Source organism: Felis catus, chromosome A1 (assembly GCF_018350175.1).
Source record: "Felis catus isolate Fca126 chromosome A1, F.catus_Fca126_mat1.0, whole genome shotgun sequence".
In the NCBI taxonomy this organism is placed as follows: Eukaryota; Metazoa; Chordata; class Mammalia; order Carnivora; family Felidae; genus Felis; species Felis catus.
The window spans coordinates 79,814,134-80,383,711 of record NC_058368.1 but is presented as its reverse complement, the minus strand read 5'-3'; the positions used below and the strand labels follow the sequence as shown (position 1 = coordinate 80,383,711).

General features: G+C 50.8%; 7 protein-coding genes and 3 long non-coding RNA genes across 19 annotated transcripts; 4 read left to right on the top strand and 6 right to left on the bottom strand.

Moving 5' to 3' along the window:
- Positions 1-23,833: 23,833 nt before the first annotated feature.
- On the bottom strand, positions 23,834-30,845 carry ING1 (inhibitor of growth family member 1). Of its 2 annotated transcripts, none has more exons than XM_006927399.5 (2): positions 30,596-30,845; positions 23,834-24,782 (listed from the first exon to the last, which is right to left on the bottom strand). In XM_006927399.5, exons 1-2 carry the CDS (start codon positions 30,735-30,737, stop codon positions 24,079-24,081), a joined length of 846 nt encoding a protein of 281 aa, XP_006927461.1. In that variant the 5' UTR covers positions 30,738-30,845; the 3' UTR covers positions 23,834-24,078. The 2 variants fall into 2 exon arrangements, with proteins under 2 accessions (XP_006927461.1, XP_023108971.1); XM_023253203.2 differs by lacking the exon at positions 30,596-30,845 and adding an exon at positions 29,466-29,731.
- A 4,498-nt stretch (positions 30,846-35,343) lies between these two features.
- CARS2 (cysteinyl-tRNA synthetase 2, mitochondrial) lies at positions 35,344-80,232 on the top strand. 4 transcript variants are annotated; one of them, XM_019829550.3, is made up of 15 exons: positions 35,345-35,628; positions 35,886-35,936; positions 40,836-40,953; positions 48,010-48,081; positions 48,199-48,304; positions 50,984-51,067; positions 53,234-53,363; positions 65,951-66,084; positions 68,431-68,498; positions 74,962-75,028; positions 75,573-75,711; positions 77,470-77,593; positions 78,242-78,366; positions 79,597-79,803; positions 80,081-80,232. In XM_019829550.3, the coding sequence occupies exons 1-15, from the start codon at positions 35,417-35,419 to the stop codon at positions 80,175-80,177; spliced, it is 1,734 nt and encodes a 577-aa protein (XP_019685109.2). In that variant the 5' UTR covers positions 35,345-35,416; the 3' UTR covers positions 80,178-80,232. The 4 variants fall into 4 exon arrangements, with proteins under 4 accessions (XP_019685111.2, XP_019685109.2, XP_011279168.1 ...); XM_011280866.3 differs by having other exon boundaries at positions 35,346-35,628; positions 78,268-78,366; XM_019829552.3 differs by lacking the exon at positions 35,886-35,936 and having other exon boundaries at positions 35,344-35,628.
- Positions 80,233-81,392: 1,160 nt separating this feature from the next.
- NAXD (NAD(P)HX dehydratase) lies at positions 81,393-100,979 on the bottom strand. Of its 3 annotated transcripts, none has more exons than XM_023253195.2 (10): positions 100,864-100,979; positions 97,003-97,153; positions 94,291-94,336; positions 93,510-93,598; positions 91,407-91,515; positions 85,659-85,709; positions 85,474-85,578; positions 84,797-84,917; positions 83,315-83,435; positions 81,393-82,428 (listed from the first exon to the last, which is right to left on the bottom strand). In XM_023253195.2, exons 1-10 carry the CDS (start codon positions 100,907-100,909, stop codon positions 82,278-82,280), a joined length of 990 nt encoding a protein of 329 aa, XP_023108963.2. In that variant the 5' UTR covers positions 100,910-100,979; the 3' UTR covers positions 81,393-82,277. The 3 variants fall into 3 exon arrangements, with proteins under 3 accessions (XP_023108963.2, XP_023108967.2, XP_044911824.1); XM_023253199.2 differs by having other exon boundaries at positions 100,738-100,887; XM_045055889.1 differs by lacking the exons at positions 81,393-82,428; positions 83,315-83,435; positions 84,797-84,917; positions 85,474-85,578; positions 85,659-85,709 and adding an exon at positions 87,773-88,275 and having other exon boundaries at positions 100,738-100,893.
- Positions 100,980-110,053: 9,074 nt separating this feature from the next.
- On the top strand, positions 110,054-113,969 carry LOC109499192. The gene is made up of 3 exons (XR_002156396.3): positions 110,054-110,071; positions 110,959-111,162; positions 113,643-113,969. It is a non-coding gene; the product is annotated as an uncharacterized LOC109499192 (long non-coding RNA).
- A 12,988-nt stretch (positions 113,970-126,957) lies between these two features.
- RAB20 (RAB20, member RAS oncogene family) lies at positions 126,958-153,006 on the top strand. 2 transcript variants are annotated; one of them, XM_045055866.1, is made up of 3 exons: positions 127,330-127,463; positions 148,324-148,451; positions 151,963-153,006. In XM_045055866.1, the coding sequence occupies exons 2-3, from the start codon at positions 148,379-148,381 to the stop codon at positions 152,493-152,495; spliced, it is 606 nt and encodes a 201-aa protein (XP_044911801.1). In that variant the 5' UTR covers positions 127,330-127,463; positions 148,324-148,378; the 3' UTR covers positions 152,496-153,006. The 2 variants fall into 2 exon arrangements, with proteins under 2 accessions (XP_003980577.1, XP_044911801.1); XM_003980528.6 differs by lacking the exon at positions 148,324-148,451 and having other exon boundaries at positions 126,958-127,463.
- A 4,402-nt stretch (positions 153,007-157,408) lies between these two features.
- Positions 157,409-330,657, bottom strand: COL4A2 (collagen type IV alpha 2 chain). The gene is made up of 48 exons (XM_023253164.2): positions 330,420-330,657; positions 330,027-330,114; positions 329,850-329,904; positions 284,078-284,158; positions 229,282-229,416; positions 229,151-229,195; positions 226,118-226,234; positions 224,352-224,423; positions 223,544-223,579; positions 223,374-223,436; positions 221,770-221,805; positions 219,303-219,344; positions 217,493-217,591; positions 215,572-215,607; positions 214,976-215,026; positions 214,018-214,062; positions 210,851-210,904; positions 209,917-209,983; positions 206,368-206,478; positions 205,716-205,865; positions 200,162-200,254; positions 198,857-199,020; positions 195,480-195,552; positions 195,282-195,388; positions 193,304-193,505; positions 192,894-192,953; positions 191,326-191,382; positions 188,001-188,108; positions 184,436-184,657; positions 180,225-180,386; positions 179,264-179,434; positions 178,367-178,510; positions 176,440-176,562; positions 176,017-176,198; positions 173,638-173,701; positions 173,206-173,280; positions 170,977-171,084; positions 170,147-170,254; positions 169,366-169,437; positions 168,896-169,021; positions 165,003-165,119; positions 164,008-164,169; positions 163,767-163,865; positions 163,278-163,424; positions 163,005-163,121; positions 161,709-161,900; positions 160,279-160,565; positions 157,409-158,470 (listed from the first exon to the last, which is right to left on the bottom strand). The coding sequence occupies exons 2-48, from the start codon at positions 330,068-330,070 to the stop codon at positions 158,213-158,215; spliced, it is 5,139 nt and encodes a 1,712-aa protein (XP_023108932.1). The 5' UTR covers positions 330,071-330,114; positions 330,420-330,657; the 3' UTR covers positions 157,409-158,212.
- Positions 246,121-252,572, bottom strand: LOC123384939. The gene is made up of 2 exons (XR_006596755.1): positions 248,135-252,572; positions 246,121-247,255 (listed from the first exon to the last, which is right to left on the bottom strand). It is a non-coding gene; the product is annotated as an uncharacterized LOC123384939 (long non-coding RNA).
- Positions 330,658-330,841: 184 nt separating the features above from the next.
- On the top strand, positions 330,842-486,417 carry COL4A1 (collagen type IV alpha 1 chain). Of its 3 annotated transcripts, none has more exons than XM_023253172.2 (52): positions 330,842-330,987; positions 396,182-396,241; positions 423,021-423,110; positions 423,200-423,244; positions 424,524-424,568; positions 424,676-424,738; positions 425,216-425,269; positions 425,640-425,666; positions 427,556-427,639; positions 427,724-427,786; positions 430,167-430,202; positions 431,122-431,163; positions 432,557-432,643; positions 433,108-433,134; positions 433,288-433,338; positions 434,104-434,148; positions 434,760-434,813; positions 436,882-436,923; positions 438,273-438,357; positions 438,943-438,978; positions 441,328-441,492; positions 445,014-445,109; positions 447,131-447,214; positions 447,996-448,066; positions 451,570-451,761; positions 452,333-452,501; positions 455,299-455,391; positions 455,480-455,584; positions 457,895-457,992; positions 459,587-459,737; positions 459,951-460,064; positions 460,761-460,928; positions 461,014-461,103; positions 461,893-462,045; positions 462,187-462,285; positions 462,397-462,486; positions 463,488-463,627; positions 464,017-464,143; positions 464,234-464,314; positions 464,718-464,816; positions 466,107-466,157; positions 467,269-467,454; positions 468,012-468,145; positions 469,848-469,920; positions 470,807-470,878; positions 472,441-472,569; positions 473,524-473,622; positions 474,582-474,794; positions 476,018-476,195; positions 480,214-480,328; positions 482,293-482,465; positions 484,910-486,417. In XM_023253172.2, exons 1-52 carry the CDS (start codon positions 330,904-330,906, stop codon positions 484,989-484,991), a joined length of 5,010 nt encoding a protein of 1,669 aa, XP_023108940.1. In that variant the 5' UTR covers positions 330,842-330,903; the 3' UTR covers positions 484,992-486,417. The 3 variants fall into 3 exon arrangements, with proteins under 3 accessions (XP_023108940.1, XP_044911792.1, XP_044911796.1); XM_045055857.1 differs by lacking the exon at positions 330,842-330,987 and adding an exon at positions 342,347-342,406; XM_045055861.1 differs by lacking the exons at positions 330,842-330,987; positions 457,895-457,992; positions 459,587-459,737; positions 459,951-460,064 and adding an exon at positions 342,347-342,406 and having other exon boundaries at positions 455,480-455,491; positions 460,914-460,928.
- Positions 486,418-523,164: 36,747 nt separating this feature from the next.
- Positions 523,165-526,164, bottom strand: LOC109492654. Its single transcript, XM_023239364.2, has 3 exons — positions 526,112-526,164; positions 524,959-525,578; positions 523,165-523,377 (listed from the first exon to the last, which is right to left on the bottom strand). Exons 1-3 carry the CDS (start codon positions 526,162-526,164, stop codon positions 523,352-523,354), a joined length of 699 nt encoding a protein of 232 aa, XP_023095132.2. The 3' UTR covers positions 523,165-523,351.
- Positions 526,165-536,458: 10,294 nt separating this feature from the next.
- On the bottom strand, positions 536,459-539,487 carry LOC109499171. The gene is made up of 3 exons (XR_002156354.3): positions 539,371-539,487; positions 539,004-539,104; positions 536,459-537,670 (listed from the first exon to the last, which is right to left on the bottom strand). It is a non-coding gene; the product is annotated as an uncharacterized LOC109499171 (long non-coding RNA).
- Between the last annotated feature and the right edge of the window lie 30,091 nt (positions 539,488-569,578).

Below are 569,578 nucleotides of genomic sequence, written 5' to 3'. Positions count from 1 at the left end.
GGCCAACCTCTCTAGCTGCACACTGCTGGTCCCAGTGACTGTCTCTGCTGGCACGGGGGCAAGTTTGGCGAGCCAGCCTGCAGCTGGCAGGGCTGGCGGTCCCCAGCTGGTGAAGCAGCCCGTTGACGCCCCGGCTCTGCTTCTGGGGACCGACCGGGTTCCACCCGGCCTGGGCACCGCTGACCTTGGGCACTCGAGTTAACTGGTGACGAGGTGACAGTTTCTGGTTTCAGTTTGGGCAGACCTCTCAGTGGGCACTTGGTGCGCAAGGGCACCTGGGCCGGTTTCTCCCGCCTCCTGGCCTTGGCTCTTGGACTTCATTCAGCTACCTCCGAACAAGGGGTGCGGGGTCTCATAGCCTCCTTTTCTTGCTGAAGAGAAGGCTGATGAGGAAGCCAGACGGTTCAGCCAGCGAAACCCTGACTTTGAGGGAGGAATAGAAACCAGGGAGCCGTTCAGTTCAGTGCTGAGGGCCCACATTTGGGGGAGGAACCAACACTCACAGAGGTGCTCTGGCTTCAGTCGGTTTGTGTGTTTGCTGCAGCTTTTGGTAGCTGAACACAACCGCCGTGTTCTAAGTGGAAAATGGGAAATGAGCAAGTATCTCTGCTGGCAGCCCTTTGGGCCATATTCTCCCAAACTGAGCAATCTTTTTTTTTTGCAACACTGCTTGGCCACAATATTCATTAGACTCCGGAGAAAAATGGCCCGTGAACGGGTCTATAAATTATGGTACCAACTTGCAATGAGATTTGTGTTGTAAAGGGGAGACATCTGGAAATTGGGCCTTTTTGTCGCATCTTGTTTTGCGTATTTGGGTGTGCGTCCACACACGTTGTAAATGTGAGATCTTCTCGACCTCCAGAGACATTGCTAAAATTAACTTGCAAAAGAGCTCTGTTTAGTTGGTTTAAAGGTAAGCGCTTATAAGAAGTGGGCATTCTGCAACTCAGAAACACAGAAACGAACTCAAATGTTTTACAAGTTCACGTGATCTGGGAAAACATATGCTATTAAAGCTAATATAAAGTCGTTTTAATTAACCTGGACACATCTTTAGAATTGTCAGCATCACATATGAGGCTTTTTTATGCTTACTGAAAGTTAAGTTGGTGTTATCTCCGCTGCAAAATTTGTCCAGAAAGAAACAGAACTTTCCAACTCTAAGGCCTCATGAAGTTTTACCGGTAAGCTAAGAACAAACACACAGGTGTAGATACTTTTAACAAATGTCATTAAGACTACTGGAAATAATCGTGGAAACAACTCCGTATGTGAGGAAAGCGAGGCTGGATATTTAAAGGGGGAACACTTAGGACAAAATCTGAATGAATGTAGAAAAGGGTTGTAGGAGGTTCGTGAGAAGAGAATCTTTGGAAAGGACCTCTGTGCGGGATCGGGACCAGGATGGTGGAGAGCAGTAGGGAAAGGGGTTTATCAGAGAGCGATCGACACCTTGGCGGGAAGGGAGGGTAAAAGTAAGATCGGGCAGAGGTTGAGCAGTGACACAGCATCAACGGGAGTCCCGGCTGGTTCTCCGAGGAGCCCCGACAGCTGTACTGCCCTCCAGAACCATCCTAAATTGGGCCAAAAGGGCTGGGCTTTCCTAACAGTCCTTGGATGGGACCACCTGCGAAGGGGGGGGCCCTGGGCAAGGCGGGTGTCTTCAATGAAGGCAGATCCCTGGCGGCCTTCTCACAGCTGGGGGTCCTTCATTCCTGAAGGGGGTTCTGGTCGGCACAGCATCCAGCCTCAGAGCGGAGATCCACGCGGTTCCCTGCATGTCCTTGTCTCAATAAGCACATCTCAACGCAGGAGACGACAGGGAAGAAAAGGTAGGGACTGCACATATGTTTCCAAAAATGCACCTTGAGGGGATGAATTAGCTTTAATATAAAGTGCACCTGTATAAGATTGGAATTGGGGTTTTCTCTCTGTGGAAATGAGTTTTCTTAGATTATTAGCCTAAATTGTAAACCAAGGTTTTTCTTTATCCTTAATCTGCTTAGAAAAACAAAGTTTCTATGTTTTGTCTTTATTAGGTTGTTGATTACTTAACGTTGAATCTTAGCAATATTTTTTTAAGTTTATTTATTTTTAGAGGAAGAGCGAGCAGGGGAGGGAGGGAGAGAGAGAGAGAGAGAGAGAGGGAGGGAGTCCCAAGTAGGCTCCACACTGTCAGCACAGAGCCCAACTCGGGGCTCAAACTCACCAGCCAAGCCATGAGATTGTGACCTGAGCTGAAGTCAAGAGTCAGACGCTTAACCAGCTGAGCCACTCAGGTGCCCCTGAATCCTCTCATTATTAAAAGAACTAAGTTTTCTTAATAATTACATAACCCTCTGAATTTGCCTTTTAGAATCTCTTATTGTGACCTAGATAAATAGATAATGAAGTTTTGTAATGACTTGTAATCTTATTTAGGCATGTGCTTTACAACTTTTTGATATTTCAAGGAACTTCCCAAAATTCAACTTCTTTCTTTCTTTCTTTCTTTCTTTCTTTCTTTCTTTCTTTCTTTCTTTCTTTCTTTCTCATTTTATTTTTCTCATCATGACAAGTGCCCTCCTTAATCCCCACCACCTATTTCCCCCATGCTCCCACCCCATCCCCTCTGGGAACCATCAGTGTTCTCCATAGTGACGAGTCTGTTTCTTGGTTTCTCTCACTCTCTTTCTTTTGCTCGTTTGTTTTGTTTCTTGAACTCCACATGAGTGAAATCATAAGGTATTTGTCTTTCTCTGACTTATGTCACTCAGCATCATACCCTCTAGGTCCATCCATGTTGTTGCAGATTGCAAGGTCTCGTTCTTTTTTATGGCTGAGTAATATCCCATGGTGTATATAGAGTTATAGAATAGATAGATACCACATATTTATCCACTCATTATTGACAGAGGCGTGGGTTGCTGCCATGAGTTTGGCTATCGTACATGATGCTGCAATAAACATAGGGGTATGTGTATCCTTTTGAATTACTATTTTTGTATTTTGGGGAAACCCGGTAGTGCAATTGCCAGAACCAAGGGTAGTTCTATTTTCAACTTCTTGAGGAACCTCCATACTGTTTTCCACGGTGGCTGTACCAGTTTGCATCCCATCACCAGTGCACGAGGGTTCCTCTTTCTCCGTGTCCTCGCCAACACTTAAAGTCTCAATGGTTTGCTTTTGCTTTTATTTCCCTACCCTCAGGAGACCTATCTAGAAAGATGTTGCTATGGCCAGTGTCAGAGAAATTACTGCCTGTGCTCTCTTCTAGAATTTTCATGGTTTCAGGTCTCACATCTAGGTCTTTTAATCCATTTTGAGTTTATTTTTTTTTGTATGGTGTAGGAAAGTGGTCCAGTCTCATTCTTTTGCATGTAGCTGTCCAGTTTTCCCAGCACCATTTGTTGAAGAGACTGGTTTTTTCTCATTGCATATTCTTGCCTCCTTCATCAAAGATTAACTGACCGTATAATTGTGGGTTTATTTCTGGGTTTTCTCTTCTATTCCATTGACCTCTGTGTCTATTTCTATGCCAGTACTGTACTGTTTTGATTACTATCGCTTTGCAATGTAACTTGAAGTCTGGAACCGTGATGCCTCCAGCTTTGCATTTCTTTTTCAAGGTTGCTTTGGCTTTCTGAGGTCTTTTGTGGTTCCACACACATTTTAGGACTGCGTATTCTAGCTCTGTGAAAAATGCTATGGGTATGGTGACAGGGATGGCACTAGATGTATAGATTGCTCTGGGTAGTGTGGACATTTTAACAATGTTTGTTCCTCTAGCCGATGAGCATGGAATGTCTTTCCAACTCTTTGCCTCGTCTGCAATTTCTTTCATCCGTGTTTTCAGAATACGGGTCTTTCACCTCTTTCATTAATATTCATTTCAATATTCCTAGGTATTTTGTTGCTTTTAGCGCCACGGTAAATGGGATTGTTAATCTCACTTTCTGCTGCTTCCTCCTTAGTGATGAGGAATGCTGCAGAGTTTGGTGCGTTGATTTTGTATCCTGGGCCTTCACTACACTCATTCATCAGTTCTAGTACTTTTTGGTGGAATCTCTGGGGTTTTCTATATAGGGTACCAGGTCATCTGTACAGAGTGAGAGTTTTACTTCTTTCTTGCCGCTTTGGATGCCTTTTATTTCTTTATGCTGTTTGATTTCTGTGGCGAGGGCTTCCAGTACTGCGTTGAATAAAAGTGGTGACAGTGGACATTCTCGTCTTATTCCTGACCTTAGGGAAAAGGCTCTCAGTTCTTCCCCATTGAGTATGGTGTTCACTGTGGGTTTTTCATATATGGCCTTTATTATGTTGAGCTATGTTCCCTCTAAACCTTTGTTGAGTTTTTTATTTTTATTTTTTTGAGAGAGACAGAGCACAAGTGGGGGAGAGGCAGAGAGAGAGACACACACACACACAGAATCCAAAGCAGGGTCCAGGCTCCGAGCTGTCAGCATGGAGCCCAACGTAGGGCTCGAACTCACGAGCCACGAGATCATGACCTGAGCCGAAGTCAGACTCTTAACCGACTGAGGCACCCAGGTGCCCCAAGAGTTTTTATAATGAATGGATGTTGTACTTTGTCAAATGCTTTTTCTGCATCTAGTGAAATGATCATATGGTTTTTATCCTCTCTCTTATTGATGTGATATATCATGTTGATTGTTTGCAAATATTTAAAATACCCTTGCATCCTGGGAATAAGTCCTACTTGATTATGGTATATGATTTTTTAAAATATTTTTTTGGATTTGGTTTGCTAATATTTTGTTGAAGATTTTTGAATCTATATTCATGAGATATATATTGACCTACAGTTCTCTCTCTCTTTTTGTGGTGTCTTTATCTGGTTTTGGTATCAGGGTGATATTGAACTCATAGAATGAATTTGGAAGTTTTTCTTCCTTTTCTATTTTTTTGGAAAGGTTTGAGAAGAATAGATATTAACTCGTCTCTAAATGTTTGGTACAACTCACCTGTGAAGCCATCCAGTCCTGGACTTTTGTTTGTTGGGAGTTTTTTTTTTTAACCTTTCTTTTTTAATTATATTTTTATTGAGAGAGAGAGAGAGAGAGAGAGAGAGAGAGAGAGAGAGAGAGGAAGTGGGGGGTGGGGCAGAGAGAGGGAGAGAGAGAATCCCAAGCAGGCTCTGCTCTGTCAGCACAGAGCTGACACAGGACTCAAACTCACAAACGATGAGACCATGACCTGAACCAAAGTTAAGAGTCAGATGCTTAACCTACTGAGCCACCCAGAGGACCCATTTTTGTAGGGAGTTTTTAAATTACTGATTCAGTTTCATTGCTGTTATCGGTCTGTTCAAATTTTCTATATTTTCTGCTTCAGTTTGGGTAGATTATATGTTTCTAGGAATTTATCCATTTCTTCTGAGTTGTCCAATTTGTTGGCATATAGGTTTTCATAATTTTCTGTTAAAATTGTTTGTGTTTCTGTGGTGTGAGTTGTTATTCTCCTCTTATTAGTAATTTTGTTTATTTGGGTCCTTTTTTTTTAATTTTTTTTTTTACTGTTTATTTATTTTTGAGACAGAGAGAGACAGAGCATGAACGGGGGAGGGTCAGAGAGAGGGAGACACAGAATCTGAAACAGGCTCCAGGCTCTGAGCTGTCAAAACAGAGCCCGACCCGGGGCCCGAACTCACAGACTGCGAGATCATGACCTGAGCCGAAGTCGGGTGCCCAACCGACTGAGCCACCCAGGCGCCCCTTGGGTCCTTTTTTTAAAATGAGTCTACGGGGCGCCTGGGTGGCGCGGTCAGTTAAGCGTCCGACTTCAGCCAGGTCATGATCTCGCAGTCCGTGAGTTCAAGCCCCACGTCAGGCTCTGGGCGGATGGCTCAGAGCCTGGAGCCTGTTTCCGATTCTGTGTCTCCCTCTCTCTCTGCCCCTCTCCCGTTCATGCTCTGTCTCTCTCTGTCCCAAAAATAAATAAACGTTGAAAAAAAAAATTTTAAATGAGTCTAGCTAGAGGTTTATCAATCTTGGTGATCTTTTCCGAGGGACCAGCCCCTGGTGTCATTGATCTGTTCTCTCGTTTTGTTTTTGTTTTTTTAGTTTCTATATCATTTATTTCAGCTCTAATCTTCATTCTTTCCTTATGCTGGGCTTGGGTTTTGTTTGCTCTTTTTTTTTTTTTTTCTAGCTCCTTTATGTGTAAGTTTAGGCTGAGATTTTTCTTGCTTCTTGAGGCCTGTGTTGCTATAAACTTCCCTCTTAGAACCATTTTTGCTGTAACCAAAGATTTTGGACCATTGTGTTTTCATTTTCATCTGTTTCCCATGCAATGTCTTTGATTTCCTGGTTGACTCATTCATTGTTTAGTGGCATGTGATTTCACCTCCACGTCCTCACAGTTTTTCCAGATTTTTTCTTGTGGTTGATTTCTACTTTCGTAACATTGTGGTCAGAAAAGATGCACAGTGGGGCGCCTGGGTGGGTCAGTCAGTTAAGCGTCTGACTCTTGATTTTGGCTCAGGTCATGATTTCACGGTTTGTAGGTTCAAGCCTTGCATCAGGCTCTGTGCTGACAGTGCAGAGCCTACTTGGGATTCTGTCTCCTTCTCTCTCTTCCCCTTCCTCACTTGCTCTCTCTCTCTCTCTTAAATAAATAAACAAAAAAAGAAAAATAAAGAAAAGATGCATGATATGACTTTGATCTTTTTTAATTTGTTGAGGCTTGTTTTGTGGTCTAATGTATAATCTATTCTGAAGAAAGTTCCGTGTGCGCTTGAAAAGAATGTGTATTTTGGAATGCTCTGAATATGTCTGGCAGGTCCATCTGGTCCAGTGTGTCATTCAAAGCCAGTGTTTCCTTGTTGATTTTCTGTTTGGATGATCCATCCATTGATGTAAGTGTGGTGTTAAAGTCCCCTAATATTATTGTATTTACTATTGATTATTTCTTTTATGTTTGTTATTATTGTTTTAGGTACTTGGGATAGTCTATGTTGGGTGCATAAATACTTATAATTGTTATCTCTTCTTGTTGGGTTGTCCCCTTTGTTTTGGTATTCCTTCTTTGTCTCTTGTTTCAGTCTTTGTTTTAAAGTCTATTTTGTCCAATCTAAGTATTACTACCCTAGATTTCTTTTGGCATCCATTTGCATGATGAATGTCTCCCAAAGTTCAACTTCTAAATGAAGTCTTTTTTACTAATTTTGCTTGTTTATTTGGTATATCAAATCACATGGGAAGCATTGTGAAATAAGTGATGATAACCTTCTTAGGTTATATTATATGGTTGGATGCTGTAACTGTTCCAGAAATTATATAAAGGCCTGTGGTTTTTGTATGTCCTGGTATAATGCCATCACTTGTAGCCCCAATTATTGACATGTTATGTGTCACAGAATTTCCTTGTCAATTGCACTGTTACGACAAATACATGTCTCTGATACCTTTAAGATCATAAAAGTAAGAGTGAGAATTTCTGGAACTAATGGGAAAATTGCACCCAACACTCTTGTTTGAAACACGGCTGGTTCTCTAATGTTTGCTCTTCCAGAGTTAAAGCTACCTATGACTTTTAGATATTTGGTAAAATATTCCTTTGTAAACAAATAGGAAAACTATCTTTTTCTCTCTATGTGATCCCTTCAGAAATCAGAAACTCTCAGTATTTTTATATTTTCATGGCAATATATTTATTTGCATAAGTTCAATAAGAATCTGGTCTTCTTGTAATAGGCCACCATTGGAACACTGGTCATATTACTAAGGCTTTGGCTGGGTTATCGTATTTGAGAGAGACAGGTATAGACTTGGACATGTCCAGACAACTTTAAGGAGATAAGGTCAACTTTATGAATCCAATAGAGCCCCTTCAAAGAATTGACCTGGTACGTTGCTATTTATAGGGTTCCCAGAAGCCTCCCCAAGTGCGTAAAAAAGACCATTTCCCGGCAGGCACAGGAGTGTCAGGATATTTGGGGACTTTGAGAAGAGAGGAATTCACTCAAATCTATAGGTATTACGGGTGAAATCTGATGGCAAGTATTTGGCGTGGCTTCTTAGTCTCAAGAAGCTGTTAAAAACTCAACCTGAAATTTCTTATGAACAGTTCCAGTAAAGCAAATTTAAAAAAACAAAAAACAACAACTATGTGGCCAATCATTATTCTTGCTGTGCTTGTGTAAATAATCAGGCCAACTTTGCTAAAATTGGACAGATTTACAAATAAATTAGTCTTAATTTGGCTATCTTTGGAAATAGGGTGATTTAAAAAAATTTTTTTAATGCTTATTTATTTCTGAGACAGAGAAAGACAGAGCACAAGTAGGGGAGGGGCAGAGAGAGAGAGGGAGACACAGAATCCGAAGCAGGCTCTAGGCTCCAAGCTGTCAGCACAGAGCCCGATGTGGGGCTCAAACTCACAAACCGTGAGATCATGACCTGAGCCAAAGTCGTTCGCTCAACCAACTGAGGCACCCAGGCACCCCAGAAATAAGGGTGATTTTAAAGAGAAAAATCAGGGGCACCTGGGTGGCTCAGTTGGCTAAGCGTCTGACTCTTGGTTTTGGTTCAGGTCATGATCTCAGTTTGGGAGATTGAGCCTCACATCGGGCTCTGCGCTGACAGTGCAAAGTCTGCCTGGGATTCTCCCTCCCTCTCAAAAACAAATAAATATTTTTTTAAAAGAAAGAAAAGTCGGGGCGCCTGAGTGGCTCAGTTGGTTAAGCAGCCGACTTCAGCTCAGGTCATGATCTCACAGTTGGAGTTCGAGCCCCGCATCAGGCTCTGTGCTGACAGTTCAGAGCCTGGAGCCTGCTTTGGACTCTGTGTCTCCCCGTTTCTCTCTGCCCCTCCCCCAATCGAGCTTTGTCTGTCTGTCTGTCTCTCTCTCTCAAAAATAAACAATAAAATTTAAAAAAGAGAGAGAGAAAAGTCATGTTTCAGTAACACAGCTTTGTTGATGTTAGATTCTAGTTCTGATTAGTTATCTTCCAGTGTTTGTTGTTTGTCTATAAAACTGGGCAGGATCCTGAATTCTTCTGGTTTCCTTGAACATCTGGCTAAGACTCTTCACACTAAGGTTTCCAGTCTTCTCCCATTCTCTTGGCTTGGAATCATTGAACTAAAACTGCTCCTTTTCCCGAAGCCCTGCGGACTGAAACTGGGCAACTTGAGTCAACCTCAGAGAGAACTTGCCATAGTGACCCATGTGTAGACAGTCTTCATGCCTGTCATTGTGTGGTGTGGGCCACTCAGAAAGAGAAGGAGGCATACAGGTAATTGAACAAGTTTATTCCAGTCATCCCAATGTGGTAGGTCTGCCATTGGAAAATTCAGACTTTGAGACGTTCATGGATGGGAACAGTTATATGGATCAAAGACAAAAAAGAACTGCATGCAGGGTGACCCGTTAGCTGCAGTCCACTGTTGAGGACACCAGGAATCAGACTGACTGCCTAAGGGAACAAAGACCCCAAAACCCTCTACGATGACTTTAGTACCAGACATAGACTTAACTAAATATCAACCCCAATATTCCTTGGAGGGCCCGAGAAGAGCTAAGCAATGGGGATTTGGACACCACGCTGACTCTAAAGCTGGCTGCAAATATAATGAACCATTTTCCCAAAATATCTTATGGAAGAAGTAATTAACCACATTCACCAAAGCACCCTTTATGGATATCAATAAAGATCTTCAGTGGACCCAGAAATATATCGCAGGTCCCGATCTTCAGAGATCTCTTCAAAAATGTGACATCTGTGTTAAAAAACAACCCTAAAGCTGGGCCCCTACCAGTTCTAAGAGGTATACAATGTAGAGGCCCTAGACGTGGAGAAGCCTGCCAGGTAGCCTTCACCAACAGGGTAGCCAAAAACAACAGGGTAATTCTTGATATTTGCTAGTATTTCAGTAGACAACTTTACAAGTTGGGTTGGGCTTTCCCCATGCTGTTCCGACTTCAGAAGTTGTCAAAACACCTGTAAATGACGGCATTCCTAGGTTTGGACTGCCGCTAACAATTCAGAGTGACAACAGGTTGGCATTTGTGGCAAAAGTCACACAAGCAATGTCCAATGCCTTGGTCATTCTTTTTTTTTTTTTTTTAATTTTTTTTAACATTTATTTATTATTGAGAGAGACAGAGCATGAGCATGGGAGGGGCAGAGAGAGGGCGAGACACAGAATCCGAAGCAGGATCCAGGCTCCGAGCTGTCAGCACAGAGCCTGACGCGGGGCTCAAACCCAGGAACCTGAGCTGAAGTCGGACGCTTCACCGACTGAGCCACCCAGGCGCCCCTATTGCCTTGGTCATTCTATAGAAATTACGTGCTTCCTGCAGACCCCAACCAATTGGAAAAACAGAAAAAATGAACTTTGGCAAAGATATGCCGAGAAATCAACTTAACTTGGGGAAAAAGCCTTGGCTGGCTGTCCTGCCTTGGGTGAGTGTGACCCCCAGAAGTATGCTTGGTTCAAGCTCCTCTGAGATGTTATGTGGAAGACTGTACACCCTTTTCATGACTTAGGAATTCCTGACAGGCTCACACTTAGGGAGTTGGATATGATCAGGTACATTTGATACATAAGTTTGCTTCTAGCAGGCTGACGAACCCACAGATGTGCCTGCTCCTGACCTGAATCCTGGAGACGTGGTGTCAATAAAGACCTGGAAGGGCAGGTGCCTGGAGGACCAGCTCTAACTTCATGGGACAGGACTTTACGAGGTGCTGTTGACCACCCATTCCTCAGTAAAACTACAAGGAATTAAGCCGTGGATTCACCACCCTGGAACTACAGGCATCCACAGGTTCCCCACACCCTGTCAGCAAGGAAGCCATAGAAAAGAACCAGGCTTGGACCATTCAACCTGTGACAGACCTGACACAACGATTTAGGAGAGCCAGTCTGAAGAAATCAATCAGTAAGTACAACATGCTGCTTGGTCACGGCAGCTCTCCCCTAAAGTCCTAGATAAATACGGTACAAAAACTAATAACCAAAGTGCAAAAGTCCTGGTAATGCAGAAGGTTGGGTTCCATCTGGAAACTCAAGAATATTTCTAGGCACGTGTGGAAAGGTTCCGTTCCTCTACCCCCAGTCTTCACCCCATGTCAAGCAGGAAGTAACCAGAGCCATAAAAACTCTAGGTACCCAGAATCCTGTGGTGCTGATCCTTTACCCAGAAAATCTCAGTTAGCTAATGAATTTCTACAAATAATGGGAAATTTCCAATCAAGCAAGATGGCCAGATCAAGGACCAACATACAGAATTTAACTGCTTTCCTACATGCAAATAACAGCCAATAAAGCAAAGTCACGGAAAAACTGGTCCATGTACGGTAGCAATTAAAATGCAAAGTTCCAATAAGAGATAGGAGGAAAACTACCAAACTTCACTAAAGGATATAGTAGATGCCGTAAGTGAATGGAAACACATGACACACCCACAAGAGAAGATTCAAATAGCAAATATATAGATATTCTCCAATAGTTAATGGAAAGTAATAGAATGTTTGCCCTATTATATATAAAAATAGATACTAGAGGGGCACCTGGGTGACTCAGTCGGTTAAGCATCCAACTTCAGCTCAGGGTCATGATCTTGCGGTTTGCGAGTTCGAGCCACGCGTCGGGCTTTGTGCTGACAGCTCAGAATCTGGAGCCTACTTTGGATTCTGTGTCTCGCCCTCTCCCCCTTCCCTGCTCATGCTGAGCCTGTCTCTCAATAATAAATAAAAGTTAAAAAAAATAGATACTAGAAGGGCGTGCCTGGGTGGTTCAGTCGGTCAAGCATCCGACTTCAGCTCAGGGTCATGATCTTGTGGTTTGCGAGTTCGAGCCCCGTGTCGGGCTCTGTGCTGACAGCTCGGAGCCTGGAGCCTGCTTCAGATTCTGTGTCTCCCTCCCTCTGCCCCTCCCCCACTCATGCTCTGTCTCTCTCTCTCTCAAAAATAAATAAACATTAAAAAGAATTTTGATAGGTACTATAAAGCTACTGCAACAAAAACACTGGAGCACGTTGCTGCAGATCAGTCAGTAAGTGGAAACTGGAGACATCTGTGTATTTATGGAACCTCAGCATATACTAGAGTTGACATTTCATAGGAGTGAGAAAGTAGTGGACGATTTGGCATTGGATTGAGACAATGGACCATCCATTTGGCTAAATACATGGTGAGGGTTAATATGCAACATTATTTTAAGTTCCACGCACTTTTATATACTTGTCTTGCCTGAACTTCATGGAAACACACTGAGGGATACATATTGTTACCATTTCACAAAACTGAGCCTTGGAGACAGGAAACAACCTCACTGGTCACCCGACACCACCCCCCCCTCAACCACCCAGAGCACAGCCATAGCCTCTAGCTTCTGGGTGTATCTGCCATGCCTCACGGCATCGCCCCCACTTCCCCATTGTATTCCAGCAGTTTCGGGAACTCCCCACCCCAAACACCAAATAAATTCCAGATGGATAAAGAAGGGTTTTTTTTTAAATATAAAGAATAGAGAATATTTTCTAATCTTAGGATGGAAAAGACTTTCTTAAGCAAAATATAAACCCTTATAAGGACAAAAAGTTCAGAGCAGCCAATCTCAAAATTTAAAGCTTCTTTATGACAAAAGATGCCATAAACCAAAGTAACAACAACAGACTGGGAGAAAATATTTGCACATAATAAAGCAATAAGACAATTAATGACGTTAGTATAAATACAAATGGCCAATATTCACCTGAAGAGTTGCAGAAAATCACTACAAACAAGGGAAGTGCAAAGTATATTTAAATACACATACTTATATATAAAATACGCAATATGTACTATATAATATGTATAAAATATGTAATATTTAAGTAGTTCATCTATAATACATAATAACCATACAATTATATCTTTTTCTCAAGATAGGAAAACGTGTTAATATCCAGCAATGATAAAGATAAGGGGAGGGAAATATTCTCATATACTCTGGTATAAGTGCAAAAGGGCACAGCCTTTTGGGCAATTTGGCAGAAAGATAAAAGTGTGACGTTCTTCTCTTACAATTTCATTTCTGTGTATCGTAGAGAAATGCTCCCACGTGCATGATGAGACCAACACAGAGATACTCACCTTAGAATGGTTTGCAGTAAGGAACAAGTTGAAGCAATCTACATGTTGACCAACAGAGGAGTGTTTATATAAGTTAGGACAAAATTATTTGCAGTAGTTAATTATATGTCAATTAATCTTTATGTACTGACATGCAAAGATCTCCAGGGCAAAGTGTTACCTAGGAAAAAAATTAGTGTAAGATCAATACAGAGGATACGATGCCATTTACGTACAGGGCAAAGGGAAACCGTATCTTTGCACAGGTTACCTACTGCTGCGTAACAAAACACCCCAAGTTAACTTTCCTGAGCCTCTGCGGTTTGGGCAGGGCTGTGCACTCGGCGTCACCTGGGGTTGGAACCACCTGCGGGCTTGTTCGTGCGTCTGGTGGGAGGCTCTGGCTGCCCAGAGACTCTGCTGAAGTTGTGGCAGGAATACCCTTCTGGCCTTGGTGGGTGGCTGAGTCTCAGGGTGAGCCTCTGTGGACCGGGCTGGGCCGGAGCTATGCTGCCCTGTCCACCCTCACCTGGGTAGTCTCGAGGCCTCTCGGCCGGCTGGACGCAGTCTCCTTCTGAGCACAGGCTGGAAGGTTCATCCAGAGGCCAGGGGAGGGGAACTAGGCCCCGCCTTTAATGGGAGGAGTGAGAAATTTGTGGTTTCAAAACCACCAGAGAGGCGTGTACGTAATACCCTGGACAGAGATCTGTGAAGACAGACACAGCTGTGATGCTGGGGAGGTTAGCAGGGCTGGGCAGCGTAGGTGGTGGTAGATTTGGTCAGTGTACAAACCCAACGTGGACTAGCTGAAGAACAAAAGGGTTTTTTTTAATTTTTTTTTTCAATTTACATCCGGGTTAGTTAGCATGTAGTGCAACAATGATTTCAGGAGTAGATTCCTTAGTGCCCCTCCCCCATTTAGCCCATCCCCCCTCCCACAACCCCTCCAGTAACCCTCAGTTTGTTCTCCATATTTATGAGTCTCTTCTGTTTTGTCCCCCTCCCCGTTTTTATATTATTTTTGCCTCTCTTCCCTTGTGTTCATCTGTTTTGTCTCTTAAAGTCCTCATATGAGTGAAGTCATAAGATTTTTGTCCTTCTCTAATTTCACTTAGCATAATACCTTCCAGTTCCATCCACGTATTGCAAATGGCAAGATTGCATTCTTTTTGATTGCCGAGTAATCCATTGTGTGTGTGTGTGTGTGTGTGTGTGTGTGAATGTATGTACACACACACCACATCTTCTTTATCCATTCATCCATCGATGGACATTTGGGCTCTTTCAATACTTTGGCTATTGTTGATAGTGCTTCTATCAACATGAGGGTGCATGTGTCCCTTTGAAACAGCTCACTCGTATCCCTTAGGTAAATACCTAGTAGTGCAATTGCTGGGTCGTAGGGTAGTTCTATTTTTAAGTTTTGAGGAACCTCCATACTGTTTTCCGGAATGGCTGCACCAGCTTGTATTCCCACCAACAATGCAAAAGAGATCCTCTTTCTCCGCATCCTCACCAACATCTGTTGTGGCCTGAGTTGTTCATGTTTGCCATTCTGACAGGGGTGAGGTGGTATCTCATGGTGGTTTTGATTTGCATTTCCCTGGTGATGAGTGGTGTTGAGCATTTTTTCATGTGTCAGTTGGCCACCTGGATGTCTTCCTTGGAGAAGTGTCTATTCATGTCTTTAGCCCATTTCTTCACTGGATTATTTGTTTTCGGGGTGTTAAGTGTGTTAAGTTCTTTATAGATTTTGGATGCTAACCCTTTATCTGATATGTCGTTTGCAAATATCTTTTCCCATTCTGTCGGTTGCCTTTTAGTTTTGCTGATTGCTTCCTTCACTGTGCAGAAGCTTTTTATTTTGATGAGGTCGTAGTTCATTTTTGCTTTTGTTTCCCTTGCCTCTGGAGACGTGTTGAGTAAGAAGTTGCTGCGGCCGAGATCAAAGAGGTTTTTGCCGCTTTCTCCTCGAGGATTTTGATGGCTTCCTGTCTTACATTGAGATCTTTCATCCATTTTCAGTTTATTTTTGTGTCTGGTGTAAGAAAGTGGTCCAGGCTCATTTTTCTGCATGTCGCTGTCCAGTTTTCCCAGCACCACTTGCTGAAGAGACTGTCTTTATTTCATTGGATATTCTCTCCTGCTTTGTCAAAAATTAGTTGGCCATTGTCTGTGGGTCCATTTCTGGGTTCTCTATTCTGTTCCATTGATCTGACTGTCTGTTCTTGTGCCAGTACCATACTGTCTTGATGATTACAGCTTTGTAATAAAGCTTGAAGTCCACAAAAGGGTTTCTTGACTCGCACAATTCGCCATTCCAGGGATTCAAACGATGCCACCAGGGACTACACTTATCTCCGTTTTCCAGGCAGACTTTCTCCACGTGGTGGGCAAGGCAACCCCAAGAAGCCTCAGATCCAAATCTCACACCTTAGCGGTTCCAACAGAAAAGTCACTGTGCTGGTAACCAGAAAAAGTTCTGGGAAAGATGCATAGCCATGGGCTTGGGGTGCCCGCCTGCCCCCACATTCCCGCTGGGCCAGCAGTGGGCACTGTAAGCAGCCGGGCCTTGGTGGCCTTGGTGGTCTCTTCAGCAACTGCCTCCTATTCTTACTCTGATTTGCTTTGGGAAATCTCCTTTCTCGTGGTTGCTCTTGGGTACGTATTTCAAACATTTTCCCTCCCGCATGTGAAATATATCCAGTCTTTTTACTGTTTGAGGCTTGGTCCATCGTATTGATGAGGAGTCTTTCGTGGCTTCCATAGATTGAGACACCAATTCTCTCAATGTTATGTGTTTGATTTTGTTGTCTTCTGCTTTTCTGCACTTCAGGAATATTGGCCTGGCACCCTCAGCTGTCAAGATCCCAAGCTGCCCTATTGTCAAGGGGGACAGAATGGTTCAGGTGACAGAACAGTCTTGTCACACGCACACCATGGTGTCACCACTTCCCTGTGAAGCCAGAGATGTCATTTGTTGCCTTCTTCCCTATGCCAGATACTAAAAAAATATAAATAAAATTGTTCTAAGACTCTTACTGTGAAGTAGCCTTATAGGAGCAAAAGAAGAAATAAAATTAGCATATCCGTCCGTGTATCTTGTTTCCGCAAGACATTGGCCCCGGTTATAACAGTAATCCCGCCACAGTAAGTTTTTGCCAGTATGAACCAATTTGCTCCCCTGTGGTCTGTTCAGCTGTTTTGTATTTTTCAAAAAGTAGGTTGTGCTGGTACAAACTCAGTGGCAGGAATTGCAGCCTCTAAGATTTGCTCCACACCGGCAGGTCCTGTCAGAGGTTTGTAAGTGTGAATGATGTGCTTACTGGACACTGAATGTTCAGATAACTTTTAAATACAGAGTAACATGAATAAACCCGCAAACTGTTTTCAGAATTGTCCTCACACATTCTGTTCTCACCCTTCCCTTCTGCAGCTCAGTTGGGTCTCCCCTTTTGTTAATGTTCTTGAGTCCAGGAATAAGGTTTCAAAATTTGCAAAGTGAAATGCTCCTTATTAGCCTTTGACACCGAATGATGAGCCGTGCAAGGTTCCAGGAAAGTCCATCCTTATGGGTCACTGCCTTCAACTACCTGATGTTTTCTGGCAGATCTTTGTGCCCTGAGAGTATTTCACTGTTGGCCAAGTTTTAATCATGTTTAGGGAGCAGATCAATGATGCAAAGTGTCACAAATATTTTGAAAATCATGTGTATTGACCACAGAATAATTATAGTCCTCACCACCTAATTTTTACTTACCTTGAAATATAAAAGTTAGGGCGCCTGGGTGGCTCAGTTGGTTAAGCGTCCGACTTCAGCTCAGGTCATGATCTCACGGTCTGTGGTTTCAAGCCTCGCGTCGGGCTCTGTGCTGTCAGTTCCAGAGCCTGGAGGCTTCTTTAGATTCTGTGTCTCCCCCTCTCTCTGCCCCTCCCCCGCTCATGCTCTGTCTCTCAAAATATGAATAAATGTTAAAAAATTTTTAAAAAATAAAGTGTGCAAACATGTATAAAAAAAAGAAAGAAATATAAAAGTTAATTTCCATTCCCTGAGCATATCCCAAGTAATGCGGAAAGAATGAAGCCAAATCCAGCCTGGTTGCCATGGTGGCAGTGTAATTACCCGTTTTAAACACAGCATCTATCAGGGCAAGAAGGATTTTAAAAATGGAAAAGTTTACTCCAAACACAGTACCTGACTGTCCAAGCCAGACTCGTGGCTCAGCATCTAGCAAGCCATCTGCCCTTGGCCATAGTTGGGGCCACATGTGTCTTCTCCACCTGTGCAGAGCTGTTCCTCAGGTCACATCTGTGAAGATCTCATCACCACCTGTCCCCAGCGCCACTCTGCTTCCTGGATTTTCTGAAAGGTTTCTCTTCCATCTCTGCTAAAGGCCTAGTCAGTCCGTGACCGTTAGTTGCAGCCAAAAGATGCTTAAATACAACAGTAGAGAAAACAAATCACTATCAAGCAATCTCTCATGCAGAAATAAATTTGGGGGACAGCAAACCATTTCAAGCATCTTTGTAAGTGGATAAATTGTTAATAAACCCTACAAACAATTATTTACATCTGTTCTTTTGAAACTTCATAGTAGAAAATATCAAATGCATTGGGTGACCAAAATCTAACCAAATTCCATTTCTCAAATATTAATCATTTAGAAATACTGCATTTCTAATGGCCTATACATCTATCCTAAAAACATTTCCTTTACCCAAGTTTGAAATTCTGTCCTAGGTGTGATCATAGAACATTTAGAAGTTAGAAAAGAAAATGTCAAAGAAAGAAAAGAAAATGTCTTTTCTGTCAATTCACGGATTGATTATATACTTAACACACATCTACTGAAGGCCTCTGCTCTCCACAGACAGCACCTCCCCCCACGCCTGCAGGAGGGAGGCCAGGCCCAGGCTCAGACAGCAGCGTGGGCACTGGCCTCGGTGACCAGACCACCCAGGTCTGGCTCAGGAGCCTTACCACTGACTTGAGCGACTTCATCGTTCTGGGCCTCAGTCTCCTCACCTACACACGGAAGCGACTGAGCTAATTTTGGGTCTACTCGGATTCAATCAAGAGGGGAGTCAACAGGACGATTACCGTGTCTCTCCACCCCTGGGTTCTACACAGAGAAACAGGGTCATTTCTGGAAAAGCAGCTGCAGCACCCCCCGACAAAAGGACGGAAGACGAAGCCGCCACTGTATTTTACAGCTGGACTTGATGTTTCTCTCCAGCTGTAAGCAATCTCAATTCCATTTTTTGTTTAATGTTTACTTATTTTTGAGAGAGAGAGAGAGAGAGCGCGCGAGCATGAGTGGGGGAGGGGCAGAGAGAGGGAGACACAGAATCTGAAGCAGGCTCCAGGCTCCGAGCTGTCAGCACAGAGCCTGACGCGGGGCTCGAACCCACGAACCATGAGATCACGACCTGAGCCAAAGTCAGACGCTTAACCGAGCCACCCAGGTGCCCCTCAACTCCATTTTCCAGAACACATCTGTTAACTGGAATGATCAACAATGGACCAGAATTGTGTAGGATTCAGCATCCTTAGAGTGGTTCCGCACATTAGCTGGGCTCATCCCCGGACTGCGGGACACGCACGGTCACGGAGTTGTCTAGGAGGATGCTGGGCAAGAAAACTGACCTCCCCAAGGTAGGCTGTACTGGTCCGCCAGTCCCGATTCAGACCTTCTGACTTCACATATCATTCTGCACCTGGTAAATTGCATAAAGTCTTAGGGGTGAAATGCAATCCTAAAACTGACTACGAGGCGAGGCAGGAAGCATGTGAGAACAAGGTGCAGGTGCACCTGGAGGGAAAGCCTGTGTGTGCTGCGCTCGGCAGCATCAGTCTTTCCTTTCCGTAAGAAGCCCAGCCACGAAGACCCCAGGCTGACCACCCTGATGTCCTATTCCGGCTCTACTCCTAGACCACGTGAGTTTCTTGGGTCTTCTTGTTTTTGTGGTCATAAACCGAGGGTAATTCCCTACCACACCGGGAAGCGAGGACAGAGACGAGACCACTGTAGACACCTGGTTCCACTCCTGACGTCAGTTACTTTGGGCCAACGGTGTCATGGCCTGCCACCTGGTGCATCTCCTGTGCAGGATGGTGGCTAAGAGGATACAGGCTTTGCAGCCACATGTGGGCCCCCCCGCCAGGTCGTGGCATCCTCTCCGGGAACACTAACGTCTTCCCAGGCAGGGCTGTTGGGAAGATTTAACATACAGTATACATAGTGCCTGCACACGCAGACGATACATGGTGGCTGTTACTTTTATATGTTGGCTGAATAATTTAAGGTTGACTCAAACCTGACATTTTCTTGTTTAGTAAGAAAACTCTGGTTTAAAATGAAGCACCGAATGGCACAAATCAAGACTTAGCCAGTTGCTGTTTGCAGGGACTTTTTAAGTAAGGATTTCTCTGTTTTATTTATTCATTACAAGTGGGGGGTAGGGGCAGACACAGCGATTTCCAAGCAGGCTCTACGCTGTCAGCAGAGCCTGACATGGGGCTCGAGCTCACGACCTGAGCTGAGATCAAGAGTTGGACACCTAACCAACCGAGCCACCCAGTTGCCCTTCTAAGTAGGGATTTTAAGTTGAGAAAGCATCGACCCCATCTTTATGAACAAAATCAGGTAATACAAAGTATTTGAGGCAAGAGAAGTGACGTAATGCTTTCCTTCATTCCAGTTAAAACCATGTATTTGTTGTCCTTTTTTGGTGGGTTGGGGGAGCGAGACACAGCACACTAGCGTTTGGTCTGTGAGGGAAACAAAGCCCCCACAAAACCCTAAAGAGGCCCTTTTCGTACGTGACGGACCTCTCTCCTGCTGTTCCCACCCCGAGCCCTCCACACACTTGCAGACGGAGGGTAAGGAGAACACGAGTTCAACAGCAGTAAATGATGACTAGCCAGTTCTCCAGATTAAACGAACCCAGAAGTCTACCTGCCAAATTGCTTAAAAGCACCTGGGCCCCAAGACTAAAGAGCTCAAGCTGAAACAGCGGGAGACCGACAGCCACGAGACCTCGTTCCGTAAATGTAGTGATCGCAAGCAATCAGCAATTCCTTTAGACAGTGCAGAAAGGCTGGTCTCCTGCAAAAAAAACACATCATGTCTTTATTTTTTTTAAACTTTTTAACATTTATTTATTTTTGAGACAGAGACAGAGCATGAACAGGGGAGGGGCAGAGAGAGAGGGAGACACAGAATCTGAAACAGGCTCCAGGCTTTGAGCTGTCAGCACAGAGCCCGACACGGGGCCAGAACTCACAGACCGCGAGATCATGACCTGAGCCGAAGTCGGCCGCTTAACCGACTGAGCCACCCAGGTGCCCCTCACATCATGTCTTTAAATAGTGCATGAACAAAATGTTTGTAACTCTGCCTAACGAGGTTTAATACCTTAATACATTCTGGAACACTATGAACATGAGATACAAAAGGATGTTACGAGTAAACATCCATTCTTTCCAAAGTAGGTAGATAGTAAGACCATGCCTTTTATGTTGGTACACGCGTTATTACGTCAGCACTTGCAGCCTTTTACAGCCTTGGGTACAGAGACCAGCACACCCCAGTGTCGTCTGCGTGGGTGGCCTGTGGGTCCTGCCACTGCGGTGTTCCTTCTCAGGACGGGGACGCAGGCTCCTGTGCCCCAAGAAAGCCATGCCACGGCTGTCAGTACACACCGGTTACCTGGATGAACCAAGGTCCTCAGTCCAGGTTAAAATGAAGCATTCTATCGGGGCACCTCGGGGCTCGGTCGGTTGAGCGTCTGACTCAGTTTCGGCTCAGGTCATGGTCTCATGGCTTTATGGGTTTAAGCCCCACATTGGGCTCTGTGCTGATGGTGTGGAGCCTGCCTGGGACTCTCTCTCCCTCTCTCTCTCAAAATGAATAAACTTAAAAAAAAAAAAAAAGACTTGTTTAAAAGTAAATAAATAAAAAGAGGTATTCATTCTGCAAAGTTTAGACTGTTTATGTGAAGCGTAGTAACTCAGTTATTAAATACAAACAATGGATGGCTGCCAGAGCAGGCATGGGCAAAACGGGTGAGGGGGTCAAAAGATACAAACTTCCAATTGTAAAATATGCCAGGGATAGGAGTACAGCAGGATGACCACAGTTAATAATACTGTATTGCACATTTGAAAGTTGCTAAGAGAGTGAATCTTTAAATAAAGTCCTTATCAACAAGTTTAAACAAAAAAAGTGTAACTGTAGTGACAGGTTAACTAGGCTTACTGTGACGACTTCATAATACATAGAAATGAGTTATCGTGTACCTCTGAAACTAAAACGTTACAGGTCAGTTGTACCTTAATTTAAAAACTCTTTTATAAACAAAGAAATCTAAGCAGCCGTTCCACGTTAGCTAGCCTGGCATTCATCTATTTTCACAGACTCTGGCCCCCTTGCAGTGTTTCCCAGGGCCACCTCCATTTTTCTACTGTATCTAATCGTGACCTAAAGCCTAAAGCTTGACGTGCTGAGTACTCATGTGTGATTTTACTGTTCACTGGAAATAATAAGAGGGATTTAAAGATCACTAAGTCAACAAAATCTTCCTAGACCATCAAATCCAACAGAATCTGCTTCTGTAACGTTCCATATTTTTAGGAAAAAACGCCTAGGCTTTTGTCCTTATGGGAAACTTCATCAAAGGTAGGGGAAAAATACCCAGCATTTGTCTTATCCACTTACCCTGATTTATTTCTCAGAGGCACCTTTTATGAAATAGGGGTTTTAAAAGTGACCCGTGGATGGAGTTATTTATTCAAGATCAAACCCCTAACGGACAAAGATGGGTTTAAACCCAGCAAAGTTTAGCTTCTGTGTCTGTGTCTCTACCACAGCCTTTTACATACACCAGAACTGTATAAATATGAAGAAATCCAGTATTAGCAACTGTGTTCTATTCAATCTTAACTCCCATAATTTCATTTTCAGTGTTAGCTCTAATTAGAAGTAGAAAAAGCAAATGGAATTTTCTAGAAGGAAAGATTCTTTTGAACTACTTTTATTGCCACTGGACTGCTAATCAAGTATCTTAGCTTTTTATTATTTGTCTAGGTTAATCTTAACACTCAAGAAGATTCTTAAAGGGCACCCGGGTGGCTCAGTCGAGCACCCGACTTCAGCTCAGGTCACAATCTTGCGGTCCGTGGGTTTGAGCCTCATGATGGGCTCTGTGCTGACAGCCTGTCAGTGCAGAGCCTGCTTCAGATCCTCTGTCCCCCTCTTTCTGCCCCTCCCCCACTCACACTCTCCCCCAAAATAAGTAAATGTTAAAAAAAAATTTCTTAAATGTTTTTGAAGTTTTGCCTTCTTGTAGATCCTGATATGCAAAAAGGTCACATTTGAAGGTATAATCAACTGCAATTCGCATTTCTTCACCAGACAGTTCTCTATGACAGGGATTCACTGTAAAACACTGAGGGATTTCCATCTGGCACAGATAATGTTCTCGGTGTTCATCAAATGAAGTAAACACTCAGAAAACAACCTAGTGTTTACCCAGAGCCCTGCGTGCTCCAGCGGCCACTCAGTTCTTCCTTGTGACAGCTTCATAAGCGGCTACAAGGCAGACTATACGAAAGAAACAAATTCTCTTCTCCACTTACCGCTTAGAAATGTGAACCATATTATCCCCTATAAATGAAGTTGGTCTACATCCGAAATCAGCAAACCTCTTGAGCACAGGGCCAGAAAATAAGTAATATCAGCTTCGTGGGCCATTTGGTCTCCGTTGCAAACAACTCTGCCATCGTACAAAAGCAGCCACAGACGATGCTTAAGCGGATGAGAATGGCTGTGTGCCAATAAAACTTTATTTATGGACACTAAAATCTGAATTTTATAATTTTCGTGTATCATAAAACAGGATTTTTTTTTTAACCATTTAACAATATAAAGCTCATTCTTGGCTCACGGGCCCTACAAAAACAGGTGGCAAAGTGGATTTGGCTTATGGGCAGTATTTCCCACCCTCTGGTCTACATATATATTCTGCTTTGACATTTATTTGCTGGCAATTAGATAACTTCTACTTCGTTATTAAGAACGACAAAAGAACTTGCTTAAGGCTTTGTCTAAACTCCTGGTATACAAATTTGTAAAACAAAAGTTTAAAGATTACTTCCATCCAAATTAAATATCCTGCTAGAGGAGCAAAGAGACCAAATTTATCTCTCGACCTCGCGTCTGCACAGCTCTCGTGCATACACAGGAAACACACCTTAGTCCTACAGTGGCATTCGATGACCGTGGGACAAGCGCAGGGTCGCTTGGAAATGCACATTTACGCGCCTTATGTAAATGAGTATGGCCACACTGGGGTGTGTGATGGCACAGAGTGATTCGAAGTTCCATGACCAAGCCTCTTCCATGTGGTTTCATGAAAAATATGTCCGATCACTTAAAAAATGGCCACTTGGGGAACAAGCCAGTATATAAGATGTTTGCCATGTAAAACTTAAACCATTTCCTTTTCTACAAAATAATCTTCAAATTTTAAACCTTTATATTGAATTGTTAGATGGACAGACATTATTAGAGCAAGAAACAGATTTGCTACGGGCTATGTTTGTAGCAATTCGGCTAATTTTTTTCAACATACTCATGAAGTGATGACATTATTTTTATTGAAATAGCAGCTACGTGAAATCTTTCCACATTTACTGCGTTAGGTTGCTTCCAGGCCACCCCCAGCCCAGCCAACCAAAAACAAAAAACAAATCAGTCTGAGACTCACTTGAGTGTTTAATTCAAACCTATATTTGGAGTTTCTAAAATGTTGATCCACAGACCACTCTCTGGTTACACGTGTGTAGCAATGAAAACAAAAGGCAGAGAATCCCGGCCATCCCGACAAAAGGAACAGCTCCTTTCCCAACATCCTTTAAAAATACACATGGGACCGTCTGGCACGTCAGCGCGGGCGGTGGTGGAACACACGGGCTCGTGGTGCTCTCCTCCCTGCGGGCCCAGCTCCGCCAACTACCTGTTGTAAGCCCGCTCCTTTTTGGATTTCTCCAGGGCCTTGTCCATGGTTTTCTCATTCTCCCCTCGACACTTGGGACAGTACCACTTGCCCTTTGGTTTATGATTCAGCCCCACGCAGGAGAAGTGGAACCACTCGATGGGGCACTCGTCATTGTCGCAGCCGATCATTTCTCCATAGGAGACCTGATTGCACAGACAGTACGTGGGCTCGTTCGGGTCGATGGGAAGGTCTGCAGGGGACGCCTCCCTCTCGGCTTTGGCCTTGGAGCGCTTCTTCTTCTTGGAGGCTTTCGCCTTCTTCTCCTTGGGCGTTCCCGAGGTGACATCATCGTGGTCGTGATGATTGGCCGCGTTTTCCCGGTTCTCGTTGTTGCGCTGCCGCCGGGACCTCTTGCTGTTGGTCTTTTCCGCCTGCGTGACGGTCTCGCTCTTGGACTTATCCTGGCCGGCTTTGCCACTGTGGCCAGTGGTGTCATTGACCTCCTGGTGGGCCTCAAAGAGCTCCACGTGACTGTCCACCTGCCTGGTCCGGTTCTCCACCAGCTCCACCATCTGACTCACGATCTGGATCTTCTCGTCCCCGAGCTCCTGGCTCCGAATCAGGGCTCTCTGAATGCAATGTAACACTCTCCTCTTCTGGACACCGTCTGTCTCACGTTTAAATTTCTCATAGTACTCATCCAGCTCCTTTAGGATTTCTGCAGAGGGAAAAAGAAGCATTACACCCATGCCACAAACACTGCTGAACCTTTTATTTGATTCTCCAGTCTAGGAGAAAGCAATGGCGAAACACAGAAACGATCGCTGCAAGATTTCCTAGGATGAAAATCCTGCAACCTACAGGTCTTTTGAGGGGGCACCATTTTTCTCTATTGAAAAAAATCCCTGGAACTAAAATACAGATGCCAACACCGTTCCGGTTCAGCTAGGTGCTGCTCAGAGCCCCCCAGGGGGCTCTGTGCATTCGGAAGCATGGGGAACGTTTCTCAGAATGGGCAATGACAAGGAAAAGTTTAAATTTAGGTGAAGTGCTGGCACCCAAACTTTTATTTTCTATAAAATTAATGATTTATGTCCTATATTTCCATTATTTTATTCAAATATTCTTCTAACTTAAAGGCCTGTATTTCCTTCATTTTAATGTACCGATGTCTAGAATACCCTATTAGAGAATGTATATAAATAGTACCCAGTGACCCAGAGCCTCAGTTTATCAGTCACATCTTTCTCCTCCTACCACGTTATTCCTCCGTATTTACTGAAAACAAGAATGGCTTGTCACAATAAAGCCCAACAACCTAGCTTTGCTTTGAAACAAGGGTGTCACATTTTGCTTTCGCATTTACTGCTTAAGACAATATACATTCATATCTATAAAAACAAACAGATTTTAAAACATTACCAAAAACAAAAACCCTCAGTACTCTATTTAAACCTTGTACAGGGGATGCCTGGCTGGCTCAGTCTGTAGAGCATGTGACTCTTGATTTTAGGGTTGCGAGTTCAAGCCCCACATTGGGTATAGAGATTACTTAAAAATAAAATATTACAAAACAAAAAAACAAAAAGCCCCAAAAACTCTGTACAGACACTATATGATTGGAAAATGTAACTTGGGAAAATTAGGAAATTTCCCAAGAAATAAAAGTTGTTAAATTATCTTGATCGAAATAAAGTAAATATTCTTGCCAAAAGCTATTGAAATACAAATAGAAATTCCCAGTTATTTTCCCCAAACAGTAACAAATCTAAATAGAATCAGGGGCACGTGGCTTAGTCGGAAGAGCACACAAATCTTGATCTCTCAGGGTTGTGAGTTCCAGCCCCATGATGGGTGTAGAGATTATTAAATATCAATAAATAGTATCAGATTTTTTTTTCCCTGAAGCCCTCTGTAGTCTCTTAAAATAATGCAATTCTACTCTCCAACCAGGAAGTATGTGTATGTATGGGGCCGGTGGTGAGGGGGGCGGGGGAGCGGTCGGTGATGTATAAAATGTAACCTGCACGGGTTCCAGATCTTATCTTCAAATAGTTATAAGGCATAAACCTAACACTGAAATAAACACAGGCACTTAAGCCAACCCTGAAGCTTACCTAAATGTAAGTATTCTGGGGTGCCTGGGTGGCTCATTCCATTAAGTACTGAACTCTGGATTTCAGCTCAGGTCATGATCTCAAGGTTCCTGAATTCAAGCTCTACATCAGGCTCTGCGCCGACACTGACAGTGTGGAGTCTGCTTAGGATTCTCTCTCCCCCATGTTCTCTTTCTCTCTCTCAAAAATAAAGAAAACAAAAAAGAGAGCTCTGAAGATACTTCCTAATTGAACAACGTAGACTATCTGCCACCAGAAAGGAGAAATGCCACAGTCTCATAGCGTCTTAGAGTAATTCTGAAAATAGGCTCAAGGTATCTAAGTTCTATTTCATAGATATTAAAATATGAGTTTCTGCAACGTATTTTTAAATTGATTGCACATTACAAAACTATTATCTGGTTTAATCAAGTAACCTTTTTTTTTTTTTTTAAGTTTATTTTGAGAGAGAGCAAGCGGGGGAGTCAGGGAGAGAATCCCAAGGACAGTCAGCACTGTCAGCGCAGAACTGTACACAGGGCTTGAACTCACCAACCTTCAGATGAACCTGAGCCACCAATTCAGAGTTAGATGCTTAACCAACCAACCAAGCCACTCAGGTGCCCCTCAAGTAACCAAATTTCTAACGACAATGTTACTCTTTGATAGAAGAGAGAAAGATTTTATCTTATTGCTAATATTAAATTCAGTAAGGTATGGTTTCTTTTATATCACAAGCAAACTTATATCCATGTGAGGCCTCAGTCTTGGGAAAGAAACAAAAATGACATCACAAAATTACCAAGAAGTAATTCTGTTCCCTACACAATGGCTTAATTTCTGAGACTCTCCAAGCACACCGTTCCATCAGCAAAGCCAGTTAAGTACACACTGTAACAAGACCACCACCAGTTCTAACTGCGCGGGCGCCCTGCCAGGACACTTTCAGGAGCTTCTTCAGTTCCACCAGCTCAAACTGCTGCTGACCTTCCTTCTGAAACGCTCCACACCAACATCACTGTAGGCAAGCAATGGTACCACGTTAAGAATTTAAGGATTAAGTGAGACTGTAGCAAAATTTAATGTGATCTGGCCAATGTATAAAAGGCTGCACTGGTGTTCTTTATGAAGCTGACTTCCATTGCGAGGTGGGTATTTTTAAAATACTTGAAACATAACGCAAAAATAAGTTTGAATTCAATAATCCAAGCATAACCTCAAATAACATTTAAAATTGGTAAACTAATTATAGCCCATCTTTATGAAGTAATCTCCAGTTGATGCGTACTAAGCAAGTCTGACCCGCAACACAGGCCCTTCGAACGAAAAGCCCGAGTGTTCCCACGTACGGCGCATACCCCCACATGCACAGCGGAGCCCCCAGGCGAGGGGTGACCATTACCCGCAGCTCACTCGGCGGCACCGGCTGCCCGCGGGCACGCCGTCTTCCCCGCAGGAGCAACCAGCCCCGCCGCGGGTGCAGGCTCCACTGGAGACACCTGGTCCCGAAGCAGCAACAAAGTAACTTCGAGGGGATGCTAGATGAATTCACAAACACTGTCATCTTGAAATTTCCTGTAGGCGCTAACGGACGGTGAGGGCGACAACGACTCCCTTTGACCTCTGCACCGAGTCGCCGTCCCGGCTCGCCCTGCGCCCGGCCCCTGTCCCCTCACGCTTCCCCCGCTCCGCGCGGACCTTGACCATCGGCGGGCCCGGGGAGGGAGGCCTGAGCTGCAACCTCTGCAGCCCCGGCACCGGGACGCCGCCATTGCTCCGCGGCCGGAAGTGGCCAGGCTCGAGCCCCTGAGGGACAGGGGCGGGGCCTGGCCCCCAGCCCATGAGGAGGCGGTCAGCGGGCGTCGCGCCCCGCCCCGAGAGCCACCGCCTGTGGGGATCGCCGGGCCGTAGGGCGGAGGCCGAGCGGGGCTCCAATCACAGCACAGGATCGACGAACACGGCCCACCCCAGCAGCGCCAATGGCCAATCCCAGGCCGGAGGCCGGGCGACCCGAAGACATTCAAATCAACTCGACCCCCCTCCTCCTCCCCGCCCCTCTGAAGAAAAAAGAAGGCAGCGGAAACAGAGACCCGTGCCAGTCACTGCGCAATGCCCACCCTCCTCCGGCGCAGCAACCAATAACTCAGCAGCGGATGGATAAGGACATTCCATGGGGAACGCCGAGACCAATCATAGGGAGGCCAAAGCGGGACGTTCGCAATATGCTAATAAGACCCCTATAAAAGTCGCTGCGAAGCAGAGACTCGGCTAGAGCGCGCAGGGGGCGCCATGCCCGCAGGGGTGCCCGTTGCGCTTCGGGGCGTGCGGCTGCTTCCCACCTCCCCCCCCCACGCTTCCGTTTCCCTGCTGCGCAGCCCTGTAAACATTAGTAAACTCCGAGTGACGATCCGCGTCCCATACGCAGCCCCCACTGCCGTGCCTGACCTGGCAGGAAAGTTTCCCCAACAGCCAACAATTCCCAGCGGACACGAACCCTCCTCCTCTGTCCGGAACTCTGGGCAGCCGGGGCTGCAGAGAACGACCCACAGGTCCTCTCCCCTGCCATGTTCCTCTGCAAACAGACAATCTTTGCCCGCGCCCCCCGAGCACAGATGGGCGACTTCCTCGACCCATCCTCCCTTCCCTTCCCTCTCCTCCTCTCCCCTTCCCCACCGCACGCACAGAATAAAGCCCTAGCCCTCAGCGAACTACACCCGGCCGCGCCGCCCCCTGCACGGCGGCCCTCACTCGGTGTCCAGCTCCACGGGAGGCCCGGGGGGCTGCGCGGGGGCGGAGGCGGCCGGGGCCACACCGCGCGGAGTGCCGACCCCGGACTTTATATAACACTCAGATTCGGGACTGGGTGGGGGTGGCTCCGGGGATGGCGAGCAGAGCAGGGGACCCGCCGCCCGCAGCGCCCTCCCAGCAGCCCTGCGCGCAGCCCCGTCGCTGCGCCCCTCAGCCCCAGCTACCGCGGCACATCCCTCCCTCGGCGCCCTAGCCTGCGCCCCCCTGCGCCCCCTCCCCCGCAGCACCCCGCCTCGTCACTTCACTACAAAGAGCGCTTTGCTCGCGCAGCCTGGCATTGAGACCTCTCGTTCCTCCTTCCTCCTCCGTGTCCGGGCTTCGCGCACAAGGACCTTGGCGAATCAAAGACGCTCCAGACCTTTTGTTCCTGCCCGGCCGGGGCCACCTCCGCGGGCCCGCGGCTCCTCCGGGCGGGGAACAGGACGGCCCGCGGCCCCGCGGCGCGCCGCGACCGGCGGGGATGGAGCGGCCGCCCCCGCCCATCCATCCCGCCGTACCTTGGTATTTCGCGTCGATCTCCCGCATCAGCGAGACGTTTCTCTGCAGGTCGAATGGCAGAGACTCGATGGAGTCCAGGTAGTCCTCCACATAGTTCACCAGGTGGATCTGCTCCCCGTTGGCAGGGCTCAACATGGTTCACCGAGGTCCCCGGCGACTCGGCGCGGCTTTCCGCTTCCTCCAGCCCCCGCCCCCTCGGAGCCCAGCGCTGCAAAATGCAAAGCTCCCGCCCGCCGGCGCCCCCCCTCCGGCCGGCCCCGCGCCGCTACATCTGCGAGCCGCGCCGCCTGGGCCCGGGGACCCGGCGCCTGGCGGGCCGGGCCGGCGCTCGGCGGCCTCGGGCGCGGGGCGGGCGCGGGCTGCGCGTGCGGGCGCGCACCCCGGCGCAAGGGCCGGGGCCGGGGCCGAGCGAGCGCGGGAAGGGGCGCGCGCCGCCCGCCGCGCCGCACTTGTCCAACGTGGAGAACCCAAATACCAGTTTCAAACACTTGGGAAACATTCGGCCCCCCGCACCGCGCATGCGCCCCGCCCCCCACGGCCCCCTCCCCGCGGGCCCCGCCCCCGCCGCATCACGCCCCTCACCGGCCCGGCCGCGCGGGGGGTGTGGCTTTGTCTGTCACTTTGGCTGGGGAAGGGGTCGCGGGAACAGGGGCGGCGGGCGAAGCGCAAACTTTACTAGGAGTTTCGCACTTGGAAGCAGAGCCTGTCGGGCGGCAGTGCACGCCCACCGGGGAACGTGGGGAGCAGCCGGCCTCGCCGAAGACCCGGTCGGAACCGACTTAGTCGTGGTACCAATGCCGCCGAGGCCATCGCTCGCCTGGGCTGCCACCTCCCTATCCACACCCAGCCCCTCACTCTCCAGGGCCCCGCCGCGCAGCCGGGCATAAGTAAGGCCCGAAACAGACTGGCAACTCCAAGACCCAATCCGCTCGCCGCCCTCCCTCGATAGCCCAAGCAAACCAAAGGAGAGGCGGGACGAGTGAGGATAACCCCTCCCACGCTCTTACTACGAGAAACCCGCGTCCGGCGGGGGGCGGAGGGAGGGGGCGCGCCGTGCAGGGCGGAAGTGGTGGCGCATGCGTACTTGCACGGCCAGGGAAGCCATCGGCCCGGGAGGGAGGAGACCTACCATTAGGCGGCCGGACCACCGCTCCCAGCAACCTCAGCGGCTCGCGCGCCTGCGCGGTCCTCACCGCCTTCCCTTTGTGTCGCCGGCTGGAGCCCAGTGCCGAGCGGCTTGGAGACAAAGGGGCCCAAGAGGGGAGTTGCATTCGTAGCCGGGCTCCCGCAGAGGGCGGGCGATCCGGACCCCATCCCGACTGTGCCCTGGGATCCGATCTTATTCGAAAGGCCACTCAGATCGGGGCGGGGCAGGCGTCCGGGACCCGCTCCCCTTGCCATCTCGGCCTCTCCCCTCCCCCCACGGCCTCTCTCCCCACCCTAAGCTCCCGGATTTGGGTTTTCTGAAAAGCCCCGCGCAGACGATCCCGTTGCCTAGGCGACGGACCAGCGCGCAGGCCCGCCGCTTCCGGCAGAGGCCCCGCCCCGTGGGCGTGGCCGCGCTCCGCCTTTGTCCTCGGGGCTCCGGCCTCTACGGCCACCGCTGGTGCCTCCGGGGCGGGCCTCCGCTGCAGCGGTCCTGTGCAGCTAGCAGGCTTCCTTTCCCCAGGTGGGCGGGGTGTCCTGTCGGGGTCTCTGACCGTGTAGCTGGCTCAGCTCTACCTGCTCCCGGTCTCTGCGGGCTGAGCAGGTGCCCTGGATCCCGCGGGATGCTCCTCCACAGACTCCGAGCCAGGGCGCTCAACTGCTGTGCAAACTCGGAGTGCTCGGCGAAGGGAGGCATGTTGTCAAGAGGCCAGGCCATTGGCGATTTTTAAATTACTGTATGTTAGGGGCGCCTGGCTGGCTCAGCCCGTGGAGCCTGCGACTCCTGATCTCCATCCAGGCAGTGAGTTACAGCCCCAAGTTGGGTGTAGAGATTACTTAAAAATAAAATCTTTAAATAAAAAGTAAAGAAAAATAAATTACTGTGTGTAAGCCACTAATATTTCAGATCAGCCCAACTTTTATAAAATAGGTTGTTATCCGGTGGTACTCATTCCAGCGATCGTACGGCATTTTGTGAGAGGGATGCCAGTAGAGCAAATGAGACTAAATTGAGCTGTTTTGTCATTGAAATGGTTGGTTCTCGTTCCAACGTTGTGGCGGCGATAAACGACGAAGAATGTAGCACTTTGAAGTAAATAGATTTGATCTTCACTCTTAAACCCCTTCATCCCTTCCCCACATCAAAAGAATGCTCGCTTTGATAATTGGGAAAATGGTTATTTTACTTATGGATTCACACTTCTTTCAGTCTTGGCTCAGTTTAAAGCAAACGATGAAGTTTCATGTCATTTTATACAACAAAATGTATTGGCCACTAGTCTGCACGAAAAGACTTGAATACTATGACATTATATGGCAATAGAAATGGTATGTGGGATAGAGATAGGATACAAAGTTGAATAAGAAAAATAATTACTAAAAAATAATTACTTTTCTCTGAGAGCAGACAAAAAATTTTAAGGTACTATTAGTAGATCTTTGCATTTATTGGCTCTAGAATGAGTGTTTGTCTGAATTTAAGAATAAAGGTAAGAAATAATTTACTGCTTCCAGGGATAAGCCAGTTTGAACTAGGGTATCTTAAAAAAAATTTTTTTTAATGTTTATTTATTTTTGAGAGACAGGGAGAGGGGGAGAGGGGAGCGGGGGAGGGGTAGAAAGAGAAGACATATAATCCAAAGCAGGTTCCAGGCTCTGAGCTGTCAGCACAGAGCCTGTTGGGGGCTCAAACTCAGAAACCATGAGACCTGAGCCCAAGTCGGAAGTTTAACGCACTGCGCCATCCAGGCGCCCCTGAACTAGGTTATCTTTTTTAAAAATCACGATATTATCTGAATAATGATTCCTTTCATGTTTCCATGGTCTTCACAGACACAGAAACAAAAGGTTATCTTAATCATTCAACAAGAAATATTTCGTGAGTGCCAACCAGGTGCTAGCTACTGCTTAGGCCCCGGGGATACAGCAGTGACTAAGGAGCTTACATTCTATAAGATAGTTTACCCTGTGGGCTAAAAAGCCAGAAAATATTTTACTAGCTTTATAAAGTTCTTAAAAAAACATAACAATGACTTAACAGTTTTCTGAACAAGGTTAGAAGACCAATGGCTAAAACGTAACTATGATCGTGCATTTTAAATATACTACTAAGGAAAAGTAATTCTGAAAATACATCGAAGAACCCTGGCTGTTTTAGTTCTGCTCTTTGGGGTGTGTTGCAAGATGGATATTAAATTTTTTTTCTGAATTATATTTCTAGTTTAACTGGTGATACTCAAACTCATGGGAGAATAAAATCAGAAGTGAACATACAGTTTTTGTTTGTTTCTTTTCAGGTGCTTAAAAAATACATGGTAACACATTTATTTCAAACTTGAAATACCTTAAACACTGTGCTACCTTATCTACCCTATTTTGGGTTTGCAAGACTTGGCCTTGAAAGCAAAGGTATTACTGAGAACTACATTTTTGGTTGTCATTAAGGACTAGGAAATGCCGTTCAAGATACTTTGAGATCATTATTATTATTTCTTTTTTTTTTTTTTTTTGAGAGAGAGAAAGCGAGCAGGCAGGAGAAGGGCAGAAAGAGAGGGAGAGAGAGAGAATCCCAAGCAGCCTCCACACTGCAAAGCCCAAACCCATGAACCATGAGATCATGACCTGAGCCGAAATCAAGAGTAGGACGCTTAACCCGCTGAGCCACGCAGGTGCCCCTGAAATCATTAATTCTAAGATACTTCTTTGTTCTGACCCAGCGTGAGGACGAGTCCCTCCAAATTAACAGGATTCTCTTTTTTGGGAATATATTTGCTAATCTTCCCAGTCATTTTTACTATACCTGAATATTCAACCTGCAAAAGGAGTTGTATTTTAATTATTCATAATTAATCATATTTTAATTATTCTGTATCATTAAATAGAGGGTTATGCTTATCATAGTTTTGATGATTTCCGGAAGACTTAAGAAAAAATAGAATTGCTGCCAGTTAGGGCTGAACATATTACACGACCGGTTTTCTGAAGACAGAAGATCTCATTGTTCATTTCAAAGTCATGGCTTTTCTATGGCCAATTCAAACATGCCAGCTATACAGATTCAGGTGCAGGATTTGGTCTTCAGTGTCACTAAATCTGTTTTCAAAACTTCTAGCCTTTCCCGTGAATTCTGTGTGTTGTCACAGATTGCCTTTTGTTCATTTTCCTCTTTTACCGGCACATCTAATATCTGGACCAGAGCTTTCCCTAGCAGATATTTTACTGCCCAGATTTCCTCCCACAGGCACAACAGGTGGATTTCACAGAGTAATTCAGCAACCCTTTGCCGAATTTAATCTGCTTACAGTGAGAGAGTTCAAAAAAATTTACAATCTCAAGTACTCAGAAAAATATACACATTGTACTACAAATAGGAGACAGTAACAAAGGAACCAAAATAGGGATGCAGAGAGCAAGGGAGGGATAACGTGCCAGTAGGACTTTGAGGAGTCAGGGAGCCTGTGCTTAGCACTGAGGGAGAAGTCGCCTAATTCTCAACCACAGGTTCTAACGCTTCAGCACTATGCATTAGAACAGAGTTGATGTTGGACTACAATTTAGCTTGAAGCAGAATTGCAGAATTAGACTTCAGGGATCTTGAAAGAAAGAAAAAAATAAGGAACATACCATTTTGTCTCTGGTTAAGAATTTTCCTTTCAACTGAATGACCAAAACAAACCAAAAAAAGGAAAGAAAAGAAAAAAAAAAAAACTTAGGGACCTCTGTGCGGTTTTGAGGAATGTAAAAACAAAGGGGATTTCTTTCCTTTCTCTTTCTCTTTTTTGAGACATTGTTTTGCAAGACATCAGTAAGGGTACTTTTGTCAAGACAATATGAAAGCGACTTCAAATGAATCCGCCTTTTAAAAGTCCCACTGAAACCGCAATTCAGATTGTTTTTGTTCTCGAGAGGAGATGATATAGAATGTTTAACCTTAATGAATCCCAAGTAGACACTTCCCACTACTGGCACTTGATGAATGGGGCGGTTTCCAAGCTTTGGTCTTGCATCCGGAGACAGAATGCTGTCTTGGGGTGCAAGTGTGCCTTGTGCTGTTAAGTGGAGACGTGCTGTGTGCGTCTTGGGGTATCAATATGCTGTGCTGGGGTGCACACGTGCCTTGTGCACATTGGGATCATACGTTGCTGTGTTGGGGTGATGTGTTTGCTGTGTGTGCGCTGGGGCACAAACGTGCTGTGTTGGGGTGCAGACGTGCTGCGTTGGGGTGCTGATGTGCTGCGTGTTGTGTTGGGGTGAGACGTGCTTCCTGAACCGGCGAGAAGCCGGAGGCGGGTGCCCGCACGGTGAACTCCGGCACGGGCGGGAGGTGGGCAGCGGCCCTAATTCGTCAGCGCACAGCCCACACGACGGGCTCCAGGGAGAAGGGCCCTCTCCTCTGGACGCGAAGGAGCGCCTCTTCCTACCTCCTCTCGCGCCCGCGCCGCGCCCCGCCCCCAGCGCCACAGCAGGCGCCACACAGGCCTGTGGGAGGCGCCGCGGCCGCTTCCCGACCCCTTCTTCGGGGGTTGACAAGGCCGAGGCAGGTCATCTTCCGGAATGGGCGGGCAGGGCTGAGACCCCTTCCGGGATGGGCGTGGCGTGGTCAGATCCTCTTCCGGGTTGGGCGGGGCCTGGGTGTCCGCCGTTCTGGGTTGGACAGGTCACGGAAAGCCTTTTCCGGGGTAGGCGGTATCTGGAGGCCCTCTTCCGGGTGGGCGGCCCCAGTGCGAGTCCCTCCCGGAGTGGGCGTGGCGAGCCTGTCCCGCGGCCGCAGGTCCCCAGGCTCCGAGCCGCGCGCCTGCAGGCCATGCTGCGAGCGTGCGGGGCGAGCGTGGGGCCCCAGCTTCTGCGGGCGGCGCTGGGCCTGGGGGCCTGGCCCGGTCCGGGGCGGGCGGCGTCGGGGACGCGCGGGCAGGGCTGGCTGCAGCCGGCGGGCCACGACACGGGCGTCAAGGTGTACAACAGCCTTACCCGGAGGAAGGACCCCTTGATCGTGGGCAGCGCGGACGCCGCCTCCTGGTAGCCGCCGGGACCTGGGGGACCGGGGTGCTGGGGACCAGGGGCGGGAAGGACTGTGCGTCGGAAGGTTCTCAGGTTGAAAGCATTCAGTAAGTGACAAGTGCGTGGCGGCACAATTGGAGACACTGTGCTGTAGTCACGGGTACTTGACAGGCTTGGGCTGGGAATCCCCCAAACGTGGTTCTATGATACCCTGAGAATGTGGTGTCCTTTCTTGCAAGTATGATTCACGTGATGGATTGTAACTGTGTTCCTAGGTATAGCTGTGGACCAACTGTCTATGATCATGCACACCTTGGCCATGCTTGGTGAGTGACCCCAGTTTGATTTTTCACGCTTCAAGCGACCATTTATTTTGTAAAGAAAGAGCCTTTTGCAGGTTTTTTCCATTTCTCAAGTGGCAGCTTAATACCGAATATAGTCCTGGTGCTGTGGGAAGCACACCTGTTAACAGTCTCTCATTTCGTTCTTGTAGTAGTTCTAAGCGCTCATGCCCATTTCACAGGTGAGGAAACTGAGGGAGGCAATGAGGAGCAGTGATAAATGACCTGTTTTGGAATTAGATGTTTAATGCGATAAGGCCATTCCAGGGGTTAGGAGTCAGCTGGTGAGTTATTTCTGGCCCCACTATCTTCTTTCCAACTTTGGACAAGCCACTTTATTACCTTGAGTCCTGCTTTCTTTATCTTTGCGATGGGGACGATAATTGTATCCGTCTTTTTTCAACCTGCACAATTTTTTGAAATAACGCCCATACAGTGCTGCTTGCAGAGTGCCTGAAGTGTGACGCGTGGTGGGGACTTCACAGTTAGTGTGAGGAACTTCCCCGAGGTCACACATTCAGGAAGCCTGGAGCCTGGTGTCTCTGATCTCCCAGGTACTCGCTTTCTCAACCTGCTAACCATCCTGGAGCTAACCACTCCTGCCTACCTTTGTCAGAATTGCACTTTTCCTAATACTTTCTATGTTCTCTCATTCGTGTTTTAAACTTGTTGTGTTTCAGACCTAGACTAAAAGTGGAAAGCTACCTGTACTCGTTACACTTTTTAGAAAATCATGTATCACCCAGGAAGTTTGGAGCATTTTTTGTGTTTTGTTAACATCAGTGGTGTAGGAATCCTTTCTTCCTTCACTGTGGGCTAACAGCGTTACTTGTAAAAAGCATATCTTGACCTCTTTATTGGAGTATGAAATATGTTGGGGAAGTATTAAAAAACAAGAACTCTTCCCAACCTGGAAAAACCTCTCCACAAAGGCAGAAGAGAAAGCAAAGTTTATTGTTGAGTAACATTAAATCAGAACGGGACGTGGTCACAGGCAGCCCGCTAACAGGATTGCAAAGACAGAACTCTCAATCTCATAGAGCCAGGTGGGTGACACTTGTGAGATCAGGTGGGGTTTGTGACGTGCAGTCAGATGACACGTCCGGCCCGTCCCCCTTCCTTCCTTGATGGTTTTATTTCAGAAGGGTGGCTCTTAGCTCTGATGGATGTTAGCAAACAAACGGGGTCCCAGTGATCAATACAAGTTCTGTTTACTGAGCGTTGATGCCACAAACTGAAGACAGGAAATGTTTCACTATAAAGCTGCTTAGACTGAAGGTCTTCTAGAAGCCATCCGCACAATTTTCCACTTGCCCAGGAGACCTCTCCCCTCTGCATGCACGAGATCACGTTAGTGTGTCGTGTTGGGGTTTACACTGATTAATAAATACCTGAAACTCAGAGCGCCTGGGTGGTTCAGTCAGTTGAGCGTCCGACTTTGGCTCAGGTCAAGATCTTGCAGTTTGTGAGTTCAAGCCCCACATCAGGCTCACTGCTGTCAGCATGGAGCCCATTTCAGATCTTCTGCCCCTCTCTCTGCCCCTCCCCTGCTCATGCACGCTCTCTCAAAAAAAAAAGGAAACATTTAAAAAAAAATAATATCTGAAACTTTAAAAAAAAAAAAAAGGTGGCTCTCGGGTCCTTGAGAGTTTTCTGGTCGTGGGACTCAACAGAGGCTTCCTTAGCCATTAAAACCATCTACATAAAATATTTCATAAAAATTAAAACAAACCTTTTTTTTTTTTTTTTTTTTTTTTAATTTTAGAGAACACATGTGTGCCTGGGAGTGGGCAGAGGGAGGGACAGAATCTTAAGCAGTCTCCACACTCAGCGCAGACCCTGGTACGGGGCTCAATCCCACCACCTTGGGATCATGACCTGAACCCAAATGAAGAGTCAGGTGCTCGACCAACCGACCCACCCAGGTGCTCCTTACATCCATTTTAGAAGGACTGAGGAATTTCTCAAAGAAAGGGGCGGTGGGGGGAGAGCCTGTTTCCTTATTTTCAGCTAGGAGAACCAAGCCTCTTGATTATAATTAGTACTTGCCCTTACAAATACAGAAAAGAGTACAAATGTTAAGCGTACAGCGGAATGAAGTGTTCATGGCTCTTAGAGGGAGACGTTACCAAAAGCCTAGAAGCCTCCCCAGCGCCCCATTCGTCAGTCTCGCCCCCCCCCCCCCCACTCCCCTCAAGGATAACCGCTAGGGAAGGCTGGGCTGGGAGATAGAACCCATTCTTCAGGAGTCCTTCAGGATGTCCCTGGGGGTGGAAAATCTAAGAACTACAAGATATGAGGTTGTACAGGCAGGGAGGGGCAGGCCTGGCTCCACTGCCCCTAAGGTAAAGTTCGAAGTCCTGAGGTCGTCTCTGCAGTTCTATAAGCCTGTCCTGACTTACCGTCCAGGCTAACGTCTCCCCACCTTCCTCCCCAGGTAGCCACACTGGCCTCTACTGAAAAAGACATGTACCGGGCACCTGGCTGGCTCAGTCAGTATGTGTTTGCGACTCTTGATCTCGGGGTTGTGAGTTCAAGCCCCACCTTGGGTGTAGAGCTTACTTGAAAAAGAAAGAAAGACGTGTAGTTAACAGACACAACACCTGCTCTTGCTGTGTGCCAGGCTCTGCTCTAAATGCTCTGCAAACACCAGCCACTGTAACGCCCTAACGGCACCGGATGATGGTGCTGTGATCCCCCAGCTACAGACGGGGACATGCCGGGAAGGGGCTGACATCGTGGACATGGAGTGGCCCCTGGGGGAGTCATGCACCTGTGGCCTCAGTGCCATGAAGCCCTTAAACTCCTCAGGGCCAAGCATGTGACCCTTTTTACTTTGTGCTTCTTACTTTTTCTCTGAAATCTCACTGCTTGTAGGGTCTTTCCCTGCTCAAGCCGCAGGAAGGGCATGGTGACGCCTGTAGGAACTCGTGCTGCATAGGCCTCAGGATCACGTCCAACAACCCCATGGGGTGGTGGGATTTTGCCCAGTTTCTGAGTAAGCAGTTCAAGCCTTCAAATGATTAAATATCTTGGCAAGGAGTTTCTGACATCGCTTTGTCACCCAAGCTGCGTTCGGGGAGTGGGGGTGTGGCAAGCCAAAGGGGTGTGATAACAGGGCTCGTCTTCGAGGGAAAAGGATGTTCGGAACTTAGAGAGGTTGTGCGGATGACAGATGAGCGTGAGACTACCTGACCTTGAGCGTTAAGGTTGCTTTTATGAGAAGCCAGATTCTTTTTGCAATTTATATCCAAGTTAGTTGGCGTTTAGTGCAATAATGATTTCAGGAGTAGATTCCAGTGATTCATCCCCTACTTATAACACCCAGTGCTCATCCCAGCATGTGTCTTCCTGAATGCCCCTTACCCATTTAGCCCGTCCCCCTACCCACCTCCCCTCCAGCAACCCTCAGTTTGTTCTCTGTATTTAAGTGTCTCTCTCTCTCTATTTTTTTAATGTTTATTTTTGAGAGAGAGACTGAGTGTGAGCTGGGGGGAGGGGCAGAAAGAGAGAGACACAGAATCCGAAGCAGGTTCCAGGCTCTGAGCTGTCAGCACAGAGCCCGACACGGGGCTGAAACCCACAATCCATGAGATCGTGACCTGACCCAAAGTCAGACGTTCAACTGACTGAGCCACCCAGGCGCCTGTGAATTTAAGAGTTTCTTATGTTTTGTCCCCCTCCCTGTCTTTATCTTATTTTTCCTTCCCTTTCCCCATGTTCATCTGTTTTATATCTTAAATTCCACATGTGAGTGAAGTCATATGATACTGTCTTTGACCAATTTCACTTATCATAATGCCATCCAGTTCCATCCACGTAGTTGCAAATGGCAAGATTTCCATTCATTTTGATTGCTGAGTAATACTCCATTGTATATATATACCACATCTTCTTTATCCATTCATCCATCGATGGACATTTGGGCTCTTTCCATACTTTGGCTATTGTTGATAGTGCTGCTATAAACATGGGGTGCATGTGTCCCTTCAAAACAGGACTCCTGTAACCCTTGGGTAAATACCTAGTAGTGCAATTGCTGGGTCATAAGGTAGTTCTATTTTCATTTTTTTGAGGAAATGCCATACTGTTTTCCAGAGTGTGAAGCCAGATTCTTGACATTTAAAATTTTTTTTATGTTTATATATTTTTTTGAGAGAGAGAGAGAGCTCACGAGCGCAAGCTAGGGAGGGGCAGAGGGGGGGGAGAGAGAGAGAATCTCAAGCAGGCTCCATGCTGTCAGCACAGAGCCTGACGCGGGGCTTGAACTCCCAAAATGTGACATCATGACCTGAGCCCAAATCAAGAGTTGGACATTCAACTGACTGAGCCACCGGGCACCTCCAGATTCTTGACATTTTAAATGGCTCTTGAACCCTTTTGGTTTTATAAGTTTGAGTTGCCCCAGTGTAGCCCACGGATAAGCCAATGTGTTCATATTCTATGATAGTTTTACACGTTCTTTAGGAGTGACATCGTACAGCTTTCATTGTACTTGCCTCGATTTGTTGTTCCTGCTGTTTTGCCATAGCGAAACATTACAGTTACTCTAGAACATGAACTGGGATGGTAGCAGCTCTCTGTATTTTAACCACCTAGTGCCATTGTATCAGCGGTGAATTTTTATACAATCCAATGGATGTAAGCGCACTTACCAGCTCCAACGTTAAAAGTGCTAATACTGCACCTGACATTGAGGGGATGCCTTTGTTAGTTTCTCGCGAGGACCCGCTTGGGCCCTTCTCCTAGCTGCACGTGAGCTGTCCGTTCTGTCACACACCCGACTGCTCTGTGGCAGCCTGTTAAAATGTAAGGCGCTCCGTTTTAAAGATCACAGCGGCGATTTTCTGCATTAAAGACGCCCTAATACTTACTTCCTTGCAGCTCATATGTTAGATTCGATATCATTCGAAGGATCCTCACGAGGGTTTTCGGATGCAACATCATCATGGTGATGGGAATCACGGACGTGGATGATAAAATCATCAAAAGAGCCAGTGAGGTAAGCGTTGACGACGACCATGTTGATCGTGTGAGTGTTCTGATCCCTGCGTGGCAGTGCCGTGGCTGTTGCACACGTGTGTTTTATGTCTCACTGTCCGTGTGTGACCCAGCGAGGATGTGCTGACAGGTTCTCAGAGGAATCCCTGTCCTGGTAAAAGAGGCCTGTTCGATTCTGGTCACCAAAGCCTTTGATGCCGAGTCTCGCTCTGTCCCGGTCTCCTGCTTGAACCTCATCCTTTTCCTGGCCCCTCAACCCCCCAGCCTCCTGTGCAGAGGGAAGTCAAGGGCCGCTTTGGGCTAGAGAAACTGAGCTCATGGGAAGCTGAATTTTCCCACCTGTTATGTGTGAAGCGAACGGGGCACTTACAACTCATACGGTATTTAGGGGAAGTTTTTTGGGGGGAGGTTTTCACTGAGGGGTTGAAGTTAAATATTATAGTTAAATTTTTAAAAGTCGACTTTCAAAGGTTTGTCTCTTCTGCTTGTCATAATTAGCAACTTTAACAATTATCTCTAAAGATCTGTAAAGCATTGTTAAATGGTCCAATCTGTTCAAAAGCCTACACAGAGCATGTGACATTCCTGTTGTTTTAGAAGATGTATGCATGTACTGAACACTGTATTGCTATTTTTTTTCTTTAGGAAACCAGCTTATAATGTTTTATAGTCTGCTTCCTCCACTTAGTGTATTTTGAGAATTTTCTTCACGTTCTTAAATATTCTCGAGCATTTTTAAATAGCCTCGTAACATTCCATCACGTGGACGTATCATAATTTATTTACCGTTCTTAGTTTTGGACTCTGAAGTGCTTCCATAGTCAAACTTATTTTCTAGAAACCACATCTCCCTGTTTCTCACAACTTGCCTTTTTTTTTTTTTTTTGTAACTTTTACTTAAGAAATCTCTACACCTGACATGGGGCTCGATGTCACGACCCTGAGATTAAGAGTCGCACGCTCCTCTGACTGAGCCAGCCGGGCGCCCCCCAATTTGCCTTTTTAACAACTCGACAGCATTCCATGCAGGGGGCTATGCAGCAGCTCCCCGTCTGGGCTGCGTCGTTTATAGCTGTTAAAGATAGGGCTACTGTGAATGTCTTTTTTCCATAATGTCTTGTTTCACTAAATACTTTTCCCAAAGTGGAATTTCTGGTTGAAGGAGGAGTGGGTTCTTTGATAAGGCTTTTCTTCTAAGAGTTGGGCCACTCAGAGCGTTTACCAGCGGCACTGAACTTGGGCTCCGGCTTTAAATGTGTTTCCTCGTGTCCCTCGGCACAGCTGGGTTGGCCAGTGTGTTGGCAGCTTAGCCGGTGTGCCATGTTCCCCTATGGTAGACTCAATCTCCATTTCCAGAACTGTCCCCGAGAGTGTATCGACCCACCAGGGGTCAGACCTCCGCCTGGCTTTGTGCCCACGAAGGTGAGGGAGACCCTTCCTGGCTGCACAGAGCTTGTGTCCCCTGTGAGGTGGACGATCCCATAGAGGGATGCTCGTGTGTCACATGGCTCATCTTCTAGCCAGGATGGGGGACCACAAGGAAATCCATCAAACCGCCCCGGAATTCAGAAATGACTCCCTGGAGGAGGTTAGCCCGCTGACCCGCAGTTAGTGTCAGAACAGGGTTGAGTCCCGGGACACCGGCTGCACGTTCGGTGACAGAAAGATGATACCGCAGGCTGGGAGCGGAGAGCCGGCAGGCCGGCCTGGGTCACCGTCCCTGGTGCCCTGGTGGCTTCCATTCTGTCTCTGCCGCTGGGGTCAGGTGCCCCCCTGGTCCAGCCAAGGACATGCAGACGCGGGGAGCCATCCCTTCGTCGGGAGCTGCAGTGAGGGGCAGACGTGAGAGGACAGCAGGGAAGGCAGGGGCGAGGGGTCCCCGGGCAGGTACCACTCTGTGACAGCTGGCTGACCCCACAGGAGGAGGGGCTTGGAGTGGCTTCCCCAGGACTGTGTGGCTTGAGTGTGTGCTCAGCCACCTCACTGGGGGCACAGCCTTCTGATTCTAGGGTGAAGCTTTTGAGCAAACGAGCTGGCCTGGGGAGGGGCGGGGGGCAGGGAGCTGTGCTGTTGTCTGGAATGTGCTAGGAGCGGAGGCTGGCCTGGGCAGGCGCTGGGAAGGCTGACCCCACAGGGGCTGAGCAGGAAGGCCTGTGTTCAGAATGGAGACGGCACCCAGAAATCCGTGGTCTCTGACGTCGTGAGCACGTACTTGGAACACGGCAGCACGAGGCGTTTGGAAATGCCTCGTAAGTAAGGAGGAGGAAGTAAGTAGTAAGTAAGGAGGAAGGTGAAGCCGTGAGTTTTTCCTCCATCCTTACCCTCAGTGGGCACCTGACAGCCCAAATGGGTCCCTGAACTTGATGAATCGGGCTCTGCTGTGAATCTGCAAAATCGGGGGTGGAAACCTCGACCTGAAAGGCCTGGGTGAAGACGGTCAGGCTCTGGAGGGCCCCAGGGGAAGCGGTGGGGGTTGGTTAGCCAAGTGGTGACGGGACACATGTCCCAGGAGGGGCGGCAGCAGGGGTAAACACAGCTAGAGGGAAGTTAGAGGATTTCACAGATACCATGAAGAGGCAGCGCGTGTCAAAGAATTGTTATACTTAAGGGCACAGGCATGCCTCATTCGGTTAAGTGTCTGACTCTTGATCTCAGCTCAAGTCATGATCTCATGGTTCGTGGGATCAAGCCCCATGTCAGGCTCTGTGCTGACCATGCAGAGCCTGCTTGGGATTCTCTCTCTCTCTCCCTCCCTCCCCCTCTCTCCCTCCCCCTCCCTCCCCCTCCTTCTGTCTCTGCTCCTCTCCCGCGTGTGCTCACTCTCTCTCTCTCTGTCTCAAAATAAACCAAAAACAACAACAAAAAAATCATCTTCTACTTACACTATGAACAGGCTGGTAGAATTGGCTGAAAGATTCTGTATGCAGAGAGCGCTTAATTTTTGACCCCTGAGAATTTCCATACTCGTCCCGTCATAGGATGCTAATGTGGCACTGGGTAGATCTCTTCAAGATATATCTGTAGGATGATAAAGCACGTATCTGAAGCATGGTTATGAAAACATCTATTTGTTTTTTAGCATCTCGCAAAAAAGGCCGTCTTTTATCCAGTGCAAGCTTTTTAAGTGACGGCGGTATTCTTCGTGCCATCTGCTCCAGCACTTTTAAAATATTTTAAATTATAACATTATGCTTTTCTGAATCACTCCCTTGACTTTAATTTTTGGCTCAGTGTTACAGTTTGTCGGGGAGAAAAACCACAGACGGGTTTCTGGGGTGAGAATTTCCAGAGGAAGATGATACATCTGCATAGTCACCGTTTGTAAGAAAACTCGTAATGAATGTGGCATAGAGATTCGAGCCAAAGGTATTCTTTCTGTGCTTCAAGAACACCGGCCCCTGTTGCTCTTCTTTCTGGGAGGAAGGCTGGACACTCAGCGTGAGTGCCAAGGCCCGAGCAGTGGGGCCCTTGCCAGGGGGAGAATCAGCTTGAAATGGTTTATGATGGTCAGGGCGAGCTGGACAGGAATCTGAAATCACGGGACTAAGACGTCGTTTCGGCACCTGCGTCCTATGGTTTGCTGGGGCGGGGGGGTGGGGAGCAGTGCCAGCCCGATGGTAGTGGGATGACCAACTGCCTAAAACTCAAATTTAAAAACTTTACTTTTAGAATATGATTCTGCTCCTCCCTGCAAAGCCAGCAATGGATTGATATTCCCCTTACAATTCACTGTCACTCAACATTTCCGAACCATGCCCTCTGGGCTCGTGCATGTGAGCTAGAGAAGCCACAGGCAGAAGAGGGGTTGCGTGTTTGCAGTGTGGTACTTGCTAGGTCGTTACAGGAGCGTGTGTGTGGCCGTGTGCATGAGTGTGCATGTGTGCAGCTGTGCGTGTGTGCGCATGTGTGCGTGTGCATGTGTGTGCAGCTGTGCATGTGTGTGCTGCTGTGTGCATGTGTGCGGCCTTGAACGTATACATGCAGCCGTGTGTGCGTGGCCGTGTGTGTGCATGTGCTGCTGTGCGCGTGTGTGTGCAGCTGCGTGCATGCATGTGTGCAGCTGTGTGTGTGTGTGTGCTGCTGTGTGCATTGTGCGTGTGTGCAGCTGCGTGCATGCATGTGTGCAGTCGTGTGCGTGTGTGCTGTTGTGTGCATTGTGCGTGTGTGTGCAGCTGCGTGCATGCATGTGTGCAGCTGTGTGCATGTGTGTGCAGCTGCGTGCATGCATGTGTGCAGCCGTGTGCGTGTGTGCTGTTGTGCGCATTGTGTGTGTGCAGCTGCATGCATGCATGTGTGCAGCCATGTGCATCTGTGTGTGTGCATGTGTCTGCAGCCATGCGTGTGTGTGCATGTGTGTGCACGTGTGTGCACGTGCATGTGTTCTTACTATTCCCCTTTTTCTGAACTAGAGACCCAGATTCTAAAGTTCACACGGGACGGCACAAAAGCAAGAGTAGCAGGAAAGTTCTGTAAAAGAAGAGTATTAAGGAGGGAGTAGTCCGACCCGATATTAAAACATACTTTTAAAGCTATGGAAAATTTTTTGTTTTCATAATCTTTCCCTTCTCTGGCACAGTTTTGAGGTCAAACAGACCTACGATCAATTGCATTTAGTGCACACGAGGCCCACAGCACAGTGACATGTGTGCACCTGTGAGCCCATCTCCCGTGTGCAGACGCATGAAAGCCTCCTCTGCCCCTGGCCATCCTCCCTCTGTGCCACCCTGCCCCCGAGCATTCACCAGTCTGCGTTTTGTCGCTGTCAAGGTTGTAGGAATTAAAGGTCATTGTACAGATACAATGAGCAGATAATGGGACATGTTAGAAAGTTGGATGTAGACACCGTAAATAATGGAAATTTGTCTTATGGTAACGATGGCATTTCACATCAGTGGGGAAGAGAGGAATTATCCAGTAGAAAATGGTGACAGTTAGGTAAGCATCTGGGAAAAAAATAAACCCCAGTCGAATGTGTGCCTCAACCAAATCTAGGGCAGATTGGAGACTTAATATAAAAGAAATGGAACCCCAAATTACTAAAGGAATTTTGGGGCAGTTTTTATAGCCTCCTATTGGGGAAGGCTTTCCTAAATTTGTTTCCAAACCCAGGAGCCATTTGTGGGAAAAGATTGAGAAATACAATTTTTTTTTAACGTTTATTCATTTTTTGAGAGAGAGAGAGCATGAGCGGAAAAGGGGCAGAGAGGGGGAGACACAGAATCCGAAGCAGGCTGCAGGCTCTGTGCTGACAGCTCAGAGCCCGACGCGGGGCTCAAACTCATGAACTGCGAGATCATGACCTGAGCCAAAGTCGGACGCTCAACCGACTGAGCCACCCAGGCGCCCCAAGGATGGAGAAATATAAAGGATTGCTAAATATAAAATTTTTTTCTACATGACCTAAGATAACCATAGTGTTGAAAGACTGTGAAAATAATTGAAATTCACATCAGAGATAAAAGGCTAATTTCTTTCATGTAAAAATACTTCCTACAAATCGGTAAGAAGAGAAACGGGTGTGGTGGCCATACGTTCCCTGTGAATGTTTCCTAAACACATGAGATGTTCACGCCCCCTCAGAGGAGGGAAATACACGTTACAGTTACGAGAAAGCATCTGTTAGCTGTCATGTTGACAGCGTCCGGAGGTGAGTCCCCTGCGCGGTTGGGCCTGGCCCCGCAGACACTGATGCACCCTCCATGGGCACAGTTGACAGTAGCCAGCAAGGGTATGTGCATGTGCCCTCTGCCCGGCTGTCTCAAGTCCAGGGCTGTAGCTCAGAAATGAACCTGCATGTGTGTGATGTGACGTGTGTCCCAGCAGAAGACAGTGTGACGAGGGACCTGGGGAGGGGCTCTGAGTGTGGGTGTGTGATGGGAGGCAGTCAGGGGACAGGTCCGGGTGGTGGTGGTATCGTGTGCAGGCCGCAGGTTCAAGGCAGGGCGGTACATTTCAGGAGGGAGTTGCAGATATGTGTGGGGGGGTGCTGGGAGTCGTGTCTTCAACAGAGGTGTTAACCAGCATCGTCCATTCACACCGTTGTCTTCACAGCCGCACCGAATCCTCGTGGCAAACTTGGGGGTCATCTCTGTGTTGCAAAGAAAGCCTGAGGCACAGGGGTTCATTGCCTTCCCCACGGCCACACAGCTGAACCGCCCCTTTGTTTGCCAGGTTTATTTATTCAGTACCTGTCTGTTGGTGAAAATTTCTAGGATGATTACCTGTCTGGGGCCCTGGGCAGGGAAGACCATGGCTGCAGAGTGATGGGGTTAGAGGGGGCATCTCACTTGGGAAAGTTTCTTACTGTCCGTGAGCAGGAAACGGAGCCCTGGTCTGGGGGCCAGGGGCTGGGGAGGAGCCGGGGCTGCGGAGGCCAGTTGAGGGAGGGAGCGGCTCCCGCTGCCTTCACATGCCCAACAGTGTCCGGTGCCGTGTCCTGCTTTTGGTCCCCAAGTGTTTTTTTCTGCTGATGCCGAAAAGTAAAAAATACTTTGGGAGCCTGGTTTTGTGCGCCAGCGCCCTCTGAGAAGCTGGGGCTGCAGGTGCGCGTCCCCAGATGCCCCAAGCGCAGAATTCCACGTCTGTCTCCGGGGCCGGCCTGCCCACCCGCCCTTGGGTGGAACACTGCCCGCCCACTGCCCTGTGTTCAGGTGCTGTGTTACTTTCAAAATACTTCCCCGAGTTCCTCTTTCATGTATTTTTGACTTGTTTTCTTTTGCCCCCTGAGGGGTAAGGGATAAGATAGGAACCCAAGTTTCTGCTTATTATGTAGAATAGATTGAAGTAGCTTGCCCTTGCCCTTGTCCTTGCCCTAGAAAAGTGGAGGCTTTTGTGTGTGTTTTTGGGTTTGAATTACGTAACAGAAATCGTCACATTGTTTATTCCTTTTTTCTCTCTAACCAGAACACGGGGTCTGTAATGAGCCTTCGTGACTAGCTAAGTGACTACAAGGACTTGGAGACCTGACACTGAGAGCCCCTCTGTGAGCCGGCCGTGGTGAACTGAGGCCAGCCGCGTGGGGCTCCACCTGCTGACCAGCTCGCCTGTCTCTCTGCAGATGAATGTGTCACCTGCTTCTCTGGCCAATCTTTACGAAGAGAATTTTAAACAAGACATGGCAGCCTTGAAGGTAAAGCGTGTTGTTCAGTCCTCTCACCACAAGGGGGTGCCATGAGCGGTGGAAGCCAGCACGGTGGACCTCCACTTTTCACCCGCCGAAAGTCACTTCTCCTTTGCCTTCCGTCAGGTTCTCCCCCCGACGGTGTACTTGAGGGTAACTGAAAATATTCCTCACATCATTTCTTTCATCGAAGGAATAATTGCTAACGGGCATGCTTATTCGACAGCACAAGGTAGGGTTATGCTGCTTGAACTGATCATTGGGGAAACACCTGTAGGGTTTGGAGGAACTGGACATGTGTGAACGACTTCCTGGAGTAAGCCGGATGGTTTACTGTCTTTCTTGAGGTGATTACTGTGTGAAACGTGAGATTTTCTTATGGTTATTATACTTCTTGGCAAAGCTGTTGAATCGTTCTTTTTTAAAGTATTTTCCGTGTCGGGGGCGCCTGGGTGGCGCAGTCGGTTAAGCGTCCGGCTTCAGCCAGGTCACGATCCGCGGTCCATGAGTTCGAGCCCCGCGTCAGGCTCTGGGCTGATGGCTCGGAGCCTGGAGCCTGTTTCCGATTCTGTGTCTCCCTCTCTCTCTGCCCCTCCCCTGCTCATGCTCTGTCTCTCTCTGTCCCCAAAATAAATAAACATTGAAAAAAAATTAAATAAATAAATAAATAAATAAATAAATAAATAAATAAAGTATTTTCCGTGGTCACAGGAAGACATGAACATCTGGAGAGTTCACCTAGATAAAGCAGTTACCGCGGCCAGGTGGCAAGCGTACAGGTGTTCTTTCGAGCCCTTCTTTTAGCGTGGTTGCAATTTTCCATGACAAAAAGCTGGGGATGAAAGCCGTACCCTTAAAGTTGCACATTTTGTTAAAGACAAGCCCTCTGACATTTTTCTCTGTGTGCGGGTGTATGTTTGAGGGGCCAGCGAAATCGGGCTGTGGACATCCTGACCCTCCCACGTGCACCTCTGAGTAAGAGAGCACCCCACATAACCCGGGTCGTTATCCGACCGAGGTGCTGGACAGTCCCTACCGCATCCTGTCCTCCGCATATTCACGCCCTGAATTTGTCCCTGCCTCCCCCAGCCTGGTCCCCTGCTGGCCGCCCACTGCCCGGGAGTGTGCCTTCTGTCTGTTACCACTGGTCAGCTGTTTGGGGGGGCCCCTTCCTCTGGCTGTGTGTGTGTGTGTGTGTGTGTGTGTGTGTGTCCCTCTGGCTGAGGTCTCCTGTCCTGGGAACTTTTCTCCTGGCATTTCTGCCTCTGGGATGTCCTTCACTCTCAGCTGCACCCCCTCCTCCTCCCCCCGGTCCTTCCTGATCCAAGTCCCACCTGTCCTGGACCCCCCCCAACCAAAGCTTTCTCCCTCCCAGGATGCTGCTTCACCTCTCGTGGTGGAAAGCAGACTTCGGCCCTGTTCTGGTGCCGGTGCTGTGTGGTTGGTAGCCGGGCACGTGCTGCCTGAACTTGCTGGTCATGCCCTTGTGTTTTGTCACTTTTTGTCACTTCTGGGGCCACAGGAACCTTGTGCTGTTAATGAATGACCCACCAGCACGCCCAGCCTGGGGCTGGGAGAAACGGGTATTGTGACGCTTGTTACAAGTAAATAACAAGTTAAGTCACAGACTGTAAGGCCTGAGGGTGGACACAGCTTCTGCAGGTCACTGGACTTACTGGCCGGAAGCATCCTTCTTGCAGGGGTCTTGCTGGGAGCACAGACCCACGTGAGGGACCCCGGGTCCCCCAGTTCCCCAGACCGTGCGCTGCCTCTCTCGGTAACCTCTGCGTACACAAGAGCATACGTTTTTGGTTTTGTTTTTCCTTTTCCTTTACCTTATTTAGATTTTGTTTCCAAGAAGAACTTGTTTTTAACGGGCTTAGGGGACTGAACTGGAGTTTGCTCCAGAAAATACAAGAATTGTTTCTCTGTTGCCACCCTGTGACGTGGAGTGGGACGCACTACCCGGAGGGCAACCCTCACGAGGGGCAGAGGCGCTCATCGGAACGCGCTTTATCATTTTATTACTATGCTTTATTGTCAGTTTTTAATAATGACAGCGTAAATGTAATGAAGTCAAAGTAAATTGACGTTAACTCAAACTCCATTAATTTGAACTTTTCAACAGTTCAGTAAAATCTCGGTTGTAATTTGAATTTTGAACTCTTTGAGTAAACAGTTCAGCAAATCGGTAACATGAGTGAAGGTGAGGAGAATTGTCTCCTTTTTGAGAGCGTGTTGACGTTCTGACGTCGTGGACAGCAGCTCCCAGTGTCCCTACTTACCCCCAGCGTAGCTTGGGCTCCGATATGAGCTCTGGGAGAAGAGGACAGGCCAGGGCAGCACCCAGCCACCCAGGGCCCTTGTGCCAAGTCCTTCCCTGCCCCACTCCCACCCCCAGTCAGGATAGAGATCTGATGTCACAGTCCCGGCCGCTGAGCACGGGGCTCCTTCCTGGGCGGGGGGGTGGGGGGTGTGCTCCAGCACCCGCTTCCCCCTCGTCCATCAGGGTGCTCGAGTGTGGAGGTGTTTGGGCTCCAAGTGAAGAGATGGTCGTAGACATATCTGGGTCAAGACGGGTTTTTTGTAGCCGCAGAGCCCAGAGCTGAACGCAGGCTGCAATAACACTCCCTTTCCCCTCTCTTGAAAAAGAACCATCTCGTTTGACGTAGATCTTACACTTGGGTTTTCACACCCACTCTGGATGTTCGTGATGTGTGCAAATGCGTGCTCTTACGAAATAGTGGTGGTGGCATGAATTCTGAGTTAGAGACAGAACAAAGGGGCCACATCAAGGCCGGATGCCAGATTCTGAGTTTGAGTCCTAATTACCGGTCAGCTCCCAAGCCCGTGTAGATGCAGATACTTAAGACTGAGAAATGATGAATTTCTAATTACCTTTGTAAAACAGGCAACGTCTACTTCGATTTGCGGTCAAGAGGAGACAGGTACGGCAAGCTCGTGGGTGCGGTCCCCAGTCCCGCCACAGAGCCAGGTGGGTGGACCCCCCCCCTCCCCTGTGCTCAGCCTCCCCCTCCCCTGTGCTCAGCTTCCCCCTCCCTGTGCTCGGCCATGGTGATGGCGCCAGACCGTCCATCCCAGCCGTGCTGTGCATTTAAGTCCCTATTTTCTAAGAGAGGAAATTTGTGGAGTATGAGGTTCACACGGCAAGTCGTGAGTCTCCCCCAGCCCTTCCCCAGAGAGCACACGTTCACGGTGTCCCATCTCCCCACTCTCCTCCGCCTTGCTGGTGTGTTCAGTTCCACGTGTACTTGGCCATACATTACATCCCCGTAGGTATTTTACCATATAGTACGTTCCTAGGGGATTTTAATCTCTTCCTGCAGTCCCTTCTGTTCCAGTGACTGTTAGAATGAAGCTATTTTTGTGGAAAAGAAATGTGTATAGAGAAGTAAATTTAAAATAATTTTAGGGGCACCTGGGTGGCTCAGTTGCTTAAGCATCCGACTCTTGATTTTGGCTCAGGTCATGATCTCACGGTTCGTGGGATCGAGCCCCGTGCTGGGCTCTGCCGATGGCACGGAGCCTTCTTGGGAGTCCCTCTCTCCTGCTCTCTCTCAGCCCCTCCCCTGCTCTCTCTCTCAAAATAAATAAACTAAAAAAATAAAATAAAAATAATTTTAAAAGGATACTATTTAAAAGAACCAAATAAAAACAAGCAACATCTCAAAAGACAAATTGTGCAAGTCATTTGTCTTCAGGCATTATCCTCTGCTCTATAAACAATGCCATTTAAATTTAATTACTGACAGTATTATTTGACTCCTCAGAAATGGTGTCTGTTACTCTTAGTAGTATGCTGCTCCCCTTCTGAAAGGCCAGAACCGAGGACCGCTGGACTGGCCACACGTGTTCATATGCGGTGTGCCCCCTGGAGTCAGAGGACGAGCCTCTGAGACACATGTTCTAGCATCAGCAACGCTTTTGTGTTTTGATAGACTTTATTTTTGGGGGCACTTATAGACTCACAGCAAAACCGAGGGGAAGGAACAGAGATTTCCCACATTCCCCTGCCTCTACTCATGCACAGCCTTCCCCATTATCAGTGTCACCCACCAGAATAGGACGTTTGTCATAGTGGACCTGTGTTACACATCATCACCCAGAGCCCATGGTTTACATCAGGGTTCACTCCTGGTGTCGTACATTCTTTGGAGTTGGGCACATGTGTAATGACACGTATCCACCATTGTGTTATCACACGGGGCCACCTCCCTGCCCTCAGACCCCTCCCCGTGCTCCACCTGTCCGTCTTCTATCCCTCCTGACCCCTGGCAACCAAGGATCTTTTATCATCTGCATAGTTCAGCCTTCTCTAGAATGCCATAAAGTTGAAATCATACAGTCTGTGACCTTTTCAGACTTGCTTTTTTCACTCAATACACATTTAAACGAAAATGTGCATTTAAGCCATTAGGCCCCACCAGGACGTGGGCAAGGGCAGAGCCCCTTGGGGACAGGGGACTCAACTACCTTCCATGTCTCTTCATGGCTTGATAGCTCATTTCTTTTTAGTGTCGAGTAATATTCCACTGTCTGGATACAACACGGTTTATCCACTCACCTGTCAGAGGGAATCTTGGCCGCTTCACATTTTAGAACAGAGAGAGAGCCCAGTAGTGGCTCATCGTACAACCTCGTGTTATCACCTGACCCTCCTCTTTGGGGTTTTCTTGCCCCTCCAATGTGATGGACATTCTGGTTTTTGGTGTGTGGTTTTTGTTGTTGTTATTTTTCTCTATATAATTCTCTTTTGGGGGAAAAAGTTACCCTGAAACTCATTTGCTGGCAAACACAGCTTTCTCACAACAAGAATAAGGCAGAGAGAGCTCAGCTCAGTGCCCCCCTGGGAAGAAGCCTCAGTGTTTGTTATTTGAAATCCCAACTCGTTCTGCTTGGTGGGAGCTGGCCTTAGCTCTGCAGTGACACCTCACAGTCTGGCATATTTTAGATAAAAGCGTTGGGTAGTCCTTCCAGTGGCCACCTGGGGAGAGAGACCCGTGAATGAGAGATGTGAGGTCACTGATAGGAAGGCACAACATCTTTGGGATGTGCCTCCTGCCTCCGTCTGGTGGCGGTGCTGTGTGGGTTTGCCTGTTATAGATTCTTGCCCCTGATCGGTCACTTGATCTGTTGGCAGTTGATTCTGACAAGCGGCATCCCAGCGACTTTGCCCTGTGGAAGGCAGCTAAACCCCGGGAGGTGTTTTGGGCCTCTCCTTGGGGAAACGGGAGACCTGGCTGGCACATCGAATGTTCCACCATCTCAAGGTAAGGTTTTGTGTTGCCATGGTGGCTCACACAGTGCCCAACCTGGCTGGCACAGGGTGTGGGTGTGGACAGTGGGGACCATTCCGGGGCTTGGGAGGAAGGCTCTGGGCTCCAGAGGAAGGGACCAGCCGTAAGAAGGGAAACCAAACACCATCCAGTCTTAGCACCTGTTCTTTTTAGTGGAAAAGCCAGCCGTACAGGTCGGTTCTGGATTTCCTGTCACACACTGGACACTTCCAGGTGCCCCTTTGTCTTTCCTCTGCTGTGGGTTTGGGGCGGGCCCCTCAGGGACAGGGCACTAGACCACCTTCCTCTTGATTTTCTCCTTTTTTTCTCTTTCATTTTTTTATCTTAGTTCCGGTATAGTTAACATGCCATGTTCTGTTAGTTTCAGGTGCACAACGTGGTGATTCAACAATTTCGTACTTTATTCAGTGTTCATCACTATGAATGTACTCTTAATCCGCACCCCCTATAACCCCCATCCCCCGCCCACCTCCCCTCTGGTGACCATCAAGTCTCTATAGGGTTAAGAGTCTTTCTGGGTTTGTCTCTTCTCCTTTGTTCATTTTGTTTCTTAAATTCCACACATGAGTGAGATCATAGGTATTTTTGTCTTTCTCTGACATATTTTGCTAGCCTTTATTACGCTGTCTAGATCCATCCATATTGTTGCAAATGGCAAGATTTATTCATTGGCTGAATACTATTCTGTCGTGTGTGTGTGTGTCTGTATGTATGAGTATATATATATGTATGGGTGTACATATGTATGTATCTATGTACAAAACACTTTCCTTATCCATTCATCTATTGATGCACACTAGGGCCGCTTCCATAGTTTAGCTCTTATGAATAATGCTGAATAAACATAGGAGTGCATGTATCTTTTTGAATTAGTGTTTTTGTATTTTGGGGGTAAATACCCAGAAGTCTGATGACTGGATCCAAGGGTAGGTCTATTTTTAACTTTTTGAGGAGCCTCCATACTATTTTCCACAGTGGCTGCACCAGTTTGCATTCCCACCAACAGCACATGAGGGTCCCTTTTTCTCCACCTTCTCGCCAACACTGGTTGTTTGTTGTATTGATGATTTTAGCCATTCTGACAGGTGTGAGGTAATCTCATAGTTTTGATTTGTATTTCCCTGATGATGAATGATGTTGAGCATCTTTTCATGTGTCTGTTGGCCATTTGGATGTCTTTGGAGAAATGTCTGTTCACTTTGGCCCATTTTTCATTGGATTATTTGGGTGGTTTTGTGTTGATTTGTATCCATACTTTTTCCTTCCTTCCTCCCTCCCTCCCTCTTTCAAGTAGACTTCACACCCAGCATGGAGCCCAACACAGGGCTTGAACTTATGATCCTGAGATGAAGACTTGAACTGAGATCAGGAGTCAGACGCTTAACAGACTGAGCAACCCAGGCATCCCTGAGTTGTTTAGTTCTTTATGTATTTTAGACACTAGCCCTTTATCTGATATGTCATTTGCAGATATCTTCCCCCATTCAGTATGTTTTCTTTTAGTTTTGTTGATTGTTTCCTTTGCTGTATGGAAGCTTTTTATTTTGATGAAGTCCTAATAGTTTATTTTTGACTTTATTTCCCTTGTCTCAGGAGACATATTCAGAAAGATGTTGCTACGGCTGATGTCAGATCACTGCCTGTGCTCTCTAGAAGGATCATTACGGTTTCAGGTCCCACATTTAGAACCATCATCCATTTTGAGTTTATTTTTGTGGATGGTATAAGAAAGTGGTTGTTTCATTCTTTTGTATGTAGCTGTCCAGTTTTCCCAACACCATTTGTTGAAGAGACTGTCTTTTTCTTGCATATTCCTGTCTTCTGTGTTGAAAATTGACCATAGAGTTGTGGGTTTATTTCTGGGTTTTCCATTCTGTTGCATTGATCTATGATGTCTGTTTTCACCAGTACTATGCTGTTTTCATTACTAACACAGTCTACAATTGTGATATCTCCAGTTTTTTCTTTTTTGAGATTGCTTTGGTTGTTTGGGGTCTTTTGTGGTTCCATACAAATTCTAGAATTGTTTGTTCTAGCTCTGTGAAAAATGCTGTTGGTATTTTGATAGGGGTTACAATAAATGTATAGATTACTTTAGATAGTATGGACATTTTAACATTTGTTCTTCCAATCCATGAGCATGGAATGTCTCTCTTTTTAAGTAAGTTCTATGCCCAGTGTGGGGCTTAAACTCACAACCCCCCAAATCAAGAGTTGCGTGCTCTACCAACTGAGCCAGCCAGTTTTGTTTTTTTGATGAGTCTGGCCAGAGGTCTGTCAATTTTTCTGATCTTTTCAAAGAACCAGCCCCTGGTTTCATTGATGTGTTCTCTTGTGTGTGTTTTTTTGTTGTTGTTGTTTGGTTGGTTGGTTTTGTTTTTTAGTTTGTATATCATTTATTTCTGCTCTAATCTTTATTGTTTCCTTCCTTCTGCTGGTTTGAGGTTTTGCTTGTTCTTTTTCTAGCTCCTTTATGTGTAAGGTTAGGTTGTTCATTGAGATTTTTTCTTGCTTCTTGAGGTAGGCTTGTGTTGCTATAGACTTCCCTCTTAGAACCACTTTTGCTGCATTCTAAAACGTGTGAACCATTGTGTTTTCATTTTCATTTGTTTCCATGTAATGTCATTGATTTCTTAGTTGATCCATTCATTATTTAATAGCATGTTATTCAAATTTTTTTTTTCAACGTTTATTTATTTTTGGGACAGAGAGAGACAGAGCATGAACGGGGGAGGGGCAGAGAGAGAGGGAGACACAGAATCGGAAACAGGCTCCAGGCTCTGAGCCATCAGCCCAGAGCCTGACGCGGGGCTCGAACTCACGGACCGCGAGATCGTGACCTGGCTGAAGCCGGACGCTTAACCGACTGCGCCACCCAGGCGCCCCAATAGCATGTTATTCAATCTCCCTGTATTTGTAGTTTTCCCAGATTTTTTTCTTGTGGTTGATTTCTAGTTTCATAGTGTTGTGGTCAGAAAAGATACATGGTATGACTTTGATCTTATTCAATTTGTAGAGATTCATTTTGTGGCCTAATGTGTGAACTCCTCTGGAGAATGTTCTATGTGCACTTGAAAAGAATGTGTATTCTGTTTTAAGATGGAATGTTGTGAATATATCTGTTAAATCCATCTGGTCCATTGAAATGAGAGGGGTGTTAAAGTCCCCTATTATTGTGTTACTATCAATTAGCTCCTTTATGTTTGTTACTAACTGTTGTATGTATTTGGGTGGTCCCGTGTTGGGTTCATAAATATTTACAGTGACTATATCTTCTTGTTGGATCGTCTCCTTCATTATTATATAGTGTTCTTTGTCTGTTGTTCCAGTCTTTGTTTTAAAGTCTTTTTTGTCTAGCATAAGTATTCCTACCTGGCTGTCTTTTGACATCTGTTTGTATTATAAATGTTTCTCCATTCCCTCACTTTCGTCTGAAATGAGTCTTGGGGTGCCTGGGTGGTTCACTCGGTTGAGCGTCCAACTTGATTTTGGCTCAGGTTATGACCCCAGGGTCATGGGATTGAGCCTCACATCAGGCTCCATGCTCAACACAGGGATGCTCTCTCTTTCTCTGAAATAAAAAAAATAAATAAAAAATAAAAAAAGATTTGAAATGAGTTTCTTGTAGGCATCATATATAGATGAGTCTTATCTTTTTATCCACTATCACCTTATGTCTTTTGATTGTAGCATTTAGTTTACATTCAAAGTAATTCTTGATAGATTCGTATTTATTGTCATTTTGTTACTTGTTTTGTGGTTGTTTTCGTAGTTTTTCTCTGCTCCTGTCTTCTCTTTCATGGTTTGCTGGTGCTCTTTAGTGATATATTTGAATTTCTTTCTCTTTATTTTTTTGCAATCTATTATTGGTTTTTGATTTGTGGTTACCTCTAGGTTTGTTTATATTGTCTCCTGTATATAGCAGTCTATATGAGGTTAATGATCACTTAAGCTTTAACCAATTTTTTACTCTTAACCATGTTTTAGGTATATGGTGTCATACTTTACGTCCTTTTATTTTGTAAGTCCTTTGACTGATTTTTTATAGATATACTTATTTTTACTGCTTTTGTGTTTTTTCATTTTCATACTCTTAGTTTGGTCTTTCCTTTCTACTCAGAGAGTCCCCTTTAACATTTCTTACAGGTTTGGTTTAGTGGTTATGAATTCCTTTAGTTTTTGTCCAAGAAACTCTTCATCTCTCCTTTTATAAGTGATAGCCTTGCCAGATAGAGTATTCTTGGATGCAGATTTTTTTCTTTCAGTACTTTGAATATATTATGCCTCTCTGGCCTGCAGAGTTTCTGCTGTTCTGAAAAATTCGCTGATAGCCTTATGGGGTTTCCCTTGTATGTAACTGTCTTCTCTTGCTGTTTTAATTTTTTTATCACTATATTTTGCCATTTTGATTATTCTGTATCTTGGTGTGGACCCCCTTGGGTTACTTTCCTTGGGGGATTTCTGTGCCTCCTGGATCCAGATATCTGGTTCCTTCCCCAGAGGAGGGAAATTTTCAGCTATTATTTCTTCAGATAAATTTTCTGTCCCCTTTTCTCTTATTCTGGAATCCCTATAACGTGCTTATTATTACACTTGACAGGGTTGCTGAGTTCCCAAAGTTTATCCTCATTTTGAATTTTTTTTTTTTTTTCTCTCACCAGCTCAGTTTGATTACTTTCTGTTGCTCTGTCTTCCGGGTCATTAATTAGCTCCTCTGCTTCCTCTAGCCTGCTGTTTATTCCACCCAGTGTATTTTTAGTTTCACGTATTGTGTTCTTCATCACTGTTTTTGTTTGGTTGGTTGTTTAATCTTTCTGTTAAGGGCCTCACTGACATCCTCCACTCTTTTCTCAAATCCAGTGAGTATCTTTACAATCACTACTTTAAATTCTCTTTCAGATATAGTACTTACCTCTGTTTCACTCGGGTATCTTGCGGTTTTATCCTGCTCTTTCATTTCGGACATACCCCTCTGTCTCATTATATCAACTCTCTGTTTCTAGGTGTTGGGAAAGTCAGCTATGTCTCTTGCTCTTGAAAGTAGTGGGCGGTATGCACTTTTAACTTTTAAAAGTCGGTATGCCTGACTTTTAACAAGGGGCACTGGTCCTTTTCCACGGGGGATGCCAAGCTGCTGTGGAAACAGGGTGGCTGGGGCTGCTCTGCGAAGTGTGCACGGGAAGGGGGGTGCAGTTTTAATAAGGTTTGTGTGTCCTCCCTGGGAGGTGACCAGCCACCCCACCGGGATCGAGGCCCCACAAAATATGTGGGTTGGGACATTCGGTGTTGGTGAGCTTTGGGTCAGTCTTCTGGGGAAGGGGACCGCAGCACTGGGGCTGAGTCAAGCATGGGGTGGGGGGGCAATATAAGCAATTTAGGTCATGTCAGTGCAGTGCTGGTTTCCACAGGTGACTGTGTGTTTATGCTGAGGGGCAAGGGAGGGAAATGGTGTCTTCCATGGCCTTTGTTTCTGGAGGGATCTCCCTATGATCCCTGCCTCTCCAGATACGTCTGAGATGAGTAAATAGCTGTCCCTCCTGTATGCCCCAGGCTTTTTTCAAACTGCTGCTTTGGAGTTAGGACATGTGCAGGCTGTTTGTTGTGATCTCTCTTTAAGGGCAGACACTCAGCTTCCTAATGCCCTCCTGGCTCTCCCAGAGCCTAACTGCTGATTTTTTTTTAATTCTAGGTTTTTAATTCCTGCTGGTTGTAAGAACTCATGAAATTCGGCCTCTCTCACTTTCAAAGCCAAATGCTGTGGGGATTCATCTCCCCCATGGGGGCTCCCCGGCATGAGAGTCTGTTTCTTGCCCTCCTGCCTGCCCCTGGCTCCCTCCCGACTGTGGTCAGCCGGGGCCATTTTAGCTCCTGACTGCATCTTTGCCCTGCCCACCCCTCTTTGATGTGGCCTCTCCTCTACCTTTAGCTGTGGAGTTTGTTCTGGGAGTCTTTGGGTCATTTTCTGGGTCATTTCTGCTGATGTGAGTGTTTTCTAGTTGTATCTGTGGGACAACATGAGCTTAGGATCCTCCTATTCCACCGTCTTCCCAGCCTCTCCCTAGACCACCTTCCTCTTACTTGCTCTTGGTTACCAACCCGCTCCCCAGAGATGGTTCTGGATCGGACCCCTCAGGCACCACCCCAGCTTCCCCTTTCCTGGCTCCTCAGTCTTCAGTCTGCCCACTCTCCCAGCTCTTCCTGGGCAGCACCAAGTACTGGATGTTTCTGTCTTGGGGATCTCCACGAACAGATGTTTTTGTGATCTCAGTTCCAGATTTGCAGGAATCTCCAGAATCTCCAGATTCTGCTTTTTTTTTTTTTTTTTTTTTAGAGAGAGAGAGAGAATGAGCAGGGGTGGGGCAGAGAGAGGGAGGGGAAGAGTCCCAAATAGGCTCCGACAGCGTGGAGCCCAGTGCAGGGCTTGAACTCACAAATCACGAGAACATAACCTGAGGCAGAGTCAAAAGTCAGGACGCTTAACTGACTGAGCCACTCAGGTGCCCCGTCTGCTTCTCATCTTACCATCTGCATTTGACCTGCTGTTGTCTCCAGGCATCCCCACTGACTCCTGAGGTCTCCTGAGGTCAGCAGTGACCCCCACCACCAGCTGGTCAGTGACTGGCGGTCAATACACCTGCCCTTTCCTTGGCTTCTGTGAAACAACTTTCTTCTGGTTTTGTGAGGCATCCTCCACCTTAGATCTCTGTAGACGGGTCCTCTGACTTCCCATGGTTCTGTCGGTAGCGAGATGCCCCTTTGTGTGTGTGTGTGTGTGTGTGTGTGTGTGTGTGTGTGTGTGGTGGGGCACACGGTAGGCGGCACACCGCATGTGCTCTCTTGTACAGGCGCGCCTCATTTTACTGTGCTTTGTAGACGCTGCTGTTTACAGACTGAAGGTCTGTGGCAACCCTGTGTGGAGCAGGTCAGTTGGCATCAGTAGCAGTTGCTCACTCTGTCTCCCTCTGTCACATTTTGGTGATTCTTGCCATAGTTCAAGCTTTTTTATTATCGTTATAGTTGGTATAGTGATCTGTGATCAGTGATATTTGGTGCTGCTGTTGTGATTGTCTGGGGGCACGTGACCCCCGCCGGGTAAGACGGCGAACTTAATTGACACGTGTGTGTTCTGACTGCTCTGCCAACTGGCTGTTGCCCCATCTGTCTCCCTCTTCTCGGGCCTCCCTATTCCCTGAGACACAACGGTGTTGAAATTAGGCCACTGATAAGCCCACAGTAGCCTCTAAGTGTTCAAGTGAAAGGGAGAGTCACACGTTTGCCACTTAAAATTTTTTTTAACGTTTTATCTATGTTTGAGAGACAGAGCATGGGTGGGGGAGGGGGAGAGAGAGAGGGAGACCCAGAATCCAAAGCAGGCTCTGAACTGTCAGCACAGAGTCCAGTGCGGGGCTCGAACCCACGAACCACGAGATCGTGACCTGAGCTGAAGTCGGACGCTTACCAACTGAGCCACCCAAGCGCCCCATGTCTCTTACTTGAAATCAAAAGCTAGAAATGCTTAAGCGCAGTGAGGAAGGCTTGTCAAGACTCAAGACAGGCCAAAAGCTGGACCTCTCGTGCTGAACAATTAGCTGCCTTGTGAATGTAGAGGAAAAGTTCTTGAAGGAGATGAAAAGTGGTATTGCGGTAACCACGTGAATGAGAAGAAAGTGAAACAGCTTTTCCACTGATATGGAGAAAGTTTTAGTCATCTGGATAGAAGATCACACCAGCCACAACATTCCCTTAAACCAAGCCTACTCTGGAGCGAGGCCCTGACTCTCTTTAATGCTGTGAAGGCTGAGGGAGTTGGGGAAGCTGCAGAAGGAAAGTCTGAAGCTGGCAGGGGTTGGTTCCCGAGCTTTAAGGAAAGAAGCTGTTTCTGTAAAAAGCGCAAGGTGGCGAAGCGAGCGCCGACCCAGAAGCTGCAGCGAGCTGTCCAGAAGATCTAGCTAAGACAGTGAATGAAGGGGCTACGTTAAACCACAGATTCTCAGTGTAGACAGAACACCTTTCTGTCAGAAGAAGATGCCATCTCGGACTTCACAGCTGGAAAAAAGTAGTCAATGCCTTGCTTCAAAGCTTCAAAGGACAGACTGACGCCCTTTTAGGGGCTAATGCAGGCGGCTGGTGACTTTAAGTTGAAGCCAGTACTCATTTACCATTCCACAAATCCTAGGGCCCTTAAGAATTAACACTGAATCTATTCTGTGTTCTGCAAGTGAAAAACAAAGCCCAGGTGACAGCCCATCTGTTTACAACGTGGTTTCCTGAATGTTGTAAGCCCGCTCTTGAGACCTGCTCCTCAGAGAAAAAGATTACTTTTAAATGTTTTTTTTTTTTTTTAACATTTATTTATTTTTGAGACAGAGAGAGACAGAGCATGAGCGGGGGAGGGGCAGAGAGAGAGGGAGACACAGAATCTGAAACAGGCTCCAGGCTCTGAGCTGTCAGCACAGAGCCCGACGCGGGGCTCGAACTCACAGACCGCGAGATCATGACCTGAGCCAAAGTCGGCCGCTCAATCGAATGAGCCACCCAGGCGCCCCGAGAAAGATGACTTTTGAAACTGCTCGTTGACAACACACCTGGTCACCCAAGAGCTCTGATGGAGCTGCACAAGTTTAGCGCTGTGTTCCTGCCCGTTAACCCAGCACCCATTCATTCTACGGCCCGTGGATCAAGGAGTAATTTCAACGTTCAAGTCTTAATATTTAAAAAGCACATTTTGTCAGGCTATAGCTGCAGCAGAAAGTGATTCCTCTGGTGGATCTGGGAAAAGTAAACTGAAAACCTTCTGGAAAGAATTCCCCATTCTAGATGCCACCGGGAACATTTGTGATTCATGGAAAGAGGTCACATATCAACATGAGTAGGAGTTTGGAAGACGCCGATCCAACATCATGGAAGAGCTTGAGGGGCTCGAGACTTCCGGGGAGGCAGTCCCTGCAGCTGTGGTGGAAACAGCAAGACAACTAGACTCAGAAGTGGGGGCTGAAGACACGACTGAATGGCTGCATCTCAGGGTAAAACTTGAACGGTTGAGGAGTTGCTTCTTAAGGATGAGCAAAGAAAGTGCTTTCTTGAGATTCCTGGTGGAGACGCCATGGAGACTGGTGAAATGACAACAGTCATTTATGAAAGCTACAAGACTGTGTCATAAACTCAGTTGAAAAAACTGCGGTAGGGTCTGAGAGAATTTTGAAAGAAGTTCTATGGGTAAAATGCTATCAAAAGCTTTGCCTAAAACAGAAATCATTCATGGATGGGAGAGTCCATCGATGCGGCAAACTTAAGTGTTGTCTTATTTTAAGAAACCACCACGGCCACCCCAGCCTTCATCAGTCACAGCCCTGATGAGTCAGCGGCCACCACCATCAGACAGGACTCTCCACCGGCAAAAAGATTACCAGCCACTGAAAGTTCACGTGGTGGTTTGCATTTTCTTTTCTTTTTTTTTTTTTTAATGTTTATTTATTTTTGAGTGAGAGAGAGACAGCGAGAGAGAGCATGAGAGGTGGAGGGGCAGAGAGAGAAGGAGACACAGAATCCGAAGCAGGCTCCAGGCTCCGAGCTGTCAGCACAGAGCCCGATGTGGGACTCAAGCTCACAGAGTGCAAGATCATGACCTGAGCCAAAGTCAGAGCCTTAACTGACTGAGCCACCCAGGCGCCCCTGGTTTGCATTTTCAAGCAATAAAGTATCTTTTCATTAGGGTGTGTACGGCGTTTTGTAGACAGAATGCTGTTGCACACTTAATAGCCGACAGTGTAGTGTGAACATTTATATACACTGGGAAACCAAAAAGTTCATCTGACTGGCTTGTGATACTTGCGTTACTGCGGTGGTCTGGAACCGAGCCTGCGGGAATCTCCTGGGTTGCCAGCAATATCTTTTTCTCCCTCTGCACTGTGTCCGGGAACCGCCTGTGTGGTTCTTGAAACCTGTCATTGTGCCTCAGCTCCATGGCGCTGTGCTGTGAAGGTGCACCATTCAGCTAGCTGGGACCCTATGGATGAGCGTTCAGTTCCCAGTGTTTTGTTCTTATAAATACCTGCAGTGAGTAGCCTGCAGTGAGTAACACTATTTATTTCCTGTTTCTGGAGGTGAGGGGCTTTTTAGTACCGTTAGGAACCCATGATTTTCAGACATTTGATGTGTTTGCCTTCATCACAGATGTTTATTATAATAAGCAGTTTTAAAGATTAGAAACATAGGGGCACCTGGGTGGCTCAGTCAGTTAAGTGTCCAACTTCAGCTCAGGTCATGATGTCGCGGTTCGTGAGTTCGAGCTCCGCGTCGGGCTCTGTGCTGACAGCTCGGAGCCTGGAGCCTGCTTTGGATTCTGTGTCTCCCTCTCTCTCTCTGCCCCTCCCCTGCTCACACTCTGTCTCTGTCTCAAAAATAAACATTAAAAAAAAGAATTTAAAAAAGAATATTAAAAAAAAGAAACATAAAATACAATTAAGGCAAACATGTCAAAGTGCCGGCTACGCCCAAACTTGAAGACCAGCAAACCCAGCCCTCTCGAGTTGGTCACCGTGTGGTGCTATTTGCTGGCCAAGTCTAAGCGCACACGTCGGGCGAGTAATGCCCCAAGACAGCGCTCTGCCCCAGCCCCTGACCCCAGACTGGCTTCCTTGTCCGGGGACGCTCTTTCCGTTCCACCGGGTGGGAGGCCCACGTCCTCCGGGACCCGCCGATCCAAGTTGCGTTCGTTCCACTGATGGCCTAGAAGGGATGCTTTTCCACTGCGCCTCCCCTCCTGTCCTCACCTGTGATGATGTCCACATGACTCTTCTGGAAACGCATCCAGGAGTTCCAGGCCCAACTTTTTGTTAACAAACTACCGTACTGTCAGTCCTACTGTATACACTTAGGTGTATATATAAATGCTTTTGATTTAAGAGCAACGTGGGCTGCATATTAGGTTGTAAAAAGATACTTATTTGTAGATTCGAACAATTTCTCTAAAGTAGTAGAAAAAATGAACTAAATTTCAAATTAATGTTCCCATTAAATATTTTTGTTGAAATCTAATGAACATAGACTCCTCGGGGTTCTCTTATATTGAAACAGGTCTAACATATGGACAAGGATAGAAACTAATGCAAGGATCCACAGTGTAGCTTTATTATTTTTTTTAAGTAACCTCCACGCCCAACGTGGGGCTTGAACTCACAACCCTGAGACCAAGGGCTGCAGAGCCAGCCCGGCACCCCCTCCCCCGTTTAGCTTTGTTAAACCCTCATGCTGTCAGCTTTGTCTCTGATCCTTGTAAGAACGAATCACTCATTATAAATAGAAAGGAGCCTCTGTTGCTCTCCTCCCTAGTCCTGCCCCTCCTGCCTCATGCCCCCTGTGCGGTGTTTGAACCAGGACTCCGAGACTCTCTAAGCCCGTCACCAAGGATGTACAAGAATGGGCTGGCAGGTTTTTGCCACGCCTGGAGTCTCTGTGGCCAGCGTGGACGTGGTCTTTCCAGAGCCGGCCTGGTGGGAGAAGAGTCGGCTTTCAGCAGAGGGAGCTCAGCGAGGCTATGGCCTCTTTGGAAATGTCTTTTTTAACCACAGTGTCTGCACCCGCAGCCCCTCTGAGCTCTGGGATGGGGAGGGGACAGGTGGCTGCATCTGCCCACAGGCCCGCGTTCCCCCCATGCTGACAGCGCGTCTCCGTGTCGTCCGAAGCGTCCTGCTCAGCCTGGCCTGTAGGTGGTGGTGCCTGTTGCTTCCCAGGTGCTCTGGGGACAGAGCCAGCTCCGTGGCCCCCAGCAGCCCTGTAGGTTTTAGGGTGCAGTTTTGTGGGATGTGAGGTTTTCCGGGAACGCCACAGAATCAGACGAAGCAGACGTGCCGGCAGCTGAAGTGCATTGCTTTGAATTTAGTTACCTTGTTGTTATTTATAAGTGATCACTAAATAGGTACATTTTCAAAAGCCATGACAAGAATTCTCTTGATTTTATAGTTCTCTTTTGTTAAAGTTGGAAAACCACTCAACTCTACCTGTTGAAGAAGAAAACATAATTTTGTTGTTTTTAAAAACTGTATATTATAGGTGAATATTGTAGGTATTTTCCATTTGAAAGACATTCTTCTCTGGGGCATCTGGGTGACTCAGTCGGTTGACCATCCAACTTCGGCTCAGGTCATCTCACAGTTAGTGGGTTTGAGCCCCTCGTCGGGCTCTGTGCTGACAGCTCGGAGCCTGGAGCCTGTTCGGATTCTGTGTCTCCCTCTCTCTCTGCCCCTCCCCCGCTTGTGCTCTGTCTCTCTCTCTGTCTCATAAATAAATAAACGTTAAAAAAAATAATAAAAACAGTATATTGTATCCAGAACAAGGAGAATTAACCCTCTTTACTAGGATGTAAAACTATGAATCAGGGATTTATGAAGTAAAAACAGAATTTCAGTTTCTCCCTTTTGCATCAGCTAAATGATCACACATACTGATTTTAAATTGAGATCCATTTGATCCTTGCACAAAGGCCAGGAGGGCTGGCCGCCAGACGGGGTCTGGAGACGCATGCTGTTTGAACTGACCCCCCGCTCTGCGCTGTCCTGCAGCTTGGTGTTTGGAAGCCGGCTGGACATCCACTCGGGCGGGATGGACTTAGCTTTCCCGCATCACGAGAACGAAATCGCCCAGTGCGAGGCCTTCCATCAGTGCAGGCAGTGGGGAAATTATTTTCTGCATTCTGGTAAGTCGTGACTTCAGGTTGACTGTGCTCTATTTCGGTGCTGTCGCTTCTGTCACAATTGGAAAGACATAGCTCGGTGCGCAGGGGAAGAACCCGTCCTCCGTCGAGGTGTTGGAGTTTAAGTCCGCCGGATGTGAACTTCCTTGGATGGGACTGGAGTTACGAGGGCGGGAGGGCTGACTAGTGCGTGCAGAATGTGCTCCATCACCGGGGCAGCGCTGGCAGAGGCACTCTGCTGGCTGGCGCACGAGGCCAGGCCTCACTCACGCTGGCGTCCGTGACTGTAAGCCCTGAGGCTGCTTGGCCCAAAGCGTGTCCACTGCCACGTTTTCCGGTGGACAACGACTGCCCCCACAGTCGCCGCCACGTCTGCCGCTGTGCCCTGGAACAGCCGTCGTGGGTCTCTGCGACCCCAAGCCCGTTTCTGCACCTCCTTGGAGGAGCGTGCGGAGGAAATGCAGAAGTGGGGCTGGTGAGCTGTATGGTACCCGCTCCGGAACAGAACCCGGCAGGGGCCAAACTGCATTTCTGCCGGCGGTGTGCACGCTGGCGACTCCCTGGAGGGGACGGGAGCCCCGTGATGCTGCAGGGCCGGCCCGGTGGGTGCCTCAGAAGTGACCCCCGGAGCCCAGCGTAGCCCACAGTCAGGGGCCCACCCTTGGCTTCAGGAACCTCGGGAAATAGAGCCTCCCTTTGGCCTGGGGACTGGAGAGGAAGGCCCACGTCGAGTAAATGTGTGCAGAGCCTGTTGGGCAGGGAGCCTCCGTGGACCGAAGGGCCGTGTCCCACCCCGGGTCAGCTGGCTGGGGGCCTGACACCCCGTTCACACGTCACGGTCGTGCTCCTGGTCACTTAGTTTTCTCCTGTGCCCGTCAGCGAATGTGGGCCCGGGGACCAGAGGGGACGGCGGGCCAGCGCCCCTCCTGCTTCCCTCCAGGAGTCACTAACGAGGTGTTTGGGGGCCACAGAGAAGCAGGTCCTGTTCACCCCCAGTTTGGGAACAGAAAAGGGTTTTCGTTGCTGCGTTGTGACGACTGTGACAAACTATTAAGACAGCGGGTTCTCCGCCACTCCGCCGTCACCCCGTCCTGGAGAGACACTGGTGTCTCCTGATGCACAGGAGGGTTAACACCCCTCTTCTGAAGTAAGTGAACGGAAGAGGAGTAGTCGGATGTATTTCATTTTCTAAATATTGTCAATTAAAAAAAATGGGGGGGCCTGGGTGGCCCCGTCGGCTGAACGCCCCGACTCTTGATTTTGGCTCAGCTCATGATCTTATGGTTCGTGGGATCGAGCCCCGAGTCGGGCTCTGCACTGAGTGCGGATCCTGTTTGGGATTCTCTCCTTCTCTGCCCCCCTCCCCCGCCACGCATGCTCCCTCTCTCTCAAAATAAGTAAACTTGAAGAGAAAAAAAAATTTAGTTAAAAAAACTAATAAAAAAGCGTTTAAGTTTAGTTATAATCTCTACATCTGACAAGGGGCCCGAATTTGCCACTCTGAGAGCAAGTCACATGCCCTTCCAGCTGAGTCAGCCAGGTGCCCCGAAGAGAGTTTTAATTGTGTTTGGTATATATGTGTTCTATGACGTTATGTGTTTGAGGTCATAGTTGTTTGGAAGCTACACTTTTTAACCAGCTCTCAGAAAAACTGGCCTTGGGGCTCCCTTGTGCTCAGGCTCCTGTCAGAGAAGGCAGAAGCATCTTCTGCGGGAGAGGTGAGGCCCCCCACCCCCCACCCCCCACTCCCCCCCCCCCCGCCCCGGAAGGAAACCGTGTGAAAGCAGGGACTGAGAAGCTCCTGACGTGGACTCTTGTCTCCCATCACACACACACACACACACACACACACACACACACTCACACACACACACACTCACACACTCACACTCACTCACACACTCACACTCACTCACACACTCTCCCAGGCCCTTGAGAGGCCCGTGCCAGCACACCGCAGCACACAATCGGATCATTCGCAGAGACCCGCGCTTTGGAACCTCCGAAAACCGGCACGTATTGCCAGGCGCGGGGTCTGCAGAGCCCCGGGCTCTGTCCTTTCCTGGGGTGAGGAATCTGAGGGACAGGGCGGGGCAGACCTGACGACCTCGAGCAGGCGTGGCTGTGGGTTCCCTTTTCCTGGGGGGCCGAGCGTGGGCGAGGGTCTGGGGAGGGGGGTGGGGCACGGGCGAGGGTCTGGGGGGCACACTATCCACACAGATGCGGGCGTGTGCCTGCTGGGGATGCAGCGCAGCGTTGCGGGAAGTGGTGCCTGGCGCTCCGACAGAACCAGCCCTCTCCTCTTCTCCTCCCACCGGATTCGGCACAAATCACCGTTTTTTGTTTCAGGGCATTTGCACGTGAAAGGCAAAGAAGAAAAAATGTCCAAATCGCTGAAAAACTACATCACTGTTAAGGTAACCCTGCACCGCTGGCCTGTATGGAAGGGCCACCTCAGGTCTCTGACCCCCGTGCTCCAGGCCCTTGTCCCGTGGCCCCGACAGGTTTCTCCTACCTCCCAGCTTAACGTGCGGTCTGCGGGTGGAGGCGGCCCTACTCTGACACCCGGTGCCCTCTCGGGGCGGTGCCCTCCGCGTCCCCCTGCCCTCTCCGGGCGGCCTCCCCATGGATGCTGCCTAGCTCCTCCTGCGTGCTGGGACTCACGCCACCTTCTTGCCTGAGCCCCTTCCCGCACGCAACCCCGAGTCACACCTACCCCTATTCCTGTCCCACCACCAGCCTGCCGGCCTGTGGCTTTGGGGCTTCACTGCCTGCCGGCTTTGAAAGCCACCTGTTGAGAAAAGCATCACTGTGCCGTGGGGAGAGGGGCGGGAGGGGGCGTCCACACGAGTGGAAAGCAAGTGAGCCAACGGGAGCACTCCAAACACTTCGGTCTTCGTCTTTGGGGCCGTGAAGCCAAACACGGTTGTAATGGCAAATACTGAAGTGACAAGGACAGTTACCAGACCTTTGTCCCCTGAGTACCCGGCCCGGAGAGCTGTCCCCACCAGAGTTACGTTACATAGAGCCGGCCCTGTATCTGCGGTCTCACTCACCGGTGTCCAGAGGCAGTGACAGCCTCACGCTGTGCCACTGCCCTCCTGTCATCCCAGGGGATGCTTATTTCCTCACAAGAGGGGCGAGAATAGGACCAGAAGGTATGTCGACAGAGACAGAGGCCACGGGCACTTACATCACAGTAAGTTGCCACAGCCGTCCTGTAGTTGATCTCGTGCTGTGCCTCAGTTACAAGGAAACGTCGTCACAGGCGTGTTTGTATAGGTTAGACCAGTAAACACGGGGCTCGGTGCTATCACGTGTCCAGGCGTCCACGGGGCCTCAGAACGCACCCCCCGTGGACGGGGCAGGCTGGAAGCCAGAGCGGGGGTGCTCCTCATAAAAGCGTCTTTATCGACTCCTCTTTAGCAGGAGTATTCACTCTTAGACACGTTTTCCTGCAGAAAAGTTACACACTTACACGCTCACCACACAGGTTCAAGAGTTATCATTTTTCCTGCACCTAAGGGAGTGGTGGGCGTGTGTGCACGTGTGTGCACATATGCATGGTGTACGTGTGTCTCATCACCACTGTCGTTGAACCGTTCAACACCGCAGACGTCACGACCCTTCCCCATCCTGCCCGCACTCCCGAGGACAAGAGTGACACGTCAGCAGTGGCTTCTCAATACCAGTTCCCCAGTCTGCGTTCTGACTTTTCCACGTGTCCAGTGTCCCTTAGAGCCAAGACCCGGTGAACCTTCGCGTGCTGCGTTTGCGGGCCGTGTCTTTCCAGGCTGCTCAGGGGAAATGCTCCGTGGTGGGAAGGCACGGCACCGAGTTCCCGTCGTAACCGGTCTGCGGGTACAGCGCGGTCGTGCTGACTGCCCTCGCTGTCGGGCTGGACGGCTCTGCCGCTTCATCGTGCGCAACCGACACCCTCCCCGTTGAGCATCTCCCCGCCCGGCCCGGCCCCGGCATTCCGCATCCGCTTTCTGTTCCCACGATGGGGGTGTTCCGTGGACCTCGCGCCAGCGCAGACAGCGTTCATCCCGTTGTGGCTGTTTCACTGGGCACCGCGTTCACATGTCACCGTAGCGGGTGACCGGGGCTCCTCCCTCCTTACACGCAATTATATCCTCCTGTTGTTTGGTTGGCTGGGTTGTTTGGGCTTCTGATCGACAACAGCCTCTCCCTGTGGTGTTGACCTTTTTGAAGGGATGAGGCCAGTTTTGGTGAATGGCCCACGTTTTGCATGTCTGTGGTGTCCTGTATCATACATATGTCCTTTGCATATCTGTGGTTTCCTGTCTTTCCTCGTAACTGGAAGCGAGGCCTCAGGCCTGATTCGGTTCAGGTTCAATCTTTCTGGTGGGAAACTTCCTCCGTGGTGCTGTGGGCTTCACGCAGCATCCCTCCGGGGCCACAGCGTCAGGCTGTCCTGCTGGTGACGCTGGGCTTGACTGCTCGGGTAAGGGATGGCCACCAGTGGAAATTCTTTTTTCTTTATTTTTTTAGTATTTTTTAAATTTTTAAAAAAATGTTTTTGTTTATTTTTGAGACCGAGAGAGACAGAGCATGAGCAGGGGAGGGGCAGAGAGAGAGGGAGACACAGAATCCGAAGCAGGCTCTGGGCTCTGAGCTGTCAGCACAGAGCCTGATGCGGGGCTCGAACTCACAGATTGTGAGATCATGACCTGAGCTGAAGTTGGATGCTTAACTGACTGAGCCACCCAGGTGCCTTTTTTCTTTCTTTTTTAAAGTTTATTTATTTTGAGAGAAAGAGAACAGGGGAGGGGCAGAGAGAGAGGGCAACACAGAATCAGAAGCAGGCTCCAGGCTCCGAGCTGTCAGCACAGAGCCTGACATGGGGCTCATATTCACAGACTGTGAGATCATGACCTGAGCCGAAGTCGGACGCTTCACTGACTGAGCCCCCCAGGCGACCCTCTGACAGAGAGGTTCTCTTTCATGAGCATGGAGAACTGGCGAGGTGGTCTGCATGGGGCGTCCTCTTCCCAGACCACCTCCAGTCTGTGGTTTTCTCATGCTCTGGTGGCTTCGCCCCATCATGCATGTCTCTGGTCCCTGCAGAGCACGCTATCTTGTGCTGTTGTCCCCGTCACACTCCCTGGCTGGCAGTCCTTTTCAGAGACAGGGGCTTGTCTGTTCTTTTTTTGGTACCACTAGGAATTAAGCTTTTATTTTCACTCTGTGTATTATCAATTCAGTCTTCATTCTTTTTGTGCTGAAATTATTCCAGCTCTGGCCTGGGCAGGGGGGAGGGGTGGGGAGGAGGCTCCTTCTTCCGGGGGAAATGCCCCGCGCATCCTGGCTTTTGGCCCTGTTTCCCGTTGCGTCCTGCCGCAGTGCTGCCACTCCCCCCAAGGAGCTCGCTGCCTTTGCGGGAAGATGGAATCTCGAACCAAGATCTGGATGCTCGGTGTGTCTACCGCAAGAGTGACATTGTTTCCAGGCCTCTTCAGGGGACAGAGCTGGTGGAGATGAACCCATGTGCATGTAGTTGGTCCCTGGAGTTCATTGTGAACTATCCAGTCCAATGCTATAGGACTTTCTGGTTTTAGCTCTTTTCCCTCTTTATGAAAAATCTTGTTTCCTTACAACAGCACATCAACTTCATGCTTTCTCTTAAAATTGACATATTTAAAATGTTAATACCAATAGTCATATTAATGGTAAAACCACTGAGTGAAGTTAAAGTTTCCTTGCAATTCTTGTTTTTAAGAACAGCTTTATTGAGATGTAATTCACACATCAGAGGATTCACATTTTTTTTTCATTTTATTTATTTTAGAGAAAGAGAGCACACACGGGGGAAGAAGGACAGAGAGGTAGAGAGAACATCCCAAGCAGGCTCTGTACTGTCAGCACAGAGCACAACATGGGGCTTGAACTCACAAACCATGAGATCATGCCCTGAGCTGAAACCAAGAGTCAGACACTCAACTGACTGAGCCACCCCAGGATTCACCCTTTAAATTGTATTATTTGGTGGTTCTCAGTGTCTTCAGTGGCTGCACCAGTCTGTGTTCCCACCAACGGTACACGAGGGTTCCTATTTCTTCTCCACGTCCTCGCCAACACCTATCGTTTCTTGTGTTGTTGATTTTAGCCACTCTGACAGGTGTGAGGTGGTGTCTCATAGTGGTTTTGATTTGCATTTCCCCGATGATGAGTGATGAGCATCTTTTCAGGTGTCGGCCATCTGGATGTCTTCTCTGGAGAAGTGTCTATTCATGTCTTTTGCCCATTTTTGAATCAGGTTGTCTTTTGCTCTTCATAGATTTTGGATACTCACCTCTTTATCAGATACACAGTTTGCAAATGTTTTCTCCCATTCCGTGGGCTGCCTTTCTGTTTTGTTGATGGTTTCCCTTGCTTGGTAGTTGGATGTGGTTGCCTTTTCCTTCTGTTATTACCAGGAATTAGTCCCAGAGACTGAATGCTGTAGAAAGACTACAGATTTCTACTCAAAGTACTATACTCTACAGGCGCCACCCCCCTAAGGGGGTAAAAATTCTGAATGGGAGGAAAACCCCTTTAAAATAAAATCGTAGGGGCACCTGGGTGGCTCAGTTGGTGGAGTGTCTGACTCTTGATTTTGGCTCAGGTCATGATCCCAGGGCTGGGGGATTGAGCCCTGCTCAGCATGGAGCCCGTTTAAGACTCTCTTCCTCTGCTCCCTCCCCTGCTCATGTTCTCTCTCTCTAATATAAGTAAATAGTAAAGTAAAATAAAAATAAAATCCTACCATCCTAACATCTTAAAACCCTTTTTGGAGTGAAATAGAGAACATAGCTACCCAGAAATATACGAAAATGGAAGGGAGGCTGTCTTTGTTTAGAGACGTCAGAGAGCTTCATCAGACATAAAATGGCTGTATTACCACAGAGTCTTTAAATGTTTTCACTAAATGCACAAATACAAGCATAAAGTCAGCAGGGAAGGAAAGGTACCCAGTTCACAGAAAACACAGACGTGTGCAGAACAGGTGCGTTCTGGGTGCGGCCGTATTGGGACCCAGGAGATGCACCGCTTTGCTCTGCTGCAGACCACTCCCCACGACTCCCACTGCACACACCCGACATCTGGCAACATCTTGGGAAGAGAACACAAGCAGCAGTAGCAACAACAAGGAACTGAAGTGAAGGCGGGGGGTGGGCGGCGCGGGTCCCCTGACGCCAGCTAGCAAGGAAGCAGCTCACACCCGGCTGTAGAGCCGTGGAGCCTGTGCTTTTGGGAAGGAATTCTCAAGAAATGGCCCCAAGCTGAGGGGACCCCGCGCGGGAAGCCCGCCCCCCTGGCCCCCGCTCTGCAGGCGCAGATCCAGACGGGCACTTGGGTCCACCAGGGCCGCACACGGGAGCTGTGACACCAGGGGCCTGTGCCTCAGCCGCCCCGCTCACACAGCCTCACAGACCGCAGTGGGGAAGGGACCCAGAAGTAAGACCTAAGTGGGGCGCAACTTGGAGCCCGCAGCAGAGCGGGGATCTGGTGTCATGTGGGCCGCTTGTCAGCTCTCCGTGCCTCATGTCTTTGTCACCGTGGTGGGGCAGACGCTGTTGTGACGCAGTGCAGCTTAGCAGTTTGTGATGAAGTCGTGGGAGCCTTCCAGTAGGTTCTGCCATTGGCAGTGTAGCAAGTACTCAGCATATAAGGGGCTACATCCACCCCCCATCCCCAGCCACCACAAGGCCGCGTCCTGTTATTGCCATGCGGGCCCCAGGAGGCCAGTGGTCATGTTAACCCAGGGGACAGGCTCTGCCACTGCCTCCAGGGAGCTGCCCACCGGTCCTCGTGCAGGGTCCCGGCCACCGCATCCCCCCCAGCTGTGACATGCGGGTCCCTATGGCCAAGGGAAGGCCAGAAGCCACTGCTAGATGTGGAGCGGGAGAAGGGCTGAGAGAGTCTCCTTTTGCTCATGCAGAGTCCACGATGCAGGGACATTTGACCCAAACCCCACGTTGTCAGAGGGTCCCGTTGGAGCCGGCCTGTCCTCGGGGCCACTGCTGGTCATCGGTGTGGGCCCCCGTGGGCTGGGTATGAGTGTCCCAGGCAGGCCAAGCGGTGCCCAGTGGCCTGTCTTTGCATCCCTGCCTTGTGAGGTCGCCGAGTGCCTCTCACCGGCCACCACAGACAGGGTTTGGGGTTGTTTTAACAACTTCTACAACAGGTTCTTGGGTCATCTGGGTGGTTCGGTGAGTTAAGCATCTGACTTTGGCTCAGGTCATGATCTCACAGTTCATGAGTTCGAGCCTCGCGTTGGGTTCTGTGCTGACAGCTGGGAGCCTGGAACCTGCTTTGGATTCTGTGTCTCCCTCTCTCTCTGCCCCTCCCCTGCTCCTGCACTCTCTCAAAAGTAAATGAACATTAAGAAAAAATTAAAAAGAATTTAAATGACAGGTTGTTAGTTTTCCTCAGTTTAACCAGGGGCAGAGTATCCTCTGAGAACACGAGCTGGGTGCCCGCCTCGCTGCATTGCGTCAGGGAACAGCCTGTGGGAGGGTGAGTTGGTCTCTGCCCTCGGTCTGACCCTGGTCCTGGCCTGTTTTGATGTCCCAGGCAGCTTCCGCTCCTGGGACCCCTGCCATCATGGGGCCTGGAGCTGTGCCCATCCTCTCGGGACCGTGTCATGGCAAGGGGCTCCCAAGGTCAACATCGGTGTGGACCCCCTGCGTCAGCGCAGAGCAGGGGGCCTTCCCCGCAGACGCAGTCTGAAGGGAAACATGTAGGGAACATGCAAATAGGGTGGAAACAAAACCAAGCTGTCCATAAAAACTCCGACACCTTGGTAAGTGGGGTCGGCTCACAAGGACATAGCGCACGTTATAATATCCGGGTTCTCCCTGATTTCTCTGCCAGGACTTCCTGAAGACGTTCTCCCCCGACGTCTTCCGGCTCTTCTGCATGCGAAGCAGCTACAGGTCAGGTGAGGCCGCGGCTGGGGGCCGAACCCAGTGGCTTGAAGGACCCACACTCAGGCTGGAGAGGAAGCACAGCCTTGTCAGTGTGGCTGCCCTTGTGCCTGTGGGTTTGGGTTCTGAGTGCAAGCCCAGCGCTCAGCCAGAAGATTCTAGAAGCTTGTGTCTTGGAGGCTGTGGGTTCTCCAGTCAGCCCCTGCTCTGCTCTGTGTGGGTTGGATGGGGTGCCCCAGTGACCCCCTCCCAGGTGGAGAGTGCGTTCTCACTGTAAAACGCTGAGTTTGAGGGCCTGTCCTGAAATACAAGCCCTGTGTCCCCACCGCCGACTGATCCCCCAAGCAGTGGTTCGGGGCCCAGGATCTCCTGTCCACAGGAATGAACCCCTCGGCCAGGCGTACTGGGGGTGGTTCTCCATGTCTTCCAAGGTGGGGAGGCCCGGGGTGGGGCGGACCCTCGTGGTCCCAGGGGGGCGGCGGTATCCGCATCTGCTGCTTCACTTCTGGCTGCAAAGTGCAGTGGCTCCCCAGGTGACCGCACGTGTCCCCTCCGCAGCCGTGGACTATAGTGACGGCACCATGCTGGAGGCCAAGCACCTCCTTCTGGCGGCAGCCGCGTTCATCGAGGACGCCCGGGCCTACATGAAGGGGCAGCTGGTGTGCGGCCCCGTCGGGGAAGGCCTGCTGTGGGAGAGGTAGGTGCCCCCCATCCGCCCCAGGGTCCTGGGTGCTCAATGTGGGGCTGCCGAGAGGGCAGAGGCTTCTGGGGGCTGATGCGGCAGGCGCCTCGGGCGAGTGGTGGTCCTGCTGGGGAGGGACGAGGACGCCCTCGGGGCGGCTGTGCAGGGGTGGGTGACACCTGTGCCCGGACGGGGCGCTCACTGGTGTGCTGGTGAGTGACGCACAGGGGTTCCAGGCGCCTCGCTCCGTGGTTCGGTAGGGCTGGTGGGTGCGAGGCCGAGTGGAGGGGGGTGGCCTCGGTGGCTGAGCTCAGACCTGATCGGGAGTCGACCTGCCGGTCTGCATGAGTGCGTGTCCCCCGCCCCCTGCTGTTGCACGCGGGTGTCTGTGATCACAGGACAGCCGAGGTAAGTATTAAGCAGGAGACATGGGGGGACCCCCGACCCTCCACGTGGAAATCGCCTGGTTTTGCTGCTTCGTTAAGTGGTTAGATGTGTTCACAAGACCAGGGATTGACATCAGAGATGGAAAGGAGCTGGAAAGACCCAGGAAACTGGGGAAGTGCTTGTCTGGTTAGGAGAAAAAGCAGCAAAGCCTGGAGCACTGGGACAGGCCGGGGGGGGGGGGGGGCGCCATCAGCAAGACTCGGCAGCCGTCTAGATGGCGGGTACAAGGGACAGGTGGACACCCTCTTTGCCTTGGGCGCTCCTCACTACTGGGCCTGGTGGAGGGAGGGGGTAGAGGCCATTCGGCACTCTGGAGGCCGGGTTCTGCTTTGTGACAGAGAGCCCTGATTGTGGCCTGTTCCTCGCTTCCTGTCACTCAGGCCAGGCTGGAGAGCAGCCACTGCCCCACCATCCAGGGCCGCAGGCCCACCAGAGGGGCGAGTGTCCAGGGGCTTTGCCGCCCCAGTTCAGGGCTGCTTACGATGCCGGAAAGGGTCCTGGGGCTCCACCTGCTTGGAAATCGGGGAGTTCGCAGGAAGTGGGGGGATGTCCAGTAATGGTGGACAACAGGGAGCCCGTCTTACAGACAAAGCTTCAGTGTGTGAGGCAGTAGGCGTGCAGGAGAGGGGAGGGCCAAGGGGCACCTGCACGTCCTTGCCATGGCTGGGGGGGGGGGGGCGGGAAGGAGGTGGACTGTCACGGAGACTGCACTGGCTGGCAGGGCTGTCACAGCAGAGGGACGGAGGTGGAGAGGCTGCAGCCAGGTGTGGGGAGCAGGACACACTCAGAGCCTGGGGGAGGTGGGGGCAGGCCCTAGGGGCCATTGGATCCCAGACGTTCTGACCAGCTGCCCACAGACCGGTGTGGCTCACGGGGTGGGGGCAGGGCACAAGCTGCTGTGGCCTGCTGGGACTGCGTGACCCTGAGGTGGCCTGTCGGGGCCTGAGGCTGCCCTCCCTCTGAGGGAGGCCAGGCTCTCACCGTGGGACCAGGTGCCCTGCCTGCAGGCTCCTGGGCAGGGGGGTTGACCTCGTGCTGTCCTTCCCTCCAAGATGCCCAGGCCACTGCTGTGTAATGCGGGCCGAATGCGGCCTGGCCTCTCGGGAACACTGCCTTTCCTACCACCGCGTTCCTAAACCCTTACGAGCTGCCCACACGCACAGGGGTGTTCAAACCTGGGTTTTAGGGGCTTTCTCCCTCTGAATTCTGGGGTAACATGACGATTCTGGGCTAGTCTTACCCCGTTCTCAGGAGGGGCGTCTGCAGTGGGGAGGGCCCTGTGCTGGGCAGGGCGGGGGTGCTGAGGAGCACCCGTGTCTCTCCAAGGCTCCGCCACACCAGGGAGGCTGTGAAGGCTGCGCTGGCAGACGACTTTGACACACCTGCGGCGGTGGATGCAGTCATGGACCTCATCCACCGCGGGAATGGACAGCTGCAGGCACGCACTAAGGTAGCCCCAAGCACACGACCGTGGCTCTTTCCCTCGGCGGGAAGGCAGGGATGCCACCCTGCCGCCTCCTGGAGTGGCCCCCAGGCCTCCCCTGACTTCCGGGAGCTGCCCTGTCCTGCACGGGACCCGCCCTCCCAGAGCAGGGAGGTCGCACACACGGACAGGCAGCATCACGTGTTTGCCGATACAGAAGTACCTCCTGATCCCCCCGTTTGCTCAGGGGAACTCGGGGAAACCCGAGTTTGATGGGATGTGAACTAGGACATTGGGGGAGGCTGTGTGTTGGGACCCCAACTGTGCCTACCCCACCCGGCCCATCTTTGGGCCTTGGCAGTAATCCCCTTGGTGAGGCTCTGTCCCCATGAGCCAGTGACCCCTCAAGGACCCACCTGCTGAGAGCATCACACCGGGGATTAGGTTTCAACATCCAACTTTGGGGGACACAAGCATTCAGACCTACCAGATCCCTGTGTTACAGACGGGTAGACTGAGGTGCAGGGGTGACGTGGCTTCCCCGTCGTGCGGTGGGCTGGTGAGGGGCAGCTCTAGGACTGAGTCTAGAATGTCCTCCCGGCACGAGGACCTAAAGCCGGGACCGGCGGGGACCTTCCAGGTCTCTGTTCCATGTCACTTCCTGTGCTTTGAAAGCGCCCCTTTTGGGTGATCTGCCCCAGGAGCCCAGTGGTCCCAGGAGTCCTGCCGTGTTTGGCTCCATCGTGTCCTACATCGAACACTTCTTCGAGACCGTCGGGATCTCTCTGGCGGACAGACAGGTACACCTTTCTCTTTTCAGGCCTCACTTGTAGGATTAGGACTATGTGCAGGAACCACTGACTTTTCCCCTTTTAAAATGTTCATTTCAGTGGATAATTGTGTTGAATTTATTTACGTGCTTAAAACACGTTCTTTAAAAAGAGAAGAGGCTTAGAGCTAGTATCTTCCTTCCGGAAGCCGCCAGGAGCCCACGCGGAACGAGCAGCCCATTGGCTGCAGACTGCCTGCTGTCACTTCTGCACGCGTGCTCCTGTGTGGTGTTGACTTTGTAAGACTCAAAACGCAGGTAGTTGCACAGAGGACGTTTTTCCTGAGCCTTCTGAGAGTAAGCTGCCTGCCGAGCCCCTCGGTGTCTCCTGCCCCCCTCCCCCGCCCCCCCCCCCCAGCCTCCTCCTCAGGCAGCCTTCTGCACACACCCCCTCCAGGGCCCCACCTCCACGGCACCCTCCCCACGCTGTCCTGCCTGATGGCTTCAGGACTGCAAGACTAGGGAAGGAGGGGAAAGGTCAGGGCTGCAGACAGGTGTGACCGTCACACGCGTGCTGGGATCTCTCTTCCCAGATTGTGCTGTTGAGTAAGAAGAGGCCTGCCTGGCCCAGCCCTCATCAGAAAGTGCTCCCTCACCTTCCCTGCCTCGGCAGCGGATACCGGCTCCCACTTGAGGCTCACGTTTTTGTAGTCGGAAAATCGTCTTTTACTGCAGAAGCAGTAACTGAAGATAGTATAGGTTCCAGAAGCTTGACCCCAGAGTCGTGAAATGTGTAATTCACACATGTGAACAGCTGCTAGGATCCCCTCCCATAAGGAAGAAGCTGTGTCGGGGGAGACAACTTCTGGCAGCTTCAGATGCATGCGATCTGCTGAAATTTCTCCCCTGGGCGCGGGGAGTGTTGGCCAGTGTGCGAACCACGTGCGAGGTCTATGCAGTTTTGAGTATCTGGTTAGAGGGAACAGATTCGGTTCCATTAGTCGGTATGGCGTGGACTTTCCGACTCTTGGTAATCACGTCTGTGCACTCGCAGCTCCTGGCCCAGCCGCCTGGCCTCCCGGGGACCCCTCCCTCCCAAGGACGTGGGTGGCAATGGGGAGCTCTGCCTGGTGACCCAGGCGTGCAGGCCAGGAGTGTGGAGAGGGGCCAAGGGCCCAGCCCAGGGAGGACGTGCTGCGCCCCCCACCCCAGGCACAGCCGCTTCCCGGCCTCACTAACCACGGTGTTCCCCTGGGTATAGTTTGTTCCAGGCGATGGCAGCCAGGCCGCTCTCCACAGCGTGGTGGAGGAGCTGGTCCGGTTCCGGCTCAAGGTCCGGCAGTTCGCGCTGGCCAGCGGAAAGGCCACCGGGGAGGCCCAGCGGCAGCAGCGGCTGGACAGGCAGCCCCTGCTGGAGGCGTGTGACGCTCTGCGCCAGGACCTCACCGCCCACGGCATCAGCATTAAGGTGAGCCACCACGGCCGGGGGGCACGCACACACAGAATGGTCCGAGCCAGACCCGCTGGGCCGATGGCGCTCGTGAGCAGAGGACCACCCCTCCCCCTGCCCTAGTGACACGAGGGACCCACGGGAATATGTACTGGGGAGGGGATGCTGCAGCTGGGGACGGATGCAGGAGCAGGTCCAGGCCCGTGGAAGCAGTGGGGTGGCAGTGAGCCCTGCGTCGCCCCCTCACGCCATGAGCTGAGGGAGTCCACTCAGCCAGAACCTTCTTCCTCTGCAGGACAGGAGCAGCACGTCCACGTGGGAGCTGCTGGGTCAGGACCACAGACCAGGGAGCTGAGGGCTCCCGACACAGTTCTGTAAAAGCTTTACATTAAAGTTTCCTATTGTAGCTGTTCAGTGAACATGGAAGTAAATCACAGTGACACCGTATGCCTGAAATGTGCATTCTTCATGGTGCCGATGGACAGGGGCGGTTCTCAAACCTCCTCGGCAACACTGGTCCTTGACGCTGGCCCTGTGCCCCCGGGTGACACCATGGCAGGACCCCACGAACCCTGGAGCCCCGACATCAGGACGCAGGTCTCACAGGAGTCAGGATGGAGTGGCCTGCACCTTGAGACCTGGGCATGCTGAACTAGGGGTGAGGACCCGTCCCTACAGTCCCTTCTGACTACACAAGTAACGTGTTAATCGTAGGCAACAACATAACCACTCCCGCAGTCACTGCTGCATTCACTCTGACCGTGGTCTCTTCACGCCGCATGTTAACCTTTTCAACCATGGTTCTCGTGTGCCATCCTTTGTGGCAGACATAATTGGGCCGTGCTCCAGGGGCCGATTCTGGAAGAGTCTGGATGCCAGAGTGAGAACAAGTCACAGGTAGGAGAGCGGGCGGGACATGGCCGTGTGGCTCATGGCATGGCTAAGCGTGTGGTCTCCCTGCTTTCAGTCTGTCTCTTCCCGCCCACCCCCGCAGGTCGTGGCTGCACCCCCCACCCCCCGCTGTCCCATACTGCCGAGATGGCATTTCCTGGGCCTGTGAGTGAGCACACGGCCACCTTCACTTCATCCCTGGCCTCCAGGACCCGAAAAGGCACCAGTGTCCCCTTCTCCCATTCATAACTAGACTTGCCTACAGTGACCCAGCTCGTGCAAATATACCCCGGGCAGGTATGCCTCTTACAAGGATACCAGAGTCCCTTTAGTACCTGGGGGTCACACTGTCCCCTAATGGCCGGAGGCTGACCTCGGCCCCCCAAATGTGCTCTGTGTTGCTAGCCTGCTCTCGGGAAAAGCACATCCCTAGCTGGAGCTAGTAAGTTCATACGGGTTTGTAAAAGCACAAGAAAGCAGTTAATTTTCATAACAGCCACTTGCCCCTAGCTACAGGAATTTTGAGCAAGAGGGTTTGTACTTAGAGCAAACCCATAAAAACCGTTGCTGTGACTACTACAGTTTATTTTCAGCAGAAGGAAAGGCCGAGTACATTTTAACAACGTTGGCGACAGGCTTTTACATTTTCATCTCCCTGCTGTCTGCGTCCTCACCTAGGAAAGGCGTCTGCTAAAAAACGAATACAAAACCATGCGTTGAAATAAACCAGATTTGCCTTTTAATAGTCACCAAGATTTAGATATAATTCCCCAAAAGGAAAAACAGTGAAGTTTTTAAAGTTACACCTGAAACAAGGGGGGTGGGGAGGGAGAGACAGGTTTTTAATAAATGTGGCTTTAAAGGAAGGATCCATTTGAGGTCAGGGGTCACACAGTATCACCCCCACCATCAGGGGAAAATGGCGTTTGAAGGAACCACATGGGTCACGAGCGGCTGCCCAGGTATCACGTAGACATCAACTTCTTGACCAGAATCTGCTCCTGAGGACACACCACCTCCAACCAGCAGGGCCCTGCTGTCTGACCGTGTTCAGTCCCCGTGCCCCAATGCGCCACGTCGGAGCCCCACCCACCGCTCAGGGCTGTGTTGTTTCCTCCAAAAACCAATCACTGATTGTTCTGAAATGCTTCCATTAGCCCAAACCACCAATGCTTATTTCTGCCGGGGTTTCAATGTAATCAGTGTTTAAAAAGCAAATGTGAACGAGAAAACGAAGGCCACGCCACCCGGTGGGCCTCAATTTTAAAAAGCACAGCTCATCATCGTGCAGGTATTTGGACAGGACCCAGGGGATCCCCGTGGGGGGGCATGTAGCACGGGGAGCTCCTCACAGAAACAGGAAGCAGGCCAAGTCCACAGCGCCAGCTCAGCGGCCGGGACCGTGTACGTCTTTCTCTCCATCACTGCTGAACAGCCAGGAAAGTTCAGGAATCCCGTTCAGTGTCCCTGTAACACCTATAGCTACGTATTAAGGCCAAAACCAACCTGCGGATCATGCTGCTCTCGTACCCCGAGGACGGGGACCCGTGACAAACGCAGCGTCCCCATCCGTGGTGTGGCCTGCTTCCCGTTGCCTCGGCTCAGGTTTCGAAGAGTCTGCGGAACGCAGGCCCGACCTCCGCGATCATGTCGGTGGTGGTGGTGGAGCGGCCATGCTTCTGGAAAGCCTGGTGGCCGCACTGGCGTGTGAGAGAGCATGCGCCCAGGGCGGCCAGGAGCAGAGGGCTGGACCTGGAGAGAGGACCGTCAGACAGGCTCCACTTTCCCTCCCACGTCCCCCTGACACCCCAAACAGGTTCAAGCTTGCCGGGCCCCTGAGGCAGAAGGCAGCTTTATGACCAGGGACACGGATACGCCCGGACACAATACCCACCTGCCTGGAGGACACACCCCAGCTTACCCCCACAAAGCACAGCCTAGAGCGCCCTCGGTGCCAGGGTGCGAGGACGACCGAAGATCTGAGAACGCGGGTCCTCGACCCCGTCTGACACCAGACCCCCGTGTGGCACCCGCACGGTCCCTGCCCACCAGCGGTGCTGCCACCCTGCAGGTCCCATAAAGCTTCATGGGTGTCGAGGGGGCCTCCAGACCCGGGACATCCCGCCCCGGCCCATGTGGCCACCAGTGTCACATGATGCGTGTGGAGGACGGGGTGGGGGAACCTGCCCGAGCTCACAGTTCCGACCGGGAACGTGAGCCAAGCCTGCATCTCTCAGTCCTGCCACTCAGAGGAAACTCCACTCTTTCGGGACAACGGGCACAGCCGGCTCCCCTCAGCCCCGTGTGTTGGTCCCACGCTTCTGCCGTACAAGGGGGTACACCTCGTACCCCCTGGAACAGGGTCCCGAGCATGGCCGCCATGTTAGAATTACCTAGGGGGCTTTAAAAACTCCTGACACCTCGGAGCCATGGGTGCCGAGCAACAGGGCAGGGCCCCCGACCTCGCACAGAGCAGGAGCTGTGCGGGTGACCGTCCTGGGACCCCCCCTGCCCTGGGGTCGCCTCCACGTGATCCCGAGCTTTCCCCTGCAACGTTCCAAGCAGCTAAACGTACGAGCAAACGAAGTGGCTCACACGGCTGGGAACCGGAAGGACAAGGAAAGAAGACGTCACATACCCGTTTGTCTTCTCGGGGCCGGCGTGCAGCGCCCAGTGCACCAGGACACCCAGGGCGCCCGACAGCAGGTCTCCCTGGCCGCCACACCTGCGGCTGCTGCCTTCGTGGGCACACTCGAGCACTGCGGGGCAGGAGGGACAGGGCCGTCAGAGTGAGCTGGCCTGTGCCCGGGGCGCGATCTGGATCAGCTCCGGCCCTTCCTGTCTGCTCCTAATGAGGCGGTGTGTTTTAAGGAGAGCAAAGCCACACGGGCCTGGAACCACCTGAGCCGACTCATACAACTGGTGGCAGGCAGACTCGTACAACTGGTAGAGCGCTGCCGGAACACATCGGAGAAGAGCACAGGTACATGGGGTGGCCAGGCTCACGAGCTCCGAGAGCCCAGGCCACCCAGGGACCGGCACCGCCTTCAGGGAGGTGCGTGCCACGCGAGTGCCCCCGGCACAGATCAAGCTGTGACCGTTTCGTTCACTCTGTGTCACGAGCAGCTGTTTTGAAAATATGGATCTTGAAAACGGGTTATTGGGGCGCCTGGGTGGCGCAGTCAGTTAAGCGTCCGACTTCAGCCAGGTCACGATCTCGCGGTCCGTGAGTTCGAGCCCCGCGTCAGGCTCTGGGCTGATGGCTCAGAGCCTGGAGCCTGTTTCCGATTCTGTGTCTCCCTCTCTCTCTGCCCCTCCCCCGTTCATGCTCTTGTCTCTCTGTCCCAAAAATAAATAAATAAACGTTGAAAAAAAAAATTAAAAAAAAAAAACAACGGGTTATTACAGCCTCTGAATGTGTCACACTCTAGAGCTCTCTCCAGCAATAAAAGCCCCAAGGGTGTCAGGGTCCCCCAGAGGACACGTGCTGTGTCTGCTGACCGCAGCCACGTGAGTTGAGCACTCTCGGTGCTCAAGGGTTTCTTCCCCTTACGGCAAGTGACAGTCCCGGGTCACGCTGTTATAGCCAGTGTGCTCCCTGCCCCCCATCACGGTAAGTGAGTGGAGGACCAGCTTTCAGGGCACTAGGGGGGCACTGCAGCCGCCAGAACCTCCCCCTGCTCGGCCCACTCAACAGCCCACCGGCCCCGGCGCAAGGACAAGGGGGATGCAGCCCCTCCAGCACCTGGCAACCCCTTCCCCGGGGTCGGCTCCGAGCACCTCCTCACCCTCCCACTGTTTTCACAACAGAACAGAATGCGGTAGAATAGTCAAACTTGTCTATGACCCCGAAGGAGTGGGAGGCAGCAGGCCAGGGACCCCGGAGCAACCCCTGCTGACCGGACCGCGTCGCCACCGCCCCTGGCGTCAGGAAGGGTGAATGCCCTGCATGCTCAGTCCCCTTTGCCAAACAGGAATAAAACTAAGCTCATCAGGAAGTCCCTCTGTGTGGAACACGTGTGGCACAAGGGACCGCATGTGCCACGGGGACGGGTCTTCCAGGGCCCAGGGCCCAGCATGGCCACCCGGGCTGACAGGCGTGAGGCCTACAGCTACCCACCGTGTTCACCGTCAGACATCACGTCCCGCTCCCCTTTCCGGACCACGGTCACGTTCCCCAGGGCCTGGCTGAGTCTCCGTACAGCTTCACGATGATCACTGCCGTCCACAAGGTCCCTAAGCTGCGAGGCGGGACATCACAGACAAGGCTGTCGGCGGACGCCAACAGCGGCACGAGCAGCACAAATACCGCCCTCCTGTTGACAAGGAACACTGCCTGTGGTGGAACTTTCAAGGCTCACAGAAGTGACACAGGCCTGAATGATGACGCGCTAACATTCACGGGGTGCTCAATATGGAAGAACTTGTGGGTTTACATCTGTTGTGTCATTTCGTCCTCACAGGCCCTACGAGGTGATGCCGTCATTACCCACATTCCATGGGCCAGGCAACGCGGGCAGGGATGGGCTGATCCACAGAGCACCCACCCACCTCTCATCCACCAAGAGACACGCTAGCGAGAAGACGCCCCATCATCACACGCCCCGCCAGGAACCAACAGCACTGTTAGCATGTGGGGAACACGTATCTACCCGCTGGCCGTGTGCAGGGACAGGTGGGGGCAGAATCACAGCATTGCCCCACCCCATCTTCGAGAGCGGAGAGGGGGGACCTCACACCCCATCTCAGGAGGGACTCAGGCTCACGCCCCGTCTCCTGGGAGGTCAGCAAACTCACCACAGCGTCAGAGAGTCTGGTGAATTCCCCGTGGTTGGGAGTGAGAACGGCCTTCCGGTAGCCGTGGATGAGGGCCGGGTGCTGAGCAATGAGCCACAGCCCGTCCTGCAGACAAGAACAGGTATTTAGCACACAGCCTCGGGGCCTGGCTGTGAGAAGGGGAGCAGAGGAGAGGCCACACTCACCGCATCGATGATGATGGGGACATCCCTGGCCTTGGATGCTTCTAAGATGCCCTACAAGGAAAAGGAAACCACACTGAGTGACAAGCCCTCACCCCTCGGCGGAACTCAAAGAACACCAAGCAAGCAGTTCCGCAATGAATTACAACAACAGGTCATTGACAAGCAGAAATTAAATGTGGGCAACAAACAGAACAGACCCCCACCCCTGACCCAACAGCGGGCCCCTCTGGGAGTCAGGGCCAGCCCACAGGGTGAACCCCAAGGCAGAGTCTCCCACTCTCCCATCAGCACTCACCGGGGTTCCCAAATCATCAGTTCTTATGCAGATTTCCTAACACTTTGTGTTTTAAAATAAGTGACCACGGGGCACCTGGGCAGCCTTCCATTAATATCCTCAGCTCTGGTCAGGATCCCAGGGTGGGACTGAGCCCTACACTGGGCTCTGTGCTAACAGGGGGGAGCCTGCTTGGGACCCTCCCTCTCTTACCCTCCCCTGTTCACATATGCACTCACATGTGCCCGCTCTATCTCGAAATAAGCTTTAAAAATACAAAGATAAATAAAACCAGTGATGATGATAATAAGCAGTAAATCACCTTTGACAAGGTTATACTCCAAGTTTCAGAAGTTTTTTACTAAATTATCTTTTATTTCCCCCAATATATGAAGTTTATTGTCAAATTGGCTTCCATACAACACCCAGTGCTCATCCCAAAAGGTGCCCTCAATACCCATCACCCACCCCCCCCTCCCTCCCCCCCCCATCAACCCTCAGTTTGTTCTCAGTTTTTAAGAGTCTCTTATGCTTTGGCTCTCTCCCACTCTAACCTCCTTTTTTTTTCCTTCCCCTCCACCATGGGTTTAAGTTTCTCAGGATCCACATAAGTTATCTATCCATAATCAACATACATACACTTGCTTATTGCTATGAACCAGTATTTTACAAGATCACGTGCTGCAAATGCACTTGAAAGTAGAAAACATTAAGAGAACAATGAAACAAGAGCCCTGCTCTAGGACGGCTGGTGTCCTTGGAACGGGAGAAGAGGAAGGACACGGACAACATGGAGACAACTGTGTGATGACACAGCAGGAAGGCCAAGGAGACAGGCCTTGGGAAAAAGCAAACCTGCCGACACTCTGCTGTCAGACGTCTTCCAGAATGGGGGAAGCGGGGGGACCAATGTCTGCTGTCCCAGCCCCCGCCTGTGGTTGTCTGTGGTGGCCACCTGAGCAGGCAGCTACAGATGTCTAGTGCCTCAATGGCATAAACTCCAGTGTCTTCTGGGCCCAAGAGGAAAAGCAAAGGAACCAGGGGATAAATCCAGGACAGGTGACAGCTGCCTTAATGACGGCCCTGACTTGGGATTTGTAAGATGTGTCGATCTCTGTGAGGCAACTGTTTGACTTAGGCTTCAAGCGAAACGGTCCAAGATATGTACTGAGCAGCTAGGACATCGCCAGGTCACACGCTCTGGACCTCCGGAAAGCGTCTTGTGATGTACACGGGCTCAGAGTCCAAAGATCGTCCCCGAAGCCCCAGCTCTGCCACTTAGAGTTGAGTGAACTTAAGTCACTTTACTTCTGTGAGACCGGGTTTTCTGATCACTAAAATAAGAATAAGGCCTTGAATAATACTCTGAAGTTTGTATGAGGACTAGAGATACTGCCTCTAAAGATTTACCCAGCTCTTGGCAAGGGAGCTGACAGTCCACAAATGGTAGCTGCAGTAATCATTTTAAGTACACAGTCTAGCCCTGAGCCTGACAACTGCTTAGGTCTAACACACATTTACCTTTAAACTATTTCCTTCAAGTAAATTATTTTGGGGGGTCCGAGGACCTGCACATACCTGAAATGCAACCATTAAAAAAAGAAAACAGTAAAACAAAATACATGGTAAGCAGAAATAACTTAAGACATTAAAAGGTAAATCCACATACGTTTCATACAAAGTTATTCTGAAAATGAAACGAAGAGCCCATGAGACCAGAGCTGCCCTGCCCCACGGCCTCAGTGGTCCTTTGCTGACACGGGTGTGAGCGACGGGAGAGCGGCCAAAAGCCCCCTCAAACGAGGGTCGGGGCACAGGAGCCTCGTGGAGCCGTACTTCCTCCCTTACAACGAAAACACTCCTGCTTGCTTGGAGTCTGGCTCTCCCGTTAGAACAGATTCAGCTTGGCTAATTCCACTTTCCCGGATCTCTGGGTGCAGGCTGCAGTGTCTGGCCACAACGAGGATGCCTCCACCTCTGTGCTTTCCTATCACATTTCTCACAGAGAACAGTGAAGTCCACGTTCAAACGCCGAGAAACCTCAGGCAACACAGCGGGGCATCTGAGTCGTGTAACGTCACAGGTCACTTGGCTCTCCTGAAGCACAGAGCCACGTGTCAGTTGCCCACTGAAGGAACAACTGCTTCCATCACTCGGAGGACTCGTACAAAGTGCACTGTGCACGTGGCTCCATCCCCACTGACTCCGCTGCCAGGACAGCAGCCACAGTGGCGGCCAGGGCCCCGGAACACAGCAGACAGAGGGGACAGCAGCGCCCAGGGAGACCAGCTGATGACACGACCACACCTCTCTCCCCGCACATCCAGTTAGCGCTACAGGGTCCTACAGGGTGGATGGAAAGGAGTGAACGAGCGCCCCCACAGGTCAGAGGAGGCTGTGCAGCAGCCCCGCGTGTCCAGCAGAAAGACGCAGCTGCAAACAAACCAGCAGGGGGTGCCCAGGGGTCAATGGGTTGAGGGTCCCACTCCTGATTTCCACTCAGGTCGTGATCCCAGGGTTGTGGGCTTGAGCCCTGCATCAGGGCTTAAGATCCTCTCCCTCCTGCCCCCCACCCCGACTCGTGCTTGCTCGCTCGCTCTCTTTAAAAATTTAAAGTAAACCAGGAGTGCTCCCTGGGGGATGGGGCTGAGGGGAGGAGGGATGATGGTCCCCAGAGCAGAGTCCTGGCCAGGGCAGCACTCCAGCAGAGGGAACAGCCGTACGCACAACTTGCAGACAGTTATCCTGAAGAAGACGCCCAAAAGAAATGGATGTACACTCATGCACAAATGTTCAAGACATCAGCACTGTAACAGGAAAAAGCCAGAAGCAGCCCAAATGAACTAGTTAAATATGGCATGTGGTGATGTAGCTATTAAGAATCATGAGGAATATGGGCGCCTGGGTGGCTCAGTCGGCTAAGTGTCCGACTTCAGCTCAGGTCACGATCTCGCAGTTCATGGGTTCGAGCCCTGCGTCGGGCTCTGTGCTGACAGCTCAGAGCCTGGAGCCTGTTTCAGATTCTGTGTCTCCCTCTCTCTCTGACCCTCCCCCGTTCATGCTCTATCTCTCTCTGTCTCAAAAATAAAACAAAACGTTAAAAAAAAAAAAAAAGAAAAGAATCATGAGGAATATACACATACTCTGTCAGGAGAAAGTGTCCAGGACTTAGCATGGAACAAGCACAAACTACAGATAAAAAGAATGAGGCTAGTCAAGAGCCTACATTCTAGATCTGGAAAACTCTGGTTCAAAACCAGCATATGAACTGGAAGACTTCACAGCAGCAATACCCACCCCCCTCCCCGCCCCAAGCTGACCTACAGATTCAACACAATCCCTGTCGGAATCCCATCTGCCTCTTCGGCAAACTGATATGGTGATCCCAAAACTCCTGGAAAAGTGCACGGGACCCAGAACAGCCAGAATACTCTTGAAATGAACAAAGCTGGAGAGATCGCAAAAGCTTATCACATAGCCACCGTCATCAGGACTGTGTGGCACCAGCACATGGACAGCCGTACAAACCAATGAACAGAAACCAGAGCCCAGAAATAAACCCTTACGCCCACGGATTTCCAGCAAGAACACCCAGACAGCTCACTCGAGGCAAGTGGAGCTGGAACTGAACATCCACTTGCCAAAGAACACAGGTGGACTGCTTCCTTACACCATACATCAAAATCGACTCAAAATGGACCACAAACCTAAATATCACAGCTAAAAAACAATTAAGCTCTTAAAAGGCAGGACATGATCAGAATTAAAAATGTGTGCTGCAAGGGGCACCTGAATGGCTCAGTCGGTTAAGTGTCCATCTGACTTTGGCTCGGGTCATGATCTCATGGTCTGTTGGTTCCAGCCCCGCGTTGGGCTCTGTGCTGACAGCTGGGAGCCTGGAGCCTGCTTTGGAGTCTGTGTCTCCCTCTCTCTCTGCCCCTCCCCCACTTGCGCTCTGTCCCTCAAAGATAAATAAACATTAAAAAATAATTTAAAGTGTGCTGCAAAAAACAAGAATCAAAAACAAAAATTGTGCAGCAAACACAAGTTCCTCAAAACGTGAACAAAAGTGATCACAAAACCCGTAACAAAGATTCGTGGTGGCGTTACTCGTAACAGCCCAAGTGGAAGCCACCCAATCGTCCATCAAGTGATGGACAGGTAAACAAAATGTGGTCCATCCACAAGGGAACGTCAAACAGCAATGAAAGGAGTGGAGCCCTGGGCCACAGCGCACACAGACGAACCCCGAAATGCTGGGTAAACACAGCTGGTCACAAATGCCACGTAGTGTTAAGACTGAACTGCTAGGAAAGGCCCAGAACAGGCAGAGCCACAGACCACGCCGCCTGACACCTCACCTTGGGGGGGGGGGGGGGGGGAGGGGCGGGTGTCAGGATTCCAACATGTGAGACTGGAGGGACACACACACTCAGACCACAGCTCTTAAAAGCAGCAGCCGGAATTTTGAGGTTACGTTGAATCCATCCACACCAATGGCATCTCTATGTCTCCACAGCACGTGAGCAAGAAAGCTCGCCATAATTTGATAATCAGGGTCAAGGAGCACGAAAGAAGAAGAAAGAGGCCAGAGAGACTGTTGTGAGCTCCACTCTGTCACAGGGCCAGCGGTGAACTGGTAGGTCACAAAAGGTCAAGAATCCCATCATCCTGAGGGTCACGGGGGCACCAAACACTCTGACCCTATTCCGGCAGGAACCCTCACTTGCCTCTCTTCCTGAAGACAAACCATGTGGCAGAGAGGCTGTCCCAGGCCCTGTCCCACCCACGCTGCGTGGACAGCCACCATCTCAGGACAAGAGCACACTGCAGACCCACTGTGTACGCACAGGGACGCCCCTCCCGTCTCCCTCTCGCCTCACATGACCCAAGGGGCCTGGCACTCCTCAGCTACGATTGCTCCAACTTTTCAGCAAGAGGTCAAGGCTCCAGGGCTGGATGATGCCACCCGGCAGGCAGCATGCCCCCATGCTGGTGCAGGTGGCTCCGAAGCAGGAGCGCCCCAATGCCCCTCGTTTATAGGGTGTCACCTGGAACTACTGTTCGACTGTGCAGGACTGGCTCTTAGATTATCTGCCCCAAATGTCCAAGCGTTAGCTCTTTTGGCTCTCTGGAGAACAAGTCAGTGGCTGTCCTCCCATGGCAGGCGTCTGTCCCCACGCCTCTTGTTCCAGAGCAGAGTGGGACACCCGCACGTGAGCGATCCCAGCTGCAGGGTGAAAAGCTGACGCCCCAAGAGCAAGAGACGCATCCCATCCCAGTTGGTTGTTAAAACCTAAAGGTTTGCTACTCTCTCTCTGCCTAGTTCCTCCTCCCTCCCCCAAACCATCTCCATGACTCCATCAAGAGGCACCGGAACACTGGACAGACGCTCCATCAAAGTGCTCGTCTTCTGACGTCTGAGCTCAGTCGGGTCCATGAGAAGAGGGAAGTTCGGTAATTCTCTACGTTACCTTAACGTTTTCGAGAAGAACGTTGTCTCTGCCCAGGCCGGGTCCTACCACCAGGGTGTGCAGTCGGGGCAACCATGTCTCCACGTCCCGCACGGCACTGGGGCTGTCGCTGCGCAAGGAAAAGAAGGGCAGAGCACTTACAGTCTGCACGTGCTGGCTTACCCTTTAGGGAGACCACACGTTCTTCTGGATTCCCCCGTTCTTATTCCGAGTTCCTTCTCTGTGCCGGGACTGCACCCGGCATCCAGCCACCAGCCTCCCCGGCCTCCTCCGCACACGGGTTCTCCCCAGAACACCCAGCTGCGGACACCTAGCTCTCAACATCTACGATAAGCCAGACAAGACACGTGGCTCCTTCATAACCATCTCTGCCCTCGGGAAGGAACCCGTCTGTCTCCATCACTCGCAGGAGGCGCCCGGGGGACCCTGTACAACGGAAAAGCGCCTTCACTTAGCACAAGACCTGACAGCTGGAGGCACTTGTGTCACTCCTTCCCACCCATCATCTCGCTCTTAGACTCTTGGAACCCACCATGTAAAGCCTTACCCAGAACAACCCCACTGTGAGCCCCAAGCAGCCGTGCTTAGTCTTTGTGTGACTGACTGACTGCAGGGACGCAGGCACTTCCAAGAGGGTGCGGTTGTCCAGAACACCCCGCCCCCCCTCTGCTCCCAGATGTCCACATGCTGGGCCGAACCTGCTGACACGCACTCCTGGGTGGCCTCATCCTGTCTCCTGGCTTTAAACCTCTCCCACACGTGAACAACCCCTGATTTACCTTTCCCTGACCACCTCCGTCTCGTCCGGTGCCTGATGGCAATGCGCTCGGATGTCCGACAGGCAGGTGAAAACACACCCAAAAGCCAGCCCCTGACGGTCAGGCTCACCCGAACCTGCTCCCCCACGCCCCCACCTTGTTAACGGACAACCAGCTTGGACCGAAGCCAGGGCGGCCTTCACAACCCTTTTCCTTCTACCCCGCATCCCACCTGTCAGCAGCCCCTGGGCTGTACTTTCAGACGTGCCGTGAATCCACCCCCTTCTCCTACTCGTACCCATCACTCACTGTCACCTATGACACCCCCATGCAACCCCTGCTTCCACCCTGGGCCCCAAGAGCTGTCAACACAGCAGCCAGACGAGCCTGTTACAATATCCACTGGATGTGGCTGTTGCCCTGCTCAGGGGCTCCAGCGGCCCCCCTGCACTTACATGAAAGCCAGACCCTCGTGATGACCCCCACAACCTGCTAAGCTTGACCCTGAACCTCTCTGGTCACCTGCCCTACCTGGAGCTCCTATTGCTCCCCAACACCCCGCAGCCTGAGCTGTTGCATCAACCCTTCCCCGTGTCTGCAGGGCCCTACCTGAACGCACCCTCTGGGCCCCTGCTCACGATCACCCCACGGAAAAGCACACACACGCCACGTGCGTGCACCCCATGTGACATGTGGTGTTCCGTCCCCTGTCCTGGCTCTCCACGTGGTCTTTACCGCCCTCTGACACACTTGTCCTACTTGTCTGTCTCTAGGACTTTGCTGCCCAGTAGGACAGACATCAGCCCCATGTGGCTACTTAAGTTTAATTAAAAGCTCAGCTTCTGAGTCCCACTGGCCACATTTTAAGTGCTGGGTAGCCACGCGTGGTCACCAGCAAGGAGAACGTTTTCATCACTGCAGAAAGCTCTAGGGCACAGGGCTGTCCCAGAAAGGAAGCTGCACAGAAGCAGGTGTTTTGTCTGCTTGGTCCTATGCTGTCCCTCTGGAAGCAGGGCAGAGACTGGAAGGGGAAGCATTTGCTGAATGAGGAAATGGCCCCACTGCGGTTCGACGGGCTCCTCATTACTGCTGTGGGGGCGTGGCCACAGGCAAGGCCCCGACCTCTCCCCGGAGGCCTCAGCCCTTTCTGACAGCCATGGCGCACAGGGCCCTGGTGGCCTGAATCTCATCCCACGCCGCACACACATGGCTGCTGGGCTTCTGACCTTACGGCCTTGTCCCCTCTCCTGAGGGCACCTCCTGTCACCTCCCAGCACAGCAGCCACTGGGCAGAGGCGCCTGCAGCCCCTGACAAGCTGCGAACCACCCGCGCGGCCCCACTCACAGAACGGGGTGAACGATCAGCTCCGGGCTGTACGACTTGATTACGGGTGCAGCCTCCCGCGTGCAGAACACGTGCGATAGATCTGCACCCTAAGAAACAAGCACAAGGGCGGATTCAAAGCACGGCCCACCCGGCAGGCACCGAAGGGGTGTCCGTACAAGCCCCTCGCCGCGGCCCCACACTAGGACGAGGTGGCTCAGAGCAGGACAGACCCTAAGGAAAGGTCTTCGGAGAAAGCCTTTTGCCGCGCCCCCTCCCCCCCAAGAGGCAGGTCAACCCAGACCAATTCAGCTGTGTAACCCTAAGGGCCGCGGGGGCACATTTCACTCATACTGTGCCGACGGAGCTATTAGGACTTGATCAAAGGCCTAGGAAATTGCGAGGTGTAAAGACGCCAACTGCTTAAGGCAGGACAGAGGCGGTGTCCCAGGACTGCACTGAAGTACAGTCCTAATGAAACTTCAGTTAAAAACTCCCAGTTCTTTGGTCACAGCACAAGGTCAGGATAGATTTCAAGGTGCTTTTCGGGGCATGTGGGGGTTCAGTAGGTTAAGTGTCTGACTCTTGGTTTTGGCTCAGGTCATAATCTCACAGTTCAAGGGATCAAACCCTGAATCAGGCTCTGTGCTGACAGTGCAGAGCCTGCTTGGGATTCTCTCTCCCCCTCTCTCTGCACCGCCCCCCACCCCCCGACCCTGTCTCCTTCTCTTCCTTTCAAAAATAAACTTTAAAAGACAAAGACAAACTCTTCACTAGACAGAGAAGCTGTAAACAGACCTACCACTTTGAGAGCGGAAATTGCTGCGAAGTAGGGGGCTCCCGTGTACCTAAAAAGGAAGATACTTACAGTCAGAAACTTCTGGGAAGGAGGCAATACAGCAGGTTTATCAGAGGGTTACAAAGACATGAATCACACGGCCCAAGGCCCAACACCTGACAGGTGCTCAGAAAATGTTCAGTGAACTTCAGCAAACATGGGTCACGACCAGACAAGTCACTGTGTCACATAAGACCTTTGTGCCACATCAGGACCGCCACTCTCTGCAGCACGGTGCCCACACAGAAGACAGAGGCGGCCACGTGAGCTCACTGAAGGGTCTGCCAGGAGACCCCCAGGGGCAGGGGAGCACAACACAATCAGGCACCGAGACTCACACAGCTTCCTCCTGCTTCTGCCCTACCATTCCAGAATGCCTGTAACTGTTTTTAAGGTTGCATCAAACACAGAAAGGAAAATTCTTTTTTGGGGGGGAAGAGGGGAGAGAGAACCCATTCACATAAGGGCGAGGGGGCAGAGGGGTGGAAGGAAGGAGAGGAACTAAAGCAGGCTCCACACTCAGCAAGGAGCCTGATGCGGGGCTCGACCCCATAACCACGAGATCATGACCTGAGCCAAAATCAAGAGTTGGATGCTTAACCTACTGAGCCACCTAGGTGCCCCTAGAGAGGAAAATTCTTGAACTTGTCATCGGACTAGTGTAACCTTTACATCAATCCCGAACAGTGAAGGGAACCTAGGAAAAAGACTGAGGACTCTCTACACGAGACACTCTCCCAGAGCAGGGCCGCCAACAAGCCGGGAGCACAAGGCAGGACACACACACCCTCTCTGGCCCACCCCACAACGAGGACACAAAACAACGAAAACCAGCTTGCCTACTTGCCCAGCAGAAGCTGCCCACAGTCACAGGGCAGAGGGGCGGGGGATGCTTGCTGGTGGCAGCACACACACTAGTATCTGGAAGGCTAACAATGTGTCCATACTGTATTATCATGTGGGGTACCATAAGGCTGTCACTTCACACATCTCTGAAGTGTTTGAATTTTTATAAACAAGTACATGATGCTTTTCTAACCAGAATGAAGAGGATCCTACTTTAAAGGTTAGTTCCTAAAGCTAATGGGCAGATTTTAAATTAGATAATTACCCCCTAGCACACCACACTACCAGACTATCTAAAAAGAAAACCTGAAGACCAGTTCTTCCCATGCAAACGTCCCAAAATACAAAGCCAGAGATGGAGGGGATCTGAGGAATAAAACCCCCGACATGCTCAACACTCTCAAGGGGGCCGGGACCCAAGGGCCTGGCAGGGGCCTCCATCCCAGAGGCCGGAGGAGGGCTGTCCTTTAGGCTGGGGGCCTAAAGGAAGAAAGGCAGCTAAGAGCTAGTGATCCAAGAGTCCAACATGCGGTAGCAGGAAGAGAACCAGGTGCGAGATGAAAGCCAGTAAAAGGCAAACTTCCCCCATCCAAAGGGATCATGTCTACAGACAGAAAGCACTCAGCAAATCTCAACATTATTGAAAAGAAGACACACCCAGACACATCTGGAGAAAACTGCAGAATTCTAAAAAAAAAAAAAAAAGAAAACCTTACAAACAGCCAAGCAAGAGTAAATTACTTACTTACAGATTAAGGTGAACTTTTAAGGTGCAGAGTGGAGGCTAGAGGACAATATGATCACGTGCGTGGATTACCAGAGAAAATCGCTGCCACCTCGGCCAAGGCGCAACTCAGCCTGCCTAGCAAGACACCGTGGGTGTGCAAGTCCTCCATGGGCCCCCTGCACACTCTGCACAAAGAACATGCCAGAAGAAGCCAAGGACTCCTACCCTAACTGCAGCCCACCAGGCCAGGCAGGAAGCAGACAGCAGTGTAAGTGGCAATACACAAAGTGACAGTCAGCAGTGAGAGCTCTCTAGGAATTCTTAGATCACGTGGTCACTCTCCCCAGAGGCATTTTTAATTCACAGTAGGTAGAAAAGGCAGCCACCAGCTACATTTGAAAGTATAATAGGGGCGTCTGTGGGGGGCTCAGTCAGTCAAGCGTCCAACTTCGGCTCCCCATCAGTGAGTTCAAGCCCCGCATCAGACTCTGTGCTGATAGCTGGGAGCCTGGAACCTGCTTTGGATTCTGTGTCTCCCTCTCTCTCTCTGCTCCTCCCCCATTCGCATGCGGTCTCTCACTCTTAAAAATAAATAAACATTAATAAACAAGGACAAATTACAAAATGTTATGCGTCGAATAACTCAGCGGCAAAATATATAAAACCAGAAGAGAGACCGGGCCATGAGAAAAGGGTAGGCTCTAATTTCATTAATGACTCCCACGAACATCTTCAAATTGACAAAGTACACCAAACACATGCTGTTTTTATCCTGATTACAAAGTAATACCTGTTTGTAGCATGGAGCCTGGTCCATACAGACAAGGGTAAGGCAAGAAAAAACAGCCTCAGCCTCCACCACAGGCAAAATCGTAACACTGACACAACCCCCGCGGACCGCACACTCAGGGCCTGTTTTCTCCTATTCGGTCAAGAAGCTCATCACTGAAAAGCTCATCACTGAAAGATACCGAGTGTTGTAACATGGAACTACATTTAGAGATGATTACTGGGGTCTAACTGGACAGATGGCGGGCCGCTAAGGAGGCAGACAGCCAGGTAACAGAGGTTGTTGACACGCTAACGTGGTCCAAGTCACTTACTCCTGGCAGCCTCCGACTATACCTATTCTTCCGTCCTGACCTTTGTGCTTCTTGGTGGTTAGAGGAGGGATGATATTCCTCACCAGCTGTAAAGTATTTTCCATCTCCGTTATTGAGTGTGGTTTATGCAATGAAAATGCTCTTCTTAAAACTGAAAAACAGGAAAACAAATTATTTAGAAAAATAAGTATCCATCGGCATACACAAAAGAGACGGACACAAGATAGCCTGTTAACCAAAACACCTCACAAAGCTGACTTAATATCAATGCTAGATTTTTATCCAAAGGCTTATTTTATTTCTATAAGCAAATGTTAGAAATTACAACACAAAACACAAGCTGTACATTATCAAATTTGTTTCTGAAATGTATCATTTTGAAGTCTAGCTAATCTTTCAGAAAATGTTTTTAATGCATTCCTACTTAATGAACTATACACATTCCACTTCAATCCTCCTTTAAGTCTTTTCTCTCAAACTGGAAAAGCAACTTCCCACTTGTTACCTTTCACGGTCACATTCAAGTCTGAGATTCACATTACTCCCAATTTGCCAGTCATGCTTCTGACACTCAGTTGGATACAAATTCAATAGTCCAGAAATGGGGGGCGCCTGGGTGGCTCAGTAGGTTAAGTGTCCCACTCTTGATTTCGGCTCAAGTCATCGTCTCATGGTTTGTGAGTTCAAGCCAACGCGCTGATGGGGCAGAGCCTGCTTAGGATTCTCCCTCTCTCTCTCTCTCTGCCCCTCCCGTGTGCACTGTCGCTCAAAATAAACTTTAAAAAATTAAAAAAAAAAAGCAACCTAGAAATGGCATTCTAAATAATAAGGTGATTTTTAACTGTCAGCCCCATACTTTCTACCTTCTTGCAAACCAACACAAGCTAAGACTCAAAACAGAATCACTGTAAACCTCTGGCCAAGAAAAGGCACAAGTGGGCTTGCTCAGGGACAGCCCCAGCCCGATGACCCCTGTGCTTCCAAAGTCCCGGGGAGTGTACACAGTGCCACCTCCCAGAGGCGCTGCCTGTCCACACCCCAAATCTTCGGGCTGCACAGTCTTCTCGTGGGCACCCCCGGTGAGCTGCATGAAGGGAGCTAGAGCCATTACAGTCACATGTGGTGACAAATCACTGCTCGAGAGCAATCCACACGGTCATGAAAATGCTTGCTCTGTGTTCCAAACGTTAGTACATCTACGTAAGGATCGGACTGGACAACACAAGAATATCAAAGAACGGCCACTCCTTCAAATTCCCCACATCAAGAAATACAGTTGCTTTTTACATTTTTTAAAAATTTATTTATTTTTGAAGGAGAGACAGAGTGTGAGTGGGGGAGGAGCAGAGAGACAGGGAGACACAGAATCCAAAGCAGGCTCCAGGCTCCAAGCTGTCAGCACAGAGCCCAACGCGGGGCTCGAACCCATGAACCCTGAGATCATGACCCGAGCCAAAGTCGGGCCATTAACCGACTGAGCCACCCAGGTGCCCCTATGGTTGCTTTTTAAAGTCTAGAATTGTAAAAGCACAATCCAAACTTACCAGTCATTCAAGGGTTGTTCTGGGTTCCTGACAATGTTGTGGTTTATCAGGGACCGTAACTTTATGCTAAGGACTTAGCCACACACAAAATACTCCTAAGGCCACCCCACAGCCCTTTGCCTACACAGAACATGGTTCAGCCCCACCTACAGATTCAGGCTAGGGGTCCCCTCACCCCCAACCACCTTAGAGTGGCACAGAGCAAGACACTCCATAGACGTTGGATGATTCAAAGCATGTTGGTTTATTCTCATTAGAAGCCAGTCTGTCCGCTTATAGACCAGGACACTGGAGCCCAGGGAGACAGGCCTGTGAGGACACCTGGGTTAGTGACAGGTAAGCCAGGCCAGAAGACACCGCTGTACCAAAATGCTGCCGTTTTAAGGCAAATCGTTTTTCTTTAACCAAATAGTCACCACACCAACCAAAAGACGAGACAGAGATGATCAAACCTGTCTCAACTGCCCCCATAACCATTAGGGACTGGGGAATAAAACCACTCGGGAAGTATGGCATTTTTACTCGTGAACCAGTAAATCCACGCTGCTCACCAGCACCCGCCCCATCCACCTGAGGGCCAAACCAAGGTCAGTTACATTTCCTTACACTTGGCAGTTAATCGGTTTCAGCTGGCTTACCGGGGGCAGACCCCGTTCGGGGTTGTCCACAGAAATATTTAAATAGAAACATCAAAATTTTGCAGGAGAAAAAGGCCTTGACCAAAGGCGATTCCAAATGTATCCAATTAAGGGGTGCCTAGGTCGATCAGTCGGTTAAGCGTCTGACCAGCTCAGGTCATGGTCTTGCGGTTTGTGAGTTTGAGCCCCGCGTCCGGCTCTGTGCTGACAGCTTGGAGCCTGGAGCCTGCTTGGGATTCTGTGTCTCCCTCTCTCTTTGCCCCTCCCCTGCTCATGCTCTGTCTGTCTCTCTCTCTCAAATAAATGTTAAAAAAAAAAAAATTAATCCAATTAAGTCACCTGGTCTTCACGACAATTCTAAGTCTGGAAGAACAGGTCAAACCTGCCCGTTTTTTGTTTGTTTTAAGGAAGTGGCTGAGGCCGACTGGAGAACTGGAGAACTGAACGGATTTCATAAGCTTGGGCTGTTTTCTGGAATTAGGTACCGCCAACGACCCTCCCTGATAACATGTCTCTTTGTGCCCACCGTGCCTTTACACTAATGAGACCCGTCGTAATTTGTAGTCCCTGCACCTGACAGCATTCTGGACAATAACAGAGATGCCCTAAAGCCAGCACAAGGGGTCAGTGCTAGAGAACTCCACCTGTGTTTTGGTAAAAGTTCAGCAGGTCGGCTTAGTAATGAATCTTCAAACTCCAAGAGAAATACTAACTCATCACAGGGTACAAATTTAGGAGAAAGGGCTACCAGTAAAAAGTCTCTGAACAAACTGTGACCAGAGGCCCCTTATGCATTTGGCACCTGAAACTAATGGCATGCTGTGTGTCAACACGACTTCATGCTGTGTGTCAACTACCGTGCAGAAAAAAAAAAAAAGCCCAAAACTCCTTAGGTTATTCTGTGGCAGGCTCAACTATGTACACGCCTTTGGTAAAATCCGTCTGATGACTATTACAGCAAAAGTAAATTTTACCACTTCAGTTACTTACTGGCTAGGGAACCGTGGCTTGCGTAATTCTCGTTTTCTCAGAGCCTCTTCCACACAAAGGCGGATAAACAAATGTCTCCACCGTGTTGTGAGAAGTGAGAAAATACAATATACAAGCTCTTTCACGGTTTAAAATATATTCCTGTATCTTACACAAACACAAATAACGTACATAAACATCCACAGGGCAGAGAGGAAAACCCCTCGAGGGGATACGGGGCTCCGACTGGGACACGCTTGTTCTTTACACGCCTAAATCCTTTTACACCGTCCGTCCTACTTAACAGCCGAGGCCGGGGCTGGGTCCTCGGGGGTTCATTCGGGTGAACCCCGCATGCGACCCGGGCCCCAGGCGCGCCCACCGGGGCCGGGCTGCGCGAGGCGCCCCAGGACCCGCTCGGTCCCCTCGCCCAGCGCTTCCGGCACTTCCAGTCCGCGACGCGGAGGAAACTCTGCACCACCTCCACCGGCCTGCTGGCCCTGGCCCGGCCCCCCCGACGCCCCCGCGTCGTCCCCGGCTTTTGGCGGCGCCTCCCGTCCGGACGAGCGCCTGCGGCCAGGTACCTGCGTCCAGCGGCGGCCCGTAGAGCGCGAGCGCGGCCGACAGCAACGCGACCACGGCCGCGCCGGCGACCACAGCCCCGGCCCCCGCCCGAGTGGCCATGCCCGCAAGGCCGATAGCGACCTTACCTCGCCGGCAGACCCGGGCAGCCACCCAGACGCGACCCACGGCCATCGACGGATTTCCGGGCTCGCGCCCCGCCCCGCGCCGCCGCCGGAAATACGGCGGCCCGCGCCGTCCCGGAAGCAGGCGCTCAGTCCGGCCTCGCCCCACAGGCCAGCCTCCACCAGTCATAGTTGGTCTCCCATGATTGACAAGCTCAATGCCCAACCCAGCAGGGCCCCAGCTCCGGACGCCTGGAGTTTTGCCTGAAAGCAGGTTAGGGCATCAGCATGCGCCGTAGTGATTGGGGGTTTGGGTTGTTTTTGTTGTTCCTATTTTGGGCGGGGAGCATTATGGGAAGTGGGGCAGCACGCTGCTTCGTTGACAGACCCTTCGCTTTTGGAAAGCAGGTGGAGGGTCCGGAGGAGCATCTCTGCGCAGCTCAGTCCCTCATGTGTCCGACCTCTCCCCTGGACTCCCAGACTGGTTCGTCCAGCTCGGTGGCCCCCGCCAGGCTCCCCGCCTCCTTAAGCCGGAGCTCTGCCATCGCAGCTGCTCGAGTCAGAAACCCGGAGGGCAGGCTCGCTCCCCTCGTTCCCCCGGACGCATCCCTCCTTCTGAGGGCCTGCCTTGTGGAGGCCTCTTTTAGGGAAACAGGCTTGAGCGGTGGAATGCAGAAAGGGTCCACGGCGACCCCCTGGCTGAATACGCACAGGCCCATCAGGAGACCCACCTCAGGACAGCCGTAGCCCCTAACTGACCAACGGGCTACTTACAACCAGGCGCAGTTACGCAAACAGGGAGAATTGCATGCGTTGCCATACCTCGTCTTCCCCCTTTAAAGTAGCCCCTACCCACTGTCTCCTTGCAGACAGCCGCTGCTCCCTTGCCCTGTATGCAAACGTGCATCCCCTTTGCTCTGCCTCAGGTGAATTCTTTCACTTCCCTCGCCCCTGGCTTCCACCCCCATCATAGCCTCACGTTTGGGGGCCCCCATCCCACCGGGAGAGACACCACGTTTAGACACCACATGCCTTAGAAACGGATTCAGAATTTGCCTGCCCACACACTCTGCTTGAAGCGCCGTCGTGGCCAGGAGATGATGGCAGTGGCACTCTGTTAGTGTCCTGGGGCTCCCATAACAAATTGCCACACCCCGGGAGAGGGGGACACAGAACAAGAGAAATTTCTTGTTTTATGGTTCTGAAGGCCAGAAGTCTACGATCGAGCCTTGCCCTCTGTAGCTTCTCTCGGTGGCATCATCCTATCATCCTGGGCGTCCCTTGCCTGGCAGCTGTATCACTACAATCTCTGCCTGTGTCATCACATGGCATTCTTCCTGTGAGTGTCCTCAGGTCATGGTACTCGAGTCTTCTTACAAGGACACCAGTCCTATTGAACTAAGGCCCACTCTGATTACCTTATCATAATTTGAACGTCTCCAAAGACTCTGCTTCCAAATACGGTTACACTGACAGGTGCTGGGGGTTGAGACTTAACATATCTTGGGAGACACAACTTCCCCATAACACCTTGTAAATCCATCTCCCTATTTCCCTACAGCAACAGGATGATTTTTTTTTTAAGATAATTTGTTTTGAGAGGCAGGAGGGGCAGAGAGAGAAGCAGAGAAAGAATCCTAAGTGGGCTTTGCAGTGTCAGTGTCAGTGCAGAGCCCTAGGCGGGGCTTGGTCCCACTGAGTAGGTGAAGGTCTAGCATTAGGCAGGGATAGATAAGGGATCCTCAGGGAGGCAGGCTGCCGTCCAAGTGAGAGGCTGAAGGGTTTTGGAAACAAAAGGGTAAATGTATCCCAGACCCACCTGGGCTAGGTGCCATGACTGGAGTCTCACAAACGTTCTGATAAGGTCCCAATAAAAAATCAAGGACAAAAATCCTTGGTGGCAACCCAGTCAGGGACCCCTCTTACTCTTGAGAGCTTTGTAACTTCAGCTCAATAAACTGTATCACTTTGCTCACTCTCTGTTGTCCATGAGATTCATTCTTCTGACTCCGGGAGACCGGGACCAGTGTCTCTCCCACCCTCCTGTAACACCATGAACCCTGAGATCGTGATCCGTGCCAAAATCAAGAGTCAGACGCTTAACCAACTGAACCACCTAGGCGCCTCGACAGAATGACCTTTCTTAAATGAAAGATCACGTCACTCCTCCGTACAGAACCCTCCAATGGTTTCCTGCGTTGGAGCAAAATCCAACTAGGTGCTGTCTTTCCTGAGGAATAATTTACATAACAAAAACTTCACTGATTTTAAGTGTATGATTCCATGAGTTTGCACAAACATATATAACCATGTAGTCACTACCACATTCATGATTTAGAACACTTCTATCAACACTCCCACATCAGGCTTTTGATGCTATTATAAATGGTATTTTCTTAGTTTGAATTTTTAATTGCTCATTGCTTATATACGGAAATACAATTGATTTTTATATATTGACCTTGTATCCTTTGACCAGGCTAAATTCACTTATTAGCTCTAGCAGATACTTTTAAGATTATTTGGGCTCTTCTTATAAGCAATGACAGTTTGCCATTTTTGATGACGTTAACTTCATTGACTTCCATCACTTGTTAAGGTGGAAGGTAGCCACCAGATTTTTATTATCAGTATGAACTCCTGAATTTTCATTTTACTCAGTAAAATATATGAGTTTTTATTTTATCTTATTCAGAATTTTTAATTTTATATATTTTTAACTGCCCAGTTATTTATTACCAGTATGAATTCATGAATTTTTATTTCATTAGTTCATTTTATTTTCATCTTATTTATGTTACTCTTTTTAATATTTAAAGAAAAGTTTTAACATTTATTTTTGAGAGAAAGAGACAGAGCGTGAGGGGGAGAGGGACAGAGAGAGAGGGAGACACAGAATCGGAATCAGGCTCCAGACTCTGAGCTGTCAGCGCAGAGCCCGACGCAGGGCTCAAACTCAGGAACCATGAGATCATGACCTGAGCCGAAGTTGGACGCTCAACCAACTGAGCCACCCAGGCACCCCTCTTTTTAATATTTTAAATGCAAACATATTTAAATATTTACATTTCTTTTTTTTCGTTTTTTAAAAATTTGTTTTTTGAGAGAGAGACAGCATGAATGGGGGAGGGGCAGAGAGAGGGGGAGACAGAATCCAAATCAGGTTCCAGACTCTGAGCTGTCAGTACAGAGCCCGAACTGAGAGATCGTGACCTGAGCAGAAGTCTGATGCTTAACTAATGGAGTCACCCAGGTGCCCTAAATATTTACATTTCCACCATTCCCCTAGGGACCCCAGCCTCAGAGCCAACTCTAATCCTTGTGATAAAATCCTTCCCACAGAACGCAGCATGTGAGTTCCTTCTCCTGTGGGGGGTGGGGGAGGAGATCTGTGCGACCTTAGAAAAGTTGTGCAGATCGATCTAAAGGACTCTTCCTCATTCAGCTGTGGAGCCGTGAAGAGGTCATTGGCACTGGCCCAGCGCCAGTGGAGGTGTCATGGCCGAAGCAAGAGCTTTAAGCTCACTGGACGCAGACCTGCTTCACTGCAGTGTTAGGATGGGACTTCCCAAGCCAAAACCACAGGGAGAGGAATGTAACCCATCTGAAATGTGGGCACCCACTTCGTTTCCAAACATCACCTCTGAACTAGAACAGCTTCACCTTTGGCCCATCCCTCTGGCTACGTCCAGAGGTGACCTTCACCTTCTAACAGTCCTCCCCAGGTTCTTGGCCTCCAGGCTGCTGTCCTCATCAGCCAGGCTCAGAAATTGATCCAAGAGAGAACAATCGGAACCCAGATCTTTAACTATCCAAATATCACCTTGGATAATATCATAGAAGACTTGTAAGAACGTTTTTCAGTATTCACCCACAAAATCTGAAAGTTCATTAATGCTGAAATAATCTGTAATTTTCTTAGTAAGCTTGAGGGGACCATAATTAGCATAACACTGACAAGGGATTTGCATTCCAATTAGCATATTCCTATTAATTTAATTACCGCGGTGGGAGCAGCTCCTTGGCCTGCCCTTTGATAATTGGGAGGCTGTCCTTTGCTTTGAGAACTCTCTCTCGTGACATCTTACCTATTATTTTTAGCTTTGCAATGAAGAGCCATATAATTAGGGGATATAGCCAGAAGGAAAAATAAAATTTATGTCCAGGATCAGCAAATTTTTATTTTCAGACTTAAGGAAAAGCCAGTCAGGCTTAGGTAGATTTGGTTTCCCCGGGGGCTTATTTGAAATGCAGAAGCACAAAGGGACCTATTCTTTCCATAACAGTTAAGTCGTCCATTTCAAGGAATTGCTGTGATTCAGCGTCTTTCTTAAAAACACAAATAAAATAACCAATTGAAATGTTGATGCTATTATTGATTTGCCTGGAACATTCTTTACCTGGTGTGGCCTCAGCGGGACGTTGTCCTCGCGACCCCAGGAGAGGCCAGTGGTGAATGCTAAACACAGTTTCACCATAGTCTCTACCCATAGGTCAGTTTGATGGGGCTGGAGAACAAAATTACCAAAATCTCATGATTAAAGCACTTCTCGTATCTGTCACCCTTGCAGACGGCACTGCGTTGGTGTTCTTAATCACTTTGTCTTACATAAAACTCCAAGAGACTGTTTCTCCTTCCTTTCTCCCTGCATTTACCGAAGGAAACCACACTGCACTGGATCTGAGGTCATGAAACTCACTGACCTCTGTTCGGCCGGAGCGGGGGGGGGGGGGGGGGGGGGGGGCGTGAGGCTGAGAGCAAGTAAAACGTCTGGCTTTATAAAAAAGGAAAGAGAAAATCTAGCTAGTGCTAATCCCAGTGAGAAACTTTAGAAGGCCTACAGTTTAAATAAAAACATCTTATATAATCATAACATAAGGGAAAAAATACGAGGTTGAGTCTGGATGTGAGTTCTAATCCTCAGCGGTAACCTTGAGCATTTAGGAGAGCTGCCTCAACTTCTCAGGTCACAGAGTTTTTATCACCAAAAGATGAAATTAGATGAGATAACCTTGAGTGTTTCTGTCAACTCTAGAAACATATTTGATCTAGTAATACACTTGCTTACATTTTATCTTCAATTTCATGTTACTTTTAAAATACGGTTTTGAAGTCCTCTAAGAGGAAGAGTAATGTGCTTGGAAGTTGAAATTAAACAAGTCGGGCGCCTGAGTGACTCAGTCAGTTCAGCCCCCGCCCGACTTTGACTCAGGTCATGATCTCACGGTCTGTGGGTTCGAGCCCCATGTCAAGCTCTGTGCTGTCAGCTCAGAGCCTGGAGCCTGCTTTGGATTCTGTGTCTCCCTCTCTCTCTCTGCCCCTCCCCTGTTCTATCTCTCTCTTTCAAAAATAAACATTAAAAATTTTTTAAAAAGAAATTAATCAAGAGTATATATAGAACAGAATCCCAAATGATATTCTCCTCCCCTCCCCTGCTCACACTCTCTGTCTCTCAAAAATAAATAAACATTAACATTTTTAAAAAAGAAATTAATGAAGAATTTATATAGAACAGAATCCCAAAGGATATTCAGACCAATATCTCTTACTTTTTAACTGAAAAATACCTTCTTCTTTCTCTAACTGAAATTTTTCTCCAAAATAAGAGAAAGCCACTGGAAGGGTGGCCAGGTGATGTCACCTGATTGGAAGCCAGGTGACTTCATGCCATGGATACCCTCTGTCCCTAGGACATTCAGGCTCATCAGACCTCGGGAGTTCAGCCTCTCTGCTAGACTGGTCCCAATTTCCGTTATTCTTGGTGGCTTATGTAAGGGAGGAAACAATCTTCCTCTGCCCCCTTAGGTAGGGGGTCTATAATCAGACTGACAAAAGACAGATTAACAGGAGAAAAGACAGACACATTTCACTTGTTGATAATTTAATTTTTCCCCATGAGTGGAGGCCTGCACAGAGATGGAGACCCAGAGAAGGGGTCCAATTAGGGAGTGGGGGCATATATACTACTGTAACAAAGACAGTTAGGTCATGGAGAAGTGACCAGACCAAGGAAATGGGGTTTGGGCATCCAGGAGCAGATGCTGTGGGAAAGGAACTATACGGGGATACTAATGGAAGCTGAGGGTTATTCAGTGAGACGGTTTATGCAGAGGCATCCTGGGACCACCGCCATCTCTGGTGATAAAGGCGGTCCTCCCTTCCTGGTTTGAGACAGGGGCACCCCTTCCCAAGGCAGGTTCACTCCCTGTTCTTATGTGGAAGGAGATGGCAGGGCTTCCCGTGTCTACTGTTTCTTTTTTTTTTTTTTTTTTTCTTCTCAAGTTTACTTATTTTGAGAGACAGAGAGAAAACGAGCAGGGGGAGGGCAGAGAGAGGGAGACAGAGAAGCCCAAGCGGGTTCCGTGCTGTCAGCACAGAGCCCGATGCAGGGCTCAAACCCACAAACTTCAAGATCATGACTCGAGCCAAGATGAAGAGTCGAACGCTTAACTGACTGAGCCCCCCCAGGCGCCCCGTGTCTGCTGGTTCTCAGTTCCTTCGGCTCAATATAACCTTTATGGCAAAGTGGCATATTTGGGGGTGGCATACTCTGATTACATATTCAATTGTAACAAATATGAGAACTGAGATTTCAACAGCGCTGTCTAGAACTTTCTTACGACGATAGAAATATTCCATGTCTGTGCTGTCCAACATGGTAGCCACTAGCCACACGTGACTATTGAGGATAAGAAATGTGACCAGTGCAAGTGAAGGGCTGAATTTTTTTATAATTTGTTTTAATGTTTATTTATTTTTGAGAGAGAGAGAAAGCAGAGAGGTACAGAGAGAGAGGGAGACACAGAATCCGAAGCAGGCTCCAGGCTCCAAGCTGTCAGCACAGAGCCCGACATGGGGCTCGAACTCTTGAACCGTGACATCGTGACCTGAGCTGAAGTGGGGCCCTTTTCCGACGGAGCCACCCGAGCAGAGGGGATGAATTTTAAATGTGAACCCACTCAAATATGTGCATGTGGCTAGCAGCTTCCGGGGACAGCAGAGCTCCGGGATACTGAGAACATAAACCATCGGAAAAGACCGGGTTAGCTTTTAGCAAGAGGAGTTTGACCGCGAGCCTTATCGCGCACTGCACCCAGCACTCCGGGTCACATTCCATTCTGGGATGTTTGCTTTTTCTTTACTTTAGTATTTACCCAGAGTGCTCTCTACTGTCTCCGGGATGACAGTTTTGAAATGTCCTCAGTGTGAGTGCCTGAGGATGACAATCGGTTCTGTAAACCCTGCAAATCAGCCCAGAACTAACTGCTGTTACCAGCACGTCTTGTCCTTAAGTCCTGATGCTTCAAACTCGACGCAAGCAGAACCTCTCCTGAAGATAAATTGGCAATGAACTCAGGAGACATAAACCACTCTGGATTCTTGATGCACCATTATTTCTGCTAAATCTTTTCTTCTTGGCCAGGATAATGTCTTTAGGCCTTGCTAGGAGCTGATGTCTAACATCTCACATTTATATTCTGTGTTACAGGGAAGATAGGCAGGGAAGCCAGAACTCGATAGATCTGCAAGAGTCTGAGGCAGATATGGGCAAAACGGCGGGTGGCTTTGAGAATGAGATCCAGAAATTCAAGTCCAATCCAGGAAGCATGGAAATCCAGTGAAGAATCTTAAGGAGAATATGGGAACCTCTGTTTGGTTTGCAACATAACCATTTTATGGGTCAGAATCATTTCTCCCCGGTGGTTCAGGGACAAGTAAAAACAAAAAGAGAGACAGAGACAGAGAAGCCAGGCTAGCTTCTGCTTAGGGGATATGGTACTTTCAAATTCAAACTAATAGTCGACTTAGTCAACAGCTTTACTTGGGGAGAAAAAAAAAGTGACCCAAAGTTTGTGGTGGAAAATCGCTGGCTTACTTGGTGGGCCACGTGAGTCACTAGGCAGAAGTTGGGACACCTGCGTTTTCTTGCCCTCCCGTAGGAGATGTGGAGAACAGTTAGAGAACGTGGATCATGAGGATACAGCAATCCACGTGGGCTTATATCACAGGGAAACAGAGAAAGCACAGAGTATAACAACACAGGTTGCGTTGGACTCAAAAAGCGGAAGGCACAAATCCAATTTAGAAGCTCACAGAGCAGGAAGGATTTACAGCTTCTGCAGAAACTAAGTGGGTTGCAGGCTTGGGGACTGGTTAAGTTTCTAACCTGAGCCATCGTGATACAGCTAATGGGTGTACGTTTAATTAGACGCTCAGGAGGCAGAATGAATGTGTCATCTCCGCGAATATGTATTGTTTATAAGCACGGGGCACTTGTGGTGTGCAGGGGGTGGGAACCTGGGCAGAACCCAGCTCCTGCCCGGACCAGTGTGCAAACCCAGGCAGGGTGCCTGGTGGCCGGCCGTGGGAGGGCAAGGCAAGGCAGGAGAGGGGCACTGTTGCCAAGCCTCCCACCTCCTCCTCTCTGGCCGGCATAGACGTGATTCTGCACTTGAATCAGGAAGCTTGGCTCCGTCCCCGGTCCAGAGGTTAATCCAGGCTGATCTGACCTAAGCACAGTGGTTCCATCCCGCTAGCTGATTTTGTAAGTGAAGCAATCCTGGCCACGAAGCTGTGAGCGAGGCTTCCGGGAATAGGTTCTCTGTTCTCAGAGGAACGCGGGTGAGCGTAGGCCAGCCCGTACAGGACACCTACAGCTGGAGAAGCCTTGGGAGCCTGTGCACATGTGGCCTGAACGTGAACCAATGAGTTGCGAATGGCAGGGCAGAGAGATGGGGAGAACGCGAGTCCCCCGGATTTTGCGGGAGCCGACACCTGATGGCCCTGCGGGGTGAACAGCGGTCCGGTGTGCCCAGGGCCACTCCAGTCTCAGCCCTGTGGCTCCCTGCTACCTGCCCCGCATCATACTGAGGGCGCTACATCTACTGTTTTCTTTCCTCCTCACGGCGATTTTTTTTAAGCTTTTTACTTTGAGATGTTTGTAGATTCACACGTAGTTGAAAGAACTAACACAGAGAAATCCCATATACTCTACCCAGTTTTCCCCCAGTGAGGACATCTTATGAGACTACGGTACATCACAACCAGGATCCCACCACGGATCCGGTCAAATATAGGACAGTTCCATCACCACAAGGATGACATCATCGCCCTTGTGCAGATACACCACCTGCTTCCCACCCAGCCCTCTTGGACCCCTGGTGGCCACGGATCTGTTCCCCGTCCCTATGATTGTGTCACGTCAAGAACATGGTATCAGTGAAGTCTACAGTACGTAACCTTTTGGGATTGGCTTTTTTCACCCGGGTTAATTCCCTGGAGATTCATCCAGGTTGTTGCCCATTGGTTCTTTATATTTCTGAGTGGTTTTCCGTGGTGTGGATGGATTGGAACTGGTGTGTTCATTCACTCAGTCAAGCACAATTGCATTGTTTTTAGTTGTTGGCTGTTGGGACTGACCTGATATGAACATCCACGTGCAGATGTCATTTCTCTGGGGTAAGTGCCCAGGAGTGCATTCAAGTCATACGGTGGCTGCATATTTAGGTGGCTTTTTCGTGTGTGTGTGTGCGTGCGTGTCCCAAGTGGCTATGCTGGCAGTATGCCTTCTCCTCCTAACCTTTCAGAGTCTGCTGATGTTTCATGTGGAACACAAGGGTTCCAGCTGTACTAGTGGGAGCCCGCCACCTTCTGCCACGGATTTTTCTAGGCAGATGTGCGTTAGTTCCCCAGGACTGCCGTAACAATGTACACAAAGTGGCGGCTTCAAACAACAGAGATCTGGATCTAATGGTTCATTCAGAGTCCAAGATCAAGGTGTCCACAGACCCGTGCTCTCTCTGAAGGCTGTGGGGACATCCTTCTTCGCCTCTTCCCAGCTTCAGGTGGTTAAAGGTGACCCTTGGTGTCCTTTGGCGACCCTCAGCTGACAGCTGCCTCACCTCCATCACCTCCGTTGTCACATCATCCTCCTTGCGTGTCTGAGTCATCACATGGCCCTGTTCTTCTAAGGACACCAGTCACATCGGGTTAGGAGCCCACGCCACCCCATTGTGACCTCGTTCAGACTCACAAACTGCATCACAATGACCCCATTCCACATAAGGTCACATCTGAGCCACTAGAACTCTAATGGATCTTTTTTTTTTTTTTTGCAGGGGAAATGCCACGTTCCCGCGGAAGAAAACGACACCCAAGCGCCAGCCAGTGGCAGAGCTGGGGTCTGAGTATGATTGGGGCACTCTGGTTACTATATCCCCATAACTGCCCGGGCTCACCCAGCTCAGCCAGCTAGTAAAAAGTATGTTAGTCCTTAAGAAAAAGGAGGTCGTAGCAGCTGTACCAATGGATCAGTACCACAGGTCGGTTTTTTTTTTTTGCTTTTTGTTGTGTTTTCTACCTCTCCTTTTGCTGTTTGTTTTCTACTTAATTGTCTTCTACCTGGAAGGTCTGGCATGAATGATTTCAGATCTTTGACAATTATGGATATTTCCATCGTGATCTGTGTACAGATACATTCTGGTGAATGTTCCATTTCACATATATTTTATTTAAGTGTCCTAAAACTCCCTGAGAAGAGGTGAGCAGATACTAACTTCATTGTCAGATGAGGAAATTAAGCATTAAACAGACTAAGAGCCTTTCCCTGGTTGAATATTTATTAAGAGAGAGGACAGAGATTTAAACCCTAACTTGCTTCATTAAAAGTCCGTCTTAACTATTTACAGCAATCACCCCCGGGAGTCGTATAGGGTGGCTGAGAATCAGGGGCCATTTCATTTTTACTTTGCATTCTTTTTTTTTTTTAAGTTTAAATATTTATTCCTAGAGAGACAGAGACAGCGCGAACGAGGGAGGGGCAGAGAGAGAAGGAGAGAGAGAATCCCAAGCAGGCTCTGCACTGTCAGCACAGAGCCCGCTGCCAGGTTGGAACTCACACAACCGTGAGATCATGACCTGAACTGAAACCAAGACTCAGACACTTAACTGACTGAGCCCCCAGGGGCCCCTTTACTTTGCATTCTTATGCACTATTTGATTGAAAGAAAAAAAAAAACCAAGTATGTATGGGTTTTGCAATTTTGTAGAGAACAATGAAATTGGGGCAGGGGTTAGGCAATCGCACTTCTGGGAATTTACCTCAAGGACTTAGTCCCACAGACTCAGAAAGAAACTCGCAAGGGGATATTTGTCAAGGGTGGGGATCCAGAAGCAAAGTGACAGACGTGTGAAGGGCCTGGTACACCACACTCAGACCCCAGCACCCCTTCCCGTGCTGCCACCTGTAAGGCTTCCTGGGAACGGACGTATTTGAGGGCAGAGTCGGGAAATATCTGGAAAGATCTTTCCACTACACTAAGTAACACTGGTTTATTTCTGGATAATGCAATCTCATGTATTGTTTATTTTTGCTTTGTCGTGTTTGAGGGGCCCCTGGGGGGCTCAGTCGGTTGGGCATTTCACTCTTGACTTCGGCCGAGGTCATGATCCCAGGGTCATTAGTTCGAGCCCCGTGTCCGGCTCTGAACTGACTGTGAGGAGCCTGTTTGGAATGTTCCCACCCTCTCTCTCTCTGCCCCTCCCCTGCTCTCTCTCTCAGAATAAATAAACATTAAAAAAAAAAAAAGAAAGAAAGTGCCCCTGAACCTGAAATGCAGCTGGCCCTTGTCTTCTCCGGTGGGGTGTTGGCATAGGCTAAGGCTGAGCATTTTTAATTTATGCAGCTGAAAGGAAACATGTTTATTATCATTATTTTTTAAATTTTTTTAATGTTTATTTATTTTTGAGATAGAGACAGAACATGAACAGGGGAGGGTCAGAGAGAGAGGGAGACACAGAATCCAAAGCAGGCTCCAGGCTCTGAGCTGTCAGCACAGAGCCCGATGCGGGGCTCGAACCCACGGACCATGAGATCACGACCTAAGCTGAAGTCGGACACTTAACCAACCGAGCCACTCAAGCGCCCTGAAAGGAAACATGTTTAAACCAACCCAGTAGACATCGTCTAGAAACATAGTTAAACTGATCAAGTTGTTGGTTAAACCACATGAAATCTACATTTAAAAAAAATTTTTTTAATGTTTATTTATTATTAAAGACAGAGACAAAGTGTGAGTGGGGGAGGGGCAGAGAGAGAGGGAGACACAGAATCCGAAGCAGGCTCCAGGCTCTGAGCTGTCAGCACAAAGTCCGATGTGGGGCTGGAACCCACAGACCGTGAGATCATGACCTGAGCTGAAGTCAGACACTTAACTGACTGAGCCACCCAGGCGCCCCTGAAATCTCCATTTTTAGGTCATCAAAGCTCATGTGCTGGTTTCATATGGTTCAACATCTATTTTCTTCAAAAAAAAAAAATTGTTTTAGAGAGAAAGAATGTGCCCTTGTGAGTGGGGGAGGGGCAGAGAGAAAGTGGAAGAGAGAATCCCAAGTTGGCTCCACACACAGAGCAGAGCCGGTCACGGGGCTCAAACCCTTGAACCGTGAGATCATGACCTGAGCTAAAGTTGGACCCTTAACTGACTGAGCCCCGCTCCCCCCGCGTCTCCTCAACCATTATTTTTAATGGTTCCACCTTCATCAAAGAGTAGTTGTTAAGACCTGTCATGTAAGAGCGGGACCGAATCCCACCATTTGAACACACTTCATGAGCCACACACCCTCCCCTTCTCCCCGCCCCCCAAAGCCAGTAAATACTTGAATGATGCCAGAAAATTCGATTTCAATTAAAAGTACATACGATGAATTTTCAGCTTTCCCTTTGGTCCTTTCCATAAACTTCCACCCCGCTTTTCCCGGTTCAAATTAGGTTTAACTTTAGATTTGCTTTTTCTCTTTTCAGAAGTAATGTGCATTCATTGTAGATGTGCCAAGTGGACAAAAGCACGGGGGTCCAGAAGGGTCAGCACCCCCCGCACCGTGTTCATTGCCCTCGTCTGAAAACCTCGGATCAGCCCCGTTCGTACTTCCTGAAAACTACCTTGGCCTTGTAAAGAGTCCCTCATGGCTTTGCTAGATTATCAAGACCCGGGCTAATACTTACTCAGGTGGCTGGAAGTATGAATTAGTTCCTTAATCGTCAAGCCCGGGTCTGCTGTAGAAGCGTGTGTCCGGTGGTACAGTAAAAATAACCGGCTCCTCTAAGGAATAAAAAGTGACTGGAAACGCAGACCCGAGCACCTTGGCTGGCTCTCAGATACCGTTCTGGATGATTAACGCCTGGGACGAGGTGGCCTGGCTCTGCTCTCCAGCCACAGAACAGTCACCAGGGCCCCGTGGCATCCAGGGAAACTGAGAATGGAATCAGGTGGGGGGGTGGGGGGAGAGAAAGACCACAGGGCCGCCTGCGGATGCACAGGAAATCTGCTGAGCTAATTTCTGAATGTATTTCAGAGCCACACTGTGGACAAGTTAGTGCCCGTAAATGATGAAATGCTCACGCCTGAGCTTGAGCGGTGAGGCGCCTTTCTTCAAAGCTGGCCGATCCTGGGTGCCGTGGGGGCTCCCCCTGGCTCTGGTGGGTTATTGCAGTGGGGACAGTGCTGTCTTCAGATTCGCGTCTGCTCTGGTTACAGACGAAAGCTACAGGAAGCATCTGGGAAATGAAAATACATTTATTCCCCTTGGGTAGTCTTAGAAAAAATGTCTTATCTCAGTCCGTTGAGGCCGCTCAGAATCCCACACACGGGGTGGCTTACAAATTAGGCAGCTCTGCAGGCCGGAGGCAGATCAGGATGCGGGCTGGTCTAGTGTCTGCTGAGGTGTCCTCACTGCACCCTCTTGGGTTGGGAGCGGCAGGGAATCTCTTGGGGTCTCCTCCCAGGGGTACTAACCCCCTTCAGGAGGGCTCTACCTCATGACCCAATCTCCTCCCAGATGCCCCCCTCCTAATCCATCATCCCCTTGGGTGCTAGGGTTTCACCGCATGCATTGGAGGGACACAGACAGACCCAGCAAGTACGCATCTTTCCTCTTAAAGATGACGCCTGCATTGCACAACGAAGCGTGGGAATCTTACCCGTGTCCTGCCAGGAATGCTGGACTGTGGGCCCCCTGGAGGGCCTGGGGGTCTTGTTGAGCACAACCCAGGGTGCCTTGGGCAATGCCCACGGGAGTGGGAGCTCAGCTCTGGGCTCCACTGAGGCCCTGAAGAAGGATCCTTCTGGTCACATTGCGGGCAAGAACTCTCTGGGTCCCATAGGGGCCCACTTGGCCTACAGAGCTGGTCTGAAGATTATTTGAGCCTGGAGATAGGTAACATACAGCGGATTCAGAAAGAAGCTTCTTCTGAGAAAGCAGCTTCACCCCCACAGGGAAGGAGACTGGCTGGCCCCAGGATGGGAAGTTGCCTTGGCAGACATGTCCACAGTGGCCACACCTCCCATCTCCCCCTAAGAATTCAATGTCTCCCCACAGCAGCCCTGTCTGCCCCCCTCACCCTATGGTTGGCACACGGACCCTGCTCTCTCACTGCTCAGGGGCAGTGAGAGAGCTCACATGTGCATGAATAAACTTGCCCTCTTTTCTCCTGTCTGTTGTTAAGTGTCCGGGCCCCCGCCACTGGGCCTGCACCAGGAGAGGGAAAGCGTTTCCCCCAATGATACGAATCAAGAAGGGCAATCCTGGGGTTGGCAACACCCCCTCCGTGCTGCCCCCTGAAGACAGCTGTCTGCTGCCCCATGTCTGCCCACGTGTGGGTCGTGATGGTCTCTTCCCCGGAAGGTCCAAACCTCACAGGGATGCAATTCGAGAAATTTACCAGAACCATGAAACCCTGCGATTAGACCAAGTGGTGGCTTATGGGCACCAGTCGCAGCCCTGGCTTAACGTCCTGAGATGAGGGTCACCTTCTTTTTCAGCAGGCATTATGCTCATTGTTTATTTAGTTTTTTTCAGATTTTCAGAAATTCTAGTCTTTAAGAAGGTCTGTTTTTACAAGTCTACTCTTGGCAGGATTTAGGTTTGATTCCAGAGGGGCCAATGTTCCATTCCAAGGAAAGGTAGAGAATATTGTACGTAACGGAGTTTCAGTGCACAGATAAAGACTTACGGGACACTTATCGACTGTATGGTGCGTAGGGATGCCTGGGTGGCTCAGGTCATGATCTCGCAGTTTGTGAGTTCGAGGCCCGCGTCGGGCTCTGTGCTGACAGCTCTGAGCCTGGAGCCTGCTTTGGATTCTGTGTCTCCCTCTCTCTCTGCCCCTCCCCTGCTTGCACTCTGTCTCTCTCTCTCTCTCTCTCTCTCAAAAAAAAAAATGAAAAAATAAAATGAAATTAAAATAAAAAGCAAACCCACATGATGAGGGGAGAGCCCTGGGGAGGCCAAGGCATACATGGTCAGAAAGCTACAGATTGTCAAGAGAGAAGCCAGAAACAGGGTCAAAGGCCACAAATGTATTGAGTGGCCGAAGTGACCGTGAGGTGGGTCCCCGGTGACGTGGGTGAGAGCAGTTTCGGGGCACGTGGAGGGCATGCTTTCTGGAGGAAGTGGAACAGCTAGTGACCACGAGTCTTGTGGAGAATGAAGGAGTTTTAGCCACACAAGGGAGGAAGCCCCTTGCTCAGAAGCCTGCCCATAATGGGTCAAAATTCCAGCTGAGACTCAGTGAGGAAGAAGAAAACGAGAAATGTACAAGAGGAGAAGGGGGTAGTTCACAAGGTGGGCGTAGCCATTAAAGGCCAGGAAAAGTAGTTATTTTGTAATGTTTTTATTTATTTATTTTGAGAGAGAGGGAGGGAGAGAGCATGAGTGGGGAAGGGGCAGAGGGCGGGGGGAGAGAATCTCAAGCAGGCTGTCAGCACAGAGCCCAACATGGGGCTCAATCTCAAGAACCAGGAGATCATGACCTGAGCCCAAACCAAGAGTTGGACGTTCAACCGACTGAGCCACCCCGGCGCCCCAGGAAAAGTAGCTCTTTCGCAGAGAATTAAAAGAACAAGAAGCCGTCCGCTGGGAGACCGAAGAGGTAATCGCGGACGGGATAGCACCGTGTGGAAAAGACTTTCACGTACAGTGTCTTAGAAACATTCAGCATCCACTCAATCGGTTACTGAAAAATCAAAAGCAGTGAACTTGGAGTTCCTTGTTCTCTGGGCACAGGGAAGGTCACTGTTTCACAAGAGGAAGTCGAGCCGTTGAAAGCAAAAGCTAAGCCTGCATGTCAGACAAGGGGAAGGATGAAGAGAAAATTGCACAGGTTTGGGGGGAGGTCAAGGGTCAAAGAGCAAGGGCAACGCAAAACCCAGCAAAGACCCAAACCCACAACTTTCCAGAAGCCCCTTAGCAGACGGAGTAGTTAAGTCTCTTGTGTGCATTTCCAAACATGGAGGCGAAGCTTGACCTCGGAAGCCTGAGGCCCGGGTGGCAGGGAGGACCTTTCTCTTAAGGTGTGTGCCATGTGAGTGTGAGTTTCCCTGCCGGGACGCTGCTGTCCGGGTGGCCAGGCTAGGCCTCCTGGAGGAGCTTTGCTGGGGACCCCGTGCAAAAGAGGCAGGAATGCAGACAGAAGGGCTCCGATGTCCTGTGAGCTCCAGGCCCCTCAGTCCTCGTTACTCTGCACACAAGCTGGAACCGTGCGGCACAGGGAACACCCTTCTGAGCAAACACCGCCCCGTTTTTGCACAGGGGCAGAGGATTCCTGTGGTGGCCCGCGAGCCTCCGGGCCTGGTGAGTGGAGGCCAAGGAGGCTGGGGAGATTAGCCCCAGGGCTCCCAGGAGTAGGGGTCCCAAGCCTGAGCTGCTCAGACTCACCTGGAGGCCTGGGCCCCACCCAGAGTTCCTGACCGTGCGTGGGGCTGGGGCTGGAGAACTTGGGGTGCTTCAAGAACCACAGGCCTGGCCTGGGGAAAACCATCCCTGAGAGCGGGTTCTCAGGACTGAATAGGGAACAGCCAGACGCTAAGGACCCATGTCTTAGCAGAGAGCAGGAGGGGCGTCCCAGCTTAGGAGGACCCCAGAGAAACCATGGGCCCAGGGAGGAAAGGGGCATCTCCGCCAGGGCCAGAGACAGAGGGGAGGGGAGAGGCTGGGACCTGACTGGGACTTGAGTGCCTGAGGCCCCCCATGGCAGTGCTGGCCTCTCCCCCTCCTCTCTCTGTCCTCGAAGCCCTTCAGAGTTCTCCCCACAGATGCACATCCTCCAGGATGAGGTCCCAGACTTGAGGTCAGTCAGGAGGTGAGGCACAGACAAGCTGGTCTGTTACACAGAGGAAAGGAAGGGGTCACATTTCCGCTCTCCACTTGTAGCCAAATGGCGCAATGCTGCTGGCCAGGGACAGGGCGGCTGGGCATAGGTTCTCCTGGGAACAGCAGCACCAGCCATGCCTGGCAGAGCCCGGCTGGCCTTGACCTCGGACCTCCGGGACTGCGAAGAGATAACTGTGTGTTGTTTAAGCCATCCAGAATGTGGCACTAGGCACAGCCGTCCGGGCAGATGAATACACCAGGGAACAATGTTTCAACGTGCTTGTCCCCAAGGAAGTTGCAGTCTGTTCTGGGGACAGAAATGTAAAGATCCGTGTTCATCACAAGACAGACAAGGGTGTCTGAGAGATGCTTAAACCAGGGTCAGGACAGAACAGATGACCCACACTCTGGGGATCCGCCTATGGAATTACCCAGATTTGGATGAAGCTGAGCTAGGGATAGACAGAATGGATGCACTGGGAGATAGCACCAAGGAGGATGCTGTGGGGCTGACCCCAGACCAGTTCCGGCATTCGTGGGCAGGACCTAGCTTCAGGTTTCCCCTAGAGTGTGTGACTCAGGGGTGGTGACAGCAGACGATGCAGAGGCCGGGCGGGCCATCGGGAAGACGGACTGATGGTACAGGGGACAGGATCTAAGGGGACCTGGGTGGCTCAGTCGTTAAGCGTCCAACTTCGGTTCGGGTCGTGATCTCAGGGTTCGTGGGTTCGAGCCTCGCATTGGGCTCTGTGCTGACAGCTCAGAGCCCGGAGCCTGCTTCGGATTCTGTGTCTCCCTCTCTCTCTGCCCCTCCCCCCCCAAATAAATAAAACATTTTTAAAAATTAAAAAATATATGTATTAGAAATCTACCATTTTTGGAATTTTGTATTGGCTTCTTTTCCATTTCTACAAAATTCTTTAAATTTGTTTTGAAGTTTTTGGATAGTTTTTATGATAAACAGAAAACTAGCTGATGGAAGAAGGCATTGGTGTCAAATTAGATGAGATTTTATGTTGAAATCTAGGAAGAAGCAGATTGTTGAGCTACAATAGCAGCCTGTATTGCTAGTTAGACCATTGCCGCTTTGGGTATTTTGTTTCACTTTCTTTAAGCTGGGAAGGGAGTTTTCAAATGTTCTCAGTCAGGTTCCCACCTCACCCCCTAACTTGTGTGCAGACGTTTATGCAGAACAAATAGTCTTTCTGTGACCGTGGTTTGCCCAGCAGCCCTAGCAGGGTCCTGAGGCATTGCATCCCCAATCCCGAATCCGGGAATCCAGCCCTGGGGTCATCCACTGACTCCAAGGAAGGGAAGAGCAGAGACTCGGGGTGGCGGGTTCTGAAACTGAAACGGAAGACCGACTCCATAAACACCCACAGTTTCCTGTCCAAGCTGGGGTGGGTTGCTGTCCCCGAGGGCCTGATTCATCATGCTGAGTGCTGTTGGTGCCGGCTGAGGGGGTGTTGGTCGAAGTGGGGGGCTCCCCCCAGGGAGGGAATAGGGATCTGACATCTCCCATGCACCCCTGTGTACAGGATCACACGCCTCCCGGGGGCTGGGAGGTACCATGCACATTTGGTAGGTGAGAAAAGAGTGCAGGACCACTTGGAACACTTGCCCTGATTCGCTTGGTTAAAACGTAGCCAACAGGGTTCCCAATTCCATTCTCTTGTCATCTCTCCACACTCAGCTGACACCAGGCCTTCGGCAGTAACTTGAAGGCATCACGACAGATATTGAAATGGCCAGAAACTGTGCAGGAAAGATTGGTACGTTTGGTACCTACAAATAAAATACACGTACGTTTGGGGCGCCGGGGTGGGGGGGTTCAATTGGCTGAGCGTCTGACTTCGGATCAGGTCATGATCTCACGATTAGTGAGTTCCAGCCCCGCTTGGTCTCTGTGCTGACAGCTCGGAGCTCAGAGCCTGGAACCTGCTTCAGATTCTGTCTCTCTCTCTCTCTCTGTCCCTCCCCCACTCACTTGCACATGCTCTCCGTCATTCTCTCAGAATAAATAAATAAACATTAAAAAAACTACCATCAACAAGGTTGACATGGTTGAGTTTTGTGTATGTATATATATATATAAACTTTTATATGTTATATTTCATAGAAATTCATTTACAGGTATTCGCTTTACATGTTTTGTGTTTATGTGTTGGGAATTCATTTACATATGATACACATATGACTTCCAATCTTTTATTTTGAAGAATGGCAAATCTATAGTAGCACCATGATTTAAAAAAAGTGTTCACGGGTTTTTAATGGGAAATTAAGAAAAGGAAACCCACCAACGACCAGTAGATTTTTATTTATTTATTTATTTTTAAATATTTATTTCTTTTGGGGAGAGTGCAGTGGGGAAGGAGCAGAGAGTGGGGGACAGAGGATCCGAAGCCGGCTGTGTGCTGACAGCCTGTCAGTGAGGGCCCAACGTGGGGCTGGAATTCACGAACTGCGAGATCACGAGCTGAGCCAAAGGCAGACACTCAACCGACCGAGCCACCCAGGTGCCCCCTGACCATGGATTAAAAAAAAAAAAAAAGGTTATTTATTTATTTTGAGAGAGAGAGAAAGAGAGAGAGAAAGTATTTGCGTGCCATGCGTGCACACGAGCTGGGGGGACAGGCAGAGAGAGAGAGGAAGAGAGAATCCCAACGAGGGGCTTAATGTCATGAATTGTGAGATCATGACCTGAGCCCAAATCAAGAGTCAGACGCTTATCCGACTGAGACGCTCGGGCTCTCTGACCAGCAGATTTTTAAATAACGATTTTGACCTTACTGATGATCAAAGAAGCACAAATAGAAATGAGACCTACTTCTACCTACCATGTTGGGAAAGATTAAGCTTTGTCACTGGATATTGGGAGGGTGTTGGACAGACGGGAAATATTCAGCACACACGCTGGTATTCTGTGCAGAATCCCGTGCTGACATCACTACTCTCAGTGCATCTGCCCACCGAACCCCAGGGAGATTATCAGTTAGCTTTGGCAACAATTGAAGGCTCATTCGCCACCCAGGAGAAGAGAATACTGTAAGTCAGTATTAACGGAAGTATACAACGAAATCATATTTTTGGCATTGAGGCATTTTGAACAATGTCAGCTAAGTTTTTTACGTGTGGGTGGCAGAAATTCCTGTCCCCCCGCCCCTTCTCCTTTTCCTAATTACAGAATTTTTATTTGGGTACATGATGACTCAGAGTAAAGACTACATTTCCCAGCCTTCCTTGCAGCTAGGTATGGCCACGTGACTAACTCATGGCCAATGGGATATAAGCAAAAGTATCATGTGTCACCTGTTTGACACTCTGCCTGTCCTTCCTTACTCCTGCTGCTTGGAATGTGGCTGTGATGGCTGGAGCGCCAACCGGGACTTGGAGGGTGAGAGTCGACTCTGAGCTGGCTGAGCTGTGAGCTGGAAGGAGTCCTGAGGATTTTGTAGAACAGACTGCCAGGCCAGCCCCAGATGGTCTACCTCAGAACTTTTTTGTGAAAGAAATAAATGTCTCTCTTTTAAACTCCAGTTATTTGGGGCTTTCTGTCCCTGTCAGTGAGAACCTCATCCTGACTGACGCAATTTACATATGCTTCACCTGGCAATTCCGGCTGCAGCAGATTAGTTTACAGAAATGACTGGACAAGTGGGCAAAACTGTCTCATATCTTAGGATGCGATGGCTCAACCCACTGTGTCCACGATAATGAGGGGTAGCATCTTCAGCGGCCGCTGGTACACGTAGAGAACACTTTATATATAAGTCACTTTTGTTCTGAAGGGGAACCTGGGTCCTGTGGATGTGAACCACGGAGAAAGAAATGAATATTTTATGGCTGTGAACGTTGGGGTCCTTGCGTAGATGGCGTGGTGCAGGGCAGGACCTCTGATTTAGACACGGCCTCTGCCACAAGCCTCTTGATTTCGGCTCAGGTCATGATCTCACAGTTCGTGGGGTCGAGCCCTGCGTCTGGGCTCTGTGCTGGCAGTGCAGAGCCTGCTTGGGATACACTGTCTCTCTTCTCTCTCTCCCTCTCTCTCTGCCCCTCCCTCTATTTCTCTCTCCTTCTCTCTCTGCCCCTCCCCCGATTTCTCTCTCCCTCTCTCTCTGCCCCTCCCCCGATTTCTCTCTCTCTCTCTCTCTGCCCCTCCCCCGATTTCTCTCTCTCTCTCTCTGCCCCTCCCCCGATTTCTCTCTCCCTCTCTCTCTGCCCCTCCCCCGATTTCTCTCTCTCTCTCTCTGCCCCTCCCCCGATTTCTCTCTCTCTCTCTCTCTCTGCCCCTCCCCCGATTTCTCTCTCTCTCTCTCTCTGCCCCTCCCCCGATTTCTCTCTCTCTCTCTCTGCCCCTCCCCCGATTTCTCTCTCTCTCTCTCTCTCTGCCCCTCCCCCGATTTCTCTCTCTCTCTCTCTGCCCCTCCCCCGATTTCTCTCTCTCTCAAATAAACTTAAAACAAGGAAAAAGAAAATAACCAGGAGTGATGTTCCCCTCTGAGAAATTTAACGATGAATTTTGAAGTGCGTTGGTATTATTCTACAGCAGTGGTTCTGAACTGAAGGCCATTCTGCCCCCCAGGGGACAGCGGGTGTGGTCTGAACAGATATCTTGGTTGTCACCAGGGAGAGGGTGTTAGTCCTCCCATCTGGTGGTTAGAGGCGGGGCGCTGCTACCCGTCACAGGACCCCCCCCAACCCCCGTGCGTGTGGCCGTGCTGAGGTCAGGGATCCCTGCTCTAGACAGAGACGACTGTCGCCTGAGAGCTGATGGAGACGTGGCAGCACCCCGTTTTTCTGGATGCCTGTCCACGGCTCCTCTCTCTCCCCCTCCCATGCGCTCCTCCTGTCCCTCCTCTCCCCACTGTATCCCACGTGCAATCCACAGCAAATCGGGTAGATTCCACCTTCAAAACACACTCAGAGTGTAAACACTTGGAACATTCCTCAGTTATCATGCTAATCCCAACCACCGCAGTCTCTCCCAGATGCCTCTGCCTCCACCAGGGCCGCAGCCACCTCAACACAGCAGGGAAGTGACCTTGTTTCTCCTCTGCTCAGAATCCTTTGTCACCCTTTTACCTGGTACAGCGTCTAAGCCTTAGCCCTAATGATGCCCTCTAGGCCCTGGTATCCTTCTCTGCCACGCCCACCCCTAACTCACAGCCCTGACTTCTAGCTCACCTCCTCTCTCCTCTTCTGGCTGCTCAGACCTCTGTGGTCCATCAAGCCTGCCAGGTGGGTTTCTGCCCCAGGGCCTTTGTACTCCCTGCTGTCTACCTGAATCCTTCCTTCTTTCTACAGATGAATGCACCTTCAACTCTTTACCTCCTAATGCTTACAGAAACTCCATCTCGAAGACATCCTGTTTAAAATGGAGCTCCCTGAATTACCGTCAGGACTTGTTCTCTAGGTACCTTCCCCGTTTATTTTTTCTCCGTCTCATATTTAATCACTAAGACAGTATATATTTTGCTTGTTTATTTTGTTGGTTGCCTTTCTCGTTGCTTGATTCCTAGGTCGGGGTTTAGAGCTCAGTGCTACAATTCCTACCCACTGAGAGAATAAATGATAGGTAGGGTTTGTTGTTTTGTTTTGTTTTGCTTTTTTTTTTTTTTTTAATTTTCAGTTTATTCATTTTGAGAGAGAGAGAGAGAGAGAGGCAGGCAGGGAGGGGCAGAGAGAGACGGAATCCCAAGCAGGCTCTGCACCATCAGCACGGAGCCTGATGCGGGGCTCGAACTCACGAACCGCGAGACCACAACCTGAGTCGAAATCAAGAGTCGGATGCTTACCCGACTGAGCCACTCAAGCGCCCCATGTTTTGCTTTGCTTTTTAAAAAGGAAGAAAGTACTTTAAAAGGTAAAATTGTGGCACGGCAAGGTACTTAGAAACACTCCCAAGTTACTTTGCAAAATCCAACGAAAGCAGCCATATTTTCTCATTTCTTTTATTTTCACTGTAGACAGTTCCAGAATTGCTAAGTTTACATAAGGAAACTGCAAAAAAAACAAAACAAAACAAAACAAAACAAAACAAAACAAAACAAAACAAAAAAAACAAAAAAAACCAAAAAGAGGTTAGAGTGGGAGAAAGCCAAAGCATAAGAGACTCTTAAAAACTGAGAACAAACTGAGGGTTGATGGGGGGTGGGAGGCAGGGGAAAGTGGGTGATGGGTATTGAGGAGGGCACCTTTTGGGATGAGCACTGGGTGTTGTATGGAAACCAATTTGACAAAACATTTCATATATTGAAAAAAAAATAAAAGGAAACTGCATATTTTTCTTGGCCTGGGGAACGTTTCATCTAGCAATTGGAAAAAGGATTAGCCTGTTAGGCCAGTGGTTTAAATCCAGGCAGAGTAAACATCACTTGGCAGGTGAGTAGCTCCTTAAACAGACTCTTGACCCAACATCTCCCTCCTTCCTCAATACGGCCTCCTGTGACCGTGACTAGGGTGATTGACGGTCTTCTGGAATTTTTTAGGAGTGGTTGAAATTTGACATGGAGACATTCTCTCATTTGAATGTAGTTTTTCAAAGTGCCGGAGAATTAAAAATTTTTAACACTCGCTGAGTGAATTCTACACGCCAGGCACTGGCTGGGTGCTGGGATGGTCCGTCCCCTGCGAACCTGCTCTGAGAGCAGCTGTCTTCCGCAGTGGAGACAACATTCAGTTAATGAAATGTATCCAAATACACAATAATTGAGCACGGACCGTGTCTCGGTTTTAGGCACTTGGGACGCACACAGAACAAAACTCAAGGACCCTCATGGGCTCACAGCACCGTTTAGTGAGTGAGAGGGTAAGCTGAGACAAGCAAGGATGGCTGGGGAGGATACTAAGTTAGTTTAAAACCTGCTCCCTGTCTCTACGGAATTTGACAATTACTATAGGAGGTAAGAATGAAAATACAATGGTCTGCTTAGGAAGTGCAGAGGCTTGGAAGGGCTGGGAGGGGGGGGATGATGTGGTTTCAAGTGTTGGGGGTTGGAGCCAACAACCTACAGAGTTCTCCAGACGTCTTCAGCGCAAAAAGGTGGTCTTATTAAAGCATGGGGACAGGAGCTGTGGGCAGAACAGGGTGCACTGGGGTTGTGACAGGTGACTGATTACAGACCTTCAGGTTGGGAGGGGGTTGGGGGCAGCATAAGTCTCGAAGGTATTTTGGAAGCCAGGTTTCCAGGCTCCTGAGGGGGCTCACAATTGGTAAGGTTGCTTTTTTTCTTGTAAATCATTAAGACGGTTGCAAACTGACGGAGACTCCGGTCCTGCACAACTGTGATCTTCGTCAGGTAACTATTTGTTTCTTTTTAGCAAAACACTGACCTTCAGACACTTGGGCGTTCCCGGAGGAATGTTAGACCCTGCCTGCCTCATTGTTAGCGGGCTGCAGGTTATAAGGAAATTTAATTTTATTTTCTTTCTTTTGCCTTTGTTCTCATCAGTGGACATTCAGAGAAAGGACTGTGACAGGAGTCACCGAGGGAGGCCTGGAGGAGGGGACCTGCTCACACGGATGAGGGGCTGGGGGGGGGGGTGACAGGTGAGGCAAACCCAGTAAGTGAGGGTGGGGGACAGCACACCTGGGCATGGTGTGTTTTCAGGACACAGCTTCCCGTCTCCCCAGGATGGTGAACTCCTCCGTCCTTTCCTGACTCGAAGCTTTCTTGAGCAACTATTGTGTGCCAGCTAGGCTTTGATGTGGAGCACAAAAGCAGGGGACAGGACCGGTGGGCAGAAAGAGCTGCACTGGGGTCGTGAGGAGTGACCGATTCTAGAAGATTTTCTACTCTATGGAGGGGAGGGTGGAGTCCAGCTCCCAGGAAGTTGAATCCACGGGTTTGTGGAAGTTCGGCTGTTGATAAGGTTGCTTTTTTCTTGTAAATGAAACCGACGTTGACTCGAGTCCTGCCTGCCTGCGACCTCTGTCAGTAAACCACTAGTCGTCCCCTCTGGCAAAGCACTAACATTAAGGCAGTTGGGCGTTCCCGGAGGAGTGCTCCATTCTGCCTGACTCAAGTATGTGTCACTCAGGTTATAAGGAAATTGAATTTTACCTGCATTTCTTTTTGCCTTTGTCCCCCACATCAGGAAGCAAGGCAGGTCTCTGAACAGGAGACGCAGGAGTTAGGAAAGGTCCCGCTCCCCAGACCCAGGGGGAGGGCGGTGCGGTCACACCTCTGCACACCTGCACCCGAGCACCTGCTGGGCCAGGTCCTGTTCCCCCTTTACGGCGACCTGCGGCACACACAGTGCCCTCAGCAAACCACCGACCCGGATTCAAACTAGAGCATCGAGTTCCGCCTCAGCAGTTTTTTTTCTAAACTAAATACCAAATCCCACACGCTGCACATTTTAGAGGCGTTTCAAGGTTTACTCAAAAAGGAGGAGAGATTTTGGCAGCAGCCACGGCAACTGACAAAGGCAGACTGTGACTCCCAAGTTTCAACCGGTCACGGCCGCGCACCTTTTCAGATACAAAACCGCGCAAACGATTTCTTGCAAAAGTGCAGAAAACAAAACCGAAGCGACCCTGGAGGCGCCCCTGCGCGGCCTCCCTCCCCTCCAGCTCCCCGAGCCTCCGCCACGAGGCTTTTTTCAGACGCTCCTCGAAGGTGAACTTCTAACGGCCTTGACCGGTGGCTACATTTGCGCACCCGCAGATCAGCGGAACTGTGCGGCGGGGCGAGCGGCCCTCGGCCGGTGGCGCCGCGGGGCACGTGCGTGGGGGAGCCGCTCCCCGGGCTCCGCTTCTGCGGCCGCGAGCCGCCCGAGCGACCCCCAGGCCGCGCCCCGCCCCAGCCCCGCCGGCTGGACCCGAGTCCGTCGTCCCGCGCGGCGGCCGAGGACGGGGGGGGGCGCGGCCAAGGCGGGGGCGGGGTCAGGGGCGGGGCCGGGAGGGGCGTGGACGTGACCAAGGGGGCTGTGACCACGGGGCGTGGCCTGGGGGCGTGGCCGGGGCGGGATCCGGGGCGACCCAGACGGGTGCGCACTGCAGCGGTCTGGAAGCCTCAGGTGGGCGCCTGGTTGCGTTCCCCGCTCCTGTCCGGGCTCGGACACGTGCCTCCTCTCTCGCCCTCCCAGGCGTCTGAGCGGGAGGACCCCGGCGGGTCTCCGCAAGTTCGGGGTCCTCGCGAGCCCTGGTCCCGCGAGTCCGGGTTCCCGCGAGTCCGGGTCCTCGCGAGTCCCGGGTCCTCGCGATCTGGGGGCGGCGGCCGGCTGCTCCAGCGGCTCCCGGGGCACACGGGCCGGACGGGCACGGAGAGCAGGAGACGGGGGCTTTCCTTCGGGAAGATGAGGAAGCCCGACGGGAAGATCGTGCTTTTGGGGGACATGAACGTGGGCAAGACGTCGCTGCTACAGAGGTACATGGAGCGGCGCTTCCCGGACACGGTCAGCACGGTGGGCGGTGCTTTCTACCTGAAGCAGTGGCGCTCCTACAACATCTCCATCTGGGACACGGCAGGTGAGGGTCGCCGGCACCCCCCCCCCCCCGGGGCCACTGTCTCGGGGCTCTGCGGAAGAGGTGTTTCCGGTAGGAGAGAAGCATCCCCCAGGACCGGGGTCTCCTAGGGCAGGAGTCCTCAGGGAAGGGTTCCGGTGCAGAGTCCCGCCTTGGCAAGACATGTGACCCCATCTCGGGTGTCAGACCCCTAGTCACAGTGCGAGGCCGCCCTTGGCCCCTCTCTGTCCCTACTTGTTCTGTTTTGCTGGCGGGGAAACTGCTCAGCCACTGGGTAGGTCTTAGGGACAATATAGGTGACTTAAAAGCACCCCGGGCTTCGAAGAGAGAAGCCCCTGTTTTCTCCTGAACCTATGGTGGCGTCTGGCTCCTCAGCCGCAGGGTCCTGTGCTAAGCCTGCTAATGGTAACAATGGTAACCAGGTTCTCATGAACGTGATCTCATGTGATATCCATAACAACCTTGAGGGCTGAGCAAAGCTGGTAAATTACCCCTTCTTTATAAAAGAGGAAGTTGAGCCACTGAGCATTCCCTACAGGGTTTGGGGAGGGGGAGAGCAGGAAGCAGGCAGAGCTCAGGTCTCTCCTGGGAGTCCGGAGCACATCTGCATTTCCCACCACGGGAATCATCTGCTTGATATCAGTGCTTGGGATGAGCTGGTATCTCCCATGGGGGGGTTTGAGGTAGTTTTCTGTAGAAGCATTTTTAAGAGAAGTAATGAGTTATTTTTTAGTGCATGTAGCGTTTGTGATTTTTCCAAAGGAGGGATGGGGTCTTGATTTAGGCTTTCAGTTTGTTAGTCCTGCAAAAGTTCACTGGCAATTATAGTTATTGCTATAGTGGCTATGGTATATATAATATATTGCTATAATAGCCATTACGATAGAATTTATCTCCTTCTCCATGAAAAGGAATCAAATACTTGAAGTAGGTAAAGGAACTGTAAATAGGATGGCAAATTTTCAGGGAGCGCACCTTCTAGAAGCCTGAAACTTGGAGGTCTGACTTTTTTTTAGGCCAGCACTTGAAGAAGTGATCAGTATACCCGCAGCTCCTGTCTAGAAAACTTAACTTACTAGCTTGGGTGCACCGTTCTGCTAAGTGAACAAACTTAGAACTAGTTCTGTGTTTAAAATGGAATTCATGAAGTCTACCCATGTACATCTACCCTTCTCCCTCCATCCTGCGTTTTCTCTTTGAAATTTTTTTAATGTTTATTTTTGAGAGAGAGAGAGAGAGAGCGCTAGCATGAGGAGGGGAGGAGCAGAGAGAGAGGGAGACACAGAATCCGAGGCAAGCTCTCTGAGCTGTCAGCACAGAGCCCGACGCAGGGCTCGAACCCATGAACCGGGAGACCGTGACCTGAGCAGAAGTCGGAGGCTCAAATGACTGAGCCACCAGGCGCCCCTTCATCTGCAGTTGTTTCTTGTTGTTTCTTGTGTATTCTGGCGGTTAACGTCTGACTAATCGATTTGCAACTGTGCCGTGGGAACAGTCTCCCAGGTCCGAATGTCCCGGTCCCTGCTTTTCTCCAGCTCCAGGCTGCAGGGAGGCCCCGAGGTCGTTTACCTAGGCTGACTTTCTAGCACTAAGCGCTGGTAGGGACAAAACACAAACTCTGGAAGTCAGATCAGATGAAAGTGACTTGTCTGTCTGCTGTGCCGCTGGCCCCTCAGATCCTTCAGCTGACTGGTCGTCGTTGGTGTACAAGAGGATAGCGTGGGGCTGGTGTTGCGGTCCCACACCGAGAAGCCCTGTAGCGGCTGCTGTCAGAGGCTGACCTTAACCGTGTGGCGTGGGGTCTCTGGGACGGGAGCTGACCTTTGGTGTCGAGCAGGCGTTCCCGGCGTCAAGGGTGTATGAAGTAGCAAAGTGATTTTCACTGGCCACTTTCTTCAGCGACCAGGACGTGATGCAGCCGGAATCTTGAACGCCGGGGGATTTTGTAAGACAGCAGATGTCACGTCCCAGACGTGCTGTCGGGCTCCCGGGGGCGGCGACTCATTTCCTGGCTGCCGCTTTCTTGTTCCTGGAACTCAGCGTGAGCTCGGTCAGCCTCCCGGGGCAGTGGGGGTGGCCGGGCCGCGTGTCCACATTGCTGCCCTGTGTCCACAGGCGTAGGGTGACCGAGGCTGGCATTCAGCAGTGACACGGGCCATCTCTGTGCCTGGCACTCCAGCCACTGTGGGGTTTTGGGCAACTTGGAAGGAGATGCCCACATGGGTAGAGTCCAGGTACCTTTCCTTTATCTTTGTTGAATTCTGGAGGGGAGGCTACTTTCTTCCTCCTCTTGCCTTGTTCTTGAACTTTCTCTCCATTCCACAGACGTCATTTGTTAAAGTTGTTCACTTTACTTTTTGTAACCAAGGCAGAGGATAAGGACCCACTGGAGGCTGGCTGAAGGGTGCCCTTGGTCACAGGAGGCGGGTGGGGTGGAAGTGTGGGGTGTGCGGGGTATCAGGACACCCGAGGGTAAGGCTGAGAGTTGCGCTCGGAGAATCTCACTCTCGTTCGCGAAGCACCTGGCGGCTTGCAGCTGGAGAGGGGAGGGGAGATGCGCGGGGCCGGTGAATGGGTCATCTTACTCAGTGACACAAGAGGCCTTCGGAGAGGGAAAGATCACTTCCAGGTTAGGGACGGGGCAGTGGAGACCGGCCGGAGCTGAGAAGGGTCCAGACTTTGGTCCGGTCCAGGCGTCCTGCATGCATCGCCTTGGCCCTTCCTCACTCCGACGCTTGCCTAGTCGGGCAGACAGAGGTGAGGCTTTCACTGCGAAGGTTAGGTGAGTCCTGGGAGCAGAGGACGGTGGCCCGGAGACGAGAGGGGCCCCCGCAGAACCCGCCACCACTCTCCTCTCCGTCATTTCCTCATCAGTCTCCTGCCCCGTCTGAGCAGTCTGAAAAGACGTCGCCCATCATTCAGCAAATGTAAACCTGGCCCCTGCTACAGGCCTGGGGCCGCTGCTTCCGCGGGCCTTCGACCCTAGAGGAGGAGGTGGGGCACAAGGAAATGAGTGGCATCGTTTCACATCCGGTTGTTGTCTTGAAGAAAACACAACAAGATGGGGACGCGACCGGTGCGCCCCAAATAAACTGCACCCGCAGGGCCCGGGAAGGCTAGACGCCCCCTCATTTATTCCTCCCTCAAGGCTGTAGTCCCTGGAGGGGGGCCATGTGGCTCACTTTCGCACCCCCACCCTCTGTCCTGGGAAGACAGAGCACCAAGTCCCCGTTCCTCCACCTCCGGGGAGCAGCTCCCATTTCCATCTGAGCTCCCACCGCTCACACGCTTACCGTCCACGTTTCCTCCTGCTGGCTCGCGTGGCCTCCACAGATGACACGGGTGTTCTCTACCCTCCCTGCCTCTCCGAGGCCTCCCCAGCGGGGCTGGCAGTAGCCGTGTCCCTGCGGGTCTGTGCCAGGCGATGCGGGCTCTGCCGTCTTGACCTCTTCCAGCCTCTGCCGCTACCCGGATCCAGAGCCCCGCCAGCTTTGTCACAGCAGCCGCTTTGTCACGGCACAGAGTCTGCTCTAGGATTTTACTGCTGCTCCGACAATTGCCACCCACTTAGTGGCTTAGAGTACGCGGCTCAGAAGTCCTACCTGGGTCTCACCGGGCTGGAACCCAGCTGTCTGCAATCCGAGAGGCCTTGGGGGAGGGTCTGTCCCCTCGCCCTTTTCCAGCTCCTGGAGCCTGCCCCCTCCCCCCCAAATTCCTCATCTTCCACTCCCAAGGCTGTCGTGCCCCCTCCCACATTTAAAGGACCCCTGTGATTTACCCTGGGTTCATCCAGCCAATCTCTCAGCTGGTTAGCAACCTTGAGCCACCGCCCCCCCCCCCCCCCCCCCCCCCCAGCCATGTAACTGAACATAGTCACAGGCCCCAGGGGCTAGGACTTCTTTGCCGGGGAGGGAGGCTGTCATCCTCTGCCGGCCGCAGCCCCTGACCACATGTGTGATTTGGTGGCTCTCCTCTCTCTCCACCTCCTTTTCCTCATCTATAAGTGGGGACAGTTGTAGCACCCGCCTAATGCGTTGTTAGGAATCAATAGGTTAATATTGGCAAAGTGCTTGAACGGCATCTGGAATGAGGAAGCACAATGTTCGTGTTTAATGAGTAAACAGCCATCCAGTGCTGCGCGCTTCTGGCCGCGATTACCACCGGCAAGGCATGTCACCGAGGGACAAGAGCGGCTTGAGTGGGCCCCCAGTAAATAATTCTGCACTAAATGGAGAGCTCAGAGAGACGGGGATTCCGAGCAGTTGGTGTTATGACGATAGCTTCATACTATATAGTGTGACTGCTTTGTTCTTTTTTTCTCTGGGTTTCCTTGGCTAATTGGGATCTTTTGTGGTTCCTGATAAATTTGAGTGGTTTTCCTACTTCTATAAAAAAATGTCATTGGAATCTTGACAGCGATAGCATTGAATCCAAAGGTGACTTTCGGTAATAGTGACATTTTAACAATATTAATTCTTCCAGCCCATGAACACAGAGTACCTTTCCATTTATTTGTGTCTCCTTCAATTTCTTTCATCAATGTCTTGTAGTTTTCATCCCAGAGATCTTTCATGGCATTAAATTTATTCCTAAGGATTTTATTGTGTTTTTTTTAAGTCTTTTTTTTTTTTTTTTTTTTTTTTTAAGGGGCACCTGGGTGGCTCAGTCAGTTCAGTGTCCAACTCTTGGTTTTGGCTCAGGTCGTGATCTCATGGTTCATGAGTTCAAGCCCCGAGTCAGGCTCTGTGCTGACAGTGATAGCTCACCCTCTATCTCTCTGCCCCTCCCCTACTCTCTCTCCCTCTATCTCTCTCAAAGTAGATAAACATAAAGAGAATAAAGTCTTTTTTCTTTAAGTTTTTATGCATTTTGAGAGAGAGAGATTGAGAGTGAGTGCATGTGCAAGCGGGAGAGGGACAGAGAGACGAAGAGAGAGAATCTCAAGCAGGCTCTATGCTGTCTACACAGCCCAAACCCTGGGATCACGACCTGAGCCGAAATTAGGAGTCAGATGCTTAACTGACTGAGCCACCTGGCTGCCCCTATTTTATTGTTTTTGATGCTATTGTAAGTGGGATCAGTTTATTTCTTTTTCAGAAATTAGTCTATGGAAATGCTACTGATTTTTGTATGTTAATTTTGTGTATTGTATTCATTGACTGGATCTCACAGTTTTTCTGGTTGAGTCTTTAGGATTTTCTCTTTATAAAATTAAGTCACATGCAAACCGAGGCAATTTTACTTCTTTCTTCACCGTTCTGATACTTCCTATTTCTTTTTCTTGCCTGATTGCACTGGCTGGCACTTCCTGAACTGTGGTGAGTAGGAGGGGTGAGAGTAGACAGCCTTGTCTTGTTCCTGATCTTAGAAAATAAGCTTTCAACCTGTCCGCGCAGAGCGTGATGTTAGCTGTGGGCTTGTTGTGGATGACCTCTGGCATGTTGCGATGTATTCTTTCTGTGCCTAATTTTGTTAATGATTTTTATCATGAATGAATGTTGAGTTTTGTCGAGTGCCTTTGCTATGTCTACGGAGATGATCATCTGATTCTTCTCTTTCATTTTATTAACGGGACATGTCCCATTGATTGGACCACCCTTGCATCCCAGGGTGGCAGTTGGTTTTAAGATCATTCCCTCGAGGGGTGCCTGGGTGGCTCAGTTGGCTAAGGGTCTGACTTTGGCTCAGGTCATGATCTCAAGGTTTGTGAGTTTGAGCCCTGCATCGGGCTCTTGGCTGTCAGTGCAGAGCCTGGAGCCTGCTTTGGATTCTGTCTCCCTCTCTCTCTCTCTCTCTGCCCCTCCCCAGCTAGTGCTTTCTCTTTGTCTCAAAAATAAATAAAAACATTAAAAAAAAAAAAAAGAACTTTCTCTCGAATAGCTTCAGTGCAGCCGAGGAGAAGATGCTGCTGTCCTGGGTTATGAAGTCATGGTGCCTGTGACGTTAGCTCAGAGGTCCTGGCCGCCTGTGCAGAGCCCAGGGCCTCGGCCCGGTCTGAAGGATGGGGTGGCACACAGTGAGGATGCCAGGTGAGTGCGCCCTCCTTGAGGACCGTGAGCCCCCGTCATTTTCCTTCCACTCTGGGTAGAAGTCACGGCCCCCTACCCCCACATTTAGGCAGCTGCTCCTACATCCGGGGAACCGTGGCAGGGATGCTTGTCCCAAGTGAGGTGGGTTCAGGTTGGAAAAGATGGCGGTGCCGTGGATGAGCCTGAGGGTGGTCTCTGGGACAGGGACCGCACCGTTGCTCATTCTTGATACCTTGGACTGGCCTGTGAGGGCCATGTGGTTTGGACAGCCTCAAGGGATCGGTGCAGAGCAGGTGCACAGCCTGTGCAGAATGTGGAACCCACGGTGGAGGACTCCGATCTCAGCTGAATCTCTTACCGTATTCCCGCCTGCTGAGTGGTTTTGGTGGTCCTGATACCCTCTGCCCAACAATTGGTATTTGTGTGCCGGGACAGCATCTGGGGAGCTACATCCGCTTCCTGTGGATGAGCAGATCCACCGGGCCCTCCCTGGTCATCATGAATAAAGTTTTATTGGCACACAACATGCTCTCACACTGTCCCGGTAGAGCCCCGTTGTTGCAATAGACACCATGTGGCACCGAGAGACGAAAGTGCTTACCCCTCCTGCCCCCTCCTGCAGAAACTAGGCTGACCCCCGGTTTCGGTCACCTTGAGCGCAGACCGCTTCTCTAAAAGTCTTTTCTCTGGTTGCACAGACTCCCCACAGAGTCGCGCATTCCACGGCGATTGAGGGAACCCTGATCAGTTCCACTCAAGCCGCAGCCGTGCTTCCCTGTGGGTCCTCTCGGGGCTAGATGCGGATGCGGGTGGGGTCGGAGGTCAGCTCCACGCGGGCCCCGACAAAAAATAGCTCTTGGAAAAATAATCTGAGTTTACATTCGAGATCCGGAAGTCACACCTGCAAAGCCTGTGTTGTGGGGGAGCCCGTATCTTGGAGGTGGATCCGCGTCTATACCGCTACCATGCACTTTGAGTGGGCGCCCTCCGCGTGCACGGCCTTTTGCGCAGAATGCCTGTGTTTTCTCGATCAGAAACAGTGGCCTGAATATGAATGTGGGTACTAAGACAGGTGGAAGGGAGCCGACCCCGGGTTCAGCAGGGCAGACAAAGCGCCATTGTGCTGAGCGACTTCAGAGCACAAAGCGAGCCTGTGAGCAGTGCGCGCGCTGGGAGTCAGCCCAGAGTCCGCCTGGAGGGGGCGCCGAGGACTCTGGGGGCGGGAGAGGTATTTTCGGCTGGTTAGTGTGGTGTCCATTCAGGAGAATTTAACTAATTCAGGTCAACCATGCTCCTTAACTAAGCCTGATCGCATCTAGCGTCTCTGGAAGATAATTCCAGGCTTTATCATTTCAACTCGGACTTGCCTGCCCGCTTGCTTTGTCGAGATTTCACATAACTTCCCTTTCTGTGAAGAAGAAATCTTAACCACAGTTGCCCACATGTGTACAGACACACAAGTTTAAAGGGCCGTTCATTCTTAGAGGAATGGCTTCATCACCTGCTGACAGATTTTCCCGGTCCTGCTGTCCTGTGCCCGCTGGCCGAGGAAGATCCCAGCATTCATTTCTTAATTTTTTTAATGTTTATTTATTTTTGAGTGAGAAACAGAGACAGAATGTAAGAAGGGTAGGGCAGAGAGAGAGACACACAGACACACAGAATCAGAAGCAGGCTCCAGGCTCCGAGCTGTCAGCACAGAGCCCGACGCGGGGCTCGAACCCACGAACCGTGAGATCATGAGCTGAGCGGAAGTCAGATGCTTAACCAACTGAGCTACCCAGGCACCCCAAGCAGCATTCATTTCAAAGGTGGAGAGAAGGCAGGCCAGCTCGGGATTTCTGGGTCCACAGAGTAACACAGTGGTAGGCTCCCTGGGTTCTCTTTTTGCCTCATTTATCCCAAACTTGGAGCTGAAGAAGCCAGCAACCCAGAAATGCCAAAGGGCACAGACAAAACCAAACAAAATTAAAAGCCTGTTCTTCCACCAAAGGATCAGGAAAGGGGTAGCCTGGTGAGGCAGACCTTTTCAACAATAACTGTTGTACTCCAGTCAAACACTCAGAAAAAACCGGGGCACCCCCGTCCCCATCATCAAGGTGGGAGCCGGGCTCACGTCCCCACCAGCTGCTGAGGAGCCCTCCCCGCCGTGTGCCGGTGGAGGCTGCATGGGGAGTCTGGACTTCTGCCTCCACCGGCCCCAGTCCCGGCCCCCCCCGCCCCCCGGTCCCCCACTGCTGGGGTGAAGGATCCAGCTCAAATGGGAGATTTAAGTGAGACCCAGTATCTCGTAGCACAAGACAGAAATGTCCAGATTTCAATACAAGAGCCGCTCTTCGTACAAGCACCGGGAAGATGTGTAGTAGAGTTGAAAGCGACAATCGCTGGATGCCAGTCCAGAGCTCACATAGATGGTGCAGTGATCGACAAGGACTTAAAGGCGGCCATCCTAAGCATGCTTCGGGGAACAATCTGGAGCCCTTAAACCCAGGAAACAAAAACAGAGAGCCTCAGCAGAAACAGATTTAAAGGAGACCCAAATGGCAATTTCTGAACTGAAAAAAAAATGCGATAACCCAGATAAGAAGCTTAGTGGATGGACTCAGCAGCCCAGCGGAGGGGAGAGAGGAAGGAGCCGCGAGCTAGAAGACAGGGCAGTACACAGCACCCAAGCTGTACTACAGACAGCAACTGGGGGAGGTGAGCAGAGCGTCAGGGACCCGAAGGCTGGAGAGCCAACACTGTGCCGTCAGAGTTCTGGAAGGAGAGGAGGGGAGTGGGGCTGACAAGGGGCCACCAAGGGAAGAAATCTTGGAAGCAGCTGGAGGGGAAAACAAATCAGAGTGACAGCCGGTGTCACATCAGACACCATGGTGTCAGAAAGAGGTGGCTTCTGTTTTCAGGTGCTGAAAGTGAAGATGCAGAATATTGACACATAATTCTTGTCCGTCATCAGTCCCAAATAGTGACTCTGGGAAGACGTCGTTCTTTAAAAAAAAAAAAAAATTTATGTTTATTTATTTTTTTTTTTTTGAGAGAGAGAGTGTGAGCAGGAGAAGGGTGGGGAGAGAGGGAGACAGAATCCAAAGCAGGCTCCAGGCTCCCAGCTGTCAGAACAGAGCCTGACGCAGGGCTCGAACTCACGAACCTTGAGATCGTGATCTGAGCCGAGTCGGATGCTTAACCGACTGAGCCACCCAGGCGCCCTGGGAAGACTTAAATTCTGTTGCGTTTGCACCAACATTGACTTGGGACTTTTAACTTGTCCTGTTCTTTAAGTTATACCTATAAATGCTCTTTCATACTTAATATGCTATTTAGGCAAACCTGGGATGTCCCCACCCCCCCATGAATTTTAAAAGCTTCTGGCTTTGTAGTTTAAACATTGGCAACAAATTTTGTATAGATAATAGCTTTGGTTTTTTGGCAAAATTGTCCTGGTTTTGCTTTATTTTTTAGTAAGGCTTATTTTTTTTTTTAAAGTTTATTTACTTATTTTGAGAGAGGGAGAGAGATCAAGAGTGAGCAGGGGTGGGGCAGAGAGGGAGGGAGAGAGAGAATCCCAAGCAGGCTCCTCGTTGTCAGTGCAGAGCCCGACGTGGGGCTCGAACCTCCAAGCTGTGAGATTACGGCCTGAGCCCAGATCAAGAGTCGGACGCTTAAATGACTGAGCCACCCAGGCGCCCCTTTCCTATATATTCTTCAGAAGTTCTTAATTTCATTAATTAACGGCCTTTACAGGCGTCAAGAATCCATCCTGGGGTAGAGTAACAGTTACACCTCCTACAGGAAGCCTTTTTGTTCAGGTTATACCAGAAACGCATGCCTGTATTTGAAAGTAAACGTACGGGAATAAAGAACAGATCGAATGGCATGATTTTGACACTGTGTTGGCCCATGAGCTACCATGCAGTCCTTCAGGGAGGCACCATCAGAGATTGTGGCCAAATAATAGCTGCTGCTTATGTAGCGCTTACTGTATACGCCAGGGCTGTTCCCAGCTCTGTGTGTGTAGCGCTTACTGTATATGCCAGGGCCATTCCCAGCTCTGCGTGTGTAGTGCTTGCTGTATATGCCAGGGCCATTCCCAGCTGTGTGTGTAGCACTTGCTGTATACACCAGGGCCATTCCCAGCTCTGTGTGTGTAGCGCTTACTGTATACACCAGGGCCGTTCCCAGCTGTGTGTGTAACGCTTGCTGTATACGCCAGGGCCATTCCCAGCTCTGTGTGTGTAACGCTTGCTGTATATGCCAGGGCCGTTCCCAGCTCTGTGTGTAACACTTACTGTATACGCCAGGGCCGTTCCCAGCTCTGTGTGTAGCACTTATTGTATACACCAGGGCCGTTCCCAGCTCTGTGTGTGTAGCGCTTACTGTATACACCAGGGCCGTTCCCAGCTGTGTGTGTAACGCTTGCTGTATATGCCAGGGCCGTTCCCAGCTCTGTGTGTGTAACGCTTGCTGTATACACCAGGGCTGTTCCCAGCTCTGTGTGTAGCGCTCACTGTATACGCCAGGGCCGTTCCCAGCTCTGTGTGTGTGTTAACCACAGGGTCACAACCTGGGTCAGTCTACACAAAGCCCGGAAGTGGCTGGGCCGGGCAAACTGCCCAGGGTTTCTGCAGTTGGTCACCCAGCCTCGTGTGTCCTTCACTGAAACGACATCTAGTCTAAAGGGACAGTGACCTTGTGAAGTGCTCTGTGCGAGGCGCAGTCTGTGCCTACACACGACGTGATGATGTGCCAGCGTGCCTGTGAATGTGGACGCGGTGTTGCACCCAGCAGTGGTAGGATAAACATATCTCCGGGGCCGCCGGGTAGGAGGGCGCTCAGTCGGTTAAGTGCCCGACTTCAGCTCAGGTCATGATCTCACGGTTCGTGGGTTCAGGCCCCATGGCGGGCTCTGTGCTGACAGCTCAGAGCCTGGTCTGCTTCTGATTCTGTCTCCCTCTTTCTCTGCCCCTCCCCCCACTCGTGCTCTGTCTCTCAAAAATAAATAAACGTTAAAAAAAAATTTCCAGCCTTTGGGCCACGGGTCTCAGGACGTGATTCGTGCATCAGCAGGCCTGTCATCCACCCTTTCCCACGGGGAATCTCCCGAACCTCGTACACCTGTCTTCATGTCTGAGATGGCACTCTCATTTGTACCGAGCCAGTAGGGCAGTATAGCGTTCGACCTGTCCTTGAGACAGAGGTCCCGAATCTGTCACTCCCCTGACTCAGCGGTGCTGTTTCTGGGCAATCTTGTTCGAGAAGGGCCGGTGGGACGCCTGCTGGACACCGTGGGCCCGTCAGCCTCTCTTGGTGACCGTCCAGGTCTCCGTGTCTGGGTCCCAGAGCAGGACAAGCACGCCCTGTGGCTTGTGACACTGAAGGTCATCCCGTCCTGTTGACAAACTCCCTGGGTCCAGAAGAGCCTGTGTGCCGGGAAGCCACCCAGGGCCGTGTCCCTGCACGCGTCAGTGCCTTGCTGTGCCCTCGCTGGAGGCGGAGTTTTTGCTCAGAAACAGAAGGCCGATGTGTGACCGCGCGTCTTGTGGAAAGCCATCGTCTTGTGGCGTTTCTTGGAGTGACAGTCCCACCTGAACAGACTTAGCCGTGCCCACCTTTCCACGCACAGCTGCGCTGGCGGGCTCAGCAGATTTTTATTTATTTTTTAGCTGAATCAGTTGGGATGCTTTTTAATGAGGATTTGTCCTTTCCGTCTCTGAGTTTCGGTGACCTTGTCCTAAAATTGTGGTAGAGAGAACCTGGTTTACAGGGTTATTCTGGAGCTTAATGAGGATCGTGGATGGGAGGGGGGCACACGGTGGCTCCTTCCTTTCCCTGGTGCAGAGTAAGAATGCTCAGCCTGTGTAAAGGGGGCGGGGGGCAGGTGGCCAGATCTTGCTTTTCTCCGACAGGCTAAGGAATGACTTTTGGGATTACTGATGGGTGTGGTTTGAGTTGGACATTGAATTTTCATGTATTTTGCCATATGCTGACGTCCAGCTTCAGCTGAAGACCAGACTATCACTGTTTCCACGGAGTCAGATTATCCAACAGGAATAAAGAATTAAAAAAATGGTAACAATTTTGGCCAAAGTCCAGGTATGGTAATCATTAATTGCTTAAACATGAAGAATGGTGGATGTAAAGAGGCCCTTTTCTTAACATTAAAGGGCTTATTTTATAGTCTCTTACTGGGCCCTTTTCACATATTGCTTTGTGCTTGTTCTTGGGGGGGTGGTGGTGGTGAGGGTTTTGTTATCTCCCCGACTTTGCGCTGACTCTCAGTTCTGTGCTCGTCCGAGCTCGAGGAGTCCGCTGTGGCCACCGCCAAGCTCCCTCTCATTCTGTGTCCCAGGGTGAACACTCGGTTGGTGTGAACCGTCCTTTCACACACCCCGTCAACACTGCGCACCTGCTCGGGGGCTAGCAGTGACCGTGGTGGTCTTTCCTCCTGGGAGCTGAGTCGTGGAGCGGGATGGTGGCTGACAACTTTGTGCTTGAAGGAAAGGGTGGGCTGGTGGAACGGCACTGATCGGCTCCGGTTTGGACTTGAGGGTGGGGTGGCTTGTTGTCCCCCGTGGAAAAGAGAGTTCTGCCTCCTTTGCACATTAACTGCCTCATCCTCTGTGTCTTTCTGTAACATGCATCTTGTGTTACACAGTGTTCCCATTGTGCGTCCTTACACGGCTGTCTTCTTGATGTCTTCAAGACCTCTGTCTGCCTCCCTCATTAAATGAACTAAATAACTAAGTAAAGAAATAAATAAAGATCCTGAATGTATATTTACTAAATTCAACGAATTAAATAAAGATCCCAAATGTATATGGACTTTTTCTTTTTAAAAGTAAGTTCTAACGCCCAACGTGGGCCTGAACTCATGACCCCGAGGTCAAGAGTCGCATGCTCCACCAACTGAGCCAGCCAGGCCCCCCTATATTTACTTGTCCCCCCAGATTTTTATTTAAATCCAAGTTAGTTAACATACCATGTAGTATTGCCTTCCAGAGGAGAACCCAGTGATCGTGTCTTACATATGACACCCAGTGCGCATGCCAGCAGGTGCCCTCCTCAGTGCCCATCACCCTTCTAGCCCATCCCCCACCCAGCTCCCTCCAGCAACCCTCAGTCTGTTCTCTGTGTTTAAGAGTCTCTTATGGTTCACCTCCCTCGCTCCCTGCTCCCCGCATATGTTCATCTGTTTTGTTTCTGTATTTACTTTTTTTTTTTTTTATCTGTTTGGGAGTCATGATTTTGCCCTTCCCTGAAAATTGCCTTTTAACATGTTTCAGAGTAGAAATTGCTTAAAAAAGTGCTTGACCAAATATCCTAGTGCTTTTCCTAACAGAATTTAGAGGCCTGCCCTTGCCGCTCAAACACTTACTGCCTGGCATTTTTGTACACAGACCATTCATTCTGCTGCTGGTGTTAGGAGCGGCTGACTTCTTGGGGGCCCTTGAGCAGCTGTGTGAGCGCTCTGGGCCTCTGCTTCCAGATCTGTGAAATGGGCACCCAGATAGTGAGGAGAACAAAGTGCCCGTGTGTGCATGTGTGGGTACATGCGTGTGAGTGCATGTAGGTGTACGTGTATGTGTGCATGCACGTGTGTATGCACGCATGTGTGTGCACGTGTGTATGCGCACATGCTTGTGCGTGTGCACACATGTAGGTGTACGTGTCTATGTGCATGCATGCCTGCATGTGTGTGTGCATGCACACGTATAAGTGTGTACACGTGCACATGTGCATGTATGTGCATGTGCGTGTGTGCAGGTAGGTGTACATGTGCACAAGGGCGTATAAACATGCATGTGCGTGTGTGCATGTAGGTGTACATGTCTATGTGCATGCATGTGTGCATGTGTGTGTGCGTGCACACGCGTAAGTGTATGCACGTGCATGTGTGCATGTATGTGCACACGTGTGCATGTAGGTGTACACGTGCACACGTGTGTATATACATGCATGTGCATGCGTGCACGTGTGGGCGCATGTGCGTGCATGCATGTAGGTGTATGTGTGCATGTGTGTGCGTGTGCGTGTGCGTGTGCGTGTGTGCATATGTGCATGCCTGCGCGTGCACAAGATGTTCTGCCTGCACTTGGAGCGAATCTCCATCGAAGTTTGAACTGCTCTCACAGCAGTTCTCAGAGGGAGTGAGACTTGGTTAGCAGAATCAAGGACACTGGTGAGGACACTGAGGCCCCTGTGTCAATAATGGAGCACAGAGGAAGCAGTTCTCCTAAACCATGAGAAGCCAGACTGAGTGGAGGATGTTTTAAATGCTTCCTGAGTTTATATCATAACTAGAACTTATCTTTTTAAGTTTATTTATTTATTTTGAGACAGTGCATGTGCACACGAGCAGGGGGAGGGGCAGAGAGAGGAAAATCCCAAGCAGGCTCCTCGCTGTCAATGCAGAGCCTGATGCAGGGCTCAAACCCACAACCACGAGATCACGACTTGAGCCAAAATCAAGAGTCGGACTCTCAGCCAACCGGGCCTCCCCGGCACCCTCTATCCTAACTGGAACTCTTCTGCTGTGAGGATCTTGCGTTATGAGTAGCTGGGAAGAGTGTGTGATTCACCTATCACAGTGCCTTGTGAAGTAGCAGTGTGGTCCCCTGCAATTGTAGAGCGTCTGGGGACACTTTGTTCCCACTTTTCAAAGCGTGTTGACCTACTTGCTTAGCTCTGCACCTTTTCCACAGCAGCTGCGGAAGCACATTCCAAACCGAATTTTTTCTAATCTGATAAACTCTGGTTGGTTACCGTGTAGTCCAGGTCCCTGCTGCTCAAGAGTGAAGCTCTTGGTGAGTGGTGCCTTTCAACTTTCCTGGGTTGAACCCCCTGCAACCCTCTCCCCCCTCCCCCTGGGGAACTAGGACCGGGTGCAGAGTCTCAGGAGAAGGCACTGGAGGGGTGGAGTGTAGAAATGGCAAATGCAGGTTTGAGTTGCATCGTTGGGTTAAAACTGTATCTGGTCCTGGGTTGATGAGAGCTGCCCTAGATCCTTCAAGGCTTTACAGTCTTGCTTCCCAGAGGGAGGTCTGTGGGCTGGAAGAATCCAGCAGAATCCAGGCCCCACCGAACCTCTTGAATCAGAATCTGCATGTAAACCACATCACCAGGTGATTCTTGTTCCAGGTGGACAAGAATTACTTTGTGTTTGCTGCAGCTACTGCAGAAATGAGCTGTGAAGGTACAGACAGGCAGGGATTCGGCCATTTGGGTTTTCCGGTGTTCTTAGTAGGTGCTTTGTTTTACGTACAGTTCTATGTCTCTGTCCATCTCTGTCATCTACCTATGCTCTTTCTACCTATCCTCTCTCTTTCTCTAAGTATAGACAATTTTTCTTAAAACCTTTTTTTTTTTTTTTTAATGGTTAGTTATTTTTGAAAGAGAAAGAGACAGAGCATGAGCAGGGGAGGGGCAGAGAGAGAGGGAGGCACAGAATCCAAAGCAGGCTCCAGGCTCTGAGATGTTAGCACAGAGCCTGACGCAGGGCGCGAACTCAACAAACCTTGAGATCATGACCTGAGCCAAAGTCGGACGCTTAACTGGCTGAGCCACCCAGGTGCCCCAGACAATTTTTCTATTGTGGTAAAATACACAGAACAGAATTTATCACTTTAATCAAGTATATAGCTTGGTGGCACTGAGTACATTCCCATTGTTGTGCAGCCACCATCATCTCCAGAACGTTCTCCTCTTCCCGGCTGAAGCTCAGTACCCATTAAACGCCAGCCCCAGGCCCCCTCCCTCTGGCCCTGGTGGCCCCCCTTCTGTGTTCTGTCTCTATGAATTTGACTGTTCTAAGTAATTATTTAGAAGTTTTACGTTTATGTACACTATAATATTCTATTTAAATATTAAATGAGCTCCAACAACATATTTCAATGTGATTGATTTCAAAGGGCTTTTGCACCGTTCCATGGGTGAAATAATTTCCAGGAACTCCCAGGTTGACCCGCCATCCGCAGAAGGCATTTCTGGTTTACGGTATCTGTCAATGAATAATGTACTTTCCAGGGACTTCTGTGAGAACATACCCAATCTGTTGAGCAAGAGATAGCTAGACCTTGTAAACATCTAGCTGTAAACATCTATCTGGATTCCTTAGAATTGCTCAGAAAAGGTTTAATGTGCTTCCCTCGGGATGGAATTAACAGAAAAGCAATTGTTCTCTGCTGTGTATTTCTCAGAGGACTTTATATTACGGAGAAGAATAAAACGTTGTTCTGGATCGCAGAGCTGTTAGACATAACTGGGGTATTTACTGAATGGGCTACTCTAGATAAGAGGCTATTCTAGATAACTTGATATTTCGAGAAAGCTCTCTATAAAGTTAAAGAGTTTTCTTCATACGCTGTTTGCAGTTGAGTCTCGACTTTGAAACAAGTTAAAACTTGCTTTAAAAAATCTGAAATGGGGGCGCCTGGTGGCTCAGTTGGTTGAGTGTCTGACTTCAGCACAGGTCATGATCTCGCGGTCCGTGAGTTCGAGCCCCGCGTCGGGCTCTGTGCTGACAGCTCGAAGCCTGGAGCCTGTTTCAGATTCTGTGTCTCCCTCTCTCTCTGCCCCTCCCCCATTCATGCTCTGTCTCTCTCTGTCTCAAAAATAAAATGTTAAAAAAATTTTTTAAAAATCTGAAATGATTTTAGTCCCCTGCTTTAATAAGTAGAGAATTTAGCAAATAATTGAATTTTTCTTTGTTAATCTCACTCTAAGTTAATTATCACAGGACAACAGAATATCTGTTGGAGGTAAAAGAGATTGGATTAAATATGTTGGTATGTGAGAGGTTTTTATTAAAAGCTAAATCTGTTACGTAAGTGTATTTTCTTTGGAATTGCCTCTTTTTTGTAATATTAGATTGCTAAAGATCATATCTTTATTTGAATTACTTGGTTTTATTGCTGAATTATTTTTAGTACACTCCTGTCGGAGGAGAGTGAGGTAATTTGAGAATTAAGCTCTAGTTATTATTATATAACCTTAGTAGTTATTTCAGAAAGCCCAGTTGGTGAGTCACAGACAGAGGATTAATTTAGGTGCAATTAATTATTTGGTTCACTTGGGCATATGACACGTTCGCTGTTTTTGGTTGAGTCTTCAAATTATCAAACAGAAACAACAGAAATGACACGCGTGCGGGTTTGGGTAAAAGCACAACGTGTGTAAACAAATTCATTTTTCTGAAACACCCTTCCTGTGCCCCATATGTTGTTATTCTATTAGTTGGAAATCATCGTGGGTTTGGACAAGAGGAAAACGCCTCCTGTAACAGGCTCGGGTCTTTGTCTTTAAAATGTTATTTAATCCCCTCTTTTGTTGGTGTAATTTATTACTTGGTGTTGGGCTTTTAATTCTTCCTCCTGGCAGAAAAAAAACCCCATTAATATGGAGTGGGTTTTTTTTCCTTTTAAATTCCTACTCTTTGATGTCCAGCTGATGGCTATTGGCTCCGGTCTTTCCCTGCAGTTTCTGGGAGGTTCTGTGAGCAGACGTGTGAGCGAGACCGGGCTTCGCCCTGCCCGTGGAAGGGCCTGGACGCACAGCGCGCGGTGGTCCCGTCTGTCTGAGAACGGCAGACGGTTCATTCCCACCCGTCCACACTGCCGCCTGGCTGGGAGGGAGCATCTGTCCCCCGGGGAAGCCAGTTCTTCAGATGCCGGTGTTTCACTTTTTGTGCTTACCTGGCCTCTTTGGGGCTGCTCGCTTTCTGATAAGAAGATGACAGAAATCAACCCGTTGTTTCTTCTAGATTTTGAAACACTGGCATTCTTTTCTCGAACCTGAGCCTCCCCCTGAGCCATGCTCGTGTAGGATTTGGAGCTGGCTCCTGGGAGCGGGGCCTCTGGACCCTGATGGCTGTGGCCCCTGCCCGCGTGCGGTGCCCGCAAGGTGACCGAGTGTGTGCGGGCTGTGTGCAGTGCCCACAGAGGTAGGTGCTGTGACAGTGTTGCTGCTGGAGGTTAATACCCTGTGTTGTCGCATACGGGCCTGAAGAACATGCGGCCAAAGCAGCCCCCCACTCAAGGGGTCTCCGTCTCCTGACCTGACCCTCTTCGGATGGGTCACGTGTGCGTCCGACGACAGGTGTCGGGACCGCTTCCCTCGTGGTGCCTCAGGGTGGATAAGCATTAGTGTCTCGGCGGTTACCCCCTCTTCTTTCTCGAGTTTCTCTAGCAAGACGGGCAGCCGGACCGGGGTGTGCACTCCTTCTCCGGTCGATCAGATCAGAGGCCCGAGGTCCTTCCCAGAGCAGCGTCTGGTCGGGCTCAGCTGCGGGACGTGTTTTCAGGAAGCCGGCAGATTTGCTGACCTTGCTGGGGACACTGCGTGTGCATGGGCTGGGGCACGTGCGGTCACTGCCGTCGGAGCCCTCCCGTCCGCTTCTCTGCCGTGGGCCACTGCAGGGCACAGATGCCCAGTTTTTCTCCTGCGCATGGAGGGGGCGGGAGAGGCCCCCGCACGCGGGTGTGCTTTGGTTCCGTCTGTGACTCCTGGCCTCTGTGAGAGGCGAGGCCTCGGCCCGTGGCCCCGTGGCCTCCGTGGACCGAGTCCTGTGGCTGCCACACACCGGGCGGCTTGCAATTCCCGGTTGCATCCCCGTCCCGGATGAAGGTGTTCTGGATCCCGACTTTGGAAACCCTGTCTTTCCCGTGTTTACTGTTCGGGTGTTGAAACCCAGGCAGGAGGCTGGTGTGTTTGTGGGTGTGCTCTCTGTCTCACAGGCAGCACAGGGGCTCCCCTGCTGGGTCTACGTGCAGCGAGGGAGGCGGTGGGGCCCGGGAGTGGGGCGGACCGTCCTCAGTGAAGAGGTGAGCCCTTTGGGTCACGGCGACCCTCGCCACTGCTGGAAACCCCTTTCAGGACACTTCCCCTTTTCCTGTGGACAAGCGGCCAGTGAGCCGAGAGAATTCCTTTTTACTTTTTTAAGTTTATCTATTTATTTTGAGAGAGAGACAGAACGAGCAAGGGAGGGGCAGAGAGAGGGAGAGAGAGAATCCCAAAGAGGCTCCATGCTGTCCGCGCAGAGCCTGTCGCGGGGACTGATCCCACGAACCGTGAGGTCATGGCCTCAGCCGAAATCCGGAGTCAGATGCTTCACCGACTGAGCCACCCGGGAGCCCCCAAATTCCTTTCTTTCCAGGAACTCTCGGTCTTTGCTCTTAGGCCTTCAACTGATTGGGTAAGGCCCACCCAAGTCACGGAAGGCGATCTACTTAAAGTCAGTGGATTGCAGATCTCAAAAAATACCTTCATGGCAACATGTACACTGACATTGGACCATGTAACTGGACAGCACGGCCTGTGGCCAAGGTAACCACACACAGGTATTCCGGGGATGGCAGACTTGTGCCTCTGTGTGGACAGTGGGTCCCTGGATGAAGTGTCCTTGGGTCTTTGGTGCGCATATATTGTAGAGGCAGCTGTGCCCGGCGCTGGCCCCAGATGGCCAGGCCCTCTTCTTAGCCCGGGAGGACACGTGCTTCCTTTTTCTCATTGCACCAGAAGAGCTTTAAACGTCTGTGCTTTTGTGAACATTCCTGGGGGTAGCTGTTTCCACGGGCCATTCTCCAACGACGCTCACAATCCGTTCAGGACAAATAAATAAACTAAAAAAAAAAAAAAAAAGAAAAAGAAAAAAGAAACAGCTTTCTGATTCTCACATGTTAGTGACTGGCTTTTACTTGACTGTCACCTCTGGCTGCACGTCACATGTGCCAGGGAGCTTCTGACAGGATATTGGTACCGATCCCCCTGTCACATCCTGTTTTACGGGCTCTGGGGTGAGGGGCCCGAGCATCACTATCATTTTGGAATTAATGAAGCAGTACATGCACATGTTTCAAACGTGCAGCCCGCGTCGCAGCGTGATTTCTGACGGCCACACCATGCGTTCAGTTGCTTCCGACCGCGGAAGCAAGAACGAGACCGTGTTCAGGGTAAAGGGGGCGGGCAGTCACCTGGCCCGAGGACGGCTGCAAATAAAAACGAAAGCAATGGAGCAGTTTGTGTCCTGTGGTCCAGAGGCTGCCTGGGACCCCCGTGGGCCGCTCGCCGACTTGTGTCCCCGGGGCTGCTGCTGGGCGGAAAAGCTCCGCTGATCCCGCGCGGCAGCTACGGGACGAGGCACCCCAGAACGGGAGAAGGCCATCTCTGAAAGTAAGGCTGGTCAGTAAGACAGGGTAGGGGACTGGTCGGCCGCCAGAGTGGCCAACAGGCCCCGGAGACAGTCTGTAGATGTGCTGATGAAGAGACCAGGATGCGGGGGCCTGGGAAGGTGTTTATCCTTGGGTGGGCAGGGCTCTGACCCTCCGTCTATTTAAGCAGCACCGACGCGGGGCTTGGCGGGAGCAGGTGCACGTCTAGGTGGTTCCTGTCCTGGTTATGTCCTCTTGCACGGCCGCCCGCTGGCGGGACTGTCCGCGTTCCAGCGATCGGAACGGAGGCCCAGCTACTTGCCCAGGGTCACACTGTGGGGCTGTGAGTGCGGACAGTCTGTGCTTGGAGCCAGGCTCTCCCACGGCTGGTTAGACCACAGACTGCCCAGTACCTGGGCTCCCGGCTCCTGCGTGCGTGGGCCCCTTGCTGTGCTCTCTGGTCTCAGTTTCTCCCTCTGTAAAATGGGGAGAGGGGGAGGCCCCCTTTGTGCGGTTGCTGGGAGGACCTCGTGGCTGTGTCCACTGTCCCCATGCCGACCCCACTTTCTCCCGGTCACTGCCCCTCCCCCTCTCCCCTGCCCCCAGGTCCTGGCTGCCACCGACCCCTACTTGGAGTCCACCAACCGGTATTTGTCCCGTGACTGGCTTGTGGCCCTTCTGTGTTCCCTGCAGCATTATTCGCAGTCCCTAAGGAATGGAAACACCCCAAATGTCCTTTGACAGATGAATGCATAAAGAACACGTGTCTGTGCGTACAATGGAAGATTATTCAGCCTTAAAAAAGAAAGGGTCTGCATTATGTGAGTATGTGGGCGAACGGGAGTGATTTGCTTCACGGACAAGCCAGGATTCCCGGACAATCACACGCGCTCCCGGCCCCCAGCCCCTGCGGACCCCCACGGCAGGGGCAGCCCTGGCCGCTTCCTGGAGGCGTAGGAGGCTGGGCCCCTCCCCGGACTCCTGCCTCCAGCTCGCTGGCAGGCGGTCTGGCGGGGCCACTCCAAGCCCGGCAGCCTGGCTTCCCACCTGGCCTGCGGTTTGGCCCTCGCTGACCCGCACCCCCCTTGGCTGGCACAGGTCAGCCGCTTCCCAGGCGTCCCCAGAATCGGGCCACAGGGCTGTTAGTTCCTCAGTGTGAGCCAAATAGAGGAAACTCCCGGGCTTCCCAGAGCCTCGGCTGTGGAGCTGGCGTAGGGACGCAGGCTGGGGCAAGTGGGTGAGAGAGAGAGAGACACCCTCCTGGTGGCCACGGGAGGGGAGCTTGTGCGCCGCCCACGTAGGCCTGGAGCAGGTGTTTCCCATGTGTTAACGGGAGCCTGACCTCACAGCCCAGCTGCGGTCACAGACCTGCAGAAAACTTACGAGGTCTGGAGTTCAAACACCGTGCGAGGCTCACAGAGCCAGTTCTCAAAGGCCGAGTCTTAGGGAGCCACCCCTTTATCGTTGCTGTGTCTGGATGCCGGAAATGCCGGGGCTCCCGCTGGCCCTGGGCCAGGGCTAAATTCAGAACCTCTGTTCCCGGTGCGACTACCCCGTGCCCGTGTGGGCACCGCACTCTTGTGACCGCCTACCCGCCGCGGATTGTGTCTAAGCCAGAATGTAAGGATTTCGGGTGCAGAAACCGCTCACTCGAAAATTCTTTGGGTGCCAGGCCGCCACACTCTGTCTGCGTTGGCTCCTGGGCGAGCGGTGGGGTGATCGGAACAGCAGCTCTGGTCTCCTCTCCTTTCAGGCTAGCGTTTGGGATTCTTCCATTCTTACTTCCTTCGTTACTCTGAGTTTTTTCTTGGTGTGTCCGTATTATTTACTTTTTTAGTTTTTTAAAGGCAAATCAGACATTTTTGTCTGGAAAGGAAAAGTATTTTCGGCATGGGCTCAAACACAGTTGCCCTTTTGTCCCCAGTGAAGTGCGTAACAGACGGACAGACGGTCCCCCCGGGATAACTGGAATGTCCCTTCACTCTCCCCTCGTCGGCCTTGTGGGCTCTGGCATGTGGGGCTGGTCACCTCTCCTGCTGGAAGACCTCACGATGCCCGGATCGTTCTAGACGATTAGCGTCTGAAAGGAGAGTCCTCGTCAGTGGTGATGGTGGGGAAGCATTTCTTTCTTTTCTTCTTTGTTTATACATTTTTGAAAATGTTTGTTGATTTTTGAGAGAGAGAGGCAGCGTGCGAGCAGGGGAGGGGCAGAGAGACAGGGAGACACAGAATCCGAAGCAGGCTCCAGGCTCTGAGCTGTCGGTACAGGGCTTGAACTGTCGGGGCTTGAACTCACGAACCGTGAGATCATGAACTGAAGTCAGACGCTTAGTCGACTGAGCCAGCCAGGTGCCCCCCCCTCTCTTTTTTTTTTAATTTTTCTTAGTGTTTATTTATTTTTGAGAGACAGAGAGAGGCAGCATGAGTGGGAGAGGGCAGAGTCAGAGAGAGGGAGACCCAGAATATGAAGCAGGCTCCAGGCTCCGAGCTGTCAGCCCAGAGCCTGACTCGGGGCTTGAACTCACAGACCACGAGATCATGACCTGAGCTGAAGTCGGACGCTCAACCGACAGCCACCCAGGCGCCCCTCTCTTTTCTTTTTAACTAATGCCTGCTGTTGCCATTTTTAAAGTTGGTTTTTAAAGACTTCTTGACCATCGTCTCCCAGGGTGGGTCCAGAAAGCGACGGGAGAGCACAGCTGAGTTTCTGCCTGTTGGCACGGGGCGTCGTTTCACGGGAACTTGTGATGAGACGATCTGTGTCAGGACTACGTCGTGCTGATGCTCACGGGCAGGAAGGCGGTTCTGTGGGTGCTGGATTCCAGAGCACACGCCGCTGGTCAGCAGGCGGCCCTGGGAAACTTGCTTTCTGGCACATCACTTTGACCTTCAGCATCTCTGCAGGGCGGGACACGTCCCTCCAGCCCCTGCCCGACCGGGCCTGGGCGGCACCTTCTCCGCCCCTCCCCCTCCGGATCATTTTGGGGGGACATGTGGGGCCTTGCTGGACAAGAGGGGAGCCCTGGCTTTGGGTCTGGCTCTGTGCGAGGGGAAGTCAGCTGTCAGGTGTAGGTTCACGCCGTCTTTCTCAGCAGGCTGCTCTCCACCCGGAACTTAAAGTGAGGCAGTCAAGGCCATTTCAGAATAACTGGGGATTGGGGTGGCAATTGGTTGTGTTTCTTTGCTCATTTAGCTGAATGAAAACAGTGGTTTATTGGCAGAGGACATGTGCTTTATGTGAATATACGTGTGTAGGTAACAACCTGCCTTCAGCCCATGCTCCTGAGACCCCCCGGGCCAAAAGTTCTTCCTTTCTTTTTTGTCAGGGATCCCTTTCTACCAGGTAGTGTGAGCCCATGACCCTTTCTCTGAATACTGGATTTAAATGCATGCAGGGGCGGCTGGGGGGCTCGCTTTCGATCTAACTCAGGTCCTGATCTCACAGCTCGCGGGATTGAGCCCCGCCTCGGGCTCTGTACTGACAGTGTGGAGCCTGCTTGGGATTCTCAATCTCTCTCCCTCTCTCTCTGCCCCTCCCCTGCTCATGCTGTGTCTGTCTGTCTCAAAATAAACAAACTTAAAAAAAAAAAATGCATGCAGTAAAATTCAAAGCTTCCTTTGGAGACCAGGCTTCCTGTAACAGCAGGTCCAACAGCTGTCGTTCCAGAGCAGGGGGTGGTGCCCCCAGGTCCCTGAGGGCCTGAACACTCACTTCTTTTTATTTTATTTTTTAGTGTTTATTTATTTATTTATTCATTTATTTTTTTTCAACGTTTATTTATTTTTGGGACAGAGAGAGACAGAGCATGAACGGGGGAGGGGCAGAGAGAGAGGGAGACACAGAATCAGAAACAGGCTCCAGGCTCTGAGCCATCAGCCCAGAGCCCGACGCGGGGCTCGAATTCACGGACCTCGAGATCGTGACCTGGTTGAAGTCGGACGCTTAACCGACTGCGCCACCCAGGCGCCGCGGTGTTTATTTATTTTTGACAGAGAGAGAGAGAGAGAGACAGAGCATGAGCAGGGGAGGGGCAGAGAGAGAGGGAGACACAGAATCCGAGGCAGGCTCCAGGCTCTGTGCCATCAGCACAGAGCCTGAGGCAGGGCTCGAACTCACGAATCGCGAGATCCTGACCTGAGCCGAGGTCGGATGCTCAACCGACTGAGCCACCCGGGCGCCCCTAGGGATGCTCACTTTTTTGTGCATGCCAGTGTCTTGATCAGGCCCAGCTCCAGCCACACCTGCATTCGGGGTACGGCTCCATCGTCCCTCTGGGGTTGCCGACCTCGGACGAGAGATAACCTGCATGTCTCTTTTCCTCTTCCGGCCAGGGCGGGAGCAGTTCCACGGCCTGGGTTCCATGTACTGCCGGGGAGCGACCGCGGTCATCCTCATCTACGACGTCAACCACCCGCAGAGTCTGCTGGAGCTGGAGGACAGGTTCCTGGGCCTGACGGACACAGCCAGCACTGACTGCCTCTTTGCCATCGTGGGGAACAAGGTGGACCTCGTCGAGGAGCCGGCTGCAGAGGACCAGCGGAAGGACGGGCGGGGCCCTGGGGTGGCTGGGCGTGGCGGCGGAGCGCCCAAAGCGCCCAGGCAGGTGCAGCCAGAGGACGCGGCGGCGTTGTATAGAAAGATCCTGAAGTACAAGATGCTGGACGAGAAGGATGTGCCGGCCGCTGAGCAGATGTGCTTTGAGACCAGTGCGAAAACCGGGCACAACGTGGACCTGCTGTTTGAAACCTTGTTCGACCTGGTGGTGCCTGTGATCTCGCGGCAGAGAGCCCAGGGGCCGCCGCAGACCGTGGACATCACCAGTTATAAGACGCCCGGACAGACTCCATCTGGGTGCTGTGCCTGATGCATGGGGGCGCCGAGCCCCGGGGTACACGATCGGCCAGGGGATGACCAGCGCGGTCGGAGGGCGGGTGGAGCCCAGCGTGTTCCTTAGTGGGGCCGCACACCAGGAGGAGGTCCCGGGGCCAACGCCAGCTGGTGGTTTTGCGGCCGCTGGGAACGGTCCCTCGGTCTGTGTCACTGTGCCGGGAGGTGGGGGACAAGTGAATCCCCTGCAGAAACTACTCTTCTGAGCTGAGACGCCCAGAGACCGCTGTCCCCTGCTGCCTCTTCCCTAACAACCCGGCCTTGCCAGAGGCCGTGGCCGGGCTTTGGAGGGCACCCGGCGTGGCCCCTGCACCACTCTTATGTTGTTCTCAGACATCGGTGCCTCCTGGGTCCTACCATTTGGTACTTGTGTCCTGAGGTATCACGATGATTCTGGACATGTTAGCTTCTACGCAATCAGGAATCCCAGCTTCGACGTGGGTGCAGCCGTATGAGTGTGCGTATTATTAAAAAGGATTATAGGAAGACCCTTGGTGTGGAGTCTGTGTTGATTTAGACTTTATTTTCACTGCTGGTGGACCCCTTGCCGGGGATCCTGGGAGGTGGCTGTGAGCTTAAGGTACTTGTCTTTCAGGGCGCCTGGGTGGCTTAGTCGGTTAACCGTCTGACTTGACTTCGGCTCGGGTCATGATCTCATGATTCGTGGGTTCAAACCCGGAGTCGGGCTCTATGCTGGTGACGCGGAGCCTGCTTGCGATTTTCTCTCTGTCTCTCCCTTTCTCAAAATAAATAAATTAACTTAAAAAAACAGTGGGAGTATCTCAGCCAGCTGGGGCCGCTCGTCGCAGACCCTTAACCTCTCGCAGCCGTGGGGGCTGGATGCCAGAGGTCCGGGTGGGGGGGCCAGATCCGATTTCTGGTTGGGCCCCTTCCTGCCTTGCAGACCGCACCTTCTCACTGTGTCCTCATATGGTGGAAGGAGCAAGCTCCGGTCTCTCTTTCCTCGTAAGGGCACTGATCCCATCATGAGGACCCCACCCCCAGACCTCCAAAGGCTGTCACACGGGGAGGGGCGGGGTCTGGGCTTCAACATCTGCGTCTTGGGGGAAGCAAGCATTCGGTCCATAGCGGAATGCAGAGAGGCAGAGGCCAGCCTGAAAGCAGGGTGTTTCGTGAGTCGTTACTTCCGGAGGGTGCGGGGAGGCGTGCGGTAATTGTGTTCAGTGCCCACGACTGGCGTGGGGGCCTCCAGGCCGGCCTCCTCTGCTCCCGTGTGCCGCCTTTTCCGGGGTGTGCACCAGCTGACCTGCGGGACGAAACGAGGCACAGCCCCCTGCCTCTGCCTGGGGCTCCCCAGGGGGGACGCCTGTTACTGAAACCCATCCTGAGGCCTGCCTCCCATCCCACAGCGGGGCTCACTGGACTCTGAAGATGAATCAACGCATCATCAGCTTGGTCGAATTGTATCTTTGGTAGATACACCTGCCACCATCCAGGGGGCCCTGGAATTTGTCTCCAAAGGCCATGGACGCGGCGTCCCGTGAAACCGTCTCTGGTTCTTGCTGGAAGGCGGGGCCGGCTGAGTCCCCAGGGACCTGTCCCCCTGAATGTTCCTTGCGTGTGCTCATCTGCTCTGAGCACCCCCAGCTCGTGTCCCCGAATGGCCACGCTTCCTGGGGGATTGCCTGGGATGGCACGTTCTCCGCCAGCCACGCGTATAATTTCAGCCTTGGTTGTTGCCCTAAAAATACGCTTCACGCTGGGCTCTGTCCCAAGTAGGTTTGGGACACTGACCCAGTTCTGGGGTCCGAACCTGCTCACAGGTTTTCAGTCTGACCATGTGGGCCCAGTTCCCACCCGGGGAGCCAGGTAGGCCCTGGGGAGGCTTCAGGCGGCTCAGGTGGGTGTGGAGGAGCCAGCTGGTGGAAAGAAAGGGGGTTTCTCGGCTGGGTGTGGGTTTGAGCTGGCAAGCTCGAACGTTCCTTCTTCTCTTTTGCACAAATACGGCTGCTGGGGGGCAGGGAGGCCACGGACAGCCCTGTGACCTCCCACTGTGCCTGGTCTCCGAGTCACCGCGTCAGGCTTTCACCCAGGGCTCCCTGTGTCCTCCCACGGGGGAAAACCTTTTTCTCGACATTTCCTGGGTGGATATTTCCTGGTGCCCGAGGGGCCGAGCGAGGCAGCTGCGTCAGGGATGGTTGGGGAATGTCATCTGGGTCTGGGTCGTGAGCCCTGCTCCCCCCTTTCCCCAGGCAGCCGGGCCGGGTTCTTAAAGGTGCGACCGTCATTTTCAAGCCTGGTGGAATCAGAGCCACCTGCCGCGTCTGGAAGCCACACCTTTGCCTCTGGCGCCCAGCTTCCCTGCAGACCGGCCCTCGGCTTCAGGCGCCTGGTTCCGGGAGCTGCCGCGTCCTCTCCCCCGAGGTGGGTTCCGTGGTCTACCTGCTGCCCGAGACGAGGTGCGCCTGTTGTATGCCCCCACCTGCTTGTTTCCCTGGGAAAAGCCACGGAGGCCTCACAGCAGTCCTGGGGCTGATGCGTCCGGGGCGAGGTGAGCGGGGCAGCCTGGCCCGGGGAGGACGCCCCCTCCCCCCCACCCAGGACAGTGTGCGTCTCCAGGGGCACTTCCCCCTCCTCCCACAGCCTTGCCCTCTGGTGGCCTCGCTCACATGTTCATGCCTCACATGTTTATGTGTGTGTGGGTGTGGGTGGGTGGGTTCCTGTCCCCTGGGCAGGGAGGGGGGGCAGGAAGACCCCCAAACAGTGTCCTCAAATCCGGACACGAAAATCCCCTTTCCAGGAACTCTGCAGGGATCACTTATTTTTTCTTTTCTTCTTTTTTATGTTTATTTACTTTGAGAGAGGAGGGGAGGGGCAGAGAGAGAGAGAGAGAGAGAGAAAGGGAGACACAGAATCTGAAGCAGCCTCCAGGCTCTGAGCTGTCAGCACAGAGCCCCACGCGGGGCTTGAACTCAGGAACCGCGAGATCATGGCCTGAGCTGAAGTTGGACGCTCAGCCAACTGAGCCCCGCCAGGCGCCCCAACATTCGTTTTTTTCTAAGCATAGAAGTAGGGATAAGTCAGCTCCAGGAAGAGCATGGGAACCCCCCACTCCCACCACAGGGAAGCCAGACCCTGACCCCTGTGACCAAACGGCCTCTGTGGAAGCAGCTACAATTTCAGGGCCGATTTACATCATCACATGACCTCCGTCCAGCCACCCTGTGCTCTTGAACCTGAGCTGTGGGATGGAGACCAGCCTCCCGTAAGTCCGTCTGTTTGGCAAGCCCCCGCCAAGAGTCAGCCTTCAGGCAGGGCGGGCATCAGGGGCCCCCGGGGAGTGTGTCCCACCAGGGAGGATGCTGGTGCCCAGCGCCCCGTCCTTCATGGCATCACACCTAAGCCGAGTCGAGCAGGGATCTTGGGGACTGTGACGCACTTCACAGCCGCCCCCTGATCCTGGCGACCGGAGTCTGGAATGAACAGCTGCCTCCCACAGGGGGCGCCGTGTGGGCCGCTTTCAGGCCCTGGCCTCACAGCCTCACATCCCGTGGGGATGCTGTGACTGTTGCCATGGAAACCATCTGTGAGCAGGTGTAGGACATAGCACCCACGTCAGCTCCACTGCTTCTCTGCCGCGTCTACCTGGGACGCCGCTCAGCCCCGCACACACGGGAGAGCCAGGGATCTGGGGGAGTGGGCAGCCCATGACCCCCTGGGGCGAGAGCTGGCGGAGGGAAATGTCCCTTTTCCATGCCTCTGCTGCACAGCCTGAGGCTCCTCCCGTGGCCTTCCTGGGGGGTCCCTGCAGGACAGAGCCCTCAGTACCGCATCCTCTGCTGGAGTCACTCTGCCAGGCCCCCTCCATCCTCTGATTGGGACTCGTGTCCCCAAAAACCCTCCTGGGCAGAGTCCTTGTCCCCGTCAGCTGCTGGGGGACAGTGCAGGGTGGTTGCTCAACTATTTCGAATGACAGTATCATGCGGAATACTCGTTTAGTTACGTGGAAACAGTTCCTAGAAACGTTTAATATGAGGTGCTTGACTGGCTCAGTTGGAGGAGTGTTCAATTCTTGATCTCGGGTCAGTAGTTTGAGCCTCACATCAGGGGTAGAGGTTACTTAAAAATAAATGAAATCTTTTTTAAAAATTTAGCATGAGATTGCATTTTCTATAATTTTTTTTTAAGTTTATTTTTGAGAGGGACAGAGACGGTGTGAGTGGGGGAGGAACAGAGAGAGAGAGAGAATCCCAAGCAGGCTCCAGACTGTTATGAAGAGCCTGACGTGGGGCTTGAACTCACAAAACCATGAGACCATGACCTGAGCTGAAAGCAAGAATCAGACCCTTAGCTGACTGAGCCACCCAGGTGCCCCAATATGAGACTGCATTTTAATTTTTTTTTTTTTAATTTTTGAGGGAGAGACACACAGAATGAGAGTGGGAGAGGGGCAGTGAGAGAAAGAGAAGCCAAAGCGGCTCCAGGCTCTGGGCTGTCAGCACAGAGTCTGACGCGGGGCTCGAACTATGAGATCGTGACCTGAGCTGAGGTCGGACACTTGGCTGACTGAGCCAGCTGGTGCCCCAGGACTGCATTTTAAAGGCTGGAAATAAATTCTGGCCTGGGCTCCCAGAGGCCTGCCAGGTTCCAGAGATGTGTCTTGGGGGTTTCTTGGAAATACAGAGATCTGACCTGGGACGTTCTGTCAGAACTAACCAGATGACTTGGGAAGTGTGTTTGTGAGGCGCCCGTTCTCTTAAGCCCCGTGAGTCGTGGCTGGGGTGTTTCCTGTGGGCCCTAACACACTGCAAACACAAATGCCTCCCTGACAAGCCACACCACAGACCTGGGGAGGGGCGTGGCGGGTGTGTGGGGTTCGTGCAGCAAACTGTGCTTGACAGACGTGGGAGAATGAAGGCCGTCAACACCTTGGGGTATAAAAAGCTCAAAACCAACTTTTATTGTGTGTTTGTTACAGAGGTTAGATATGTCATAGGAGTATGAGTCACCAAGAATGGAGGGTAAGTCCCCGGGGCCACCTGGGGCAGTAGACACATCACTTCTGACTACAGTGTGCCACACGGCGTGGCTGACAACAGGTGGCTAAGAGGTCTCCCGATGGTCTGTGAAGACGCGGCGGGGCGGGGGGGGGGGGGGGGGGGGACAGAAGAGAGCTCATGTGGGACCATCAAAGTCTTAAAAGGCACACCTGGCCTTCCTGAGGGGTTAAGAGGCACATCCTGGGTCTTTGGGAGGAAACAGAGCTGCCAGCACGGAGGCCCGGATACCCGCGGGTGGGAGCCGCACGAGGGGTTCAGGAGCCCTTGGCGACACGCTTCGCTTATCGACACCACCCCATTAGGTGGGTTCAACAATGCGGGTCGTCTGCGGGGTCTGGAAGCGCAGTGACTCTAAGGGCACGTGTGGAGACATCAGGTGCACCTGGTGCAGAGCACTGTGGCACGGCCTGATGGGGGTGCCCGGGCGGGTGACCGTTCTGTTGGGAGGCAGGTGTCGCCAGTGCCGAAGCCCCTGCGGGTGCCCACGGGCTGTTTGGTGTGAGCGCTGGCGCTCAATTCCTTTGGCAGCCTTTCCGTCAGAGTTTGAAAGAGAGGATGAGATCGGTTTTGGGGGCGGCGTGTGAGGTAATAAGTTAAGAGTGAGCACCAAGGTGGCCCCCCCGGCCGAGTGTAGCCCCCCGAGAAGCGCGTGCGGGGCGCGGCCCCCCGCACGTCACAGGTTCTTCATGCACACCTGGCAGCGGCTGATGTGCGTGCGGATGAGCCCCGCCTTGAGGGTGTCGGCGGACGGCGAGCCCTGGAAACTGCGCTCGGGGATGGTGGTGAGCCAGAAGCTGTACTTGTTGGCGTAGTAGTGGCAGGTGCCACGGCCCCCGTTGCACTCGATGAAGGGCGTCGCGCGGAAGTCCTCCAGGCAGCTGCCCGGAGACACCAGCGACTGGCCACCGCCTTCGTCGCCGGCCGCCGTGTGCTGCACAGAGGGAGACGGGGCAGGGCTGTGAGCGCGCCCGCAGGGGGACTGCCCGGGCTTTTTGATGCACCGTCCCCCCCCCCCCCAGCTGAACACCCCCCGGAGTTTGCGCTTTCAATACAGACCGCCTGCAATAAACCAGCGTGGCCCACGCACCAGGCACGGTGCAGGGACAGGGACGTGAGCCCACGCGCACCGTCTGAGCTCAAGGGAAGCCCAGAGCAGAAGCAGGTTATAACCGGCACACGTGGCTGACTTCGTCTTGGGGAAAAACACCGTCTCCCGAATCATCTACTCAAAGGATGAAGTGTGTTCACCTGGCAGGACAGATGCCAACGTGTGGCATTCTTTTTTCAAAGGAAAACTAAAGTCAACATGCAGGGCACATGTGAGGCTGGTAAGGTAAAAATAAGGCAGAAAGAAAGTGGCCTCGACAGCTCCTCCTCACTTGCTCTTCTGGAGAGAGACTGGGAGTGGTTCTGGAAATCTCCACTTGCTGGTGTCTTGATAACCAACAGGTACTACTTGTGTAATGAGTGTTTTTTCAATCAGAGGGTTGTTAATTAGGCAGCTGGTCACCTGAGAGGACCGTGTGGCTGCTGGCCGGGAGGCGGGAAGCGTCAGAGGGGACCTCGTCTTCACTTCTGTCCCCTGCTCGTGGTGTCACAGTGCGGCAGCTCTTGTTAAGACACACGGGACCACCGGGGCCCGAAGCTCATAGCGAAATGGGCCGCCAGGCTTGGTGGGACACACACTGTCCCTGTGGCTTGTGGGACAGGGATGTGTCTCAGCCACAGTGTGAGGGAAAAAAAGGAGGCTGTTCTGGGGCGTCCTGGGCAGGTAACTCGGGCCAACCTCTTTAAACAAAGCCACAAGCATAAGAAGCTTTGAAAAAGGCTTGCGCTCACAGAATGCAGGAGCCCCCCCAGCCCAGAGCCCCACAGTCCGTTTGGTGTGGGAGGGAGCCTCAGGCCCCACTTGGCGTGAAGGAACGGAGGCCGGCCTGGGAGGGCCCCGCCCTGGAAGGACACCTCGAGGGAGCCGTCGGGCCAGGGTCAGGAGGAAGCACCCTGCAGGAAGCCTCAGAGCTGGGAACAGCCTGGCCGGCAAGGGCTCTGACTTTAGTCCGCACGCGCACACACACACACACACACACACACACACACACACCCCTGCACACATGCACACAGACGCACCCCGATGGCACGTGTAACCACACAGGGTTCTTCTGTCCTCAAAAGTCACCTTACGTGGCCGTGATCAGCTTCTTGAAAAGTAGGGAGGTGCCTGTCTTTGCACAGAACTTAGTATTCTGTGCTTCGAATTATTGCAGCAATGATACCTCTAAATATATTAAGATATGAATACTTACTTTTTCCTATTGCTTACATGTTATTTATATGATTTATGACTTATGGCAGTTATAATGAATATAAACACAAGGCCTACTGTCGTCACTGGCCTCTCCTTTCTCCCTACAGTGGTGGAGTAAGCAGGAAAACCGTAAGGGTTGCTATCATGGTGGCCCAGTTTATCCTAATTGCAGCCCGTACAGTGGCCTGATGGCAAATTCACGGGCCCCTGTGGGTGGGGCAGCCCATGCCTGACATGGCTCAGTTCGCAAAGCGCTTAGGCAAAAGTGCAGGCTGTATTCCAGCTCTCATCCCCTGGGCCAGATGCCCTTGTGCAGTGTGCAACCTGAACAACTGTCCCATGTGATTATTCTTACAGAGGCAGAGTGTGTTGGGGAGAGGAACTAGATTTCCAGTTCCATGCTCAGACAGAGAAAGCGGGCAAGTACCACATACCATGAGGAAAGAATATCCAATCCACAGACTCCGCCATCCAGCTGGGCAGTGGGGGATGGAGACATCTTGACTGTGTACCGCTATGGCGACGGCTGGGGCCTCACACACGGAACAGCGGCTGATGTAGGGCTTGATTTCATCCTCGGCCACCGGCATCATGGGCAGCGGGGCCGTGGTGGAGAGCCAGTAGGACTTGTCGTTGCGGCTGGCGTAGTAGCACACGTCACCCGGGTTGCAGTACAGAAAGGGCATGGTGCTGAACCGAGCCAGGCAGGAGCCCGCCAGCCCTGTGGAAAGAGGTCGCAGCTGAGTGTGGCTGGGAAGACGCCCCTCCAGGCCGGGCCAGGTCCCAGAGGCCCCATGTCAGGGACCTGCCCACCAGCCACCCGGTGGGGCTCAGATCTGCACAGGGGACCGAGCTAGCGGTTTCCAATTCCTTTTTTTGGAGTCTGCCCTGCCATTTCAGCCTTGCCCTTCTAGAAGTTTTCACACACATCCCTGGATGGAGTGGGGTCTTCATGAACTAGCACCTGGCTGAGGCCTATGTTGTTTGGGGGTCTTCAAGACCAGCCCCGAGAAACCCCTGATGGGACCCAAGATAAGGGCCTGGCTTCCTGCACCCTGAGGGACCCTCCCCGAAGGAACTCCGGCCATACGAACCCCAAACACTCCCCTGCTCCTGGGTACAAAGGTTGCCTTTATCTCAGGGCAGAGAGGATGAATTAGAGCTGCACAGTCTTCCCTGCTCACATGGGCTGCCTACTGGGCTTGGGGACAACGTGTGGGCACCTGCCACCAAGCCTGCCCAGCGTGGGCCCCACCGCCTAGGCCCTGCTCCCGGCTCTGCGTTTTAGGCCCTGGCCCTGTGCGTTTGTCCCGCTTTGTGTTCTGTTAAACTTATTTTGGAAGTGGAAACTGTAGACGGGAATGTGCACACAGCGTCGGGGTCAGATTGAGGGACTCCCCACCCCTGTCCCTACCACAGGCCCCTCGGACGGAGGCACCCCTGCCCCTCCCCCACTTTTCACGTGTGCTCGCTGCACTTCCTGTGCGCTTTTAAGTCCTTTCAATTCCTTTTGGCAACCAGGCTTACTTGAATGAGCATCTGTTCTCCTGGGGGCCCTGTGTGACCCTCTAACCCCTCACGGCCCCAGCCTGACCGTTTACAGAGCCTGCGGCGAAAAGCCAAGCTGGGGGTGAAGCTTCTAGTGGCCTCCAGGGCAGGCGGGGCCACCCCTGAGCCTGTGCAGGCTGCAGCCTCTGTGGTCCTGACCTGAGCTTTGGAGGTCTCAAAGGCCATTTTCATCTCTTCTGGAAGCCCAGGGATATGGATGGGCCCAGTGCCCTCGATCGGCAGGAGCCCGTCCGGCCAAGAGCTGCCGACGCTGACCAGGAGCCGAACTGGCCGGGGCTGGCTGGGCAGTACCTACCCAGGTCCTGGTTGTGCGCCTTCTCCTGGCCTTCGAAGTACAGCAGGCTGTACCCACTCCAGAGCTTGTTCATGCCCACGGGGCACATGGGCTCCTGGTCCGTCTGACTGTGCTTCACCAGGAGGTAGCCGATGCTGACGCTGCGGCCGGGCATGCCGGGCAGGCCGGGGGTCCCCGGGCGGCCTGGCTCCCCTAGAACCCGGGAGAGAGTGGCCGCCTTTCAGCTGCTGTGCGGACCTTGGCCTCTGCGGCTGCTGCCCGCTTTCTGCCCGAAGCCTGGCCCTCACTGGCTGTGCCCCTTGGAGGACCTGCCAGGGCCCTGAACGAGGGGCAGGTGCGGAGCCAGTCGAAGGGCCCAGAGGACTGCGGCTCACCCCCACCCAACAAACGGGCCTCCTCTGTCCCAAGAGCCCCGTGGCTGGGCACGTCTGGGTTAGAACTCTGCCTCCCACGATGCCCACCCAGGGCTCGAGTCCGCCCCTGGAGCATAGAGGAACATCTACTGTGCCTCCAACAAGACGACCCCTCAAACACTGGGAATCAGCTGTCCGTGCTGATCCTGCCTTGCTCCCCGCCCCTCCCCCCAAGGGACACTTCCACTCGTCACTTGTTCCTCACAGGATGTCCCCTCCACCTCTGCTGCTTGGTCTCCCAGCCTGGATGATTCCCCTCTGCCCACGTGTGTCCCTGGACATACATCCCCCACGGAGCCCGCAACCTCCTGGCCGTGGGTGGGTCCGTGCGCAGGACAGCGGACTGCACGCTCCTGTGATGGGGACACCGGTCGTGCACCCCAGTTGAATGTGACTCACTCCTACCACTGTTTCCGAGTGAGCTCAGGGGGGACTGAAACAAACCTACTTCTTTGTGCACAAATTGCTGGTATTTCTGGCCTATCCCGCCCTGCGTACGTACAGATCATTTTAAGAAATCAGTGACACCAGACTTTACGATGGCTGCCACTAACACAATTGCTTTCCTTCAGCTCACTGGCCCAGACCTTTGAGATCATTACAAAGGCCATTTCTGGAAGTGTGTTGATTGGCTCCTTCTCCAAGCCACCTGCGGACGTGTCAGTGGAAGGAAGGGGGCCGGTCTGTCTGGGGACTCTGGACCGGGTGCCCTCATGGGCACAGGTGTTGTTACCGAGCGCCACAGCCTGGGTGAGGGGCAGCGTCTTTCTGCTCGTCTGGGTGCTGGCTCATCCCTCCCCACGCACCACAGGACACTGGTCAGACCCTCAGTGGACCTGGAAGAAACCCCCTGCCCTCTGCCCCCTTTCTGTCCGTCACTCACCTTCCTGGCCGATGGGCCCCTGCTGTCCCATGGGCCCCTGGTCTCCTCGGAATCCGGGAACAGCAGAAACGCCACCTCTTCCCTGGGGCCCTGCCTTCCCTGGAGCCCCGCGGAAACCTGCACAGCCACGAAACGGGTGTGAGCACCATGGAAGGCGTGACCGTGCTCAGTGTCACTGACGCTCAACACAGGCTTCCCGGGGAGGAAACCCAAGCGAGAAGAACGCGAGCAGGAAAAGGCGTTTCCCTGGCGGCTCTCCGGCAGGGCTCCTACCTGGCTCTCCTGGGGGGCCCTGGGGCCCCATCTCTCCCTGTGCCCCCGGGGGGCCTCTCCTTCCGTGTGGACCCACTGGCCCTGGCTGGACGGTGATCTTCTGGGGGATTCCCACAATCCCAGGGGATCCCACCGAACCGGGGGCACCTGGAAAGGGCAAAGAAAGGCCAGTTGACACAGGGGCGCCCCCTGGCTTCCTTGCAATGATCTGTATTCCACTGTTTTCATCCGTTGAAACCAATCTTGGAGCTTTCTGGAACCATCTTGCCATCTAGAGAACCGGTCTGCGAGGTCGCTAAGGGCCTTCCCTTCACCGGCGGCTGTCAGTCACCCAGTCACGGCGGGAGCCACAGAGGGTCCCAGCGTGGCACTTCAGAGGGAGGCCTCGGAGGGGTCCCCCAGCCCGGAGGGCCAGGGATCGTCCTGAAGCCCAGTCCTGGGGCCACCCACCTGAGATGCTGGCTGTGTGTGTGTGCGAAGGCCACTCACCTGGGAGTCCCCTGTCTCCTTTGGGCCCCTTGGGGCCTGGGTCGCCCACACTCCCGGTGGCTCCTGTGTTTCCCATGAGTCCTGGCTCCCCTCTGGGTCCTTCAAGACAAGCAGGACACAGAGGACTCACATGTCTGTGTGGGGGCTCCAGCCCTGCCCCCCGCCCCCTGCCCTGACTGGTGCCGCCAGCCTCCCCGGCAAGAGGAGACAAGAGGAGCCCTCCCTCCGTGGGCACCGTTACCTTTTTCTCCCGGGAGCCCGAAGACGCCAGGCCGGCCCTGGGGCCCGGGGTCCCCGCCCCACCCTTTGGTCCCGGGGTTTCCTGGGGCTCCTGGGTTGCCCTCGTCTCCTTTCCTTCCAGGGAGAGCAGCAGGTCCAGGTGGCCCCGGGGGCCCTCGATAACCTGTCGACATGCGTCACCAGAAAGACGTTACACAGGAGGAGGGCGCGGGCATGGCCAACCGGCACTGGCATGTGTTGCAGGACGTGCCCGGGGGGCCAGGTGTCGAGTCCCCTGTCTGGGGGCGTCTTTGGCATGTCTAACACTGGACGAGTTTTCTTTATTGTGGTAGAATATACATAATGTAAACCTTACCATTTTAACCATTTATTTTTTTTTAATTAAAAAAATTTTTAATGCTTATTTTTGAGAGAGAGAGAGAGAGAGAGAGAGAGAGAGAGAGAGAGAGGCGGAGAGAGAGAGACAGAATCCGAAGCAGGCTCCAGGCTCTGAGCTGTCAGCACAGAGCCCGACACGGGGCTCGAACCCACGAACTGTGAGATCAGGACCTGAGCTGAAGTCGGATGCTTAGCCAACTGAGCCACCCAGGCACCCCCATTTCAACCATTTCTAAGTGTGCGGTTCAGGGGCACTGAGTACACCTGTACTTCAGGGCACTGAAGGACCTGTGTGGCCATCGCCACACCAGAAGGTCCACCTCAGACCTTCTCATCTTCTGAAGCGGGGCTCTGCCCCCATTCACCTGCGACTCTCCGTTGCTTCCCCCAGCCCCGGCTCCCCCCATTCTCCCTTCTGTCCCTGGATCTGAATGCTCTGGGGACTGGTTACCAGTGGCATCACACAGTGCTCGTCCCTCCGTGTGTGTGTGGCCCATTTCCCTTTGCACAATGTCCCTCAAGGTGGCAGTGAGAGTCTGTCCCATCCCTACAGTAATCCAGTCACCGCCGGGTCCTGCCCCACAGATTGCAACACACAGACACAGGAGTCCTGCTTACCTTCTGGGCCAAATATGCCCGGTGCCCCTTTGTCACCAGGTGACCCGGAGATGTTGGAAGGTGGGGTGATTCCTGGAAATCCCTGAAGTCCCGGACTCCCGACTGGGCCTCGTTCCCCTTCGGAGAGAAACAGAAGAAGTCAGTTTTGCCATCACCGTCCAACTTTTCAATCTATCGTTTCCCCTCCTGTCCAGGAGCAGAGCCGCCAAGGAGGGGCAGTGAGGGGAGGCGGGGACTGTGCCACACTGCAGGCGTAGGGAAGCCACCGGCCCCTCCTGCTGCCTGGGGGGTCCCATGGATCTTGCTCAGCCGACGTGGCTGTGGTACTTGAGGACGGCCCGTGGGCCCTGGAAGGCTGGCTCTGTTGCTGGCTAGCACTTGGGTTGGGATGGAAGGTTCTGGGTGTGGCCAGCACTCGTGTTGGTCCAGAAGGACCACACGGATGCTCCCAGTCTGCCCTGTCGCCCTGCCTTCGGTAGCCTGGGTCCCAGCTTTGCACAGCTGTCCTCGCCGCTCGCAGGTTCTGAGCTCGCCGATCCGCGTACTCGGCGGGGTTTATTGGCGATGCGCCCTCAGTGCCGGCGTCCCTCCTGGACAAGCAGAAGAGGCAGACCCTTCCGTGCCTGCAGACGTCCTCGTTTCAGCTCCAAGTGTCAACAAGGATTCTTCCTGTGTCTGTTTAGTGCTGTGGTTTTTACGTTTCTGGGCTTCTTATTGGTGATTTCACTGTTAAATTGTCCCCCCTCCTCCCCGATCGTGCTCACAGAGGACACGTGTGTCACAGGGGCTTCCTTCGGGCAAGAGACCGAGCCGGTGGCCACGAGGTCCACGTCAACGTATCAACAACACACATCAAATAAGGTGTCTTTCAACAGAAACACATGAGAGCAAAAGGTCACGTGTAGGTCGGTCGGTGAACGTGTGACCAGGGGCTGTCAGGAGCCCGACTCTGCATTTCCATGAGAGTCCCTGGTTCAGAATCCCTCACTTGGTATTTGCTTCGCAGAACAGAACTGCGGCACGGGACAGGACCGGCCTCAGGGACTGACGGAGGACAGACGGTGGAGGACAGTCCCCATGCGAGCAGATCTGTGGGAGCCCCCCGGTCCCGCGTGTTGGCCCACACGACGGTCACAGGTGCCCGTCCGTGCTCGGCGGGCGTGGGCGCTGCCAGTGGGAAGGCGGTCGGTTTCTCTCCTAATTGCCAGACTGGTGTTTGTTTTCTCCCACAGTCTGGAGGTGCAGAGAGGCGTCCGGGTGTCCCGGCACCGTCATGTCTCCTCCAGGGCGGACGGTGAGCTGGGCAGCACGGGGCAAATCCGCGTGACCGAGGGGCCAGCGGCCGCCTCCTGTGCCCCCCGCACAGCCTCCTGGCTGGTCCTCAGCCACACCGCGGCTCCGATACCCATCACGGCGCGTGCCTCTGCGCAGCGGACGGAGAAACGCGCCAGGGGGAACACTGAGAAAGGTGTCATCTTTGTCTCGATTACAGGCAATGGGCAAGCGGGTTTACGAGGCCTGTGGGGACCGGCCAGCTGCCGTCTGTAGTTTGACAGAAAACGACACCAACTGAGCTGTGTCTAACTATTGTCACAAAGTGACCGAAACAGGCGGCGAGTGTCAGTGGATAATGGCAGAAACTCTCGAGTCAGAAGATCCAGAGCGGCCGGATTCCCACAACAAACCGCAGTGACTGGGCCTCTGTTAGCGACACTCTGAGTGACCCAGGCTCAGTTTGCTGGAATCAGGGTCAACACAAGCCCATTCCCTCCTTGGCACCCACGGATCTTCCTAAGTGTTGAAAGAAACCCCCGACTGATACAGGTTTGATGAAAACCCGTCCTGCCCAGGCAAACCATGAATTGAGCCCCACATCAGCGGCAGGAGGGGCCTCGGCTGCAAATCTGCACTTCTGGCCTGAGGTGAGGCCCACGGGAGGGACAACGATGGCTCACGGTCACCCGCCATCCTCGGAGGACAGTGTGTCCTCACCGGCCTGCCTGGGGATGTCTCCGTGGGAAGTCTCCCTCCCTCACGATGGCCAGAGGCTGTGGCCCAGTGGGCAGAGCCCGGAGTCTGCTCGGAAACCACCAGCTCATTGGGCCGCTGTGATTCTGATGCGGGACGAGGCCCTCGTAGGGGACAGCTGCTTTACAGAGAGCTGCGAGGCCTCAGGGCCGTGTGGGAGCCCGCACGTTCTGGGTCCCTCTGATGGAGTGCGGGGGGCTACACTGTAGGTTCAAGAATTCTGGGAAACAGATGGCGCACAGTTAACGCACGATGGGATCGTGGGGCGGGGTGGCGGAGTCTTTCGACTTTGTGGCGGTCACAAAGAGTTTCACAACATTCTGCTCCAACGAATGTCTGTGAACACTGACTCTGCAGCAGGCATCTCCCCGAGGTATAAACAGGGGAGTAAGAGAGGTGATTTCTGTCCTGCTGGGAACCGTAACCTATCCCTTGTTGCCCGTTTCTGAGCCTGAACAGTGTGCCGTGTGCATCAGTCGGCGTGCCTCAGGACACAGGGCGCAGCTGAAGTCTTGTGAGCACTGTCCGTGCCTCTCGCTTCCCTCTGTCCCCTGGGCCCGCCCTCACCTCCATACCCAGGGCTGCGTTCCCCCGCCCCTTTCAGAGGGCAGCTCCTCTTACGAGCAGGACTCTCTGAAAAAATGCTAATTGGAGGCCTTGTAGAGAAGCCAGCGAGCGTTGCTTTCTGGGCCTCTATGTGTAAGAGCCTCACCTGTATTATCTCACCGCATCCCCTTGATACCCAGAAGGTGGGCTTCTACCTTCGTTTTATAAGCAGAGCCGTGTGCAAGGTCGTACCAAGTGAGAGGTAGAATGAGAACACACATGCAGGCATCTGACTTCAAAGTCACGGGCACTGCCAGCTCCCCGGGGGGCTCTAAGGAGGCTTGTGCCGGTGGACCAACCCTTACCCCCCGAGCGGGGAATGTGCCAGTCAACAGACCCCGACTGAGGCTGCGTGAGCACCGTGCAGCCTCTCAGGGCTCATACGAAGGCCCCGGCTGGCTGAGCCTCTCCTCATTCTCTTGCCTTCAGGTCAATGCTGTGGAGCTCAGATATCAGGGAATTCTGGAGTTTCCAGCTATTTGAAAGAGGGGCAGTGACAGACCTTGGAGAATCAGGCGATGTGGTCGGTGAGCCTCTGGACACCGGCTGCCCTCCATGGGGGATGGAGTTGCTGCCTTCCTTGGGTACTGACTACTCTATGGGGTTGCTGGCTCTAGCTTACTAGAGTATCCTGACCGAAGCATGCCCTGGGCCACTGTGTGACAGGCCTGAGCCCATGTGCTGGGTGTGCTGGTGGCCACGGATCGTCAGTAAGCAATGACGATGCTCAATGCTCAATGATACTGTAATACTTTCAACACGCTCTGCCCCTAGATACTGATCAGACTTCCGTCTGGAAACGTTTCCCACCCCAGGTCAGGCTTAAGCACGTGTGCCGGGGGCTTGGGTGGGAGTGGGGCCCTTTCTCAGCAGGTGAGACACCTTTCCCTGGTTGGCTCCTACCACAGGCCAGACCTGCCTGAGGGGTTCAGCTCGGTGACTGTAATGCTTGTGTTTACGTGTTCGTCTGACACTGAGAGCTTGTGACGGGTAACCACTGTGCAGGTGCCCCGGGGACATGGGGCAGGGGACAGAGTGTGGTCCCTACAGGTGGGAACGTGTCCTTCCCACCAGAGAGGGTGGTCACTCACTAACCCCTGATGGATTCTAAGAGTATAAGGGTGGAGGGCTGGCCAAGGGGTTCTGCAGCAAGAAATTGTCTGCAAAGCAACTGGCACTTTCTAGGGACCTTTCCACATCCATCTCTCGGACTCACAGACACCCCAGGTCTGGTGCTGCTGGCTGGTCCTTGGCCTCACCTGGATTTCCTCGCTCCCCTTTCTGTCCTGGGGCTCCGACAGGGCCTGGGCGGGTGTTGGCCTCTCCTGGGTCACCCCTGTCCCCGGCAGGACCGGGAAAGCCGGGGTCTCCGTGGGCGTCCACACCTGCGGCAGGGTTAACACAGCGGTGACGTTTGTGTCCTCAGCCATGGCAGGCTGATCTTCGGAGGCAAAAGACCAGTGATGCTGTGCACTGAGACTCGGGGATGGAACCAGAGGCCGGCCGTGGAGATCCCAGCTGGCCGTGTGGCCTCAGTGTCCCGGATGTGATTGTAGTTGGAACCCTCTCAGTCTGCAGCACCACGGGGGAGCCCAGGTGGCCTCTGGGAGGGCCGCACAGCCCGCACGGAGCCATCCTGCTCCCTGAGCCCCCAGGTCCAGGATGTCCCCCACTAGCCCCTGCCCCCCACCACTGAGTGTGGTCACGTGGCTGGGGCAGGATTAAATACCTGGGGATCCTGGAAAGCCTTTGGTGCCCGGCAAGCCGTGGAGTCCGCTGATGCCTCGGATGCCCGGAAAACCTGTGTGGGTTTCACTCATGGTTATTTCATGCACCGGAGAGCAAAGAAACTCTTGAAGCAATTCACACCTGGTTTTGTTTGCTGTTATACAGTCATCCATCTGGTTCACTCAAAAGCCCGGCAAACAGCAAGCAGTTCTGCACACTGTGACTTGCACATCACTTTCGTGTCACCCAGGAGAACCATTTAACTTAGATTGTTTTCACGGAATCTTTTTACAGGCTCGTTATGGCCATAAGGGAGCTGGACGGAAGTGCGGGGTTTCTCCTGATGCTTGAGTCACTGTACATATGTGGTTTGTACAAGCTATGCTCGGAACCAAGGCTCTAGCATTATTCCATTCCCTCCGGATTCCCGAGCATAAACTTTTCTAAGTAGGACATGTAAGGCTGACGGCCAGTGAGCGCGATTCTTCCTGGGATATGGGGAGTGAGTGTGGGTGGGGGTGGCCCCTTAACGCTGGGAAAGACAGCTCCTGAGGGCCTGGGTAACCCCCCAGCTCCCGCCAAGAGCTCGGCCAGACCTGGCTCAGCCACAGCCGGAGCCCTGGACAGGACAGCAGGGACACTGGCTTCTGTCCCTCTGTCCCACCTCTGCATTGCTGTGAGCCGACCAGAGAGAGACCAACCTGGCTCCCAGTGCCCCTCCCCAACCTGCAGGCCTGGCTCTGAGTTGGTGCTCGTGTCTGCAGAGGGAGAGACGCTCTCACCTGGTGAGCCTGGGATCCCGGGCCAGCCATAGTCTCCTTTGTCACCGGGCGCTCCTGCCCGCCCCGGCTCTCCCTGCGGCCCCTGCAGCCCTGTCAGTCCTGGGAAGCCTGGGGGTATAAACACACCCTTAAGTGGGACTGGAACCCCCAGCAGCACCCAGGAACCCCAGGGCCTCCCTGGTCTGTAGCTCGGTTCTGCCTGGAGGAGGAGGGCCTCTGTGGGAAGGGAAGAGCCTTCCTTCCAGCTGGAAACGTGCCCCACGTACGGGCTGAGGGCGGGTAGCTCAGCTTTGCCAAAGAGAGAGCGGCCTGTGTTCTCCCAGTATTGTCTTGCCATCTGCGTGGGAGTCCGGAGGGAACCCAGGAAACCCTGAAGGATCAGCCTCAGGATCCCCAGGTCCCACGCAAAGCAAGGCAACAACAAAACAAAAGCAGCAACGAGGAAAAAGTGGGGAAGTAGCCCCCCTGTCTGCTTTCCAAGCTAACTCGGGATCCGCAAACATGTTTCTGCATATTCGGATGCACAGAAGGGGTGCTGTGACCAGAACTCAGCCTGCGTTCCCAGGGAGACACCGGCCATAGGAACTCGTGCGTCAGTTCCTGTGCATGTCCCCGCGGCAGGCCGCCTGGTCCTCTCCACGAGCTTGGTCCTAAGGCAGAGCTGGGTCACGGGTAACATGCAAGGGCCAGCTTCCTGGGGCGCGGTGTGATCATGGCAGACTAGGACACAGGCACACTGGCCACCTCTGTCCTGGGGTCCTGAGGTTTGGAGGCCCAGCTGTGGGGGGAGGGCACACGTGGGGAGGCTGCGTGACAGCAAGAGATTGTACCTGCTTGCCCTTTAGGTCCTGGAGGGCCTTGGACGCCTGGCACGCCTGTTATCCCGGGGAAGCCGACTTCACCCTCCGTTCCTTTTTCCCCAAAGAATCCCTTTAGACCTGTAAGCACAGAGTTCTGATTGGAGCCGAGCAGACACTGCCTCCCTGGGGCTTAAAGGGGACGCCAGGTAAGGGATGCTGTCATTTCACGCGGCTGCTTCTGCTGTGAATGGCTCCTTATCTCAACATGTTCCTTCCCTGACTCCTGTTTTGCCTAATTCAGTGGCCCCACGTCCTAGTATTCACGCCCTTGGGCACGGATGGGGCCGACGTGGGTCACCCCAGGTCACTGTGTCACTTCATCGGCCATAGAATGTGTCATGCATCCCTGTTTTCACTTTGTCACCTCTTTGGGTGGCTGGCTCTGGAGAGGACACCCAAGCTGCTCGGGGAGAGGCCCACGTGGTGAGGGGCTGAGGCCTCCCGCCAACAGCTGCTCTCGGGTGCCATCTTGGAGATGGGCCCTCTTGTCCCAGACCAGCCCGGGGTCAGAACCACGGCGCTCCTGAATTCCTGGCCCCTGGGGACCATGAGATACTTCTTGTGGATGTTCTAGGCCACTGTGTTTTGAGCTCCTCACCAAGATCACCACCTAGGGCCCCTATCGGAGTGGTTCTTCACGTGTGGTGTGTCGGGGACAGCTGGGGAATCGGTCATACATGTGTGAGCCTCTGTCTCAGGGATGGCTTAGCAGGCCAGGGGCAGTCTGTAATCTGCATCTTCAACTAGCACGTCAGGAGACTCCGCCATGGCCATCAGGCAGACTTAGAAACCCTGCCTTCGCCAGTGGCAGTGTTCCGGGTCAAACGTTTGCGGTGTTTTCTGGCACGCTGGAGGATTTTGAAAACTTCCGATCAACTTACATCCCACATAATCACTTTCGTCCAGGGTCTCCTCAATTCTGAGTTGCTCATAAAAAGTACTGTTAACGTTTGTGTGGTCTTGAAGCAGAGCCACCTGAGAAGTTCTGCTTCTTTCTATCAGTTATTCTAGTGTTTTAAGAATCCTCTCCAAACCCCAACCAGCCGCGTGCTCTCCCTGCAGACAGTCCCGTGTACCTTCATCCCGGGGACGCCAGCCTAAGCCCCGTTCCCCCCCCCCCACTGCCCCCCCCCCCAGTCCCCCGAGGCCCCTACTGCGTATGAGCCAGTCTGACCAGGGCCCCTCCGGCCGCCCCCTCTGCTGCTGACCTCTCAGGCGGCCCTCATTGGTCCGAGGGAGATGGACCCCACGGTTGCCTGATACACGTGTCATGGCCCCTCTGTGCCTGGGACCGACGTCCTGAGACACAGCCCTACTTCCTGGGCCCACAGCTAAGTCACCTACACGGTTGAGGGGTGACAGCCAGAGTTTTTGGTGGGGACGGCCTCTTTTCCCTGACATATTTTCAGGTGAATAAACGAGGTTATTGTTAGTGACCACGGAGCAAAGATGGTCTCACGTTTCTGCTTTTATAAACCAAATTGTCCAAAATTCTGTAGAAGGGGAGATATAGGCAGCCCAGGGTGCCTGTGTGGCTGGGTGGAAAGCCACCGCGAAACCAATGACAGATGTACAGTGAGCCCAGAGCAGCTGGGAGGCATGGACCGTCTCTGGCTCCACGTGGCCTGAATGCCCCAGTCACACGGACAGACGCTTTCCCCTGACCAGCGCTGTCCCTAGGAGAACTTGGGGCTCCAGGCAGATAAAGCAGTGAGGGGTCCCCCGAGAGAAAATCCCCGGAAGGGATGCATCTGTCCCTGGCGCCCACTAGTGGGAATGTTGACTTTGGCCTCAGGGACACTCAGAGAGGAGGAGTGAGCTACTGTACCACGCGAGGCACCCCTCCCCCCGCCCCGTGACATCGGGGGCCTTGTCGCCCTGCTCAGGGCATGCGCCTGACCCCCGCTGCCCTCCTGCAAACCCCTCACTGCCTGTCACACACCCTGGCCATTGTGTCATTTGCTTCGTGTCCTACCGTGTCTCTCTCAGGGACGGAGAGAGCTTTCTTAACATTGTCTTCAGGTTTAACTGAATTAAAAATTCTTCTTTGCGCATTGGGCTTGGAGACCTCAAACTGTTCCCTGGAATGGGACCCACGGTGCTACAAGTGGAGACACACTGGGCCGGGCCAGCTCGGGAGTGAGGCACACCCAGTGCTCAGGGCTGTCCCGAGAGGGGAGACGGGAACGACTCAGGTACCTGGTGCTCCAGCGATGCCTCGTTCCCCCTTCAGGCCTGGGCTTCCTGGCAGGTCTATGGTGTCTCCAATGTCACCTGATGTGCAGAAAGGATGGATGACAACCATTCTTCTGAATGGCAGGGGGTTAGCTTTGCAACTTCTGTTGTGTTACTATTCATTCATTCATTCATTCATTCATTCAGTAAGCTTCAGGCCCAGCATAGAGCTCAATGTAGGGCCTGAACCCACGACCCTAAGGTCAAGACCTGAGCTGAGACCAAGAGTCGGATGCTCAACCAACTGAGCCACCCAGGCGCCCCTGTGTTACGTTCTTAAGATAAAGAATTTGCTTCAAAATTCCTGCCAGCATCTCCGGGGCTCATCACCACACCCAGAGCCTGGAATGCTCTGGATGGTGGACGCTCTACGGTCATGATCCAGGCAACACTCACCGAAATCACCTGTGGGGCCAACCTCGCCGTAAAGACCCGCTCTCCCCGGAGCTCCCTTGTCGCCCTAGAGCAAAGTCAGACACGGAAACATCTCAGGAGGCTGTTCATGAAATAAGTCTATAATTTAGGAGGCCTAGGGCGTCCAGCTACTTGGTTTGCTAAAACCACATCTTGCTGTTTGTTACGTCATCATTTTGTAGCACCCCCCTCACGTTTTTCTGCATGATAGCAGGTGGTTTCCTCCCCTGTTCTTACTGAGCGGTAAAGCTTTACTGAAACCAAGTATGTAGATGATGTGGGTCACTGTCATGACGGTGGTGGTGGCACTCGTGGCTGATCGCGTCCCACACTCTGCTCAGCTGTGCACGGGCACCCGTGTTGGGTCCTGTCTCAGAGGCAGGTATGATGAATTTGCATGTGACAGACGTTGAGGCACAGAGAGGCTAAGTAATTTCTCAAGGTCACTCAGCTAGTAAGCGGCAGAACTGGGATATGAACTTGGGCTGCTGGATTCCCGAGCTTGCTCTGGATGTTGCACGGCTGTGCACTCCATCTGCAGACGTGAGACTTCCCTCCAGCGATGCTGATTCCTGATAATGAGCCTGGGGTGGTGTCTGGGTGGCTCTGTGACCATGCAAACCATTGGTTTCCTCTCTGAAGGGGCTTCTTCCTCAGACGGAGGGTGGCCTCCTGGTCCACCCTGATCCTCTGGTCTACACGGCAGTGTTAGTGGGGACTTGTGTACGGTTACCTCTCCCAGCATGGCTAACTTGAGTCTCTGGACCACGAGAGTAGCTCCCCTTTGGGTGGGGGGTGGGGATGCTGTGCCAGAGGCTGCATCATTGTCCACATGATGATCTCTTTTCCTTTTTTTTAAAGTTTATTCACTCATTTTTGAGGGGGGAAATGGAGGGGCACAGAGAGAGGGAGATAATCCCAAGAAGGCTCCATGCTGTCTGCACAGAGCCCAACGTGGGGCTCGATCCCATAAGATCCGTCCCACAACCATAAGATTGTGACCTGAGCCAAAAACCAAGAGTCAGCTGCTGAACCGATGGAGGTTCCCAGGGCCCCCTCCCTCTTTTCCTTTCTTACAGCTTCCTGTCCTGAGGAGTAACACACACCAGTGTGGTGAACTCATCTCAACCGCTCCGTGACCTTGTATTCATGTCCCACCCAGATAGACACACAGAATATTTTCAGCATTCCAGAAGGTTCTCTTGCGCCATTTCCTAGTCCCTAATCCCTGACCGACCTCTGTCACATCGTCTGGTCGGTTCTGGACTTCTACACCCGTGGGATCGCATCCTTTGTACTGTTTCTGGCTTGCTCGGTTCGACGTGAAGTCTGTGACAGTCACTTGGGTCGGTGCATTTATCAGCACTTCCCCATTTACCACTGAGTGCTCGTCCACGGTCGGAACGCGCCGTGTCCGCTCACCTGTTGGCCGGCATTTGGGCTCTCCCAGTTTTTGGCTGTTAGGAAAGAAGCTGCTGGGAACACCATCCTCTGGGCCCCTCGATAGACACACGCATCCTTTCTAAGTGACCCGAGTAATGCCACACACCTGCTGCACAGGTCCCATCAGGTTCCGGGTGATGGAAGGAAGACACCCGAAGAACTCAGATGGCGTCGCGTACGTGAAGGTGGGCGAGACACAGGCCAACCTGGGCTGTTACTAGAGGTTTACCACAGGGTGGCCGGGCCTTCCGATCTGCCCAAAATGGGCGAACCCCACTGTGAGCGCCAGAAACGAGTGCGTCACATGCTGAGGACTGTGAGCGTAAAGTACCTTTAGCCGTAACAGGTTGAAGGGGTAATTTCGTGAAGTAGAACTGACCGAGGGCCCCTCTGTGCCACGTTACACGGACCACGCCCCGCCCGGCCAGTGACATCGCAGGATAGCTGTGTCGTGAGCCTCACAGACGAGGAGGCAGGTGTGGAGAGATGGGAGCCCCGCCCGGGGTCACTGTGCGTCTGTGTCACCCCGACTCGGCACCCGCACCCAGCAAGCACTCAGAGTGCGTGCGTGGGGTGAAGGAGCCAGTGAACGGCAGGCCGGGGTGATGTCCACTCCGTGACCCATTAATGGGTCCTCCGTCCTGATGTCACACACGATCACGTGTAGAGTTTGATGGCTGTACATTCACGTGTAGTTTTCCCAAGGGGGCCGTGAGAGAGCACGGAGGCCACGCCTCTGCCAACCAAGGCCACCAGCAGCGTGGGAGGCACTGAAACCACCACTGGGGCTGGTGTGAGCAGCGTCCCCTTACACCGAGCCGGGGACCCAACTCCGGAGCTGTCCCTCGACCACTCGCACCCCAGCAAATCTCTGGTCGGGAGCAGAGGTGGGGCTGGGAAGTAAGAGGTGCCACTCACCCGACTTCCTGTGAACCCGGGAAACCCGATGATTCCGGGGGGGCCGGGCACGCCGGGGAATCCTGGCAATCCGGGCACGCCCGGGACTCCGATGTCTCCTTTGACTCCTTTGATGTGGCCCGGCTTCCCTGGCAAGCCGGGGATTCCAGACAGCCCGGGGATCCCTGGCATCCCCGGGACACCTGTGGGGAGACCCGAGTGTGAGGAGGCAGCACCCGCCCCAACTTTTCCCATTGCTGCGGATCCTAAAGCGGGAAAGGGAGGCCACTCAGGCGGCAGGGAAGCCTCGGGCCCACCTGCTGAGGTGTCAGGGGCGGGGGGCTGGGACACGGCAAAGCCTGTGTTAGGCAGAGCGGCATCTGGCGTAGACCCTGCTGCTCCTGAAGCGGAGAGGGGTGGGCGGGGAGGGGCGGCGATGCTCACCTTTTAGGCCCAGGTAGCCTTTCAACCCCATAGGCCCCTCGTCTCCTTTCTCCCCTTTGATGTCTTTCATTCCTGGCTGGATGATGGGAGGTGGTCCTGGGGGTCCCGGGTCCCCGCGGCTGCCTGTGAGGGAACAGGATGCGGTCTCGCCGTGGGCCTCTGGGCCACTCGCCCGCTGCGATCCCGACAAGCGCGTCCTGAGAGGCTCTGAGCCTCGGGGTGGCACGTTCCCTGGCAGCCCCCACTGGGCCTGAGTTGGGCAGGGGCCTCCGAGAGACGCTGAGGCTGATGGAAAACGCCTGTCTTCTCCCACAGCCCCTTCTCCACACGAGCCAAGTGTGGACCCGCGCCCCCTACCGCTATCAAACTTTAGGGCATTTTCATCACCCTGGAAAGAAACCCCGTGCCCATCAGCAGTCACCCCAAGTGCTCCCCACCCCCAGCCCCGGGGGACCACTAATCCACATCCCGTCTCTAGATTCGCCTGTTCCGGATGTTTCACGTAAAGGGAAGCAGACCACGTGCGGCAAAACGTCCTCAAGTTTTACGCACGTTGAGCGTGTAAGAGGCCCTTGTTCTTTACGGCTGGCCAGCATTCATGTGACACCACATTTACCCACGACGCATATCCAGGGTGTTTCTGCTTTTGATTGTCATAAACAAAGTTGCTCTGAACGTCCGTATACAAGGCATGTTTTCACTCCCTCGGGACGGAAGTGCTGGGTGCCTGTGTTGATCTTTCCACGACACTGTCAAGCTTCTGTCCACACTGGCCACGCATCTCGCGTTCCCGCCAACAGCGTGTGATACCCACGTTCTCATCAGCACGTGGTGTTATAATTACAGGTTTAGAGGCCATGATGACACTTTCAGAACAAGGGCGTTTGAGCAAAAGTCATGAAAATGTGGCTCATTGGAATACACTTCCTAAACAAGGAGCCTCACGCTTGGGGTCTTGAGATGCCCCCGCACCGGGGTTTGAACTGGCCTCACGTCTGTGGTCACAATTTCGTGGGCTCAGTCCCACCACCAGGAACACCGGGTCCCCATTTGCCAAATGGTGCTCGCCTCCTTCAGAATTTGTCTTCTGCTTTTCACCCGGCTTCCCCTGACCTCACGCTTACCGTGGGATAATCATGGTGGGACGTTTCTTATGACGCATTATGAGATCCTTGATGCGGCCGCCTGTTTTGTTCTTAACAGTTTCCTTTATGTAAAATATACAGGCCATGGGGATGTGATGTGCCATGTAGTGACCATGGCCAATAACACTGACCTGCATATCTGAAAGTTGCTAAGATCGTAGATCTGGAAAGTTCTTACCGTAAGAAAAAAATTCTGTAACTATGTATGGTGACAGATGTTAACTAGACTTATGTGGTGACCGTTTCACAGTATATACAAATAATCGTTATGCCATGCACCTGAAACTAAAGTTGTATTCAATTATACCTCCATAAAAACTTTTGCTGAATACCAAACAAGCTAGTTTCCTTTGGTTGGGATTCTTCCTTTATTATACTGCTGGTGGGTTGAGGCAGAGATAAAGCCTTCTGATTTTTGTTAGTTTCCTTCTTTTCTTTTCTGTTTTTAAATGTTTATTTAGTTTTGAGAAAGAGAGAGACAGAGAGAGACAGTGTGAGCAGGGGAGGGGCAGAAAGAGAAGGAGACACAGAATCGGAAGCAGGCTCCAGGCCCTGAGCTGTCAGGACAGAGCCTGACACAGGGCTCGAACTCACGGACAGCGAGATCATGACCTGAGCTGAAGTCAGATGCTCAACCGGCTGAGCCACCCAGGCACCCCAGTCTCCTTCTTTTCTAGTTGTGCCCAGCTTTGGGCTCCTGGAAGGTTCGGCCCAAGCAGCACTACGCCCCACAAAAGTGGGTCCCAACCTTGTCAGGACAATGTTAAGAGAGGTGGACATACCTTTCACACCTGGCTCACCAGCCAGACCCTTCAGTCCTGGAATTCCAAAAAATCCAGCCTCTCCTTTGTTTCCCGGAAGCCCAGCTCTTCCCTTGAGCCCAACCATGCCTTGGAAACCATCCATCCCGGGTGAACCTCTACTGCCTTCAGAGGAAACGAGAAAAGTGCTGGGTTAGGCCTGGAGAAACACACGGGGTGTTTCCATCTTGCTTGTCTGAGACATTCCTGAGGAGTGGCTCGGGTAGTAGGGTGACTGACCTAAACTAGGGATTTCCGGGGCCCCATTCCTCAGGTCACCCGCCGGCTGACTGCCCCCCAGGGACAAGGCATCAGGCAGATGTACATGGTCACAGGAAAGACACAAGGCAGCCGAGGTCCTTGGTGGGCCTCAGGTGGTAGCCGAGGTCCTTGGTGGGCCTCGGGTGGTAGCCGAGGTCCGTGGGCCTCAGGGAGAGGACGCTAACACTGCAGCCAGCACGGGAACCGCGAAGGACCGCAGGACCGCAGGACAAACATCTCTGTGTGGCCTCACAGTCAAGGGCCAGGGGCTCCCCTTCTAGGAAAACTGGTTTGTGTACAAATAAGCCCACCCTGGTGACCAAGCGTTTTCCTGGTTTTGGTTTTGTATTAGCCAACCGGCCTCGGGATATGCAACCAGCCTCCGGGGGCCTCCACACAAACCTCCCACGCGGACCCCAAGTCTGCTCCCTCGCTCTCAGGAAATTAGGACAGGGCATTTGGGGGCATGTCCGTCACACCCAGCCTGGCAGCACGGGCCGGCTTTCCCAGGTATGACACCTCCTGGGGGCTGGTGAGGGGCTGGCCTCTCCTGCAGCCATCCTGAGTCCCGGTCACCCCGGTACCCGCCTGGGGGAGCGCCCGTCTGCCGATCCTCACCTTTGGGTCCGGGGACACCGGGAATTCCACTCATTCCTTTAAATCCGGGGCCTCCTGGGGGACCCCTCTCACCCAACAAACCAGGGTCACCTCTGTCACCGGAAAGACCCTTCATGCCCACAGGGCCGGGGATGCCTATGTCACCTGGGTCCCCTCTGTCCCCAGGCAGACCTGAAAGGCAGAGGAGGAAAGAAAGTAGAAAAACATGAATGAACTCGGAAGAGCTAAATGCCTCTCGGACCCCTCACCTGGGACAGCACCCCGCCCCCCGCCCCCAGGGCCATCTGGGCCCCAGCCTCCAGGGCTGTCTCTTGGTGGGAGGACCTGGGGGGGGGATGGCCTCTGGCCTCCACTTGCTTCCTGCCCCCCTTTCCCCCCAAGGAAGCTCCTGTTCTTCCCCAGTTTCAGAAAACAAATAATTTCTCCCCTTCAGAGCACAGCGGTGATTCTGCAGTGGAAATTTCACGTTTTTCCTAAGTGACATCTTAGCCAGAACCCCAATATACACGAGGTACGGAGCACGGGCAGGTCTCTCGGCCTGTGTGAACTCTCGTTTGGCACAATGCGTGACCTGTTTCTGGAACGTGTTATGGGCTGAACTGTGTCTCCCTCCCCTCCCCTCCCCCACCAGTTCATATGTTGAAATTCTAACCCCCAGTTAGGGGAGTGTGCGTGTATCTGAAGGTAGCACCTTTAATTAAAGTGAAATGGGCCCTAATCACATGTGACTGGTGTCCTCATGAGAAGAGACCAGGACCTACACACAGGGGGGGACAAGCACGGGAAGGAGTGGCCAGCTGCTCAGTGTGGGTATTTTCCAGATCCTTCACAGCTCTGGGGCGGAGGTGGGGGGAGGGTCCTTGGGGCCCAGTTTGAGAACTCCCCCAGGGAAGGGTGGGGCCAGTTCACTTGTGCAAGTGAGGCCAGACCCCTCCCCCTCCACGGGATAGGGGATCCTTACCTCCGCGGCCTGGGGCGCCTGGCAGCCCCAAGGGCCCCTCCTGGCCAGGAGCTCCTGGGAAGCCATGCAGTCCTGGTGGCCCGGGCAGGCCTGGCTGGCCCGAGGGTCCTGGGAAGCCCGGCTGGCCCTTCAGGCCTGGCATTCCTGGCATGCCTTGACTTCCTGTGGACACCAGACAAGCCCCGTGAGGCTGACCCCACACCCTTCGCTGCACATAGGCCATACCTCTCAGGCTTGTTCTATACAAACAGGACGCAATTATTTTCTAGACCGTGAGAAGCCCGGAAAATACACAGAAGTATCAAGGGTATTACAGTAGCTCAGGCTGTCCCCCAGAGGCCACCACTGACAGCTCAGTGTATGTCCTTCCGGCCTCGGTTCACACAAACACACCTGGGAACCGAGGCTCACAGACTTCATCCCTCGCTGGGAGTTCAATTTTTGGCTTTTTTCTCCCCAGCTGACATTACCTTTTGAGCATTTTGCCACATTTGATCATGACCTGAGCCGAAACTAAGAATCGGACGCTCAACCAATGGAGCCACCCAGGCGCCACCCCCCCCCCCAAAACATTCTTCACGTTTTAAACGGCTGCCTGAGTAATAGCATCATGTTGTGTGGACACACGCTGTGAGCGTCTTTGCTCTTACAAACGGTGCCGTGAGGAAGCTGATTTTGGAGCACAGAGCTGGGCATTTCTTCGGGAAGGTACCCTAGAAACAGACTCCGTGGGTCTAGAACTGCCTTCCACACACACTACGGCACGGCTTTCTGGCTTCTGCCCCCGCCTGTCCTGGGGGGCTCACCCGGCGTGGGGCTGGTGCTGAAGGGAACAGAAGCCTGGCAAGGAAGATACCCATCTACCTGCACGTTGGTGTGAGTAACGTTTCCTTCTCCTGGTGTTCGCCTTCTAATGCGATTTTTGTTCTGTGCTTCTACTTTCCTTTGGGGATTTTGATATTTTTATTATGGATTTTAGCATTCCTCATACACGTTGGCTACTCTTTCTTCGTAGCTATCGTAAAGTTTACTTTGCTGCCCAAATTCTTCTCATTGCTTTTGACATGAAGATTAGCATTTGCGCGAAAATTTAATGCGGTGTGCACGCATGTGTAGGTGCACGTGTGTGCACACACCCGGGCACGGTTTCTTCCCTTGCTTTTACGTTCAGAATATCCTGCCGTACCCAGTAGTCATGTGAGCATATATCTTCTAGTTTTTAGATCCTAAGTCCCCCAGCTTCCTTCCATTCAGGCATTTTCACCTTTCTTGGACTTTGAGGTTGGCCACATCCATCCAGTGAATAGGAGGAGGGGCCGTGCCCGCCATCTCACAGTGCTTGTCGGGTGACCTTTAAGTGCACCTGCTCACGTATCCCATGACCACCCTCCCGAGTGTGTAGGCCGACCCGAGAGGAGGAGGGACCAGTCGGGGGACGGAGGGGAGGGGCATTGGCAAGAGGGGCCAAGCCGGTCTTGGGCCAACTCAGAATCCGACTTGCCAGCCTGAGTCCCAGTTTTATCTGCTATGTGGGCAGAACGGGGGAGGACGGTGTGCAAACAGCGGGGCGGATTCGGGGCAGAAGGCTGCAGAAAGTAAGTCTCTGGGAAGGCACGGATGCACGTCCTCCCGTTTTCCAGCTTCACAACGGGATCCGAGGGCACTGTTCCCACTCTGCTTCTGCCTCTGGAGGGACCAGCTCACGGTGCCGAGGGTGTCGGACAGCAGGCAGCGCCGCAGGCACTCAAGTCTAACCGGGGAGTCAGGCTCCTGCCGTGATGCCGTGCTCCATGAGGATGGGCAGGTACCTTCACCCTCAAGGACCCTCCGGGCTGGTGAACGGAGACAGCCCAGCCAGGAAGGTCACGGGAGCCGAGGCTGCAGGGGCGAGGGCATCCGGGCACGGTTTCGGGAGCGCCTCCTTCACAGGAGTGGGGAGTGGGCAGGACACGATGCAGGGGAAGGAGGGAGAACCGGCCGCTGCTACTTCAGCATCCGCCTTAAAACAATCCGGTGTGGTGGCCTGTGCCTCTGGCTTTCTGTCGTGGTCCTGGAACTCAAGATTTTAAGCCAACAGCCATTTCCAGAACACGGGCCAAACGAGGAACAACTACCAAGGATCCGCTTCCCTCAGCAAAAGAGCATCTAACTCGTGGACCCGCACGCCTACTTCATGCAGGGGTTCCGCTCCGCCAGGCTGCGTCCGGGCTCCACGGGGCCTCGTGCACCCCACCTGCCACGGCCCCACGGCCCGGGCAGGACGGACGACACGGAAACAGGTTCTCAAGCCTCCGATGCTTCCGAGGTCAGAGCTTGTACTGACAGTGTTTCTGCCTGGGCAAGCTGGACACTGAGGTGGCCTCGGCCGTGGGAAACCGTCACACGCTTGAAAGTAAACCTGCCGTCAGTTGCTGTCCTGCTGAGGTGCCTTGACGTCCGCAGGAAACAGTTACATTTAGAAAATCCATCACAAGTGCCCCCTGTCAAGAGCCTGTGGGCAGTTTCTGCAGTGGACAGCAGCCCCGACTCTTGGGGACACGGTGCCTGCCACGCCTTTAGACAGCCACCCGGGAGGCTGACGCACGTGGTCCCCGGTGTCCACACTCGCCGAGTTACGCTGTGTGTTCCATCCCTACTGGCAGGTGGCCAGGTTGGCAGGGACAGCCCCGGATGTCCTGGCATCGGGTCCCCACTGCTTGATGGTTCTACAGAGGCCTGTGCAGCTGATTGGCTGTGCGTAAGAGGGTGATCGTGTGTGTGAGAGCGTGTGGGCACACACGTGTGGGTCTCTGTCATCATGTATGCACAAGCAGGTATGTGTGTATACACATGTGTGGATACATGCACACGAGCACGTATATATGAGCATGTGGGTGCATGAGCATGTGTGTGCACGCACATGGGTGTGTGAATTGTGTGTGAGCACGGGTGTGTGCACTCTAGCCCTCTTAGGCTCCTCCTTCCATTCTTTGGGCCTCCTCCCCATGGGTCTTTAGGGGAAGCCCGGCCCCCACGCTGGGGGTTCTCCTGGCCAGCCGACAGGGTAGGCGTGATCAACATGGAAACCCACCTGCCCCGTCTCCCCTCCCCGCCCCAGCCCCAGGCCTCCTAGAGCCTGACGGGCTCCCCCAAACACCATTGCTCTCCTGAGCTTGCTGAATTCGCCTGCCTGTGGACAACCGGCTTCACCCGCCCGAGTGTTCGTGTAAAGGATGCCGGGCGAGGTCTGATGGCACTGGAGGACGGGACGCCCGCTCCCTGACCCACAGGAAGCCCCTTCCGCCCGGGTTTGGGAGCAGACATGTGGTGGATACGCAAAGTCACGGGTCTGCCTGCATCTGGGTATCTGAACAGGAGCACCACTGGCCTGGTGTCTCCCGTGCGCGGTGCACTGAACAGAAATGCTTGGTCTTTAGTGACGGTCGTTCATAGACGGAGGGCGTCTGCGGTTCTCAATGCCAGCTCTGCATAGATTGGGTACTTCACTCCTCAGCCAGCAGCCTTCCCACTTTGCTAAACGTGCACTGAGGATATTGGGAACACTTAAGTGTTTTACATGAGGGGCGCCTGGGGGGCTCCGTCGCTTAAGCGTCCAACTTCGGCTCAGGTCATGATCTCGCGGATTGTTGGTTCGAGCCCCACGTCGGGCTCCGTGCCGACAGCTCAGAGCCTGGAGCCTGCTTCGGATTCTGTGTCTCCCTCTGTCTCTGCCCTTCCCCCACTTGTGCTCTGTCTCTGTCTCTCAAAAATAAACATTAAACAATTTAAAAAAATTAAAAAGCAACGTTTTACACCGGTCCGTTTTTACACCATCCAGTTAAAGCGTGTCCCAGCTCAGTTCTGTCTCCTGCCTCGCCCTCTTCCCAAGCTTGGCCCTCCTCTCTTCTCACCACCCAAACACATTCCCTGAAAGCACCAGCGAGCCCCCCCGCCCCCCATTCACGCCCCGCTGGAGAGCAGAGGGTGTGTCTCATTAATCTGCACCTGTGAGTCTCAAATGGCCATCTTTCTTGGCTGTGAAAAGGTAAGTCACAGGACGCTGATGACCGTCCTAACCCGTTTCGAAGGAACTATTGGTACTGAGCATGGGGCAGAAACCACGTGTGCTGTGGCTTCTGATCAAATCCTCAGGAGGGATTTCAGACCCACACTCGGAACCCACGGTGTGGTGGGATCAGGCCCCCCGCTCTCCTCCCACCGCCAGGACTTACCCCGGAATCCAGGTGGACCTCTCTCTCCCGGAGGGCCTTTCAGCCCAGGGTGTCCGGGGAGCCCAGCATCTCCCCTGGGCCCAGGCTGGGCTCCCAGAACTTCTCCGGGAAGGCCCCTGTCCCCTGGGGGCCCGACAGGCCCCGGCAGACCGGTGGGACCTGGGTGTCCATCTGGGCCACGGAGGCCCACCACACCTTTGGATCCTCGGGGCCCCACGAACCCTGAAAGGAAACACAGGTTAGTACCGTGATGGCCCAAGAGAGGTATAGGAGAGAGGCCGGAGACAGCAGATTTGCAGTCGGGGGGGCCTCGGCTCAAGCCCCGGTCCCATCACTTACCTTGGGACCACAGCGTTCTGCCCCCTCTGCCATCTGGCCCCCAGCCCTACCATTTGGCTAACGTGAAGGCCTTTAGAACCACCTGCTTCTTGGATACGAATCTTCCTATTTGATGGGCTCCCTTGTTGATCAAATAATCCCCAAAGAATGGCTTCTATGGACCTTCCAAGTTATATGTGCAAGTGGGGACAGAGACCTGGGGTGAGAATGACATGACCAGGTCTCTCGAGCCCGAGCTCCACCTCCCTGGTCACAAGTCCCTGACCATCAGTCCGTTTGGAAATGCTCTGGAGGGGGCCAGTCGCCCTATTGTTTTCACGGTCAACTGTCCACGTCTGGATAGAAGCACGGTGGCTGTCACATGCCAGTGCCTGTCCCGGACGACTTCCCCTTCCCGTGTCCTCATCCCTGATGTGACCTGACACTGAACTCTCAGAGTGGACGGTCACGTGTCTGTTCAGGAGGAAAGCTTTCTGAGGTCATTACTGCCGTGGCCGTGGAACGCTGGGAAGGAAGGGTCGACCCGACAAAAGAGACCCCACACGCGGGGTCCAGGGCCTTTCCCAGGACAAGGCTCGCCACGGCCCGCCTGCAAGATGGGCTGACCCCTACGGCCGTGTCTGGAACACGGAACAACAGATCCGGACTTTATGGGAGTATTAATGAGCGGGACCCAATGCCAGAACTTCAGTGATGTGATTTATTCACAGAAAGTAGAGACTCGGCTTTTATGGAGACGTTCAAAGCCGTACATGGGCACCGTGGGCTCAAATCGTGGGCACGTGTGTGTATGTGGATCTGACATCCGGAGTAGACTCTGTGTTCTGCAGCCTTCAAAGTTGGGCATTTGGTTTTCTTCTGCGTGTGGCACATTCCGTGTCATAAAGAGTGACACGTGTGCAAAATCAGAGTATGCCAGTTCCTCACTTACCCCTTTCCTCCATTCTACCCCGATCTCCCCGTTCACTTACGGGCTCACGTTTCAGTACAGAACAGGCTTCCCACCAACACCGTCCGCCCCCCGCGTGTGCTGGTGACGGGCACATCCCGCTCAGTCTCTACCACCGGAGTGCGCTCTGGACAGCTCACGCCCGCCTGGCTGGCACCCAGCTGGTGACCGGGTCCCCTTCCCACGCAGGGCAAGCAGGTGTTAACAAACTACTGTCCTCTCAAGAAATTCACACTTTGCTTTGGTATGTGTGACAGGACCGAAGTGACCGTGCCCTAACTCCTCAATGTCTGGGTGCCCCCAGAGCAGGGCAACAGGCTGGTCCTCTGGTGCTGGCATGAAAACTCTCCCGTGTTTGTCTCCAGTGCAGGTTTTCACCAGCCCCACGCTGCACAGGGAGCACGCCCCCCTCTTGTCGCAGGACACGGAGATACTTGTCACGAAAGGTAACAGGGCGAACGTTCCCTGCGGTCCCGTGTCCCCAAGCACCCCCCGGCACAGTCCCATGTCTGGAGCAGTGAGTCTGGGGGGGAAGAGGTACCAGGACCGACCCAGACTGGTCCAGTTAGGGTTAAACCAACTGCCAGAGTGTGACACAGGGAAGGGGCAAAATTCAGACAGTCTTTGCCGAACATATCTGCTGAGGGTCTAAACCTCAGGACACCACGGTGCCTGGCTCTGTGCGATCGTCCAGACGTCTGGACTGTTCTGTTTAGTTTCCCGAGACTGGTTTGTAGGGAATGCAGACGAATCCGAATGCTGGAGGTCACGTTATAAAGAGACGGTCTGCACTCCTGGGGGCAGTTCTGCCCCGTTCGTGTGGTGTGTAAGGGGACGTGTGGCCTCTGTCTCCAGCTGTGTGGGGGGTGAACTTGCTGGAGGCAGATTTCACTCCTCCCGATGAGTGATTCCAGCAGAGGCTGGAGGGGCTCCTGACCAGGACCCTGCAGGGGACATCTGGCCTTGGGCCAAAGCGACTTCCACAGTCCCTGTTTCAATAACACGATTCTAGGGGCGCCTGGGTGGCTGGCTCAGTCGGTTGAGTGTCTGACTTTGGCTCAGGTCATGATCTTGTGGTCTCTGAGTTCGAGCCCCGCGTCGGGCTCTGTGCTGACAGCTCGGAGCCTGGAGCCTGCTTGGGATTCTGTTTTCCCTCTCTCTCTGCCCCTCCCCTGCTCATGCTCTGTTTCTCTCTGTCAAAAATAAATAAACATTAAAAAAAATGTTTTTGGAGTGCCTGGGTGGCTCAGTCAGTTAAGTGTCCGACTTCAACTCAGGTCACGATCTCGCGGTCCGTGAGTTCGAGCCCCGCGTCGGGCTCTGGGCTGATGGCTCAGAGCCTGGAGCCTGCTTCGAATTCTGTGTCTCCCTCTCTCTTTGCCCCTCCCCCGTTCATGCTCTGTCTCTGTCTCAAAAATAAATAAACGTTAAAAAAAATGTTTAAAAAAAATAACATGATTCTAAAACTGTGTGCCTCTGCACACCAAGTAACACAGCCATGTCCACTCACACTGCTGGAGCCACAACTGCACGGGGCACCTGTGCTTGGGCACACGGGACCGTGCCGGGGGGTGCTTGGGGACATGGGACTGTGGCGGGGGTGCTTGGTTGGGGACATGGGACTGTGCCAGGGGGTGCTTGGGGACATGGGACCGTGTCGGCGGGTGCTTGGGGACACGGGACTGTGTCGGAGGGTGCTTGGGGACACGGGACCATGTCAGTGGGAGTGCCGACACGTCTCCCCACAATCAGTTACTGGCAACACGCTCACTCCCTGCCGTCTTATGCTCTCTTAGCCACCCACGGTTTCTGTAATTCTTTGCCGCGTCAAATGTAGATGGAACCATTTGCTCAGACAAGCGCCCACTGAAGAGTGAGCAGGCAGTGCCGTGAAAAGTGGACACAGGTGTCCTTTGTGTGGTGTCTGGTGCGTGATCAGCAGATTGGAATGGATGACCGAGGGCTCCATGCCTTTGACAGTCCCAGAAGAGGGGAGCGTTGTGTTGCCCTCAGAATGTTTCACACCAACCAGAGGACATCGCTCTGCACACCCACCTCTTTTCTCCTCCGGGAGCTGCAGTGGTCTCATGCAAACTCCAGCAGGACATTAGTGATGGGAACGTCAAGCATTTAATTTCCCAACCGCAAGAACAAAGTGGTCACTGAGCACACGTTGAAAGCTTCTAAGTGTCCAAAGACAATAGAGCTGGGGCACCCATGCCACACACAGTCATTTCCCGAACCTAAGGGTCGTGTGGGGGTCCGCCCCTGCCTTACCTGGGGGTCCTGGGAATCCTTCACGACCTGGGTCTCCTGGGAGACCCTTGAGCCCTGGTACTCCGTCAGCTCCTGAGGGTCCTGGTATCCCTGGGAGGCCCTTGGCACCTAAGCAAACCGAAGAAAGCAGGACACAGGTCAGAGCCCCATGTGCAACCCCAGCCGGAAATGCGTGGAAGACGGTCAGGTCTAGCACCTGACTTAGCATGGTCTAGGAAATGATGAGGACGGGGAATGTGAATGTAAAATGCCACATACTTTTCTTAAGTTTATTTTGAAAGAGAGAGTGAGAGTGCAAGCGGAGGAGGGGCAGAGACAGAGAGAGAGAGAGACAGAGAGAGAGAGAGAGAGAGAGAATCCAAAGCAGGCTCCTCGCTGTTAGCACAGAGCCTGCCTCAGGGCTTGATCCCACGAACTGTGAGAAAACGACCTGAGCTGAAATCGAGAGTCGGATGCTTAACCACCTGAGCCCCCCCAGGCGCCCCTCAACACTGGGCACTTCCGACCTCTGGCCACATCCCACTGCAAACCCCACAGACCACGGCAGCTGTATTGGTCAGTCGCTACCAGAATTCACTTGAAGTCTTCCCTCGAGTTTGCTGCATCCAGAGCCAATTTATCCAGATTTGAGAGATGTTGACTTATACTACTTGTAATGAATGTGTTAGACTCAAAACCAGACGAAACCTCACACCAAATAAATGAACTAATTCTTTGCTGCCGGACGTTGTTGACCTGAATCCTTTCCCATGGGAAGCAAACTTGAGGGATTTTTCCCCGGGCATCTCTGTGTCTGTCTGGTCCAAGCCTCAGAGATTCCCTTCCATCAGAGGTTCTCGGAAACCACATCCAGTACACCTGCCTACTGCAGGTGGCCGGGCACCGGGAATCACCGAGATTCCCTGCAAACACTAGTGAGAGCAGCAGCCTCCTCCCTGCCGGGTGCGAGGCAGCGTGCAGGGCAGGGGCCGGCGAGGGGATGGGCGGAGAGGTCTGTAGGTTCACTAGGGGTTCTAGCTTCTCCAGCTGCCATCCCGTTAGAGATGCCCTTGAAAGTATGAGGCTGGGCTGGAGCTTTGCCATCACGTAGACGGGGCCAAAGCCAGCCTCCTGGAATTCTCAATATTTTTCTATGTGGGGACAGAAAGATGTCATGAGAGAATTGTGGGCACCCTTCCCTTGGGGCAGGGGAGCAGGGGGCCACGTGTGGCACCCAGCAGGCCCCCTCTGGGGCCCCATTCCCTGACACTCCCGTCGAGGCAAGGCTGGACTCGGGAGGTCACACGGGGTGAGGACACAAGCTCACCTCTACTCACTGCAAACAAATGCACAGATTCATTCCACTGATGAAACATCTCCCTCAGATCACCAGCTGCTCAGCACAGTTAAATGACTTTAAACAGACCCCTACGCTGGGCCGTGGAGATGGGGAAGGCTCAGTTGGGACCAGAAGTCGCTGTCAAATGACGTTCTCGCTAACACATGACTCCACAGGTCTAATCCTGCTGCTCTATGACGAACGGGGTGGGCTCAGACCCAGAGACACAGCAACGTGCTCGTTCAGAACTCCGATACGCCTGGGAGTCTGTGACACGAGTGAGTGAGGAACGGGATGACAGGGCTGTGCACAGAGGACGTCCCACGCGAGCACCAAGTTCGACAGACAAGACAGGACAAAACAAAGCAAAAGACACACTTTCAGGTTGTCTGAAGTGAAGGTGCGTGAGGTGAGTCCGTTTCTGAAAGGAAACCACCATGGGGCCTGAGGGCGGCCGCAGCCGAGCCCCAACAGGACACACAACCCAGCACGCGGCCTCTGGGCTGTCCTGCTGCTACGGGGTCACGGGCACGTCCCTTCCACGAGCGGGAAGCACCACAGACCCTTTTGTGCAAGTTCACAATCACCTTCCGGACCGAGGGTTAGTCTGCACCAGACACGTGGACTCTACGAGCTCCTTACAGCTTCATGTCCTTAAAATGCAATCAAAATCCTCCCCTCAGACTCAATTCCTGTGTATTTTGGGCCCTGCTTCCATGCAGTTTCTGCCGAAAACGGTCCCTCTGCAGGCTGCTGACCCCAGGGCCCTGGTGTTAGTGGCCGTGTGAAAGCCTGCGGATGGACAGACGTCCGGAGCTAGAGCAGGGAGGATAATGCAGATAACGGAGTGAGGAAGACACACGCTGGGTCCTCAGAGGACAACACAGGGACATCTAACACTGCTTTCCGTGCATATGACACTTCTGCATTTCGTCCTGTTGTCCCCGGATCCCGCATCACCGTGAGTCCCGGAGATGCCCTTAGGATCTGGGGACGCACATCGTGAGGCAACATACTTTCCAGTTCTGACTGTTGTCTCGCACTGGCTCAGCACCGCACTTCATAGTTGACACTGGACCTCACCCCCAGCGCATCGTTTGCAAAGTGGGAGGAGTCTAGAACGCCTGTATTAGTCCTCTGGTACAGCTAAGAGGACAAAGTTCCACAAGGGAGGAGAGAGATGCCCAAGGCCCTGCTGCCAGTTAGCGTGAGAGCCAGACCCCACGGCAGGGCTCTGGCCATGTGCCCCACGCTCTCAGCACCGAGCGAGTTGTTGAGTGATCGAGGCTCTCACCCTTGCCCGGAGGAGGACCTGCCCGGGGCCCTGACCTGAACTGCTCTGTCCTGGGCTGATGGACACAGACATCTGGGCGTCACCCAGTGGTGGGGCTGCCCCGCCCCCGCCCGCTATCTTTTTTGAAAAGCCACACACGCTGCAGGTGGGCATGGACAGCTTCCCACACTGGGCTCTGCCACTGAGAGCCTTGCACCAGTCACGCGGGTGCTTGGTTGGGTGATGGGTCTGTGCCAGTAGCCACATGGGGCTGCCGAGATGCACCGCTGGCCTTGTGAACTTCTGTTCCCCTCCGTCAAAACCCAGAACAAACAATCCCCCCCCAGAGGCTCGTCCCACAAAGGCTGGGACACCAAAGGGGAGAAGTGGCACAGAAGCGAGCTTCCTCCAGTCCGGAAGCGGCGGGCCAGTCTCTGCCACTCTTTGGTGCCCACTGAGGCTGGTGCCGTGGCGGGGGCTGGGTTCTGTGCAGTAAGAATTCACTCCTCTAGCCTGGGGCTCAACTAGGTGTCAGTCGCCACATGCATTTTCCACGGTGAGGAGGAAAAGGCCGCCTCCCTACCCAGGTGACCGAGGTCTGCGGTCATGTGCCAAGGTTGCGGAACGTGGCAACATCCAGAGGTGGGGAGGGGTGCAGGGGCAGCAGGGGGATGAGCAAAGGGGCCAGAAGGATGAGAAGGACACAAGGGGAGGCTGGAAGACACCCCGTTTACCTGTGGGGCCTGGGGGTCCCCGTAGGCCTGGCGCTCCCTTGGGTCCTCCGACGCAATCTGGGAAGAGACAGGAAGAAAGACAGACAAGCTGGGGCGCGATCATTCACACCGACTCTCACGGCTGTGGGCCCTGCCAAGGTCAGAAGCACCAGCCCTGAAAACCGGCTACCACTCTGTGATCAGAGTAACTTAACGATTTAATGAATCTTGATTCTAACGTAAAGGAAGGTTGAGTTTCACCGTGCAATGAATCGGAATATCAGTACTAAGGCCAACAAAGTCGACCCAGTCCAATAAAGCCAGCATGGGGCTGGCGATGCTACATCCCCACGTTTAGGGTGACACCTGGGCACAACTGAGCTAGTCTGGGTCCATCCTAGTCTGTCAGTGTGACTGCCTTTCTTGTGTCTGGGAACGGTCACCAGTGGATGGCGACAGCTTGCAATTTCAAAAGGAATTCTTTGACTTCTGCTTTGTGACTTTGAATAGTTTCAGAATTGGCCGTGTGCGTTAGCTGCTTTGAGAAATGAAACCCGGGCTGCAGCCACTTTCGGCCGGTGTGGACGAGGGTGGGGGCATCACGTGGTGGTACTGTGGCCTTCGTCTGAGAGAGCCCCTCACAGACACAGCAGCTCTCCAAGACGTGCTTTGTCTGTCTGCCCGGTCCCTGGCCTCCTCTGACGCACTAGGAGTCCCCGAGGCTCACGCTGGCCAGCCCAGCTCATCAGAATAGAGGGACAGGATGTCCCGAGGGCACGGCCTCCCCCCCCAGACCCTCATGCCCAGGGACGTTCCCACCAGCTCTCCGAAGGCCTGCAGGTGATGTTCCTGCTCTGCACGCACGCACGCATATCGACCCCACCTCACGCAGGAGACCCACATGTCCTGATGCTACGTCTCCGACCCTGACCTTGATCCCGAGGCTCACACCCAAACTTTGGTCAGCCGCTTGGGACCTGCTGCTGCCACATGTTCTACGAGCATCCTGAACTCTGCGCCAACCTCTTTGCCGGTCTCTTCAAAACCCTCCCGAGGCTGGCACGCCCTTCGTACTCTGGACACCTCCTGGCTTCCCACTGCGGTTCCTGACATGCCCTGGAGACTCTGGCCCTCTGTGCCGGCTGGGCCCGTCTCCGATGGCATCTCTCCCCTCTGTTTTGCCACCACTAGGCCTTGGCACAGGGTCCCTGCACGTCCCTTTGTTATCGGGCAGCCCCTGTGCTTTCTAGCACTCATTCATCGCTAGACCACACTCTCTTCTGACAGACATCTGGAGCAGTTTTCACCACGCACAGCCAGCGAATACAGCTCACACACACACACACACACGAATGTATGCATACACTCTAAGTGTGACGGTATTTTATCAGCACCGTAGCCTGGGGCTTCGCACTGGTGGGAAGCCTGGCAGGTCCGTGTTTCACCGTGCGTCCCCTCCCCCGGATGACAAGCTGACGGAGGGGTGCCGACCTGCGGGAGCTCACGGCAGCCACTCACTCGTTAGTGGCCCATCTTACAAACCCAAGGCTTTCAAGTGTCCTAGAGCCTCCTGGTCTCTATCACGGTACCTGGCCGCACGGTCTTCTGTCCGTCATCTCCGATGGGCCTTTTCACACCTGTATCGCAGTCTGGGAGCAAGACACAATGCAGGGGTGAGGTGATTCTGAAGCAACCGAGAGTTGCCAATCTATCCAAGGGCGTATGCCGGGGGGCCGGGGGGGGGAGGGCTGGGACGGCAGGGAATCCAGAAGCACATGCCTGAACGGTGTGTGGAGTTCCCGTGACCAGGGCACTGGAGGGACAGGCCCACCCGAGGGTGACCTGACTGTGGTCAGCCAGGAAAACCCCGCGTTGGTTTGTCTGTGCCCATGACTGATGGTGCAACATGGATTGTCCCGTGACGCCAGGGGAATTTATACATTTGCTGAAGAAGGGGAAAGTCCCACGACTGAAAGATACAGAGAGGACTCCTCCGTACCTATCTGTCCGGGAGCACCCGGGGGACCAGCGGGCCCGGGAAAGCCTGGCGGTCCAGGTGGTCCCACATCTCCGGGGAAACCGCGCTCGCCTTTGGGGCCGGGCAGGCCCAATCCCGGGGGGCCCCTCTCTCCTGGGGCGCCCTTCGTGCCCGGTGTTCCTGGGTAACCGATGTCCCCTGGGGGGCCTGTGATGCCGTCACCCTGCGTGGAAATTCAGTTTATCTCTTAAAATACGTGGGAACCTCAACGGCCATATCCCAGTTCTCCTTCCCATTCCCGAGTTGTGTGTGAGGGACACAGAGCTGAAGGACGGTGGAGAGTCACAGGTGCCTCAGTCACAGTCTAACCGAGCTTGGGATGAAGGCAGGTTTTGTGCACGAGTGACACAACGGGAGACACACAAATCTGAGTATTTGCTTTCTTCTTCCCAAGCCTCTCGCCCTCCTCAGTCGGGACCTTCATTCACAGGAAAGAATCCTGAGGGGGAATTAGGTGCAAGCCCAGATCATCAACAGGAGTAGGACAGACTGTTCTCACTGTCATGATGAGGCAGGTGTGACGTGTCCACTATCCACAGGGGTGATACGTCGTTGGAGAAAGGAGTCTGGTTTGGGCCAGAAGGAGCAGTGTGTTCACTGGAAATAAGGAGGTGAGACAGGACCAAAAAGGCAGGGTGCAGGGCGCCGTGGGGGCTCAGTCGGTTAGGCCTCCGACGTCGGCTCAGGTCATGATCTCAGGGTTTGTGGGTTCGGGCCCCATGCCGGGCTCTGTACTGACAGCTCAGAGCTTGGAGTCTGCTTCGGATTCTGTGTCTCCCCCTCTCTCTGTCTCTCTCCTGCCTGCACTCTATCTTTCTCTCTCTTAAAAATAAATAAACATAAAAAAACAACAACAACCCTGCAGGGTGCTCCCCGTGGATGAAACCACCCAGCAGGTGTGGAAGGCAGGCGGCAATGGAGAGATTGGAGAGATAAGGGGACTGTGGGCAAGGGGGTCAGAGGATGGCTGTCAGCAGGTCAGGGGCAAACACAGCAGGCTTCACGCTGGGCCTATCTGGATGAGCCGGTGCAAAGCCATGCTGGCGAATCCCAGCCCATCTGTCCAAGCGAGAATGAGGCCGGGATGCGCCCATGGCAGGCGGCAGCCCGTGCAGGGCAGAGCCCCACCTCCCCAAGCCCCCGAGGCTCCCCACCCAGCTGGGATCCTAGGACCCCAGGCTGGACCCGCACTCAGCGCTGACAGGTGACGGCCCCTCGCTGTTTCCCGCCCATCTCAGGCACTGCTCGGAGGCGGCAGCGTGCCAATGCAACGGGGCTGCGCGAATTCTTTTTGGAAACGGTTTTCAGGGTTGAAACTAAAAAAGCAATACTAGGTTATGAATAATCCAGGTGTTTCCAGGGAGCCCATGAGAAGCGCACCGGGAGCGTGCGAGGGCCACACTGGAAGTGACCCACGTTGGGCACAGTGGAGGCCTGGCTTTTGGAACACGGCAGACAAGCTGCTACAGGGAACCATGGCGTGAGGCTGAGAAGGAAATGTCGCGGGGTGAACTGTGTCCCCGCCAGACGCTGGAGTCCTGATGCCCCTGCCTGAGAGCGTGGCTGCTCTGGACAGAGGGTCTGTGAGGGCGATCGGGGTAAGGAGAGGCGGAGCCCTGCAGACGGGAGTGCCAGATACAGACAGATACGCGGAGGGAAGCTGATGCGACGGCACAGGCAGGAGACACGAGGGACAGCCGCGGCCACCAGCACCGGGGGACAGCCTGGAGGAGGTTCTGCCTCAGGAAGAAGTGGCCGCCACCCCAGGCTCCCATTCTGTCCTCCACCAGGAGAAACACCTGTTAACTGGTTGGCCTAGAATGTTCCCTCCAGGCGTGGCTTCCGACCTAACTCCCCGCTTCCTAACCGACAGGATTTGTGCTCATGAAACCACACGGGCTGCACCGGGTGGACCCAGCCCCTCACTCGAGATACTCACAGGGGGGCCTGGGAGGCCTGGGAATCCATCCAGCCCGTCGCGCCCTGGGACACCGTCGTCACCTTTCAGACCAGGCACGCCTGGGACACCTGGCTGTCCCCTCTCACCTGGGAAGGGATTTGAGGTGTGACTGTACTCACCCAGGTGCTGCCACGGAAGGACTGCGGGTCCCGGAACTGCCAGACCCCGAAGACTGACCTTTGGTGGTGATTGCCCGAGAATCGCCCTTCACCCCTTTGGGCCCTGGAGGCCCGACGTTGCCAGGGGCGCCCTGTGGGAGCAAACACACAGTTTCTGCTTCCTTCACACTGTTAAGGACGCCAGGGAAGATGACAAGTTTCGGCTCACACAGCTCGGGAACCTCTCCAATGTCATGCCTGGTGCTGCCCCCGAGGATCTTCTGCCCTGCGTGAGATGCTCTGCACCTGGTGGTCCAGTCCGGGAGCCACCAGCCACAAAAGGCCACCGAGCGCCCGAATTAAATTTCAAATAATGAAAACTTAACAGAAGGAGCCATACGTGGCTGGATAGTGAAAACCAGAATCTTGCTACTCAAAGTGTGGTCCGCGGACAAGCAGCATCGGTCTCTCCTGGGAGCTCATTAGAAATGCAGAACCGGGGCGCCTGGGTGGCGCAGTCGGTTAAGCGCCCGACTTCAGCCAGGTCACGATCTCGCGGTCCGTGAGTTCGAGCCCCGCGTCAGGCTCTGGGCTGATGGCTCAGAGCCTGGAGCCTGTTTCCGATTCTGTGTCTCCCTCTCTCTCTGCCCCTCCCCCGTTCATGCTCTGTCTCTCTCTGTCCCCAAAATAAATAAACGTTGAAAAAAAGAAATGCAGAACCTTGGGGCACCTGGCGGGTCACTCAGTTACGGGTCTGACTCCTGATCTCGGCTCAGGTCATGATCTCACGGTTTATGAGTTTGGGCCCCGCATTGGGCTCTGCGCTGACAGCAGGGAGCCCACTTGGGATTCTCTCTCTCCCTCTCCCTCTGCCCCCCTACTTGTTCTCTCTCTCTCTCTCTCTCTCTGATAAATAAATAAACTTAAAAAAAAAAGGCACAACCTTGGGCCCCACCCTGGGGTACGGAACAGGAATGTGTGTTTTAACAAACTCCCAGGGATTCACATGCTCGTGAACTCTTGAGAAGCGGTGACCTAAGACAAACCCAAGGCTGCTAAATCTTCACCACATTAGTTAGAATCCAAGCCTTCACGTACAAAGGAGGCAAGTTTGTGCTCATTCAATACTGAGAACGACAAAGAGAGCTTTGTGGACGGCTCGTCTTCCAGACTGAAATTAAGGTTGGGAAAAAAATCATACTTTAGAGACAAGCTTATCGCAGGGACATCACATTTTATGTCACAAAATCCAGTCTAGGTTCAGTGGGGAGAAAGGAGCAGGTTCACAGGCCAGGATGTTAATATGTGTGATGTGCTAGTTTCTGGAAAATCTTGCCTGTTATTTGCAAGAATACGAGAACTTGCAGTGTTGGTCTAATGAAATGGACTGTTCTGAAAAATTCCACAGATACTTGATTTATTGATTTAGTTCTTTGCGGAAAAGGGCAACATTCTTTCCGAGTCCGGGAGGGCGCGTGGCACACAGACAGCGCTCCGTCTGTAGGTGCTGGGCAAACAGGTGGACGGATGAACTCACTTACTGACTGACTCCCATGCTTCACTCTCCCACACTCTAGCAGCACAGGCAGTAAAAAACCAGAAACCATCCCTGGCATTTCTCCTGTAGCAGGCTTGCCAGACACATAAACATATAATTAAATGCAGGATAACAAACACGATACCCGAGGTCTCTGAACAAAAATGCCGTGGGTGTGTGTGTCACACAGCTGGGGGAAGCGTGTACCCTTGGAAGATGTCAGATACCCCCGGTGCACAAAATGGGATCCTTTTGGCTTCTAGGAGATACGCGATCATTTTATAAACAACCGAAGATCCTACTAGTTTGGCCAGTAGTAATTGTGGAACTCTCACCGCATATGCATTTACATGGTGAGACCTCCCTGATTGGGAGACGGTATCATTTAAAAAAATTTTTTTAACGTTTATTTATTACTGAGAGACAGAGAGAGACAGAGCATGAGCAGGGGAGGGGCAGAGAGAGGAGGAGACAGAATCCCAACGAGGCTCCAGGCTCTGAGCCATCAGCACAGAGCCCGACACGGGGCTTGAACTCACAAACTGCAAGATCACGACCCGAGTCGAAGTTGGACGCTTAATCGCCTGAGCCACCCAGCTGCCCGGAGATGGTATCATAGCCCCTACTGTTCTAGTTGGACAGTACTGTGTTATCCTGAGGAATCTCAAGGCGTGAAGCAGAGAACAGGTGCTCTGGAACTCCTTTTGCCCTCAAAGCTCCTGTGTCACAAAGCGATTATAAGTCGGAACCTTCTGTATCAGCAGCTGCGTGTGGCTGCCTTTCCCCGGCACCAGGTCACACAGCCAGGTCATTCTGTCCTCGGTCAAGTGTCCTGAGCAACTTTTCCCCTATTGGCTGAATAAGTAAAATGATAGACTTTCCACACTGTAAATCTATTGCGATTGTCTCTTATGTAAAATAAATGCTGTATAATTTCTTTGGCTTTAGCTGATACTGGCTTTGAAGTCACTGGTTAAAACCTCTTGCCCAGGAAAGATCTACAGATGTTCTTTTCATCGGTGTGAACTAAAATCCTAGGCGTGATCTAAAATAAAGGTGTGATAGGGGCGCCTGGGTGGCGCAGTCGGTTAAGCGTCCAACTTCAGCCAGGTCACGATCTCGCGGTCCATGAGTTCGAGCCCCACGTCGGGCTCTGGGCTGATGGCTCGGAGCCTGGAGCCTGTTTCCGATTCTGTGTCTCCCTCTCTCTCTGCCCCTCCCCCGTTCATGCTCTGTCTCTCTCTGTCCCAAAAATAAATAAACGTTGACAAAAAAATTAAAAAAAAAAAATAAAATAAAGGTGTGATACACACAAGGAATCCATGGGCAGGTAAGTTCACACACTCGTGTAAATTCATGATTTACTTGGGGGGGGGCTCACTTTTTAATCTGGTTCAGAGAGACTTCATAAAATGCTTAATCAGTTCTATACCAAATCTGAATGTTCTGTAAGGAAGATGCTTTACATCCAAAATGCTAGGTTTTTAAAATTTTTTTGAGATGTAATTTATACACCATAAAATTTACCATTTTGAAGCACGCAATTCGGGGTTTTTTTAGTGCAACGAAAACAACTGCAATAATTGCGAGATTGTGCAACCGTCACTATTATATAATTTCATCACCTCCCCCAGAAAACCCCAGAGCCATGAAACACTCACTGCCCCTCCCCTTCCCCCAGCCCCCGCTGACTGCTGTCTGCTTCCTGTCTCTAGAGTTGCCTGTCCTGGACACTTCCACAGTGGCCACGCCGTTCACATTCTCACCAGTGAACGTTTCAAGGTTCCTCCCGGAGCACATGGCCTTTTTGGATGGAGCACTGGGAGGGGGGTGAGCGTTGGTGGTCTAAATCTGCGTTCATTTAATAGACAAAAGCCATCAAGGACATCCTATCAGCTCTGATGGGACTGGTGTCTCACCTTGAACCCTGGGAACCCAGGGATGCCATGCTGGCCGGGGTCTCCCTGGCTCCCTTTCTTCCCAGGCTCCCCGTTGACGCCTGGAAGGCCCTTGGGTCCTGGTGGCCCCGGGAGGCCCCCGATGAACTGGTCACCTTCTGCGCACTTACAGTCCCCAGCGTCACCTGCAACACGAGGGAGGCGGGAAGGCTCACTATGTGCTCGTGAAGCACGTGCTTTGCCGGGGGCAGAAGTCCAGGGCGGTGGGGGCTGGACCGAGGAGGGGGCACTCGGGGACCTCCTGTGCTCGGGGGACTGTTACCCATTACCCCCGTCTCCTGGATGAGGAATGTGAGTTACTCCCCGGGACGCAGAACCCTGCCACGTTTACCCAACATGTTACCCAACAGGCCGTTTACAGAGCTGTGTGTGGAGCTGAGGAACAGGGGCTCCAGAGGCCACCACAGGCCTCCCAGGTCAGGGACGGGGGGCAGACAAGGCTCCAGGGTCTGGGGCAAAGGGGGGCCATGGGTGGGGGGGTGAGCCTGGCTGGAGCAGTGGGTTCAGAGCCAGGATCCTGGGTGGGAGGGAAGAAATCTGTGACCTCCCTTCTTTGTGTGCCTGAGGCCGGGCCCGGGGAACCCACTGTTGGTGGCAGGTGCTCCCCAGGGCACAGGTGGCAGGCGGGGGCTCACGGGAGGAGTCCTCTGCGGCCCTCCATGGTGAGTGATTCTGCAGTCACCACCTCCCCTCCCCCGGGCGCCAACACACCCTCACGTCCCGTGTGAGCCACAAAGGTTGGGGTGTGCTGCTTGGGGCCCCTGGGCGGCCACCTCCCAGAGACGGAGCGTCCCCCGGGCGCAGCATATTTTGTACACAGAAACCCCTTTGTTCTGCTCGGTCGACCACACCTCCACCAGCAGCGGGGGTGAGCCCAGGGCGCCTGCCCTGTGGTGACTAGTCCCTAACTTGGGGAGATGGGCAGCCAGGCCTAGTCTAAGGGAACTCCGTAGCGGACAAGCTTGCGCAGGTGCTCGTTACGCGGCCTTGGCGCTGAGCCCTTAGAGGAATCATGGATTCATTGGCTCCGTAGCGGGCTCCGCACTCCCAGAAGGTTCAGTGGTGTAGGTGGAGACACAGATGGGAGGAGGGAGCGCAGACGGAGGGCCGGGTGCTCAGACAGTGCCGTGGGTGCCACGCACCTCGGCTCCGTAACACCGTGGGAGAAAGGAGGCGCAGGGGGACGCGGAGGGTTGTCTCACGTCAGAGCCAGTGAGAGGGGTCACGGCCTCCCGCCCTTCCTCCGGTGCTCTCGATGTTCCTTACCTTTCCAGCCTTTCTGTCCGCGAGCCCCAGGGAAACCAGAAGGGCCAGGGTAGCCCACATTTCCTTCCGCTCCTTTAAGGCCGAAAAGGAAACCTAAGGAGAAGATCCAAGGGCGGCCGGTGAGCACGGTGTGGAGACCCCACGCCTCCCCGGACCCAGTGCTGGAAGGGTTACCGCGAGGTCCCCCAACAGGGTGTGACTCCATCCCAGGACACCCTCTGGGCCATTCTGTGGCCACAGCTCCCGGGGACGCAAGGAAATGAGGGGGGCTAGGTGTTCAGCTTTTCTATTGAAGTCTAGAGATAAAAGCCTTTGCTTTTGGGAAATGTTGAGTCCAAGGAAAGGCTTTCACTTTCTACCATGTATTTTATCCCACTAAAAAAAAATTATTTATTTTGATACAGAGAGAGAGAGATAGAGCATGAGCAGGGGAGGGGCAGAGAGAGAGAGAGAGAGAGAGAATCCTAAGGAGGCTCCGTGCTGTCAGCACAGAGCCTGATGTGGGGCTTGAACCCACAAACTGCGAGATCATGACTTGAGCCGAAATCAAGAGTCAGAGGCTTAACTGACTGAGCCACCCAGGTGCCCCTTAGTTTATTGTTTTTCAAAAAAAGTGATTTATTTTTTAGTTTCTTAAGATTTTATTTTTACTAATTGTATTTTCTTTTTAGTCTTCTATATAGTTTCAAACTTTGAATAGTAAACACATTCTTCTATAATAATTAAAAAAAAAGCAATTCTATGGGCATTTATACATCGTGGGGACAATTGGTATCTTTACAATATTTCTGTGTAATCGACCACATATCTATTTACGTGCTAAAGGCTTGTAATCCAAAACCAACACAAGTTTGGTGTCCCCAAAAGACAGAAAACAGAATAAGATATTAAAACTACCTCGGTTCCCTAACGATCCCCCTGGAGCAGGTGCACAGCCGGGTTTGTGTAGTTAATGCAGAGAACAGGGGACCATCTGGCTCCGGCAACCTCACCTCCCCTTTCCCGACCCTCACCCCCAGTAACTAGGCTCAGGCCCCTCAGAAGCTCCGCTAATTCCCAGCAGGGATACGTAGAGGGATTAGAACCACCCACCTTCTGGCCGCGTCTACTGGACGGCAGCGCCACCTTGTGGTGGGAACGAGCCACGCACTCCTAGACACCAGCAGGGCCCGGAAGGACTGGAGGGTCCCCCACCCAGTCTGTCCTCAGGGCCAAACCCAGTGAGGCTCGCAGCCCCAGATCCAGACCTCCCCCGCCCTACACTGGGACACATGCTGCCATTCCGCAGGGAGGGAGGGGGAAACAGGCCACTAGGGAGACTGGAAGGAGAGGAAACACCCGTGCTAACGTTTGCTAACTGCTTGGCAGAGGGACACCAGGATTTGAATGTCAGCAGCCTCCCAAGTAGGGATAGATATTTATGGAAGGGTGGCGACGACTACTGTCCCGTGTGGCTCGCTCTCCCTACGCATTCAAGATGATCACTCTCCTTTGCTCTCGGGCGCCCAACATCTGTCCCATCCGGCACCTGCGTGAGCCAGGCGCCGTGTCTGCAGCTGGAGAGAAAACCGCAGACCCTCACGGTGCCTACGGTTTACGCGTGGACACACAGCAGACACACATTAGTGAACAAACCCACATGGAAGTTCAAATGAGGGCCGGTGCCACGTGAACAGGGAGCTGTCAGGGAGAGCAGTAGAGAAAGCCCGTTCAGAATGGGGGGTCAGGAAAGCCCGGTCTAGGCGCTGGCCCAGGACCCAAGGAACAAGAGGGAGCTGGCCGAGCGTGGGCACCGGGGATCTGGAGAGAACAGCGCACCCGAGAGCCCCTGAGGTGGGAGGGAAGCCAGGAACTGGAGGGGAATGCCAGGGGCTGGGGTTTTCTCCAAGGGCAATAAGGAGCCATTAAGGAGTTCTGAGGGGGGACGTCACACAAGTTTACGGGTTAAAAATCTACATGCTACCCCTGCAGTCAGTTGAGGGGAGGCTGGTGATGAGCAGGCTGACTATAGCAGACACGCGTGGTGTGTATTCGAGTAGCACAGGGGGCGTGGGGGAAAAGTGGTGGACAGACTGCAGAGGCAGAGTCCGTGGGACCTGGCGATGGGTCCAGTGTGTGGGCGAGCGAAGCTGTGGCCCAAGCTCCGGGTCTGTGTGTGTGTGTCGGGGCGGGGACGAGGCCCAGCACGGGGCGTGTCGGGTCGGGGAGCCGGGCGGCAGGAGACCCAGAGTTCAGTGTGGACCCACAAAGTTCGAGATGTCTGCGAGACAAGCCAGGCGGCCACGTGACGGATGACAGTGTGTGAGAGTCGGGGGCTCAATACAGAACTGGATCGGGGACACAGGGAGTGCGGGCAAACGGCCTGAGCTTAAGGTCACCGTAACTGGGGGGTCCAGTGGGTGGGGGTACAAGACAAGGGCCCAAGACCAAACTTCAAGGAACCCTGTCACCTCCCAGACTGTGTAGGCGGGAGAAGGAGGGGCCAGCAAAGGCGCCCTTGAAGAGAACAGCCAGTGAGATAGCGGGGAGGGGGGGCACAGAGGGCCAGCCCAGGAAGAAAGCCTGACACCTGCATCCTGTGCCCATGAGCAAGATGGAGCCCTGGGACCTGCTCCTCAGGTCACTGGCGACCAGGCCAAGGGCATTCAGGCTGCGGTGACTTTGGGGGCTTTATTTTATTTTATAATTAAAAAATGTTTTTAATGTTTATTTATTTTTGAGAGAGAGAGAGGGAGAGAGAGACAGAACACAAGCGGGGGAGGGCAGAGAGAGAGGGAGACACAGAATCCAAAGCAGGCTCCAGGCTCCGAGCTGTCAGCACAGAGCCCGACACGGGGCTCAAACTCACAAGCCGTGAGATCATGACCTGAGCCGAAGTCGGACGCTCAACCGACTGAGCCACCCAGATGCCTCCTTTTTATTTTATAATACTTTTTTTTGTGGGCTTTATTTTACATCTCCTGAAGTTGTAAGAAGTGCAGAGCACAGGTAGGCGTTTGACCACGGATATCTCAGGGATGTGGCATTTTAAGTTTGACACAAACCCTGGGTGTTGCTGACACTGCAAATCCAGTCACAGAGGCACGGCGTGGCCGTCGTAAGGGGCCATCCTGCCTCTTTCCTAAGTGCTCTCTTCGCCTAATAAATTCGTAACTTCAGACAAGTCCTATAGGACAGCAGTGCACCTCTTAGACATTTCCAGGATGAAGAGGCCAGTGGCCACAGCAAAGCTGTCAGCATTCTGACTTATTCTAGAAGACGACAGGACTGCCCCCGTCCTCGGTTCCGTGAACTCGGCTCGAACCAAGAGCGAGCAAAATATTTAGCTGAGAAGAAAAACTGCCAACACGGTTTGATTCTACAGGAACGGCAAAAGGCTAAGAATTCTGGTTTTCATTAGTAGCAACACATAAAGCAGGATGAAATGCGGTTAACAAGAAAGGAATCCAACAATGTCATTCCAGGGGGAGACTTGGAGAGCTCTGTGGGAATCAAGGTCACTGATACTACATTATGCACAAAAATCCTAAGAGGCCATTGTGGTTGGCTACTTCTTGTGCAAGAGATCGCTTTACAAAAGCAATTGGGAAACAACGTGTCTCACAGGGGAGAATAAATATTTCAAGGAGAACTTAAGTTCTATGCTTTTAATATCGTAAGCTGATAAAAGTTATTGGACACTATTCTATGCATTTTGTGGATAAAATACGCACACGAAAGTAGTTGATTTGTTTACAGCTAACTGACGTTAGCAAATCACGGTCTTAACCGAGCAGGATTTGTAAAACAAGATGGTGTTTGTATCTTTAGCAAAGCGAAATTTGGTTACAGGAATTGGGGCAAGGTCAGCCTTCAGTCAGTCTTCTGAAGAGGCAAGTCTTCGTGCTTAAAAAAATTTTAACACATCATGTTCTGTTCCCAGAGAGGAAAACTTAACAGATAACATTTGCTCAGGAAATATCATGCTCACAGAAACTTAGCCATTATCAACGATGTCACAGGAATAAATATTACTTCCAGGCTAAAAATATATTAAAGACAACACTGCTCAAATGATTTGGCAAATTCCAGGGAAATATCTGCACCTAAAAATTTCCAGAAGAATGTGACAATTTGGCTTTGCCGGTCGGAGGAGAGTTGGAGCCGGAGAACCACATTACATAAAAATCTGTGCAACACCAAGTGGAATCAGAGAGGGGACTGCTGATATTTTTACAGCTCTTCTATTAAAGTTTATTTATTCTGGTAGGGGGGATGGACAGAGAGAGAGAGAGCAAGAGAATCCTAAGCAGGCCCTGAGCTGTCAGCACAGAGCCCCAAGCAGGCTCGAACTCACGAACTGTGAGGTCATGACCTGAGCCGAAGTCGGAGGCTTAACTGACCGAGCCCCCCAGGCGCCCTTGGGATGGCTGATTTTTCAATGGGAGGAGTATGTGCAGATACACTTCTCTAACCCCCAACATCTTTCCTCTAGAGATGGCAAAGAGAAGCAGTCTTCCCAAAGCACCGAAAGCACAGATCTGAACCTGACCTTTGCACTGAAATCCAACACTACCTGTTGGCAATGTGAGGCTCCCCCTCGCCGAAGAGAGGAAGCTCCCAGAGACTATTGGGATGGGGCAGGGTGCCAGGGAACTGAAAGTCAGATGTTTCGAAAGGAGGCTGACAAACTATGGACCATATCACACGGGAAGAAATTGGGCGCTCACGTTTTCTTCCAAGGTCTCATATATCCAAACTCTTGAGGGGATGGAACGCTCCCGTTAGGGGATTTTACAATGTCGAAAACAGCCCTTTAAACTCAGAAGCTGCAAAGATCACCGTTTTTGATGGCAAGTGCAAAGACAGACTGCCCGTCTCCCTGCCTCCTGGGGGCACCCTCAGCTAAAAGATGAGCCAGGGTAACATCGGAACCTGGAAGTTCCACTCTGCTATGGTTCAGCAACACCCCCAGGCAGCATGGGGTCCAGAAGCTCATGGTTGTCTGGTTTACAGATGCTCAGAGTCTCGCGTCTCGACCTTGGCCAACGGCGGCCACTTCCTGTTACGATAACGCAGTCACCTCTTCCTGTCGACTATTATCAACTGTTCAGTGAGAGGCTCCACGTGGGCTGAGCAGATTATTGAGTCTGCTTGGATTGTTAGTAAGACAGAGGAGAGAGGCTACAAGTCAAGGCAGGAAGGCTCCACCCTGGAAGAAGGTGATGGAACGTACCACACAGACACCCGACAGCGTTCAGCATGCACCTGCTTCCAGACTGCGCGGCTCAGGTCTTCCACTGGAGAGCTGACCTCACTGGACCCACAGCCAGCCAAACCCTACTGGGTCATGTCCGCGGGCCTGCTGATACTCAACAGATTCACCAGGCTGTGCCCTCCTTCCATCACCAGCCTTTCTGTTTGCATCCCAGAGCACCTGCCACGCCCTAGTGTGATGCCTACCGCATTGGTTCATGGAATTATTTAGCAGAAAAACCCCAGGAAAGATCTGACTGGGGCCAGGCTTCTTTGTCTGAACACGAAAACCACCACTCTTGAGTTTCCTTCCACTTACCGTCTGGCCCAGGTAGTCCGGGAGGCCCCGGCGGTCCTCGGGGCCCTGGCTTTCCGTCGGTTCCCGGAGGGCCGGGGTACAGCGCGGGGATGCCTGGGTCTCCTATGAAGCCTTTGGGCCCCATTTCACCTGGTAAACCTCTCTTGCCATCTGAAAATCCAACAGTGACCACCGGCAGCATGAGACTTGTGACGTGTAACGTGTGTGTTGGCATTCCCATCCCCAGGAGGCCACCAGGACTCGCGGATTTACAGTCTGATCAGGACCTTAAGGGTCGATGCCGTTGGAAGGTCCCATCACCGTATTTCAACTTTAAAAAAGCCCCTCCTCTCGCCCCCCGACAATGGTCTGAGAGTCGTAAGTGTGGCCACGACGTCTGAGGGCTGTGCACGCTCCTCCCGGCCAGCTGACAGCATCATGCTGGTTACTTGTCAACCGCACAGCCCGGCCCTGTGGCAGGGGGTGGGGTGGGGCGGGGGGAAGGGTCACTGTCACAGGCCCAACGCTCCCGGGAAGACAATGGGTGCGTGCACTTGAGTCCGTTAGAGCTCCTGAGCCTCGTCTGTAAGAGACTCCGGCTGCAGAGCTGAGCAGTCAGTGCGGGGACCCGAGGGGACGTACGTTTGGTCTTTTGACACCAGGGAGCCTTTACCTTCGTCTCCGATGGACGTGCCAGGGGGGCCTGGTGGGCCCGGGTCTCCTGGTTCACCCCGGCTTCCTGGCTCCCCGTGGGCCCCTGGGAATCCTGGGTCACCCCTGACACCTGGAATCAAGACAGACTTCGAAATGAGAACAGGACGCTGTCCAGGACCCGCCTCGGACGTGCACACTTTCACCAACCAAACACGTATTTACTTGTTCATCTTGTACACCGAAGGATGGTGGGGGTCCGAATGTTTAATATATGGGGGTCTCTGCTTTTGAGGAGCTCATTCCTAATCAAATAGGAGCGATACAAGATTCCCATAAATATCATAAAATGACAGAGAGGTTTCAAAAGGGGGAAAGATTATTTTGGGGAGAAATCGGACATTGAGGGACCGTAGAGATTAAAAATAACAGGAACAGGTGACATTGTGGAACTTTGGCTGTGTGCACTGGGCTCGGTGTGCAATACTTGACTGGTTCTCATAAAGCCGTGGGGGACGGGGGAGAGCTACAGCCCCACTTTTACAGACACGTGAGGCTTCATGCCCACCGGCACTCAGGTTCCACGGACACGGCAGCCTGGCAGTTGGACACGGGTGCCCTCTGAGGGGACAGGAGACGGGAGGGACAGGGCAGAGGACGGTGGCAGAAGGGGATCTGGAGAGGAGATCAGCCAAGTGGAAAGCAGCGAGCAGGGGAGCGTCTGCTTCTGGCGGGAGTGTTGGGGATCCGTGAACAGGGGTCAGGCTGGGAGAGCAGCTGAGTCTAGAGTGGGGATAAAGAAAGGAACGACAGGCCTGGGGATCCCCCCCGTGCACCAGGCTCCGTGCAGGAAGACCAGGAAGTGAGGAGGGTGGCTTCCTGCACGAGGCCCCTCGTCCCCAGAGCCCCAGCTCCAGCCCAGCTCCACTTTTCCTGGCTGTCTGCTGGAAGGATAGCGTACGTGAGCCCTCTTACAAACCCCATCCTGAAACACACACACACAGACACACACACACAGCGGCCTCGCTGTGTTCTCTGCAGGTCAACAGCAATGCTTTACTGTGCAACACATTTTTTCCCCTGGAATACAACTGGGAAAGATGAGAGAAAAGATGAGACAATATGACACTTTACCGCATAGGGATTACCAAGTGTTAGGAAAGCCATCACTCTGCACGGGATCTTTAATTTTTTTGTTTGTTTAATCTCAAAAGCAAGTCGTTGAATTAAGGATGCCTGTGTGCCTGCGTACAAGTAGGGTGGAGAGTGTGAGTCTGGGCTACCTGTGCTGGGGCTCCGCTCCCTGCGGAGGGCGGGGCAGGGGAGGGGTGCTGGGCTCTGCACAGGGGTCAGGGGGGCGCTGAACGCTCCTCCTCCACTCATTCTACGTGACCTTGGGCAAGTTACTTAACTTCCTGTGTTTCAATTTATCCACCAGCAAAACAGGACTAACATCAGGCCCCCTCTCAAGGGGTGGTTAGGAAAAGTAAATCAGTTAACAAGCATCATGGTCTAACAACTCAGACCCCTGCCCGGGCTCCGGCGAGCCCTAAAGAAACGCTGGCCATGAGCACGGAGTGAGAGACGACGATGAACGTGCAAACCACAGACCCTCTCATTTGTTTGGAAGAAGAGCAGGACTTGTTTCAGTTACTTTGCAACCATTAGGGGAAAAAAAACACAAGTCTCCTCCACCCTTTGGGATTTGACAGAGCTCCTGCAAAGCTACTTTGTGAAGATATTTATTTTCCTTTCTTTGCTGAGGGAATCTGCTCATCAGCCTGTGTCAGGAGCCCTCACCTGCCAGCTCACTAATTAAAAAAAATTTTTAAATGTTTATTTATTATTGAGAGACAGAGCATGAATGGGGGAGGGGCAGAGACAGAGGGAGACACAGAATCGGAAGCAGGCTCCTGGCTCTGAGCTGTCAGCACAGAGCCTGACACGGGGCTTGAACTCACGAACCGCGAGATCATGACCTAGGCCGAAGTTGGACAGTTAACTGACTGAGCCACCCAGGCACCCCCCAGCTCACCAATTTAAAACCATCGCCTTCCCAGTGTGGTTTTAGAAATACAGGCTGGTGGACAGGGGAAGCTAGATCAACGCCGGGCTCTTGGGCAGTGAACGTTTTTGAAAAATCGCCAAGGTTAATTTAAAAAATTATGTTCCCAAAGCCTCAAGGACAGTATTTCCATTTCACCAAAACCACTGACAGTACATCAACCTCATGTTCCTCTTCCTGGGGTTTCTGGCCTGGCAGGCGTGTCGCAGTCCATGGACACCCCATGGACTCCATGAGTACCAGCCACGCAGGGAGGGCGATCTGAGGTGTTGAGCAGGGATTCCAAATATACCCATTTACCGGTATGTGTTAACTTGCAAGAATGAACAAAACACAGCTGTTCTTGCGGAGGGAGGCCAGTGGTGTCCTTTCAATGCCACCCTGCAGAGAACTCCTTCAGGGGCTCTGCCGGGATGTCCTTAGCCTTGTGCTAGTCTAAGTTCTCACCAACAGCGGATAAGCACATGCAAAGGCTGTTCTTAAACTGACAGATGGTTCGCACCAAGCAGGTGCAAGTCCTTGACCCGCGGACACATACTGGGTGCAGGAAGAAAACATTAGACCATCTTTAGTTAAACTCTTTTAAAGTAAAAGTCTTTCCTAATGTGTATTATTTAGTACATACACTGTTCAGCCATTCAGGTAACCTACTCTCTGCCTGGTCCTGTTCTAGAAATTGGGGATACAGTAGTGAACCATAGCAGCTAAAATCCCGGAGCTTTGCACAACATAGGTGAATCACCCATAAGTAAATATACATATGATTACTTAGAGGGGGCACTGAAAACAGGTTTTTTTTTTTTTTTGAACCTAGAAGGACTCACATTCAAAAAGGTTCTGAGCCCACTGCTCTTCTCACAGAATTAAAATCGTATTTTGGTACGGTCCTGCCAATCTGGGAGGCTGAGTGAAATCACGAGATGGGCATTAGCTGTGACACATGCAAAACCTTTCATGTACACTCAGGGGTCAACTGGGGCACCGGGAGCCTCTTCTGGGCAGTCCATCATGCACAAATACCTGGGGATTCCTTGAAGGTTCAAAGGAGGTGGCTGTGTACAGACTATGGATTATGGCCAGTTTCCGGCTTCGGACTGGCCAGCAGGGGCCGTAAGCATCTTGGTGCACGTGGGGCAGAAACCAGCAAAGGCAGCTGGGACTCCCGCCGTCAGGGAGGCCAGATGTGCCCAAGGACTGGATTTCTCCAGTGACTTTACAGGTGGCGAAACCAGAATCTGCACGACGTATGCGGAAGTGCAGGGCTCGCCCAGCAGAGGGCGCTCTCTTAGGCACAGGTGAAACGAGCGCCTCTCTGACACCACGTTTAAGCATTTAAGCTGAGTTGTACATGGGACTGATATTCTCCAAAGGTTATGTTCTAAACATCTTTTGTTTTGCTTTGCTTTGTTTTACTCAGAGAGCCTCTCTTGCCAGTTTATGACTCTGTGTCCGAGACAGAAGAGGATCCCGTACGATATAGACACGCAGGAGAAATCACACACAAACCTTTGGCCAGGGAGGGATGAGGCGAGTACGCAGGGGCACCTGGGGGGCCGCGGTCGCCCACTTCTCCCTGGAGGAAGAAAGAGGAGAATGGAAGAACGTGAGGCCTGCCTTTTGGAGTTTGGGAAACTATGCTTAGTACTAGGGAGTAAAGCTGAATGTGGACCGTCTGCCCTGTGCTGTGGTGATGCCCGGGCATCCCAGCCACCAGCCGGATACACCAAGAGGCAGTGGTGCGGGCAGGGCACCAACCTCACTTTGAAATCCTTGTCAAACACCAGAAGCGGGCAGGGGACGACTTTCTGCAGGGCAGACTGTTCCCCTGTTGGTCACGGTACCCCAGCCACCCATCGGATACCAGGCTGCAGCCACACCCAAGCTGGGAACGATGCAACTGTACCCTGATCTGGATTGTGACACCGAAACTTCCAAGTGCTGCCTTGGTGTCCTCGAGCCTCCCGGGGCCCCCGAATGCCTGAGTGCGGAGTGCCCCTGTCCTTACCAGATACGCTCCCCACCAGCAGGAAAGTCTCCCTGCCTGGCTGGAGCCCCATCACCCGACCAGCTGCACCCCACCTGGTCCTCAACCTACTGGTCCTCACCTCCCTGCCAGCTCATTCTTCGAGCAAGCCAATCATACTCCCCCCTGGGGACAGGGGATACCCCACCCTCTTGTTATTACAAAGCCTGTCCCCACAGCCCCGCTGGCCCCCTCTGCTCCCGGGTGCAGATCCCGAGTGTGCCCTCCATGTGCCTTGTGTGGTGTGCAGCACTGTGAGGTCCGGACACGTGACCGATAAGTCCGTGTCCATATCATCTGTCCAGTGCGGGGTGTTGTGTGTTTGCTTAGCTAGTGTTAAACAGGGCAGAGGACACCTCCTCCAATGGGGTGGATGGCAGGAGACCACACCTCCAGCCCCAGGAAAACTGAGCTCACCTTGAGTCCCGGGGGTCCATCCGGGCCTTGATAACCATCCAGTCCTTTGCTTCCCTGCAGGAAAGATATTCGGGGCTTAGTTTTACCGCTAACACAGAATTTAAAGAAGTGACCACGATACCATTATTACGGCTGACAACACTAACGACAACTCATTAAAATTACCTACTACCCACTCTGTGCCCAATGTTCCCTGATTGTGGTCTCAAAGTCCAAACGTGACCTGCGGCTGATAAGCCTCATCATTATTTTTTTTAATTAAAATTTTTTTTAGCGTTTATATTTTTGAGGCAGAGAGCAAGCAGAGGAGGAGCAGAGACAGGAGACACAGAATCCGAATAGGCTCCAGGCTCCAAGCTGTCAGCACAAAGCCCGACTCGGGGCTCGAGCCCATGAGCCGTGAGATCACGACCTGAGCCGAAGTCGGACGCTCAACCGGCTGAGCCACCCAGGCGCCCCGGCCTCACAATTCTTAAGAGTTGCCTCCTCCTTTCTACTTTTTCCATAACTTCTGTTATTGTTGCTGTTGAAGAAACCGGGTCACTGGTGGTCCACTCTTCCTCGCAGTGGTGGAAAGTGTGCACCTCTGCCCGCAGACGTCCTCCCCAGCAGCTGTTCTCGCTACGGGCTTCCCTCCCTGGGCTCAGGTGCACCTTCCGAGTGAGAATTAGTCACAAGGCGTGTCGTGTCCTTCCTACTGCGTCACTTCAGGAGGCTCGGGGGCCGGGTTGCCCCCCTTCAGTGATTTTATGATTGATCCATCTATTAAAACCTTCCCCCCAAGCGGGATTTTGAAAAATTTTTACGAGCACCAAATAGGAGCATTAATGCCCCTTAATTTAGAATTTTTCTCTTCATTTAGAAAGTGCTCAGTGCTGCTTTCTAATCTCCTTGAATATTTATTGAAAGAGAACGTTCACCCTCGTGAGCCACATCATAGCTGGGTATATATGCAAAGCTTTTTAAGAAACCTAGAAGTTCATTCCCTCTTGCCAAAGAATAGGTACAGTGAGGCCCCAAGTTCAGAATACCACGCGCCCGTGGTGTAAAAAATGCAGCCTGGTTATTTCACAGGATGTTCTGGAACGCGGGAGCACACGTGCTGAAAGTCCTGTTGCTTAGCGTGAGCAATGACGGGGTTGGTTTTGTGCTTTCCACGCAGGCCTTTCATGTCGACGGACTTCCTTTCACGCTAGGTGGAGCTGACGATTCAGAAGTGAAGGGAAACTTCTCCGAGGTCCCACCAATCTCCTACTTGGAGGCCATCTCTCGAGACAGGCACGGAGTCCTGAAAGAGCGCGCCGACGATGGGAGCAGCTAGGCGCTCAGTTCTCGGCAGCCTGTGCGCCAACCTAACAACTCAGCCCAGACGCCGCGCTGGATGCGGCCGGACGTGCATTCGTGCTACGTGCCTGAGCGCCGTCCGGCTGGGCGACGCCATCACTGGGTACCCCCCTCCCACCCCCTCCGCACAACGTGCTCACCACCTGTGCTGCCTAAGCCACAGCAGCACCAACGTTTCCGAAACACGTCTGAGCAAACGTTTGGAATGAGCCGGGGGCTTCGGAAAACCAACAGGGGAAAGGGCAAAATGGAAGAGTGCTCAGGATGTCTCCCACTATTGGCTCTATCGATCCACAGGTCTCCCTGTTGGCCGCTGGAACCCCAAAAAGCCAAAACAATGATCTAGAAGTTTCCCTGTGAGTTCTCAGCAGCAGGCGAATTGACTGGGGATGGGGGTGGGCTCAGTATTATGTAGGACTCAGCAGAGTAAAAGGGGGAGATTGTACTTAGGTGCACGTGAGACCACAGGCAGCTGGAACCCTGATTGTCTGGCAGACCAAGAGTCAACACAACCACCTAACGGGTTGTCTTTGTGTTTCTGTGCAGACATAACAACAGGGGTGGCGGTGGGGGGGGCAAGGGCTGTGCGGTCAAGGAGGAATTATCTGGGGACTAGATCAGTAACTGAACAGGTCGCTAGGAGTAATGGCAGCTTGTCAAGTAAGACGAGGTTCAGCGGTCACGTCTGAGGTGCCGTGCGGCCTAACAAGCAGGGACTCTGCCATCTGTACACGTCCTGGGCATTTCCTATTTGTATGGTTGAGTAAACTGTCTCCCCACAGAGACGTCCCACTTGGCCGGAAGTGTCCCCGTCTTCCCCTGGAAGATGAGGGCCTTCCGTTCTAACATCTGGCCACAGCAGTTAGAGGCCCCAGGTGGTCAGTGTCTAACTGGGCGTCTTGTCTCACATAAACAGCGAGTTCCAGGGGGCAGCTGTATCCAACTGCATTAAAAAAATATCTGTAACTCCTGAGTGCCGGGTGTAGAAGAAACCCGTAATTATAATTTCCCTGTCACTGGCAAGCGATGAAAGTTTGAACGACAGAACTTCGGCTCCACGGGCGGTGGAGACAGGTCCCTGGTAGACGTTGCCTTAGTTCTCTGTCTCTTTGCTTGACTAATGAAATCCTTCCACTGGAATTTGGCCTTTTGGCCTTCGGTTGGGGTACGCCTGGACAGCCGTCCTCCAGGAACGCCGCCTTTGGGGGTGCCCGCATCAGTTACGAATGTCATGAGAACGTGGATGCAATTAGGGAAACCCTGGTGTCAGCTTCTCGGCCTGAGTTTGGGATGAAAGGACAGGAACGGGAGGAGTGAGACAAGCCAAGGTTGCAGGAAGGAGTCGAGGCTGGTCCCGCTGCGAGCGGGTTAGAGTGTCAGCAGAGCCTGGGTCTAGGGCTAGTGCCGGCTGGAAGCCGGACCCGGAGGCCACGTCCATCTGAAGTCCCCGGGGAGCTCCCCGCAGAGACTGATGAGCCCCACGTCCTTGTTTTCCACACGGCGGTGGAGCCCTGGCAGGATTCAATGGAGTCATGATTCAGAGGCTGAACTGATTTCTAAAAAGCCTGTCTATGCACTTCCTAGGACCGAATGATGGAAATCCTGGCCTATGGGCGCCAAGAGGTGTGTCCCATACTGTCGACTGTGTGACGGCTGCAAACAGCAAGCAGCTGGGAACCACGGTGAGGGGTCGTCAGGCACACGGTGCGTCCTTTTCCCGCAACGCTGTGCAGGTCGCTACCAAAGCTCTGTGGACGTGTCCGTGCTAATGTGGAATCATCTCCAAAGCACGGTGGTGAAATAAACAGGTGCGTCAAACTTACCTTTTGTCCTGGTGAACCCTTCTCGCCATCGAAGCCAGGAGAACCCTGGGTTGGGATGGAAAACGGAAGCAAAAACATCTCAGAATGGACAGCAACATTTCCCGGAGGGCTCTGTTACCGCCCCCGACATGGGCTAACATGAAATGCTTTACTATGAAAGTATCAAAATTATTTTCTGAAGGAGGTGGGCCATCACGCCTACTGCCTAAAGAAATACGGAGAAGTCTAGAAAGACAGTATGGTTCATCCGGTGGAGGTGTTAAAAGACCTGCACTCCAACTTTCTCAGGGGTCTCTTATTTTCCAAGATTCTAACACGTGTCCTTTTAGTGGTGGTGGCTACCAGAGAGCCACCGCAAGGCCACTCTGCCTTTGTTCTGGCCACATTTCCCAGTGCACTTGCAGTGAGGTGTGGCAGGTGACCGAGCTCTGGCCGATGGAGGGAGGACCGAAGAGGCAGGCGTCATCTGAGGCCACGCTCTAAGGATGGAGGTCTGCCCTTGGGCATGGGAGCCACAGGCGCTGAATCTCCATGGGGGAGACACTCCCGTGACCCCCAGCATCCCACCCACTGTCCTAGACTCTCAGGGAAACAAGAATCAACTTCTTGTGTTGGGGACAGTCTACACTTCCATTACCGTGGGTTAAGGCAGCCTCACCGGCATTGGCAGAGATGTCTCTGTGTTCTGCCCCGCCCTCCTTCAGTGGAGTCTCCAACATCATGGTTACTGGGGGGGAGGGCGTGTCCATCACTGTGGGCTCGCCCGCCGCAGTCAGAGGGCCACTCTGGCAGGGACGCTGGGAGTGGGGAGGCTGTGCGTGGGTGAGGGGAGAGGGTATGTGGGACCTCTCTGTGCCTCTAGCTCGACTTCGCAGGGAACCTCAAGTCTGCTCGGAGGAATCCAGTCTACTTAACATGCAAACCAGAGCAAACTGCAGTTATGGGATGCATCGCTTACCCGTATGCCCGAGAAGCCCATGACTCCTTCTTCTCCCTTCAAGGCGATGCCCTAGGAGGAGAGATAACAGGTGAGGCAGCTGGCCTGTGCACTTTACCCCCTCGGGTGTTCTAGCCCCCTGGGACTCCTGGGGTCCCCCGTCCAGCCCAGCACGATTCAGGGTCACAGAGAGTCTCCCAGGTGGCCTGTACTAGCATCGCTCCAGGACACCACTGGCATTGTCACGTAGCAGGTGACGCCCAGGAGGGCTGGGAATACAGGGCAGGCATGATGAGGACGGAAGACAATATAGCAACGATGTGCTGGCCCCAGAACTGAAGCCACTGCCAAGCCCGCCGTCCCTCTGCCTGTGCACCTGCTCTCTTAAAGCGCCGACGTTCAGGTCACAAACCCCAGAAGATGTTGGTCAGCTGGTGTGTATCATGCAAAAGGGGAGACGTTCTAAAATTGTTTTCTGAAGAGAAGCGTCAAAGCGCCACCCGGTGTCACAGGTGGATGCTGCTAGAGCCCTGTGCGTGGTCACCGGGAGTGGGGGCCGGGTGGGGGGCTGGGGGGACCCTGCCAGCGAGAGGAAACCCGGCCGCTGCTCGACTTACCTTTCTTCCCGGCTCCCCCTCACTCCCCTTTTCGCCCTGCGAAGACAGTGAAATGTCAGAAAGAGCATTAATTCAAGAGCAGAAAGGACGAATGGGGTTCACCATCTAAAAAGTAGTTAATGCAACGGCCAACAGTGACTACGAGTGGCTCATAATAAACAACTCCCACGTTTTGCAGCTTCAAAGTTCAAGAGAAAAGAAGTATGACTTCTCCTGGGCTTTCCCAGTATCAGTTAAATCCCATGCTACGTCTGGTGGAATGGGGAGGCTGCCTGTTCGCTCTCTGCACGCCGCCCCCCCTCGCCCACAGCGCAGGCCCATGGTGACGTGCAGTGGCAGAGGATGTGCCCGTGAGAGGCCCCCAGCGATGGCGTTCATTTGAATAAAAGAGCCTTAGGAAGGTCCTCTCGGGGGAAAGGACACGTTTGGAGCATATTAAAACCCCAAGCTAAACAGGCTTTTTTTAGGAAGCAGGCTCAATTTTATATGATCGCTCTTTCCCACTCTTCTTGGTCTAAAACGGGGGAAGAAATGCAGTGACCACTGGGTTCTTTCCCTCATTGCTGCTGAGACGGCACCCGGGATCCCTGTCACTCTCAGCAGCCTCCTGCAGGCTGGCCGGGCCCTCGTCCCCCACCCATCTTGTTGCAGAAGCTGAAGGAAATCTGATGCAGAAGCTTGAGCACCTCGGCAGGGATCACACGTCCTCTGGCCTCACTCCCCCCTTGGCTCCTGTCCTGAAACTGGACAGAGGCCCTACCTGGCTGATGGCGAGGGCACCAGCAGGAGCCGGAGTCCCCGCCTGGATCCCACCTGATGACTCAGTGGGGTCCCCTTCCTGCCTGGATGTCCAGGGACATCCTGCTCTAAGCTCAGATGGCTCCTGACACGCTTTCCTTGGCGTTCTGCCTTACATCAGCCACTGCCCAAGCCCCTTCTGTCAACGGTCACGTGGCTGTGAAGTCAGGCACATCTGCCCGGAGCGACTTTCTCCCGGAGGCCTGCCTTCTCCCAGCCACGGTCGAGCACCCAATCTCCATCTGGACAGATACTTGAGAGTTGGAATTAGATCCCATGTTTGGGGTTTTCACTTTGGTCCCAGGCACTGTCTGTGACCTCAAATTGGGGACTTTGCCCTGACAGAGTGGTCTCCACTCAGCAGCATTATGAGGTTGAGTTTATTGACTACCTTCCTTTGGCACAAGGGAGCCCGGACACTGGGGAAGGTTCACTGGCCTGTCTGAGTGAGAGGTAGAGTGGGGTGTTAATTAAAAAAAAAGTTTATTTTTTTGGGGGGGAGGGGGAGAAAGAGAGGGAGACATAGAATCCCAAGCAGGCTCCACACTGTCAGCATGGAGCCCGACTCGGGGCTCGAACTCACGAACCGTGAGATGGTGACCTGAGCCGAAACCAAGAGTCAGGTGCTTCACCGACTGAACCACCCAGGCGCTCCTGAATTTTTATTTAGATGCCAAGAGTACACTTTTAATCAAAGAAAATGTTAACGGAAATTATAAAAATCAGAAAACTGACTGATGGGAGAACGCCCACAGTGATGCTCCATTGTCAGCAAAGACAAAAAGTAGGTTTCTCTTGCGGAACACAACACTTTGCTCAGATAGTTCCCATCCTGGCTCTGAATTATGCTTGGACCATTAACCTGTGCCTGCACAGGAGATGTGTACACTCAGGACAGATCGGAGACTGTTCGTGAATTTTTCTGTTGTTGCAAATTTGTCACAGTTTTTTTTTAAGCTGATGGACTAGTACACCTGTGTGATTATGGGTGGTGTCTTCATGTGTGATGAGCCAGCTGGGTACTAAGATTTCCCCACTTTGTGATTGTTTTAAAAGGATCAAAGAAAATTCCTTTCTTTCAGTTCAACTGGAAACACAGTCAACTTTGCTGAAGCCTCTTTACCTTATACTGATCTGGGTGGAACATCTCCTTCATGGGCCCGATGATGGCATGGTGGATGTCCGATGGAATCCCATTGGGTCCCGGCTGTCCCATGTCGCCCTGGGAATGGTTTAGCAAAAGTAGTCAGCTTTAAATTGCAAAGACACCATCAGGTGTGAACAAAAGCACCACTACAAACTGCTATTCCTACTTTTGTATATTACAAAAATTACACCAGTTTTGTAATGTTATAATCATAGTATAAAATAAAATCATAACGTAAAATTATTTGTGTCCTCCTTGCATTCATCATCATTTGCAATTTATTCATAAACAGCGTTGAGGTTGTTCATAAGTGTGGGTTACATTTGCTTCTGTGGAGTTATCTCCTTATGATTAATTCCTGTACTAGGGCTGAATGTCGCCACATCAATGTTTTCCTCTATTGGGTCCCAAGATTGGGACCTCGACCCTTTCCCGAGAAAGACTACTCCAGTCTTGCCACTGCTATGCCCGTTAAGGGTGTTCTTATAGAATAAAAAGTAGCATCTTCAACAGATAAAATATCTCAAGCTTTATTTGCACTTTTGTCATTAGCAAGAAACACTTCTCACTTGGTGCACAGATCCCAGAAGGAATCAATCTGCAACAATTAGACAAGGATTCTTGCATAAGAAGGGGCTTCATCTACCAGAAACTGACACAAAAAGAAACCTATTGTCTTTTCTTTGGCATTTCCACAAGCAGACTATGGAATACAAATTTGAGCCCAGATGTCATATAATGTGAACAGGAGCAAAGTGACACAATGTAGTATTCTTTTTTTTTTTTTTTTTTTTTGTAGTATTCTGAGAGTCTGCTAACATTGTATCTGAGAATTGCCTGGAGGTCTTGGTTCGTCTTCCTTTACCTATCGGGGCCTCGATACTCTATTAACATTCAACTCAACTCTTTGGAGATGATACACATTCACTTCTTTTCCATCCTGTCTAAAGTGATGACTCTTCCTTCTGCCCAGTGATTTCTTCCCAGATTTTTCTTCTTCTTATGTTAGTTTACTATTTTGTTATATTTCATTGTATAGGTGTGTAACTTTTTATGTGTTCGGATTTTTCAACGTTTTCCTTTGTAAATTTTTTCTACGGTATTAGCACAAAGAAAAAGTCTTTCTCTTCGGACCTGAGCAGTACCGGACTACACTTAGTGTACTGTGCGATCAAACAGCCCAGTGGAAAAACAAAATGAAAATTCATCAACAATGAAGCCACGGCACAAAGTTCATGGTGGCCAGTGGGTTTTGTGGTGAGTGCGACCCGTTATGTGTTGGTGAGCCTCTGCTTGTGTGAGCCACCTGCCACATTGGGGGTCTTACGTGCATGGCCTCAAGTGACGCTCTCGAAGGCCCTTGGTCTTTGCGTGTTGGTGGTGCAGGGATTACAGACGCCCACATGGTTCCTGATCGCCTGTGAGCCCGGTCCCTGAGTGGGCTCCACGTTGGCTTGTGGTTCTCCATTCAGTCTCTGCTCAGTTACCTCGAGGGTCCGCACGTTGGGAGACACCTCGGGCAATGCTTTTACTTTGTGGGTGCTGCTGACGGCTGAAGTCACTCACGTCTGTGTCACAGATCTGTCCGGGGCTAACCTAGACTGTTGGCTTTCACTGTCTCAGTGACCCATCACCGTAACTGGAGCGTTTCCCATAGCCCGGCATTTTACAGTGATCATTTCCTATGCAAGTGGTCAGAAGACGACTGCATGGAAAGCAGTCATCAAAATGATTTATTTCCTAATTCCTAAGCAGGCCTCCACTTTAATCTATTATGTTTCCTTACCTTCTCTCCCTTCTGTCCATAAAAACCAAGTCCTCTGTTGCCCTGAAAAGAGAAATGGTTTTTCTGAGTTTTTAAAAGTCATTAACCACAGAGAAATATATATATATATATATATATATATATATATATATATATATATGTGTGTGTGTGTGTGTGTGTGTTTATACATATATGTGTGTGTGTGTGTGTTTATATATGTGTTTATATATATATGTGTTTATATATATGTGTGTATATATATATATACATATATATATACATATATATATTTAGAAGAAGAGATGTAAGCTCTATCTATTTGCAAAATACCAAACAATTATCTTTGCATAATATTCTGGCATTCCCTCCCCAAAGCTATTTGACACAAAAGAAAATTAATGTCTTTTCTTTTGCAAGTTTCACATATAAACTACGTAATAAAAGTGTGAGCCCAGAGATCACATAATATGAACAGGAGCAGGCTGGGGTCACGTAGGAGTTACGGAAAGCGGCACCTCACGGTGTATCGTGAGTGTGATGAAAACAATGGGCTTTGGGAAAATGCTGTGCTATTCTTGAATACAGGTGTGCTTTTAGGGAAAATCCGTATTTTATACTCTAAGTGAAACCCTGAAAATAGCGGATTAATGGCGGTTTTTCTGGACTTTGTCACCGCTGGGAATGTTTTAGCTTGCTTTTTGAAATATATTCTGTTGTTCAACCATCCCGAGGCTCCCGAAGTTGTCTGTGTCATTAATTCTGCACCTGCTGCATGAGCCAGGGCTCTGCGGCGTTTAACCCTGTGCAGTGTGCGATGAATGAAGATACCGCAGGCGTCTGGCCGCGGCCTCCCTGCTGGCATGCGGCAGAGCCCAGACCTGATCCCGGGTCTCTCGGACTCGGTAGCGCACCTGTCGTCTCCACGGATGAGGGTCTCAGCGTCTCCTCAGACCCAGGAAACAGCCACTAACCCCCCCCCCCCCCCCCCCCCCCCCCCCCCGGATCCCAGATCTCAGGATCAGGATTCAGTCTCCCTTCCGCCTCAGCCTTTTGTCATTTTGGTAAGATAATCCTGATTCCACAAACACATCTGACCCTTTTCATGACTTTAGGGGCTGGGGATTCTCTGGCTGGGGCCCCCGACTTGTCACGTACTTAATAGATTCACAAGTGGGGGGGACATGTGTTCGAGAACTGACTTGACCCCCAAGTCCAGGAGCAGCTGTGCTACACACTTACACATGTTCTAGAAATAGCGCTCTTTTCTTTGGCCTGCAAACAACTCGGCTTCCTCCCCAGGGCCCCCACATTCCCACCAAGACAAAGGATGGCGTGGGGCCGTATCTGCTCCTTCTCTCTGCAGTACCCCGCTCCCCCTCCGATGCCCAGATATTCTCCAAAAAACACAAACAAAGCCCCTAATTAATTTTTGCTATTTTGCTCCTTTCCCACCTGGCTGGGAGCTGAAATCAAAGCACAGCAAGGCAGCCGGGCCAGATCAGAATGCGCTTTGCCGGGGGCCCCCGCTGTCCCTCTGCCTCGCGAGCCGGCCGCCCAAGTCCCCAGGAAGTGACCTGGTGGACGGCGAGGGTTGTTTGTGCTGCAGCCAAGCGGGGATCTGAGGCGACCCTGGGGCTGGGCGGCCCCGTCCCACATCCGCTTCTCTTGGCTCGGGGCCGTTCCCACCCTGCTCGTGGCCGCGAGACAGTGGGGAGCCCAGTGGTGGGGGCAGCAGCCTTAATGAGCTCCAGCCCCAGCCGGAAGCCAGGTCAGAGGTGATGGGAGCAGAGGAGGGGGACGGTGGATGCCGAGGTCCCCCGGAGGCCAAAGAGATGAGGTTTCCGTAGAGCAGACATGGGAACATGCAGGCTTGGGGATGTCCCCGGCCACGCGCAGGCCACGGGATGGTCCTTGCACACTGGCAGCTGCAGCCCAGCATTTCTGATCACCCATCCCCTTCTCCACCTGCCTGCTCTTGGTCTTAGACATTTATCCAACTTTCCCCGTTGACACTGAACCCTAGTTCCGTCTACAGGTTCTGACAAGCCACCTCCTTTCTTGTACTTCATCCAACTTAATCATCTTTCTTGGGTGGGAACAGTATGGCCTTGGGCTCAAGCCTGACTTGAAAATCACGGACTAGCTCCCTGGGGGCTGGTGTCACCCTCCGGCACAAAGAGCTTGGTTACATCTGGGCAGGAATGCCGCTGGCTCCCCACCCCGCACAAACACAGCCACATTTTGTCCCCTCTGGTGCACTGACACATTCGGATACACACGAGCTGGTCTTGCGTCTACATTGCTAATCAAACATTCATCAGTGTGATTTCCACACGACGGCAGTGGGATGTGATTTTTTTGGTCTTAAAAACCTACAGAATCATTTTCATCACGAAATAAACGATACGTCGTTGTCAACCAAGTAGTCCTATGGTCAGGAAAGGTGCACACAAGTGTGTAAGCCACCCCGCCCCCGTCACCGACTTACCGGCTGTCCTTTAGGTCCAGGGGGTCCAGGCGGGCCCTGCACAAATACAAAGAAATCTGTAAACTGTTTTCTTTATCCCAGGACCCAGATAACTTCTGCTGGAAAGCTCTGGGAAAGCCATTCTGTGTATATTTAGCACACCGTGTAGTATGTAGAGAGGTTTCCGGTCTACCTGCCTCGGTGGGGAGGACGGGCTGGAGGGCAGAGGACCGGGGGCGGGCCTGCCTCTCAGAATTTGCCAGCTGTCCACCTACAGCTGTTCTGGGTTTGCTCTTCTGAGTTCAGACTTTTGACTTCACCCGGGTCCTAACTCCTGCCTGCTCAGACCCCCCGCAAGGTCCCAGGCCCTGTCACCGTGGACACTGCCTCCCCTGACCTCCTAGCATGTTTTGCTGGAGGGGTCAGCAAATGTTCACGGGCAGAATTAACCTGCGGGTCCGAACTGCAGGGTTGAAAGTCCATCTGCAAACACCACCGTCTTTCTGCAAAGTGTTCAGTGTCAACGCCACACTTAGGATGAGGTGTTAAACACGCATGAGATGGGCGGTTAGCGTTTAAGCACAAGGAAGCGTGGGCGATTCTAATGGCCCGTAGAAGAACCTGAAGCCGTCAGATCAGCTCAGGACACGGCGGGGACAGGCCCCTGCTTCAGATTTCCCCGAACTGTGTATTTAAAGACCAACCCCTGCCCATGTGGCGTGTGTACTGCGGGCGGGCCGACAGCTGTACGCGGCGGGGGAGCAAAGAACCTGGCATCGCGCGATCCTCGCTTCTCCGGTTTTCTGCGACAAGGTCTCTCTCACCTGGACCCGGACCTCCCCCAGTGTTGTTCAAGGCCCATTTGTCTTGATGCTAAACTTCCAGGGAACGAGGGGCAGACACCCAGTGGGGGTGGTTTACTGCCGGGCCGGTGGGCGATGGGGGAAGTGGTCTGGGGGGCTTCATGGGCACCAGCACCTCTGTTTTCTCGTCTTCTCCCTCCCTGCAGCAAGCCCTCCTTCAACCCCGTGTTGTGCGGGTGCCACTCACTCTGTCCGTTGAGTTGCACGGGCCGGGAACCCCTTCAGGCGGCCACTGGGGCCGTTTTGCTAACTGATGTGTAACATCTCACTGGCAATGATGGCCACTCCCAGGTGTGGCACACCTGTGACAATGGCCACGCCCAGGTGTGGTACAGCTGTCACGATGGCCACGCCCAGGCAGAGACCATTTCTTCTTATCCACCTGTCGGACTTTGATGTGCTTGGCCCAGGGGTGACAGCCCCTCCCCCGTGCCCTCCCCCCCCCCTCCCGCCATCAGCTGGCTGAGTGTGGGGCCGAGAGAGCTCATCTCGACTGCAAGGGGGCCCAGCCAGCACCATCTCCACACTGGACATGCTTGGTGGTGATCTAGTGCCCACAAATTTCAAGTCCTCATTCTTCAACCTTAACAGCAGCAAAATGCATGCGAGAGAGGACCTGTTTTGTCTCGACAGTCTCCATCGTGACCACAAGCATCCGAGATGTATCGTGATGCTTCCACGTGCATCAACAACTGAAGAAGCCGTGTGTCTAGGGGATACCCTGATGGCCCCCTGAGAATGAGCCGGGCACCTGCTACTTACTGGTCTTCCTGGAGCTCCCACCGGACCCATCTGTCCCACAGGCCCGTGGCGGCCGGGAGGCCCCTGCGTACAGGCAAAAAGGAAGGCTGTTAGGAGAGGGACACCGGTATGTGCAGTCCTGAGTTCTTGACATTCTGCTTGGAACATTCTCTAATGAAAATAGACCTTACCTGGAAACCGACCAATCCAGGCTCCCCAGGTTCACCCTAGTTGAGAGAAAATAATTTTAAGAGTTCTGGTTTTTATTTATTTATTTATTTTTAAATTTTTTTTTTAACATTTATTTATTTTTGAGACAGAGACAGAGCATGAATGGGGGAGGGTCAGAGAGAGAGGGAGACACAGAATCGGAAACAGGCTCCAGGCTCTGAGCAGTCAGCACAGAGCCCAACGCGGGGCTCAAACTCACCGACCGTGAGATCGTGACCTGAGCTGAAGTCGGACACTTAACCGACTGAGCCACCCAGGCGCCCCAAGAGTTCTGGTTTTTAAGTGTCTTTAGATTTAGTTACATTTTATCACAACTTTGGAAACAAATTCAGAAACTATATCAGCCCCGCCAGGGGCTTGGTAATGCTACCCTTTATCTGGGGCATTGTGAATACAGACTGGAAAGGTGTGCGCCCACAGGTAAATGTCACCCCGATGGGAAATCGATGATTTTTTTTAAGTTTACTTATTTTGAGAGAGAGAGAGACAGAATCCCAATCAGGCTCCACACTGTCAGCACAGAGCCCTATCTGGGGTTTGATCCCACGAACGGTGAGATCGTGACCTGAGAGAGTTGGATGCTTAATCGACTGAGCCCCCCAGGCGCCCCAGGACAGAAATCGAAGGTTTTTAGCTTCTTCATGGTGCTGGGCTGTTCTACCACCCCAGAGGCACTTGCTTATAGCTCAGCCATACTAGGGAAGTTTTGTTATTAATCAGGAATTACCCTGATAGCTCAGGCACGAGTCCCACCTCTAGCGAACATACCCTGTATTTGTCGCGGTCCACACTGGAAAGCGCGTACGGCTCACCTTTCTGCCCCTTGGGTCCTTGGGGCCCCTATGGTAGACAGGACATGGAAGACAGAGAAAACACAGAAAGGCGCGTGAACACTCAGTGCAGTGCTAGCCATGTGGGTGATTAGACATTGTCTGTTATGGGCAATGTCAGTGGTCCTTACGGCTTATTTGGGTTATTCTGAACACCAGTCCTACATTCAGTCACAAAGACGAGACCTTCGTATTTACCCAATAGTATCTTCCTTCAAAGTTAAAATGGAAACATTTTAAAGGACTTAGGTTATTTACAAAAACCCAAAAGGATGCTCAGTAAACGAATCCTTCAGGACACCAACATGTTGTTTCTCTTTGTAATAATACATTTTGTCTTTAATTGGGCATTAGGGTGCTAAAGATATTAACACTTATGTTCTGAAGCACCATTTTTGGGAAAGATGCTGGGTCATTCTGTAAAAGTGGAATTGTGACAAATACACTCAGTACGTGTGCACATCGTATGTGGATGAATGTCTTTCAATGTCTGTGTATGAAATCAGTATTAAAAAAAATTTTTAAACATTTAATCTTAAGACACACAGAGAGACAGAGTGTGAGAGGGGGAGGGGCAGAGAGAGACACACACACACAGACAGAATCCCAAGCAGGATCCAGGCTCTGAGCTGTCAGCACAGAGCCGGACATGGGGCTCGAACTCCCAAACTGTGAGATCAGGACCTGAGCCGAAGTCGGACGCTTAACCGACTGAGCCACCCAGGCGCCCATATAAAATCAGTATTTTAAAGTGATGGTTATATTTATTGATAATGATAGTTTCATGACATTACAGCAGACTGCAAAGTGATGGTCCTCGTTGACAAGGTGACCCACACATAAAAGACAACCCAGGGAGAGGACTGGGGAGGAGAAGTGAGAATAAGAGAAATCCACGAACTTCAGGGGGAAACACGTGGGGAGGAACGTGTGAATATTCTTCCCCAGTCTTAGAAATGTTTTCTTAAATAAAGAGTTTTACCAAATAAGATGTTGGCAAAACCCTGACTTTGCAATATTTTGATGGCAAGAAGGCAGCCATACAGAAATGGAAAACACTTCAAGATTCTTTGCAAAGACCTGAAAACTGAGTCTACAAAACAGATGAATGCATGGAAGTTTTCCATTAAAAAGAAAAAAAAAAGCACACTTCTACCTGCAGGGGCTGTTTCCATGTCACAGAGGAGTTTAGAATCTAACAAGACGGGGGCTAACGGCATCCTGTCAAGCTCTAATTAAGCCTTTTGATTTTGTTTTTGCTCTTGCCCAATTCTTCCCTGTTACTTGAATTGTAGCATGGGGGGAAATGCAAGGACACAGGTAAAACTGCACGATACGAACCACACAGATTATTTTCTATCTTGTTTTCAGAATAAATTTGGAAAATGAAGTTCTCCGGACGCAGGAAAATCATGCCGAGATGTCTGCAGGAACGTGTGCATCCTGACCGCTGCCTAGGGACAGGGGAACACCTGCCTGGCTGGGGGTGCAGGAGCCGGGCTGAGCACACCCGCCCCAGCCGAAGGGTCCACAGGAGCCAACCCGCCCTCCTTGGAAAGTCTCTCTGACACAATTTCTAAAAGGGGCTTCTGGATGGGCCCGTGAAAGGCACACCACACATCCTCCACCCGTCTGCGGACAAGGGCCGGCCCCCCAGCTCCTGGAGTTCACCACCCCAGCCGCACCCGCTGCCCTGATACTCACAGGAGGGCCAGCGAACCCCCCGGGGCCGACGGGTCCCTGGCGGCCCACGTCTCCTCTCGTCCCGTTGCAGCCATCGTGACCAGGTGGTCCTCTGGGCCCACCTTGCCCCGGGTGTCCCTGGGAGAGAAGGGTAGGTGAGCCTGCTAGCACACGGTCTGGCGTTCTCATGAAGAGCATGATAAAACATTTCTAAATCTTCCCACCCTGCATGAACCCAAGGGCAAAGAGAACTCAAAACCAGCAGGTGGGTGAATGAAAGATTAAGTAAATGGAGGCACACAGGTTCGGTTCTGAGCAGGAGAAAGGCCTTCAGGACAAAGTTCTGTTTGCCATGGGCTGGGTAAAGAAGTCCATTACCGCCGGTCTATCGGGAGGTCTGCGTCAGCAGGGACGGGTCACGGTAGATTTAAAACTTCTAGAAGGCACTCTGGAAGCGGCTAGGTCTTTCAAGGACAACAAGGGGCCCCATCTTTTGTGCCCAACTGAACTGTAGAGGGTGAGTTGACAGACTCACATCCTACACAGGAAAGAGATTCACACTCCCCCTGCCCCCCGATGGGATTTCATCCATGACTTCGCCATATGTAGAAGAACTGATTTCCTCTTATTTGCTTTCGAATAAAGCCAATAAAAGCAACATCTGATGTTCAGAGATGTCGGGGTGGGGGAGGGGAGGGAAGGCAGCATGACCAAATGTCTTTTGAATAGCTAGGGAGTCAGGCTGAGTTAATGACCTGCCGCTTACGTACTACGAGACCACGGCCTATTTTGCTGTTTCCTCCCACGGCACGTGTTTAGATATATGCCATCTTCTTAATCTCTCTAAAATTTTGCTTTTGCTGACAATGGACCAAGCATACATTCCAGAGTGGCTTTTTTGAGGCCCCATTAGGATGCCTTTTACACTTACTTTGAGAAATTTGGGACATTTCAAGAGAAATGAACGAATCCTACATAGAGTGCCTGGACCCTGAACGATATTAAGAAACACAACGAGAAGAGTTGCATTTTAATTTCGTTGTCTACCTCTCATCGCTCTCCTTTAGACACTCAAAGCCGCTGCTTTAACTGGGACCCTCAGACAGGCACAGATCCAACAGCCAATCCCCTGGTAGACGAGAGAAATCCCCGCCGCCCTGGAAACCACGGGTACCATCCATCTCTCCAGCTGAGAGTGCAGCCAGCTGCCTTGGTAGTGGCCAACTACAGGCCTTTTTTTAGGGGTCTCTGAAAGCTGATCCTTCAGATTCAGCCTGAGAAAACAAGCCCGGTGGGTGCTCTGCTCACGATCTGTGCGGTCTTCCGTGATGCTTTTCGTAACTCGAGTTCTTCACTCCTCTCCGGAGTGATCTGTCTCCTGTGGGCCTTTCTTGCTCCCTTGGAACTGATCTAAGTCATGTGACATGGCGTGTCAGTCAGACGTTAGTTGGAGACCGTTCTTCAAAGAAAAATTGCAATTACCTTGAACCGACCGCCCGTCTCATGTTCAACATCTAACTGGACACGGCTCTTAAGATCTGACTGCACATCACATTTTATATATGGCTCCTAAGTGGCTAAAATTAGCCTCGGGGCAGATGGCACATGGGTCCACGTATGTGCAGTTCCAGAGTCCTGTGGTCAGCGGGCGAGGCCATTGTTAGCAGCACGGAGATTCTGTGGAAACCGCTCGGTTACCTGCTTACTGTGACCGCTCTCTCATGTGAAGATACTGCCTCTCCAACTTGTGAACTATTTCTTCCTCAGAGTAAATGGGCATACAGTGGAAAAACCAAATATGACTCAGATCAGCTATACTGTTTTTCCACATCCCTCCTTTTAAACTCAGATTTCGACTTCCAGAAGACAAAACCGACAAGGCGGCCCAAAGAGCTCAAGAAAGCGGTTTGAGAATAGGTGGTTTCGTTGCAGGCGGTTGGTAGGAAAATGCTATCATTATTTGTTTATCCCTGAAAATCTACAGATTCTTTGACTCTGACTAATGGGGAAGTGACTACCTTACTTGTTCACACAGCTGTGTGTCCTAACTGGTGCGTGTGAGCTCCCGTCCAGGGGACGCTCCGGGTCACGCGGGCCTCAGGTCTGCGTGTGGCCTGTCTGTAGCCCTGACCGCCTTCCTGCACCGCTGCACAGCCTCCTGGGTGTGCAGCCGGCATGCTGAAGAACCTCCTCTCTGTGATGCACAGCCTCTCTGTGATGGCTCTTCTGTGTTCCCTCCTACAAGGCGGCTGTCCTGCTTCCACAGCCCCGGGAATGCATCTGTTACGTGTGCACACGCGTGTAGATGTGCGTGCTAACACAGGGGCAGGGGGTGTGGGCATGTGGGGTAAAGGCTCGGATGTGTGCACACGAGGGAGGTTCCTGAAGCAGATGTCCTCAAACCTCAGCAGCAGGCGAAAGCATGTGTCATAAACACATCTGTCCCCGCGGCTGGGATCCGTAGGAGGCAGACCCTGGGAATCTGCTCACGGATCCTTGTGAAAGAGGTTGAGAGACAGGCCTCTGTGTTTATTTTTTTTTTTATGCCACAAGAAGTAAAGTAAACTAGGTTAGAAAAACATATTTTATTGCATTTTGAGATTTTCTCATGGACAAACCCTGTCTTTTCTTCTCATTTACGCATGGTTTACTAGAGAACTGGGGAAGCGTCACCAACGTCCAGCAGAGGGCGTCCTCCCACCCACCATCTCGGCCGTGCCCCTTTATGTTCAGGTCGCTTTACGGTTCCAGCAAAATGTCAAGCCGCATTCTGATTGAGCATATCTAACGTGCTAGCCTTCCGTTACAAAACCAGGTCCGGTTTTCGCCGAAAACCGGCTTCGATTCCGAAGCCAAGTGCAGAAGAACATTTACAAAGGAACCAATCTGTGCCATATTTGAGAGGACTCCAGGGGAAAAAGGATGCACTGAGAGCCCTACTTCATTGTGTAAACCAAACAGGAGGCCTAGGTAGAAATGCTTCTGTAAGTCAGGAGCTTGCTTAGCATGTGTTCGGTGTTTTAAAATCCTACAAAAATCTTACAAAACACTTACGGGAATTCCGTCGGCACCAGGGAATCCGGAAACGCCTCTTGCTCCCTGTAAGGAAGGCAGACAAGCTCACTGTGGGCCGGGACACCCACTGCCCGTCGCAAAAGTGGAGGGAACATGAGAAGTCATCATACCACATCTCCTTTCGGTCCTGTGATCCCCGGTGACCCCCTCTCGCCCTTGTCACCTTTGCGGCCCTGCAGTCCTGGGAATCCCTGCAGGCCTGGGGGCCCGGTGTACCCCTGCGGGCCCACTGGCCCTGGCTGGCCCTGCAGAAACAACAGAGTTTAATCACGGTTAATAACAACAGACGAGCATTTTCCAGCGTGCTGCTTTTGAAACGACGCTTTTCATTCTCAAAGAGCTACGATGTCCAGGGAACGTCACATGTAGACAGTTCTATCTCCTGCCACAATTGCCACAGAGTGACTTCTGGCTAAGAAAGAAGGCCTAGAGTGTTAAAAGAAAAAAACCATGTTAAATGTGAGAAAAAAATATCATCCTAGATCACTAATGTTGTGTTACCGTGAAATGCTGGCATTAGGTTGGGATGAAAGAATCAGCTTAGTTGGCTTTTTAAAAAAGATTTTAATGTTTATTTATTCATTTTTGAGAGAGAGAGAGAGTGAGAGAGCGTGAGCAGGGGAAGGGCAGAGAGAGAGGGAGACACAGAATCTGAAACAGGCTCCCGGCTCCCAGCTGTCTGCACAGAGCCCGATGCAGGGATCGAACCCACAGACCGTGAGATCATGACCCGAGCCGAAGTCGGACGCTTAACTGACTGAGCCACGCAGGCACCCCTTACCTGGCTTTTTTTTTTTTTTAAATAAAAAATGTGTTCTCAGTTAACAAGAAAATTCCAAACAGATTTCCAATATTTTATCTCTACTCAGTATAATGCCTGTAATAGGATGGAAATGTATATGGCACTCAGGTATCAAAATGATCCCCAGATGTTTAAGTGATCAGATAATCTTCCGTCTACAGACATACCACACACACACACAGAGAAACATTAAAGGTGTCTGAAGCCTGTAACAATCCATGCCCGTGGCCATCGGACATGAGTGGCCATTATTTAAAAAAAAGACAAAATGATGTGCTGGTGAGCACATGGAGAAATCAGAGCCCTCGGCACTGCGCGTGGGGACGTAAAACGGCACGGCCGACGTGGAACAGGATGGTGGGTCCTCAAAAATTAAACAGAGAATTGCCATTCCGTCCAGCAACCCACTTCTGGGAGAATCCTCAAAATCGCTGGGAGTGGAGACCGAACAGGTGCTTGGACGACTTGTCTTCGCTGTAGCATCTTCCCCAGCCGCCAAAGGGCAGATGCACGGCGTTTCCTGGGAGACGGTGAGTATACAAAATGGGGTCCATCCACGCCACGAGCGATTATTCACCTGGCCGGGGGGTGTGGGGGCCTCACCTCCCAACACTGCCGACGCCTGTGGACGTGGGGCCCAGGTGCGGGGGAAGCGGTCAGAATTTCTCTGAGGCGGAAGATACGGATGGAGGTTAAGATCGAGTCGATGGGTGAGACCTGCCCCGAAGCTCGGGACCCCTGCCTCCTCCAACAAAGGGTGTTTGGGGATGCCCCCTTAGGGCTCCCTCTGGGCCAGGTCAGTTCTGGAGATGGTGGGTTCTCCTGCTCTACCCTCCTCGTGTTCCGGAGGGTCCGGTCAAGGCGGAACTCACCAGATACTCCGTCTGAGTGCAAGCATCGCAGGCAGTGGCGAAGCCAGGGTATTCCGTGTCTTTGAACAACGCGGTAAAAGGGGGCTATCGCCACTTTCTTGTCTCCCCCTCGTTGAGGAGGGTTGTGTTGGAAGGTGGGTAGCCCTGACCATGAACACACGAACCCCAGGCTCACCCTAGGCTAGCGCTCAGGGCCTTCCGCATACTACATTTGCTGAAAGTGTGGGGACAAAACGTGCTTTGATTCTGATTTTTACGGATCTTCTCCAGTCGTAATCGTTTTTGTTTCATTGGCACTGTTAGAATACCACCTTCTTGTGATTATGTGGTATGCCCCAAGCCCTCGAATGCCCCCAGTCATGGTGAGGCTTGCACAGCGAGCGTCCTTTTGGGCGTAAAATGTTCTTCAGTAACACTGTCACTTTTACCATCTACAAAGTTCATCCCCATCTGGGGGGCTCACTGCACGCCTCCAACTAGGAGCGGCACCTACTGTTAACCACAGCAGAACATGTGTGTCTTCATGATGAAAAACCACATTCTTGTCGTGCCTTCAGTAACCTCTCCTCGGTTCCCTTTGATGGGAAAAGTGATAGCGACATCATGTACTCACTTTCCTGCCATTGTCAGTAAACTTCTTTTCAGCCTTTGTTTCTTGGATGGGAAGTCTGGCTTTTGGAATGAGCCTTTCCTCTTCTGAGGCGTGCTATCACTGTGAAATTCCCGTAACATAACACAGACCCTTTAAAGGGGCTTCTAGCACATTCACAGTGTTCTCTACCCACCAGTTCTATCTAGATCTAGAACATTCCCATCACTCCAAACGGAAACCCCGTACCCACTGAGCAGACACTCCTCACTGCCCCTACATTTGCTGTCTGCTCTCCGTGTCTATGGGATCTATCCATTCTGGGCATTTCACATATGTGGAGTCCTATGTATGATACGTGACCTTTTGTGCCTGGCTTCTTCCACTCGCCATAGAATTTCTGAGGTTCTCCCATGGGGTAGCACCTGCAGTACCCCATTCACTTCCACGGCTGAATCATACTCATTGTATGGAGAGACCACAATTTGTCCATTTCATCCATTCATGGGCATTTACGGGGTTCCCACCTTAGGGCCACTGTGGCTCGTGCTACTGTGGACGTGCACGTACAATTACCTGTGTGAGTGCCTGTTTTCGATTCTTCTGGGTACCGACTTCGGAACGGAATGGCTGTGCCTTCTGGCAATTGTCTAACTTTTTCAGGAACTGCCAGACTGCTTCCCACAGTGGCTGCATCACGTCCATTCCCAGCAGCAGTTTGTGAGGGTTCCAGATTTCTCCACACCCTTGCTAGCACTCGCTCTTTTCCCTTTCTTAGAAGTTCTAGCCATCGTGGTGGGTGTGAGGATGGTGACATTCTGAGGAATTTATCTTGAGCTTCTGACAGATGGGACATTTCACAAATTCCATCCAGCTTCCGCCCTGGGGAAGGGCCAGGAAGGGTCTGGAGAAAATCTGAATCAGGCCTTCGTCCCCACGGACTGGACCCTCGCTCTTGCCCACGGCGCAAACGCTGTGCTGCTGAGGCGAAGTGGACACTGACGTCAAGGTCAAGGACCTTGCTCTGAATGTTTTAGTCATCAGGCCTGAGATTTCCCCGAGGATATCCTGCCAGCCAGGGCATCCAGTGTGTCTGTCAAGAGCAGTTGGAATGATCAGCTAATGAAAAGGAGCTTCCTCTGTGCTAATTATCACCAACTTCCACCCTTAGTGGGAAGGTCACGGTCGGAAAACCTATTTCTATCTCTTCCCTTCCTTTTGTTCTAAGTGACGTTAAAAATAAAAATTACCCCAGAAGGAGACGTCTAGTTTGAATGTCTCTGCATAAACCTCAAGGGCTCCTGAGAGTCTTGCGGCGCACTTGACAAAAGCATTCCTGAGAAACATTTCTTAAAAGCCAGCAGACGCTGTGAAAGGAGTGGAGGGACCATGTGCTGTGACCCCCGTCCCGCCAGGCGATCTGATTCAGATCTACGTGTTACTCGCTGGGAGACAGGACAAAGGAAAAAGCATCATTAAATCGCGTATCTTCTCGGATGAAGTGCCTGTTATAGGTTTTATTTTTAAAAGTCTTTAAAAACGTTTCTATTTTTGAGAGAGTGCAAGACGGGGTGGGACAGAGAGAGGGGGACAGAGGATCTGAAGCGGGCTCTGCACCAACAGCCATGAGCCTGACATGGGGCTCGAACTCACGAAGCAGGAGATCATGAGCTGAGCTGAAGTCTGACGCTCAACTGACTGAGCCGCCCAGGCGCCCCCGTCTTGGTTTGAAAAAACGGTTTCTCTTATTTTACCTCCATGCCAAACACGTGACAACTGTCACCCCGACTTGAGAGGAGACAGTGGGGGCTCTGGAAGGAGCCCAGTATCGTGAAGTCGGGTCGGGGAGCGGGCCGGTTCTGAAGCTTCTGTGTTCCATTACATCATTGCTGCTCCGAGTGAGGTCCTCGACCTGAACCAGCTCCACCTGGGAGCTTGAGAGAAATGCGGAGTCCCAGGCTTGGCCCAGACCCTCCTGGAGCTTCAGTGACCACCCTCCCCGGGGGGTTTCTTTGTACAGTAGCCTGGGAGGCTTACTGCTCAACACCCCTCCCCCTGTGATGTTCTTACAGAAGCAGGTATCTTTTAATAAAAATCTCATTTAATAAAAAATGAAGTCGGGCCTTAGAAGAACAGTTGAGTGTTTACTGCATCAGGCAGAGGAAGATCTAATATTTACATTTGTTAAGTACTATTTCTAATGAACTTTTCTGGGTCTTAGGCTTCAGTGGGATCTGCAACAGGCCAGAACCAACTTTGCTCCCTGTGAGGACGGAAGGTTGCTCATCATGTCTCCTTCTTGAAATCACTCCTGGAGCCCGTGTGGGATCCAGGGTCGGCGGTGGAAGCTGAAGTCTGAAAAGGTGGATAGAATGCGTCCAGACTTGAATACACATTGCTCAAATACCGCGGCTGCGGCCAGAATGCACTTCAAGGCCTGAGACTCTTACTAAGCTTTCCTGAGCTTGGAATTTTCACTTCTGAGAAAAGGGCAGAATATAACCAGCTATGTGCACGTGGGGGTGACTCCGGGCCTGCGGACGCGGACGCGAAGGTGGGGCGCTGATCATGAAGTGGGGCCCGAGAAGCGTGGCCTCACACACGGCCCCAAGGGGGTGCCTGTTTCCATCCGCAGCTTGTTAACCTTACAGCTCTCTGTGGGGAGGAAGGAAAAAAAAATAGCTTCCTTTATCAGAGAAGGATAAAGAGAAATGTTTCCAAGGATAAAACCCTGCTTCACTGCACATCAGGATTTTTAATTTACAGTACAGTATTTTCCTGCTCGAATAAGAATAAGCTTTTCACTTACTGGCCAACATGTGAATAGTAGGAAATCCCTTCTCTTTCTGAAGTTGACTCTTCCTGTCTTGCCTTTTATGGGCAGGGGGCCCCAGCAGACACCCCATATCCTCTCCCGTCCCCTGGGGGGCCCCTCCCTTCCTCGGCTGCTGGCGGTGCGTTCCAGGCCTTCCCGGCCCTTCCAACGCTGCCCTTCTCGGTGACCCTCTGGGGATTCCAGCCCAGGTCCCAGCTCGTTAGAAAATACGTCAAATGGCCCAGAAGCTGGGCAGGGCTACCTTTTAGGATCCAAGAAAACAATTCCTTCAGCTACAACTCAGACTTCGCCGCCGTTCTTAGGGTGAGTGAGTTTTTTGACGGCCCTGGCCCGGTGAGTCTGTACCATTTTCTGAGCTCATGATAACGTGGAGGCATCGGAACAGGACAGAACCTGTATGATAACAATCAGCAGTAACGGGCAGCCGCCCGATCCACGCGAGACAGAGCCCGTGGTCGGTCCGCCACCCTTTGTCTGTCGCTTCTTTGGTGTAACAGAACACCAGCCCTGCCCCGACTACCATTCCAAATCACGGATTCCACCTATATGAGGTAGAACTCTACTGGCCTTGGAAGTCCTGCTCTCCAAAATTATTTGGCACTGACCACAGCACCAGCATCTATGCAAAGCAAATACATCCACACGTAAGGAAATAAACCGTGACCCTCGTCTGGCTCCACGTACACATGTGTGGTCAAAAAGGGTCACAGACCCGAGTGTAGGAGCTGAAACTCTAACTTTCTGAAGGAAAGCACACAGGGAAGGGTCTTAGCGACTTTGCATTAGGCAACCGTTTCTTAGACGCGCCCCAGAGATCATGAACCATAAAAGAAAAACGTTGAAAACACCAGAAGGCTTGATCTTAAAGGTACCATCAAGAAATAAAGAGCAGCTACAGATGGGGGGGGGCATATTTCCAGAACACATATGTCTGATACATGACTTTGTCCAGAGTACAGACAGAACACCCAGAAATCGAGGACAGAGACACTCGATATGAGATCTGAACCCACTCTTCCTCAGAGAAGACGACTAGAGAGAAGCCAGTCCACACTGCTGCCACCAGGGAGGGCTACGGTCAGGACAGCCCCCCAGGGGTGGGTCACCCAGCAGGACGGCGTGCCAGGACCATGCCGGGGAGGCTGCCGGTGTGATGCGGAATGGGCAGCCTCTCTGGGAAAGTGTGGCAGTTTCTTATAAAGTTAAACATCCACTTACCGTAAGACCTGTAGGTAAACGTTCATAGCGGTTTGGTTTATTTCAGCTGAAACCCTGGATGTCCAGCGGCTGATGAGTGTAGAAACTGGTACGTTCGTAAAATGGAATACCACTTAGCAACACGAGGGGGGAAATGACCTGATGTGTGCAACATGGAGGACGGATCTCGGGGCGTCATGGTGAGGGAAGCTCATCCCACCCATCCCGCTGGTAGGATGCTATGCTGATATCTGACTTACGACATTCAGAGAAAGCCAAACTAGGCACAGGAAACAGAGCAGTGGTGGCCGGGGGTGGAGGCAGAGGGAGGGAAGAGACTGAGACTTTTGGGGGTCATGGACCTGTCTTCCTTCACAATTACATGTACCTGTACACGACTGTCAGTATCCACTAAATTGCATGCAAAACATTACCTCGACAAAATTAACCTAAATACAAATGAAGAGAAGAGTCTGGTAAAGACACACATTAAGAAGACAAGTCTGGGGGCGCCTGGGTGGCTCAGTCAGTTGAGCGTCCGATTTCAGCCCAGCTCACGATCTCAGGGTTCATGAGTTTGAGCCCCACATCAGGCTCTGTGTGGACGGTTCGGAGCCTGGAGCCTGCTTTGGATTCTGTGTCTCCTCTCCCTCTCCCCCTCCCTTGCTCACGCTCTGTCTCTCTCTCTTAAAAATAATAAACATGAAAAAGTTAAGGGGCGTCTGGGTGGCTCAGTCGGTTAAGTGTCCGACTTTGGCTCAGGTCATGATCTCATGGTCTGTGGGTTTGAGCCCTGCATTGGGCTCTGTGCTGGGAGCCTGGAGCTTGCTTCGAATTCTGTGTCTCCCTCTCTCTCTGCCCCTCCCCCACTCATGCTCTGTCTCTTTCAAAAATAAATAAATGTTAAAAAAAAAGAAAAAGAAAAAAAAAAGAAGAGAAGCCTGAAGCTCATGGGCTTGTTGGATACGACTAAGTCCTTGTGGAACATTCTTACAAATGAATTTATAAGGTCACTAATATTTCGGAAAGGAAGAGGGAAGAGAGGACACTTTTAAAACGCCTTATTAAAAAAACACTTAGCCAAATGTTTTTTAAAAATGTCTGTCAGGGAGATGAAAAAAAAAAAAAAAACCACCCCAAACTGCAGAAACTAAGGGCTGGTCTGGAGTCCAGTCTGGAATCTGGTCTGTGGTGCGTGATGTGGACAGAAAGGAGGGCCGTCCGCACTCAGCCCACCGAGTGGCTGGACTGGAAGTGGGTCAGGACCAAAGAGAAGGCCAGGCGGTCCTGGCCTCCACGATGCACAGTCTTCAGAAAGAACACACCAGAGGCATCACCTCTACTCGTAAGACGCTGCTGTACAGTTTTACCTGAAATGAGTCACATTTTACAGCAGAGGAGAAATGGGTCATCTCCCTGTCCCCACCCACAGGAGCAGGACGTCTGCAAACTCTGTTCCTTCTTCTAAAAATAGGCAGCACATGGGCCGTCCCACTCGATGGCTTTTACCCCAATGTGAGGCCACGCTTTTTACAGTCTGGATGTGATGCTGCCTGGCATATGTCAGAAAAGCCGAACTTCTGGGAAAGCCTTCCCCTGCTTGCGGCAATAAACACATTTCGTTTGCCCGAACGCGACTGCTTGCCTAACTCACCGACTTGGTTTCTCAAGCCTCCTGGCCCCCAAGAAGACATGGAGTTGGATGTGGATGAACTGAGGGCCTCGGGGAGCCCAGACGGCAGCCAAGAATGGGCTGGAAGAGCAGATTCTGGGACCACAGGTGTCTCGTAGGCAGGAAATGCTCTAACTGAGCTCTGACTACACGGAAAACAGTATTAGTGCCCAGAGTAACCGCAGCAAATGGCCTTCATGTCCTTATGAGTGATACAAGGGCTCCTGGCTATACTTAGGTATCAGAAAGTGACAACCAGAATACGAGGTGATTTTGGAGTTACCAAATCAGGCAACCGCAGGTAACTAAAACAGCCGTCTACGTGTACGGCCTCAGTGGAGACCATTCATTTCCACGTGCCAAGGCTCTGCCGGTCTCCTTAGATCATACTCCTAGGCCACGCTCGAGTGTGACGTGACTCACGGCAGACCCTGTGCGTTTCTCTCACGGCCCCGTGATTGGCAAACAAGCCCTGGGGGTGATGCCTGCACACAGGGGAGCCGCAGAAGACACCCGTGTGTGGGGCCTCCCGATGCTGGCTCCCCTGTTGAGGTCATCGACTGGCCGGCAGGAGTGCGGAATGCCTTTTGGATGTTGGTGGCATGGACCAGGAGCAGGACCAACAGTTCTATCTAGCTTGCTTTTAGACTAAACACAGTCACCTGAAAGAAAACTATTCTCGAGGTTGGCATTATATTGATTTTTTTAAATATTTATTCTTGAGAGAGAGAGAGAGCATGCACACGAGCAGGGGAGAGGCAGAGAGAGAGGGGGAGACACAGGATCAGAAGCAGGCTCCAGGCTCCGAACTGTCAGCACAGAGTCCGAAGTGGGGCTCGAACCCACAAAACATGAGATCGTGACCTGGGCTGAAGTCGGATGCTTAACTCACTGAACCACCCAGGTGCCCCTGGAAATCCATATTTTTAACAAGGTCCCCAAGCAACTCAGATGCAAAGTCAGGTTTGGGAGTCAGGGGACAAATATAATTCTCACACAGGACAGGTGAGGGGACAGCCCAGGGAGGTGGAGGTCTTAACCCACAGTTCTGCTGGCCCTCCGCCCGAGAGCACCTCATGGCGTCCTTCTGATGACGCTCCAGGTGTCCCTGCCATGGTCAGGATGACCCCCTCCGCTGACTCTAGGGGCCTGTATGCTTGTGTTTGTCAAGTGAATGTAAGACCTCCTCTCACTTTACAACCCAAGGACTGCTTCCTCACTCCCCTGCACAGAGGACTGTGTGACCCTCCCCAAGGTGGACAGGAACTGTAGCCCAGCAAAATGCGTCAGGATGGAACTTTCCATATTTTCAGCATTTACAATGTTTTTGCTTCCCAGAGTTAAAGAAGAAAACTCCCAAGGGTCAGTGACCTTATTCCAATGATTGAAAAAACTCCAGCAGGGGCCATACTGGTTCACTCCGGTTGCTTTGGATCTGACGGTGCTCCTATATCCAGTCTTTGGAGACTCCCGGGGTCTCCTTGGGAGGACTTGAAACCCCCACCACTCATTTCAAAGGGAGCCGGTCTCCACAGAGCCCAAGAGCAGACTGTTTCCCAGAACGCTATGCAGTTTGGGGCCGTTCTCTTGATCCCTTGTAACACTTTGTTTTCTGAGGATAATGATTTCATTCCCTTTAACAAAATGAGACATCGCTCACCTTTTAAAAGAAAACCTGGCTAATGTACCCCAAAGTAAGTCATTAGAAGTTTTAAGAGCAGTAACCATGTTTTATGCGCATTTTGTGAGAAGTTGGAAGTGATGAGTTCAAACAATGGATGCAGTTATGCATTTAAGTTCAGATCCAGCTGTGGAAAAGCAGCTTGGCTCGGAGCAAGTCAGGGCTGACGGAGGTCCCCGCGGTCACAGGGAGCATCACTGTGTGCACTGTCCTACCCTAGAAGGCTGGGTCAGCCCTGAAGGTGGTGGTTTGTCACTTGCGTAGGCCTCAGGGCTCCTGAGTGCGGGGTGACGTGGGACGCTCCCCGCCAAGTGGCCTGACAGACGTTCCCAACACCAACGTCCCTTACCTACAGGTGTTGGGAAAAGGCTTTCTGCTTGTAGACCACTTTTACGACCATTATAACGAGTTCATGGTTTCTGGGGCACTTTTGAAGCACAGTGCCAGTGCGTAAGACTGTGGGGGGCTATCGCCCTCTGGTTCTGTCCCCCAGTATGCCAAAGTGTGTCACCTACAGCCTTAGATCCCTCCCTCACTCTGCTCCAGCCCGCTGAATTACTGACTACCGGCCGGGCAGGTAATCTGGTTCTGCACTGTTGGGGAGAGGGCTTTTCAGGCGTCAGCGTGGATCACGAAGGCAGAGCACCCAGACTCATGGGGAGGGATGCCGGCCTTATCAAAACTGTGTGCGATCAGATGAAGAAAGATCAGCCGCCGAAATCAAGACCTAGGAAACCAGGCCAGGGTTTTGGAATGCCAGGACTCCCGCCCCCAGGGATTTACTTCTGGTAATCTTTGAACCACGCTGTTTTGAGGACAACTGTTAGCGATAAACGGAACACGCTGGAACCATTCTGCACAACCACCGTAACTCAGGAGGAGCAGAGGTTACGGACAAAAGGGGTGTTTGCCAACGGGGGTCTGGGAAAAGCTATAAAAGGAAGCTTTTCGACACTAGCTGAATGTTTCTTTTTAGAATAAAAATTTCACTCTGTATCAACAGAAGACACCTTCTCACTGCCTCCTCCTACACTGCCTGTCAGAGGAACGCGGTGCAGTTCCCGCGGCTCGCACTAGGTGGCAGTCAGTCGCGCTTTTGGGAGTGAGACCCCGCCCCACTTCAGACTTCAGGTTTGTCGCGTCCAAGATTTTGGGACTGTTCTGGGTGACGATGACCCCCTTCCGTGGGACAGAGGGCAGGCCCCTCAGTTGTCACGGGGAGCTAACCTCCCAGGGGAAAAATTCTGATGAAAATGTTCACGGCAGAATTCCAACGGTGTCGAAAGAGCGTATCAAATTCCGATTTTCTCTTCACGGGGCACTTGAACTAACAGTAATTAATTATCTTGTACTTCCCTTCCCTTTTGACTTGCCCAAAGGAATGTGTTCTAAGTACACAGAAATAGCAGAGGACCCGTTAGACCCAGACCCAGCGCAGAGTTCCGGGAGACAGCAAAGTAATAAGTGCAACCAACATTTCTAGAGTGGAGCGTTCATGGTGCGGAAAACTTTCCACCAGCAAACGGATTTAATCCCCATGGCACCTCTACGGGGCAGGTACTGTTCCCATATTGGCTCCGAGGACGGATTCGTGCCCAGCTTTGTGGGACGTGCCTAGAAGACAATGTCGAGGCACCTACGAACACCCCTTGAGTAACGGACATGACTTGGGACCCTGAATCATCTGTTTCACTGATCTTCACGAGGCTACAACAAAGCCAAAAGCAATGGCCAAAGTGACAAAGCCAAACAGATGTACGCCTGGGGTTCGCGCAGACCCAACAGAACAGAGCCAGTCACCTCCCTGGGAGATTATCTGAGAACCTGCTTCTCTGCTTTAACCCAACGCTGCTCAATTGCCGCCATTTCACGGCTCATTAATCCGCCTCCTGCTAGAAAGTGACCGGGGCAGAAAGAGAAGGTGAAACTCCAAGTCACTTCTGTTACTTTTTAGCAACTCTGGTCAAGAGGTATGCGGGGGGGCGGGGGCTGCAGGCTGAGACATCAGGACACAGGGAGGGGGGCAGCTGGACGCATCCCATGACTGCACACTCTCTGGCACCCATGCATACTAGCTGTTGGGGGAAGACCATGTTAGCAGACTTCTCAACGGTTGAGGAGGTTTTTATGGTAAGAAGATTGGATCGCTAAGTATTTCCTGAACGAAGGGTACGCTGGATCTGTGAGAGTAAGCTTTCAGATACACGGAACTTGCTGGAAAATCACCTCTGGCAAGAATAAGTTCCTCGGGGAGAGGCCCGTCGGGACAAAGCAGAGCCCGAGACAGGAAACAGGGCCACGTACTGCTAGTGCCATTTCTTTTTCTTGTTTTAAGGTTTTTAAAAATGTTTATTTGAGAGAGAGACAGAGAGGGAGGGAGAGAATCCCAAGCAGGCTCCACACCATCAGCACAGAGCCTGACGTTGGGCTCGAACCCGTGAACTGTGAGATCATGACCTGAGCCGAGATCAGGAGTCAGATGCTTAACTGACTGAGCCACCCTGGTGCCCCCGCCAGAGCCGTTTCTAAGGGGAGGCGAGACTCCCCTGGAGGGAGGGAGGAGACCATGTCAGAACTGGCAGCTACTTGGTTGGGAACACAGTAAAAAAAGTGTGAAAGTGGCTTCTAATTGGATGTGGCAGAGATGTTACGGGGCAGAGAATGGGAGCTGTTTCCAAGAGCAGACATAGAAGGAACCCCCAGAAGAGGCATGTAGAAGACGCTGGCAGGGGCCCCGATCGTCTGCATCGGGAGTGCAGGGCGTCCACAGTCCCCAGCCATGTGGGGCAGAATTCCAACAGGAATTCTGTCCCAGCAGGGGCAGATGCTGGTGGTCCAGCAATGACCGAGTTACAGATTTGTGCAGAGAGCTCGAAGAACCCCCAGGATGTCAGAAGCACATTAGGACATCTAAACATAGATTTACTTACGGACACGTGGAATTGTAAGCTTGGGAACAACTCCTAGAGAAGGACATAGCGCTATCTAACTTGGGGCCCAAGTGGTCTGGACCCGGTAACGTGGCTAGGTCGTGGTGAGTGGCGGCCATATTCTAGTTCATTAATTTTGCACACTCCACGTTGCCCTTGAAGTTTGGTGCTGGGGGAGGTTACGTGGCAGATAGTGAAACCAGATCAAAGTTCAGTCTCCTTATTTACATCTTTAAAAGTGTCTAACATTTTGGAAATGGTTCCACAGAGTATTTGTTGCAAAGATATTATCAATAATGACATCTAGGGGCCCCTGGGTGGCTCAGTCGGTTAAGCATCTGACTTTGGCTCAGGTCACAATCTCACGGTTTTTAGGTTCGAGCCCCACGTCGGGCTCCGTGCTGACAGCTCAGAGCCCGGAGCCTGCTTCGGAGTCTGTGTCTCCTTCTCTCTCTCTGCCCCTCTCCTGCTTGCACTCTCTCTCTCTCTCTCTCTCTCTCTCTCTCTCTTTCTCTCAGAAATAAATAAACATTAAAACATTAAAAAATAATAACATCTCGTGCACTGGTGGAGATTCTGGAACTGCTGAGCAGAGGCACGTGATGACGGCAACTGTCCTCGGCCACAGAGTGGATGTGTGAGCTGAAGGTCCATGTCCGCCATCAGGGTTAAATCCCGCTAACAAAGGGCTGGCAAGCACAGTCGTGTCTGACACAGCAGATGGCTATCTGGACATCCTGGACTTCCCTCCGAAGACTCCCCGGTCTAGAGTGGCTATTTGGATCAACACTGAACACACATCCGCAATTAAAAAAAGAACAACAAACCACGAGAAATTGATCTTTTTTCAGTCTGGTGGAAAGATAATGGATGGCTCATTTGTACAGACATGAAACCCGGGGTCCTGGGCGGGAGGAAACCAAATGACATTAACACCCATTCCAGAGAAGTGACTCAGCTATGTGCTGTCCTCCTGACAGGGGCAGAAACAACCTCTAGAATGCTCGTTCTTCTCAAAGCCATTTGCCGGGAAAAGAAATAGCAATTTTCATCCACAAAATGGGAGGCGACCACGCCACACAGCCACCCCTCCAAGGCACATGCTCACTGCTGATGTGCTCCTTCGAAGACCGTGTGGCCCGAGACAAGATGCACACGGTTCACCGAAAAGACAGGGAGCCGCGACGGGGAGGCTCGGAACACAGACCTGGAGGCGGGCCGATCGGCACGCATGGTTCCTGCTGTCTGTGGGAGCTGGAAAAAACATGGCAGAGTTCATCCATCACACGGCTGGAGCCCAGCATCCTTGTGAGCTTCCCCCCAGAAAGCCCTGCCCTTCAGTCTTGGGAAGATGTTCCCTTCTGTGCTGCATGTGGCCGTGTTGTTGTCCGTCACGGTCACGGCCTTGTCGGTTGGTCCTGTTCTGCACGTGGTGGGCCACAGGTCGGGGTAACACCGTGAAGGTCAGGGGTTTCCTCTCCGCCAGTCTGGGTCGCTGACCCTCCAGTGGGTTCCAATCCTAAACGCAGCGGAGGGGAAGAAGAACGTCCGCAGAAAATACAGAAAGAAGAACACACGAGCAAACAGGAGATACGGACCACGAGACGTCGCCCCTCGTCCCTACTTGTGCACGGACGAAGGAGGCCATGTCCTCACTGGTGCAGCCTCTCGTGCGTTTCTCTGATTTAGACGCGTTGCTGGTTACGAATGACACTCACTATCTGCTTCCCATCGGGGATTTATGGGCAACGGCCGCTCAGTTCGGCAGTGATTTCTTTGAGCCACAAGATTCCTCCTTGTCAAGCAAAACAGTAGCGCTTTCTGGGACACCTCCATCTGATGCACCAGGAAGGAATTCAGGAGGCAGAGGCTGGCATGGCTTTTCCCTCTGATAGTGATTCACTGGAAAATGATTTCCCATCAAGAACGGGCTTCCATTTCTTTAGCGGCTTTTCTGCTCGCCCTTCCATGCCCAGGACCACAAGCTGGCACCTGCTTGCTCCTGGGAAGGTCTCCAAGGGACACACTGATCGGCGTGAACATCCGCTAACTTTAAGTCTCCTCTCTCTTTTTGTTTAAATTTTAACATTCATTTATTTTTGAGACACAGAGAGAGAGCATGAGCAGGGGAGGGGCAGAGAGAGAGGGAGACCCAGAATCTGAAGCAGGCTCCAGGCTCTGAGCTGTCAGCACAGAGCCTGACGCAGGGCTTGAACTCACGGACTGTAAGAACATGACCTGAGCCGAAGTCAGATGCTTAACCGACTGAGCCACCTTGGCACCCCTGTAAGTCTCCCCTCCTAAAAAAACCTCCAGAAACCAAAAACCAAGGGGAAAAGTGAGGTCATTTCAAATGGTCTAAATTAATTCAACTGGACCTAGTGAACTTCTCCAGCCACCGCTGCTGCCTCTGAGCGCTGGGCTGGGACTGTGGCACACGGGTTGGGCAGGGTGGAGGGGTGGGGATCCCCCTGGCACCACCTCACGGGCATCTCCCCCCACGCATGAGACCCCAGGCGTCCATAGTCCCGGGTACTTGAGAGGCTCCATCACCGTCCCGCCATCCCGAGCATCCCAGGGGCACCTGCCCGTGTCAATCCCCTGCTGGCTCTCTGAGCAAAGACCGTTTTCGAAGCACAGCCCACCTGTTTGGTCTCTGAAATGATCTGCTGCATTGGGATTTTATAGGAGTTTTATAATTCCTCCAGTCCCCACTGCCTGCCAGCCGTCCCCCTTTCTCTTCTCAACCCCTGGCCTGGCCGTGTGATGTCAACCAGCAGCGCCTGCCCCGTGGCCCGCACCCCGCTTCCCTGCTAGGAGAGCGTCCTGCCCTCTCCCCTGGGGGGGGGGCGCCATGCCTCTGAATCTGCGTCTCCCACCTCCCCACAGTCTGGCACGCATGCTGGTCACATACGTGAAGGATGAAAACATACGGGGCTTTATGAGTATTCCACTTTATAGCAAGGGTAGAACCTTCAGATTCGTGTCGGGTTGGAAGTGCTCCACTGACCCAGCAAGTTTCCTTTAAAAAAGCAATTAAAGGGGCGCCTGGGTGGCTCAGTCGGTTGAGCGTCCGACTTTGGCTCAGGTCCTGATCTCGCGGTCTGTGAGTTCGAGCCCCGTGTCGGGCGCTGTGCTGACAGCTCAGAGCCTGGAGCCTGCTTCGGATTCTGTGTCTCCCTCTCTCTCTGCCCCTCCCCCATTCGCCCTCTGTCTCCCTCTGTCTCAGAAATAAATACACATTTAAAAAAAATAAAAAAATTAATAAAGCAATTAAATAAGAGAAACCGAAATACCTCATTATCATATGATTTGCTACCTTACGCTTTTTTGCTTTGCACGCTAACCGATTCACAGAGACACAGTTTATGAGCTTTCAGGCCAAGAGGCTATAAGCTGAGCCAACCACCTGCAGGTCAGTGAGGTGAGGAGTCAGGGTCCAGCCTGCTCTGAACCAGGGCTGCTTGGAAAGTAACAGAGCTGAGCGTTTTCCTAACACAAAATGTGGACTTTGAAGAAGCTTTTTTAAAAATAGGTTTTGTTTGCTTTAGTTCCCACGGCCGGGCCGGTGTGCAGCAAAACCCCAGTGTCTCTTCTCCACACATCCAGTCAGGTCCCCTCGAGTCTCCACGGCAAACACCTTCGCGAAATGGCGTAGGCCACCCTTCGTGTTACTTTCGTTCCCTCTGTTCTTCATTTTAAAGGACACGGACCACGCTAAAATGAGTTGTTGGTTTGGCTCCTCTGAGCAGAGCCCAAACCGACAGTAAACGGCACCAAACCCGCCCTCGTGACACACTGGGTCGTAGTTTGATGACGCTTTTACCTGTGAACTCGTTCTCCGCGTCTCTGCCTCCCCGACTCACAGGAGGTGGTCAGGACTGTGATGATGGGATACACGGATGGATGCAAATTTATAATAAAAGGCAAAACCAAACAACCATGGACGGAACAGTCCGTTACAAAATGGAGCTGTGCTAAACCAACCCAATGGTTAGGAAAGAAGTTGGAAATGTGTGGGCGTGCTCTCAAGGTCTCAGAAAAATTCAGGAAGTGCACCAGATGTCTTCTGTTAAGAGGCGTTGGAAGTCCCAAGAGCTACATCTTTTTTTTTTTTTTTTTAAATATAAGTTTATTTGTGAGAGTATGTTTTTCCTCTTAAATAGTTCTCTTCGAAAACTTCCCAAATGGAATGCTGGCCAAAAGTGGTGAACCCCTCAGGCTTCAGGGAGCGACTCCGAGTGTGTGCACTTGAACGTGAGAGTCCCTACAGGAGGCAGAGATCTAGGTCAATCATCTGAAACACTTCATTTTCTGAATAGCTCTTTTCTCTTACTTACTGAAGCAGAATCAGGGTTTTTTCTTTAATCTAATCGGTCAAGAGTCGTTTAGTGCAGGCTCAGAGGTAACCATATTTTCCCTCTTTGGGAGGTGATATAAGAGGTCATAATGGTAAGCATGCTGGTATTTTTGTGTGTTTTTGACATAAGCATTGATAAATAAGGATCACATTCAAGGACTCAGAAATCAAGTTAGTAAAGCTAGTAAAACACTGGGGTTTTCTGCGTTTTGGTTATAATTTTGAATGTATGTTTGAATACGAATGAAATGATACTTTTCTTAGTGTCATTGTTTTTTTTTTAAGTTTTATTTATTTTGAGAGAGAGAGTGCATGAGTGAGTGGGGGAGGGCGGAGAGAGAGACAGAGAGAGAATCCCAAGCAGGTTCTGTGCAGTCGGTACAGAGCCTGACGTGGGGTTTGAACCCACGAACCATGAAATCATGACTTGAGCTGAGATCAAGAGTCGGACACTTAACTGACTGAGTCACCCAGACACCCCTACTTTCATTGTTTTGTAATCGACTTTGGGCTAGAAAAGCTGCCTTGAGCCCCATTTTGTCCAGTTATCAGCAGGAGAGGGACAGAAATTTCCTTTTGACCAAAGTTTCAAAAGCCACAGAATGAATTAACGTCCAGAAAACATCTAACATCTTATTGCAACATCTTGTCAGCTCAGAACTTTCCCACCTATGCTGCTCCTACAAGTTGGTCACACACACCAAGTGTGTATGGACGATTAGGTTATGTAATGAACATGCACTATATGAATGAATGAAAATGGAAGTCACCACCCCGGCTGGCCGGTCCACGAGGCTGTAGGAACAGCCGGTGCGTGAACCCTGGGAGAGGTTAGAAACGCAGCTGGTGTGTGTTTGGGAGAATTTGTCTGGTTACTACACATGGTTATTGGATATATTATGAATATGGAACAAATTCAAGAACATTAGATTCTCCTAGCCTTGTGGCGATTACCAAAGTCATCAAGAATTTTAATCAAGCATCTTACAGAAGGAACTTGTACAATTATCAAATGACAGAAGCTGTGACCGAAGCCAGCCTCATTCAAATCCTCCTGTCTCAGCCTTGAAGCAGTGCTGTTCCCTCCGAAGGGGGCAGGTGGTCTCCCATCTTCCTGGAAGGAAGACCATGGACCGCAAATATAACTAGATTAAAATAAATTAGGAGAGTTGTGTGGGAATTTACATTTTCAAACATTTTCACAACCAATCCCTCCAAACTTAAGCCATTTCCCCAAAGTTCCAATATTTTCATATATTACACAAAAGTGGATTGTGTCGCCTGAGGAATGGCGGGCATCTGGAGAAGGGAAGGTTTCACAAGCCCTAGGCTGGGACCAACCCTTGTTATTTGTGGAAAAGAAAAGAAGTCAAATGGGTCAGATAGGCAAGACTGCAGGTCTGGGGCCAACCAAACTCACAGAACCACTTAGAACCCATTATGGGGGCGCCTGGGTGGCTCAGCCGGTTGAGCGTCTGACTTCAGCTCAGGTCATGATCAGGTCATGTTTGTGAATTTGAGCCCCACGTCAGGCTCTGTGCTGATAGCTCGGAGCCTGGAGCCTGCTTCAGATTCTGTGTCTCCCTCTTTCTCTGCCCCTCCCCTGCTCATGCTCTGCCTGTCTCTGTCTCTCTCAAAAATAAATAAACATTAAAAAAAATTTTAAAGCCCCATTATGGGTAAAGCTAGATTATTTCCCTCCCAGAGTGGCTGGGACGGGATGTTTCAGATTTGCCCCAAATGGCAGCATTAATCTGTCCCTGATCTGGGACACGTCTGGCAGGGCCTTTGGATTGTTTTTGGACTGGGAGCTCCTCAGCAAGGTTTCCAGCCTCACAGGCTTGAGGATGTGTGTCCAGGAAGAACCCATTTTCTGCCTGGGTGACTGTGGGCAAGTGGTTTAACCTCAGACTCAAGGTCTATGAAGTGAGTGTTTCGTGGGGACCCGGGGAGTCGAGCGGCTGGCTAGGCACGTGTGATGTCCACGGCTTCCCTCTCCTACTTCTCTTTCCTCCCACTTGTACCTTAAACGTCCTTCACAGGAGCTACTGGAACACCTGTGTACGGTGGCTGCTTTACAACCTGTGTGTCCTCTTGATTTTCCTGCCAACGAAGAAGGTTCTCATGACTAAAAACTGGCAGGAGTTTGTGGTTGATCTCTCGATAAAATGGCCCAAGCAAGCCAAGACAAATATGGTTAGACGGTCAAGGGAGAAGATAAAAAACAAGCTTTTTAAATGGGTTTGGACCAAATAAAGTGACTTTTTAAAAATCAGTCTAAATTAATTTGGTTGGTGGTCTCACAGGCGGCTGGATGACTTTCCACTCTGACCTGCCTCTGGGCTAGATGCAGCTGGTATGATACCAAGTGGATGGCACTTGTCTTACTCCGTTCCTTAGGTCAATGATGGCCCTAAATTGTATCTCTCATCCTTTGTTGACTTATATTTGCTGCTGTTATTTAAAAATTTTTAAATGTTTTATTTATATTTTACAGAGAGAGAGAGAGACAGTGGGGGAGGGACAGAGAGAGGAGGAGGCACAGAATCCGAAGCAGGCTCCAGGCTCTGAGCTGTCAGCACAGAGCGCGACTCGGGGCTCAAGCCCACGGACCGTGAGATCATGACCTGAGCGGAAGTCAGATGCTTAACCAACTGAGCCACCCAGGTGCCCTAGCTGCTATTATTTTAATAGGCTGGTTGAGTTTTTCCTCATAGCAGATAGGCATTTTATTATTTTTAATTGCACTTAAGTAAATACACTTCACACTTTGCCTTTTTTTTTTTGCCCTAAAGCAGGAAATACAAATATTAATGGAAACAGCCAAGACGGAGAAGGGACAAGAAAAGGAAGCAGGAGCGAAAGAAGAAAGCTGGTTTTTGGCTCAGATTTGTGCACATTTCTAAAAATAACATCAAAGCCCTCAGAACACGTATGGCCTGGGGGCGCCTGCACTTGTTGGATGTTTCCCAGGGTGTCCAACAAGGCTGCTTTCAGCAAATAGCAGCCCATCTTTTCAAATTAGAGGGCTGTTAAAATGTGGCTTTAGAAAATCTTTTGCAGGACTCAAAAGAAGAGATAAATCTATGAATCTGAAAACACGGTGTAAAAGTCTTATTCTAACTAGTGTCCTCGGCCCCCAAGCTCAGAGCTGGTCTCTCCTCTATGTCCACAAAGGACGTGGAGTTGGTATAATTAGTTTGGGGCTCAGGTCACATGGTCGACCGCTGCTTCAGCAACATGCTTTGCAAGGGGCGGTCCCGTTCGGAGACCGTATTTCCACTTTTGATTTATTCCCCAAATGTCTGCTCTTCCAAGGCTGCTCTTCCAATGCCACCTACAGTGTTCTAAAAAAGCGAAAAAACAGTTCACCAGTCTACTACTATAAAAATACGCATCCATCATCAAATGAAACAGGAAATGAGAAATTCATTCTGCAAAGTTCTCTTCTAATAGGTTCCCCCCACTCCCCCCCAGTCAAGCCCATTGATATTGGTGACTTGAGCGTTCAGATGACAGGGGCGCAGGCCAGGGACACGGGGTGGCGGCTGATGATGCCAACAGGGTGTCTCAGGTTCCGGGGCAGCACGGGGCACCTCCCTGTTACAGCTGTACTTGGCAGAAGCCCTGTTAGCAGCAGCCCAAGACTCTTGTGATGCAGCTGTAAGTAAATGGACTGTAAAATGATCTTCAGACGAATATCAATGGGGGTGTATAAACAGGGGACCAGAAGACGTTTTCCAAAAAGTCTCCGCCTGTCATGTAACATTAACAAGGCTGCCCTGTGGTCTTGGCAGCCTGGGCTCCGGCCTGAGCAACGTTATGACCAAGGATGGTAAGGCTGTGAAGAAGCCCATATTAGTCATGACCCAGGAACCCGGGCTCTCACAAGAGAGTGCAGTGCCCCGGCCAAAACACGCAATCGGATCACAGGACATCTGCATACTTAACTTTTCCCTAAAATCTCGCTGTGCCTACAGTCTGACCTGTCCAACAGTTTAAAAACATGATGGGTGGCAAATCTTTGGCATCCGTAATTAAGAAGCAGCAACCATTTAAATATCAGTGTTGATTTTATTTTATCATTAGGGATTGGAAACCCTGTTTAATTCTTTCCTTTCAGGATAAAAAGGTCAACCTTGTCATTTCCATTAAAAACTTGAATGGCTTAATTTTAGAGTTTCATGGAATTTAATTATAAAATGTTTAGTCTTTATCTTTTGGAGATCATTAAGGGGGTGAGTGTGTCTGATGATTTGCTAGCGAACCAGTGACGTGAAGGCACGTTCCAGAAAAAATTAAATGATTCTCTTTTCTAGGGCTTCTTGCTGGCTAAATCCCATTGTCCTGGGAGCCTGTCCAAGCAGAGAGCTCACCCTGGTAATTCCTGACACACAGGAACTCTGGGGCACCTGCCTGTGGGGGAATTATCACTACCCACCACTTAGGGGGCAAGAGAAACCTGCACATGTTTCCCCAAGTACTGGGTTGGTTGTTAAAAATCCCTTTCGATCTGCATTGTCCAATCCCACAAATCCTCAAAGACAGATTCCCATTTAAAAAGCATAATGGAGGGTCTAGATCGGTGTATCCATTGTCATGAATGGACCGTCCTATTGGAGGATGTCAGCAATAGGGAAGCTGGGGGAGGACGGTGGGGGGAGTTGGGGAGCAGTCTCGGTACCTCCTGAACAACTTTGGTGTAAATCTAAAACTGCCCTAAAATGAAAAGCCTTTTTAAAATAATAGAAGAGAGGGAAAAAGTACATTCCATTTATTTTAGTCTCATTTTCATTAGGACCTTTTACTTGTTTGGGGTTCTTGCTTATGATCTATTTTATTCCACAACCCTCAAGTGGAATTAAAGACTTGGATCTAAAGCATCCATAGTGAGACAGCTTGTTGGGGAAGATTTTTAGTTATAAACAGAGTTTTATATGTAGTTGATATAATGGCCAAGTCTAAAGAGGAGGAGTAGAGCCTTACGGGAGGAATGTGTCACATTCTCACGTAACTTTGCAAAGCGAGGGCTGGTGATGGGGGTGGGGAGAGGGAGAGAGGGGTGGGGTCGGGGAAGAGGGAGAGGGAAAGAGAAGGCAGAAAAGAGAGATCACCTATTGAAATTGGCACCTTGCTGGCCATTCTACCCAACATGCAAACCTCCCATCTGTGCCTTTCACACAGAGCGTGTCTCTCCACAATGGACGAAATTACCCTCTTTGAACCTCCTCTCTTTTCACACAACACGGTAGTTGCAATTACTTCATAGAAAGTGCTTGGCAGAAGAAAAAGTGGGCCGTTCCAGCATGGACAGCAAAGCTGGTTGTTTGGACAATCACTGGGCGGCTGGGGGCTTCCGAAGGGGAACGTTCACATGACCCGTCACGGATCGTACTCATGGACCTGAGGTCCTGCTCCCCCGAGGAGACGTGTCTCCACTGGTTACTTCCAAACCTGTGGAGGACTAGTCTGCTCAGAACTGCTTGAGCAAGGAGCATTCTCTCTGTGTTACCATCAATAAGCTGTGGATAATTTGAGCGTCACGAGATGTCTCTTGTTCTGGAATCACTTATGAATGAAAGCCAAGTGTATGGAAGATGTGGCAATGGAGGGGTTCGGGGCCACTGGCCGGGCTGCGTAACGAGCACCGATGAGCCAGAAGTCCTGCTGGCCGTCTCCATGTCCCATGTGATGGGTTGCATCTCACCCTAGCAGAGGCACACACAAGCTAGTCAAACCCTAACCCACTGACTAGAAAGTACTGGAAGATGCCTAAGTGGATGTGTCAGATAGCAAGGAGAGGACCGCAGAGTGAACCCTGGCTGGAGTCACGCACCCAAGGACGTTCTTGAGTCACTGAGTACAGTGTTAAGAAGCAGATTTATGTCAGGACGCCTGGATGGCTCAGTCAGTTAAGTGTTCTACTGTTGATTTTGGCTCAGGTCATGATCTCACTGTTTGTGGGACTGAGTACCACGTTGGGCTCTGCGTTGACAGCACAGAGCCTACTTCAGAGTCACTCTGCCCCACTCTGGTCTCTCTCTCAGTTAAATAAATAAACATTAAATATATTAAAAAAAAAGTGGATGTATGTCAGCACGCCCGGGATGTGGGGCGTCGCTCTGGGGCGAGTATCTGGAAACATCCACAGCCCACGATACAATGGCACCATCAGGGAAAGACGTCTGACCTGGAAGTAAAAGGCTTTTCTGTTTTCTCGTGTGCACGTGCATACGATTATCTGTCAAGCTCTGAGCAGCCCATCCAAATCCCCGCTGTCAGGGCCATCCTTAAAAAAGCCCATCTGGTTATGGGGGCCTGAAATACAAGTACTCAGTGGCTTCCTTTCTTTTTAAAAAAATTTTTTTTTAACATTTATTTATTTTTGAGACAGACAGAGACAGAGCATGAACGGGGGAGGGGCAGAGAGAGAGGGAGACACAGAATCAGAAGCAGGCTCCAGGCTCTGAGCCATCAGCCCAGAGCCTGACGCAGGGCCTGAACTCACGGACGGCAAGATCGTGACCTGAGCTGAAGTCGGATGCTCAACCGACTGAGCCACCCAGGCGCCCCATCAGTGGCTTCCTTTCATTCTCAGAGAGGCCGAGCCCTGCACAAAGCCTCCCTCCTCCCGCACAGGCTGATCTCTGGCCCCCAGCAAGGCCCCTGGCCGCCTGCTCCTTGCTCAGGGCTCACACCCGCCTGGGTACACCTGGGGCATGAGCCACTGCCTTCCTCCTAGGACCAAAGTCCTTCTGTCTTCAAACATTCCTCTCTTTCCTCCACCTCCTGGCCCTACTTCCCTGGCTGACCAGCCACCAGACCTCCTTGGCTCCTCTCCCTCCTTGCCCAACACCCCATCTCGTCTAGGCCCTGCTCAGCTGGCTGTGTGACTCTTTTTGGGACCATCTCACTGTGTCGTCAGCCTTCCCATCACTACACCTGGCTCCTTCAAACACCCTTTCCAGCACGTCAGGCCACACAGCAGGCCTGTGGTGGCCCCCCACCGCCCTGCAAAGAGCCTTCCCGCTGCACGGAAAGTCCTCTATCCAGACTCGGCCTGTCTCCTTCCTGCTCCTGGCCCTTTGCTCAGGATGCAGCCCCACGGGCGGGATGCACTCTGGTCAAGGTCATCCAGGGCCAAGCCCCCGCCGCACTGGTGCGCACAGAAGTCTCCAGCATAGATGCTTGCTGTTTAAAGGGACTTCTGTTCCACCCATCTGTGTTACCCAGACTCCCAGTGATTGTGCCCTTCCTTCTTATGTGTTAATTTTCTGTGTCTTTAATGGACTGTAAGCTCCTCAAAATGGGAATCATATTTCTTTGTGCTTTCTAAGCTTCATGCATTTATTTTAAAAATATTTATTTATTTATTTCTCAGAGAGAGACCGTGTGTGTCGGGGAGGGGCAGAGAGAGAGACAGAGAGAGAGAGAGGGAGAGAGAGAATCCCAAGCAGGCCCAACTCGGGGCTCAGTCCCACGAACTGCAAGATCATGACCTGAGCTGACATCAAGAGCCAGACACTTCACCGACTGGGCCCCCCAGGTGCCCCCCGTTTATTTCTTATCATAGTGATCTGTGTGTTACATAAAACTTACCCTTTTAACCGTTTGAAGCGTGCCGTTTGTTGGCATTGAGCACACTCACAATGTTGTACAGCCAACAGCTCATTGACATCCTAAACGTAACAGCCCCCGTGGGACAACACCGCCTGTGTCTTCCCTCTCTCAGGCCCCCGTAGCCTGGAGTTTGCTTTCTGTCTGGAGAATGTGCCAGCTCTGGACATTCCACGTGTGAGCGTGGGCATACACCACGTGTCCTCTGTGGCCGGCCCCTTCCGCAGGGCTTGCTGTTTCCAAGGTTCATCCGGGCCGCGTGTGTCCACACGTCACGCCTCAGCGGGGCCGAAGAGCGCTCCGGCGTGTGGATGTCCACACTCTGCGTCCCCATTCGTGCTGGCGGGTTCCTGGGTCGTCCCCAGCTTTCGGGGACTGTGAAAAGCACCACTAGGAATGTGGTTTACACACAGCTGCTCGAGGCCCTGTTTTCAGTTCTCCCGGGCGCATAGGTAGGAGTGCAATTGCTGCTCCCTACGGTGACATATGCTTACTTCTTGGAGGAGCAGGACCCCTATTCCTTCCGTTTCTGTGGTGCCTCATACTGCTGGAGGGGGGTGGGAGGAGAAGGTGGGCACACAGCTAGTATTTCATGAACTCAGTGGCAGCAGAAGGCAGCGGTTTGCAGCACAGGCCCTGGAGCGGGAAAGTCTGGGATAGCAATGTTGACCCTGGGCAGGCCGACCTCTCTGTGCCTCCGTTTCCTCATCTGAAGGTGGAAGTGAGCAACCTGCCTCCCTGGGTTAGTGTAGCAGAGGAGTGAGTACATACAAAGCGTGAAGCAGTGCCAGGAACAAAGAAAGCAGTGTCCACGTGTCTGCTGTTGCTCTATAATGACGGTAAATTAGGACCCCCGCGCCCCCTCGTCCGGGGGTTAGGAGATCCCCGAGGATGTGTGCAAGAAACCCAAGCTAAAGACACAAGTCAATCAGCTACAGCACGGGCGGTCGTAGCTTGACTTCTCCCCCCATCCTTCCAGCGTCTCCCTGAACCATTAAGGATGCAGACGGGCCTGTGGGGTTCCACCGTCACTGCCTTCTGCAGGAAGCCCTTCACCAGCCACGGGTCCCACAGTCAAGTTCCGGGAAAAGGCATTTTGACTCTCATTATATCTGAGTCATGCATTAAAGGTCTCTTTTCTAAAAACTCTTAATAGTACGATTCTCTTGAAATGGTCCAGAATTACGGCACAAAGTCTAACTGAAATGGAGTGACTAAAATCCAACAGTAAAAACCTCCTTACCCAGAGAACTGAAGGGCAATTCAACAGAAACATCATTTCGTTTTTACATAAGGCTTGCGTCACACTGAATGACAGTCGTAAAATTATAATCCTCACATAATTTCCACATCCAAGTACTGCCATTTAATTTTGGAAATTACTCGTGGGTGGAAGAGTAATCCAGCATTAAGAAACCAAGCCAGTGGTAGGTGCGGTTAGATAATTTTATTTTTCCTTTGAGAGTCTTTTATTATTTATTTATTTATAAGAGAGAACGAGTGAGCGTGCACATGCGTAAGCAGGGGAGCGGCAGAGAGAGAGGGGACACAGAATCAGAACCAGGCTCCAGGCTCCGAGCTGTCAGCATAGAGCCTGATGCAGGGCTTGAACTCACAAACCGCGAGATCGTGACCTGAGCCAAAGTTGGAATCCTGAGCGACTGAACCCCCCAGGTTTTTAAATGAGCTTGTTAGAGACACGAAAAAGACAATCACACAAGATGAGCTTTATTCACCGTTCTCATGAATTTGTGCTATTACAGGGCTCCTAGAGTCGTGTGCAGGTCACATGTCCCCAGGCGGGGGCCACTGAGGCCGGGTGTCCTTTCCTTCCTTCCTCACGACTGGGACTCTTCCCGTTGTTCTCTACATGGGGTGTGGGTGGGGTGACCCTGATCATAGCCACTCCAGGACTCGTGAATGCACACAGTCACTCCTTAGCTTTACCTTCTTTTCTTCTCTTTTTTAGAGACAGAGAGGGAGCAGGAGGGGGCAGGGGGAGAGACAGAGAATCCCAAGCAGTTCCCAGTGCGGAACTCGATCCCATGACCCTGGGATCGTGACCTGGGCCAAGTCAAGAGTCGGACGCTCAACCGACTGAGTCGCCCGGGCGCCCCCACCCTTAGCTTTACTTTCTTGGCGCTCAGCTGTCTCAGAAGCCGCACGTCTGTCTTCCAGGACTTGACTTGTAGTTGGAGAAAGAGGGAGTTGGGAGGGCGCCACAGGAGAGCAGATGGCTCCCAGGACAGGAAATATGCAGTAATTACTGCTGACCACAGTTAGACAAGGCGGGAGGGACGGGCTGTGGGGAGGGATTCTCGGTGTCCCACGGGGAAACGGGAATGCGCAGCATGGCCTTTCTTCCGCGCGGAGCGGGGCATCCGCTGCACAGTTCACGTCTGGGCAGAAACTTCACGAACACTCCGCAGACGAGGCGCCTACACACGCACACGGCCTCCTAGAGCCCCACGCATCTGGGACATGGCCTGTGGCCCCTCCCAGTGAATCCTAGCCCCCATTCCCTCGGTCCTCGAGGGCCCAGTTCTGGTCCACCCCCCGGAACCTACCTTCCCCTGCACCTGGGACATGGGGAACAGCCCCGACGCGTTTATCCAGGGAGCGGGTCCTCTGGAACACAGCTGGGAGCATGTTAGGAAAGTCATTCTCTGGGTTCTTCTACTGGCTCCTTACAGGGCTCTTTCCTCACAAGGCGCTGGCTGACTTCTCTTCCTGCTGATTCTTTCTGCTCAAATCTTGTAATGTTTGATCCTGACTTTCAGTGTTGATTTCAGCCCCTTCCCTGTTCTGGAATCCCAGATCTGAGGTTCTTCACCTCCTGTCATTTACTGTCAAAGACTCAGATGCTTGTTTCTATCCCCCTCCAAATTCACCCTGGGAGGGAGTGGAATGTGTGGTTGCCAGAAGAGAGAAGCTTCTGGAAGAAGTGCACACAAGGATTCTCACCACATATGGAGGCGTAAGGAGCACTGAGAAATTCAGGGTAAATATTGAGGAAGAGCAAACTGAGACTGACCCAGTGAGCCGGAGAGAACCACCACACCAGGCCTGCCAATGCAGTCCACGGAGGGCAAAACGGGCCACGAGGGGGATGGCGGTGGCCACACATTAGGACAGGGGCATGTGGTCACCATCATTTACCAGGTACCAGAGATCGTCATCTACCTCTAACTCTGTGACAACATCTCGATTCCGTCTTGCAGAGCCAAAGCGTGGGGCCGACAGAGGCGGGGGATTTCCTCACTGCCACTCAGCCAGTGAGAGGTAGAGCCAATTTCTCCTTCATAAGCATTCTGAGTGACAAGGGACACATCATTAGTTCCCTGGAAATTCTTTTAACTCAGTGGATCACTAGCATCATCAAACATCCTGCACCGATAACAGCAAAGCAGCCACAAGCATCTGTGGAAAGGAGCCCCCAGAACGGCCAGGTCTGGTGACCTCTACCTGGCAAGGTTTTCTGACTGTCCCCGCTTTGCTAACTTGGAAATGGATGCTTCTAGTGGCTTTGCTACCTGAAGTCACACTATTTCCCACTGGCAGGACGGGCGCTGCTAGGCCCTGGAGATATTACAGCTATTTTCTTAATGAGTGAGTGTGATGGGTGCAGCCAGGCCGGCATTCTGGAAGCATAGTTGCCAACAAGACTCTTTGAAATGATAACAAAAGTAACAAAAACAACTCCACATCACTACTAAAAAAATAGTACTTTTTCTGTATGTGTGTGAATGAGGATGTATCATAAAAAGAAGTCTTCATAATTTACTTACAGCCCACATAATCGAATAGTTTGAAAAGACACTATCGGATACAAATAATGTAGCTCCTGCTTGATAGACATCCATCTGGAAAATAGATTTCCATGTCAGAAAGGAGTGTAACTTGAATTTGGCAGTGACCTCAAAGGCCCAGGATGCCATGGGAACAAGACCCGCCCACCGCAGCCGTCCGGCGAGGGGATTACTCACCCAGGTCTAATGGCAGGCCGCTCTGTGCTTTCTCAGGCCCCGCACCCATCCCTGACATATAGGATCCCTCTGGGGAAAGCATCCCGACAATGTGTCATCCGGAATGAGCATCAGGAAGTCTAAGGGCATGAGAATGGGCTCTCCGATCCCTAAAGAATGGTTTGCGACTGCCAGTGGAGTAACCGCAGCCGAGTTTATACGCGGACTTACAAAGCGTAAAACTGGGAACCCTAACGCAAAAGCTTTGAAATGCGATTTAGCGGGGCATTGACTTGTGGACGTGAGTCTGGACCGGGCTCTGTCTTCAACCTGTGGCACGAGGTTGGGGGCACCGCGTTGTCTGCTGGGCTCTCACCCGCAGAACCTGAGTGCAGGCTCGAGGGTGTCAGGGGTCCCTCTGGCTTTGACGTTCGAGACGTCAGGGTTCTTGGTCCAGGTTATTACATAACCCCAGGGATTCCGTGGAGACAGCGGAGCCACCCACCTGCCACAGTGGTCTTCCCGGGATTCCCCCGAGGTCAAGCAGACTACAAATCTCAAGTGGGGTGGTTGCGTCTTCAGAATATGGTCATCCTTGCACCTTGCAGTCTGTGCATACAGTACACGCCCGATACGCACTTGTGAACAGATGGGTGACATGGTAATGCCGACAGATTTTTCTCCAAATTACTCCATGCCAAGCAAAGCAAGCACTTACTAAGCTGAATTGGTTTGGCCAAGTACATGGGATTGTCGACTACACGTATTTATTAAACATGGACCTTTGAGAGAGGTTTGGGTCAGTAGGAAAGTAGGATTTTTTTTTTTTTTTTTTTTTTTTGCTTTAGAAATGTTTCAGGCAAAAAGCATCTTCTACAATGAACAAGGAGGGTGGTGTAGACCAGATATGGCCGGTCCTCCTCTCTGGGGGCTGGAGTGAGAGGCACAGGACCAGGAAGCAGCATCCCATTCCTGGGGTTGGGCTTGACTCCTGGGGCTGAAACCTTGGGAAGCACACGTCACGCTCCCCGAGATGTGTGTACGCATGAGGACACGCGGAGGAGAGGAGTCCGTATCCCGGGCTATTTCCACCACCTTCCCTCAAACAGGGGACAAAGGTGGAGGTGAATGTGGCCAAGGGCCCCCGCGTGGGCTCTCTTGCAGAGGTGACGCCCACCACGCTGACGACCCATTCATCGTGTGGCTCTGATGCCCAGCTCTGACGCGGTCGCTCGCTACCGTGTGACCAGAGCGTGGTCACAAAGGGTGGCTTCAGTCCAAACTGTCCATGTGCAAATCTGTGTGAGTGTATGTGCACACGTGCTAGTGCCACAGCATGATGTCGGCTACAGACTTGTGGCGTTTCCACGACTGTAAGTGCCCCCTAAGCGATGCATGGCTTCGCGGGACACAAAAGTGATAGGATGTTCTAACTTGAACGCTAGGACGTGATGGTGACAGCGTCGGCTCCTCTAGCCCCTTCTCCACCCAGGTTTCAATTCCACCCCGTATGCTGGCCAGTGGTGTCTCCTCTCACTCTTGGATGGGGCCAGGTCTCCCTGAAGATGCTCGCCTGTGGGGACAGGTGCGGGGGCGGAGTCCTGCTGGAGCCAACATCAGCTGGAGATGTCATATGCGGGGTGGGAGGGCCTGGGGGCCACGCGCCAGGACACGGTGAGATGACAGAGAGGGACAGTGGGACCCCCCCCCCCCAGAGGGCTCCTAGTTATGGGGCCTTTGTCTCTTGGGCAGGTGGGCGGAGCAGGCACCTGCAGAGGTGAGGCAGGCAAGGCAGCCGCAGGCAGGGCAGAGGGACCGGGATGAGGGAGGGGTGGGAGCAGCAGGCACGACAGACCCACAGGGGAGCCACGGGGAGTCCCGGAAGCCATGGAGACCACTCCGGTTTATCATGCACAATGACTGATGTCAGAGCAAGTCTGTGCCTCACACGGGCACAGCTATGGCCAGCGAGCCAATCAAACCCCCGTTTATGTGAAAGGGGAACAATTTTGTTTTTTGCTGACTCACCACATGGGAGCTTTATGCCAGGTTAAAAGTCAAAACGCATTGCTCTCCGAGGGATAAAAGCTGCCCCTTCTATAAACACATTCCTTCCGACGGCATTCATCTCGCTCTGTGGTCTCCAAGGCGGCAGCCGCTCGGAGCATGACAGAGCACAGGGCTCAGCTCCTTCTCATTCAACGAGTAAAAATAAACCCTGAATTTTGGGCAGAGGCAAGGCCACGGTGCCAGGAGTTGAAACCTTCCCTTTTCAAGTAGTGTCTGGAGCACCAAGCCGCGCCCGGCACTCGGGATGCCAGGAAAAGTCCAGTATCTCTCCTCCAAGGGGCGGCGGCTTCCCGGCCGGTGGGGGCAGGAGCCCGGCTGGCCGGCCTCGTCAGGGAAGGCTGTGCCGCCCCGTCTGTTATTAAGTCCTGCTCCGGGGTTTCACGCTGCGTATAGATCTTCCCTTACAGCTTATATTTGGCCTCCCAGGGTACAGTCTGAGGAATCCTATTCAAGTCAAGCTTCAACAGGACCTGCCTCTAAGTTTTCTCCTTGACCATTTTTGGTCTTTTACTCTAAAGGTTGTACTGTCAGGTTTCCTTAACGTAATCATCAAGGGATACCAAAAAGTCTATTTTTGGCCACGCGATCAACACGGGAGCTTTATAAACATCCCTGAGGCATACATATTATAATTGCACCTAAGTCTCTACACTATAAAGTGCTGCTTCTCTAATAAACGTTGAACGACCTTGAGCTGAGTCCAGAACAAAGTTCTGGGATCTGCAGAAAGAGCGGTGTGCTGGCTCTGTGTGCAGAGCCGAGCACCTGCACTGGGGCTCCACTTTCAAAGCCAGGGCCTGGGAAAGAGGAAGCCTCAGGACCGGGCCTTAGAAAAGGAGATCATGACTTCACTGCCACGAGCCTACTTATTTGGCCTCATTATTTGCCTCTGAGTCTCATGGACTGAGATGTGTTCTGAAAAAGCAAAACTGAGGTCCCGGAAGGCATCTATACTTAGAAACAGGTGCAGGCCCTTCCACCGGCCCTGAGTTCCTCTGCAGCTCAGTGCCACTGATGGCCAGCGGCCCCCTCTGTGCCCGGTGTGGGATTGCCGGTGGACAGGTGCGGGGTTTGGCCAATAGTCCGCCTGCCTGAAAGGGTACTGTTGCCCCACAGATTCCAGAGGCTTTCCTGATGCCAAGGGACAGGTGTAATGAAAGCACAAAGCCCATGAGCATATCATGGTTTTTCTTATCGGATGGATTTAAGGAGTGGCTCTCAAGACCTTGGGCAGTACAGATTTGGCCATCAAGGAGGCAGGGCTTCTGATGTTTAGAAAATACCACTTACGACAGTGCACCTGTTATATATGAGTATTGAGAGGATCTATTTAGGTGACTTTTCTGGATAAACATTTATCCATGTAACACCTGACCTTGGCTCACTTTCAATGGACACCTTTCTGAAAGCCCTTGACCCAGAAGGCCAGCATGGGGGGCCTTGGTCATTCTTTTGTGATAATTTAGATGTGCTTGCTCTCTGCTCTCTCCTGCCTCTCTGCCCCAGACTGTGATCTTCCTGAGGGTAAGAATCTTACCCATATCTTTTTTTTTTTTTAATTGCTGTACCCTACACACAAAGCACTCTGTTTATGTCTGTGGGCTGGATGAAGAAGGCGGAAGAATGACACAACACTTAGCCACCCCACACGGCACGTAGTTGCCTTATAAATGTCATTTCTAATCTCCACGTCAAACCTGTGGGGTGACCATTTTAATTTCCACTTCTATAGATGGAGAAGAAGGGCTCAGAGCTATTAAGGAGGGTGCCCAGATCACGTGGGTAGAAATGAAAGTCTCATGTTTTCCCCTCAAGTCTTTTAAAATGTGCTGTGGAGGGGCGTCTGGGAGGCTCCGTCTGTTAAGCGTCTGACTTCGGCTCAAGTCATGATCTCATGGCTGGTGAGTTTGAGCCCCGCATCGGGCTCCGTGCTGACAGCTCGGAGCCTAGAGCAAGCCTCAGATTCTGTGTCTCCCCCTCTCTCTGCCCCTCCCCTGCTCGTGCTCTGTCTCTCTGTCAAAAATAAATGAACATTAAAAAATAATAATAAAATGTGCTATGGAAAGAATGTATTCCATTCGGCTCACCAGCAAGGATGCTATGGTGCGTGCAGCTGCTCCTGAGAACGGAGGCCCTCCCATAGGCAATCACACCATAACTGCTCTGCTTGAAGACACGTGAAATGGAGACAGGCTTAGTAACACAGAGAAAGGATTCTCTCCCTGATGTATGATTTGCTGCGTGCCAACCCTCTCAGACCGGCTAACCGGCTTCTACTTCCCGAGCTGTTAGCGGGGTCGTCCAGCGGCAGGACACAAAGAAGCCATGAAGAATGTGGCAGTGGAAAACACAGTGGTTGTGGCCCACTGAAATCACTAAATCATCACGCATGGCATCAAGTTCCTGGAGGAACCACAACTCAGCGGAAGCAGCGATGTTATAAAATCTTGGCATAAGGATAAGAGTGATAACGATAACCGTAAGCTGATGATAAAGATGTGCTGGCCGTTGGCTGTGTGTATTATACACCTCACCCCATTTACCTCTTCGGGGTGTCCATTAATGTCTCTGTTTTCCCAGCGGGCATGCTGGGGCCCATCCCACAGGTGATGAGGGCTGAGGCCAATTCCAACCCGGGCTGGACCCGAACACTGACCGTTGGACAAAGAGTGGATTCCTGGATGCAGATCCAGGGGGGTTAAGAAGCAGTTGGTTATCTGAGTCTCATTTTCTGACCTGTCCCTGAGCCCTGTCTGGTGTTCAGTGGCGGGTGGGGATCACTTGTTCTAAGGACTCGCTTGCCAGTAAGACGTGTGACAGGAGTTGACAGCTCGTCACTCTTGATGAACTGGCTTACCCGTCGTTTCTTTCCCCTAAGGAACGACAGCATTTTATGTTTTAGGAAGACTTAATTTTTCTAAAGAATCCATGGTTATTCAGATGTTTATGTGAGTAAGGCTAGGGGGCTTCGGTTCTGCTGCAGGGGGCACAAGGGAAAGGAAACCAGAAATACTGGTACAAATTCTTCCATTCTTAAACGCACACACACACACACACACACACACACGTGCGTGTGGGCAGGTGTAGGTGACGGTCTCACCTCTAAGGTAGTGCGAGGCTCCAACGAGCTAGCACACGTTCAAATACATGTATACTTAACATGCTGACATTTAAAAGATTAATATTTAATAAAAAAATATTAAAGCTGTAGAGACGAGTCACTACAATTACTGTGGATTGGGCAAAGGCAGAGAAGTCTCTTCTAACAGATTTCTATAAAATAAGAAATGATACTAATACATGATGTCCATGCTGTTGGAAAAACAAAAGACCTAAATAATGAAACTTATCAGCTTCACCCAACCCTCAAAACAGAAGCACCTCAGATTTCTTTCAAAATCTGCCCTTTTTAAAAGTTTATCTATTTATTTTGAGAGAGAGAGAGAGAGAGAGAGCGAGCGAGCGAGCAGGGGAGGAGCAGAGAGAGAATCCTAGCAGGTTCTGTGCTATCAGCACAGAGCCCGATGTGGGGCTTGAACCCATGAACTGTGAGATCATGAGCTTAACCAAGACCGAGCCACCCAGGAGCCCCTCAAAATTTGCCTTTTAAGAAACTCAGTGGGGTTCATAGGTCCCCTGCTGAATGCAGATGTTCCCACCCACAGGATTAGGGCCTTGGAAAACTTGCTCTTTATTTTTTATTTATTTATTTATTTATTTTTTAATTAAAAAAAATTTTTTTTTAACGTTTATTTATTTTTGAGACAGAGAGAGACAGAGCATGAAGAGGGGAGGCTCAGAGAGAGAGGGAGACACAGAATCTGAAAGGCTCCAGGCTCTGAGCTGTCAGCACAGAGCCCGACGTGGGGCTCGAACTCACGAACCACGAGATTGTGACCTGAGCTGAAGTCGGACGTTTAACCGACTGAGCCACCCAGACGCCCCCAAACTTGCTCTTTAAAGAAGTCTAGCTCAATCAGTAATCTAGGCGTGTCAGGAGGGTGTGAAGCCGGGGAGGCTGGCAGGAGGGCTGGCCTGCTAAGGGTTCATAACAAAGGAAAGCTGAGGGTGACCAGGGAGGGGGCGCCACTGAGGCCGGAGAAGGGGGAGGAGGCGGGCAGGGGGGTGCACAGATTGGTGAGAGGCTCCTGTGGGCAGATGAGGTTAATATGCGGCCATTTCCTTCCAGCAAATATGGAGCTCGGCCACGCCTCCTGCATAAGCAGGACCCCGACCCTGGAGCAGGCCCTCTGCGTCCCCCATCCCACACGTGCTCTGTTCCAGGCCTGAGACAGCGGTGCCAAGGGAGGAAACAAGGTGTCATGCACGTGGGACGCAGCATTTGACCGCAGTGTCCTGGCTCTGGGCTCCGTGGCCCAGCCGTTATGGCCCCTCCAGACTCAGATCTGGGGGTACGCCAGCAGGAAGGCATCACAGAGCTACTGCTGCAGCAGGGACTCTGCAAGCCCCCTCCGGTCCCTACCCCCGGGGCTTGGTGCACAGTAGGGCACACAAACATTTGCTGAAACGAGGGCTGAAATGAGCAGTGAGATGGGAAGGGGGCCGTCCTGGGCTCTTGCAGTGCGTGGCCACTCGTTCTCTCCTTGGGGCTCCAGCCCACCACGCTTGGGCCAGATAGCTGTCTCCTGTGGACTGCCCCTCGCGGCAGGTGCTCCCGGCACCCCCAGCCCCTACGTGCCAGGAACACCCTCTCCTTACTTGTGACGCCAAAAATGTCTCCAGACTTTGCCCAGTGTCCCTTGGGGGGCAGAACTGCGCTGGGTGAGAATGTCTGGTGCAGCCACGTGAGGTCTCTGCCATGCCTGTGGCCTAGGTGTGTGCCTACACATCACGGCCAAGTAGTTATACCCGGGCTCACTGCTGCCGGGTCTGTTATCTCCCTCACAAACCTGGAGAGCAAACCAGGAGGGTCCTCCCCAAGACAAATGAGCAGCTCTCATCTGTGATTTTGTCTACTGGTATCAGCACAGGGCTGTGCACCGTGAGCCTGGGAGACAGCAGTCTTGCCACCAAGGTGGGGATAAGGAATGCACCAAGGGATCAAATTACTCGCCTTAGGACAGGGCAGATCAGATAGGAGATATTTTTCCTGGTCTTTCCGACAATTCATATCTCCTAAATAGCACACAAAGGCTGTCTGTAGAGAACACTGAACTCAGAATGCACCTGCTGGCGCGGATTTCAAAATGAATTTTGTCGCAGACAGAATCTGCATTAATAATTTCTTTGTAAAACAGATTTTACTGATCATTTTTGTGGCTTGTAATCAACTTGCTTTGGTTGCTGTTTTCTCCCAGCTCTTTAGATCAACTTTAAAAGGCTGCCTGATGTGTTGTAACTGTTTTTTAAAATTTCACTTATTTTTTATTTGAGAAACACAGAGAGAGAGAAAGAGAGAGAGAGAGAGAGAGACAGCGCAAGAGCGCGAGTGGGGCAGATGGAAAGACAGGCTCCATACAGACAGGCTCCAGACAGGCTCCATACTCAGCATGGAGCCCAACGCAGGGCTCAAACTCACGGCTGTGAGATCATGACCTGAGCCGAAATGAAGAGCCGGATGTTCAATGGACTAAGCCCCCCGGGGGCCCCTCATTTGTTGTAATTCTATAGTCTTGTTCCATCCTGGGGAACCTCCGGGAGTGCAGAAGTCCCGGAAGGAGGGGCTCTAGATGAGGGTGGGCCTCAGTTTCCTCACCTGCGGATGACATTTCCTAGCGGGATAAGGTTCCTTCTAGACCTAAAAGTCTCTCAATTCGTTCCATGTCTATTTTCCTTTGGACAAAACTTTTTTCCTCTTGTCTAGATTTCCTTATGTCCATGTTTTATTTGCAAACCATGTGATGAGCAAATCTCCGATACTCATCCTTCAAGAGCAAAGAGCCAGTATAAACGAAGGTAAAACCCAAGAGGCATGCCTCTCACTTTTCAACAGAGAACACAGAAAGCACTAGTCGCAGGGAACAGAGGCCTGACGAAGCCTGTTGAAATTCTCGATTTCACGTTATAGTTTGATTCAAGACAGCTGGGCTATCCCCTCTGCCAGAGTCATCTAAAATGTGACAGAGGTTTGAGCGTTCTTGCAAGACGTGCTTAGGTCTCTGCCGGGTTCCCACATGCCTGTTTGTTCTCTGTCGGAGCAAACCCTTCTCTTTTCCAGTCTGGGTTTTGACGGCTAACAAGGAAAACATTTCGACAACGTGCACTTTTTTTTTTTCCAACCAGAGATGTTCTGCAAACAAAAGCTTTGTTTAAATACACTTGTAATACGTTTAAATTATGTCAGTATGAAACTATTAACTATAAATTAGTCTAATTTTTATAAAGTATATATTAAGAGGATTTTACTTTCTTTTTTTAAAGTTTATTTGTTTTGAGAGAGAGGGAGAGAAAGAGAGAGAGAAAGGCAGAGAGAGAGAGAGAGAGAGAGAGAGAGAGAGAGAGAGAGAGAGGATCCCAAGCAGGCCTGATGCAGGGCTCAAACTACCGAATCGTGACACCATGACCTGAGCTGAAAATGAGAGTTGGACACTCAACTGACTGAGACACCCAGGGGCACCAATTTTATCTTCTTGAACATGTTTTTCTATCACCTGAAGTTTTAGTATTGCTTCACCAAGTTGAGCTCAACTTGATGAATCTCTCCATGATCGAAGCAGAACCAGGTGTGTGTGTGTGTGTGTGGGGGGGGGGGGGTGATTCTCTGAAGAGGTGGCCACTGGGGCTTCTTTTGAAAGCTCTTCCTGTGATCAAGTACTGCTGTTTCCAGTGGCTCAGGTGTTCCACCCCTCCCGACGGCACAGGGCTAACCGTAAGGATGTTCACCCAGAAAGCCAGCCACCCCCAGCCATATCCAGTTGACTCACATTTTCCGTGATAATGAGGACGCCAGGGAGAAGTAACACATCCACGGTAATATCCACCGTTTGTTGAACACTGAGAGCATGCCAGACACTGGACATTTAAGCATTGAAGAATATTACCTCTTTCAAACTACCTCGGGTGGGTATTACTATCCTACTTTACAGAGGAAGAAATTGAAGGCCAAGGAATATACGTGAGTCCCCCAGGGTCTACAGACATAAGCGGTAGAGCTGGAAATTGACTCCAAAGTGAAGACTTTTACCTGCCCTTCTCACTCCCACATACTAAGACCACGTTACATCTCAGAGTGAATGCTGTAGTGCACGGACACCGCATTTTCTTGTACCGTGGGATGTCTTCCATAGGCCCCGCGTGAGTAGGTAGGTCCTGACGTGAAAGGGCTCTAGAAGGAACAGGGCTTAAAACCAGGGCTTATATGAATCCATTCTGGGATGGAACAACGCTACAAGGAGGTTTATTGGCAGAGCTGCTTAACATCACCCCTTGATCTACTAAGAATAGTCTTAAAAAACTTCCAGTCCGTTCAGGGGGTTCTTGAACTTTGGGAATGCTTCCGAAGAGGACAGAAAACCATGCATTTAATGGAACTCTGGTGGTGTAATCAGGACAAGGTTACAAGAGTCGGGTGGGGCGGGTGAACACTGAGAGGAGCAGGGGGGCGGAACCGGGTGGGAGCAGGGCAGCTGGTGCTGAGGGAAATGAGGAGAACATTTGCCATATTTGGAGAGCCTGCTGGTTTTCAAATAGGAGATCTGCCAATTCATGGAACAGAGCTGCCTCCAGAGGAGAAGAGAGAGAGAGCATAAACGCAAGCAGATGTGGAAAGGATGGATTTTTAATTTACAAAATTGTGGCTTTATATATTTTTGTTTCTTCTCTGGCTTCGTGGTTTTGTTTAGAAAAAGAAATCGTTGATGCAGAAATTATAGGTTGAGGAAGAAAAGATAATTAGGAACAACTGAGTTTCAAATGTGCAACCTCATACCCAGATTTTAAAGGAGGCCCTTCAGGAAAAGTCAAGAGTACAGGCTCCTGGATGGGCTTCTGATTTGGTTTCCTCAACTCTAACGATGGAACTTTGGACAGCTCACTTCATTGTTCTCCATTGGATTTCCTCAACACACACCAGGGGCCACATCACAGGCTCTTGGAAGGACTGTGAATTAATGAATGCAAAACACTTAGCAAGCACCTCGCCCACAATAAGCCATCAGTGTGTGCCGGGCACCATCATAACACACGGTGACCCAACTGGGCCCCATTTTCTGTGTTTTCCTTTCACGCACAGCATGTGCTAAATTTGAATATGATACAACGGTCTTATTAATAAAACTTCAGTCCAGTTGCGAACTCTCAAGCTGGGTAATTTGAGGAGTTATTCCAAATTCTGTAGTCTATGGTGCAGACACACAAAATCTCTGTCAAGTGCTACATTATGTCCTTGAAGAACTCTAGAATCCACAAGAGTAAAAATAGAAGGGATGCTCACCTTAGCACGTGCCTCATCAACTTACAGTTAAAAAGTGGTAAAAAAAAATCACAGAGATAGGAAGAAGCTGATTTAACAGATGCTGAATGATGGAGGCGTTAAGATGTGATGGACTTTCATACAAAATTCAGCAGAGTTAGAATTTCAGGGGTACCGCAGATTCCCAGAGTCCTCAAGCTCTGCATGGCAAGGCTCTGTGAGCCGTGGCTCTATGGGAAAGCATGCTTCTCAGCCTGGGAAACCCCGCGGGTGTACTGAAGCCACACACAGAGACAGGAGAGAGTGAAGCCCTTTGTTTAAATCCAACATGTTACGGAATTTCTCAGTACAGTGCTTTGAGGTGATGGCTGCTCCATATCTGTGATTAGCTGATCCCGTGGCGGGGAGAGGGGGATGGTTCTATGCGATATTTTGATTTTTCCTCTTTAAAGCAGAGAAGTCTAATATTTCACTACCCGAAACCCTCTGCATTGGACACTCCATGAAAATAAGATAAAATATGTTCTTGAAAATATACTAGCTACCAAAAGTCATGATCAAATACCAAGGAAGGTAGAGAAGGCTATGATGCGTGGGACATTTCCCCACCTACAAGGTGCTTTTGCAAAGTAATTGGTGTTGGCTGGGCAGCACGCGTGAGGGGAGTCCTGAATCCATCTGGGTGTTCGTAGCCCAAGTGCTCTCTTAAAATAGAACAAATAACCCCAAAGTGAGTAAGAGCACTGGTAGGAAGAACTTAGGCCTAGGTCATCAGGATTCTTTTGTTAATTGCAAAAACAGGTAGTGGACATCCCACCTCTGAGAAATACTATGCATCCCAAAATAAATGTTTAGTCACTAAACCATATGGCTATTCAAAAATGGAGTAGATTGCTCCATAGTGGCCAACACACGACAGGAATGCACACCAAAGTTTGGAAGTAAAACCATGTGAACCAGAACAATAATCTTCCATAACAGGCATTGTGCACACCCCAGACAATGGGAAATTGAGACACACAAACAAAAGACAAACAACAAAACCTGCCAAAAAGGCATAGGAAACACCTGCTATTTAGAAAAAAAAATGGAACAAGATACTAATGGTTATTTCATGTGCTTTGCTAGAGTGGCCACAAGATGAGACTTAAAGCATTGTGGAAAAATATCAGTGCAAGAATACGTGTACTTTAAATAGGACATTTTGTCTTTTCAGGTTACCTCTGTTGGTAGTAGGAGAAAAGATCGTTATAGATGAAAAAAAAAAAAAAAAAGCTTACGTGCCTTCCAGAAATAGCACATGTTAGAAATGAATCACAATTACATACAAACAGTAAGATGCCTCTGAACTTCAAACAACAGAACACTAATTATTTTGATTAAAATGGCACTTTTTCCCATCCTCGCCCTGACCTGTCAGAAGGAGGCTCACTGATTCTGAAATAGCTTACGATTCACAGGGAGGAAAAACGGGTCAATCTGACTTGGTCTGCAGAGACAGAAATGTTATTATCTTTTTTAGGACAAAAAAACGTCTGTGGAGAGGTTTTGGGAAAGTGTTTCTCTTTGTGCGTGACCCCACCCCGGGCGAGGGTCTGTGGCCCCCCTGCCAAAGGAACCACCTCCACGGTGCTCCGTGGGGCCCCAGGGTGTCTGGCTCAGGGAAAATCAATGGCACCCTTGTCCAGAACTTCTTGAAATATCCAATTGTACGTGTTTCTTTTATGTTCTAAATTTCCGTGAAATACAGTAAGGACACTTGGAAACTCCCAGAGTAGGATGTAGCATCCTTATCTAAAAACAAAGCAGAAGGTGAGGGAATCCCCCCAGCTGCCTGGGGTGGGAGTGTGGTCCTGGCTGTGCCCCCAGCCCCTGCCTCCCTTCCTATCTGCGCGCCAACTCCCTGCCGGTTTATTCTGGGAGTTCCTGTTGACGCACAGCCAGCAGAATATAGAGATCACTGGGGCATATGGGTGGGGATGGGAACGACAATGAATTCCTGGAACAGTGAACGTCAGTCCAGAGGAGGAAAGTTGGATTCTAGCGTTCTCCCCTGTGACAGTGACACCCCCACCCGCCCCCCATGTCTCCCAAAGGACAGGGGATATTCACGCCCAAAGGAGAAGCAGATTTAAACACCTGATGTTGTCAAAAATAATCAATTCTTGTGCCTAGTGTTTAGGAACATCAGGACTAGGTTTGATATAAAAACCTGACAAATGTAAAAAGGCAATAGTGTATTCTAATAAAGTTTCAGGGTATTCCAAATACATGCCAGACTTCATTTCAATTTGTGAGATAAGATTAAATGCTAAAAATAACTAAAATTCCATGTTGAGCATGTGATAAAGGGTTTTCTATGATAGCAAAATGCTTTTTTTCCTGGAAACACGCACACATAAAATATGTATTTAATAAACATAAAATACACTAAATGAAAATCCATAAATGTGCATACGCATATGTACACACACAGATAATGTGCATATTTCAAAATCCTGGGGTTATTTTTTGAATGTTTTATATGTTAATTCTAAGAAGAATGATCTTATCCTGGAAGCTTTCTCAGACGGCCCCCATGTCTGCTGGAAAGGGGTGTGGGGTGGCGGTACAGGGCCCCTCGCCCTCTGTCAATGCTAGTTTCATGGGACTAATCTATTCATCTTTCTGATCCACATGGGATTTCCATTACTCATCTTTCCTTCCAAGATAACTGACATTTTTGAAGGGCAACCGTTTTGTTAAATTTTATTTCCTTCTACTAAAGAAGTCTTTTTAATCTTCTGGAATTAAGGAGTTCATTTTCATCCACAAAGTTCTTTTTGTTTACTTCCTTAGTCTGATTATTCTACTCAAGGGTATGCAGATGGCTACATACCCCTTTTCATCGATGCTATCCTCAAAATAAAAAGTCCTAAAAATATCAGCGGCAATTAACATTTAGAAATCTCCTTTTTGGTTACTAGCCATCTTCATGGAATGTCTGTGTTTGAATTAGCTCAGTACTGGACAAGTAGGAGGGACAGAGACCCGGGGCAGGAGAACGCCTGTGTGTCCCCATCCCCAAGTCGAAAATGCTGGCTGTATCTTGTAACAACTTCACAGCAATCAAAGTAAAACCCTGGATTGGGGTTTAAAAACTAATTCTACACATGGAAGGCTGATAGTCAAAAAGCAAAACCAAAAAGGAACGTGACAAAAAACTTACATAAAAAATGGATTTGGGGGGAGAAGTATATCCCTTGTGAGCCCATGCAAGAATGTGTTTGGTAACATAGGGGTGACAGGATTTTACGGTGGGGTTCAGAAGCATAGCATCCAGATCCAGAGAGGAAATAGCTCCAAGCACTCACTTGGGTCAGGCAGCTGCTCCAGGACTGAAGGAGGAAAGGGAGAAACTTAGGAGACCATCTTCACACAAGCAATGGGTCAGGAAGTCAGGGACCCAGTTTATGCAACACATGATAGTTTAATATGAAAAAGGTTAGGAGATCGTGTGCTTTCCTATAATCTTGCTCAGATCAGTAGATGTGGGGGAGAAGGAGATTTGACTGGGGGCTGGTAAAGGGATGCAGGAAGGGAAAGCTCACTGGGGTCAGAGGGGCTTGGGCTGGAGTGGTGCATGGGCACTGACATCTGGCGCATCCATGCTTGTGTGTATGCTTGGGTGCGATCAAGGGAGGGCTCCTTCCTGCAGGGACACGGGCACGTATCAAAGCTAAGCTTTTGTCCAGGGCAGCATCCTCAAGAGCTCTGGTGGGAACAACTACAGCACACACCCCAGTGCAGGGCCACCTCTCATGTGCTGTGATGGGGTTCTGGTTGGCAAACCACTTGTCAGTAGTGTCCAACAGTGCTCTCTTCGATGGCACAAATTTTTGTCATCTGATGATGGCTGACACTCATACGAAACTCCCCATACAGCTATGCTACAGCACATGTGTTACGTCAGCCTTCTTGGATTTCAAATTAAACACCCTAATGCTATTACTTAGTTCAACCTCTTTCTCCTTGCCTCTAGTTTGACTGAGTGCTTAAAAATGACTGTTTACGTATAACACAGTTGTGGCACTAACAGAACTTTCTTCTGTGACTTGCAGAGACTAAGCCTACCTTTCCAGGATGATCTTAAGTTAACCTCCTGTACAACACTTGAGAAGCAGGCTGATGTCACCGTCCTGGCATCTCTTGCTTTCAAAATCTACTCTTTCAGGGCAAAACAAACTCATGAAAAACACCAGCTACAGGAGGGATCAACTCTTATGAAAAATGTGAAGTTCACAAGGCACAGAAAGAAATATCCTAGGGGCTCAAACAGGCTCAATTCAACTTCTTGTCAGTGGTATGTCGACCACTGGGTCTCTTTTAAGTGAAGCTTACGGAATGAATCTTACTGTCTCGAAACTTTAAGTGGGTCTCACTGTTCTCTGCAAGTCTCAAAGGAAAACTCTGATCTTGGGGGACAGCTGAACTTTTTTGGTTCAACTTTTGGTTAGGACTTAGATTCTTTTCTTTTGCAGTAATATACTACACTTTTCATTAATGGAGTTTTTAACATGTGCTTTACTCTGGACACATATAAATCTACTCTGAGGTGGGGTTTTTTGTTTTTTGTTTTTTTTTTAACACCCAAGAACAGAACAGGCTGCCATCAATCTCAGATGCCCTCTTCTCTTTTTCCTGGGTGTGACACCAGGGACAAAACTTGTCAACATACTACACCTGTAATTCTATCATTCTATGGAGAGAAACACAAATATTTGTAAAATATCAGGTGTTAAAGGATGAGGAATTCACCCCCAGGCTCCAAGCACAGGAAGCCTGGCCTCATGTTTCAGGGTTCTGCTTGAATTGTCTGGGCTCCTGGTCAGTTCTCTCCTCCTTCAGACTGCAGAGGTGTGGCCTGAACTGTGACAGGCTTGCTCATGAGGCTCACCCTGGTGCCCCCCCGGGCTGCTTGGGCACGAGACCTGCCTCCTCTCTAGGCCGGGCTGACGAGCAGGATGTTAAAAGCAACATAAAAAAGAGAACTGCTCCTCAGAGAATCACAGAATTCTGTTAATTTTATTCTATCTCCTTGCAGACGTGTGCGTCCTCAAAGGCTCTGGCAACGTGTTTTTTTAACCAAATCTGAGAAACGCTACTTTTGTTGACAGATGCTAAATCTGGGTGCGATGCATAAAAACTGATCTGGACGTTAGGGTTCTTTTGAAATATGAGCAGTATCTTCACAAGCCTTTAAAAATGCCATTATCGCCACTTAAAGTATATTTTTTTTAAAAGAAAATAATTACTACCATGCAGAGCTGAAACATGCCAGCGCTTTAATTTTTATTACTGAGACCAGGCTCACCATAGAACTCATTCGTCCTTCTGTTTCTTTATTTAAAACAGACTTTAGGTTTGAAGAGTAGTTACAGTGCCTTGCAAAGACAACAGTTTAATAAAAAACATCAACACTGACAAGGCAGCCGAGGACTATTAGGCCAAAGATATTATTTGCCCAGCATTAATGACTTCCATTTCACTTCCATTTTGTTTTGTCTCCCCCACCGCTTTCTGGTTCCAATCCTTTAGGAATTATCCATCCCAACAGTGTTTTGGATACAAAAACTTTTGTTCCTATGGCGGGATTTTTAATGCCCTCACAGTGGCTCAGGAGGAAACTGTCCTCAATACAAGGTCTGTATTGCGTTACTGGGGCGGCTGTTCCTGCTTCATTCTTCCAGAATTTAAACTTTTAGGCTGGACACAGAGAGGGAAGGGACAGGGATATTTTGACCTTTCTCATCAGTGGGGACATATGCCCTTTTGAAGGCCTGCTTTGTGCTTCCCATATGAGTCAGACATCTGACGACTTGAATGATTTGGTTGTCTACACCACAATGTGCTAACTTGGGTGGGATGCCAGAGGGCTCAGAATCACAGGCTGTTTGGGACCTCAGGTTGGGCGGTTTCTTAAGAAAAATTTGAAATGCCTAAAAGCTGTCAGAAATAAATTGATCTTCTGCTCACCCGAATGCCAGTGATGAGTACAGTATCTCTGCCTGTGACTTTGAAGGACAAGGGTGGTTCCCTCTGATTTAAAAGGAAGAACACAAAGCAGAGATGAGATGACCCTGATTTCCTTCTTCCCAGGGCACCCCCCAAGTATGTGTCCATTTAGGCAGCACATTCCGAAGGCCCCTCAGTGAGGAAAGTGTGTGTAGGAAGAGTTCGTCTGGTCACTTCTGCCATTATTCTCTGGTTACTATTTAACTATCTCTGGAAGAAAACAAAAAGTATTTTCAAAACTTTGCCATGCGACCTACTGGTTTTCTCTTTGCTATGGAAGCAGTGTGATGTCTGAGTACTACGACGCAAGCGCACGGAGCCTCTGGTCAGGTAGCTCACTTGGGAAGCACTTTGAGACGAAACCACAGTGGGCAGGTGCGACACGCATGCTTTCGGCACACGAAGACTAGACCAGGCCACGTGAGGCCCTATCTTCCCCTGTGTAGACAGATGACCAACTCAGAGCAAACATTTCTGTTTTCAGACTTGCTTTCAGAAAGCAGATCATGCTCGGTAACAACCTTGCTCTGGTCGTTTCAGAAATCCTGCAATTGTTTACTTAGAATGAATTGGAAGTGAATAAAACAAAACAAAGGTCTTTGAAGACTGGCGTTCTTTCTGTAACAGAGAGGGGAAATGCTTTAATGCTATACTTGTCAAAACATTCCATCAGGAGGTAGGAAAAACGAAGGATTTCTGAAGGCAGAGCTTTGGTTTGGTTCGGTTCTAGAACAGTAGAAATATTCATTTGTCTCTCCCAGTTTATCAGCCATCTATTGGCGTCTGTGTGAGATTTTCAATCAAGACACAAAATCGTTACTACCATCATCATTCTGGCTATGGACTGATGTGATATTTTCCTTAAAGCCATGAAAGGCCATTTCCCCAGGATGGTCAGCTCTGGACCAGCGCCCACTTAATTATTGGGTCGCCACCCTAAGTGCCAGAGGCTGGCAGGGACGGGCTGGGTCCCTGAGCTTCCGCTGGCTCAGGCCACCACCCAGAATTCATGGGAAGCTCCTGGGGGCTCCTCCACCCGCTCTGACCAGCCGGCAGACCTCGCAGGGCCAATTTTGTGCTTCTGCAGAAACCATACTTTCTACATACACACAAAATCTGATCACAGTTAAGGTCTAAAGGGTTGGGGAACAGAGACCCGCCTATGTGCAAAAAAAAAAAAAAAAAAAAAACCAAACAAACGGTTTTCTCTCAACGTGGCTCCCTCTTCTGCGTGGGTTCTGAGAATGTCTACTCTACGCTTCGTGTGTTTAGGTGTAAATTCCGAGGGGAACGTTTGGATGTGTGGTTCTCTCAGAACGAGATAGTGGGCGTCACCTCCCCCCAGTGTTTCCAGAGTAACAGACGCTTCGTGGAAGATTTGTGGTGTCTGTGGCACCAAGGCAGCCATCTTTTATGGGCAACACCTGGACACTCAAGACCACAGTGCGGCGACAATGTGCCACGCAATGTGGCACGAGCTGCCCACGTGATTTTTTGGGTGTGTTTGTGTACAGTGTTCATTGGAAGAGGGAGAAATGGATGAATCAAGTAGGAAGACCTTTACAATTCTTCCTTTGCACTCAGGTACTAAAGACATCCGATGGGCCAATGCTTCATTATTCATCACTGAACATGTACCACTCCTGCTTGCAAATGTGTTCTCTGCTGACTCCATCATCTGTCAAGTATCTGCTCCCCATCAGCAGTTGTATCATGGCCATTTCTGTTGAGGTGGATAAATGCTAGGCCACGACCACTGTGGTTAATTTTCACCAGTGACTTTCATGGTTCCTATTATTTAACAACATATTTTACTGGTAGGAAACAACCCAGGGTAGTTTGTCCTGGGGATAAAGACCATGATGATTTCGATGGTGATGAAAACATGTGTTTTCTCTAAGCACTGACTTTCAACCAGGAGATTCTGTCCAGAATGATGTTCTCTGAATCCATTCAGCAAGGCGGTATTAAATTTTGTCTTTTTAGGATCTGAATAATGTATTCTTCCTTTTGGATGAGCTCCCAACGGGCCTGTTTTCTGTCAAATCCTGACTACCTGTCATAATGGTCCTTGCAAAATGAAACAATTACCATCTTGGGCCAGGTAAAATGGGGAGTGGGCCTGAGCCATGTAACCGTATCTCTCTTCTCCAGCTGCACCACTAATGCGTTTCCACACAGTTTACTGAAAGCCCTGCTTTAAGAAAATGCTTACTTGATCTTGCCAGAAAGACAGCGAGAATAGCCTGATGTTCCAAAGCTGAGGGCTGGGTGAGCAAAGGTCTCCTGTACCAAAGCAGCTAGACAAGGAGTTTCTAGAAGCGGAGGCCCTGACCAGAGCTCACGCTGGAAATGCAGGTTTCCCTGAGGCTGTGGGCAAGGTCGAGGATGTGATGAATCATGTTCAGTTCAGACACCACTTCCAATGTGCCCTGCTCATGGGTCTCTATATTTTTGAGATAACATGCTTTTAGTAAGATATAAGCAAGTTGCAATCTTGGTCTTACTTTCACAAAACCCTGACTTTATATTGTGCTTTATTTTTGTCTAGGATTTGATATCTAGAACATTCCTATAGATTCACAGTGAGTTCATTGTCTCTCCTACTCTCCACCTCCGTACTCCCTAGAACTGTGATCTTCAATATGGAAGCCATGGGAGCTATTCAATTTGAAGTTTTGTTAACTAAAATTAAATAAAATCTAAAATTTCTCTAACTACATTTTAAATGCTCAAGTAGCCAGGATGGACAGCATAGATATAGAACATTTCCATCTCTGCAGAAAGTTGTTTTGGAGATCACGGGGCTAGAAAGCTCCAAAAGATTAGGGATATTGATTGCTTTGTTTACTTCTGTATTCCCGGTGCCAAGACGGGACCTGGTGTGTGGTAGGTATGTAATCGCTGTGTGTCAAACGAATACTTTGGTTTTCAAGTTCTAGTTTCCAACTACGGCTGTGTATAATCTACTATTTCATGGTATTTTCTTTGAGTAGACTAGATCACCAAAACATGAACCTCACCAGCCTCCCCATATGAAGAGCTCTGTGACTTGAGTTATAAGTTACATGACTTCTCTAAGGACATCCCTCAAATGGTTTCTCATTTCCCTAAGACTTGGACACAATCTTCTCGCCGCCCCTGACCTTTACTGTTGGACCTGGCCTCGCACCAGCGTCTCCCCTTGCTGCCCCTTAAGCACTCAGGGCACACCCTTACTTTGGGGTCTTCGCCCCTGCTGTTCAGGGGACCCCCCTGTTCACTCATGCACCCCTTTCTCTTAGACAAGTGCCTTGTTCGTAGATGGTACACAGTGCATGTTTGAGTGTTGAAGACATGCCAACCTCCATGGCTAAAAGGAAGCGGGGTTTTTCTCATGATGACAAACATAAAAGCACATCACTACCTGTGATCTACAAGTTAGGTGGACCCTGTCTACACCTGCTGCAATACTAGTTTCACTACAGAAAATAACCACGTAATTGAGATGCTGCAGCTACTGTAGCATCAGATGAGCCAGAACCACACCACTGTTCCAACAGCATCCTAAAAGTAGCACACGATTTTGAAAGCAGGTGAGACCCATGTGTGGACAGGTATTACAAAAGCCTAGCACCCAGGTCATGTCCTGGCTGGTTCTGGATAATTCGTTGTCCTTTCTGGATTGTGATAGTTCATAAAACATTGGAGGTGGATTCTAATTTTTTTTAATGTTTATTTACTTTTGAGAGAGAGCAAGAGAGGGAGTGAGACAGCAGAGGGGGCAGACAGAGAGGGAGACACAGAATCCAAAGCAGGCTCCAGGCTCCGAGCTGTCAGCACAGAGCCTGATGCGGGGCTTGAACTCACAGACAGTGAGATCATGACCTGAGCTGAAATCAGACGCTCAAGCGACTGAGCCACCCAGGCGCCCCCGGAGGCCATTTCTGTTAAAGGTACCGAGTGTGCCATGAGAAAGTGCCAGGGAAACAGCAGCTGGTCTGAACAGACCTTTGCCATAGCGGCACCGACGTTCTGATCCCACACATGCGAGCATCTTCGGGGAACAAAGGTGACGGCCACGTTGCCACGGAAACCCGGGCGTGGACCACGTACAGCACACACGCTCCGAACTGAAGATCTCTCCGTAGCCCTGCGTTGCTCTACCCGCTTTTCAGACTTGTAGCCAGCCATTTCAGAGAAGAAATTCCATAGTATTTTGCAGTCCTGGCTACTCACATTTAAGGGGAAGGTTTACGGTCTGCAACGCAGGATAGAAGGTACTCTTATCAGCAAGACTGACGCTCACCTTACAGAGAAGATGTTGTCAATCGCCTGTGGCTCGTAGCTGCTCTGCGCCCTTCTACCCCTGTCCCTGGGGGCCAGGGCTCTGCTTCCCTTCATCTCTTGGTCGCTGCTCCTCTGAGCTGACAGCAAGTGGCCAAAGACAATGAACCTTTCCACTGTCGCAGGGCACCTGCTCCCTGCTACCCCCTGCCAGAGTCCCCCGTCCACTCTTCCCTGCTTCCCCTTTCACTCAGCATCTCTCTGGTTTCTTTCACTTTGATTTACATTGTCGAATGTACGGAATCTTGTGAGGTTAAGAATTGTTTACTCATACTTTGACTCCAGTCTGGGGACCCGCAGACTGTGGGAAACTCCTGGCTGCATGAAAACACGCAGCAGCTACACACAGCTTGGTGCGAGCTGTCGCTACCGTGCACGCGAGGGGCTCATCTCTGGTCCCGTGGTTGGTGCTGTCAGGCCCGCGGGGGGCGAGCGGGTGGCTGAGTGCTGAGTGGCGGTGGGGGGCAGGGATGCCAATGTCCTCAAGCAGGGACTGAGGACAGAGCTCTGGGAACCAAAGCTGTGGGTTCTCCTTTTCTCACCGCAGTCCGACCATCTCCGTAATTCCCAACAATTTGGACCTAACAGCGTCTTGGTGCTTACCAATCTCTAAAATATCTGACTGTCTGGGGGAACAGGTGCCCTGTGAAGGCCGATGCCATGAAAAAGCTGCAGTAAGCTATCCGACCCGAGTTTATGGTCAAAAGTCAAAGGGCTGGGGGGAACACGAGCCTGTCTAAGGAACTGAAATAATGAATTAAAACTGACCTCCGTTGGAAAAACCTGAGAATTTCACAACCTCTGGGTAAGTTAATGAGCAAAGACAAAGATGTCTTTATTTGTTGAGTCAGATGCTTCACTGGCTCTCCTCACTGTTGTCTCTACTAGTGATTTTTGTATCACCCAGTGCATCCCGCTGTTCTGATGGAAGTTCTGCGACAGAAATGAACTCTAATGCTTTCCATCCAACAGACTTCCACCCCGTGAAAGAAAGAAAAATATAAAATATATGAAGGAAGAAAGAGTAAAACGACTAGAAACAGGCAAAGGGGCTGGGCAGCTGTGTCTGGGGCCGGTGACCGTAGGACCACTGGTGGCAGAGGGCTCGGAGAAGTTAGTTGGCTGGCTTCCTTTGTGCCCGTCACACTGTACGATATCGGTGAGTCAGGACTTACAACTTTTAATGACTCCAATATATACACAATCGTTTATTGTATTTTTTAATGTTTATTTATTTTTCAGAGAGAGAGAGAGAGAGAACACGAGCTGGGGAGGGGCAGAGAGAGAGGGAGACAGAGAATCCCAAGCAGGCTCCACGGTGACAGCAGAGAGCCCAACATGGGGCTTGAACTCACGGTCCCTGAGATCACGACCTGAGCTGAAGTCGGATGCTCAACTGACTGAGCCACCCAGGTATCCAATAATTTATTTTATATACAGACCCTCAAACAGCAATAAATTATCAATTCATTTAGGGGCGCCTGGGTGGCTCCGTTGGTTAAGCGTCTGATTCTTGATTTCGGCTCAGGTCATGATCTCATTGTTTGTGACATCAAGCCCCGCATCGGGCTCTGCCCTGATAGCACAGAGCCTGCTTGGGATTCTCTCTCTCTTCCTCTCTCTGCCCCTGCCCTGCTCTCACTCTCTCAAAATAAATAAACTTTTAAAAAAAGTACCAGTTCTTTTCTCAAAGTTCTGCTTCCCTCACTGAACCACTGAAGGGAAGGGTAGAGAACTGACCAGAGCATCCTAACTCATGCAGAGAGAGGGCCAGGACCCCTCTCATTTGGCCTGTGTCCTTTCCTTCCAACCGCAGAGAATCTCCTCCATGTAGGCTACCATCTGGGAAGAGGCAGGCACAAAAGATTACTCATTGAAGTCTGAAGACTTGACTTGTGTTCTGGACCACACTGGAGTAGGTCACTTACCACCCCCCCTGCCCCCCGCCCCAGGTCACTGTTCTCCTTCCCTGACATGTGAACGAGGGAACAGGGCCCAGAGCACCCCTCCACACCTCCCAGCTCTGCCCAGGGAGTGAAGAGTGGGGCCGCAATCCCTGCCCTCCACACCCCGGCACCTGGCGGCATAGTTTTTCCACAGGGCTGGACGGCCCTGCCTGCGAGAAACAGTCTTCTCCCTGCTATGACCCACCAGCCCCCAGCGAGGGCTGGGGAAGCTGCACACGTTTCACACTGAGCTTATTCATTCGGTAACATGAGAATTCATTCGGAATCAGAATCCACAGTACGTTTGTGATTTCTGCTTCGAGTCCAAAAGTTATCCAGTAACATACAGCTTCTGATGTCGGCTGTCACCATGGTGAGGAACAAGTGAACTCTACCCTGTGCCCATATAAGGCCGGGCTGCCCAGGGCCCAGGGAGCACAGAGCTCTGCAGCAAGGCATTGTCATCTGTGCTCCAGAAGCGCCGTGGGGAAAATATATGGCAAGGGACCCTGGGGGAGCTGTGGGAAAGAACAAAGTATGCACTCAGCTCTCTAACAGCAGACTCTGTCCAACTGCTATTTTTATGCATGACATTACTTTTAAAAAATATTATCAATCCGAGAGTAAGACAGAAATAGCCCTGCCGTCTACAGGAACACATCTGGGTAAATTTGTTAATTAACAAGTATTTAGTGTACATACACCAGGCTTCTGGAACTGAAACGGGTACCGTGCCCTAGCAAGCACACTAATGAGGTAGACGTAATTGTTCTAACAACAGGTATCTCCACTAATACAGGCTCACCCCATAGAACATGATAAATGGTGCCATTTCTCTCTCCTCTGTAACTTTTTTCTTCCCATTGACCATTAGCCTGTCTATCATCTTGTTGACTAGTATCCAGTGGCACACCTGGGTCACCAGGGCAGCCCCGGAGCTGACTAAGACAACCCAACTTGTATCTGTAAGGTCCACTGCAGCGTGGAGGGCTGGGCAGCGTGAAGACGGGGGCAAACGCGGCCTGAACGCTACATGTGGTGGGTCCCACAGGCCAGGCCCCAAAGTGGGCTACCATGTGGCTCTGTCTCTTGAGGAATACTCACACAGCTGTCACATCTCATCTTAATGTTATCATAATCTGTCTGAAGAATTAGAGGCAGGTCAAACTCACTCGGGCCTCTAGATTACTCGCATTAACCAAATTAACTGGAAGGGGTCAATTACCTACTTGGTCACGTACAGAAACAGTGTCAGCCTATGCTGTGGATGAGGGATGATGATAAATTAAAAGCTCTCAGTGCCAACTTACTGACTTAGAGAGACCTAGGGACCCTTAGAAATCCCCCCTTCTCATAACCACTCTGAGAAGTGGCATTCCTGGCATTCCATAAGAGCACATAACTACGTAGATGGTCCTGCACAGTAAAATAAAATACAATGCTAAGTGACATAAGTCAGCTGGAGAAAGACGGATGCTGTATGAGCTCACTCATGTGGAATTTAGGAAATAAAACAAATGAGCAAACAAACAAAAAAAAAGAGACAAACAAACAAAAAAAACGCAGACCCTTAAATACAGAGAACAAACTGGTGGTCGCCAGAGGAAGTGGGTGGGGGAGGGGTGAGACAGATAAAGGGGACTGAGCACAGAGAAATGCGTCGAATTGTTAAATCATTATATTGTACACCCGCAACTAACAGAGACTGTATGTTAGTTATCCTTGAATTTAAAAAAATAATAATCAGAACAAACTATCTTTACTGAAGAACAAAATTTGTATAAAACTGTTATGGGAAATGTTACCATATTGGTTCTGCATTAAGCAATCATAAAAAGTGAAAAAGTAACCTTCTGCTCTGTGTGGGTTCTGTTTGGCTGATCACGTGGAGAAAAATGCAGAGTCTCTCCGGAGTGTCTCTCTGGAGTTGAATTCCCTCTTACACAGGCAAGTCCCACAGATATTTGTAAACCATTAATGTATCCTCCCCTTGCCCATATTCGGCTGGGCCAGGCCAGGCCCTGGGGAGGGGAGGCTCTTCGTCAGGCAATGGTCATCCCTGACCCGGAAGCGGCACTGGGAAAACCAATAGCAATGGACCCAGGGGGTTTCAATCTCATGAAATGGCTTCCATATGTTTAAAAAATACTTAATCCTTGTTAAATGCTGATGCGTAATCTTTGATTAGCAAATCTTTTTTATTTTTCAGTTTATTTATTTATTTTGAGAAAGAGTGCACATGCATATGAGAGCAGGGAAGGGACAGAGAGAGAGGGAGGGAGAGAATCCCAAGTAGGCTCCATGCTGACCGTGCAGAGCTGGACATGGGGCTCGATCCCGTGAACTCATGTGAGATCATGGCCTGAGCCAGAACCAAGAGTTGGAGGCTTAACCAACTGAACCACCCAGGCATCCCTCGCTCGATTAACAATTTTTAAAGCACGATGTCCCCATTCCAAGCAGAGGAATCTTTACTGAGTCAACAACAGCAACAACTGTCTTGAGGACCATAACTCATGAAGGACATAGCATGTAGGGACGGAAGCTCTGGGCGAGTGACAAGAAGCCTCCTTTATGGCAGTCTTCGGCCCTGAGAGGACGGTTAGTCAGTCCCACGGTAGTGAGACCAGCACCTTTGTGAAGGGGTTCCTTATCAATCACAGATTTTACATGTTTGACTTGTGGAGGGAACTCGGGTAGGAGAGGGCACGACATCCAGCCAGCCGCAGACTGGCCCCACTGAGCTCCACTGAGGCCCGTCCTCCCTCTGGGGTGTGGGAGTGGAGAGTGGGGACCGTCAGCACTGACTTCAGGATTCGGGGTGGGGAGACACATTTGGAACGCCCAAGGAGACTGTCAGATCTGACTCCACAGCAAAAGGGAATGCAGGCAACACGTCCCAGCTGCCTCTCACGACCTGGCCCCTGGCGGACGAGCAGGAGCCCCACGGGGAAACACGATCCCAAGACATGAAGCCTCAAAACAGTGTCATAAAACGCTATATGGTCCCCACGCGAAAATGGGCTTACACAGATAAATATAAACAATCTCTTTTTGAAATCAGTAATGCCAAGACCCAAACATCAGCTTTAATGGCAACGGGAAAGTCGCTTCGACATACGGAACCCAGTATCAGTCCGTATTTCGGGTTCCGATGCGGGATGACCTTTTTTCCCTGACTCATCCGATGAAACGCACTACAGAAAGGACATTCAGGGGATGAGTGGAATGATTTTAAAAGGGAGACTTATTCTCCATGGCAGGATGCTTGTGCCCTCTAGAATATCAGAATATCTATACCGTGAAGGGGGAGACACAACCATGTCTGCTTTACGTAACACACACGTGTATACACAATCTCACAAGTAGAAGACGCCCTTCGTAACAATTAATAAGAGAAAAGATGTGTAAGAAAGTTATCATTGTTCTCAATTTGTGCAGAAAGTGGCATAAATTGACCAGACTTTGCCTCGTATCATTGCTTGTTCCGATACGGAAGAACAGGTCTGTGTTCAACTTCTCAGCAAAGTATGCGATTGACTTAATCTCGCGGTTTAAGGCGCTTGGGTTTAGGCGTGAGTATAAGGAAGAGAGGTTGATGGCGACGCTGTGACTTACCCGCCCTCCTTTCTCAGGGAAACACTGGCAGCCCCCGCTACAGTCTCTGCCCCCGCAGGGCACGTCGAACTTCTTCACGCCCTGCAAGAATAACACGAAGAAAACGTTAGTCCAAACACCATCGGCTACAGCAGGTGTCACAACAGCATCTGCTGAGAGGAGGTCCAACTCCGGCCACGTGGTCTTTATTCAGAACAAACAGACTTTGGGGCGCCTGGGGGGGCTCAGTCCACTGAGTGTCTGACTCTTGGTCTTGAATCAGGCCTTGATCTCACAGTTCGTGAGCTCTAGCCCCACGTCTGGCTCTGTGCTGACGTTGCGGAGCCTGCTTGGGATTCATTCTCTCTCTCTCTCTCTCTCTCTCTCTGCCCCTCCCCCCCACTCTCTCAAAATAAATAAAGAAACTTAAAAAAATAAAAATAAGCAAATAGACTTTAATTTTTAGAGCAGTTTTAGGCCCACAGCAAAAGGTACAGAGATTTCTTGTCCCCCCTCCTCCCCTTCCCCCCAATGCATCCTCCCCACTATCAACTTTCCCCCGCAGAGTGGCACATTTGTTACAGTCAATGAGCCTGCAGTGACGAGTCCTCACCACCCAGACTCCAGAATTTACATGAGGGTCCCTCTTGGTGTTGTGCCATCTATGGTCACTGTACCTTTTAAAGGTGATAAATGCCAGATGCCGAGCTACGTCCTGGGTCTCGACAGTCAGGGAGAACATTCCCTGAGTGCAGGGATTCCGTATGAAGTGAGCCTGTAAGGACACTCTGTTAAGTAGTTCAGAGTGAAGGAGGAACTCAGGCACACAGGAGGCGGCCCTTCGTTCTCTGGGAAATGTGGGGTATGCATCCCAGAGGAGGGGGGTTCAGGGTGAGCAGGATTGGGCTACCTTCAATGCTGGGCCCCCATCATACATCAGGGATCCTGCTGAACTAAAGGGAGAGGGGCTTCCGATGAGGAGGGGGACCTCACAAACGCACCTGTCAGGAGGTGCAAACCCTCACCTCTGCCACAGAGGTTCTCGACATCCCCAGTGGTGCCAGCAGAGGACACCCCGTCCCTTTGTTCTGTGAGACCCATTGGTCTGCGGGGGGAGGAGGGGATGGAGGGAAGGGGCTTTTGCAAGGATTTCGCAGACTTTTTGTCAGATGCCGAGACAGAACTGTTCAATGAAATGAGTGAGTAAGTCAGGGAGCTCTGTGCCTGGACAATTCCAATGGGATTCCAAGGCATTTCTTGCCCTTGATCTCAGTATTTCAGGTAAAGAAAGGACTCGGACTTTGGACCATGTCTGAGCCCTTCCTTTCAGACCACTGATAGTACTAAACATTTTGAGTGGGACGGACATGACAATTAGGTTGACCTCTTCCCTCCCCTTCCTGATGAGCCCTGTCTCTCCCATCTGCATGACAGGTGAGTTACAGTGGCAGCAAGCAGGGGAGTCCCTGTCTGTCACGTCACCCTGGGTCAGACTGCCCGGCTGGCAGGCACTGATACTCCAGGGGCTCTGGAAGCGGTCGGCTTCCGGTGAGCGCCAAGCCAAACTTTACCATGCACACAACACTCCCCAGAAAACAGATCGTTCCAACTTTACATACAAGAGCGTTTTGCCACATCTGTCCCATTCTCTTCTAAGTTAAGTCTCAATGACTAAACAGGATGTTCACCTGGGGACTCCCTCCATTAAGCTTTCTGTCTGTTTCTTGTGCTAGAGCGTCAGCCAGAATCTTCCCCATTCCTGGCTTGGTACTGATACTCATGTGGAAAGGGACACGGTGTTGCCTGGCCACCTCTGTGACATCTGCTGGTCTGTGACAGTCTTCCTGGACATGCAGCCTTGGACGGGCACACAAGTGAACTCTGACTCAAAACCATCTGGCTGGAGTTTACCCAAGATCACAATAACTACTCAATGCTCTTTTTGTAGACATGATAAATTCCTTTCCAGGGCTAGCAACTTTCTACGAGAGGGATCTTGTGTCCCTCCAACAGCCCTTTACCTACTCTAGTCTCTGATGCATCAGTCACTACCCTGAAGGATTCAAACAAATCTGAGAATCTCAGACCAACACCTCGAAGCCTTTTGGATCCCTTGCTTATCTTCCTGTGAGAAGAGCTTGAGTTCCACAGTGTAAAAGTAAACACATTTAAAATCCTTCCAGGCCCTCAAAGTATGTTTCTAGGTATTTGCCATTTTTTTTAATGGCTTCAATGTTCGTCTCTAGTGGGGCTCATTTTAAAATCCCACGATTTTGAATATTTGGTTTTTGTCAGTCCAGCTCCATGCTAAGCCATCAGTTTTACGGATTACCCTGAATGCCAAAGGGAGACGTCTAGAGGGGTCACCACATTTCTGCTTCGTATTACATACGACTGGGATGTGAATAGGTGGCTTGGCAGGTGTCCCTGGTTCACACAGTAATTCATTTGCCAGTTGTCTGGAAAGGGTAGGGGGACTCCTCAGTCTGAAGGGTGAAGCATAAACTTACATTCTCCATCTGGTATTTCAGAGGCTATTTTTAATTTTGATTTTAAGGCCACTTGCCAAATCCCTGGATATAAATCAACGGTTGAAATGATTTTGAAGGTTTTGAATCGATCTAACAGACTTTCTGTCCTAGGCTTAGGATAGACACTGGACTTAGTTACAGAGGTGAGTTCTTCATAACCTGCTTGAAATTCAATAGCGCCACTTTGCTTTGGAGCTGGGACTTGTAGGTCTGATAATTCCCAATCTTGACACTTCCTCAACCGTGTGCCATGGCTCGGGTACCCTGTCTCAGGAGGTAAGGAATGATAGGTCATGGAGAGGCAGGCCTCCCTGTACAAGCCACAGCCAACTTCCATCAGGGAGATTCCAGCCCTGTGTGCCTGTGTGTGTGATGTGATGTGGTGTGTGTGAGTGTGTGTATTTTCCCATCGACACCTGGCATCTTGCACATCCTGCAGAGGGAACCTCATGAATCCTGGTATCTAAGAGCTCCAAGTACCACGAACTGGAGTGTCAGACTCCAGGATGCACACAAGGATTTATTAGAGCACAGAGTGTGCTCCAGACGTCTCTTAGACACTGAACAAGTTTCAGACCTGAGCCTTGGTTTTCCTGACGGGATGTGGGCTCCGAAACATTCTCAGGATACGGATGCCCTCCTGAGGACCCCGGATGAAGAGTCTGTGAACTGCTGCGTGGGTCCTCTATGTCCCCAAACAGAAGAACACGAAGGGCTCCCACCAGCTGCTGCCCATGCTCCGAGCCCTTGGGTCACCGCCTTGATTCGAATGCTCAATGCAACTCAGAGACGAACCACGATCCTTCCTGTCACCTCCCTGGTAAAGATGGCCAGTTTCCCCTGACCGTGCACTCAACTCAAGAGTCTGTCCCCCACCCTTGAAGATGGCAGGTTGGCCTGGGTCTAGGCCTTCAAAATCAGTGTCTCTAGGAGGTCATGCTTTCTGTCTGTGGCTCCGAGATTCCTGGGGACCATCAGGTAAATTCTCACGTCAAGTCTGAATTCCCATGGGCGCCATTCTGTACAGCAAGATTTCCGCACCCTGCCCCCTGCCCCTTACGGCCCCCTGCAGCTGTGTCTGTCACTGCACTCACCATCTCAACGTCCACAGAGGAGACGCTGCTCCCAGGGCCAGGAGGCTCCTGGGGACCCTGCTTGAGGTGTTGAAAGTGTCCACTGTCATGGAGCACGTTACACCCACTCAGCTGATCTTGTCTGGACGTCCTTCATCCCCGGGCAGAGTAGGACTCGCAAATGGGACCAGTTATGGTGAAGATCCACGCAAACCGGGAAGGGCCTCCACCCCCTTGAGAATGCCTGAATCTGACACGCACGCGTTCACGCGTCCTCGTACTCACGCAGAAACTGCCCCCTCCCAGGCTCCGGAACCACACAGGAGCCGGTGCCATGTGCCTCCCAGCTTGGAGGGATCAGGGAAACCCCCTCCCTCAGCTGCAGCAGTGAGAGAGCTCCCACCCCCCCAATTCCTGGCAAACATGACCACAGGAGGGGGCCTGGAGATAGTTTAAATCCACTCATTGGTTCCTTCCTTCATTCTTCTCCGAAGGCTTACTCTGGGCCGAGCACGGCGATGGGCCATGGGTGTAAAGTGGGGATAGATGACGTGCACCAGTTGACAAGAAAATTCAGTGAACAAGCAAGGGAACCTACATACTTTAAACTACGGCGAGTGCCATGAAGAAGAGGGGCTGTGGGAGGAAGAGTCAGGGAGGCCCAGTCACGGTCACGGTCACAGAGGAACCTGACTTAGCCGGGCTCCTTCCGTGGGGCTGTATTGGGCCCACGCCATAGGGTGGGCGGGGCAGGGGTGTGGAAAGGGGGTTGATAGATTGCAGGCTGGGGCTCCCACCTCTTGCCTTAGATGTAACGTCTAAGAGGCGATCAGCCCGCACTTGAAATGCTACGATCCCCGTCTGGACCCTCGGCACCTCAGCGTGTTGCGTGGACACAGTGCCCGTGTCGCCTGGGCACTACTTAGGAACGCAGGCTCCACCTCAGAGGTCCTGCATCAGGACCCGCTTTCCAACACGCTCTCCATGTTGCAGCGGCCTCCCGTGAAGCCACGCCCTCCAGTGGAGCAGGAAGCATATTCCCCATGGGTTCCATGCTTCCACACCCAAAGTGGACTCAGGCATGTTGTTCTAGAAGAGTGCCATCCCCAGACTCCCTCTGACCCCAGCCACCTGGGGCCCGTTCAGGGAGGCTCTGGGCACTCAGGGCTCGGTAGCTGAGCTCCTCATCCATCACAGTGCCAAAAAGACGTTCAGTTCTCTCTTCCTTATGCAGAACATCCTGTTAGACTCTTCTCTTCTGAATTTTACCCTGCCCTGAACTGGTAGCCAGCCTTATTGTGCTAACTAGAAATTCTAGGAATTACAAATGACCTGGAATGTCTAAGAGCCAATTGGCAATGTAAAGGCACAGATAAATTTTCTAGAAACCTTGGATAGTCTGCTCAAGTGGAATGCCACTGATATTGCTCCTGGGGGCAACGTGGAGGCCTCTGAGCAAGAGATTTTTTTTGGTCAGCTTTTTATATGGGAACTCTTTTCTTCAGAACCTTATCTCCATTTTGGCATCATTCCATTTAGACAGATTTAAAAATATGTGTATTTGCATGGCCCTTCAGTTCATCCTAGACACATCCAAATCCCCCTCTGTGCAAGATCCATTCCTTGGGGAGTCTTTTGTCTCTGGGAGAAGAGGGGTCACGGAACCTTCTAAGAAGGCCAGTTTCCAGCTTCCTGGATCCGGCATCTATCAGGTTCAAGCAGAGAATTTCTTGCCTTGAGCCACGGGCTCTGTGGCTGCCAACAGACTTCTCTGCCATCTATAAATGGAACCCAGTCTCGTCGGAGTAGGTATGTGTAGACGCAGCTGCGGGATTAAGGGAACATCCGGTCCCATGTGCGGCTGGCCCGGCCTCTTATCTGAGCAATCGACTCACATCAGGGGAGCGGAGAACCATGCTACCTTCCCTGGGTATCACATAGCATCAGGCAGAGAGGAAAGGCTTTCTTCTACCGCCCAGCCCAACAGACCCATTCTTCTGGAGGTGTCTGAGGAGCGGCCCCCTTCTAACCATCGAGAAAATGGCTTTTCTCACTTCTCCCAGTGGCAGATTTGTCCTCATATTTAGGACATTTAAAAATAGGTTTAAATAACAGTCTGAATGCCAGGAAATAAAACACACAAAAGAGTTGGACTCTTGAAGACCAGCTATTTCTGTAATCATCAGTGTGAACCGTCCATGTATATTAAGGGAGCAAACCCGCGGACACAGATCCAGGTTTCTGCAGATGTGAGTCTTGTGTAAGGTTGATACAATATTTACAAATGAAACAAGAAAAAATGCTGGGCATTGTTCTCAAATTGCACATAAGAAATGAGTATTAACCAAATTTATATGAAGACCCAAGAACAAAACTCATTTGTCCTAAAACAAAGAATATTTTGTCCTCCACATATTCCAAGAAACTTCTTGTCCAAGAAAGTCTTTCTCAGCCAATATACCTCCAGCCAAAAAGAGCAAGTCTCTGTAGGGAATTTACAGATATTTTACCGCCGGACTGCCCCCAGCATCGAACCCAGGCTTCCTGTGCAGGGGGCTACTGAATAACCCAGTCTAACAGACACAGAAGACAGACATTCCTTACTGCAGAAAAAAAAGTAGCCCTTTTTCATATTTAAGGTAAAAAAAAAAAATCTATACAAGTCTTTGTTTTTGTCACAAGTCTGGTCAAGCTTGACTTTACAGAATTACCCTTTTAATCCAAAAAGAGGCCCAAAACAAAGAAGAAAGCCAACTTGGGAACAAGGTTCCCAGTAAAATTCTATTAGTTTATCAAAACAGGAAATATAAGCCATTTCCGCACATGCAGCTTTAGAAATTAAGGAAATAATTCCAACATGGTATTAGCAAGCCAAAGCATATGGCAGAGGAAACGCGGACCACGGCCACTCCACACCGAACAAAGCCCTCCTTCCCTGTAAGCCGGGTGGGAAACGCGGCCCATTCAGTTTCCTTTGTTAAAAGCATTTCAAGGGCACCCAGGATAGATGCGCCACTCCGGAATGGTCCTGGGACTGTCACCAGGTAGAGGCGGTGAAATAAATGACGGGCAAAAGTGCAAACCCACGTAAAGCCAACAACTCCGGGGGCCTGTTTCGGACTCCAGCTAGTTTCAGAGAAGGCCTGTCCTCATGGGGCTGGGGGCTCGGGGAATACAGGAAGAGGGGAGGGCGCTGTGCTGGAAACAGAACCAGAAGGGCCAGGATGAGTTTAAAGGGCAGACAACGCGCCGGTCTCTCAGAGCGATGGTCTAGGCTGACTTCGGGCCAGGCGAATACCTGCGGGACAGCGTCACCCCTGCTGACTCACCTGCCCAGCAGACATCCCTGGAGGCCTCCCCTAGTCATCGGCCACGAGCCACGTGACGTTACATACTTGTATGTTTTTACGAGCAACGACGGGCCAACGTCTCCACCCTCTCTTGCCCTGCAGCCGGAGGTCTAGGGGTGTTTTCCACACAGAATCGCTACTGACGAGACGACCTGGGGCTGGGGCGCTGAGCCTCGGGACTGGCCGGTGGACCCCCAAAGCAGGAATCAGGCACGACGGGGTGGGCTGCTGGCGGCCACAGGGAGTGCGGGAGGCCCAAGGCCGAGGCCAGACGCTTCCCGGAGTTACATCACCGGCGCTTAGGACACCTACAGGCGGCCCAAAGGAGGGAGGCATGCGAGGTGTCGGAGTTGCGGAAGAGCAGCCCCGGGGAGGCCCGGAAGGGGCTGGCCAGAAGAATTGGCGACGCGGCAGGGGGCAGGGGCCGGGCAGGGAAGTGGCCTGACTTTGCTGAACTGTAGCACGCTCTGCACGGAGCGGGGACAATAATGACCGTGCCCCAGGTCTGCTGGGGGGATTCAGTGACGTGTTCATGAGGTCTCCCGCACCTTCCAGGACCAGGCCTGGCTCCCTGGTGGGGGGCCCCAGAGCCAGGTTAGCACTCAGCCAAGGTTGCATGAGCCAATGCTTCCTTAGAAACCCGTTGCCCAAGGCTAGAAATGATCTCAGCGTGTGGGTGGGCCTGCCTACAGGTGAAGACACGCGGCGGGAACGGGTGGGCGTGGCCGCTCCTGTTGTGCAGGCTCTGCCCTGGGACCCTCCTCTGCTCCTGGGGCGACAAGCAGAGCCCGCCTGTGTGTCCTCCCCAGCGAGGAGGGCAGGGTGCCCCTGGGGGGCTCTGGCATGCGTGGGGTCAGCGCAGGTGCTGACATTGACAACAAGCTGCTATGACTGCAGGTGACATGGGCTCTCTCCAGAAGCACCCCTCCCTCTTCCTTCACTGTGTCCTTTCGGTGGACCCAGCTGGCCTTCAGCCAGGCGGCACCAAGGCCTCATGGCTGGGTCCCTTATTAGGTGCTGGGTGGAGACTGGGAGTTGTCTCATCTTGAGTCACCTAGATGTCGAGGGCCCAGGCTGTAGTCGGGACGCAGGCAGGCACAACCAGGCAACCATGCAGGCTGGGGGTCAGCGGTCAGCGGACTCCACTGGCAGCCTTAGGAGACGACACAGTGCCGAGAGAGGATGCCTGGAAAGGCAGGTAATTTCCAGCCCGAAGCAGGAAAGATTCCTGTCCCAAGTACAAACCGCCTCCGTTTTCAGGTGCTTCCCCATCACCCAACGCCTAGCCCACTTGAGTTCTGGTGCTTTTTACTTCCGATTGCAACAGACTTCCTGGAATCTGTTCGCTATTCCCACCACATCCGCTGCCTCCCGCGGGACCTATAGCAGCCACGGTCTCAGCTCCTAAGACCTCTGAAGATTTATTCTTCTAGCAGTTTAGATACGTTCATGAATCTATTTTGAACTCGAGCTTATTCACTTGCCTCCAAAGGCTGCTCTTGAACCTTTTCCTGCCAGGGATTCCCTAGGTCTCCAGTTACAAATGAAACACAGTCTCCCAAGTATCAAACGAGAATGAGTTCTCTTTCTTTGCAAGCATTTGAAACGGCTCGTTGAGTTCTCCACACAGGTGCCTCCTTACCTGTCCCTGTCACTCTCCTGTGGCGGCTCCTCAGCCACCTACCCAGGCTCCCGAAGGCCAGGGCGCCGCCCGGCTGACCAATGTGTCAGTGCAGGACCCGGGCTGGGGTTCTCCCAGGAAGGTGGTCGCTCGGCGACTGCCCAGGCTCTTCAGAGTGCGTAACTTGAGAGCCAGTATGCAACGCCAGCCACCTCGCCGGGGCTGGCATACCCAAGCGCACAGGTGCACACGCAGGCGGAACGAGATGGGATACTGGATGCTTGTATTTGTCCCCTGACTACTGACCGGACATCTTCGGTGGGTCTGTCAACGGAGAAATTTCTGGAAGTCACCCTCCCTCCGCTCCTTCTACTTCTCTATCCTTAATGTAGATGCCGCCATTCATGCTTGTATTAATCACTAGTGCCTGGAGTCTCGGGCCATTTGGGCCGCTATAACAGAGTATCATAAACTGAGTGGTTTGTAAACAGCAGAAACTTATTTTTCATAGCTCTAGAGGCCGGAAGGCCGGGATCAGGGCAACAACAGATTCGGCATCGGGTGACGGCTGCACCTGATTCCTGATTGACAGACAGCATCTCCTTGCCACGTCCTCACATGAGGCAGAGAGGGGGCCAGAGAGCTCTGTGGGCTCCTCTATCGGGCACTGATCCTGTCATGGGGGTTTCACCCTCACCACCTAATCCCCTTCCAAAGGCCCACCTCCCAGTCACATCACCTCTGGGGTTAGAATTTCAACATGAATTTTGGGAGGACACAAACATTCAGGTCAAGCACCTGGCAAGGTGGGTAATTATGTCCTTCTGGTGTCCTTTAGAGCTCCCCCCAGGCTCAGTTCACAAGGTACATTCTCTGTGTGTGCCCTTCCTCTGGTCCCTGCACCTCCTTGCTTCTCTGGAATACCCGCCTTACTTCTCCTGACACCTGCCAGTCTACATGCTATTCCATTCCATCCACTCCTCCAAGGCTGTCAAGGTCTCCTATTTCAACTCCAACCGAGTGCTTCATAAAATATTTTCCCACGATGGTGGAATGCTAAGGATTTTAAATGCATTGAATGTAACACCTCTGGGTCCCATCCTCCTCAGGGAACGCACCTTGGTACAAGCTGTGCCTTCAGCCTGGAATGTTCTACCTCCCGCCTTGCCTTCCCCATCTGCAGAGCCGAGACCCGCTCAAACACTCGAGCACAAGAGCCACTCACCCTCTGTAACAGCAAAGTCAAACCTGTGTTGATTTCACATCTTGTCCTTACTCATTCTGTTTAAGTGTGGGTGTTTCTGCTAAAACCCAACATAGGGCTATTTCTGGAAAGCCTTTACATTCTGCAAAATCACACACCAAACCAACAAGATCGTATGGGAAATAACAGTGTTTAGAGGCAGACCACTCAACACCTGCATGACTTTGTAACAGGGCACTAATAAAATTAGTCCTAATCCCAGTAAAAATAATAGCACAGTTGAACAGACATGTAAAATCCCTGATCAGTAAAGAAATACTACGGGAACTATAGGGCTTCATCTTAAAGAGCAGTGAAGGCAGTAATTTGACAGAAGGGAGCAGAAAGAAGTGGTAAGACCCCTAAGCTATAGAGAACAAGAGCCACATGGCCAACATTGGGAAGAAGGACACAATAGGTGCTCCGGGGGAGGGGCATGGACCCACCAAGCCCAGGGAGTGAAGGCCACCACTTGGGCGTCATGTACAGAATTAAATTCTTCGACAGCTTGCTGTGTTCACTGTTCATCGACTTTCCCTCCAGCTACACTGTCACTTGGCATGCAAACCACATGCCCGGAGTAGCACCACGCACGACCCAACACGGCCTCCATTCTAGGCTGACTTCATTCTCCCGTTGATCCGCCATCGTCTATGGGCGGATCTGAGTTGGAGAAAATGCACTGTAGCAAAACAGACTGTACTTCCATATCCTCTCACTCGTTACTCATTCCTGTGTCAATGCTCTCACCCAATGAAGAAGGAGTCGGCCACATTAAAGACTATTTCTGATGAGGGCTACTGTCATTCGGTCATTTCTTATCGCCTTGGGGATACAGTCCTCAGTGTCGAGGAAAACGACTCGTGGGGATCTTTCAGCTCTTGTTTGAGAGGCTACCTATGTGATTATAGCTAGGAATGAGGATCTGTATGCACAGCATAGCTTCTCATGTTCGACTTAGAATAAGCACCCTCAAATATGTGTGAACCGTTCTGTGTATGCCTTGCTCATCTAGTGGGACACAGCCCAAGACATCCTTTAGTGTCTGCATTACCTCACACATTACCTACACTACATTTTATTTATTTATCCAGCATGTCAGTTCTTGGTATTGTCTGGCAATGAATAAAAACGTGTATGTTGTTAGTGCCAGCGTAGGAGCCAAAAGTGAATATTTAACATTGTTCTTGAGCGATGGAGTGGCTACATCTATTTATTCCAGAAAAGTATGCCCGGCTAAGAGTTTTATCTAAAACCCTCCCCTCATGCTAAATTTGGGGGCAAAATCCAAGAAGAATGAAACGAAAGAGCCTTAGCAGTGCTCTTTTGTGATACAATGAGATTTCTGTTTGGGTTTGGTAAGGACTGGTCCAGGCAAGGCAGGTGCTGGTTTGTGTTGGCAGGCAAGGAACAGCAGTCTGCCTGGGCAGGCTCGAGTCTAGACCAGAGGAGCTGAGTCTCTGCAGACCTGACATCAATCTGAGTCAAATCACGGCGGCTCTGGGGCCAGCGGAGGGCCCATACCAAAACCACAGCCACTTTTATGTACCTGCTGGCCTGGCTCCTGGGGAAGAATTTCTGCATTTCTGCTTGGCTCTTTCTCTTGTGCGTACCTAGCCAAGTTAACCAAGCCGGGCAGCTTTCGGAAGGTATCTGTGTATGCCTTCGCACACTAGCAGTGACTTAAGATTCCCTAGCTGTGAGCTTAGCGGTTTTCTCTGTGCGGGATGAAGGTCTACTCTTAAGTCACGGCAGAAACGTATTCTGAGGCCAGCAGCTCTGTCCGAGTCCTGACTGGTGCAGGCGGCCCTTAGTTACCTGTGTGCAGATTATCCGTGTGGGTATTAATCCGCTTGGATATCCCCACAGTGAGTTTCCAACCCCCTGCCTCTCTGCGCTTCTCAGTAGGCCACTGCACTTCTAAGACTCGGCTTCTGTGCTGCCTGGAGACCTCGTCCAGCAGTAAATGCAATACTGACTTACCAAATACTGATTTCCCAGGCACTAGGTTCAGACCAAGTTTTGGAGCTTACCTCCACTGAGAAGGCAAATTCAGAACCGGCACGCACACATTGTTAGCCTCAGGGGCCGGTTCTGTAATACCGGTGGATGAGGATAGTTTAGCCCGCTTTTTATCCTGTGTCTGGAGTGTCTGCAAGAGCACAGGGTCTTCCCGGGCCTCAGGGATGCCGCGGTTCTGTTTCCTGGGTCTCACTCGGGTGTGCACACATGCATGGGCACGTGCCCGGAGTGGCTCTCCGGGGCACCATGTTCGGAGGGAGAAACTTGGGCTGCAGACTGGCACCCCAGCGCTGTGGCCTGTGAGTCACCCCTATCCCACATTTCCACTGGTTTCCTCGTTTGCAAACCTGGTAGAATCCGCCATCCCCACCTCTCGGGGTTGTCAGGAGGAAACCGGATGAACCCGTGGGAGGAGCTTAGCCACGGTGCTCAGCACAAGGCAGGAAGAATGTGCTACTCATGTTCTTAACCTCTCTTTTGCTTCACCCAGAGGACAAAGATGCCAGCCTCCCCTCCCCTGCGGTTCAGATCCAGTGATTATAGCAAGTGTGAACATCCTCGTTGTTCAGGGAGATTCTTGTTTGTGGAGTCAGTGGAATCCTTCTAGGGTTTTTGCTCAGTAGGCATTCACACGAGGATGAATCTATACAGAGCTCATGGAATTAACCTCGGAAAGGCGATATTTCGCAAGGTACCAGCTTCTCTGAGTTAAGATTTTGAGAGGGAAATTTAGTAAGCCAATTCCTCTTTAATAATGGAATTCTTTTTTTTTTTTTTTTAATTCAGTGAATAGTTGGCAGAGGCAGAATTTAAGCATCTCAGCTATGCTGAATGTGGTACCCAAGGTCAACCAATGAGTCAAGGTCACTTGGGACTCAAGCCAAGACCTCCTATTCTCTTTCCGTCACTATGAGCCTAAGATAAAAATTCATGAATACTGTCTGAGCAACAAGGCTTGTAATTCCCCCAGTGTATCAAAAGTGCTCTTATCATATTACAAACAACTAACATGCTGAGACTGTAAACATTCAAAAGAGTGGACTTCCTCAAATACTTTCAGTGATGTCATCTGGCCCTTCTTTCACATCCGCTTTTATTATGCTCCTGTCCTTGCAAAACAGAGTTTGTGCCACAGCACAACAAAGGCCAGGAAATGTCAGGACTGTGGCCGTGAGGCGGACCTGGAAGCCAGGAGAGACTGATAAAGTACAAACACCTCCAGAGGAGAAGAAAGGAATCGCCATGGACAGCAGTCTGCATGGCCAGGCTGAGATGGGCGTTCTGCTGCCCCCATCTAACACGCTTGGTTTGCTATGTTGACGGTGAACTACTGAGTTGTTTTATCAGTAGACAGACACTCCCCCACGAGGCGTCTCCTAGGAAACGTCTTTGGGAGCCCACCACCTGCCGCGCACGCAAGTATCAGGGAGTCTAGAGGTGACCGGGCAGGCCCCTTGCCCTTGGGAGATTACAGATTCATTGGTCTCCACAGTAGGTACTCAGCGACACAATACGTGCGAGAGTAAGGTGACACGTGAAGGAGCAGGGACAAAGGGGAAATAATTCTTACCCGCATTATTGTGTTTTTAAGCTGAATCCTGATTGCTTATCTGCACTGTTTAAATGAACCTGCCCTACTGATTTAAAGCACGTTTTCAGTCCTTTCTACATTTCAGTCCTTTCTACTGTCCATGTATCTTGGTGTCCTTTGGAGTCTGTCCCATGCTTACCTGTGCAGACAGGTGCACCCTCAGCAGACAGATTTCCTGACCACAGATGGGAAAGTGGGGAGAAGAAGGCAACACAGAGCTTTGGGGTAGGAGTGGAGAGCGCGGGGTGTCGACACTATTAAGTAGGGGTTTCACCCTAAGGCGGTCCTCGCCACGGTTCCCCGCCCCACAAACACACGTGCGGCAGACCAGTTGTGGGTCTTTGCCAACTCTGTGGTGATTCAGAACTTCCTTTCACCAGGCACACCACCCCCGGGAGGAGAGGCTGCCAGGAGCTACGGCTCCCTTACATACCATAAACAGTCAGGCCTGATGTGAATGGCAGCACTTCCTCCCACCAGCGCACTGGAGTCTTTGCCCTTAATAGACAACACTTCTCTCTCTGGGAGCAACCCAGAAACGTCTCAGATGCAGGATGGGATGCGGCCCTTTGAAGTCCCAGCCAGTGGTGCCCCTAAGGTCACTGAGCAGAAAACAGCAGGAGAAAGGCCTGACGATGATCGAGGGCTGTGTGTACACCCGCCAGGCTGGAGCCGCAGAAGCTGGAGTTTGCCATGAGACCACTTACGGGTCAAGGACAGGGTGGCGCTGAGACACTTTTAAATATTCTCTGCCCATTGACAATTCTTTGTACTTTAAAATATCCTCATGAATTATAGGAGGGCTCTGCTTTTTCCCAGAACTGGCTTGTAGGACTGGACTTTTGGGCCCCGGGCTCGCAGGACCACCCTTCAGAAGATGCTGCCCAAGGAGCTCAGACATTGTGCCAAAATTAGGGCCAGTGGGAGGGGCCAAACCTGCACTTTCACTGGAAGAGTCACGGCTGCGAATATTTTCTTTTCATGTTACCACGGCCCCGTGTCTTCTCCCTGCTCTTTACTGCTTTTCTTTCTTTTACAACTTTAGAATGGAAAGTCTTTAGAAAGGATTGATTTGCTAGATTCGGCAGTCATCCGGTATGGGGACTGTGGGTTCATCTGTGGCTGAATGGAATCACATCTTCGGGCTGGGCTGCCCCGGGTTACCGCTGGACTGGAGGTTCTCAGACTCTCAACCATGGAGGTCATTTTTGCCCCGCGTCCCCTTTTCACCCACCCTCAAGGACTCAAGCCACGCTCTTGGTATCCCAAACAGCCAGATGGACCCCCTTCCAATCTGTGTAAATAGCGCCAGTGTTCTGGATCGAGTCAGTAGAGTTCCCACAAAAGCAAAGAACTCTGATGCATAATTAGCTTACACAGCCTCATCAGACAGTGATGTGCAATTTCTGGAATGCTTTTGAGATGCTATAGACCATCTCTATTCTGGGTAGCCCAGACGCGTGATCCAAGGCAGTCCACTCCATGGGCCTCAGTGATGTTTCCTTCCACCTCGGCTACTATCTGTTATGGTGCCAAGCCCAAACATCAAAACTTTTGGAACTGGGGAAGATTGACAAGATGATTAATTCTAGGCTATCCCAGCCTCTTTTTACTGAGGACCAACTTTTGAGTGTATTTTATTTGTGTTTTTATAAATGTTTATTTATGTTTTGAGAGAAAGAGAATGAGTATGAGTGGGACAGAGAGAGAGAGAGAGAGAGAGAGAGAGAGAGAGAGAGAGAGAGAGAGAGACAGCATCCAAAGCAGGCTCCAGGCTCTGCATTGTCAGCACAGAGCCCAGCGCGGGGCTGGAACTCACGAACTGTGAGATCATGATCTTAGTCAGATGTTCAACCGACTGAGCCATCCAGGTGCCCAATAATTCTTTTTTTTAAGTCTCAGGCTTATAAATGAAGTCTCAGGTTGTGGTGGTGGTGGAGACTGAGGGCTGGCACCACTCCCACACTCAGGGTCTGGGGTAGCTAATGAGGGCAAGACTGACCCAGCCAGGCTTTGGATGCATGAGAACCCCCATTCTACCTGCATTTCTCATGAGAACACCGGGCGCTACAGAGACCTTAGATAACCCCCTGTGATTAAATACCAGTGTGCAAAACCCCAGAGCATGTGCATGCATTTTAATTCCCTCCTACTCCAGGAAACCTCGTCATGCCCGTTGTCAGGGTAACATGCTGCGTCTCCCATATCCTCTTTCAATGACTGAATTTGGTCCTCTTTTTCTATAAACAATGATTCTCTCTGCATAAACGTAGGAAGAAAAGTCTCAACTCCCTGACCCATTTAAAAACCAGCAACTGAACTTTCTTTGAGCCCCATGTATGCTCTCACAAGATAGTAATGTGAAAAGAGGTCGGAGAGCAGTGGCCCTATTGCCTCCACCAATGGTGTCCGGGCAGGACACGTCGCAATCCCTGGGGACCGCTTGCGCAAGACTCACAACTGCCAGCCACAAGTCTCTGCTTAGAAGTCAAACACCATTTTCTTCCTTTTATGGGGCACGCACTCTCCCAAAAATTGTCCTGTAGATATTTAAGAAAACAAAACGAAGCCCCAAACAAAAATCCCTAACTTCTTACTGAACACGCATGACCTCCCTGCTAGAGCACAGCAGCCTGGAGCTCTTTGCTGGTCGGGCCAGACCTGGGGGGTGGGGTGGGGGCACCAGATGTTCTCCCAGCTCTTGTCTTCGGGGGACAGCCAACATGAGGCTTTCTTCCTCTTGCAAAAGTCAGGCTAGCAATTCAGGGAAGCACATCACTCCTCTCCAGGCTGCAACGTGAGGCCATTTCCTTGGCTACTCTGCACTTTTCCCTGTCATTGTTCAGATAAGTGACCCCTTGGGTCTCAGTTTTACCTTCTCAGCAGAGGCCTCTTGTTTTCATTGCTGGTGACACCAGAACACCAAGCAGGGCCCGCTCGGAAGGCTTCAGTCTCCCCAGGGGAAGCGTTTTACCGACTCACACAACCTTTTCCACATCCTTTCCCTGGTCTTAGAATATCAGCATCTCATCTGAGCAGCCGTGCCCTTAGTAATTTGACCTGTCCGTCTACCTACACACACACACACACACACACACACACACACACTCACACACACACACACACACCATTTGTTCTCCATTTCATTTCCGCCCTCTTTCCCAGCTCATGCTAACCGGTACCCACCGCTGCCTTCCTGAGATTCTCAGTGTGAGCTCTTCCTGCAGACTATCTGTTCGGCCTTCACTGCCTAAACAGCTTTCCTCCCATAAATTATGGAAGATTCTTTTCCTCTGATTATTAGAATCAACTAATGAAGTGTTTATGGATCATGAAATGCTTATAAAAAGATGATTTAATAAGGATTTATGGAAAGATCTAACTTAAAAATCAGCTTAGGACATAATTTAGCAATAAACAGCCCTCAGAGGGGTAGATGGCCCATTTGGGAAATGTTTGGCTTGTGGTTCTAGAGTCCCGTAAAACCACGCCACTAGCCTCATTGAACAGCAAAGCAACAAGAACTGTCACTCCCAGTTGTTGGTGTTATGCTGTTTACTTTCAAAGCATTTTTTTCGTTGAGTGGGCCACCTTTAATCTTCATGAATACCAATGCTTTATTTTTAACAGTTAAAGTGTTTGCCTTATCCTAAGCTGTCCTGAAAAATGTCTCAGGGGCACAGAAACACACAGCAAAGCCCGGGAACTTTCTGGAACCTTCTGGAACACGAGCATTTCGAATTCCTATGAGCACACACCAGTGTCAGTGTCGGAGGGCCATGGTGGTCAGCCACACGGAGTGGGAGCTTTAGGACCAGTAGGGTGAGGTTCCACGCCGGAGGTCGGTGCCCATGCCGTCGAGAGCACCTGGGTGTGACTCTGGACTGTGTTCAGAGCATTCCAAGGTGAACCTCCCTGACCTGCCATAAACAGGCTTCCCTCCTGACTGTGATCCATTTCCATGTCTGCTCCTTTCCCTGGTGCTCCTGCCTGCTGTCCTCTTGGCTCAGGGCCGGCGGCCGGCTCCCAGCCAGGGCCGATGCAGCTGGACCACGATCTGGGCCTGTCTGGCACGCTTGCCTCCCCTGCCCACCAGCTGTGGGCCCTTGCGGGCTCGTTTTGGTTGGGACACCCTGTTTTAGATGTTATTTTTATGATTCCAAATCACAGAGCACAGCGCCTTTTGCCCCAGACCAAGGATTTCCAATTACTAGCCTCACGGCGCCCCTGCCCTACTCCAGATCTATGGAATCAGAAGCTCTGGGGTTGCACTGTCACCGCGTCAGAAACTTGAATGTGCCTGTGCAGTGAGCATATATGACAGCCCTAGATGTACGGGGTATCGTAAGTGCCCGTGGGTCATAGACAGACATAGACGGGTATGGTCTGTTTCCCACGTCCCCCTCGTTTCCGCTGGGCCCACTGGAAAGTCGTTGCTGACCACTGCCAGGACTCAGCACATCTGGGAGCTTGCGCCGTAACCCATGTGGGAGCTGGGGCACATACTGCCACCTGGGGGGGTGGCCTTCTGAGAAGCCAGCCTACGGCCTGATGGGAACGCCTTCCCTGTGACTGCTCAGGGCGAGCAGAAGATAAACCTCTCTCACGTGAGGCTTCCGAAGCTTCGTGTGCTGAGACTCTGAGTTTTAGGAAGGTGGTCCTCGGGCCCCAGGCTCTGTGTGTAAAATGTTCAAACATCCTTGGGAAGGAAGCTCACGGATGAGCTGTTTGCCGGTGTGATGCTGCTGCTGACACCAGGCCCCGCCTCCCATATTCCCCCCGCAAAGCGTGATACGCATGACATGGGACCCATTTGCTCCAGTAAAGGGATCAAGTGTGCGTTTAACTCCGATAAAACGGGGCCCATCTGTCCGGCCTGTGGTTGGGCCCATACCCAGGAGGCCCAAGACTAACCCAGCTTCCTCTGCAGCCCTCCAAAATGCATTTTATTTTAAGGATCCTATAAAAACCTACTGTTCAGCTTCATTTTGATATCCACTCCCCACTTTTTCCTGAATTCATCTGTTTTCATGAATAGTGCCATTATCCTCGACAAGTGCGGCAGCATTAAAATTCCCTGCGCGTTCATAAAAGATCGGTTATGCTTGAGACATACAATCAGACACGTTATCAAAGAGGGTCGTTAGAATATTTTCCAGGAAAAGAGGAAGTGGTCAAATCTTAAAATTCTTTACACCCATGTGACAGAATAGTGGAGAAAATAATTTGGGGTAGCCGAGAGACCAAAAAAATAAATAAATAAAAAGTTTTGTTTTGGTTTTAAACTTTGGAATAGACACAGATGTGAACTTTTCTAATTTTATCTTCATATGTATCAGCTCTAGGTAGAAAGGTAGCTTGGATGTAACCGAGTGACCGTGTAAAGTGGGACCGGGATGCGGTGTCTTGTTAACAGGAGTTAATAACGTTCTTCCTCCCGCAAAGGATCATTTCAGTGGGTGCAAGGCAAGGGACAGAGAAGTGGACGGTCCAGGTCCCTGGGAGCGGGGTCCCAGCCCTGCTAGCTTCCTCCTGTCTCAGATGGGGAGGGGACTCAAAGGTGCTGAATCAGTCTGGGGAGGACCAAGGGCCAGTGCCAGGCAAAGACTGGCATGCACCAAGTCTCTCCCTTCTCTCTTGTGTTTCTTTCTACACAACTGAGACCATATTTGGTGTAAAATTCCACACCCATATTTTTTCTTAATATGAAACACTTCTCCGTACTACTAAAAGCTCTTCCCGGACAAAAGCATTTATCCTACGTTGGCTGAGTAATATTTGTTCTTAAGAGATGCGCCGTGATCTTCCTTATCGTCACCACGAGATTACGCACAGAAGTACTTTCCAGGTTTCCCAAATTATAAATCTGTACTGCGAAGAAAAAACCTGCTTAGTGAATAAACATCTAACGGGTGTGCCGTGGCCGTGATGAGCGCGAATCCTCAGCTTGCGAACGGGAACCTGCTCCCGAGTGTGCAACCTGGATTTCACTCAGATGCGAGATGTGTGTGGACACCCTCCACAGAACGTGGCCACGAACCTACTCACTTACGCATGTCATTAGTCTGTGGTCTAAAGGAGGCTTTGGGACAGAGTCATCTGGACACCGTGCAAGTACATTCAGGCACTCGCCTGGCAATAATCCTCATTAAGGATTAAGATCGTGCTTGCCAAACAAACAAGCAAACAACTAGCTCACTAACTAACAAGAAGTCCTTCAAAAGCTAGGTCAGCCTTCTTGAATGTCGAAGCCAGAGATGATGGCCCCTGCCTGACTTCACAGCCAAGCCTAATGGCTTATGCCACTCCGCTCCAAAAAGAAGCTACGCATTTATGTCATCGGCATTTGTTGCCCTCCTCCAGGTTCAGGCAGCGGAACGGGCACTCTAGGGCCACTCGCCCATGCCACACCCCCACGCTCCAAAAGCTAACACTGTAACTGGGAGCTCAGATGCGCGACGGCGGTGAGGCGGAGTCAAGGCTGCTGGTGTGGGGCTTGACCACACCACTCACCTAACTTTCTGGACCTCAGTGTCCTCGTCTATAAAATGAGGATAATGCTAGTTCTTACCTCACAGGGTTAGAGTCAGAGTTATTCGTTGCCGTGAAGGCACCTGGAGGGAATGTATGCAAGGCTTCGATGACATCCGCTCTTACTATCTGTAACCACAGCTACATGTAGGGCCAGGCGGACGTGACTGTGTAAGGGCCACGGCAGAACATGTTTGGTCTGCAATGCCTCGGCCATACTCCATCTGAGAGAAGTTAGGAAGCGTTTGGAGAAGAAGAATTGTGCTTCCAAACATTGTCCTCTATGAAGAGAGTTAGTCTGGAGGCAGGTAGGGGAGGTACCCGGCAAGTGTGCAGGTATGAGGACGCACACCTCACCGCAGGGAGTGAAGAGGCTAGTGACAGTACCACAAACAGTGCAGAAGGAGCTGGGCTTAGCCAAGCAGGCTGGATGTGGGAGGGGCATTAGGTCCCAGGACGTCAGGGCTGCAAGAGGTTGTGGAGAATCCTTAGGGCATCCCAGGCATAGAGAGGATTTTATTCACAAAATGTAAACAGCTGTCTTTCTGTGATGATGTGAAGTACATTTCTTTCTGCCTGGAGAAGGGGCCAAGGTGGAATGACACTGAGGGCTGCCATATAGACATCTCTCCAAATGACAGACATCAGGGACCATCGAATGGACACCCCTGAGGTCATAAATCAGAGTGGAGCCTGGGGCATGGCTGGTCTTAGGGGTATTTTCTCAGGGTGGTGGGTGGGCCACACACTTTCCAGAAGCCTGGTTGGCCCCTGTGAGGACTCGGCAGGTGTGATGTCTCTGACATCCACCCTCTCGCTGTGACAGAATCAGGGATAGGACTCACATAGCTACCACTGGAATTTGGGCTTCTGGAAATATCACTGTGTTTAGATTGTGAAGAACTTCGACTGAGCCCAACAGCGGACTCCACCGTAACGGGAGTAGATATCATCTCAGGACACCGCTGGCTTGAGAAACATGTTCCAGGCCAGGTACGCAGGGACCCAGGCAACGCCAGACAGAGTCACTACCACCTTTCAAAACATGACTCTCAAGGATGGCAAAATATGCTATAAATATAGAAATTGATTCTTCTACTACAGGTGAACACACTAGAACACTGGATAGTCCGTATTTCTGTGAGCCCACCTTCCCTTGCCTTCTGTCTGCCAGTGCATGCCTTCTCAGGAATATGACCGACATTCAACATGCCACAGTCGACATCCAAACTTGGACAGAAGGTGGGGACAGGGAACATGTCATTTGAGGAAGGCTGTGTAAAGGGAGTTGTCACATCTGTCGTACAGCAATAGGGAAAGCATGAGTGTGTGTGGATGTCATTACCACTTAATTCCTGGTTTATTCTCTGTGTTTGGCTCTCTGTTCTAAGCCTAATTAAAGATGAGGAGGGCTTGGAATATCGTTTCCAATGGCACTTTCTTTTGGAAGATGGTCCAGAAAGCTATCTTGGGGATCATACAATTTGGAAGGTGAGCTTGGGTTCCAAAAATAGCTTGCGTATGTTCTAACATTCATTTTGAAGCCTTCTGGTGACCATGTTCATAAGCATTTCCTGGTTTAATATTGCTAATGTATTCTAGGCAGTATGACAAGGCATGAGAGAAAGAAGTAAAAGGTATCAGGACCAAGAGGAAAATGTAAAGCCACCTTTTAAAGATAAAGTGATTGCATTTATCGAAAAATACGAAACAATCTATAGTAAACTTTTGGAATTAGCGAATGAGTTTGGGAAAGCACTAACCACAAAAAAGGTGAATAAGTGGGACTACATCTACATTTAAGCCATCAGCTCGTCAAAGGGCATCATTAAGAGAGAGAAAACTTGAGCCACTGAGTGGAACAAAGTGTTTTTAACACACGTAACCAAACAGGGGCTTGCATTTACAATAGATGAAGAGTTCCCAAGTCCTCATGAACAGGGGCACCCAAGAGAAAAATGGTCATGAGACCCCCAACCAGCAGATTACAGGACAGAATATGCAAATGGCCAATACATACACACAAATCGTGCTTGACCTCATTGGTCAACAGGAAATATACACATTGTGAGAATAAATATGAGATACTACCTTCTGTTGGTTTTGAACCAGTTTCTGGAATACTGCTTCAACCTTCCTACTGCCCTTGGTCTCAGAAACTTGGCTCCATGGTTGGGAGTAGTTTGAATGTGAGAGCTGGTGGTGTGTGTGTGTGTGTGTGTGTGTGTGTGTGTGTGCGCGCTGCTGGCACGTGTTCCTGCCCCCATCTCCCACCATGGCGGTCAAGGTGGACGAGTGAGGGTCAGGCATGGGTTCCATGGCAGCTGAGCCCAGCGGACTGCTTCATGGCTCTAGCTGTGTGTGCCTCTGACTGCCATTGACACAAGCAGGGGAAATGATGGCTTCTCCCTCTTTCAACAGCATGGAGATCTCTGACAGGTGTAAGACGGAGGGCTGCTGCGGAAAACCCATCATAGAGATACGGGGTAGACAACGTCCCATGTCCCCATCTCTTACTCTGCCATGCCTGGCATTATCACCTGGTTTTACTGGTATATTTTAGGTCCAGTGTAAAATGTTCAAACTAACCTTTGGAGGATGGTTTAAGAGCTTTGGGGTCTTTCTAGAAGAAACCAGTATCAGTCCATTTCCACTTGTAAAAAGCTTTGTGGAAAGCAAAAACTATTACCGACCCCAAGAGAATCTGAATGCCCAGGGATGTTTAAATAGCATTTGATGAGTAGCTATTTTACGCGGAAGTTGAGAAGATATGAGACACACCACGGAGGAATGTTGGCGGGGAAGAGTCCAAACACCCTAATAGCCTGATTACCCAACTATGCGGAGAGGAATCAGTCAGCCAAAATAGGTCAAGACGGGCAATCCCGCTGCCAGTGGTTGGTAGAAAACTCTCCTTAATTGCTCTTTGGGAGACTAATTGGTCTTAGCAGAAGCATCCAACAGGAGGTCTTTAATTCGGGGGAGCAGGGCCAAGCCCTCTCCCTGTATGGTCCCTATATGGCACAGCCTGGGAGGCCCTCTACCACAGGTCTGAGGACCGCGCACCTCGGGGAAGTGTTCAGGAGCAAGGTGGACGTCCCATAGGGGAACCTGGAAAAACACAGATATGTACTTTGCTTTGAGCCATAAGAGAATCCCAGAAATATCGGCCTGAGGAGATTTTAGCCAAATTTTCAGAGTTGCTTACGTGAATTGTGAACAAGCAGATAAGGGGTCTCAATAGATTTCAGGGGATTTGCCCGAATCAGGCTGACATTCTGGCTGGGAAGGCTCTGGCACGGTCCTGCCCCCACCCCCTCCCAACACCTCCCAGCTCCGTTCCAACTCGCCACCCACCTACACAATGAAGCCACCCAAGTAAAACACCGTGTCACGGCAGTATCTTTCCATGCTCGCCCAGAAACCTTACCCCTTCTAAACGCTGACACGTCAGTTGTCTGCTTAGTGACCGTTATAATACTGAAAATTCCTTTATTTGACTTGCTTGAGATGAAGTCATGCAGCTGTAAGAGTGATTTGCAAAACAAAATCAAGTTCCATTCTCAGTTAAAGGGACCATGGAAAGCTCTGAAATCTCTAATGGTGAAACTTCTTGCCTATCACATTTCATTAAAGGTGATTACAGCGCTCCTGGCTTTTACACAGAGTAATTCACACTCACAGAAGAACAAAATACAACGCAATGTTGGTTTGGCAACTTAAAGCAATATATTTAATGACCCTGTCATCTTTGGCTTTGCCACTGAAAGAGCCGACAAGGTGGCTTCATAGCACAGTATCCTTAGACTTCGTGATCTCACTGTGGAATTATGCACTTGGCTAGGGGTCCCTGGGGAAGTCACTGCGCGCTTCTCTCTTTTCCTGCCAGTGTTGTGGCTGTTAAAATAGCTCCCCATTTCTCTCCTGGGGTGACTGAGACTACCAAATGAGGGTGTCCACGGAGCTACGTGAATTTGGAATAACTTGCTTGGGACCAACCTTTCAGGCAAAAGAAGCCTTCTGACACCAGCTCTATCTCAACCTAGCGACGCTGGCGTGTTCCTGAATTCCTCTGTGCTTTGCCTTCTTTGGCTGTAAATAGGGAGGAGTGCACCTGTCCCATCTATTGACAAGGCTGCTATCAGGATTAAGGGAGATAATGGCTATGACACTTTGCTCGGAACAGTACAAAGAACTATGGCAAATATAAAGTATCAGCAACAAGGCCGAGAGGGCAGGCTTTTCTATTGTGTGCAGGGCCACTGAGATCACCCCGTCCTGCGAACACCATACCACACGGCAGGCCGCCCGCTGGCTGATCTATTCTCTCTCGGTACCACCCATCCCAAAGCGGCCCCTTCCTCACATCCTCACCATTGACTGGGACCTCTGAGAAAGCCCTGGCATGTCATGAGTCACAACTCAGCTTTCTGGATTCTCGAAATGAGGCATTCTCAGGAATTCAGGCTTTTGAGCTTCAAGAAATCAAAGCTCAGGCTGACTCAAGGTGATGTCAGGCGGGGGCATTGTTCTTAGACGTAAGCAGAGTGAGAAAAGATAAAACGGGGTGGTGCCTTACATTATTTTAAATGCCGTGTATCTTTCAAACCACTAGCCTTTACAAAATCTGATACCACAGGGATTAAATAAGTGACTTGTTTCAAGGTCTGAGCTTCTCTGTTTAATTTTCTCTTGCATTTTGTTACTTATCTCTTTGACTTTGTATGCATTGTGCTAAAGTAGAAGAGTTCACTTTTGCCATATGGGGCCTCAAAGGAGAATGAACTTTGTTCCATGACATAGTTCTCGGAAGATCGATGGGTTTTGGCTTGGTAGGATATTCCGTTCACCATTCCCAAAATAAGCCTTTAAAAACAGTGAATCATGTCATTTACTCAAAAAATGATCTAATATGTAAAATGACTTAATTACTGAAATTAGATGACAGCATTAGTTTATTAAGGCTGACACCGGACCAGGGCTTGGGTTCTCAACTCCACCGGGAGCCAGCTGTGTGCCGGTTGGAGGGTGTCTGCACCTCTCTGGGCTGTAGGTTCCTCATCTTTAAGAGAAGTTTGGACGAGTTGGTCCCTAAGGTACAACCTGCTTCTGCCCTTTTGCAGCTAGCATAAACTCTCCACAGACAAATGTCCTTATGTATCATCCTTCAGAAGATACAATCATTTAATCCAATTAATCCAAATCTTAATCCAACGTGCTGTCAGCACACTGAGCTCAACATGTCTGCACCTTCGGTTTCTTCTGAAAGTCCAGTGTTTTATTTTCATGAAAGAGAGGAATGTAACAGAGAAAGATAATAAAATGCTTAATAGGCGAATCCTCACTTCTACTACACTTGCTTCAGCAAACTTGATAGGCCTCGTCTGGCTCTTTCTTCTTCAATGTCAAACTGGAGAGAAAAATTTGACTAATTTCATTTCATTGTGGAAGGGTTAGATGGAAGGAAAAAAAGAGTCTGGATTGGGGAATCTTGAAAAGAGAAACAAAATCAGACTGATTTTTAAATGACAGCAGTTGGGCTAAGCGGTCATGGCCCTCAGACAGCTTCTCCTGCTGGGTTGTCACACTTCCCCAGGGACAGAATATGTGTCCTGTGTAAATGAGCAGTTCAGAAGCGCCTCAAGGAGATGTGTTTTCATAAGCAGATTAAGCATCTTGATTGACTTTTTTAAGACTGTTCATACTAACTGAAGACCCCTTCCACCATACAGTTCAACTGAAGACAAAAATCATAATTATTAGTATAGATTATTGAGGTGTATGGTACACGATTTATACTCTATGGTTCTAGTATTACCTAACAGTCATAGCATACTGACTCTGTTCCACACGTAAAATTTCAGGAAAGTATTACACAAATCTATTTAGACTTTACTAAGTCTCTGGGAAGTTAATCACGCTGTGTATGTGACCGAGAAGAGCTGTTTCTGGTCACAATGTTGTTTTAAAGGGTGATTTAAAAAAGACGACAGCAAACAGTAAAACTTCGCTTGAAACAAGGGTCTTAGCTAATTCTGAAAACAGAATTAGCCGGGCGTGGGTCCTGGTGGGTGTCGCTTCTATTGGGAGGATTTCAGAGCTTTGGTGACACCCACGGGATGGACGCCTCTCTGCGATCAGCACACCAGCCACTTCAAGCAGGACCTCCCGGTTTTCCACCCGACACCCCATCACCAGCTCTCCGCGTATGAAAAGACATGCACTTAAAAGTCACCCGCGGCTGTCTAAGGGGTCACCTGAAGCACTCTCAATTCCTGGTCTTTTAATGACAGGACTCAAATGCAAAATGCGGGCTCAAGCTGACCTTAGGATGGACGTGCCCGGACGGGTGGCAGCATGATGTAGCAGTTGTTTCTGGCTGGGATTCACCGCGGTCAGTGACTCGGGGACAAGTCTGTCTTCAATCCGTGCTGAGCCCTGGGGTGGGTGAGGCTCTGAGCGAGGCAGCGAGCCAACAGTGGAGGGAAGGGAGCTTATCCAAGTTCAGTAGCCAGCAGAGCCAAGGTGTGGACAGCCGGGAGCCCTCCCGAGGGCAAGCCACAGGGGTGGCCAAAACGGGGTCCTTTGGAATGAGGGCAGCCGGGCCAGGGGGACCAGCAGAAGTGGGTGGGGGTGGGGGCGCGTATGTAGGAAGATGGCAGGGGCATCTGAGTTGAGACTCTACAAGTGATGAAGTGAACACAGCTTCAAACTTCTGAGGGCAAGGTCGGGGGGACACTGAGCAAGCCTGCACCTTGAACCCAAGCTTATTATCCATCCATGGTCAAGTTTCTTCGGTCCCAAACTGGTCAAGTTTTCCAGCTGACTTAGGAGCTGCCCTCTGCGACTGTGAGTTTCATGGATTTTTGAGCAGTAACTCAACAGTCAGGCTGAGACAGTATTATTCTCACGTTGCCATTAACAGGCTGACAATCAGGGAGAGACGGACTGTCTCTTGAATCAGGATTCAAGAGCTGGATGGAGACAGATCCCACCGGGCATGACCCAATACGGTAAGTATCACTAAGGAGGCAGCTGGACCCGTGTGGGGTGCTGGGAACCGCCAGGCCCGAGGAGGAGCCTGGGTGTGGCATGTGGCCTTCTCTGTGTGACCTCTAGCATTAAAGCCACAGGAGCCCGAGAGGGGGACCACGCAGACGGGGTCAGTGAAAACGCAAATGACTGCTGTCCACCAGCGGTCCACCTGAGACACTTCCTGTGGCCATTGAAGGAGCTACCTGGACACAAAACCTTCTGGAACTTTCCGGCCAAGGCTCCATGACACTGGGGCGTGGAGGAGCCAGGGGACCGGGCTGTCACCAGGGAGAGACGTGAAGAGGGGACACACTCAAGTCCAAGTGGTGACAAGTGTAGAGGAATCACAGCACGTGCAGGGTGTCTATCCTGCGGACCCACATTCAGCGCCCCACCAGCGCTATGGAAGACGGTCCGTGGAGCAGCGCAGAGGGAGGAGTATGAGCTCACCTCCCAGAGAAGGGAACGGAGGTGTCAAGAAACTAAAGATCCTTCCCAAGATCATGGCTCCCGACTGATGGAGCCCGACCTGGAGCATGTGGGCCGGACTCCGAGGTCACAGATGCTCACCTCGGGGGGATGGACAGAGTTTTAAGTTCTAAGCAAATGAGCGAAGGTGAGGGTTTGGGACGGGCGCATTCATCATGTCCCCCTCCCACAGACAAACCAAAGTACAAGTTGGAGGAGAGAGGACAGCCGACAGGAACGCGGGGTCTGAAGGAAGACATACGGGACAGAGGTAGTCTGCAGTGGGGAGCTTCACACTACCGCGTGGCCCTGGTCCTTGCTCCAAGCAAGCATTCTCCACCTTGAGGCACTAATCTTCCAGAGCCATTTCCCCTGTATACATTTACACGAGACGTCTGCCTCAAAGAACTTAATCTTTGCTTTTATCTCTAATATGTAGTTGTCTTACATGGAATTTTCCAAAGGATGCCGTTTGATAGATGCTTTACCCAGAGACGGTCAAACGCATGACTGACCATCGTGAGGGAAAATCAAGTGTCACTCCATGAGAAGCAGAGCTGCCCTGAACAATCTAGAAAGATAACAGGGGCGGGGGTGGAGGGGGGGGCTGTGCCAGCAGCCTCATTTCAAAGGGAAATAGGCTTCAAGTAAGCCCTCCCTGAAGCGGGAGGCTTGTTGTCTGTTTCCAGCGGTGGTCTCTAAACAGTTCTCCAGGAAGGTACTGGTTTCTGCTCACTGTGTATACCCCTGGTTACACTTTTCAAACTTTTTCATACTAAGAAGACCCGCTTTTCAGGGTGTTTTGGCCAGCTCAGGGTCAGACCTGCTCTCGGGCAGGGCATGACTGCAGAGGTTTGGACTTGCGGGTCAAAAGATAAAATGCTTTTTTGTTTTGTTTTGTTTTGTTTTTCAAAGAGAGAAATTCCTTAACCCTTGCAGAGCAGAGCAGATGAAAATGAGGTTTTTTCAAGTCCGTGACTTTCCAAACTCGCCTGCACAGGCCAGCGTAACCTGTTGCCTGTAACGTTTCGGGAGCTGGGTACAACAGTTTGGGGGCACGGGAACCCTGGTTATACATGCTATTGGTTACTGGGGAGCCCCTGTTCAAACCGAAGACAGAATCTCACGGCTCTGGAGACATCTTCCAGGGCCCGCTACCCAAACTGTGGTCCCGGGACCAGCTGTACCCCACACCCTGGGAGGGCATTAGAAATGTGGGGCCTCGTCCCCCAGGCCTGCTGGGTCTGAAACTTCTGGATCAGATTTGGAGCCTGCACATGGTTCTCTGGCCTGGCTCTTCAGACCTGGCCGGGATCAAGGATCTTTCTGGTGCACAGGCAGGGAGGCATCACCTCCTGCTGGACTCTGTGTCGGGAACCAGCATTTACAGGAGAGAGTAACCTCGAGGACAAGTCCCTTCCCCATCAGCTACCTCACTGTCATGGGCCCAGCAGGGAGGGATTCGCGACTCTGGCTGACAAGTGGGGGGCTTTGAATGATGGCCCCCCAACCATTCCACTCGACTATGTGGTTTGGTCACTGGTGCATTTTCTGCACTCTTACCCTTGATAGACCACAAAGCCAAGTTTCTGCAAGCACAAAGGAGGCCACTGGCCAACTTCTGCCCTGAAGAAAAAGTTCACCTCGGCCCACAGACCGCTCATTGGCCACATGCCTGACTCCCCCTTGGGCCTGAAGCTCAAGAAAAAGAAATGCCATGAAGCAGGCTGGCATTCGGTCTTGCAGTGGAAGCATATTTTTCGTGAGTTTGACTCCGCAGATAAGCCAACGTCTGTCCACCCCAGTAGCTTTTTACACAGTGATTTGAGTTCAGTGAAGCCAACGACAGAGGAACTCCCGTCAGTTGACCCCAGCTGTGTGTGTCTGAGGGACGTGCCTTTGGCGCTGAACCTAATCATTTGCGCCGTTATTCTGAACACAAAGTTCCCCAAACCCTTCGTGTCCGTTCTGACCAGGACTCCTGTCTTTCCCACTTTCTTCCGCCTGTCTGTCCTTGACTCGGAGCCCAGCCACCCCGCACAGCCCTGCACTGGGCACTGGAGACTCGGGACACCTGGGACCCGGCCCCTGCACTCCCGGGGTTCCCGGGGTCATGCCCAGGTTGCGGCAGGAAGAGGAAGGCCTCCTTCCTTTGGGATTTCCTCCCCGCGCGTCTGTGTGCCCTCCTCCCTCGAGCACCGTGGAGGTGATCAGACACAATGCCCCGGAAACACCTGTGCCAGCCTTGTCCATGGGGGGGGGGCCCTGGCTGCCCCACAGCTTCTCTGATGTGCCCACATCTCAAAACCAGGTTTTGTGATGGCAGAGGAACAAGAATTAAAGACACAAGCCTGGTATTGCTAACTCAAAAAGAATAAAAAGCACACAGCACCATGCCTGCCAGGAACCCTCTTGCCAACATCTGGTGCCATCTCTGGGCAGGTGGCCGCCCCTCTGACCCTCTCCTCCCCTTGGGCATCGGGTCATGGCCTGCTCACAGCTCCCCAGCCACAGAGGGCAGAACTGGAAACCCCAGAGCAGCCAGCAAGCCTCAGACACGTGGTCCCACCTCGCCACAGGCCCCAGTGGACTGGCCACGGGTTTCTAGAGTCGACACTTTCTCTAAGACAGAGGGGTAATTCAGCAGTGGGACGCTGATCGAATGGGGGAGCTGGGGCTCAGCGGGTTAGACCCAAACACTGGAAAGGGGGACAGAAAGGCCACCTTTCTTAAAAAAATTTTTTTTAAGATTATTTGTTTTGGGGGGTGCCTCGGTGGCTCGGTCGGTTGAGCGCCCGACTTCGGCTCAGGTCATGACCTCGCGGTCTGTGAGTTCAAGCCCCACATTGGGCTCTGTGCTGCCAGCTCGAAGCCTGGAGCCTGCTTCGGATTCTGTGTCTCCCTCTGTCTCTCTGCCCCTCCCCTGCTCATGCTCTCTCTCTCTCTCAAAAAAAATTAAACATGAAAAAATACTAGCAAGGGGTGTCTGGGAGGCTCAGTTGGTTAAGCGTCCGACTTCGGCTCAGTCATCATCTCACGGTTTGTGGGTTCGAGCCCCACGTCGGGCTCTGTGCTGACAGCTCAGAACCTGGAGCTGCTTCAGATTCTGTGTCTCCCTCTCTCTCTCTCTGCCCCTCCCCCGCTCATGCTCTGTCTCTGTCTCTCTCTCAAAACTGAATAAACTTCAAAAAATAAATGAAAAAAAAGTATTTATCTTAGAGAGAGAGAGAGAGAGAGAGAAAGCACAAGTTGGGGAGGGGTAGGAGGGGGGAGAGAATCCCAAGCAGGCTCCACGCTGTCCACGCAGAGCCTGACTTGGGGCTTGAACTCACGAACCGTAAGATCAAGACCTGAGCTGAAATCAAGAGTTGGATGCTTAACCAACTGACCCCCCAGGTGCTCCAAGACCGCTTTCTTTCCACCTGTGTCTGGGTCTTCTCCCTCCAACTCTGCTGACTTTCCCTGGGTGGCCAGGAACCTTCTGATCACGTCACCAGCCTCCTGCGTGTAGAAGTCTTAAACATGCTAAGCCTTCCTATGGAATGGTTAAATGCCACATTCATTTAAAAAAATCCCCCAGCACGTCTGTGAGGGTCCTGTGCTGGGGGAGGACACATGTTTTGGGCCCTCGGGGAGCCCAGAGTCCACTCTAGTGACCTGAGGCAGACGCGGGTAAGAGGGATTTAGGCTCAGTGTCCCCACTGCTCCATATCCTGGGGTCTCCCCCACCCACCACATCCGGACCCAGCACTGCGTGGAGAGAGGGGCCAGGGGCCTGCAGCCGGGTGACCCTGGACAAGGCTTTAGCTTTGGTGGCCTGTGATGGCCTGACCGCTGCCCCCCGGAGACAGCCCCCCCTCTGGGCTGCTGGGTGCAGCTCCTCCTGGGCCTCCTCCTGGCTCTCTGTCTAGATGTTTCACTTTCTAACACCTTCCTGAGGAAGCCCATGCAGCCCCCGGGCCTCAGCAGGTCTGTGACACCCACATCTGCTCCCCCCCTCCCCAGCCCAGGCCTTACCCACGAGCATCATCACACCTGCATATCTAGGCCTGGAGGCAACTTGACCCCACATGCCCTGCAGCCCACTGGGTCACGGCGCCACCAACATGTGCCAGAAAGCGAGCCACACGGCTAGAGGAGAGGGGCCACTAGGGAGCCAGGCAGGCCACGTGGGGAGACGGGTCTGAGAGACGGAGGCACGGGAGCCCGTGGCCGACCTGCCCACTCGCCCCTTTGGTTTGAGCTGTGAGTCACTTCCTCTGAGCCTGACACCAGCCGCTGGTGCCACCAACCAAGACGACAACACTGAGCTCTGAAACAGTAGGTTAAAAAGCACAGGGGCATTATTCAGCCTCACCAAGGAAGGGCGTTTGGACACAGGCTGCACCGCGGATGAACCCCGAGGACGTCACGGCGGGCGGTATGCCAGCCGCCAAAGGACACGCGTCGCACTGTTCCGCTTACACGAGGTCCCCGAAACAGGCAAACGAGGCTCGCAGACACGGAAGGCAAAACGGGGGTCACCGGGGTGGGGGAGGGGGGACGGGGGTTACCATGTCATGGGGACAGAGGTTCAGTTGGGGGAGATGAGAACGTTCTGGAGACGGACGGTGGTGTTTGCATAGCTCTGGGAGCAGGCTGGACGTCACTGACCGTACACTTGAAAACGTAGAGACAGGAAGCTTCGTGCTGCGTGTGTCACATCACAGTGAAAACGTACAAGAGTCAACACAGGTGTGTACCATGTATACAAGAGATCCGAGGTGACATCAGTAAGACTGTTTTCAAGTGATTACTTTACAAACACTATATGTTTGTGACGTATGTGATATGTGAATCATGTACCAAGACCTTACTTTTTATTTCAAGAAATTTACCCAATTTTTACAATACTCAGAAAGAATACAGATGAAAAATACTTTTTTTTTTTTTTTTTTATGTGAGGAATTAAATAAAGGAAACCTCACCAAGGCTGCCTTTTTTTCCTATGTTTATTCTTACGGACTTTAGTTAATTAAACCCAATGAGGAAGAAAAACCACCACGAAGGCAGAAATATTCCCTGAATAAACACTCTTTTGTCCTTAACTCAAGAACTGGAAGAATACAGATTTGTTAAAGGTACTGCAAAAAGGAGAAAGAGGCAATCTTAAACATGGATGAAATATTTGTGTATCTTCTTTTAAACAAACTTATTTTCCTTTGAGGCACTGCTCTGGCTTTTGCTCCGGTTTTCATACAAACAGAAGCAGACGGCTCCGGGTTAGATTTGTTCTGAGAGAACCACGCTTGCCAGTTATTTGAGTTATCAGGGTCCATCCATTCTGTGTTCTAGAACTTCTAGACAGGAGTCAGTACTATTCTTATCTGCTTTTACATCATGGGTAAGGAGTTTCTGGGTTCAAGAAAAATCGGGAGTCCTCTCTCTCTGCCCCATCCCCACTCATGCTCTCTCTGTCTTAAAAAAGTAAATAAAACATTAAAAAAAAAAAAAGAAAAATCAGGAGAGAGCCTGAATGATCTTACACCTCCTCCCCGCCCTGGAGTAAAGTGAGTCATTTATTCTAGGTACCACTCGGGTTGGAGAGCAAAGAAATCACCCCCAAATTGCAGCACAGGCTCACCGGGGGAGCTCGGATGAAGTGTGAATTGTACCCACTGGGTGCACTGGGTGGGACGTCCCCAGGATGGGGGCTGCCTTCAGCAGGTAGAGAGCCCAGGACTGGAGGACCAGAGCTTCTGGGGAGCAGAGCAAATTGTCTTGGTCTTAAGGGCAAAGTCAGTCTCTGCATGGGCTTTGGAATTCCTGTATAGTCTTCTTAGGGCCTGTTATAAATCCCAATGACCCTGGGGAGGGATGGGTTCCAGCGTTCTAGAAGATTCTCCAGCCCCTTGAGGACTGCTGCTTAATCCAGAGGTGGAAATGTGGATGTCTGGCCCCAGCCCAGAACAGACCACTCAGAGTATGGGATTTTACAAGTTCGCCCGGGGATCCCAATGCCCTGCCAGGCCCAGGTCCCTGCTTTCATGGGAAACCAGAGGCAAATTGTGCATACACATATGAGCAGGAGGAGAGACCTGCTCTGAGCAAAGTTTTAGATCTAGGAGAGCACAGGAGCTTGGTGGAGACGTTTTGGAGCACCGATGAGAAATCAAATAGAATCTACAAAGATAAGTTTTAGGGGCACCCGGGTGGCTCAGTCAGTTAAATGTCTGACTCTTGATCTCGTCCAGGTCATGATCTCACGGTTTGGGAGTTCGAGCCCCAAGCCGGGCTCTGCCCTGACAGCTTGGAGCCCGCTTGAGATTCTCTCTCTCCCTCTCTCTGCCCCTTCCGCTGCTTGCTCTATCTTTCTGTCTCAAAATAAGTACATAAACTTAAAAAAAGAGAAATTTTACTCTTTTTTTCCTGATTGGACTCCACTGATGTGAGTTGGGAGAGGAAAATTTTTGTCTGTCATCTCCTGTCAACGGAAAAGCAGAGCGGTTTGCTGTTAACACTGGTACTCGGGGACAGCCAGCCAGCATGGGCACCCCTTCCAGGGGCTGGGGGTGTGAAGGACTGAATTTGCTTGCTCTGTGCACACATCCTGCCCTGCGCAGGTAGCCGGAGCCAGTGATTTGGGCCAGGTTCTATTTCCACCAAGAGCGTATCTGACAGCTCCATGCATGGTTCCTATAACCGAGCTGCTGAGGTTCCTCCCAGAACCCTACAGGAGGAGATGGGAACCGCATTCTCCTTCGAAGCCCCAGGAAATGCCTCGTGTCGTGCCCTGAGGGCGTGTGTTCCGCGAGGGTGGGAACCAGACCTGGAAATGTCAGCATTTACGAGCCTTCATTTTCAACATGAATGATTTTTGCTACGACTGTCCTCTTTGTTTAAACTTTGCAGCTTTCTCGAAATGCAATTAAAATGAGTGTGTCTGCCCTTTTGCAGTTTTATGACAGCCAAGGGCGGGCGGCTGAAGAAGGCTCGCTGTGGCAAGAAATACATTTATTTTTTCCAACCTCTGGTATCTCGCTGTTGGGTCAGCACACACAAAAACTGATGTCTCCCCGTGCTGGCATGAGATCGACAAGTCATTTCAGACTCTTTGCTGTTACCATTCCCTGTTTTGCAACGGGAAGGGGAGGCTGGACCATAAAACCTGGTGACTAAGATGAAGGAAATCCTGTCTGAGCTAAGATTGTCTTGGTGGGGGGTGGGGGGGCCCCACGAAACCTGGTAGGAATAAGCAGGAAACGAAGGTGGCGTTCAGATCGGAAGGAGACGATCTGGGCCCAGCTTGGCGCTGTGTTGTAACTTGCGAGGTTGTTACAGTTGGGACAATGTTAGGACAATGACCAAGTAAGGAAGAAAGGGAAGGAGGTGGGCTTCCTCCATGAAATTCCCAGCTGGAACCTTCCACCCACTGGCCTTCCTCACCTGGGCGCTCAGGAGGAAACAGGTCGGTCTGTGTGACCTGCCCACCCTGCCAGGAAATGGCAGGGGGGATCTTTGGGCTCTTCCAAGAGAGAAACCCTATCCTCGGATTTTACTGGGTATTTTCTATGCTGCCTCGCCAAACCCAAATCTCTGGAGTCTTCTTGCTTTGTTAAATTATACTTGGGTCTCAGAATTATTTGAACAAAATGTTCTTTGTAAGTCTTTCCATTCGTTCTGGAAATAATTTAGTTACACCTTGACCTAACTTTGATTAAAATTAAAATTCTTTCCTTCGTTGACATTTATCAAACTCCAGAAAATGGAAACAACTGTCCAAAGGCTTTGGGAAGATGCCCCTATGCCCGTGTCGCCTCGTGGGCCTTCTGGTGTCCACAGGTCACTTGCTGGGGTCACGGCTGCTCCCTGCCAGGCTGTGCGAACACGGTGGGGTCTCAGCGCCAAAGATGTGGACCTTACTCCCCACGATTCCTCCCGTATGTCTCAGCCCTGCTGGCCTGGTGTCCCAGCCCACCTCTCCCCTGTCCCAGCTTGTGAGCTGGGCAAGACCCAGTCCCCTGCCTTGGAGGCCCCAGTCAGAGAGCGCCCTGTGGGGGCAGTGAGGCAACAGCTGTTCTGTCCCCAGATTCTCATAGCACTTAACCTGTTTCTGTGGCTTCACGTTTTCATGTTTTGAGGAAGAAGACCCACCCATATTTAATTAAAATTTTTTTAATGTTTACTTAATTTAGAGACAGAGAGAGAAAGAGAGAGAGAGAGAGAGAGAGAGAGAGAGAGAGTGCAGGGGAGGGTCAGAGAGAGAGGGAGACACAGAATCCGAAGTAGGCTCCAGGTTCTGAGCTGTCAGCACAGACCCAGACATGGGGTGCGAACCACGAACGGTGAGATCATGACCTGAGCCGAAGTCAGACACGTAACTGACTGAGCCACCCAGGTGCCCCTAATTAAAAAAAAATCCTAAAACCAGGTAGCCATTGGCCAGCATTTATCAAGCCCTACAAGGCTAAAATTGCTAAGATCTTTATATGCGATTTCTTTTTCCCTGAGAGCACACTTACAAGGCAGAACTATTTTTATTCCAACTTTAGAAAAGCAGTTAAAGCTTGAAGGCTCAGTAGCTTTGCCCAAAGTCGTGCAGCCAGGAAGTAGCAGATCACACTTCGAACTCCAGACCCAAGCTGGCCTTCCTCTGCAAAGACCGACACCACGGTCCCACTCACTCTTCCACGTGCCGTGGAACAGACCACGGCTCTGGGTCTCGAGTCTGCCTTCTACAGGTTTGCTGACGACCACAACCGTGTGGATCTGAGGTACCATAAGGCCTACTCGCCAAAGGAGAGAGAAACTTTGTCTCACACAGCGAGCTTCCTCTCTAAGCAGGGACGATCCCAGGTGGCATATTCAACTTCAAACATTGTCACACAGTTGGACAACACCCCCCCCCCCAACTGTGCTCTGCACGCCCCCATCCACTGCCCCTGGCCTGTCTCACTCTGGACCCAGACCTGAGCCCCCGGGAGGATCCATGTACCTAACGGCTCCCAGGACAATCCAACACATTCACTTGGTGAACGAATTACACAAAAACCATCTCACCGCGACCTTGCACCATGGTTACCAGCATTCCTGTTTTACCCAGAAGAAAAGGCTCAGAGAGGAGAAGTGACTTCTCCTGGTCACTGGCCCCAACCCCAGAAGCTCCAGCTCTGCCTGACCGACCACACCCGCCTGCCAGCTGGCATGTGGGAAACTCAATGCAGAAGGATCAGAACGAAAACACTGCCGTGAAAGCCGGGAATTGGCACCACCCAGGAGAAAGGGACCCTGTCTTCATTCCACTGCGGTCCAGGGGTCTCTGCACAGTCAGCATAATTTGGGGAGGGCCCTTACTCCCCAGGAGGGTTCGGTGAACCCTTCTCCAAGTTAAGACTAACACTTTCCCCATAGCCTCCTCATCTGCTGGAGATAATGCCGTGCTTACGCGACCCTCCCCACTTTACAAAGCCGTCATCCACACGCCTCCACGGCCTGGAATCTCCAAAAGGACCTGGAGAAAGAGATTTCCAGGAGTTCTGTCTGTGGCTGGGATTCCCCACTGCCCATTCGGGCCTCTCTGGGTCATCCTGTCTGGACTGCCACCTGTCCAGTCCCCTTCTTGGGGGTCCACAAGCCACTCAGTCACCTATGTGCACAGGCCGGCCTCTCTGCAGAGGGGCCCCTGGAAAGAACAGGTCTGCCTGACAGTTCCCTAGAGACAGGCATGCCCCCCTCCTTCCGCTGGGCAGCCCTTGTGGGGAAAGGAGGCAGGAGTATCCATGGCCGTGTGTGTGAGTGTGTACCCTACTGTTCTCTGTTTATCCATGATCTGTCTGACTCCACCCATATCGTCCATCTACCTATTTACCTACCTATCTATCCATCTCTCTCTGTAACCTATCAATCATCTACGTCCATAATCCACCCATCAGTCTATCTATCCATCATCAGTCTACGTCTGTATCTAGTCTGTCTCTATCACCTCTGTCTAGCTAGCACCTACATCTATCACCCATCCATACTCTCTGCAGATAAATAGCAGACACACCGATCTCCCACGTGATGGGCATACGTATGCTTTATGTGTCCCACGCTGTGTGTATCTTGCGTATGTGTTCGTATTCTGTGACGAGGGACTTGTCAGCCTAGCACAGTGGTTGAGAGCAGAGGTCTTGGAATAACCAAGTCCTGGACTTCGCTCCCAGCCTCACTGCTTACTGGCCATGAGACGTGCCCTCACCTGGGTGTGCCTCAGTCTGCACACCTGTAAAGTGGGGCAATCGCAGTGCTGTGGGCATTTAGCAGGTACTATGTGTTGGTGGCTTAGCTCAGTTCCTGGCACTGATGTGACCAGCAGGCAGTGGCTGCTGTATTTCTGGGATATTTTAGTTGTTCCTGGGGTTTCTGGAGCCCTGGGAGCACCTTCGGGGATCCCTCTTTCTGATTTCTGATCCCAGGAGATCCCACGAGCCCTCCCAGGGGCCCCTTCCTTCTCTCCAACCTGGAGCCAGAGGCCACCGGGTGCGGGCAGAGGGGGAGGGAAGTGTGCCCAGCAGGGCCCGTGGCACTGGCCGGTTTCCTGCGTCCTCCCTCCCACCAGCGCGCGGTCACTGCACCGCCACTGCTAATCAGCCTGTCTGTTCTCTGACGGACAAGCCGGAGCCGTGGAGGCATCCCAGGGAGCATATCCTCCGTTCTCCTGGGGCCCTCATTACTCCACAAAGACAGTCACAGATCTGAGAGTGCTCGACACGCAGACATATTGTTACGTCATTTCTACCAGGTCCCAGAAAATTAGTGCATGGAATTCCAGAACACCCACTCTTCTGTAGTTCCCACATGGGAGATCGCCGAACTGGGCAAAAGCAGCAACATAGGAATTTCATGGGTGGGGCTGAAACAATCCCCAGGAAAAAATGCAAATCCTTCACAGACAGATCAACACATCCATTAGCATCACACTCAGCTAGTGCTATCCAGCGGGGGCAGCGCTTAATTTGGGACCCCCCCCCCCCCCAGTGAGAAAAGCTACATTTTAATCTAATCTTTTATTCGTTGTTCCGTGACTGTATTTCTCACCCAAAAGGTGTGTTGGAACACTTTCAACTAACTGCATCGCCACTCATTTCTGGAACACTTTATTGAAGGCCTACTGTGTTTCAGGCCCCAGAGCAAACGATGTATCTGTGAACAAACCCCAGACGAAACGCGCCCTAAACTTTGGATTGTGGCAGCAGCAGTTACGTCGAGGATGAGTGAAGAAAGTGTTGGATGTCTACATGGGTTATGAAAGATAATTTGAAATCTTGAATATCTTTTTAAATTTTATTATTTGAGAGAGAGAGAGAAAGAGAGAGAGAGAGACAGAGACAGAGGAAGAGAGAGAGAGAGAGCAGGAGAGGGGCAGGGGCAGAGAAGGAAGGAGAATTCCAAGCAGGCTTCATGCTCAGCATGGAGCCCAACTTGGGGCTTGATCCTACGACCCTGGGATCATGACCTGAGCCGAAATCAAGAGTTGGATGCTCAACCGACTGTGCCATCCAGGCGCCCCTACAATCATTAATATCTAATGCTATTCTAAGTCCTGGCAGTCTGAGAGGGCACTTTAATTAGACCCCTAAATGGGTCTCATTTCCAAGGGACAGAGGCTCCGGCTGGGCGGGTGCAGGCCTTCTGACCTCTGCCTCTTGGGCAAGGGGGCAGGGTGTCCTCTGTGTGACGGGGCTGTGGGCTACAGCGAGGGGACAGGGTGTGCGGGCAGCTACAAAACAGAAGGGGCCAGGGCCAAGGGCCAGGGGCTGCTCTGTTCCTGCAGGGTGGTGACAGAGGTTAATGTGTGAGGTGACAGCAGCTGGCCACTGGCCATCCTTGCTGCTGGCCCTTTCCCACAGCCCATGACTAGAGTGGAAGGTATGGCCACTTGGAGATGTGGCTGGTGGCACTCCAAGCTCTGTCACGGGGCCGGTGGCGATGCCGGGAGCCTGCACAGACGGGGCTCCAGGACCCCGGACACCCCAGGCTGAGCCGCTTTCCCACCCGGCTGTCCACAGGGTTTTCTAGGTGTAGAAGGTGGGGGTGGGGCTCTCCTTGCATATGCAGTGCCCAAGGGCTTACGGATGCCGGCCTGACAAATTAGCAGGGGCCAGGGCATGAGCCAGCCGTGTTCAATGTCTTTCTGAGAGTGGCACCATCGTGCTGACCTGTCCTGCCACCGCAAGGTCTGGAAAGAACTACTACGGCTTCCTCCCCGGGCAGTCAGTCAAGGATGGGGGGCTGCCGTGGCTCACCCTGGAGCCCCAACAACAGACCGAGTCATGGAAACTCCATCGGGATGCCTCTTCTCCCCTGTCTTTGGAAAGCACTCCACCCGAGTTAGGGGGACAGAAGCTCTTGGCCAGGGAAGGGCTGCTTCTGCCGTACCTCCAAGCACACACGAGTGCCTTTTGTTACTTAGTCTATTGGAGAGAGATGGGAACACTATTTCCCTCGTGCTGGCCACACCTGCTGCTCTCTAGTACAAGACCTGCCGCTTTTCAGCTTCCTCTCGTCCGCCTGGCATGTGCTCGCCCAAGGAGGCTGCCCCGTGGCTTCTGAGAGCAGGTGTTGACTTGGAAATATTTACATCTGTGGAAAAGGTGCACAGACAGTGCAGAGGGTCCCCACACACCCTCCATCAAGAATGATGATGCTACGTCAGCATCTTCGATAACCTCGGTGCGTTTTGTCAAAACAAGACATTAACGTTGAGTGCGTTGATAAACTATAGACACTACTAGGCTTTTGCCAGTTTTTTCCACTAACGTTCTTTCTCTCTTCCAAGATCCAATCCAGGATACCACACTGAACTTAGGGGAGCCTATTTACAAAAGAACCCGTTGCTTGGAAAGGCAGACTCCCTCACAGCATCAGAGCCCGCTGTGTGCACCAGGAGCCCGGCTGAGTGCTGGGAAATGGGGGGGCACCCAGCACAAGGAGGCCAGAGCCGGTGGGTGGGGCTGAGCTTGCAGGGATGCTGCTGGGATTTGGGCTTCCTTTGAAGCGCACTCCTGACCATGTGGACGGGACTGGAGAAACTTGTGGGGCCCCCCTAAGACTAGACATCCCCTTTTTCATTCATTCATTCAGTGTTAGAAGCCACTGACATCATGGTTAGTGAGTCACTTAGGCCTTTATCTGACCCGGAAGAGTCTTATTAACTGAGGGTTCAGCTACCAGGGCAAAAGGTAACCTACCAAAAACCTGCCTGCTCTCATCTCAGCTGATTACGTCCCATTCACTCAATTCCAGAGGCTTCTCAGGCCCTGAAGATAAAAAGTCTAATGCAGTATGTTTATTTTTTTTTTTAATTTTTTAATGCTTTTATTTATTTTTGAGAGAGAGAGAGAGAGAGAGCACGTGTGCAAGCAGAGGAGGGGCAGAAAGAGAGGGAGACACAGAATCTGAAACAGGCTCCAGGTTCCGAGATGTCACAGAGCCTGACGTGGGGCTCGAACCCACAAACTGCGAGATCATGACCTGAGCTGAAGTCAGATGCTTTACCAACTGAGCCACCCAGGTGCCCCAACATATTTATTTTTAAGTCACATTCTGGAGCAGCGTACGTGCGTACCTGGAAAAGCGTTCCCCCTAGGGGCGCCTGGGTGGCTCAGTCGGTTAAGCGGCCGACTTCGGCTCAGGTCATGATCTCGCGCTCCGTGAGTTCAAGCCCCGTGTCAGGCTCTGGGCTGATGGCTCAGAGCCTGGAGCCTGTTTTGGATTCTGTGTCTCCCTCTCTCTGACCCTCCCCGTTCATGCTCTGTCTCTGTCTCAAAAATAAATAAACGTTAAAAAAAAAGAAAAAAAAGAAAAAAAAAAGAAAAGTGTTCCCGTGGCAGGGTCGCAGCTGGGAAGGGTGGGAGCCAGCTCAGCACACAGGGAAGGGTCTGCACTGGGTGTGGACACTGGAGCGCCCCAGCACTGGCACCCTGCAACACGACTCCTCGCCTTCCCCACGCCCCAGAACCAAGGTGTCAGGTGACTTGTTCTGGGGGCAAACAACCAGTTAGTAGCCAGGCGGGGGTGGGGGCTCCGTGCCCCCAAGACTCCTGTGTGGCCAGTGGTTTCCAGGGGCCACCAGCCACTGCACAGACTGCCTGGTTTGCAAGCCAAATCAGCCTTTAGCGGCGGTGATGACGACCACCGACCCCAGCAGATATAGCAAGACGCGGCTACAGACCTTTCACTAAAGCTTCCTCATCAGAGATAAATATTCTTTCTCGGAGTAAAAGAACAGACGCTCTAAAACCACCTTGTGAGTCAAGACCACCCCAACTTCCCTCACATTCTCTATTTGGTTGAAGCTTGTCACCCATTGTTTTTTAATCCTTTCTCCAGAAAGACCATCCTTTCTGTGTTTCCCATTTTAGCAAAGTCTTTGTTTTCTACTTGAGAACTTTTCACTTTCTCCCTCTCTCTGGCTCCAAACCATCCCACAGACAGTGAGGCAGTGCGAGGGCTGTGTCCCTGTGTCTGTCCTTTGCGGCCGATTTTAGTTCTGCGACACTATGACAAATTCCTCCTGTCACTGACTGTGGCCAAGTCATACCGGCCACCCAGGGAGGTCTGCTTTCCTGGCCTCCAGAGAGCTGGATCCATGCTTCCTGCTTGTTTTTCCACAAACAGAGGAGGAAGCCTGTGATATTTCCCTTCTTCTTAGGGGCCCAGATTTCCAACAATGGGACTAGTGCTCTAGGAATTGTGGGAAAGAAGCGCTCTCCTGGATTCCTGTGTCGCGCACTGGAGGCATCTCAGGACCACACATTCTTTATAGCTTACCAACAAGCCAAGGGAGAGGAGAAAACCTCAGAATACATTGCTGTTTTTTTTTTTTGTTTTTTTTTTTTTGCGAGGGGGAGAGAAAGGTATGGCTGCTTGCAGAAGCATCCCATAAATTTTCCAGGGCTTGGAGCCCTGGAAGGGGCCTGGAGGTTGAAGCTGGTGCTGAAGACAGTGTGGAGCCCAGCACTTCCTGGGGTGGGCACAGCACCTGCACCACCAGGCCCCCCTGGCTGCACCCTAATACCTGGGAGAATCTACAGTGTGCAGCCGGTCTCCCCAGCTGAGGTCGCAGGGTCAGCCCGGCCCACGGTATATTTGATCTCAGGGAAGGCCTTTGTTCTCTGGAATTCTCTTCATCCCAGAATCACACCAGACGGGCTCTTAGATCTTCAAGGCTGCTGCCCCATCTCTTGAGATAAGTAACAACTCAGCACCAGCTCAGCATGGGCTGCAGAGGGCTTTCAAGTCTCTACAAGGCCCCACCTCAGGAACCTTCCCTCCCAGGAGCCCGGCACATGCCTCACACACTTGCCCCATGCCAAGCTCCAGCCTGTTGCTTTGGGGTCCATTCGCCCGACAGCCTTAGCTCTGGGCTCCCGCTCTTTCGAGCAAAGCAGCAGGGGACGAGGAGTGATATTTCCCTTTCCAGAAACCAGTGTGTGGGCTTTACTCTCAGTCACGGTCAAGAGCAAAGAGAAAGCAGAAGACTCAAATCCTGAAACTCAGGAGCGTTCCCACCACTGACTTACAGTCTGATCCCGGGTCACTTAGTGGGGAAGGTGTCTGGGTTCCAACCCCACATCGGCACTGACAAAGAGAGAGACCTTGAGCAAGCTGTCTAAACACATTGTGCCTCTGTTTTCTCATCTGTAAATTGGAGGTAATAATAGTTACCTACTCAGGTAGACGCAGTGTGTTTCCCATGAGGCCTGTGGACCAAGACATGTGGAGAAGGCCCACAAGTAGGCCCATATAAATAACTGCCTACTCTCTTCGGTAACTGTTTTCAGCTGCTTCTGCTACAAAGCTCTTCCAGCTAAAAGAGAAGCCCCCTTTTTTCTGACCTGACCTACCCCGGGGAAGAGTCCTTGGCTCAAATGGGCAATGAGGCAGGGGTTCTGGAGCCTAGTAGACAAACAGGGGAGGAGATAAACTTGCCACAAAGAAGACCTATTTCTTAATGGATATCGTTAAGAACCAAGGTAATACCTACTAAAGCCAGAGGTCAACAAGAAGTTAATAAGTAGAAGGGCCGATGTTGAATACAACAAACTGCCTATTTGTTGAAGACTATATACACCCATAAGCCTCTAGTAAAACGACTCAAAATGGCAAGTGACTCCAACCGCCTCCCTACCCAACACTCTAATTCAGTGGTTCCCAAACTTGGGCGTCAAGTAGAATGCACCTCCAGGCTCCATCCCAGAAAGCCTGACCAGAAGACCTAGACTGGGAGCGAACCAGCCTCCCCAGGAGGGCGGAGGGGTCCAAGGTCCGTGCTCTGGGAAGCATGGCCAGACAGTGAACGCTCTCAGTCCCATCATGAGTCAGAGGGCAGATGCTCAGGGGAACGGGCCGCATCTAAGCGTTTTTGGAGGAAGGCACAGGGGCCGGCGCCTGCCTCTGTAACAGGCAAGGGAGGCTCTCTTCCCGTTCTAAGTCTGGAAACTGGGGCCCAGGATCTGCGGGACCAGGGGAGAGCACCATTTATGAGTCCAGTCTTCTGCCATGAAGCCCTTACCAGTGTTAGGATCAGTCCCACGTGAGACTCATGAGACTTCCACCATCCCCAGGAAGAAAACCAGGGTATTAGAAAAGTGGTTTTAGGGCCAAGGGGTGTGGAGACAGCACACCAGGGCACACGCTCTCAGCACGATTCAGCATGGCCTTTCTAGGTCCTCCTCCTTCTCACAGAGTGTGTCTGCCACTCTGACTCATGACTCTGGGCCAAGTCCTACCTGTCGTGTATGCCTAAGGACCATAAGAGTCAAGGGTTCCAGCACCTAGGCTTTCACCTTCCTCAACCAGGACACGTGGAGACGACAAAGAGACAGACTTGAGCTTTAAGAAAACTTTGGCCTGGGGGCGCCTGGGTGGCGCAGTCGGTTAAGCGTCCGACTTCAGCCAGGTCACAATCTCACGGTCCGTGAGTTCGAGCCCCGCGTCGGGCTCTGGGCTGATGGCTCAGAGCCTGGAGCCTGTTTCCGATTCTGTGTCTCCCTCTCTCTCTGCCCCTCCCCCGTTCATGCTATGTCTCTCTCTGTCCCAAAAATAAATAAACGTTGAAAAAAAAATTTAATAAAAAAATAAAAAAAATAAAAAAAATAAAAAGAAAACTTTGGCCTGGACACCTTTTGGGATGAGCACTGGGTGTTGTATGGAAACCAATTTGACAATAAACTTCATATATTGGGGAAAAAAAAAAAAAAAGAAAACTTTGGCCTGGAATGTTCTGGTGAAAGTCTATGGACTTCCCAGGCCGGGTCCTGAACTGGAGAAAGCAGAAAAGTAGAGCTAAAGTTTCTTTCCAAGCTGGAGTAGCACTTTTTCGCTCACTGCCTTTAAAAGCCTTGTTTGTTTGATGTGAGGACAGAATGATGAAAATAACAGAATTTCAACCAAACCATGAAGGCAGCTTCCCAGGGTCCTGTGTGTGCACCCTGCCCACACAGGGAGCCTGCCACAGTCACCTGGGAAGTCAGGAATTCTATCAGAGTGCGCCGAGGGTGGGGTGGGGATACAGTGTGTTCCCTGGGATTCTAGTCCCAGTTGGAACATCTGCGTCCACAACGGAAGAGACTGCCAATGATCCACGTTCTGTCAAGTTTGGGGAAGAGTGGCTCCAACTACTTAAACCCAACTTACAAAATCCCATTTGCAATCACAAGTGCAGTGCCAGGGCCGGCAAGGCAGCTCTAAATGCACCTGAGCGCCTCCCAGCCCTGCTGTTCCAGGGCCAGACTCCGACTGGGGAGAAAACGCAGGGTTTCTGCCACTGTGCACCCACATGGGTTACAACGGATACACTCTGGTCCTGCTTGCCCCTCGCCCCGCCCACTCCCCCAAAGCCTCTCATTTAAAGGCAGGAGAAGACTCTCCCCCAAGGATGGTACCCAGACACCAGCTTCCCAAGGCCACAAACACGTTTCTCCTGGGTACCCCGGTGCCTCCCACGCCACGTGACTGACAGCCTTCTGTCTAGAAGCCAGAGTTTTGCTCAAGCTTAGGAGAGGATGCCGCAGGCTACGTTTTAAATTACTGGCTTTCGTGGGCGGTCCCCGCCTGTAACGCACACCACAGAAATGGGGACCCCAAGGGAAGGCAAACTTGAGGAGTTCTCCCGGGAAGGCCAGCTCTCTGGGAACCTGGGCTGGGTCATGGCCGCGCGCGCGCGTGTACACACACACACACACACACACACACACACACACTCAGGTGAGAACGCATGAACTGCCTTGTGCTGAGGCCACTCTGTGTCCCTGCCACACTCTTGCCCGCGAATCAGAGCCCGTGAACGGGACCCAGGACTTACCGCCAGGACGCTCTGGGCCAGGACCCCCACTGTCACAGCCCCCAGCAGCAGCCACCTGGAGGGAGAGGGAGGGAGAGGGAGCGCCATGAGCGCGCCGGCTCGGCTGGGCAATTCCCGGGTCACCCGCAAGGCCCCCCGCGCGCAGGACCCACGGGGACGCGGCCGAAGGTGGCTTACCGCCGCAGGGCAGGGCTGGACACCGAGCACTGGTGACGGTCCATGCTTCCGATCCGGCCTCCCCGGGCGCCGCTCGGTCCCTCCTAGCCTGGAGAGCGAGAGACAAAGCGGCCTCAGCAGGGGCTGGGGAGGGAGCATCCCGGGTCCCCGGCCCCCGGCCGCGGGAAAGCTGGGCGCGCCCCCGCGCCCCTGTAGGGGTGACAGAGAGCGGTCCCGAGACCAGACGCAAGAAGTGGGAGTCCTCCACTTAGGCCCCGCTCGGCGCTACTTCGCTGAGGCAGCCCGGCGCCCACCCCCCCTCCCCAGCAGAAGCGCGCACGGCTCCCGTCTGCTGCGGGCGCCCCGAGTCCCAGCCCCCGGCGCGGGGCTCGTTGTCCCCGGGGCCGCCCTCACCTCGCTCCCGGCGCCGGCGGCCGTCCGCGCGCATCCGCTGGGGCGGGAGCGCAGGCGGCGCGGTGGCCCTGGCGGGTCCCCGGTGCCCGCCCGGGTCCTCGGTCCTCCGCCCGGTGGGCGAGAGCGGGGGCGGGGGGCGTAGGGTCGCGGGGCGGCCGCCGGAGGGTGCGGAGCGCAGAGCCCTGGCGTCCCGGCGCGCGGCGGCCACAATCCCCGGGCCGCGCGCTCCCGCCGCCTCTTACCCGCGCCGCAGGGTCCTCCCCTTTGAGACGCCGCCCGCGCGCCGCCGAGGGGAGGGGGCAGCGCCAACAAATTGAGGAGCTCGCCGGGCCGCGCTCAGGTCTGCGCCGCGAGCCGCCGCGCCCCGGACGGTGCGCAGCGCCCGCGCCCCGGCCCTCCGCGAGCCCGCCGCCCGCCGCCCGCCGCCCGCCGCGGCCCCCGAGCGCCGGCCCCCGCCGCCACCCGCCGCCCCGGGCGCGCCACCATGGGGCCCCGGCTCGGCGTCTGGCTGCTGCTGCTGCCCGCCGCCCTCCTGCTCCACGAGGAGCGCAGCCGGGCCGCTGCGAAGGTGAGTCCCCGGCCGGCCCCGCGCCCCGGCGTCGCGCCCCGCGCCCCGGCGTCGCGCCCCGCGCGGCCCCTTTGTCCCCGGACCGAGCCGCCCGCCCCTCCGGGGGTGGGGGGGGGAGGTCGCGCGGGGGCACGGCCGGGTGCCCTCTCCGAGCTGGTCCCCGCCGGTGACTCCCGGTGGGCTGCGCTGGCGCATCCGTTAGGGAACCTCCTTTGTTGTGGGCTGGGTGGGGGCGAGGTGGACGAGTCCCCGGCGCCCCGGGCGAGCGCAGCCGAGCGGGGTGCGCCCCGTGCCCGGGACTCCGCGGGATTTGAACTCGCAGCGCGGGAGGCCTCGGCGGCCCGGCGCCCTCACCTGCCCCGGGCGCCCCCGGGTGGGCCGCGGCCCAGTGGGCAGGGCACGCGCGCCCACGCCGCTCACAGCCCCACACTTGCGCCCGGGAGTCGCTTTGGGCGTGTTTCTCCCGTTCTTGGGCGACTCTGCTGGTTGATGCTGAACAGTTCTGGGCCGTTTGCCTGGAAACAGCTGTATCTTTGCTTTCCCACGACTGTGCTGTTGCGGGAGGACCGGCCGGAGCACCAGTGGGGCTCCTGTGCGGCGCGGCTTGAAAAGTTAGGACCCCTTGCCTGTTACTTGTATACGTTGAACAGCTACAACCATGTTATATCTGGGAGTGAAAGCAAAGCGAAACTACATCTTAGTGTTCTAAGCACAAATTGTTTTCCTCGTTTTCATTTCCTCCGCTGTGTGTTTGCCCGGAAAGGATCTGGGAGCTCGGCTTGCTGGAGTAAAGGCTCCCAGCCCCGGTGGGTCCTTGATGTACTGCTCTTTCCTTTTTTTCCCTTCCCCTCAGACAGAATAAAGACGTCCGCCGTCACCCAGTGGGGGAGCCTTGTAGACAAAACCCCGGGAGAGTGTGGCTTCTTGGCCCAGTTTGCACCGCCCCCCCCCCATTTAAAATTATTTTGCTACTTGCCACTTTTCCCACTTACTGGCTCACTGTTTCAGATCCTAATCTTGCTCTTAGGTTTTGTTCGTTTGTTTGTGTTTACTTCTCTTCCGGAGGATTGATTGCCACCAGCCCCGCTTCACTCTTCACTGGGTGTAAAATGTATTAACTGTTAGGTGCCAGGAGAAGCCGGTAGTTCGCACACATGCCTCATCATTCCAGACCTGACCCTTTACTGGCTGCTCCTTCATCGGTGTTGAAAAGGCTGGTGATCACAGCAGCAATTAACTGCAGACGATTTCTCCCAGCCCCGAGTCGGGCCAAGCTCCATGCTCGGTTTAAACGCTCTTCAGTAATGGTGACAAAATACTTTCAAAAGAGGAGTCTCTAGAACACGTTATTTGGGTGCAGAAATATTGACCAAAAGATTTATGACTTCCAAGGAGAGATTGCTAAACTCGGTGGCAAACAAATGAGAGAAAGTTCTCTAATTTGGAACTACGAATTTGGAACTACGACTTAGAGTGTCTAATTGAAAATCTTAGCAAAGCAAAGCTAATTGTCAAAGCTAGCTTTTCAAACAGCCAGGACTTTAAAGGATGAGCCACTCACTTACAGGGACCCCTGTTCCTGCCTGGGAAACCAAACTTATTGCTCTTGAGTTTGGGATGCTTTCACTTCCCTTTAATTATTCTCTTAGGCCCAAGCACATTCCTTTCCACTGGCTTGACTCTAAGCCACAAGGTATCACGTAGTATCTTAGGATATCTGGCGTGTGAATGGACACTCTCTGGTCAATCACCATTGACTTACCAGGCATTATCATTGTACTTCATTTTTCCTTGCTTAATCAGAGATACATGGATATGAGTTATGGGTGTACACAAAAATCCAAAAGTAGTAATTTGTCTAATTTTAAAATTGTTTCACTCTTCATGCCATCAAGAACATTTTTTGCTCACTTCTTTGCAGAGTTACCGAAAAGTTGAAATGACTTCAGTATTCATCCAATCAAAATACATTGAAAAGTACATTTGAATGCAAAGTGCTGTAAGTCAATCAAATCCGAACTCAGAAGCCAACACGAATGATTCTTGGGTCACCTGTGCCTTTGAAAGAGTGTCTGAGTCACACTTTTACCTGCATTTGTACCTGTCCCAACATCACCTCCTGTGCTGGGCGAGAAGTGCACTCCCCACTCCCCATATGAAAGGCTATTTGATTTTATATTTGACCATATCTGCCGTGGCCCTATTGTTCATTTACTAGTAGATGGGTTCTATCGGCCAGTGACTTTTCCCCAAGCTGAATCTGCCCCGACTCTCCTGCACAGCTTTTCTTTCTGAGACAGGAAAGGAGGAATAGGGTGCAAGCCTGAGACAAAGCTGCGCCCTTCATGTTATGGCCGTGAGTGCCCTCTGTTCTCAGTTAAGCAGTCAGACGGAAGGGAGGTGTCCCCACCACACGCGGCCTTCAGACTCCTCCCTCACTGGTCCCAGGGACACCCCTTAACAGAGATTATTTCTCAGGATCAGAAATGTGCACTTTCCTATGTGTGTGGTGATGCCCGCCCAGTGGTGTTGGCACCGTCAGGCCCTCACTCACTCTCCTGGGACTCAGTGACCCGGAACTGCAATGAAGTGAGAGTTAGTTCCCGTGTGAGTATGGACTGTGTTCTGCTGCAAATGTAATTTAAACGAGAAGGCTGATTTCCAATTTAGACCCAATGACAGAGACACCACCAGCAGCCCAATATTTCAGGAGTGCCATTGGTGAAGACATGATCCAAACCATCATGTTCTTAACGTATAGACTTGATCAGAAGGAAGGTGTATGCGACAACTAGGTAACAACCGGCAGGAAGAGTGTGTGTGCCTTGTGAGTGTGTAAGGGTGGACCCTCACAGATGTATTAGTGGTGTCGATTAATCACATACACAAAGAGCCAGTGTGGTTTAGGGACGAGACAATCTTCAATTTTATCTGCTTTGATTAAGCAAATGAATTTGGAGGACTCATTCACCCTCCGCCTCCGGCCCTGGCAGACTTGCCCCTTCTCCCAGGGACCCCTCCCTCCCTTCCTTTGTTCCACACATGTGCCCTGGGCCCTTCTTCATGCCCTGCGCTCTGCCTGGTGATGGCCGGACCACAGTGAGGGGGACCCACCCCGCCTCTGGAAGCTCACGGTTTGGCAAGAGGCTGGTCAGTGCTGCGGTCAAGGTAAATGGAGGGCCGGGAGAGCCTCTAACCAGCTCTAGGGAACTCAGGGAAACTTCCCTGAGGACATCCCACCTCCAAATCAGAGGGGAAAATAGAATTATAAGCTCAGTGTATTATTTTCATGAGTTGTTACGGTACATTATACTAAGAAGGGGGGATAAATCTACCCACCTGTTCTTTCATATTCCTCCAGGGGTTTGCATTTAAAAATGAGCCTAAGGCTCCCTCCTGTGAGATACCAACATGTCATTGCCTCTGTTATTAACGTGGTAGCTGAACTTTCCTCCCGGAAGGGTAGAGACACTGAGGGACGAGGTCTCGGAGAACAGAGGTGAGAAGTGCCCAGCTCCCACCAGTGGCCCTGAGATTGGTGGTGTCCCCTCTCCTGAGGCTGCAGGCCCATCAGGATGTTTGGAAAGTTGCCGCATGGATGGCTGATTCTAGACTGGAGTGCCTTTAGGAACTGACCCAGAAAACCTACCCTCACTTGGGCAAGGACATGAGGGAATTCACAAAACCCTGCATTATTCATTAACAAGACTGTTGGCAAATGTCTTGGGACTGGTAGGGATGGTCATAACTTTACCAGTACAGTTATTGGTTAAGAGCTGGTAAAGGTTTTGCAGACCAGTCGAACCCACCAGCAAGGCTCTAAGACAAACCCTTTTAGAAATCCGGAGGGCATCAAGACTGGAATAAGTTACAACACTTGTTTTGCAGAAGTATATACAATGTTTGTTATAACATTTGTTCCAGAAATTTAAAAAGGATTAACCTCATTAAAATGCCTCTCCAGCACATTTGGTATTTTGAATTCTTGAGGTGGAGTGAGCAAAAGCAACAATAGAATGCCTAAAATAATATCATTAGGGGATTGTTCTTCCTGCTATTATTAAACAACCACTAAAAAATGTCAACTGTAAAACAATACAAAAGAATATTCCTACCATTCTGACGTGTACAATGAAAGAGGATATAAACCAGAACACGTTTCAATGGTTAATTTCTTTTGAGGAGTTGAACCCCGTAAGAATGACTGGGGTTAATATTTTTCTCGTCCGGCAGCCGGTGAGCTGCTTCCAGCCTTTGTTTCCCTCCATTGTTCTCCTGGTCCCAGTCCAGTGACATGGGTCTCTTCTAGTTTTCTTCTGCACCTCCCTTCTGCCTGTCCCCAGGCCTTCAGCGTGGCTGTGCCATGGGGTCTGCTCAGCTGGCTCCTCTGTCCTCCCCGTGCTATCTCCTCTCTCGCTGGGGAGATCTCCTGGAAGGATTCCTCATCATTCCCTGAAGGGGGCTCCAGACTTTTCTCTTGATTTCCAGTCTTGGGTCTTCATGTTCCTGTGGGACAGGTCACCTTGGCTCTGGTCTCAGACTCAGTGAGAGTGTTCAGAACCCAACTTGCTGCTTTTTACCCACCCCGGACTGCCTGCCCATCCCGACTGTGGTCTTTTGGTCGTTGATGTCCCCGCGGCTCCTGACGCTCAGCTTGGACACAGTGGCTTCACCCCGAGGCCTCGCCCTCTCTGCTTTCCCACCTCCGCGTCACTCAGTCCCCAAGGCTGCATTGTCTTAGTTCTAGGGGCTTCACTGTCCCTGCCTGCTTTCTTTTCCCACGGCCATGGCCCCCTTCCGGTCTGTGCACCTTGGGCCGGGTGGCCACAAAGCCCTCCGGCTCCCGCGCCTCGTTGCGGCCACAGGTTCTGTCCATTTGTCATGTTGTCATGAGGCTAACGGTATTCAGAGATCCCGCTTAGGACCACGTGATTCCCCTGACAGTGGCTACGTGCTGTCTAACCAAACCTTCCCTTCTTTTCAGCTGGGTGGTTTGTGTTTTTTTTTTTAATAAAGACTTTATTTTTTATAGAGCAGCTTTAGGCTGACAGGAAGGTGCAGACAATGCCCCCCACACCCCCTCACCCCCCACTTGAGCACAGCCTCCCCTATTATCAACATCGCTCGCCAGAGCGCTCCGTTTGTCCCAATGGATGAGCCTATGGTGATGCATCATCATCACCCAGACCCAGAGTGTCTGGTTTACATGAGGGTCCACCCTTGGTGTTGTGCGTTCTGTGGGTTTGGACAGATGTGCAGTGACATGTCGCCATCACTGAATATCACACCAAGCATTTTCACTGCCCTCAAGATCCCCTGGGCAACTCTGCTCATCCTTCCCTTCCCCCACCCTCCTGGCAACCACTGATCCTTTTATTGTCTCTATAGTTCTACCTTTTCCAGAATGTCATATAGAACGTAGCCTTTTCACACTGGCTTCTTTCTCTCGGGGATACGCCTTTCAGGTTCCTCCGTGTCTTTTCATGACTTCATAGCTACTGTGTTTTTAGCACTGAGTAAGAGTCCACCTTCTGGACGTACTGCTGTTTATTCATCCATCACCTACCGAGGGGTATCTTGGTTGCTTCCAGGTTTTGGCGATTATGAATAAAGCTGCTGTGAACATCCAAGTGCAGGTTTTTGTGTGGACATAAGTTCTCGCCTCCTTTGGGTAAACACCTGGGCATGTGATTGCTGGGTAGTATGGTGGAAGCATGCTCAGCTATGGGTGCCCACCATGCTGTGTTCCAAGGTGGCTGTGTGTCCCCACCGTTATCATTATGAACAAGAGTTTCTGTGTCTCCACCACACCCTCCTCAGCACTCAGCGTTGTCGGTGTTGGGTTTTGGCCATTCTCCATAGTAAGTGTGTCTCGTGGTGTCTCATTGCCACTTTAATTTGGATTGGGTTTGTGTGCCCTCCTCAGCCCGGATCCGTGGAATTTATGTGGCCTTCTTCTTCATGACTCCCCAACCTAGAGGTTGGGTAATTGTCACAAAGGACCAGTCTCTGTGTTCCATGGGATGATGTAATCACTTTGAGCCTCAGGTCCCTACTCTAGTAATATGATGTCCGTGGGAACCTTCACATTGCCCAGTGCAGTTGTGCCCTCAAAGCAGGTCAGAACTCAAGAAATGTGGGGTGTTATCACTGCCGCGTGGCTGGGATCTCATCGTCTTATGTGTGTTAGTCTGATGCCCCTGACAATTCCGAGACACTGGAGGACACGGCTTCTTTTGAAAACGCCCCCACTACGCGAGGAGCGCCTGACCCATGGAGGGAAATCACTGAGCTCTTGTCATCGGTGCTAGTGTTTGTGTGTCGCATTCAACTCTCCACCCTCCTGGGACCCCAGGCTGGCACATGGGAGTGGTGTTTCATCTCTGTGGTGGTGTCGGGGAACAGGAATAAAATTAGTGCCAAACAAAGGTGTTTCCTCTTCATTTGGAATTTGGAGTAGTTACTGCACCATAGACTAAACACGACTTGGAAATATACACAGTGCTGAACTCTTGACGTAAATAGTTCATTCCGTGGTTTAGTGACATTCCTCGCTTTGCCATCTTTGATTTTTCATCTGCTCACTATAAGAACGTTTCATGTCACCTGAGTTGTGAGTCTTGCTGGATTTGTGGTGAAGCACAAGACAAACGAAAGCACCCAATGGGACATTAAAGGAATAGTCCATGTGCCATGTGGTGTTGGTTTCACCTCCTGCTGATGAAGGACAATTCTTGAACCCCCTCATCTTCTACTGCTCTTAGAATCAGTACTTTGTTCAGAGTTTGGGAATGACTTTGTTCATTACTGAATACATAGCTCAGTGGCCTGTGGGCATTTCTTTCTGGGTCCGATAACAGCAGGTTGTGGCTTGGTTTGGGTGAAGCCGTAATGGGAGTCCATTGCTTTCCACATGTACTGACAGTCGGAGGAGCTGTTTGTACCCTCTCTCAGAGAGAGTCTAGCCACTTAAAGTAAATGTCGTGCAAACCCAGCGGAATATTTTGGAGACCTAGTATGCCTGTGTCTGACGTTTTCGTTAAAGTTGTTAAAAGTTTTATTGAGTGTTTGCTTTAGAAAATCAACATATTCCTCCATGGAGAACAGAACCCAGGGCTTTCTAGTTGTAACTCGGAATGCCTCCGGAGCTGTTGGCACAAGTTTTCACGGCAGCTGCTCGCACTTGGTGATGGGAAGAGGTTCAGAGAGGTGGGTGGCAGGCCACGGGAGTGCCTTCACTTGGGACAGGTGAATCTTCCCTGACATATGTCAGCTAGCACGTGGGGCATTTGGCAGGCCTCAGGATGTTACAGATAAACCGAGGATAACTATACTGGTCTATTCCTTTGTTTCTGATAAGGAAGTGTTAATGGATACTTATACATACATATGTAAGTGTATAATGTATCTATCAGTGGAAGATTGGGGGCTACGTCTCCAACAGTATTTTTTATAGAGTAAGCATATTATTTTATAATACAAAGAAACAACCACAGTTTATTCTAAAACCCCACAAGGATCCTTTCAAGCAACCAGTCGGCACAGGAGTATTTATTCCTACATCATCCAAGAGTGTCAGCCCTAAAATGTCATTTTAAAATGCAGGCAACTCCTTTTCCTAAGTAGCGTTAATTTTTCAAGTCACGTTTTAGAATTTTTTTTTTTAAAAAGAATACAGTAACACTTGAATGTCACAGAGTTATTACCGAGTCGTGTGAAACTTACTTACCAAGTCCAGACCATTCCTGGAGAAAGGCTTGAGTGAAGGTAACATCGCTGTCTTTTTATACCTCTAACATGCAAGGTTTTATGAGGAAGAGAAAGGTCATGGGACCTATCACATGGCCCATTTTCTGTCATGTCCATTTGGAAAATACTTGATCTGACTTTATGTCTTAAGTAGAAGTAATGGTCTATGAAGGGGTCAGCTCAATTCCAGGGACTCAGTGAGCCAGGCAGAAGCAATGTGTCATTCTCTGGGACGCTTGGCTTGGGCTGTGCACACACCGCTTCTTGGAAAGACCATTGCGATGTCTCAGAGGCATCCGGAGAGGAGCCCCGCATGGGGCAATGGACACTGCGGTTAAATTCAAGAGTGCTGGTTCCCCTCCTGCTGCACCTGTCCCCAAGCTGTGGGACCCTGTGCAACTTCCCTCCCTCTCTCCGCCCACATTTCCTCACCTGGACCGTGGCGATGGCGGTGGTTGGTGCCTGGCTAAGAAGACATGTATGCAGATTAAATGAGTTAATGTTTACCGGGCGTTTATACAGTGCTGGGCACCATTCTCTTTGTTAAATGAAAAATCAGCACTGAGGAATAAGTAGTGAAGTAATTCTGTCATCAAGGCACCCCGAAGGTCACCTAGTCCAGTAGTTCTGGAACTTGTGCTCACAGCAGATTCTCCCGGGGCTTGGTGAAGCACAGGTGCCAGGCCCCCTCCTAGAGTCCCTGATTCGGGGGTGCGTTGTGCACCTGAGAGCTGCCTTTCTAGCAGGTGATGTGCGGCCGCTGTTCCAGAGGCCATGGGTCTTGTCCATTCCTTTTTCTTACAGGGCCAGCTGCTTGAGGATGTGGGCTATCCACCTGCTCTTCTGGGCGTTAGTTTGCCCTCAAGTAGAAGCTGAACCGTTGTATTGAAAATGACTCACAATTCTCGTTTTTTTCTTATTGGTTGTTGTTGCCACTGACAATCCCAGTTCTAGCCCTGTGGTGCCATTTGAAGGGGGAGAAGTGGGAAGAAGGTTCTAGAAGTATATATGTGGAGTGTCTGTGTTTGAGAGTTAATTTGAGGGGGTTGTGGCCGATGAGAGTTGAGAAGATGCTGGTGCCTTGTGGTCTTCCTCTCCTCAGGACACGGGACATGTGTCTTCTCAAGATTATCTACCTTAAGTCAGAATTTTTGCCATCTCTAAGACTCTGGTCTCACACACACACACACACACACACACACACACACACACACACACGCACACACACACGCACACACCTGCTGAGAATGTGCACAGGCTGTTTGCTTACAGGCTGGCCGGGCCAGAGGGCAGGTGGGTTGTGAGGCTGGCCCCCCAGGGCGTGGCTGCCATGTCTTGCTGTGGCCCCCGCCCCCCATGGGTCTCTGTTGCTTGCCCTCCTCATGAGGAGTTTCTGTTTCGTGTCCTATTACGGCTAAATCTATTTCCTGGATATTAAAGACCATTTGGGGTTAGTGGTTTAAAATAACTCCTAAATTTTGGTCAGGAAATGGCCTATAAAATTGAGATAAATTTGCCAAAACAGGAAGATGGGGGAACCACTACAGTATGAATAGTTCAGCTTCTGGGTCGGACGTATTTTGGAGAAGAGTGCAGCCATGGTCCAAGCTCAGTTCTGGTCACTGAGAAACTGGGGAGGGGACGCTCTTTATTCCATAGGGTATAGCGGGCAGTGTTCTTGGCTCATCCCTTGTCTTTGACAAGCATTTTGGCACGTAGATGTTATGCTGACGACAGATGCGTTTTATCAGTTGGTTCAAACAACTCCGAACAAACAGCTATCAGGCGCCTTAGTAATAATTAGATTTTGTTTTTCCAAATGCTGAACACAATAAGATTGTATTTCTTTATTCTGGAATTCAGGCTCTTAAAACTTGGAAAAAAATTTATAGTTAATCATTTTTTTATAATTTCTTGTTGACCTTAGATAATTTCTCTGCTCTCATCGAGTGATTATGTGTGAGTATAGGATAGACTTACACGTCCTTCCCTTGACTGGATAATTCATTTAAAACATACCTAACTTTGGGCATTGTTTTAGGCCTGAAAGCGGATTTGTAATCAAAGCACCCCCCCCCTTTTTTCTTACATCCTTGAAAATAAAGCTGAGAATTCACTTAGGCACCTAGCATAAAGTAATGGGTCCATAACTCAGTATCTTGCTTCTGGCATTCAAAATGTGTTCCACAAATGTGTGTTGAACACTCACTAGAGGTCGGAAAATATGCCGGCAGTTAGAAGAGTTCTTATGCTTTGTACTCTGCTCTGTGCCCAAGTTAAGGTGAGGGCAATTCTAATAATGGTATAATAGATGTTATACTGAACAATGAAGATGTTCATGGTGCTCTTTTTTGCCCCCAGAGTTTTCACATAGGTTCTGAAACTGTAGAGAGATCATCATGCAGTCATAGACTCTGGGGCCAGACCACATGGGTTTGAATTCTGGGTTCACCGTTGACTTGCTGTTTGACCGTGGGCAGCCTTCTCAGCCTCTCTGTGCTTTGTTTTCTCGTTTGAAAGTAGGAGTGATGGTACTGTTCCTTTGTAGGATGGTTGTGAAGACAGCGTACGTGATAATACATTCCAAGCACCTAAATGAGGAACTGTTATATCACGGGTCCCGGACACGTCAGCTCTCATTTATTTCATGATTATAAACGATGTGGACTGAAAAATAATCTTCCTTTTACCTCTACGTCATTCCTTAAAGTGTGGTAATTCCTGGGTAATTTACAGATTAGGATTATAATGATATTCACATTTCAATTAATTGAATAAGTTTTTATTGCATAATTTTAAGGGTATAATTCTATACCCACAGTTGAAAACTGGTCTTTGAAGACAAGAATAAAACCAACACGAGCAAATTGAAAGGAAACAGTGTAGTGATTCCGCACGGGAATCGACCATATTATCGCAGTTTCTGACTCTCGCGAGATGCCCTGACGGTTGGTATTTGAGAGCCACTCGGAAGAAGGTGTCTTCTGGGGGTTTCTTCCCGCACGTGGTTAGTGTGAAAAGAGCATGGTTTAATAGAGTATTCTGCAAAAGTGGGAACTGCTTTCCAGAACTTTCTGCCTGACCTTGTTCACATGAGAAAGGGCATCTTATCCTGAGCCTGAGAAATGAAGGGTTCTCGGAGCTTTGTCTCCTCCACGTCCCAGATGCATGTGGTCTCTGGGAGTCTGAGACTCCACCTCAAGTGTCAGGGACTCTGGTAATTTTCCACCAGCACATCCGCAGAGTCCAGAGTTGATGGGTCTCACTGAAGACAACAACCCTATCTTTTAGTGATAAATTCCTCTGGAATCAGCTAGTCGTGGCACTCAGCAAGCTGCTTCGGCCCGAGTGCAGATGTGGAGACAGATCCAAGAGGTGGCCCGCTCCGGTGCTGAGATCACATGTATCACCGGGCCTCATCCTGCAGGAACGGCCGGGTTTCTGTGAGAGACAGCGTCTACGGGGCTCCAGACCTGGGGCTTCCAGCCACATAACCCTCCGCTGCCGAGATCCATTTTAGAATTCACAGAAGGTCGGGGTCAGGACGCCACAGACTGGGAGAGCATATGAAGAAAATCCAAACATGCTGACACATGGAGGATGTTTATCCGTTGAAAAGCCTAAGATGGAGAGAGCCCCATACATCTTGATAGAGAGCCTTTCTGCAGAGGTCTGTACGGGCCTTCGGGAAATGAGTCTTGCTTGTACATTTTACAGTAGAATGGTTGTTTGGAGGATGTTAGGGTTTTCGTATATTAAGTACCTTCGGTTCCTCCGTACGTGCGTATATGTTTACGTGTTTGTACATACACACGTGCGCATGACTTAAATGTGTTATATACATTGATGTAATTAATGATTTTTGGTCCTTCCTTCATGCATTCATTCACGCGGTAAGTATCGTACTGGGCTGTGGAACAGAACAGACGAGAATTGTTGCCCTCAAAGATTGTTTGTGGAATTAATACAAACAAACAGTTTGGGCCTTCCATCATACTGAACTAGAAAATACTTTAAAAGATGCCCCTCTTTGCTCTTTTAGGAGTGGCTCAGCCTCAGAAACTCAACTTTGTTAAAAGAGCTGTAAATATAAGGACCAAAGCTCTTAATTGGAAGTATTATCTACTTTGTAGGTTATCTCTAACAGACCTTCAGGGCTGTTCCATTTATTTAAAAGGTAGGCGGGAGGCACCTGGGTGGCTCAGTCAGTTAAGTGTCCAACTTTAGCTCGAGTCATACCTCACGGTTGGTGGGTTTGAGCCCCACATTGGGCCCTGCGCTGACAGCTCAGAGCCTGGAGCTTGCTTCAGATTCTGTGTCTCCCTCTCTCTCTCTCTCTCTCTGCCCCTTCCCTGCTCATGCTCTGTCTCTCTCTCCCTCTCAAAAATGAATAAGCATTTAAAAAAATTAAATAAAAAAAGAAATTAGGAATTTCAAAATATCTCTAGAGTAGGGAATGAGTTAGCCTGGGTCTCCTCTCGCCCTGGGAGTTATGCAAAACTAGCCAGGGAGAACACTTCGGATTTAGGGAGGACAAAGGCAGCAAATGTGGAAATACCAGATGTAAGAATGGAGACTTCAAAGAGCACAAATGTGTTTCTACAGTGTTCATGACTTCCAGGCATTTTGATGAGAGTGGTATGTGTCACAACAGTAATGGTGCAAGAATATTGTCCTTTGCCTTAAAATTGCTATGTGGCCAAATCGGCAGCATCCTGTGTGAAGAGGTTGGACTCAGACAGAAGAAGAGATGATTTTGTAATCAACAGGGACGTACCCGAAGGACCTCTAGTTCCAAAAGACAGGGGTCACTCCATCCCACCCCTGACACAGCGAGCCCCATGGGACAGGCTGCCACCGTGTGCACCAACACTGAGAAATGAAGGGCTTGATGTTCTCTACCTAACACGTCCTTGAACTTAAGGGGTTCTTGTCACAGTTAGCAATGAGCCCTTTTCTGCGGATTACGCTATTGGGCAAAATTGAAATTGTGCCGTAGGGACGTTTACCACAGTTCCAATCTAATGTGTGAGTTAGGGATAATGAATTGGGAACGCAGAGACTGTTTCTGTAAAAATACCGAGTGGCTTAAAAGAAAGAAAACATGGGTCAAAGTTCTTGGCAAAAGATGTTGGGAAATTGTCCCAGGCAATTGGTAGGACACATCCTATGTCATCTTGCAACTGGGAAGAGCTATTGATACAGGGGAAAGTTGTAATGTAAAAATCACTGATGAAATGTGTGATGTCGCAGAGCGTTTTTAGTGAGAAGTCATTATAGACCCGATCCTTAATAAGCTTAATTCCTGAGTTGGCAATTCTCTTCTTAAATGAAGCCTCAGAGAGGAGAGAGGTGGGAAGATCAGCCGGTTTCCGTTACATCCAAACACCATGTAAAAATGCTGCCCTGAGTTTGAGTTCCTGTATCTGAGCGGAATTGCTTCTGACCTCAAGCCAGAATGACAGATGATGGACAGCTCCAAACGTTAACTCAGCTTGTTCTAGTCCTGGGTGATATGCCACTGTGTAATTTGAGAGGATATGGTATTAATTTGAAAGCTCTGCCTTGCAAAGCAAAATAATTAGGTTGAGTTTCTCATATAAATAGCTTCGTAGGCAGATGCAGCGGTCGCTGGCTTGTGTAGTGTTTTCTCCGTTCTTCCCAGATGCTGAGCCATGACGCATGTGCAAGCCATGGGCTGTGGTAGCCTGAGTACGTGCAAAGCAGAGGTGTCTTTCTATGCAACAGTTTTACGCAGTTTTGGTCTTAGGTTTTCAAAATTGGGGACTTTGCTAATCTGCATAGGTGTGCACTGTGGCACTGGACGGTGAGTGTAACAGAAAATCACCAGACCTGGGCTCGCCGCCCATCCGGTTGGTCCTCCTGTGTGTGTCCCAAGCTGGATGAGGCCCCGGTATAAGGCAACTTTGAGTGGAATCCAGCATTTAGCACCAGTGGATGGAAAGTGACCGTATTTCTAAGAGCAGTTCTGGGGAAGAGGTCTAGCTGGGTACTGAGATTTGTTACAGCACTCAGGAACTTCTCATAACCACAGAGTCTACCTGTGAATGTGAGTTGTGTTGTCTTAGCTTCTACCTGAGATTGCCATGCTGGTAACAGCCCTGAACACTTGCATTTCTCCTCACCCTCCACGTGGAGATAACCTCTCTTTGATGGCCTGCTGATCCTACCTGCTTACCCACCGGAAACCCTACGGAGTTCCTGTCTCTGTCCTGTACCAGCGCCAGGCAGGTGGGACCGTGACAGCAGGGGGCTTGGAGCCCTATGGAGAGAACCACACACAGGTCTTCCTGACCTTTGGCCCCTCTCTCTCTTTCTAGTTAAATTAAGGGTAAAAGGTGGTTTGGGATACCCACTCCCAAATTAGAGGCACTGGAAAGATTAAATTCAAGAAACAATCTAGTGACCATTTTGTAGTGTTTCAGATGAGCACATTGTGTGACTCAAACTTATACAATGTTGTGTGTCAGTGACCTCTCAAAACTGGAAAAAATATAATCAAACTTAAAAAAAAATAAATTCAACTTACAAGTGAAAACTAATGGTCTAGACCACAGGGTGTTCTCTTCAGTTGGGGGCGGGTGTCCATGAACCCTCAGAATCATATGTACGTTAATGAGTCTGTGCATGGTGCATTTTGAAGGAGGCGGTTCCTGGAGCCCTTATCAGACTCTGGAAGAGATACAAACCGCAAACTATAGGTCTAAAGACATGTTTTTGGTAGATGAGTTTTTAAATTTTATTTTAGAGAGAGTGTGGGCAGGGAAGGGTCAGAGGGAGAGAGAGAGGGAGAGTGGGAGGGAGAGAGAGAGATAGAGAATCCCAAGCAGGGTCCACACTTAGCATGGAGCCCAACGCGGGGCTCAATCCCACGACCCTGGGAGCATGATCTGAGCCAAAATCAAGAGTCAGATGCCCAATTGACTGAGCCCCCCAGGCGCCCTGGTAGCTGATTTTTATAGTAAGATCCATTGCACAAGATTCCTTATGGAAAAAGCCCTTGAATTTGGCAGAACAGAGCTAGGTTTGACCATCCCCCAAAGAGTTGGCTCTTAGAAGGAGGCAGGATGTAGGCACTTGTGAGGGTGACAGGAGAGCCTGCTGAAGGAGGACATTTTTGGCACATATGATCTCATTGTCTCCATCAGATGTTTGGCATGCATCTCATTTTCCTGGAACCACTGATTTCTTTGCGTGTAAACATCCAACACTCCCCTGCGTTTCAGCCCCTCAGTTTTCCTGCCCTACCTTGCATGGTACGTGCCCATCGCTGCACAGGACTTACACCAAGCCAGGCTCTCTTAATTGTCAAGGCTGTGCTAGAGAAGCCGAAATCTTGGAGGTGAACCTAGAATTTGTCTGCAGATGGTGGAACTGGGCGATGACTTCAAGAACCCAGTTCAGAGCCTTGATGTAAGGGGAAAGTGAGGGGGCCATGGAAGAAGCCGTCTGACCCACAGGGGAAGCCTTTCTAAGAAAACAAGATGGAGCGTGTCCTTACGAAGCCATGCTGTGGCTTCATGCCGTGGCGAAGGACTGCACGTTTGTGCAAGGCTGTTACACTCCAAGCCCCGTGCCCTGTACTGCTTGTCCGCCATGTAAGGCACAGAAGCAGGTGTGCAGAGGGCCAGCCCAGTCCACGCCGGTGACCCTGGCGTGGTTGTTAATTATTAATAGAGCTCCCGTTCACCCCCAGCAGTGTCCTGATCTGGAAGATTAGTTATATGGGAGCCTGATTTTGAGATTCAATGCTGAGAGCTTTCCACCCAGTCTTGAAGAGGAAAGCACATTCTTTGGTGCTCAGAAGCCATGAAAACATAGAGTCAAAAGTCATGAAGAATTTGGGGTGCACTGTAAAAGATGGTCAGAGACCAGTGATTCTTTTCTTTTTAAGTTTTTTTTTTAAGTTTATGTATTTGGAGGTGGGGGTAGAGGCAGAGAGGGCGAATCCCTCTGCAGGCCCCACACTGTCAGCACGGAGCCCGATATGGGGCTTGAACTCATGAACGTTGAGATCATGACCTGAGCCAAAACTAGGAGTCGGCTGCTTAACCAGCTGAACCACCCAGGCGCCCAGAGACGAGTGATTCTAAGTCCCCGAGCGACTTGGGAGTCAGCGATGCTCCTCCTGGTGGCAGAATGTGCAGGCAGGGGTTTAGAGACACAGTTTTAAGGTGGGGAGGGGAGGCTGTCAGGGTTCTAGGTCAGGTAGGTGTTGGCCATTGTCCTGGGGAGAAAGGCACGTGGGGTGTTTGCTACTCTGTGTACTTGTCCTAGGTCCCCACAGCCCCTCCTGCCCCCGATTTGCCCACTTCTGTGTTTGTCTGAGAGTGTAGACACCTGATCCTGGGCACACTCACTTACTCTCAGGTTCCCGGTGACCCTTCCCCTGCTCACTGACCGGCGCTGGTGGAGACTGGCCAAGAGCCCAAGGTCATGGGCAGAATGACTGAGGGTGATGTCAGAAACAGTGGGATGTGGGGGGTGGGTGGGCTGGGTGGAGTTAGTGAGCTGCAGGTGATGCCAGGACAGAGCATTCCTTGTAGAAGGAGGTCAGCGGTGCCACCACGGCCGCTGTCCTGTCCTGTTCTGTACGGGGGTCGGTCGGGTGGCAGCTGGGAGTGAGCTGCAGTCGGAGAACAAAGGATCTCAGAAGCTGAGGGAGCCTGTAAAAGGAATGTTATGGGCTATGTTGCCTTTTAAGGACAAGTCTGGTGTAATATAAACATGTTGTGGGTCATTAGATGTACTGATTAAGAGGGTAAATCATAAAAGAAATTAAGTCTTGGACATAAAATTTAAACAGCACAGTGACATTTTCATGATAAAACTAACACTACACGGATTGGCTTCCCTCTGGGGAGCCTGGAAACCACAAATGCAAAGCTCGTTCGATGGGGCATTTTAGCTCCCAGCGTGTTCCCACGTATTGCATGGCTGAAAGAATATATGTTTTTTAAAAAATTATTTCTTCATTTTGAGGGAGAGGGAGGGTGAGCAGGGCAGGGGCAGAGTGAAAGAGAGAGAGAGAGGATCCTAATCAGGCTCTGCGTGGTCAGTGCACAGAGCCCGACGTGGGCCTGAACCCACGAGACCCCTGAGATCATGACCTGAGGTGAAGTCCGACACTTAGCCACCTGAGTCCCCCAGGTGGCCCTGAAAGAACACACTCTAAAAGGCCTCCAACCAGGCTTTAAGGAAGAGGACAAAGGGTGCCAAGCCTGTCCAGCACCCCGTAAGCTTACCGAATGTGACGCAAGACTCCTCTGCCTAGAAGAGTACCCTGTTGCCTCCGAGCGAGCAGCTGCAGGTGTCCAACGGCTCCTCTCCCCTTCCCGCATGGTCAAGACCAGACCCTCTCTCACTACCTCCCAGGGGCCGTAAGACCGGCCTGCTCGTCTTCTACGAGGGTGTGGACGTGGAGCGTTAACAGTCTCCACCCTGGTGTCCGAGGTCTGTCCACAGGCAGGGCAGACTGTCCACCACAACATTCGGGAAGAGGAGGTCACTGCGATGAGTCTCTCCTGTGAGGGACGGCCTGTGGCATCGTGTGTACCCCTGCTCCTTTGCTGCTGGAACTTTCCACACAGAAGGAGCCGGAGGCATTAGTATTTGGCCCTGAAGGGGACTGTGCGTATTCTCCATGCAGTTATGGACTCGAGACCATCATCAGTTTCTTTCAAACCACATTGAACGAACTCCCACTTGAGTGACTTTTAAATGTCTGCGCAAAGGCAGTACACAGAGTGCATGATAAACATCGACACAGTCAAGTGGGACCAGTTCTGTCAGCTGCTCTCCCCACGGTTGGATCATCCTCAAACAGAGTGTGGTTGCAAGAGATGAAATTCTTATCTCTGCACCCGTGCATTCTTTCCAGAAGTGACGACAGGCCTCTCTTTAGACAGGTTCTCCTACTTGGCCCCCAGACTCAAAGCGAGCTCCAGGCATCCCAATGCTTGCAGGCTCCGGGCGGGCTTCCCGCGTCCCCACGGCTCCCCGTTCCTGCTCTGGAAGTCCTTTGCGCCTGGTGGCTGGCAGGTGTGGGGCTCCTACCTCAGGGCCTTGCAGGAGGCCTTTCCCTTGGAAGCAGCTGGGTGGCGTGCCACATGTGCTTCCTGCTTGGGAATGGTGCGGAAGCCCCCGGTTGTGGAAGTGTGTCTGATTTTCCACGGTGCGGCCTTGAGCTCCCGCCAGCCACCGCTGGGCAAGGCCCGAGGACACGCTGACTTCATTCTGCGTATCACCGCAGGACGGGCTGCCCGCACAGGTGACGGTTCACGGCTTCCAGCCACCCGGTCTCTGCAGAAAAGTTCAGCGAGCGCAAGAGCCCCGGTTGTAAACGCGTGACGCTTCGCTCCACGTTCACCGTGGAGGCCCCAGCCCTGGCTGTGGGAGCGTCACACGGACACCCGTGGCACTGGGTCCTTGGCACACATGCATTGGGGGGGAGTACTGAGTTGTGCAGCTGAGTGGGACGGTTCAGGTAGCCACCGTGGCTGGCCTGGGGCCCCAGGGTGGGGACCACGTGCTGTGGTTGGGGTGTGGCAGCATCCTAAAGGCATTCTGTTGCTTTTGTCGAAAGGTGGGACAGGAACTGGGGAGGGTATTCTTGCCCCTAGATGTTCGGTAGGAAAAAGAACACCTCTTTTTGTCCATTGGCCCATTCCTTGGCCTCGTGACCCTGACGTGTGCCTCAGGGGTGCCGGCGGTCCTGCTCGCCTCTCCCTAGGTGGGTGGCCTCCCGGGGAGAAAGACGCGGAGTGTGGAGTGCGTCGTCACACCCTCCTCGCCCTCGGCTTCGATCCCTCCGAGTGCCGCTCCTGAATTTTCTGCAGTTTTGTGTTGGTTCCAAGCTCATTTTGAAGGAGGGCTTTGAACTCGCATTATAGGGTGCAAAGTGGAATTCTTCCCAGAAACAGATTCCACAGAGCTTGTCCGTGACTGAGTGCAGGTCAGAGGTCCGATGGCCTGCGACCCAGGAAGATGCACGCGCTCACCCGTTACTGCGCAGACCTGGAAGAAGTGGACGTCTGAGAGGGTGTTGGTGCTGCCGCGGTCCAGGCTGGACTCCAGTACCTAGTCTCTCCCCCCCCGCCCAGTATCTAGTTCTCTGTGGCCTGCCCTGTGCTCGCCCTGCCACACGGAGGGGCCTCTGGAGCTCGGGAGCAGAGTGGGGTCCCCAGGCTGCCTGTCTGGTGCTCTCGGGCACCTGAGCCCCTCCTGTCCCTGTTCAGGCATCTGCTGGGCATCCCCGGCTGGCCATGACCTGCTTTTCTCCGGCCACAGCCTCGTTCTCTCTGCAGCTGTTTCTCCTTCCCCGCCTCACTCAGGACGGATGTCCTGGAATGACCCACTGCTGCCTCTCCCCCCCCTGCCTCCCCAGCCCTCAGCTTCCCGAGGCTCGCCGGCCCTGTCCCCAGTGCTGCAGCCCTGCCTGCACGAGCCCTCGTCCGGCCCGGCCATCGGAGGTCGGCTATTCCAGGGCAGCCGCTTTGGCTCGTGCCTTCTGAGATCGCTGCGCCCGCCCGCCCCCTGGGAGCTACCGGGTGTCCCGATGCCCTCCCGCGAATGAACCAGACGGTTCTTGGCCCCGAGCTCCGGTCCCTCGTCCAGAGTGAGGTCACCTTGCCCTGCGTGCGCGGCTGGGGCTATGAGTCCCACAGAACCCAGTGTCCTTCTCGGCTTCGTAACCTCCCCGCTCTGTGAGTGTCTCTCACCAGGTCCTTCCTGTATTCGGGCCTTCTGTCCTCTCGGAGCCTCTCTAGGCTCGTTTCTCACCCGTCCTGGGGGTCCGTGTTGGCACCTCGTCCCGTGTGCTGTGAGAGTCGAGGGTCCCGGCGGCGGAGGCTGTGGGACGAGGCGTGGGATGGAGGACGTGACCCTTGAACGGCGGCTTCACCCAGCGCGCTGTTGTGGCTGATGGTGTTAGCAGTGGGATCAGTGGCGACACCTTTTGCGGTGTCAGTGGGGGCTGTTTCAGTGGCAGCAGCGTTGGCGGTATTAGCGGCAGTGGCGTCAGCAATGGGATCAGTCGATGCGTCGGTGGTGGTGGTAGTCACAGCAGGGTCGGTAGCTTCAGCAGTAGCTGTCACCCTAGTGGAGTTAATAGTATCAGCGGTAGCGTTTGCAGCCTGAGTATCCACGGTATCCTTAGCGACGGTACTAGCCGTCGTATCGTGGACGTGTCGGTAGTGGTAGCTTCAGCGGTCGCGTTAGCAGCAGTATCGGTGGTAGTCATGGTTGTCTGAGTGGTGGTGGCATCAGCAGCGGCTTTGGGAGGTGCGTCAGGAGTAGTAGGTTCAGCAGCCGCGTCGGCAGCGCGGTGGCATTAGCACCAGTGTCGCCAGACGTGTGATTGGTAGCGTCAGCGACAGCATTACAGACATTATCGGTAGTATTCGCGACAGCAACAGCAGCAGCAGCGGCCGTGGTAATAACAGCATTACCCATGGTAGCAGCAGCGGTGTTAGTAGATGTATTAGTAGCAGTGGTAGTAGCATTAGTGGCAGCATCGGTAATAGTAGTAACAGAGCGACAGCATCGGCAGTATTATTGGTAGATGCATTAGTAGTAACAGTAGCATTAGCGCTAGTATTACTAGAGGTATTGGTATTAGTGTTAGTGGCAGCATTACCAACATTATTTGTAGTATTCGTAGCAGCGACAGGTGCAGCAGTGTTAGTATCAGTAGCAGCGTTACCCGCGGTAGTAGTAGTAGCATTAGCAGCGGTGTTAGAAATATTATTAGTAGTAGTAGCATTAGCAGCAGCCTTAGGAATGGTAGTAACAGTATCAGCAGTATTATCATCAGATACATTAGTGATGGCAGTAGCATTATCACTGGTATTATTAGAGGTATTATTAGTAGTAGTAGTAGCAGCATTACCTGCGGTGGTAGTAGTAGCAGTAGCAGTGGTGTTAGTAGACGTATTAGTAGCAGTGGTAGTAGCATTAGCAGCAGCATCAGTAATAGTAGTAACAGAGTAACAGTATTGGCAGTATTATTATTAGATACATTAGTAGTAGCAGTAGCGTTAGCACTAGTATCACCAGATGTGTTATTAGTAGCATTAGCAGCAGTATTACTAACATTATCGGTAGTATTCGCAGCAGCAACAGCAGCAGCAGTGGTAATAGTAATAACAGCATTACACATAGTAGTAGCAGTAGCATGAGTGGTGGTGTTAGTAGAGGTATTAGTAGCAGTGGTAGTAGCATTAGCAGCAGCATCGGTAATAGTAGTAACAGAGCGACGGTATTGGCAGTATTATTGGTAGATACATTAGTAGTAGCAGTAGCACTAGCGCTAGTATTACTAGAGGTATTGGTATTAGTGGCAGCATTACTAACATTATCCGTAGTATCCGTAGCAGTGACAGGTGCAGCAGTGTTAGTATCAGTAGCAGCGTTACCCATCGTAGTAGTAGTAGCATTAGCAGCGGTGTTAGTAGAAATATTATTATTAGTAGTAGCATTAGCAGCAGCCTTAGGAATGGTAGTAACAGTATCAGCAGTAGTATCATCAGATACATTAGTGATGGCAGTAGCATTATCACTGGTATTACTAGAGGTATTAGTAGTAGTAGTAGCAGCAGCATTACCTGCGGTGGTAGCAGTAGCAGGAGCAGTGGTGTTAGTAGGTATTTTCCTAGTAGTAGCAGAAGCATCAGCAGCAGCATTAGGAATAGTAGTAACAGTATCGGCAGCATTATTACTACCAGCAGCAGTATTAGCAGGTGCCTGAGCAGGAGTAGTATTAGCAGTGGTATTGGTAAGAGCAGTATTACTGTTACCAGCCACAGCCTCAGTATTGGCAGTGGCGCTGGCCACAATAGTAGCAGCAGCAGCAGCAGCGTCACTGGCCATGTCAGTGGATGGATCCGTGTCCCCAGTGGCCTCAGCAGTGGTTTTACCTCTGTCACGTGGCCCTCACGCTGGCCGTGCTCCCCAGGCCCTAGGCCCCTGCCTGTACAGCCTCATGCGCGCGCGGCCAGGCCAGAGCTCGGTACTCCGAGGCAGCCCCAGTGATCGGCAGCTGCTGGGTGATGAGGCACACGCATGGGGTTCCATGGGCACGTGCGAGGCCTCCTGCTGGTCTTCTTCCTTCCCGGTGCATCCGTGTCTTCACAATTCACGTTGTCGTTCCGAAACCTGTGCCTACCAGCTGCAGCATTTCAAGGGAACTGATTCTGGCTCACGCCGTAGTCTTGAATTTGGAAAATAACTCACGTCGGAAAGTTGAACCGTTCTTACGTTCTCAATGTGACAAGACGTGGCGCCGCTCAGATGCGCTGTTTCCTGGCCCTGCCCCCTGGCAGGTGGCCGTGCGCTGGTCCTCCTGGCCCGCTCGGCACTCAGGGCCGTCTCTGGGCTGTGGGGGATGCTGCTGCCATAGCCTTTCTCCTGGACAGGGCAGTGTGGCTGTCTGTCTCCTGGCCACCGTGCTCAGTGGTCACAGCTACAAAACGCACTAGGAGAAGTGGGCAGAATGAGTGAGGTTCAGTCCCGGGGTCGTGTTTCTCTGATGTTCAGGGAATGGTCGCGTTCGTTGGCATCTGCCTTATTGGCCTGATGGGGTGAGTGCAATGTAAACCCCCAAAGAACCAGGCAAAGCACTCTTGTTCACGTCAAGAGGAGGACAGCGCCATACTTCTGTTCACCGAAAAGGCCTTTTACGGAGAAGAGACAGCTGGGGGGTTATTTTTGGTTTGTCTGAACCGCAGACCCCATCCACTGAATGCGATCGGTACCGCCAGGCGTGGTTAGGAAAGCTCATTCATACGGTGTTCCTCCCGTGTTTTTTTAGACACAAATTGAGGGAAAACATGGGCTTCCACTTCTACACTGTTGAGGAGTGTGAATTAGATTTTCCTGTTCTGTAAGGGGTCAGAGGCTAAGATTAGGGTATCACCCTGACTTTCCGAGAGGCTAGACTAGCAGATCCTTGCAGCTTTCAGGTTATACTTGTCGATTTGGGTTGGGGCGTAACTTAGGTAGTTCAAGCACGTACGTCAGATGTTAGGGGCAGGGCTGTGGCTTTGGGTTCCTCAATACCGGAACACCGGTCGTCTCCCCAACTCCCGGTTTTGGCTCAGGTTGTGATCTCATGGTTCATGGGATTGAACCCCACGTCGGGCTCTGTGATGACGGTGTGGAGCCGGCTTGGGAGTCTCTCTCTGCCCCTCCCCCCTCAAATAAATAAACTTAAAAAAAATAAATTGGAGACACTGAAGAGAGAAGCTCTGAGGGGGCCTTTGGTGAAATTCAGCAGCCCCTTTCCAGAAGTTTCTACCAGGCAGCGAGCACTCTGTGTCTGGGTTTCAGTCTGGAGCTGTGTGTACCCCACCCCCAGGGACAGCCACAGGCTTGGGTGGTGATTCACTCTGGCCCCCCAGCACCCCTCTCCCTTTGTTGAGAGCCGTCTCCGTGCTCGTGTGGGGGTGGGATAGGGCGGTCGGGAAGAAGGTGTGTCCAGAACTCTCTCTGTGTGTTGAAGGGCAACCCAGGCCCAAGAGTGAGAATAAAGCTTTCCACTGGGTTGAGTCAGCACCGCAGGCTGGATGGGGCCCCCTGCATGCCTCTGGGCCTCTGAGCGGGCTCTGTGCTTTGTGGGGGTTGCCATAGGTGGGGGCCCCTCTCTGTAGTGGTCGGTCTCTACCCCGTGGCTGCCAGTGTCCCCGCTGAAGGCTGTCGGCCTGCAACCATCACAGCCTCCTGGGTGCTGTTCTCCCACAACTCACTCCCCTGCCAGCCTGAGACTCAGCCAACTGCAGGGCCTGGGGCCTTCGGGGCCAGGAAAGGGAACACGTTCCCCACAAATGCCACCCAGTGCTGCTGTCCAAGTGGCCCAGCCCGTGTCCTGGCTCAGTGCTCAGCGTCCGTCCTGGGACACGTGCGTTGTGCCGTCTGGTGAGCTCCTGGAGGGCAGGACATCTTAAGGGCAGTTTGTGTGTGTGTGCACATGTACGTGTGTGTGGTTGTGTACCTATGTGCACGTGCAGAGGGGGTGGGGGCCCAGACACCCTGGCCTTTCCCTTTGCATTTTCCCTGCTGGCTCTGAATGCTTTGTTTCACACCCTGGGCTTAGTACACATTCTCTTCTTCCCGTATTATCAGCATAAACATATTTCACTTTTGGCTAATTAGCTATTTCTATTAAATATCAAAAGACCAAATCTATGATTTAAAAGCTAGCTGCTGACATAAAATTTGCTGCTCTACATGGTTCTTTGTTTTCTCCAATCTGTCCTCCAAATCTCTGGTTTGATGACTTCTCTTTTCTGAACATATTCTTTTGCTTGGTTTTGGGAAGAATCCTGTAACTACCTTCAGCTTCTGTGTTTCTTAGAAGAATGTCTTTCTTTCTTTCTTTCTTTCTTTCTTTCTTTCTTTCTTTCTTTCTTTCTTTCTTTCTTCTTCCTTCCTTCCTTCCTTCCTTCCTTCCTTCCTTCCTTCCTTAAAACAAATTTTTTTAATGTTTATTTATTTTGAGAGAGAGAGACAGAGCGTGAGCAGGGAAGGGGCAGAGAGAGAGAGGGAGACACAGAATCGGAAGCAGGCTCCAGGCTCTGAGCTGTCAGCACAGAACTGGACGCAGGGCTCAAACCCATGATCTGTGAGATCATGACCTGAGCCAAAGTCCGACACTCAACCGACTGAGCCACCCCGGCGCCTCAAAGAAGAATGTCTTTCAGATGGAAAACAATAGATAGATAAAGTTGAACCACAAAGTAAAGAGAGGGAAAGATACCATTTAACTCCTTACATTAAGCCGCACCTTTACGTCTGGAGGTCAGTGACCACCCGGGCCCTGGGGCCACCGGAGGTGGTCAGGACCTCTGCCTCTGGGCTCTGGGGTTGGAAACATGGAGAGGTGCAGGAAGACTGGAGATGGCCACTGTCATGGTTTTTAGGGAAAATGGGACAAGGCTCCATCACAGAAATCCCACCCCGGTGGGATCCACACAGGGGTTGCCCTCCCAGGGTGAGTCTTCAGCAGGAGGCTGTGAATACTTGGACACGAAGCCGTGGCCTCAGGGAGGCAGCACGGTGGCCCCCACATCAGTAGACACAACGTGTTTTGCTTTTGGCGCATTCCGCACAGGAGCCGCTGTCACGGTGTGACCCCTATGGCAGTCTGGGCGCTTGCTGAGCCTCGCCCGGGTGGTGGGACCCACACCAGAGCCTCAGCCGCCTGCTTGCTCGGCGATCTTGGACAGGGCCTCGCAGCTCTTCCCAGTGAGTGACACCCGTGTCCGCTAGGAGCGGACTCTCGAAAGCAGCGTGCGTGCCATGGCGAAAATGTGATGGATCTGCACTGGAAAGGGGACAGAACGATGTGGACAGGACGGCAGGGAAGGCCCGGAAGGAGGGCCGAAGACAGCACTGGGAGGACTCAGGTGCACAGCGTAGGGTCCCCGGTGGACGTTGCAAAGTGATGATGCCCGAGTATGTTCTCTCTAGAGTACCGGGCCGTGCTGACGGACTGTTGGACCCGCGACGGTGGCGGAGGGTTGGAGACATTTATCAGCACGCGAGGGGGGATATGACTTTGCTGACAGATTGGGAAATGGCTTTAACTCAAGAAATAAGAAAAGACCCTTAGTTTCCAGAAAATCTTTGTCTGAGAGTGACTAAAATGTTCCAGAAAGGAGGGGTTTTGTAGGTAGCATGTTCTCTGATGGAGGACACTCTGATTTGGCTTTACCCAAACTTCAAAAAAAATTTTTTTTAGTGTTTATTTGTTTTTTTGAGAGGGAGACAGAACATGAGTGGGGAAAGGGCAGAGAAAGAGGGAGACACAGAATCCGAAGCAGGCTCCAGCTGTTAGCACAGAGCCCGACGTGGGGCTTGAACCCACGAACCATGAGATCATGATCTGAGCCGAAGTGGGAGGCTCAATTGACTGAGCCACCCAGGCACCCCTGGTGGCTGATTTTTAAAATTTTAATATAGAGACAGTGTGGGCAGGGAAGGGTCAGACAGAGAGAGAGAGAGAGAGAGAGAGATGGAGACAGAGACAGAGACAGAGACAGGGAATCTCAGGCAGGCTCCACACTCAGCATAGAGCCTGGCGTGGGGCTTGAACCCACGAACCATGAGATCATGACCTGAGCTGAAGTCGGATGGTCAACCGACTGAGCCTCGGCAGGCGCCCCTGGCTTTACCCAACCTTAACTTCTAGTCTCCGTGACTACTTAACTTACAGACTTTTGATAAAACGGAGTTCTCTGAACCCACACGTTAGAGATGCAGGCGTCCTGCTTTGTGTTTGACGCTGTGCCCTCCGTGTTGCCACAGGGGTAAATACTTCATCCCGTGCTGGCACTTCTTTGCAGCTGGTTGTTTTCAGCCGATGGCTCTGCTTTTTCCCGTGGCCATTCTCAAGGGGCTAAAGATGCTAATAAAATAGTTTGAAATCATGTCATAAAATGTGCTTCAAGGAGCACAGAGTACTTTTTGGAATGTTGAAAATTGGTCAGTATTGTTGTTTCTCACGTTTTGTTTTGAAAAACAGTAATTCCAGCTGTGGGAGATGGGGATAACCCTTTCTAAAGTCTTGTCACCACGTAACAATGCTCTTACAGCTGTTCTCCCCAGAGAAGAAAGTTGGAGGGAGTGTCTTCCATGTCTGGTGGCTACACAAACCCATGGATGGTGTCAAAGATGTTGGGGCCCCTGGCCAGAGGATGTTTTGTTTACTGAGAAAGCTTGGAGCCGTACGATTGTTTTTTAGGGCCAAATAGCAGGGAAAATGGAACACGTGGTTGGGTGGGAGAAGAAGCTTCTCTCTTTCACTGATCCCAAAGAATTGGGTAACTCTCGAAGCAAACAAGGGGTAATATGGCACCCTGAGTAGTTCCACGTGTTGGGCACACACACGTGTGGACAGAGACACACAATGCCAGACACACCTTCCGCCTGGTACTCACGTGTATTTTGTAAAGAGTGTTTGACCAAGAATATGAGAAAGGCTTTAAGTCTTTAAAAAAATTTTTTTTAATGTTTATTTTTGATAGAGAGAGAGAGAGAGAGAGAGAGAGAGAGGCAGAGTGTGAGCAGCGGAGGGGCAGAGGCAGAGGGAGACACAGAACTCAAAGCAGGCTCCAGGCCCTGAGCTGTCGGCACAGAGCCTGACGCGGGGCTGGCTTCTGTCTGCAGAGGTGTGATGTGTGGACACCATGCCGCGTAAGATAATTAGGCCAAAGCAAACTCATGATTTGTGAGCAGGGACTTGAAGATTCCTGGTTTTACTATATAATTCATTTTTAGAATATTTTCCCCTGTCATACAAGCATGCAATTGTTTTCGTTTTCAATAGCATAATGGTGACTTTGTGATGTATTCGTGAGAATTATGAAGTTTGGAATGTGACTTTTATTTTAAGATTTGGAGGGAACTCCTAAAGGCATTTCACTTTTGACCTTTATATGAAGTTGTCGTTGACTGTTGCTGGGTAGAGGGCGTCAAGTGCGAGCGTGTTTGTTGTCTCCGAAAGGTTGTATGTGTTGCATAGGACGGCATGGGGTAAACACATAGAACAATCAGAATGGCCAGTCGCCTTCTGTTTTCGCTGAACGCATTAACACGCAGTATTTCAGTTCTTTTAAGGTCTCGCTTGGAGAAACACAAAGCTCTTTATTCGACTTGGCAGATGTTATAATTTTGGGATGGATTCATAAATAAAAAGGGGCTCCAAATTAAAAAGGAGACATTGCCACCAGAAACAAAATGTTAATAAAGAAGAGGAATAAAGGAAAGGGGTATCAGAAAGGAAGACCCAAAGGGAAGTGCGGATGCTAGAATTGCTGAAGCAGGTGCAAGGGGGGAGCCCTTGGGGGCACCTGGCAGGTGGTGGCCGAGCTGAGGCAGGACAGTGAGCACAGCCAGCGAGGGCAGTATGGCCTTTTCGATGACAGCCCGCAGAAGACGGGCGAGAGATGAAAAAGAGATTTTCATCGAAGAATCATGCAGAGGAGGTGAATGGTTGTGGATGAGAGCACGGTCTGGAACGGTTAGAGACTTAAACGGCAACAGCAAAGGTCAACATGTGAAGTCTTGGTGGGGCAAACTGAAGAAGGAAATCCTGCGAAACACTTCTGAGTGGCCGGGTTTTGGTGCTGGGAGATTTTCCCCGGCAAGCGAGGATGTATACAGTAAGAACTTGGCACGTTTTGGTTCCCTCTGGAAACCCATAAGCGTGGATGTGGCCCTCGGAACCCCAGAGAGAGTAGGTTAAAGGAGTCCGGCACGCGGAACTTCATGAATGACGCTATGTGGTGTGCACACTCTGGAACCACCCAGAAACATGAGTTATTTCAATGATGTTGCATTGCATCCTGGTCTAAGATGGTACAGAGAGACCAGGCGGTCAGGCCCCAGCCGCAGGGGCACGGACGGAACACACCCGCCGAAGGGATGCTGTGGCCGCGCCAGGCTGAGTGGTAGCAGAGGAAAAGCAAAGTAAAAATGGAGGAGAATGAAGCAATCCCGGATGCAGTGCAAAAGGGAAATAGAGTGACATGGAATGTAGAAACCCAAATTACCATCTGAGGGGGAGAAGGAGTGATGTATGTCTTGGTGAATGACAGGTTCCCTTTCTTGGTGTAGAAAATGTTGGCTACTTGATCGTTGCCTTAGTTCAAGATGTTGTAACAAAAATGCTCCAGACTGGGGGGCTTGTGGACAACAGACGTGTAATTCTCACAGTTCTGAGGCTGGGAGTCCCAAGATCAAGGTGCCAGCGGGTTCCACGTCCGGTGAGAGCCCGCCACCTGGTGCGCAGACGCCCATCTTCCTGCCGTGTGGCGGGGGGCGAGGGCCTCTGCGGGGTCTCCTTTGTGAGGGCGCCAGTCCCACTCGTGAGGGCTGCACCTGGTGGCCTCCGAAGGGCCCACTCCTGCTACCATCACACTGGGCGCAGGGTGGGATTTCAACCTGTGAATTGTGGAGGAACACCAGCATTCAGTCTGTAGCTATTTTATTAAGTAATTTATGGTTTTAAGACTTGGGAACATTTTATTGGAATGTTATCATCATTGAAGCCAGATGATGACATATTTGCGGTACGTGATTGCAAAAAGTAATACAAGAATATGTGAGTTCAAAGATCTTTGCTTAAAGAGAGAGTTGAAGCTGTCCCCAAAAGGGATGGCAGGCAGAAGGGGGATGCATGGGGGAAGAAGCGGGCGTCAGCAAAGCCTTGGATTAACGGAAGGCATTTTACAGGACAAGACATGAGTTTTGGTTTGGAAAAAATGAGAAAAAAGAAAATCGGGATGTCTCTGAGCTGCTGAAGGTGATAACACAGCGGATGTAACCAGCATTCCAACGGTAGATAGGCAGACAGATTGAGAATGTGATAGTGTCGAGAGTTCTGTCTGGGAACAACAGGTTTCCTTGAGTTGCAATCCCGTTCTATGCTCGGACAACCTTCCTACGATAAGAAATGCAGCTCGCTTAAATTCCAGACATTGCGTTGGAAAATAAAGAAGAGGAAATGGCCGTGAGACGTCAGTTATGATACCAGTCAGAGGTATTTGTTGAACATTTACTATGTGCAGAAAACAGACATCCGTTGGGAGGAACACTTTTTTTTTTTAAAGACTTTGAAGCCAGTGCGAGTGCTTTGTAGGTGCACATCAGATGGGTAAAGGAATCCGTGAGTGAAATGAGATCACGCACGAAGGAGGATCTGCAGAGTGGCTTCACACAGCTCCTTGAGGGACTCCAGGGGATTGTGTGAAGTGTAGGACTTTCAAACTGTTGACAAATATTAGATCTTGTCAGAACCCAGAAGCTAAGTATGAAATAGGGTCAGAGAGAAGGTGGGGGGGAATATAAAACTCCCACCAGCCTGGGCGGTGTCTCACTGGAAAGCACTTTACCTTTTCCATAAAATATAATGCTTCCTCTTCAGTGCACCTTCATTTACATCCAGTTACCATGTCTATAAATGGCTCCTGAAGCTTATTTTTAAGATCTTCTGAATCATTAGGAGAAAAATATTACTTAAACTTAGTTAATGTGTGTACATCTCAGTGGAGGGGGCTGGAAACGAGAAAGCTAGAAGTCCATGGGTGATAGTTTTAAAAGAAAAAAAAAGGCAGAGGTAAGCATGAAGGAATTTAAAAAATTTCTGTCGAATGCAGTGTTAGGATGGGTTATTGTGTTGATAAAGGAAGTTAGTGATGATGATTCAAGTTTGCAAAAGGAGATTATTATGAAGAGAGAGTGAGTGCTAACAATTTGAAAAGATGATACGGGAACAAAGGGGGAAATGAAACCAAATGGATGTTGAGAAATCTCAAGAAAATAAAATCTCTGGGTTAAGTGAGGGTGAACTTTAACTTGCTCAGCAGGCCAAGACTGAGGTCAAGGAAGATATGAGGGCAGAAAGGGCAAAGTCTGCAAGGGCCGAATGTGCCAGGGAGTGGTGTGAGTCCCCCAGAGCTCGAAGGGAGCCTAGAAGGAGAGAGCCAAGAATTGAGCAGATTCTGGGATGGGGGTGTGTGTGGGTGTGGGGGGATAGGAGTGGAGGAGGTGGGGGTGGGGGTAGGGGTGGAGGGATGAGAGTAGAGGAGGTGAGGTGGGGGGTAGGGGTGGGGTATGGGAGTAGAGGAGGTAGGATGGGGGTAGGGTTGGGGGTATGGGAGTCGAGGAGGTGGGGGTGGGGGATGGGGGGTGAGAGTAGAGGAGGTGGGGTGGGGGGATGAGAGTAGAGGAGGTAAGGTGGGGAGTAGGAGTGGGGGGATGGGAGTAGAGGAGGTGAGGTGAGGGCAGGGGTGGGGGATGGGAATAGAGGAGGTATGATGGGGGTAAGGGTAGGGGAATGGGAGTCGAGGAGGTGGGGGATGGGGGAGAGTAGAGGTGGGGTTGGGGGTAAGGGTGGGGGGATGGGAGTAGAGGAGGTGGAGGTAGAGTGGTTGTGGGGGATGGGAGTAGAGGCAGTGGGGTGGGGGTAGTGGTTGTGGGGGATGGGAGTAGAGGAAGCGGGGGGTGGGGGGTAAGGGGGCGGCGCTCTGCAGAAGGGGAGATGGTGCCCATCTGGCTGGGTGCCCTGGTCACCAACTTACCTGGTTGTTCCACAGGAAGGATTATTATATAAATTAATCTGAACTCCCTGGTAGAAGATATTCAGAAAAGATGAGTCATCATATCAGAGATTTCGGAGAGAGACCGATTGGGGAAGGAAAACAATGATGAAGCAAAGGAAATTTGGCCTCAGTGGCTAGTTTTCAAAGGATGGATTTGTTGTGTGCTATTCAGGGGAGTGGCTAATTAGTCAAAATTGAAATGTGCTATTAGGATTGATAATACAGGGAAATCAGAGTATAGCCACCTGAGGGAGGGCTCCATTGCCCTGGAATACAGCTCCAGGGTGACCTTCCCGTAAACGTACGTGTGGACTTCCTGGAACACACATTTCAGTGATTGAAGCTCACTCAGCAAGTCCACTGTAAATTGACGAGCTAACCTGGAGGTCCTTCAGTGAGTGGCCAGCTCGGTGACAGAGCTTGCGTCCCAGCAAAAGGAGCCCAGAATGGTCCCGCTTTTTATAGGTTAAGCATTAGAAACCTGGAGTCTCATTTTTTTATTAAAAAATTTTTTAATGTTTTTATTTATTTTTTTGAAGGAGAGAGAGAGAGACAGAGTGTGAGTGGGGGAGGCGCAGAGAGAGAGGGAGACACAGACTCTGAAGCAGGCTCCAGGCTCTGAGCTGTCAGCACAGAGCCTGATGCGGGGCTCGAATCCACGAACCGTGAGATCATGATCCGAGCCGGAGTCGGACGCTCAACCGACTGAGCCACCCAGGTGCCTCCTGGAGTCTCAATTTTTAAAATATTCATTCTAAAAACTGTAGAATATGGTTCAGGCCACGTGAGACATCTGGAGGCAGATTCCAGCCCACGGGCCACCACTTTGCTATCTGTGTTCCAAATCGAAAACGCTGGGATCTTCATATCGAAGTGTTTTGTGTCATGTTGTGTTGGTGACGTATAACTTCTGGTTAGAGCTGGCGCACGGTGGTGGGGACCTGGATCATTAGGGCCAGCGTCCTTTCTGACTGGTTGGTATGGCATATCATACTGGTGGGCTGATATTTTTTGACCATTATTCTGCATTTAAGTAGCCCATTTATGTATCTAATGTGGCACATACTAGTTAAGATTGAGAAATTCGTTATTAACGTATAGTGAATTCTCTATCTTGTGTAATGTTACTAATATGGTAAGTCATTACTGCGTATAATGTTCAGGGTTATCTGGTGCCAAACGTTATGCCAAAATTTCAGACCCTCCCCGAACAACCTGGATAGAAACGCCGAGGGTGTGGTGGTGCCTCGGCTGAGTGGAGGCACTTGGCAGGACGGTGAGGTTTTGGCACAAAGGCTGGGATGTATTCCTCAAGGACCCAACAGAACGCTGGGCAACATCTGTAGTAACTTACTGAATTTTTGAGTTATTGAAGGAAAGGACAAAATATCTGGGTCAACAGTAAAACAATTGTGCCGATAGAGGTTTTACTCTGCTCCATCAGACCGTTTCACAAGTGAGGGTTGTATACATGCGTGTGCTCTCTGTAGCTCTGCTGTGAAAACAGAAGTGTGAAGGGTGAAACATATGGTGTAGTTTATCCCCACATCTACCTGAAGATGTCTTAGAATTTAAAAATGCCTAAAAATTCTCTTGAATAATTTAAAAAAAATTTTTATAACATTTATTTATTTTTGAGACAGAGAGAGACAGAGCATGAATGGGGGAGGGGCAGAGAGAGAGGGAGACACAGAATAGGAAACGGGCTCCAGGCTCTGAGCTGTCAGCCCAGAGCCCGACGCGGGGCTCGAACTCACAGACCGTGAGATCGTGACCCAAGCTGAAGTCAGACGCTCAACCGACTGAGCCACCCAGGCGCCCCTCTCTTGAATAATTTTAATGCATGTTCCACAGGTACCCACGCACGTATACACACGTGCACATTTACGTCTACATCTGAAACAGGTGTAGAGATTTCTGCTCTGAAGGATTCAGTACTTGCTGTTTTCTCGGTGTTTGTCTAGGGCGCTCCAGAGACACGGGGCCGATAGGATGTATAGAGAGACGTATAAGGGGAGATTTCTTTCTTTCTTTTGTAATGTTTATTTACTTTGAGAGAAAGAGAGAGAGAATGGAAGAGGGGCAGAGAGAGAGAGAGAGAGAGAGAGGGAGGCAGAGAATCCCAAGCAGGCTCCATGCTGTCAGCGCAGAGCCCCCCAGGGCCTTGATCCCATGAGCCATGAGATCACGACTGGAGCCAAAACCAATGGTCAGATGCTTAACTGGCTGAGCCCCCCAGGCGCCCCAGGAGGTTTCTTTTAGGTGTCGGCTCACAGAGGAGCTGGAAGCCGCCCTATCTACCATCTGCAGGCTGCAGAACCTGGAAGGCGGGTGTGAAGTGGAGCTGAACTTGAAGCCTGAGGTCCAGGGGCCTGGAGGGTGCAACCCAGGTCTGAGTCTGGAAAGCCTGGGAACCGAAAGTGCCAGTTTCAAGATGTTGGGGGCACCGTCGGTGGGTGGACACATGTATCATTTCAGCTGAACAGGCTGGGTGATTGTGTCCCCACTCTTCTGGGGGGGATGGGGTCGGGGGTTCAGAGACTTGCTCCAAGCCAGACGACAGGTAGGCAGTGTGGCCAGATCCAGGTCCCTCTCCAGAAAGCTGCATGTTCTCCTTTGAGCACGTGGCTCACGGTGAATGGTGTGGTCGTCAGAGCAAAACGTCTAACAACTAATGGGGGGAAAAGGGCTTCTTAAGGCAGAACCACTTAATATGCCCAGATGCATATTTCACAGCCTACCCTGAAGATTTCAGAGATTTCAGTTTGAGTTGTGTGTATTTGAAGGTGTAGACGTCTCCCCCCTTGTGTCCATGTTTCAACGTAGCGACTAGCCGATAACATCGTAATTTGTGTTACACCATCATCTCCCCATTAATTGAGGACAAAGCCTTAGTGTTTCCCCCTGTTTCCCTGTAGCACTTCGTATAATATTTTGCTCAGTATTATTGAACAGATAAGCAAATGCATAATTAAAACAGTTGTAACAGCAAATGTTTAAATAAGAATTCGTTTTTAATTTGGCCTAGCCCAAATCTTACTGGTCTTTTTGCCTTCCAATATAATAATTTTTAAACTTATTGGGAAATTAAGGAAATGGGATCCTTTGGTGATTAAACTGCTGTAAGTACTTTCCAAGTGTCTGCGCTTCAGCCGAGGACTTTTGTCACGCTGATGCTCATTAAAAAGAGGGTCTCTGTCTAGGCAATGCTGGTGGATGTTGGGGTCATCTTGAAGGATCATTCTGTCCTCGTAACCAGAAGGTGTGGTTTGATGGACTTTACACCCACTTAATCCCTTGTGTCTGTCATTTGAAAAAAAGAAAGAGGAGGGATAATTGTAGTTCTTTCCTTATTACTCTGTTGTGTGAGACAATTTAAAACCATTTCCCCAATGAAGCGTTTAACTCTGGGATCTGAGTTTCTGAAGCAAGCCCTGGTTTGATTTACAGACTTTTCCTTAAAGAACACTGCCCTTTGAAGCTTTCAGAGTTTATGATCTTGTCTTTAAAATGAGGATTTGAGGTAAGGGAGGAGAGGTGGGTTTAAAACAGGTCTTGCTTGCAGATTCTATTAATTATTCAACAGCTATTTATTGAGCACCCACGAGGGACTTCACGAGCGGTAAAAAGCTTGTTTTCTGCAAAGGGCTGTGGGTGGGGCTAGAGCTCGCACTCAGTGGTCAAGGAAGCATTTTTTAGACACGGGCGGGTCATGTCGTTGATCGTGAGGGCAGACCTATACCAGACCTTAGTTCCTTCTACGTGTGCATCCCCTGATAGCTGGGGACCTTGTCATTGTCTGTTCTGGCACCTAGAACCATGGCCAGCAGTAAGAGGGATTATGTAGGCCTGTTGAGTTCATGGATACATGAGCGATTAACCCAGCCAGTGGTGCTGGAAAAACCTCAGAGGTGGTCTGGATCTCAAAACGCTTGTGCTCTGGGACAAGTTCAGGCAACCATTTACTGTTTATAATAAACTCGTTTAGATTTTGAAAATTTTAACTAGCTTACTTAAAATTTTGCCAGTACACACACACACGCGTGCACACACACAGACACACACACACACTTTTTTTTTTCCTTCAAGGAAGGAGAAAAGAGACATTTCAGTTTGCTTTAGGTTCCCCTTTATGCCCTGTGAGCCCAGAGCAATCAATGACTGTGGGCTCCCGTACCCCCTCACCATGCCCAGGGGCTGTCCTCTTGGTGGGGGACATGGGGTAAGGGATTCTGACCTCAGCCATGTCATGTTTGTATAGCAAAGGCCACCTTGGAATGTGGTTTCCATTTTAATTGTTTAGGGTATGGAGAAAATCAACTCTTCCCCTTGCCCCCATCTTAGTGTTAACATCTACCTTTGTGTTGGCGAGAAAGGGGGTTTGGGCAGGTGGCATGAGTTAGGTACCCCTTCTTCTATCCGTCTGCTGCAGTTTCACAGTGTGCGCGATGTAGAGCGGTTGACGTGTTTGAGAAGGAGCTTGCTGTGGAGTTGGGGAGCCGAGGACCCTGGGAGACACAGACGTGCAGCACAAGCCACACGCCACGGCTGATAGGAGTAGCCGCACGTGTGCTCAGTGACTGGGGACTGCTCTGCAGGTCGAGGTATTTCTTAGAAGTGTGTGATTAGCATTCAGAGTTTGGAGACTGTTTTTGTTTCAAAAATGTGAAGTTCAACATGTAATTGTGAAACGCCTTTTCAGAAAAAGCAGAGTTAGCCTTTTGCTTTCCTTGCATGTTGCATGTATGTGCCAGGATTGTGTTGTCCTCCCTTCCCCAGCCCTGAGTCAGCCTTCCTCCTGAGAGTCCTGTTCCTTCTGTTGAAGAGTGGTGTTTAGAAACCAAGACGTGAGAGGTGGGTGTGCCGACGGCTACTGTGTTGCCATTGCCTTCTAGACTCTGACTGGTGCAGTTAATACTTTCTATTAGAAAAAGGGCGTCTTTAACAAGGGTAGAATTTCAGCCAGCATTGCCTGCCGTGTCCTGTGTGTGGCTTCATAGAAGGCCTCGTGGCGTGGTGGAAATTCTGGGCGTGGATGCCAGAGACACCTGGCCTCTCCTCTTACTCACCCTGAGCCTCAGGGGCCATGAAATGACCCTCCCGTGGTGGTAGGTGGATGCGGGAGGGGAGAACACAGCTCTGTCTTGGGCATGTGCATCATATCCTAGTAGCTGATACTTCCACCTTGATATTATCTTGATATTGTCTTCTTAATCCTTCTTTCTTTCCATAATCTGATTAGGAGGTTTCAAGAGGAAAGTTGGCATTGTTATTAAAAACAATTTTAAAGAGGAAATACTTAATGTACTCTTAGTATGGTAGAATGATCGCAGATCAGTTTCTGGCAGGTTAATCTTTCTACTGCTTATCTTTGCCATCGCGGTAAGGCGGAGGGACTGACTGGTTTCTGCTCCTGAATGATCACGTTTGCCTCCGTGGCGGCGTGGAAGTCAGCCTCACCATCCAGGTGAGCTGCCGTGGCATCTGGCCCATCCAGGTTGAGAATTTCATGCCCGAGGCAGGAGGCAGCAGGGTTGGGGGAGGAACATACTATCCTTGAGAAGCTCTGGTCTCATCTTGGCATCTGCCAGAATTAGGTCACACGCATTCCAGCCGTCGAAGCATTTCCGTGTTTCTGGCTTTACAGTGCCAGTCCCCATTGGCATTTTAGGTATTTCGCTGCATGTGTGAGGTGTCGGGATCCTTCACCCAGGCGAACAACCTACAGTGGTTCTTTCTATTTGTTTTGGACCCGGAAATAGGATCTTCATGGTGCTATCACTTCAGAAACGCCCTCAAGGGCCCCTCAAAGTTCGTGTCATCTGGTGAAGCTGCCCGGGACATGCTGTGACCTGTGGTTAGCTGGGGCCCACCCTGCCATGTGCGTGCATGTCCCATCACATGTCAGTGTGATCCTGTGTGTGGGAGTCACGGCCAGCCCTTGTGAATTCGGTTCAGATGGACATTGCCACGTGTCTTGTGAGCTCCAGAAGCTAGCTTTGCTTTTTCGGCTTTCTTGATTGCTTCTGACACTGGTTGTCATCAATGTATAGGCTAAGAGTAAAATGGGGTAACTAACTGCTGTCTTCATAATTCCAAAGGGCCTTCATCTTCTAGATTCTGTGGTCATTTAATGCATGGGAACTGTGGGCCCAGCCTATCAGCATTGGCCAAAACCCTTTTATGACAATTTCCTCCTACATGGTAAGAAACATATATAGGCTCTCCTGATTTTATAAAGGTTTTTTAGTTTGATTATTCTATAGTTTCCTATATTATTATTATTATTTTTTAAAGTTTATTTTGAGAGAGAGAGAGAGAGAGAGAGAGAGCGTGAGCAAGTGGGGGAGGCAGAGAGAGAGAGAGAGAGAGAGAGAGAGAGAGAGAGAGAGAGAGAATCCTAAGCAGACTCTGCACTGTCAGCACAGAGCCTGATTCAGGGCTGGAACTCAGGAACGGTGAGATCATGACCTTAGCCAAAGTTGGACACTGAACCAGCTGGGCCACCCAGGGGCCTCTTTCTTATATTATTAAGTTATATCATAAACAAGGTTTTTGTTTGTTTGTTTTGTTTTTTAGCGTATCTGTGAGCACTGAAGGATAGAAGCACCTTATTTTTTGACATCAGGGAATGAGTCTTTCTTCTGGATAGAAGCCATTTTTCTAAAGCTTTCCTTAAATTGTTATAATTATTTAAAAACTTTCAGCCTCTGATGTCTTTGGTGAAATATGCTCTCAGTGGAGCACACTATTGATAACTGAAACTCTCTGGAGGACTTGGGCTCATGTGGGAAGTCTCACCTGCGCTGTGCTCCCAGAGGGGGTCTGTGTGGCCACGAACTGCCCTGGGCAGGGCCGCCTCCCGCCTGCTCACCCCCCTCCCCCAACCGCCTCCCCCCTGCTCTTGCCTCCCTCCCATGACCGCCTCCCCCCTGTTCACACCTCCTCCCCCGACCGCCTTTCCCCTGCTCACACCCCTGCCCACCCTGACCAGCCAGGAAGGTGCTCATTGGGCGCAAGGTGGACGAGGCCCTGGACACCAGCAGTGTGGATGGCAGGGGAGCCGCCGCGCCCGCGGGTGACCGCAGGTCCTTTCTCTCAGGGCGCTTTGTGTCATTTGTGCCTCTGTCAGCAGCCGCTGCCCTCACCGGGAGGCTTTCTCTGTAGCCCACCCTCAGCTGCTCCAAAGGGCTTGCTCTACATTTGCCCTGTTGCCACTGTCCCCCGTGGACACTGCTCTGCTCCTCACAGCCTTTCCTCCTTTTGGTGTCCTTCCCCACATTTTCATACTCCTTTACCCTCCTTAAAAAAACGTATAGGAAAGTTGCAAGAACTCTGAAATTCGCTCCTGAAAATCGGTTGTTGACCTTTTACCGTCGTTTGTCTCCAAATTATTACTACTCTTCGCCGAGCCATTGGCGCGAGTTGTTGGCCGTCACCTCCCGCGGCCCCTAAGCGTGGCAGCCTCACATCTGAGATCAGGGTTCTGTCACTGAAGCGCAGCGTGCTCGCTAAATCCAGGAAGCGCATTGTTACAATGCTACATCCAGCACCAGCATCCGGTGCAGGGTGACACGTGCTGGCCTGTCTTCCTCGAGGCCACAGCTCTTCTGCAGGATGCGACCTGATGTTTTCTTACCGCAGCCGGCTCAGGGGCCCCTTTCCCCTCAGCGGGAAGCAGGGCCGGCATGGAAGATCCTGGGGGTGGAGTCCCTGTCCCTCTGCATGCCGTGAGATCCAAGGTGACAGTGATGGACGTGCTCAGAGAGCTGCTCGCGACATGCCGGTCCCACCGCGCGGCGGGAGTCGACTCTGCGCCCCCGAGTCCTTGGGCGTTGCCCGAAGCCTGATGCCCTGTGCATGCGGCCGGGTGTCAGCTCATTTCCAGACTCTGCTGCTAAAAGAGCTGAATCGGGGAATTGCTTTCAGCCCTTTATCGCGGTGGCGATCTTTTGCTGTGTAGGATTTCCCCGGCGCAGGCCGGGGCATGACTTCATTCTTTAGAGCACGCAGCAGCCCCCGCTCTGGCTTGCTGTGTGCGCGCCGGGGACCGTCACGTCCCCATCGGTCCCCCCCCCCCCCCCACGCGGTGGGCAGCGCGACTCCCAGCGGCCAGCACTTGGCTCCCCAGGTGTAATCCCAGCGGGCGTGTTGGTGTCTGGGATGATCGGCAGGAATTTGGGGCGGTCGGCTGAGCCTGGGCTCCTGTCTGAATCCAGCCCCTGATGAGGAAGCCTGGCCTGGCTGAAATGGAATTAAAATGACCGGTTCGATTGGCTTCTTTGGGGCAGCTTCCAGACTCAGGATCACCCTCAAGACAGAGTGCCATGGGAATGCGCACGGTGATTCAGAAAGTGAATCTTTTTGCTCATTGATGTGCAAGGAGGCGGGCACCATGTGGGCAGGAGAGGAGTCCCTCCGTCCTGGAGGCTGGAGATGGTGCCCTGTCCCTGCTCCGGCCCGAGGTCACCTTTGTTAGAGCCACTGGCTGAGCTGTGCCGCTAGCCTCCAGTCTCCGTCTCTCTTGTCCGACTGTGTGGTGCCCACATGTTGGGTGCTGAGATCTTTTATCTGGTGAGAGTGGGGGTGTTGGTCACTTCTGAGTTGACAGTACGAACCTGACTGTGTGGGACTCTAGGTAAGGGTGTCCCGTGTCCCTCCACTGTTTGGGACTGTGGCTGTCTTCATGAATCCTCCCATTCTGAGCTGCACTCATGCTCTTAGGGCTTTTGAAAGCTCTCCTTGGCCTCCTCTGGCTTTGCTGACGTCCTCTGGTGAGTGTGCAGGAAAATTACGCAGTCCGCTCCTGGGAAATAAATTTATACTGCAGTTCACCCATCATGAATCATCTTTCTGTGATTTCTACCTTCCTCCTTTCTTTATCCTGACCTTCTCTGCGTTGAACGGAAATGAGGTCAGGCTTCCCTTGCCCCCAGATTCCTAAATCTGAACCTGGGGACTGAGAGGGTAGAGCAGGGCTCCCTGAGCCGGGAGGCGGATGGCAGTGAGACCATGACGCAGGGCCCGGCACCTGTCTCGCCGGGGCCCCTCTGTGCCCCGTGCGGCCAGCGTTCCTGCACACGCTGGTTATTCAGTGACAGAGTAGGAGGGAAGGAAGGTCTGTTAAAACAAGCGGTAGGAGATAATGGGACGGTGGAAAGGCATCCCAGGGCTCAGGAGGCCTTATTCCCTTGTGCCTCCGGCCAGTGGCCCTGGTAGCACACAAGCCCAGGAGGAAATTGAGGAGATTGCCCCACGCCTGCCCCAGCCAAGTGCTGCATAAAAACAGTCTCCTTTTGAAAGGTGAATTCATTTTGGGATTTAGAGACTTCATGTATGGAATTTCCCATTTCTTGATATATTCAGAAAAGTGAGGGACGGCACTATGGTCTTTGACTTCTGTCTCTTCCCTGGCTCTGTCCCTCACGGTCATTTGCGCTGGGAGGCAGGCGGCAGGTGGGGCGGGTGAGCGGGGATATTGCTAAATTTGGGGCCTCGGCGGAGACCCCGTGTGGCGTGGGCAGCTGGCATGGTTGCCTACAGGGAACGGAGTCCGTGATTCTCCCCGGAACGACGACCGTGTTGCCGAGGACAGACAGCTGTGGTTTGCAAACTCCTTAATGGTCTCCTGCTCCATGAAGAAGGAGCAGAGTCTCTGGGTTTCAGCCTCAGAAACTAATTAACCCAGACTCGTGAGAAGTGTGGCTTCAGTGCCAACTTGGAGCTTGCGTGGGATTCCTGATGGGGGCGAGGGTGGGGGACGCGTTCTCCAGCACTGGGAAAGTCTCTCGCGTTGAGAGCAAACTGGGAATACAGCTGCTGCACTGACATTACCCCAGGCAACATCAGGGAGGAGGATGTTCTGAGCTCTGTCTTTTGGTACAACTTTTACAGATGTCTTGGCTCTGGAAAAAGATCTGCCCTACTTTTTTTTAGGGTAGGAAACTTTTAACCGTTTCATTTCGGATTTTCCTAGATTTATAATTAGGAACTTATTTTTACTTGGTCCTGACATAGCTCAAGCTTGTATGTCTTTATAGCTTGTAAAATAACCCTAAGAAGCATTTACGAGACCTGATCTGCAAAGTAACAACACCATTTCAACCATTAAGTTTATGTTTTCGTGAAAGATGCAATTGATGAAGGTTTTACTACTCCCACACAAGAGAGGCAATGTGTCATTCATTTCAAAAATTACCTTGTTCCCATTTGGTGATAATAAGAACAATGCAAGGTTGCTTATTTTAATGCAGGGTTCAAAGTGGGCTTTAAAGGGGTGATGCGCTTCAGTTTCTGTTAATAATCTGCTGTGTATGTGACCCAGCAATGGCCAGGTAGTTTCTGGCAGTTACTGATGGCACACACTCCCTGTTTTCTCCGCTGAACTTACGTCCCAGATTTGGAAGTGCCAGACTGGGGGTGTGATGTCCTCCCCGGAGATCAGAGCTTACCTGGACTCACTGGACCCTTTGGCTGTCTTCGGTCCAGGTGGTTTGCTCTCTGGTTTGGAGCAGAGGGGGACACCACAGAGGGGGACACAGCACATTTTCTTTGGGTCCTTCACCAAATGCATGCACGTGTTCCTGGAAGGGTTGAGCATGTAGAGTTCCGCCAGCTAATGTCACCTGCCAGGGAGAACTCTGACTCATTTGATTCAAGTTCAGAGCTACAACGTTGAGCGCAAACCTTGACCTTCCACTTTCCATGTCAAGAGTGCCTTTACACTTGCGAGGTCTGTGGGGTCGGTGCCCAGAGTGCATCTTTGGGCAGGAAGGGCTGACAGACTTTTTGCAACACTTGAAATACAATATTGATTTTATAATGCAGCCCTCGACTGGAAAGGTATCATGGGGGAGACAGACTTGTCAGGTGGAAATCTTTAGGACCAAGTGGAAAATTTAGAAAAGCAGTAGATTATTAGGACAGCTGGAAATACAGACCCTTAGCCTGGAAATTCCAGGTAGGTGATATTAATTAGTGCAGCAGAGTCAGGAGATACGTGTTTCCCCTGAAAAGGTGTTCTTTATACTCTCCTTCCCACTGTGTGAACCCCAGCCCCTGAGAGTCCAGGGTACCACATTTCCTCCTCCCAATATGGTAGCGGGACTGGGGGCCAGGCAGCATCCATCGGGCAGTCTTGTCCAAATACAGACTATGACTCACAGTGACGAGAGGAAAGAGAATTAAGGAAATCCCACATGAAGTTACACACACACAGAAAGCTTCTGAAAATGACTTCTGTTTTGTGATTTACCATAAATAACAGTCAATTGGCCAATTGGGTGGTTTCATTGCCACGACCTGGCCGGGGGTGGGGGCAAGCATATTTGGAAGCCCACCTTCTTACCATCATCCGTGGGATAGTTGGCGGTGTGGGTGCCTTTGCAGAGTCAGCTCATTGTGGAAAGAGCTAGGCTGTGGAATTAGGTCCCAGTTTGGACCTTGGTGCCTCCACTCTCTGGCTGGGTGATACTGGGCTCTGCAGATCTGTTAAGTGAGCACCTCTCAGGGTTTGGTGACCCTGACCGAGAACCTGACCATCTGTTTCCAAAGGCCCCGTAGCACACAGTAGATGTCTTCCCTTCCCCCTCTGGGGGTTCGCTCCATCCCGTTAGACGTGCGGGGGAAGTGCCCTCGGGCAGGGCAGAGGAGGGAGAGCCCTGGGCCACCTGTGTTTTCCAAATTCGTTAATCAGATTCCGTGTGTCCTCACTTTCCAGCTACCCTGCAAACACCCCATCAGGTGGTCTTGAAATGGGTCACGTCCCTTCCATTCTGGGCCGGTCTGCTCAGGTCCTGCCAAAGGCGCGGCCGTCTGCTCAGAAGATGCCACGGTTCCTGCCACGCTCGGGAGGCACTGCACAAGGCTCGAGTGGTGAAAATAGGAAGCACCAGGTGTGCTGCTAGGAGGTGACAGCCAGGGCCTGGGTGCCACCATACCTGTGTCCCTCATTGCAGGGTCCGGATGCCACCACACCCGTGTCCCTCACACCAGCCTCTGGTGGCAGATCTCATAGGAAGGGGTGACGTACTTTCAGACATGGTTGCTCACAGTGAGAATGCTCCAGCCCCATGCCGGGGCCCCTGCTGAGGCAGGTCCTGGATGTGTGTGGGGTCCTTGAGCAGGCCCTGTGGGCTGATTCCCGGGGGGCCAGCAGACAGCAGGGCTGTCTAGGAGTATTGAAGTCAGCGCGTGTGTCTTCCTTCTTGGTGTGGCCAAGTCGGGCTTGAAATACGTTGGGGGGATCTGAGGAGATGCTCAATTTAAAGGCTCAGGAGTACTTGGGCTGCAGGCAGTTAAGGAAGAAGTTCTGGGGCCTTCTTTCCCCAAACACAAGAAACGGTAGAGCTTCAGAAGACTGTGGCCCAAAACGAGCATGCCAACAGCTCCCCAAATCTGGTAGGAGGAAAGAGAACAAACGTCAACATCTTTTTCCAGGGAATCCAAAATTAGAAGCTCCAGTGATGAGTGTGGCTGTGGGTTCTGTGGAAAGACACGAAGGGATGGGGGGCTCGCTGCCCACCCCGGCGGGCTATCTTTTGTGACTATGGGTTCCCAGCAGGAAGGACTGCTGTAGGACATCGAGGTTTTGAGGATAGCTAGCCAGATTTGTGAAAACTATTTCTCACTTTTTTTTTATTGGCATAAAACATGCATAACAGAATTTACCATCTTAACCATTTTATTACTTTTTTGATTTTCAAAATGTTTTATTTATTTTTGAGAGAGAGGGAGAGAGAAGGAAACAGAGTGTGAGCAGGGGAGGGGCAGAGAGAGAGGGAGACACAGAATCGGAAGCAGGCTCCAGGCTCCGAGCTATCAGCACAGGGCCTGACGTGGGGCTCGAACCCACGAACTGTGAGATCATGACCCAAGCTGAAGTCGGATGTTTAACCCGCTGAGCCACCCAGGAGCTCCTGCCATCTCAACCATTTTAAGTGTATGGTTCAGTGGCTTTGAGTCCAATGTTGTGCAGCCATCCCCACCTTCCACCTCCAGAACTTTCTCATGTCCTCACACTGCAGCTTGGTCCCCGTTAACGCAGAACAAAGTTAACGCCCTGTCAGCGTGAGGGGCGTGCACTGGGCTTCTCTCCAGGGCGTCTGGGAAGGACGGTCTTGTGTTCTCCCTGGTGCTACTTGGTTTTCGTGGAGTATAAACACTGAGGATGCAGGGGTGGGGTAAGTTACCTGCCTGTCCTCTGTCCCACGGGGCACGGGTGGCTCCTGGCTCTTGGGTTGGGTTGCATGGTGACATGGTCACAGGGGCAGCGTCACCCTGGCACCCGGACACAGCCACGTGTCCCCCAAACACAGAGAAAAAGGTGTCACCTGGGCCTGTGGGGTTTCGATGTGCGGCCCCGCCTGTGTGGTGCTTGCCAGCTGACAGCGGGTGACCTCTGGTTTCCGTGGCCCGTAAGTGAACAGAACTCGGTTAGAGTGATTGACTTGTTCTGATTTCAAACGATAACGTTTTATCACATTCTTCAACACATTCTTGAAAATAAACTTTTGCTGTCACCTTTTTTATGAACCAAAAAATATGAAAACCGTTCACAGATGACTGGACGGCGAATTTCCTCCCCCGAAGGGCGCAGCGAATGGTTTCAGTAAAGAAACGCTCTGGTTTTCAAGGGGGAAAGCTTGTGATCTGCCAGTTTCCTGTCTAGTCGACACAGTAGAACAAAAGAGGACAATTTGATTCCTTCGACTCCTTGGGCTAAACTAAGATTTCCCATGACATGTTTGCTCTACCTGATTTTGTAGACAAGCCTTTTTTTTTATTTAAAAAAAAAATTTTTTTTAACGTTTATGTATTTTTGAGACAGAGACAGAGCATGAACAGGGGAGGGGCAGGGGGAGAGGGAGACACAGAATCGGAAACAGGCTCCAGGCTCTGAGCCATTAGCCCAGAGCTCGACGTGGGGCTCGAACCCACAGACCATGAGATCGTGACCTGAGCTGAAGTCGGACCCTTAACCGACTGAGCCACCCAGGCTCCCCGACAAGCCTTTTTTTAAAAAAAAATTTTTTTAATGTTTTTATTTATTTTTGAAGGAGAGAGAGAGACACAGAGCATGAGCAGGGGAGGAGCAGAGAGAGAGGGAGACACAGAATCAGAAGCAGGCTCCAGGCTCTGAGCTGTCAGCACAGAGCCCGACGTGGGGCTCAAACCTACAAACCGTGAGATTGTGACCTGAGCCGAAGCCAGACGCTCAACCAACTGAGCCACCCATGCGCCGCCCCCCCCCCGTTTTTTTTTAAAGCACTATTGTTGATGAAATACTTTCAACGTTTGCTTTAGATTTGCACGAAGTAAACATGTCATGTCAGACTAGAGAGTGAATCACGCAGCCGGCTGCTGATGGAACCACCTCATTAGGGTCCGTGAGCTAAAAACAATACAAAATAATTAGAGCTGGGCTGGTGGGGGAGTAGGAAATGGTGGTTTGTTGGAAGCAAAACAAGGTCTGGAGAGTATTGCCTTAAAAAGGTAAAACATACAAATGGACAGGAGGGTAAAGCCCAATTGTGTGTGGTTCTGGAAGCTGGGTGAGGCCCAGACTAAGGTATGGAGCAAGGGCTCCCTGCGGGGCTGGATGGGGTGGCGGGGACATTCAGGCCAGATGCCACCTGGAGCTGGGTGAGCCGCAGAGCAGGCCCTCTGGGTTGATCAGTGCTGCCAATGAGCGTGACCGATAGATCACGGTCTATTTTATCGTGGCTGATAGATCAAGGCTGCGTATATCCTACGTGTCTTTTCCACTTGTGATGCAATGAAATGCAATGAAATGTGTGTACCCTGAAACTGTACTGGGCACCACTTGGTCTTTATTTTTTGAAGATACTTAATAATTTAAAGGTTTAAAAAATATGTATTTTGGAAACCACTGCGTGTCAGGTTCCTTCGTATGGTCAGATTAGCAAAAGCCCTAGTGCAACTAAAAATTGAAATCAGCTAGTATCATCTATTAGCTTCTGTAGTAATTCATTGGTAATTCATTAATTCATTAATTCATTCTGTATTAGCTCATGAATTCATTAATTCACCAGCCGGTAATCCCAGGCTGTATTTTTAATGGAGAGAAGGCACATGGTTGTAGTAAATAGACTGAAATAAAAAATTCGAAGTGTATATCACCATCTAAATTAATCCATTGGATTTGGGATACTTTTATTTGTCAGACACTAAAAGCAAGGTGTGAAGCTGTAATTGACCCACACCAGTCTTCTATGTCACGTGCTCCATGGCTGATGCATGTTATGGCTGAATAAATGTGCAGACTGAATGAGCGTACCCTTCGGGGAAACACAGCACGGACCACCGTGAATTTGTTTTCAGTCTGTGCAAGGCTATGAACAGAAATTTCCATCTGTAACACTCCATCTGTTCAAAGTATACTTCGTCCTGATGTTTAGGGACTGGATTCTGGTAACTCTAAAATACATCTACTACGTCTCAGCCACCCACCTGTGGTAATGGGTGTTACCACGTGCGGTGGGGTGTGCTCCGGTCAAGCTCTGGCTGCAGGACCTCCCTGTGGGTGCGGACCCACTCACGGCCTCAGATGCTGCATCACGGGCCCGGCACACAACGGGCCACCAATTGATCTCAATCCAGGGGGTGAGAACCCCTGTATTTATTCTCTGAGCAGCCTAGTCAAAACAACTCCATTTCTTTTAATGGCAAAAACAATGGGATTTGTTTGATTTCAGAAGTAGATTTCCAAGTTCAGGGTTCTGTAGAAGTACATTGTGAATTGATCAAAAAGGCAAACGAGAGGCGTCAATAATTAGCTCATCAGAAAGGAATATGTCATGTATGCACACAGACGTGCACAGAGACACATGATGCCTGTATTTCTCTGTGCAAATGAGGTCAAGAACAACCACAAAGTTGATATCGAAGCAATAACACACTAGAAAGTATGTGATGAGCCTGGAGACATTGTGGTTCATATATGAACTAGGATGCTATTGATTTTTTTTTTTAATGTTAATTTATTATGAGAGAGACAGAGTGCAAGCTGGGTAGGGGAAGAGGGCCAGAATCTGAAGCAGGTTCCAGGCTCTGAGCTGTTAGCACAGAGCCTGACATGGGGCTTGAACTGTGAGATGACGACCTGAGCCAAAGTCGGCTGTCTTAACTGACTGAACTGCCCAGGCGCCCCATGGGATGCTATTGACTCTTAATGTGATAGTGATTTATGGCCAAAATCTCTTTGATAATTTAAGAGAGCAGTGACTTTGGATGCACTTGGGTTGGAAGTTGGAGGCACTTGGGTTGGAATCCAACAACCAGAAACAAGTAAAGGACAAGGAACCTGGAAGAATTGGGTTGTCACCTCGCATTTTCCCTGCAAGACATGACATCAATTGGAGTGGAGGCCAGTTCTGCCATTTTAACCCGAAAATCCACGCCGATGCTCTGAACCATCAGTGACACCACCTGTAGAGAAAAACCGGGTCGTTGCCGGTTGGTCATGAATTTGGCCGATTGTGTCATTATGACTGTAATCTCCTAAAGATTCCAGGTTTTAGGTATTGTTTGGCCAGGTCCTACTCTGAATATTTGTATTGGCCTTTGGCTTTTCCATACTTGATTTTGCCCAAGAACTGGCTCGCTTCACTGCATCCATGGTATCTTCCTCCCCATGCCAGGTGCCTCATCCCGTCTTTATTCCTTAGTGTCCCCTTCGACCAGTGCCTTGTTCTCCCAGATGCAGAAATAGTAATGGGCTGCTCTAAAAATGAACCTTTGCTTAGAAATTAGGGTAGACGTTTGAACTCTACAATGGGCAGCTCCTAGCGGAGACGCTCCAGTTTTTCCAGGAGAGAATTAGCTGCCATCTAGCACGTGAAGATGTCCATCAAAATGTGGAAATATAGTCGTTAAGAGCACAAGAGTGGTTTTGGTTTCCGAGGCGATATACCTCCCCAGAAAGTACTTGTTCTGAATCGTGTTCACAGCCCAGTTCACCCTGACTCCACATGGGTTCTCTTTAAACTCCATCCATGGTAGCAAAAGGTTTTCTCGAATTTTCTAGATGTTAACATGCTTGCTGTGGGTGCTGTACCATTAAAAACCGTATTTTTGTTCCCACAAATCTCCCTGGGCTCTGTTGTACTGTGTGCACAGTGTCTCTCTGGGGAAATAAGAATTTAATGAACGTAAATGAGAAAGAGAAAGTAGGGGTATTTGTGTATCCTTCCAATGGAAGGATCAGGGAAATAGAATGAGTGCTCGTTTTCATATGTTATTTATTTCACTTTTATAATAAATTATGAATGGCTTAAGTCCGCTTAATATTTTTCTTAATTCTCTTGGGAAAGGTCAGGGTTTCTGGAGTCATCACACATTTTGATAGCTACGGACATGTGTATGTGGATAAGCCCGTGTGGTTTTAGGAGTTGCTGGCAAACTGGAGGGTGTAGGAATAGGGTTCTGCTCAGGGACAGAGTGGGAGGTGTGGTTTAGAAATGATGGCTCTGCACAAACCAAACATGTGCAGCTGACCTCAGGGCCGCACAGGAACCTCAGAGGTGTCGCGGGGCACCCTCTCTCGGCCACAGCGTAAATACCAGAGTTTGCCGCCGAGAAACCACTGCCTGACCACCAGGCGCTTCACTTCCTCCTGTGGTTTGCCCCATTTTCTCTGCTTTAACCATAAGTGCTGTGCTTGTGTGTTTAGGTGGGTCCTTCAGAAGTGCCACTACGGTTTGCAAAGTAGCACTTTTGGTTTACCGTTCATTATGCTCCATGAAAGCCCGATGAACTTGTGGAAGGTTTTAGTGGAGGTCTTGCTAAAATGTGCGTGGGACCCAGAAATACGTCACGTAGCAAACCCCCACACGGATCCCCGAGCTTCTGTCAAACGCAGAGAACGCCTACTGTGAGGAGTTCGGTCACCCACTGGGTGTACCATGTGACATTTCTGTTCACATTTTGCTTAGGTTTTCAACTCTGGTTTCAAATATACAGATCAAGTAATAACATCCTTGGCGGTGGGGGGGGTGGTGGGGATGCTTCGTCTGGGTGTGGAGGACTGGACCGAGACATCTGAGAATCTATCATTTATGAAGAGTGTAAATCTGCCTTTGAAAAGTGGCTTTACAGATGAGTCTGGTATCTGAGACTGAGAGCAGTTACAAAAATGACCCTTCGGCGTCATTCTGGCTGGGATTAGCCTTCGCGTGCATGTTGTTCCAAAGTGCGCCCCGCATCTGACGCAACAGGTGAACAGCTGTGATGCCACTGTCCTGACGGGATGTTTTAGTGTCTCTGTGAGATGGAAGTAGCATTAAATCCGTGGACACTGTCATGTGCACTTATTTGCCGGGCTGTGTGGTTAGGTCGTACCCCACAAGAAGGACTATCTGGATGGTCTTTGCTACTGAACACCCCGTACAGCCTTCCCACGGTGGGGCACGGCGTCTCGCCATGCTGGGGAGGTGTGCAGACTCTTACTCGTGTGGCCGAGAGCCGCATTCCCCACCGTGCGCTCCTGGGGTCTGGTCCTCTGTGATTCCTCTGTGATTCCTGCCTTCCTCTCCTTCCTCTGTGCATGGTTCACCTACTTCCTCCTGGAACGTTCACATTTGCCCCTCCAGGCTGTGCCGTCTTCCCCGCCACCTCCGGGAAGCCACCCGGAGCCACCCTGATGGGGCCTGGCTTCGCCGAGCAGCGACCTTCCTCCTCCCACTGGGAGTATCAGCTCAGTCCAAAATAAGTTTCTCCTTCTTGCGTTCTCGCAGAGGTAGTAACATGAATGCTCCTGACTTCTTTAGTTTGGGGTGTTTTTCTCCTCCTGGACTAGAACACGCCTGCAGGAAGGAGCCGTGCCTTGGGCACAGTCCCTCATGTCACCGAGGACAGTGCGTGAACATCACCTGGGCTTGTGCTCATGTCAGTGGCTCTTGGACATTTCATGGGCGACTGGCCGAGATGAATTTTAGGGATGGTCTGCTGGATCTATAGTATTTCTTGCTAAGGATTTACATGATTTCTTGCATCAATGAATAGGATTATGAATTAAACTTTGATAAGAAGATATGAGATCTACACTTTGGCAGAGAATAAAATCTTAGCTTGAAATGAGGCTAATTGAGGAGCGCCTGGTGACTCAGTCGGTTGAGCATCTGACCCTTGGTTTTGGCTCATGATCTCATGATCTCGCATTCGTGGGTTTGAGCCCTGAGTCGGGCTCTGCACTGACAGCTGGCTACCCGCTTGGGATTCTCTCTCTCTCCCCCCCCCTCTCTGCCCCTCCCCCCACTCGTGCTCTCTGTTTCTCTCTCTCAAAATAAATAAACTTAAAAAAAAAAGAAGAAATTGCTCTAATGGGCAGAACTGCCAACCAAGAAAATGAAAATTGGTGACCATTTCCCATCATGAAACAAGACACATTGCTTTCTTGCCTCCTTTCCCCTCCCTTCCTGTCTTTCCCCTCCCCTTCCCTGTCTCTCCGCTCCCCTTCTCCTCGCCTTCCCCTCCTTGGGATCGGGCTCTTTGGAGAATATCCTTTCCCTACTCTACACCTAGTGGAGCTGTAGCTCCTGTGACCCTCAGTCCCTGACCCCTCCCTCCCCTCCTCTACCTCGTCCTGCCCCACCTCCTCTTCTCAGAACTGCCTCCTTCCCTTCCCTCCCCCTGTTGCCTGCCTCCCTCAGGGCCCTTGCGCCCACACTAACCTCACTGCCAGCAAGGAGGGAATTTCTCTCCCTCGGTTCAGAACTTTTCAACGTCCCCATGGCCGGTTGAATGGCACAGAATCCCCTCTGCGGGCCATCCAGGATCCACCAGCTGGCATTCACCCAGCCTGTCCAACATCTTTTCTCTGACACCCTTACCTTATTTAAGGCTGCCTCTGAAGCCTTGGCACGTGACCTTTCCTCCATTGAGAGCAGGCTCAGGCCTGAGCATTGGGTCACCTCTGTGTGTGACTCCTGGAGAGCGTGAGTCCCATCTGAGCCCCCCTTTCACCCTCTGAAGTAGGAGGACAGAGCCCAGCATGTAAGTGTGCTCATCAGATCCTTACAGAGGGGGGGGCAAGGCTTGTGCGGCCAGTGCACCAGACCACGGTGTGCCCAGAATTCCCTAGAAAAGGAGAGCTTCCTGCCTGCTTTGACAAGGAGAATGTATCCTGTTAGGATGGAAACAGAGCGTCAGGGAGTGTCACTCAACTTGGATCACATTCCAAGAGACTGGAGGAGGTTGGTGGTGTCGCTAATCTCGGGAGAAATTAACAAGCATTTAAGATATTTAATTGTCGGGGCGCCTGGGTGGCGCAGTCGGTTAAGCGTCCGACTTCAGCCAGGTCACGATCTCGCGGTCCGTGAGTTCGAGCCCCGCGTCAGGCTCTGGGCTGATGGCTCGGAGCCTGGAGCCTGTTTCTGATTCTGGGTCTCCCTCTCTCTCTGCCCCTCCCCCGTTCATGCTCTGTCTCTCTCTGTCCCAAAAATAAAAATAAACGTTGAAAAAATAAATAAATAAAATATTTAATTGTCGCAGGAAAAAAAAAAACGTGGCAATCTTGTGGCCGCTGGTTTAGTCAAGCTCTGGATTCAAGTCGCAGGTCAGTCACAACGGTGATGCTTCGCTGGTCACTTGGGCTTTTGTGTTTCCATTTTAAGCGTGTTACGAACTGTTGGCGTCCCTAGAGGACCAGGGTGTGGAGCATGATGGGGCACGATGGGAGACACAGAACCCTGACCCCACCTTTCAATATACAGTATAATGCGGGTCTCCGTGCCTGAGTGCCGGTTATCCGTCACTTCCCTAGAACACGTGGAGCCTCCGGGAGATCTCTTTAAAGAGCCCTGTTGATGGGAAAACTGCCCAGCATAAATCCCTCTTGACAGCTGCCCAGTAGACATGCAGCGGGGCTTTCGGCGGGTCCGCTTGTTGGGAATTTTTCATTAACGTGGTAAAATGCAGCGCATTTTCTGGGTCATGATAGGAGAAGCATCTGAAGTTCACTGAATGCTGTTTTGATTTCACATTTAGGTGCGGTTAGGAGTTTTTCGGAAGGTATAGTGCCGGCGACGGTGCTGGGTGGGGGCGGGCTGAGCAGGGGCTTCTCTCGGCCGGGCCGTCCGTCCACCTTCCTGCGGAGGCGTGGCGCCCTTGCCACAGTATCGTGGAGGCAATGTGTTCATGTGATGTTGCCAACGCTGTGATACAAGGCGTGGGGAGAAATAGTGTGAATCTGGGATTCAGGTTTAGGGTGAGCACAACAGACCGGCAGCAACATGGTCCAAGGGACCACTTTTATTTTTTGAAGTTTAGTTATTTATTTTGAGAGAGAGAGAGAGAGAGCAAGCAGGGGAGGGACAGAGAGAGAGGGAGAGAGAATCCCAAGCAGGCTCCGCACGGTCATCGCAGAGCCCAACGCGGGGCTCAAACCCACGAACCGTGAGATCATGACCTGAGCCTAAATAAGAGTCAGATGCTTAACTGACTGAGCCGCCCAGGCGCCCCAAGGAGCCCCCTTTGAGGGTTCTTGCTGTCCAGGCCGAGAGCAAGCAGGACGGGGCCTGGGGCTACCCGCTTCACATCCCCTCCTGCCTCCTCTCTCTCTCTGTCCCCTTTCCTCCCTTCCTCTGTATCTGTGTTTCCTCTCCAGCCCTTTAGGGCATCCTGGAGCGCAACCCTGTCTTGCTTCTCCCACCCCAGGGGCATCGGATCGTACCGATGGGTGTGCAGAAAGCACACAGCACTTCTGCTTCAGAACATGCTTCTGAATTACATGTGAAGCCTGGAGACCCCATGAACAGTATTAAGCGCTCTTCTATTTACGACCAGGAATTAATGAAGAAGGCACCTGTTACACCCAGCTGTCGGGATTGAGGTCGCCCAGGCAATGTGCTGTCACTTTAAGACAGCAATTATAGATTGATTGGAGTCAGAGTCCCTGGCCTCCGAGAGAGTAAACACAGAAGCTGGGAAGGGCCGGGGCTCTGCAGGGAGTCAGCTACGCCCTTTTCGCCCAGACCTCCAAATTCGACTCCCCACCAGCCTCAGGAATGTGTGTTGTCACTCATCACCTGCCCAGCTGGCACCAGTGCCCACCCCGACCAGCCTCCCATGCCAGCTCTCCCTCATTCTGCTTTGTGCCTAGGACAGCACATCCTCTTGAAGCATGTGTTTGGGGCTCTGTCTCCGCGGCTGCCAGTGTCCCCCTTGTGCCCCAGCACCCGCGTCCCACACCCCGGGGCCGAGTGCCCTTTTGCTCCGCTTCGTTTCCCCTTCGCCTCTTTCTTTGCAGCAACACCCCCTCCCCGTGTTCTGCCCTCCCCCTCCAGGCCAGCACCCCCCAGTCTGTCATCTCTATACTGGGACCTGCCCTGGAGATCCCTCTGCACTGGGACAGGGCGCAGGGCCCCCGCCTCCGCATCTGTGGGACTCTGCTCCCCTCTCTTGTAGGAGGCGACACCTTGTCATCTCACGCCTCCTCATCCCGCTTGCTAACGTGCTTAGTGCTACACGCGCCTGGCCTGTGTCAGGTGCGGCAGGTACCATACTCCGACCACCCGTCAGGTCAAAGATGAGTCACGCTGGGGACTGAGACCAAGTGTGGGTGAATGGGTGGCTCAGGCCCACGAGGGAGCGGCTGTGTCCTGTGGACTCGCCCCCTGTGGGCTGGTCTGGGGCTTCAGAAATAAAGGCGGATGTCTGACAGGCAGTGGCCGGACCAGGGCATGGAAGCAGTCAAGTGTGCTTTGTGTTTTGGAGCCACAGCGAGAGGAAGGATGAAAAACAAAAAACAAAAATAGCCAGAAGAGCCCCACGGACTTCAACCCAACAGAGGCTTGCGCATTTTCCCAAAGCTGGAGAAAATTGTCCAACTTTTTTTTTTTCCCCTAGCCTGGCTGAGTGAAACGTTCTGGGCTTCAAAGAGTGGCTGGGAAATGTGTGTGTGGCACTCGGGAAGGGGTCTCCGAGGAGGCGACTGGGCGGACACGGTGTGTGTGTGGGGGGGGGGAAGTCGAGGCAGTGGGGCGGGGCCGGCCGGAGGGGTTCGGGAGCTGGGGGGACAGTAGCCAAGAGCAAGAGTTTTATTGGGGGAGGGCTCCTTCCCTCCCCCCGCAAGTAGGAAATGTGTTCCCTCTGAAGCCAAGGAGCCCCTGAGTCCACACCTTCGCCCAGGACGGCCTCTTGCTCTGGAGGAACATTCGGGGAGCGACTCAGTGGGAGTACCCCTGGGCTGGAGACTCACATCACCTCCCCGGAACTGGTGAGTCAGCAGCACCAGGGGGAGCCCCTGGCCTCCCGGTTCTGGCCTCAGCCTCGCCCCACCCATGTGTCCCAGGGGACACGCCGGCCCACCAACTCATTTCACACAGAGACCTCTGAGCCACTGTCACGGGGCCGCTAATTATAGTCACATCTGCTTGCAGCTGGACAAGACATGACCTGGAGGTGAAGCGAGGCCCCAGCCGTTCCCTCTGGCCCATTCCATTCCCCAGGCGGGGACCTTGAACGTCCACCCCCACCGAATGGGAGAAGGGGCGGAAAAGACATGAAAATGAGACCACATAGATCGTAGGGTGGGTGACATCTGCACATACCCACGATCCCAGGCTGACGGTCAGGCGAGCCAGGCAGACACCACCCCCCCCCCCGGCTGCCTCCTCGTGCGGTTTTGCTGGGAGCCCCCGCAGACCCCACGGGCCCCAGCCTCCCACGCACTGCGCTTACTCAGACGTGCTCATGTCACAAGTTCAGTTTGTTTCTCAAAGGTTTCATGCTAATTTGTTTTTTTGCCAAGAATGCATCAACACTTGCAGTTGTTTTCAAATGGGAACAGAAAAATTTTGTAAGTCCAGAGAGTAGTAAGGGTATTTGGTTTCCATGTTTTCCATGATTGAATGAAACAGAAATGTTATTTTAGTTAAACGAAATTCTCCCTTCCATTGAACTAACGACGCAGGATAATTTTCACATCCTTTGAATCGCATCTAACATTTATCAAAACAAAACGAGGCCGATATAATAAAACACACGCAGATAAGAGAACAAGGATGGAGAGCCCCTTGGAGATTAATCATCCTTACATCCATAATGCCAAACATAGTTCTGGAAGTTCAAAAATGCTGCACAAATGTAAGCTTTTGAGAAATTGCTATTTGCACTGTAACATCTGGCCTCTATTTCACTCTCCAGTTTGCTAATAAGTTTTAAACTTTCTGGGGGGGGGGTAAAATTTTATTGAAGAAACGTGTGAAATGATACGGACACAGTTGAGTGCATCTTGCACAAACAGAACACACCCACCAAACAGAAGCCTGGAAACCCCTTGGTCCCCCTTCCCCTCACCGACAGTCCCTGGGGGTAGCTGGCATTCAACTTAATTCTGTTTAGTTTTCAGCTTTGTATCAACGGACTCACCGGGCTCGCTCTGCTGCGCCGGGCTTCCCTTCACTTAGTGTCGTGTGTGTGAGGGTCCCCCGTGTTGTGGTCGCTCAAGCCCATGTGTAGAGGGCTCCCTCTGAATATGACCATTCTTGAATATGCTTTATCCGATTTGATTGAAATACAACAAAGTACAAAAACTGTGAGTTCCCAGCTCAGGGACCTTTTGCAAATGGGAACCCCTGCCCCGTGTAGACACCCGACTCATCAAGCAGAGACCATGTCCGGCACCCAGGAACTGCCCTGGGTTAGGTGACCCCCCACCTTTCGGACTTTTTCACCCTGGATAGTTTCACCTGTCCTTGAAGTCAGTGCAGCGGGACCAGTGTGTGTTCTTCTGAGAGTTAAGGTTCTCTTTCAGGGCTGTCCTGTCTGGGCAGTGGGTGCGTGGAGGTGTGGAGGGCCATTTTGCAGAACCTCGTGGCAGTAAGCAGCATTTACGATGTTTTAATGTCCAAAAAGAAGGTGGACTCTTGAGGCGTTTCTTTTGGTGGTCCTCTCTGATTGACCACATCAGCACTTTCCTGGTAATGAAATAGAACGAAAAATAACGGAACGGCAAAGATCAAAGTCTGGTAGCACGTGATAAGGGCAAATGTGGTTAGCTGCGCGTGAGCGTGTCTCTCGATGATGTCCCCGCGATGCACGTGAACACACACACACCTGTGGGGCACATGCCAGGCGTGGAATCATCTAGGAAAGCCCCCGTGTGTATGTTCAGGCCCTGAGATACTGCCGAACAGTCGTCCAGCATCTGTCCCATTTGACAGTCCCGTGGTGGGGGGAGGGGGAGGTCGGAGAGCCCCACTGTTCATTCCCGCACACCTTTAATTTCTGCCCTAGCAGCTCTGAAATACATGCCTTTGTCTCCACATATTTCTTTGGTTGGATAATGATTCCAAAGCTTCCCTGAAGAAGTGCTACAACCAGGAAGAAAATCGGGATGGTAATATCACCACAAAACTATTCTGACATTTTGCACAGCATGGGGAATGTACAAAGGAATTTGAAAGATAAGCTGTTTAGACTTGGCAGATGTCCACATGTCCCTATTTGGTGGGATGGGAAACACATAAAACTTGTGAAAGCAGTGATGTCAAAGGTCTACCTTCCATCAGAAGCAGGAAAGAAGCGGGGAAATGGAGGGCTTCATTGTTAAACCCATTCCGAATATGCCTTCCTGCAAAAAGTTATGTCACAGCTGGCAGATCAGCGGGACCGAGTGTATGTATGGGCTTGCGCTCTGTCTGTCTCTCACCCACACCCCTCACCCCCCACTCACACACGCGTGCATGCACACACACGCAGAGCACTTGGCATCCTTCGGTTAAGCAGAAAGGCGCTCTCCAAACTGAATCCGCGAGCCTCCCCCCTCCCTGCATTCCCACAGGGAAGTCACTTTAATGTTGAGGAGACCTCCCTGTTGGTCTGAAGATCAGAGAAGGGCCGGAAATAGGCTTCATTTCAAGCTAGAGTCACTGACCTCCATGATCTCCTTCCTTCTTTGGCACTAGGACTGCAAATCCTAAATCTTAGGGAATTTTTAGAACTTAACGTACTTCATAGCACTCATGCTGGAAATTGGGGCATGAAAGAAAATGTATATAATATTAATTAATTTGTCATGTCCTGAAATGTATAAACAGACTGGACAGGGGCACCTGGGCGGCTCAGTGGGTTAAGCGTCCGACTTTGGCTCATGTCATGATCTCGCGGTTTGTGGGTTCGGGCCCCACATCGGGCTCTGTGCTGACAGCTCAGAGCCTGGAACCTGCTTCAGATTCTGTGTCTCCCTCCCTCTCTGCCCCTCCTCTGCTCATACTCTGTCTCTCTCTCAAAAGTAAATAAAAATATTAAAAAAAAAGAGAGACTGGAACAGACTAGAAGAGACCGTTGTTCTAAAGGCTATGTTGTTGTACCGTCGCTTTCAAATTTTATCATTAATTGGCCCTTAAAGTGGCCACTGAAGTTGTGTGTGGACACGTTTGTCTGCCAGACTCCATCTAGAACAAATGTGTTTTTTCTGTTTAAAATGCAGTTAATTCAATTCAGCTCCCACTGGACGTAACTTCTTACAATCCCATGGTGGGTTATTGGCTGTGGGTCCTGCCGGGAAGAGGCCAGGGGGATCATCAAGAGGGATGTGGTTTTCATTAAGTTGTTCTGCACCGTTAGGGGGTTAGGGGTATAGATATGATGTTTTCCCCCTGAGAGCTGGCTGGGATTCTATTCTCCCCGTGTCTAGGTGCCCCCCTGCCCAGTGTTGGCCATGGAGATCCCACTTCTGCAAGAGAAACCAAGACCCACAGCCCCCAAAGACCAAGAATTTGGGGTCTTCAGCCACATTCCCCATGTTCGAGTGGAGAACGTCTTTGACCAGCTTCCTCAGCCGTGACCTCTTGGTTTGAGCACTGCTCAGCAGGAAAGCACAGGCTTTCCTCCTAACTTGGAGCTGACTTACTCGATGCTTGCACCCCAGTGAGGGGAAAGGCACAAGAAAGAAGTAGGAGTACTTCACAGAGGGTACAGATTCTTCCCGTTCTAGAATCTGGAACAGATGGATGGGAGCTAGTTGATGGGGCCCGATATGTTCCAGACACTGGTAGAGGGCCTCGTAAAGTCCACTCCCTCGACGTGCGGCCGGTAGGGAGCTGTTGGAGTCGGTGAGATCCCTGCACACCATGATTTTGCTGCAAGGCCCAGATGCAAAATGTGATTCCTCAGGAAATCATGACATTTGCGACGCCATGTTTAACATGTTAGGTGGGTCACCAGTGAAATTTTGGATCCGAGTAACTTACATAGTTCATTTGCCCTTTTAAACTTAGTGATTCACAGCGGAGAGTTGGGATGTACATTACTTAAGGCTCTTACTTTATTTAGCTATTTCAAAATCATGCATTACACCTGATTAAAAAGGGATCCTTAGAGGGGTGCCTGGGTGGCTCTGTTGGTTAAGCATCCGACTTCGGCTCAGGTCATGATCTGGCTGTTCCTGGGTTCGCATCGGTCTTTGTGCTGACAGCTCAGAGCCTGGAACCTGCTTCAGATTCTGTGTCTCCCTCTCCTTCTGCCCCTCCCCTGCTCGTGCTCTCTCTCTGTCTCTCAATAATAAATAAACTTTTTTTTTTAAAGGGATCCTTAGAGCATCATTGGTATTCTTTTTAGCAGCATACCCTTAAATCACAACTAAAATACCTCGTGTGCCAGGGTGATATCCAGCATGGGCCATTATGTGCTGACAATGTTAAGAACCAGAATGGTGATATTTCAAAACAGATTTTAGGGGCATCTGGCCGGCTTAGAGGACCCTGAGACTCTTGATCTTGGGGTCGTGAGTTCGAGCCCCACGCTGGGTGTGGAGATTACTTAAATAAATAAAAACTTTTTAAAAAGCAAAATAGATTTTATTTAGCAAAGTAAACATGCATTTTTTCATTTTTTTAGTCTAAAAATTAGTTTTTTTTTTTTAATAGGGCCATTTACGTAAAATGCTAGGCCACCCAGAAAGTGAAACAAAAATCATGGTCTAAAAATGCCTTTTGTTCTGAAAGGCTGACCGTAATCTAGGTATTATTAGAATTATTAGTCCTTTGGAATTGCCTTGTAGGGCCAGCACTGGTAATAAAAATTTCCTACAAGAATAAAGCAGAAAGGAGCCATGAATGTCTTTTGTCTAGGATTTTTTTTTTTTTTTAATTTTGCTTGATATACAGTATGAGGTGGTGGGGGCAGGGTGGGGATCTTTTATTCCTATAATAGAGCCCGTGATAAAGGCTCTAGTCCTGTATTTCTTGTCTCAGATTGCCCTGAGAGTTTGTCATGACCCGCAGCCTTGCCCGGGATAAAACTGGCCATTTGTTTACCCATGCACGCTGTCTGTGTTTCTGTAGCAAAGGCACCAGAAGCACGTTGACCCCAGCGTCCACAGTCGTGGCCCTGTAACCTCTTATCTGGTGTCCCTTGCAATTAAAGCATTTGCTGAGAGCTGAAGGGAACAGTTCCAGGAAATTCATGTTTATAACTTCCTCAGACTGAACGGAGATAAGCTTCTGAGATTTTATCAACATTTCAGAAGAGAAAACCCAGAAAGACCAAATAGCCATTTTTGCCTCAGCCACATGATCCTTTGCCTAATCTGGAGTTTAGAAGAAACCGTACTGAGCTGGGAGTAGAAAAGCCCGCCTTCCCGCTCAGGCTGTTGTTGGGTTTTGGCCAACGAAGCCTGGGTGGTAGGTGGACCTCTCTTTCCTACCAGATAAATGAGTAGCCTGGGTGATTTTCCCTTCTGGCATCTGTAGGAGTGGGATGGGGGTTAGCAGAGTTTAAAGAGCAGAGGCGTGTTCCTGAACCTGGTTCAGGAGCAGGAGTTTATAGGGCTGGGCTGGGAGCCGGTGGTGGGGGGCGGGGCGGGGGGGGGCGGGTAGGCTGATCCAGAGCCCTAGCGACTGTCCTGGACAGGCACCCTGTCCTGGTCTGGGGGCTCACCCAGCACCCCCGGGAGCCCCCTCCTCCCTGGCCGGTCCCACTCTCCTCACCCAGTTTCCTCTTTGGAGTATTTACCCACAGTGCTGTTAGTTAGGCAGTTATATGTTGGGAGCTGATATACCCGTGTCATTGGATTGCTCTCTGCACCTGTTATTTAAGGTTGGTTAAATGGCCACCACCAGCAGCAAGCCCACAGTAACTGGGTAGGCACTGCTCTATTTCCTCAGTTCCAAGATGCCCATTTATTAATGCATTAAGTCTGAAGCTCCAGTATATCTTCACGATGGATGATGTGTCATTGTGTAATCCGTGCTATTCTTTATCTCTTGGCGTGAGTCTTACAACCCATGTAGTCTCAGATGAGATACAGTCTGTGTCAAGCTTGGTGTGATTCTGGGCCTGCCCCCCAAATGTTCTCAGGTCCTGGGGAGGCAGACGAGGAGAGGGTTGTGAGGGGCATGGGACAGGTGTCTCGGTAGAGGCCTATCACCCCACTGTGGGAGCCCGGGTGGGGTGCAGCCACCCGTCATGTGGGAAGGAGGCAGGAGACGGTGATGTTGTTAGGAACATCTCTTGGGTCTCTGAGTACTTGGATTTGGGCATTTTGGATGAACCTTCTGGAGCACAGGCTTAAGATTTTGGCTTCCTGTCTTTGGAAAACTCTGAGTGGTCACCAAAACCCAGATTGTGAAGCAAAACTGTGCACATGGCTTGATGTAGGATGTTAGGAGGTTATGAGATTGCACGCTGATGACTGCCACACGTGTGAGTCAGGGAAAGAGAAAGACTATCATCTACGGAGTCTGTTTGGACTGTGGTCAATTGTCCCCATTTCCAAAATATAAAATTAATAACAGCTCACTGTCTTGGAGGCACTTGTTCAGGTTTCACTTTATGAAATAAATATCCCCAGATGTAGTTGTTTTATGCAGAAGATCTCCACGGCAACAGGTCTAAGGCTTGAGGATATCGTTAAAGAAACAGACTTCACGTGATCACAGTTCTATTAATAGTATTGTTTTCTTTTTGAGAAATGATCTCTTGAAGCAGAATTGAAGCACACATTGTATCTCAGACTTAATACACAGCCTCTAACAAAGCGTATTAACTAAAGTTTTTCTTGTCACACCCCCTTCCATTCTGTCTCCAATACCTGTGTCTGTCTTGGGTTAAAATTTGGGTTTGTCTAAGGAACTTGCGAATGTGCGTAAGCACCTTCATACTTTTATCTCTTAATGTGCTGGCAGTTTTATGTAATGAAAGTTGGTGGTGGGTTCTAATTTCAACCTTGTCCTAGCATGTTATATTCAAGCTCCAAAGTCAGTTCTTGCATCTGAAAAGTGGGGATGGTAGCACTTACCTCAAAATAACCGTCGGCTGATTAAATAAGACGATGGCAAATTGTAGCTTTTGAACACGTTAGTTCCCTTCCTTTCCAGCTTTCTTTTCTTATAGGATGCTATTTTATTTTAGTTTAGTTTAGTTTAGTTTTTCATCAGAACAGGTGTATTCCTTAATCCCCATTCCCCCACCTGCCTCCCCTCTGGGAACCATCAGTTTGTTCTCTGTAGTTAAGAGTCTCTTTCTTCCTTTGTCTCTCTTTCTTTTTTTCCTTTGCTCGTTTGTTTTGTTTCTTAAATTCCACTTACAAATGAGATCATATGGTATTTGTCTTTCTCTGACTTATTTCACTCGGCATTATACTCTCTGGTTCCATCCGCATCTTTACAAATGGTAAGATTTCATTCTTTTTATGGCTGAATGATATTCCACCATATGTATACATCACCTCTTCTCTATCCTTCATGTATCGATGGACACTTGGGCTGCTTCCATATCTTGGCTGTTGTAAATAATGCTGCAATACACATAGGGGTGCATGTATCCCTTTGAATCAGCGTTCTTATATTTTTTGGGTAAATACCCAGAAGTGCGATTGCTGGATTGTGGGGTAGTTCTGTTTTTAACTTTTTGGGGAAACTCAATACTGATTTCCACAGTGGCTGCACCAGTTTGCATTTCCACGAAGGCGCACGAGGGGTCCTTTTTTTCCACAACCTTGCCAGCACTTGCTGTTTCTTGTGCTTTGATTTTAGGTGTTCTGACAGGTGTGAGGTGATATCTCACTGTAGTTTTTTGGTTTATATTTCCCTGACGATGAATGTTGTTGAGCATCTTTTCATGTGTCTGTTGGCCATCTGGATGTCTTCTTTGGGGAAATGTTGGTTCATGTTTTCTGCCCAAGTTTTAATTGGGTTGTTTGTTTCTTTGGGGTGTTGAATTATATCAGTTCTTTATATATTTTGCATACTAACCCTTTATTGGATATGTTGTTTATAAATATCTTTTCCCATTCAGTTGGTTGCTTTTTAGTTTTGTTGACTGTTTCCTTTGCTGTGCAGAAACTTTATTTTGATGTAGTCCCAATAGTTTATTGTTGGTGTTATTTCCCTTGCCCCAGGAGACATATTCAGAAAGATGTTCCTATGGCTGTTGTCAAAGAGGTTACTGCCTGTTGTCTCTTCAAGGATTTCTATGGTTTCAGGTTTCACACTTAGGTTTTTAATCCATTTTGAGTTTATTTTTGTGTATGGTGAAAAAAAAGTTTCATCCTTTTGCATGTGGCTATCCATTTTTCCCAACACCATTTGTTGAAGAGAAGGTCTTTTCCCCATTGTATATTCATTCCTCCTTTGTGAAAGATTAATTGACCATAGAATTGTGGGTTTATTTCTAGGCTTTCTATTCTATTCTATTCTATTCTATTCTATTCTATTCTATTCTATTCTATTCTATTCTTTCTATGTCTGTTTCTATGCCAGTACCATACTGTTTTGATTATTACCACTTTGTAATGTAACTTGAAGTCTGGAATTGTGATACCTCTGCTTTTGTTTTTCTTTTTCAAGATCGCTTAGGTTATTTGGGGCCTTTTGTGGTTCCATACAAATTTTAGGATTGTTTGTTCTAGTTCTGTGAAAACTGCTGTTGGTATTTTGATAGGGATTGCATTAAATGTGTAGACTGCTTTATGTAGTATTGACATTTTAACAATATTTGTTCTTCCAATCCATGAGCATGGACTGTCTTTCCATTTCTTTGTGTTGTTTTTAATTTCTTTCATCCGTGATTCATTTCAGGGCACAGGTCTTTCTTTCACCTTTTTGGTTAAGTTTATTCATAGGTATTTTATTTTATTTTTTTGGTACAATTATAAATGGGATTATTTTATTAATTTCTTTTTCTGCTGCTTCATTGTTAGCCTTCATTATACTGAGGTATCAGAGGGTTTTGTATCATGAATGGATGCTGTACTTTGTCAAATGCTTTTCCTGCATCTGTTGAAATGAACATATGGTTTTCATCCTTTCTCTTGTTGGTATGATATATCATGTTGATTGATTTGTGAGTATTGAACAACCCTTGCATCCTGGGAATAAATCCCACTTGATCATGGTGAGTGATTTTTTTTAAAGGTATTGTTGGATTCAATTTGCTAATATTTTGTCGAGGAATTTTGCATCTATGTTCATTAGGGATATTGGTCTGTAGTTCCCTCCCCCTTTTCTTTTGAGGTGTCTTTATCTGGTTTTGGTATCAGAATGATACTGGTCTCAAGAATAAATTTGGAAGTTTTCCTTCCTCTTCTAATTTTTGGAGTAGTTTGAGACTAGGTATTAACTCTTCTTCAAATGTTGGTAGAATTCGTATGTGAAACCAGCTGGTCCCAGACTTTCATTTGTTGGGTTTTTTTTGATTACTGATTCATTTTCATTTCTGGCAATTGGTCTGTTCAAATTTTCTATTTCTTCCTGCTTCAGTTTTGGTAGATTATATATACATCTAGGAATTTATCCATTTCTTCTAAGTTGTCCAATTTGTTGGCATATTATTCTATTCTGTTATATTGGAATAATATATTAATATTATGTCCTAATATAATGATTTAATAGAATTAATATTATATCATAATATTTTATTACAATTGTTTGTATTTCTGTGGTATTGGTTGTTATTCTCCCCTTTCATTAATTACTTTATTTAGATTTTCTCTCCTTTTCTTTTTTTTTTTTAATTTTTTTTTTAACGTTTATTTATTTTTGAGACAGAGAGAGACAGCATGAACGGGGGAGGGTCAGGGAGAGAGGGAGACACAGAATCCGAAACAGGCTCCAGGCTCTGAGCCATCAGCACAGAGCCTGACGCGGGGCTTGAACCCACGAACCACTAGATCATGACCTGAGCCGAAGTCGGACGCTCAACCGACTGAGCCACCTGGGCGCCCCTTTCTCTCCTTTTCTTGATGGATCTGGCTAGAGGTTTATCAATTTTGTTGATCTTTTCAAAGAAGCAGCTCCAGGTTTCATTAATCTGTTCTCTTGTTTTTTTAGTTTCTATTTATTTCTGCTCTAATCTTTATTATTTCCTTCCTTTTGCTGGGTTGGGGTTTTGTTTGTTCTTCTTTTTCTAGCTCCTTTACATGTAACATTAGGTTGTTTATTTGAGATTTTTCTTGCTTTTTGGTGTAGGCCTGTGTTGCTGTAAACTTTCCTCTTAGAACCACTTTTGCTGTATTCCGAAGGTTTTGGACCATCATGCTTTCATTTTTATTTGTTTCCATGTACTTTTTTATTTCTTCTTTGATTTCTTGATTGACCTATTCATTGTTTAGTGGCGTGTAATTTAACCTCCACGTATTTGTGGTCTTCCCAGATTTTTTCTTGTGGTTGATTTCTAGTTGCATTGCATTGTGGCCAGAAAAGATACATGGTATGATTTCAATCTTTTTGAACTTGTTGAGACTTGGTTTGTGGCCTAATATGTGATCTATTCTGGAGAATGTTCCTCTTCTCCAGCTTTTATTACATGCTTGGGTTCTTTTCATTCAAGCTTTAACTGAATTGAAAATCAGTTCTCTAAGGTTGGGCTTAAAATAAGCTCCTTCATTTATTTCCTCTTTGCACAAACATTTTTTGCATACTTGTGTGTCCTTGGGAATTTGGAGGACAAAGCATGGACTCTGCTTTCCTGGGGCCTCAGTTTCCCTGGTCTCTGGTCTGAAACTCCTTAATCAGTATCATAGCCTTGCAAATATGGGTGATGCCCTGTTAAAATCATCCCTGGAGAGGCGATTCCAAAAAGTATAAATAGAAGCCTTCAGTTTGTGGAGCAAGTAATGCTTTGATTTGCTCTACTCCAGGATTACTATTTCATCTATGAGGGCAAGAGAGAGGAGCCAGAGGCTACGTACATGATAACCCCATGAGAGCAAGTCCAGATCTCACATTTTGAGGTCGTACTCCTCATAACGGGGTAGAACGTTTCCCATAAATAGGTGAAGATGCCAAAATCATTTCAATTCAAAAAGTGACCTCAATTTGCAAGAGTTCTTCTATTTAAAGACTTTTTTCTCTTCCTTCCAGGGCGGTTGTGCTGGCTCTGGCTGTGGGAAGTGTGACTGCCATGGAGTGAAGGGACAGAAGGTAAGTGGCCAAAACTTAAATGGTAACAGTTTGTTTTGAATTGCCATCGATATGGAAATCATGAAAAACTGCATTAAACCTAACCAATTCATCAGCAGTTCATCTTAAAGCCTTATTACTTACTATTTTGATAATTTCCCCAGAGTGATTCAAATGAAGCAAAACCAGGCTTAACATTATGTCTAGGGGATCTCAGCAGTAGCTCCCCAAAGACTGTGATAATTAGTGGCAGTTAATGCAGAAAAACGGATTCGGTTTCTTTCCTTTTTTGACTCAAGAAGGGACACGTGTATTGGCAGAAAACCTGTCAAGTCAGTAGCATTCTTTGGAACCCATGTGTAAGAACGAAACTTAGCACGTTTCTCAAAACAGAAAAAGTTTCTATTGCACCTAAGGGCTTCAGATCAGTATTTTTAACCCCACACTGGCCCAGAATTATTTACAAAAACAGTAAATATTTATTGTTCCCCAAATGTAAATTGAATTATATTTTTCTAAGCAAGTGTTCCTGCCTGTCATTTAAGAGTCACAGACCTGGGTAAATCCTTTTCTCTGGAGGGCAATCAATCTGTGCGTTTCAGTTGTTTGGAGAGAGGGTGTCTGCCTGGGTTTCCCCGGGGACAGTGCAGCACCCTGAAACTGCGTGGTTCTGTACATCAGGTGTGGCCATGAAAAGACATGGCCAGTAAGCCAGTTGGCCTGTGACGAGTGGGGGCCCGAGGCAGGCTGGGGTGTATGGAGCAAGGGAGGCCCATGGACAACTGTCTGCTCCTTGGGCGCTGAGGGTGTCAGCCAGGGCTGGATGTCCATTCTCTACTTCATGGCCTGCTGCAGGCTTATCAGGTCACAGGCTCACACTCTTGAAATTCAGAGAATTTTACTGTACAGAAAATGGTTTGGTTTCTTTTTAGCTACTTGCTGAAGTACCAACATTATTATTAGTTTTTAAATACACTCATAGTTGGTGATACCAGTATTAATAAATAGTTGTGTGTGTGTTTTTTTTTTTTTAATGTTTATTTTTGAAAGAGAGAGAGAGAGAGAGAGAGAGAGAGAGAGAGGGAGAGAGACAGAGTGTGAGCTGGCAAGGGGCAGAGAGAGAGGGAGACACAGAATCCGAAGCAGGCTCCAGGCTCTGAGCTGTCAGCACAGAGCCCGATGCAGGGCTCGAACTCACAAACTGTGAGATCACGATCTGAGCCGAAGTTGGACGCTTACCTTCTTAACCAACTGAGCCACCCAGGAGCCCCAATGGATAGTTTAAAAAAAAAATTTTTTTTTTAACATTTATTCATTTGTTGAGAGACAGAGAGCACAAGCAGGGGAAGGGGCAGAGAGAGGGGGAGAAATGGAATCCGAAGCAGGCTCCAGGCTCTGAGCTGTCAGCACAGAGCCCAGCCTGGGGCTTGAACTCATGAAATGCGAGATCATGCCCTGAGCCGAAGTCGGACGCTCAACCGACTGAGCCACCCAGGTGCCCCTGGATAGTTTTTTGAACAAATGCAGTATGTGAAAATATATTGATAGCTTTCATTATCAACCGTATCAACTATAATCCACCTTCATGGTCTGTTCATTTTCTTATTTGGGAAGTTTTTCTAGCTAGTTCCAGTGTGCATTTGCAAGAGTTATTTTATAGTGGGGGAAAGTATGTTCATACCACACGGAATCTCTCTCTCTCTCTCTCTGTCTCTTTCTTTTTTCTTTTGATCTAACTTGAGTTTTACACATAAGCACACTGAGCTAACAAAGACATTCTTAAAACTATAAAAAGTAGAACTTTCCTATGTCAACAAATAGGAACTGAAGGCCTGTATCAACATCACAGTGTTTTTCTTGTAACTTAAAGCATCAGGAGCTGGAGGGGAGGTGGCGGTAACGAGTCTCACTCTCAAAGAGAGCGGAGTCCATTCCCCCGACTTTCCCAATCTCCCCTCTCGTCCAGCAGCTGCAGACTCCAGTGGTGGCCCCCCCACCTCCCCCACCACGGCTCTGCTTTTTCAGACTTCCTATTCCATGCATATGCTTTCCAGCCTGACTCATTTTCATTTTTACCCCAAATCCACCCATTAATAACATGTAACCAGGCAGAATAATCTAGATATAGCTTTCCAGGTATTTTTGGCTGAGTTTTCCGTGACTTGAGAACAGCTACTCAGGGACTTGGTTCACTTGAGTTCGGATTTGGTTAAATATCTTTAGAGAAGGCGGGGGTCACCTCTGAGTCACGGCCAGCATCTAGCACCCAGCCCCGCAAGGAAAGGGTCTTTAGACATTTCTTTTCAAAAGTGAGCATCGAGGAAACCCTTGAGCATTGAGGGAACCCTTGAGGTGGCTGGTACACTCAGGTGAGGCCAGGTCTGTGTTTATCTCCACAAGGAAACATGCCTGCTTCCCACTTGGGCACTGGACGGTCAAAGGGAGGAGGCATCGAGGGCGAAGATGTGCCATTAGATTGTGCCCCTTTCTTTAATTTTTTTTTTCAACGTTTATTTATTTTTGGGACAGAGAGAGACAGAGCATGAACGGGGGAGGGGCAGAGAGAGAGGGAGACACAGAATCGGAAACAGGCTCCAGGCTCTGAGCCATCAGCCCAGAGCCCGACGCGGGGCTCGAACTCACGGACCGCGAGATCGTGACCTGGCTGAAGTCGGACGCTTAACCGACTGTGCCACCCAGGCGCCCCGATTGTGCCCCTTTCTTGTGGTCTCAGGCGAGCCTCCCACTGAGACCAACCTGAGCCTTGAAATCAGAAAACCGCAGAGCGCCCCCTTGGGGGTGGGAAGAGTAGAATTCTGCTCTCCCCCCTTGCTGACCATCAAGAAGATTCCCAGCCAGTGGACCAGACATCTGGGATCCAGGGCCTCCGTGACCTTTCCTGGCCGGCCCTGCCCCCTCAGCACCCTGTCTCTGCCCACTTGGGATTTTTTATCTTATTCCTAAAACAAGACTATTTAAAATGAAATACTTGTAAGCTGTAGGTTAAACCATTCTGAATTAATCTTTTAGAAGACTGTAATTTTCCCATGGATTCAGAAGGCCCCTTGAAATCTAGCTAAATGGTTTAGTATTATGTCTTTTCAACAAAAATTGAAGATGTGTCTTGAGCACAAGTATTTCAGGCCCTACGTTTCACATAACACGACCAAGGAAGAGGTCCTTCCCCCCCGCCCCCCATGGAAAGAGGACATTTTAACCTCCACTCATTGTCTTGAAACTGATGTCGGTCAGTGTTAATGACCTGGAATACCTGAAGTGTGGTTGAGCCGGGATTTCAGACGTGGTTCCCCCTGTCATGCCCTCCCCCTCCCCTCCCCTCCCCCTCCCATCCCGAGGTCAGACAACAGAGGATTTTATTCTCAGCTGGCACGTCAGTGACAGGAATTGGCCCTTCTCCACCGCCATCGCCCCCCGCCCATTCTCGGAGTGAGGCCTGGGCATGCTAACGGGGTTTAAATGCAAAATGAGCCGAGGGTGTCGAATCACAGCCCCTAGATCTAGCAGTTCGGATCACCGGCCTGCTTTGGAGCTCCTGCCGGATGGCTTGGCTTCTCCTCTGAGTTATTTTGCTATTCTCAAATGCCTGCAAGTCAGATGAATTTTGACCTGTTTTTTAAAAATAGGATAGTAGGAGCCACATAACTCTGAGACAGTTAAAGTTACCTAAGTGGGACAGAGTGTCAGCCGCCTTGGAAATGTGGAAATCGTTGTTTCTGACACATGTCTTTTCCACGTCTCCTCGAGGAAAACTTTCACATGCTGACTACTTAGAATCCACCGGCGGACCCTGGAATGTCTCCCGTCTCAGTTGCCAAACCTTTTCTGGCTAAGTCCCGTGTTCGAGGGAGATGTCATTCCTGGGCAGAATGTCTTCTGTTCTCCAGTTGCCATAAGTGAGTGTCAGTGTAGGGGGTCTTTGGGCATGTTCTAATCTCAGTCATCAGGCTAACCCTGGGCGTCTTGCTCTGCGTTCACGAGGCTTTCGCAGGACGTCAGGGGCCCTCGGAGATGTTTGTCTCCCCACTCCCCTGGCTGGCACGCGTACCTTCAGGTGCTTTCTCTTAGGTAATTACTTCGGGTTTGTGCCGGTGGCTTGGTGTTCCTCCGGAGGCCTCCGCCCTGTGGGAACGGTGGCTGCTTAACCTGATTAGCGTTTTGAATGCTTGCTTACTCAGAAACAGACAAAAGTTGAGCTCTTCTTTTGCTTGAGAACCTGCTTTTCGCAACTCCGTGAGATATTAGGAAAGGCAGCACATTCCGAAGAGTTACTGCCGTCTGCTTGGGAACTGGCCGTTTGTGTTTTGCCAACACAGAGCTTACAGAAGAAGTCTTTCAGATGTTTTGGCCCCGGGAGCCCCTGTTGATGTGAAACACGCATTCTCTTCCACGACCCCGCAGCGTTCAAGACAGGGAGCTCCCCACCAAACCAGGGGTGAGAGGTGTGCAGACGAGGCGGATAGCCGAGTGGGGAGCAAGCAGCCGAATCGCAGGGGGCGCAGAGAAAACAGGTGCCCCGGTTCTCAGAAAGGAGCGGCCCCGCGGCCCAGAGGTGGCCCGGGGCTGCGAAAAAAGGGACCGCTTCCCGGTGAAGTGCGGTGCAGACATATTCTGTGTCCACTCGTGGACCTGACATGCTTGCCTAGGGAGCAGGGTCACTCACAGGCATAAGGACACACACAGAGCTTACCCACACTCATCTGAGAAAATGCCTCTTGTGGCCAGTTGATAAGCGTATTGTTGAAAAGGCCTGATGGTTCCTAATCGGGTGACTCTGGCAAGGGGCTTTCCCCACCACGGTCTGAAGCAGGGTCTTCATGAAACAGAATTGTGGCATTTCTGTCCCCTAACAAGAACTGTGTGGGTGTCTCCTCCGTGTACTCTACCCTGCTGATGCCTCGCTGCTTGCCAGCAGCGTGGGAAAGAAGCCCCGTGTCCTGTGGTCGCTGGGTAGACTGTGAGTCAGAGCCCCGCTCCGCACGCGGGTCCTGCACAGTGTGATGCATCATCAGCGAGGACAGCCCCAGATCACCCGCAAAGCAGAGAACTTTGAAAATGGAATTTCTGTTGGGCTGAAACGGGTGCCTTATCTGATTTGGAAGGGTGGAGGAGTCTGGCCAGTCTGGAAGGCGTTCTGTGTTGGGCCCTGGAAATCTGGGAGGAAGTTCGCGTCACTCTTCTTGCGGGACACTCTTTTCTTTTATTACGGCGGATGGTTTGGGGCTTCGCCAGCCATTAAGTTCCCATATGTGTGTCACACAGTCAATAAATATCCCACATCGGGCCGCCATATAAACCTGTCTGTCTACATCTTGACATTAAATTGTAGTGTCTGCCCATTCACAGCCGATCTCGGCAGAAGAGGAAAATCCTGGCTTTGGAATGTCAGAGCAAGAAAAAGGGTTGATGTGTATTGAACGTCTATGTTGGGTCAGGCGCAGTGCTGAATTTTTTAATGCTTCTTCTTCTTATATTTGTTTTATAGTTGAAGAAACCAGCGAATCCAGGGTTTCTCACTTTGGCACTATTCACATCTTGGGTGGGCTAGTTTTTGTTGTGGGGGGTTCCTTTGCATGCAGATATTTAGCAACATCCTTGGCCTCTGCCCACCAGATGCCACCAGCACCTTCTCCCCCATTTGTGGCAACCGGAAGGTCTCCAGGTTTGGCCAGATAGATGTTTCCACAGGGGGTGGGGGGGGGGTGGGTGGAGGGGAAGTAGAATCGCTCTGGATTGAGAGCCACTGAACTGGCCCCATCTCTTTTAGGGAATATAAGGCAAGGCACTGGTCAGAGCACTTCTCAGTTTCCATTGTTCAAGATAAGAGGATCTTGATCTGGGGGATCCCAAGGAGAGGAATTCGGGGTTCAGAATATTGAAGTCTTGAGCAAGCTCCCGTTGCTTTAAAACTCAGTCCACGTGGGGTGTGCTGCTCTGCTGGCCACCTGCCTAGGAAAGCGGACCTTCCAAAGCCTTTCTCTGGGCAGTGGTGATGGAACAGATTGCTGGAGAACCACAGAGAAATGGACGTATTCCTTTGGGGCCACGGGCAGACCTCCCAGTTCCAGTTCCAGATGAGCATCCACTGGGTTAAACAAATAAGCACAGGGAGCCACCTTGTCTGTGACACAAAGCAGGTCAGAGGTCGTGTGGCCACATCCCGAGTCCCGCTCCCCACCTGAGGAAGGTTAGGGGAAGTCCAGCCCAAATAACCAGCATTCGCTCCCATCCGGAGGATGTTCATTTCATACGACATTCAGAATAAAGCCTTGAGGGGAGGGCGTATGGAAGGGAGGTTTCTCTGGCCAGCCTTGGGACCCCTTCCTCCAGGAAGTCCTGGTGCATTCTCTGTCCTGTAGGAAATCTGTCACCCTGGTCCAAAGGGAGTGATTTTGTTATGTATTGGGCACGCCTCCTTGATTTCCCAGGAGGTAAATATGGCCACATTTCTTACACATTCTGGATGTAGTCAGAGACTAGGGTCATCAGCTTATTCATGGCCTCGTTGACATCTGGGAAAAGCCATCTTGTCTCTGCTTTCCACGGGCTGCTCAGAGTTGTGGCAGTCAATCAATCAGCACGCACTTCTCAGCCGTTACTTTGCCAGGCACCTTGCGAGAGAGCAAAACAAGCATTTTCAGGGTCCTTCTCTCAAGGGCACACGGTACATAAGGAAAAAGTGTAAAGAACGCGCTGATTGTAATCATGTCTGACTACAAGAGAACAGGCAACACTTTCCCGCCTTCCTGATTCTGCGTGCCCTTTCACATTGGTTTTTCCCGTCGGCTCCTGTTGGCAGAGGCCTTGCTTGCTGGGGACTGGAGACACCGGCCTGTGCCCCTGACAGCCCTCAGAAATGCCTCAGGACCTCAGTCACCTTTACGACGAAGGGTCTCACTTTCTCACGACCACCACCGTGGGGCACGCGTTTACTAGTGTTTCCGTATTAAGTGAAATTCTTTTTTGAGACAGGGACTACATTGTGTTAGTATTTTTTGGGAATTCAACAAATTTAATTTATTTATATATTTCTTTCATTGGTCTTTTAATTTATTCATGGCTAATGATAGACATATTTTTAGCCATGATTTCATTACGAAATAAAAAATAATAGGGTGTTTTGTATGTTGTACTTTATATTATGACCAGTTGCCCTCTTTTCACTCTTAGCATAAAATAATAGATATATTATATGTTATCTTTCTATTATTCTTTTGTCAGGGTATTGAAAATCCCTTTCTCATAAATTAAATTATATTAACCATCATTCTAAATATTAACGGTGTCATATTTATCCCTAGTTAATGTTTTCCTCAAGTAAATGAAAGTAAATATTTTTATATAAATCTTTGAAACTAGATAAATGAACTGATTTGGACTACTAGTAATGAATTACTGATAATAACGACAATTTATTTACAAAGCACTTACTCTGTGAGAGACATTGCATTGCATTTGGATCAGGGAGAATTTTAAAATCCAGTATATTGAAAAAAATACATTTTTCTACTCATAAGATTTGAAATCTAATCTATAAAGTCAAAATGCAGAAGGGAGTGCTACTTACTACAAAATACTAGGAGGTTTATTTAACAAAATTGTGGTTAGCGTATTTGAAATTACTTCCAGTATTACTGAGACTGATTGGATATCTTTATTTTTATCAGTGTTTTGAGCATTTCTAAAAGGCAATGTGTAGTTTGGCCCTTCCCAAAACATGGGTCTCAGAGCATCTTGAGATGTTAATAGATGTTTCCTTTGGGATGGAACAGGGAAAATGTTCCAAGGACAAATGAGTGTGGGGAACACTGAGTTATGGCTAAATGCTTGTTTGTTGTTTCCGGACCAGAGCATCAGCTTTAATGACTTAGGATCTTTAATAAGTTTGTGAGCATTCAATGGGAGGCATATGACGTACCGTTCCCCGGATGTGCTCAGTCATAGACCCTTTTATCTCTCGGATGGGAGGCAGCCTGTAGGGAAGAATGTTTTGTTGAATCAAAGCCTTCCTTCTGGTGTGACCTCCACCATCTACCATGAGCTGAGTGTATCTCACGCAGTTACTTAGACCAGGTTACCCTCAGGAAGAGGAAGGTGGCCTTTGACTTGTGGCTTCCCAGGGCTGCCACAGGGGCACATGGAAGGCATTGTGCCCAAAAGCACTCAGGAAATTGAACATGTCACATATGCGCACGTGTCTGCTTAGCAGTAGCTGAGTTTGAAGGTTGCATGAGTACGAGGACAGGCTTTGCTGGGGGGGGCCAGCTACGGGAGGGTTCCTGGACATACAGAGAGATGTGGAGACCCCTCTTCCCGGGTGGAGTCTGCAAGGCCAAAGACACTGACCAGAAGCTCTCCAGAGCCTCAGTTAAAGAGACGTTAGGATGTTTTCAGCGCAGAACCATTGTTAGGAGGCATGTTTGTAGCTTTTGGATGCTTTTGGTAGAGGAAAAATGAGATGGGCTCACTTGGGAGGTCTGTCTGGAAATACATCCAGTTTCTAGTCAGTGTCCTGATTTCATCACCCGTTTCCAGAATCCTTATCCCTTAAAACGTAAGGGGAAACAATTCTCCCTTTACGCAGCCCAGATACCGCTACAGGGTTTTGTGAACTGCTCTTCCTGATGTGCATGTAATTACAGGCGTTGTCCAGGCTCATCCCTGCCCCCAGCCAGCTGTCCCTGTTCTAGATATTGTAAAAGGGGAACTTCTGAGAAATGTCCTTTATTTTTGCCACATGAGGGATCGAATGCCCCAAGCGTCTACTTTAATCACTTTGGGAGCCATCGGTATTCGCCGCAGGGTCCCATGGCATGTTCCTTCTCTTCCGGTTAGCGGATCATGTGGGCTAATACACCCTCTTTTCCTTTTCCATGTTTTCTGTGGTATCCTGTAATGCCAAGATTTTTTCCAGATGGTTCCTATTTCCACATATTACACATGACTCATCTGGCAGAGTCCTCGTGAGAATCAACATGGGTTCCCACATTCACCTACTTTTGTCTTTTTTATAGTGCTTTGAAAACAAAGAGCTTTAAAAACTGTGTTTGAATCCCAGGGTAAAGATACTACCAGTATTCCAGAGGGGAGTCACTGAAAACAGATCCACGTTAAGTGGATTTATCTTATTCTGCACACAAGCCCCACCATGGACGTCTCATGGATGTTTCACCATTTCAGTACCCACTGGCCTCCCCTAGTGCAGGAGGGACGCAGGCTATGCGCTCCCACCTTGCACCCCTCTGCCTGTTTCTCTCCGCTGCATAAAGTCTGCCCTTTGTCATGTGCTTCTGGGGCTTGTGAAACTCGTGATAGATGACAATCATCAAAAAAACCCTAAGCCTACATTGTTTTTCTATTTGCACCTCTATTTGGAACACACCTCATCGAGCACAGCTTTAAAAATAGTGATTTGATCTTGTTTCCATGTTTAGAAGGAGGAGTAGGAATTCAATGTCTTGAATGCAATATTGTGTCCTGTGACTTTTAAGGCCTAGAACACCTCATGTGAGCGAGTGGACGCTGTCGTCATGATGCTGGGCCCTGATAGCCCTCATCTTGATGACTGATGGGGAAAAATTGTTTTGTTTTTTTTTTTTTTTGTAAATAGATCCTGAGGAAACATTGGTTGTCAGGAACCATAGCTTTCTATTTGAAGGAGCCAAATGAGACTGTGTGTTTTAATTCAAGATCAAAGGCAACTTAAAACAGGCCCTGATAAATGCGAACGGGGCATTTGGACTTCTTTCGCTGAACATGGAACGCACGAGCACTGGGAATATGTCTCTAGATGGCACGTAATGATGCAAAGTGCTTATGGAGTGTGGGCGTGGACACGGCACCCGCAAAAATGATCTTAGCAGAACCCTCGTCCTTGTGAAGTGGTTCAGCACAATGTGCAATTAAACAAAGGAAGAATTAGTCAGCGGTAACGAGCAAAGCAGATGGCCCCGGGAAGTGGTGCCCCCGTGTCTTCTTTCCCTCTGGCAAACCCATTAGAAACGTTAAAGGTACGGCTCGAACACGTCTCCCCGGTGGCTTAGCTGCCTCCGCTGGTTAACCACATGGTTTTGCAAATGCACGATGCTTATCTGGCCCGAAATTTCATTGACTCTCCATTTCTTCACAGGGGAATCCGGGGAGCTAACAATGAATGAGTCTTGGCTGATTGCTACAAGGCCACCATGAACTCATTCCCAGTTAAAGCCCTTCGGTGGGGGTTCTCCTTCATTAGCACGAGGCTGTGCGGACCCTGTGCTTACAGACCAGCCTCCAAAGGGACGTAAGGTGCTCCTGGTAATAAAGACAGATACGAATCTCTTACACGCATCCCATGTGATCGTGAGGTTTTATCCGGACATATTTTACGGATGTCCCATCATAGCACATGAGGGCCATGTGTGAGTTCACTGATTCTAGGCAAGAAATCTGTGCTGTAAGTTGATGTGAATTCTGAGACCTTTAGGGAATGGCTGTGTGTGATTTGGAAATGGCTTTCCCTGGAAGATTGGTTAAGGAAGTAAGGAATTAAGTCTACCCATAAGTAGATCCAGTGAGCAGTTGGAGCCAGAAAACAATGTCCACCACCCCACCCCATCCGCCTTTCGTTCTGGGGGCTTCTGTTCCACTTGGCAGTGTGCCGATGGCCGGAGGCGGTGGTTAGCAGGACAGGCATGACACGGGCTCACGGCAGAGGGAAGTGTTAAACAAGCAACAGCACCAATAAACCCTGGACTGAACACTCTGTTACCAGCTCTGGGGGAGACGGGGTTGTGAGACTGAGCCCCCCGGGGACCAGAGATGAGCTGGGGTCTCGGGTCAGGGAAAAGCAAACCCAGCTTTTCACCAGCAGGCACCTCAAATTCAGGCAGCACTCTCGGGGCACAAGGCTTAGACCCCCAGTGTTTCACATCTGCTCAGATTCGGGGTGGAAAATTGGACACTTTGGGAGACTGCCGCGGGCTACTGAACCCCCCATATCCCCCTCTCATCTTCTCCTTTCCACCTATGAGACCCCAAATCTTTAAGGGACACAGTTTCATGAAAGTGGTTTGGCCAGAGGCAGAATGTGTGTCCTTCCGTGAGCCCTTGGGAGTTATTGTTTTCTTAGGCTGGGCCTCCCGCCTCGGGTCTGGTCTGTGTTTCAGGGACGAGGGTGGAAGGAACCCAGACGAAGCTCGTTCCCACACTGTCTGCTTCGCAACCCGGGAGGCCTGGGAGGCCCGGGAGGCCACGCTGTCCTGTGCACTGGGACACAGCGCTTTTTCTACTGGTCCAGGGCGTGCTGTAAGCATCGCTGAGGAACCCTCCGGCCCTGGCCGGTGTGCTGCCAGCGTTTGGTGGCTCAGGCCCAGAACAGAGGCGCCGGGTGGAGAACGGCACCTCCTTGGCGGATTCGAGACCACACAGGCTGTGCCCTGGGAGCCCAGCAGGGAGGCCACGACCCCGCAGTGTCAGGAGGGCCCCTGGGGGCGTCCTGCCTTCCGGGGCTCTGTGTCCCCTCTGGATGTGGGGCGCGCGGTTCTTTACCAGAGACGGTGACCTGGCAGCTTGTTGAATGTCTTGCCTGCCAGGGCAGAAGTGCTCTCTGGCTGCGGGAAAAGCTTCCAGTAAAAGCTAAGAATAGTATTCTGAAGTATGATTTGCAGTCATGAAGCAGAGCAGTGGACATTAGATGGCTGACCTGTGCCCAGGAACTCTGCCCCTTGGGCCCCTGTGGGTCTGGGGCCGCAAGGACAGGAGCTGAGGCCTCGCAGGGCGTGGGGCTCCCTCTGGGGGCTCTGAGCACATGACACTGTGTGTGGGGGGGCTGTGCTTTCACAACTCGCTGTGTGGGCACGAGGTGCCTCTTTTGTGTTTCTTTCTAGAAATTTGGTTCTCCCCCTCCTTCCCGCCACAGGTTTCTAGTCCTTTCCCATTGCTTCCTGCTCTTCCTGTCTGCTCACTGCCCAGGAACACCTCGTTCACCTTCCCCAGCCCCATGGCACACATTCCTGGGGCCTGCCTCCTGCTCACCTCCTGTCTGTGTTCATGTGCGTGTGAGCCACATGTGCACATGCACACACAGAGCACGGTACACACGTAGGCACACATGCACACACAGCACGGTGCACACATGCACTCGCACGCACACACATACACACATGTGTGCAGATACATGCATGCACGAACTCATAGACACGCACGTGCACACACGCACACACGTACACAGCGGGACACACACGTGTGCACATATGTGCACATATGCACTCAGACACGTGTGCACACAGTGCATACATGCGCGGACACATGCACACACACGTGCACACGTGTGCATACATGCACATGCACACTGACACGTGCACACACACATATATACGCATGTGTGCACATGAGGAGGAGATCTGCCAGCTGTGTGCGCCCTGTGGTCTTGTGATTGGGTGCACATTTCTCAACCAGACGGTCATTCTGTTTCCAAGGCGAAATCTCCAAAAGGAAGCACCGGCCCCTGGGCATGAAAGGACATCTGGGTCAAAACGTGGGCAGGCCACCCCCCAAAATGCCGAAGGCCCCTCGGTGCTGCACCCTTGCCGACCTTGCTGCAGTGAGCTGCCGTGTGAGCAGCAGGGGCTCTGGCGTGTGGCGAACGTCAGGACGCCCGGTCAGTCCGAGCGAAGGAAGGTCAGGCCCCCAGCGGCTTGTCTCTTTACCGGCTGATGTCTCCGCCGTGCCGAATGCTTGCTTGGGGGTCTGCGGAGGAGGGGGATGGTGGCTCGGCGGCTGTATCTGGTGTAGCCTTCAGCCTGGGTGTTTCGAGCCTGCTGGTGTGAAAATGTGAGTTTCTTGAGCCCCGTTTGCCTCCGGGTTCTTCTCCCGCTGTTCCGCTTTGAAAGAGCTCGAGGTGCCCGCGTGAGAGTTCCCGTGGCTCTGAAGGCCTTCTTGGCTTCCTCACTGCCTTTCCTTTCTCCACTTGCTAATCTGTTCGGTTCTCTGTATTTCTGAGATCTAACTTGGGGCCAGGGGCTGGTGCTTCAGTCGCGTGCGACTTTCTAGAAGACCTGCGGTGGTGGTTGTCCCTGCCTGGCAACAGTGGGTCACGCGTCCCCTCTTGCTCTGGGGTAGGTACCAAGCCCCAGGAGTGAGGAAGATCATAATTGTGAAAACATTCCTGGCAACAGCCATTAATCTCCTTTCATACCTCACTCTCTTGCCTTGAAGTTGTACTCTTGCCCCAAAGGGTCTTAGAAAATTTACCGTTAAAATTCCCCTCCTAGGGGGCTGTTCAGACTCTGGGGACATAGTCCCCTCCGGGTTCTCTGCCTCACTGAGGGACACACAGTAGAACACACAGTGAAACAGGTGCCTTCCTGTGACCTTAAGGGTCATCCTACACACCAAATGATGCTTCGAGCAAAGTGACCTACTCAGGGTGTGTACTTTAAAATTCCATTTATTTATTTATTTAAATCCAAGTTAGTTAACATACCACGTAGTCTTGGCTTCAGGAGCAGAACCCAGTGATTCATCACTTCCATATGACACCCAGGGCTCATGCCAACAGGTGCCCTCCTCAGTGCCCGTCGCCCATCCAGCCCATCCCCCCCCCACCTCTCTCCAGCAACCCTCAGTTTGTTCTCTGTGTTTAAGAGTCTCTTAAACAGTCTCCCTGTCTGTTTGTACCTTATTTTCCCTTCCTTCCTCCTATGCTCATCTGTTTTCTTTCTTAAATTCTACATGAGTTAGATCGTATGATATTTGTCTTTCTCTAACTGACATTTCTTTTAACATAATACATTCTAGTTCCATCCACGTTGTTGCAAATGGCAAGATTTTCTTTTTGATTGCCGAGTAATACTCCATTGTACATATGCACCACATCTTCTTTATCCATTTGTCACTTAATGAACATTTGGGCTTCTTCCATATGCTTTGGCTGCTGTTAGCACTGCTGTGAACATTGGGGTGCATGTGTCCTTCTGAATCAGCGTAAACTTCTATTCTTTTAAAGAGGAATTTGTTTCGCTCCACGACGGATAGGAATGTACACATGTCATTTTCTGTCCCATTGAATGTTTTGCCCCTGACACAGCCCCCTCTCCTGAGGGTGTCCTGTGCTCCATCACGTATTGAGTATGAGTTCTGGAAGGAGTGTAGGTAATCTCATTTCAGAAGCAAATCCTTTGTCGCTTACTCAGCAGTTAAGACATTCAGCTGTGGTTGTTTCACTCCATCAAGAACAATGCCTGTTCCCTGATTCAGGACTGTCAATGGTGGGGAGGGGGGTGCCAGGAAGCCCAGGTGGCTCGGCCCTTAAAGAGCGAGTCCAGGGGCCCAGGAAAGCGGGTGGGCCATGGCCCCAGCCATCCACAGACTTCTCACGAGCCCCGAAACGGGGCCAGTGCCTGTCACTGCTGTATTTGTTCTTCAGAAATTCTTCACCACAGCAATCAACCTCGGTGTTTACACACGCACAAATAACTGTCAGATGATAGCTTTTCATCTGATTCTGACAAAAAAGGTGCTCTTTCTTCCTGTAGAGAAGCATGGAGCTTGGAACCTCTTTATTCTCTTGAAGATGCCTGGTGGGTTCCCATTGGTTAGAAATTCCCATGGGATCTCGGAAATCTTACAAAATTAGCCATTTTACATCTGGGGCAGGGACAAGGGGAGGCCACTTTAGGTGGTTGGTTGACCAGCGTCCTCGTGTCAAGGAGAAGTCGCCTCGGTCATTGTGTGGGAGGCTGTACGTCCCCCGGAGTGTGGAGCGGAGGGGCCCTGGCAGCAGGTGTGGCCTGGCATGCCTCTTCCTGCACCTCTCCCTCCTTCTCTCCCTTTCTCTGTCACGTCTACACTCGGGGCCATCCATCCTGTAACTGATTCTTTAAAAATTTAGTTATGGAATACAAGGTAAAATGTCACACGTTGAACTCCACAATCTGTAATCTGTTTTTTTTTTTAAGTTTATTTATTTATTTAGAGAGAGAGTGGAGCAGGGGAAGGGCAGAGAGAGAGAGGGAGAGAGAGAATCCCAAGCAGGCTCCACACTGTCAGCACAGAGCCCGATGCGGGGCTGGAATCCACGAACCGTGAGGTCATGACCTGAGTCGAAATCAAGAGTTGGACACTTAACCAACTGAGCCACCTAGGCGTGCCTGTAATCTTTTTTTTTTTTAAATGAGAACATTAATTTTTCCAGTTTACAAACTGTAATGCAATTTAGGCAGATTTCTGCATCCTGTCTCCTAGCCAAAGGACGTAGTATTTTAGTCTATTGGCATTAAGTAATTAGAATAAAAAAGCAAGAAACTATCTTGTAAATGCAACCTTAGAAACCTCTGCAAAATATATAGAGTAAAAATGGCATTAAATAAGATTCTACTAACTTACAATTTTGCTGTAATTTGGCTATTGGGTTAAAATAATCTCCACGTTATCTTCTGGAGACAGGTTTGCCAATTCTGCGACCAACCCTGTGGTGAAGGGACCCTACCTTTTCAGGGAGGCTGCTTTCAAGTATTTAAGACGTAGTTACTTGTTGCGTTAATTCCGCACCGTGGTTTTAGTACTGATGGTGCACTTGTACGCTTTTCGTAGCTATTCAGTTGTCAGATCAAAATCTTGACCCCCCAAACACCCTTCTGTATCTTGCTTCATTTCTTTCCCTGAGTGACTGTCTATGTTTTAAAAGAATTAATGGTGTTTACTGAAAATAGGCTACAATGCAGTTATTTACTAATTCAGATGGATCTGACCCCTTTTTCCCAGTTAACGAGGGTCAGCGAGTTGTGGGTTCTGTGAAACCTCAGGCCCTCCCAGTATGGCATTGCATTATATGGGCAAAATGGAGTTGTCATGTTTCAGCCACTTTGGAACTGCTCTTATCTTTTAGATTCTGAGTATGATTAATGACGTCTTGAAATTATTGCCGCGTGCTGGGGGAGAACATTGTTAGCAATGCAGCACGGCCAGGCAGCTTTGTCGGAGGATGAGGAAACAGAACACGTGTGTGTTATCGGATACTTGCGAGCAGGGCCCTGGGGCTGGTGCACGGGGTGGCTGTACAGACTCGGGAGAATAAACAGAGTGTCCGGGGCTGGAAAAGAATGAATATCAGATGTGTTCATTGAGGAAAAATTAAAAAAAACCTTATGCATAAGTGAGGAATTTCTTAAAAAAAAAAAAAAAAGAAAAACAAATTGCCTTATCTTTTCAATACCCAAAACATCTTTATTTCCCATTGTCAAATTTAGCCTCAGAAATAAGAGTGAGATAATTCATGGGTCGTGACCACTAGGAAGGGGAAAAGGCGACACTGCCTTTTCATTCTCTTTTAAAATACTGTGTGGCTTTTATAGGAAATGCAGTCGACTGGATGGGCTGAGAAATCTTGATAGTAAGTGCAAAATATGTGTATTTAAATAAACAACAGCCAGACCAGGTTGGTCCACGAATCATGGGTCCAGTGTTGAATACAGCGGGAAGTCAGGGAATACCCAACGGTGTGATCCTTTCCAGGATCCAGCGTGACTCAGTTGTCCCATCTTCTGGCCGGCTGGCCTGATTCTCAGAGAGTCTTGGGGGCTGGGGCTATAGACACAGTCTCTGGCTCCTTGGCCGGGGTTCTCCCCAATATGCAGCATTATCAGTGCCCTCACTGTAGGAGGTGCCCCAAAGCAGAGCAACCATGCCTCGTGTTTCTGTCAAGTTTGGAAACCAGATTTCTAACCCCGTGTCCTCTTGGTAGGTTTATATTATTTCCTTGGAATCTTTTTTTTTTTTAAGTTTATTTATTTATTTTAAGAAAGACAGAGACAGCATGAGTGGGGGAGGGGCAGAGCGCGAGAATTCCCAAGCAGGCTCTGCACCGGCAGCGTGAAGACCGATGCGGGGCTCGAACCCGTGAAGCCGTGAGTTCATGACCTGAGCTGAAACCAGGAGTCGGACACTCATCCCACTGAGCCCCCCCAGGTGCCCCTTTCCTTGGAATCTTTAATACTTTGTGTTCCCTGATTCACTCCTGAAAATACTTAGTGAACACCTACTATGTGCTGTCTGTGCTGGGTGCTGGGGAGCAGGGACACCCGTAAAACCTACTTTTGATAGGTAGTTGCATTTAACTACATTTTTAAAGAAAAAACAGAAAAAATTTTTTTCTTAACGGACAACTGGCAATTTTTCTCAAGGTTAAACCTGACCGATACCTTGCGTGCCTTTCATGTTATTAACTATGATGATTACTGTCAGGGCATTTCTTTTGCATTTTTCATTTTTATTGTTAACACAGACCACACACACACACACACAAATGCCTGACCTAGATTGTGGCACTTCCTGACTTTTATGTGTCCCGATTTTGTTCAGGATGCACGCACTTCCAGGGCTGTGTCACACACCCACATACATTTCCAGGTTCAGGTGAATAACATCCTCATTATGGTAACATGAAAACTCTCTAAGGCTGTTTAGGTTTTGTGCACTGATCGCTCTTTCTCAGGTTTGCTGACGACATGGAAGCCATCTCTCCAAATCTCAAGGTGGTTGGCGATAGTGAAAACAGAGCAAAGTATCTTCTTTAAAAAAAATGTTTATTCATTTTTGAGAGGGGGAGAGAGAGAATCCCAAGCAGGCTCCACACTGTCAGCACAGAACCTGATGAGGGGCTTGGACTCACGAACCACGAGATCGTGAACTGAGCTGAAGCCGGACGCTTAACTGACTGAGCCCCCTGGGCGCCCTGCAAAGTGTCTTTTGAGAAAAAGATGTACTTTTTCTGTCCACATCCTCCAGAGCTGCTAACTCTGCTACTTCTTAATAACCTTGTTACTTTGCTGTCAATTAGTTATTTTCCTGCAGTGTCTCTCCTTCTCCCAATCTTCAAGGTATAACATAGAATTTTGATAAATCCCATGGAATGTTAAAAAAAAAAAAAGAAGAAAAGGGACTTGAGCTGGTGAGTGGAAGCACAGCTCCTCTTAGGCAAGATTATTCCCTTTCCCCGGAGTGCAGCTTTGTAAGCATTCGTTCATAAACAGAACCCCTTTGTAGGGTCTATTTCTAGCTTGGTGGCTTTGCTGCTACTGAGTTTTGCCCAGCTCTGTGCCTGTTGGACCAGCGCCCCCTCCCCTCGCCGGGCCAGTGCTGAGCTGCAGCTGGATTTCACCCTGTACTCGCTGCAGTGTGTAACATGCACAACCGTCCACAGCCACGGTGAGGGTCCGAGCCGCAATAGAGCTACCTTTTATGTCTATACTGTTTTCTGCTTTAAAACACAATCTTTAAGTCTGTGTGTGACAGACAGAACAGAAGGTAGTAGGGTTAGGCACAGGCATTTACGGTTCTGATTTTCACACGAGCTCCATGTCAGTAAATCAGGTTTTCAGCAAGGGAGATGTTAATCATGTTTTTTGGAAGCCATTAAAAATTGGATGAATTTTTTGCCTTCACAAATGGCAAAGATCAGCAGAATGGATTAAATCACCTTATGTATGTGTTTCCTATAAACTTGAAGTAGAAGGGACCAAAGAAAAGCCTTTAAAGAAATTCTCCTGTCAGCCTCTACCTGTTTTATGAATGTTTTGTAAGGATTTAAAATTTTTTCCGTGTGTGCTATTTTCATGCCATCATTTAGAAAGCTGAATTTACTTTTTTCCTGTATTATTGTTCGATTCAAGTACTCAGTTTATAAAATGAATGGAAGAAGCAAACTGAGAACTAGCCACCATTCTTATTACTGGTGGGTTCATCAACACTCACCTGCCATGTTATAGCCTTCATGTTCAGGCTACTAGTCTCATATTTAATTTTAATTACATTTTTAATTCTTAAAAAAATTTTTTTTTAATTTATTATTGAGAGACAGAGAGCGTGAGCAGGGGAGGGGCAGAGAGAGAGGGAGACACAGAATCCGAAGCAGGCTCCAGGCTCCGGGCCGTCAGCACAGAGCCCGATGAGGGGCTCAAACCCACAAACCGCGAGATCATGACCTGAGATAAAGTCGGATGCTCAACCGACTGAGCCACCCAGGTGCCCCTACATTTTTAATTCTAAGTAAAATTCTCTCTTTCCCTGGGTATTGTATCTTTTAGGCCTTATCAAACTGACTTCTCCGAACTGTGCCCATGCTAAGATCTTCAACAGCACTGAATATTTAATATTAGTCTATTAATATGATGAATAGTAAAAAAGGCTGAAGGCTTCAGGTTCCAGAAGGGTTTAATTTGAAGACAGCGTAGTCCCCTAGCGCCCCCTTGTGGTGGGAAGCCAGAGTTGTGGGGCTTTCTTTACACACGTCTCTAAAAGCCCATTCCCCCTTTGTTTATTGCCTCTTAATTGAGCTGGATTAGTTAAATGCAATTGTCTTCTTCAGATCACCTGCATCTAAAAGGTCTTCCCCAAGGAAGGGATGTTTGGCTGAGATCCAGGGATGTGTCAGGTGCTGGGGGATGGTAAGGGGTGGGGTATGAATACAAACGTTTCAGATGGGAACATCCATCTCTGAGCCCCACTGGGTGTTCCCGGAGGCCGGGACCCTGGCCGGGGAGGCGGTGGAGAACCAGGGTGTAGGCTGGAGGGGGACAAAAGTGCATGTGAGTGAAGGGCTCCTGGGTGGGGGTGGGGGGAGGCTACAGGAGAACCCATCCAGAAATTTGAACCTTCTCCTTGAAATTTGAATGAGTTAATAGAGGCCGGGAGGGACAAATGTTTCCCAGAGAACGAACGGCCTTTGGTTGCAGTTTGCTGGGAAAATGGACATAAGCTATGGGTGAAGGTCAACTTTACCAGGAAATGTATACTCGGGATTTGGCAGAATACATCCACAGCACTTGGGGAAAATGTTATCACACTGTTTCTCCTCTTTCCAGTTTGGGCAGCTGACTACTTCAGGGGAATGGCTTAAAATATTTACACTTCAAAGTATTTTGAGCAGATGCCTGCTTCAGAGGGAGACTTAACGAAAGCACGTTAGCCTGGTTTTTCAGAGAGAGCGTAAGAGACAAATTCTGAAGCACACGTTTGCTGCCGAAGATCCTGGCTACCGCTTACGGCTTTCGAGCATGTCCGCTGTCCGCAGTATTCAGTTCTAATTAGGGAGACATGTCAGGAAATTTTACAAGTCCTAGGGGCCTTTGGAAGATTTTAAGGTGGTTTTTTTGTTGTTGTCGTTTTGTTTTTGTTTTTGTTTTTTTCTGCTAACAATTTGTCAGCACTTGATTTTGCTTTTTAGAAAGTTTTTCCCACTAGAAGGGTGAAGTCGGACATTTGGCCCTTAGATGGCTGTAGGCGTGCAGTTTAAGTTTATGAAAACAACACCTAGGACTCTTTCACGTTATTCTTGCTTTGAATGATGGTTCTGTAGAAAGTATTTCGTGAAGAACTCTCTGTAATTCCTTTTTTGTTTTCTTCCAAGTTGATGTACAAAGTGGATTTTTGCAGGTCAGAAAGTATCGAGGGTTCTGTTCGTTGCCAATGTTGATTAATCACACATCCATATTGTGCGCTCCCCTGCAACCGTCCTCCTGCTCATTTTGTGTTACGCACGATTTGAGACTTTGGCTCCACCAGCCGGCTTCACAGCGGTGCTGAAATTCCGAGAATTGTGCTAGAGTGTATCGTGGGCTCAAATAATGTTTCAGTATCAGGATTTATCTTAAGGAAATCTGTCCTTGAACATGGAGACTTGGAGAAGTGCTGTATCTGTGGGCTGTCTGAAGCTGGGGAGCCATCAGCTGGGCCTAGGTGGGCCTTATCCACGAGAGGGATCCTCTCCGCAGGGTTGGGAGTTCCTGCCCAGGAAGCCGGTGGCAGAATGACCCACGTAAAGCTGCAGAGGGGAAAGGGCTCCCAGCCAGCTGCCCTCCCACAGTTCAGCATGCACGTCTGCCCCATTCTCCGTACAGACCCGACCATCTGCAGCCCCAGAGTCATAAGCCTGGTGGTGGCCATGTGGCAAGAGGTGGGTGGGGTTAGAAGAGTCAGGATGGGTCCAGAACCTTCCTAGGAATGGAATGGATCTGACAGCACATGAGGTCATGAACTCCAAGGTCACGGGTTGGGGGATTTTTTTTTTTCCCCAACACGTTTCCGAGTCTTCTCTTCCCTTGAATTTGTAAAGGACGTTCTAGAAATGCCTTCGTTTCTAGAAACAACCTCTTAAATGCTCATCTTTACTCCCCCTCCCTATATAATTGCTCAAGCTCTTAACACATATTTTCTGGAGAGCCGCAACGTAAAGATTCTGAATATTGACCTTTGAGCTGAACATCAGCGAGGGCTGGAGAGAGAAAGAGAGAGTTTGGGGAAGAAGATAAAAGATCAGTAGCCAGGCTTTTTGAGCAGCATTATTTTTCTCTCTCCTGCTTCAATACTAAAATTTTAAAATGGGGGCGCCTGGGTGGCTTGGTCGGTTAAGCGTCCGACTTCGGCTCAGGTCATGATCTCACGGTCCGTGAGTTCAAGCCCCGCGTCGGGCTCTGTGCTGACAGCTCAGAGCCTGGAGCCTGTTTCAGATTCTGTGTCTCCCTCTCTCTCTGCCCCTCCCCTGTTCATGCTCTGTCTCTCTCTGTCTCAAAAATAAATAAACGTTAAAAAAAATTGAAATTTTAAAATGCAAGAAACAATAGAAGTGATGGAGTGGTCACGTGGAACAGTCTTCGCCCCATCTTTAACTCACTCAAGAAACATAGTATACGTTAAATTAACACACGCGTGTTCGTGTAGGAATCCAGGTACGTGTCTCCTACTGCAAAGGAGAATCAGTCTTTACGTCCTCCTCTTTGGAAAGCGTGTTCAGGGCTCCAGCTGTGTATTTCCCCTCCCGCCGGGGCGCCAGGGCGGTAGTCCCACCACGGTGGCAGGCCTCGTGGTGTGGGCGGAGCTCCCAGTGGGGCCTCGTCAGAGTTTTTCCAGGACCCCGTGACACTTCCCACCACTTTCCCACTGTCGGCATTCAGGAAATGGCCCCGCAGATGGTTGTTGGGCTCAGCAATTGCTCTTGTGGAATTTTTGGCCGAGTCCCCATGTCACCCATTGACTGACTGTGACCCGTCATTTGAAATCGTTTCCCCATCGCTGAATTCTTGGTGAGTCCTGGCTCCAAAAGTGAATGCTTTCATTCCTTCACTCATTTGCAGCTTTGCTTGGAAATGGAAGCCTCCAGGCGCCCAGTGACAGAAAGAAACAGCTGATCCGGGGTCCTGTCCTGATCACAGCTTGCTTTTTCTGTTGCTGCTTCGGCCGCAGGCACATATGTCAGCCGGGGTTCCCACGGCGCCCGCATGGCTTCAGACCTGGAAAGGGGCCCCGTGGCCCAGTCACCATCCTGTACTACGCGTTGAGTTTCTAGGGTGCACGCCCATACGAGCGTGGGTCGCTACTGGCTAGTTCATCCATCCGCTCAGCGATTTTAGCGAATTCAGAGAGGGTCCCGATCACGGTGAATTAAAAAAACGATCTCACTGTATTTACTTCTAAGAGGTGGAAACCCAGCTACAAAATATCTCCAACTGACACTGCTTGTGAGGTCTGTTCTGCTTTGTGATGGATGAACCCAAGTGCGTGGATGGCTCTACCCCCCTGCAGTCAGCCCTCCTGGGGCCAGGAAGCCTGGTGCTCTGGACACACTTTTCCTGTGCTTCTGTCCACTGTAAAGATCCTCGGTCATATCATTTTAGATGTGAAAACGTAATTTAAAACTTAACTAAAAGGATGTGATCCCATGCTGACTCTTGAAACAGGCATGCTACAGCCTCTGATAGTAGGACTTGACCGCTTACTTTAGGTTTATGTTGTGTTAACTTCAGTGTTTGTGGTTCGTAACTGTATTACCTTTCGAAGTTAGAAGCTTTACAACTCTTCCAATTTCAGCCAACCAGGGGGCTTCGTTTGTATTTGGATTTTCCTGACTTGGACAGGAAAGGGTGTCACGTCCTAGCGTTGGAGTTCCATCTTGAGCTTGTTTCCATAAGCATTTTAAGAGGAAGGGGAGTAATTGATATTATAACAGAATCTTTTATCCTCCTATCTGATGGAGTTTTAAAAGTATGTCCTTGCTTTAGATAATACATACGTTATGCAAAATCTGTAAGTTACTCCATGCGTGAAACTGTATTTCATGCCTAATTTAGAATGGCTAATTTCGATGCCAAGATTGTTCTCCATGGCTGTATTCTTTCATCTTTATAATGATGGCATTTTGCTCTTCCTCTTCAAACTCTGAATTCCATCATTTGAGGACACATTGGTAATCGGTTCTGCTGTCGATGCATAGACGTTTTAAAATGAATCTAATACAGTTGCACTGACGTTGGAGAATAAAAGTATGAAATGCAATTGCATCCACACTTTTGTGTCATATTTTACCAGCTTCTCTGGTCTTCCCTCCATTGGAGATGCTCATTACTGTGATGAACAGTGGTCGGGGGTTCCATTTCTGCCCGGTACAGGTTAGGTGGCCGCCATGGCCTTTTGGACCTTGCCTTGTTTAAAAAAAAAATTTTTTTTTAACGTTTATTCATTTTCGAGAGACAGAAAGAGACAGAGCACGAGCAGGGGAGGGGCAGAGAGAGGGAGACACAGAATCTGAAGCAGGTTCCAGGCTCTGGGCTGTCAGCACAGAGCCCCGACGCAGGGGCTCGAACTCACTAACTGTGAGATCATGACCTGAGCTGAAGTCGGACGCTCGACCGACTGAGCCCCCCAGGCGCCCCTTGGCCTTTGCCTTTACCGCATCGTGGGGTGTAGATGACTCGGTCCTGTTTCTCAGGGACGCTGACGGCACAACCCCTCCTGCCTTGACCCCCAGTGTACGGGTGGCCACAGTCGAGGTCTTACTTCTACAGCTGCACTGCCTGTCTGGATCAGCCAACGCTTCCTACAACGACAGTGGGGATTTGCTGAAAGCTCAGAGGAGTAATTTGGCCTGCATTCCGCGCACGCTGTGTGCCAGCTAACTGTATAGCTGTTTGAACGTTTATCCTGTCTGCTGGCTCTGCTCGGGTGCCCATAATAGCCTTGGACGGGGCACGGGATATTGGATTATTCATGTGCACTCTTGTCTGAACAAAAAGAGTGGGAAAGTTAAAAAAAAATACGTGGGAGATAACAAGAACCATGTCAATGGAGGAGTCACTTCCTTCGTAGCTAGTTAATTCCAAAACTCTTGGGATATACGGATTGCTTAAGTGTTCCAGGGACATTTGGGAAAGAATGTGTTCTTGTGGTGTAAGCAAAGACTGGGAGTCTGATTTCTGTGTTCTGTTCCCAGCAGCGTGCAGGGGTCACCCGGTGACATGTGACAAGTCAGTTCCGTGTCAGAATCCTAACGTCCCTGTCTGTGAAATGGACATAAGAGGGGCGAACTTCACGTCGGTGAATCGTTCAACAGTTTGCTGGGAACCAGCTTGCTCTAGTGACCTAGAAAAACCATGCACTGTGGTGCAGGCTGACCTCATTTCTATTTTTGGCTTTAGCGCTGACTCAGTGAGAAACTTGCAGAACTCAGCGAATCTGGCTCTCGGCCTCCATGCGTTCCATGGTTAAAATGAGAATTATAAAGTCTTCTCTGCACTGGGTCTCATAGCAATAGAGCCAAATACTAATGAAGTTCTAAAAATATGCCACCAAATACATGGGGAGGCTCTTACATCGATGCGCCTCTCACACGTCCTTCCGATGTCCTATTAGGTTATCTGGGGAGACACAACTCGGTGTTCATGTATTTTTCTCAGCCAGCTCTTGGAAGTTCAGTTCTATTCTGTTTCGGGTAGAATTTTCCCACATCCGAGTGGTAGCGAGGAGGTGGGCACGATGACGGAGCATCTCTATGGTCAGCGCTCTCTGTGGTTGGAGCCCACGGTTCATTATGTTTCAGTGTAAGAATGAATATATTTGAGTAGCTTTCCATGTGAACAGGTGTTGGTCTGAGAACGCTTTCCTTCGCCGGCTGTCCCAGTTCTCGGGAGGAGGAGCCAGCCGTGTCGAATCCTGTGCCGAGGGCTCCGGGCACGTTAGCATTTGCTCCTCTGGCTGGAGTCTCTGGACGCTGCTGTCCTGAGGGCTGTGCCAGGCTGCACGGCTTAGTTTTCTTGAATCCTTTTACCAGAGTTAGCACTCATCTGCACATTTGCTCACACGCTGCTTCTGGACTCCCGACTTCCACTTCCAGCTAATTCTGCGGTCCACGGAGGGGGAGCAGCGGTGGAAGTCCCAAGCTCAGAGCCCATTCTGCGCTTCTAAAAATGCAACAGGTGCTGAATTTGCCAGCAGCGCCAGGACCGGCCAGCGGTGTGGAGAGAAGGGCAGATCCTAGACCCCTTGCCCTGTTTCCCTCTGTCTGTACGACGGTGAAACTTTCCAGTAACTCTCGGGGACCCGCTCTTCTGGGGGTTAATGCTTATGTTGTATACCGTATAGCTCGCCTGTTTAGTTTTGCTTTGGGCCGATATGACTGAGAAAGTACTGGGTGCTAAGTAATCCATAGGACCGTCTGCTTTTTCAAGTCAGCTGGCGATGGCTGTTTCATCTGCACCCTTTGTTCTGGAAGATTGCAGTGAAGTCCACGTACTGTAGAGCACACAAGTTTTCATGATTTCAGCTCGCGATTGTGGGTGGTTTTATCTTGGCAGTCTGAGGGTGGCGATCTTCCTTCATTGTCGTGGCATCAGGTCACGGGCTCGCTGGTGCCTCTGGGAGAAATCCTGTTTCCGGGTCAAACGTCGACGTTCTGCTTACTCTTGTGCTGGTTGTATTTTGTTTTAGTTTCTTGTGCTCACACGACCGAGATCGCCCTCATCGCTGCCTGTTCCCCACCTTCCAGGCTCAGTGACTCCTCTCTTTCCTTCACGTACTTATTTTGTGTTCATCCTTCAAGCGCCAGCTTCGGGCTCAGAACCCCAGACATTTGGACCTTTCTTTTTCCTTTTTGAGTGTATTACGACTGCCTGCACATGCACTGAATGATAATATTTTATATTTTTATTTTATTAAAAATTTTTTAATGCTTATTTATTATTTTTGAGAGAGAGATAGAGGGCAAGCAGGGGAGGGGCAGAGAGAGAGGGAGACCGAATCTGAAGTAGGCTCCAGGCTCTGAGCTGTCAGCACAGAGCCTGACATGGGGCTCAAACTCATGAGCTGTGAGACCATGACCTGAGCCAAAGTCACATGCTTAATGGACTTAGCCACCCAGGCCCCCCCCCCCAACTGAATGATAGTATTTTAAAAACGATGTTTCTTATTTCTTTTTGCTCCAAGAGCATTGACAGAGACTCTAACTAAACTTTGTGCCTTTGCAAACAAACACTTTTTAAGGACACTTTTGAAAGCCCATCGTCTGATTGTTGATTGCACAGAGAGGTCTTAGCATCTCGTGTGGAAGCTCACACCATGAGCTCTGCCTACACACCTCCTAGAAATCCGAAGGAAAACTGTGATGCTCTGCTTACAGATTCTCAGTGCCGCGCATGCCGAAAATAAGATCCCACTAGTTGAATGACAGCATAATCAATTCGGTGAAAAAAACCCAACTAGCCATTATTTTATTTACCCAGTAAGTTATTGAGCATTTAGAATATAGAACATAGAAAGCATTGTCCCAGGTGTCGGAGGTGAACACTCCTGTGCTCAAAGAGCTTGGCACGCAATGGAGAAAAGCCTCCTGGAACGGGAGTTAGTTTGGAGTGTGGACCTTCAGGTGCCCGCAGGGACTTGTGCGGTGCTGGACGGTCATGGCAGGGGTGAGTGCCGATCCCTTCCCTCCATTTCTGCCAGCACACCTCCCATCTGACCTGCTCCTTCTCCCCCGCAGGGCGAAAGAGGCCTCCCGGGCTTGCAGGGTGTCATCGGGTTCCCCGGGATGCAAGGACCGGAGGGGCCGCAGGGGCCCCCGGGACAGAAGGTAAGCTTGGCCGTGCCACTGCGGGGAGGAGGGTGTGAGTTTAAGGTGGTCCACGTTCTTGTCACGGTGGCACTTCTGTTTGCTTGCAGGGTGACACTGGAGAACCCGGACTGCCTGGAACAAAGGGGACAAGGGTGAGTACACCTGTCACCTAAGTCTGTGAGGCTGTGGTGATGCGTGATAGAATGATGCCTCCGCTTGAGGGCCCTTCACCCCTTCTCACCTCCCAGCAGCCCTGAGGGGCGCCCCCTCTGCCCCCATCCTTGTCCGTCCATCTTCCCAGAGCTCCAACCGTGCGGGGCCGGGGGGCTGATGTGAGCCCCCTGCTCCGACCCCCGCCCTTGTGGTGGCTTTTCCCATCGGTTCTTTTCTTCCAGAGGGTTCTCGCACACATGGTGTGCTTTGGGGGAGGGGCGATGACGTGTCTACAAGTCATGAAAGAAAAGGGCTGCCATTATCGAGAAAAGGGCGAACCTTCTCAGCGCTCACTTGGGTCTTCCTTCTTCACACTGCACTCTGGTTTTGCTCCTTCCATTCCTGGCAAATGCAAAGAGGAAGACCTCTGAAAGCACGTTCTGAAAGCAGAGAAACAGAGGCGCTGTAAACGTTTCATTCCGCTGTTCTGACACAGTCCCCGGCACCTTGGGCAGGAGGTAGAGGAAATGGCCCCGGGGGTGCCCGTGACGGAGCAGATCCAGACTTCCACTGGGAAGGACTGGGCTGCCCCCTCCCCCAGTGAACCGAGTTCTCTTACAAATGCTTCTTCCCAGCAGTTTGCGATTTTAATGTAAATTGTGTCTATATTTATATACACGTAACTTGTATGCGTTTGCACGTATACTACGTATATAACGTGCATGTTTACATACACACTATACACATAATAAAGAATATATTTTACCTACAAATCACCAAGTGTGGAATGAGGACAGGGTTATTTTGTGGCTGTGCAGCCTTGGTCTTAGAAGAACAGTAAAACCTTGGTTTGTGAGCATAATTCCTTCTGGAAACACACTTGTCATCCAAAGCACTCGTGTATCAAAGTGGATTTCAAGAACCACAGACTCAGTTGTGATCACGTGACGTTCGGTGTCATGAAGGACTCGCATGGCAAGACACCGCTCGTTTATCAAGTTAAAATGTATTAGAGGTGTTTGCTCGTCTTGTGGAACCCTCGCAGAACCAGTGACTTGCAAACCAAGGTTTTGCTGTAATTAGCGTCAGCTTTTGGTATAGAGTTGCTGCTTCCGGGGGCCGGGCCCTCAGCTGCCTGCCCCCAGAATGCAGTGTGTGCTTAGGGTGGATGCCCCGAGCCCCAGCGACATGGGTGTGACACCCTGAGCCATGTGGGTGTGGTGGGAGGAGACGAGGGTCCCCCCGACTCACTGCACTCTCTCATTTCCATCCTTACAGGGACCCCCAGGAGCATCAGGTTACCCGGGAAACCCAGGACTTCCTGTATGTATCTAACTTCCTGTATGCTTCCTTAAGGAGACTTCTGATGTGCGTGACCCCACCATCATGTGATCCTCTGTTCTGGCTACTTTTCACTTTGTTAATTGCAGGGTATTCCCGGCCAAGACGGCCCCCCCGGTCCTCCAGGTATCCCCGGATGCAATGGAACAAAGGTAAATTTGGAACACAGGCCCTTCTCCCCGTGCTCTGGTTACCCGACTCATGTTGAGAAGTCCTATGACACGGTTTTTGTTGCCACAGATGGAAAGCTGTTCGCCTTAAAGTGTCCTTTAATTGATGAGGAAATCAGTTTCCCCATATTTAATATTCACAAAAGGCAAAGCGTTGCCTTTTTTGTGGACTCTTATCCTGCGATTGCTATAAACACTAAATTTCTTGCCTCTAATCTGTTGCTGAAGCAAATAAGGAAATGTTATTATTATCCCTTGTCCCTATCCGTTATATTCTCATGTGTATTTCTCCTGTCACCAAGTAGCACTGAGCAGGGTAGCTGCCAACAGGTAATTGTTAGGGGGTCCCAACAAGTGAAGGATCTGTGAAGGGAAGGACAGAGTACCTGGTGTGGGCGTCTGGGAGGATGTGCTGTGTGCCTGGCCACACACCCGAGTGACTTTCTGCTGTCCCCTCAGGGCGAGCCAGGGCCTCTGGGGCCTCCGGGTTTGCCTGGATTCACTGGAAATCCCGTGAGTATAGCATCGTTTCTTTCTTCGGTTATCGTTCTTCTCTTCTTGGGGCATCTGGGTGGCTCAGTCAGTTAAGTGTCCCGACTTCAGCTCAGATCATGATCTCGCGGTTCATGGGTTCAAGCCCCGTGTCGGGCTCTGGGCTGACAGCTCAGAGCCTGGAGCCTGCTTCCTATTCCATGTCTCCCTCTCTCTCTGCCCCTCTCTTACTCGCACACTCCCACTATCTTTCTCAAATATAAACAAACATTAAAAAATATTTGAAAAAAAATTCTTCACTTCCTTTCCCTTTTTTTTTTTTTGCACTTGTGTCCTAATGCTAATGCTGTTTTGAGAGAAACAAAACTGATACCAGCCTTTTCTTTTATAGGGACCACCAGGGTTACCAGGAATGAAGGTACGTACTTACACTGGACTGGGTTCATCACGGGTGCCTACATAGAGCAGATGCTGTAGACACAGCTTTACTGTATGTCCTTGGGTCAACTGGTGGCCTGGTAATGCGTTTGTCTAAACCCTGCTCTGTTCAAAGAGTGTCTGAGTCATAGGCACAAACTTAAATTTTGGGAGGTAAACTTTAGACACCAGGTGCAGTTTCTGAATCGGAAATAAGCAGAAACAGGGAGCATGGTGCGATGTGAGTGATGTGAGTCCAGTCCAGATTAATTGTCTGTGTAGACAGACTGGGTGACACTCCTCTTCCAGAGCCGTGGGCAGAAACACTCAGACTATTACCGTGTTTAATTTCTGTGGTTTCACTTGAATACCACCATCTTGTTCTGTGGCCTGTGATCTGGAGACACTGTCTCATAAGTTCTATAATTCCTGCAGGAAGACCCCAGTTACTTTAGGTGAGACCCTTGGTGTCCTGCCCACCCCCCTTATTCAGAGCCAAACCATGGGCTCCGTCAGCTTGATTTTCCCTGTGTCAGGGTGGCCCCGGACCCTCTGCACATGGTGAGGAGGAGAAGCCCTGAGCCCCTCCCGCTGCAGCGTCCAGAATAACGGGTCCCTGTCCTTCATCCACACTCGCACCTTGAGCAAGCTCGGAGTGAATCCGTGCAGGTGCTCAGCTCTGTCCCAGCCCCTCCAGCATTCTTCTCTGGGACTGGGGAGCGGGGGGGCGGGGCAAAAGGAACCTGGCCCACGGGTCCTGCCCAGACAGGTGGGCGGTGATGTGGCCGGGGGCTATGGTCACACTGACATGACTCAAAGCGTGTGCCCACTCCCTGCCCCCGTGCGTGCTGCAGAGCAGTTTGGGGGGCAGGGGCATCTGGGTGTTGAGAGCAGCCCTGTAAAAGGACAAGTTCCAGTTTTTTTTTTCAACAGCCACACTGCAGACGACCACATATCCGAATGAGGTGGAGTGTCCCTGTGTCCCTGTGTCCCTGAGAAAACCTGAGAAATAGAATCCTCACGATAGTCCTGTATTTTAGTCGGGGCTCTGTAGAGAAGCAGAACCAGTAGGGTGTGTGTGTGGAGTGTGTGTTTGCACATGTACAGGCACAGACGTACATCCTGGTAGAGGGGTTTACTTTAAGGAATTGCAAGATTGTGGGGGCCTGGAGAGTCCAGAATCCGCAGGAGAGCAGCCTGGAGGCCTGGGGAAGAGCCAGGGTCCCAGTTCAAAGACTGTCTGGAGACAGAATTTCCTCTTCTTGGGGAGGTCAGGGTTTTTTGTTTTTTGTTTTTTCCCTTCCTCTTGAGGCCTTCAGCTGATTGGACGAGGCCCACCCACATTAAGAAGAATAATTCATTTTACTCAGAGGCTTCTGATGTAAATGGTTATCTTATCTTAAAAATACCTTCCCAGGGACATCCAGACTGGGGCTTAACTGAACATCTGGGTACTGTGGCCTGGCCAAGCAGACACATGAAATCACAGCCTGTTTTATACAGATGCTCATCCTGGGTCTGTTTGTGAAAGATAAGCCTTATCGCATGAGAACAGATGGAGCCTCGGCCCCGATCTGCGCTCTGTCTTCAGGCGTGGGGCACGGCCACGCACAAGCGGGGGGCTCCTCGTGTGATGCCTCCACATCCAGTCCTGGCGCAGCCGAGTCCAGCTAAGCGTGGCGCTTGACGCTGGCCATGGAGGCAGTGGCAGTGAACGTGGCGAACGTGGACGTGGCCAATGCGTGTATCTCAAGCGTAGACGGGCTCTCAATCCCAGACACGGGCTGATTCGGCGCCACTAACGCTCGCCTCTCACACAACGGGTTCTGGGTTTCTTTCTACGAATGTCAGTTTTCGTGACTTTCTTTCCTTGTTTTGCTCGCCCCCTAGGGGGATCCAGGTGAAATAATTGGCCATGTGCCTGGGACCCTGTTGAAAGGCGAAAGAGGATTTCCCGGACTCCCAGGAGCACCAGTAAGCGTTTGCTAAATCACTACAAGCACATGCAGTGTCTCTTCCTGGCTCCCATCTCATTCTCGTGTTTTCACTAAATTGCAGGGCTCGCCGGGACTGCCAGGGCTGCAAGGTCCTGTCGGCCCCCCGGGATTTACCGGACCACCAGTAAGTTTGGGGGAGGATGTCTCTCGGAGTCGCTCATTCAGTGAACAACACTGTGTTTGTGAAAATAAATCCGATTTCTTGAAACCTTTACAGCGTCGCGATCTCTCTTAATTTGGATCGGGAGAGAGAGCTTCTTGGGAAGATGTGTGGCTGGCACTTGGGGTCCCTGGGGAAAACCATGGCAGCCGTAGTGCAGGCCAGGTGGTCCCCCACACACGGCACCCTCGCTGGTGGAGGGGCTGGGGGGCTGCCGATGATACTGTGGCTGGAGGAGGCCGAGCTCAGAGCTGGACAAGGCAGCCTGTGCCCTGCCCGCGGACGCGTAGGAACAGTCATCCCAGAGGGCCCGGCTTCGCGGGCGGCTGTGGACACAGACCGGGCGGCAGCAGGGGCTGCGCCATGCTTGTGATAAAGGGCGAGCACCCGAGACAGCCCCTCCGAGGCTCCGCTCCCTGCCAGCCTCCTGCACAGCCCGTGATTCCCAGGAGGAGGGCCCATGTCCCCCACTCGTACCGTTTGGGAGCACGAGACACTTGGCAGTAACAACACTTCCCTACTTGTCAAGTGCCTTGTGCCCTGGCGATGAGTAATGCACCGCGGTGTGCCGTCCTCGCCCGCCTGCCTGCCGGTCCTTCGGGCCTTTCGGGTTCGCCTCCCGCCCTCCCTCCTCCCTCCCTCCCTCCTCCCTCCCTCCCTCTTCCCTCCTTCCTCCCTCCTTTCCTTCCTCCCTCCCTCCCTTCTCCTCTCTTTCTCCCTCCCTCCCCCTCCCTCCCTCCTCCTCTCTTTCTCCCTCCCTCCCTCCTCCCTCCCCTCCTCCCTCCCTTCCTCCCTTCCTTCCTCCCTCCTTCCCTCCCTCCCTCCTCCTCTCTTTCTCTCTCCTTCCCTCCTCCTCTTTCTCCCCCCTCCCTCCTCCTCCTCTCCCTCCCTCCCTCCTTCCTTCCTCCTCTCTCCCTCCCCTCTCCCTCCCTCCTCCATCCCTTCCTCCCTCCCTTCCTCCCTCCCTCCCTTCCTTCCTCCCTCCCTTCCTTCCTCTCTCCCTCCTTCCTCCCTCCCTCCCTCCCTCCCTCCTTCCTTCTTTCCTCCGTCTCTCCCTCCTCCTTGCCTCCCTTCCTTCTCCCTCCTTCTTTCTTCCTCCTCCTCTCTTTCCCTCCCTCCCCCCTCCCTCCCCTCCCTCCCCCTCCCTCCCTCCTCCATCCCTCCTTCCTTCCTCCTCCTCTCTCTCCCTCCCTCTCTCCCTCCTTCCTCCCTCCCTTGCTCCCTCCTCCTCTCCTTCCCTCCTCCCTCCTTCCTCCCTCCCTCCTTCTTCCTCTCTTTCTCCCTCCTTCCCTCCTCCTCTTTCTTCCTCCCTCCCTCCTCCTCCTCTCCCTCCCTCCCTCCTTCCTTCTTTCCTCCCTCTCTCTCTCCTTTCCTCCCTCCCTCCCTCCTCCTCCCTCCCTCCCCCCCTGCCTCCTTCCTTCTTTCCTCCTTCCCTCCCTCCTCCCTCCCTCCTTCCCTCCCTCCCTCCTCCCTCCTTCCTCCTTCCTCCCTCTCTTCCTCCTTCCTTCTTTCCTCTGTCTCTCCCTCCTCCTTTCCTCCCTTCCTTCTCCCTCCTTCTTTCCTCCTCCTCCTCTCTCTCCCTCCCTCTCTCCCTCCTTCCTTCCTTCCTTCCTCCCTCCCTCCCTCCCTCCTCCTCTCCCTCCCTCTCTCCTTCTTTTCTCCCTCCTTCTTTCCTCCTCTTCCTCTCTCCCTCCTTCCTTCCTTCTTTCCTTCTTTCTTCCCTCCCACCCTCCTCCCTCCCTTTCTTCTTCCCTCCCTTTGACCCTTCCTTCCTTCCTTTCTTCCAAATCCAGCAACTCTAATGTCCATTCTTGCAAAAGTAACCTCTTTTATATTCTTGCAAATAAATGGACTCATTTTTGTGAAAGAGAATGACTAGGCTTTTTTTTTTTAATGATTAAAAAGCATTCTGGAATTTTGTTGCAAACACAGGAAGGTTTTCACTACAGTCTATGCACTTGAAGAAATCATTCAACTTTTTAAGATAAGTAGTTATATCCAAAGTGGACAAACGTGATGTTATTTCTGACCTGGAAACCCCAGGGCTCTCAGAGAGCTTGGCTGATAATTTAAGTCATCACCTGTTAGCCGGGCACATTGTTGGGTCAGTGGATTTCATGGGGAAGTGCCTAAGATTCTGAGGTGTTTCCATCCCTAGTAATTATTGTCCTGGACTAATTCCTAGTTATTTTCAAAATTTTATAGATCCGAAGCACAGGAATAAAATTTAAATATTTAACAAATATCATATTAATCATGGGAATCTTAAGATAACCTCATTAAAAAGCATTTAAAGCTTACCAGGGTTATGAATGATATTTAATTAAAATGCTCTTTTTTACAGGGCCCTCCAGGTCCTCCTGGCCCTCCAGGTGAAAAGGTAAATATATTTTTCATTTGAATTTCTTCAGCATTTGTATAAGACTACCACAAAATCACCATAACTCACTGTTTAGTCTCTGTAAACATTTTGAGAAAGTTATAATTTTTTTTATCTCTATTTAACATCCGTCTACCCACCTGCCCATGTATCCGTATACCCATCCCTCCATCTATCCATCTGTCATCCATCCATCCATCGTCTGTCCATCTGTCTGCCTGTCCATCCATCTGTCTGCCTACCTGTCCACCCATCCATCCATCTATCCACTCATCCATTTCCATCTATCCATCCATCTATCCATCCATCTGCCTGTCTGTTCATCTGTCTATCAATCATCTATCCATCTCTCTGTCTGTCTATCTGATCTATCCCTCTGTTCTGTCTTTCCTTTCACCAGTCCCTTACTTTGGAATTATTGATTTTTCCTTTAGTTTTCTATAGTCACATTTTATTTTATTTTATTTTATTTTATTTTATTTTATTTTATTATTTTTGAGACAGAGAGAAACAGAGCATGAACAGGGTAGGGGCAGAGAGAGAGGGAGACACAGAATCGGAAGCAGGCTCCAGGCTCTGAGCCATCAGCCCAGAGCCTGATGCGAGGCTCGAACTCACGGACCGCGAGATCGTGACCTGAGCTGAAGTTGGATGCTTAACCAACTGAGCCACCCAGGCGCCCCTATAGTCACATTTTAAAAACCTTAAATTAAAAAAAAAGGTTTTATAGAATTCTTTTTCAATAATACTTTAAAAAACGTTTTTAATAGCCACTGAATACCGCAGGACACAACTTTGTGGAAAATGTTATACTTGTTGGAAGCAGCTCCTGCCTTGACCCCACCTTATCATTACATTTTGTGTGATTTTGAGCAAAGTGGACAACTCGAGTAACGGAAGCCTAATTTTTAATCAACAGGGGCAAATGGGCTTAAGTTTCCAAGGCCCAAAGGGCGACAAGGTGAGTACACGTGGCTCTGGACTGTTGTCACATTTATTTTTTATTTTTTTTTTAACTTATTTATTTATTTTGAGAGACAGTGGGAGCGGAAGAGAGGGTGAGAGAGAGAATCCCAAGCAGGCTCCGTGCTGTCAGCACAGTGCCTGATGTGGGACTCACACTCACGCCCATGAGATCATGACCCGAGCTGAAATCAAGAGTCGGATGTTCAAGCAACTGAGCCCCCCAGGCGTCCCATGGAGTGTCGTTATGTTTAAAATCACAGTTGTAGGGATGATAGAATTTCAGCCTCTGGACCTCCTCTTGGACCTTCCTAACCGCAGTTCCCCTACTCTGCATGTTCTTGAATTTATTAGTGTTTTCCTTAAAATGCATGGCTAGAAGTCACTGAGGTTTTCTACGTGTGGTCTGACCAGCAGAGAATACAAGGCCATTCTAGTTCTAGTTCCCTGTGCGTTGAATTCAATCAGAATGTTCCAGGCAGTGATAAAGCCAGACCCAGACTTTATTATAAAAGAGGCACATTTAGGACTTGGACGTTAGTAGCACAGCTATACTAAACCCTGCAGAGACGGAAGGCCGTCGTACGAGTCGGGAGAGGCAGGGAGGCAGAGACTGGAGCAGGGGAGAAGGAGGCCAGCAGTGGCTCCCTGATCCTCCAGTGATCTCTCCACCAGTTTCCCTGCGTCAGACTAGCCACATGGGCACCAGCCAAGTGCGGATTCCGGGCCTGTGGCAGCACCTGCCGCGGGGCCCACGTTCTTCTCCATCGGAGCCCAAGTCGGTGTAGAGACCACCACCGGTGGGCGCCAGGTGCACCAGAGGCCTGGGCAGGTCTGCGCTGACCTGCGGCCTCCATGTTTCACCCCAGATTTGGTCCAGTCTTTCCATAAACCTCCGAGGAAGGTGACCCCGCAAATTGAATGTTTTGGATCTCACTCATCATGCGATGACTGGGATTCTCTGTACTTCTAGTTGTGTCCAGCTGTCAGAGTTCCCGAGGGAGAACATTCCCGATGGTTCCCTTCCTTTTCGTGCCCCTAAAGATACGTCCTTTCCTCTCAGGCTGTTAGCAGTCTGTGACCCTTCCGTCCGTGCCCTCAAAATGCGGGAGGACAGCCTCTGTGTCCTGCTACGTATGCATGTACAGCAGAAGTGCATGTGCGGTCCTCACGTATGCACGCGTGCAGAGATGTCTCATAGATGTTCAGGTTCCATTCCTATTACCTGAGGTAGCGGCTTTCCTGCCCCCTGAGAGGTGAGAGTCTCCCGGCTTCGTGTCCTTAATGTACCATCTTCCTACTGATGCTGCGTTTTGTGCTGAGACGGGGATAGATTAGAACAGAGTATGATTACCTTTTTGAAAACCAGATGTTCTGTTTTGCCTCACCAGGGTGACCAAGGGGTCAGTGGGCCCCCGGGGGTTCCAGGACAAGCTCAGGTTCAAGAAAAAGGAGACTTTGCCACTAAAGGAGAGAAGGTAGGAGATGGACTTTCTTAGGTGAATGTCGGCTTTCGAATTTGGGACAAATTGGAGGGATGCAGAGAAAACAGGTTTATAGATTGTCTGTCCCGCAAAATATAGGGGGAGCATAGGGGGAGCAGAGGCAGCTGAACTGGGTTGGGGCAAGGCTGAGCTCCATGTGGGGGCTTCTTAGATGCACCAGGTTGAGGCCAGGCTGGGTCTGCAGCAGGGACAGAGGCTGAGGGTGAGGGCGGAGGGTCCCAGCTGCCGTGGATCGAGCATAATGATGTGGTCTTCCTAAAGCCACACCCTTCTGGGAGTTAGGACACGAACACGGGAGACCAAAGAGAATTTCCTTGTTGACGTATCGGGAAAAGGCATTGTTTTCCTTTTCCATGTTCAGTGTGGTGTGTCAAAATCAATACAACCGTTAATCCTGATGGCTCACTCTCTTGCTCTCTTTTTAAAACTTCTTTTAGGGTCAGAAAGGTGAACCTGGATTTCAGGTAAGGCCCACATTCCTATTTGTTTATCATCATTTTGTGGGAACGTTCACGACGTGTTGGGTTGAAGTTATGAATTTCTTCACCTTCAGTATAATATCGACTCAATTTAATATTTTACTTAAATGTCCTAATGAATCTTTCTGTTCTTTCAAGGGAATGCCAGGGGTTGGAGAGAAAGGGGAGCCCGGAAAGCCAGGGCCCCGAGTAAGTGCCTCCCAAGTCCTTCTGTTCCTGACTGTAAACTCATGCTCCTCCCTTTCCTAGAATCCCGGACTTACAGAAACACGAGTGGAAGAGGGCTGTCCTCTCCGGAAGGGCTTTCTCGAAGCCCTTGTAGCAGGAAGGATGAGGCCACCTCCACCTGAAAATCCCCCCGGCAAGGCTGAGGCCTCCCACCGCAGAGAGCTGGGGCTGGGGGGCTCTCTGGACAGCCACCTGCCTGCTGGCTTCTCACTGAAAGCCCCCGGTCCTCTTGCTCGGAGTGCTGGGTGCTCTTTTTGGCTGCCTCCTGAGCCTGCTCGGGGCTCCGCCCGGAGCCCAGACTGCGCGGCCTAGACGTGAGGTGTGCCGATGCTTCCCACCCCCGAATCCTGGGGACAGGAGACCCACCCGCTTGTAGTGGCCTGAGCCCGTCCTGCTCCTACCCTGAAAATGATGCGTGCAGACCCCCATTAAAACGAGTCCTCTGCCTACCTGCCACCGGCCCCTTGCCATTCAGAAAACCTCTCTGCTGTTAGCTCTGTCGCCAAATGTAATGGTTATCTTGGGAGATTTGGGGCTACTCCGGCTCCGTTTTCTAAAAACTGGAAAATCCTCTTTGGCTGTCACTCCACAGTTATTCTCTGTATACCGCATTACTCGTTAGTGTGGTGTGGGCAGCTAGCTCACGTAGGGGTTCAGAGCCTTGGTGTTAGAGCGTATTTATTGTTATTTTTATGAAATTCTAACGTCTAAATCTTTATTGTACAGGGAAAACCTGGCAAAGATGGCGAAAAAGGAGAAAAAGGGAGTCCAGTAAGCATTTCTCTGTAATTTTCTTTCTTTCTTTCTTTCTTTCTTTCTTTCTTTCTTTCTTTCTTTCTTTCTTTCTTTCTTTCTTTCGAAAGGGAAAGACTTTTTTTTATTTAAGAAAAATTATTTTGATGTATTTTTGAGAGAGAGAGAGACAGAGTGTGAGCTGGAGAGGGTCACAGAGAGAGAGATACAGAATCTGAAGCAGGCTCTAGGCTCTGAGCTGTCAGCACAGAGCCCGACGTGGGGCTCGAACCCACGAACTGTGAAATGATGACCCGAGCTGAAGTCGGATGCCCAACTGACTGAGCCACCCGGACGCCCGAGACTTTTTTTTTTAATGTTTATTTATTTTTGAGACAGAGAGGCAGAGCACAAGGGGGGAGAGGCAGAGAGAAAGGGAGACACAGAATCCGAAGCAGGCTCCAGGCTCTGAACTGTCAGCACAGAGCCCGACTCAGGGCTGGAACCCACAAACTGCGAGATCATGACCTCAGCTGAAGCCAGACGCCTAACAGCCTGAGCCCCCCAGGTGCCCCCGTATTTCTCTGTAATTCTTAAGAACAAACTGTTGCCCTTGTTTGCTGATTACTGTTCTCCATGTTTCACTTCAGGGGTTCCCAGGTGACGCAGGGTACCCAGGACTCCCCGGACGAGAAGGTTTCAAGGTAAGTGGTGACACTACTTGGGGCTTTACCTTATTTTGTAGTTCAGCCCAGAAGTTGTTCGTAGTGTAAAGGACTGTGGACTCAAATAATAAAAAATATTTACCTTCCCTATGACCAAATCACAACTTAATTTTGTGGTTTTATTTGTGTGTGTGATTTAAAATTTTTAAAAAATTTTATTCAAAAATTTTTATTTATTTATTTCTTTAAGGTTTATTTATTTTGACAGAGAGAGTGTGAGTGGAGGAAGGGCAGAGAGGGATAGGGAGAGGGAGAATCCCAAGCAGGCTCTGAGCTGTCAGCACAGAGCCCGACGTGGGGCTCCAACCCATGTACCATGAGATCATGACCTGGGCCAAAGTCAGGTGCTCAATGGATCAAGCCACCCAGGCACCCTGTGTATGATTCTTTTTAAAAGAACATAAAATGTTCCACTCATTCAAGTTTTTATGCCTTATTTTTGGTAATAGATGAATTTTATCTGGCTACAAAACAGCTGAAAAGGCAGAAAGAGTGAAGAAAAGAAAGCTTATCTGATGGTTCTGTTCTCCTCTCAGAAACGGAGTGCACCATTGCCCCGTGTATCCACACGCACACACCCTGTAAAACCACGCCCTGTGTGTGCACAATTGCCCTGTGTGTACACACACGTACACCCTGTAAAATAGTAATGTGTGACGCCTCTTGGCCTCCTTGCTTAGTGATACGATGCGGGTGAGGATGTCTGCACGCGCGGCCACGTGGGAATGTACTCTGTGCCCAGGCCTTCTGCGTGGCATCTGGGTCACACCCACGTGGGGATGGGTACAAGTATCTGTGCTCACTCGTCTGCTCGCTTCCATGTCACAGATCGCTACAAGTGTAATTTGGGGGGGGGTCAATGTTTACACTCTCTTTTTTGAAAGTTTTGCCACAGGCCACCAAATTGCCCCTGAAAAAGAACAGCCATCTGTCTGGGGCCCTTTTTTGTTTTTTTTGGCAACTGCTTGTTATCAAACCTTAAAAAATATTTGTCAGTGTGGTAGGCAGAAAACTAGATAACATAAATCTCTGCTGAAGTAAGAAGTAGTTTGGAAATATTTCTAGTGGTGACTCATAGACCGGGGAGCAGACCTCACGGTCCGTTCATGAAAGCCAAGGAAAAGGGAAGTAAAGGAAAAATCCTTTACTGATACTGTAACTTTTTTTTTAAAAAAGTCAAATCTTGTAGATTTTAAAAGGTAAATCCGTTTAGAATATATTAGCTAAGATATTTTTTAAGTCCCAAAGATGTTTCTAAAGCCTCTTCTCATATTCAGATAAGAAAAATCAAAACATTGAATTCTGGTTTACTCCTACGTTTATTGCCTTGGTTGAAAGGGGAAAACTGCATTAAGGGACTATGTGCAGATCTTAGGACTTTTAAAGATACTATTATGATGGCTTACATAAAAACATTAGATATAACAGGATTAATTTTGTTGAGTTTGTCTTCTTATATGACTGAAATTAAGCCTCAGAGTGACCAGAATTTATCCCCCCCCAAACGTTTTCAGGTAATGCTGGGTTTTAAGGAGAGAGGCGAAACCATAAATACCCTTTTACAAGGACTCCGAGGCAGCCTTGGACAACCTTTCACCTAAAAATCTCTAATAAAATGATTTCTTTAAGAAAATACATTGAGAAATCAAAAGCTCCATTGCATTTCATTTTATTGAAAGACCACCACATTCTGACTCAACTCACGGATGGCTCTATGCGAGTTGTCCAAGGGAGCGTGCAACCAACCAAACACAGCAAACGTTGTGAGCGCCTTCGTCCTGTTAATAATTGCGCTCCCAGTTATGATTTGTAGAAATCCTTATTTCCACGCGGCACGCTGCACAAAGCAGAGTGAAGTGCATTCGTGTTTGTTATGACAGTTCCAGAGCACTTGAAGGTCCATCCTCACAGTGAGGAAAATAATTTTAGTGTAAGTGGGCACAGTCTTTATTTTTCCAGGAAAAAAAAAAAAAAAAAGAAGTTGAACACTGCTTTCTGCAAGACAATCCATATTGTCAGAAAAAGCCACGTATTTTTTCTTTTGTAGGGAGACAAAGGTGAAGCAGGTCCCCCAGGCCCACCTGGAATCGTGAGTAAAAATAATGTCTGGTCATCTGTGTGGGCGTTTGACAGTGAAGAGAAGGGGGTTGGGGCCATGGCATTCCTGCACTTACATTTGTATATAAAGAGGGTGCTTAGTATTGAAAAGAATAAACTTGTTTGTACTTTGTATTGCGTGGAGTTGGGCACTTACATTTTATTATATTTGGATCATTTCCGCATCCCCTTGGCCACGGAGAATGGAGAGATTTGCCCGTGGATAACGATACGAGCAAAACCGTTTGAAACTGGCCCGTTAGGCAAAGTGTGAAGAGAAACAGGTTGCCCATAATCTGTCTGGAGCACAACAGTTTTTGTGTCTGCAAAGAACATTTTACCTCTAGTCCACGGGCGTAGCTGTACCCCCCTGTGCTCAGTGCGTGCAGCGTCTTTTTCTTTTTAACAGTGAGCGTTCTTCATTTTTGCAAGTTCTCTGGGAACGACTGTTTTCAGGATCCTTCCAGAGAGCCGTGCTGTCGCTGGCTTAACCCGTTTTGTCCCCCCCAGTCTTCTTTGGAACGATGAAAATGTTCCTATTGTTTCGTTTGCTGCAGGTAGAGGGGTGCCCAGTGCTCGCATATATCTGCGTGTCCGCGCGGCACTCAGGGACTTCTCCTTAGGGGGCGTTTCCCGGACTGGGGTCCCTGCGGCAGAGTACGGACCCCCCCGACTGCCGTTCACACCGCCACACAGGCTCGGGGTTCCCCTTTCCATACCTGTGATCGGGCAGCCACCTTCGAGTGGCCCGTGTGTAGCTTCATCGGCGTATTTTAATCTGTTAATTTCGTCACTACCAAATTCTATTTTAAGGGAAGTATGCAATATTTGAGCTTGCCATTTCCCTTGAATTTCTGTGATTTAGAAATGGGGTGACCTAGTTCACTCCCTTGTCATGAGGCTGATGGTGTCGGCCTGTGTCCCTAGGCCCTCGAGGACGTCCCCACTGTGGTCCAGTGAAGTCTGCCTGTGCTGTTCCACACTGCCCGGGAAAATCTAATAGTCCTCTTTAAAGTAGACTCTTCGTTTTATGGCTTGTCGGGACATTTAGAAATTCCAAACCCGAACCTCAGAATTAGTGTTTCTCTAATCTCACCTCCCTGGCAAAGCTCCCACCGGGCCAGTCATATTACAGGGGCAGAGGGTCTGCCAGGAGGGCCCAGCGGAATGTCCGTTTTCTGTGTTGTCTTGACTGTCCCCTCCCTCCCCTTCCCCCACGGCTGTTTCTTTACTTCCACCTTTCCTGAAATCTCTGGAAGATGTTAGTTTTCTCTCTGCTCTTCTGTGACACATACCACCGGCCGCCCCCACACACCTTGGTCTCTTCTCTTCTGCCCCCAGGTGATCGGCACGGGACCCTTGGGAGAAAAAGGAGAGCGGGGGTACCCAGGGTCTCCAGGGTTGAGAGGAGAGCCAGGCCCCAAAGGTCAGTTCCTGTTTCTCCTCCGTCCTCCTTCCTCCTCCTTCTTGCCTCCGCCTCCCCCTTTCCTCCCTGTGCCCTTCCTCCTGCCCCTCCTCCCCCCCCCGTCCCTCCCTCCCTCCTCCTCCTTACCTCCCCCTCCCCCTTTCCTCCTTCTCCCCTCCCTCCCCCTTCCTTCCTACCTCCCCCTCCAACCCCCTCCTCTGTCCCTCCCTCCCTTCCTCCTCCTTCTTACCTCCCCCTTCCCTTTTCCTCCCTTTTCCCTCCCTCCCCCTTCCTTCTTACCTCCCCCTCCCTCCCCCCTCCTTCCTCATCCCTTCTGTCTTTTTCTCCTTTACTTTTCCTCCATTTTCGACCCAACACCCTCCCATTTTGGTGACACTGACAGGCCTTGCACGACCACGTGGTGACAGACCTGCTCAGGTCTGTCCTTTGTCCTGGTGCCAGTTCCCCCGGAGCCCATCTCTGCCCATCTCGGCGGGGCCAGGGGCGCTGTGTTCCCCCCAACGCTCTTCCCTGGCGCCCGGCCCGGGGCCTTGTGGGCACAGACGCTCGGGCTCGGGGTGTCTGACTCTCCCCTTCTCTTTCAAGGTTTCCCAGGATTACAAGGCCAGCCAGGCCCTCCAGGTGAGTATCCTTGGCCGATTGTTTCAGATAACTGTACAACGTCTGTGTGCTTCATGTCCGGAACATGTTTGTTGTGTATGCCAGGGTCTGCCAGAAACGGCTGGCGATTTTGTGCATGTTTTTCTAGTTATGACAGCAAGGTGTGTGCACAGCTGTGGTCCTTTACTTTGTTAGTCACAGGCGGCCCTGCGGGTGTGTGCTCCTGGGGGTTCTCATGCCTTCCTCAAGTCCCATACTTCTCTCCCTGGTTTGGACCGGCCTCCTGCCCCCGCCGACCCCCAGGCTCCTTCCCTCCACCCACACCCCCTCCACTCAGGTCCCCAGTGTCTGGCAGGCCCCGCCCCCCCCGCCTCACTCACCCCTGCCCAAGGATGCAGATCCTGTGTGTGGCAGGCCCCTTCACGCCCCCCAGCCTCATTGCCCCCCCACCCCAGATGCAGGTCTGCAGCGTCTGACAGACCCTTCAGCATCGGTTCCCACAGTCCCTGTCTCTGGGGTGACTTTGTTTCTCCCTTGGGACTAGAATCAGGGCTGAAGCCTCCCTTACTGATCTGAGCACCTCTTCTCTGTGGAATCCCACAGCTCTTGCTTGAACTTGGTGTGTGATTGCATCACACCTGCTGCTTAGCTAGTGTTGGATCCTGTGTGTGTGTGTGCATGTGAACATGTACGTGTGTGTGCATATGAGCATGTATGTGTGTATGCATATGAGAGTGTGTGTGCATGTGAACGTGTGTGTGTGCATGTGAGCATGTGTGTATGCACGTGAGTGTGGGTGCATGTGAGCGTGTGTGCATGTGAGCATGTGTGTGAACATGTGTGCATGTGCATGTGAGCATGTATGTGTGTATGCATGTGAGCATGTGTGTATGCATGTGAGTGGGTGCATGTGAGCGTGTGTGCATGTGAGCATGTGTGTGAGCATGTGTGCGTGTGCATGTGCACATGGGAGTGTGTGCATGTCTGTGCACGTGCGTGTGTACGCGCTCTCCCAGTCCCTGGAGTGGGTCATACAGGCTGCGAGGGAAACCCACATGTGCCCTAGAATCGATACCACAGCCAAGTGCCTGGAATCCTTACATCTTTCGTTTTGTTTTTTATTTATTTTTGTGTTTGATTCTCTTTTGCTTATATTTTGCTTTCCCCTTTCTGACAGCGCTTTGGCTGTAATGTCCCCCAAGCTCCTTCCTTGTCTCTGGAACAGACTATACCCCAAGTCCGTCCCGCATTGAGGATTTGCCTCAGCCATTCTCAGGCAGGGCCTTCTCTGCCCACTTTCCTGCTTTCCAGCAGAGCTTTTGGGTCGGCCTCTAAAATCACCCCATGTCTGTTTCCACCCACTTTCTTCCTTGTGCTTAGGAACCATGCTGGGGCTTCTGTGTCCTCGTGAGCCCGTCACTTCCTGTCTCCCCTGGCATTCACCACATTTACTTTCCAAAACCGTTCATCTGCCCGACTGTCTCCTAACTGACAGTGTTGGGAAAGGTCTTTGAAACTGCTCTGGCCTCATCTGCTCTCCCCTGGTTGGAGCCCGGCTGCGGGCCCAACGCCCCGCCCCCCAGGCCGCGGGGTCCCCTCCTGGGTCTGCAGCCCAAGCCCCAGGGACCGCCTTCGGTTCTTGCTGCACTGAAGAGTGGGTTTGTCATGGATGGCTGCAGTTCCGCTCCTGGGACCTGTCATCCCTTGTATCCCTCGTGTCTGCACTGCTCTGCTCTTGGTTCAAGGCTGTGTGACAGTCCTGCCTCTGCCCTTGGCTGTCAGTCCCCCACCTCGAGGCCAGGGTAGAGCAGCCCCCGAGCTGGTGTTCTGCCGGGTCTTCTTGGTGTGCATCCCAGGGGCCCTGTCATCTTGTCCTGTAACATTTACAGCAGCCGAACTCGGCTTTCACGTTCACGTCTGACCTCAGGCTCCACCAGACCACCTTACTTGTCTTAACTTTTTGGCTGTTCCGTGTAGATTGCCGACGCAGTTCCCGTCCCCTAGGCTTCCTGTCCCACTTCTGCTTTTGTTCGGTGACATTTTTATGCCTTATCCTCTACGTGGAAATAGAATTGAGCCCCAACAGCCTTTTCATTCATGCAGTGGGAATACTATTTGCACCAAGAGAAACTCACAGGTTTTTCGCGTCTGTGTGCTAAGTCCTTTTCCTTAAAGCTAACTTGTAGGAGGCATTTGCCTGGCAACCTTCATGTGGTGGGAGGCCTGAAAATTTAGCTCGTTTTTACTTACCTAGAGCAGTTCCCCTCTTGGTGATGGGCACTTCTTGTTTTACCCTGAACCGAGTTAGGAAAATTTGTGTGGCAGAGGCTGAGCTCACACGATGATGGTGACGTTTTGCTCTGGTTTCAGGCTTCCCGGTACCAGAGCTGGCAGGTGCTCCTGGCTTTCCTGGTGAAAGAGGGCAGAAAGGTGACCAAGGGTTTCCAGGCACGTCTTTGCCGGGACCAAGTGGAAGGGACGGGCTCCCGGGTCCCCCCGGGCCTCCTGGGCCCCCTGGACAGCCGGGTCACACAAGTAAGTTCTTTCCAGGACAGTTCGCGTGTGTCTGGTGTGGGACGGGTGCCGGGCAGAGCTGCCTGGGTGTTGCGGGGAGCGGGGGCGGCGCTCCAGGGTTCTAGTGGGATACAGAAGGCCGGGCGTCCCAGGCTTTGTGAGTGATTTGTGTCCCACTTAGCATCTTTGCAATGCTAGTCATGCTACGGGATGGAACTATAAAACAGTAACCCTGGTCAGAGGAATGAGAAACATACCAGCCAGTTCTGAGCCTCTGGACATCGAAATGAAAAGGCAAGGCAGCTGAAAATGGGACTCATTCCTGTTTATCCAGAGACACAGATTAGCACTAAGACACGATCGCGCGAACAAAGAGGGGTCTGCAGGGGATGGAACGCACGACTTCTAAGTCGAACGGTACTTTGTGTGGATGTTTCCCACATCAGCTCACTGTCAGAGCTGAGCACGGGATGTTAAACTCTTGATTCAGTAAACGGGGTCCTGGGGCCCCAGAGTGACACCAACACAGAATGTAAGACTTCAGAGGAGTTAACTCCAGCGGGAACATGTGAGATTCTCATAAGCAGCACATGCGCCTTGAGCACTGGAGACCCTGGTCTTCTGTGGGGCTGACGCAAGGGGGGGCCATGGCTGCAAGTACCAGGCGGCTTATTTGCCAGAATTCAAACACGTCTTTGAGAAAGGGAGTTCTCGTGGGCGAGGCTCCATACGGAGGCCAGATAGGAACTGGAGGGAACAGTTGATTCCAGGTGTGAAGCTTTACTGGGAAAGGATCAGCATGAATTTTCTTTGTCAAGGTGCCCAGGGCGGGGGTGGGTCTGTGACTTCGCAGGGATGCCCCCCCCCTTTTTCCCACGGATCTGGGAAAGGTGGAGAATGAAGATGATAGTGAAGTCCTATGACATTCAGCCCTGAGTCACTTTCTCTCCATGTGTCTGAGAGGGTTGTGAGTGGCCAAGGGGCCTTCGGGGTCACAGGTTTACTCAACAGGTACCCCAGGCACTGTCACAGTCCTGCCCTCCTGGGCGTGCATCCCGTGGGGGAGTGGAAGCCAAGTGAATTATGTGGTCTGCAGGAGTGACAGGTGCGGGCTAAACACGAGCAGCGAAGGGACCGCCAAGTTCTGGGTGACGGTGCTTCCGGTCATGGGTCTAATTTAAGTGGAGTGAGAGGCAAAGATTGAAGGGGATGAGGCATGCAACCATGGGGAAATCTGGGAGAACTTTTTTTGATACGTGTAATTTTTTTTCAGTACCAAAATAAGAACAAATTTCATGTAAAAACATGACCTTCCCACTGCTGTTGGTTGAGGAGGATGCGTCAGCTGAGTGCAGTGTGACATCTGCCATCCCCGTGCCATGTTGTCCCATTTTGTTTATGTTAATTAAGTAATTCATCTGCATAACTTTGGGTTTTTTTTTAACATTTATTTTATTTTTGAGAGAGAGAGAGGCAGAGCGTGAGTGGGGAGGGGCAGAGAGAGAGAGAGAGAGACAGAGACAGAGAGAGACAGAGAGACAGAATCCGAAGCAGCTCCAGTCTCCGAGCTGTCAGCACAGAGCCCATCATGAGGCTCGAACCCACGAACCGTGAGATCATGACCTGAGCTGAAGTTGGGCGCTTCACTGACTGAGCCACCCAGGCGCCCCTTAAGTGATTCATCTATAAATGAGATTTTTGTTCAGTTGCACAGTGTATGTTAAAGAGGCGATGTCTTAAGATGAATTGCCCCCTGGGGGCCTGTCAGTAGCTCCTCAGCACAAGGCAGAGGTCTCTGCACCGCCCTGCCCTGTGCTCACCTGTGCCCACCGAGCAGTAGAAGTCTGGTCTGGACTTGCGTCTTAGAACCGCTCAGAAATCACCACCATGTTCTTGCTTTAGACTTAAGGTTATTAAAAAAAAATTTTTTTTAGTGTTTATAGTTGAGAGAGATGGAGCATGAGCGGGGTAGGGGCAGAGAGAGAGGGAGACACAGAATCCAAAGCAGGGTCCAGGCTCCAAGCTGTCAGCACAGAGCCTGATGTGGGGCTCGAACCCATGAACCGCGAGATCACAACCTGCGCCTAAGTCAGATGCTTAATGGACTGAGCCAACCCAGGCGCCCCATCTTCAAGTTATTTTAAATTGATTTTCACAAGGATGTAAAGTTGCTTTCTTACGGGTGTGTGGGATTCTGCCTCAGATGAGGCTGGCCGGAGATGTGTTCTGGAAAAGGAAAGAAGTGAGTGATCGAATGTCTGCCCGTGTCCACGTGCCTGCAGTTGTAGGATCAGGGAGCTCACACTCCCCGGTGCTCACACAGCCTGGCGGTGCTGGCTCCTCACGGTCAGATAGTGTAGGGGCTGCTCTTGGAAGCATAAAAATGACAAGACTTTGTTCAAGAGCGGGAAGGGCCCAGCAGCCGTGGACGGACCCTGGGACAGAGTGATCGCCACCTCAGGGCTCCTTACCACCGGCGCTGTACCTCCAGGAACCCCCCGGGAAGACATAAACCCCGAACCCACAGACAAAGCAAGAACTCTCTCTGTCTCCCTTGGACTGGAGTTTGCACACACTTGAAACGACCAGTCTCTTCTGAGCTCTGAAGGAAGTCATCAAGCAGGAAGGTTCGGGCCCTCTGTCCCGTTGCCTTGTCCCGGAGCAAACCCACTGTTGCCCGTCTGGTGCCTTGTGCCCTGGAGAGAGCCGGGCTGGGGGGCAGGAAGGTGATTCTGGCTGCTTCGTTCAAGTCAGGGTGTGGGGACGGGGCATCAGGTGAGGGGCATGCCCTCTCTGCTGGCCCTCTCCCCTCCTGCTCGGACGCAGCTCGCTCACCAGGCTCCAGTCTGCAGTGAGGACCCGAGCGCCCAAGGGGAGCCCTGGGGTGAATCGTTGGCTCTGTTGTTCTTCTTCCAAGATACTGGACGAGGAGACGTGAACTCTGTCACCGCGTGTCTGAGCCACGAAGCAGTGCTTTTTCTAGCAGAACCCCCGACAGATGGTGTTTCCACGAGTGCAGTTTGTTTTCATGCCTCTTTACGTGCGTGGTGCTCAGAATTGGTTAGAAGCGTGTCCCCATGGACAGCCTGCATCTCTGAAACAGTGATGACTTCGCTGTAAATTTGCTGAGGAAAAGAAAAAATAATAAAGTTCTTCAAGTCTCGGCTTTCAGTTCGCAGATGTACGGCCTCGCTTTTCTGGGCTAGTTTTTTAATCTGTAGAATAAGGACCCAGGTGTGTACCTTACAAGGTGAAAACGAAGGAAGGTACAGGACAGGGCTGATGAACTGAGAGGTGCTTTAGGGTCGTAAAATCGATGTTTTAGCAGTGACGGTGTTGAGAGGTCGGATGGGTGCTGTGTGGGCCTGTGTTCAAATTAACTTTCCAGGATCGCTTTAAGGCAAGCTGAAGCTGAATTTCCGGCACGAACCAAATAGCCTGATGTACTTTGGTATCGCAGTAGGGGTGGGGTGAAGAGGGGGTGTAGATACCTGGTTTCCGTCTGGTGGGAAGGGTCCTGTAACTTTGAAAATCCATTCCAGATGGAATTGTGGAGTGCCAGCCTGGACCGCCAGGGGACCGAGGTGCCCCCGGAAGTCCGGGGCAACCAGGGCTGACGGGCGAAGTCGGAGAAAAAGGTAAGAGATGCCGATGTTTAAAAAAAATGACGATTGTGCTGGGGATGTGACATATTTCTGCATATGGGGAGCGTGAGCGTGCTCTTCCCTTATTCGGAACTCTTGTCCAAGTCTGTTCCTAGGATGTGTCTCCCTATAGCTCTGTCGGGATGTCCCGTTGTTGGGTTTCCAGGAGAGAGAGAGAGACAGAGACAGAGAGAGATGAGAGAGAGACAGAGACATAGAGACAGAGAGAGAAACAGACCAGAGAGACAGACAGAGTGCTATCAGCTGGGAGGCAACAGGGAGCCCCGGTCCTGACACGTAACCGCTCTACCCTCTAACGGCCAGCAGATTAAACCCTAAGACTGATATCTTAGCTCAATCTTTTGGTTCAAAGTCTGGAAGATCCATTCTCAGAGAACGAATGGCTTTCTTTCAAGTGAGTCACAGATGTGTGTCCAGAACACTCCCTAGTCCTCTGAGCCCTGTTCCTGTAATTGGTGTGAGCGAACCCGCCGGCCTGGGGTGGCCGCCCACACCCTCGTCTCTCAGAGTTAAGGTCACCATCTCCCAGTGCCTGCCGTAACGCCAACCCAGCACACAACAGCCTCTCTGCACACTCGTGCCGACAGTGGATTCTCACGGCACCAGTGGTGCCATCTGAGAGTGCCGTGCCCCTTGGACGGTCCACTCTTGATGAGTGTCTCAATAACCAGAGAGTAGAGCCACCGGGAGACTGTCCCCAAAGCTAACCCCACCGGGCACCATTGGTAGCCTTCCTCTGCAGATTTCTTCCTCTTCCAAAGTCAATGGCACAAATGCTGCGTGGAAAACAGTTGCAGCTAACATCTAATTTGGGCAGCCACGTAAACCTCACAGGTGGAAGTGGTCTTAGCAGTCATCACGGAGGGCCACCAAGCCTTCGGTGTCATTAAAAACCAACGCATACTTGGTTTGTAACGAATGTCTCTCGTTACCAGATGGTTGGTACTTCCTGAGGTGGGACGTCCCTCCTTACGACACAGAGTCAGAAGCTTCTTTGTCCTGAGACCTCCACACTCTTGCTGTAGAACCACCTCGTGTGAATCCCGTGGGGCCCAGAACTTAGCTGGCTGCCAGCTGACTTGTGCTGTCCCTGTCCCACAGATGGGCTCCTCTTTGTCCTTGCCCACACAGCAGGGACACGGGCTGTCTGCGTTGGTCCCATCGCTGTTCCCAGCAGCAGGTTCTGCCAGAGGGGAGCAGGCTTAGCAGTGCCGGGGCTGTGGTGCGCCAGTCCGGGCCAGGCCAGCGCACGCGGGCCAGCCCGTCACTGCCCGGTAGTAGGGGCTTCTCCTCGCGCCGTGCCCTGATGAGTCCCTAGAAGCCAGGCATTTTAAGGTTTAGGACACGGGTTTATCTGAGACACCATATGGCCTTGTGGCTTAGTTTGAAAATCAAGACCTAAGATGTTAGAATTTCCAAAAAAAAACAAAAAAACAAAAAAAAACCCGAGGCATTTTCTCCCTTTTTGTCTGTGCTGCAGTCTCTCTCCCTTTCCGTCCTCAGTATCGGGTCACGTACGTGTTCCCGCTTTCCTGGCTTTTCATTCCCATTGGTCGCCCATCAGCCTGTAACCAGGTTTAACGTCCAGGAGTTACAGGTGTGGAGTTCGCTAAAAAATGCGACATCAGAGAGAAAGGTGATGGGAAGTTTTCAAGACGGAAACAAAACTAGAGCAGTCAGATCTTTCCAGGCTGTGAGCAAGGTTCATTTCCAGATCACCTTTTGGCGAGGCAGCGCCCATCCTCGTGCAGGGCAGAGGGTCCCGGCACCCCGGCAGTGGCCTGTGAAGTGTGCGGAGGGTGGCGGGCGGGCCCCGGGACGGGCACACGCCACCGGTTAGCACAGCAGAGGTGTCTGGGGTGGGTGTTGGATGACCAAGGACACTGCACCGAAGCAGGACGCCATTAACAGTGGCTCCATTTTCTGTTCTGCCACCGTGCTGCGGACACTTGCCTTCTCGCGTGCATGTGAGGACCTCTGTGTTCCCTTTGCAGGTCAGAAAGGAGACAGCTGCCTCATCTGTGACACAGCAGGACTTCGTGGGCCCCCTGGACCACAGGGACCCCCAGGAGAAATAGGTGAGACCCCGGACATGAGCGGGACCAGGCCAGAGTTTGCTTCTGCGGGTTGGAAATCACACTGAAACGAATCTTACGCCATGAGAGACCACGCATCTCTGCATTTAAAACTAAAGCATAAAACAGAAAACTTTCGGTCCCACTTCCAGGATTTGCCTACTTTGTTGAAGGTCGTCCGGATGACCTACAGTTTGGCACCAGAGAGACCTTCCAACAAAAGGGCGATAGCATACAGTTCCCTTAGCTCCACAAATTGAGTTCTCTTGAACGAAATGAACAGAAGGTTTCTGGTTAAAACGGTTCCTGGCGTGTAGGTGGGGGCACTTGTCACCAGCTGCTTCAGTGGCTCTTGTCCACATCTGGGGTCGCTTTTCCCCTTCCCGAGTCCACCTTGGGCACGTTCATTACTACTGCATTGGGAGTCTTCAAACACCATCTGCTTCTATGAAGGTCCCTCTATGCTCTTGATTCTTTTTTTATTACTTTTTGACTTTTTTCAATGTTTACTTATTTTTGAGAGAGAAACAACATGAGCAGGGGAGGGGCAGAGAGGGAGACACAGAATCCGAAGCAGGCTCCAGGCTCCGAGCTGTCAGCACAGAGCCCGACATGGGGCTCGAACCCCCAAGCCGTGAGATCACGACCTGAGCCGAAGTTGGACGCTGAACTGACTGAACCCCCCCAGATGCCCCTGTGCTCTTGAATCTTGAAAAGGAAAGGTGTGGGGTTATTAGGATGTGTCTCATCCACGATGTGTCCTACCTCCCTTGTCTTCCTAAAGGTTTCCCGGGACAGCCAGGGGCCAAGGGCGACAGAGGCTTACCCGGCAGAGATGGCCTGGAAGGACTGCCTGTAAGTAAAGCCGTCTGGTTGGAGTGCTTAGTAGAAGTAGCTGCCGAGCCAGCTAACAAAGGTGTATGCTGCTGCATTTGTGAGCATGGTTTCTGCAGTGTTATTGGGGTGCTGGCCCAGTGTGGGTGTCTAGAACAGTCTAGAACAGTCTAGAATCACTCCACATGTCCACCCGACGGTGAGCAGGACTGTTCAGGCCAGAATCCACATCTCAACCGCCTCTCTCCTCACCTGGCCAGAATTCAGTTGCCACGGCCCTGTGTCCAGGGGCAGCGGCTGCTGTGTGTCACCTCCCCACAGGGTCTCTGGGGACTCTCGAGACCTGGGGTACCGCAGGGGCCCCTCCAAGCAGCCGCGCTCCTGAGGTCGGCTGCCGACCTTCTGCGTGAGCATTGCCCGTCACAGCAGTAACTTAAAAACGTGCGGTAAGTTCAGCACGGGCAGTTTCCATGGAGTGACGAGCACTGGCCTGTTTCCTTCGAGGAGTTTAGAACATTTTCATTCCTCGTCTCCCAGAAGTGTTGTTCGGAAAATTCCTGTCACCTGTATCTACCGTGGGGGTGCTTTCCCGCATCTGAAAATGAGATGCCTCTCTCACGTCGATGTGCAATCTTTCAGTTAAATGAAAATCAGCTCCTAAACTTTTCTCATTTGTTTAAAAAGAAGCCATTGAAGGGAGCGGTCATGATCTCAGACACTGAAGGGCGCTTTTGGTGCACATGGTCCACTCTGTCTCTAAATCGTTTAAACCTGAAGGCCTCGTTCTCGTATTTTCTTTGTTCCTCTAAGCTTTGCAAGCATTAATGAGTTTCTCCACTTCCTTTCATGACTTTTTTTCCATTTTTCCTCTCTTTCTTCTTCTGTCAAAGTCAAATCTTCAGCGTTATCCTTCTTTGAGGTAGCTCTTTAACGTTGCAATCTTTAAGGATGTCGCCGGCAGCTTTTATGATAGCAGGTCAGGACAGAAGTGGGCGTTGACATAGCCGTGAAGCAGCTGGGATTGAGCGATGCGTTTTCTCCTTTTGAAGTTAGATCTTGGGATTCTGCTTCCAGAACGTCCCTGGTGCCTGGGGAGCTGAGTTAGAAGTCGCAACTGTGTAAAATATTTCTAAATAAATTAGAAGTTCCCATAACTGGGAAGCCACGGCTCTGGTGGGGATCAAAGACAGAAGAGCTTTGAAGAAGCAGAAGAGGATGCTTTTAACCTCTGGACACGGTCCTTATCTACTTGGCCTTCCTGGAAACTTCCTGCCTTGACTCTGCCTGAAACCCCATGCAGACACCAGCCCCCCAGCCCCCAATCTAACAAAAACGGGACAAGAGGAAGAAGGGAGAAGGACAGTTGAGGACAAGTCCTCATGAAGAAGAAAATAAAGAGAATGTACGACGGACCTTCTAATCCCCACGCCTGCCCCATTGGGAACTCCGAGCTCCTTTCTTTCTGCAGATGCCAGAGGTTTCTAAAAATTGTTTTATGGGTAAACAGTTTAATCGAGAAGGTAGTCATTTTCCTTTGATTTGAAGCCGTCCCGTGACTCCATGGCTTACCTGGCTCACAGATGGGGTCCTCTTATTTCAAATGTGTCTGGGGGCTGGTGGAGGTGCCCAGGAACCAGCAGAGCATCCCGGCGAGCAGGTGATAATGACAAGAGATGAAATGCTCTGGCTTCCTATTTGATTTAGGTAGCATTTCTGTGACATGTCCTTTTGCAAGCCGAGTGTTTGATTTGGGGACCGAGGGACAGGCTGGCTCCTGATGGGGACCTGAGCGGCTTTCGCGGTCATCGGGATGTTCTCTTGAAAGGAGTTGCGCTCTTTAGAAGCAGCCTGTGTAGCCGCTGGATCTTCTCTAATTTACGGAGCCAACGCCAAGTTTTCAAGGCAGTGTTTGATTCCTCGTCACTTCTCTCAAGAGATGTGGATCCAAAGACCTTTGAATCGCCTAGGATTGAGATGTTCCGGGGCAGGGAAACCACATGAGGTGTCCTCAGATCAAAATGTCACCTTTCAAAAAAGAATCAAGATTTCTTCCTTGAAGGATAGCTGGCGAGGTCACCATTATGAAGATAAAGAATTATATTTCCTCACCCTGTGCTTACAGAAAACTGTATTCCTAGGCTGTGAATCTTCACCGTAAAGGAACACTGATCTTTCCAGGTTGAGAAAAATCTACACCGGTGGTGATTTCTTACACTGGTGTTCATTTTTTACTGGTGAATATCGCTAGGTCTTCTCCCCCTTCCTCCAATCCCCCCCTAGCTGCAGACATTCAGGACACGAAGTTAGCCTTACGCCTGCCCTCTATGCCCTGAAAGACGGATGGGAGAGAAAGGTGTGCAGACACGCGTTCTTAACAAAGCAGAGCAGTTTCTGTAATGAGGACCGAGCTCTGTACCATGGAAACACAGGACACTCGTCAGGAAGAGCTCCACAGAGGAGTCTCGGTGTAGCTGGGACTTGAGGATCCACAGGAGCTAATGTTCCCTGGGGGGAAAGTGCTCCAAAATACCACAACCCCTTTTAACTAAATAATGAGTTTTCCACACCCCCCTGCCAAAGTGCTCTGCGTGTTCGTCCCTCACCTGCTGTGTGCTTTCAGTTGGGTGAAGAGTCGGGAGTGACGTGCCGAGGGCCGTGACCCATGGTGGGCGCACGATCGATGGTACCCGCTTTAAAACCTAGAGATTGTATGAATTTAGGTCCCGGCCCCTTCCTTTCTTTCTGTGTGCATGTGATTTGCGTACATCCAAGAGCCATTTCCGAGGGAGTGGTGAGAAGGAATTCAAGTGAAATGAATTGTCCCCAGAGTCTAAATTCCGCCAAGTCGGGCAGGGAGGCTGAAGGGCTTTCTTTCTCAGGCCTGAGGGAACAAACACTTGAGATGATGATTTGAAACCTTGTGAGCCCTGGTTCTCAGAGCGGCCAGAGGAAAGACCATCTGTGGGTGTGGGCGTTCCTTGATTTAACTTTCCAGGAACTGGGGAATGTGCTAGGCTGTGTCTCTTGGGAAAGTCCCTTCTGTTCTGCTGACTGCTCACAATGACAGTGATGGAACTGGCCCGTGCTCACACCCAGACTTTGCTCTCCTTGTTGTCTGTCCTGTCTGCACCCAGAAGCCCTCCTCCAGTTCCTGGGCCTAGGACGCCCTGCACTCAGCAGCTTCCGACAGTCGCTAGAATGTTCGTGTGAACGTCAACAGTTGTAAGCACAGGCAGGTTATCTGGGGCCTGCCCTACAACGTGGGCACCACTCCCCCGTCCCCCGCCCTAACCTAGTCTCTGTGCGGGATACTTAGTACAGAGTTTTTGCCAGGCGTTTTCAAGAGAAGCACAAGAAGTGAGGTCAGATCAGGGCTTTGTCACAGAGCTGTTGGCTGCTGCGGAATGAAGGAGCTGAAATAGGTGACCATTTTTCGGGGAGGTGGCTTCTTGATATCACTGTGGACTGAACCCCGCTCGTGCTGGGTCACTCTGTGGACAGACGCCTTTGCTTTGTGCTTGCAGGGACCGCAAGGTGTGCCAGGGCTGATGGGCCAGCCCGGAGCCAAGGGAGAGCCTGGCGAGATTTACTTCGACGCACGGCTCAAAGGAGACAAAGGGGACCCGGGCTTCCCAGGCCAGCCCGGGATGCCGGGCAGAGCAGGCACTCCGGGGAGAGACGGCCACCCGGGTCTGCCCGGCCCCAAAGGCTCCCCGGTATGTTCATCTCCAGCCTTGGGAAACGCACGTTAGAAGCAGGTCTGCAGAGAATGCAGGAATGAGTTATTTGAATCATGTCTACGTATTTTTGTTTGGATGGGTCGTTGTTACCCATGAACTAATTCAGCGGTTCATGCAGAAACTGATGGGTGTGAACGTCGGCGTTGATGCTGTTGGCTGGGGCAGAGGGGTGACCATGCATAGGCGTCTCCTGACGTGTTTCAGGCCGCCAGAGAGACGTCTGTGTGTCGGATTCCGGGTGTCAGGTGGGAGGTGGCGTTTCAAGTTAGCGGGGTGCGAGACATCCTTGAAAGGTCAGTTCCAGATACAAATACTTCAGTCTTTGAAATGTATCCTTGCGTGGGGCGGGAGGGTGAGTGCCCAACCTGGACAAGAAAGCCAGGGTCATTTATTAACTGCCAGATGACCCTTGTCGGAGGTTGGGAGTAAATAAATAGCAGGAGCCAGCTAACCCCTGGTACTTATTTACCAAAGACGGTGGAAAATGTGACATGAACATGTATCGGGATGTCTGCTGATAGCGTGTCTTTTTCTCTCTGCCGGTCAGGGTTCAGTAGGGTTGAAAGGAGAGCGTGGCCCCCCTGGAGGAGTTGGATTCCCTGGCAGTCGTGGCGACATCGGCCCTCCTGGGCCTCCAGGGTTTGGCCCCATCGGCCCCGTTGGTGACAAAGGACAAGTGGGTTTTCCAGGGAACCCTGGACCCCCAGGCCAGCCAGGTGAGGCCCGAGGTCACACAGAGCACGGGGCTCGGGAGTTGGGTGTCGGTTCTTCCAGGAGGTGGACGTAGCCCGGGCCCTTCCGTCACGTGGCCGTACCGTCACGTAGAAGATGGGCCAGGCTGGGTGACGTGCAGAATCTGACTGTAAAGAATTTGACTTCGCGGGTTATTTTTCCTACAATAAGTACATGGTGCCTCCCAGTTGAAGTTGGCCTTTTGTGTGGAAGTGATGTCAACGTGAGCCTGCTTCCCTACGTATTTTCTGTGTGAGCGCTGCGCTGAGCGGAGAGAGTGTGGTAGATGGACAGGCGTGACCCTGCCCTCCTGGAGCTCGGTGTCCGGGGCTTGGCAGCATGCACGGAGTGAGGCCGATGTGAGGGTTTCCCACGGGCGTTCTCCCCCCATCCTCACGCCCCACGTATCCACAGGGACGAATGGGGAGAAGGGGTGGCTCAGGCCTTGCACACCCCGGGCTCCCGAGAGTGCCTAGTAGAACGTGATTGAGCATAGAGACGGCATACTCCCGTCATTCCCTAGAAAATCCTGGACTAAGAAGAGGAGAGGCCAGGGATGGCTTGGGCACAGGGGAGAGAAGGAGGAGGGTGTGACTAAGAAACATCACAAAAGTTGTAAAGATGAACAAAAGGACTTCAGATGGTTCAAATTGTGTGACTAGTCAACCTTGAACAATGTAGTTACTGGATAGTCGAATGGACCAAAACAAGAACTAGGCAGGAGAGATTTCACAATGGGCGCCCCCTCCCCAGGACCCCCGTGGACGCCTGAAACCCCACGTATGCTGTGTTTCTCCTGTACACACAGACGTGTGGCCCAGTTTCACCTGTAACTCAGGACCAGTAAGAGATCACCAATGGTACCTCCTAGTGAAATAGAACAGTTAGAAACATACAGCGTTCTAAACATTGTGTGAATGTGTTTCTCCTTCAATGTACCTCCTTGTCCTGTACTCAACCCCTCATCTTGTGACGATGGGACAGGACAAAATGCCCGTGGCGAGGGGTGAGTGATGCAGGCGTGTGCGCAGACCTTCTGTGCTGCGTCATCTGCTCCCGGGCCCCGGTTGACTGCAGGCAGCTGAGACACACAAAGTGAAGCCACTGACATGGGCGGATGACCGTGTGGCCCTCGCACTCACCAATCTGCCGATTCTGTCACAAGCCATATATTTGGCCCAAGTTCTCTCAGTTCCTATCCCATCGGGAGCTATTACTTCCTGAAGTCATAGCATTAAGATGCACAAGGTCTCCAGCATGGAAACGTCAGCCTGTCTTTGCTGGAAGTGCAAGTGGCCTAACGTGTATCTTACCGTCATTCTCGTGTGGTGGTGGGGTACCTAGCAGCGGGCTACGGTTCCCTTGATAGTTGTTCTTTGTGTAGCAAGCATCCCAGAAATGTTTCTTTTGTGACTCCTTTGGGGGCAGAGAGATTTTGACCTGGGAAGACCCCCCAATCGTGGTAAAGGGACGTCTGATCCATTTCCCTGTAGCCATAGCCCCTGACTCCGCGGTCAGCATCTCAAGTGCTCTTTGAGCTTGCGGGGTCTGGAAACTTGCAGAGTTGTAAAAGGGAATCAGACACTCTTCGTGGCCAGAAACTAGCATCAGAGAAACCATCTGGGGCAGCCACAGACGCATCCCGGCAGTGAGGGAAGGAAGGTTCCTGAAGGAGGTGTTGATGGCGCTGTTGGTCAGCTGTCCACATTCTGCAGGGTTCCATCCAGACCCGGTCAGCTTTGGGGTTGAAACCCAGACTTCTTTGATCTGCCAGAGCCCTGTTTACTCTGGTGACATTAAAGGCTTATTCCCAGGGTGGGACTGATGGCAGATATGTGTTGGAGTCAGTCGGCTGGCATTTCCCAGAGCCTTTAGCTAAAGAATGTGGTGGCTGTGCCTGGGAGGCCCTGTATGTCTTAAATTCCGATAGGGTGTGTGAGGAGTCCACGTGGTGTCCTTGGAGGTGACCCCGTGGTGCTTTCCAAGCAGCTGAGCCCTGACCCCCAGTGGATCTCTGAGGCACCAGTGCCTGTACCACTCACACAGCTCACAGCTGCCTGGCTGCAGTGTTCCAGATCATGCCGGATCGCCCAGTTAGCATGTCCTGGAGGTCGTTTACCACTAGACGAGCAGAACTGAGGTCAGCTTCAAAGCAGCTTAGAATTGGTTTTGTCTGATAAATTGAACAGTGAAGTGTTTTGGCTTTGAGTCAGGCTAATTAACAAATTACCCATGGTCATCTCACCTCGTTTCCTAGTTTTGTGACCCTTACTTTGGACTCTTAGAGAATTCATGTGTCAGGTATCTAGGTTCTTCTGGATGTAAATTTGGGGGAAAACAGGAAGAGCTCGCTGTGAAAGATTCTAGAAAAGTAGAGAGAGGAAGTGGAGGGATCCACATGGGGCTTCTCTGTAGGTACAAAGTGTGCTCAGGACAAGATGCGGGCTCTCACTGTCCTCACTCAGGACGGGATGTAGACTGTCACTGTCCTCGCTCAGGACGGGATGAGGGTTCTCGCTGTGTCCTCGCTCAGGATGGGATGCGGGCTGTCACTGTCCTAGCTCAGGATGGGATGCGGGCTGTCACTGTCCTCGCTCAGGATGGGATGCGGGCTCTCGCTGTCCTTGCTCAGGACGGGATGTGGGCTGTCACTGTGTCCTCCCTCAGGACAGGATGCAGGCTCTCACTGTCCTTGCTCGGGACGGGATGCGGGCTGTCACCCAGAGTCCTCACTCAAGACAGGATGGTGGCTGTCACTCAGTGTCTGTGCTCTTTCCTCAGGTCCCAAGGGTGAAGCTGGACAAGTTGTGCCCCTACCTGGTCCCCCCGGAGCACAAGGGCTTCCGGGGTCCCCGGGTTTCCAAGGACCCCAAGGTACATTTAGTGTCCTAGTTTGTCTGGAGATACAGTTGGGACATTGACACGTTTTTCTCACCCTGATGGTTGGTTTTGCTCACAACAGGCGACCGAGGTTTTCCTGGAACGCCGGGAAGGCCAGGCCTCCCGGGAGAGAAGGGTGCTGTTGGCCAGCCCGGAATCGGATTTCCAGGGCCTCCTGGCCCCAAAGGTAAACCCGGAGGACAAGCCCCACCTGGAGTGGGCCCATAGCTCTACTCATGGCCCACACAGGCCCAGCTGTTGGCACCGAGGGCTGTGGTCTTTCTGTTGGTTTGCATGTAAATTTTAGGAGAGAAAGAGGTGAGGGATACAAACACTCTACTTGAGGTAGCGACGTGCCATTAAGGAAAGATTGCCAAAGTCTGGAGGACGGTGAATGCACCCACCAGGGCGCTGGGTGACGTGGTGCCTCCCTGCCGCGGGTGTTGGTCAGGAGGGGCTGGGACCTTAGGGGCCCAACCGATGCCCGGGGAATTGACAGAAGCTCTTTGGGGTGTTGGGGGTGCTCTCCTCATCAGTGCAAGAGGTACACGGAGCAACGGCACTGTGCCGGGCTGGGTTTGGGTCTCCGGGAAGTGTGCTGGGGAATGGGAGGAGGCCCCCACAGCACGGAGCCTAGATCCCCACGGGGCTGGCATTTCAGAAGCAGCATTTCTTTCTGAAATCTGGGAGGCGGTGAGGACAAGGTCGTGGGTGTGTCAACCCTGCAGGCAGGCCCTGGTGGGGGCACCTGCCATCGTACATCTTGGTGTGGACCGAGCAGGCGCTGTGAGCAGTGAGGGGCACCTCTTTCCCATTTGGGCCGGCATTCTGTCCCCTGTTTTACTGGCCATGTGTGCAGAACCTCATGGAAAGAGCTCTCCAGGCCCCCAGCTTCTTGTCCAGAGGCTCTGCGTGCATCACACCCGCTGTCAGGGTTACAGGCCTTCACACTCGTCTGGGAGCTATGTCACACACGCACACGCATGCACATGTGCACACACATACATGCGCACGCGTGCCCACATGTATACACACACGCACACACTCATGTGCACACACGAACACACACTCTCATGTGCATGTACACACATGCATGCGCACATGTGCCCACACATACACACGCACATGCACACATGTGCACACGCACCCACACATATACACACACTCGCATGTGCATGCACGCACACACGCGCACGTGCCCACATATATACACATGCACACAAACACGTACACATACACGTGCACATGTACACACACTCACATGTGCACACACATGAACACACACTCTCATGCACGTACACACGTATGCATGTGCACGCGTGCCCACATGTATACACACGCATGCACACTCACATGTGCACATGCACACCCACCCACACGTATACACACACTCGCATATGCATGCATGCACACACGCACACATGCCCACACATATACACACGCACACAAACATGCACACATGCATGTGCACATGCACTCACATGTGCACATACATGCACACCCACCCACATGTATACACACACTCGCACGCACACGTGCACACACGTATACATGCACGCACACATACTCACATTTGCACACGCACACACACACAGCGACCTGTGTCAGGCTTGAAGGCCAGAGGCTCTCAGCCACCCTCAAGGTCACAGGGACAATACCTCGACCTTCCGCCTGTCCATGAACCCTGTTCCCAGTGAGCCCCATCTCACCATCATGACAGGCAGAATTTAGCAGTAAGGTCTCCCAATCGGAGGCTCTCTGCCCACTCGCACAAAGTGGTTCAGAGATGCGGATGCCGGTGGGCAGTTAGGTGCACCGTGTGTCCAGCTCCCCGGTTACAACCGCCCCACAGCACCTGCTTCCGCACACTTACAAATCCCCCAGAGTCGGGACCCTCCGCATCCCTCGGGATAGACTTTGTGCACAGTAGAGCCCCGGGGTAGCCCTTAGCCCACCAGACCCTCTAGGGTTGGGACCCAGACAGCCTCTGATGCCCCACGCACCTCCGGTGGTGTGGCCTCCAGTGGCTTGAGAAGCAGTGGTCCCCAGCGAGGCTGCTCAAACTGGACCATGTCCTGGAATCAGAAGTCCCGCGGAAACACGCGTCTGCTCTGGGAGGTGTGGGTGGGCCTCTCCCGCAAGGCGGCCCCTACCTTGGCTGCGCTGGGGACAGCGAAGCAAGATGCCACCCTAGGCTGCTTGTGCCCTTGGGGGGTGGGGCAGGCGGAGAAACCGAGGTTAGCGAGGAAAGGAGGAGGGGAGGGTGGGGGAGAGGCGGCAGGCACGGACCTGCGGTCCATGGCGCCCAAGCCACTCTGGCTGGTACAGACTGGTGCCCCACCCCGTGGCTGGGGTGGCCTCAGGCTCCTCTTAGAAGCTCCTCGGAAGGGCTCCTCATTGGCCAGTCCAGCCAGTTCAGGGGCATCTGAGCGAGTGTCAGGGCAGTGAAGAAAGTGGGGACCAGCATTATGACAGTAGTGTTGACTCTTCAAAACAGGTGTTGATGGCCTGCCTGGAGACGTGGGACCTCCCGGGAGCCCAGGCCGCCCAGGATTTAATGGCTTGCCTGGCAACCCAGGTGTGCCCGGCCAAAAGGTGGGTACTGAGCGTTCCCCGGATTGCTCTTTCCCCGTCCTTGCTGTTCATCAGACACATAAAATGTGGCGCGCGGAATACAAAATAAGCACACTGTGTGTGGCGGTTGATGTTTGGGGGAGAACCGTACGTTTCGGCTCTGTGAGTGTGCTCTTGCCTGAGTGTGAACTGTATCTCAGCGTACAGTGCGGGTCTTATTGTGAGCGACAGGACAAAGCCGCATGAAGGCCACTGTCCTGAAAGGCGTGATGGCAACCCAGGAGGGTCTAGCTTTACTGATATTCTGGTCCAGTAATTCTTCATGGCGGGGGCTGCCCTGGACCTCGTGGGCTCTTTAGCCACCTCCCCCTTGGCCGCTGCCCACAGATACTGAAGGAGCATCCCACATCTGCCCCCAGTTGTGACAACCAGAACTGTCTCTCTGGACATTATCAGATGTCACTGGGGGAAACATGGCCCCGGTTGGGGACCCCTGGGCTCGAGGGACTTAAGGACTCTCCTGGCCTCAGACATCCCTCTGCCACTTGCTAATACTTGAAATTCTGCTCATTGAGCATAGCTGACCAATTTCACCTTGCCAACAAAAGAGCTGGCCTGGCCTGTTCCTTTTCTGTTAGGAGGGTGGGCAGAGGCCGTGGGGATTGGGTAGGGGTGCACAGGCAGGCAGAGGCCGTGGGGGACCGGGCGACGGAGGCAGCTGTGTCTCAGTGACCCCAGGGGAGCGCTCTCTTCAAACACACCTGATCTCACGGTGTCCCACTCCATCTGTGTGGCTGATGCGGCTTCCCCTCATAAACTGCACTAGATGCACTCGTGAAACACTAGTCCGTGGTGGTGCCATGCGGGTCGCTTCGCACACATGAGGCTCATGAGTTAGTAAATGCAAATGGAATTGGGATAAGGATTTGGCTCATGATTTAAAGTATTGTGCTTTTTCAAAAGTCCCTTGGATTCACTTCCTTCTGTTTTGTGAATTTGCTGCTGGGACGCGTGGAAGAACCTCCAGTGGCCACTTCCTCTGGAGGTTGTGGCCACGGTGGACAACAGGGGGGCCCGGTGACGTAGTGTTCCTCGGGCCTTCAGAGTACTTCCTTCGTCGTCAAATCATCTGCATTTATCAAAGCCCTTAGATTCATGACATCCTTTCCGTGTTTAATTTGAGGTGAAAGCCTTCACTGAGACAAAAATCTCAATAAATGGTGTCCTGGTCCCATCCTGGAACATTGCCACCTCGTAGGAAGCTGTCTGTTAGCCGCTCACAAAGCACATTGGGCATTTTGTCCATCACTTGGACTCCACTCCTCACAGACACAAAGCGAGCAGAGGGCCGGGGACCCGGGTGGGAATCCTCCCTCTGTGACCTGGAAGGCGTTCAGCCGTGGGGAGCCTTGATTTTCTTCCTTCATAAAATAACAGTAATAAAAACGAACCATCTCCGATTTGTATTGAAATCGGAAAGGGGACGGGTGTGTGAAGGCTTCGTAGGCTTGAGGTTGGACAGCTTCTTACCGACCGTCTGCACTTATGCCGTTGGCCGGATAGAATCCCGGCCTCTCCTGCTGAACCGGCTTCTCTGTGTTTCGGAAATTTCCAGGGAGAGCCTGGCATCGGTCTGCCTGGACTCAAAGGGTTGCCTGGTCTTCCCGGCATCCCTGGCACACCTGGGGAGAAGGGAAACATCGGGGGACCGGGCGTTCCGGGAGAGCATGGTGTTATCGGCCCCCCAGGCCTCCAGGGAATCAGAGGTAACTTCTTCCAGACAAATGTGGACTGTGGTGGATGGAGGCTGGGCCTGTTGGTTTGGTGTCCACGGAGCACCTGTTAGGTTCTCTGTGTTTGTTGAAAGAATGATGAAAATCGCAGACGGTTAGAGCTTACGGTCCTGTGTTGTTGTGGCTGATTGTGGGGGTGGGTCGTATGGTCTCTGTGCGGTTCATTTACAATTTCTTCCCATCCAGGTGACCCAGGACCACCTGGATTACAAGGTCCCAAGGGAGCCCCTGGAGTTCCCGGGATAGGCCCACCTGGAGCGATGGGCCCCCCTGGAGGACAGGGACCACCAGGGTCCTTAGGTGATTATCCCTTCCCCACATCCCGCTCCCCAAGGGGAAGGGGCCGGCTCGGGAGCCTGAGTGAAGTGGGGACTAGAGCCCCCTAGTGAATAAAGGGGGAGGGGGATTCTGTTTTGGGGAGGCTGGTTTGATTGCCCCCTTAACCAGAGTTTGTGGGTATCTTTCTTTTCCTCTCCCTGAGCTTGGTTTACGTGCCAGAGAGCACCCCCCCACCCAGCCCCACTTCGTGTGTATTCAGTGACATTTTCCTTTAATTCAGAATGACTGGTGTCTCCACCTTACCTTTCCGTGGGGGGTTGGTAGTTGTGGGTGACGTATACTAACTGGTCCTGGAGCCGCCCTGGTCTTCAGTAACTAGTCCCAGAAGGGAGAAGGTGCTGGGGGCCCACGAGTGTAGCCAGGAACACAGCTGAAAAGCAGCTGGTCTTGGGTGTGGACACTGGGGAGGGCCCGGGGAGGGGAAGGGGGCTTGGCAGGAGGGAGGGCTCGGTCTGGGACAGTGCTTGTGTGGCTCCCCCGCGGCTCCCCTGTGGCTCCCCCGTGGCTCCCGACACGGCTGCCCGAGACGGTGGGAGTTTCCCAGCCCCCTAGGGTGGACCACACACTCACGTGCCGCCTGCAGAAAGGGATGGCGGGACACAGAAGGGCGCACCGCGGAGCCCCCTGCTCACCGCTCCTGCTCTCTACCCGCTGTAGGCCCTCCTGGACTGAAGGGAGAGAAGGGCTTCCCCGGATTTCCAGGCCTCGACATGCCAGGCCCCAAAGGAGACAAAGGGTCCCCAGGGCTGCCCGGCCTGACAGGGCAGTCTGGGCTCCCCGGTCTTCCCGGACAGCAGGGCACGCCTGGCCTTCCCGGCATTCCAGGTAAGCGGCTTGTAAACACCTGCCCCTGTCTGTCCCCGACTCCCTGCGTCTGCAGTCTGCATTCACAGCCCCTCGTCTGCCGCAGGTCCCAAGGGAGAGATGGGTGTCATGGGGACCCCGGGGCAGCCTGGCTCGCCAGGCCCGGCGGGAGTGCCAGGATTGCCCGGAGAAAAAGGTAGGGGCTGGTCACTCCAGAAGAGCCCATCTTGTGTCTGTGTCTCTCTGTCTGTTGGAAACTCTGGAAGGGTTGAAGGTGCTATTTCGTACCAAGAGGCAGAGGAAAGAAGAAGGTGAAGCAAGGGTCGGGGAGACCCCTCTTCCAGTAGGAGCTCACGGTGCCTGTGCCCATGCCCGTGCCTGTGGGGGCAGGGGCTGTGCTCTGCCCCAACCAGAGAGAAGACCGGTTTCCAGATGCTCCTTCACCTGCACGGTTGAGGTGTTTGCTCTTTTTAGAGCCAGTGGGATCTCCCGTCATGCAAGGTCACTGGCATGGAGTCCTTAGAATCACGTTAGCAACAGGGGCAAATATACAGGCCTTAATTTTTATTTCTTATCTGGTTATTTGAAATTGGCCCCAAAATATATTTCTAAAGAAATGGACTTTGTGAGACATAAAAAGAGTCTTTTGTTTAGTAGAGTAAGAAAACTCCCCATTTTCTTATTTTGTATAGAATTGAGAGGCACTGTGAACAGGTGAGATAAAGCTTCTTAGGAAAGAGGGGAGATGTGAATTATTTAAACTAATAATAAGCAGAGTCACATGCATGTTTAAGTTATTTGCAAATAATGAATTCTAAAAACTGGGCTTTACCGTTCATTTACCCAGGGCCCAGATCATTCCAGTAGCTCAGACGCTTGCCTGGCGATGCTGCCTTCCTTCTTCATCGGCGGCTCTGCCCGCCAGCAGCAAGGCCAGGCCTTATCACCGCTGCATCTCACCAGGTGCCTTCTCTTCCCTTTGCAGGGGACCACGGCTTCCCGGGCTCCTCGGGGCCCAGGGGAGACCCCGGCTTCAAGGGCGACAAAGGAGATGTGGGTCTCCCTGGCAAGCCTGGGTCCATGGATAAGGTGGACATGGGCAGCATGAAGGGTCAGAAGGGAGACCAAGGAGAAAAAGGTGAGCGGACGAAGCGAAGGCACGTCCACCTGTCTGACCAGCTCTTCAGTGGTGCACCAGCAACGTCAGACCAGCCTGTGTTTCTGCAAGGTTGTCTTTTAGGCGGATGTGGGCATCATGATTCTTTTCTGTGACCTGCAGGACAAATTGGACCAACTGGTGATAAAGGATCCCGGGGAGACCCTGGAACCCCGGGAATGCCAGGAAAGGACGGCCAGGCAGGGCATCCCGGGCAGCCAGGTACGGAGTGAAGTTCAAGCCCAGTATGTGCCAGGAGCTCACGCTAAGGGAATGTCACCCAGCACTTTTCATAGGCATTAACCTGTTGGGCTTTTCCCTCTGTTCTCCTAGGACCTAAAGGTGACCCCGGCATCGGCGGGACCCCGGGGGCTCCAGGGCTCCCTGGACCCAAAGGATCGGTTGGTGGAATGGGCCTGCCAGGTACATTGGATTCACAAAAGGGGTCTTCTTTCTATAGAACAGAACGTCCTGTCCCCGCGCTGGTGGGGACAGGTCTGCAGGATGGCATGCGTCGCCCCGAGGGCATAGTCCAGGCATGTGCACTTTTTACCCAAGTGCACATCTTCAGTCCTGTATGGTCCCCTGCCTCGGGATCAATGGCACTTGGCTGACACTGTGACCATTACTAAAAAAAAAAAAAAATAATCACAGTTCAATCAAATAAAACATGGGCTGTCTACCATCACCTTTCGATCACCTCCAAGTGACTGGCCACCTGGCCACCATCTCCCTGGTGCGGTCTGGCTCCCCACTCGTCTAGGCCAGCCTCCAGTGCCCTTTGGCACCAGCCCAGAAGAGTCCTCTGGGCTCTGCTGCCCCAATCCTGACCTGGCCTCGACTCCTGTGACGGGGCTGGAGAGAGGTGGAGAGCTCCGGCCTCGGGTGGGTCTGGGCTAGCACGGCTCCGAATCCACAGGGAAAGGGGAGCCGAGGCAGGAAGCCGGCCCCCTCCCTACGCACGAGGCACGGTATCGCTCCATTTGACATGTAGAAACATCTAGCTTGCTGTCTACACCTGCTTGTAAACAGGTTTGGCTGCCAGCATACCTCACGAAACCAGGTATGCATCTGCTTTCCTTGGCCCACCGCACGACCCGTCTGATCCTTCTGGATAACGGGAATTGATTGTAGAATAAGGAACACAAAAGTCATTTTTCATACTACTGCCAACGTAAATATGCCAAGGAGTTACCGTATGTCTGCTCTGTCTTTGTAGAATGATGGTCTCTAAGAGACAGGAGAGTCACTTCCTAACATGGCACTAATGTGCGGGTGACGGCGTCTGCCTGCGCGACTAAGGGATCGATAAATGCAGGCACACATGTTCCACCTCGTTCTTGGTGGCTGTCAGGGCGCTTTTCCATGTTTAATATTAGCACCCGCCAAGTACCCACTCAGGTGTTAATTGTGTGTGTTTACAGGAACACCCGGAGAAAAAGGCGTGCCTGGGATCCCCGGCCCGCAGGGCGTCCCTGGCTTACCTGGGGAGAAAGGCGCAAAGGGCGAGAAAGGGCAGGCAGGCCTCCCTGGCATTGGGATTCCGGGCCGGCCTGGCGACAAGGTAACCATGTCCTGCGTGGACACTGCCCCCTGTGGCCACCTGAGCATCTCCGCACACTCGGTGATTCAGAGTGGTCTCCCCTGATTTACTGCACATTGTCCCTCTGGCCCCCTCTGTGCACCTCCCCTGCCTTGGCAAGAATCTGGAGACTGTTGACAGGCGGGACAGCCAGCCCAGGGCTGGAAGGGAAGGGTGAGGAGACATGTGCAGAGAAGAAACAGAATTGGCTCTTGTTTTGGGCTTCCCACTTATCCCCGGTTTTCAGACATGGACTTTAATTCTTCGCTAGAAAGCAGGACGTGGAATCCGTATAGTGTTATCCAGAAAGGGCCCACAGACACGTGCCCGGGGACAGGTACGAAATTAACGGGTTCGATGTCTGCCCACAGGGAGATCAAGGGGTTGCAGGATTTCCGGGAAGTCCTGGAGAGAAGGGAGAGAAAGGAAGCGTGGGGATCCCGGGGATCCCTGGCTCCCCTGGCCCCCAAGGATCCCCTGGGAGCGTTGGCTATCCAGGTAGGTGAGCCGGGCCTCCTTCTGAGCTTGGGTCCAAAGACAACAAAGTCTCGAATTGATGGCATTCTGCTGTCTTGTTTCTTCCTCTAGGAAGCCCTGGCTTGCCTGGGGATAAAGGGGACAGAGGCCTCCCGGGATCGGCTGGCATTCCCGGTGTCAAGGGAGAAGCAGGTAGAGACCTGAGGACACAGGAGACAGAGGACACACGGGGGCCTGTGGGGATGAGGCGGGGGCCACCGAAGCTGGGAGTTTACTTCAAGGTGACAAGTCGTGGACCCCAGAGTGTCACGGGTTGGCACACCCCTCCACTTTTTAGATGGACAGACCGAGTCTAGAGTCTAGGGGGGCTCATGGGGCCTTTGTAAGATGTGGCCCCCAGTCAGGAGCCAGAACCAGAGCTGCTGAACTGGCTGCATTGTGGCTCCAGTAGGTTCTAGAAGCATGTTTGTGTTTGAGGTGCATTCCTCAAGGATGCTGGGTATGCACGGGGTAATGGCTCCCTGGGGAACTGTCGGGAATGAGCATCTTGTCGTGACAGGGTCCAGACCTGACTAATGTGGCTCTTCTCTCTGAGGTCTTCCTGGGAAACCTGGCCCCGCGGGCCCAGCCGGCCAGAAAGGGGAGCCTGGCAGTGACGGAATCCCGGGGTCAGCGGGAGAGAAGGGGGAACCAGGTATGGTGGCTCCTGCTCCCTTTAGAGCGAAATAAATGCTCCTCCGGGGTCAGCATTGCTCAGGGGTTGGCGTCGCTCCAGGGTCGGCATCACTCAGATCTCCAGTCCACGCTGAGTGACCGGGGCTGGGCACAAAGTGGTATCTGTACCACGTGTCCTTATGGCTGTTTATACACTCGTGTGGATGAGGGGAGAGGCCTGGATAAGAAGAGGGGCGGGTCCTGTACTGACGGGCCTGACCCAAAACACCTGGACTCCCGGGGGTGAGTGAGACACACACAGAACGTCCAGGCTGTCCCTCCTCTGCCTGGCTTTTCCCTGTTTAGAGAAAGGGTCCTGGGAGCAATTCTTGCCCTCCGATCTGCTCCCATCCCTTGTGGGGGGCTGCAGGTTCTGACGACAAGAACCACGTACACAGTAATGCCTGTGTGTAGCAAGAATGACACCTGCGGTCTGAGACGGGTGAGCCTAAGGCAGGGGTGTGGGTGTGGGGGTGTTGCTGGAGAGGAGCCCTGGGGCATCTGCTGCGGGCAGGGCTGGCTCCCTGCTTTTTTTTTTTTAAATTAATTAATTTTGAGACAAAGAGCAGGGGAGGGAAAGAGAGAGAGGGAGAGAGAGAATCCCAAGCAGGCTCTGCACTGTCAGCACAGAGCCCGACTCGGGGCTCGAACTCCCAACCCTGAGATCGTGACCTGAGCCGAAGTCAAGAGTTGGACGCTTAACTGACTGAGCCACCCAGGCGCCCCAGGGTTGGCCTCTTTCTAAAATTTCGTTGTTTCATTCTGCACCCCCTATGTTTCTATTGCCAACATTCATTTTCTCATAAAAAATAATTCATAAAAATGCCTCCATACCTCCCTTCCCCCCACGTTCATCCTCCTGCAAGCCCCTTACTCACGTTTCTGGGCTTTCCGGTGTTTGCTGCCCCCCAGTCCCCAATACCACCAGCTCTCCCTGCCTCCCTCGAGAACGTTGTTAGCTGGACAGTCATCTGGGAACAGCCGATTTGTTAGTGTCTAGATGGTGGTAGAAAATCAGCACTTATTTGTACAGAGCATTTCTACTAAATGCCGTAATGGTCGTGTGCTGAAAAGTATTTAAGAAAAGTGCTAAATTATACACATCCCATCCAGGACTTCTTAGAACAACTGCAGAAACGAGATTTTACTCGGGAGTGCAAGGAGGTGATTTCTACGTGGTGGTGTTGCAGAGTCGACAGGGTTTTGTGCTGTACTCGAGGACCAACTGTTTGAGGACATGTGGATGTGACTTCTTACCCTTGTCTTACAGGCCTGCCTGGAAGAGCATTCCCAGGGTTCCCAGGGGCCAAAGGAGAGAAAGGTAACATTCGCTACATGCGTACTTCCTTTCCACTCGCCGCTGACGCACGTGGCCCAGGCCGAGTGGGTCGGGCAGTTGCGAAGAAGCAGCAGTGGGCGGCAGTGACAGGATGCTGGGTCTGGGGCACACGCCTTCTCCCGGCCCCTGACAGACCAGCATCTGGTGACGTTGTACTGTTGAAAAAGCAAAGGAAGCGTCACAAGAGAGGCCCGATGACCATTTTTGGCCACGACTCTATTTCCCTCCTTTCTTACTGTTTCTTAATAACCTTGAAACGATCCTGGAAGTTTGATATTTTATTAGTCACGTCTGCATGGTATGTTGGGAACTAAACATGGAGGAATTTTGTTCCCTATAAGTTCTTACCTTGAAAACTTCAAAAAATAGCGTATCGTCGTATTTCTGTCATTGACATACCGTAAGCTACACGCATTTATAGAGTGCTATTTGATGTCTGTTTTTGATAAGGTTTGATATATGTATAATCTGTGAAAACATCACCACACTCAAGATAGTGAACATGCCTATTACCCCAGAGTTTCCTGGACTGCCTAATCATTTCCATCCTGCCCTCCCACCCCACCCCCCAACACCATCATCCCTCAACCCCACCCTTTGCTCTGTCTTCTGGTACTGTAGATTAGGTTGCATTTTCTAGAATTTTCTATCAGTAGGATCCTGTTTTATTCTAAGTCTGACTTTATTGGCCCAGCACAATTAGTTTGCGATTCACGGGTGTTGGAGCTCATACCAGTAGTTCCCTCCCGTTTCTTGCTGAGTAGTGTTCCACGGTGTGGATAGAGTATCACTCGTGTATTCATTCACCTGTCGATGGAGCAAGCCCTTAATTTAGCAGTGCAGGTGCTCACAGACCCCTCTCAGCCTGTATTCCAATGGCTTTTCGGCAGAACACTTCCTTACAAAGTATGAAGAATGACAGGTGGCTCTCATACTCTAAGCTTACTCTTCCCCGGGTCAGCCATGGTCGGCGTCCCGTGTGTCACGGCTCTGGTTTTCCCCTGCCCCTCGCCCAGCTCCCTCCTCCTCGACGTACAGGCTTTCTCTTCTCCCCTGTGCTTCCCCACCATCTCAAACTGGTTTTGTTGTCTAGGTTCAAAGGGCGACGTGGGTTTCCCGGGACAAGCCGGGAGTCCAGGAATTCCCGGATCCAAAGGAGAGCAAGGATTCATGGGTCCCCCGGGGCCACAAGGACAGCCGGGCTTACCCGGAGCTCCGGGCCACGCTGTGGAGGGACCTAAAGGAGACCGGGGCGCACAGGGTCAGCCTGGCCTGCCAGGTAAGGGTGTCTCACCGGGGCCAGAGCCGGGACTGAACCAGAAGGCACAAACACACACACGAGTGTAAACGAGATTTAAATACTTAAACCTTCAATTGAACTTTTTTACTTAGAGGTTCGTAACATTTCCTATAACTTGAAACTGCTTACGCCATTTGGGGACCCTTGTGTTTTGGCCTCCGCTAGAGGCCTGTGTCCTTTCTGTGAAAGAACACGGTAGATATGACAAGTGATTACAGGTAGACTAGACGTTATTGGAAAAGACTGGAGCATGAGAGTCACCCGTGGTGGCTTGGAACATGGTCATTCTGGCGTGCCCTGCACTGTGTGAGACACTGGATGCTTGGGCCAGCGCATTCATATCAACATTTTCTGCCTGTTGAGCAGGTTGTCCCTTTGAGGACCTGCTGGGTTTCTGCTGTGCTCACATGGCCTGATCCACTATTGTTGCCCCTGGTTGGGGACAGCTGGGCAGCGGGGATGACAGCCAAGCCCAAGACACTTGTCCATAAAATCACCCTCTCACCTCAGATTGTCACTTCTGTGTCTCCTGTCAGGGCTTCCGGGACCCATGGGGCCTCCGGGGCTCCCCGGGCTTGATGGACTGAAAGGTGACAAAGGAAACCCAGGCTGGCCAGGGGCTCCCGGTGCTCCAGGACCCAAGGGAGATCCAGGATTCCAGGGCCTGCCTGTGAGTTGTCTGTTTGTCGGTCTTGTGTGTGAACAGGATCACAGCACGGTGTGTGTGTGTGTGTGTGTGTGTGTGTGTGTGTGTCCACCTGTCCACGGGCGTCACAGTCCTAAATCCTCTCCAGGACTGGAGAGGGCTCCTGCCCCTTGCTGGCCATCAGCTGTCTTTCCTGACATCATAGTAGGCTGCTGTTCCCACGTTCTTTCTTGTGCAATTTTACAAGGACTGTGAAAGGGGAATGTCACACAGGATCACCGCTCAGTGCCTGGGTTAAAAATCCTGTTTAGGGACCCCTGGATGGCTCAGTTGGTTAGGCATCTGACTTCAGCTCAGGTCATGATCTCACAGTCCGTGAGCTTGAGCCCCACGTCGGGCTCTGTGCTGACAGCTCGGAGCCTGGAGCCTGCTTCAGATTCTGTGTCTCCCTTTCTCTCTGCCCCTACCCCGCTCACGCTCTGTCTCTCTCTCTCTCAAAACTGAATAAACAGTAAAAAATTAAAAAAAAATCTGTTTACACGCTTGATGAAGACAGCAAGCCTCAGTGACAAATACACTCCCTAGTTCTGGTGCCGTCAGTGGCTGGCTGTCTGTTTCCATGTACATGTATAGACGCGTGTGTATGTGTGTGCGTGTGTGTATACATACTTATATTTGTGTGTGTTTTCGTTAGGACACTTTTTTTTAAATCTTTATTTTTGAGAGGGAGGGGGAGGGGCAGAGAGAGAGGGAGACACAGAATCTGAAGCAGGCTCCAGGCTCTGAGCTGTCAGCACAGAGCCTGACGTGGGGCTTGAACTCACAGATGGCGAGATCATGACCTGGGCCAAAGTCGGACGCTCAACCGACTGAGCCATCCAGGCGCCCCTTGTTAGGACATCTTTTTAAACAAGGTAAAGCAGAGACACAAATACATGTGAGAAACAGTACAACTTACTATATGTTGAGAAAGGAGCTAGAGAAGGAGTTGTATTGAAATAGCCAGAAAAATGAGAGAATACATTTCCAAACATGAATGTTGCTATATTAGAGAGAAACGTAGAGGTGCCTGGGTGGCTCAGTCGGTTAAGGGTCTGACTCTTGGTTTCTGCTCAGGTCATGATCTCACAGTTCATGAGTTCGAGCCCTGCATCGGGCTCCCCACTGACAGTGCAAGCCTCCTTGGGCTTCTCTCTGTCCCTCTGTCTTTGCCCCTGCCCTGCTCGCATGCTCTCTCTCTCTCATAACAAGTAAAAGTAAACTTAAAAATAATCCTCCTTAGTATTTGTTTTTTTCTCTCCACATTTAAAATCACTTTTCAGATAAGATATTAAACTAATTCTAAAGAAATTTCGTTATGCTTGAGTGTCTGGAGGAAAGTTTCCAGAAGGTAGTTTGGTGTTGAAAGATTGACATGTTGCCACGACAGTGTTCAGAAAGTCCCAGATCTGTTCTCGGCCCTGTGCTGTGGGGGAGGGGTGGTAGGTCGCGGGCCTTGCACCTGCTCTGGGAAGTCACCACTCAGACAGATGGGGACAGGGGACAGGGGAGCGAAGCGACACGTGCCAGTTCCCAGCTTCCTACTGCGGCTGCACATAGGCCCCATTTGTTCCCAGAGCCTCTTGGGGAACACTGAGGGGCTGCCCCAGCCTCCCGACTTCCAGGCTACTTGAGAGACTTACGGTGTCCTAGCGACTCCCAGCTGACGCTCTGTGTGTGTGTCTAGGGAATCGGTGGCTCTCCAGGACTCACGGGCTCTAAGGGTGACATAGGACCTCCGGGAGTTCCAGGATTTCAAGGTAAGACAGTAAAGGAGGTGCTGCTTGAAGACAGAACCTGTCCGCTGGCACTTTCACACCGATAGGCCAGCTGGGTCACAACGCAAGATCGGGTTTTCTTCAAGTTAAAAATGCCGTGTCTGTGTGGCAGCCTGATTTGTATCATCCTATGAATGGCTGTGTAAAGACGCTCTGATTTTCTTATTAAGAATCAGTTTACAGGGGCGCCTGGGGGGCTCAGTCGGTGAAGCGTCCGACTCTGGATCTCGGCTCAGGTCGTGATCTCACAGTTTGTGGGATCGAACCCCACATTGGGCTCAGGGCTGACAGTGCGGAGCCTGCTTGAGATTCTCTCTCTCCCTGTGTCTCTCTCTCAAATAAATAAACTCAAAAAAATTAAGAACAGAGAATTAGTACATCATTTGTATGTCAGACCTCATGGATTCGGGGCACTGATTTATAACGTATTAAGCCAGCATGTACTGGCTGCCTCCCGGCTCCCAGGCATCGCTCTTTTCCTGCCGAATCAGATACATATGAACGACAGGTGACTAAAACCAGTTCCCAGCTTACAGGTGTCTTGGGGTCTGTCTGGGGACATGGGTGACCCAAACTGTGACCCCAGCAGGATCATGTGCCTGTCTGCTTTTTGTGGTCATTTTATGGTTTGGGAACGTTTGCAGGTTGGGAAAAATGTGACTTCCAGGTTCTAGAGGGGAGAGTGTCATTAAAAAGTTTACATAGCTGACCGGAAGGAATGTTCTTTTCTTCTCTGACAGTTGATTGGAAATACGTTCCCTGCGTGTGTGTGTATGCGTGAACGTGGACGTGCGTGCATGCGCCCGTGCTTGCATATTGTTGGGGATTCGGGGGTTCTGGGCAGAGACAATGTTCTTCTTTCTTCCAGGTCAGAAAGGCCTCCCCGGCCTGCAGGGAGCTAAGGGCGATCCGGGTGACCAGGGCTTCCCTGGAAGCAAAGGTAGGAGCACGCGCTGGGCTGGTGGGGCCTTGCCGACGGTGTGAACGCGTGGATCAGGGTTTGGTTTTGCCCATGAGAAGCGGCTTGAGTATAAGTGGCAAGCAGCTGATTAAGAATTCTTTGGTAGCTTGTCAGGACTGCTGTGTGAGGCTACCCTAGTCGGCATTTTATTAGCGACGCATCTTAAAAGTCAGACTGGTGAATCCAGCCAGGGAGGGTCGACAGACTCAAGACTCGCAGTCCTACAGGCTCTGCTTGGTGTCCTCAGGTTAAGGTGGGGCCTGTGTGAAAGGGGGCTGGGCAGCAAGGAGTTTTGCACAAGAAAGAGTCTTCTGTGGCTTCTGCGCCGTCTGTCCCCCCGCATGCGGCGACTCCCGGCCTCCAAGACCGCCTCCCGAGATGGGAGGAAATGGTCTAAGTATGACAGGCATCCAGTTCCAGTTTCTGCTGGTCTGACCATGTTTCTAGGGTTCCATGATTTTTGAAATCATGTTTCGAGAGACAGACTGAGCCAGCAGAGTGCATTAAGAAGTACGATGGGTGGGCACCTGGGTGGCTCAGTCGGTTGGGCGTCCAACTTGGGCTCAGGTCATGATCTCACGGTTCGTGGGTTCGAGCCCCATGTCAGGCTCTGTGCTGACAGCTCAGAGCCTGGAGCCTGCCTGGGTCTCCCTCTCTCTCTGACTCTCCCCTCCTCACGTTCTCTCTCTCTCTCTCTCTCTCTCTCTCTCTCTCTCTCTCTCAAAAATAAATAAACATTAAAAAAAACTAAAGAAAGGTTAGGGGTGCCTGTGTGGCTCAGTCGGTTAAGCGTCCGACTTCTGCTCAGGTCGTGATCTCACAGTTTGTGGGTTCAAGCCCCATGTTGTGTTCTGTGCTGACAGCTCAGAGCCTGGAGCCTGCTTCGGATTCTGTGTCTCCCTCTCTCTCTGCCCCTCCCCCACTCGCGCTCTGTCTCTCTCTGTCTCTCAAAGATGAATAAATGTTAAAAAAAATTTAAAAAGTACGATGGGGGAGTGAAAGAAATGGGGACAGTGTGTGGAAGGCAGGACAGGACTGGCGATGTCTGGCTGAAGAAAGCAGGGCCGGGGCTGACTGAGAGCCTCCGCACTCCTTCGCTGCCGCTTATCTTTCGGGAGCTGTCGTGCAGAAGGATGAAGTTTTTGCGTCACTGAGGGATGAAGACTGGTTATAATGTCCATAAGGCAGATTTCAGAGAAGCATAAGATGAGACCTAATTGCACAGGCTGTAGCTCTCCGGGTCGGGGAGGGATCCCTGGGAGGCATGGAGCCCCACCTGCTGGCCCGCAGTTGTCAGGGGCTCCGGGACCCAGCTCCCAGTTTGTAGTAATGACCCCAACATCGGTCAGTCCCAAGGATTCGGGACTTTATGTTGAACAGTAGCAAGGTGTAGGTACGTGTACGTCTCGTGAAGACCTATTACATGTGTTTTTGATACTGAGCGACTTCTGAGAAACGTGTTTGGATTGCGTTTCATGCTGGGATCTGCTCCCGCGAATGTTGACAGTGGAACTGACCGGTGGCCCCCCTGATTCCCACAGGCCTCCCTGGGCCCCCAGGCCCCCCAGGGCCCTACGACATCATCAAAGGAGAGCCAGGACTCCCTGGTCCAGAGGGTCCCCCAGGTCTGAAGGGGCTTCCGGGACCACCAGGCCCCAAAGGACAGCAAGGTAAGAAAATAGCAAAGGGGAGGTGTGGGGTCAGAAGGAAACAGGGCAGGGTCTGCTCCTCACCAATGTGTCCCAAGCCAGGGTCTCTGGGTGACGGCCGTACAGGTGTATATTTGAATAGGACTTTCTTGATTTCCTTTAATGGATATCAAAACCTAATGAAGTTTCTGAAGGGAACTCAAAAGCCAGAACAAAATATAGGAGAAGCCAGAGGAACATCCAGGGACCTGTGCTCACTTGGGGAAGACATGGGCCGCAGCACAGAGACTATCTTGTTCAGCTAGAAGACAAGAGGTGGCTGGAGGCATTGATCTGGAACCATGAGAATGGGCCTTGACAGTGGCCTGTGCTCGTGCTTGGGGTCCCCAGACACCCAACCTGGCACTTGCTGCTTAGTTGGGCTGAGCCCTCCCTGTCTTAAGAGCTGCTGGTGAGGGGTGGCTGGACGGTAGAGGGGAAGGAAGACTCTATACTTAGGAGGAGGCATCCGTGAAAATTTCACTTTAAACTTCCTGGGAAGAAAGGGCCCACATGGAATCAAAGACCTGTCCACGGGTCTGTCTGTCACGTAAGAATTACTTGGGGTGCGGAAACACGGCCTGGGGAAGATGATTGAGAACACAAAACTGGGTCACAGCCCTCCCTCCCTGCCACATCACTGCCTTTCCCAAAGCCAGGTGCCACAAGGTAGCAGTGAGCAGCCAGGTGGCGGGGGGGGGGGGGGGGCGCGGCGCGCGGTCTGGGTTAGACGGGGGGGGGTCTGCGCCCTGCGAACGCCAGTTTGGATGCGGCCGGTGCCAACAAGACTTCACAGGAGGGGCTCCAGGCTGTCTGGGAGAACAGTGTCACTGCTGCTGCCGGCCTTAGGCTACGGAGACATTTCAGAAGGGAGGACAAAGTGGCACCCGCCTGTGCTCCAGGCCTTTGTCACCAGCTCCTTTCACTTTCCCACAGGTGTGACAGGATCCGTGGGCTTGCCTGGACCTCCAGGTGTTCCGGGTTTTGACGGTGCTCCTGGCCAGAAAGGAGAGACGGGACCCTTTGGCCCCCCTGGTAGGTTTGCTGCGGCACCCTGCCAGCCCCCCCACACCCCGCCAGCTGCCCTCTGCCCGCATCTCTGGGGCACACGCTGGAAGTCAGGTGTGCAGACGCCTGCAAAATGGAATTGAAAACATTGCCTGCAAGATTTCTGAGGAAGCCTGTGTGTGTGTGTGTGTGTGTGTGTGTGTGTGTGTGTGTGTGCGCGCGTTAAGGGCAAATAAGCTCATCTAGAAGAGGTAAAGTTGTCATTTTTTCCGTGTGGAGAGACAGATGTTGATCTCAGCCAGTGATTTCCAGATGTTGTTAGAAGATGGCCAGCAGTGACGGCCTGGGGCTTCCTGTGGTGGGGGTGGGGGGCAGGCTGCAGCCACAGAAATTGTGTATCAGCAGTGGACAAGAGGGGTGGATGACGATGCCGGTGGTGGCCGAGAGGCCACCATCCGGCATGAAATGCAGTCGGTGTGCTGCCCAAGGAAGCAGACACTCTGCTGTCCCATGTTGACTGAGATGGTAAAGGCTGAGGCCTCCACTGGAAGGGGGGGGGGTTCGGGGGGGGGGTGTGCCCAGCCCAGCAGGAGGCCGGCCAGCAGCGTTGCAGACAGTGTAGCTACCGAGGGGATGGGGAAGGACGCACCCTCACTACCCTGTGTCCTTGCGCGGTGCTGGGCTGCCATGGCAGGAAGCCACCTTTTAAAAGGAGTTTTTTTTTTTTTCTAGTAATTCTGTGGTCCTTCCTCCCTGGAGGAGCCCCCAAATGTTGTCTGAATGACACATTCCCTCATATATTCCTTTTCACATATTGTGTTTATATTGGACTCCATTTTCTGAGCGTCTGCTTGGCACCGAGCACCGTGTTTCTCAAGCATCGTGGGGGGTCCGTGCAAAGGGAAAGAAAGGGGGGCAGCGTGGAGGCGGGTTATCCCAGGGCACCTGTCTGCACCCGGGGAAGCTCACTCCTCTCTGTCTTCCAGGTCCAAGAGGGTTTCCAGGCCCGCCAGGCCCCGACGGGTTGCCAGGATCCATGGGTCCCCCAGGCACCCCATCTGTTGATCATGGCTTCCTGGTGACCCGGCACAGTCAGACGACGGACGACCCGCAGTGTCCTCCTGGGACCAAAATTCTTTACCACGGGTACTCCCTGCTCTACGTGCAAGGCAACGAGCGGGCGCACGGCCAGGACTTGGGTGAGACCGCGGGGACGTGTGCATTCATCCGACACAGACTCGTGGCGTGCCGAGGCCGGCAGAGCTGTCCCCAGCCCCGCACGTCAGGGCGCCACAGAGACGTCGTTAGCAAGAAGAGGGCCTGGTTCCGCTTCCCTCCCCCCTCACACGACCAACCACCAGCTCAACAGCTGCCTCATTAGCACAGGGAAATGTCAAGGCTGAGTCTCTGAAAGCTTTTAAATTGATAAAACTTTTGATCTGGTCTTCAAACTATCAAGTAGGTCAAGATTTCCGGAATACATGCTTCACAGCTAGTGTCGGTCTTCTTAAAATAGGGCAGCTTTACAGGTGCTCTGGCTAAAACCCGAGCGTGCGCCCCTATCCTGAGTCTCTCTGCAGGCTCCAAGCCCCACCCCCGGTGAGTCTCCATGGGACAGCTGTCCGTTGGCTGTCATTTCTCTTGTCCCCACCGGACGTCCTTCACCAAGTTAGTGCAGTGTCACGCACGTTAACCTTTATGGAGGTTGGAAAGAACAAGCCGCCTGTAAGGAGAATCTACATTTTTGGCAAAATAGTCATTGAAGACATTGTCCAGGGTTACTGTCCGCTGTACCAGGAGCCACATGTTAAATTTCCCTTGGAATTCAGTTTTTTTAAAAAAATTTTTAGTGGTTATTAATTTTTGAGAGAGAGTGTGTGAGCAGGGCAGGAGCAGAGAGAGAGGGAGACACAGAATCCGAAGTAGGCTCCAGGCTCCGAGCTGTCAGCACAGAGCCCAACACGGGGCTTGAATTCATGAGCAGTGAGATCATGACCTGAGCCAAAGTCGGACGTTTAACCGACCGAGCCACCCGGGCACCCGTTTAAAAAAAAATTTTTTTTAACGTTTATTTAGTTTTGAGAGAGGGAGAACGTGAGTGGGGTCAGGGCAGAGAGAGAGGGAGACAGAATCCGTAGCAACTTTGGGGTTCAGTTTTATAAAAGATTTTTCTCTACTGATAAACTGGTGTGTTTCCCTTACTCAAAATATCCTACATAATTCTTTATAGGGTTTCTTCTGCCTTGAATCACTTTAAATTTAAGTTAATGCTCATTTACAACCATACTTGCCTGTGTGGTGTATTTGCCTCCTTTCTGCCTGTAATTGAAAGCAGTTTTATTTCCACCTTAATGGTTGTGTTGTGAGGAGGCAGACTGATTACAGAGCCGGGACTTGAACCTGTGTCTCCCTGTGGCTGTAGGCACGGCTGGGAGCTGCCTGCGCAAGTTCAGCACGATGCCCTTCCTGTTCTGTAACATCAACAACGTGTGCAACTTCGCCTCCCGAAATGACTACTCCTACTGGCTGTCCACCCCTGAGCCCATGCCCATGTCTATGGCGCCCATCGCCGGTGACAATATCAGACCGTTCATTAGCAGGTGAGTTGGGCACTTGTAGGAGCAGATGTATATAATCGAAGAAGAAAAACCGCTTGTAGTCTAGGCAGAGGTTGTTGCTTCGTTTTTTTTCCCCAAAGCTTTTGACCTGTTGCCAGCTTATTGTTTATGATATCAGAGTTTTGTAATAGAGATCAGACATAAAATCATTTGGTATAAAAGTTAGTTATTCTCTCTCTCTTTTTTTTTAAGTTTATTTGTTTAGAGAACGGGCGGAGGCAGAGAGAGGGATGGGGAGAGTCTCTTAAGCAGAGAGAGAGTCTCTCTGTGCTATGAGCACAGAGCCTGATGCAGGGATTGAACTCATGAACTGTGAGACTATGACCTGAGCCCAAATCAAGAGTCAGACGCTTAACTGACTGACCCCTGCCCAGGTGTCCCAAGCTATCCTCTTTCAGAATTACAGTGTGATGCCTTCAAGAGGCACTGCCCAGCTTCGGGGCAGAATTCCTATTCTGTGTGACTCACTGGGGTGGTCTGGTCGCCCTTTCCCCCATGAAGCAACATCTCTGGAGTCCCCAGCAGGCCTTAGAGCAGCATTCTCAACTTTGTTTTCTTAAATAATTATCTCCCCGAGGAGCCTTTTAATATTTTTTTCTTCTGAATCGCCCACCGCTTTGAAATTTAAAAATTTTGTTGTTATTTTAATTGTAGTAAAACAGACATAAAATCAATCATCTTAACCATTTCTTTTTAAAAAAAATTTTTTAATGTTTATTTATTTTTGAGAGAGAGGGAGACACAGAATCTGAAGCAGGCTCCAGGCTCTGAGCTGTCAGCACAGAGCCCAACACGGGGCTCGAACCCACAAACCCTGAAATCATGACCTAAGCCAAAGTCTGGTGCTTAATCGACTGAGCCACCCAGGCGCCCCATCATCTTAACCATTTCTAAGTGCCGAGTTCAGTGGTATTTAATGCAGGAGCTCAAATATGGGTGTGAAGTGTCTCTATGAAACTAATACCGCAGACATTCTGTATATCTGTGCTTTATACACAAAGATTATACAGATTTGTTGTATACATAAAAATGTATACCTATCGAGATTTTTTGTACCCCCCCCCACACTAACTTTTGTTTCCTTAGGGTAAATTCCCACTGACAATTCACATGTTTGACCAAGCAGCTTCCCAAATGAAGTGCTTTCCACACTAATTAATGTCTGGAGCATGTTTTCAAGTCCCCCAGAGTCTGCCTGATAGGAACTAATACGGGAAATTGGAATTAGTATGACTGAGAAGTGCATGGAGGTCCTATTTTTGTCTCATTCCTTCTAGTTAAAAGCTGATTCCTTAGCTGTACTCAGAAGTAATAGAAAAGTGACAAAGGTATGAATTCATGTGACCAAGAAGCCGTTCTATAGTTTTACTTGTTAACACACTAAGGTAATAAAGGATGAACAGAATAACAAGGCAGGACAAGTTTGCTTCAGGAAGGTGAGAGTGGGGACTAACTTGAGCCTTTCTACACTCCCTTTAAAGAACCAGGCAGCTTTTGACTATGAAGAAGGGTAAGGCAGGGTCCTGTGGTCAGTGGGAAGAGGGAGCAGGAAGTAAGCGCTGGAACCAGTGCTCAGAGCCCCAGGCCGTGGGGATTTGGGGGAGGATTTCGGGTTCTGGTACCTGTCTCTGGCTCTGCGGTCCTGGCAGATCAGTCTTATTCAGGGACCTGTACCACACGGGACCCCAGGATGGAAGGGCTGGGAGGTGCCCTAATATTAAAATACAAAAACTGTAGATTGACTTACATTAAACTATCTCCTGATAGCTTTTTTGGGTTTGGTTTTTTTGGGGGGGGGTTGTTTCTTTTTGAGCTGTAAGAAACTTACTTTATGGGTCTTAAAATGGAAAAAAGGTTCTTCACACTTCTGGGCGGCACCTTTCAAAACAGACAGTCGTTTACACATGTCAGCGAGTACCTGTGACTTTCGCTGTTGAGGCTTTCCACGCTCAGGACCATGTGGGTTGTACCGGAAGGAAAACTAACCACCTTTGTATTTTTGTTCAGCTTCCCTTGGACGACAGGTAGAAAACGATTATTCATGTTTGTTTGCTATTTTACCTCCTTGATAAAACTGACCTTTGACTTCCATTTGCTTGAGGGAAGGGGCTGTGGCATGCGTTTGTGATGTTCCCAAATGAGCCTGGGTCTCAGATTTGTTTTCCCCTGTGGCCCCCTCACTTTCAGAAAGACCCCCCCGCCCTGACAGCATGCTTTGGTGCCCCAGCCCTGTACATTTCAGCTCCTGGCATCTCTGTTACCTGACCCCCAGAGGCTCAGCATGCAGGGACTTTATCAGTCATGTCCTGGAGCCCGTGGATCCTGAAACCTGCCCCCCCTCCCCCCCAGCCTGCTGTCTCACGTTCCCTTTGGAACAGCGCTTCCATTCTGGTCTCTGAGCCCACAAGTTTCCATGGTTACTTTCACCCCGTGGTTGTGTGAAGTCTTGGGCCTTTCGGGTTATTCTGGGGAGGTCCTAAAGCTTAACCTTTTGAAAGAGTTAATAACACGGAATCCTTCTGTTTAAGCAGAAAAGCTGGCAACTTTTCTGCCTTCATCCTGAGAACAGGGCAGACATTTCTGGCTTCGTGTCGACTTGAGTTATCGCACGCTACTGATTGTTTAATTGTTCTGGCGGAAGGGCCACTGTTGGGAGAGCAGGGCTGCTGCGCCCCAGTTCTGGCTCTGACACGCTCTCTGTGGCCTCAGCCTTTGCCGGAATAACCCGGGGGATTCAACCGTCTGAATTTCAAGGGGCTGTCCAGCTCTTCCAGTCTGTGACCCTGTTCCCTTATCCATCTGATGGGGCGGTGTCCGGATGACCTTCTCGACGAGCCCCCCTCCCAAACCCTGAGCCCAGAGAGAGCCTGACATCAAATGCCGTCCGTCTGCCACGCTCTATTTCTGCTTTCCGTGTCAGGCAGACAGATGGTAGCAGATGTACAGGCCAATTTCAGTAACTGTTGTTTAACCGAGGCTTTTAATTCATCTGCATTTGCGTGAATAAAATAGAAAGCTGTGCGCACGCACGCACACACGTCCACGGAAAATCGAATGACTAATTTAGGCCTCTGCCCACTTCTCATCCATTTTCATGCAAATGTTCCGGCATAACTAGGTGTAATTATTAACACCATTTGTAGTCATTCGTCAGCATTGCTAACACTCTGTTCATTTTGTGACTTGAATGTAATTATTTTACTGCTAGTGCTTAATTCTTTTTTCTTGTACAAAACGGTGTCCTGCCATCGAAGGGTTCCCTGAGTTGAGCGGGTCTGAGTCAGAAGATTGTGCGTTGTTTTCATTTGTTCCTGGGTACGGTCCCAGTGGCCGAGTGTCTGGCATCCCAGCTCGGGAAGCTCCTGTCCTAGAGACGGTTCTTTGGGGGTCACTCCCACTGCAGTGTCCCGGTGTCCATCCCCGCCTGGAACAGACAGGGTCTCGCCACTGGTCTGTTGGCATCGAGTCTGGAGTACGTCCGAGGCAGGCTCACGTGGACATCCAGCCTCCGATGCATTATTTGTTAGTTCCTCTAAGTCACTACATGTATTTCTTAGATCGAAGATGATTCTTAGCTGAAAACAAAGTGCTGAGTTCTGGAAGCTGTAGCACTTGCATTTCACCAACTCTTTCAAGTGTTAATTATGTTTGCTAAAGTCCACGCTCATTGTTGAAAGTTTGGAAAACACTGGAATGCGCAAAGGAGACAATGAAAGTCAGCGGTCCCTCGGCCCCTCCACCAAAGCAGATGGTTAAACAGCAAGTGTTGGGTGTCTTGGGGATTTATTATTCTAGTACTGAGGTGGGCTTATCAAATCAGTGAGAGTCAGCTGTGGGCGTGTCAGCCGTGTTGTAAGCATGTGGTTGAGTCAGAAAGCGGGAGTGGAGAGGAGGTGTGACAGCACAGGAGAAGACAACAAACAGGTTTCATCCTGTGCTGTCCCTGTCCTGCTGTCCCTGTCCCTGTCCGTGCTCAGGGTCCCTGCTCTGTACCTTCCAGGTGTGCGGTGTGCGAGGCTCCAGCCATGGTGATGGCCGTGCACAGCCAGACCATCCAGATTCCGCAGTGTCCCAGCGGCTGGTCCTCCCTCTGGATTGGCTATTCCTTCGTGATGGTGAGCATTTGGGGAAACTCCCTGCACCCCTGAAGAGCCTCCCGCTAACACTACCACCGCCTCCATGCTCCCACCCTCAGTTGGCTGGCTCATGCCGGGCAGGCCTCTCTTCCCTTGCTGGGCCGCCCAGTCCAAAGCATCCCCAGGGGCCTGGCCTGCTCCACTGTGGATGGCAGCTGCTCCCACACCCGGCCGGAGCCTACCTCCTGCCTCCCGAGGGGCTGCTCCAGAACTAGGTGGCAGGGACACCAGGAGAAGGTTTCCGGGAGTCAGAGCGTCTCCCCAGGAGGAGAGGAGACGGGTGCCCATTCAGGCAGCTCATGCAAGCCTGAAGCAGTGGTGTGCATCGGGCAGAGGCAGCAGGGGCTCTGGCCAGTGTCTGGGAGCGTGAGGACACTCTCCTGCCACTCAGCTGTCCCAGACACCAGGTGTCCGATGTGCCCACCCCTGAAATACCAGTTAACACAGGAAATATGGCACCTGCTTGTGATCCCATGGTGGCTGGTTACTTTATTTTATTGCCTCAGTTTAAAGAAGTGATTGCATATATGAAGGCTCTGAACCGGTCAAGTCAGGTTGTACCGGGTAAGCCACAGTAAGGGCCCTGCACGGAAACCTTCTGGCTCACACTAAGCCCCGCCCCTCCTCAGTCTCAGGTATGGCCGCCTGGACGTTTTGACCCCCAGATGATCTCTAGCCTATTATGTATTGACTGGGAAAGTGGCTTCATAACTGTTTTCTTCTGCTGCAGTGATCCCAAGTGCAGAAGGTGCCAGAAAAGCAATTTTAAAGCACTTGTGTCTGTATTCACGTTTGGTTGTGAGATTTCCTGGGTTGATGATGCTTCAGGTAGACTCTTCAACAGGACCAGAGAATTTGCAGCCACACAGAAAGTTAGTTGCTTTGATGGTTCTAAATACTGCATGGTAACTACTTGATTGGGAAAGCCAAAAAGTTAGAACTACAGTGTAGAGAAGTCAAGACACCAGCAGTGATGAGACAGATTGAATGTTTTGCCTGTATAATCATAAGAAATACTCAGCAGAACCTCGTGATGACACAAGTAGCCCCTGGCCCAAGGAGTAAAGAGCCTCAGGAAAGCCTTTTGTCCTACAAAGATGTGAAACAATGATTGCCCATAATTTCCCTAAATCAAGAGCAAACTAAAGTAATGGTGTCCCAGGGAGCAAGTTCTCCATCACTTCCCAGGCTTAAGGGGCATTGTGGGGAGGTGGAGGGGCTCTGGCCCCACAGTCTGGAGACCCCTGTTCTTGTCTCAGCTTGGCCTCAAAACTGGGACCATTGTCAGATCCAGAATGTTCTAGCGTCATCCAGTCCTCATCTGGGAATGGAGGGCATTAGCTTTGTCTTCAAAGGGCCCTGAAATTCTCATGTCTGAAATAATAGTGATGGTGGATTTTGGAATGTCTTGTCTCATTTGGGGTCATTTATCTTATGGCCCTGGTTTCTGAGCACAGGTAGATCCTACTTGAACCCATTAGACTAAAGTGCATTTTAAGTTACAGTAGTGGTTACTTTTTTTTCTTCTTCTTTAAATGATCTCTCTTTTTAAAGGCAAGTAATGGGTGATTGTTCTTTACCTTATAAAAGGATACATAGCATCCAATGCAGCAAATTCAGGATTTTAATTATCCTCCAGGATGTTGATTAGAAAGCTTGATTTTGCATGTATGGGTTCCAACATCATTTACACATTTTGGCTGTTTCTTCTGTCCCAAGTTAGAGGAGGTGTCAAGTGTTTCAAAAATAATAACTAGGACAGCATTTCTCTAAGTGCTGATGAAGCCGGACTGGCCATGCCGAGTTAGGGGGCGGCGGCGGCCCCGCTGGGTCCTGTACAGCCCCGTGCCACTCGTGGAGCCCGGACCGGCTTGCAAGCCGTCGGAAGTGCGGGCACTGGGGTGTTCCGGGGACCTGACCCACGGCTCACGTTTGCTCCGCAGCACACCAGTGCTGGTGCCGAAGGTTCTGGCCAAGCCCTGGCATCCCCCGGGTCCTGTCTGGAAGAGTTCAGGAGCGCGCCATTCATCGAGTGCCACGGACGTGGGACTTGCAATTACTACGCGAACGCGTACAGCTTTTGGCTTGCCACGATCGAGAGAAGCGAGATGTTCAAGTAAGTCTGGGCGGCCCTCTCTGCTGGGAAGGGGCCCTCTCTGGTGTTGGGGAGGGGCCTCTCTGCTGGGGCGGGCCTCTCTGGTGTTGGGGCGGGGCCTCTGCTGGGGCGGGGCCTCTCTGCTGGGGCGGGCCCTCTCTGGTGTTGGGGAGGGGCCTCTCTGCTGGCATCGGACCTCTGCTGGGGCAGGGCCTTCTCTGCTGTTGGGGTAGGGCCTGTCTGCTGGGGCGGGGCCTCTCTGTTTTTGGGGCAGGGCCTCTGCTGGGGCGGGGCCTCCCTGCTGGGGCAGGGCCTCTGTTGGGGCGGGGCCTCTCTGCTGGGGCGGGGCCCTCTGTTCTGCTGGGGCGGGGCCCTCTCTGCTCTTGGGGCGGGGCCCTCTCTGCTGGGGCGGGGCCTCTCTGCTGCTCAGCCGCCTTTGGGGCTTTCAGTCTTGGTCTTCTGGATGGTTATAAAACTGATTAGGAACGTGTGTTCCACAGGAGGTAATGAATATTCGATTCTGTTCTGTGTGGACAGATAACCGGGTCAGACTTCAAAGGCAGATCTCAAGTTATGGGTTCAGTTCTTCCATTTTTGTAGGTGGCGCCACTACAGTGTAGTTAAAGCATCTGGAGTCTTTAAACAGAGCATTTAAAAATATTGGGGGTACTTCGGTGGCTCAGTCAGTTAGCTTCTGACTCTTGATTTCTGCTCACGTCATGGTCTCACAGTTCGTGGGATCGAGCTTTGCATGGGGCTCAGGGCTCTGACAGCTCAGAGCCTGCTTGGCAATCTCTCTCTCTTTCTCTCCCCCCCACCCCTGCCCCTGCCGTCTGTCTCTGCTGCTCCCCTGCTTGCACGCACACACACTCTCTCAAAATAAATAAATCAAACATTTTTAAAAATTCAAAAAATAAAAATATTGCACATTTAACATTGGTGAGAGAGGAAAGGGCAGTATTTGCCTTCTAGCAGTTGTAGTGCCGACTCCAGTGTATGTACAGAGTGAGTTCTGAGGGACGAAGCAAGACTTTATTAAACCCATGCAAATAAACATGAATTTTGGCACAAGTGCAGCTGAAATTGATAGGGAGGACCTTACCTTTCTTTTCTGCTAGCACCACTTCACCTTTATGACAGCTGTCCCAAATGGCTGCTGACCTTGCTGAAGTCAGTGTGGGGCCTGCACGGTGGGGATGGAGGGGAGCACACGACGAGTCCTCTGTCCTTTGGCAGCACTGGCCCCATCCCCTGCTGGGGCAGACACGAGGCTGATGGAGCCCCAATGCTTACTGTTCCTTCCCGAAATAAGTGCCGCTCGCCCCTGGGGACAAGCCTTTCTGCCTTTACCTTTTCAGAGAGAATTTTCTGGAACTCTGTTGTGAGCCCCTCTCTTCCTGGGCTTAGATCATAAGAGACAGAGTAACACACTCTCTGTTTGTAATTCTTTAAGCACCAAAAAAGTACCGGGGACCTAATTCATAGCGTACATGAAACCCTGCAGGCATTTGGAAGCTTGACATCAACTCTCCGGATAAAGCTTAACCATCAGCTGCCTCACTGAGCACTCGGCAGGTGTATCAGGTTCTCGGGCTTCCATTATAGGGTTAATAGAACAGCAGCCTGGTACGATGAACTAAAACAAAATTAGATAAGATCCTATTAATTTAAATAATTAGTTTAGGGGCAATATGGTTTTCATAGAAGTTGCTTAGAAGCAGCCTTAATTTGAGGACAAGTTACTTGTTTTCTGTGGCTACCTTTTTAGTAGAATTTGGTTAGTGCCAACTTCGGTTCTGACTTCACCCCACTAACGGTCAACTTAAGACAGAATTCCTAGGATCAAAGAGCATTTGGGACACTAACTGTCTTCCCCTCTGGCCTCCAGTCCGACCACCTGCATAGAACTCTGGCAAAAGCTTATGAAAGTATTTCGAGGTCTGGTTAATTGTTCCAGATTCATTGCTCATCACACCCTACAACCAATGTTTAATGAGCTCTCCCTCTGTGTGTGAAGGGTCACAGAGAAGAGCACCTTCCTCCCCGGGAGGAGCGAGTGGTCTGGTCAAGGAGAAAGGTTGGAGTGGGAAAGTCACAGTCCAAGGAGGCTGTGCGGTGCCCTGGGAGTGGCTCAGACTTTAGAGCCCAACAGGCACGGGATGGCTGTGGCTGTGCCCTCACCTGTGCGTGCGATTGGGCCACCACCAGCCTCACGGCCACGCATGGGGGTGACGTGATGTCGTGCACGGCCCCTGTCCCTCCCCGCACTGTGAGGGCGGGTGACACCCAGCGCGGTGCCCACTAGGTCAGGGCGAGCAGTGGTCGCTGCTTGTCATGGGCTGGGCCCACCCCCTTCATCCGGCCCCTCGGGGGGGGGGGGCTCCAGGAAAGGTGGGGGCTGCTGAGGGGCTCGCCTGCCTCGTGGAGCAGCGGCGCTGACAGCTGGTTTCTGGGTTGCCTTGTAGGAAGCCCACGCCGTCCACCTTGAAGGCGGGGGAGCTGCGCACACACGTCAGCCGTTGCCAAGTCTGTATGAGAAGAACATAATGAAACCCGGCCCTCAGCTAACGTACAACATGGTGCTACTCCCTCCTCTCCCCCTTCTCTTGTTAACAGCAACGAACCCTAGAAATATATCCTGTGTACCTCACTGTCCAGTATGAAAGCCGTAAAGTGCCTTATAGGAATTTGCCTAACTAGCACACCCCGCTTCGGTGGCCTCTACTCGCTGAAGGAGAAACAAAGAGCATGATAAGCTGTCATAGTGACGCACCAAATGGCACTTTTGATGAAATAAAAGTGTAAGTCTGTTCTTGAAGCCAATGCACTGATGCGTGAAGTACGAACTCCATCAGAAAACCAAAGGGTGCTAGCAGGTGCGCGGGGCCTTCCATTGTGTCTGAACGCCTGTGTCCACTCTTGTGTTGGGACAGGTGCATTCCCTCCCCCGGATGGGATGTTTGTTTACGTCACCGTCAAGCTGTTTCCAAGCGCAGGTCCCTGGGCCCGTACACGAGTGGGTCCCGCGAGAACAGTGTTCCGGGCCTGCTGATGGAATGGCTCAGCCACCGAATCTTCCAACCCCCAGACGTAAATGTAGGTCTTTCTGCTCTGTGTGGTACTATGCAGCTGCTTGTGCAGAAATCACAAATTTCCTGTGGAATAAAGATGGTCCAAAAGTAGGCGGAAATTAAATATATATATTATTTTAGTAATTTATATAGATGTCAGCGATTAGGTCAAAGGTTTGTTTCATTTCCACTGTTAAAATAAAGCTTACGTAGTTTCTTCCTTGAAAAGACTGTGTTGTCCTTTCACATAGATTTTTAAACACCCGGGTGTTGAATGTGACACGTCCCGTTTTCGTTGTTCACCTCCAAACCAAAACGCGTGTATCGCCAAAGCCAAACCCAGGTCCACGAGCGCGGCGTCTGCTCCAGTGAAACATGTACTCTGAGCTTATTGTTTGTATTCTGTATTAAATGTCTTCAGGGTTTTAAACACTAATCACAACCGAATGACCTGACTTCAGAACCAGCAAAACCGTAAAAGGCCTTCGTTTACTTCGTATTCGTCGTTCTGCGGCCTGGTGTGCAAAACAGCTCAGTTGAACCCTAGTATCAGTATTCCCCCCGTGTAATCGCCTCCGGGTGGCTTGCTCGCTCCGGCGAGCTGCGTGCAGACGTCAGCAGGGAGCGGACGGATCACAGGAGAGCAGGATTGACCACTGGCAATGACCTTGCACTGTCAATGCAAGGCAATGACCTTGCACCAAAAGTCTCCAACACGGTTTTAAGACTACTAAGGCCTTTTATGTAATTTCTTGACATGTGTATTTCTTACAAATTCAAATTTGTAATAAAACTATTTGTATAAAAATTAAGCTTTTATTAATTTGTTGCTAGTATTGCCACAGAAACATTAAAAGTTACTGCACCGGCCACTAATAAATTTGTAAGCGTTGCGTGCCTTAGATCATTTTTATTTTGCAGTTATTCCAAATGAGAGCCAGACTGGGTGTGATTCACAGAAATTGCTACAAAGAAAAAACCGATTGATCTTCTTCACCTTTCCTCCCTCCCTCCCTTCTGTCCATCCATCCATCCATCCACCCACCCATCCATGCACTCATTGTATGTGTACCAAGGATTTGCCACTCTTCAAATCCCAGTTAGATACAAGATAAACAGATAAACAGATATGAACAACATACATTTCCAGCCACTAAAAGTAAGATTCGGTAGGGATTAGCACCGAGATTGTGGTTATGCAACGATAGGTGCGTAAGTCTTACTTAAAGTTGGAAAGAAGATGCCAGATTCTTTAAACCTGGTTAAAACATGATCCCTGAAAATGAGTCTGACCCTGTGTGTCCAAGAAAAAGATCTACGGGCTCCCGGGTGGCTCAGTCAGTTGAGCATCCGACTCTTGATTATGGCTCAGGTCGTGATCTCACAGTTCATGGGTTTGAGCCCCACATGGGGCTCTGTGCTGACAGCATAGAGCCTACTTGGGATTCTCTCTCTCTCTCTCTCTCTCTCTCTCTCTCTGTCCCTCCCCCAACTCTCTCTCTCTCTCTCTCTCAATAAGTATATAAACTTAAAAAAAAAAAAGGAAAAGCTCTAAATATTGCAACGTTCTGGGCTGTCGTACCTGCCATTGCTGTAGTGAGGATGATATGGGACAGTGTGAATGTGACTTCCCATGCTTGATCAGGAAACATCATTCAAGGTGTAGGTTCAGTCACCTCCCACCTATCTGTGATAAAACTGGTGAGAAAGAAGGGTTCGTTTGCTTCCCTTTGATGCATGCATGGGATTGTGCAGTACACTGAAACCATCAGGCTGGGTTCTTACTGAAGGAACAGAGATGTGGTGGCCATTGGGAGAGTTTGTTTCTGCGTCTAAAACTGATTGATTATAAATCACTAGTTACTAAATACAGGTGTGTATAGATGGGAAAGTGCAAAGAAGATGATAATGACACCTTGGATCCCAACATCCAGGTCCTGTGCATTTTTATTTTTTAAATGTTTATTAATTTTGAGAGAGACAGAGAGAGACAGAGAGAGACAGAGAGAGAGAGAATCCCAACTCGGGGCTCGACCACACAAACCGGGAGATCATGACCTGAGCTGAAATCAAGAGTCAGACACTAAGCCAGCTGAGCCACCCAGGTGCCCCAGATCCTGTCCATTATTCTGAGAGCAGCTTTTATGTTTTATTTTTAAAATTCTCCTACAGTACAATTGATTTATGTTGATGGACAGGTCTACAGATGTAACATATGGGGAGGTCCATGTAAGCATAATCCAAATCAGTCCACAGAAGAGTTCGAGCCACTGAAATCCCCCCTACCCTAACCCTGGCATCCAACCACCGAGCTCCATCACTGTGATACACCTCTTCATGAACAGAATAATAGAGTGTGTAACCTTGGAGACTGTCCTCCACCCACCGTGATGCATTTGACACTCCTCCGAAATTATCGTGTGCATTGATGGCTTATTCCCTTTCATGGCTCAGTGGGATTACCTAAATACACCGCATCGTTCACCTGTCGAAAGACATGTGGGTTATTTCCAGTTTTTGGTGATAATGGATAGAGAATAAACATTCATGTTCAGGTTTTTGTGAACACAGGTTTTTCTTTTTTTTTTTTTAATTTTTTTTTTTAGTGTTTATTTTTGAGAGAGAGAGAGACAGAGTGTGAGCAGGGGAGGGGCAGAGAGAGAGGGAGACACAGAATCCGAACCAGGCTCCAGGCTCCGAGCTGTCAGCACAGAGCTCAGCGCGGGGCTGGAACCCACGAACCGCGCGATTATGACCTGAGCCGAAGTCGGAAACTTAGCTGACTGAGCCACCCAGGTGCCCTGGGTTTTTATTTCTTTAGGGTAAGTACCCAGGACTAAGATTGCCGGGTCATATGATAATTGTATGTTTGACAGTGAGAAAAACTGCCAGACTGTTTTCCAGAGTGGCTGTACCATTCTGCATTACTTCCAGCAACGTGTGAGAGCCCCACATTCTCCCCAACGTTTGGAATTGTCAGTGTGTTTTTGTTAGCCATTCTAATAGGTAGTGGTGTGTGGTCAGGCTTTTAATTTGCATTTCCTGGATGGCTAATGACGTCAACCATCTTCATGGCATTTGTGTGTGTGTGTGTGTGTGTGTGTGTGTCCATCAACACCTCCTCTTCTTTGAAGTATCTATTAAATTTTGCCCACTTGAAAAATGTCCCTTTTCATACTGTTGAGTTTTAAAAATTCTTTGGATGCTCTGCTTGTCAGCCATTTGCTAGATAGGTGATTTGCAAATTCATCCTCCTAACAGTATCTTCCACAGAGCTAAGGTTTTTCATTTTGATGGTGTCCAATTTATCCATATCTTTTCCATGGGATGTGCTTTTGGTATTGTGTTTAAGAACTTTTTGATTACTCCTAGGTTACTAAGATTTTCTCCTGGTTTCTTCTGCAAGCTTTATGATTTCACTGACTACATTGTGATCTGTGACCCACTTGTAATTTTTTTTAATTGATGACATTCACATAACTTAAAATTCACCACCAGAAAGCCAACCCTTCAGTGGCATTTAGGACAGCCGCAATGTGAATTCACTACGTCTATGTTAACTAGAGGTATTTTTCATCACCCCGAATCCAGAGCCAGTCAACAGTGGCTCCCAACCCCTGGAAACCACCAGTCAGCTGCAAGTCTGGATTTTCTGACTCTGGATTTCAGGCAGTGGGATAATCCAGTGTGTGGCTGCTGTGTCTGATTTCTCTCACTGAGCATAATGGTTTGGATGTTCACCCACCCTGTGGCACGTGTCAGTTCTTCGCTGGTTTTGATGGCTGAAGAATGTCCATTGGATGGATATACCAGTTTGGTTAGCCGTTCATCCACTGATGGGTGTGTGGGCTGTTGGGACCTTCTGGCTATTGTGAACATGACGGCTCCATATTGACATCCCTGCTCTCAATTCTTTGGAGTAGGTAACAAGGAGTGGCCTTGAAGAGTCCTGTGGTTACTGGAGTCTAACTTTTTGTGGGACCATCATATTCTTTTGCTTTGAAGCTGAACTGTTTTCCACCCCTGCCAACAATGTGCCACGGTTCCCATTTCTCATATCGTCTCCAACACGTGCCATTTTCTGTTGACTGTAGCCCTTCCACTGGGTGTGAGGTGGTATCTCCTTGTGGTTTTGACTTGCATTTCCCTAATTTCTGATGATGTCGAGCATCTTTTCATGTGCTTGTTGGCCATCTATGTATGTTCTTTGAAGAAAGAGCTTTAAGTCCTTTGCCTATTAAAAAAAAAATTTTTTTTTGGTAAATGTTCTTTATTCTGTATGCAGATTCTTACCAGATACACGATTTGCAAATATATTCTTCCGTCCTGTTGGCTGCCTTTTTACTTTCTTGATAACGTTCTTTGATGCACAAAATTTTACAATCATGATTAGTTACAATTTATCTATTTCTCTTTGGCTGCTCGGTCTCATGTCATATCAAAGAACGCATTTCCAAACCCAAGGCCGTGAACATTTACCCCTATGTTCTCCTGTAAGTGTTTAATGATTTTAGCTCTTACATTAGGTCATTGGTCCACTATGAATTAATTTCTGTATGTGGTGTGAGGGTGGGAACCAGCTACACTCTTTTGCGTGTGTGTATCCTGTTGTCTTACACCATTTATTAAAGAGACTGTCTTTTCCCCATTGGAGAGTCTTGACAGTTTTGTCAAAAATCAGTTGGCCACCAGTGTTCTATGATCCATTTGACTAATTCTTTAAATGACATGTAAGTTTTAGATTATTATTTCACATATGGCTATCCAATTGTTTAGTTGTTGAGAAAGGCTACTTTCTCTTCATTTAGCTGACTTTATATTGCATTGCTGATTTGTGCGGGTCTGTTTTTGGACTCTATTCTGTTTCATCAATCTGTGTGACTGCCTTCACCAACACTGTGCCCTCTTGGTTAATTTAGCTTTAAAGTAAGTCTACATCAGTTGGTGTGATTCCTCCTGTTCTGTGCTTCCTTTCCAAAATTGTTTTAGCTACTCGAGTCTCTTTGCTTTTCGGTATAAATTTGGGATTTGGCTACAGAAAAATCCTTCTGGGGTTTTGATTGGAATTGTATTAAATCTATTCATCAATTTGGGAAGAATTGTCAGCTTTACTGAATCTTACATTCCAAGAACATGGTATGTCTTTTCATTGATTTAGGTCTTCTTTGATGGGTTTTTTTTAATGTTTATTTTATGGTCTCCTTTGATGTTTTAATTATCATTTTATAGTTTCCAGTATACAGATTGTGTCCATTTTGGTTAGATTTGTACCTGAGTGTTTTTTAAGAGCCATTGTTAGAGGAATTCTTTAAAAAAATTTTTGACTTTCAATCGTACCTATCTAATCTACATAAATATGATTGGTTTTTCTATGTATATTGATTTGGATCCTGTGACATTCCCAAGTTCACTTCATAGTTCTAGGAGGATTTCTTTTTGTAGCTTTGTTAGGATTTTCTGCATAGACACTCATGTTTTCTATGAAGAGGGACCCTTCTATACCTTCCTCTCCATACTCCAGCATCTACTCTGTTCTTTTCCTTGATTTTTTGCACTGGCCAGCACCTCGAATCCAATGTTGAATAGGAGTGGTGGGCCTGGACATACTTCCCTTGTTTTTGACCCTAAGGAAAAGGCACGTAGTCTTTTCACTGTTAAGTATGATGTTAACTGTAGGTGTTTATGTAGATGCCTTTATACTGGAGAGTTTTTATCATGACTGGATGTTGAATCTTGTCAAGTGCTTTTTCTGCATCAGCTATCATGGGAGATTTCCTCTTTAAACTGTTAATATTGTGGATAACAGTGACAAATGAAGGTCGGGCCAGTCTTAAATTTCCAGGATACAGCACACTTGGTCATGGTGTATCATTTTTACATTTTGCTGGATTTGACTTGCTGATATTTTAACTGGAGGTTTTTGTGCTCGTGCTAGTGAGGGAAATTCATTTTTACCGTTCCTTTTTTGTCTTGTCTTTGCCTGGTTTGTGTGTCAGGTAATGTCATGGTCAAAAAAAATGATCTGGGAAATATCCCCTCCTCTTCTATTCTCTGGAAGAGTTGGTGGTATTCTTTAAATGTTTAGTAGAAGTTGCCAGTGAAATCTGGACCAGCAAATTTCTCCTGTGGAAGGTTTTTAATCATAAGATCATTTAAAAAATAGTGACAGGGCTATTCAAGTTACCTATTTCATTTTGGATGAGTTTGATAGTTTTTCCTTTTAAGAAATTAATCCACTGCAAGTTGTCAAAATCATGTGTGTAGAGTTGTTCTCAGAATCCCCTTTTCCTTGTGTTCATTGAGCCTGTAGTGACACCCTTTATATCTCCCTTGATATTGATAATTTGTACCTTCTTTTTCTTTGTCAAACCTGTTAGAAGTTTATCAATATTATTGATCTTTTCAAAAAACTAGATTTGGTTTCATTGATTTCTATTGGTGTTTTTTGCTTTCGGTTTTATTGTTTTTTTTTAAAACTCGTATCTTTATTATTTCCTTTTCTGTTCTTATGTTGAGGCTATTTTGCTCTTCTTTTTCTAGTTTCTGCAGGTGGACGTTTAGATGATTCATTTGAGACTTTTATTCTTTTTTAATATAAGCATTTGATGCTACAAATATCCCTGCGGGCACTTATTTTTGTATCCCACAAATCCCATGATATTGTATTTTCATCTTCTTTCACCTCAAACTAATTTCTAATTTTCTTTGCTACTCCCTTAGATCCATGGTTATTTTGGAAGTTAATTGTTTTGTTTCCAAGTGTTTGTAGATTTTCCCGTTATAATCCCGTTTTCGATTTCTGGTTTATTTTGTTACAATCACAGAACCCACTGTATATGATTTCAGTGATCTTACATTTGTTAAGGTTTATTTTATGACCAAGGGTAACATCTTTCTTGGTAAATGTTCCATGTTTGATTGGAAGGAATACGTATTCAGCTAGTGTTCATAGATTGTTCTATGAATGTCAGCTAGAATCCATTTGATTGGTGGTATTGTTCAGTTGTTTTATATCCTTAAATTTCTATCAGTCATCGAGAGATGAGGGTTGGAGTGTCTGATGTTACTTAGGAACTTTCTAACTTCTTCCAGTTAGGATAGTGTTTGCCCTGTCTTTTTTTTTCTTCAAGTTCTGCTCTTAGGTGTATACACATTTAATCTTGTTATGTCTTCGTGATGAGTTGATGCTTTTATCTTTACACTCTGTGCCTCTTTATCCCTGGAAAGTATTGTTTTGCTCTGAAATCTACTTTGTCTGATGTTCGTCAAGCCACTCACTCCATCTTTTCTAGTCTCGTACTTTTAATCCACCTACATCATTATATTTGAAGTGAGATTCTTGACGACAACGTATAGTTGAGTTGTTTTAAAATTTCCCTCTGACAATCTCTGTCTTTTAGTTGGTGTGGTTAGCCCGTGTTCATGCATAATGTCATGACTTGTGTGTTTGGCTATTGATACAGCTTTTTATCACTTGTTTTCTGTTTGCAACATCTTAAAAAAATTTTTTTTTGCTCTCCTCCTGTATTCCCGGCACCCCAGGCTTTCTCTTGTGTCTGAGGAACCTCCTTTGACAATCCTCTTAGAGTAAGTGTGCTGGCAGCAAGTTCCTGGAGGTTTCCTTCATCTAGAAATATCTTTACTTCACCTTTCCTGAAGGATTTTTCCTCTGCCCGTGCATTCTGGCAGCTTTCTTTTTCCTGGCAATCAAAACTGTGTGTCCTCTTCTTCTGGTCTCTGCAGTTCCTGATAATAAACCCCCAGCCATTCGAATCATTACTCTTCTCGAAATGATGTTCTCGGGCTGCTTTGAAGATTTTTCATTGTCCTCAATTTTCAAGTTATTGATTATGGTACGTCTGGGCACGGATTGGGTCCTCGGAACCTTCTGAACCTGTAGATTCGTGTCTTCCTCCTGTGGGAAATGTGGATATTTCTGGCAGGACATCGGTCTGGTCAGGGTCAAGATTCCAGGTCCCAGCTTGGCTCCCGTGGTCTGTGGTTCCAGGGTCACATCCGTTTCTGCGGCGCCACTCGGATCTGTCCTGCTCGAATGCCACCCTGCGCCTCCTTGGGGTGTGAGTGGTGGGGTCAGCCTTCCACGTTGTTGGCATGGCCCTTAGAGCCATAGCGTCATCTGCACAGACCCAAGACGGGTCCAAGCGCTCACACACAACTTTGCAGACTTCTTCTCGAGGTCTGTCCTCCTTGTCACCTTCCCAGTACTTGCCAGTGTTTGGAGGTCCCTCTGTTTGATCTCTTGTCCACAATACCTTGGTGTTTACTTCCTTCACTCTGTGCACACTTCCTGGGACTGCGGCCACAGTCGGGCTGAAGGGGGATGGGAGCAAAGGAGAAATGTGGTGAAGTCTCCCACTGCTTTGGTGGCATGTCTCAACCTGGTTGTTTTCACTGGTCTGTCTGCTGCTGGTCCTTTATTGGCTACTGCATCGTGGAGAGACAGGCTGGGGTGTGTGCACTCAGTCCTACCTGGAGCCAGTACCAACACGATCCCAGTTCAGAAGCGTTGAGTACTAGTTTTGATGGTGGCGAGAGTGACGGTGAGGCACAGAAGAGGAACAAATGGTTTGATTTTGCTCATCTTTAGTTTTTCCCATGTTTGTTTCTAGTGCCTGAATGCGTGGTAAGTCGTTGATTCGGTTAACTATCACACGGTGGCTTTTCTGGTAATAGATAGTGCTGGGTCTTCCCAAACGCTTTTTGGTTCTATGCTTCAACTATGCTTCAGTGACATTCACTGGCCTATGCTCGTGTCGGGGGCCATCATCTTCACACCAGACCTCCCACGCCCTGGCGCTCTGAGGCTGGGTCTGTCCTCCACAATCTGTACTTGAATCAAGGGTCATTCTGTTGTACTCGTGCAACCAGACAGCTCTGACTTCAGATTCTGACCCTGCCACTTACAAACTCATGACCTTGAGCAAGGTATATAACCTCTCAGAGGCCTCCATAACCTTGGTCATTTTTATTTTGCAGTTCTTCCAAACCAGAGTCATAGACTGGGAAGAATTGATAAGAAAAGGAAAAAGCTGTTTTCTGGCACTCACCCTGCTCTCCCTCCTCCATCCCTCCCTCCCTCCCTCCCTTCTTTCCTTCTTCCTTTCCTCCCTCCTCCCTCCCACCCTCCATCCGTCCATCCATCCCTCCCTCCCTCCTCCAGCTATCCCTCCCTCCCTCCTTTCCTCCCTCCCTTCCTCCCTTCTTTTCTTCCTCCTTTCCTCTCTCCCTCCACCCATCCATCCCTCCCTCCTTTCCTCCCTCCCTCCTTTCCTCCCTCCTCCCTCCCTCCGTCCTTCCATCCATCCCTCCCTCCTCCCTGCCTCCTCCATCCATCCCTCCCTCCCTGTCTCCCTCCTCCCTCCCTCCACCTCTCCATCATACATATACTATGTCTTTACTGTTTCCCAGGTACCCGGTTAGGAACAGGATAAATAGGAATGAATAATATCAACCCCTTAAGAAATTTTCTGTTAAATCATTATGGAAGAAATCTGTAACTCTCCAGGTATATGAAATGAGGTTATAGATCTGGAAGCGATAGTAATGCCATAGACGGGTGTGGGGATGGGGGCCCGATGACAAATGGGGATCTTGAGGGCTGCTGGCTTGAAGATGAAGTGAGACGTGGGATCAGTGAGAAATGTGTACAGGGAAGGGCAGACGGGGGTCTTCACTCATCCAGGCCCCGCGTGGGGCCGAGGACCGGCTGGGCTCCCAGCACATGCTTCTGCCTTGAGGACCGAGGAGCGCAGGCCAGCGACGGTCTCCTCCCTCTTTCTGCGTCTTCCTTGGGATTTTGTTAACATCCTACCCTTTAGAGGTAGGATCCAGCCTCCTCACCTCTGTTATTCCAGATCTCAGGTGTTTCCAAGTCGCTGTAGACGCGCCTCATCCTGTCAGGGAGTTTGATTCCACTCCTTCCCCCAGGGGGTGTCACAGATGGAAATGGTGTGTCCCCCAGAGGTAACCAAGCAAACATGTATTAAGCACCTCTACTCTCCACGCCCACTCCTGACCTCCCACCCAGGGGAGAGACAAGACAGGAAAGCCCATCTCCCCTTACAAGTTCAGATCACCTGGACGCAGGAAATATTTCATAATTAGGGCCTTGTAGGATGACAAGTTGGCAGTGAACTTCCAGACTTCAAGCCCCTCCTCTCTCACTTGCAAACCACACCTGCTCACGCCAGAGACATGAGAGACTGTCTCTTAAAGATATCACGGGGGGGGGGCTGCGCCTGGGGGGCTCAGTCAGTTAAGGGACCGACTTCGGCTGGGCTCAGGTCCTGATCTCAACGTTGGAGGGTTTGAGCCCTGCATCCAGCTCTGTGCTGACAGCTGGGAGCTTGGATCCTGCTCCGGATTCTGTGTCTCCCTCTCTCTCTGGCCCTCCCCTGCTGGCGCTCTGTCTCTGTCTCTCAAAAATAAACGTTAAAAAAAAAAAAAAAAAAAAAAAAAAGGATCTCAAGGGAAAAGTATCTTGTGAGCCCGTTTGGTACCTTCCGGATATGAAGTTTCCGGTCTGTGCTCCAGCTCTCACTGGGCTGCTGGAAAGGGCTTTCTCTTCCTGCCTGCCCCCCCCGCCCCGCCCCCCCCCCCCCCCCCCCCCCGCCAGCTCTCACCCATCCAGAAACAGACGGTGCGCCGCCGCCTTTACAGCCCTGCATTCACCCCCCACCATGCAGCCAGCTCTTCTCAGAACCGTGTTGAAATGATTCTGAATCCAGGACCGGGTCCTCCCGGGTCCATCACTGAGCCTCCGTCTTGGGGGTTGTTCTTACACCTGTTGCCGCGGGGTCACCTGAACCCTAGAGGTGGGATGGGAGGGGACGCCCGGGATCTTCCCTGAGCGCGGCTCCGGGCGACGACGTGCCCACCCAGCGCCCTGTCCTGCAGACCCCGGGGTCATTCCCCTCCCCGCCCCGAGGCACCGTTTCCCTGCTACCCAGGCATTTCACATTTGTTTGCAATTTATTAGTAAAAAGCGTCACATTTTTTTCTCTAAGTTAAAACCGAAGCTCTGGAATCCGGAAACCAAGGAGCCGAATTGTACCGACGAGTGCGTTGGGCCCTCCGTGGATGCGGCGGAGAGCCTGGTCTCCCGGCCGCGGGGCCTCCGCGGTGCAGCCTGACCTGCCGCGCCTGCGGGGCGGGGTGGGGGGGGGGACAGGGTCACCTTGACACAGCTCTCGCCCACCTGCACGAGGGCTTGGCCGCCCCTCCCGCCCTGCCCCTGCCGGCTTGCCTGGAGAGCCGGGCTCGGCCCCTCTGAATCATCCCCACAGGCTCCTCCCTCTCGTGAACGCCCCATTTGTACTTCCCCGCGCCCCCCCCCCGCCCCGTCCCCTTTCCTGGCCCCCAATAGCCGCGCCTTCCCAGGGCCTCGCCTGCCCTGCCTGAGCCACCGGGAGCCGCGCTGAGTCACGGTGAACCCGGGTCACCCAGCCGCGATCGGGAAATGCCCCCTCGAGCCTTCTACTCTGGAGCACAGCCGCAGGTGACTTCCGGGACTCCGTTCTGTTTTGTCATCCCCCCCCCCCCCCCCCCCCCCCCCCCCGCCACCGGTCGGTCCTCGCAGAAACCTTCCCCACTGATTTCCTGTACTCGCTGCCTGGGGCAGGTGGCACAAAAAGGACCGGGACACTCTGCCTTCAGGGGTGTTTATTTCTCGGATGCAAACGGGAAATCCCTGCAGACTGCTCCCTGCTGGCCGTTCAGTGAAACAGCACGTACATCTGATCTCTTCCTGTGTAGGGGAAATTTCCGGAACAAACTGCAGAGGGCACCCCACCCTCCTGTTAGGGAGCGCCTCCGCGGGCCGCAGGGTTTGCTTCCAGCAGCAGCACGATGCCTTTTTCCTCGGTGTCACTGTCCCGAGGCCACTCTGCAGCAGATGGCCGGCTGCTGGCGGGACTCCGCGGCCAGGCCCCTTCATTGTTTTCAGGTGAGGGAATAGGAAGGAACGTGGATGGAGGAATTATTCCAAACATGCAAAACGAATTCTTTTACCGGAGTTTGTGAATGTGAATTGTAAGAGTGAAAAGGCAATGAAAACCCGCATTTTTAAAGAATCACGCAGGGCCGTGGCTTGCACTTGTCTGGCGGGGGCTGGATTCCTCTCCAGAAGCCTTCCTTGGTACTTAGAGAAATCCTGTCTCCACGCCTCTGTCTTCCACCCCCCACTGCCAAGGGCTGTCCCCATAGGCTCCCGCCAAGTGTGGGACACAGCCCTGCGGTGCAGCCGCTGAGGAATCTCGGAAGGCTGACCTGAAGGTGGGGGTTTGGTGAGGACAGGGGTCACCTCCGGAAGCAATGTGGCCTGGACCGCGGCAGTGGGATGCTGAGAGGGACTTTTCCTGCCACTCCAAACAAGAGGCATCCAGCGTCACACAATCTGAAGACAGCTGCCAACAACTGGGGGGGGGGGGGTGTGAGTGGGAGGGCAGATTCCTATCCAGCGGGAACACCCCGCCCCCACACCCACACCCCTGGCGCCGCCCACACCCCTTCCAGGAGGAGGAGAGGAGGAGAACTGGGCGGTCCCAGGAGTGGGGTGCTGTCATTTCCCTCCTCACTGTGAGGCCTGCCCCCACCAAGCCAGGGCACTGAGGGGACTTTGCAGACTCGTTGCCCATCCCCACCCCCACCCCCCCATCCCCCCGCGGTGGAGAAGGGCATCTGTGCCCCGGCTGGGGAAGGAGGAGGCATGGTGGGCTGGGGGCAGGGGCTTCAGGACACGACCTGCACACCATGGCTTTTGTGGCCTGGAGATGCGAGCTCCGTTTAGGGGCCTAAGGGCAGGGAGGTGGCTGGAGTTATTCTGGCCCTTTCCAAAGAGGGCCGTGTCTGCGGACCCAGAGTTGCCTCTCTGGAGTGGAGAACGAGGAGGTTCGGAAACTCATTCCCAGGCCCCTTGAGAGCCAGCCCCGGGGACCTCGGAAGGCTCAGATCACACAGACAGCGGATGGGAAGGAGGGTGACCCGCCCTCACCCCGCCTGGCTTCATCCCTGCGGGACCAGGACCAGAGGAGGGAGAAGGGAAGGCCCTACCTGCTGGTCCTCTGGGGTCCCAGACTGTCGTCTGTTATTCGCTTTCTGTGATAGGGACCCTTGGGCACTCCAGCAACGCCAGAGGAATTCTTCTCAGAAAAATTGTTTATTTGAAAATGCATATAGCAAAATACATGTAGAGCGTTATAAAGAAACCGATTATTGAATGCACTTACCAAAATGCTTAAAAATATGAATGTAGTAATACATGTACTTCCATTTATTTATTGGTGGGGGGGAGGGAGAGAGGGAGGGCGAGGGAGAGGGAGAGACAGAGACTCTCAAGCAGGCTCCACACTCTGAATCGACTGAGCCATGCAGCACCCGCCCCTGCATGTACTTCTTTATAAGTACACGAAATAAGGGATGTAGAGGCATAGTTACATCTTAAAGTGCCGATGAACACAAGCGATGTTTCACCCTATCTGAAGTTACTGCACTGTCACACGATAAGATCTGCTTTTGCTTTTGGTGACCGAATCACAGATCCTGCTAACACTGTGGTGGCTTGTGGACCGTAGTCATAACAGAGAAACGCTACACTTGGGGAGAGGTTGGTAAAAATAAAATGTGTGCCTTTTCCTGAGTTCATGGGTTCTGAATTCCAGGGAGCCAGATCGAAGGATGTCTGAAAGAAAGGACGGTCAGCCAGCCGTGGGCCATGGAGTCGGTGGGCGCCTGACCGGACGGGAGGGAGGACAGTGTCTCTCTTCTCTGGGAGGCCGGACTACTCTTTGTGGCTGGAGGGAAACGGACGGTCCTGCATTGGCCCACGTTTCTACGGAGGGACAGGTGACTTTGCCCGGGCACCATTTGGACAATTGGAGGAAACTGAAAACTTCTCGTGTACATTCTCTGCTGAGTTTACATTGAAATATTGGGTCTTTGGGACTCCCGGGTGGCTCAGTCGGTTGAGTGTCCAACTTTGGCTCAGGTCACGATCTCATGGTTCGTGGGTTCGAGCCCCGCGTCAGGTTCTGTGCTGATAGCTTGGACCCTGGAGCCTGCTCCCATTCTGTGTCTCCCTCTTTGTTCTGACCCTCCCCAGCTTGTGCTCTGTCTCTCTCTCTCTCTCAAAAATAAATAAACATTAAAAAAAGGAAATATTGCTTTTTTATTTCATTGTGAACATGTTTGTTGTACCTTATGTTCAGGAGGAAAGTACGGGCTTTGAAATGAGACTAAGTTTGACTTCTCGACAACTGCTTGCTCACTGCTGCGTTTCCTCTTCCGGGGGACTCCGCAGGGCTGCTTGCTTGATGGGCTCCAGAGGGAACGTGGTGCGGTAGATGCTGGGTGCCTCCGGGGTCTTTCCTCTGTGCTCCCTGGGCTGCACCCCATCCTCACCTCCCACGCATCTTCGGGTTTGGAGAAGAATCGAAATCATCCTGTGACTTTCCAGCGCATTGTGTGATCCATTGCTCAGCGCCTTAACCGTTGCTGCACTGTGAGTGCTCTAGTAAGTTCTGAAGGGTAAGGCCTGCTTTATCAGGTAGTATTCAGGACTGTGTATGATCCAATTCCAGCATAGTCAACACAGCAGCCGTCCATTTACATCCCTTAATGTCCTGCTTTATAATTTCAGATTTATGGCAAAATGACAATCAACCTCACGGCCTTTCAATTTTCCCAGTTGTCTGAGATGAATTATAGTAAGGAGAGTCTCTCTTAAAATACAAAGCTCCCTCCATTTGCTGGTCTGTTCACACCCCCTACGGTGTGCACACAGGAGCACAGTAAGTGCGAAAGTACAGAAAGCTGTACGTCCAGTACGAAACCCTTACCAAATAGGGAACCCCCGGTTATGTCTTGTTTTACTTTAGTTGTTTTCACGATGGATCCTCCTGCCCACGTTTGTGTTTCCCCTGTTCTTTCCCAGTGGGACAGTTCCATTAACTGAGCACAATTGTATAGGAAATGGAGTTTACTGCTTCTGAAAAATTGAAAAGAAGTCTATTTCAAATAGTCTGCTTTTCAATCATGTTGAAACTTATTTGCACAGTAAGACCCATCCTTATCGGGGTGCCCGGGTGGCTGAGTCGGTTAAGTGCCCGACTCTTGATTTCGGCTCAGGTCATGATCTCATGGTTCGTGAGTTTGAGCCCTGCCATCAGGCTCTGCGCTGACAGCAAGGAGCCTGCCTCGGATTCTCTCTCTCTCCCTCTCTACCTCTCTCTCTCAAAAATAAATAAATTTAAAAGAAAGACCGATTCCTACAGATCTCCCAAATCCAAGCACAACTTGTGACACGTCCCCGTGTCCCTGTGGCACGTCTTCATTGTCCCGGGAAAGAGCAGAGCTGAATTCTATTTTTAGTGTTTCATGCCCCTCTTCAGACTCTGTGTCTATCATTTGACCTTTATGATTTTGCTCTGTTGCCATGGAAAGCACGGGAAGGGATGTCTGCATCAGTTAGCTGTGGCTGAATAACAGACCACTCCAGACATGACGTAAGCCCATGGATTTGCTGATGACTCTGTGTGGGGGGGGGGGGCAGGGGGGGAGTCTGGGCAGGGCTCCCCGGAGGGGGCCTCACTCAGGCATCTGTAGCCTGTGGTATCGGCTGGGGAGGCTGGGGACAGAGGCGTGTGTCCCTCATCATCCTGAAGGGTCGCCTTGACGCCTTCCTGCAGCACAGGGCACTTTGTGAGCCCCTGCTGTCTTACACGCTGATTGATGTGGACAGAATGTTTGTGTCCCCCTGAAATCCCTGTGTTGGAACCTAAGCCCCCGTGTGACGGTATTGGGAGGTGGCTTGTGGGAGGTGCTTGGCTCACGGGTGGGGAGCCCTCCTGACTGGCATTAGTGCCCTTTTTTCTAAGTTAAAAAAATTCTTTTTAATGTTTATTTATTTTTGAGAGACAGAGAGAGAGAGACAGACAGACAGAGTGTGAGCGGGGGAGAGGTAGAGAGAGAGGGAGACACAGAATCCGAAGCAGGCTCGAGGCTCCAACCTGTCAGCACAGAGCCCGACGCGGGGCTCGAACCCATGAACCATGAGATCACGACCTGAGCCGCGGTTGGCGCTCACCCGACTGAGCCCCCAGGCGCCTGGCATTAGTGCCCTCACCAGACACTGCAGCTACTTCCACCTTGATCTTGGACTTCCAGCCTCTAGAACAGTGGGAAATACAGTTAGGGGCTCCTGGGGGGCTCCGTCCGTTCAGCGTCCGACTTCGGCTCAGGTCATGATCCCACGGTTCGTGGGTTCGAGCCCCACGTTGGGCTCTGTGCTGACGGCTCAGAGCCTGGAGCCTGCTTCGGATTCTGTGTCTCCCTCTCTCTGTGTCCCACCCCCGCTCACACTTTGTCTCTCTCAAAAAATAAAGTAAAAACATTAAAAAAAAGAAATACACGTTTGTTGTTTATTAGCCCATCCATGTTAGTCTGGAAGAGCAGCCTGGACAGACGGAGCCACTGATGGTGTGTCAGCCACAGGAAGTGACGGTCACACAGCCAACCCTACACTCAGGTCCTGCAACAACCAGCTTTGCCTCCTGCCTGGAGGAGGGGGCTTCAGAGTCAAGGGGGGGAGCGTGGGCACAGAGGGGTCCGGGGCCATTTTATCTGTCATAAGATCCTTACATAATACGGTGTTAGATTAGATTGGTCATGTAACCCTAACAGAGAAATAGGATTACACAATCCTAATCCTTTTACAATCTTAGTGACACTGTAAATACTTGTGTAAGTTTCTAGACATAAAATGGAATTCTTATTCCCAAGAACGTTTGATTTAATTTATTTAAAATTCTGTTTTGGCTACTTCCCCCGTGTCTCCTGTCTCCTTTACTAACAAATTACGGAACTTTCGGGAACACAAGACGAAACAGAGCAGTCTTGCGGGTGCTGGAAAGGCAGCCTTCTCGGTGATCAGGGCACCTGTCACAGACATCAGGGGGGACTCGGGCTCCGCTGTATTTCCCATCACTGGGCATCTGCTCCAGAAGCAATTACTTCCCAGCGAGGCAGACGAGAAGGGGCCCACGTGGGGTCTCCCACCTCCGTTGAAGGTGCTTCCCATTCTGGCGGGGGGCGGGGGCATCCATCTGAGCTGCTGCACAGACACGCTGCCCCACCGTGCCTCTGGGATAGGAGATGGGAGCATGGGGACGGGGACGGCCGGTAGGGGCGCTGTGCTGATGCCCTCAAGCTGCAGCTCATGTCTCTGCAACCCCGGGCACTGTCCCTTCTCTGTGCCCCCCCCCCCCCCTCCAAGGCTGGAAGTCCCGCTATTGCTCTGAACGTTACTGCTGCCTTGAACCCAGCCCCATCCTGGCCAACAGTGTCTCGGTCAAACCCTCCTCCACGATACCGGCTCACCTGTGCCTCCTGGGCCCAGCAGGGCCTTGACTGATACACATTGGAGACCAAAACCAGAAATGAAGATGGGAGGGGGTGGGATCAGAAACAAGCAACAATAGGGTAGTTTAAAAGGCCACAGTTATGATTTGCACAAAACACTTAGGTGTCCCCTGCTGTGGGCTGACTTGTGTGGCCTCCCACGTCCCCCAGTGTGACTGTGGTTGGAGATGGGGTTTGTGAGGAGGTAAATGAGGTCATGGGATGGATCCTAATCTGATAGGGTGGGTGCCTTCTTTTTTTTTTTTTTTTTCAACGTTTTTTATTTTTGGGACAGAGAGAGACAGAGCATGAACGGGGGAGGGGCAGAGAGAGAGGGAGACACAGAATCGGAAACAGGCTCCAGGCTCTGAGCCATCAGCCCAGAGCCTGACGCGGGGCTCGAACTCACCGACCGCGAGATCGTGACCTGGCTGAAGTCGGACACTTAACCGACTGCGCCACCCAGGCGCCCCTAGGGTGGGTGCCTTCTAAGGAGAGCAAGAGAGACACTCGTGTGCACAGGGTTTGAGGAGAGGCTGTGTGGGGTCCCCATGAGGGGGTGCCCATCCACAAGCCAGGCGGGGGCTCTCATCAGAACCTGACTATGTGGGCGCCCTGACCACGGACCTCAGCCTCAGAACTGTGAGAAACACAGGTCTGTTGTTCAAGTCCCGCCCTGTCTGTGGTCCTTTGTCAACGGCAGCCTGAACGAAGACACTGCCAATTTCATATAGGTGCCCGAGGTGATCCACAAATTTGACCCCAGGGTTCTACAGCAAATGAAATACAGGATTTGTTACAGAGTTTCTACTATGGTTCCCTTGCAATGTGATTTTTAAGTGCCTCTCTGTATCCCCAGTTTTATTTATTTATTAATTTTTTTAAGTTTTTATTTTTTATTTTTGAGACAGAGAGAGACAGAGCATGAACGTGGAGGGGCAGAGAGAGAGGGAGACACAGAATCGGAAGCAGGCTCCAGGCTCTGAGCCAGCAGCCCAGAGCCCGATGCGGGGCTTGAACTCACGGACCACGAGATCGTGACCTGAGCTGAAGTCGGACGCTCAACCGACTGAGCCACCCAGGCGCCCCTATATCCCCAGTTTTAAATTATCTTCAGTGGAGAGTGTGTGTGTGTGTGTGTGTGTGTGTGTGTGTGTGCACACCTTAATACCTCTTGGAACAACCTCTTAACCCTCTTAACCCATTGGTTTCATTCATATACATTAATGTTATATACACATTACCCATTCCATACGTGTCATATATGTATATAACATATCCAAAGTATTATATATAATAACATTATACTATATAATGTTAGATACATGTCACCTGTTTTCTATACATCATATTTTCTGTCCATATCACCTTTACATTCACCTTTCAAGTAGTATCATCTGTTACATATGCAGCAACCGTTATATACACATCACTCGCTAATACATAGCACCTGGCTAAGTGGTTAGCTTAGGGGTAGATGGGCTAAATTTGGCTTCAGCCAGATCCTATTTAATTAGAAAATGGCAGAGTAGAAATATGTCTACTTAAGGAGGGGACACATCTAACTGTATGCAGCCTGGACAATATTAAGTACAAGTGGAAAGAAGCAAGTACAAAATGCCTTTGGAAGCAGCACCAGAGGGGAGTGGAGGGCAAGGCCATTCCTTCTCGCTAACGTCTTCTCCCTGGAGGTGCCTGCGGGGTGCACTTGCAAAGTGCAGCCAAAATCACCCCCGGTGAGTGCTGGTGGGAAGGAGGGCAGAGGGAGATCCAGTCCTTATTGTTGTGCTGTTTGGGGAAATGAAAACCGGAAGGGCGGAGACCGGGACTCTCTGGGTGGTTCAGGGTCAACTGAATAGAAATCCAGATCCTGCTGGGGACTCGGATTGCCCCAGGTAAGCGGATGCTCAGTGCTGGAAGTTTCAATGGCGCCAGCCCACCATGGCCAAGGCCTAGAAGGAAGGCAGCAGGGATCCACAGAGGTGTAAAAGTCACTGTGGGGACAGCAGAAGCAGGAGCACCTCCTTGCCCCTAGCACTACCCCTAGCTCAGAGCCCCCAGCACACCCGCCAGCACTGCCCCCAGCTCAGAGCACCCAGCTCAGAGTACCCAGCGCACCTGCGGATGTCTGAGAGCCGGTTCACATCTGTGCCTGGAGACCACAACCTTCCATGGTGTTGACGGCATGTATGTGCCTGAAAACAACAGGAGTTTACTGTCTCGCTGTGCTGGCGGCCAGAAGTCTGAAGTCAGGGCGTCTGCAGGGCTGCGTCTCCTCTGAGGCTCTGGCTGGAGTCCTTCCTTCCTTGTCTTCCCACCCCTCCTTGTGGCCGACCATCCGTGGTGTCCCTTAGCTTGTAGATGCGCCTCTCCAACCTCTGGAGAGAGGGAGAGAGAGAAAACCAAGCAGGCTCTGAGCCATCAGCACAGAGCCTGATGCAGGGGTCGAACCCACGAACCATGACATCATGACCTGAGCTGAAATCAAAAGTCGGATGCTTAACCGACAGAGCCCCCTGGGGACCTCCGCTCTCCTGTTCTTATGAGGACACCAGCCATATGGGACCAGGGCCACACTACTGCCACATGACCTCACCTTAACTAATCACATCTGCAATGATTCTTTTTACAAATAAGGCCACATTCTCAGGGTCTGGGGTTAGAACTTTAACCTGCCATGTTTGGGGGGACACAATCCAAACCATAACGATGCCCAAACAAAATGCTTTTATTTGAGCGATGGGCCCTTGAGTTTTCTCTCTGAGGCATCTTTCCCTAAGGATTGCTGACAATAGTTTATGCTATGGATTGAGTTTATTTTTCACTGCACTGATTTAAAAAATGTCAATGCTTTGGCCTGACGACAGGGTGAGTTTGCTTTTATCCTTAGGAAGGACTCTGTGTTGCTGTCGAATGTTGGCAACTTTATTTTTAAGCGGACAGGAGACGCATCTAACATGTGTGCTTACCTGTTGGCTATCCCTCCCCGGGGAAGGGTATTGTTAGAAAACCACACTGGATTTGGAGGCGAGCTTGGGTTGAATGCCACACAAGTCTGCGTTATAATTGTTCCACCTCTCTGCAACAGATTTTCCAGAACAACCTTTCTGCCCATCGGAACTGGAAACCTTCCAAGTAATGGTTCCATGTATCACTCACAATTTGACAGCATGGCCACTGCCTTTTATTTTATTTGCCTTAAAATGAAAGGTCAAGAGGTTTTGACTTAACCTAGGGTTGAAGTAAAGGTAGCATGTCCACAGAGGTGAGCTGTAAAGTGAAAAATAAAAAACCCAGGAGGGCTATGTTGCAGCCACCTGATGTTAGAGCCATTGCTATCGGCTGAAGCAAGCATCCAGTTACTTCTGTGGGAGGGAAATAGTTCAATCAAGATATTGTCTATGTTTCTTATTGCTTCAGAAGGGGGTCTATGACTTGGGGAAGTTTGATTCTTTTTTTTTTAATGTTTATTTATTTTTGAGAGAGACAGACAGACAGACAGAACATGAGTAGGGAAGGGCAGAGAGAGAGAGAGAGAGAGAGAGAGAGAGAATCTGAAGCAGACTCCAGGCTCCGAGCTTTCAGCACAGAGCCTGATTCAGGGTTTAAACTCACAAGCAGTGAGATCATGACCTGAGCCAAAGTCAGATGCTTAACCGACTGAGCCACCCCGGGGGGGCAGTTTGATTCTTAACAGGACTCTTGGACAGACGGCTTCTATTGGAAAGCTGGTGCTAGGTTGGCCAGTGTTTTAGAAGACAGCAAGGCAACCCCATCCTAGTTCCGTGACAATGTAAGAATGAGGTCCGGGAAACGTGACACTCTCATGCAAAGTGACTACCAGTAGGGTTACCTGGTTGGGCAGCTGGGATTTGTTCCTTGGCCCTTATTGGTATGTTTGCCTTGAGAAACATTTCTCTGAAGAAGGTCTGTTTCCCATCCTCTTTAAAGGCTACCTGGACCAACGAAGGTGAGCCAGACCCAAACTCTCTCACTCCCCAAACCAAAACTTTTATTTCCTGTTGAAATAACATTTAAGGAATTGTTGACTGAGAACAGGTTGTGTTTTTCCCTCTGACTACACTTAATTTGTTTCGACAAAGAGCCTAGATTTCTTTCTGCTCTGTCTTGAGTGATAGCTAGGAATGACTCAACCTTCCATGCTGGTAAGGGAAGTTCTCAGATTCACACTATGCTCGATGGCCACTATTTACTGAGTGCCTACTGAGTGCCAGATGGCCATTTACTGAGTGCCTGTCGTGTGCGGGGTCTATACGATGGGTTTTGCATACACTATCTCATGTAACCCTTACGAAGCTGGGTGAGGTAGACAGTGGGCTCTACAGAGAGGCCGAGAGATTGCCCTGAGACCATCCACAAACCTCTGTGCTGAGGATCTGAGGATCCACCCCTCCACATTGGGCCATGACATTCTCGGGCACAGGTGAAGAACCTGCCTTATTCCTTGGGCTTCCTGGAAGGACCCACAAGTCCCAAGCTACTGGGACTATAGCTTCCCTGTTTCCCTTTTAGGAAGGGGGCTTTCTGTACAAGACAGACCCCATGACTCCATCCAGGAGCAGTTCCCAATGAGATCGCCTCCCACATTCAACAGCATCAACCATCACCAGAACTGAGGACCTCTTCGGGGGACCCCCTAACCCTCTTGTCTGCCATTGTAGCATGTCTGCTTGTGTCTGCTCCCCAGACTCAAGACCAGCCCTGAGTGGGTGGCCCAGCCTGGCCCAGGACTTCAACTAGGAATGCGTCTTCAAAAATCCCCTCCAGAGCGCATAACTGCGGCAAAGCAGGTCACACGGGAGGAGGCCGTGTCTTGTAGCCCCCCCTTCTGTACCATGCAGGGCACTGCCCTCCCGGGAGGGGGCTGCGGAATCTGTCTATGTCGTAGTGATTGCTCACGTTATTTGGAAAGACAGACTCTGGGGCCTGAAGCAGGATGTACCCTTCCATGTCTTAATTGCTTCCAAGAATGATCAGATGACTGCGTTCCTTTGAAAGATCCATGAGAATATGCTGAAGTGTCCCAACAAAACAAAAGAGAGTTTCTGCATGGTTTCTATTCTCCTCTGGCTCTGTTGATGGGCATTGAATGCCCGGGGAAGGAGTAGGCTGATGGGAGACGGGTCCCCTTGCGAGGGGGGGCGTGGACGGGCCTCTGAGGGAACGTCTCCCTCCTGAGGGATGAGAGAATTGTTCTAATTAAGATGGGGATGTACGGCTTCCACCACACCAGGCCTGAGCCCCACCTCCAGCGACACTGGCTGAAGGGATGAGAAAATGTGAAGGGGTCTCGAACCCGTGTCTCGGGGAGTTTGGGCGCATAATTCATTGCCATCTTGTTACAGAAACTCCTGCAATGTGGCAATTCGGAAAGGTTAGGCTGGTTTTATGCGGAGATTTTTAAAGGCTTCACCACTTTTGTGAATCAGAGGTGACTCATTTCTGCCTGTCTCATGACCCACTGGTCCGCACAAGTAGATACTTTTGTAGGGGAAGAGAAAGGAAAGGAAAAAAAGAAAACAGAAGAAAATACGCTCTCATTTTGCACATTTTTGGGGTGCTTTTATGTCAAAATTACTGGGGGAGAATAGCCAAAGCAAGGTTTTCTGGTATGACTGTGGCTTCCCCTGAGTTTGGGTGTCTATGTTTGCGTTTTCAATGGAGAAGAGATTTCTTTTTGTGTCCAGGAGTCAGGGGTGTCGAGGATTGCTGTCAGGGTCAGATGCTCAGGCCACAGTGAGACAGTGTAAGAAGGACCTTGGCGTTGGGCTCTAAACTCCTAGGGGCAGGTGCAGGTGCTAAGTGCCCTTGCAGAGAGCCCAGGGGACACTGCGTCCAGAGGGAGTTCATCAGTCCCTTACTTCTGGGTGCTATGGAGCTGGGTAATGGGGCTAGCACAGACGTTCTGAGGATAAAAACAGTGGTGTCTGAGTGTTTTCTTGAGGCCGAGTCAAGGTGCTGAGCTCTCAAAGGCAGGAGGTTGGCTTAGAGAGGAAGGAGTCTTCAGAAGATTAGGCCCCACGGTCGTCTGAGGCTTTCTAGCCATACTTGTGTTGACTTGTCTGCCGGATTTACATCCCCATGTGTTTAGCCATCCGGTTGTAAGGGCTAGAGAGTCCGGGGCAGATTCCATGGTTTCTCCCAAGAACTCACACCCTCCCTGGACTAGACCCATCATCATGGGCTGTCAGCAGCCCCACTCCAGCAGGGGGGACCCTGCCGGTGTTGGGATTGGTCCCATGCCACATCGAGGATGTGGGAGGTGCTGTGTGCTTCTGCCCCCTTCTCTTGCTCTTCTGACCTTGGTCCTGAGATGAGTGTGTCTCAAGCAAGCTATGGGTCAGGGAGGCTGAATCCAGCCCAGCCTGCCCACGGCAGAGCAGAAGGCTCCAGGCCCCCATCTTTCGTGAGCATGAAGGAGCCTCTGAGTTTTAGAATTCCTTTTTTACTTTTTTTTTTAATGTTTATTTATTTTTGAGAGCGGGGGGGGGGCAGGGGGTTGGTGCAGAGAGAGAGGGAGACCCAGAATCCAAAGCAGGCTCCAAGCTCTGAGCTGTCAGCACAGAGCCTGACGTGGGGCTCGAACCCACAAACCACGAGATCATGACCTGAGCTGAAGTTGGCTGCTTGACTGACTGCGCCACCTAGGCGCCCCTTTACTTTTTTAAAAAGTAGGCTCCACACCCAAGATGGGGCTTGAACTCAGGACCCTGAGATCAAGAGTCACATGCTCCACTGACTGAGCTAGCCGGGTGCTCCTAGAACTCCTTTTATCATGCAGCACAAACTGATGAATTCAGGATCTTCGGGAGCATAGTGAGGAATCCAGGGTAAGAACCCTGTTCTGTGTGGAGGGTCACCGGGCTGGCACAAAGGGAATTCTACTGGGCCCGAGAACAGCAGGGCCCTGGCTGCAGAGACCGTGGCCCCCAGACGAGAATACACTCCATGGAAGGCCGGGAGCCCACGGTCAGCTCCCGGCTAATCATTTCTTCTCTAAGCCCGATGACAACAGCACACACAGGCTGCATCAGTCTCGAGGAGTCCTTCCAAGAGAGCCACCGTGACGCACGGCCCTCGTGTCATCTGGGTGGTACGCATCCTATTAATATTAATCATCTGACCGAGTCTCAGGAACCCGCCCACATCGCTGGCCTTCTCAATGATCCCCATTGGACCTCCCTCTTTGAAGTGGGTTTATTTTATTTTTTTTTTAATTTTTTTTAACATTTATTTATTTTTGAGACAGAGAGAGACAGAGCATGAATGGGGGAGGGGCAGAGAGAGAGGGAGACACAGAATCGGAAGCAGGCTCCGGGCTCCGAGCCATCAGCCCAGAGCCCGACTCGGGGCTCGAACTCACGGACCGCGAGATCGTGACCTGAGTTGAAGTCGGACGCTCAACCCACTGAGCCACCCAGGCGCCCCAGAAGTGGGGGTTTGAGAAGCAAATTGACAGCATCATTTGGGTGACCGGCTGGCTGTTGTAAAAAGGGTTAAGAAGATTAGCTCAGCCCCGGGACAAGATGTGTGGGTCACACTGCTCCTTGGCGCCCGTCCCATCATTAATCTGTACTGAGAGCCACTTCCAGAAGCGAGGGGGAGGCCTGGGAGCCGGGGCGCCTGCACAGCTCAACAGCCAGGCCCTTTTTCAGACCCACATTCTCTGCAGCAACGGGCCTCCGTCTGCACGACAAAAGACATTTTCCTGAATTATGGGAGGCAGAGTCCATTAAGTGCAAAACCACGGTACCAGAATGGTTTCCAGTTTCCTGAGAGGCGGCCCCCGTGGCCATGAGCTTTCCCGCGCGAGAACCGGGTGGCAGGTTCTGAATTTCCCGGGAACTAATGGATCTCCGTCGTTGGGTGGCATCTCCCCGTCATGCCGTCGTGCCACGGCCGTCCCCTTTCGGAGCGACACAGATGCCTCCCGGGGGATGCACATTTCATGCTTGTGAGCCTTATGCTGATGCCGGGGAATGTGCATGCACGTGTGTTTAAGATGTGGACACCGCACGGGGCACCTGGGGGGTTCAGTCGGTTGAGCTTCTGACTTCGGCTCAGGTCATGATCTCACGGTCTGTGGGTTTGAGCCCCTCATTGGGCTCTGTGCTGACAGCTGGGAGCCTGGAGCCTGCTTCAGATTCTGGGTCTCCCTCTCTCTGCTCCTCCCCTGCTCGCACTCTCTCTCAAAAATAAATAAACATTAAAAAAATTAAAAAAAAAGAAAAAGATGAGAACACCACAGTAAGAGACCATACAGATGAGTTGTGTTTCAAAGCTGCGCGGGTGCATCCGTGTTTTGGAACTCCTGAAGTGAGGCACTCTCTTTTTTTTTTAATTTTTTTTTTCAACATTTTTATTTATTTTTGGGACAGAGAGAGACAGAGCATGAACGGGGGAGGGGCAGAGAGAGAGAGGGAGACACAGAATCGGAAACAGGCTCCAGGCTCTGAGCCATCAGCCCAGATCCTGATGCGGGGCTCGAACTCACGGACCGCGAGATTGTGACCTGGCTGAAGTCGGACGCTTAACCGACTGCGTCACCCAGGCGCCCTGAGGCACTCTCTTAATAGACAAGTCAGGAAGAGAGTTTGCATTCCCCAGGCCCCTGACAGCAGGCTCTGTGAAGCCCAGTGCTGGCTTAGGACACGTCCTGCAGAAGCCAGCAGAAGGCTGCTAACTGTTCTGTCCCCAAAGCAAGGGACTGGGGACGTCAGAGAACATGCAGGACAGAGGTTCAAAATGTCCAAAATCACTGACTGAACCGGCAGCGGGAAGCGTGCCTCCCACCTCCCCTGTTGGCCCGGGCTCTCCCAGAAGTGGGGTTGGGTATTTAGGGCCTCGCCAGGCGCTGCCGGAGGAGAGGAATCCGCCCGATGGAGCTGAGAGGCGCTCCACACTGACACTGTCAGTCCTCTGTCCGGGAGTCCACACAGCCCAGATCCATGAGGTCCCGGGCCTCCTGCGGCCAAGCGCCCCCCTTACAAGGCCCCGGCAGCCGTGCTGTGCATGCCACCCCCACCCCCCAGCTTTGCAAACCCTTTCCTGTAAGGGCGCTTGCAGCTTTTACCGACATTTTTTTTTTTCTCAGCCCCAACCGGGCCCCACGGGATGGGCCAGGGAGGGTGTCCAAGGCCAGCTTCCCTGCAGTGTCTTTGTGACCAGTGTAGTTGACAATCGGCTTTCAGCGCTCTCAGGAAATGTGGTCTCCCAGGAGTCAGGGCGGCCCCTGGGGGCATGACCTGCTGGTGAGCCCGCTCCGGGCCCGGGGGTGCCCAGGCTCATTGCAGCCCGGGCGACTCAGCCTCACCGGGGTCTGTGCCTTCTGCCGGAAGTTGGATTTGTTTGCACCTCGTTACTCTTCTCAGCTCACGTGGGATCAAATCCGAATCCTGGTGCTGCCAATGTACGAAGGGAGGCTTTTTGTCAGACACAGCCCCCGATGTGCATGTTCTCTGAAATGAGCATTATAGATCAGGGAAAGAATAATTCTGTGACCCCGTGTCACAGATTCTTATCTAAACCAGACAACACAGAACGTCCAGCCCCCTTATCACGTTCCATTAGGGGTTGTATAGTGTCTCCCAGCGAGATATTTACATCCTGAATCTGAGGTTCCCGTGGATGCAAAATTATTTGGAAATAAAGTGGTTGCACATGTAATTAGATGCAATGGCGGGGTCACGCTGGAGGAGGGTCGTCCTAATCCAGCATGACTGGGGTCCTTATATAAAGAAGACAGCACCACGTGAAGACAGGGACACACAGGGAGAACGCGCCGAGACGATGCCGGCAGAGATTGGGGTGTGCACCTGCCTGGCCAGGAGCGCCAGGGGTCGCCACCACGTCCGGAGGCAGGGAGAAGGCGAGGAAGGAGTCTACCCAGAGTGTCAGAGGGCGCTGGCCCCAGACACCTTGCTTTCAGACTAGCTGCCCCCACACCATGGGAGAAGACATTCCTGTTGTCTGAAGCACCCCCGTTTGTGTTGCTTTGTTACGTCAGCCCTAGGACATGAGTATATGGTTTACCGAACACACTCCCCCTGCCTGGTAGGCGATTACCCCATTTGATAGAGGGAACACTGGCCTCAGAGAGGTTGAGAATCTCTCTGATGTCACACAGCCTGTGTCTCTGAGCGGAACTGGGACTTGGGCTCTTTGCTAGAGTTCTGACCTCTCTGTTTTGTTTTCTTTTCTGATTGCTAGGAGACGCCATGCTTCTAGTGTGTGATGTATGTGATGAAAATGATCAGAAAATGATTAGCCACATTTCGAGGCATTTTTTAGAGACATTAAGTATGGCAACGAGGGGCACCCGAGCGGTTCAGTCGATTAAGCATCCAACTCCTGATGTCGGCCCAGGTCGTGATCTCATGGTTTGTGGATTTGAGCCCCACATCGGGCTCTGTGCTGATGGTGCAGAGCGTGCTTGGGATTCTCCCTCTCCCCTCTCTCTCTCTGCTGCTCCCCCCATCACACACATTCTCTCTCTTTCTGAAAACAAATAAATACACATTAAAAAAGTATGACAATGAGTTTTGACAAGTGCCTACGCCAGCATATCCCTAGTCATAGCAAGACAGGGAACCTTCCATCACCCAGAGTGTTCCCTATTTCCCTTGTTGGTCGGTTCGTGCTCCCCGACCCAGGGAACCGTTTCCTGGTTTCTGTCGGGATAAACGTGTTGCGGAACTTGGTGAGGAGGCACCCATGCTCTCCGTCTGCTTTCCTTCTGTGCGAGCGGCAGACCCATCCCTACCACTGGCTCCTTACTGCCGCTGGTGTATCTCTCAGGATAGGACTTCTTCACTCTCCATTCACTCTCCTGATGGCAGGCATCTGGGTGGTTTCCAGTTTGGGGCCGTTCTACTTAAAGTTGCGCTCAATCTTCCTGTGGATTTGTCGATATTGTTTCTTTGCTTTCGGGCAAGGATCTGGCAGAGAAGCTGCGGGGCCATCCGGTAAAGACACGGCTGGCTTTACGAGCACCCGAGAGGCCGGGCACGAAATGACGCGCCAAGCGCGTGGACGCGAGGGCGTGTGGCGGCCCCGCCTCGACAGCCCCGCCCTGCCCCGCAGACTCAGTGTAACCAAGGGACAGGGCGCGTTGTCTCGGCAGGTTGCCGCCCCGCTGCCAGGCGCAGGCACAGGCCTGGCACACTGGGTTCCATGGGACCACCAATCCGTCCGTGGAGCGGCGAGATCGTGGGGAAAGCTTTGCGGACGGGCACACGGTGTTCTGCTTAGATACAGAATTTGCTTCCTGGATCTCACAGTTGCCGGCGTCCCATGTAATTCAAGTCTCACGGGAGCTGCAGTAAAGGACGTGGGCTAGAGAAGCTCGTGGCCTTCAGTCCACCAGGAACACGCGCAGGGAGGCCCCTTGCTCTGCACCACACGCGACACGCGGCCGCGGGGGAGGGAAGGACGAGGGGCTGCTCCTCCCCCCCGGAGCCGGCCAGGCGCAGAGGAAGTGAGGTGAGGGGAGAAGGGTCCAGAACAGAGCTGGTTGTGCAGAAGGAGAAAGCCTGGCAGAATGAAGGCGCTCACCGCCCCGCCCAGGGCCTGCACACACTGGCTGTGTGCACAACTGCCAGAGAAGGGCCGTTTCCAAGGAGCACCGTCTGGCGGCAACATCCAGGGGGGAGGTGCCCGTCGGGGATGGCTCCGCTCACGTTTGCACACACGGCCTCGCCCATCACCTGGGGCCTGTCGGAGATGCCGCGTGAAGCTGATGCCTGGTTCCGGGTCTCCAAACCCCGGCTTCTCCCCGTGCCTGCCTCTTCCCCGTGGTGAGACACCTCCCTGCTACGTGGGCCGGGGTCCCTCGGGTCAACCACGTGCCCTGGGGGAAGGCGGGGCCCAGTGGCGTCATGGCAGCCTGTGAACTCCTTGGCCCGGGAATGACCTACAGTTGGAGCCGAACGTCTGCTCCACACTAACGAAGTGCGTGAACTTGGGCCAGTGCTTCAGCCTTTCTATGCCTCAGTAGATTCCTCCATGAAATGGGCTTTGCATCCACGAATATAATCGTGGATGATAGGACACGGAGACTGCCTCCCCCAGGACCCAGTATGTAACACGTGCTCCACCGCACTATGGACGCTTCTTTCGCTAATTTAGTGTCTGGAGGGAAGGAGCAGAAGGAAACTGGCACTTAGCTACACGATGCTATTTCTATCTTTACGGAGGTTGCCTGAGACAGGGCAGGTGCACAGCAGGTCTGGAACTTACCAGCTGAGACCCAGAGAAACTTGTTTAACCTGTTATTAAAAAATACTTCATACAAATTTTTGAATAAGTAACATATTCACTTTGTTTAAAAATATTTCCAAAGGGAAACATTGAGAAATCAGCACCACTTGTCTCCTCTCGCCCCTCCGCATCTCGCACCCCCAAAACAACTATCGTTAACTGTTTACATGCTTCCGGTGCTAATTAGTGCACAAAAGAGAAAATTAGAAACTTACATTTTAATTTTCCTCTCTTGATTTTTGTAAGGGAGAAGTTTGTATAATAGGCCCACTTCCATATGCTGCCTTGTAAAAATTAATTTGATCTACTTTGGAGATCTTTAATCACCTCTACACAGGGAAGTCTCTTTATTCTTTTATTTAAAAGTTTTAATTTATTTATATTGAGAAAGAGAGAGAGAGAGAGGCAATAGGAGCAGATAGAGAGAATCCCACGCTGGCTCCTCACTGTCAGCGCAGAGGCCGATGCGGGGCTTGAACTCATGGACCAAGAGATCATGACCTGAGCCGAGATCAAGAGGCTGACGCTCAACCGACTGAGCTACCCAGGCGCCCCTCTCTATCCTTTCTTACAGCTGCACGTACTCCACGATATGGCTGGATCATACTCTACTGAACTATTCCCCTATTTAGGGACTTTTGGGTTGCTTAATAATTTGCTGTCGCCAAAATCCTGCCATAAATAACCCAAAGTACAGCTCTAGGGTAACTTCCCAGAAACTGATCCCTGGGTCAAAGAGTGTCAGCACTTCACATTTTGATGGATGTTATGAATTTTCCTTCTGGGGGGAATTTCCACCAACAGTGGGCGCAGATGACTTCTCAGCCTCCGTGACACAAGGTACTCTTCGTAGAAATGTCTATAGGTCAGAAATACCTATTTTCGTTTCTCTTATTATGCGTGAGGTTGGACATCTTTCAATACAGTGAAGGATTCTTTGGTTTTTCTATTTTTTTAAGTTTATTTATTTATTTATTTATTTATTTAATATTTACTGAGAGAGATAGAGAGAGAGTGCAGGGAAGGGGCAGAGAGAGAGAGAGGGAGAGAAAAAAGTCCAGGCAGGCTTAGCACTGTCAGCCCAGAGCTTGACACCAGGCCCGAACCCATGAACCGTGAGATCATGACCTGAGCTGAAGTCAAGAGTTGAACACTCAACCAACTGGGCCACCCAGGCGCCCCTGATTTCTCTTTTTCTTGAAGCTATGGTTCATGTCATTTTGTAGTTTTCTATTGGGTTGTTGGTTTTATTAAAGTTATTTAGAGAAGTTCTGCAGTAAAATTGCAAATAGTTTTATTAGTTTTTGTTTTTCCTATGGTTTTAGAATTTGAAATTTAATCTTAATTTTGGAATGTAGAATTTTTGAAGTAAATTCAAAGTTTTCATCTTTTTAAAAATGGCTTCTGTATGTGGAATTGTTACTTTGAAAGTTCTCTGTCTCGAGACATTAGAGGAATCCCCCATGTTTTCTCCTGAAACTTTTATGGTCTCATTATTTATCTTAGACTCCATATGCAGTGATAGGCTGGAGCCTGCTTATACCTGCTCCCGAGGGCTTCAAATCCGCGGAGGACTAATTTACAGCATGGAAATGGGCAATGCTGCATAATCAGGAATTTAAAACTTTTTTTTAGAGTCAGTTATTAAAGCATTTGGGAACCCAGTCCTGCCTCTAATCTACTTAGATTTTTAAACAAATAATTTACTTGACCACTTTAGGGTTGGCGATCTCATCTGGGGCAGGAGGCGATAAATGGCAAGCAGCCATCATGCAGAAGGTGCTTGGCCAGGGCAGCCACTGTTGTCCCTGACACCTGCCATCAACCCCATGAGACACCCTCGTGGCCTCTTGTCACAGGCACTGGGCAGGCAGAGGCTTATCCACACTGCACGGCAGGGGCGGGTGGGGTTGGGGTGGGGTGGAACTGGCTCCCCATGCAGGTCCACGTTACCCCGGGCTCACTGGTGCTCTTTTTCTCTCAATACAGTGTCATGTTGAGGGCCACGCTGACCGTGTTGGGGAAAAACATGGTGTTGGAAACGTCGACCTGAGAGTATTAACAATTATTGGATTTTTTCACACCCTATTTTACCCCACTTTGGGATGGGTGCCTAGTCTTGCCTCGATGTTCAGGCAAGTGGGGCCAGCGAGGCGGCCAGGTGAGAAGCAGTCACAAGCGTTAATAGTACTAGAGCAGAGTCGCCCGGGGCGAGGGGTGGGGGGGTTCTCAGGTGGTTGAGTTGCTGACTCTTGATTTCCGCTCAGGTCATGATCTCATGGCTGGTGGGATCGAGCCCTGCATTGGGTTCTGTGCTGAGGGCGTGGAGCCTGTTTGGGGTTCTCTCCCCCACTCTCTCTGCCTGTCCCACACTCATGCTGTTTCTCTCTCAAAATAAATAAACTTAAAAAAACCGGTCCTGGTGCGCTCCCTCTCCCCTCCTGCCCGTGGTAGGGGTGACGTGGCAAGGGCGCCCTTCTCCTTCTGCCTCTGCTCACCAGGCACTGCCCAGCTGTGATGTTTTCTTCCTGTTCTGTTTAAGCGAATTCCCTCCTGAACACGTGTTGGGTGGAGGCTGGCGGTGCCAATGTGATGTTGTCGGAGCCTCGGACTCCTTGTGCGATGGCCCTGGGTGGGGTCGTCCCCTCTGCAAACTGTTTTGAAAAATTTGGGTAGTTCTCATAACAATGGCCTTTTACTTGTGCTGGCACACAAAAACCATTTTCCCTCTTTAACTTTTTTCCTTTCTTCAATCGGAAAACACGGTGGACACTTCATAGGAACTTTCCGACAAGAGCCCCAAACATTCCAGACACTGCTGTGCCCTGAGGCACCCGGCTTGGCCTTTCATTACTCTGCACCTTTCTTCTTGTCGCCCTCTCCGTCCACCTGGGGACTCTGGCTGATCTGCAAACACACACGTCATCTTGGGTCTGAAGCGCCCCTTCTCCACCAAGCCTGGGCTCTCTCGGCTGGATGCCCCCTGCACCTTTTGTCCTCTGCCTCAGGGCACCAATCCCGTCTCACCACCTGTTCACCAATCTCATCCTGCTACACGCTCACCAATCCCGCCCTGCTCATATTCACCAATCACGTCCCGCCGCACGCTCACCAATCCCGCCCTGCTGCATATTCACCAATCCCGTCCCGCTCATATTCACCAATCACGTCCCGCCGCACGCTCACCAATCCCGCCCTGGTGCATATTCACCAATCCCGTCCCGCTACAACGCTCACCAGTCACGTCCCGCCGCATGCTCACCAGCCACCCGCTCACCGTGTGTGTGTCGCGTTTTCCTCTTTCTCCTCTGTTATCAACTTCTTGAAGAAGGGTGAGTACTTTAAAAAATTTGTTTTTAAAAATGTCCCGACTCTGGCTTAGTGCATGTAAAACACTCTGAACGAATGGTTGCTAGTTGAGTGAATGCGTGAACACACACAAGACCTTTGCTGGCCAGGGAGAAAACAGAATGAAAAGCAATTAATGTGCTGTGAATTTCCTTTATTTAAATATTGGAGGTAATCCTGGTAAAATAAGATTCATCTTTCCCTGTGTTTTCCTCCCTATCTTGCCAGCCCTTTGTCTCCCTGGGATCTCTGAAAACATATGCCTGGGGCAAGGCTATTGCTGCTGTAACAAATCACCGCAGAGCCAGCGGCTTGCACAAACACACATTTATTATCTTACAGCTCTGTAGGTTTGCAGCCTGAGCGGAAATCAAGTTTTGTGTTGGGCTGCTTCCTTCTGGAGGCTGCAGTGGAGAATCGGTGTCCTTGCCTGTTTCAGTGTCCAGAGACTGTCACGTTCCTTGGCTGTGACCCCTTCCTCCATCGTCCATGTCAGCGATGGCTGGTCAGGCTTTCTTTACATCCCTCCAGGCTGCCTCTGTGGTCACATCTTCCTCTGACTCTCTTCGTCTGTCTCCCACTCTCACTTTTAAGGACCCTTATGACTATATTGGGTTCATGCAGATAATCCAGGATAACGTCTCTATTTTGAGGTCCATTAATTAGCCACCTTAATTCCATTTTTAAATCTTCATAGTCCTTTGATAGGTAAGGGAACATATTCAGGGTTTCCTGGGACTAGCACGTGGACATCTTTACAGGGTCGCTATTCAGTCCACCACAGAGCCCACAGACCTGGCTTGCTGCTTTGGGCAAAGCAGGAGAACACAGCCTTACAGTGAGCCAGCGCCACCACAGGGCATCGCTTAGCCTTGCCGGGCACTTGGGCACGCCTTACACACAGGTGTGTGATGTGAATTTGGAAGGGGGTCACTCAGTTCCAGAGTGGTAAAGCCACTCTTGTGTGTTCTGTATCTTCACCCTCATTTTCACAGAACCATGCAGAACAAGAACACAGGAATGTCTTCACTAAACTTGGACATAAACCTGGAGGTGCGAAAGTTGGGCACAGACCTGGGACAGTGGTTGTCAAAAAGCTTGATGCAGTTCACCCATCACAGATCTCCATTTCCCAGAAGATAACTATTTTGGTGGTAATAACGGAGTGTTGCATTGTTTTTTTTTGTTTTTGTGGGAGGGGGGTGATGAATGATTCAACTATTGGAGCAAGAAACAGTGGATGAAGCTTGTCTGAGCTAGAAGGAAATGAATTTTTCATGTCCACATTGGAAAACTATACACTAAAAAATATTGCTAATGCAACTTTGAATCACTAACCGCTGTCGAGTTTACAAAGTTCCCCATGAACACATTTACAAGTAAGTGAAATGTGATCATGTGAAAACAGGATTAGAACAAAGGAACTGCTCATAACAGCCTCTGTTCAACCTGTGGCAGAGTCCTGACATTTGTCTGAATTCTAGAACACATCAAACAGGACTTTCGAGCCAGATTTTTTAGTTAAATGCTGAAGTAGCATCTTCAGGACACTCTGGAAAGGTGGGAACTTTAATTCACAAATTTCCACTGAAGTCCCTCTTCGTTTCCTCTCACTAGATTACCAGTGATTGGTCCTCAGTCATATATAGAGTGAGTATCTACCTACGTGAGCATCATTTGCCAAGAGCCACTAAGGGAATGATTACTTCCTGGCTTTGCCCATAGGTGGGCTGTGGACACATTTTGAGAATCACTACTCTATAAGTTAGAAAGGAATAATTGCCGATCAAACCATAAAACCATAGAATTTAAGTGATGGATGAGACCTTAGAGTGTACCTTCTCCAGGAGCTCTTGAGCTGATTTGGAGAGGAGCCTGCGTTTTCAGCTGGCAGCCCCACCTGATGGTGGCTGGAAAGCACATGAAGAAACAAACAGATGGTTAGGGGCGCCTGGGTGGCTGGTTAAACGTCCGACTTCAGCTCAAGTCATGATCTCACGGTTCCTGGGTTCGAGCCCTGCATCATGCTCTGTGCTGACAGTTCGGAGCCCGGAGCCTGCTTCGGATTCTGTGTCTCCCTCTCTCTCTGCCCTTCCCCTGTTCGCGCTCTGTCTCTCTCTCTCTCTCTCTCTCTCTCTCTCTCTCTAAGATAAATAAATATTAAAAAAAAAAAGTGTCTCCACTTTTCCCTTCCATCTTTGCTGCCTGCGTCTTCTTTTCTACCAACACAGCACTCTCCACACCTTGGCTTGTCACGGACATACATGTGTTCCCGCAACGTATAGGCACATGCCAGCACACACATGCAGGCATGTTTTAACGCTAGTATAGATTACATGTTGTGTATTGAAGGTACTGTTTCAATACTCTGCGGTATTCTAGAAAGTTCCACGCACTCTGCCATTTGCACAAATGCGAGAATTTTGATCAGATTCCGTTGCTTCTCCTGATCTGCATCTGTAGGTTGTCTGACAGATGATCTGCGGGCAGCATCTACTTAAATGCTAACCATTTCAGGCACCTGCCTTCGGGATGAGGCAGCCTAGTTCATCACTAGTCCGATCATGTTTCTGGAACGTTTTTCTTCTGTTGGCCAGCCTTGCCCTTCTTGTGTCTTCTTGGCACTGGTCACGCCCTACAGGGCACAGGACGCGTCTGTGCCTCACGATTTACTATGACATCTTCCGAGCACTTGTAGCCGGTGAAAATCTCTCCCTTTTGTCTGCTTTTGCTCAGGCCACATAGAGGCCTCCACGGGGTGAAGGAAAGAAAAGAGCCCAGTTATGGCCTGAGCAGGTCACTTACTCTTCCTGGGCCTCAGTTTATTTGTTAACAGAGGAACAGTCTTGTCCTGCCTAACTCGAAGCGTGACGTGACTGACTGACGTAATGGTCATAAACAGCAGAGTCCTTTCTTGAAGAGAAATGTGAGACGTTGCCTGGGCTACCCCAGGTTCTTTCACTGATCCTCATGGTACCCACGACTGAAGTCATTACGCTGGATGTGGTGCCCCCATTCAGAATATAGTGGGACCGTTATCCCCACACTTGGGACACACCTCACGTCTCTGTGCTTCTCGAAAAATGGCAAGAACTCTACCAAGTTGGAAGCAGTCTTTACACAACAGGTAGAACATGTTGCTCTAAGACGTGGGCCTGCTGAAAACATCCATCAACTCACACACGTAGCTGCTGAAAGCTCGGTGTCAAAGCCATAAAGACCAGATGGGCAGAAGGCACGGTCCTGCTCTCGGGAGTTGATGGGACGGTTGAGAGATCTGCACACGAGACCAGACAACAATATAAGACACTGCCTAAGGATGGACGGGCCATCCGAGGAAAGCTGTGCAGCCTGGAGGCAGTGAATCTAGCCAGAAGACACAAAAGGGCCAAGTTCCCAAGAGAAATGACACTGGTCCGTAACAGGGCAAGGGACAAATGCCCTGAGTCAGAACAGACCTGTGCCGGGAGAGCTCATATAAGCACATGTGTGCAGAAAGTTGGGTGTTGGGAGGATATAGTTACAGGTGGGAAATTTGCTCCTTCCCCAGGTGTCTCCTAGACATGCTTTTGGGGACTGACCACTTAACTTTCCCCTGGGTCATTCATTTAGCCAGAATATATAACTTGACCATCCCCAGGGGACAGATGCTGGGGACATAGTGTCCATGTGTCTGTGTCTCCCTTTGAGGAACTCCCGGTCTCACTATAAAGAAAAGCACATACTCTCTGATTTTAGCATCACATACTCTCGGCCTCACTCATGTCCGGGGTGATCCTGGTAGTAATTCCTCGTGCCGGATGAGGGCTCCGGGAGGGGTTCACATAGCAGGTGGCATCGAAGCTGACTGAAGATGGTGTTCCTGAGTGTTCCAGAGATAATGCGGACAGGGGGCTAGGCAGACCAAGACGGTTGCCCAAGAGGCCCACGGAGATGCCACGTGCCCTGCGCCTGGGGGCGGTGCAGACCTCAGCAAGGCCCCGGGGCGGTGCCTCCTGGGCGTGTGGATTGAAAACCACCTCTCTTGGTGCTTCTCACGGGAGCCTTTGGTTAAAAAGCAAGGGATGGGGCTGAGGGACTTGGGCTGGGGTGGGGGCAGGGCTGGAAATAGAGCCTGGTTCAGCCTGTGTGGTGGTTTTCAAAAGCATCCGCAGAGTCTCTCTCTTCCTCCCCACCGCCGGACAGTGGGCTGGACTCAGTGATGTGCTTCTAACAAAGAAGACACAGGCAGAGGGGAAGGTGTGTGGGTTCAGAGACAAGGCCATTAAAAGTCCCCACGGTTCCTCTAGGCATTCTCTCTGGGATCATGCATGCTGCGGTTTGCCGGGTACGTGTCATGCAGACACTCAAGTGACCCTATGGAGAGACCGTGTAATAAGGACCCCAGCCCTCCAGCCACCCGCCACGGGAACCCTCAGCTCTCTCAAGCCGTGAGCCAGAAACACCCTGTACTAACCATACCATGGTTTTCTGTATTTTCTGATGTTTTGACATCGGGGGCCTTGCTGACCTTGGAGATGCTGCCCCTCCCAGGGCTGGCCAGTTCCTAGAGGCTGCCAAAGTCTTCGTCCATTCGGGCCACTGCAGTAGAATACCACAGACGGGGGGCTTATAAACAACAGAATTTATTTCTTGCCGCTCTGGAGGCCGGGAAGTCCAAGATCAGTCCAAGAGGTGGGAGCCTTTTCCTGTTCCTTCCTCTGTGGTCCCGCTCTGCAGGCGCAGCGTGGCCTCCTCCCGGGATCTCTGAGCACAGCTTCTCAGTGGCGGCTGCTGTCTCCTGGTCTGCTGGCCTCACCACACCTGGATACAAATAGCACCTGCATCCGAACACATGCCCGGCTCAACTCTTCTGGAAACTGTGATCACACGTGTTTGTTGTCTGAAGCAGTTAAGTTTTGTGGCAATTTGCTATCAGTAACAGCTATCTAACACAGCCTGTGAAGGCCTACAGGTTTAGAAATTAGGGAGATACCGTGGTTTTTAAGGGGAGCCACGTGCTGAATTTTTTATTAGAAAAGGCCCCTCTGGTAGCAGAGATGGTAGGAGAGTATGTTCCCCCAGGACAGACAGACCCATGTGGCAAGTCTGACGCTTTATCTTGTTAATACGACAGCCTCAACCCTGTGGTCGGAGTCTATAACTTTGTTTTTTAATGTTTATTTTTGAGAGAGAGAGAGAGAGAGCGAGTGGGAGAGGGGCAGAGTGAGAGGGAGACACAGAATTGGAAGCAGGCTCTAGGCTCTGAGCTGTCAGCACAGAGCCCGACATGTGAACCCTGAGATCGTGACCCTGAACACAAGTTGATGCTTAACCGGCTGAGCCACCCAGGTGCCCCCTGAGTGTAGAACTTTGAAAAGAATGTAGAGAGGGTTTGACTGATTTTTTTTCAACTTTCCAAAGCATTCGTTCACCAATGCCTCTCATGGCAATGTTTATTTTCCCTGCCAGTGTCATCCCAAGAAGGATCTGGTTGACAGGGCATGTGGGGGGCTCAGTTGGTTAAGCCTCCAGCTCTTGATTTCTGCTCAGGTCATGATCTCACGGTTTGTGAGTTTGAGCCCCACATCAGGCTCTGCGCTGGCAGTGCAGATGGAGCCTGCTTGGGATTCTCTCTCTCTCTCTCTCTCTCTCTCTCTCTCTCTCTCCCTGCTCCTCCCCTGTCTGCACTCTCTCTCTCAAGAATAAACTTAAAAAGAAAAAGAAAGATCTAATGTGGGCAAGTGCCCCTTCTCACCTGATTTTCCCCATCAGTTTGAAAAGTCCAAACACTTTGTGACTCTTTCCTTCCCTGCGGCCTTTACCTTGTTTGTTGAGTTTAGGGACCTGAGAAGGCCACACCCCACGGTGGGCACTGCAGGCGTGGGCAGGGGTGGGGTGGGGTGGGGGGCACCTTCAGAAAGTCTAGGTGGTTAGAGATCAGGGACCAGGACCCTGGTTTGCTGCACTGGGGGTTGAGCCGGCAGCCTCTTCATGCGTCCTGCGAGGCATCCCCTCCGAGGACAGGGCTGAAGCAGGCCGGGTTTCTCTGCAGGAGGGGGAGTGGCCGGAGGGCCTGGCCACCTACACGCAGGACAAGCTCGTTAAGTGCCCCGGGAGCTGCCTTCGCAGGAAGGCTCAGCAGTAGCCTCCTTCTGCTGGTCGCGGGGCGCTGGCTGGTCTGGGGGGGGGCAGTGAAACACTCCTAGTTCTCCAACACCTGCACCGTAGCACGTGAGACGGTACCCGAGCAGGGAGTTTTCATAATGGTAGTAGTAGAATAATAATATCAATAGTAATAGAGTTTTCATAATGGTAGTAGTAGAATAATAATATCAATAATAATAATAATAATAAAGCATCAGTCCATGTTGTAAGCACGCTGAGGCAGGGAGAAGTACGCTCAGAATTAACTGACTTACAAATGGCACAATGCCATTTTCTTGGACTGTCTGGAAGACAGAAGTGTGAGTCTGCAGGTGTCTCTCCGGGGTGCCCTCCGGGGAGGCCCGCGAAGGCTGCGGGGATGTCCAGGGCGGGGCGCGGGGATGTAAGGTGGCGGCTTCTGACGAGACAACCCAACAGGACTTCGTCCCCCTTCAGAGAACTGGCTCGCATCTTGCTGGCCGGCGCGCAGCCGCAGGAGGATCCGTCCCCTAGGCACGCGGGAGGCGACACAGCAGGGGCGGCGGGCACCACCCAGCCTTCCCAACGCAGGAGGCGGCTGTTTGGGGAGAAACGCGCCAGCGGGCGCTTCCGAGTGCGGCCTCCGGCTCTTAGCTCCTGCCTGCCCACCTCCCCGCCCCCGCGTCGGCCCTCGTCCCCGCGCAGGGACAGGATCCCCCGGCGGCAACGAGCGGCGTCCTCCCCCAGGCCGGACACCGCCCTCCCTCCAGGTGGCAGCACACTCCGCGGAAAGCGGGCGGAGCCTCCCCCAAACCCGCGCCCCGTCCCCAGGGGGCGGCTCCGCGGACGGAAGGCGGCCGTTCCAGTGGGGCCACCGCCGGCGCCCCCGCCCCCACCCCCACCCTCCGCGCTCGCGCTTGCGTGCGCGCACACACAGAGAAGCACACGCGCATACAGAAGCACGCGCACACAGAAGCACACGCACACACGCGCTGTTATGGTCTGATTGCAGTGTCCTCCCCAAGTTCACGTGCTGAAATCCCTCCGTGTGACGCTATTTGGGGGAGGAACTTTGGGAGGTGATTCGGGTCAGGTGGGGTCGTGAGAGGATGAGCGTTCCAATCAAGGAGATTCCCTCCCCCCCCACCCCCCCGCGGAGCTCCCGGGGCCTTCCACGGGGACACAGCGCCAAGTCTGCGCCAGAGGGGGCCTTCCCGGCCCCCCCATCCTGGACGGCCGCCCCCAGACGTGTGAGCGATGCGGTTCCGTTTGTTCGTGAGCCACCCTGTCCGCGGAGCCGCGTTCTAGCAGCCGGCCGGCCAAGGCGCCCACGGGCCGCACGCTCACACGTGTGCGCACCCGCAGACTCACTGCTCACGCTCACGGGTGCGCGCGCACCCGCAGACTCACTACGTGTACTCACACCTACACACACACCCGCAGACTCACTGCACATGCTCACACGTGCACGGGGGCACACGCACACTCTCCTGCCGGCACATCCCTTGGGCCACCCGTTCTGTGGCTCCGAAGGTTAGGGAAGTAGTCCTCTGGCTGCCCCGCCCTTGGGTCGGTCTCAAGCGTGGGTCAACATCTCCTGAATGACTCATCAGCGTATTAGGTGACACAGGAGGAGGCATTTTGCCTCCTGGCCCAGACCAGAAGGCTCGGGCTTGTCAGGGTGACGTGGGGGTGCTGCCCGGTGCCCCCCACACCAGCTCTATATGAGGAGACTCCGGCTGGGAGCCCTGCTGCCCCCACTCTACACCCCCGGGTCTGCCTGGATGTCCCCTGGGGGGTCGCGTCTTTGGATGCACAGAGAGTAACCAGGGAAGCCAGAAATAATGAAAACTCCATGGGGGGGGGGGTGCCTGGCACCACCCTCTGAACCTGCAAACACTGAACCACGTGACCATGGCCCTCTGGATCCTAATTCTCACAGCTTCTTCTCTGGCCGCTGCTGCACACTTTATCACTATGATAATGGGCGCCTGGGTGGCTCAGTCGGTTAAGTGTCCCACTTCGGCTCAGGTCATGATCTCGCAGTTAGTGGGTTCGAGCCCCGTGTAGGGCTCTGTGCTGACAGCTCAGAGCCTGGAGCCTGCTTCAGATTCTGGGTCTCTCTCTCTGTCCCTTCCCTGCTTGTGCTCTCTGTCTTTCAAAAATAAATGTAAAAATATATGTATCACTATGATAAAGTGTCCCTTAGTTCAGGGCCATGAGCCAGCCCTGGAGAGGAGATGCCAGTAAGACCCTTTGAGCCTGGGCACTTCCTGGGTGGACTGGGGAGTCAGGGACAAGGCCTTGGATCCATCCAGGGGCATGTCCTCTGAGTGGAGTGACATGGTATTCTGGGCCTCGCAGTCCTCACTTGGAAAACGGGGGTTGCAATAGTTTCTCTGTTCGCTGGGGGCGGCTGAGACACAGTGCGGCAAAAGGGGGGCCGGACAAGAGAGTTTACTGGCCTGGTTCTGGAGGCAGGAGGTCTGAAGTCAAGGTGTTGGCAGGGACATGTGCCCTCTGCAGGCTTTGGCAGAGGACCTTCCACTGCTGGGGGCTGCTGGAGCCTGGGTCCTCCTGGGCTTGAGGCCCCCGCCCCCCCACCCCCCCACCCCAGCCTGTGCCTCTGCTCACACAGCCTTCTCACTGCCTCCGTTTCCAGTGTCCCAGTTCGTGTCAGGACCCTGGCCACTGGATTAGAGCCCCTCTACTCCAGTACGCCCTCCTCTGAACTTCCAAACAGGGCCACACCTGCAAGTATCAGAGTTGGGACTCATATCTGTGCTCAGGGAACCCAGTCAACACGATTGTGAGGGCTGGAGATTCCACATCACTGGAGCTCATTAATCAGGGTGCGAGAAAGACAGCCTGCCTCCCACCCCCATCCCGGGAGGCTCCAGAGCTGCCCGGAAGCCCCCTGGGGCGAGGGGGAAGCCCAAGCACCTCCCCTGGGCTCCTGCCGCTCAGGGCACCTCAGTCCCCTTTCAGGCTTGGCTCAGCTCCAGTTTCTCTGGACCACAGAAGTCTGGGCTTCCTTCATGAGGACCTAGGGCCCTGGAGAGGGTGTGGGTGGAGCACCTTGCTTCAGTCCCCTGGGCAGCTGCTTGGAGCTGGGAGCTGGGAGCTGGGAGCTGGGAGCCAGGAGCTGGGAGCTGGGAGTAAGGAGCTGAGAGCTGGGAGCAGGGAGCAGGGACCTGGGACCTGGGACCTGGGAGACTGGAGCCAGGTCCCAGGTCCCATGTCCCAGCTCCCTGCTCCTTACTCCCAGCTCCCAGCTCCTGGCTCCCAGCTCCCAGCTCCTGGCTCCCAGCTCCCAGCTCCCAGCTCCAAGCGGCTGCCTACGGGACTGAAGCAAGGTACTCCACCCACACCCTCTCCAGGGCCCTCGGTCCTCATGAAGAGACTGGAGCCGGGAGCTGGGAGCAGGGAGCAGGGAGCTGGAAGCTGGGAGCAGGGAGCTGGGAGCTGAGACCTGGGAGCAGGGAGCAGGGAGCTGGGACCTGGGACCTGGGTCCTGGGACCTGGGAGGCAGGAGCAGGGAGCTGAGAGCTGGGATCTGGGCGCTGGGACCTGGGAGCAGGGAGCTGGGAGCAGGGAGCTGGGACCTGGGATCCTGGATCCTGGAGCTGGAGCAGGGAGCAGGGAGCAGACCCTGGGGCCTGGACCCAGCCGCAACCGCTGACCACACAGCGCCAGGCACCTCGGGCTTCTGGGGTCTGGTTAGCAGTGTGGTCCAGCCCTGGGCGCCCGGGTTTCAGAGGCCACTCCCAGGGTCCGTGTGGGGTCTGGAGAGCCTGTGGGGCGGTGCTGGAGGTTTGCCATGGGCAGGGCCCAGCCCACGCCTTCCCGGCTGCCCCCCACAGCGGGGCACCCCAGCCAGCCCTCTCTTGCGTACCCATTCCACATGCTGTTTCTCGACGGGGCGCTCTTCACATCGGTGTCACTTCTGCCCCTGCAAGTAAACTACGTACTCATGGGCAGAGGTCAGCCCCCAACCACATAACAAGACCACATATGGACCACCGTGCGTCCGGAGCTAGGCAGTCTGTCCTCGGAGGCCCCGTCCACTGCCAGTCTCAGGTCAGAACTTAGCTCTGCAGCGAGTACTTCCCGACTGGTCATGGGCTCCTCTCTCCTCTCTCTGTAGTCTGTAGGCCAGGCTGGCTTCCAGAGAAACCAGTGGTTGGCACTTGCCTGTGGATCACCGGACCCAGCAGGGAGTCTGGCTAGGTCACCTGCCAGTGGGAAGGGGTGCTAGACCCTGGGGCCTCAGTCTGACCGCCTGTGCAGTGAAGGTGCTGGAAAGACCTGTCTTCTTTTATAATTTTTTTTAACATTTATTCATTTTTGAGAGACAGAGCATGAGTGGGGGAGGGGCAGAGAGAGAGAGGGAGACAGAATCTGAAGCAGCTCCAGGCTCTGAGTTGTTGGCACAGAGCCCAACGCGGGGCTCGGACCCAGGAACCATGAGATCATGACCGGAGCTGAAGTCGGATGCCTAACCCGCGGAACCACCCAGGTGCCCCATGGAAAGACCTGTCTTCAAGGTCGGTACCCCCTGTGGTAGCTTGTGTTTCTTAGCAGTTACCTGGCACATTGAAGTTCTTGGTCAGCTACTTGTTACAAATAATCACACTCATTAACAGACACAGAGGGAGCCAGTGAGACACAGTGATAGAAAAGCCCAGAAGTAGGGTTTGGAATGGAATCTTTCACTCTCCAGCTGGGTCTCCTCAGAAAAAACTTGTATAACTTCTTCCAGTTTCGGCCATGGCCTCTATCACGTGGGCCGATGAAGGTCCTTGCACAGGAAGCCATGAGTGAGTGTGAAGACATGGAAATACTGTCCCAATATTGCTTGTAATCAAATAAGTTCAACATCTGTTGCAGTCACGAGAAATAGAATGAACAAGGCTGACAGGTGCCGAGCTTTACAGCACGTAGGGGCCCGTGAAGACAACTGATGCGGAGGCACAGTGGGGGTCATCCCAGTGGCCTGGTGGGTAGGTCCTGAAAAGGGGGTGAGCCTGCCTGAGCCTCGGGACATAGGACTTGAGTGTGAGTGGCTCGTTCTTCTCAAGTAGGGGTACAGTGGGTAGTTGTGCCCTGTGTGCCGAGGGACTTTGGGTTGACCTCCTCTGAACCCCCTTGGTGAGTGTCCAGTGGGCCACACGCCCCGGCAGCCCTGTGTCCTCATCCCTCCCACCCATGGCTCCTGTCCTGTTGTTTAAAATATCACATCTAGGAAATGCAAACAGGCTAGTACACTGTGGGCTAATCTCACCGTGGCCGTGACCTTGGCAGGCTGTGACAGCTTTTCATAGAAAGTGCAAGAGGGCGCTCCGTGTGTGAGTATTCGTGCCATAGTCGGGGGGGGGGGGGTTGGAGAAGACACTTTTCTAAGATATCATGGGAACTGTGTGCCAGGCACACAAGGCTCTTCATGGTGCTGGTGGTGGCAGTTACCCGTCTCGAGCGTCATTAAAAAGGCGTGAAGACAAATCCACAGAGGGCTTGCTAAACAAATATCACCGGAAGCCACAAGGTGCTGGACGGCTCCTGAGAAGGAGTAGGCGTGCTGGGAGTGTGGGGGGAGGGCTTGAAATGCACAGATTCTGGAGTGCAGAGTGACGGTGGGCCTCTCCCCGGTGACCCGCCTTCCCTCTCACCCCGGTGGGCAAGGGCAGGGCATTCAGAAAAGAGAGGACACCACCTCTGGCCCCCAGAGTTCATTTCTTCCTTCTTCTCGAAAGCAAGCAGATGGTTTCACTCACTGGCTCCCCACGTGTGGTCCCCGGACCAGCATCGGCATCAGCTGGGAGCTCCTCCCCGATGTGGGTTCCAGGGTCACAGCCCGGGCCTTCCAGATGAGCAGCTCTGAGGAGCGGAGACCCAGCCACCTGTTTAGCGGCCTTCTCTGTGGCTCCCTGTGAGAACCCCTGCTTCATGTAAGTGTCATCTGAAGACACAAAGGTTTACTCAAAACCCCAGGGGTGGAGTGTCTGGGAGGCTCAGGTGGTTAAGCGGCCGACTCTTGGTTCCAGCTCAGGTCACGATCTCAGTTCGTGAGTTCGAGCCCCATGTTGGGCTCTGTGCTGACAGCGTGGAGCCTGCTTGGGATTCTCTCTCTCCCTCTCTATCTCTCGGCCCCTCCCCTGCTCATGCTCTCTCTTGCTCCCTCTCTTAAAATAAATAACTAAAACTTAAAAAAAAACCACGGGGGTTAAAAATAGACTTGCTTTTCATCCGGTTATTCCCTCTCTAGGAATTTATTTTCATTCCTAGGAACTTATTCTATGGACACACTCACGTAAGTGTGCAGATAGGGCATGAGTTCTGTAAACAATGGAAAGATCACAAAGCTGTGTCCGACAGAGCCATGGTGAGGGGAGAGGCGCATACCTGGGCGTGAGGGTCTGTGCCATCCAACGATGAGGTAACACCGTGCGCAACGGTCTGTACAGGTGCCTCACGTATGTGGTTAAAGGAAACAGCAGGTTGCACAAGAGTACAGGACGCCCTCCCGTGTGCTTGTAGAGGAGGGAACATGTGTACTTTCCCAAACACGCTAATCAGTTTGTGTCTGGAAAATGCACAACAGGCGTGTGTATTTAGTAATTTTAAAACTACCCAGGGAACAGAAACAAAACCCAAAGTTTAGGCAGAGAGAGGGCATGAGAGCCCACGACATTCGGCCGGGCGCAGGGGCCTCCCTCCCCATCCCGGGCACGGCCTGCTCTCCGCATCACTCGGACACAGAAATTTATTTCCTCGGGTCCGTCTTCCATGGAAACCGAGTCGGAAGGCTTCATGATGCTTGAAGCTATTGAACGACTTCACAGCATTTATTTTCAGACTAAATAATCTCACTCTCTGATTTCTCCTCAGAAAACCTGAGCTCGTCTGAGGTTCTGCAGAACTGTGTTTGGCGGGGCCGATTTGGAGATGTCGGCCCGATGCATCACTAATTTCCCGGGCTGGGTTAATTTCACTAAGGTGGCTGTGAATCAGTGGTTCATCACGATTACAATCTTGGTAATCGCTGGCAGAGGGTGGTATTCGGTTGATAGGTAAAAAATAAGTAGATTTAAAAATGGGGCGAGAATGACGGGATGTGAGAGATTAAGACAGACAGACAGGGACACAGACAGACAGAGGGAGGTGAAGGCACGGATTTCCACCATCAGCCCTTGGCCCTGAAACGTGCTGGAATCTGTGCCCGACATAGCCCGGCCATGCTTTCTGTTGATTTCTGGTTACTGAGACCACAAAGCACCCACAGCGACGGCTGCCTGCACCGAGGAGCTGTGATTCCCCAGTTTCGGGGTCCTGCCAGAAAACCCAGAGGAGGGAGTGTGGGGGCAGGATTCTGGATGCCACAACGCGATGCCTCCTCTGCTCCAGCTGGAGATGGCAGGCCATGGGGCAGGCTCACCTGTGTGCTGTGCTGGGGTGACAGGAGGAGACGGGTGGAGGGTGTAGCCATACCTGTGGTCTGTCAGTGATCAGTACTGTTGCTTTTTCTTTTTTACCATTCTTTTTTTTTTTAAATGTTGTTTAAAGTTTATTTATTATTATTTTGAGAGAGAGAGAGAGAGAGAGAGAGCAAGGAAGTAGGCGGGGAGCAGAGAGAGAGAGGGAGAGAGAATCCCAAGCAGACTCGCCACTCTGCACTGAGCCCCACACGGGGCTCGATCCCACGACTTGGAGATCATGATCTGAGCCGAAATCAAGAGCTGGACACTCAACTGAAGGAGCCACCCCAGGGCCCCTTTCCAACACGTGTTTCACAAGTGCCTGCCAGGCACGGGCGCTAGGCCAGGTGCTGGGCGAGGTACAGGTGAGGCACACACGGCCGGCGTGCCTCCCCTCAGCCCCGAGGCCTATGTCTGGAAGTCAGACAGATAGAAGCAAGGGAAGTCGAATGTAAACATGGTATTTTAATGCCTGCAGGATGGTGTCTGACAAGGGTGGTGACGGCGGGCTCTTTCTCTGACGTGGGAGCTAAGTGGACAGTCCCTCTCAGCGGGAACATAAGAGCAGGCCGTCCAGGAAGAGCACCGCGGAGGCGGCTGGGGGCTCTAACATGCGAGCAGGGATGGGCAGCCGGACCCAGGGGCCGTGCCAGAGGGCACTTAGTAACGGGCAGTGTAGTGCCCAGCTCGTGAGATCGGCTCACTACCATGTGACCTCTGCCCCGGTCCTCAAGCCGCTCAAGTCCCTAAGTCAGTGCCCGCGTGGAGGTTCTCGGACCTGCTCCTCACAGGGGGTTCCGGCCGACGCTGATGGCCTTGAATTTCTGGTGGCCGTGCTTGCTTCGGCGTATGGCAGAGCACACACACACACACACACACACACACACACAGGCCTGCTGGGACTCTGTGGGGCAGCTGGGACCACTGGGGACAGGGCGTTGAGGGGCTGCCTGGCGGTAGGGGATGACCTGGTCATGGCCCCCAGAGACAGCCATGCCTGAGGGACCCCCTGGCAGGAAGGAGGCGGCTGGGTGACAAGACACTCCCAGGGCTCTGGAGAACCAGAATAATTCCCACTGTCCCTGGTGCAGTGTCCCCAGCCCTGGCGGGGCCTCGAGCATGGCCGTGGGGTTGGGGGTGCAGGGGGGGATGTGGGGTGATTAGGGGAGAGGCCTCAAGTGAGTGAGCCGCCCAAGGCACGTCTCCAGGGGCTGAGGCTGAGGCCGCCAGGGCCCCACGGTGTCTGGGGGGGGTGTACCCTACAGGGGCCTCAGGAGCCAGTGGGGGCAGGTGCGCACGCGGGGTGGGGGGAATGGCCACAGGAGCAGCTCTGCCCCCTGGAAGGTGCCAGAAGACCCCATAGAGCCGGGCATCATGACGTTAGTCCCAGAGGGCCCTCTGGGAGCAGGGGACAAAGGGGACAGTGACTCCAGCTCCCCGTGGCTCCGCGGGAGGTTCTTCCAAGAATAGTCATCTGTGGGTGGTGGGCTTCTTCCCCAGGCACAGGGAGCCCAGAAACAAGGGGCCGTAGGGTCCCACTGCCCCTCTGTTTGCAGGCTCATGGGCACCTCGACCGGGGTCCTTGCCACACGGCTCGTGTCATGACACCGGTGAGAGCCCACAGAGGATTTCACGAGCCCTGTTGCTATTGTGGTTTCCCTAAAGCAAAATTACTATCTAGTGAAGTCACTTTCTCAGATTTCATTGTTTCTGGTGCCAACTCTTAAATTCGCACAGAAATCCCCCAATTACTTCATTCTCCGTGTTCTTGTGTTGGTTCAACTTACGTTTTTGTGTTACCATGGAGGTGTCAGATGCCAGTTCATGGGGCGCAAGGGTCCGGGACAGTGCAGGGAGTAAGTCACACTGGGGCGGGGGAGGGGGGAGGAAGAGAGACAGAAAGAGCCACAGAAAGATACAGAGAGAGAGAGAGACAGAGGGAGGGAAGGAGAGACACAGAGACACAGACACGGAGAGACAGAAAGAGACGGAGGGAAGGAGAGACACAGAGACACAGACACGGAGAGACAGAAAGAGACAGACAGAGGGAGGGAAGAGAGATAGGGGCAGGGGAGTGAGGAACAGAGAGACAGAGAAAGACAGAGAGAAGAGACACAGAGACAGAGACATGGAGTGAGACAGAAGGAGGGAGAGAGGAAGAAAGAGACAAAGATAGAGACAGATGGAAAAAGAGAGACACACAGAGAGATACAGAGAGAGACGGATGAGGGTGGGGGGTGATGGGGAGCAGAGGGAAGCATCAGAGGGAAGAAAGCTTGAGGAAGGAGCTGGGGGCAGACACACAGGGCTGGGGCCCCAGCTGCACAGAACTTCTTGCCCTGGGCCGGTCCCCGGGGCCTCCTGGACTCTGACCTCTTCCCCTCAGGTATACTAAGGAGGATCGCATCCCCTGCATCTGATTCAGTTCCCAGCCTGCTTGTGTGAACGCCGAACAGGAAGCGTTCCTGCCACAGACAGGAGCTCCAGCCCCAATTTTCCTCCTCTCGGGAGCACTTCCCGTCATCCTCAGCAGCGCTGTGAGATTTGAAAGGAAAAAATCACCCCCTACATCATTACGTTCAAAAGGTGGGGTTTGAAGCAGAGCCGTAAACGGACACCGAACTCTGGCGGAGGATGCACAGGTACGAGCGTCCAGGAGCAGGTGCGCTCACGTCCGAAACCTGCTTTGAAATACATAACGAACAGGAGAGTGGACGCAGGGCTAGAGAGGGTGAATGGATCACGGTGTGAGAAATTAGGACTTGCGGACTCCGGGCGGTGAGCACAGGCGTAATGCACCGTGTAATGCCTTCCATGTTTCTGGGGTCTGACGACGTTCGTGATAGGTATGTGGAAATGAGTAGTGTCTACAGTGACTGTGTGTGTGTGTGGGGGGGGGGTGGGGGGAGGCAGGTGGAGGGGGACAAGACGTGCCCCACAAAGCGGGGGGATAGAGCGCCAGGGTGCTCCTGGCCCTGGGCACCCCGCTCTGAGGCTGGTCCGGCCCCTCCCGTTCTGAGGCTGGTGTTTCTGGAAGGCACTGGAGCTTCTGAGCTGTCATTTCTCAAACACTGTGGCTGCAAAAAGGAGGCATTCTAGCAGACAAGTCCAGGAAAGTGTCCCCGTCCTGTGTGCAGGACTGTGTCTTCTCTGTCTCCTTGAGCACGATGAGGACCCAGCCAGACTGCAGACGTCAGTTCTGAGACCATCCCCCGTTCCTGGTGGCGATCGGCCTGAGGGTGCCCAGCTGTGAGCATGGCCCCCGTCCCCGGGCCCCAGGCCAGAGCAGAAAGGAGGGTGACCGGGCCCAGCAGAGATGCTGCAGGAGGTGACTGACGGCCGGGCAGACAGGCGGGAGCTTTGGTCCGCGTCCAGCACAACCGTGGCCTGTTTCTCGGAGCTTCAGGCCCGGGAGCTTTGGAGAGCCCTAAGTCCTCAGTGCCCTGGAAGGTTCTGGCAAAGAGCACAAGGGAGGTAACTGTCACTGTTACATTTGCCGTTTCAAACAGGCCTGGCTGGCCTTGCGAGGGCTCAGCAGACAAAGCACTGTGTAACGTGCCCGGCACCATGGAGGTTGGGGTCACTGTCGTGCAGAGACAGGACTGGCTGCCCAGGGGCCAGACGTCAGCAACATGCAGCCTTTGACCACACAGCGACCCTTGGGCGGGAGCCCTCAGGTCCAGGTGCCGGCAGGCCTGCTTCATTCTGAGGCTTCCCTCCATGGTTTGCAGACAGCTGCCTTCTTCCCATGTCCTCGTGTGGCCGTCCCTCTGTCTTGTGTCCTCAGCTGCCCTTCTTGGGGATACCAGTCATACTGGATTAAGTCCAGCCCAGGTGAGCTCAGTTTACCCTAATTACCTCTTTGAAGGCCCTACCTCTGAGGGCAGCCATCATCCAATGTGCCGGGGCGGGGGGACACAGTTCGTCCCACAGTGGTCCCCAGACCACCCTCACCATTGCTAACAGGCAGCAAACGTGCCCCATGGGGGTGCCATGAAACAGTCTGAGGTGACGAACTCAACACAGGCTCACGGATGCGGCCCCAGGGGCCTCAGAGATGCTCAGGTCACCGACGGGGAGACGGAAGTGTGGACAGGAGAGAGCACAGCACCAAATCCTGGCGAAGACAGGAGTGGGCGGAGCCCCCATCATGGCTGGCGGGAGCACAGACTGGCACAGATGCTCGGGAAGACAGTGCTCACAGAGTGGGACATCCTCTTACCAGAACATCCAGCCAGCGCACTCCTGGATTTGCCCAGAGGCGGGAAATTCTACCAAACATGAAGACGTCCCAGCAGGCGTCAGAAACGAGCCATTCTGAAACAGCCAAAGACAAAACTAGTGATTGTGGCTTCTCTTCCCCCTGTATACAGACATTTTTTTCATAGTCATCTCTTTGCTTTAATGGGGTTTTTGCACATACTTAGAACCTGTTCATGATCAGCATTACGAACGAAAAAGAAATTTTCCTTCTAACGGACAGTTTTGCACCTCAAGTGAAATGTAAGGGCCTCGAGGACACAAGCAAAATGACAGGTCGGTGAACTGCACCGTCTCCTGTTAGCACGAAACCTATTTTACTAGTGGAAGGCACACACAGTACTTGGGAATCCCACGACACAAGTCCCCACTTAAGCCAGGTCATCAGGCAGGTCTCCGGAGCGTGGGCAGCAAAGGGGAGCGATCCAGCGCCAGTCAAGAGTCCACCGCAGACAAGTCCACCCCGGTGCTGCTGCCCAGGATTGAGTACCTGGGGTTACATTCCCCGCAGGCGCCACGAAGGAGTCTGCACAGCCCAGCGCCACGCCTCGGGAAGGGGACCCGAGTGGCAGTGTCATGTGCCGAAACACTGTCGGCAGGAGAGTGGGAGTCTAAGATATTGGGACCCCGTCTAAAGGAGCAGAAACCTTGGTTCCCCTGCCCTGCCATGACACCGTCTCCCTCCAGGCTGTATTTATTGAATGGAAAACCGAGGAAAGAGAATACGGAGGCAGAGGGTCTATGTGGCCGACCTAAAGAAGCGAGCTGTGGTCTCTGGTCTCTGAAGCAGCCAATGGCTCATGCACAGCCGGCTCTCCGGCACGGCCCTGGTGTTGGGTGGCTTCTTGCCTGGTGTCACATTAGGCGCCCCAGCCTTCTTCAGGCAGAGGAAGTGCTTTTCCGCAGGAAACTATTGTTTCTGGGAACCTTTCTGGGGTTTAGTGCACTAAGAACGTTACCTCAGATACCCCCATTTCTTTGAGATGTACACTCCAAATATACGTGGATTTCTTAGGAGTCAGTAGAACATTCGAGCATCTCTGGAAACAATCCCAGAGAGCAAGCATTTGAGAAGCACGGGGATGGGGACGTTTTGTCGCTGATGCTTCCCGACATTAACCAGCTGTGTGGCCTTGACCGGTCACTTTGTGTCTCAGGCACTCAGGTGTCCTTCTCTACCTGCAACCGAAGGCATCAGACGGCGATTCCCAGGACGCCTGCCGGCTCAGCAATTCAGTGGCTCCACTATAAGGCAGAGATCGGTAACGAGTCCCTGGAGGAAAACATATAAAGCTGGAGACTGGTCCAGAGGACGGGTATTTGTGTTAGAAACAGGGAAGGAGGAAAGAACGGAGCTCTGATGGTCCTCATAGTAGGGGCCAGGGTGTCACAAGAGCTGCTCTGTCAGGAGCACCCCGCGACAAACAGACGGTATTTAAAATCTGATGCTTTAGGGGTGCCTGGGTGGCGCAGTCGGTTAAGCGTCCGACTTCAGCCAGGTCACGATCTCGCGGTCCGTGAGTTCGAGACCCGCGTTGGGCTCTGGGCTGATGGCTCAGAGCCTGGAGCCTGTTTCCGATTCTGTGTCTCCCTCTCTCTCTGCCCCTCCCCCGTTCATGCTCTGTCTCTCTCTGTCCCAAAAATAAATAAACGTTGAAAAAAAAATTTAAAAAAATAAAAAAAATCTGATGCTTTATCCTATAACAGGAACGACATAACATACCTAGCTTTGTGAAATGTAAAATAAAGTTTCCCCTAAGGGCATTTCGGAAAGCTGCCCCGTGCTGATCTTTATGGCATCAAGTATCATCTGTCCCGTTACCTTAAAAATTTTTTTGTTAATGTTTATTTGTTTTTGAGAGAGAGAGAGAGAGAGAGACAGAGCTTGAGTGGGGGAGGGACAGAAAGAGAGGGAGACACAGAATCCAAAGCAGGCTCCAGGCTGTCAGCACAGAGCCTGATGCAGGGCTTGAACTCACAAAGTGAGCCAAAGTCAGATGTTCAACCAACTGAGCCACCCAGGCACCCTTGTCCCATTACCTTCTACTATGGTTCAACGTTTTGTAGTTTCCTGCTGAAGAGAAGTAAGTCGTGAAGTGAGATAATGTGCTCCCATTCCCCCTCCTCTGGGATAGACCAATGGCTGGTTTTTGGAGTTAGTGTCCCGTTTGAAAACATTATTGTAAATTGTTCATCAAGGCCGAATATTTGGGCAACCGTCACCAAGCGAATGCTTTGTGGATTTTTGTCTGTGAGTTCTCTTGTAATGACATTCTTGGAAGATGTATAATCACAAGGAAATCTATTGATTCCTGATCTCTCAGCATTGCCAGTGGCCTCAGGGTATCTTATTCAATTGGCTTTTTTTTTTTTTTTTTTTTTTTAATGCCGTCAGACGTGCTGTTTTTGCACACAGAGCTTGGAAGTGTCTTTTACTGGACAGCATTATCAGAAGCCGGGATTCTCTGGGTCTCCTTCTATCTTCTTTGCAATCCCCAGTCACCTGTGCTCCCACACGTTACCTGGACCAGGACATGGGTTCCCCCCTTTGCTGGAGGACCCAGGGCCCTGGGGTGTGGCCAGTGGGCTCCTCTCAGGAAAGTTACCTTCGGTCAGGTTGTGCAGACATAGAAGTGACAAGGAGCCACGTCGTCTTCGTCATGGGCTGCGTGTTGGAGGCGAGGGAGCTTCTTGCCTCCCGAGCGCGCTGCAGGGAAAATCAACTAGAGCTTGTAATAAAAAGCTACTTCCTTTTGTTTGCTTTTTGCAAAGCAAATTGAGTGTGCTAGCCATCATAAGTTTAAATTAAGAATAGGGAACAAAGACCAAGCTAAAACTAATAAAAATACACCGTGGTCATAGAATATGGTCAGAGAGCAGCAAAGGGGAAGTATAAAATATGAGAAAGGAAGGCAGGCAAAAACACAGGTGCACACGTAGAGCATCCGAGCAGACGGACAAGCAGATACTTACCTGGGCTCAGACACTCGGTCAGTGGAGTCCGTGATGGCGTGTTACCCCACCTCCTGTCTTCTGGGATGCTGACAGCAGGGGCATTTAAAGTCAGGCTGCCTTTTCACGGTGGGAGAGACAGAGTCCCTGTTGGCATCTGCTCCTGGAAGACAGGTGCGGTGTTCACACAGAGGCCACGCCTGGCATTAGTGGCCGGCTCTGCAGTCCCACCCCCTCGGGGGTGCCGGGTCAAGGCCAGCCTTCAGACCTTCCTGCAGCTTGCCCTCAGGTTGGAGACCCGGTACCGAGTCACGTCAGAGACCCCCAGACCTGGCATCAGTGCCCACCGCTTCTGCGGCTGCCGTGGATGTTCTTTGGGAAGGAACGCCAACAACGTCTTTTCTGCAGGCTCAGATTCTTCCCTTTATGGCCCTTGTGGCAAATGGCTTTCCCCATGCACACCCCAGCCCCATTCGCCCTGAAATCCTGCGGCCATCTGTCTCACCTCCAGACAGCGACCCCCACCAGTCCCTCCTCGAGAGGGGCACATTTCTGGGGGCCAAGGAGCACCTGCTTGTGAGAGCCCGGGAGCATGGGGCTTGAATCTCCGCTGACATTTGTAAGCTGTTGGCCCTGGGCTGACTGCATGTGCTCCCGGCTTTACCATCTACGGAGCAGGATTATGCCGCCTGCCTTTGAGACAGTGACTGGGCGCCTGGCCTGGCGACCTTCTTCCTCAGCTCCACCCCTGCTGGCACCTCTTCCCTGCTCGACCCTGGTTGTGTGCATTTCTGGGGATCTAGCTGCAGCTCTTATCTAACCAGGGTGCATCTTTGGAAAGGGTCCCAAGGGGAATGAGACAGTGCCAGGGAAGAGCTGGAAAGCAGGCAATGCTCCCAGAAGGGGCCTCTCGTCCACTCAGGATCTGTCTTTGGCTAAACTCCAGGCTTCAACTGAATGGGGAAAGGGGTCTAAGGAAGGTAGACCTGGCTCTTTCTCACAGGTGTGGAGGGGGTGTGGTGAGGTCCAGAGGCAGCCATCTGGCCCAGCAATGATGCAGCTTGTGAGACCACGACAGGTCCTGAAGTCCTTTGGTTATAACCTAACCAAGACCCAGGCTCCTCACCTGTGTGGGTGGATGAGAATCCCACCCTTAAGGCTTTTGTAGGCAGTGAATGCATCACTGTGTGTCAAGTCTTTAGCATACTCTGTGTATGCACACACACACACACACACACACACACACACACACACACACACATGGTCATACACACAGAGTGTCATTTTCTATCCAAGTTGTACTTGTTAACAAAAATACAAAAGGAGAAAGTCCCGAAAATCAGATCTGCACCTCTGTGCCACAGGATGTTTAAAAAAGACAACATTCTTTAGGACGTGCACAATGAAACCATAATGTATTATCACAAAAACGCTATTTTATTAGGAAAATAAAACAGAAAATACTAGACTCCCTGAGCCTGGGCTAAATTGAATCAACGTTTTGCCCATTTCTCTGCGAGTGTGGGGAGTAGATTCCACAGCCTTCTGATTTCTGATTTGTGCTTCTTTCTTTGTGTTAGGAGGAGGGGACAGTCAGAGCTCGGGGCACAGAGCACTACCTGGTTTGTGGGCAGAACAGGAAATGACTGACACAAGTGGCTGGCAGGTCCCCAGACCCCATTCAGGGGATATTTGCCAGAGTGGGCGGGGCTTAATTCTTCTGAAGTTTCAATTCAGCTTCTGCCATGGAAGCCTTATGAGCTATCAGAGCTATGTTTTTTGGTTTTTATAAATAAATAGAAGCACTATGGTTCATTTTTCTAGCGTTCCGCTCATACCCACTGGCGACTGGAGAGGAGCGCGGCGGCTGTTGCAAAAGCGCAGGGCGCCAAGCAACAATGTGCGCTGGCTCCGCGTCTCCGGGAGCACTCGGTCATGTGCTCCGTGAGTTCTCGGTCTCGGGGCTTGCGGTCACCTAGCCCGCTCTGCCTCTGCACTGGTGTTCTCGCTCCACCCGTGCGTCCGCGGTGTCTCTTAGCTGGCTGCTTTTATGTGCAAAGCATGCCAAGTTCCCAGGCCAGGCTTCTCTAAGATGAATTACTGTTTCTTAAAGAGTCTACCATTCAGATGTGCGCCTATCTCCTTTGCAGCAGGAGAGGCAGGACCCCTGCCTGCTGGAGGTCCGTCCCCCTCTTCACTGGGCAGGGGCGAAGGTCCCAGGGAAGGGTCTGCAGATGGGGTTTTATGGAGGACCAGGGCTGAAGAGCAAGCCCAGAAGGTGGGGAGGGCCCTCAGGGAGGCTCCTTTCCCCATGACCTGGACAGCATCTGGGCATTTGGGGCTGCAACCCCGGACTCTGGATGTGGAGATGACTGGCATTTTCCAAAGGTTTGCTTGAATCCCTAGGGTGTATAGACAGCCAGGCCTGTGGGATTCATTTCCTACCATCTTTAGAAACAAAAACAGTTCTGTGAGCTCATGCGAGAGACCAGGAGCCACGGAAGGAAGAATGGTGGATGGTCCCTGAACTAAATTGCTCTGTCAGATGGATGTGAATCCTACTTGAGTCCATGTAAAGATCAGGCACTGATCTCGAGGCTTTTTGGCAGGGAGGGTTGTGACGTGCTTGGGTTGTTCTGCACTGTTTATTTTTCCCTGAGGTAGTTTCAGGGTTGGACTTGGCGTTTGGAATTGAGTTGTCAAGGGTGAGGGCAAAGGCGGGTGCCATCGTAATTGGCATGTGGGGTGAGAGGCAGGACAGAGGCTGGACTGGGTTTTCTGTTGGTATTTTAAGCAGTTTGCAGGACTCCATTATTACCTTTTCCCTTCGTGTCCTTTTCATCTCTGAACGAGGATCTCTTAAAATTTAGTTCCTACTCAAGACTGAAGTCCAGAATGTTTTCAGACAATGTTTTTATCTGAGGATTCTAAAGATCCTAGAACTTTTGTACTTATCTTTAAGTAATCTGAGATTTATACTCCAATATAACAGGAAGCCTCAGATACCTTAAATTTCTGTTTATTTTCACAAAAATCTTTTTAATATTGGGTTTCTAAAAAACAACTAAATATGAACAATCAGGAAAAACGATGAATTTTATTTGAAATATCTGTTAGAAGTTTCCTTCTCCTCCACACCACTCTGTACAGTGTCCCCTTCTTGGGCACAATTCCTTGGGCTTTTCCTTCTTCTTTGTTGTAACTACCTTTATGGACTTTGAGTTTCATCCCATTTTTGGAAGCAAGGAGGGTACAGGGATGGTTCATCTTACTGGGCTAATATGGACCCTCAGAAGGTTTACTAACTTCTTGGGAGATGAGAGTCAGGTGGTTTACTTTCGGTGTCTTGTGCTTAGAATGGGCAAGCTTAGAATGTAAAGGACACATCGTTGATTTGAGCGGGAAGACCCCACCTGAGATTTCTAAAACTTGCTCTCAAGCTATGAACACCTCATGATGTTGTTAGTGCAGTAAAAGGGGAGTCTGTGTGTTTCTAAATATTACTTTAAATTTTTTAAATGTTTTTTTTTTTTTAATTTATTTTTGAGACAGAGAGAGACAGAGCAAGAGCAGGGAGGGAGACACAGAATCCAAAGCAGGCTCCGGGCGCTGAGCTGTCAGCACAGAGCCCGACGCGGGGCTTGAAATCACCGACTATGAGATAATGACCTGAGCTGAAGTCGGATGCCTAACCAACTGAGCCACCCAAGCACCCCTCTAAATAGGACTTTAATCGAAAGAGGAATCCAAAGTAGATTACAGGAAAGATTTTTAAACTAGTGATGTAAAAGACAACTACTGTGATTTGCAATTTCTTAGTCCAATTGACAAATATCAAATCAAATACAAGAATGCATTAGGGTAGCAGAAAGATTGTTAGCTGTCTTTATAGCATGAAGTGAAGCAAATAATTAGCAATGTGGGGTTGAGGAAAGGTTTGGAGAGAGGAGGCAACTTGGTAGAACAATAAAAATCACTCTTGTAAACACGCTTTACCTGTCAAAAGGTATGAAATCAAATATTTGAGAAATAGAAATCATGTTTCCATTCTTTTAAAGAATTTTTTTAATGTTTATTTATTTTTGAGAGACAGACAGAGAATGAGCAAAAGCAGGGGAGGGGCAGACAGAGAGGGAGACACAGAATCCGAAGCAGGCTCCAGGCTCCGAGCTGTCAGCACAGAGCCTGATGCGGGGCTCAAACTCACGAACCGCGAGATCATGACCTGAGCCGAAGTCAGACGCTCAACCCACTGAGCCCCCCAGGTGCCCCATGTTTCCATTCTTTTAAAATCCAGAAGAAACAAAGACAAGATCTCCAGGAAGCAGGGAATGTCAAGGGATTCCTGCAAGAGGGAAAGCATTTGGGGCCAGGGGTGGGGATCTAGAGCAAAGAGACTCACTCACAGCAATGGGGGAGAATGTCACGGGCCTTCCCAGGAGATCCCAGAGAAGTTTCAAGGCAGGCATTGACTATCCAATAGCGGGAATGATTAGTTGAGAAATGCTTAGCGCAGCGGTCCTTGGGCGCCCTTCTCAGAACCTTCAGCTGGTGCTGGCACACTGCTCTCTGGAGGAAGCAGCCCCCGAGCCTGGAAAGGCCTGGAGACAGAGGCTGGTCCTTATAGTCAGCCCAGTCCCTGTGGAAGACAGAGAAGAGAGGAAAGTTTAAAAAGACAGCAGCTCCTTCCAAGACAGAAATACAGGGAACCATCATACTCCAGAGTCACCTGGGGCTCAGGACAGTGACTGAGGATTCCCTGGTAGCTCCCTCCCCACAGTCCATCAGCAGAGCTCATCTTCAGTGATGCACAGCGAGCCAGGCGCCCTGGGGGAGCCCTGTGAGAGGCAGAAAGAATATAGCCACAAAAGCAACACACTCCGACTGCCTGCAGTAGATGGAACAGATCTTCCCACAACACAAGAAAACACCCCCAGGATCACCAGATATCCGAAGCATTCAAGAGTTTGACGAAAAGCAATCATGACCCTCAAGCAAAACAGCCAACCCTTGAGGAAGCATGAACACTTCACGGAACAGAAAAGAATGTGACACTTTCTAATGTTTAGCGAGCAATGAGAGGATAATTCCTCCATAAAACATGAAGAGTTTGCTTTGAAAGAGGAGCTATAGGAGAGTAAAAAAGAGTTCTTATCAAATAGGATCGTTGAAATTAAAGCTGTCTGGATGGGCTAAATGGCAGAATGGACTTGGCTGAAGAGCCAGTGGTGATCTGGAAAAGAATGTTAAGAAGATTTCAGCTCATCAGACAGACATGGGAAGCTAAGAGCCACGTTTTGAGGTGTGGGAAATAGATTCAGGACTTTCAGAGTGGAGAGTGGAGTTCATGGAAGGAAAGAGTAGATCAAGGAGAGAAAAGGGGAAAGGTGTCCTTGAGCTGAGAGGGATTTCAGTTTTCAGCTGGGAACAGCTAAGAAGAATAACTTACAAACAATGAGCTGTCCTGGAAACACGACCTGTGGCTTGGACGAGCGAGCGTGAAGACACAAGCCCAGATGCTTACAGAGTGAGCCAAGCACACACCAGTCACCTAGGGCATGACAAGGGTGATGTCAACACCAGAGGACTTGCTTCGAGGGGACACAGGAAGACAGCAGGACAGTGGCTTCCCAGTTTCCTCATTCATCCAACAATGATATTTATGATATTTATTTTTATTTACTCAGTGTTTTCTATGTGCCAAGTGCAGCTCTGGACACAAGCTCAGAAGGGTAATGCGCAGATGGACGAGTAAGATACATCGATTAGTAGATGACGTTAAAGGCTTCAGAGAGAGAAGAAGCAGGGAGAGGGGCTGTGAGGTGTTGCCTGGGGAAAGAGCGCAGGTGAGGTGTACAGGCAAGGCCTCCCTCAGAAGCTGCTTTCGAGTGCAGATCCCAAAGACGTAAGAAGGTACGCATGCACCTCCTGGAGTAAGAATCTTCATGGAGGAGACAACAGTTAGCATTGAGTCTGCCCATGAGGGACTGGTCTATCCAGCTTGGTGGCAAATGGTTTTGAGCTGAGCATTCATGCTGAGCTAATACCCAGCAAAGTGTTGGGCAACATAACACTATTTGGCACCTGCCAGCACTGGGGGAGCTTTCGTCTTCACACGTGCAGGCAAACACTTACCCAGATGCACTTGAGCAGCACGGAACAGGAGTGCAGGAAAGAAACGGGACCCGGGATTTAGGAGTAGTGACAACTGAAGCTGGCTCAGGAGGAGCGCAAGACAAACCCAGAAGAAAAACAAGAAACCAGCCAAACAAAAAGGGACATAAATGAATTTAATGTCACTCCCCTAAATGTTCGATGGGTGGGCCATTCCCTGACAATGATATATGATGTATGATGTTATACATGATGTCTGCATGATGTCTGATGCGATGCAGGATATATGTATGATGAATGATGCGATGTGTGGTGCATGTATGATGTGTGCATGGTGTGATGTATGATGTATCACACATGCATGCAACATATGGTGTATGTATGATGTACAATGTGATGCAGGATGCATGCATGATGGATGCATACAATGCATGATGTATGTTGTGATGCATGATGTATGCATGATGTGATACATGACGTATGATGTGGTACATGTGTATTTATGTTATATATGATGTGTGCATGGTGTATGGTGTGATGTATGATGTGCACATGTGATGTATGATGTATGTATACTGTATGCATGTGATACAAGATGTGATGTATGATGTAGATGTCTGTGTGATATAGGCATGGTGTATGATGTATGCATGAGATATATGATATATGTATGACGTGATGTATGATGTGTAGTCTGATGCATGAATTATACATGATGGATGACGCAATGCATGATTATGTCTGATGTGTGATGAATGATATCTGTGTGATTTATGCAAGGTGTGATGTATGACGTGTATTTGTGATGTATGATGTATGTATGACGTATGGTGTGATGCATGATGTATGCGTGATGTCTATATGATGTATTCATCATGTATGGTGTGACGTGTTATGATTACACGTGATATATGATGTGTGTATGATGTACGATGTGATGTATGATGACGTTTCTTGCTCAAGAGTCGGACTGCACATTCATTTCTGCGGTGGCGATGTTTCCACAATCCTAATGTTGTAAATGTGATTATAGCATTTTAGTTTAAGACAGTCCTTTAGATAAAGTATGGATGATTTGTCAAGGCTTACAGAGGAGAATATAGTTGTTGTACAGTAATATAAACCTAATTTAACATTAAAAGTGTGATTCAATAGACATTGCCTAAAGTGATATGGTTAAATGTGTAGTTTAAAAAATTGTAATAGAGAACACCAGAGGAATGAAAGATAAAAATGTGCGCTTTTTAAATCATATTAATGCATTATTTTTATGATTAAATAAAAATGAATTAATATTTGAATGTTCTGTAGTGGGGCAGTAGAATTTTAAAAACCAGGCATTTCTAATTGTAAAAAGCCCTGATTAAAAAAGAAAATGAAATAAAATGCATTCAAAACCACTTCAACTTTGCAGTGTTTTGTGGAAGAGGGTTGCTGATGAATCTCAAAAGAGGTGAAAGAAAACAGAAAAAAATGAAATGTATAGTGGGACATTTTTTTACTTATTGGAAACATATCATTAGGAAGCCCGGACTAATCTATTGCATCAGGAGATAATCATACCTTTTAAAGTTCTTTGGAATTACATTGTAAGTTACTTCAAAGTAATTTCTACAAAAACGTGCCAATTCAAAATGAAATTAATGTGATGTTAAGAACAAAATATCACAAGACTTCAGAATGAAATTAGCATTTTATCGGATTGGTCCACATGCTGAAATGAGGACAATAAGGTAACTAATAGTTCTGATGAAAAGTAACTGCCAATCTGTGTGCGATACGCACAGAGAATATAAAATCTGTTTTAGTTAGTGAGACATTCTTGGGTTTGTCAATGTTGAAGAGACCCCTGTGGCTGATTTACATCAGGTTATGAAGACCTGTTTGTTGCACATCCTGGTTGATATCAGTGAATCCTAGTTGATATCAATGCAATGTTGCACATCCTAGTTGACATCAATACAGGATCAACGCAGGGCAATGCACCGCTGGACCCTGGACCAAGGGTGGTGCCAGGGACACAAATGGAGATTCTGGCAGGGTTGTAGCACAGTGTGAGGAGGAAGGGCCAAGGCTTGACACACTCAACATCGTGTTCAGGTAGTGCCTGGAGAAAACACGATTCAGGGATCAAAATGCTAAGTGCCTGGTGACATTTACTTGTGGGTGGCCGTGAAAATGCATGATGGTTTGTAAAAGCAGAGTTATGACCTCTGAGGTTTCAAAATAAGGATATTTTTGCAATATCGCCACCCCCTGCCCCTGGACCCCAAGTCATCAGCTGGTTTGATGGCAGGAAATTCATGGCGACACCACTTAGGACACTATGGTTGTGCGTACGCTGCATTTACAACTGAGTTTTTCCAAAGTTTCCACTTGAAAACATTCTGTGCTCTAATAATTATTCCGGTCAACACAGAAGCACCATAGCAGTGGAAATGACATTCTTTTTTTAAGATTTTTTTTTTAACATTTATTTATTTTTGAGACAAAGACAGAGCATGAGCAGGGGAGGGGCAGAGAGAGAGGGAGACACAGAATCCGAAGCAGGCTCCAGGCTCTGAGCTGTCAGCACAGAGCCCGACACGGGGCTCGAACTCATGGACCGCAAGATCATGACCTGAGCCGAAGTCAGATGCCCAACCGACTGAGCCACCCAGGTGCCCCTGGAAATGACATTCTGATAGCATGTTCCCATAGATGTATCTTGGAAACTTATTTTGTGGAACTTTAGGAATATGGCAGGTCATTGCATGATAATACTGTAAGAAACTTCCACCCTTGAACCTTGGGGCAGGTAATGTCCTTGACTGTTATCTGGGAGAAAAAGAGTACTTTGCTTCTCTATGTGTCTATCTTTTATGTCTTCTGTCTTTTCAAGGAAATGAAAGACTGGACTTGAAAGACACTTCTCAGATAGAATAAGCAGATTTCAAAAACTTATTAAAAAGTGTTTATTTTAGGATAGGCAAGAATCTGGGTTGATGGCAAGACTCTCATATTTGCTATCTTGAGTGCATGATGATGATGATATTACTAGCCAGGATTGAGAATACAAAAATTAAAATGAATTTTTGATCAAGGAGTAGCGAGGAAGTCCCACTTGGATATAAAAAGTTAAGCCCTGAAGGACATCAGGGCACATCTGTCGCTAAATGACCTGTTCATGTTCAGCGTGGAGACCCAGGGAGAACAAGAGTTGAGCACCAAAACAGCAGTGCTATACCAGCAGCTGAATCATGGTAGATGGAAGCATCTAGGGAAATAAATGCCCGGGAATGCGAGGGACTGCGTGCCATCCTCCAGAAACCATGAGGTCAGCATTGGCAAAAGGGCCCAAATAGAGAGGACAAGGAGTATAGTATGAAAGAGACTGAGGAGGAGGTAAGTAGGAGGCCTAGGATTCAAGAAGTGGGGACGTGCTTGGAGAGGGGCAGCCTGCTCCTACTGTGGTGCATGAATGCAGGCTTTGGACCTCTGTATTGTGGGGGCCATGGGATTCCTCCCTGGCTTCTGTCAACTCTGAGGTTCTCTGGATAAACGCTACTCCTAATCTGTCCTGTTAAATATAGAGTGATAGTGGAATTAGATGTATGGGGTTTCCTCCCAAAGCCTTGATCACAGACAACTTGACGATTGCCTTAATATGAAGGAAAAGCACATGCTAATTTTAGAATGGGGATGGGGGAAGTTAGTAGAAATGCTATGGTGGCTGTAGTAGGCAGGATAATGGCCCCCCAAGATGTCCACACCCTGTCTTGGAACCTGCGCATATGTTACCTTGCTTGGCACATGGACTTTGTGGGTGTGATTAAGGTTAAGGACCTTGAGATGGGAGAACATTCTGCATTATCCAGGTGGGCCCAATGTAATTGCAGGATTCCTTAAGATCTGAGAGCCTTTCCCATTGCCAGAGAGCCAGGGAGATGTCGGGGTGACAAGGGCCTGGCTTGCCTACAGGCACCTGCTGTTTGTTGGGGGAGGGGCTGCAAGCCAAGGAAGGGGGTGGTCTTGCAAAACCGGAAAAGGCAAGCAAGCAGATTCTCCACTGGAGCCTCCAGAAGGACGGAGGTCCTGCCTCCGTGACTTGAGCCCAGGAAGACCCATTTTGTATGTCTGATCTCCACAATAGTAACATAATAAATTCGTATTGTTTAACAAATTACCAACTCAAGGGTAATTTGTTACAACACAGTAGAAAACTACCAAGTGGCTTTTTAAACGCATAGTGCAACATTTGTATCCTTAGTTTATGTTTGAACACATATGTGGAGGAATTGTATATGTTTTTAAGCACACACAACTATTTGTATACAATAAAAAAAAGTATGGTCTCAGAGGTGGAAAAAAAAAGAAATTGCAAAATAGGAGGAGTCCTTATTTTTCTTAAACAACCCTAGTGCTTTGCTCCCAAGGAGAAAAACAAAAGCTGCCCTGATTTTGGGCCACCTGTGTCACACTATGATCATGTGACACTGAAGTATTCTGGTTCCTGAGCTAAAAATAAGTTGATGACACTCTGTTCCATTAACAAGTATGTGATCTTATCAGAGGACTGTGGGCTTTGATCTGGAGTTCATCCGCTTAAAATCTTTATAATTAGCGTTCCTTGGGAACTCGGGCCTGCCTTTCTTAGTCTTTATTTTTTCCCCCATCGAATGATCAGTAAACCCTGCTTGTTATTTTGCACATATGGTTGTTGCTTCCCAAAAGGAAACATTTCTTCCCCTCTCTAAACTCTTAAATGCAGTCTTGTTTGTTCCTGTCTTACTGAAAACACTAACAATGCCCATCACCATCGGAAAGAACTAGCCCAGATTTTTTTCTTCAGTGGGGTCAGGTCGGTACTCTCTTTTCCAGACAGCTCCAACTCGCAAATGGATCCTGTCCTATAGTTCACGCTCCAGTCTGTTGTGTGGAATTGGGAACAGATCTCCCCAGACAAACAAAGAGGATTTGCTCCCTAGGCTGCTTTTTGCGGAGTATCTGAACGGTCCCAACCTAAGTGCTAGGATCTGGGAGCAGAGGTCATTCCGCACAGAAGGGAGAAACAGGGGACCTCAGGCTTCCAGACTCCAGAACCGTGATATGTAAATTTCTCGTGTGTATATGGCACCCAACCTGGCGGGTTTTGTAGTAGAAAGCCAAACAGACTAAGACATCAACATCCCAAGGAGTTTTGTGGGATGGGCCTGTGCGGACTCCTCAAACATTTTGTTAGCAAGCCTGTGTGTTTGATAGGGGACCGTCTGTTCCAGAAGACTGTGCGTTACACTATCACCAGCTAAGTGTCCCCAGACTCCTGATCGTGTGCTCACCTAATCACGGGCTGCCATGTTTTACACCATGTGGCTCTGTCAACTTGGCCACAGCGGACCGGACTGAGGATGGACAGCTGTCTCAAAGAGGCCCTTGGTGGACCACCTTATGAGCACGAGAGAGCAGCCTCACAAGGAAGTTCCACTCTTGCGCTGCCCCAGCATGCTGGTCTTCCTAGGACAGCTCAAATGTGCATCTTCAGTCCCTGAATTAGTTGCTAAGAGGGTCCTTTGCACGCCCAGGAATGATCGGTTCAGACAGTAATCACCCTACACTGCTGGGCATGTGGCCGAATGGTGAGGTTTGTGAGGTGTGAAGGGCAGCACGGGGAGGGAGTCAGGGGGGCCAGTGCTGGAAGCGACACTGGGGCAAGTCGGGAAGGGCCACAGAGCCAAGTCTGGTGGGGCCCCTCAGATGTCCTCTTCTAAGGGATGGCCTCAAGCTAGATGAGTCTGCTCCTTGATTTAACCGGTATTTGTTGAAACCACCATATCTGGTGGACAGTGCCGAGATCAGGGGACCCTGCAAGGAGTGGCGAGTGTGGTCTGATGGCCAAGCGAGTAGCAGACCCAGCAACTGGTGTCTTGGGAGGGGAAGCTGTTCGTTTCCAGGCAGCGTGGATGAGCGGACGAGGGGGTCAGGCAAGGCTTTCTGGGAGATGGCCGACACACCGAGCCCGGGAAGGGGAGGCGAGAGGAAGTCAAGTGGAAGAGGAGGGGTGGAGCAGAGTGGTGGCAAGTGCCCAGCCGAAGGGGGTGAGCCTGGCAAATGAGAAGGGCCCGAGTGACTCCCTAGTCTGTACCCACTGGTGGCACCCAAGTAGGGTCCGTGGACCAGCAGAGGCAGCACCCTGGGCACTTGCAGGAAGTGCGCATTCTTATCCTTACCCCGGACTTCTCAGGCAGAAACTCTGGAGGCGGGGCCTGTGGCCTGCGTTTCAGCAAAGCTCCAAGGGCGAGATGTCTGCTCAGGTGTGAGCACCCCTGCTGCAGCCTCCCAGAGCCCGTGCTGCTCCCGCTGGAGCCCCTGCTCTGGGGGAGCCCAGGACCCCCGTGGGGAGGTGCCCTCATGCTACCCCCTCTGCACCAGGGTCTCTGCTACCCGGGAATCCAACTCCCAGCCACTTCCGGCACCCTCCCCACCGTGGGGCCTCCAGTGCGGGACACTCATGGCTTCAGATTTGAGAACCTACAATTTCCCACCATGTCTGAGACATCCTCTTGTCTGCACTTGGCTGGAGAACAGTGAAAACTCGTCTGTCCGGGCATGTAGCTGTAGCGAAGGGGAGGGAGGGAGGTGTGGGCTATCTTTTCAAAGGTGCTGGCTCCTTGACACTCGGACTTCATACTGGGAAGAGACAATCCACAGGATAGGGCATGCGTGTATCCTGCGGTGAAGGGCACAGATCCTGGAATCAGACTGCCTGGCTTCGAACCCCAACTTCATTACTTACTCGCTGTGCAGTTAAGGGCAGGGCAGTCGACCTCCTTGTGCCTCAGTTTCCTTATCTATAAAACGGAGATGATCCTTCCTACACGGGGGGTTATTGTGAGTAATGCATGAATTAATAGACGTGAAGCCCTCTGAACGGGGCCGGGTGTAGGACACGTACTCAAGGAGCATTGTCTCTTGTTTTCAGCTCTGTGGTATCTCTCTGTACATCACAGTGTTGTTATTGCCTCTTCCCCGAGCAGAATATTGGGACCGCACCCTTGCAGACTGCCTCTGTGAGGCTCTGTTACTCATGGACATAGGAATGCTTGTACTTTTCTGCTTTTTCCTGACTTCTCGAGTGAAGACATCCCCAATCACTGAGACTGATCAGTGGCCCTGAGGCAGGTGTCCTGGTGAGCTCATCCGCTCTAACGTACAATAGCTGTCAGTGACTTGGCCCTCCCAGGTAGGTAGTTATTTGGTGCTTATTTATAAAGCGAATGCCTCACTCCCTGGCTGCCCTTTGGATCAGTTTTTGACCAATAGTCAAATAACTTTAGGAGTCGTCGAACAAAGGATTACGGGTTCTTCCCCAGCAGGACCTCTCAGAACTACGTACAGAGTTGGTGGGTGTAATAGGCAATGTTTCCCAAACTTATCTAATCTCCTAGCACGTTTTGTCCCACGGGGCCACACCTCAGAAACATGGCTCCTCCCCCACCCCCACCCAGGGGCAAGTGCAGGAAACCCTGTGGGGAGGGGCTGCCCGAACCGTTGCTGTGGGCCAGCGGCGGGCTGGCCCCTAGAAACCCGGGTCCTTGAAAGCCTCTGCAGACTCTTCCACGGATTCGGAACTACTGGAGGGTAAAGGTAGTTCAGGAAGAGAACAGAGAGATGAAGGGTTGAGAAAGAGCCAAGCAGAGTCCTGAGAGGCTGGCAAGAAAAGAGAAATAAAGGGAACCCTTTCACGACGGTTTTAGAATTTCAGTTCCTGGGAAAGCAATCACACGTGAGCCACGCCAGAACTTTGAAGGACAAGAGGAGAGTCAGAAACTACTGTGCGAGGTGGTTTAGACACAACCGGTGCTGACGTGGACAGAGAAGCTTGCCCATGTCGGTGCCCCTGAGTTACGGCAAAGTGCTCATGGCTTTCATTAGTATTTGTTTTAATTTTTTTAAATGTTTATTTAGTTTTGAGAGAGAGAGAGAGAGAGAGAGAGAATGAGTGAGGAAGAGGCAGAGAGGGAGGGAGACACAGAATCCGAAGCAGGATCCAGGCTCTGAGCTGTCAGCACAGAGCCCGACGCGGGGCTCGAACCCATGAATCATGAAATCATGACTGAGCCACAGTCAGATGCTTAACCAACTGAGCCACCCAGACACCCCTCACTAGTATTTTTTTAATGTTTAATTATTTTTGAGAGAGAGAGAGAGAAAGCACAGCAGGGGAGGGGCAGAGAGAGAGGGAGACACAGAATCCGAGGCAGGCTCCTGGCTCCGAACTGTCAGCACAGAGCCTGATGTGGGGCTCGAATCCACAAACTGTGAGATCATCCCCTGAGCTGAAGTCGGATGCTTAACTGATTGAGCCACCCAGGAGCCCCAGTATTTTTTAACGTTGTGAAAAATTTCTGTTTAATGTAGGTTGAAGCCTCTTTCTTTGTTGTAACATTTAAATAACGTCTTTCATGCTGTGGGGGATTGTGAGAGAATGCGCCCACCTCGCCCCTCCTGGCCTTGAGGCCAGTGGATGCTCCTGGTGATGCCCCACAGCTGCCCCTGGTGTCAGTGCATGTGTAGCCTTGATCCAACCTGTTCCTTTGGTGTGGGGCACGTGATCGAGTCTGCTCTCCATCATCTGTGGCTTCCTAAGCAAATCAGTGTCAAATATCACAACGTCTACTCCTTACTTCACACTATGAGTCCTTCTGGAAAGCTCTGCCAAAGGGAAACACATATTTTCATTTTTCCAAATCACTGGAGAAAAAATTAAGTCCAAAAATCCTTTGTAAGCCTATAATTAAAAACTAGCTCCTGAGAGATCTGTGGCTTTGAAAATAAATGTTACTTTTAATGTTCTACTGCTTGTGAGAGTGGTTCCCAGCTTGGGGCACGAGTGGGGTGGGTAAGTGGGCCATTTTGAGGCTCCTTTCCAGAACATTTGTTTCTCCCTTGGGACAGGATGGTGGGCATTGGAAGGAGCTCCACACTGAATATTCTCCGGGCTCTTCAACCTTCAGTGTAATGTGGCAAGCCAGATACCATTAAAAATACCTCCAAAATTTTTAATGGCCTGAAAAGTTTCATAATTGATTTCTTGCAAGGGGTGAGTTGGGTCCTGGGTGGAGGTATTTCTCCTATATTCTATCCACTCCACTTTAAACTATTTTCCGGTATTGGAGTAGAAGAAATAAAACGCTGAGCAAGTGAGAACAGAAATTAACTAACGAACCCAAGTTTGGCGGTTTTGGGTGGATGGCAGATGAAACTCTGGCCACAAGCAGGAGAAGGTAACAATCTGAAAGAGATTTCGTGCCTCTTCTACTCCCGCAGAGGACCGCAGCCACTGCTTGAAACTTCTTACATGGTAAGTACAGTGTCATGGACTGGCTAGATTAGGGACGGACCTTTACGTCCAGGAGCAACGGTCTACCTTCTCACCACAGACATTGACACAGGTGCCCAAATTGTCTGAATACCCCTTACACAAGCAAAATCGACTGCCGTTTACTTTGCTTTGGATTAGAAGGCTTGCATTTGGCAAAACAAAAGAAATGTGAAGAATGTGTCGTGTTTTTTTTTTTTTAAGTTAATTTATTTTGAGAGAGAGAGTGAGCATGGGAGAGGCAGAGAGAGAGGGAGACAGAGGATCCCAAGCAGGCTCCACACTGTCAGCACAGAGCCTGATTCAGGGCTCGAAACCACAAACCATGAGATCATGATGTGAGCCGAAATCAAGAGTCAGATGCCTAACAAACTGAGCCAGTCAGTGCCCCCACCCCATACCTTTTTCAAGCCAAGTCATCTGTGTATATTCAGAGTGCTAGAATATGTCAATATATAAGGGCTATCTTCACACTTAATGCAACTTTTCTAAAATTTCAGTCGGTTTCTTATTATACAAGTGATGTGTCCTATGGATAAAATTTCAAATGTTACTAAATGGCCCAAAGTGAAAAGCAAAATCCCCCCTTCTGCAACCCCTATGAACATTTTTTTTTGGATGCATTCTTCCAGAAATTTTTCCCTAAATGCTTCTTAAAATTTATTTATTTGTTTATTTTTATTTTTTTTAATGTTTATTTATTTTTGAGACAGAGACAGAGCATGAACGGGGGAGGGGCAGAGAGAGAGGGAGACACAGAATCCGAAGCAGGATCCAGGCTCCGAGCTGTCAGCACAGAACCCGACAGGGGTCTCAAACCCACGAGTCGTGAGATCATGACCTGAGCTGAAGTTGGATGCTCAACTGACTGAGCCACCCAGGTACCCCCCAAATGCTTTTATATTATGCATTCCTTTCTGAAATTTGCTCTCCCTGTCTCCCCATTTAATATTACTTAGACTATTCTCATGTTTTTCTCTCTTTTATTTAAAGATTGCACGTCCTTCTTTGGGAGGATATTCTACTATAAATCTGATGGACTTAACCTTGTTCCCAGTGGGTTCCCCAGTTCCAAGATGGCAGAAGGGATGCCATAGAACACAGGTCTGCATACGTGTTCAAGCAGGGGATACATTTTTGCAGGTGGATTTGTGAGGACAAAGGGGATGTGCATCTTTGGTTCTTGAATGCAGCTGTGAGGTTGCCTTCCAGGGAGGCCACAGCTGGTCCTACTAAAGTATAAGGATGTTTATTCCTGGCCTTACTCAATCCTTAGTCACTACGATGTTGAATATGTTTACATAATTTATTATCTATCTATATTTTTAGTTTTATCTATTTTTATGTAAGGTGGTTTAGATTTCTTTTTGTTGACTTGTGAGAAGTATTTGTGTAGGAAAGAAATTAGGCCTTGATGTATTTTCTATGTTTTAAATATTTTTCCTAAAATGATATTTTTAAATTTGTGTATGGTATTTTTAAAATGTTTATTTTAAGAGAGAGAGAGTGCACACATGAGCGAGTATAGAAGGGCAGAGAGACGAGAGAGAGAGAGAGAGAGAGAGAGAGAGAGAGAGAGAGAGAGAAAGAATCCCAAGCAGGCTCCACACTGTCAGCGCAGAGCCTGACTCAGGGCTCAAACTCACCAACCATGAGATCATGACCTGAGCTGAAATCAAGAGTCAGGCGCTTGACTGACTGAGCCACCCAGGTGCCCTTGTTTATGTTTTTTTTTTTAAACATACATTAGTTTTAAGGGTGTGTGTGATCATATGTACTAATCTTTTCTTCATTTTCTTCCTGATTTCTGGCTTCTAGGAGAAAAAAAATACTTTTTAAAGTTTATTTATTTTCAGAGAGAGAGAGAGAGCCAGAGAGAGAGAGAGAGTCAGAGAGCAAGCAGGGGAGGGGTGGAGAGAGAGAGACACAGAATCCAATGCAGGCTCCAGGCTCTGAGCTGTCAGCACAGAGCCTAATGCAGGGCTCGAACTCAAACCTTGAGATCATATGCTGAGCTGAAGTCAGAGGCTCAACCCACTGGGCCCCCCAGGCGCCCCAGGTTCTTGATTGCTACTTTAAAACTGCCCTCTCCTGAGGCCTTGGGGCTCCCCTGAAGACAGTCCCTGAAGGGCCTTTCCAGGCAGTTGTGGGGTCTAAACACACCAGAGGTAGAGTGGCTCAGACTGGGGGAAAAGTGAAGCAGGATCCTGTTTTTACATGCATTTCTCTGACGGCTGGTGAGGTGAAGCCTTTTGTACGTGTTAACGGCCTTTTTGTAGTTCTTGCCCCGAAACTTAAAACCAGTGCCTCTAAAGCTTGCGTTAAGGGACTTGTGTTTAGGTAGCTTCCTCTCCTAGGGCCCAGGGCGCACGGGGGAGTGCAGGAGAAGAGATGTGTGCACAGCAGAGCCATCCGGCCCCACCGGTCTGCACGGCGGCAGGAACCTCTTCGTCTGTGGGAGGGCTCTGGTGACACACGGCCCGTGTTCTTGCAGGGCTTTACTGAGGGACAAAAGCGATCGCACCCCTGGACGTGTTGCTGAGCTTGTAAAGCTTGCATGGATGCGACACGAAAATGAAACGCAGTCAGAAAACACGGTCCATTTCCTCCTGTGGGAATGATGATGCTGTCGAATCGGTGGTGTCTACAGGATCTTTTCTGTTCCCACAGGCTCAAGACCCAGGTTCCTGTCCCTGACCCAAGTCATCATGCGCGTTCTCGACCCCAGCTGATCTGAAGGAAGGGTCTTAAGACTCTCCTCTGGATTCTAGAGATTTCTCAGGGTGCAGCTGAAGGCCACCCCATGCCCATGAGGAGTCTTCGTAAATGGATTTTCCTCCTTGGATTCTCCTAATTTGCAGGCCTCACAATTTAAGTAAATGCTACTACTGCTTGAAAACTTATTTTGTCTCCTGGTGTTTCTTCACAACGTGGTTCTAGGATTTATTTTATTAGATGGCACCCCTTTTTGTTACTTCTGTAGATTATAAGACTACTGTGACCATTAACTGTAGCTGTCAATTGGCTAGGTTATAGAATCTAGAAATCAAACACTACTCCAGATATTGCTGTGAAGACATTTTGTAGATGCACTTAACATCTACAGCCAGTTTACTTTCAGGAAAAGAGAGCATCCTCCATACTGTGGGTGGGCCTCATCCAATCAGTTGAAGGCCTTGGGAGCCAAAACTGAGGTTTCCCCAGAAGAAGAAATTCTTCCATGAAACTGTAGCACTAATCCCTGCCTGAGTTTCCAGCCTGCTGGCCTGCCCTATGAATTTCAGGTTTGCTAGTCCCTACGATCAAGTGAATAAGTTCCTTAAGATCTGTCTATTAATTACCTATCATCTGGGTATCTATCTATCAATTATCTATCATCTATCTATCAATTATCTATCATCTAGCTATCAATTATCTATATCTATATCTATTATATATCTGTTATCTATCTATCATCTATTACCTATCATCTATCTATCAATTATCTATCTATCTTATTATCTATCATCTAGCTATCTACCAATTATCTATATATCATCTATCTATCTATCAATCATCTATCTATCATCTAGCTATCAATTATCTATATCTATATCTATCTTCTCTATCATCTATTATCTATCTATATATCTATCAATTATCTATCATCTAGCTATCAATTATCTATACCGATTATATGTCTGTTATCTATCATCTATTACCTATCATCTATCAATTATCTATCTATCTATCTATCTATCTATCTATCTATCTATCATCTCTCTCTCTCTCTATCTGATCATCTCCTATTGCCTTGGTTTCTCTGGAGAACATAGCTAACACAGTTATGGGCAAGGGTCATCAGCTCCAGGGCACCTAAAGTCTTCCCAGTCCCCCAGTGCTTGGGGATGTCTTTCCATACTGACACTAAAACATGTCTCCTATTTCTTGCTCAAATCTTTGCTATCAACTAGCAGACTCCCTGCTCAGAGAAACTACTCTAACTCCACATTTTCTCCCTGTTTTATAGGTTCAGAGAACAAAATGCTGCCAGGATCTTAACCGTTCCTGAATCGAGATGAAAGTTGCCAGTGGAAGAGAAAAATGGCCTGGGTCTGCAGAAGGGGCAAGGTATCATCGTTCATAACATAAACGGATCCCTTCAGCGGCCAATCCCAGTGACCCAGGGTCTGGACTTCCAGCCCAGAATTTCGGCAAGGAGAGGCAGCTGCAAGAGCCGGGTGTCTACACTGTGGCCTTCACTCTGCCTCCGGTCCCCTGGGGCACATGGTTGGCTGAGGTTCCAGCTTGGAGATTGGGTCACTGACATACACAGTGGTATGTCAGCAGAGGTGAGTGGCCCCACCGAAGTTTTGGTGGGACTGTGGTTTTCTCTCTAAGCCAAGGTTTTAATCTGAAGTCAGTCCCGTCACAACAGCGCACTGAGTAGATATTAACTGTCTGCCCCCTACTCGGAGGGCACTGGGCCGGGCCCTCAGAAGATGCGACATGAAGAAGGCACACAGGATTCTCGTGTTGGTGGAAACGGAAACAGAGTGCAGCTAGATTTGTTCGGAGTGTAGGCTGAGGAAGATTTGGTCATTGTGGTGAGACCAGTTAAGACAGACAGGAATGTAAAGTAAGATAGTGAGCCATAAGCAACTAAAATGTTGAACAAAATATGTAAAGCAACTGTTTTCAGACATGAGAGAATACTTTTGTATCATTTTAAGCCACCTGTTTGTCGTAATTTTTTATGGCAGCCCCAGGAAATGGATGCAAAGCCATACACATAGATAATTTGGAGGGATCACAGATCTAAATGTAAAAGCTGAACCTATACGGTTTCCATTAAAAAAGAGAGCATTTTCCTGATGTTGAGGGTAGGCAATTATTTCCTAGATAGGGTACAAAAAGCACTAACCATAAAAGAAAATAATGAATAAATCAGACTCATGAAAATGAAAAACTTCCATTTATCAAAACACACTATTATGGAAATGATTAGGCGAGCCACATGTTAGGGGCAGATATTTGTCACAACACACTTGACAAAAGATTAGTATCCAGAATATATAAAGAATGTCTACAACTCAATAATAAAAAGACAAACAAACAAAAACTAATAAAAATGGGCGACAGGCTTGAACACACAATTCATGAAGGGTGAATCTAGGAATGGCCGATACGCATAAGAAAAAGTGCTCAATACCATCAGCTAATCAGGTTGGAGACGTGAGAAAGACAAGCACCAGTACGAACTTGCTACAATGGCTAACAAAACAAAATCCCTGGAAACAGGAACTGTTGGTGAGAATGTAGAACAGCAGGAATGCTAATGTTCCTGTGCCCACCAATTCCCGGGTGGGATCCTTGCAGGGACTAGGAAGTGACTTGCTCCTAGTGGCAGGCTCAGCGTGTCATGAGGAAGAAGGCACTGGATGTCCGTTGAAGAGGTGATGTTGAAGCTCTGCCTTGCATTGTTGGCTCCCACCTGAGAGTCTTTTAGCCTCTCCTCATTATCATTTTAAGGTAAGTTGTTGTGACACAGCTTCATAGAGGGAGTTGACCCGTGGTTCTTTGGGGAAGTCTGCATTGACTAGAATATGTGTGGATTGGTTGGGACTGGAACTGGAGAGGAGCCAAAGGGAAATTGCACTCAGGCCCCATGAGGGACTGTGAAGGGGCTTTAGCAGGAGCAGATCACAGATTGAGAGGGATCTTGAGGCTACCAGCTCCATCCAACTCAGGGGGCAGGGGCCAGACTGCACCAGGGGTGTGGAAACAGTTCCTATCTGCACCTGTCTGGTTCTAGGATACCTGTCTGGAGGCCCAATTTTTAATCTCGTAGTTGTGTGTACTTGTGTCTACGTGGTGGTTTGAAAGCTCATATTTATTGACTCCGTGTGTGTGAGAGATCTGGAAATCTCAAGACCACAAGTATAAAGGACCCCAACAATTTTTGAAATTAAACTAGTTTGCCCAATCGCTGCGGAGAGCATACGAAGCGGCCCCTCTGATACTGTATGCACAGAGGTGCCACTGTTTACACATTGGTGATCCGTGTTCATTTCTGAAACAGGGATGAGAGTAAGACGCAAATCTTATGTTGAAAGTAGGCTTGAAATGTCGTTTGATATCTTGAAAATTACTAATGAGATTGTTTATGACGGATTGTTTATTGTTTACAACTGCCTTGGGAGAGGTAGGAGTGGAGCTGGGTAATTAAAATGTATTTGTCCAATTTGGCCAGCACAAGCACTTCCATCATTCACAAATTTTTGGAGAGTGGCCACTTGGATAAAGTATGTGGTTCTGGATATCAGACAGAGTCTAGGTTGTTGTCTTCTTAGTAGAGGCTCCGGGACCTGCATTGAGCTGTGAACGGGTGCCTCTCAGACTTTCAACCCACATGGTACAAAAGCACGTCAGTGTTGGAGCTTGCTCTGTTAGACCATGAGTTCTTGGAAGACTTGTTTGAGTAGCTCCTTTTGTGTGTGTGTGGGGTGGGCGGGGCGGTGGACAGGGCTCACTTGTTAGGGAGGAGAAGCTGTGGTCTTCCTTTTTTTATTTTGTAGACACCATGATATAAGACATTGCTCAAAAATATTCCTAGGCATATGCACATATTTTGAAAGAAGTTTAGAAATGATGTTTCTACTCAGATGTTTTTCTGGGCGGCGTGTGCTGTATGTTTTGTACAATAGGTCAGTATGGGGTGACGTGGAGGCAGCTCGCTAAGTGAGTGGTGCTTTCCAAGCGTGAGTTTCTCTAAGCCAAGATTTTAACCAAATATGTAAAATAAGGTTCATTGTTCTTCCTTCTTTGTGCCTCCTCTTATTGACAAATACTTTCCATTTGGTCTTTGTCTCTATGTACACAGTGCTGTTGGAGGAAGTTGGCCAAGTAATGACTAGAATCTGCGTAATCATTTAAAATACAGAGATCTGTTGGTATGTGATTAGTCAAAGTGAAGGGTAGCCCTGGGAGGCTGACGCCAGCCTGACTGTGAGCGAGCGACCAGCAGCAGTGCAGGAGGAAGATGGTCTTGTTCCTGGACAACGTTCCAACTGTGCCCAACCAATCCTGGACCTCCCTCCCCATGGGGCGGATGCCAGACATTGCACTTGAAGGTTCAATTCTGGAATCGTACGGCTGTTCCTAGTCGGCAGTAGATGATCGGTGAGTGTTCCTCGCATCCGGTATATCCTGTGAAATCGCAAATGCCCAAGTGAGGGTCATTCTCTGCTTTTTCCTTTGAACGAACCAAAGTAAGTGTCGAACTGAGAAGTCAAAGCTCCCGCCCCTGTGGGTTCAGTGGAACCCCCAGCAGGGTGGGTTTGGGGCTGAGAGGGGAATCTGATGCCTCTGGAGGAGGAGAGGCAGCCAAGGAAGGAGGTGTGCTCAACACAAGACGGAGAGATGTGAGGAAAATCCAGAGTGCTCAGTGTCCCCACCATGCTGTCAACCTCATGAGCCTCTAACACACTCCCAGGAAGTTTGCCCTAAATTCCCGGTGACTGTTTCCGAAACACAGCTACCCTTCCTTTGGCCCCTGGTCTTCTCCCAGGGCACCTCCAGCAGTTCTGGGGTAGCAGGGGCGGGGAGTGAGGTTAGCTCTGTGCTCAAAAGACAGGTCTTCCGGGCTTCCTGCATCCGTGCAGCTGCCAGAGGTACATCCTGGTTTCGATTATTTCTTGTGCTTCAATTTATTTACTCTTTAAAGAGTGGCACGAATAAAATGCATCCTACATTGGCGTAGAGTGATTCTGGAGTCATTCGCGGATTTCTGGAAAGTAGCGGACAACCTGTGCATGTGACAAAGCCAGGTAAAGGTAACACAGTGGGGCTCCCCGTGAATATTGCAGGACAGGCCCTGGGGACAGTGCATAGGGATGGTGCAGGGACTGGCCGCGACAGCTGAGATTCACGGGCCAGCTCTCTGGCTGGGTTGAGCTGGCTCTGCTCACATTCGGAGCACAGAATCTTGTGCAGTGTGCCAGCCCAGTAACGCCGTCATGGAGGTGTTAGCACAGGTGCCTACACCTGACACTCACATTCATGAAGTCACCCTCTCTTCAGGAAGGCTGAGGTCATGAATGCTCCCTGCAGCCCTATTTCCGGAGTGGGGGGCAGGCTGTAACCCCGTCGGGACACTGAAGGACTGTCCTTGTGGCACAGGTCAGATATTCCACTTTTGTTTTCCCTCTTTCCCTTGGGCCCGAGACCTAGAGAAACCAGGTGTGGTGTCTGGTCAGAGTGACAAACAGGTCGCGTCTTTACTTACTGCGTATCACAGGAGCGGTTGAGGCCCGAGTGACAGTTACTCTGGTCAGGAGACAGGCACGCAGTCGCCTGGGCATGATTAGGCGCACGGTTGCCATCCAAATACGGAACTCGGTGCAGGTGTCAAATGTCACCCGCTTCCACCATCACATTAATTTGCCGAGTGATGAAGGATCCTGTCCTTTGTTTTTAGGAGGTACTTTGAATGTCCCGCCAACACGAGAGCGGTCCAGCGGAGACTTTCAAGTGAAACCGTTTTTGGTCAGATTTCATCCGACATGGATGTTCTCTTCGGCTTTTAAAGTAAGTTATTTATTCATTACTGTCTTCACTTCATCGCTGACATGCGATGTTATGTTAGTTTCAGGGGCACAACACAGTGACTCGAGATTTGTGTCCAGTAAGCTGCAGCTACCACCTGTCACCAGTGTGACATTGACACTGTCAATGTCATTGACACTGTCACTGTGTTCCCCGTGACTTAGTAATTTTATAACTGGAAGTGTGTGGGGCGCCTGGGTGGCTCAGTCCGTTGAGTGTCTGACTTCAGCTCAGGTCATTTTTGAGAGAGAGAGAGAGAGAGAGAGAACATGTAAGTGGTGGGGAGGGGCAGAGAGAGAGAGAGGGAGAGAGAATCCCAAGCAGGCTCCACACTCAGCACAGAGCCCAACTCAGGGCTCGATCTCACGACCCTGAGATAATGACCTGAGCCAAAATCAAGAGTCAGATGCTCAACCAACTGAGCCACCCGGGCACCTCTATTCCAGAATGTTTCTGAGGGAGCTGAGCCAGGGGGACAAGAGGCTGGTCTCCTACTGAAATTGGGACCCTTCAGGGGTCAACAGACCCAAGCACAGTGTTTGGGAGGCTCACAGAGCTGCCAACCACACCCTCCCCCCCCCACCCCGCCCCATCACAGCGAGGTGGAGAAAAGAGAAAGCCGCTTGTCTTGTAAAAGGAGGACGGCTCACACTGAGGCTGTAGGGTGATCCCACCCTCTGGCCAGCAGCCCAGTGTGGTCTCCCATGGGCCAGTGTGGGGAACAGGGCAGGTCCCCACTCCTGTCTGCACGGAGAGGGGGGCGTCTGTGCAGCGAGTGGGGCTGGCGAGCGGCCCAGACTGCAGGTTCTTGGGGCCGCCACAGGCTCAGGCACACTAGCTCCCCCTTTGAGCTGACCTGCTGAGATCTGTTCCTGATGATCACCCTCCCTTTCTTCATGGGACAGACGTGAAGGACACAAGTACCCCAGAAGCACATTCAGCGAGAGAGTCTGGGGAGCTTCATTGGCCTGGTTGGGGAGGCGGAGGCTCAGGGCAGATGATTGAAAGTTTCTCAGGTCGGGAGGGGTTTAAAATCATGTGTTTCTCCCCCCTGGGACTTGGGAATGATGGCAGACGTCATCATCTCCACCTTGTGGCCCCATTGAGGTGGAAGGGAGCAGCCGTGGGTGCTCTGTGGATCCAGAGCAGGGGCCCCAGTGTTGGGGGCAGGGAGCGGGGGGCTGCTTGGCTCCGTTCTTTTCTCTGGGACTTGGGAAGGGGATAAGCAAGTGCCCAATTTGTGATTCGTCCTGTGGGTTCAGGGAGGTGTTTCAGCAAAAGCTACTCATCACTGTGTGGACACAGCAGCACTGGACGTGGTGGCCCAGACTCTGAGGGCAGAGAGGCCGTGATCAGGGGGCCGCAGCTGAGCCCCTCTCTGCACGGATTTCCGAGTCTTGATGGAGCCACCACCTTGCCTCTGTAAGACCGAGCTAGAGGAACACGAATGTCCTGGAAACACTGGCTTTCCGTGTTTCCATAAACAAGAATATGAAGGAATAATCTCGGGCACCGGGGGGGCTCAGTTGGTTAAACGTCTGACTTCTGCTCACGGTTCATGAGTTCGAGCCCCGCGTCGGGCTCTGTGCTGACAGCTCGGAGCCCGGAGCCTGCTTCCGATTCTGTGTCTCCCTCTCTCTCGGCCCCTCCCCTGCTCATGCTCTCTCTCTGTCTCTGTCAAAAATAAATAAACATTAAAAAAAATATTCTGATTCCCAGCACTGCTCACTGTATCATCCCACTGAGGCTTTCGTATGTTTCCAAAGTTTTTCTGACAGGTACAGGTCATGGGAGCTGCACACACGCTTGCCTTCACGTATATGAGCATTTGTATGTGTGTGTATGAAGTTACTGTTTCTGTAGACTTAGACATTTTTTTAAAAATCCAACTTCTTGTGAGACTCTAGAATGGAACAAGATTTTGAACACGATTGGCTTTTCTTCTTTCCCCTCAAACTTAGCAATCAGCTGCAAGGCTGCAGAAGCTCTGTGGTTCCCTTAGCTGTACTTATTCTATTTGGGGAATCTTACAGTTCTTTTGTGGAACAGAAGGTGGGCCAGCTTATTTTTTAACTCCACTTGAGAATTTAGATGGCACTTGACTCACCCAGTGACTCAAGAAAGGAGCATATTTAGGGGTTGATTATGGAGGTGTTATTTCCCTAATTTAAAATACAGTACAATGTCTTTGCCCACGGAGAGCCTCCACTTACCCTGAGTCATCAGGACTCCTGTGTCTAGACAGGAACGAATGCACTCACTTTTGAGCCAAGATGGTAGCAGAGACTTAACCCCAGGAAGTGTGTATACGTGTGTGCGTTTGTGCACGCACGCACACGCATGTGTGCTAGGGAGGGATTTAGAGCTATTTTAGTTGAGAGAGAAATGTTATGTTGATTTCTACTAGGTGACCTATTTGGGTTTCCTGTTCCAATCACACCAGGTTGTTTCCTGCCAAACGGTCCTCCTTATTCAAGGCAAATATGTTTCAGGGAAGAAACTTGATTTTCTCATGGCACTTCAGTAAATTCTCCACTCCATTATTATTTATTTTTTATGTGCTTATTTTATGTATAATTCATAGTCAAATTGGCTAACATACAGTGTGTAAAGTGTGCTCTTGGTTTTGGGGGAGATTCTCGTGGTTCATCGCCTCCATGCAACACCCAGTGCTCATCCCAACAAGTGCCCTCCTCAATGCCCATCACCCATTCTCCCCTCTCCCCTGCCCCCCATCAACCCTCAGTTTGTTCTCTGTATTTAAGAGTCTCTTATGGTTTGCCTCCCTCCCTCCCTCCCTCCCTCTCTGTTTGAAACTATCGTCCCCCTTCCCTTCCCCCATGGTCTTCTGTTAAGTTTCTCAAGTTCCACATATGAGTGAAAACATGATATCTGTCCTTCTCTGACTTATGCTAATACCTTCCAATTCCATCCACGTTGCTGCAGATGACAGGATTTCATTATTTCTCATTGACAAGTAGTATTCCATTGTATACAGAAACCACTTCTTTATTCATTCATCAGTTGATGGACCTTTGGGCTCTTTTCATACTTTGGCTATTGTTGAAAGCACTGCTATAAACATTGGGGTACATGTGCCCCTGTGCATCAGCACTCCTGTGTCTTTTGGGTAAATACCTTGTAGCACTATTGCTGGGTCATAGGGTAGTTCTGTTTTTAAATTTTGGAGGAAACTTCACACTGTTTTCCAGAGTGGCTGCACCAATTTGCATTCCCACCAACAGTGCGTGAGGGTTCCCTTTTCTCCACATCCTCACCAGCATCTGTTGTTTCCTGAGTTGTTAATTTTAGCCACCCTGGCCAGTGTGAGGTGGTATCTCAGTGTGGTTTTGATTTGTATTTCCCTGATGATGAGTGACATTGAGCATCTTTTCATGTGTCTGTTGGCCATCTGGATGTCTTCTTTGGAAGTGTCTATTCATGTTTTCTGCCCATTTCTTCACTGAATTATTTGTTTTTCAGGTGTTGAGTTTGGTAAGTTCTTTATAGATTTTGGATACTAACCCTTTATCTTATATGTCATTTCCAAATATCTTCTCTCATTCTGTTTTAGTTTTGTTGATTGTTTCCTTTGCAATGCAGAAGCTTTTTATCTTGATGAGGTCCCAATAGTTCATTTTTGCTTTTATTTCTCTTGCCTTTGGAGATGTGTTGAACAAGAAATTGCTGTGGCTGAGGTCAAAGAGGTTGTTGCCTGTTTCCTCCCCTAGGATTTTGATGGTTCCCTCTCTCACATTCAGGTCCTTTATCCATTTTGAGTTTATTTTTGTGAATGGTGTAAGAAAGTGGTCTAGTTTCATTCTTCTGCATGTTGCTGTCCTGTTCTCCCAGCACAATTTGTTAAAGAGACTGTCTTTTTTACATTGGATACTCTTTCTTGCTTTGCCAAAGGGTAGTTGGCCATACATTTTTAAGTCTATTACTATTTCCTGTAAATAAGACTATGGACATTTTTTTATGTCTGTCTGTTTAGGGATTTAGCCTGCTTTAGTTGAGTGTACTCATGATGATAAATGCGATTTATGAGGTCACCTGCCAATTTTATTTACATATTATTAAAAAAATTTTTTTAATGTCTATTTATTTTTGAGACAGAGAGAGAGAGAGAGAGAGAGCGAGCAAGCAGGGAGTGGCAGAGAGAGAGGGAGACACAGAATCCAAAGCACGCTCCAGGCTCCGAGCTGTGAACACAGAGCCCGATGTGGGGCTCAAACTCATGAACTGTGCGATCATGACCTGAGCTGAAGTCGGATGTCCAACCGACTGAGCCACCCAGGCGCCCCTACATATTATTTAGAAACATCCTTCTAAGTCAGTGCTTGAAAAAGCCTCAAAATAGATATTTCAGGTGTCCTTACATAACAATTCTCATGTAATACTTCCCAGATCATTCTGAGCCAGACATTATGATCTCCACTCAATTTTCTGAGTGGTCTGTGGGCCTGAACTTCTCTGGAGCTACACAAGGCCAGGAGATAGTGGCCAAGCACAGAGTGTGTGTGGTCAGAGCCGTTGGAGGCCCTCACTTTCCAGGGGAGCCATGGAATCTCCTATGTGTGGATCAGTGAGCAGAAGTATCAGAAAGTGGTAGCATCTTGGTTTGGCGTGACCTAAATTCACAGCACTGCTTGGGCCAAATTAACTGCAAATTCATTTTGTCTACTGCTCAACCTTGTAGAACTAAGCTACATCTCTCAGGTTGTCTGTGCAGAGTTGTGGCCTTCCTCGCTTCTTCTCTCTTCCTGTGCTCTTGGAAACACCTGCTTCGGTGGACGGGCCCTGGGCATTCGTCAAGGATTGCTCTGTGGATGCTGAGCTTTTGCATTTGGTAAACTTCCTGTCCCTCTGTCTTGCCTGTGTCCCACTGAGTGGATGCTGTAGAGTAATGCACATGTTTATCTTTCAAATCAGTACAATTTTGAGTGTGCTAGACCTGATGAAAACAGTTCTTCTTTCTTTCTTTCTTTCTTTCTTTCTTTCTTTCTTTCTTTCTTTCTCTCTCCCTTCCTTCCTTCTTCCTTCCTTCCTTCCTTCCTTCCTTCCTTCCTTCCTTCCTTCCTTCCTTTTTCTTTCTTTCTTTCTTTCTTTCTTTCTTATATTCCTATTATTTTTTAATTTTTTAAAATATAATTTATTGTCTAGTTAGCTAATGTACAGTATATACAGTGTGCTCGTGGCTTCGGGAGTAGATTCCTGTGGTTCATCACTTACATGCAACACCCAGTGCTCATCCCAACAAGTGCCCTCCCCAATGCCCATCACCCATTTTCCCTTCTCCCCCACCAGTAAATTTTACTTTAAATGGAACTTAACAAATGAAGCAGTTAATTTACCAATATGAATACCCCTTAAATAGAGTCAAAATTTTCTAATGGAACTGAGGTAAACAAAACCATTTATCCAGAGGCCTGGACTATGCCAGATCTGTTGAACTTTATAAATCGTAGTAAATATTTGTGCTCAATTTCATAAAAATAAACCTTGATGAGAGAAGGGTCTGAAGTGGAATTCTGCCACTTTTTATGCAATATTTGATTTAAATTCAATTCCTGGAAGCCTCAGATGAATGGGGTTCATGTATCAAAGCACTGAGTTTAATTTATTGTGGCCTTAAACACACAGCTAGCTTACATGTGGATGAATATATATATATCAAAAAAAAAATCTGTTCCCTTAAAAGGAGTCAAGGGATACCACATATCAAATTTCTTGGCATGTTGTGAATATTAATATCCCCAAAGCAACGACGTCAAATTATTTGACTTGAACTCGCAAAACCAGAGTGTCTCACTGTTATTAAACAAGGCTGTCTCATCTTTTAATCTGGAATACCAGCAAGATCTCAGACACTAGTTGTTTATTGTTCCTTTCCTCTCTTTTTCTTTAAGTTCTAAACAAGCCTCCCCCTTTTCTTTGATACAACATGGCACTTAGAAACCTAATTTCTCTTTACCTGTGTATAAAGGATAAAAATAAAGAATAAAGAAAGTCAATAATTGTTAAGAGAATATTTTTGGCTTTAGAATGTCCTTGGAGAGAGCAATAAATCGGCTTTGTATTTGTGTTTTATTTTGTTTAGCATCAAAATTCCTTTGCGATGATGGATGGTAGGTGAATACCCTGGAGATGGGTTGTCTAGGACTTCTCTTT

Coding starts and splice junctions, on each gene's coding strand:
- ING1 (XM_006927399.5), bottom strand. CDS start 30,737: ATGCAACTCCCCTCTTGGGCCCCTTTGTCTCCAAGCCGCTCGGCACTG. Junction 24,783..30,595: donor GGTGGTCCGGCCGCCTAATG/GTAGGTCTCCTC, acceptor TTCCCTCTGCAG/AAATCCTAAAGGAGCTGGAT.
- CARS2 (XM_019829550.3), top strand. CDS start 35,417: ATGCTGCGAGCGTGCGGGGCGAGCGTGGGGCCCCAGCTTCTGCGGGCG. Junction 35,629..35,885: donor AGCGCGGACGCCGCCTCCTG/GTAGCCGCCGGG, acceptor CTGTGTTCCTAG/GTATAGCTGTGGACCAACTG. Junction 51,068..53,233: donor CAGTCCCGCCACAGAGCCAG/GTGGGTGGACCC, acceptor ATCTGTTGGCAG/TTGATTCTGACAAGCGGCAT.
- NAXD (XM_023253199.2), bottom strand. CDS start 100,837: ATGGCCACTCGGGCGGGGGCCGGGGCTGTGGTCGCCGGCGCGGCCGTG. Junction 83,436..84,796: donor GATGTCTGACGGTGAACACG/GTGGGTAGCTGT, acceptor CCTGCCCCGCAG/TGCTCGAGTGTGCCCACGAA. Junction 82,429..83,314: donor GGCCCCGAGAAGACAAACGG/GTATGTGACGTC, acceptor TCCTCTCTCCAG/GTCCAGCCCTCTGCTCCTGG.
- RAB20 (XM_003980528.6), top strand. CDS start 127,292: ATGAGGAAGCCCGACGGGAAGATCGTGCTTTTGGGGGACATGAACGTG. Junction 127,464..151,962: donor CTCCATCTGGGACACGGCAG/GTGAGGGTCGCC, acceptor TCTTCCGGCCAG/GGCGGGAGCAGTTCCACGGC.
- COL4A2 (XM_023253164.2), bottom strand. CDS start 330,070: ATGGACCGTCACCAGTGCTCGGTGTCCAGCCCTGCCCTGCGGCG. Junction 184,658..188,000: donor AGGATTCCCAGGACCCCCAG/GTAAGGCAGGGG, acceptor GTTTCCTTTCAG/GGTTCGTGGGGCCCCGAGGA. Junction 179,435..180,224: donor AGGCGCCCCAGGCCGCGGAG/GTAAGGATCCCC, acceptor TCTGCCTTTCAG/GTCTGCCTGGGGACAGAGGG.
- COL4A1 (XM_023253172.2), top strand. CDS start 330,904: ATGGGGCCCCGGCTCGGCGTCTGGCTGCTGCTGCTGCCCGCCGCCCTC. Junction 448,067..451,569: donor ATGGCCTGGAAGGACTGCCT/GTAAGTAAAGCC, acceptor TTGTGCTTGCAG/GGACCGCAAGGTGTGCCAGG. Junction 473,623..474,581: donor GGGACCCTTTGGCCCCCCTG/GTAGGTTTGCTG, acceptor TCTGTCTTCCAG/GTCCAAGAGGGTTTCCAGGC.
- LOC109492654 (XM_023239364.2), bottom strand. CDS start 526,164: ATGTGCCGGCAGGAGAGTGTGCGTGTGCCCCCGTGCACGTGTGAGCAT. Junction 525,579..526,111: donor TGCACGTGTGAGCATGTGCA/GTGAGTCTGCGG, acceptor CGCGCACGCAAG/CGCGAGCGCGGAGGGTGGGG. Junction 523,378..524,958: donor AAAATGGCATTGTGCCATTT/GTAAGTCAGTTA, acceptor GTTCGGATGCAG/GTGCTATTTGTATCCAGGTG.